Source organism: Anthonomus grandis, chromosome 7 (assembly GCF_022605725.1).
Source record: "Anthonomus grandis grandis chromosome 7, icAntGran1.3, whole genome shotgun sequence".
NCBI lineage: Eukaryota > Metazoa > Arthropoda > Insecta > Coleoptera > Curculionidae > Anthonomus > Anthonomus grandis.
The window spans coordinates 35775137-36351852 of NC_065552.1; the positions used below are offsets into that span (position 1 = coordinate 35775137).

The 576716-nt window shown below is 33.3% G+C and overlaps 12 protein-coding genes, 2 long non-coding RNA genes and 1 other non-coding gene across 25 annotated transcripts; 9 read left to right on the plus strand and 6 right to left on the minus strand.

Moving 5' to 3' along the window:
* Positions 1-2272: 2272 nt before the first annotated feature.
* On the minus strand, positions 2273-68827 carry LOC126738978 (protein kinase shaggy). Of its 7 annotated transcripts, none has more exons than XM_050444494.1 (8): positions 68509-68827; positions 45347-45537; positions 43481-43564; positions 29490-29600; positions 28935-29125; positions 25678-25933; positions 18465-18651; positions 2273-16676 (listed from the first exon to the last, which is right to left on the minus strand). In XM_050444494.1, exons 1-8 carry the CDS (start codon positions 68591-68593, stop codon positions 16498-16500), a joined length of 1284 nt encoding a protein of 427 aa, XP_050300451.1. In that variant the 5' UTR covers positions 68594-68827; the 3' UTR covers positions 2273-16497. The 7 variants fall into 7 exon arrangements, with proteins under 7 accessions (XP_050300451.1, XP_050300453.1, XP_050300447.1 ...); XM_050444496.1 differs by having other exon boundaries at positions 25693-25933; positions 68509-68824; XM_050444490.1 differs by lacking the exon at positions 68509-68827 and adding an exon at positions 60634-61169.
* A 5110-nt stretch (positions 68828-73937) lies between these two features.
* On the plus strand, positions 73938-88188 carry LOC126738350 (serine/threonine/tyrosine-interacting protein-like). The gene is made up of 6 exons (XM_050443630.1): positions 73938-74207; positions 77873-78030; positions 78084-78344; positions 78411-78589; positions 82458-82602; positions 88046-88188. The coding sequence occupies exons 1-6, from the start codon at positions 74172-74174 to the stop codon at positions 88047-88049; spliced, it is 783 nt and encodes a 260-aa protein (XP_050299587.1). The 5' UTR covers positions 73938-74171; the 3' UTR covers positions 88050-88188.
* LOC126738351 (ecdysteroid-regulated 16 kDa protein-like) lies at positions 88014-98085 on the minus strand. Its single transcript, XM_050443631.1, has 4 exons — positions 97857-98085; positions 96274-96387; positions 95891-96066; positions 88014-88479 (listed from the first exon to the last, which is right to left on the minus strand). The coding sequence occupies exons 1-4, from the start codon at positions 97954-97956 to the stop codon at positions 88396-88398; spliced, it is 474 nt and encodes a 157-aa protein (XP_050299588.1). The 5' UTR covers positions 97957-98085; the 3' UTR covers positions 88014-88395.
* Positions 98086-112442: 14357 nt separating this feature from the next.
* Positions 112443-122320, minus strand: LOC126738226 (uncharacterized). Its single transcript, XM_050443454.1, has 2 exons — positions 122022-122320; positions 112443-120847 (listed from the first exon to the last, which is right to left on the minus strand). Exons 1-2 carry the CDS (start codon positions 122318-122320, stop codon positions 119959-119961), a joined length of 1188 nt encoding a protein of 395 aa, XP_050299411.1. The 3' UTR covers positions 112443-119958.
* Positions 122321-123222: 902 nt separating this feature from the next.
* On the minus strand, positions 123223-130304 carry LOC126738227 (post-GPI attachment to proteins factor 2-like). Its single transcript, XM_050443456.1, has 3 exons — positions 129767-130304; positions 124505-124705; positions 123223-123834 (listed from the first exon to the last, which is right to left on the minus strand). Exons 1-3 carry the CDS (start codon positions 130194-130196, stop codon positions 123701-123703), a joined length of 765 nt encoding a protein of 254 aa, XP_050299413.1. The 5' UTR covers positions 130197-130304; the 3' UTR covers positions 123223-123700.
* Positions 130305-134671: 4367 nt separating this feature from the next.
* On the plus strand, positions 134672-139630 carry LOC126738633 (uncharacterized). The gene is made up of 5 exons (XM_050444057.1): positions 134672-135100; positions 135156-135316; positions 135383-135627; positions 139151-139344; positions 139401-139630. The coding sequence occupies exons 1-5, from the start codon at positions 134761-134763 to the stop codon at positions 139490-139492; spliced, it is 1032 nt and encodes a 343-aa protein (XP_050300014.1). The 5' UTR covers positions 134672-134760; the 3' UTR covers positions 139493-139630.
* On the minus strand, positions 139616-141239 carry LOC126738632 (notchless protein homolog 1). Its single transcript, XM_050444056.1, has one exon. It carries the CDS (start codon positions 141082-141084, stop codon positions 139654-139656), a length of 1431 nt encoding a protein of 476 aa, XP_050300013.1. The 5' UTR covers positions 141085-141239; the 3' UTR covers positions 139616-139653.
* Positions 141240-146022: 4783 nt separating this feature from the next.
* On the plus strand, positions 146023-160296 carry LOC126738643 (39S ribosomal protein L28, mitochondrial). Its single transcript, XM_050444066.1, has 6 exons — positions 146023-146189; positions 146404-146579; positions 153333-153591; positions 153669-153815; positions 159908-160089; positions 160150-160296. The coding sequence occupies exons 1-6, from the start codon at positions 146169-146171 to the stop codon at positions 160208-160210; spliced, it is 846 nt and encodes a 281-aa protein (XP_050300023.1). The 5' UTR covers positions 146023-146168; the 3' UTR covers positions 160211-160296.
* LOC126739024 (U4 spliceosomal RNA) lies at positions 156318-156453 on the plus strand. Its single transcript, XR_007661526.1, has one exon. It is a non-coding gene; the product is annotated as a U4 spliceosomal RNA (small nuclear RNA).
* Positions 160297-167475: 7179 nt separating the features above from the next.
* LOC126738109 (odorant receptor 49b-like) lies at positions 167476-169560 on the plus strand. Its single transcript, XM_050443259.1, has 7 exons — positions 167476-167481; positions 167538-167848; positions 168085-168160; positions 168229-168432; positions 168679-168783; positions 169289-169444; positions 169501-169560. Exons 1-7 carry the CDS (start codon positions 167476-167478, stop codon positions 169558-169560), a joined length of 918 nt encoding a protein of 305 aa, XP_050299216.1.
* Positions 169561-179521: 9961 nt separating this feature from the next.
* On the minus strand, positions 179522-443363 carry LOC126738141 (delta-sarcoglycan). Its single transcript, XM_050443317.1, has 6 exons — positions 442916-443363; positions 223863-223915; positions 191885-192098; positions 185740-185929; positions 185494-185686; positions 179522-179961 (listed from the first exon to the last, which is right to left on the minus strand). Exons 1-6 carry the CDS (start codon positions 443087-443089, stop codon positions 179655-179657), a joined length of 1131 nt encoding a protein of 376 aa, XP_050299274.1. The 5' UTR covers positions 443090-443363; the 3' UTR covers positions 179522-179654.
* On the plus strand, positions 244307-247520 carry LOC126738142 (uncharacterized). The gene is made up of 2 exons (XR_007661232.1): positions 244307-244450; positions 247162-247520. It is a non-coding gene; the product is annotated as an uncharacterized LOC126738142 (long non-coding RNA).
* LOC126738143 (uncharacterized) lies at positions 413310-419366 on the plus strand. The gene is made up of 3 exons (XR_007661233.1): positions 413310-413616; positions 413676-413856; positions 416019-419366. It is a non-coding gene; the product is annotated as an uncharacterized LOC126738143 (long non-coding RNA).
* Positions 443364-533158: 89795 nt separating the features above from the next.
* On the plus strand, positions 533159-548850 carry LOC126738805 (proton channel OtopLc-like). 4 transcript variants are annotated; one of them, XM_050444243.1, is made up of 13 exons: positions 533159-533295; positions 533367-533568; positions 537060-537290; positions 537737-537833; positions 541815-542019; positions 542943-543063; positions 543816-544086; positions 544147-544313; positions 544432-544786; positions 545801-546050; positions 548026-548284; positions 548342-548595; positions 548717-548850. In XM_050444243.1, the coding sequence occupies exons 2-13, from the start codon at positions 533401-533403 to the stop codon at positions 548778-548780; spliced, it is 2442 nt and encodes an 813-aa protein (XP_050300200.1). In that variant the 5' UTR covers positions 533159-533295; positions 533367-533400; the 3' UTR covers positions 548781-548850. The 4 variants fall into 4 exon arrangements, with proteins under 4 accessions (XP_050300200.1, XP_050300201.1, XP_050300199.1 ...); XM_050444244.1 differs by having other exon boundaries at positions 533164-533272; XM_050444245.1 differs by having other exon boundaries at positions 533209-533568; positions 544432-544591; positions 544655-544786.
* Positions 548851-556086: 7236 nt separating this feature from the next.
* Positions 556087-573768, plus strand: LOC126738596 (proton channel OtopLc-like). 2 transcript variants are annotated; one of them, XM_050444000.1, is made up of 17 exons: positions 556087-556373; positions 558833-558973; positions 559178-559264; positions 563161-563356; positions 563608-563750; positions 563805-564022; positions 564081-564173; positions 564462-564625; positions 564688-564814; positions 564870-564999; positions 565066-565169; positions 565236-565310; positions 565665-565865; positions 565923-566086; positions 566140-566314; positions 566450-566535; positions 566591-573768. In XM_050444000.1, exons 2-17 carry the CDS (start codon positions 558948-558950, stop codon positions 566591-566593), a joined length of 1992 nt encoding a protein of 663 aa, XP_050299957.1. In that variant the 5' UTR covers positions 556087-556373; positions 558833-558947; the 3' UTR covers positions 566594-573768. The 2 variants fall into 2 exon arrangements, with proteins under 2 accessions (XP_050299957.1, XP_050299956.1); XM_050443999.1 differs by having other exon boundaries at positions 566450-573768.
* Positions 573769-576716: the final 2948 nt, after the last annotated feature.

The window sequence follows — 576716 nt, forward strand, 5'->3', positions numbered from 1 at the left end:
TAAAAGAGGCGTGTGTCAAAGAGTAGTCCATTAAAAAAACAATTAATATTATAATTTGTTCCATAGTAGTATTAGTAGTAGTAAGAATAGGTGGCTAGAGATTAGCAAGTAGGCCTGAAAAGTCCCTTTTCGCCAACCTCAGAATCACCCATCCTTACTCCTCCATTCCCAATAGATGGACTTCAAGGCTTGCAAGTTGTCCCAGTCCAGATCTTTAAGACCTTCTCACGTGGGAGTGTCGTTGCTTCAAAAAATTTTCCTTCACAGGCGACTCCACCTATCGCAAGTTCCAAATATGTGGTGTAAAGTTTCGGACGTTCTCTTATACCAAGAAAATGTAGGTGCCTGTTTAGGCAGTTATGCACAGTTACAATTTCCACCGAGTCTTTGATCTCGTATCGCCTCTTTGTTAGCAGTCGCATTACTTTAAAGCCATCATATTGTGGTATCATCCTTGGCCTCTCTACAGTCGAAAATCTACAAGTTTGGTCAAAATCTCGAACTAATATTACGATTAATGATTAATTATTGAATGAACGCGTCATCAGACCTGATCAACAGTTTCTAAAATTTACATACGAGTCTATATCATCCGTAGTCTTCACCTTTTATTGCGCACGTTTTCTGTCTTTAAGAATATAAATTTTAGAAACTGTTGATCAGGTGTGATGATGCCTTTAGGGGCGAACCACGTGTTACCAATTAATCATTAATCGTAATATAAGTTCGAGTCTTTGACCAAACTTGTAGTTTTGTTTGTAAAACGTAGGTAAGTCTCTTATAGAAAAAATGAACGACTACTTGTACTCTCTACATTCTTTTGCCCTTCTCCAATTTTTCCTTGTTTTACCCAAGTCCAATTATTAAGTTCCTGGGAAATTTGTTTTTTACTCGGGACCTATGTGGGGGCTAATGGAAGCTTGTCTTGCTAGTCCGTTAGCCCGTTCTATGCCCTAGACACCCTGGTGTCCTGGGACTTAGTATCACTTGCTTGTGTGCTGCCAGTCTTTCCGATGCTTTCCGTTTGTTTGCTACTTCAACTATAGCAAACACCTCCGTTTGGAAAACTGTGGTGTGTCCTTAGCTGAAAGGATTCTCTTGTACTCATTTCCATCCTGTACATTCCGGCTCCGGCTGACTTGCGTGGTTTTCACCCATCTGTGTACCAGGTCTGGAAACGTTGACTAGTCTTCCCTTGTCGGAATTTTCACCCGAAAGTCTTTTTTTAACTTTAGTTCGCCACTCGCTATAGTACATCTGGATGTCAGAATTGGTATGTTTTTACATATCCTAAGAGCAATCGTCATATGGCCTTGTCTTAAGTGAACATTTGTTCCCTAACTCAACGGAGAAAAAAAATAAGTGATAAACTGGGAACTAACGTAAAATTTCTGTATAAATTTATTATAATATTATAATATACAGTGCATCCCAAAAGTTATGTCTAAATTCATTTAATATTCAGGGGTGTGTTCGAAAAAAAAACGCTCGGACACGTCGATTTTTATTTCAAGTTGCGCATTTTTGTACGTGAAGTTTGTATATACAGACGCTGCCACTGTGCGTACATTTTTGGATGAAACCTTTCCCAATCAGTGAATAGGAAGGAGAGGACCCATCGAATGGCCTGCTAGGTCGCCTGACCTAACACCAATGGACTTTTTTTTGTAGGGGATACCTCAATTCGAAGGTATTTGTTAATAGGCCAAATAATCTAGACGACTTGAAAGAGAGAATTCGCAGAGTGCGGGCCATAACTCCGGAAATGATTGAAAATGTGCAACGAGACTTTATTGATCGCCTTGGATATTGTCAAGCCGTGAATGGCAACCATTTTGAACATTTAACTTAATTTTTGTTCTTTTTTTATTTGTTACATGAATCGTCTTTTTTTCCATAACTGTTAACTTTAGGTATAAGACATGATGCATGAAACATACGTAGAATTCCACGCGAAATTCAAAAATGAAATAAAAAAAAGGTGCTTTCATTTGAAACAATTAAGTTTTTTTTTCGAACACACCCCTGAATTTTAAATGAATTTAGACATAACTTTTGGGATGCATTGTATATAATATATATTATAATTTTTTTTGTATAAATTTTCGCGTAAACTGAAGAATGAAATGCAGATATCCAATTAAAAGAAATCTCTAAAATAAAACCGCTCACCGCTTTTGTGATATGTTATATTGAATCTTCTAATCTAGAGCATCAGTATGCATTATCATAATCACAAAAGAAGTACTTCCATAACAATAATCCATTTAAATAAATTCCATTACTTTATTCAATTAAAATAATATATACAATAATAATTAATAATAAAAACAAGCTTCGATAAAACAATATACAGGGCCTTTGAAATAATATTTTAGTAATTTATAAACTACTGTCAATAGCCATTATTTAAAAGAGACACTACTATCTACTATACTGAGGAAGAATAAAAATTAAATAATAACAATTAATAAAAATTTCTTTTATAAACCAATAATTTAATTAAACGCACTTTACACAGGTAGTACATTGCTTTTTACAATAGTTTTTGCGTCAAAAAATTATAGTGCACAGAATTACGTTTTGTTATCTAACATAGGACAATTGGAATCGGTCTACCTAAAACCTACAAAATAAAAAATTTCCCTTGATACTCATAAATCTTAAGAGAGTTATATATTTTTGCAAAAGAGAAACGTGTCCCAGTTGCCCTAAAAATTGTGGTGTGCCTGTGTACCAAAAATTAAAAAAACTCTTATTAATTCGTTAAAGAATGCATTGCACTTTCACTATAACAGCTAAATATAAGAGATTTGTCAATCTTTTTTTTTTTTTAATTTAATTATCTAAAGCAAGAAGCCTATAAAAGTCAGGTCATAATATTATAGTACTGAAACCCCTTTAGTCCACGAAATATTACTCTGTAAACTGGACAAACTTGGTTTGGTGTCTTCTTAGTAGTAACAGTATAATAAAGCAGACTTCGGATTGTTATTACAAAAATTATGCCAGAATACTCATTTATAAGCTGCCTCCTTACAGTGGTTATAGATCTTAGTACATTCCAAATTATTCATTTAGAGCCTGAGCTGTTGAACATTCAGCTTATATTTGACTTCAAATAACCGTATAGTAATAAACTAAATATTACATATCTAAGACTCCCAAAATGCTGGTTATTATCATGATCTTTTAATGGAGTAATTTTTCCATAAGTAAAGCATTTTGGCACTGTTGACAGATGTAATCCAACTTTATTCTAAAACGAAATATTTAAATGATACGTAACCGTTTAAAGTTTAGCTGTTACCGACCTACTAACCACTGAATTCACAAAACACATTCGCCTCTTTTGCACCCGCATTGTTTCCCTACGTGTCACACTAGTTACTGCTTAAAATTACTTTGACGCGTCACTTTCATATTAATAATTATAGTGGATAGGCTAACACCATCTAGATATACATTTTCTACCGAGTGAAAGATGTGAATAACACTTAAGGAAAAATATAGTCCTGAGTATCCTTAGTATAAAAAACACCAAACTTACTGCCTATAATTGTGACAATTTTGAAATTTCACTTTCATGTACCAGAAGCGTTATTATAATAACTTTAGTATAAAGCCATACATAACCTAGAAATTTCAACGCTTTTGTAGGCCTATAAATATAGTTGTATATTATTGTCTAAAACCTAAACAGCTGACTGAATCCACAAAAAATGTAATTTGTGCGAAAAAGTTGGTGTTAATCCCTTTAAAATTCATCTGCCTTAGATGTGTTATTTAATTATGTTTTTGCAATAATTAACAAACTAGTCTAATTTATTGTGATTCCCCATATACTTTGTTTTGGAACTTGCAGAAAGACATATGATAATATAAAATAAATTTAATAATTCCCGTTTAAAATACTTTATTAAGACTATACCGAAGTGTTACGCCATTGCCAAGTTAATTTAAACTACTGGTCTTCAAGATTTAGAGGCGACTTTCTTACATTCTGATGATAGTCATTTAAATTTTATCTAATAATTATTATTTTGAAGAAAATTAATTATTTATATTAAAATATGCAGCAAATAAAATATGTCACTTAGAAGGTATCCTAAAAACACCTCTATAAAATTTCACACTCTAAATATGAACACTTGAAAAGTAGTTGCATGCAAAAAAACTTTTTTCATTAAAGCATTTGAAAATGCTAAGTTTGTTGCAAATCTCTGAAATCTTCGATTCTAGTCCCAAAACCCAGTTCTCAAGAAGTACAATATTCCTATTATTTTTTGTGATAAAATTTTTTATTGAGAATAACTGTTGGAATGGGACCCAAGGAACAAAAAAAAAGCCTTCTTCCAAGGAATAGTCCATCTTTTCTCAAAGAGACCGGCTTACATTAAATAGTAATGAAATAAACTGTTAAGACACAGGTCTCAAAATCACTAGGCATCATCAGATCCGCTTGTGTATTCACTAATAAAAAGAACAGAAAAAGAAGCAGAGAACAACACTACATGATACAAGTGTATCATGTAGTGTGACGGAGATTAAAACAGGTTTTATTTACGAGGGTGGTCCCAGAAGTACCCGGCCTGACCCCACTCGCGTCTATAGACTATAATCTACTTTGACTCCCTCGATCCTACAAGGTCAAGTATGTCAAGCGGCAGTAATATTTTGTAGGCTATGTAATTATTATTATTTTTGAGTTGTTTCTTGTATTGTGGCTACTGAATTCTCATAAAATGGAGCATACATGTACGATATGCACGTCAATATTTTCTAATTTAAGAAAGCACTTGAAAAAGTTTCATCCATGTAAGTTGATTTAAGTTTAGTATTAAATATAGGTACTTTTATTGTACAGCTAGGATAGAGTAGGGCAGGTTTGGACGTGGGACACCTCGACATTTCAAATTTTCGTTCTTCTTAGCGATATTTAATATAATATGTAATCTGTATTAAAGTAAACACTGCTGCCAACTACTGCAATACAACTTTTATGTTCTCTAAAAGCAGGCAAAATTGGAATGTACAGATATGAACCCAGTCCATGCCCGAAACTGCTCCAATCTAACCCACATAGTTTTTTTGTCTATTATTCCATTTATACTAGATTTATTTACTTATCGGTATTCCTATTTCAGCTGAATCATTGAATGGAATTGCACCTAACAAAACTTTCAAATGTGTTGCAATGTGTAATAAATGTTTTTTTCTTTTTTATTTGCCTATATGTTTGAAGAAATAGAAAATTTTATTATTGGACATCTCAATAGATACCACTGTCAGCAAGTTTAATCCGCAAGAAATACAGGTCTGTTTAATGTTATGTTGAGCATAAGGGTCATCTGGTATTGGTCTTGGTATTGTAGTTGGGCACTTGTGTGTGTATAATGGTAGAGGTTAGCAGGAATGTGGGTACTTACTAGTACTATAATAATTGTATAAAAACTCAATTTTTCTGTAGGGGTTTTATAGTTTCATGATGCCTAATTTGGTAGGTTCCCAAATTATTCACTTTACTCTTTTATAGTGCTTTAAGTGAAATTAGTCTACAGCTATTTATTACCTCAATGTCTAATCGATCTTCAACTGGTGTTAGAAAGAATAATCAATTTAGTGTATCTTGTGCTTGAGTCTTAATAATCAATGTACAAACTTTCATTTTTTCTGAACTTGTCTATAATTTTGTTTATTTATATTATTTTTTTTGCAGATGAAAAACATAACAATAATATATTGGTTATAAACCAGGCGAGTATTCAACAAAAAAATGAAAATGACGCATTAGTCGAAATCTTAAATAAATCTGCCTACAAGAGAGAAAAACTTTTGTACTCCACAAAAAAAAGCTCCAAGAAAACAAAAAAAAACGTGCTTGCAGCACCCAAAGCTGAGGAAGCTGATATAATAGCTAATCAACTTTTGTTTTCCACACCCAGGTCATAATATAATAATTAATAAATTGTTTATCGTTCAACTGTGTTATTTTTTCTTTTCTAAAATCATAGACCTAAAATATACCTAGATTAAGTTCATATTTTAGAACTTGAGGAGAAAATCAGTATTACACACACTCAGCAAAACAATTATCGAATAGGTAGTTGAGAAAGAGGATCAAATTCAAATGATTGCGGCCTAGGCTTTCGTTATCAATTTTGGACGTCGATGAATGAAATTTGTTGTTATGACTTCGTTTTTACAGTTTAATCACCTTAAAGAAACAGTTAAAGATTTCAGGAAAAAACACGTAATACTATTCTTAACATTAATTGTTTGAGCAGTGTAGGCATTTAAATTTCACAAGTATCTTAATTTGACCTTGTAGGATCAAGGGAGCCAAAGTAGATTATAGTCTATAGACGCGAGTTAGAGATGTCGGTAGTAGTTTGAAAAATATCAGTGTATTAGAAAGTATACAATCTATAAAGCATATGTTTCAAGTTTGAAGACGCCACTTTGTTTAGTATTTGTTTGGCAGCCATCAATAGTGAACGTTTTCAGTTAATTTGTAAAAATTGGTCATCGTTATGTGATACAATACTTTTATTTGAAAGGCCTCAGCCCAACTAATATAAAAGCTGAACTGGATTCTACTCTGGGCGAGTCTGCTCCTTGGTTAACAACAGTAAAATATTGGGTAGCAGAGTTTAGACGAGGCCGCACGAGCTGCCAAGACGAGCATCGCAGTGGTCGACCAAATGAGCTGACGACTCCAGAAATTTTAAAGAAAATTCATAAAGTGGTACTGGATGATCGTCGACTGAGGTGCGCGAGCTAGCGGACATAGTAGGCATTTCAAAAAGTGCGGTACATCGCATATTAACTGAAAATTTTGACATGAGAAAGCTGTGTGCAAGATGGGTGCCGCGTTTGCTCACACTCGAGCAAAAACAGTGTGGTGAAGATGTTTCAGTTGAGTGTTTAGCGAAATTGAATAGCAACAAAACAAAATTTTTGCGTCGTTTCATAACCATGGATGAAACATGGGTCCATGACTTCACACCTGAGACAAAAGAACAATCAAAGCAATGGCCTTAAAAGGGAGCACCGACTTCAAAGAAGGCGAAAACGTTTCATCTGCAGGCAAAGTCATGGCGTTGGTTAGGTCAGGGATCATTTTCATTGACTATCTTGAAAAAGGTAAAACTATCAACGGCGAGTGTTATGCGAACTTATTGCAACGTTTGAGCGAAGAAATCAAGCAAAAACGGCCGCATTTGGTCAAGAAGAAAGTGTTGTTTCATCAAGACAATGCACCAGCTCACAATTCCGTTATTGCAATGGCCAAAATTAACGAATTAAAGTTTGAATTGGTACCTCATGCACCCTATTCGCCAGATTTAGCCCCCTCAGATTATTTTCTGTTTCCAAACTTAAAAAAGTGGCTCAGTGGTCAAAGATTTTCCAACGATTAAGAAGTGATATCTGCATTTAATGGCTATTTGGAGGCGCAAGACAGTTCTTATTATAAAAAGGGTATCGAACTTATAAAACATCGCTGGGAAAAGTGTATAGAGCTGAAAGGAGATTATGTTGAAAAATAAATACATTTTTTTACAAAATTTTCGTACTTCTGGGACCACCCTCGTATATATACTTTACTTTATACTTTACTATATACTTTAATATATAGTAACTAGTCTCCGTCCGCTTTTAATAATTTTAACTTAATTTCTACCCTTGACTTGTATCTTGTAGTGTTCTCTGCTTCTTTTCCCCCTCTAGCTAAATCTTAGACGCATTTTCTAAATTAAACTTCAACAGTTGCTTAAGTTGATACCTTCCAGTGATAATAATGTGACGATTTTTAATTTATTTATTAATTTTTAGTGTGTTAGTTTTAGTGGACAATTTGCTTAACTAATTTTTTTTCTGTATAAATGTAATTCTTTTTATTAAACTCGGTCATATAAATGTATGTCTGAATAAATACAGTTATTACAGTAAAACTCCTCTAATTCGAACTTCTTTATCTCGAAATATTCCCTAATTCGAATATTTTATACTACCAAAAAAGGTATCATCAAGTTTATATGATATTTTATCTCTATAAGTCGAATTTCTCTATCTCGAATTTTTCTATAAGTCGAAATAACGTTTAACGCATTGCCGATGGCTAACTCGAATTTTGCGGGGAAGTACAGACATTTTTCTAGGAAAAAATCTGTTTGTTACATGGATTTGCTATTGCATCATTTTTCTTTTTATTAGTTCAAACGGAAAAAGGCTCTCATCGCGACGTGGCGGTTTTGTGGTTACAGTTTTTTGGTGCGTATGCGAATTAAGACAATTTGTTTTTATTAAAAATAATTATGGCTAAGAGAAAATTAAAGTGCTTACCATTATGTGAGAAATTGAAATTAATTGCTGAAGTGGAAAAAGGTGAAAAGAAAAAGAAGGATATTGCCGAACAGTTTGGGATACCACCCAATACTCTGTCAACGATCCTAAAAAACGAGGATAGACTTTTAGAAAAAAAAGATGATTACGCTTCAAACTGTAAGAGGAGAAGGCTTACACCTTGTGTAAATGAAAATATTGATGAAGCAATGCTTAAGTGGGTTACTATGGCACGAAATAAAAATCTCCCTCTATCTGGAATTCTTATAAGAGAAAAAGCTAAGGAGTTTGCAACTGCTTTAGGGCGGGACGATTTTGCAGCTAGCATAGGATGGTTAGATAAGTTTAAAACTAGGCATAACATCGTTCAAATGTTTTTATGTGGTGAAAGTGTTTCTGCAGATTTGGCGTCTGGTGAAGAATGGCAAAAGAATGTATTGCCCACTCTGATCGGTCAACATTTTTAATGCTGATGAAACATGAGTTTTCTTTAAATGTTTACCCAACAAAACACTAGCATTTAAAGGACAAAACAGCAAGGAACGAATTACAGCTATGGTTGGAAGTAATATGAGTGGGACTGAAAAGCTTAGGTTGCTAATCATTGGTAAGTCAAAGAATCCACGTTGTTTTAAGGGCATTAAATCATTTGTAGTGGACTATGAGTTTAATAAAAAAGCATGGATGACAAGTGAGATTTATGAAAAATGGCTATTAAAGCTTGATAAGAAATTTGCAGCCCAAAGAAGAAAAGTTTTACTATTCGTTGATAATTGTCCTGCACATCCCAAGTCTGTTGAATCTAAGTTAAAAAATATTAAACTTGAATATTTTCCGCCTAACCTTACGTCAATCTTACAACCCATGGATCAAGGAATTATAAAAAATTTGAAGCAACATTATAGGAAGCGGATTGTTATGAAAGTTTTAGCCCATATGGAAGTGGCAACTCCTACAACTGTGACGTTACTTGACGCAATTCAAGATCTTAATAAAACGTGGACTCTGGATGTAAAAGAACAAACCATTGCTAATTGCTTTAGAAAAGCAGGATTTGTTAAAGATAAAGTTCAACAAGATGCTGATAACTGGGACGAGGATGACCTTGTTCCATTATCTGAATTAAAAACCCTGTGGACCTCATACAGAAGGGCTATAAACATGAGTGATGTTTCATTTGAAGACTATGTGACGATTGATGATAATGTACAAACAACAGGTTTTCCAACTGATGAAGAGATCCTAAAAAGCGTAATAGAAAATCTTGTTCCAAATAAAAAAGGTAGGCTAGTCTAGATTATGCCTTTTTAGATTGTAAGAATTGTTTTGTATTGTTTCAGACCCTGAAGATGATGGCCAAAGCGAAGGTGAGACTGTTCCGACACCTACAATTGACGAGACGATTTCTGCTATTGAAAAGATAAGATGTTTTATTTTATCCAGAGAAAATATTCCATATGAAATACACAATTCTTTAAATTTATTAGAAGATTATATAGATAAGGAAAAATGGACCAATTTCTCACAAAAAAAAATAACTGACTTCTTTAAAAAAAAATTATAAACATATTGATATGCATACATATTATGTAACACATACAACATACAAAATTTTAGTTTTATACGAAGAAAATACTTTTTTTGGTACTAATAAACAATAACCCCTTAATTAGGCGTTTTTTTCTGTAAGTCTATTTTTCCATAAGTCGAATTTTTTAGTCTGTCCCTTGAAGATTCGAGTTAGAGAAGTTTCACTGTAATATTACGGAAATCTTTGTTTTATAAAACATATTTTGAAAAAAAAACACTTTTTTCCCATTTTTTATATCGAGTACTTAACTGATTGGCTTCTGAGCCCTCCATATAATCATTCAAATTTATGTCCCATAAGTAACTCGTGTTTTATGTTGAACTAATTGACAGATACCAATGTTTTTTTTGCGTGTGTTAGCAAATGGCATTTGTTGCCCAAAAATTAGTACCTATGTTTTGCAGACCAATTTTTAGCAAGTTTTGCAAATTTATAAAATAACTGTAAAATAATTTAGAGTTTGCATCTTAATAAATAAAAAAGTATCTCAAATTTTTTCTTTAAAATCTTATATTTTATTAATTTCCCAAAACTTACCTAATTTGACTTACTAGGTTTTTGTCTTGTACGTGAGTCTTATCTTAAATTTGATAAATAGTAGTAACCTATTATAACATAAAAACAACAACATAAATGTATTACACTTTGTCAACGATTTGCTCAGTTCTATTAAAGCAAAGCATATAGGGACATTCGCGCAATGCATAAATACATCGAAAATGTACATCTAGTTTCACTGCCGCTTGCAATTTATGAATCATCTACTGTAACTCTATTATTAATATTATTATTATTATTTTATTTTAAAATATACAACGCAATAATACCAGAAATGAAATAAAATGTTTAAAACTTTGTTTAATAAGTTCATAAAACATACAGCTTGATGAAAATCGTTACTTTTCCCTGATGATTTCGAGCGAAACGTGCAAAAGCAATATTTATTGTCAAAAAAAAGATGTATTTGACCTGAAAAAAATGCACGTTTGGCTCGAAAATTCCAGTAATGTCTACATAAATATCGGTATATATACTTTCTGTATTCACTTCTAGAACTTCATAGTTTAAGAGCTGTTAAGGAATCTTTTTCCAGAGAGAATTTGCACTAGATTTAGACCCGCCAAAACACAAAAATATGGACGTTTTCTTGGCTAAATTTAGAGAGAAGCTCATAAATTTACCCCTTAATTCTGGTTTAACAGCTTCCGAACTATTAGGTTATTACTACTTTCTCTAAAAGCCGAAAACAGTATTTTTATCAACATTTGTTGCACGTGATATTTTCATATAAAATTATTTAGATACAAGGTACCCCAACTAAAAGTAATATTTTGGGTGTTAGAATGGGTGAATATTAGTGTAGGTGTTCTTTTTTTTAGGAAATTATTTATAGTATTCCTTGTAATGTAGATTAGTGTAGTGTATGGTTACTACTGCTCCTTTTAGTAACAATGCTGTACCAATGCGCCCTTAAAATTGGATCTATATGGATTATTTTTATTTGTATTTAAAACAAACCCTGTAAGACAATCGCTTCCAATGATAGATATAATTAATGAAATTTTAATATTATGTCTGATAATTTAGCCAAGTAATAAATGTGATATAAAAATGACGTTTTTTGAGGATCACGGGCCATTTGAGAATACCATAGTTTAAATATCGCGTATTAAATTGTCAACTGGTTTTCTGAGCTTACCGACTTGAGTGAAAAATTGGTCAATCATCGTCTGAAGTATATAACCCATATTTTAGCGAGTAAGCGCCTTACGATGTCTTAAGCGTTACGACATAATATTTTTTCGCTCGAATAACGTCATGTCCAACTGCTGTTAGAATCTAAATAGTTGCTACGTTTTCGTGGGTATTAAATTTATTTGAAAACGGAATTAAACCATGAAAACACCCACTTGTCTCAGTTTTCAAAGCATTTTGAGACTAAATCCAACCTCATATCCATAATTTTTTAAGGTCGGATCTAGATCCTAACGAGATCCAAATTAGTTTGCCCCATTCCTATTTTTCTTTATGACTATGACTATTTTTTTAAAATGCATAAACAATTGCAATAAATACTTATAGGAAAATTAGTCATTGATTTTTAAATTGAAATTACACGAGATATATCATTTACCTACTTTCTTTAATTAATTAACTTTCAGTACTACTTTTACTAAAAGAAAAACAAAAATCGGTGTAATTAATAATTATCCCAAATTTCTCATTCTCAAAGCTTCTCAACGTAAATAAACTTTATTTTTTTTAATTTTTAAGGGTTTAGTTGGCTAAATGGTCAAAAAAACAATCCAAGCTTTTCAATTTTTTTTCTTTAATAGCCAACGTTTCAGCCTATATAAGGCCTTTCAGGGCAAACAGAAATATCAAAGCTCTTCGTTTAATGGTGATAAATAGAAAACGAAGAGCTTTGATGTCTAAGTCTTTTAGCAGCGGTATAACTTAAAATGGAAGAATGAACTATTGAGCACTTGATATGCGTTAAGGATGTTGGCACAGGCATAACTTGCAATGTAGCCTTAAAAGGCCTTTCTAATTGTGTTTTGACTAATAAGTGGTAGTAACAAACGTGGCAACACTACTTTACAATTTAGCAATATAGAACTTTGGAAATCAAGGTCGATGACATATCGGGGAATCACCAGTCACTCGACTAATCAACTCGCAATATTTTTGCCTTATTGGGTAGCTCTACGTGAATATAATTTACAAATTGATAACAAATAACCCATTTTTTTAATAGTAATTTATACCTACATTTTAAGTATCTTAATTTTTTTAATGATACTTACCAAAAACACGAATACTTTTGTACACGATGTTCTTGGTAATTTAGAATCTTAAAAGCATTGGAAGTTTCAGAAAAAAATAACTGTCAAAATAATTTAAAAAGAAGCATTCTAATTTAAGATTTATTTAAAGTATTCATTAAATTAAATAGCTTTGAACTGCAGTTTTCAAATATAAATACATCAATTTTCGAAACGCGTAATTCAAACTCCGCTGGTATCCCCTTCGAAGGAAATAACTCGATTTAAAAATTGTGAATCCATGACGAGTTCGCACTGTATTAGTCGACCGCTTCCCACATTTACATAGCACTTTTCACAGTAAACTGTTTTTTAGTAACAGTTTTTTTCAGAACTGAAAAGCAGGGTGAAGCAGCTTCTGAAATAGCAGCCCATGTCTATTTGACGACAATCCACTCTCTAGTGCCTGACTGGGAATTACTTATGTAATGTTAATATAGTCATAAGTAAACAGATGGATTCCAAGCACTTTCGTGTGTAATTTATCATTGTTAGATGATAAGAAGAAACTTGAAAATGGCTTCAGAAGTGTGGTTTCGCGAACTTAAATGGGGCCATACGAGCACCGATGATGGTGAATTTTTCTAATTGAAAATTAAAAATGAAAAGTAAACTATATTTGTGGTTTGTAGGTCTTAGAAATCGATAGCAAAAGCTAAAGAATTCTATGCCAGATTTTACAGAAATAAAAATGTTCATGCAGGCTAAGGCTGGATTGCCAATTTTCGAAAAAGATTTGAGAGAACTGTTATCGAATGATTTGTCAGCTGTTAAATCCTTTATAGCTGAATTGGATTATACTATAAAATTACTAGGCCAAAATCACAAATTTATAATGCTGATGATTCTGCATTGTTTTGAAAGATGCTTTCAGATGGCACCCTGGTGGGTTCCAAAGAAAAAACTGTTTATAGATTTTTTCACTTTTCTTTAAAACTTTTAGGTTATGTCAAAAAATGTTTCAAATAAAAATTGTGTATTTTTTAATTATCCACAACTTTTATATTTAACTTTTTTTGATACAAGTATTTACGCCGTAAAAATCTAGCTCCTGCATTTTTGATCTACAGTAGTGGCCAAAATTAGATAGACAAAGTATTATTTTCATATAATTGTTTAAAGATTTACTCACAGGTCCTCTAGATTTTTAAATTATTGTTATTTGTAAGGCGGTCTATAAAAAGATACCAATAAATTTCAGTTAAATATTTAGCTTGCTATCAGATAATATACAGCTGGTCAAAAGTAGATACGACAAAAACAATTTTGGAATTATTTTTTTGTCTAGATATTTATAAAATAAAATTAGTATAGTATTGCTTCTCTTTAACTCAAGGTGCAACATGCCACGCGGAATTAGATTCTCTCTTGATTTAAGACAACGCATTATTAATGCATATCGCGCGGGTGATCGTCAAATTGATATTGCTCGTAGATTTGATGTTAAAAGAAAAGCTGTTTGGGCAATTATCAAAAGATATGAAAGGACAGGATCATTAGAGCCAAAAAATAAATCTGGTCGACCAAAAAAAAATGGACATTAGGGCTGTACGCAAATTAAAACAAATTAGCCAGAATAACCCTTTCATGACTTCTCGTCAAATTCAGATAGAATTACAGGCTCTAGGGATTTGTAATGTGTCCTCAAGGACTGTAAGACGAAGGTTGGTAGAAGAGAATCTATTTGAACGTAACAAAGCATGAATGGAAACGTGTTTGCTAGATCAACGAATCGAAGTTTAATTTGTCTAATTCCGATGGAATTCAATATGTTAGACGTCCTTCCAAGTACACAAAACACACAGTGAAGCATGGAGGTGGATCAGTGATGGTTTGGGGTTGTTTCTCAGGTTATGGAATGGGCCCGTTACATCGCATAGAGGGCATAATGGACAGGTTTATGTACAGGGATATTCTCAGAGATGTAATGTTGCCCTATGTCGAAGACAATTTACCATTGAGATTCCAATTCCAGCAAGATAATGACCCGAAGCATTCCTCCAAAATTATGAAGCAATTTTTCAAAGAAGAAAAGTACCAGTTTTAAAATGGCCATCCCAGTCACCCGATCTTAATTCCATCGAAAATTTATGGGAAATTGTAGATCGTGATATTAGGGATACAAACTATTCAAATAAAGGTGAATTATTCGAACGGTTGCAACAGAAATGGAAAAATATTGGTTTTAAACTCATAGACAATCTTATTGAATCAATGCCACGTAGATCTCAGGATGTAATAGACAATAAATATTGTAGATGGTTGGTTATTTTTTAAATTTGTCTATCTACTTTTGTCCAGCGTATATTTAGTTATTTCTTATTATTTACCAAATTAGGTGATTGTTTTCCAAAGAATGTTTTATTATTTTTATACATGTTTATGTTGCCCATAATATACTTAAATATCTTTATGATAGAATTTTTATTTCCTTTGATTTTTTTAAAAAACCATTTGTCTATCTACTTTTGGCCATTACTGTAAGTATTTGTTATTCCTATTTCTACCATTTCCCGGTGAGCTAATACACATACACTAGAGAGTGATTCTTAGTGGGAGACCAATTTAACCATAAAGTTTATTTCTAATAATAACTTTGAAATTAAAAAATGTCTTATAGAACACTGCTCTTCGGTAGTCAGATGATTGCACTTGATGAATTATTTATTTAAGTTTATTGCTAAGCAATATTTTTATTGAAGAAAATAAACTCTTAATTGGGGCAGCTTGTTTAAAATAATTATACAGTTTACTGAATATTCCGCGATATTTAAAACAAAGTAAAATTTTAAAAATTCTTTTGGAAAAAATACCATCTCCGGGGTGACTATAAACCATGTTACACTAAACAAACACTTTGGTTCGCCTCTACTACATTTACACAAAAAATAGACATATAAATAAAATCTCGCTTTTATGTTAGAATCGGTTGATTATTAAAAGTATCTTCTATATGAAAAAAAAAATACATTTTACCAGTTTTGCTTCCTTGTTGTATTATAAACTGCATTATGTCGCATATACAACACCTAATATACATACAAATTATTCAATAAAAGACCTAATAGAGAAAAAAATAAGTGAAAATATTTACACAGAAATTTAAATGGGTTTTTCGATAACCAGAAAAGTTGCTTTTAGTATTTTAAAGTTGACTTGTCCGGTTGACCCAACACCACCTACGTTGGTGCCGTGCACTTTACGGTGATGATAGAAAGTATTCAAAGACTCCAATATGTAGTACTGCAGAAATGTTACCGTGTTCAAAAATATGCAAATATGGATTGTGATGCAATTAATTAGACCAAAATTATTCGAGGTGTCAACAACACATGAAAAATTTAGTCCTTTACATGTTCCTACTAATACTACATATTAACATAGTTGTATTCCTAGAATAATTCCCAATATACACCAAACAGCCATTTTTAAGTGAACCGCACTGTCCGCCATCAGTTGCCCGTTAGAGTGTCATCCAATACAATTAAAATTTACTCTCTTAATAAGAGAATACTTCCTCGTACTAACAAAAAGAACTAAAAAAAAAAAAAAAACTCCAGGGGCGCGTCATCATCCGCGTAAACCACCGCTCCCTTCTCCCGCCACACTACTGTCCGGTACACGCACGCAGAAACAAAAAAAAACTAATCTCAGCCCCAGCACCTACTGCGCGGGCCTTCTGCGCACAACACGCCTATCTCTCTAAGCTCGGCTCGGTTCTTTCACGGTCGTATCCTAAGCAACCGCCGACCCTGATGTGTTCGGGATCGGCGTGTTGCTCACGTCGGTCGGGTGATCCGTTGCGCTCCCGCCTCCCGAGGCGTTCTCTTGCCCCGAACTGCCTTCCGCCCCTTGTCCGGATTGCAGGCCCCGGGGTAGCAAAATGCTGTTCAGGGATGGCTGTATGCTTAATTCTGAAAAGAATTTTTGTTATAAAAAAAAAAGTATTAGGCAAACAGTTTCAGATATCTACACAAAACAGAATCTGTTCCTCCACACTGTAGCTTTATCAATTTTGAAATGTGTATATTTCAATCAAAATTAATGAATACAATTAGTATAGTGAGTATAAGGGTGCCTCGCTCCATATAAAATCAATATTTTAAGTACTCTAAAATGAAAAACAAATGCTAAATTACACAGACCTCATTACGTGGCTACAGTTATCAGATACACTACAATAGGTTTGTTCTCATAGCAGTAAAAAACAAGTTTTTTCGACAAATACACATGCGCAATAGAGTAAAATGCGTTTGTACAGGAACTTCTGATCGGTTTCAAATCAAAAGTTTGATGTTCTTACACAAATTTCTGATCGTCATCTGATAGTCAGACTTGTTTTCGGATTTATTTCAAGCAAAGTGTCAGAGAATTCGTGTAGAAGTGTGAGAGAAGCAGGTTTACGAGCCAGAGTGTCAGCTAGAGCTCCACTTCTTACCAGAACATCGGGTAGCAAGATTGCAATTTGCGAGAGAACACGCAAATTGGAATATTCAAGATTGGTCCAATATTTTATTCACGGATGAATCAAGATTTTGTCTATATTCATCAGATGGGCGTGTACCAGTATATAGGCGACGTGGTGAACGGCACGATCAGGTTAATTTTTGTCAAACTGAAAGCTTTGGTGGTGGCTCTATTATGGTTTGGGGAGGAATTTCTTTTGAGGGTCGCACGGAGCTAGTACCAGTGAATGATGGAAGACTAAATCCTGACAGGTACATAACCGATATCCTAGAACCCTATGTAGTGCCCTATATGCCATATATCGGTGATAATTCTGTGCTAATGCGTGATAATGCTCGTCCACACGCTGCTTGAGTTGTTGGGCAATACTTAGAAGAGGTCGAGATATCCACCCTAAATTGGCCTGCACGTAGCCCGGACCTTAATCCGATAGAACATGTTTGGGACCATCTAGGATGGCAAATTCAGCAACATCCAGCACCAATAAGAACACTAGATGATCTTCAAAATGTTCTTTTTGACTTCTGGGCAAACGTGCCGCAAGAATACCTCCAGAACCTATTTAGAAGCCTTCGAAGACGAATGGAAGCTGTAATTAGAGCCAGGGGCGGTAACATACGCTATTAGAACTTCATTGGCTTAAATAAAGTTCATTTTTTTTGTATACAGGTTTTGTAAAATTTTTTTGATTTTTGTATGTTTTGGTAAATCAAAATGTTTGTCCTCTGTAGATTGAACTGATTTAAAATAAATGTTGCAAAAGTCGTATTATTTGGTGATTTAATTATCAATATCAATAAAATTTTAAAAAACAGACAAAAAAATTTAAATATTAAGGAAATAATAAGTGATGCGATAATTTTTGTGGGCTGTGTATTTCAAATAGGTAGAGAATAATAAACTGTAAATTTCTGAGAGTTTTAATAAAATTTTTATTATTTTAATTAATGTTTATTTAAATCAGTGACGAAAAAAATATTTTACATACATTATTGGCGGGTCACCCTGTACCCCTTTTGCATACCTTATAAAGATTACTATCTACCTACTACCTATTTGAAATAGACTATATATTACTCTCTACCTATTTGAAATAGACTATAGATTTAATTTTTAAAACGGTGTATACGGGTGCGAGTAGTTAAGGGTTAGGTTTAGTGCATATCGTCATATACATAATTCTTTTTGTAATACTGGGTTAAGCCCGTTGATAAAACAAATATTTGAAATCTTACCTTGTTCCGTAAAATTAAATAGCGGAGGTAGCTCGTTGCCGTTAGGCAGGCGAGCTCCGGGTTCCCGGAGTTCGTTGAAAAATGCGTGCGCGCAGGCCTGCAGCGGACTGATTCGGGCGGAGGGCGTGTACTCCAGAAGACGGGCCACCAGCTCGATGGCTTCCGGCGGAGTCCTTTGGCGGAACACCTGCAACGAAATAAGCTATTCTAGAATTGGCTATTGGTTATTGAGTACACAAATTTTTGACGTCATCCGTTAGTTTGAATAAATAGTAAATCATTAATGGGTAACTAAAAGTATTTCGGTCATCGTCCACTAACTTTATTTAAAAACTCTTAATCCGACTTGTTTCGGACATATAACATGTCCATCATCAGGGATAACAAATTAAGAGCTTTTGTCAATTCATCTTATAGTTCAAGTGTCTCAGACAAGGTTAAAACGACTAAAAATTAATAAAAATGGCATATTAGGATACATGAAAATGGCACAATTGACTTGGATTTACAAAAACTTTAACTACATAATTAAGACAATAGGCCAATAATAATACAACTATTGTTTTGTAAACAAGAACAGAGAACGGTTCTGTTTGTTCGAAACGTCTCTCTTTTTGCACACAGACATGTTGGATAAATTGTTTTTAAATAGATTTAGTAAAGGAGGACCGAAATACTTTTAGTTACCCATCGATCTATTAACTCCACTGCAAGAATGGACTACTTCTTCAACTGTAAATGATTAAGTTGAAGCATGTACCGATTTTATTTCGAGCAGACGTGTGGCCCTGGGTTCGAGTCCCAGACTTGGCATGGAGGTTTGGGAGTGTCCGTTTAGTTTTAAATATTATAATGTATATCAATCGAAGTGGCTAAATGTGCCCAGCACAGTACTTGAGTTACTATTTTAGTGAAAATCTATTTAGAAAATACTATCTCACATGCTCAATTTTTGAAAAGAAAATAAACTTATTCAAGTATTTAGAAGAAATATGAACTTAAATCTTTAACAATACCTTTCATTATACAAGGTACGGCAGTGGAATGTGACGTTTTTCGCTATACTGTAGTGATTAGACATTTTGTTATAAAAATCTGAAAAATAATAATTATTTAATGCAGTTTTTAATAGTTACAGTTTAGTATTATTTTTGTTCATCAATTCTTTTCTCCTAAGTTATGTTATTCTTTAGCTTAACATAACTGAGGGGCTGGTTTAAATACACTTTAGACTTTAATTACGCCCATACGAAACAATCTGGAGCCTTTGAGTTAAGGTCTCCAGTTCGGGAAATTAATCTCCCAGAAAACTTATTCCGTAAAAACTGCATAACTATTCTAGAGGTATGACTAGTTGTCCCATTCTGTTGAAACCATATTTTGTGATCTTCAACTATCAATCTACGTAATTTGACCGTAACAAATGTAGCAATAATTAATATTGTTGCCTGGCGATAAAGAAAGGAGACTTGCTTTTTGTATCTGGTTATGTAATAACCAGATACAAAAATTATGTAATAAGGTTTACTTGATTTTATTTTTATATTTCAAAGCCATCTTGCCTAAATTTGGTAAAATCATTAATATCGCTATAGGTTTGTTATTTTTAGGTTTAGGCTATTAGTATAAATAAACTTTTTTATTAAGAAAATTCCATTTAACAAAAGTATATTTTTCAAATTTTTTCGAAAACGAGACATTCTATTTTTTCCATTTCAATAAAAAAAAACCGTACTAATTTAGTCGAATTTTTTTTTTCGTCGCTAATTTAACCGACCCTGTATCATATACTCAGCACTATATAATAGTGCCGACTCAAACGGAGGATGTATAGCATACACTCACGAAAATCTAAAAAAATACATGGACCAGATAATATTCTAGTGAAAAAGATCCAAAAAGACACTAGCGGGATCTTAGTTAAACTATTATCTTAGATCTTAGTTATACTATCAACCACTGGGAAAATACTAAAAGACTGTCTGAAGTCCTTGTTTATAATATTGATTAAAAAACTTGGATTTTTATGAAATTCAAACTGAGGTGAACCGATTTTCAATTTCAAAGGGACATAGAAAAATTAAGAGACCAAATTTATACCAAAAAGATGAATGAGGATGAAAATAATTTTTATTTTAAGAGTTTTCGATAATGCAAACTGACGCCACTGATCAGAAAATACATCTTGAGGTATGGGAGACATTTACCAAATGTTGTTAACCCTGGAATGCTACTTGGGGTACATTTGTACCCCATCATTAATCATATCTCAAGTTAAATGGAAGTGGGCGGGGAACGAACGCCGACGTCTTATTAGTTTCAAGACGCGGCAAGTCAGTTCGCGTGCGACAATTGACATTGGCACACGGTTTTTTCTTTTCGAGGTTTATGATATTTGGGGTTAGCGCGTACTCCAGTGTAGCAGTTTAGGTTAAATATACTCTGTGATTATTTCGCTTCTCAGTAGATTTTGGTAATTTTGGTGACAGCGAGCCAGAAGAGGATGAAATACGCGGCAATCAAATCAATCTTAATTCTTTTATTGCACCAGAACAGACTCAGAATACCTTTCCATCTGATACAGATTCGGAAGATGACAATATACAGGCATCATTGGCAGAAATACAGGCGATCAACAGAGATATGGTGGAAATTTTACCAGTGCCTACCAAATTAAGGGGTAAAAATGGGTTTATGTGGTCAGGTAAGAAAGGCGCAATTCATCGTACACCAAAACGAAATCTGGTTTTGCATTTACCTGGAAACAAAAACGAAGCAAAACATATAACATCGGGAACTGAAGTTTGGAATTTATGTTTCACTCAAGAAAATCTCAATAAAATTACCCAATATACTAATAACGAGATCCAAGTTCAACAATTGAAATATTCAAATAAGAACGATGGCCAAGATACTGATGCACCTGTTATTACGCCAGTAGGTAAGAGACCCTCTTGGACTAAGGATACAAACAGCATTGAACTCCAAGCACTTTTCGGGCTATTTTATTATGCCAGTGTTATGAAAATGGCCGGATTGACCAAGTAACTATTTGATAAAGACACAGGTATTCCAATATTCCGTGCTACTATGCTCGAGGCACGTTTCAGGTTTTTGATAAACTGTTTTCGCTTTGATGATAAGCAGTCCAGAGCTGAAAGAAAGGAAACTGATAAGCTTGCAGCTTTTCGAGAGGTATTTGAGAGGTCAATCGTTAAAATGAAAAACATATATACTCCTTCAGAATATATTACAATTGATGAACAATTGGTTGGTTTTAGAGGGCGATGTCCTTTTAAAATGTACATCCCTTCAAAGCCCAATAAATACGGAATCAAAATTCTGTTGTCCTGTGATGCCAAAACAGCTTTTGCACTTGATGCTGAAATTTATATAGGTAAAGGTTCCACACCAACTGATGTTCCTGTAGCTCAGTATTACTGTAATAAGCTAACCAGTTCTGTCCAAGGAACAAATAGGAACTTGACCATGGATAACTGGTTTACTTCTATTGAGACCGCGAAACATCTTTTGGAGAAGAAAATTACCATTGTTGGTACTGTGAGAAGAAATAAAAAAGAAATTCCTGAGTCGTTTTTGGAACTCAAAGAAAAGAATCAAAATTCTGCCATGTTTTGCTACAGTGGACATCTGACACTGTTATCATACTGTCCACCCAAGAGTGCTAAAAAAGCAGTAATTATGCTTTCAACAATGCAAGAAAAAGGTGATGAGCCATTTACGACCAAGTTACCAGAAATAACTCAATTTTATAATTGTACAAAAGGAGGAGTGGATACTTTAGACCAGTTGTGCCACACTTATTCTACTGGTAGAAAAACACGTCGCTGGCCATTATGTCTGTTCTATAATTTGTTGGATATTGTGGGATATAATTCAATAATTCTTTTTCGTGGCTCTGGTGAAGTGAATAAAGAAATTGTAAAGCACAGGAGAGAATACCTCAAGAAGCTTGCCCTTGACCTGGTCAGACCGCACATGATAAGTCGTTTGGAAGGTCCAACTTTGAGGCGCGAACTCCGTGAAACTATATGTAGGGTCCTCAAGATAACCACTTCAGAAGAAGTACCTACTATACAACAACAGTGGGTAGGTGTGTGCTCTATCCCAGAAGAGAGGATCGAAAATCGAGAGTAAGCTGTGCTGTATGCAAAAAGTTCGTGTGTTTGCAACATCAAAAAAAAATATGCTCAGTGTGTGCCGCATGAACATTTTATTATGGATGTGCGTTAAAAGTGTTCTTAGAGACTCGGTTTAAGTTATTATTTTTCTATAAGTGAATAAATTTTTGGTTTTTCTAAAATACGACGTGTTTTATTTGGGGTACGGTTGTACCCTTGTGTAGCAGATGCAGAGTTGGAAATAAGTGTAGCATTCCAGGGTTAATAAAATATTATCTGAATTATTACTAACAAAATATTTTTAAAATCTACGATCCATTAAATTAAATATATTAAATTCAACATGTATTTTAAAAGTTAAGACGTTCATGCCATTCGCAGTTTTTTTTTCTTAAAATGGGTCCAACAATCGTCGTCTTATATATTAGCATGTTTTTAAGAGGAGACTTTGTATACAGAGTTTTCAAGAAATAGTGACAGTACGTATTTATTAAGATAGGCACCTTGTGCAGGATTTTCAATACAAAATACCCAAACAACAGGATGACGTCAATCATTTTTGCCACGCCACAAATTTGTAATATCTTAATATTTATTAAAATGATTTTTAATGACCAGGTGATGAATGATAAAATGTATAATTAGTAAATTCGTTCAAAACCAACAAAAAAGCTGTATGCTCTTCACTTTATCGGCGAGGGCTGTATTATTAGTAGTAGATGAAACGTCTGGGTCTGTCTCTAAACGTGAATGGCAGCAACTCATATTTGTATTTCTTTTGAAACAAACCTGTTTTTATAATATAAAAAAGTTATTGGTAATTAACTGAAAAAATACAAATAATTAGAAAATAAAAAATATTTTACTTGCCCAGGTTTTGCCTTTTGAAGTTTAGAGCTATTTTTCTACTTCAACAAATGAGAAACTGCCAAAAAAAATAATTGATTTGTTTTTATAGTGACGCGATTCTCATGCAAATATACGTTCCTTTAAACATATAAAAATATAAGACACTATCAAAAAAAAAAAATCGACAAGCGCGCACACAATGGTGACTGACTTACTCTTATGCGCTGATGTTCGGTAGAGCATCGCGGCATTGACATTCTTGTCAGCATTAACTGGAACAGACATTTATGACCGTTATGGACACGCAGAACTTTTTTGTTAGCTCTGGATTGTTGATTAATGCGTGAACAAAATGTGTTGTTTTACTTACATACATGACCTAGACTTTACAAGGCATCCCATAAATAATGACAAATAATTTAACAGAGACCTTTTTTAAAAAAAAAAGCTATGTTACATTTTCTTAGTACAAAAGTCAAAGACAACCAAGATACAGGGTGACAAACTAAATATAATGTTTTTTTGAATTTTGACCATAAATTTAGCATCTTAGTATTAATTGTTTTTATGCTATATTTGAAGTTAAGACTCGGAAATTAACATGCAAATATTTAGAAAATTAACAACTAAAGAAAAATTTACTAAAAAACCTAAAAATTATTATACCAATGCATGACTGAGCATGAAAAACAAACTTTCACAACGGTTGCTAATGAAATCGCGAATATTCGTTTTTTTTTAAATATTTTCGGAAGTATTCGGAATTTTTGAAATTTCAAAAGGGCGTTTTAATGAGCACCAAATTGCGCAACTTTGCCTCAATTTAACCGTCCTCGTATCTCTTCTAGTTTACGCGATCCCAACGGTGAGGCTTGAATTTGGGACACCCTGTAAACTATGGGATAGCCATATTTGACATATTAAAGTTTGAGGTTTCTGACACTTTTCCTTACTATTGGCACATAGGTCAAGAAATTAAATTTTTATTGGTACATTGAATTGACAATTTTTTTCTGTCTACAATGATGTGTCACACCATTCGACATATGAAAGTGAGATTAAATGAAGACAAGGAGGTGACTGAGAGAAGTTTAATAAATACAAAACTAAACTTCCCCCTATAAATCTAATCTGTTTAAGTTTTTATTTTTTTAAATTACTAAGTGTGGTTGGTTATGAAATATAAGCCCAGTATATTAGGGACTTTATTATCCAAATTATAAAACTGACGGAAATTTCGCATAGCATACGGCATATTTTTTTTTAACAATTAGTTGACTGAATTTGATTTTTTTTAAACTTGTATTGACTAATAAAATATCTTACATCAAAGATAACCAACCTAAATATACTTTTTGCTTCGCCTTTATACTTTTTGATTTTAATCAAGCTTTACTATAGCGGGACGACTTCACCTTTGCTATAGTTTGTTCTATTAGAATATCGGGCGCCTTAAATATTTACCTTATTTGTGGAAATGCATAACAGTTTATAAAACTCGAAGAATTCGTTAAAAGGTGTTAAAATTGAAGCCCGTGAAGTGAACTGAAGTGAATAAGACATGATAATGAGAATGAGATTTCCCGACATTAGTGATTTCTTTGACCTAAGAACCCCCGGAACCAAAAATCCCAATACAATTCTAGGTAATTTTCCAGAATTCTTGCTAAAAATATTATGTAGGGTAAAGTCGGGTGAGATGGCCAACGGTTAAAATTTGAAGAACGCGCCATGCGATGGCGCTGCCAGCCCTCTTCGCCAATAGTCATTTATGCACAGCACAGCCAGTGTGTATATGTTCACCTCGAGATCGAATTTGACCGCCGTAATAATAAAAACAATATCACGTCCCGGTGAAATTTTATGATATATCTGTGTTACCTTCTACTGTGAATGTATGGGCAAATAATTACTGCCGAATTTAACATATTAGGTGAGTAGAATGTTCATTAATTTTAAATACAAATAAAATTAAAGTAATCTTATAAAAAATCAAAACCAACATAAATATGTATAAAAAAAGCAAAGGTGACAAAAAAAATCATAATGAAATATACAGACAGTTATGAATAAAATAGGACTCAAATGATTGAATTAAAGTTGATTAAGTGTCAATATATGATATGATAAGATAAAAGTGGATAACATGTTTGGCTAAACCTAAATATTATGTGGTTTTGATCTTTTTGAAAAAAAAATGGTTATGATGTTAATGTTGTCACCTGTCCAATCCGTACCTGTTGCCATGGATGAGACTTGATCTGCGGGAACTTGAATTCTGTATAATTTGGATTCATTTCTTTGATCTGGTCTTTGGTGGGGGTGCCCAAAACTTTGATGATTTCGACCAACTGGTCGACTCCGGAATCGCCGGGGAAAATCGGCTGGCCCAAGAGGAGCTCCGCTAAAACGCATCCTGCCGACCACACGTCGATTTTCGTCGTGTAATCTATTGCGCCGAAGATTAGTTCTGGAGCCCTATATCAATCACAGAATTAGATCGAGTCTTATCAATTTAATTCAGTCTATTAAAAAAATGCAACCTACACTATTAAAATTACTGATGCATTTTACTTGACTCCGCTTTACTTCATTTATTCACGTAAAATTTCACAAAAATCAAAAATTAATTGGATCCGAAATAACCTTGGTCTGTTTTTTAATAACAATGGTTATTTGTTGTCATTGGTGTGGATCGGTATTGGCGGCTGGTTTTTTAAGACAGACTTGCTAATGTTTCAATATCTTAAATCTGTCATATATTTTTAGTTTAGTAAATTAAAAATACACAGTCTATATTTAAAAAAAAATGACTTGTAGAGGCTTCATTTAAGGGCTTATAATTCCGTAGGAGGGAGCCGTAGGAGTATTTTATATTGAAATACAAACTTATTATCAGATAGCGATTAATAATTTCTATGATTAATAGATCTATGACTAATAGAACCCATTTCTTTGTTCTCAATATTTCGTCCAATATTTTAGTGACTTCTTCGGGAGAAAATACAAGAGAACGTTATTTATATACACTGGTGGCCAAAAGTAGATTGACAAATTCCATTTTTATGGATATATTTTATCTGAAGCGAAGGAAAAACTGGTTAAGCTTATTAGTGTTCAGGAATGTAAACAACATAGTTTGAAAAAACAAATTCCATAGATTTTTATTGCTTGCACTTTTTCTCAATATTTCTTTTATCAAATTCCAATAATTTTGTTTAACTACTAGGTGGCCAAAATTGGATTGACAAACAACATATTTATTCAGTCTCTGAGTTTTATGCGTTGGTTTCTGTTGATTTGACTTTCCTTACTATTAGTTTTGAAAAATATTCACAATGCCACATGGTATAACTTTATCGATCGATATTAAGATGCGAATTACCGGAAAGGGGTTAAACAGGCGGATATTGCTCGAAAATTTTCTCTTTTGAGGGCAACAGTAAGTCAAATAATAAAAAATTTTAATCTCCGTAAAAGTGTTGTTCCTCTAAAAAAAACTGGCCGACCAAAGAAACCACTAGTCGTGTTGACAAATTAATCTTGAAAAAAGCAAAACTTGACCCATTCGCAACTTCAAAAGAAATCAAGCTGCATTTAGAAGAAGAAGGTGTGGGTTCAGTTAGTTGTCGTACCATTAGAAGGAGACTTCAATATAGTGATTTAAAAACAAGACGCCCTGCAAAGAAACCACTGCTAAGTTTAAAAAACGTATACGGGCGCGATTGAGCTTTGCTCGAGAACATAGTCACTGGACAGTCTCCGAATGGAAAAAGGTTATTTTTAGTGATGAATCAAAGTTCAATTTGATTAATTCGGATGGCTGATGATATGTTAGGCGTCCTGTGAACCAAAGGTATGATCCCAAATATACGGTGTCCACAGTCAAGCATGGAGGTGGTTCCGTGATGGTGTGGGGGTGTTTTTTTACACTTGATAGAAGGCACGATGGATCGTTTCATGTATAAAAACATACTGCAGGATGTTATGGTACCTTACGCTGATGAAGTTATGCCACTCAACCACTACCTTCAACATGATAACGATCCGAAACACGCATTCAAGGTCGTTAAGCAATGGTTGACCCAAGAAAAAATTAATGTTATCAAATGGCCGTCACAGTTACCGCACCTAAATCTGATCGAGAACATTTGGGATTACATTGATCGTCACATCCGATGTAAACATTTCAAAAATAAACAAGAAGAACTTTTTGAAGCTTTGAAGGCATGCTGGATATCCATTGACACGGCCTATATTGACAATTTAATTAGGTCAATGCTTAAAAGGTTGGTGGAAGTGAGAAAAAATAGAGGCTATGCAACGCATTATTGAATAAAACTGAATTGAATAAAATTAAATAAAATATTTTTATTTTAGTAAGCTTTGAATTTGTCAATTTAATTTTGGCCACTTGAACATTGTTTAGTTTTTTATTTTTTTTTTTTTTATAAAATTGGGTATTACGAATAAATAGTTTAAATATAATTAAAAATTACAAATAGGCTCCGTTGTTTTTTAATCAGGTACTGTCCCACCTAATTTATCATTTCCTTAACCGCGATATAAACAAATTTGAAAAATAAGTAGTTGTCAATCTACTTTTGGCCACCAGTGTGTAAAAGAAGAACAAAATTATAAATTTCTTAAATATTGTCTGGATGGCCTGGAAATAGTGTTTTTCTCCCTTAATGTGTCTAGTTATACCCAAAAAACATCATTTTCTTTGCATCCTCTTCTAATTTTTAAACTGAGATAGGGATATATAAATGAGAATTCGACTTTTACATTTATTTTCAATATCATCGTTTCATTTTCTAAATAGAGTCTGGATCTTCTGGAAATAGTGTTATTTTCTTGTACTGTGTCTAACTATACCCTAAAAACATCATTTTATTGCCATCCTCTTGAAATTTTCAGATTGAGATAAAGATATATAAATGAGAATTCGATCTATCCATCTTTTTCTGTATCATCGTTTCATTTTCTAAATAGTGTCTGGATCACTTGGAAATAGTGTTTTTCTCCCTCAATTGTCTAATTCTCTTCTAGTTTTTAAATTAATACAGGAATATATAAATGAGAATTTATAGTTTAAACTATTTGAGTGATTAAATTCAATTTGTCTAACGTACATATCCTCCGTACATACGATAAAATTTAATATAGTTGGATTCAAAAATAATCATATACAGGTTAGTTTTCACAAAAAGCCTAAAAAATGCAGGCGCCTCATAAACGGCCTAATATTATTTATCAAATTGTGAGATGTTATGATTACTGTATTTTTACAATTATTTAGCACATTTTATTTTGCAACTTTAACCCTTGTGGATGTATTGGGTAAAAATATACCATGAGCATTTAAAATAAAAGATATCAAAAAGCAACTATTGAGGTTTCAAATTATGCAAATGTGTACGTAAAAAAAGTATCTAAAGTAGTGCTACTAGTGAACTTTACAAATCGTATTACTCACCTGTAGTATCGACTACAAATATAAGAAACGTTCGGTTCGCCTCGGACCAGATGCTTGGCACTACCAAAATCACAAAGTTTCAGCACGCCAGTTTCCGGATCTAGCAGTAAATTCTGCGGCTTAATGTCTCTATGGCAGATGCCCAAAGAGTGAATGTAGGCTAGAGATCGGAACAGCTGGTACATGTATAACTGGAATTACCAAAATACTGGTGAATAGCGATCAAACTAATCAACTGACCAATTAATTTATTATACGTAGCGTATTTGACTATGAAGCATATGCAACAGTTTATAATTTAAACGTGTTTGACATCATATAATACTTTGATTTTGTATTAGATTTATTTATTTTTCGGATATGAAATTTTATCTGTTAAATTATAATAGATGTACCATTAAGTTATTTATTATTTTTCACAGATAAATATATTTTTTTAATGTAAAATTCAAACAAATTATTATTATAAGCATATTTGTAATATTATAAATGAAAATAAATACTAATAAATATATACTACAAATTGTTTTTTTTAAACTGTTCCTTAGTACGTACCTTAATAAAGCTAATAGGTATAGTTTGTTTAGATTTGCTATAATGTCGCGCCACCTTGTAGACCGTTTCGGGTATATATTCCAAAACTAGGTTCAGGTACACCTCATCCTTCTGCAAAATAGAACGTTTTTATCAGTTAAAACATTCCCATAAAATCATAACAAAAAATATACTATTCAAACTTGGGACAAAGATGGGAGTCTCAAGCCCACTATGAAAATTCAACAAAAACATATATTTAACTTTTAAAGCTATACAATTAGGTTTTCATTTCAATTAATTGGCTGCATTCTAACCTAAATGTTTATTATTTACAGAGTGGCCGTTTAGATGACTCCACAAATTGCTTTCTCAAAAACTGTTAATGTTTTGGTGTATTTATATTGACATTTTAACGTGAAATTCATTGGATTGATTGTAAAAGGGAGGGGAATTAAATTGAAGACAAGCATTCGATTTTTAAATGAAATTATTTCATAGGCAGTACTCGTGATTTGGTATAAATTTTTTAACGTATTCTGAGCTCTCATCCACACACATTACGATCATAAAAACACTATTGGCTTTTGTAGACTGTATATAATACAATGATTTAAATTTCCAAATTGTTAGGGCTAGTAATAGTAATAATGTTGTTATATAGAACACTATCAAAAGAAATAAAAATATACAGATATGCACACATACACACAGGCTTCGTTAGCGCAATACAACGTACCGGATGGAGCCCTCAACTTATTTTTTAACCCATAAAAATAACGATTAAAGCAACTACTATAATATAGATCCAAGTGAGAATAATAACTAACAAGATAAAAAATAAAATACCGCTGTGGTTCCAAGAAAATTAAATATAACATTTATTTAGTAACCTGTATAGGTAACTGTTTAAACAAATGCACAAAAAAATATATAACCGCTGATATGCGAAAAAACAATACAGTAAGATTAAATCTTCAACAAGTTTGAAAGTTTATCTATGAAAGATCAAATTTTAAATCCGCCAATTTAAATTTATTTATTTACGTTACATAAACAGAATCAGCCTAGTACAGATTAAAAATTATAGAAAAATTTTCTATTTTGAAGTACATCAAATTAGTTAATTAAAGCAAAGGATAAGTACCAATAATATTTCTTATAAACTACATACACATTGATACATGAAAAACAACATCAAGCATTAAATATCAAGAACAGAAAAAAAATAGTGAAGAAGTTGTTCATACTTGCAGTGGACAAAATGAAATTCCTGCAGTCTTCCTCCACTTTTATTTATTAAACATTCAGTTTCTTTATTTCAGTTTCTAATTCCCGACATGTTTCGGACACAGTGTTGTCCATCATCAGAGGATAAAACGTTTAAAATTGGTATCAGATATACGCCTCAGAATTGGATTCCATGTCAAAAAACCTTCTATTTACAAAAAAAAACACACAATTCAACAACAATCCAATAGTAATGAATAAAGGGTTTTTTTTTTAAATCGAATCAAACCCTAGGGCGTCTGTAGTATAGCTGATACCAATGATAAACCTTTTATCCCCTGATGATGGATACTACTGTGTCTGAAACATGTCGGGAACTTTAAAAAACTGAATGTTTAATAAATAAGTGGAGGGAGACTACATGATTTTCATTTTACTTTAGAAAAATAAACAATTAGTATTGGGATAGAGCCGGTTTCGTTCATAATTTCTAACGGATGGATATGTATGAGCTGTTGAGGGGGCCGATATTGTTATTTGTATCAATAAACTTCATAGCCCTTATCATTGAAGTATTGTTAACAGAATAGCTATTATAAAATTCTAAATAAAACAGATCCTCCTCTCCTCACTCAAAACTTTACCTGGAACTTTGAGATTTACAGTACCGAGCAACTCTGGAAATATTGATTGACCATTCAATAGTTTGTGAAAAAAGTATATGTATATCGAAAGCAGAGCTCCTTTTTCTCAAAATATATATATGCATATAACATTATATAAATAGGATACAAATGATAATCCACAATTTCTACATTATACTTAAACCAGGGAGCTTCCCAAATGAGAGGCCACGTATACAAAACCGACCAATAATATCTGAGTTCGCAAAGTAGCCACCTCAGCGCTATTGGTCAGAAATGTACCTCACTCTGATTGGCTACTGTTTCACAATCAATAACACTATGAATTACTGTCAGAAGGTCGATCGAGCCAATCAGAGTGAGGTACACTTCTGACCAACAGCGTCGATGTGGCTACTTTCTGAAACTAGCGATCGTTCATTTTTGGGTGAGTAAGCTTATAGCATACAGATCAGTTTCCTTGACTTATTCCGAACCTTGTCGGAATAAATAGTAAACTCTAAATGTCGCGGCATATTCAATAATTATTGATCTCACATGAAAGAGAGAGAGATATTTATTATAGAAGCACTGGTAACTTAGACCTTTTGGCAGAATTGTTAATAGTTATATAAATAAGCAAGTTAATACATCTATAAAATGTCTATGTACAATATAAGAGTATGTGTATGTAAATAGATTGGACAGACAGATAAATAAATACAACAAAACAAATAAATAAATCTAAAATATCTATGTACAATGCTCGTATATATTAATGATCTGAATAATAAACTTTAATTTTTTTTCAAATCTTTGAGTATATTTTTGTCTCTTTTAGAAATGAGATAATTAATTCATTGTATTTAGGGCTAAGTAGGGTTTGGATATTGTTAGTTAAGTTATATTTTATCCTAGAGTCTTTATACTTAATACATTCAATTAGTATATGCTGAACTGACAGAGTTAGATTGCATGTTTCACACATTGGCTGGTTTGTATTACTTACTACTTATTTGGTTGCTGACCTTTTTGTACTAGATATTCGTGGGTGATTTTTGTGTGGCCTATTCTAAGTCTAGTTACTACTCTGTCTTTTCTTGTGAGGATTGATATTTTATTTCTCAAGAAAAATTTGTCTTTGATTCTATATAGTTTATTGTTCTCGTCTATTAAGGGAGAAGTTATTTATATCTTTTGCATAAAAATGTTTATGTATGGGAATTGCATTAAGTTGTTCTTTAGCGAGTAAGTCGGCTTTTTTATTTCCCTTTATTCCAATGTGACTGGGGATCCAGATGAACATGATATTATATTTATGTGACTGTGCGTTTTCTAATTGGTGCTTAATTTCAAGAGCAAGTGGGTGTTTTGGGAGATATGATTCAATACATTGTAATGCACCCATGTAATCAGTGGCTATTAACCAATTTGGGTTTTTTAAAGTAAATAGATGTTCAATTGCTTTATGTATTGCGAATAGTTCTGCTGTAAGAATCTCTGTTGATTTAGTCAGTGAGAAAGTTTCTTCAAAATAAGTATTGTAATAAGATGATCCTACCCTGTTTTTCGTTTTAGACCCATCTGTGTATATAATATGATGATGTTTGAATTTAGTTACATTGTCTAGGAATAGTTGCCTAAATGTAGGGGCTAAAGTATCTTTCTTTGAATGTTTTGCTAGGACCTTTATTACTTTAACTGGTGTTAGTGTCCATGGTGGGTGTGTGTATGTGTTGTAGCTGTATGCTTGTGTTTGTTGAATTTGTAATGTCTGCTGTATTTGTTTCAGTCTAATGTTTTATCTCACATGAGTGCAATAAACAATTACAAATACCAATTGACAAAAAAGACTGTTTATATTGGCTAGAATATTTATATATCCCATGAGCTACCGGATTTAAAAATTCACATCAAAAGCCATGTTTCCATAATTCTATAGGTTATATATAAACAGGGAAAATTATATAGGAAACTATAGAGCGTTTAAGGTCATCTAGAAATGAATAGGTCGATTGTGGACGATTTCAGGCGCACGCCTCACAATCTTATTGAACCTCAGTTGGAACCTAATGTGTTGAATGATTAAAAAATATTGTTCTAGCATGAAGGTTTTTACGAAAATGTAACCCGCACTAAGGATTCAATGGATTTACGTTTAAGATGTCACCGTCAATGACTTTCTTTTTTCATCCAGTAACTTCTGATAATGTTCGGACTTTTGGGCTAAACGTGTATTTCCCGCCTGTTTAAAAGGGGCAATTGTCATTCCACTTCGTAAAGGTGGAGACTTAGATCAACCCTCTAACTTTAGGCCAATATCAATTTTATCTACCCTTTCCAAAGTTGGTTTCCTTCATGCAGAGACACAAAAAGTCAATCAAAAGGACACATGGATTCATTTTTGGGTTCCTGGAGAGTGTTTAATTGTCCCTGAGTAATAGAGAGACGGCGACGATAGTATTCTCCGATCTATCCAAGGCTTTTGATTATGTAGATCGTTGAATATTGCTGAATAAGATTAGAAGGTGTGGTTGCCAGGGAGTGGCTGCAATCTTGTCAGATGTTTGTTGTTTCTGGGTTATCTTCGGAGACATTAATCTTGAAGGTGTGCCACAAGGCCTCGGTATTGGGACCTATTTTATTCTTTTTGTATGTGAAAGACAATTTCTGAGTCTGGTTGTTCAATTCGTGGATTATACGTCTGACGTTCATGGTCTGGACAAGACTCTTGTTTTGGGTTTCAGGTGCAATGTTCATGGTCGTTAATTTCATGACTGTCCTGTCTCTGCATAATAAAGAAAAATGTCAATTTTTATGTCTTGTTATTGACGGAAATCTAAAAGTCGAAGACCATATCTGAGTCTTACGTCCCAACTGTCCTCGGAATGTTTAGCAGTTAAATGTAGGAACTAGGAAGGGTAGCTGCATCCTTTGCATTGATTGAGTCGCATCTCAGATATAAAGTGCCTTTTTGGGGTTTGTGAACAAACGGTCTATGATTCAAAAAAAGTGTGAGATATTTTTGTTCTATTGGTTTAAAGAGTTCCGGCAAACCACTCGTTATTTCGAAGCAAATTTTAACAGTTCACTTACTATTTATATTGGAAGGAGCCACATTCATCCATAAATCTGATAGACCACCATCAAATACCTGGACATGTTACTTGTCAATTCCATGATTTTCCTTTGCCCATATCAACATCATCTCTCACTCGGCTTATATATATATAAGACGCAAAATTTATAATCATCTCTCTCCATCAGAAATTTAGCCCAATGTTTAAGAAACTCTTAGAAAATATAATTTTGCCTAAAGCCTATTATAGCCCTAAGGAGTTTTTTTAATGATTCGTTTCAGTAATAGTTTTATGTTCTCTTGAGTATGTTAACTATGTTATTCTCTTTTTTAATTATTTACCTACCAACAAATATGTGTCTTCTTTTGTATGTGTAGTGTTCATAAAATATCAATACTTAATCGTTACTACTTATACCCAAGATTTGAATCTTTTGTAATAAAGTAAATTACCTATCTATCTATCTATACCTAAATCAAAAAATAACACAAAGTCTCGGTCTCGAAAATTTTATTTTATGAGTCAAAGTGGTGACACGTGTTTCGCTCCTAAGAGCATTAAAAAGGTTAAAACACGACCGATTAGGTCAAATTATACACATACACTGAACGATAACTATAAGTTTAAAAACTGACGCCACAAATATAAGAAAAAAACAACAATATAGAACTCGAATACAAGAAAAATATTAAAAAAATAAAAAGGAACCATCGAGATTTGAACCCACAGCCTCACAGCAAAACTGGTAAGGTTTACCGCGTGGTTATAGCCACACCGTTCCTGCGGTATCTTGACAAGACAGGAGGGGACTATATAATGTTGAACAGATGTTGACTAGAAATTTTGAACTGGGACTCATTTTTAATGATTTGAACATGAACACGTCGTTAACACAAGTCAAAGCTGGGCTCTTCTCCGCTCTTGTAATCTCCAGCTTCTCTAGAAGATCCAGCTTTTTGCCCTTCTGGCAGTCACGAACCACCACCACGTTATTGGGACAGTGTCGGTGTCTTTAAAGTTGTTCTCCAGACTTAGACGTTCTTGGACCCTTGTTCGAATTATCCTCCCAGACTGTCCCACATAAATTGCAAGTAATTGCGTATCCTATACCTGCAATAAGTAGTGAGAGGGACGAATAAATCTTTTCAAAAAATAGTTAAGCAGGTCGTAAGGTCCAGTTGACATGTGGACGGAATACCTTTGCCTGAATTGTGGTTCAAAAAACTCAAAACTTGAGCAAAACCATATCATCATTCAAAAGCAAAAAATTCATAATTGATATGTCAATTTTCATGCAAAACTCAAACGCACTCGGTTTTCTTTAGGAGATAATGAAATCCTACTAACGAGCTATTCAGATTTAAAAGAACTCCAAGGTACAACTTGTGTTAAATAATAGTAGGGCAACTTCTCTCCTTCTTCTTAATCTACATGTCCTTATTTAGATCCTGGGTCTTCTGGACTTTTGTTAAGTAATAAATATCTATGCTATGGCACAATATATATGGCCACAGCATCGATACAGCGCAGTTTTCGTTTTTATACTGTTCACTGTCTTAAATAATAAACCCGTAGCATAGCAGTGGATTAGAGAGTGAAAGAAGAATCACAGAGTAACAATTTGACATATATTTAATGCTTTTACAAATATGACTAATATAACCTCTAATAGTATGTTTTAATCGAATATAAATTAATTTATTTTTGCCTAATAAGATTGTAGATATAATAGTATAGGCTGCAGATATATACAGGGTGTCAATTTGAAAACTTCCCACCCCTATTATCTCGAAACGGGTTAGGTTTTTATAAAATCGCTAGGACACGTCGATTTTATTATCGAGGGGGAACAATTTTTATGCAGAAATCACTTCGCCTCTTTCAACCCCCTACCCCCCAGAACCTCCCTCTCAAAAATCTTAAATGGCAATAGGGGTTGAGTGATACCTCATTTGAAAGAACTTTTTATTCTCTACATTTTGGCGCCTTATTTTTTAAATTTGAGTGCTGCGTTGCCAAGTTAGGGTTATTTAAACATTGTTAAATTACTTATTATTAAACATTATTCCTGTAAGTGTTTTAAATACGTTGAAGCTATGATTTCTATTGGAACGTATTTGACCATAAAGCGAACCGGTGCATTTCTCACTGAAAGTGTTTATCAATCCAACAAATTCTTTTGGTCATGAAAGATAAACATTTAATTTTTTTTCTTTTTTGTTTATTTTCGTTTGCAATGGAATTCGTCTCAATACAGTTCGATGATATGATCCGAAATTTAAAATAGTATTTAGTGAACTTTCCTACCAGTCAATGTCACTAGGTATTTAAATCAGTTAAAATTTATTTCGATAATTTGTGTGTTATTGTTAGTTACTATGGTATACACGCTTAGGCAAAGAATTGAAATGATTTTTATTTATGGCAAGGAAGGAAGATGCGCAAGAAGAACGGCAGAAGTTTTTAATAATAGAAATCCTAATTGTAATGTAAGTCACAGATACATTTTGGACGTAGTAGCTAAATTTAATGAAACGGGTTCAGTTGGAAACAAAAAAAGGGCAAGTCGGCGTGTTTTAAACGAAGATGCTCAAGTAGAGATTTTGGGAACATTCGTTGCAGAACCCACCAATTCTCTCCGTACAGTAGCACGTCTAACTGGAATGTCACATGAAACTGTACGACGAGCATTACAGTTACATAAATATCATCCGTACAAGATGCAAATTTAACAGGAACTTCATGAGGACGATTTTGATAGGAGAATAGAGTTTTGCGAAATTATGTCCAACTTAATAAACACTCGTGCAATTGTGGTAAGCAACATTTGCTTCAGTGATGAATGTACCTTTTTCCTAAACGGCCATGTCAATAGACAGAATTGTCGATACTGGAGTGAGGACAATCCCCACATTTTCAGAGAGGGTGCTACACAGCGGCCACAAAAAATTAATGTTTGGGCCGGTATTCTTGGAAATGCTGTTATAGGACCGTTGTTTATTGAAGAAAACTTAACTGGAGAGCTCTACTTACACCTACTTGAAGATGTAATTGATCCTTTGATAACAACTGAACTGGAAAATCAAGTTGGTAACATTTTGCAAGAAAACGAACTACACTTTCAGCAAGATGGAGCTACGCCGCATTATTTTCGGCCAGTGCGGGAGTGGTTGAATAACAGATTCCCTAACCAATGGATTGGTAGAAGGGGACCGATAGAATGGCCTGCTAGGTCACCAGACTTAACGCCGTTAGATTTTTTTTTATGGGGGCACATAAAATCGGTTGTTTACAAAACTCAGCCTGATGATATCGAAGATTTAAAAAGAAGAATTACAGAGGCAAGTAGGGCTATTCCAGAAGAGGTATTTCAGAATGTTCGGGAAGAATTTGAGAATAGACTTTATTTTTGTTTGGAGAACAATGGAGAACACTTTGAACACCTCTTAAAGTAGATGTGTTAATAAAATAAATTTTTGGCGTGCTTTTGTAAAGACCATAATTGTAACGGCTATGCAAATGTTTAGTAAAAATAATATTAACCTAAATAACATGTTTCAATGCAAATCATAGCTTTAACGTAATTAAAACACTTACAGGAATAATGTTTAATAATAAGTAATTTAACAATGTTTAAATAACCCTAACTTGGCAACGCAGCACTCAAATTTAAAAAATAAGGTGCCAAAATGTAGAGAATAAAAAGTTCTTTCAAATGAGGTATCACTCAACCCCTATTGCCATTTAAGATTTTTGGGAGGGAGGTTCTGGGGGGTAGGGGGTTGAAAGAGGCGAAGTGATTTCTGCATAAAAATTGTTCCCCCTCGATAATAAAATCGACGTGTCCTAGCGATTTTATAAAAACCTAACCCGTTTCGAGATAATAGGGGTGGGAAGTTTTCAAATTGACACCCTGTATATAATCTTCAACTGTAACTTCCCTTATTAACACATACATTAAGATTCAAACGTTTTAAATAAATCAAATTCATATTAGGCAATCTTGTAGAGGTGAAAAATGATTTTGCAATTTGTATAGCGTTTCCAAGACAGCAATATGGAGGAGGCACCTAAAACAGTTTGTGTAATCATATATGACCAGCTTATAATGCTGATTTCATATAACGTGCCACAAATCCGGCTCTAATAATATGACAATGAAAATCTGGGTGTATGTAAAATTATGCCAAGAAAATCAAATAGCAGATGCGTACCTGCTCAGTGACCAATAAAATCCCAATGTTGCAAGGGACCTCTGGTGGCTGAATCAGACATAACATCAAACATAGTAATAAAGAGAACTCAAATTTATAAATGATAAAAAAACGGGGAATTAATTATTACTATTATAATAATGGAATATTTAATCTAGCAATTATTAACATAATAACATAACTTTATGGTCCAATGACCAAAATTTCGTGGCAAACAAATCGATTTAATGGCTTAAAGGCATTGCAAATATGAACCTCTATTATTTTAGGTTGGCTTAAGGTAAATTTATGAAATATATATCGGATGTAACGACATCGGCCAGAGATAGTGCTGCTTCTATATTATAACGATCATTAGTTATAACCAGCCTGGATATTACAACGATACTTTCAATTGAAACACATTGTTGAAAACTTCAAATCGCCATGAAACTTTGAGCAGAGAATAATCTAGTTTCAAAAGCATGGGATCGAATTTCTCAACGCACAATTACCGATTAGTTATTTTGATATAGCGCCTTACAGTTACAACGACCCCTTCATGTCTTTATAAACGATATATACGGTATTTAAAAAATATACAAGAGGCCTATCAAAACATACTTGTTGAATAATTTGTCAGTTTTTGCCTAATTAATAAGCTTTGACGTAAAAAATTAAATTTTTTTCAAATGAGAATGAAAGTCAAATGACACCTAAATAAAAAGTGTTTTTAATTCCTTATATGTTGATGCTTGGTTTTTGGAAATCTCCAGAAAAAAACGACCTAAAATGGAATTTTCAAAAATTTCAGCCTACACATTTAACTTCTAAAGTCTCTGTGTATGCTTCGTGAAAAACTCTTGAATTGATATACCGACAATTGTGACGAATCTAAAAATCGAAAACTATAATCATCGGCAAAACAGACATTAAATAGGAAACTATTTGTTTTTAATATTCGTTAAACACTTTGTACGAGGCAGCTTCAAAGGCTGTACGAGGCAGCAGAATTAATTACTTTACTTGAAGTACAGGGAATCCCATTTTCGTATGTTTTATAGGATTCCTCACTTATGAATAGATAGAGAGGTGTGGTTTTCGCGACACCGTGCTACTTTTTAATGTAGCACGCTGTAACTCTGTTATTGTCAGACATATTAAAAATGTAAAAGCTGATATTTGTAGATTTTTTTCTGGAAAATCCTCAAATTTTGTTGAGGTCGCAGCCGTAAATATATTTCTTTAATTTGTTTCCGCTGGCCGTTTCCGGAAACATGCGACTTGATTGTCACAGTCATTGTTTTGAAAAAAAAACTCAATAGTTCTACTCTTCCTGCAATTGAGTACATCATAACTGACAAATTTAAAAAGTTCAACAATTTCCAGCAAAAGATGAGCCTAAATTATTTGCAAGTCGATTTTCGGATTTCTAGTGAAACGTATTGTTTGTTGGTATTTCAAAGCTTCAACTTTTCTAAAAGAGTGAATTGATTTTCAAAAACTAGCAGCAACGTATAGAGAATTAAAACTAATTTTTGACGTGTTTTTGGATCTTGTCGAAAAGTTCTTTCACACCCTGTAATGCCTTGCAATACGTTTTCGATGGGCCACCTGTATACAGGTTGGCGAATAGAAGACTACACACAGGCATTATAAATGTCAATACCGCTTCTCGCTTTGTCTGATTCGCTATTTTCGGCACGGCACAATCAGCAGATCTCATTTCGCTCTGTGATTGCATACTGCACTGTTGAGTCTTAAAGCGCTATTTTAATTTGTTTAAATATTTATCGTTGTAGTTGTTTATGCTCCTTCCGGAAAAGTTCAATTGATTAAATGGTTTTATGGAGCCGATTCGGCAGTACAATGCAGGGATTTATTTTAAGTAACTTTTGAAAATAGACCGATTTCTTAATTGTGCTAAAAAACTATTTTTAATGTCGTGTCAAAGTTTGAGACATTTTTTTGTCTTCAAGAGTGTAGAAATTGTCACATCAAAGCTCAAGGGCTTTCCACCTATTGAAAGGGTCCAGGAGATAGAACAACGGGAGGAAGTGGTTTGTAGTGCTTTAGTTTTAGATTCAACACAATCGAGCAGAAGTGTTGGAGAGGAACTGGGTATGCAGCATAAAACTGGAACGAGTATTTGGAAAAAAACATGGACACAAATGTTTTAAACATTCCAAAACTCAGAAGGTGTTTCCTGAAGAACAGTGGCGAAGAATGGCATTTTGTGAAACCATAATGGAAAAAGCTCTTCTTTCTTAGAAAATATTTTATTTTCAGATGAGTCCTTTACATGGTAAACATAATCTTTCGATTGTCCGTTACTGGTCTCAGAAAAACGAGCACAGAAGTTTTCAGTTCCGTACTCAGTACCCCCAAAAGTTGAATGTTTGAGCTGTTATTTTGGGCGACTATATTATTGGGCCATTTTTTCATTGACGATACTTTGAACGCCGACAAATACCTCGAGTTGCTACAAAACCAAGTTCTTCCTGCCGTTCAACTCTTCCATGATAGACGTGGGATCAGTTTATTTTCAACAAAATGGCTGTCCTGCGAGCCTTCCGCCTCTGGACTTCGTTGTGCAATTCGAGGCAATGAGGACTGCGTACAGGCTATACGTGCTGGCGAGACCGGTCACGCAAAAATTTGGTCACGGGCCATACAGGAATGTCCTCTCCTTCTGATGGGCATGGCTCCAGTGACTGTGGACTGCGAGGGATTCGTGACGCACATTGCAGGCAGAGAGGAGTGGCAGCATTCCAACAGACCTGCATTGCTAAATAGGGGGACCATCTGGTACACAGATGGCTCCAGAATGAACAACAGAGCTGAATCAAGGCTTTGTGGTGGGATCCCACATACCAGTAGGGCATACTCGCTGGGGGAGCACGCCACTGTTTTCCAGGCCAAAGTATTCGCTGTATTAAAATGCGGACAGAAAATCCTAAGATGCGGACACCGCAATACAGTCGTATCAATATGCTCGGACAGCAGAGCTGCCATTAAGGCTATCACGGCCGCAAAGGTAAGCTCCAAGCTTGTACTAGAGTGCATAAAAGTCCTGAAAAAACTGGTACAGGTTGGCTGCAGGGTCCAACTCGTCTGGATACCTGGCCACGCAGGCCAGGTAATGAGGAAGCGGACTCCAGAAGTCTCCCTTGCCAGACTGGGATCCGCGAATGTGCCGATGGGGCCGGAACCCATAGTTGGTATCGCCAAATGCGTTGCGGTCGCGTCAATGAAGGGTCTGCTGGACAAGTGGACCCACCGAAAATGGACCGAGTCCCCTGGTATGAGACAGGCCAAAGCGCACATCGGTAAGCCCTCTGCTTGTCTCACCAAAAATCTACTACGCTAAAAAAACGCGAAATTCGGCACTTAAGAAGCCATCTCCATACTATCGGTATTGCGGACAACCCGGAATGCGGATGGTGCTGTGAGGAGGATGAAACCGTTGACCATGTAGTCGGGGAGTGCTCAGCACTCACGCACGCCAGGTTCAAATACTTGGGTAACACTTTCAGTGTACCGAGTGACTTTAAGTCCTTCAGACCAGAGAGCCTTATCGGTTTCTCTAAGGCCGTTGGGCTCTGGTAAACCCCGGTGGGGCATGGCGGATCCAGCAGGAGACCTATATGCACAACTGCCTTGGCAGCCCACTGTTTCGACAATTCAATTCATAGCTGTCCTGCTCATAATGCGGTTAGAGTAAAAGAATTTTTAACAAATACTTTTCCTGACTTCCATTATTAGTGGGACCGGCAATATTAAATGGCCTCCAAGATCTCCCGATTTGTCATCAAATGACTTTTATTTGTGGCATTTATCTTAAGGAAACTATTTATAAACATCACAATATTAGGCCAACGAATTTAGAGAAGTTGAGAAACAAATAAAAGAAATTAGTATCTGGTTTGCAACATGAGGCTGTAAGAGTTCTTGTAGGCCTTGGATTTAGGGATCACTGAAGATTGGTGACTCTGGGAATTCATACTGTACCCTCATTGTATATCCTTGAGGACCTTATGTTTGTTAAGAGGCATAGGAGCACTTTGAGACCTAATAGACAGTCATAACACTAGACATAGATGTGCTATTGTTCCAGCCTAAGGAGGTGTCAGACTGGACCAGGGTATTGGACAATTAAATTTGACAAAAAATTGCCATGTAACATAAAAGATCTTTCCATAATTCAATTTAATAGTAAAGTTAAGGAAATTTTAGTGTTAGGCTATTGGCAAGTTTACATCAATAAATGAATTTGAAAATTTTTGAATCTGCCAATTCCATTTTACCTCAAACTCTTCTGGAAGTAAGAAACAGCTTTTACGATAGGCTAACCTTTTGTTTTAAGCTAAAGATGGAGGTCTTTTTGAGCCTTTTATTTAAAGAATTATTTGTTTAAAGTTTATATTTTATTTTACTAAAACAACGCCTTAATTTTTAATATGCAATGCACAGCATAAAATAATTGTTATTACAAATCTATGTGGGTTTTACACATGTAATGCCTGCATTAGAAAAATATTATAATAATACTGCATAATAAATGCAGTGGCGGCGGCGTTGCAACATCTCGCCTCTATATAGGAACTTTATATGTGTAGTGATGCATTCGCCAATCTGTATATAATTAAATATAAATTGTTGTAACGTCAGAATTCAGAAGAATTGATTTTTAAAATAAAAATTGAATAAAACCCTGATGTAGTTTGGTTTATTTATTGCTAGCATTTACTCCTAATGAATTTATTTTATCTCAGAAGTTTAATAAGCCAGATAATTAAATAGGCGTAAAAGTTTTATGCCTAAAAATATATTTTTAGTTTACGATTTAAACCATAAACTTTGAAATAAAATATGGCAAAACTTACCTTATCTCCACTGGAGTAAAAAAAGTATTTAAGTTTAACTATATTACAATGTTCTAATTTCCTCATGATTTGCAGTTCGCGGTTCTGAAAATAAGATAATAAATTAATATTACAGTCGTAGATATTATTTGTCAAAGCATTTATAAATAAAGCCCTAAATTAATAAGTTGTTGGAGGGCTCGGTAAAAACCATTGTTCCCTTTAAATAACCTTAATATGAGACAAGAAATTACTAAATAAAACAGAAAAATGATTAAATTGTTTTATCCAATATGACAAAATCTCGATAATGTGGTTAACAATGACAACCACCCTTTTATTTTATTTTTTGTTAATTTCAACTCATGAACATTTAATAGAGATGAAATGATTCAAGGTCGAAAAAACAAGGAAGAAAAAACGAAATCTCAAGAAACTGAGTAATCATAATTACAGGATAAAGGACAGTTTCCTACTTAATTAGTGTTAATCGCTTAATCATCAGACCTCTTAAAACAAATACCAATTTAACTATACAGACACCACGCTTCACTCCGAGAGTTCGTGTTTTCTTGACCTTTTATCTCATTTTTTCCTAATCAACATTTTGTTTTCCTAAATTAGCGTTTACCGTTTGAAAGCTGCTTTATAAGAAAATAACGGGTTGAATTTAAAGATTTTTACATAACAGCGTATCTCTAGCAACGCATATACCTACATTCATACTCTACATATTACTGCCCTTCCTCTTCATTTTTTGAACGAATCAATTCAAAATATTGAACCTTGAAGTAATGCAATTGATGATGAATGAATGACTATGTTTTAAAGCAACACATGAAAATTTCAAGATGGCCGATGCGCGCCATCTTGGAAAAAAAAATTAAATGGAAAGGGTGGCCTTTTTGACACACCATTTTGAAGCTTCTGACGAGTACTTTGTAACCCAAGAATATAAATTCAATATCCTTTACCTACTACCAAATGGGGATACATTTAATAATTACCTGAATACATTAACATTTAACGTGATATATTGAATAAATACATTGAGTTAAATTGAGAAGATGCTGGAAATGGTTATTTTGAACTTCTTGAAACAAGAACAGTCGGTCCGAAATTTCACACCGAACATTATCAAATACACTAACATGGATATTTCTACAAATATTCGTTATTGTCTGTCGTAAATCCAAATTTGAAGCAGGTTCAGTTTCGTATACCTTTTGCTTTAAATACCCCCATGAAAAAAAGTCTAGAGGTGTCAAATCTGGCGAGCGAGCTGGCCATTCCGCAGGTCCTCGACGACCGAAAAACAATATCCATATCGAATTCACTAGGATTCGTTTCGACAATTTCGGTGATTAGAGGGTGAATAGTATCTTCCGCCATATCCAAATAATACAGTTACCCTGTTAAATTTTGTTCGACGAATAGAGGCCCCACTATATCGTTTCCCAATATCCCTGCTTAAACGTTTATTTTTCTAGATATTGAGTATGAGTTTCTCGGAAGACGTGAGGATTAGTGTCACTCCGATAACGACAATTTTGTCTATGAACATTACCGTTGAGAAAAAATGTACATTCATCACTAAAACAAATATTATGGAGATAGGTAGGATGGTTTCCGTCATAGTTTCGCAGAATTCTGTTCTTCCATCAGGGTCATCTTCAGTTAACTGGTGTACCATTTGGATTTTGTACGAATGATACTTATTCCTTTTCAAAGCATCTTGAAATTTTCATGTGTCATTTTTGCTTTAAAACATAGTATTCATTCATCAATTAAATTACCTCAATTGATCCGTTCAAAAAATAAGGAGGGGAATAAAAAAAGTGAGTTAAGTATGTCAAGGATATGAAAAGACTTCTTGTCCGCACTAACCTTGAATCTTTTATCTTGCAGCACTTTCTTAATGGCGACCAGTTCGTTAGTTTCGCACAGCTTCGCCTGGTAAACGACCCCGAAACTTCCATTGCCAATGACTTTGGTGTCGGTGTAGCTGACCTCCTGAGGCCGATCCGGACCCTGGCCAGGTGTGGCAACCACCGTCGTCACCTTGCTACCGTCCTTACCTAAGTAATAAGAAGTAAAAAATATAAATATCAAAAAACAGTTTTATTAATGTAATCAATCCAGGCTTGGTTAACCTGCGAAAAGTACTTGTCGCTGCAAAATTCATTTTACGTGCCTTCGTAATTTTTTTTAAGAACATTTTATGCCTTGGCATAAATCATTGGCGAGATGTGCAAAGGAATCTAGGAAAACGCTTATACACAAGAGTATAGAGTTCGACTACTAAGCTACTGACCACTAAAACTAGCCAGGAGTTAGAAGATAAGTTATCCAGACATGTATGATTTACCACTGTAACTCCTAGACTCGATTTTCAAAAAAATGAATAAAAATTTTTCTAGTTTACGGATTGCCTTGATTCTTTCAGTAGAAGCTTAAGAACACCCTAAAGAATCTTTTAAAGCAAAAATCAAACGAATCCAAAAACTAGAAGTAAAGTTATAAGATAAGTTATCGAGACATGTATGATTTACCACTGTGTCTCCTAGACTCGATTTTCAAAAAATTGAATAAGATTTTTTCTGGTTTACGGATTGCCTTGATTCTTTCAGTAGAGGCTTAAGAACACTCTAAAGAATCTTTTACAGCAAAAATCAAACGAATCCAAGAACTAGAAGTAAAGTTATAAGATAAGTTATCCAGACATGTATGATTTACCACTGTGTCTCCTAGACTCGATTTTCAAAAAATTGAATAAAAATTTTTGTAGTTTACGGATTGCCTTGATTCTTCCAGTAGAAGCTTAAGAACACTCTAAAGAATCTTTTAAAGCAAAAATCAAACGAATCCAAGAACTAGAAGTAAAGTTATAAGATAAGTTATCCAGACATGTATGATTTACCACTATGACTCCTAGAATCGATTTTCAAAAAATTGAATAAGATTTTTTCTAGTTTATGGATCTCTTTGATTCTTTCAGTAGAGGCTTAAGAACACTCTAAAGAATCTTTTAAAGCAAAAATCAAACGAATCCAAGAACTAGAAGTAAAGTTATAAAATAAGTTATCCAGACATGTATGATTTACCACTGTGTCTCCTAGACTCGATTTTCAAAAAATTGAATAAAATTTTTTCTAGTTTACGGATTTCCTGGATTCTTTCAGTAGAAGCTTAAGAACACTCTAAAGAATCTTTTAAAGCAAAAATCAAACGAATCGAAGAACTAGAAGTAAAGTTATAAAATAAGTTATCCAGACATGTATGATTTACCACTGTGACTCCTAGACTCGATTTTCAAAAAATTGCATAAAAATTTTTCTAATTTACGGATTCCCTTGATTCTTTCAGTAAAAGCTTAAGAACACTCTAAAGAATCTTTTAAAGCAAAAATCAAACGAATCCAAGAACTAGAAGTAAAGTTATAAAATAAGTTATCCAGACATGTATGATTTACCACTGTGTCTCCTAGACTCGATTTTCAAAAAATTGAATAAAAATTTTTCTGGTTTACGGATGGCATTGATTCTTTCAGTAGAGGCTTAAGAACACTCTAAAGAATCTTTTAAAGCAAAAATCAAACGAATCCAAGAACTAGAAGTAAAGCTATGAGATAAGTTATCCAGACATGTATGATTTACCACTGTGTCTCCTAGACTCGATTTTCAAAAAATTGAATAAAAATTTTTCTAGTTTACGGACTCCCTTCATTCTTTCAATAGAAGCTTAAGAACACTCTAAAGAATCTTTTAAAGCAAAAATCAAACGAATCCAAGAACTAGAAGTAAAGCTATGAGATAAGTTATCCAGATATGTATGATTTACCACTGTGTCTCCTAGACTCGATTTTCAAAAAATTGAATAAAAATTTTTCTAGTTTACGGACTCCCTTCATTCTTTCAATAGAAGCTTAAGAACACTCTAAAGAATCTTTTAAAGCAAAAATCAAACGAATCCAAGAACTAAAAGTAAAGTTATAATGTAAGTTATCCAGGCATGTATGATTTACCAGTGCGACTCCTAGACTCGATTTTCAAAAAATTGAATACAAATTTTTATAGTTTACGTATTTCCTGGATTCTTTCAGTAAAAGCTTAAGAACACTCTAAAGAATCTTCTAAAGCAAAAATCAAACGAATCCAAGAGCTAGAAGTAAAGTTATAATGTAAGTTATCCAGACATGTATGATTTACCACTGTGTCTCCTAGACTCGATTTTCAAAAAATTGAATAAAATTTTTTCTAGTTTACGGATTCCCTTCATTCTTTCAATAGAAGCTTAAGAACACTCTAAAGAATCTTTTAAAGCAAAAATCAAACGAATCCAAGAACTAGAAGTAAAGTTATAAGATAAGTTATCCAGACATGTATGATTTACCACTGTGTCTCCTAGACTCGATTTTCAAAAAATTGAATAAAAATTTTTCTAGTTTACGGATTGCCTTGATTCTTTCAGTAGAGGCTTAAGAACACTCTAAAGAATCTTGTAAAGCAAAAATCAAACGAATCCAAGAACTAGAAGTAAAGCTATAATGTAAGTTATCCAGACATGTATGATTTACCACTGTGTCTCCTAGACTCGATTTTCAAAAAATTGAATAACATTTTTTCTAGTTTACGGATTGCCTTGATTCTTTCAGTAGAGGCTTAAGAACACCCTAAAGAATCTTTTAAAGCAAAAATCAAACGAATCCAAGAACTAGAAGTAAAGTTATGAGATAAGTTATCCAGACATGTATGATTAACCACTGTGTCTCTTAGACTCAATTTTCAAAAAATTGAATAAAATTTTTTCTAGTTTACGGATTGCCTTGATTCTTTCAGTAGAGGCTTAAGAACACTCTAAAGAATCTTGTAAAGCAAAAATCAAACGAATCCAAGAACTAGAAGTAAAGCTATGAGATAAGTTATCCAGACATGTATGATTTACCACTGTGTCTCCTAGACTCGATTTTCAAAAAATTGAATAACATTTTTTCTAGTTTATGGATTTCTTTGATTTTTTCAGTAGAGGCTTAAGAACACCCTAAAGAATCTTTTAAAGCAAAAATCAAACGAATCCAAGAACTAGAAGTAAAGTTATGAGATAAGTTATCCAGACATGTATGATTAACCACTGTGTCTCCTAGATTCAATTTTCAAAAAATTGAATAAAAATTTTTCTAGTTTACGGATTGCCTTAATTCTTTCAGTAGAGGCTTAAGAACACCCTAAAGAATCTTTTAAAGCAAAAATCAAACGAATCCAAGAACTAGAAGTAAAGTTATAAGATAAGTTATCCAGACATGTATGATTTACCACTGTGTCTCCTAGACTCGATTTTCAAAAAATTGAATAAATTTTTTTCTAGTTTATGGATTTCCTTGATTCTTTCAGTAGAGGCTTAAGAACACTCTAAAGAATCTTGTAAAGCAAAAATCAAACGAATCCAAGAACTAGAAGTAAAGCTATAATGTAAGTTATCCAGACATGTATGATTTACCACTGTGTCTCCTAGACTCGATTTTCAAAAAATTGAATAACATTTTTTCTAGTTTATGGATTTCTTTGATTTTTTCAGTAGAGGCTTAAGAACACCCTAAAGAATCTTTTAAAGCAAAAATCAAACGAATCCAAGAACTAGAAGTAAAGTTATGAGATAAGTTATCCAGACATGTATGATTAACCACTGTGTCTCCTAGATTCAATTTTCAAAAAATTGAATAAAAATTTTTCTAGTTTACGGATTGCCTTAATTCTTTCAGTAGAGGCTTAAGAACACCCTAAAGAATCTTTTAAAGCAAAAATCAAACGAATCCAAGAACTAGAAGTAAAGTTATAAGATAAGTTATCCAGACATGTATGATTTACCACTGTGTCTCCTAGACTCGATTTTTAAAAAATTGAATAAATTTTTTTCTAGTTTATGGATTTCCTTGATTCCTTCAGTAGAGGCTTAAGAACACTCTAAAGAATCTTTTAAAGCAAAAATCAAATAAATCCAAGAACTAGAAGTAAAGTTATAAGATAAGTTATCCAGACATGTATGATTTACTACTGTGACTCCTAGAGCCGATTTTCAAAAAATGGAATAAAAATTTTTCTAGTTTACAGATTCCCTTGATTCTTTCAGTAGAAGCTTAAGAACACTCTAAAGAATCCTTTAAAGCAAAAATCAAACAAATCCAAGAATTAGAAGTAAAGTTATGAGATAAGTTATCCAGACATGTATGATTTACCACTGTGATTCCTAGACTCGATTTTCAAAAAATTGAATAATAATTTTTTTAGTTTACGGATTGCCTGGAGTCTTTCAGTAGAGGCTCAAGAACACTCTAAAGAAATTTTTAAAGTGAAAATTAATCAAATCTGATCACTAGAAGTGAAGTTTCTATATTTTACTGAAATTTTACCCGAAAAACATCTTTTTATTCCCATCCTTTTCTCATTTTCAGATTAAGATAAAGATATATAAATGAGGATTCAACTTTCCACTTATTTTCTATATCATCGATTCATTTTCTAAATAGTGTTTGGATCTCCTGGATTAAATAGTGTTTTTCCCTCGTAATGTGTCTAATTATATCAATTATATCTGAAAAACATAATTTCATTAGGAACCAACATGTAGCAGCCTTATTGTTTAATTTAGTGCATGTGAGAAATAATTGAACATAATTTTTGGAGAGAGGCCATACCTATATGGAAGGAGATTGGATAATAGCAATAACCATTGAACGTACAAAAAAGTAGATACCAATGGTACACATTGGATAAAAATTAATATTTTCCGCATCACCTTATAATGAAAATATTGAAGGGAAAACAGTCAATTGGCTGCTGATTAGAAGTTGACGGTATTTGAAAATGAATCCCCGATATAAATAAGAACATAGCAGCAATTATTATAAAGCTACCTACATATAAAAATTTGGGGAAAAGGTAAGATAACAGCAATTAGCCAAACATAAAGCATAAAGAAAAAGAAGAACTTTTGAAATTAATTGTGCAAAAGCAGTGCTATTCCTTCGAAATATAATGTTAAACATTTAAACAAGAAATATTTCCTAAATACACTTAATTCATCAAAAGTGTCACTGTTCCATTAAAAAATTTATAATGATTTTTTATAAACGCATACAATCATTATAAATCAGCTATGAGGTTAAACTAACAAATTAACTTACCAAAGCAAATTTTTTTCAGCTTTTTATGAAACCCGGGAAAAACTGTAACTCCGACAAGGCACATTTTGGGCGCCGAAGAACGAAAACAATTCATATTATTAAATTATCTAAATAAAGTAAATAAAACCTCAGATAACGATTGCCCTCATAATATTCACCAGAATTAACATAAAAATCTCCGTATTCGAAAACAACGTGACGTACGTCGCGACGTAGTTTAAAATCAGACCGAGTTTGACAATTAAATCATTAAAGTTTTTATTAAAATGCTATTAAAAACGTATTTTTTTTTGTATCGATTATTATTATTATCCGTTCAAATTAGAGGTCACCACGGTTGACTGTAACGACGGCACTTAATCAAGTAGTACCTAGGGAAACCGAAAGAATCTCATTATGTTTTTAACATTATGGAATATTATATTAATTTGTTAATTTTGGGTAGGTTTCTATAGTTATTTTTATTTTTTCTAGTTTGGAGAACTTCATATGGCTGAAAATTAATTGAAAAAATTACTTTGGTAATTACATCAAATAAGGTAAAGACCCCAGTAGTTGCCAATCGGGAAAAATATAGAAACTTTTCTTAGGTTAGGTGTTGCAATGGCTCCTTTTAGCAGGAATTCTTAGTTTTTTTGTTAAGAGGAGCCATGTGGTATTTTAGTGCTTTTTTCTTATTTTAACTGTTTTTTTTTTGTTGGTTTATGGTTGGGTTGGATCAAGTGCTATTGATGGACATTAATGTAAGTGATAATAATTATTATTATATATTTATATATTATTATTTTAATTTAAGGATAGGGTGGCAATTACTGGAGACAAAAATGTTTTCTTTCCAATAAAAAAATTAAGTTGATGATGGTTTCTTCGAAACGAAACGTCGTATGAAAGATCTCGCAGTATTATTTTTTAGAGCTTTAAAAGTGGCCATGAGAAAGTGTCTTTTGTTTTTCCATATCTCTTTAAATAACGCCAGAAAAAAATATGTATAAACGAAATCGACAAATTTCGGTTTTTCTCGAATATCTCCGGAAATACCCAAAATTTTAAAACTTTCTAAACGGCGTATTGTTAGGCTCTAAAATGCGCAACTTTTCTCTAATTTAATCAACCTCGTATCTGCTATAGCTGCCGAGATCACCATGATAGACATCCTTATCTTGGACACACTGTATATAATCAATATAGATTTTTTTTTTAATCCTAGGAATTCTCACCATGATGTTTTGCTTTCGACTAACTGTAATATAATTTAAAATAGCACCATAAAAATTGCGTAATTTTAAACAAATTATGTTTTTATTTAAATGGGTGGAACAGACCTCTGTAACAAACTCAGTCAACTACTTAATATTCAACGAGTCAGACTGGTTAATAGCACGGCAACATATTTATAATATTGGCTTCGTAATCAGAAGACATTCAGCTGATTGATATGAGAAAGACGCAGTTTATTAATTATATTATTTGATAAGTATTTTTACGTGCCGTTTTTATTAGAAAATACTAAAAAACTTTTGTTAAATTAAATGTTTAAATTGAGACGAGTAAGTGTTATTTTGATTAACGAGAATCGTCACAGTTGCTTGCTTAAGTTGGTTCTCTAATATAACACATTGTGGGGTCTTGTCGACTTTAAGTATCTCCGATTTTGCAATATTTTAAAATTTGAGCATAAAGAGTAGTAGTTTAAAAAGAATAGATTAAGAGAAAAAAATTTACGGATTATTCACATAGGACGCTAAAAAATAATATTAAATTCCTTTAAATTAGGTCAAAAAAAGAGGTCTCTACTCTACTCTATTTGAAGATCAAAACTCGTTGCTATTGATAATTACATTGTCAAACTTTTGACATATGATCTCGCAGTTGCCAAATTGTGTATGTATGTAATAAGAAACAAGCATATCTTATACAGGGTGCGGCATAACTGTCTCCCTATTTTTAACCTTCCCTCGTAATGCTGTGCGGCGTCGCAGAATAGTGGCGCCACTAAGAGCCGTATGGGAAACAGTTTTGTTTAAACATGTTTTAGTCTGAAGCATCATGTGGACCAACGCACAGCGCGCATTCGCCGTGGAAGTGTGGTACCTCCGCGAAAATCGGTCAGTTATTGCTGCGCAACGAGCGTTCCGGATAAGGTTCCAAATTCCGCGAAATGAAGGAGTTCTTGACCGAAAATCAATCGTGTTGTGGGTCAAGAACTTCAGAGAAACTGGATCTGTTATCAAAAAAGGAGGTGGACGGCCACGGACGGCTCGGACACCCGAAAACATCGAGACTGTGAGACGCTCATTTTTACGGTCACCTAGACGTTCTGCACGGAGACACGCAGCTGCCCTTCGTTTATCTAACCGCACTGTGCGAAGAATTCTTCAAAGGGATCTTCGTTTTTATCCAAACAAGATGGTTCTGGCACAGGAATTATCAGAACGTGATTGGAACAATCGACGTGCTGCATGTGAAATTATGCTTCAAAATTTACCTCAGGGCGCAGTTTTTTTTAGTGACGAGGCACATTTTTACTTGTCTGGCTGGGTAAAGAAGCAAAACTTTCGGTATTGGGCCGCTGATAATCCGAGAGAGATACACGAGAAGCCTCTACATAGTGAGAAAGTGACAGTTTGGTGCGCCGTGTCTGAAATGAGGATAATCAGCCCTTACTTCTTTGAAGAAGAAAATCACGCTGTTACTGTCAATTCGGAACGCTATATAGCGATGATTCACAATTTTTTCGCCCTAGCCTTTGCAGGACTCAATGTGCAAGATGCCTGATTTCAGTAAGATGGGGCAACAGCTCACACATCTCGAGCTTCAATGCCAGTATTGAGAGAGAAATGTTCCCCGGACGTTTGCTCTCCCTGAGAGGCGATAATTCTTGGCCTGCACGCTCGCCCGACCTAACGCCCTGCGACTTCTTTCTGTGGGGTTTCCTAAAAGCTGAAGTCTTTAAACATCCTCCAACGACTATTAGATAACTAAAAGATGCAATACGCCTGGAAATTCGCAGAATACCCCAAGAAATGCTTTCAAGAGTTATGCGAAATTTCAGAAGTCGCTTGCACCAGTGCTTCGATAATGGTAGACGGCACTTGCCAGATATTCTCTTGAAAACCACATAGGACAAAAATATTTTAGTTGTACTTTTAAAATAAAAAAATAAAATCTTTGTATTTCAAATAACATTTCTTTTATTAAGCCTTAAAAACAGGGAGACAATTATGCCGTGCCCTGTATAAGAGAAAACATGAAATACATCTAAATCTATCTGCCAAAATGACAGCAGTGTTTTTACACTATAATAAAGTGAATGGGTTTCACTTTTACAAACATTCGTACACAAGCAAAAAGTAGCCTCCATATTTTCTAACATGTTGAGATTCTATTCATATGAAAAAATATATAAAGAGCTCGTAAATGTCGAGCAATTTATCCCAATCCAATCTAACCCAATACAATTCAACCGAGCCCAAAACACTAAAAACATTCATATGGAAGAAATAAAAAAATGCTTTAATCAAAGAACATGTATGGCAACGCTGTCACCTCACGGCGTTATGTCAAACGTCGATAAAAAAGAATAATGAAGGAAGGTGCAATAAGGGAATTTTGTTTGTTGTATGTTAAGTACCATTTATATTAGGTGTCCTAAGTACCAAAGCAATAAATAATACATTATGGGTGTCTTCGGTATGTTTTTTACACGAAAATAAAGGGACTTCATTACAAGAAAAGGTAAAATAAATTTTTTTTAATGTTATATAAATAATTTCGTCTTTTTGGTAATTTTTTAGCCATAATTTCATTTAAATTAAATAATTTTTCCATAACTACAAAATTGATAGTTGCAAAAAAACAAAAATTGGCACAGTTGAAATTTGAACCCAGACCGACCGGCTCATAGTTCACTCTTATTACTATTAAACCATGAAGCGCTTGCGGCGAATGTTCGAAAACCGAGTTTATATCGTACATAGGTACACAGTCATGATTTTTTTTTTGTTTTTATTATTTTATTAAAGAAAATGTTATTCATCCTCCAATTTTTTTTGCTTAAAATAGCCCAAAGAAGATTAGCTTACTATTTCATATTCAAAAATGTTAAAATTCGGAGATACCTAAAGTCGACTAGAACCCACATTGTGTTTTAATATCTCTAGCATTTAATTGAAAAGGTACCTGATTTAACTTTCGTAGGAGACAAGTATTTTTCCAGATGTTCATCTTCCAGATCTTTCGGATTTCGTCGCCTTTCCCTCACCGCCTGTCCGGCCATAAATGATTTTCTTCAAACACTCAAATAAATTTTGTGGTAAGGACACGTTCACTTTGCCCCTCGACCGTTCAAATATAAAAAAGACCTTTTTTGGGTAAAAGATGTATCAGTGACGGCCGTCACTGTAAAACGAACGTCATCATTTAAGTCAAATATAAATGCCAAACATAGAACGATTGCGCAGGTTTAAGGTAAAGTCTATTAACCTTTCGTACAACCCCTCATTTACAGAAAATCAAGGAATGGGCATTTATGTAAGGTCAATGATCGTAGCTTTTTTGAGATTCTGTAATCAGAGAATTTCGCCATTTTGGGAATCTAACAGGGCTCTCATCTTGGCCCACTTTTATTCGTCTTTTAGATTAATATAATTGAATAAATATTGCTTAAAAAGGCTCTGTTCTATACCGAATATCGTCATATTTTTATTCAAATTCAATTAAATATTTGTTACCATTTATATCCGATTTAAATTTCGCGCCAATAATCTGAACTAAACTGTCAACCGACCTCCCAGCAGCGACGCGGCTCCATATATACTCGGCAGGCCACTTTCCGGAAGATTCGCTCCAGAGATGTCGTGCGGTGTGCCCACTTGCATCATTCCGGTATGACGAAGTACAGCTACTATTCATCTATTGAGTCTGTAGCCGGCAAAAGAATGTTAAGAATGCAATAGTTGGGTTTAGCCGAGTTGCCAATTTTAGCTATGTTATGCATACTTTTTACTTTATTCTATTTAAATTTAAAAAGAAGAAAAAAAGGAATGACAACAGTGCATTTTTTTAACGTTTAACAATGAACTTTTACCGAGTATATCGCGGGAGCCGTAACATTCTAAATGGGTTAAACGGAAAAAATTAGTCTCACTGGCGTCCCACTGGGAATTACCCATAAATTATGGTATTTGTATATGCAGGTATTATATTAGTTTAATTATCAATTTATTAGTGTATTATAATAGTTGGATTATTAAGGACAGGGAAATTTAGCACCTATACAGTTATAAAATAATTAATAATTTATAACCTGCACCTACCGTTAATTCTTTTTGTATCCTTTTTATACCTTTCGAATTGTCTTTTTATTATCTACCAATCATATCTTAAAGGGCTAATCTGATAACATTAGGTAAATCAAACATTTTAATCGAATTATTTATGATATACATATATTCATATTGGTGAATGATTTGGGGACAGGGCTATTAATCGCTCTTTTTTTATTAGAACCGCTCATCCTTTTCTGAAAGTGTGCAAGTATCTGTTTAATTTTTCATTTCTTGATAATGTTGTTGATTATAAAAAAATAATGGATTTTATTGGAGAAGATGTCAAAACCGGAGCAAAATTTTAATAAAATATTTGGAATAGCAGAAAACATTAGTTCGAGTGATTGCTACATTGTAGTACATGCCGGAAACGAAAATGGATCTGTTAAGGGTGCATCTCTAATTTTTAAAGCTGCACTATCTACGGGATATTATCACGGGCAAATGAACGAAACAAATTTTACAAAATAAATAGAAGAAAAACTGTTGGCAAATATTCCGGAACAGACTGTTGTTATTATAGACAACGCCCCCTATCACTCTGTTTTAGCAAGTAGTATCCCCAAAATTCCTTGACAAAATGTGTAATAATAAATTGGCTCAAAGAAAACAGAATTAATTTTGACGAATCAAAAAGAAAATTTGAGCTTTAAGATTTATTACGTGCGTATAAGCCTAATACGACCAATAAAAATTATAAAATAGACAACTTAATGAAAGAACATGGACATATTCCACTAAGAAAACCATCTCACATGTGCGAATTAAACCCTATAGAATTAGTGTGGGCCGAAGTAAAGCGATGTTTAAGAAATCATAATACTGATAATTTAACAGCTATACCAAATTATTATATGAGGGTATGGAGTCTGTTAGTTCCAATCTTTGGAAAAATCGGTCAGACATGTTATAGATATAGAGAATAGGTATTGGAAAACTGACCAGATATTGGAGGACATCCCTGAAAAATTATTTATAAAAGAAGCTGATGATGAAAGTGACGAGTTAGACGGTTCGAAAGAAGAAAACATTGATCCTGATTTTGACTAAGAAACAATGACAATTTTTGTGTTTATTGTTTTTTGTTCATCAGTACAAATTTAATTAAGATTACTATAATATGTATAATTGTACATAATATACTATTTATTATGTATAAAGTCTTTTAAGTTAGATTGTAGTCTTTAATTTTACTTTGTTTTGTTTAATTTTTTTATGTTATGATGAAAATAAAAACATTTAAAAAATTTACTTCAAATCGTGTTAAGAAAAAAATTAAATGTGTTAAGAAGATGGGATTTCCAGGGAGTCCATTAATATAGGCTTACAAAATCAATCGCTTTTATTCTTGGTTATAAAAATAAAAAAACTAGATAAGTAGAAAGTAAAATATCTAATATTTTTTAATTGATAGTGTGCGCCACTGAAAATGCCTCGAGACCAAGTTCGAAATGGGTTTTTTACAGTATTTATGGCCTTCTTCCCCCTTTGGTCGCGGTTATAGTTAACGCAGATGAATAGTAGCATTTATAGCGTTGCCAATATTGTTACACTGCCCTCTCCCTAAGCTCATTTGGTTCCGAAATAATTCCAAACATGCTAAACGTGAATATTGGCAACTGGTAAAAATAACAATCAATACTTTTTTCTAGAGAGCAATATTGAGGAGTATACAGCACACCAGAACTTGCTCGCCTGTAGACCTCAAGACCACTTTAAAGACATGTTGCGAATTATCCTACAGTCCAGACTATAGAGTCCGCATGCAAGTTTGGAAATTGCTAGGCTTCTCAGATTCTTTGCACTCCTTTTTTAGACACTCCTGATATGACGCCTCTTTGGTACTATGGTGAAAATAGAGTAACAAATAAAAAAAAAACACATAGGCAATGTACCAAGTTAGATTTACTCGATGATGTTCGATCATTGTCATTACGTCTCGGTTTAATTCATTATTTAATAGTCAAACATTTTTTACTCTTTTTTGGGCTTTGTAGTAAATTTTTCATTTATTTCCAATATTTACCCACAGAATAAATGATGACTAAAAAAAGAGAACGCAATTTTATTAAAAGACTAAACAGAGAATTTCTATTTATTTAAAAAACCCAAAATAGACGCAATAGAATTCGTGCGCTGCCTTCCAGGAACAAATGCAGCAACAGAACGTGCTTTTTCTACTGTCAATAGAACATGGACAACTGAAAAAATGCACTTAAACATTAAAATCTATAATAGGTGTAAAATATAATTTGAGTCGTTCCATGTAAAATATCACGACATTTTAATAAATAATTATAAGAAAATCTCATCCATATTTCACAAAGAGACCGACGTATACAACAGACGAAAAACACAAAGTCACGGTCTTACAATATTTACTTAAAGCTACACGTGTTTCGCTCTACTCAGAGCATCATCAGGCCTAAAACAATAATAATTAGTATTGAAAGAAAAAAAAACAAAAGAGGAGGACATTAAAAAGACTAAAACCTTAAAAAGCCACTAACGTTGGCAAAACAGTAAATAAACATACATTTAAGGTTAGGATGACTATACAGTTATTTAGAACCAAAAAATAAAAAATAATAAAAATTCACCTATTGGGAATCGAACCTGCGACAACAAGCTTACAAGCCAGAGACTATAACCTATGGGCTACCGGAACACTGAGAAGAAGTTCAAAACATTTGTTGTTAAGCCAAGGCATTTTAACACAATATTAAACTTATTTCAGTTGGAAGAGATTATGTAAATATAAAATTGATTAAATAAGATTATTAAAAATAAGGTTGGGTTCAAAATTAAATACGTCGTTAACACAGACAAGAACAGGACTCTTCTTGGCTTTAGTAATTTCCATCCTCTCCAGAGGGTCAAGCTTTTTCCCTTTAGGGCATTCATGAAGTATTTCAGCTCCGACCTCTAGAGAAAAGTGATGTGTGGAAGCTAACAGGTGATTCGCAAACGCTGACTTTGTATCACGGACGTCTGTATTTTTAAATTTCTCAAACAACGCTACATGTTCTTTAACGCGTGTAGAAATTTTTCTTCCAGATTGGCCAATATATACAGCGTCACAATCCCCACATTTCAAAGAGTAAACCCCTGATTTCGAAAAGACATTTGCCTTGTCTATCACGCTCACTAACTGTTTTTTTAAATTATTCGCGGTTTTGATGTTAGGAGTCTTAAAAAATTTAGCTAAATTTAATGAAATTGAGCCGAAAAAGGACAAAGATCTAAAGGACTTTTTGTCGTCTTTCGCATGAAGAAGGTTGTAAGTCAACCTATATTTATTTAAGAACTTAAAGTATAATTTGTTAATTAAGTAAAGTGAGAATCCATTATTAAAAGCAATATGTTTTATAATATTAAGCTCTTTAGCAAACGCTTCCTTTGACAGAGCAATGTTAAAAAGTCTGTAAAAGAAAGAATTGAAGGAGGCAAATTTGTATGGATAGGGAGAAATAGACGCGTATTGAATGACATTATCAGTAGTTGTGGGTTTACGATATATTTCAAATATTAGTTTAATATTGAGTCTTTCTATAAGGAAGTCTAGGAATGGCAGTTTACCATTTTGTTCTTCCTCAATGGTAAAAGAAATCTTTGGTTGCAAAGAATTCACAAAACAAAGAAAATTTGTCAAATCTTCTTTCTGGCCATTCCAGACAATGAAAATATCGTCAATGTACCTCTTATATTCAATGAGAAACTCCCCAAACCTACCCTTAACAATCCTTTCTTCTAGGTTGCTCATAAAAATTTTACTTAACAGTGGGGAAAGGCATGAACCCATAGCCAATCCAGAGACTTGTTTGAAAATTTTATTATTGAATTGAAAGAAATTTTGATTCACAACAAGGCTGTCACAACAAGAGGTTATCAACTATAACTCGACTAAGGGAAGATTTTAATAATAGAGTTCCTACCAGATCTATACATTCTGTAGGGGGAATGCTAGGAAAAAAATTTTTTACATCCAAAGAAATAAGTATAGATCCGTCAGGTATGTAAAGATTTTTCAGACTATTTGACAAATCCACTGAATTTTTAAATTTCTCTAGTATTAATCTCTATTATTATTGATATTATTGGTGATATTATTTTGCAATTTTTTATTATTTTTTATTTTTGGTTCTAAATAACTGTATAGTCATCCTAACCTTAAATGTAGGTTTATTTACTGTTTTGCCAACGTTAGTGGCTTTTTAAGGTTTTAGTCTTTTTAATGTCCTCTTTTTTTCTTTCAATACTAATTATTATTGTTTTAGGCCGGATGATGCTCTGAATAGAGCGAAACACGTGTAGCTTTAAGTAAATGTTGTGAGACCGTGACTTTGTGTTTTTCATTGTTTTTCGTCTCTTTTAATAAATGATCCTAAGAAAAAAACATTTTTACTTATAGGTATGTAATGTTAATGTGGTAAGAAAAGTTTCTTAAATTTGGATAAAATATTAATTTAAAATTATTAAGTTTTTCCCAAAATAATAAAGATTATCCTTAACCATGATTTGAGATTGTTACTGTGATTAAATATGATAAATTAATATAAATAACTACAACGTAAGGCCAAAACTTAGAAACAGCTCAATTAAAAAACACAGACCAAGAAAACATCAGACCAAAAGCTAGAATATACTATACATAATCATAATCTTACTTATTTTCGCATTTCCTCTTCCCAAAGTCCTTGTAAACAGCCTAAAACAACTTAATATCCTTCCATAAAATTTCCCGTGATACTTTTTTTCATGATGAACACATTTCGCATTCCCGAAATCAATTCCTGATGGCTTCAAAGTGGTTCTTTTTAATTTTTCACTCGATAATTCGCACTTTTTAACAGACCCCGGCACGTCGTGCACCGAATGCGAGAGACCGTACTTGAAACTTCGACGTTTCCGCAATTTTGTTCCACTTTTAGGTTGCTCCAGTAACTCTGGATTGTTGGCCACTCGGGCCAAAAACTGTAGATCCGCGCACGTAAAATTTCGACGGTCTTTTAAACGCACGGACATTTTGGTTGCTTAATATTTTCATACTTTTTTTTTTTCATGTGGTTAGCGTAACTCAAAAATATGCTATAGGAAACATTTCTTATTACGCCCACCAAAGGCTGCTTTTTATGCTTACTGGATTACAGAATTAGTATCACCCAGCAGCTTTTATCCAATATTATACGGAATAGGTCACGAAATATATAAGAAAACAAACAAGTTGTGCCCACTTAAACAGGAGAAAAATAACTAATTGTAAGCAAGTAATATGTAGACCCCTGTCAGTCCCTCTCAAATTGGGTGCGGGTGATGAGACTGTCGAGGTCAGTAAACAGAGGTCGCAAAACGTGTTATCGTTAGTCTTTCAATAAATAATAATACCGTGTGTGTGTGTAACTTTTTCAACGAGTTTTAACTAGATTTAGAGTTAAACAATCGTTTAGTTTGTCATCTTTCTCCGCTACATCCTATACAAATACAATGTAGGTATTTAAAAGAAATATAAAACCCAACGTAAATACCCACATTTTTAAACTAAAGGAGATTAAAATAAAACTGGAACATATATAGAGTTTTATTATGATTTTTTTGTAAAAACCAATGTAAAATTTAAATATGACTAATTTATTATGTCTATCCTATTCTTCAAAGTCATAATATTAAAAGTAGTTAGGAAATAAAACCTACACCAATTTTAGTACTCCAAATCTTCTAGCTCGTTAACTACATAATATTTTATTTGCTTAAAATGTTAATTAGAAAATGTACGGCGAAAATAAACATATTTATATACATCAAACAATGGACTATAAGATGAAACCTGTTTGCCATGGGATTTGCTTATTTCGACGCTTTAATTGAATTAATATTTGTTTTTCGCGTATAAAGTGGCCCAAACACATTTGTTGTTTGTTAAAACGTGAGTTTTTCAACAAATAAAATCGTGTGCATCATAAATATACAGTAAAGAAAATTGTGTGCTTTTTAGTTTTTTAGCTCCTTTCCTTTTTGATCTGACATCCCTGAACTGGCAACAAAACCAATAAATAAATTTTATCCCATTTTTTCGGTGATGTAGATATTCTTTTTGTAGTATTATTTATTTATTTCATTAAAAACACCACAGCTTGACAACCAACTACATATTAGAGATAAAATACATAAGCATTTAAGAAGTTCAATTTTTTTTTCTCAAAAAAAAGAAGTACTTTACCATATGCAATTCTAATAGGCCCAGAGCCGGAGCTATGCGGGCCATGCAAACAATATTGGATTCATATATTAAATAGTTATAAGTAAAGAAGAGTATAATAAATTTTAGAGGTTTGTAAGTAACATTTAAGATTGTCAGAGATAAAACAATGTTTATATCCTATCAGAAAAAGTTATTAAAACTGAAGGCTTTGAATAAATTATTATTTAGGACTTAGGTATTGATGGAGCTTTATTATATAACTGCAATCTTGTTGACAGCATACTTTGACCACCAGATATTCTCATCAGCTCAGTTGTGAGCATATTGGATTGTCTTATAGTTTTGTTTCTCTTGAGAGGAAGTTAATGTGATGTTAGTGTGAATATTTGAGTGTCTAGTATACATCAACAAGTTTTAAAAACAAATAATAGGTACATGTCTATGATTTTGTTTGGCTTATATGATTCAGAAGTGGGATGAAACACTTTCTTTTATGGTTCTGTTTTTGTAGAGGTTTTGTATGTCTTAGGTAGCTATTTTAAGTTTCTCTACAAATGATAGTAAGGTATGAGAGATAGTAAGGTAGGTGAATGTATTCATCATTTTACATTGAGATATTTAGCAACTCTGTTCAATACACCCACCGCAGGAGAGGTTTTCTCAGATACATGTTGAATATGATTAACCCAAGTCAACCTCTTATCTATGTATAAGCCAAGATGATTAAATCCAAATGATTAAATCAATTTTCGAACCTCTCCAGGAGGTTCAAAAATTGATTTAATCATGCATTCTTATTCGAAATAAGCCGAAATAACCATATCTCTACATTTTTTTAAATTAAATGTGACTTTATGATAGCATACCAAATCATGTATTAGTGTTAGATCTTCTTTTAAGGCATAATAAACTTAAATATAATTTATTCATGCAGAGAAAATATTAACACATAAACAACTGAAGTAGTTAAATCTTCCTTAAAAACTCGGTTTCATAATTATGTGAACAAAAAGAATTCCATTCATCTATAGTCTATAGCTACATTAAAAAACAAAATTACCATCAAACCTCTCTTTCTATATGGACCCTACATTTAGTTTTTTTTAGCCTAGAGTATAGTTCAGAATTGTGAACTTGGGATTTCGGTTGTTTTTGAAGCATTTAAATCAGACTGTTAAATTTTTATATGGTGTTAACTAAAGTATATAGTTTTTAGTTTTTTTTTAGTTTATCTGTTTTTTCAAAAGTCAAAGTCAAACGTTTATTGGAAAGCAAATTTGCTGTACAATTTACAAAGAATTCCTAAATTTTCAATAAACATATAACAAACAATTACAAAGTGTACTTAGAGGTACCTACAGTAGAAATAAAAGAAAATTAACCTAGACATTCATGCACCCAATTACAAGTCATTAAGGTTCTGCAACATAAGTATAAGATAGGTCAAGGAATTCTGTGAAAGAATAATTAGCAGATCTCAATAAAAATTTTTAATGACAGTATCAAATTCTCGTCTATTCAAGTTGTGAATCCTCAAAGGCAATAAATTATACATGAGCTTTCCATCATGGAAAATAGTATTTCTACTTAAAGTGCTCTGAGACTGAGGTACCTGAAGGTTTTATCTAGATTGAGTTTGGTAATTATGTATATTAGCCTTTTGTTGGTAGTTATTAGAATGACAGTGATGAAATGTTTCAAACAAAATAAGATCATATAGAGTTAGTATTTTGTAGTGTTGAAACAGAGGCTTACAGTGGTCCCTATAGTCTGCACATAATAAGACCCTAACAGCTCTCTACTGCAGAAGAAACAGAGAATGTAACTTGGTAGCAGTACAGTAACCAAAGAACAGGATGAGATTCAAAAAGGGCATGGTATACTTCTTTTGAGATGCCCGGGTTATTAATCTCCATAGCTACTATTCTTATTGCATAAATAGCTGATGATAGACTTTTTAATAGCTTGCTAATGTGAACATCCCTCTTTAAGTTTTGGTCAATTAGTCCCAGGAACTATAACTATACTCACCCACTCTCTGAACCAAACTATTATGAATTTGTAAGGATATTCTAGGAGAGTGTGTTTGGAAAAACCATAAATTTAGTTTTAGAAGTATTTAAAGCTAACCTGTTTTCATCAAACCAGCATTTTATTTTGTGCAAGTCCTCATTAATAATGCTCTACAGAAGAGATAGATCCTGCCCTGGCCAAAATAGACAAGTGTCTTCTGCAAAAAGATAGATCATTAGTATATAGTATAAACAGGAGGGGACCCAATAGAGAACCTTGAGGAACCTCATTCCTAATGATCTTAATTCCAGAGGACACCTCAGTTCGGCAAAGGCCTCTAAGACACACACACTGCTGCCTGTTCTCCAGATATGATGCAAACCAGTTCAGGGCAGCACCCTTGCATCCATATATATTAAGTTTTTCCAAAAGCATTTGATGATTAACACAATCAAATGCTTTGTCAAGGTCACAATACACTGCTACAGTCAATTATTTGTCATTAACACTCTTGTAAACATGCTCAAGTAATTGGTATATGGCATTTTTAATGCTTGTGTTGGCTCTGAATCCAAATTGTGAAGGTGTTATTATTTTATTCCTATCTAAAAATTTAGTAAGGTGAGTCTTGGCCAAGGTCTCCAGTATTTTAGAAAAAAATGATAGTAGGGAAAACTTTCAGAACAAGTGTGTTTCACCACCCTTGTGAATTGGAATTACCTTTGATGATTTTATTTACAATACCTCCAGAAAATGAGTAGTTTATGAGACTGGTCAAAACCTCATTCACCCTAAAATGTATCTGTCCTAGTAATTTTGGTCTAATTTTATCCAAACCAGAAGAAGATTTTTTTAATGTTTTTAATTATTTTAATTACTTCCTCAAGAGCAGTTGGTTTAGAGAAGAAACTATTAAGGGGGCTGTTACTTCCACATAATTTATTTTGTTAATGTTTAGCAGACAGCTGTTTTGTGGTGTGTTCAGCCAAGTTTACATAGAAGTCGTTAAGTTTTTCAGCAATCATTCCAGGATCTGATAATACCATATTATCAGCTACTAACATTTATAGTTGGGAACTTTGCTGTTATGTATACTTTTATAAAAGGTAAAAACATAAAATCTACAGAAACATTTAAATGACAAAGGTTACATGTTTCGCCTGACTAGAGCATCATCAGACCTATAATAATTAAGATGATGGAACCCGAAGAACAGAAAAGTCAACAAAAACTTACCATAACATAGATACACAAAACACCTAACATATAAATAACCAAAGCTTACAATAAAGTGGCACTATCTATGTACAAAGAACTTAACTAAACAATCAAATTGCCTTATACATTTCAAATTCAAATTCAAATAGTTTATTGTCCAACAGGAAAATTCCCAATTATAAGACAATCGAAATAATTAAAATTAAAACAGTACAAGTTATAAGCACCTTAAATAAGTAGTACAAAAAAAATAATATAAGATCCAATATAGAGTGATAACAAAATTTAAAATTTAGAACAATATCATAATTGTAAGAATATAAGACACACTAACCAAGTGATACAATCACAGAAAAATAATCAGGTATCATTCAAATTAAAAGAGGAACACATCCTTTTTTTAAAAACATATTCAGTGCTGCTAAAGATGTCGACATCTATAGCATTCATCTGATTATACCATGCACAAGCACGGCACAGTGGAGCTTTGCTGGACAAATTTGTTAAGTTAAGAGAGGGATAAAATATATGGTGCCTCCTTGTATTGGCAGGAGGAACAAATAGAGGTAGCCTCTCTAAGAGCTCAGAACAATCAATTTTATTATTGCAAAGTTTATATAAAAATATCTGACTAGAGAGAATAGTATTTTGCTTTAGTGACAAATAGTTGAATCTATTCAGCAAGTACTCCTATTTCACACCTCTTACTGGATATACTCCATCCAACTTAACAGAAAGCAACTTTAAGAATCTGCTCTGTACATACTCCAGTCTGTTAACATGAACATCATAGATGGGGAACCACAACATAGAGCCATACAGTAATTTAGACTTTACTAATGAATTGTACAATACAGTCAAGCTGGATATATTCTTAAATTGAGAAGTGGACCTTACTATAAACCCGAGGGATTTTAAGGCTGAATCAGTGACCTGTGCTACATGCTGGTTGAATGTGAGCCTCTTATCTACTTCAATGCCCAAATCCTTCATTGAAGAACAGTCTAGCAACTGAGAACCACTCAATATATATGGGCATAAAATCTCTTCATGAAGAATGGAAATTGTCATTTTTTTACATTTGTCACAGTTTAGGGGTAGTATTTCTTTCACACCATTTAAAGACCCTATTCATGTCCTCTTGCAGCTTCAGGCAGTCCAGCATAGTACGAATGATACGAAACAACTTCAAATCATCAGCGAATAAAAGACAGAAACACTCCATACAATCAACTAAATCATTAATAAATAGATTGAACAGCATTGGGGCGAGGTTACTGCCTTGGGGCGCACAACTTGAAGCCACATAATACTCAGACCAAAAACCATTAAATTCAACATACTGAAGCCTGCCAGTCAGATATGAGATGAAGAACTCCACCAGACAAGGATGAAATCCAGCCGAAGCCAGCTTCTGTGCCAGCAAAGTCTAGTGTACAGCACATCCAACTGGCTTTTCTGATTTATAGCTAGATATGCTGTTTCCAAGAAACAAGCCATATTAGTGACAGTAGTTCTTTTCTGAAAGAAACCATGCTGCTTTTCTGTAATTATGTGCTTAATTTGAGGAGACAATTTATCGTGGACACATATCTCTAAAGCCTTCAAAAAATAAGGGAGAATTGACACCGGTCTGTAGTTCTCTATTCTGCCATGGTGTCGCCACTCTTAAACACTGGACATATTTTAGCCTTTTCCACTCTTCCAGAAATGTATTGGTCTTGAGTGATAAGTTGAAGATTTGTAAGAGTGGTACAGCCAGGGCCATTTCAGAAATTTAACAATCATTTAAGAGTCTACAATTATTAAAGGTTATTAAAAACTAGATGGCCATCAAATTTGAACCTTTCATTAACACAAGACAGATCTGGGCTTTTGAAATTTTAAATTGTCGAAACAGTGGGCTGCCAATGCAGTTGTGGATATAGGTCACCTGATGGACCCGTCATGCCCCACCGGGGGTTACCAGGATGTGGGCTTTACTAATTATTACCATTGTCTCCAGCAAGTCTAGTTTTTTACTTTTATTGCACTGATGCAGTATTTTTATATTTTGACTGTCAGGAAAATTATGTTTGGAGTCGAGGAGGTGATTAGCAAATTCCAATCTGGGGACTGTGATATCAGTATTTTTAAATTTGTTATATTGAGCCTTGTGTTCACTAATCCTAGAAGAAATCTTGTTATGTATAGTTTCATACTAGGATTTTTTAACTTAATTGTATGTTTATGGATATTTCGTATAAGATAAATATTATTATTAAATAGGTATGTTAAATTATTTTATTAATTTATTTCTGAATATGAGAGGGAAAGATTATAATGGTTTAGTTTATCCATAAGTATAGGTAAAGAGAAATACTGTAAATCCTGTGTATTAATAAACATTTTGATTTAGTTTTGCTTAAAAAAAAAATTTATCTGGTAAGTACAATGAAGGTGGCAATTATTGCATTGATTTGGTGAACTTTATGTTTCTTTTGTCTTTTTTTATCAGTAATTTAATTTGTCAAAGCCATGATTCCAAATTCCAATAATATAAAATCAACATAATAGACATATTATGATATTTGGCTGCTTGTGAGTTGAGGAATACTTGATAATATAAAAAGTGATGATACTGAATAGTATTAAAATAAACTAATTTTCTTGACTTGGGAGTGGCCTATTGAACTAGGACACAAAATGATGGATTTTCTTTTACTGAATTGGCAATTAATGGCAATGGTGCCTCTTTATTGTAGATATAGTATGGAAGGATATTATGTTGGAGGAGAGGAACATGTCAAGTCAGCTAGAAAAAAAATTAATGACGAAATGCACTTGAAATAGGCAGGTCAGGTTAATTTTCTTAGATGGGGTAAAATTGTATGACAGGTGCAAAATAAGTTATACAAGTACACTAAGGGAAAGGAGGATTCGGTGACAGTAATTTAATAGAACCGTTTCAGTATTTTTTAAACATTTTTCTACAAAATGTGAAGTCACAACGATGAACGATCGCTTCGAGGAAACAAATGAACTTGATTGAAATTTGACAGGAGCGGCCATGTTGGTGCGCGCAGGCAGGAGAGAAAAAATCGTAAAAATTTCAGTTTTTTTAGGTACTTACTGCTGATTTTCATGCCTCCAAGGGGGGGATTCAATGGCTGCTTGTTGCCCTCAGCAAAGGACGTCGTTCTTGGCCGCCCGCTCATTCTTTTTAACCACAAGTCCCCGAAATCCCATACACCTATCACATTTCCTTTCCTAATAACTTCTTGTTACTTTCAAGCCCTCCCGCACAGTTTATTTAACGCGTACAATTACACTAATTAACGGCGAGCCAAATGCGATTCATTTCACCACTTGAATTTTTGTATTAAAACATTTTCCATTTTTCTTCACTGGGAACGGGCTTCACCTACCCAATAATTTTTTGGATGCTCAGACATTGACCCGATCGGGTGTTTCCGTGTCATATCGTGGCCAATCACGTCGCGTACGTAAAACACGGATCGACCCGATTGTGTTTTGCGACAGTCGATAAATTGCTTGACGTGACGTGAGCGTAGTAGAGCCGCATGCTTTTAGACATTTATGTAGAAATCTGTAAACGTGTAAAAGGACCGAAATATTTCTTTATCCCCATTCAAATACCTTTTTTTAGATGTTAATATTGTGCATATTCTTAAACGAATCTTTCTATTAGAAAATACTACCTAATGAGAGAATACCTACCTAATGTCATAACTAATATTTTGTCATAGAATTAAACATCAGTAGATTTATTACTTATGTAGCTCAGCTCAATTTATAATGACCAATTTACACATATAAATAGAACGAGAATTTATCCATAAATAAAAAATCAATTAAGGCAACATGCAACTGGCGCCATCTATTTGAACATGTAGTAAGGAAAAACAAATTTTGGGAAAATTATTTTTTATGACAGTGAAGTTTGACAAGTAAATACAGGTGTCCTAAGGTAGGGTTCACACGTTGTTATAAAGGATGCGCTTAGATCAAATAAGATATTTGTCTCTATCTCTTACTCTCTGTAGCAAAATTGTAATATTACAATTTGTTTTTGTTTATCCGCTTTAACAACAAATTACATAATATACAGGATAATATGGCATAGCAGGTTTTGATATTTTATATGAGCCGTTCAGCGGAAAAGTGGTCAAACTCCCTTAAAGTAGAAATTTAGAAAATTAATATTTTGCATCTGGATGAATTAAAAAATCACAATAGCATATTCTCTACTTTTTTGTTCATATTTATAATAACCCTGTACTAAAATTTCATATGGTAAACATTTTTACTGATTGCGCCCATTAATTACATTTTTGCCGCCCAATGTCATTCTTCCAGTAAGTTTTTTTCAAAAACATAGCGGAAAAGTGGTATAACTTGGAGAGTTATGTCACTTTTCCTCGTAAAAGTTAACCAAATTTCACGAAACTGATGAACCAAAGAAAAATAATAGCTGTAGTATGTTTACTATGATATCTATTACTGATAAAAGTGTTCAAAAAATATAGAGCTTGAAGAGCAAAACATTACTACTACTTATCTTACATACTAAACCTACAGTAAGGAGAGTAAGAACAAGTTATTAACCCATTTGACCCTGAAACTATATTTTTCCGAATTTGTATATTTTTTTCTTAAAAACGGTCAATAGAAGGTCCCATAAGTCGAGAAAAAATCACGATTTTCTTTTCAATTTCCAGTTTTGGAAAAAACGGCGGTCCTTTTAAAAGGACGGTAGGATAAAGGGCTACTATTAGAAAAATAAGTAAAGACTTAAAAATATGTTTATATATCTTACAAAATGCTTAGCAAAATACTTAAAAAGTAATTTGTATGATAGTCCACAAAACAGTTTTTTGGGTGAAGACCAACTTCACATTTTTGGCACACAAAATTTGCTTTTTTGTGGCACACAGCACATTTCCGCTGACTCTCGTAATATGTAACTAAATGATCTAGTCTATCGTAACGTGAGAATTGGAATGCAGTTTTTGGCAATTTCGAAGGTCCTCTCTTAGTTGTTTTCCTGTACGTTTTGAGCAGCTGTGTCCCTAGGTCCCTTCTAAACTGACGTTGGTCAAGAGTATTATTCCTATGGAGTTGCCACGAGTTTAGTGAGGCCATGTCTACACAGTGGGAAAATAACGGAAAATACCACTTTTTACCTCGTACTGAAACTCTATATTGGCTTATGTTTTGGTCACTACGGTCTACACCTCCCATATGTTCGTTGTATGCCTTGATCAATTGAGGCTGATCTATATAAACATGCTTTTTTTCAGCCTGTGAAAATCGTTTGACCTTATTTACTGGCAAAACTGAACATGCATTGGTGGCTAAAGTAACAACGCTGTTGTCATTCCATTTGCATAATGCGACTTCATTATCGACAACAGCACATTCAAATGTACCTCGTGTCTTTTTCTTCAGAACTGCCGCATTGCTAAATGGAGATTGTGGGATCAGGTTTTTACGTATAGTACCAGTTGCCTCGTTGTTTGATGTTCCTCAATTTTCGCTCCTTTAGAAGTGACAAAGATGTGAAAAAATTGTCAAAAAATATGTGAAAGGGCTGGTAAGGCATTTTCTGTAAAACATCTGCATATTGGAGAACAACTGACGCTCCCAAACCTAGGTGTTTATATTTGTCCGGTGTTTATAATTGTTGTCGACGCACCTTGGTAGGGATCAAAATAAACAATGTATCCAAGGCGTAGGGTACCTACCCAAAATTTATACCCTCACCTTATAGGCTTGCCTCGAATAAATTGCTTACCGCTATGTCTCCCAAATTACGGTATCATGGCCTCATCAAGGCTGTGATTCTTTTCAACTGGGGCATAATCAAAAAATTTTTTATTTAGGCTCTTGAAAAGAGGACGCAGTTTAGAGTACTTGCCTTTTTTATCAAGGGAAGTATTATCACTGCAATGAAGATTACTTATTATGAATTGAAATCTATCTCTGGAAATAGCGGCTAATATAAGTTTATTCTAGGTATCGTTGCAATTTTGCCAATACATATGTCGCCTTGGAACAGTTGTATATCCACTGACAAGTAACACCCCTATGAGGCAGTTTTTTGCTGTGCATAAATATTGGTAAAATTGCCAATTTCTCCTACCAAGTTCTCATCAAAGACAGCTTGAAAATATTTCCAGAGGGACGATTGCTTTGTGCAGTTTGAACTGATTGCCATTGCATAAACGTAGACTCTAAGTCTTTATTGAGAGTAGTCAAACGTCTTTATGTGTTTAGGTTGCAAAAGTGGACAACAGAAAGTGGATCGTCATCACTGTCCCAGTCGTCTTCACCTTCTATGTCAAATTCAATTTTCGCCGGGGCCCTTAGTTGCACTCCGGGTAAATTATTTGGTACTACATCGTCTTCAGCCCCAGAATCTTCATCGGTATCGCAGTTTTCGTTGGCATTTTCGGGTGGAAAAATTGTAATGCTCCAATTCCTCTAAGATTTCTGCCATTGTTAGTGGCTTTTTCCAATACCTGTAAAAAACCACATAGTACTATATAATCCTACCGTCCTTTTAAAAGGACTCGTTTAATTGAACGCTTCTGGATTGATCAAGAAGTGTGAAACATAACCACAAATATATAAAAAGGTTAGTATGTTATGTTATTTGTTAAAAACAATCAAAACAGGAACGAAAAAATAAACGAGTTTTAAAATATCTTACCTTGAGTCACTCATTGCAAAATCACTAGGAACACGGCGTGTTTTATTCGTCACTATCGATCCAAAAATTAACAAAATCCTAACGATCGCGATTGATCTTCTTTAAGATGTTAACTAAATATAATGTGACACTGGCGACATCTTCAAACCGTCAACTGAATCAGAAAAATACAGGTTTCTTTTTGAAATCCTTTTAAAAGGACGGTAGGCGTAAATGGGTTAAATAAATTAATCTTCATCAGAATCGGATAATGGACCACTGTCAACAGCATCTTCTTTTGTCAGTAAGTCCAGGATGAATCAGGGGACTGATGCTGAATCAGGGGAATCCACTGAAGAAGTTCTATCATATCTTTTTTCTTAGCTACAGTAACTGATCTACACACTACGTACCATAACACTAAAAAAACCTGACTAAACAAGAAAAAGCGAGTTTAATAGGACCTGGCGCGACATCGGAACAGCGTGGTGCCTTGACTTATACCACTATTCCTGCGAACGAATCCATTATGTTGAGAGGAATAACGTTAGGAAGCTCTTATCTTAGCTAAGTTAAAATTTGACTTATACCAGTTTTCGACTGAATATATTAGACCAGTAGAAACATAATTAATGGTATAACTCAAAAATTAAAAAATACTGACATATACCACTTTTCCTCTGAGCGGCTCATATAATCATTGCACTTTTAATAAAAATTATGGTGTTATACAGAGTGGTGATTTTAAAAAGAAAAGTTCAAATAAAGCTAAGTCCTAAACTCCTTAACTTTTGAGCTACAGAGTATTAAATTCTTAAGAAACTTTAATAAAAACTTTCTAGATATGTTTATGAGATTTAGCATACACCCTTGGTGTTTCAACACCGCTGCAGTATTTACAATGAAGACTAACCTGTGGCCCGGAGCTGGTTATGGCAGGGAAAACATTGCCAATGAAATCATTTTTACATCTTCTAGGAGTCGAGGTCACCAACAGTGTGTCCTGGCATGACCACGTTGCCGAGGTCGCCAGGACGGCTTCCAAAAAACTCGGAGTGCTTTTGAAAACGAAAAAACTGTATACACCAGAACAGCTGCTGACTCTTTATAAGGCTCAAATACGCCCTTCCCTTAAATATTGCTCGCATATCTGGAGCTCTGCACCCAAGCATAGTTTAAACCTGCTGGATTCTATACAGAAGAGAGCTATTGACAAACCAGAACTGACAAAGAGTCTGGATACTCTGGGGCACAGGAGAAAGGTGGCTGATCTCTGTTTATTCTACCGTTATTATCACGGTAAGTGCTCCTCTGAGCTGGCAGGCCTGATTCCACCCAGGGCTGTTCCGGCAAGACAGACGCGTCTAGCAGTTGCGGCTCATTAACATCGAGTCCACCTGCCTACCCCAAGGACGTCGCTGTATCGGGACTCATTCATCTGGAGAACATCTTCTTTGTGGAACGGACTTCCACCTCACATATTTCCCGACGCATACAACCTACAGCGATTCAAGATAAATGCCCACAAATATCTTCGCGCAAGCACCACTCTAAGAGTGACATAGGACTTTCCTCTTATGCTTGTGTTTACCATAAAAAAAAATAAAAATAAAAAAAATTATTCATTAATATGATTCCTTATTAAATGAAATTTGATTTTCCCGCCTTAATTTGGCCATGACTTTCTACAATTTCGATTGGTCTAGTTAGGCACGTTAAGCTGTCAAGTTAGTTACAATAATTTCCGTTGCCAAACGAGAGGACGTTAGCAGGTCTGTCAGAAGAATTTCTATCAGTTTGTAGGCAACCATCACTTCTATATACTTCTGTGTTTTGTGATACAAAAGTATCGAGTAGATCGTAGTATCGTCCACATCTCTAATATCAGCACGCTTACATACCTAGTACGCATGCGTAAATTTTAGTACCCTATATTCTCTGTTGGATTTTTTTCTAAATGATTTTCCGAGAAAAATGTACATGATTATACGAAAAGAAAATAGAATTCTAAAGGAAAATCTGTTAAGGGTTTCTTCTCAAAAGGTACTCATTACTGCTTTAGTTCCATTCACGCGGAGAAAATGATCGATATGACTTCAGGTCATGTTGCAGAAGAGGTAAGTCTATTTTGTACCCAAAAACTGATAAATTTAGGATAAAAAAAGGATTCTGACGGCCAACAATCTATAGAATTATTATATTAGACCGTTGCCTGTTGTATTTGATTAGTAATGTGGTAATTAACGAGGAAATAAGTTTGGCGCCATATAATTTCTAACCTCCAAAATGTCCTTGTCCTGGTATTTTAGCGCCATCATGGAATGTTCTTTTTGACTGTATTGTTTGATTATCAATTTACCTTTTGTACACAGTTTATAAGTTTATTTATTAAGTTTTTTATAAACAAGTTTGTATGAAACTTGCTTAGTCTAAAATTACTCGAAAAAACTTAATCTTATTTCAGAATCAGTAGTGGTTACTAACAGCAAAATAGTAAAATAAATATTAGAAAAAAAATATAGAAAGATGCATAATACAAACGTAGTTTTAATAGGACCTTCTCTGTTTAAAAATAGGCCCATACTTAATTCATTTATAACATCACAACATCGGGAAATCTCAAAATGCATTAAATCCATAAATGGAACTACACTTGTACCCATTGTTGGCGTTTACATAAATAAGGAGCGCATGGTACATTATCTCATTGATTTCTGTCAATTAAATAATATTAAATTGAATGTTCACCAAGACTGTCAACATCTCAGTCCAATGTAACATTTGGGAATAGTAAACTCTACTGTTGACATACAAGCTAGTAACAATCATGTAAATGTAAAACACATTCAATCTAATGTTTTACCTAGCCAACTAACTCTAATGTTGTTAAATATTTAATGTCTGCGACATAAAACTAGTGAACTTTCACTTTTTTTGTATGACTTAAACTATCCTAGTATTTTATTACTTACTGAGCACTGGCTTAAACCGGGTGAGTTTATTGATCTACCAAATTATGTTATTTTGTCTAGTTTTTGTCAAAGTTTGTCTTCTCATGGTGGATGTATGATATTATTATGTAAAAGCTTTTTAGAACACAACTCTTTTCAACAGGTAGATAAATTTAACCATCTCCTAAAGGAAATGACTTTTGAATTTACTGTAATTTACTCCAAATCCATAAACTTATATGTAATTTGTATTTATAGATCTCCTCTAGGAGACTGCAGCGAATTCTTTTTAAAATTAGAGACACTTTTATTTGAAATTCCATCGGCGGCTTACATAGTTCTTACAGGAGACTTTAATATCAACTTTAATGATAAAAATTCTGTCTTTACTCTGCGCCTCGATCATTTAATGGGGGCATTTCATATACATATGCATGTAAAAGATTCTACTCGTATAACACAGTCAACAAGCTCCACTATTGACTATATTTGTTCTAATTTTCCATATGACTCCGTGGAGTGTACAGTCACAAATTCTGCTTTATCAGACCATGATTTTATACTATGTAAAATAGCAAATATACAAAAGGAATGTAGTGTATCTGCACAGCGATATGGTCGAATTTTTGGTATAAATAATTTTAATAAGTTTTGTCAACTTTCAGTTCTTGAGTCCCGGAATTCTATTTTTGATTTATTTATTTATTTAATATATCAACGGGCTTTGGCCCAATATTACAAAAAAATATAAGAATAATAATTGCATGATTAAACTAACCTAACCTAACATACAATTAAAGCTTAGAATATAAAGATTACCTATAACTTGGAACAATCAGTTCAGAGAAAAAAAAAAAAAAAAAGACAATACTTAATACTTATAGTTAACATGGAGTAAGGACAATTACCATCACAATTCACAACACCTTATAGTTCTAGTTTAAGACAGCATTATCAATTAATAAGATTTAATTTCTTAATGAACCCTGTGCGCCCCTCAAAGCAATCAATTACATCAGAATACTGATTAGCTAGCCTAACAGTCCTTGCCAGAAAAGAATTGTGACCATAATTTGTGCGGTGTGTTTGGCTGTAAAAAGAAGTAACTTGCCTTGTTGACCTAGGTGGAACATAAAGACCTATTTTATTAAGAAGTGCAGGACAAAAGCTTTGAGAGTGAAGGATGTTGTAAAATACTCTCAAATCTTTATGTCTACGACGAGTTTCAAGACTTCTCAAATTCAATGAGGCTTCCATTTGCTGGTAGTCAAACTCATCCTGATAATTTATACTTAGGTACTCCATTTTGCTTAAAGGCAATATATCTTAAGAATTTATGTTGTACACTTTCAATTTTATGAATATGATTATTATAGTATGGAGACCAAACACAGGAACTGAATTCTAGATGAGGACGCACAAGTGCACAATAGAGCAAACAAATAGATGAAATATTATAAAAGTCCCTTGAGCACGTCTTGATAAAGTATTCAAAATTTTCATTAAACTACCCTTAAAAGACCCATATGAATTGCCAAAAACATCTAGCCTTTCCTCCCGATCCAAAAAATCTAGAGATCTCACCAAAAAAGAGTTTTTACCATAATTGGTTCTATGGAACCCAATATGGAATAAATTATTTTGTCTAAGTGTTGTCTGAGGAATAGAAAATTTAACCTGGGAAAGTAAATCCGGACAGGATATAATACCATTCAACAACTTATAGATAAAACAGATGTCAAACATTGTTCTTCTTTTATCCAAAGACAAAACTTTAATATAATTCAATATTTGGGAATAATCATGATTAGCAATAAGATCCAAATTAAACATGTAGTTATAATATCTTAAAAATTTGTTCTGCACACTCTCCAGTAATGACTTATAGACATTATACTGAGGAGTGCAGATAATTGAGCCATACTCAAGCTGTGATCGTACCAATCCCACATATACAGATTTGACAGCCTGCAATGATAACCCCTCACAATTTCTAAGGGTAAAACCCAACATTCTATTAGCTTTTACTACTATTTGGTCTATATGATTGCAGAAGTTTAATGTCGTGTCAAACAGTATTCCTAAATCCTTAGCAACATCCTTTAATTGATGTTTCTGGCCGTTAATTGTGTAAAATGATGGTATCCTACTTTTTTTCCTATGAAATGAAATTTGGAAGCATTTATTAATATTCAAATCTAACAAATTATTTTGGCACCACAGAGAAAGGCCATCAAGATCTTTCTGTAAGAGGCTGATATCAAGTTCATTCATAATAACCAAGAAAAGTTTGAGGTCATCAGCAAACATTAAAAATTCACAATACTCCAAGACATCCCTAAGGTCATTAACAAACAAATTAAATAGCAAAGGAGAGCAGTGTCCGCCTTGTGGCACTCCAGAGCAAACTTCAATCACCCTAGATATAAAATTACCAAGTTTAATCACTTGCTTTCTATCACTAAGAAAGCTAAGCAACCATTTTAGCAATCTATCAGAAAAACCTATATTTCTCAATTTTTCAATTAATAACAAATGATTTAGCTTGTCAAACGCCTTGGAGAAGTCTGTATATACAGCATCAATTTGATACATCCTCTCCAAGGCATCTGACAACTTGTTGTGGTATATGAGTAAATTTGTAAGAGTGGACCGACCACCTCTAAAACCATGCTGTTCCTCAACAATAATTTTTCTACATTACCAATTTAAATGGGCAAACATAAGGCTGTCAAAAACCTTGGGGATGGACGACACTATGGACACACTACGATAATTACTGACTGATTTTTTTTTTGTTTATAAATTATATTATTTAAAATTAATTTTAGGCCACAAATGGTGTGAACAAACTTAATTTATACACACTGTCGTCATGGGACTATTTCTGCAACAATGCCATGCAGGAAATTATTCCTGGGGTATATTTGGGGCCTTATTCTTCCGCACAATTCCACTGCCTAGGTACCCTTCGTGAAAAAGGGATCAGGTATGAAACCCTCATAACTAAAACTATTTTAGTTTTGATTGAGACATTTTTAGATACATTATATGTGTACGTCAGGCAACAGAGGCTCATTTTATTAAACCACAAATTAACGATCCAAATTTTACATATCTTACTTTGGATATTGCAAATCATGAAACTGAAAATATTTTGAGGTTTTTTCCAAAAGTAAATGACTTTATAGACGAAGCATTATCGAAGAATTTTAAGGTGCTTGTACATGGAAACAGTGGAAATTCAAGAAGTGCTTCTTTGGTTTTGGCCTACATCATGGAAAAATTTGGATTAGCTTTAAGGTAAAAAAAATAAATAAAAAGTATGGTGTAAATTATTTTTCAGATCTATAATTTATTATTTTTTAGTGAGGCCTTGTGTTTCGTTAAAACCAAAAGGGCTTCTGTGAATCTAAATGAGGGTTTTAAAGCACAACTTTCAGAATATGAACCTATTTACCGGGCAAGACAAAATCTTACATTTAATGGATCTTCAAGCAACATCCGAACTAGACCTAAGAGGAAGATTGAACAACTTACAGAAACTGGTAAGACTCTTATCTTTATAATGCTCTAATAGACCAGGGTCAATAATTTTTGAAACTAAAAAAAGTTATAGTAGAATGAAACCTATTGGAAGAGAGAGAGAATATGAAAAAAATGAAGAGACAAATAAATTATGCTTTATTCAAGGTCGGGAAGTGGAAGAGAGTGAGTTTTTAAGGGGTGAAAATTGGTTTATCTTGGTTTCCAGCAAAACTACAAGTCCTATCAAAAATATCTACAATTTTTGTATTTACTGTTTTTTTCATATAACCTCATAGTTTATGTAAAAAATTCAAATAAGTAAAGTTTTTTGTTTTTATCTTTTATATTTTTTTTACTAAATTTGTTGAAAATTTATGTTTCTATGTATCAAACACACATGAAAAAGTACCCTAATTTCCAATCGAAAATTCACGTGTCAAAAAATCAACTTTTTAAATTTTTTTATTTAATTCTTTACTTTCTGATAGTGTAAACAAATATACGTTACTGAAGAAAATATTCTCAGAAAATGTAAAACTCGAATCTTGTTTTGTACTTAACCATATGTCTGGAATGGCCACTTGGGATATACAATCTAAAGCTTATCTTTCTGACAGATTTCAGCAGGTACAAATTGGTAATGCTAGGTCACACCTTACTGATAAGGTGTGACCTCTGGGATTCTGCAGGGTGATCATTCTTGTCCTCTGTTGTTGATATTTTGGTTTGCTTTGAAAATAGTAATTTTTTGTTATTTGATTTTGTCGAATTAATCAAATAATAACATTTGAATACTTTTGGCGTGCAGACATAAGAAACTATCCCATTTATGACAGCCAATATTAGATCCCTATGGAACTCCCCAAGTACTTCAGTATATAACAGATTTACACTTTCTAACCTCCACATATTAAAACCTCAACTTTAAATATGATTGAATCAGTAGTATAAGATATGGCAGAACATCTAGATATTTTAGAGATTCTAAAATTACACAATGTCTTACTCTGTCAAAGACTTTCCATATCTGTGTATATTACATCATCTTGTGACTTATTATTAGTAGCTTCATGTAAAAATTGGCAAAACGTTGTTAAGTTAGTAAAAGTTGATCTTTTTGGGAAAAAAAGAAATATCCGCACAAACATAATTCAAATACTTTCGAGGCTGCGCATATGATATTTACAGGTCGATAGTTTTATATTATGTCTTGTCGAGAGCCAGACTTAAAAATAGGTGTAACTTTTGTAGTCTTCCATAGGTAAGGGAAAGTTGATGTTTTTAAGATAATATTAAATAGCGTTTGTAGTGGAAATATTAGGTGGTTACTACAGCCCTCTAGGATATAAGCAGGAACTCCATCTAAACCTATGACTTTATTACCAAAGAATTACAGTAGTGGAAAAAAGTAGAGCAACATTTGAAAATACTCCATTTTTTCAAGCAGTAAATGTAAACCAGAACTACAATTAATTCCAGTAATTTATTATTACAGAAACAATTTAATATTAAGAAAAAAAAACATGTTTCCTTGTCCTTAGTATTTTTGCATTAAAAAATTATTTTTTAGGTGGAAAAAAGTAAAGCAACATTTTTTAATATTCGTTTTTATTTCATTTCTAATAAATAAAAAAAAACATAAGTTAATATTTTGTAAAGTACCCGTTATTCTTAATTACATCTTCACAACGTTTTGGCATAGATCTTATTAGCTTAGAAATAATCCCTGAATCTATATTCACCCATGCTTCCTTCAATGCTTCAAACAATTCTTGCTGATTTTTATAAGATTTTCCTCTGATTTTGGAATCTAAAATGTCCCACAGATTCTCAATTGGATTGAGATCAGGGGATTGTGAAGGCCATTCCATTACATTAATGTTTTCCTTTCTGAACCAAGCTTTTATGAACCGACAATGCTTGGAATTGTTGTCCTGTTGAAATAAATCAAACTCAAACTCAAAAATGCTTTATTGTCAATATAAACATAGAAGTTGTAGACAAAGCCAATAGACTGTACATTAAAGGAATAAAAACAAGAACCTAATTTAAAATAAAATAAAATTATATAAAACTTTGAAAAATACTTAAATGCTAATCATTAAAAAATTCACTTAAACTATAGTACGCTTTACTAGCAAGAAATATTTTCGTCCTTGTACGTAGGCTTTTTTCAGTCTTAAGTTGTCTTATTTCTAGTGGAAGTTTATTAAACAGCTTTCTACCTCCATATATGATAGAGCTATGGACAAGTTCAAAATGAGGAATGGGTAGCGTCAACAAATAATTTTGTCGCGTATTATAGTGGCTTCCTAAGTGGAGTTCCTGTTTATATTTTCTAAAAACTAAGCAAACTGTTTCCAAAATAAAGATACAACACAGGATTAGAATATTATGACTTACAAAAAGCGGGCGACATGAGTCACGAGGCTTGGCCCCACATAGATATCTAATGGCCCTTTTCTGGAGTACAAACACTGAACTAAAAAGTGAATTTGAAGATGAACCCCAAAAGCAAATTCCATATCGAAGGTGTGATGGTGTATGCAGATCTGGCGATGGAGAAATTAAGACTGGTGGCAATAACCCTTAGGGCGTAGCAGCCTGATGAGACTTTTCTATATACATTCACAATATGGTCTTCAAATTTAAGGAACTTGTCTATGAAAAGACCCAAAAACTTACTGAACGGTGGCATGGTGATGGCTTCACTATTTAAACATATATCATTTGTATTACATTTAAAATTAAGGATATTTGTTTTGGAAACATTAAATGTCAAAAAATTTGCATCACACCAGTCTTTTATTTTTAACAAATCTGCACGTATATTGGCCTCCATTTGAGAAACATCAGAGTCGTGCCAGAGGATGGTGATGGTATCGTCGGCAAACAATGTAAATTTGCTAGTTACCTGTAGTTGTGGCAGATCGTTCACATAAATGAGAAAAAGTAAAGGACCAAGTACTGATCCTTGCAGAACACACACACTAAGGTACTTGGAATAACCAAGACATTATTTTTGCCCCTTAGCTTATTTAAAATCTTCCAATACTCTTTTGCTCTGTTGGAGGAATTATTTATCCTCCTTTGAAAGTAGGTCCACTTAGCCATTTTGATTGAGTCTTAAATGTCTTAAAGGCATAGTATCATTAGCATATGGAATCATTTGGCTCTCTAATATGTCCTTATATTGAAACCGGTCCATTATACCTTCTATTTTATACAGGGGGCCCATACCATAGCCCGAAAAGCATCCCCAATCCATTACTGCTCCACCACCATGTTTCACTGTTGGACAGGTATACTTGGGGTTGAGTCTTTCATTGACAGGGCGTCTAACATACAGTTAAATTTGTTTCCTTTCCTATCTTTGTAATTTTATACTATTTTTATTAGCATTGTAGTTTTTTATTGACAATTCCTATACATTGTTATGATGTTGATGGAAATAAATGATTTGATTTGATTCTTTGCCTCATCATCGTACCAATTATGCTATTCACTTGCCTGTTGAAGGAACCTTGAGGCTAGTAAACTCTAATAGAATTGAAGTTTTGGGAATTTCCTTATTACATTTTAAGAGTTATTAAGAATTTGCAGGCTTTGGTTTTTTTTTTTAATAATTTTGCTCCATAATTAGTAATTTGATCATTGTCATTGATAATAATATATCTTGTTTTTTCTTAGTAAATTGTTCTTGTTAGTAAGATTAAGTCTGATAATTATTGTTACTTACTAATTAGGTAGTCTAGCTTTTTTTTCAGGCATATTTATATTTTTTTGTAATGGGGTAGCTCCCTCCTTGTGTATTGATTAAGAAAACAAAATATAATTATTAAAAATATTATTATTTTAAGTATAATTCTCAGCTTTGACCTTTTTTAGTCGAAGGTTATGGAGAATACGAACTCATTCCACCGCCCCCCAGTCCCATACCTTGGGAGGTAGACTCCCCAGATGATGCGAACAGTTTCGGCCCACAGAACGCTACTGATTTTTCGCAACTTTATAAGTTGTGGCTTGCCAAAAGGTAAAAGTTTGTATATTTTTAGATTTTTAAGAAATAACTTTGTTAAATAACGCCAAGCGTATTGTTGCATCTCGATTTTATTCTACGTTATTATTTTATTAGTTAAATCTGTAATAAAATATCAAGCAGTTATGTCATAAAAATATAATGTAGAATCATAATGGTCAAAATAATGCCACTACTCAAATAGAATACTTACTATATTAAGTTTATGGCTGAACAAAATCATATTAATTTTATATTTACTATTTGAGGTCAGTCTAATTGAGTATTGATATACAAGGTGTTTTAAATTCGACATGGAGATATTCGAAAAAATAGAAAATTTTGAAATATCGATTTTAAAATAATTTGCATAATAAATATAACACGTTAGACAGAATTACTAGCAATGCAATACCGTAGTAGCGCGAAAATATTACTTTAGAGTTACATCCGTATTATTTGAAGACATTATCCATTATATTTTACAAAATTAGGCAAAATTTTTGGAAAATATAAAACTAGATTTTACTCCAAATGCTTCAAATAATATAAACTTACAAAAAAAATCTGGAAAATTTAAAAGTTATTGTAAAAATTCAAAAATTAAAAATTGAAAACAAAAGCTCATCCTAAAACATTAAAATTAAAAGAAAAATTTTATGAATTACTTGAAACATGTGGAAAATGACCCTAAAGTCTAGGAATAAAACAAGATTTTATTCCAAATGCCTGGATTAATGTAAGAACGTTCAGAATATCCGGAAAAATTATTTAAAATCCGGTTAAATTTTATTTCAAAAATTCTGACTTTAAAAATATCAAAGAAACCCTTATTTCAAAACAATAAAATTAAATTAACAATTTTTCGAAATAATAATAATTTCCAGAAATATTCGGGGATTATTTTGGCTCCAAATGCATTTATAATAAATATTAATCATATCTTGCTTTTTTTCATTCGTAAAAACCATAATTGCATAAATTATTAGTAAAATCTAACTGTCAGTTTGTACTAGAATACTAACAAAACATATTGTGATATAACAGTTTATATATTGTCTTGTCAGTTTATCACAGCCAACTGTGGCAAATTTACTTTTTTCCAAAAATTCGGATTTTTACAAAAAATAAATATAACTTGTGATAGGGGAGAGTGGGGCATAGCGGAATGATAATTCTTTTTTTTTAGTTGGCGATCTTAATATTTAAAAAGAAGGTGTAAAAATGCTGTCAATCAAAAGTTTAGACTGTTCTTTAAAAAGGACAGTGATACAATATATCTAAGGTGAATGGTTTTTGTAAAAAAAAAAATTAAAAAAAAAAGAGAAAATCACTCCACTTTGCCCCTTCGGTGGGGTAAAGTGGAACACTATACGGGGCAAAGTGAAATGGAACATTTTATCAATAAAAGTCGCATATAAAAGCATTTTTAGGCGTTAAAAAAGTTAACAACATATTTTATTCACAAAAGTCGCATATAAAAGCATTTTTAGAGTGTATATCACAGGCGGTACATTGTTCATGAGCCCATCTTTCGCAGCGACTGCAGGATATCCAGCTTTCTCCAGAACTGGATTTAAGGTATTCACCATCGCAAAAAATACATCTTGTATCATCATCATTTTGAACACCTTGTGCAGAAACGTGTTCTACCCTTTTGCGTTTACTTTGACGATGTTCCGGGTCTTTCTTTTTGCTTTTAAAAACTTTTTTTTTTACAGTAACTAACTTCATGGAAGTTGGACTGTTTTTTTCTAGCAGTTCATGATAATACGGACTTGCGGTTAACACTGCAGTTTTTCCTCTGTTACGTGTTGTTGGTTTCTGTTTAGTAGTCTGCTGCACCTGGGGTACCGGTATAATGTCACGGAGACTGCAAATTTGGTTTTCATTCAAAAGACCTGTCTCCTCTAGAACTTTTGGAGAACAGGAAGGAGAGACATTTGAAGAACAAGAATGAATTGATAACAAAGGGACTGGTTCCACTACTACTTTTGGGAAACATGGGGGCATTTTGCCTACACGCTTGCTGCAAGAAGGAAGAGCTTTTTTATCTTTTTCAGTTATTTTTAACACAAAATCTTTATCGGGAGTTGGTATCGCTACTATTTTCGACGAACATGATGGTATTTCGTCTTAAACATCGTTGCTGCAGGAAGGAATGGCTTTTTTATCACCTTGCTTAGCAGTTCCTTTTAACAATATAAGAGGAATATTATCATCGGATGACGAGTCTTCGTTTTCCGGAGCAGGTCTGTAAAATAACAAATTTATGTTAGGTATAAAATAAACTGTCAAAATTGATACCTACCTATTAGTTGTTTCACTTGCTGCAAAGGCTTCGTCAGGGAAAATATGTGGATTAACAGGCCAAATGCCTGTTTTTGCAAACGCGCTAATGGCATTCTGCGCAGTTGAGGCTCTTAGGAACGCTTTCCCAAACAATTGTTCAACTTGTCGTATTGTTATTGGTCTTCTAGGATGATTTCGTAACCAAAGTTCACATTCCTGCGTGTAAAAGGTGCTGAGAGGAAACATGAACGAAACGTCAAGTGGCTGAAGGCGATGGCTGGTATGTGGAGGTAGGCAAATAATATGAACATGATTTTTTCTAGCTGTTTCAAGTAAAGCAATATTTTTTGTATGGCTTGCGTGACCATCAAGAGTTAGTTGGAGATCAAGATTGGTTGATCAGCAGTTGGTTTGACATGTCGTAAAAAGTCATCGAACCATGTTGGGCAAAATATGCCTGTGTTCATCCATCCTGAAGGATGGCATACAAGTTTTGTATCAGGCAGTGTCACCTCTAACAATTCTAAATTTTCTCTTACTCTTGGAAATATCATTAATGGGGGAATATATCTCCCTGCTGCATTAAAACAAATGACTGACGTAGTTGTCGTCCCCCTTTTTGCTGAACTAAGTGTTCCCACTTGCTTTTTGCCTTTAGACGCAATCACTTTTGACGGTTTGTTTGGAACCGTTGTGATTCCTGTCTCGTCCACATTATTATACATTTTGCTTGGCGAGAATTTGTAGCGATCATATAGTTCAATGAGCAGGCTAAAAAAGGCAGAAACTATATGCCGGTTAAAGGCCATAGCTCTAGCGATTGAGGTTTTTTCGGGAGTTCGCAGAGAAAGCCTTGAGTTCCGCTTTAAAAAGGCTAAAACCCAATCTTTTCCCGCCTTTCCTTTCTCATTATTAAATGGATGGCTTATCCCGTTCCTTACAGCGAACTGATAGGCTAGATGCCTTAAGTCTGATATGCTTAAGCCAAAGTATCTGCTCTCCATGAACAGACAGTGTTCAGCAAGCTGTTGCTCGGACGCGCAGTTTTTTTTAGCTCTTCGAAACAATGGCCACAAACAAGGCACACACTAAGAGCTGCCTGCTCATAGCTCAAACGATTTGCTCGAATTGCTGTAATAGCGTTGACCATATCTTCCTCATCCCAAACATGTTGTGTGGATTTACGGACATTATTCCTAACCATTTTTGTCGGATCTCTAAAAAAAATAGGAATAAAAAATAAACATATGTATTCGAATGAATCTAGTTTAAATATTGTTTTTCTAATGGGGTAAAGTGGAATGCATTCCACTTTGCCCCTTTTGAAATTTTCCACTTTGCCCCATTTGGCATCTTTTTAGTAAATGTTTGTTTTTTTTAACAACTGTGATTCGATCCATCTATATTATTTAGTACACTAGTTATATGTCCTACCTTGAAAATAGCTGCTACAGTTTTTGTTAAAATATTACAATCCAGATTTTAACACAAATTTATCACCTTAAAAATTAAACAAATATCCACCAGTTTCACATAACGTCAAAAATCTAAACAGCACATACGCGCAGTGTTCACCGCTTGACGTACTGAAATGAACCGCTAATTTACCACGTGTTTTGGGCAATGACTTATCAATGCGACGTTGCCATATGTATTATTCCACTTTGCCCCTCATTCCGCTTTGCCCCACTCTTCCCTACATCGTTAAAAAGGTAACTTTGCACAGATTTTAAAAATGTAAATTTATTTTTTAAAATTTCGGATTTTTTCGAATATATTCGGCACCATTCAGAATTTTTTAAACGTCATATCGTTAAGTTCAAAAATTCTCAACTTTGCCACAATTTAACCTATTATAGATTCCGAGATTACCATGTTGAGGGTTGAATTTGAAATACCGTGTATGTGACTAAAATTACCATTTTAGCGCAAAACCAAGCAACATTGTAGCAATGTATTTGTACTCATTTTGGCTTGATTAATTTATAATAGGTTTCACACTCACCACTGTATTTAATGTACAATATGTTTTCTGTATATAAAAATACTGGAATTCCTTAAGTATTTAATTTGTATAAGGTTATTGAGATATTTTGTTGGTTTTTTAATGATGTTAGTATTTTAAAGACAATAATAAATTAAAAACTAACTATTGCATTCTGTTCTGTTAAATATATTTTTTTAAACTAGATGCAACTTGGGTTGTGTAATAAATTATGCATTACATTACGTATTCTTGAAGCTACAGAGAAAAACATTTTATTTTTGATACCTAGATTTTAAAAATATAGTTTGAACAAATTTAGTGAGATTGTGAGAGGAAAATAGGCAAATTTATTACTCAATTTAAATTTACAAGATATTTGATTACATATTTTGTGCAGTCACTTAAATAAATTACCATGTTGAATCTGCCTCGATCCGGAGTATACCTCTCACAACTTTGTTGTTGTTTGTTAGATTATGTAAGATCATTGTTTTATTTTTAAATGTATTTCTTGTATTTGTTTGTTTTATTAGGGTTATTTAGTTTACTTTCATATCACTTCAAAGGTTTTTGTAAATGAAAGAAAAATGTAACAGTATTTCATCACAGTTGGAAATACCTTCATATAAAGAAATAGGTATTTTACTTTAAAGCTAAATAAACCAAGTACAATCAAAATACAAGTAATAATAAACCTGCAAATAATTTATGTAATATTTACATATATTTTTACCAAGTTAATACACAAATGGCCCTAAACTTTTGTTTCAGTTCTTATTTTATTTCTGTTTATACTTTATTGGTATCTTTCTAATTTTTGTCTAACTATAAGCAGTATTTGTACAATTTGATTCTTTTTAATGGAAATCTTGCAAAATTGATCTCCAAACATTCTTTAGTTTATAAGGTAAAAACCGTCAATTTTAATTTTTGTTTGTGAAAACATTCTACTTTTTTTTTAAGGTAACAATTTGTAAATATATAACAATAGTGTGCTTATTAGGCGTTAATAATGTCAATTATAAGAAAAAAGCTGAAGAAATAGCGCCTAGTGAGCATTGACTGCTATTATATCACTTCTATTTTTATATTAAGCCTTTTATACGATCAGTGTAACTGTCAATTGTATAAGGAAATAAAAGAACAGTTTAATTATTAACATCGGGGGTTTTATTTCAGATAATCCTGGCAGAATCCTTTTGACTACACACACAAACAATTATTAATAAACATTTTATTTAATTACAATTTTAAATTGACTTGTTATTTATAAATAGCTACTGTAAAATATCTGAATATATAATTTTGTACATTGAAACAAATTATTATTATTATAATTATAAGCAATATTTTATCATTATAGCGCAACCTAATAAATTGTAGTTTATATACATTTCATCACCATAATCGAAAACGTGAATTAAATAAAAATACTTTATCTTAGATAATTTGACTGAGCCAAAAAGGTTATCGAGATTAAATTAATGGAAATACTGGCTTAAATTGTGTAATTCGCTTCCCTAATAAATTTATTGGAGTTTGGCTGGGATCATTGCGCAGATAATATTTTTGCCTGCGGAGTCCTGTAGTTCCCATTTAATATCAACTGTCATCTGAAATTGAAAAAAAAAACCAGGTTCTATCATCATTTGTCCAACTCAGAATTACTAATAACATCCAATATTTATACCGCTGTAGCCAACAATGGCAGTCAATAACTGAATTAGATTTTTGAGTTTTATACCCTGTCCACTGAGGGGATATACATATTAATGAAACGTTTACCCTCCATAATAATCCGACCACTATTTTCAAAATTCATATATTTACTTCATGCTTATAAACGACAAAAAAGACATGTACATTAGGGTGGGTCGGTTCTCTAGGTTTTTTATGCCTGTAGTAAAAAAATTGGCAAATGGTCCATAATGAATTATTATTTTAGCCCCCCGCCCGATCCCTAAAAAAATAAAATTTTATATTATTAAAGACTGCTGCTTCAAACAACTAAAAATAGCTTCAAACACACTCACAAAAATTTTTATTCAATTTAAACAACGTTAAGTCTCCCCGCCAGGTAAATTTGTACGGAACGGCCCCTCCCTTCAAATATTTCATGATGAGGCTATTACTAAACTCTTTGATATTCCAAAGTGCAAATGTACCGATTTTAACTTGTGTATTTGTGAGAAGTCATACAAAGTTCCAAAAATGGTACAAGCAAGCTTTCCTAAACGACCAGAGAACTACACGATTAATGTCTATAGGGCAAGTAGATGCCAAAACAAGTAAAATTTTGCAGCAAAAACAAAAAAGAAAAAGCAGGGACCTCTCGCGTACAAAACAAAACAAAACATTTCGCGTAATGTATCATAAAAAAAAATTGAACAAGGCAATCTATCAGATATATCAGTGCAAAGCGAACCAGACTGTGATCCAGACTTCGAACCAGAGCCGTCAACTTCTACGGGCATAACCCTCGACTTTCCTGCATTAGCAAAAGCAATAGACCGAGCTGGATTATCAAGTAGAAAAGAAGCAATGATCGCCAATGCAGTTTTGGAAGATGTTGGATTGATATCCAAAACTGATCAATCTTATGTAATAGACAAGTCCAAATTAGATCGACAAAGAAAAAGCAAAAAAATATAATAAAAGATGGTACTAGTCTTCAAGCTCTCTATTTTGCTGGACGCAAAGATAGAACTCTTCACATTAAACAACAGGGTGAATCGTCATCTAGGAAAAATCATTGTCGAAGAACATATTATAGTGTTATTAAAGGAACCAGGTAGTGACTATATAGGACACGCAACACCTGAAAACGGTACTGCAAAGACCATTGCTTCAACGATTCTAAAATATTTTACCGAAAATGAAGTATTAGTTAGCGAGTTAGTTGCGGTTGGCTGCAATGGTACTGTCATTAACACTGGGCCTCACGGTGGTATAATACATTTGTTGGAATTACATCTTAAACGACCTTTGCAATGGCTAATATGTCAACTACTTACATGCGAACAAGTTGCCATTGCGACATTTGGTTCGAAATTTCGACGGAAATACCACAGGACCATTATCATTCTCGGGTTCTATCGGCAAACTTATTGAAACTAAATTCCTGGACAAAATTATCGCACCACTTGATTTTTAGAGATTTTGTTTTAATAAAGATAAAAAAATAAGCAAACTTATAAGCATTGTTAACTATGCATTATTAATTAACAAAAACAATTATATTCTATTTAACAAAAGGAGATTTAAGTAACTAAATTCAATACAAGGAAAAGCATCGATTTTCACTAACTTCAATTTTGATACAAAAATAAAACAATAGACCCATAATGAATTCTTAATAACGTGTATTGCCACCTCTAGCTGCAATGACCGCTTGAAGTCTTCGCAGCATTCCTCGTATGAAAACTTTCCTGCGGATGTATTCTCACTCCTCACGAGCAGCATGTTCCATGATAAAGCATAAACATAGTTTTTGTCCAGTTCTGCTTTTTATACGAGAAAAGATATTATAACTGTTTTAACTGATATTTATTTTTATTTAAATTTTCTTGATAAAATAATTAGTGGTGCGATAATTTTGTCCAGGAGTTTATTACCTGTCGTGTGCTACGAAACAATCAAAGTTAATTTGCCTGAGGTAAATTTAAAAGAATCTAATAAGTAGCGATCAAAAATATTTATACGAGATTTGCACTGCCATATCTACTGGAAACTGTCCATCTAATTTAGCGAATGAATCTCCTGGCAAGTTATCTCACGCAAGATGGCTAACAACAACAAATCGTATCTTGCGGGCTTACATTGCGGTAAGAAATCCCCCGCCTAAATTAAAAGTGTTGACAGAATATATTCTGCGAGTATATGTGAAGATTTGGTTTCGAGTAAGAACTGTACCATTGTGCACATTTGGAGCTCTTCACCTTTGGCAGCTAATTCAATATTCAAGATATTTAAGTGAAGAACTTAAAGCTGTAGTTGATCCTGTAATTCAACGAAATGGCTTTTATGGCCATCCTGAAAATATTATACAACGATGATCTTTGACTCACGTCGTCATTTAAGTGAATTAGGGTACAGAAAAATATTAAGTTGCAGGTCGAATGAGAAAAAAATTCCTGTAAATTTGAATAGCACGATAAGAAAATTTGAAATTACCAAGTTCAATTTTGAAGCGGAATCGTATATTGATTTAATAAATTGGCAAGAGTGCAAAGTAAAAGAGCCACCAATGACGAATCATCTGTCTGATGAAGAAATTGAAGAATTTATTAAAACTAGCAGCTATCCAGAGGGAGATTTATGGAAGTTACCCTGCCATACGCAGGCTGTTAAAAGATGTGTCAAATTAGTGACAGAGGCATCGTCGGCCGTATGTGGGTTTACTAACAGAGATGGTTGGATACGTACAACGGTAGCATCTATAGAAGCCAGATGCCAAAGTTTAATACCAAATCAGACTATGAAGTAGGAAATTAGAAATTGCTTATATGGTTGGGTGAACAGGGATGGAACTCGATGGCAGCCACCTCCCCGTGGTGAGTTCCGGGTTATTTTGTATTTGTATATATACAAAATAGGCGAAGAGCTGCTCGTGGAAAGTGGAAAAATTGAAAAATGCTTGATTTTTTTTAGGTTTAAGAGCTGGCGGGGGCCTAAATATGTCTACAATTTAATAATTTTTTTTTGCGTAATTAGAGGACTATACTGCATTTTTTTATAGCACAGGCAAATTATTTTCTTTTTATATATTTTTTTGTATTTTTGCGCAAACGCTGATGATTTTTTTTTTAATTTGCACGAGATTATTTTACCCAATAGCAAGTTTTTAAACCACAGTTCTGTCAAAATTAAAGAAAAAGTATAAAAACGACCCACCCTAATGTACATAACAATATACACATATACACAATATCAAAAAAATTTAGGAATTAATAGGACATCAATTAAAATTTAATACAATTTAAAATATAATTTATTAGGTCACCGTGTTAAAAAAGCTATAATTTTCCCATATAGTTCACTCAAAGATATACCGTTGATCATCTTTTGACTGCAATCTGTTGAGTCATAAAAAGACCCAAAGTTGTCATATTTGTGGTTAGAGCCGGACTAGAAATTGAATATTTACCTGCATTGCAAAATATTAAGTAGGTAGAATTAATCTAAAAAAATGTAAATAAGTGTACCTATATAGTATATATACCTGAGTTTAGTCCGAATTAAAAGTCGTGAAGTTAGGTCTGTAAGTACCTACTTAGGGTCGAATATAAATAAGAAGAAATTGAGTGTGACAATTTAGATCTAATTAAGTTTGTTTAAAATGGTAAAATAGGTTATTAACAAGTGTTTTGAGTTTATAAGATATCGTTATATTTGGTCTTCTATATTATTTTACTATAAATTTTATTTACTCTTATGTACTTTTATAAATAAATATTATTTAACATACCGTACAATTTGTGTATTTTTTGTACTTATTAACCTGTTCTAATAAAATACTACTTTATTTAATTACTATTTGAGTTTCATTTAGAATTTTTCAAGCCGAGCCTGTTCCCTTTATCGCCTTTTAAAAACGTTGTACCGTGCACAATGGTCAAGTCAACGGTATATCTTTGAATGCACTATACCTTATGCTATACTCTATTTCAAATAGGAAGAGAGTAACAAAATGTAAATATCCGAAAGTTTTGTGGTCATTCATGAACGTAAGTAAACTTAGTACCTAGTTAATGAATAAAACGAAAAAAAAAATGTAGGGTTCGAACGCTAAAAGAAGGGTACAGGCAGATGCGATTTCGAAATGAGCATAATGTCATCATGATATAATGCCAGGCCAAATTTAGTGGACGGAGGCACAGCAATACTAATTAAAAGAAACACAGCACTTAAAGTATTTTAAGCAAAACAAAGAAGGTGTCATTATATGAGCCACTGTCTCAATACTTAACAACAGAAACATTAGACACTTTTTTAGAGAAAACACCTCCACCATTGCAGCGGGCGATTGGAATGCTAGGCACACACTAGAAAGATACCATAAGTGAAAATACCATTCAGGTAGTAGCACCAAAAGACCCAACACACTATCACCATAGACACTCCTGATATTCTAGATATATGTAGCTAAAAAAGTTTGGATATATTGTGATTGAAAATATGAACTCCCTAAGTTCCGCCGATCATAATCACAATAGCTCAAACCTTTATGCAGGACTTAAGGTATCATTAACTGGGAAATGTTTAAGCATACACTTGCAGAAAACTATCCAATCCCAACTCCAAGCTCTATTGAGGAAACAAACAGATTCCTCAATAAAAAAATTAGCAAGTGCAATTAAAGAGGCCTTTGACTTAGCATTCACTAAAAACCCACTACATAGTCTTCCTAATGAGAATTAAATGATTAATAAAAACGAGAAACAGGCTAGACTGCAAAAAGATCTAGAGACAAAAAGGATTGCGAATAATCTCACGAGAAGAATTAAAAACCAAGTGGCAACTTTTTAAAAGAACGTAGCAATGGCGACGAACGACAAAATCGAAATTTTGGAAGGTCTCCAAAATACTGAGAGGGAGAACAAAACCAAAATTCCCGCCCATAGAAAACCAAGACGGTCTTCTGGTATACACGGACTGGGTTAAGGCCGAAAGTTTCAACAGATCATTAAGAAAACAATTGGACCTTAACGATATACCAGATAATCCCGAACTACGTGAAGAAATAGAGCTATCAACATACAAATCGAAAACCTACCACTAAATGCATTGCCAAATTACAAAGCCTAAGGGACCTAATTAAAGACCAAATGAATAGGAAAGCACCAGGACATGATGAAATAATCAACAAAATGCTGAAAACACTACCTGACAATACAATATTGGACATAAAAACCATTTTTAACAAATGCACGAGCCTATGCTATGTTCCAGTAGAATGGAAAAAAGCAATAGTGGTAGTAATACCGACCCAAGTAATAATTTGTAGTCACCTAAGTTGATTACTCTTATTTTCACTAGTTGCAATGTTGTTTTCAGTGCAAAATTTAGTTGGTTTTGCAACGACGTTTATTTTCGACGTAACGCATCGGTGTTTCAACTTTTGTAGAACTCTGCGGTTTTTACAACGTATTTTTTTACTACAGGTGGTAGCAGTAGTAATATACACTTAAAACAACGACGTGCAAACGTGTACGTACAATTTTTCGAATCAAAAACCCAGTAAAAACAACGTTACCTCATCGTTAGCGAATGGGTATTACATTGTCTGATCGTCTGTGTTGAGCATTTTTCGCTCTAGAGGGAGCTTTTGGACACGTAAAGAATTTAGATGATAAAAAGCAAAGTTAGAGAGAATAAGAGGAAGAAAAAGTATTCAATTCAACATACCTAATCTAGATTTTTATTTTTATAATTTAGTTTTGAAATAATTGGGATTTATTATTTGCGTTTTGCTTTTGCTTTAAAAAATGCAGAGATAAAGATTTTAAATATTCTGCAACTTACTACAGACGCAAAAAAAAGTTGCAATCGAGGCAAATATGCCTACAACTAGCTTACCTGAAAGTAATATAAAATGGATAATGTAGAATCGATGGAAGTGGCGGAAGATAGCATTGAAAAGGTTTGTATTTATGTATGTTTCTTATATAACCAATACAAAAATTATTTCTTTTTTTTTAATGAAATCTGCTAGAAATTCAGAGCGCGCGTGTTATTTAGGGCTAAAATAACATCTTTTCACAGTACCTTCGGTTTATAACTTAAGTGCTTGTAAATCCTTTAAAACGGCTATTTTACCAGTATAATTCCCTATATTAAACTACATACAAAACAAATATTAAATTAAAGACTGTTTAAAAGATGGATTAAAAAGGTTTTATTTTTGGGAAAAAAAAAGTTAACGGGTAGTCATTGGGTAACGTTGAGACCACCAGGAAAATCTCTTTCAAATTGGTATGTAAAACGGGGTTGTCTCTACGGTTAAGACAATATAACAGTACAACGTTGCGTTACAATTTTCAACGTTGTTGCGTCAAAAAATTACTAATTTGGGTAAACAAGGTAAAAACATCAAGAAAGCGGACAGCTATAGACCCATTAGTCTGCTGCCATCACTGGGAAAAATCGTTCAAAAGGCGGTATTAAGCAGATTATGGGAGGAGCTAGATGAACTCAAAATAATCCCGGAAGAGCATCAGTGCGGATTTACAAGAGAATTACCAACTGGTGTCTGGTGGATTTATTCAATGCAAAGGGCTCTACAGACCTTCGATAGAGTATGGCATGACGGTTTGATCGATAAGCAGAAATTTGGGATGTCGGCAAGGTTTACCAAATATATTTAAAGTTTCCTAAAAGACTGGCAATTTACTGTTAAAATAAATGGGACTATAACCTCCTATAACAGGATGAGAACAGGGATCCCTCAAAACTTTCCGCTCGCACCGAGTAGACATTATTCCCAAGTCGCGTAAACGACACTTATGTTTTTGCTAGCTGCAATAATTTAGATGAGATATCAGCGTACATACAGAGTCATTTAGACAACATTATGTGGGCAAAAAACTGGAAAATCAAAATAAATAGTAATAAAACAGAAGCTATACTAATAACAAAAAAGCATGAGCGCAACATCCCAAATTTGATAATTTCGGGCACACTTGTCCCTTGGAAGGATAAGGTAAAGTACTTAGGAGTATGCTTTGACAAAAAGAACACCTTCAAAACTTCCAAAAATAAATAAATTCGTGCAACAGAATTATTTATGCGCACTACTCTTTTCTTTGCCGGAGCAGTAAGCTCTCTTTGCATAATAAATTATTAGTCTACAAACAGGTTTTGTGTCCTGCTCGAACATTTTCTGGAATACCACGAAGACGAACATGAAAAAGCTTCAGGTGTTCCAGAATGAGTGTTTAAAGATGTTAACTAATGCACTCTGACTGGAAACTTAAACTTAACTGATCTGTGATGAAGGACTGTTTTGACTATTTATTTACTTACCCTAGGATAACTAGTTAGAACCGGCATATTGGTGAAATATTTATATACGTTTCCACTTTTCACGGGACATTCTATCCCTGACTCGGAACATCCATTGGGGTTTGGCAAATTAAAAGGTACCGGTGCTCCCATAACTACTCCATGAACTACGGCTTTAACTGTATCAGAGTCCTCCTCTGCAAAATAATGTATTTTAGAAGCTTTTTTAAAACACAAGCATTTTTGCATTTTCCACATCTAAATTATAATAATATTTATGGAATATAACTTTATATTTTTTTTCAATGGAATATTGATTCTGGTTGATTTGTAATTTTATTAAAGATTTCGACTTTCATCCATTATTTAACATAAAAATTAATATGAAATGAAATACTACTTACTTGGTGTAAATGAAATAGTCATGGTTGCGTTACTGCCACGCCTTAAAGTACATCTTCTCGCATTTGGTGGACAGTTATTAACTTGGACGTCGGATAGGGTGCCAACGACGGAACCTAAATAATAATATGATTTATTTTATGAACAAAAAACTTAAAGCCCATATACGCCTTTTGAAGGCATGTCCGTACGTAGTTTAAGTTACCCTAGCCAACAGTACTATTTATTTAATAATATTTATGTATTTTGCAACCTAATCTTAGAATATGATACAAATTAGGTTAAATTGTGCATATATGGTATATCTAGAACATGTTTCAAGGATATGCATGAAATATGTCATGTCAATCGTGTCCATATCTAAGGGATATTTATTACATATCCTCAAATATTAAATATATTATTTGTATATTCTATAAACATGCATATTCAGGATATACAGTATACATACTTATAGTATATTCCATGGATTACATAGTGTGTGGCAAATGTATACTTATTTAATATCCATAGAATAAGTATTAAAAATAGACATTTCAAGTATATACCTCCGTATATTATGTTATTACGTTATTTTATTAATGTTTATTTAAATGAGATGACAAAAAATACAATTTTTATCATTAAAAACATAATTTATTATTATTTATACAATACTTGGTTTAATATAGTACTCTGCCTGCACGCCTTTGTCGTACTATTTTCAGTATGTGGCACACATTATTGGAGGGTCACCCTGTACCCCTTTTTCACTTAATAAGATTTTATTACTCTCTACCTATTTGAAATAGACTATAAAAACGAAGATCTAATTTATACAATATTTCGGATTACATCCAATGCTACATTTCTGAAATAATATTGAAATATTATTGAGGGGTAGAAAAACTATATAGATACGTATAGAGGAAAGAGGTGTGCATTTGCTCTTTTTAGAAAAAAAATTACAAAACGTCGTAAAAAGGATGTAGAAATAATAATTTGAACTATTTTACCTATTCACCGAGTTTAAACATGTAACAAAAATTTTGCCTTTTGTTATGATTTTTTGGATAGTTAATCCTCCCATTTTCCTTCCCTAATGAAATATATGTACTCAAATGTCTTTTTCATCTTATCTCATTATTATCTATAGGCCACTATTTAAGTGTATTACATTTTAGATTAATCCTTACAATGATATTCTTTTAATCCCTTTTTAAATGAATATTTCTATTTTGTTGAGAGATTTAATGTTTAATATGGCAAAAAATTATTGTAAACAGAAGTTATCTGGGCGACCATGAGAATTTAACATTTCTTTCTAATAAGGTAAAATTATTTACGTCTTTAATAAAGATTGTGAAAGTATTTTTCATTTATACGAGTCTCTTAATAAGACACTAGACGTAAATTTGTCTTTTTTTCGTTCGTTCACTACAAATTCCTTTCATTTGACTAGCACTTAAAATATTTACAAATAATTTTACAATAATATAGACTCAAGTTGGACAACAGCCTCAAAAGCAATTTCATGCTTAACTATTCTATAAACTTCTATAGTGCTTTATTCCTATACAATTTTAATAAAATAAATGGTACTTACCACAGTCGGACCAAGCAAGAGTAACCGAAATTACAGCTAAGAAAAGTAAGGCGAAAAAAGATACTTGACCGGTCATTTTTAAATTTATGTAATGTAACATTAAATAAAACAGAAACTACACGATAAGTAGCCAACAGCCGAAGTTCGGTGTAGTAATGATAAGGAATTTAAAGCAGCACAATTGAAGTCATTGTTATCAACGGAGACCTAAAAGTTTATCTGCGGTCGTGGTCTCAGTTTGACCACGCTGGGTACGATAACAGTTTGGATTATATTAAGACCTCCAGGACTTTTCTTTATAATAGCCCCAACTATGATCGATTTAGCGTGATATGTTGTGTGCATTTACAATTTTTAAATTTAAAGTCGTAATCGGGTGGGCTCGAACAAACATTGACATTGTAACATGACTTGACAACATTTTTTGCTATCAAAAAACCGTCAAATACATCAGCAATAAAATTGCTATTGCCATTTTTACGATTTTTTGTAAAATAGCTTTTGTTACGAATTTATATACAGGGTGGGCCATTTTAATATTTCCCTAATAGCTCCGAAAGTAAGAGACAGAAAAATGTTAAATACATATTCAGGTTAAAGACATATTGTGACCTTGAGTTCGTTCTTCTAGGTCAATTTAAGGTCAGACTAATTTTTTCAAATGGCAACCTCTATTTTTTGGAGCGGTTTCGAAAAGGGCGGGAAATTTAACCTGTTTAATGAAATTTCAAACTTTGTTCTCGTAACCTTGAGGTCAAATTACAAAAAGGTGTTTGTGTTTTAATTAAACATTTTAAACAGTTATTTATGTAATAATTTACGTAATTTTTTTCTACTACCGAAGAAAACATAAAAAAAATCAAAATTTTTAAATTACTTTATGCACGACTTTACGGTAAAAAAACGTCAAAACAATTGTTGACAAATTATAAATTAAAAGTCAAATAAACGTCAAATTACTTTTTAGGCACTACTGCGTAAAAAGTGCAACTTTACACACCCTGGAAAGTGCGTAAAGTGAGCACTTCACCCACGGTAGAAGAAAAAATCAAGAATATACAAGGTGTTTCTTAATCAATACGCATAAACTTGGTAAATTATTGCTGACGGCAAATAATGACTAATAGTGAAAAAAAAATTTAATAAAATAGTTTTAGTTACGGAGATAAACGACTTATTAATTAAAATTTAAAAAAAAACGTAAATTCTCCAAAATAAATGTTTATTTAACTATTATAGTAACTGTGGAGCAGACTTTCCATATGCATTTTGTCCTTTTTTTCAAATGTTCATCAAAGATGGCGTTGCAAACTATATACACTTTGCTACAGTATTATGCCATAAAAGACGTTCCAAATGCACTTTGTCCCATGCAAATTAAATAATGAAAACACCTTGGACTTTCTATATGGTATATGTCCATTACCAGTAGACAAACTAACAGATGTTTGTCCTTGCACCGTGGACTTATTGCCATTTGTTTGTCGTTACACTTGTTGCGGTTAGAAGTGTTTATTTTGAGTACTTTCAAGTTCTTTGTTTTTTACGGAATAAATTTAAAATAAGGAGATCATACAGGTGATACGGATCGTGGTAGTAGAAAAAGGAAAAAAAATCTTACGTCTAAAGAGCGTAAAAGTAATGTCAGGTAAGTCTTACCTTTCCGGTACGCGACCATTCGTATTTGCCAGCGGATCGTGTTTTCGGGCAAATAGAAAAAGTTACACGATCCTACAGTACAATAAAAACACCTACAAAATATCATGAGATATACTCCAAGACGAGAGACGTTAGACAACTTAGTAAGGACTGGGTTGTTTACGATATAAAAACTGCGTTAACCTCTTTAAAGAAAATTGAAGGTGATTGAAGGAAGGGTGAATTGAAGGAAAATCGGATTATTATTAAGAGATCACAAAACAACAGCAATATTTTGCTTAAGACCTAGTTGTTCTACAGAAATGACGATCCATCCAAGCAATTTCAAACGTTATTAAAACGCGGAAAAAAGCTTTCAACTTTAGAGCTACCTGTTGTAATGCTTCAAAATGATCTTAAAACAAAAAAACTCCAGAACCTCTCAAAACTTTTGGTGGAACTATCAGGGGCAAATTGGATTAATGATCCTGAGTTAACATGGTTGCAACCTATTCTCTCTAATAACCATAAACAAAATGAGAATCAAGTGAACCAAGATGAAACTGAGGGTGATAATGCTAGCGAAGAAGGTGACATGCTATGTGATTGCAATAATGATGACGACGGGGACCTCTATGACATTTAAAAATATTTTGTATATCAAAAATAAAATACTGATCTTATAAACCTACTTACGTTCTTTTCATATCCTTGCTATACTTATTCATGCCGCTTTGTATAGACAAACAAAATGCAATTTGTCCAAGGTTGAGAAACTAAATGCAGTATGTCCTACAGTTTTTCAAAGTTTTTTAGGATATTATCAATACCAGATTGTCTGCATATAAGTACACCATTTGCATAATTCTTGATCTATTTTTCGGGTATATCATATTTTCGATAAATTTCTTGCCAGATACGTAGCAGTTTTTGCCAAAATTACAAAAAATGGACAAAATGCATCTAGAAAGTCTGTTCCTCAACTGTTCGAAGTTATTTCCATGACTTTCAATACATAATTGAGCACGCCTAATCCAAGAGTTGCAGACAGCAGCTAATCCAGGTTGTAGTCGAATTTCCTCGGCGGCAGCAAATATCCGATTTCTTAATTCTTGTTCATTGTCAACTTCGGTTACATACACCAGAGATTTTAGGTGGCCCCAAAAATAAAAGTCAAGCGGATTAAGGTCGGGTGATCGAGGAGGCCATCCAATTGGACCACCTCGGAATGTCGGATGGACCTATCCATCGTTCGGGACACATTCGATCCAAATGTCGTCGCACTGGTCGCGCAAAATGTAGTGGAGCACCATCGTGAAGAAACCAGAAATTCTGACTAATGTGAAGAGGGACTTCTTCAAGGAGTACCGCTAAATTTTGTCGCAAGAATTGTAAATAAAGAGCACCAGTTAGACGATTATCCAAAATGAAAGGGCCAATAAGTATTCCGTTTACTATTTCAGCCCACACATTGAAAATCGTTGTTGAAAGTTTGTTCGCCGAATGGCATGCGGATTTTCAACTGCCCAAAAATGCGTGTTGCGAAAATTGTGAATACTATTGCGTGTGAAAATTGCCTAATCCATAGCTAAAATGTTCCTGGTAAAGTTTGAGTTTAACTGCTGCTGATGTAACAACCACTCGCAAAAGTTTACTCGAGGCGCATGATCCCTTGGAAGTAAAGCTTGTACCCTTTGGACGTTAAATGGATACAGTAATTTATGCCTTAAAATTCGCCAAACTGTGACTGGTGATAATCCAAATTGCGTTACAATTGTTTTAGTGCTTATGTCAGGATGCTCTTCGATGATATCTAAAATCAAATTCTCCAGATTTAAAATGCGCCTAGGTCTAATGGCTCCACCATTTGCCCTGGCCTCGGCCGCAAATTTCCAGTTTCTCTACCCCGCTGAACCACACGCAAAAAAGCTTCACGCGACGGATGATACCTATGAGGAAACCTTTGTGCATAAAGATTAGCTGCAGCCACACTGTTTTGTCTTGATTCCCCGTATGCCAGTAACATGTCTATTAGTTCCTCATTTGAAAAATTATGCGGCATAATTTTAATAAAAAACGAAATACGACCACAACTGTATCAACTGATAGCAAAGTAGGTCCTACTAAACATAATAAACATCATCCGGACTTGTTTACTTCTTAATTTGAAAACAAAATTCCACCTGATAAAGTTATTACATTTTTGTGAAAAAAAAAGAATTATCTCAGAAACTAAAAATATTTTACTTAAATTTTTTTCACTATTAGTCATTATTTATCATTAGCAATAATTTCCCAATGCTTCATGCTTCACGAATTCTATATTGCACGTTGCCTCTCGTCGTAGGTCGTTGTTAAAACACAACATTCTTCAAATAACCCCCTAAATAAAAATCTGGAGAGGTCATATCAGGTGAGTTGGCGGGCCAATGAGCCCGACCTCCTCGTCCAATGCAGCCGGCGTAATTTTCGTGCAAAAATTGTCGAACAGCTATTGCAAAATGTGGCGTTGCACCATCTTGCTGCAGTAACATTCTTCGCCTCGTTTCTAATGTCTCAGCAACTTCAAGTAGCTGAGTTGATCAACATTAACCTCAAAGGACCAATCAAATAACCATTTACAATCCCACACCATACCATAAGGCTCCGACGATGTTGATGATCTACTTCTCTCTACCAGCGAGAATTTTCATTTCTATATATAATAGATATGTAAGCTTCAGTTTATAAAATTTGTAGATTCATAATGTTCTATTAACATAGTCTCTTGTTTTTTTTACCTTGATGGGAAGAAAGGTTGTCTTGATCCTATCTCGAACGAATTAAAGAAACGTTTTGAGAAGAACCGTGAAATTTCGCAGTCAATTAACAAGATACCGATACAATAAAGTTTGATTGAGGTATTTTGAAAACACTTGAAAATTGTGCTACCAATTCCACCTTATGTTGAATCCAATGTTGTAAGAAAAAGAAAGAGGTAAACCTGAAAACAGAGGTTGCAGTATTTAAAAAAAAACCACAAAAATGCCTTTATTTATTGGGATCAGTACACTATTGTTTATACAAGTCACAGAAACAAATAGTAAAGAAAGAGACAGTAAAATACACTTCTTGCAAATAAAATAGTCGTAAAACGTAATGCATATGCCCTAAATACACTATAAAATTAAATATCAACGCAATATAATATAAACGATCACGAAAGTACACAATAAAATAACAAACTAAATTATCACACTCAAATATTAAAGTCATCCTCAAGACAGTCCCGTAGGGAGTAAAATGTTTTGAAAAAAAATCTTTTCATTCATCCACCTTACATTATAGGTAGAGAATTGTAAAATCTAACACAATGATAATCAGTGCCCTTTCTGGTTCACACCAGCCTATGGAAGGTGGGTCTTATGTTCCCACATTGTCTTGTGTAGTGGTCATGGAGGTCAGTATGGTATCCGAAATTGGATAATTTTGATTTTAGATAAATCAGGCATCGGAGGATATAGGAACTGAGAAAAATGAGTACCCTCAAGTTCCTAAAACTTTGGCAACAACAATCGCGATACCTAAGGCTACTTATACGTCTTCCTTGTAGTTTGAAAGTTTTAGTTGCATGGCAGGAATAGGTCCAGTTACGAATGGCATAGTCCTATTAGATGAAAAGTAGCCTTGATAACTGTTTATAGGGACATAAATCTGATTAGACAGATGATTTTGGAACATAAGTCTTTCATGCAAGAATAGGATACAAAAAGACCCCAAAAAATTCGACCTGTGGGTTACATTTTATTGACGGTCCTTCACGTTTGAGGCTAAAATTCATATTTTGAGTCTTGGAAACATTGAAGCTGAGTTTGTCAGCCAAGAATCAGTCTCTAGCACAGTAGCCAAGGGGTTAGTGGAGTCAACGTCTTCAATGCTGAAGCACTCACCATTATGGAACATTCTGAGTTCGGTGAAACAGGTAAGATTGCATCAGAGCAACACTTTGATTATCAAAATGGTAGGATTCCAGCTTTTTGATTAAAATTACATGCGATACACAACCAAACGCTTTTGTGAGATCTTAGAAAGATGCATAAGAATTATGACCAGCCTTGGTGACTTATTGCCAAGCTTGTTGATTTTTTAACAATTTTTCAAAACCATACTGACTTTGTAAGAAAAGGTTATTTTCTTCAAAGAAGTGAGTTATTTGATTTTTTTATTATGGATTCATAATGGGGCAAGGAAATGGGGCAGTAGTTAGATAAATCGCCAACTGCTCCTTTATTTTTAAAGAAAGGCTTCGAAAGTCCTTGGCTTTTTTTAGTGCACTGGGAAAAATGCTTTGAACTATGATAAGTTATCACATGCTTCAGGGCTTTGACAATTTTTGTTAATATATGAAAACAATCTGATGCTGGGAATCTTATGTCAAACCACTTTGAAAGTTGTTCCATGTTAGCAAAAACTGTTCAAATGACTTATTTGGATCGGGTAGTTTAGACATAAAGTGAACAGAAGTGATTGTTTTATAATATGCCACATGGCAATCACACGACGTCTAGACGGTTGGTGAGAATCTTCCGGAACAGTGTTCTGCCGAGTATCTAAGAAGCCGCATCGCCGATAGTTGTCACTTGTCAGTTCAGTGAAGTAAAATTGGAATTATTGGCGCGAGATTTAAATAGTTGTAAATAAATATAGTAAAAATTAATAGAAACAACCTGAACACCAAAGTACCTTGATAAAATGTATAACCTGAAGAATTGAAATTCTTTAAATATTGTAAAGCAAAATATTTAGTTTTGTAATTGATAATTGAGGAGGATGAGTGAAATCCATGTAGCCTTAAGCATAATTCCTTTAGCTCATCATTAAATGACTCCACCGTTTTCTCCCTGTGCTTATACAATCTAGTTTTAATGGAAAAAATTACTCAACAGCATTAGTATAAGTGTGTCCAAAAACTTCTGAACCGACAAAATCGTAATTAACCTCCTCAATATAGTTATAGAAAAGGCGCCCTTCTGAGTAACTGGCCTATAAATGGACCTTTTAGTATTTATAACAACAAGAAAAGTCTTGTCGGTATAAATTGTCTTTAATATGCTTTCCATATGTGTTTTATATCTGAAACATTCAAATAAGTGAACTTTTCTACGTTGTCCCGTGTTACCATATTTAAATATTCTATTACTTAGAATGGAATGCATAAATTAATATTTGCCTTAAGGCTCTTAATACCCATACTATATTTCATTCTAATCGCCTACGCTAACGTAATATTTGCCTTTAGTTTAATCGTGAAAAGCACGATAAAAATAATATTAATTTATTTAATTCGATTAGAGGAATTATGTATTTAACTTAAGAGATTAAAGGAAGCCTTATGTGTGTGACTGGACTTTTCTTTGTTAAAGGCTAATTATCTATGACGCTATTTAGGTCTTACACACTGATAAATGAAGTCGATAAAATTTAACAGAATCAACAATTATTAATTGTTTTAGTTTTGTAGGTTTCAGTTGGATATGGAGTCAACTGTCATTTTTCATAACAATACTTGTCCTTTTGGTACTTATCATAGATTTATTAAAGCATCAATTACAAAAAAAATATTTTGGTTTAAAATGTTTACAGACCTAAACAATTCCAATTCTAAGTTATGCATTTTATCGAGATACTTCGGTGTTCAGGTTCGTTAGATCCAACTAAAACAATTGCAAATAATCAACTAATTTATTTACATACTTCACTACGAACACACAATGACTCACCAGTACTAGAGATCCTATTTATTTTTACTGTATTTATTTACAACTATTTAATTCTCCCGTCAATATTTCCAACTTGACTTCACTGAACTGCCTTTTAAGGATAAGCCAGTCCTTTTTAACGTACCTTAAAATTGTGAAATTGTCACCAATCAAGGAAAGTTTCTGATTGATGAAATAATCAAAGGGACCTCAATCAATGATACTTCCCAAAGTTGTGAAACACACCTTCAAAGAAAAATCTTTGAGGTTCGAGTTGAACATATCAATTTGGAGCATCTTCTATATTAGCCCATAAAGTTAAGTTTTAGGAAAGAAGGAGTTATGCTAGTATATTAGCTAATAGCCATGCATTGTATTGTAATAAAGTGGTTTTTATTGCATTATATCAGCCAGTCAATTGACGTGACTTAAATAATTAGGATGCAATTTTATAAGAGCTCGAACACCAGCGTACTGTCATGGCGGCGGCGTTGCAACATTTTGCCTGTTGGGAATTTTTTTATGTGTGGTGATCCATTCGCCAATCTGTATATTATCCATAATATTAAGATCGTTTGTATATCGTACATTCAATACCAAACAATTATGCAAGTTAAGTAAGAAGCTGCTTCAACATTTTATTAAGTGTTGTTAAAAATAAGGAAACTTTCGAATAAAAAACTACACTGATTATATGGGTTTGTAACTATTAAAATATTTATTTAAATTTTGGTATATAAAGTAAATATGGCATTTTGGAGGCATATTCAGCGTCAAATTTCCTTAACTGACTATATTATATATTAAACATTTATAAACTTAAATACGTCATAACAATAAAATAAGTAAAATTGCATATGTACATTAAGGTTTTTCTTCACGGAGTATGTAGGATTAAAAAAAACGCAATTACAATTAACAGGGTGTTCTATTTAATTTTAAGATAAAAATGTATAAATTCTGGATTTATGGTAAAAATAAACAGTTTGTTGAGTTTTAATTATTTTAAAAGAAGAGTAATAAAAATATTCAACTTTGTAATTAATAATAACTAAAACTGACAACGAATACTTTTTTTTCCATTTCCTGTTGACTATGTGTGTTGATTGTATAAAATGAATTTTGGTCATCAAACATCTGAAGGTAGTAAGCTTCACCGAAATGTATTTTCATTAAATAATTTAAGACGAAATATATAGTATTTTAGTACTGAATTTTCAATATCCATCATATGTACTTTAAATTATATACACTTCTTTCGTTTTAACAATTATATTATATTAAATTATAATAAATGTAACAAGCTCTAAAAAAAAGAAATATGTACAAAATGAGTAATACAAGATGGGACAAAAGCTGCGAAGGGACTTGAAAAATTAATAATTCAATAATATCATTATTCAATAATTGAACCTCAACAAGCATATCGTCGTCATGTCAATTTGTGTAATTCGCCCCCTGAATCGATGATTCTGAGTTAAGGAGAATTCAGAAACCACAACTCGAAGACGTTCTGCTGAGCTGCAAATGTCTTGGGGGGTCTTTACGCAGAATATTAAGAGGAAATTTACATCTGTTTCTTCATCAGCTAATGTAAGAACTAAACAGATTTCCGACAACGACTAACTCATGCAGTTCGGTTGTAAATAATGGCTAAAGAAGATCATTTATTCACTATCTGATCAATCAATCAATGCTTTATTGTCAAGAAATTGTTACAATTTGTAGACAAAGCTGTAAAATAAAAAAGACACAAAAATACAAACAAAACACAATTTAAAAAAAGATAAACAAAACAAAATTAAAAAAAAATAAATAAATAAATAGAATAGAATATAATATCTACAATATAGACAGATTAATACAATTTAAAAATTGTAAGTAGTTAAAAATATTATTATAAAATATACAATTTAATGTATACAATGTCAAAGAAAAAATCATTAAAAAATCTCTCTATGTTAAAAAAAAAATGTAAAAAATGTTTAAAAAAAGTAAAAAATTATAAAAAATCCTAAAATAGCTACACAAAGCAGTATACCTAAACATGTACAGATAGTAAAAATACATAATCAGCTAGTGCGAAATTTTAAATCAATGATTACAAAAAAAAATCGTTAACTGTGTAAAAAGCTCTCTCCAGGAAGAATGTGATGGATTTAATTTCCAATGGCAGATGATTGTGCATTTTTTTTGCATTATATAATATGGAACTTTTAACCAACTCTGAATGTGGGGTAGGCAGGTATAGATCATGTTCCGTGTTTCTAAGTGGATAACTATGGGAAGGCCTATCAGATGCTGAACCGTATTTGCGTATTAGACAAACGGACTCAAATATGAATAAAGATGGAAGAGTTAATATTTGAAATTTTTTGAAGAAATGCTGGCAATAACTTCTGTATTTAAATCTCAGTGTATAACGTAAAGTTCTCTTTTGTAGTCTAAAAAAACGGTCAAATTGAGTTGCACTACATGTACCCCAGGATGGAAGGGCGTATCGAAGGTGCGATTCAAAAAGGGCAAAATAAATTGTTCTAGAAGTACACAGGCTAAGCTCCTTAGAAATTGATCTTAACGCAAAACAGGCGGAATTTTCTTGATAAAGAGTCAATATGTGTGTCCCGATTTAACGAGTTGTCAACAGTTAGCCCTAAAAACTTTACAGAATCAACTTCGTCAATTGTTGCGTTACTAAGTACAAAAGATTGCAAGGTATTTTTATAGGACAACATTTTAGTTCTGGAAATGTTGAGACAAAGGGGATTAGAGTCGCACCATGATTTGATAGTAGTTAAATCACTTGAGACGGTTCTATGAAGTGTAGAAATATCCGGATTACTCCAGGTAAAACTAGTATCATCAGCAAATAGACAGACTTAACTGTTAATATTTAGATTAGCAATGTCATTGATAAAGATAAGAAACAAAATAGGGCCAAGTACGAAACCTTGAGGAACTCCACTTTATATTGGCTTGCAAGAAGACATAGTCGAATCAATTCTCACAGCTGGACTTCTGTTATTGAGATACGACTTAAACCATTCAAAAGGCGCTCCTCTGAACCCGTAATATTGCAACTTTTTTAATAAGATTAACACAATAAAAGGCTTTAGAAAAATCACAGAAATTTGTTGCTGTAGGGTGTTAGTTCTTTAAGCTATAGAGTATACATTATTAAAAAAAGAAAACATAACATCATTTGTGCATTTCTTATTTAAAAATCCAAATTGATGGAAAGTAAGTCTTTTATATTTTAGCAAAAATTATAAAAGTCTTTTTTTAACCAATCTTTCAATAATTTTTGAAAGTGTGGGAAGAAGAGCGATAGGGCGATAGCTGGAAGACTGATCTTTGTCTCCTCCTTTATGTAGTGGAATTATTATCGCCAATTTAAGGCAGTTAGGAAAAACACCTTTTTGAAAAGACTGATTAATTAGAGTAATAAGATGACATAATGTACAAAGTCTTTCCCCATATATTGACCCTCCTCCTACAGGGGAAATGCAAGAACGAAAAAAAAAAGATTTTAATACAACACTTTTGGGGTTTTTCTTTAAATTTTTGAATCCGATGTCAAAATTTTTTTTTCGCTTAAAAACGTCAAATTTTGACAGATGATCAGTTTTTTCTTATGGAACACCCTGTATATGACTTCATAGTTAAAAAGAACCGAATTTTCTGATTTCAAATATATATAATTTAACTATGTTTTACTAAACCGTTTCGGATACATCGGGCTCCAAATTTTAAAAAATAATATATTGAAGATCTTGCTAGGCGCTGCATTGCTATTGTTTGACATTTATTAAAAAACAAATCATTCAAATGACATTGTCATTTCTTGTTTTTTGACCCATAAATGTTAAAAAATGCCGTACAGTGATGAAGAAAAATGTAACATCGTCCGTATATTTTATAAAAATAATAATAACGCAAATGCCGCCAGAGAGGAACATCGTTGAACCTTTCCTTTACGTGCCATTCCGGCAAAACATACGTTTAAAAATATAGAACGAGCATTTTGCGTCAGGAAAAACTCTACGAAGAAAACGTCGGACAGTTCTTGTCGATCCAGAAGAAGAATTACATATTTTGCTATATTTCGAAGGTAGGTAAGTTTTTACTAGTTTTTGAATATATTTAGATCTATGCTATCATATTCGGACCTTTGTCTCCCTCAAATTGCCCATCAAAAATGTTCAATTTCTTTTTAGAAGACCCAAATCATTCCATAGAAGATGCCAGAATTTACTTTGATCGATCGGCCAACAAAATTTATTCAACTTTAAAAAAGTATAAATATTTTGCTTATCGAATATTACCTGTTCAAACTTTAAGTGTAGAGCAAAGAAATAAACGGGTGGAATTTTGTCAAGAGATGCTAGTGCTAAAAGAAGAAGATAATAACTTTTTTAAAAAAATTTGTGGACCGACGAGTGCACCTGTACAACCGCGGGCATTTACAATCGAAAAAATGTTCGCTTTTGGTCAAGAACAAACCCCCGAATAACAAGGGAAATTAAGTTTCAAGGGCGGCAATCTCTACATGTTGTATGGTGTGGAATTTTAAATGACCAGGTCATAGGGCCTATTTTTTATAACGGCAACTTGACGGGAGAGAGATACCTAGAGATAAGCATAATGTGTTACGTGTTTTGAGACTTTTAAATGACAAATATAACCTGTGGATTGGACGAACTGGGCCAATTCGTTGGCCACCAAACAGTCCAGACCTGACATCTCTTGATTCATTTCTGTGGGGTTACCTGCAAAATAAAGTTTACGAATAGAGAACTGAAACTGATGATATCCATCAAAATCATAGACAATTGATAAGGAATACAATACACAAAATGAACAGGATTATATAAACTGTATTGATAATGGCGGTGGTCATATAGAGCAGTTATAATTATAATTACGTCTAAATTAAAGTTTAACATTGTATATTGACCAGGTACATTGTTTTTGTACAGTTTTGCATATATTTATTTTGTTTGTATATTTATTTTTATTTTGTGTGTTTTGTTTTGTTTTTATATGTTTTTTTTAATTAGCTTTGTCTACAAAACTTTGTAATTTTTTGACAATAAAGCATATGATTGATTGATTGATTGATTACGTATTCATGAAAAAAAGCACTGTCTGAAAATTTCTTAAGATGAGATAATAAGCGCATGTTCTTGGCAGATTTACGCAAGCCTTGGGTAGACCAGGGGTTATGTTGCTTCTTTTTGAGAGGTCTCAAAGGAAAGGATTTGTGAGAAAGACTAGATAGCATTTTTACAAATCTAGAGAATTCTGAATCAACGTCGTCAGAGAGAATATTCCAGTCAGTTGATTAACAAAGGTGCCTAAAATGTAAAAAAAAATTATCCGAGAAAATACGGCCTAATTTGCGTGGAACATTTTTACTTTTAGATTTAGTTATAGAAAACTTTGTTAACACTGCTTCATGGTCTGAGAAATCTGAGCTTAAGACAGTACAATCGACGAAATCTGGCTCAAAGGAAGATACGACATAATCTATTGTATTAGAGCTGGTTTTAGTTATTCTGGTAAGTGATTTAATGTGCATGATTAAGCCAAAAGAGTCGAAAATGGACTGGAGAGATTCTTAAACAGCACACACACTGGAAAAATCAATGTTTAGGTCGCCACATAAAATGAGTTTGCTTTTTAACGGCAGAGACTCAATCAAGCTTAGTAATCTTAAATGGAAAAAAAATATTTACGTCAGCATCAGGTGTTCTGTAAATACAAACAAAGTAAAAATCAAAATTATTATTGTAGACAATGGAAAATTCAAATATTTTTTCAGAAACTAAATTATCGAACTTGGTTACCATTGAAAAGTCGTTGCTAGTAGATAATATCACAGTACCTCCATGAGTTAGATTTGTTCTATCAAATCTGGCAACTGTAGTGTAATTATCCACCATCACAGGCTCACCAACATGCAACCAATGTTCATAAATAAGCAAACTGCAGAATATAGGGTAGGTACCAAGAATCCATGGCTGGTTCATCAAAGATTATATTACATCAGCTTAAATGTACAATATGATGCGCAGGTATGTATCAGCAAATTATTGGAGCAAGCGATGTGGTTCCAATAAGATGTGTGGTTATCGCACACACTGCTCCAGTCACTATGCACCTTCTAAGGCAGATCTTTTGGCGAACCTTTAATTTCGAGAAATTCAGGATTTAATAGGCCCTCCCCTAATTATTTCCTTAGGGAAATCTAAAACGAAAGGTGTATGTTAATAAATCCAGAACCCTGCAGCAACTAAAAGGTAATATTCGAGCAGAAGTAAGGTCAGTTATTCTTACTCGGATCATCGAAAATGCTTTTGCAAAAGCTACACTTTGGGAGGGGTCACTTGCGTAATGCAATCTTTCACACTTGAATTGTAAAAAATTCGCGACTTTTGTCCCACCCTATAAAATTTACACGTTGTGATGCTTCAATTACTCTTTTACGTTCATTTTTCATTAATTACAAAATAAAACCATGTATATTAAAACTTACAATCCTCACAAATTTTATATTTTAGAATTTAATCGTAAATAGGCGATTTTCTTGGCAATGACGACTTTAGGACACCCTGTAAGTTATCCAATTCAGTAAGTAAATCTTGTGCTTAATAATATACATTGATTATCATCCTATTAACATTTATATTGATATACTTCTTAATGCCTCAACAAAACAAATATATTTCAACATATCTTTATAAAACAAATTCATTAACCTTAAGCTCTAAACAAAAGACTTATAAAAGTAAATAACCCAGGAAACCACATATACATTTACAATCAATTAAATTTATTTGGTGCACATTATGTATTGTATATAAAAACCACTATTTTTAGTCTCACTTTTCAATTGTAAAATTGTACGATACAAACTTTAATATTTTAAATATTAATTTTTACTATAAAGTAGTATATAGTTCATGCCCACATTTAACTAATAATTCCAATAAATAACTAGGTAACCTAAACGTAGTCAGTCAAAATATAGTGGGATATACTTAAATATTGGTATTGTAGTTTTATATAAAATCGCTACTATAATTCAAAATTTCAAGATAGTTCAAGAGCAGATTTAGCTTTAAAACTTTTGATTACTAATATTAAACCACTAATACGTGGTTTCAGTTTACAAGCGAAACAAACATACTTAGATGATCAGGACAACAATGATTTTAGTAACTTAATAAATAATAACTCTATACAAGACATGAAAAAACTTTTTTGTTGTCAATACGAAATTTTCCTGTTTCACATCCTAACTATTTATCAGAAATAATATTACAAATAGCTCCTCTATTTTATTTTATAACTTTAAGGATTAAAATAAAGAAAAGTGAGTTGGTCGCTTTCGTCGGTTAGATAGTTCCTTCGAAAATTGGGATTAAAAAATTCCAAATTTGTCCAATCCTCGAGTTCCTCTATAAGGTATACAATCCGTTCTCGGGTGTACTGCGTGTACCAAAAAATTAAAAAGACAAATTTATTCAGATTGCCTGGCCGAGTATGCACTTGGTTATTTCGATTTAGGACATACTATATATTTCCTCTTTTCCATTTAAAAGTCGAGCTCAAAAATACGGCCATCTTTGATTCATCGTTTTGTATACAGGGTGGCGCACCAAAAACTACTTTCATTGCTAAATAATAACATACAGAATAGGAAGAAAAATTGTGTATTTCACTTTCTTTCAATGACTAAATAAAAAGAGTGTCCGATAAAAAAAAAATTAAATTACTAATAAAAAGTTCTAATATGTATATGTAATTAAATGTTGAAAATGCCCTCCTCCAACTTCCATACAATAGTAGTACTAAACAATTGGGCTGTATAACATACATTTTAGATTTTAAATGTCCGCACAAAAAAAAGTCAAGTGGTGGCAAATCAGAAGATCTAGCAGGCCATTCAGTCACCTCTCCGTCCAATCTGGTTTCCATGAAAATTTGTATCCAAAAATTGGCTTACAGGACACGCATAATGCGGAGGTGCAGTAGTTTCCAGCAATTCAAGTCAAATTTCCAGGTAAAAAATATGGCCCAATAATGAGGTCGCCGAACATTCCAGCCCATACATTTAATTTTTCGGGATATTGGGTATGTACTTTCTTAAATATTCTAGGGTTGAAATCCGACCAATATCTGCAAATTTGTCTGTTTACAATATCATTAAGGAAAACGGTGCATTTATCAAAAAAACAAAAATTAAAAATAAATTCTGGGTTGCCAATGAGGTCATTATCATCCTCGTTAAATTCCTGTACTAGTTTAATTTTGTAATGATGACACCTATGTTTTTTTTTTAAAATCCTCTGGATACTTCTACATAAAACACCCGATATTTAACTCACTTTCTTTATACTGTGTGAGCGTGCAATCGATTACCATATGACCCAAAACTGCAACTCCTACAGTTTTATTTAGGATGGATTTTAAATGTTGTTCATTGCTAATCCGGTTAAAATTTAAAACTCATTTTTTTCCAAATGCCGGGTGTCCAAGAACTCTACCGACAAACTTGACAGGATGATTCTTCAATAAAAAATAAGAAAAAGAAATATGAATGTATGTCCCAAACGTCTTACTTTCGCATCTACAGTGTGTTAAAAATTGAAAAACAAAGTTTCTAATCGATTGTTGCCGATAAAAAAAACTTTGGGAAATTTAGGGTAATGCAAAATTTTTGAATCTATGTTTCTAATATATTTTTTTATTAACTAGGGAAAAATATCGATTGTTATTGATAGTCGTCATTATTTTCGATTATCGATCGATAGTGGTTGTCGATTTTTGTTTTGCGTCTCTTCCGATGTAAAAAAATGTTCGCCAATGAAATCGCTTATTTTATTGCTCTATAATTAATTCGGTGGGATCAATATGGATCAGATCGTTGGAAAACTTTAAATTATATCTAATAGCAGGTTAATGTCACAATCCGCAACATTTTTTTCCACATTTTTTTACGATATTGTATGAAATTGAAGCTAATGCAATGAGAATGAAATGGAATTGAGGCTTTCGGAAAATTGAAGTCTCAAATTTTTGTTTGAATTCCTTTCGTAACCGCAGATTCTACAGCCACTTATGAATTCGTCACAATACGAATGTTGACTCATCGACTAATTTTTGGTACAGCCAGTAGATTCCGAGAACAGACCCAAATTCGAAACCTTCTAGATGCTTTACACCATGTCCCAAAAAAAGACGTTCAAACGAAAGGAAGAGATAGAGGAAGTCATTTGCAATCAAAACAACCATATATATATTATTATCCGATTGTTAATGTTTTAAAAGTTATTACCGTTTTTGTGTTTAGAAAATGATTCAACGTGTTTTACATACACATTTTTGTGTTCCTGCTACAAAGCACATGTACGACCAAAAATTAGCAACTATCAGAAAAAATTACCTTATTTAAAGCAGATTCTCATACGATCAAAGATTTTATGATAGGAAAAATAAACATGCTTTTTTAAATAAGTCAAAATCATTTTCCTTACATAGGAATGTTTATAAATGTGCATCAGTATTACTTGGAAGACAACATTCCTGGTCAGCCACGGAAAGTATGAAGGCCTATGCATGATAACGATTGAGAAGATTTTGTGGATATTGCAATAGAGAATCCAACAACAAGTGCTCGTCACATATCAAGACGTTAGGTACTTGCCAAATCTACATTCCATCGAATTTTACAAAGGAACCTGTAATGTTCTTATCATGTGCAACGTGTTCAAGCACTTCTTGACACTGAATATGAAAAAAGCATTCAGTTTTGTCGGGAACTGCTGCACAGTCAAGACCCTCCTGTGGAGTAACGAAGGAGAGTAACAGCATTAAAAGAACGGGGCGATTTAATATACACAATATACAATTGGGTTTATGTTATTCATTGAAGGTAAATTAATCGAGCTACCAGGAAGAGTTAGCGGCGAGGATTATTTACATCTCTTGCAACATAATTTGATCGATTTACTTAAAGACGTATCTGTAGCAAGACGATGGAACTTCTTTTTACCCTGCCCAAATCGTAACTAAGAAACATCTCGATACTACTTTTAATAATCGATGGATTAAACCATGCAATGGCCGCCGCGCTCACCTGATCTGAACCCCATAGACTTTTTTCTATATGGATATTTTAAAGTACTTCTTTTCATCAATGAAAGCCAGAGTGAAGAAAAATAGCTTTCCGGCGCATACAAAGTAATGTCGTCCTCCAATGCCGAATGTGTATTTGGGCAGGTAGTTCACATTTTTAACATTTATTGTCATGTTTAGCAGCAGTAAAATATCCTTTTTATGTGATTTAGAAGTAATTGTGGGGTAAGTGATTTTTGTCCAAAAACGATTATCAAAAAATTTTGAGAAATGTTTGTTTCTTACTACTAAAAGAAACAATTACGCATCCAAATCATATTTATGAAAAGGTCCTCTTTAGGGCCACACTAGCACCAAATTAAGATATTCTTACTATAATTCACATTGTACATTTCACAAAAGTTGGTTTTGTGCAAACGGACTGCTTTTAAATAGTGATAAGACACATCGGGTGACATTCTCTAAAAGAGATCTATCGAATGTAAAAAATACATCAGAGGTGAGTTGTTTGGGGGTCGTTTTGGACCCAAAGTTGCAATGGGGAATGCAAACTTATTGATGGTCTTGCGGGGAAACTGAACAGGGAACTCTATTTGTTCAGAAACCTCTGTAATTGTATCTGTGCTGATATATTAAGAACAGCATACTTCATACGCAATTCTTGCCCGAGCCATGCAACAGAGGTAAGCAGGGTTTTTGACTTACAAAGAAAGGCAATAAGAGCGATATCTGGTACAGGGATGACTATGTTAGTTTAGGTCTCTTGACTGTGCCTTGTTTGTATGTGCTGGAGTGTCTGTCTGCTGTATATTAAACAGTGTGAGGGTCAGTTTGAAGCTCACACGGATGTCCATGATTATAACCCTCGTGCAAGGAACAATTTGGTACCTATTGGCGTCTGGGGAGGTGTGAGGATGGTCCAGGGTACTGGGCTATTAAGTTTTTTAATGTATTACCAAATATGAGTAAGGTTTTACCAATTAAAGATTTAAGCAAAAGGTGAAGCATTATCTAATGAATAATTCGTTCTATTCTTTTGCCGAGAATTTTAACATATTGCAAATGCCTTTTTTTTTTGGTGGCCTTTAACCATGCAGCCAGTTTCAATTTCCATTTTAATATCTTTGTTTTTAATCCTTTCCTATTTTAGTATGTCTCTTACGTGAAAAATATTGTTCGGAATTGGTTTAACAAACCCTTGTAAGTAATTTCTTTTTAATTAATATTATTTTATCTTTTTCGACGAATGTAAACTGTATATGGGCTAGCATTAATAAATTTTTGAGTTTTGAAGCGAATTTTATAAAAAACGGTAGTAACTTTGAAACTATCAACAATCGGGCAATAATTTATACAGCTGTTGTGATTGCAATTGACCTTATTTATCGCCTCTTTTAGGATACCCTATATATACTTAACAGATCATCTAGCTGTAAGGCCTGATGATGCTTTATTAGCGAAACATGTAACCTTCGTGACACATAAAAAGATGTTTTGAGACCGAGACTTGGAGTTTTTTTCTCCACCCTATATGTGCAACAATCAGGAAGTAAATATTTAGTAGTTTTGCCTAATATAATTTTTGCTAATAAAATTGAAAACATTAAATCCTGACGAAAATAATACGTATGTATTTTCATGATATAGAAGTAAGGCTGCATTGTTTGCCAAAACCAATGACACATTTAGTGCCCACTTGGTAAGAATGCAGGACAAATTAACTCTAATATATATCCTGCAAAAATATAAAACGTATTAATTTAAAATACACATATTTTAAACATTAACCTGTTGTCTAAAGAGGTGCATAAAATGTTTTTGAACCGATCGAAGTTCTTAAGAGTAATCATCAACGAATGATCAAGATTGAATCATATTTAGATGAACGTAATAATTATTATTAAAATAAAATTCTTAAATATTATATACTATTGGGTAATTATTATGTAAGTGCACTAGTGAAACCATATTTGAACAGTGAAATATGCAAAAGGGTCCAAGTGCCATTTTTCTCAAAATGCGTTTTAATGAAGTTTTGGGGTCTATGCGCCACTAGAAACTTGCACTAAATAATTTATGTTTCTGTGCTGCCATCTTGATGGTATTATTAAGAATCTTTTACAAACAGGCCCAAGTGCCCTTAATATTGCACATCATGCACGTGTTCATTTTAACCTTACAATTGCTTTTTCGTCGCTGCTATTATTTTTTGTGTCTAAAAATGAGTGAGAAATTGCAAATAATAAGTGAAAATATTAAAAGTGCTACTAGCATGGATAACATACCAATAGACATTCAAAGGAAAAAAAGGAGCAAAACCGGTGACGTTCGTAAAGATAGCCAAGTTAAAAGAAACAGTGGCTAACCTTTCAAAAAGAAAGAATCCATCGTTCCAGGGAAGAAGGGCCCTTCTGAGGTATGCCAATTTTCAATATTTTAGCTTATTGTGTCTCATCTTATCTTAATTTCCAGGTATCCTGTAAGTGCAACTTTGCTTGCAAGGCGTTGACAGTCGAGGCAAGAAAGCAAGTTTTTCAAAAGTTCTGGGACCATGGGCAATATGCTGAACATCAGAATTTTTTGATGCATTTAATAGAATGTGATAACATAAAGCGCAGAAGACATGGCACTTATGAGACCCCGGAAGCTAGCAGGAGGCAACGTACCTATAGATATTATTTACTTCTTCCTGGAAACTCTAAGTTGGAGGTTTGTAGAAGGACATTTTGTGATACTTTTTCGATTGAAGTAAAAAGAATGAAACTTATCTGTCAAAAGCTTGCTAAATGCAGTGACATTATATTGCGTGAAAAACGAGGAGGAAAACCTAGCAGAAGAGATTATTCGTGGAAATCAAAAATCATTGAGTTTATATCCTCAATCCCAACACGAGAAAGTCATTATGGAAGAGAGAAAAGTTCCAAAAATTATTTGTCTGAAGATCTTAGCATCCGAAAACTTCATGCAGCTATTCTTTTAAAATATACCGAATATAATACTGCACCACCTGTATCCAGGCAATGGTTTAACAACATTTTCAAACATCAGTTCAATCTTTCCTTTGGCCCTCCAAGGGTCGATACCTGTCCCAAGTGCGACCTATATAAAGTGGATTTGAGAAAAGCTGCCAACCTCGTACAAAAAAAGGACGTGGAATTGAAACAAAAATTATGTCATAAGAAAGCAGAAGCTGCACAAAAAATGACGAGCAATGATTGCAAGATTGCAAAATTGGAAGAGTCTCCTTGCATTTTTACCAATTAGCTTGTGTGAACTTTGGTATACACCATGAAGATAAGGGAACGGGATTCTTTTACCTTTGGGATGAAACTACTGGAAAACGGGGTTGCAACGAAATAGGTTCTTGTATTTTTGACTTTCTGACAAATCAACTAAAGACTTCCAGAAAGTCATTGGTTGTATGGTTTGACAACTGCGGAGGTCAAAATAAAAATCAAGGAATCTTAGGCCGGGGACACACGGTCCGGGTAAACGCCCGTCCGAGTTTTGTCCGGGCTCCGGAAGATCCAGAATTACATTGTGAAAGTTGTGAAGAACACACGGAACCCGGACGGGCGTTCACCCGTCCGACAGGTGGCGGGACATTGTGTCAAATAGGCGGGAACACACGGTCCGGGCGAACCGGCGAACACGTGCAGTCAGTGTATGACCGTCGCGTGTGCGCATCTCAAGTTAGTGGTTTGGTGCTTGGTTGTGATATTCTCATATATTGGAGAGTTGATAATGACGACGGATATAGACGTGGATAAGCTTATATCGCTAGTGCAAGAAAGACCCCAACTTTGGGACAGAACGTTGGAAGAATATAAAGACAGAAATAAGACAAGACAAAATTGGATTGTTGTCTGCTCTACATTACATCCTGATATATGACGATATGACGATACATCCTGATATGACGAGCTCAGTGATATTGAAAAGAAAAACTATTGTAACATTTATTTTATTTACAAATTAAATCTTATTACAATATAGTCAATAGAATACTTCTTCAATACAATACTTCTGAACAATAATTGACTATCAATATGTTAATAGTATTATACAGGGTGTCCCAATATTCCGTGGACATAGAAGTACCACGTATTCCTAATCCCAAAATAAGTCGATTGAACATGATTTACCTCTATGCAAAAGTGCTTCGTTTGTCCGTTAGAAGGCGTCAAAATTTTATTTTTAAAATACATTTTTTAAGATATTTTAAGAACCAGTAGTCCGATTTGAATAAAATTTCGCAGACATATATTTTGTTAGACGTTCTAACATTTGACTTTGACAAAAAACCCGAAAGGGTTCGAGATGGGTGAAAACTACCCCCACCCCTACATAAATTGTATGTAAATATTTAAATATTTTTTAAAATACCTTAAAAAAAATGTGTTTTAAAAAGAAAACTTTCACACCCTCTAACAGACAAATGAAGCACTTTTGCATAGAGGTAAATCATGTTCAATCGACTTATTTTGAGTCTAAAAATAAGTCGAGTGAGAATATTGGGACACCCTGTATATAAAACTACAAACAAACTGTCTCAGACCTATGATGTTTTGCACATGAACCTTTCAAATCCTAGACATTTGCCAGGGCACTGAACCCGCATCACTAAAAAAATAATCTGCCAACACATTTCTAATCTGGTTTGCCTTTTTCCCTCCTACTCTAGTTTGGTTCTGAGTTGGTACAAATTCGATATCCTCGAATCCAACAACTTCCAGTGTGTCCTCATAGTTAAATCCATCTCGCTCCCTAATTACATTGTGAAGCACAACACAAGCTTTCACTATATCAATGCAAAAGTTTGGATTCACATTGAGAGGGCGATGAAAGATTCTAAATTTGTTGCTTAATATACCAAAAGTACATTCAATATATCTTCTTGACCGGCAGATTCTGTAGTTGAAAACCCTTTTTGTAACAGTCAGTTGTTTCCCCCCATATGGCCTTTGTAAATGTACTGAGAGGCCAAATGCCTCATCTCCTATTAGAAAATACGGAATGTCTAGGGTAAGAGTGCCATACAAAGGCCTTGGTGAAGGTAGCACCAACCAATTTTCTTCAATACTTTTCCACAAAGAACTTAGATTAAAGATATTCGGATCAGCTTCACTGCCATAAGAACCAATGTCAACATAAATAAATTTATAATTTGAATCCATTAAAACTAAAGAAAAATAACTTTTATAATTGAAACACACAGATCCACTTAATTCTGGTTTAATAATTCTGATATGTTTTCCGTCTACTGCTCCAATGCAGTGCGGAAAGTTACTTCGCTTTTCGATTCCTTCTGCGACAGCCTCGCATGACTCTGTTGTGAGTTTTGGTAAAAACTCATCGACAAGACTTGTCCATATAGACTGGCAGACTTGCCTAACAAATTTCGCTATTGTAGATTTTCCCAGTCTGTATGAATAGTGTAGGTCAACAAACGTACAACCGGTAGCAAGATACCTGAAAACAAAAGCGGTATCAATAACATGTGAAATGAGAATGTATGTATAAAAACTATGTACATGTTTTTGTTTCAGGTCAATTGATTCTGAAACGATGGAACAATATCCGGGACCAGTGGATGAAATGGAAGAAAAAAGAAAAAGACTCAAAGAAGTCTGGGGCTGCAGCCTGAAAATTAAGAAAATATATTTACCATGAAGCACTGCAATTCCTAGAAAAGGTAAGAGTGCATGCCGAAACTACGTCAAATATCCAAGGGGAAGGTCAACAAGACGACACTGTTGATGAATCTGGGGTCGACTCTCAAAACACTCAACAAACTACAAATACTGTACCTAATACAGTCAACAAACCTTCTAATGTTGTTCCAAAAAAGAAGAAGAAAATGGACGATTTCGAGTTAAGGATGCTGAAGGTGGTGGAAACTTCGCAGCAAGATGGAGATCGACATCTTTCCTTTTTTAAAGGAATAATTCCTTCCATTTCCAAATTTAGCGAGCCACAGATTGTAGAGTTTCAGTTGGGAGTACTGCAATTGGTTCAAAAAATGCAACAAACCACACCACCAACACAGGTACCACATAATATTGTCCATTATCAATAGCCACTTTCGATTCAAGTAGGACAACAACTATTCGATCAACAACAATACATGCCGATGCATCAGCCCAACACAGGTTATGATACTACTAGGTATGCTGCACCTGCACAACAACCATGTAGTTCCACCATGATCCCACAGTACCATCAGCTAACTTCAAGAGTAAGCGAAACTCGTCCCACCTATCTACAACAAGCTGTACAAGAAGCTAGGCCTAGTCCGGCCCAATCAGATGTAACACAGATGGACAATATATCACCTGACGACAGTGACGTCGTATACTCTCCCAGTTCCGATTTGTTTGAATGAAAAACGTTATTGCATATGTACAGCAACTTAAAGTTAGGTGGAGGGTACTCTTACTGTAAAATGTTCTTAAATTAAAGACAAATGTTCATTAAACATAGTTTTAACTTGTAGTTATGGTTATTTTTTATGGAACCTCTATGTAAAATTAATCTTACATGTAAGAATTAGTTTGTGTTAACTAAGAAATTGTCCATTAATAGTTACACCTAAATTAATTATTTAAGTTAACATCTCTTCTAGATAACTTAATTGAACTCTTACCTTAAGGTCACTGCCAGCATTTCTGCTGGTTTAATGCAGGTCCTCATGTTGGTATCCTGTCTACGAAGCTGTGGTGATATCTTGTGGAGCACCTCATCGAAAGTGGAGACAGACATGCGAAAATAGTTGAAGAATTTTTCTTCATCTTCTCTTAATTCTAAAAATAGAGTATTGAAGTGTCCTAGTATGTTTCTCTTCTGCACTACAGGATGTATGCATACACTTCTATTACGTTCCTTTTTACGTCTGTGACGCAGTAAACAAATCACTGCTAATAGTTTACGTTTTTCTTCGTCCATGATTAAGCCGAAACTGACAAGTGGAATAAAATCTCCGGGACGGGAGTTTGCTCAGTGTGTTCTGTTCATCAAAATATCGTCCGTCCGGCCAATCGCCCGTCCGGGCAGTCACCCGGACCGTGTGTCCCCGGCCTTAGCAGTCTATATTACTCTTGTTGCCAAAGGAGTTTTTGATGAAATTCTGCACAAATTCCCACAAACAGGACATAAGTTCCTGTTTTGTGATACGGACTAATCGAAAAAGTGAGAAGAAAGAAGAAACCCGAAGTTCCACGTGATTTAAAATAATTACAAGCGCCAGACAAAACAATCCCTTTACAGTCAAGCACACGGGAAATTTCTTTGCCTGGATGTCAATGGCAAAAGAGACTCTACAAACTGATAATCTTGGAATATCGCAGGTTGTAATGATTAAAATAAATGCAAACCTGTTACAAGAGGGTTCTGTTGAAGTAAAAACTACTCTGATTTAGCACCATACCGCAAAGTGAATATCTTTAAGGCACATACTACCATAGAGTATTTTAAAGACCTAGCTGTAAAATTTTCTGATTCAAATCCTAAAAAAGCATGGCCTGCTGCAAAAATCAAAGAAATTAAGAATATGGTACCTTATCTAAACCCGAAGAACCAACATTGTTGTTTGTTCTTCAGGTTTGAAACGTTGTTTCACAACGTTTTTGTCGCTACTGTAAAATTTGTGAAATGGCACTTGGGTCCTTTTGCATATTTCACTCTTCATTTATAAAAGAGTTATTGATGTAACTGAAACGATCGAGTGCGATGAATGCTCTTAAGTTACAAGTTCGAACCAGCTCCGAGATCTCCTATATACAGTGCAATAAACATACAAATTGTACCTTTTATGTAAAATTGTGAGAATATATAGAGGAAAAAGTAGATTATTTAATATTATATGTATTATCACATTCACATGTATTTGCAAACAACATCCTACATAACCCATTTAGAAATTCTGCAAGCAACAAGAAAATTGGTGTGTGTGGTCATCAAAATCATTATTAACTAAAGAATTATTGTGTTTTGGTCAAATAAATAATACAATTAATTAGTAGAATGGCTTGCAGAATCACAAACATCCCCTGAATTTTATACATGATTTTTATCTTTCTTTAAGTACATTATATATTTTAAGGAACAGAATATTTTCATCAACAATTTGATCCTTGAAAACCAAATAACCTCTTGCGGAGATGGTTCAGGGTAAGTAAGCGTCATATATATTCCACCATACCTTTTAAATGACTAGTTGATGCAAACAAAACTATTCTGTTCCAACACAGCAGATTTTCCAAGTATAAATTCAATGTAGTTAGATTTGAAAAAAATAAATTAAATTACTAGCTAAATAACTAAATATTATCTGTCCGTAACGGCGAAGCCGTGCTTGAAAATGACTAGATCCTTCTGATTAAAGTCCAAGTACGCCGTGAAATGGAAGGCTATGTTTGATAGTACTACCATGTATTCCGAGGCAGCAAAGAGGGAGTACACTAGAAAAGAAGTAACTTTTATGACTATAAGTTAATTTTTATATAAGAAAAGTAGTTAAGTGGGTAATTAAAACAGAAGGTAGATCATTGAATGCTGTGATATAGTTTGAAGGAGGAGTACGGCTTTTCCATGGGTCTATAGAGAAAGGGCCAATTGATATATATTATAATAATGCTAATGATTTTTTTGAGCAAGAAGCATTTCATGAAGAGGCATTCCCGCAGATCTTTTCCTATACAGTGTGTCCAAAAGGTCTGTAAAAATACCTTTTACAGGTAAACGAATTACCTGGTTGAAAAACGCTCTTCTACATTTTGTTTACTTGCTTGCTTTGACTGTCAGTATTCTCTAAATTATTGGCAGAAATAGCATGGAAAGTAATAAGCCTTTCCTAACTGTTACAGGGGTTTTAAAACAGACTGCAATTCGTGAAATTTATCATAATAATAAGTTGTCGTAAAAAAATTAACGTAGAGAGTGAATGCAAGTCAGGTGAACGTTTTTTAAACTGTCGTTGATAATAAAAAGAGTGTGTATTCCTGAGAAAAAGTCAGTTCTAGACTGACCTTCAATATAATATATTTAGAAAATGTGTTTATATCTTAGTACATTGGTTCTTATATTTAAAAAAATATATGTATATAGTAATTGATTGGAAAAACTACTTACCATAAGGTTCACAAAGTGAATTATGTCTAGCAAAAAAGAAAGCTGCCAACAAAATAAAGATGAAATTCGTAAAGAAGCATCTCCTTTTCCATATCATACTGTATTTTTGTGGTCTCTTGTATTTTCTTTGTATAAAATTCATTAAAAACATGTGAGCCACAGATACAAGGATAAATATCACAAATGCTTTTTCATGAACAGCTAAAAAGTAAAACATATATGAATTATCAAGACCTTACTGTGTAAATGAAAATCATTTAAAGTGATTTCACCTTAAGATTAATTAAAAATTCTAATTATATAAAACAAGTGGTAACATAAACATATTTAATAAAATGATTATAGGTCGTAACTTGAATCAAATAGAATACAAGTTTCTTGTTTGGTTATTTAGTAATGTTCCTAACATATGTTAATCTTGTTTCGATATATGCTATTGAAAATGAAGAATAATATGAGTTTCAAAAAAACTATAAATTCTTAATAACATTGGACCATACAACACAGCAACATATCAACAACATTTGCAGGAGTTTGAAGAAAATGACATTTCCTGAACTTTATGATGACAATTTCAACATTAAATTTGATATTTTCATAAATATCACTAAAACTTTTTTAAATTTCACTGAAAGTTTCACATGCTTAAGTGAGAAGTCAGAATGAAAAATTATTTGTATTATATAACATTGGGCTATTCATTCTCCTGATATCAGTAACATTGAGAGTGAAAAAATGCTTCACCAGATGTACCCTGCTATGGTAAAAGGATGTACTCGCAAAATCCAAAACGCTTCAAATTTTTACAAAAGATTTAATATTTATTACTACATTAGAGGTAAGTATCTAATTTTTAATAAACTGTTACTAGTTTTTGAAAAAAAAGTCAATACATTGTTTTACCAAAGTATTTCTAAATTTTGGCAAAATAATGTAATAACCAATACATCTTTTTGCCAAAGTAAAAGAGTTTGATTTCATTCATAAAAACTTACCTATTTGAGCTATAGTATAATACATTATTTGGCGAATCGCTAAATATATATTAATGCTGATTTGGTATATGAAATATAAACATATTAAGAGAAACAAAAATGATAAATGTTGTAAATATTCCTTGAACCCAAAAAAAAATTCTTTTAGTTATATGTATAGGTAAACTTCACTTATTCAAATTCACATTTAATTATATTCCGCAATCCAAAATGTCCGGTGCGTTTGGATTGGTGTTAATATTTAACCAAAAAGCCCGTCGGGATGGTTTTATTTTGGGAACAAGCTGATCAATAATTGCTTTTTTTTTTGTAGGAACTATTCCGCGAGGTTCTTTATAGGTTTCATTTATGTTACCCAAAATCGCACCTTTTTTAAGGATCTTATTTGATTATAAGGTGTATTCTGTGGCATTAAAATCAGTCTTGTAAAAAAATTATTTAGCCCCTCGAATAAATTTAACATCAACTAAATTTTTAAGGTAAGGTTCGTTGCTCTCATCAGTATCACTTTTCTTATTTGTTTTAATTTTTGACTCAAGTTTAAAAAAATCCGAAAGTAAAGACGAAAACAAAATCCAGTTTTTGTTCTGGCCAGAGCAATTATCCAGCCAGAGAATAACATCAGTAGCATCTCTGATACTATCTAAAAATTGAAAAAAAAGGGTGATCCTCTTCAGCCTTTCTTCCTGCTATAGCTTCATGCCATAAAATACAGTGATGTTTTTCTTTTTTTCCCATGGACGCGAAAGTTTCATTAAAAACCACTAACCGCGAAAGAAAGAAGGCTTCTTGTATTTGTGGCATTCTAGGCAGCATAAACACTTTTTGCATGTCTACAGCATACACTTTAGTGTTAACATCAATGTCGGACATGTTACCATCTGCTTGATATACGTCCCTTCACAAAAAAAGAATTTTTCTATATAATTCATAACCCACTGGATTATCTGGATACTTTTAGTTGTAGTTTAAATGCATGACTTTAACTGAGAGATCGGATGGTAAGTAAAGCCTATTGGAGGCATGTTCTCGTTTGTAGTGTGATTATTTTGGATTGTACGATTTAATATGTTCCACGACATTGGTAAGATCTTTTTTATTTTTTGGAGTATGTCGCCCTCTTTGATCCTGTAAAGGTGTAAGTCGTTGATTTCCATGATCATCTTTACAAGATTTAAGAGTATATCTATAATTGAGGTGCTTTTATATCCAAGGGTTTTTAAAAAGAACTGTTGACATACTGGGATATGAACCATGTTATGATCTTGCCCGAATGGTAGTCTATACAATCTAGTAGGTATAGGTTCTTCTGGTACCTGCCACTTTTCGTTTGGCAAGCGTTTCGGTTATTTGTGAATTGACCCACATTTTACGAGATTCTCCATTTAAATTCCAATATTGCTCATGAATGCGTAATTTTTGGTCTAGTTGAAAAGTAGCGTAGCATTTTTTTGCGCAACAATCCTCAATATCTATAAAAGGATGTTTTCGTTTTTGATTTTCTAAGCGTTGATTTAACGTCCGAAAACGCTGTCTCTTTCTGATAGTGGCATGATTTTGATTTTCTTGGTTCAAGTAGTTATTATCTTTCTCCAAGTTATTACCTTCCTCCAAGTTTCCTTCCATTAAATTTCCATCTATATCTATACCTTTTCTCTCTAAGTTAACATCTTCATCCAAGTTCCCACTACCTTCCACCAATATTCCATCTTCCTCCAAGTTTCCCTCTGTCACCAAGTTTCCATAATCTCCCAATAGGTCTCCATCTTTTTCTAAGTTACCATCTTTATCCAAATTTACTTCTTCCTCCAAAATTCCATTATTTCCCACCGAGATTTCATCTCTCTCCAAGTTTTCACCTTCTGCCAGATTTTTATATCCCTCCAAATATTCCACTCCATTAACTTCAAAGTCCTCATCTTCCTCCAAGTCATTGCCACTTTTTAAAAGATTGTCATTTTACGGCCTCAATACTTTTCTTCTAGTGTGTTTCGGTTTTATTTTTTGCGAATATTTTTTTCTTTTTAAATGTGTGTACTTCATAATCACAGTTACTACTGCTACTACTATCATTTTGTCATGAAAAAAATCGGGATCGGCAATATCGTCATCATCATCCTCTGGATCAAACAGCAGGAGTGTTTTTGAACTTTCTCCCATTTGATTTGGTTTCACGTCCTTAAAGAAACATTTTCTGTTTCATTTTACTGTGAAAAAGAGTATTTATTTATAATAGAATAATATAATTATGAAATAAAAGTATATCATTAAAGCTTTACTTTTTCGTCATTACTTATAGCCTTAAGGCTCAAAATAAAATTTAATTTGAAAAAAATGAAAAAATTTACACTTATAACTGCTTAATATTTCTAAAGGAATAAAATTTAAATATTTTAATTTGATATTTTTATAAATAAATATATATTTTTTTAACGTCAGAAAATCATTTTTACTCCTATAATAAAACAAAATACCCAAAAGTATATACTTAGAAAGAAGGTACGACGAAAGGATATAATAAATTTTCTCTCTGAACCCTCTCTCTTATTTATATCTAATAATTGCAAAGTGAATAAACGAAACACTCTAATCCACACCAAAACCTTTAAAAGCTTACATTAAATCCATATAAGTATACGGTCGTGCGTACTACATTACATTATTATTTTTGTAAATACAATTTTTTTTTTTCGAAAACACCCAGCTCTAAAACATCCCAGCTCAGTATAATACATAACCATAAAGTTTTAAACCATAATAAAACTTAAGTTAATTATTTCCCAATATTCTGGAATTAAATAAATATTCCGCATTATTTATATTATGTAACTTACCCCCTGAATACTTCGCACCATTTCAACCAGTCTTTTAGATCTGGATGCCATTATTTCTGCTTAAAAACCCAAATTTATTATATTTTTCAGCACTTAACTACTTTTCGAGACTTAATTCACTACTAACCTGCGGTGAAATAATGTATTCGTAAAATAGGCTTTGTAGCTTTCCCGCATAATAATGACATATCCAATGGCAAAACAGGGTATTGTATAATACATTATTTTACCATGCTTAAAAAATCAAAAAACAACAGTATTCGCCATTACACTATTTTATCAAAGTGAATTGGGCAAAATTTTGTTGATAACATTGTTTTGCCAAAGTTTAACTTAATAAATAGTCATAATAGACTGTTTGGCCACCGTGCTAACTCGAGAATGAAAAATGATACAACAATGGGAGAAAGAGCTACTGATAGGTCTTTTAAAGTAGGATCGGGCTATGTAAATAACTCAAAATCGTAATTTTTGCGAATACATTCTTTTACCATAGCAGGGTACAGATTTCCTTCTTGTTAAGAGACACTTTCAAACATTATTTAGACTTTGAGCTACCTGGCTGCCTCAGAATTAATCTATACATTTACCGGACATCTTATATATTTATAAGATGTCCTTGCTTAAGTTTTCTTTTTTTTTATAGACTGTTGTCTGATACATATATTTGTAATCAAATATTAAAATATTATTTCAGTTTTTAATTTATTTTATAATATATTATTTATGTTGATTTTGTTACATTTTATATTCGTGTTCATTGTGACATGACACAACTGACACATAGCAATGCTGTTTTGAGCAAAAAAAAGAAAAATATTATATAGAGAAAGAAAACCATTATCATCAATGTACAAGGATAAAATGTTAAGTTTTCTTTGTTTATGTTAATTTGTTCTTTATTTAATAAAAATTGAAACAAAATCTGTTGAAAGTGAACTTTTTTCTCACCCTAATTATACAAAAGGATACACCATTTTTTTAAAATAAAAAATATCTACTAAATATAACTAGCAAAGTAATCATATTTATGTATAAATATAGTCATACATTAAATATTACAGTGCATATTTTTTTCTTGATACAGATTAACAGAATCTCTCAGTTGAATGAGAAAAATTATAGTTTTAAATAGCAAGACCTCCCATTGGTTATCATGCTTATGCTTATACTGGTATAGTTCTATCATTTCTGTATTTTGGTTTATATAAACCTTTAAATTAATAACTGTAAAATAATCACACAATATTAAAATGGAGCAATCTGTAATTAAATGGTAATACTACACATTACTTTAAATCATTGCTTTATTTTACTCACATCAATAAAAAGTGCTTATGTTTTTTCAGTGATTATAGTTAAACAACAATTTTAGATGGACAGCAGTATTAATAATTTATCACATATTTAAAAATAAAATAATAAAAACTTACCATAATACCTTGATGAAGTAAAGAAAGACAATGTAATTAAAGATATATTTTCAACAATATTAAGAATAAATGCCATGTACCCCATCCACATATGTTCACTGTGCAACATTTTATGATGGTGATTAAGGTATTCTCTTGCGACTAATATCCGAGGGAACAATTGTAATGTCATGGCAGTTTGCCATATCTCCCTTTGTGGAGAAAAATTACCAATAGCGGCGGATATCGACGGTAAGAAATTAAAAACTTGGCAGTGGGTGTAGGTGGCCTTTTCAAAGTTAAAAATCACAGAATAGATAATGCAAAACAGAAACGCCAGTAAGGGGAAGCACATCACCAAAACAATGACCTTTGTGAATGAAACTCGAACATTCGGCCGGTACTCGTACTCATTATGTATGAGTAGATACTCAGTCTTGCTGAGGGACATTATTCTTCCGGTGCCTTCTATCGAATTCGGGCCCTAGACAGCCTCTTTTGCTATTCTTTTATCAAAACATCTTTTGTGGAAATATCGTGAGGTTAAAAAGTTTAAACGTCAAAATCATATGTCAAAATAAACAAAATGACAAAGAGGTAGGCGTGTCTCCGGCGAAGTTTAATCTACTCTTCTTTTAAGTAGTGTAGGCCCCGTACACAACGAACAAATTGCGCAACGGAACCTGTTGTAGAAACACTTAAGTAGCGTATGCTAATAAATTTGTCTTTTCTTAAGCAGTTGAATCTGTTAGACACGTGAAGCATCATTTCATAGCGATTGTCAAGGATTCATGGGTCTCAGATGAGTTTAAAGGTCCAAAAGTGGGTAGAAAGAACATTTGTTCGGTTTCCACCGCATTTCATAGTCCAGGCACACCTTAAATCATCTAGAAATTTCTCTTTTCTTAAGTGGTTAAACCCACAGATGTAAATAGCTCGTAGGTAAACGTGTTTAGCTTAGAAAATTAGTGTTTTTTTTTAAATAATAAAGAAATTTATATCGTCAGTTGCCGGCAGTATGTAAGGTGAATAGCGCGGTATACAAGATTAGTAGTATGAAGAATTTGGCTTATGAAAATCTAATTGAAAAACTTAAAGAGCTTGCACCTAGTGATTAATTCTTAAAATATCTTGTTCTGCCATGGAACAGCTCCACCAGTATTGAAATAATTACAAAACTTTTTTTACTGCGGTAAGTTCTCTAGTCAGCATTTGCAAGCTCTCCACTATTTATGTTTTTCGCATGGTATAAATGCTTTAAAGTAAAAGGAAAATATGATGTATTTGTAAGTATTATTTTTATATTTACTGTTGTACTTTTAGATGTCGGCATGTTACAACTTTCTCTTTAATTTATCGCATAATTCTCCTTAAAAAACCAAATTAGTCAAGGAAGCAATACACCTCAAACTAGGCCTACAACAATTGCCTATACTACCCGAAACAGATACAGCCAAAGATATGATTTTGGTAAGACACGTTTTCGGAAAATGATATATCCGGTTACTCCTGATAACGAAGAGCTAAATATCGAAAATCGTAAAGTAAAAAATGGGTATCGTTAAAACGTATCACCTTAATTTGAGTAATCATAAAAACGAAAAAAAAATTGAAGATCGCTTGCGAACATATTCGTACGTTTAACAAGGAAGTAGAGGTTTTGGCAAAAAGTTGGACATTAGAATTTATGAAACTATCATCAGATCAACAAATTTATGCTAAAAAAGCCATAAATAATGTTTCATTCGAAGGACGGTTGGGAATATTACATAAAAATTAAGTTGTTATAAATAAACCACCTGTACGTATTTTCTTTGAAACTTTATCCTGCCAATTACTCTCGTCACATTCAAACTCTGCTCCAACATTCTTCTCTCCAAAACCAATACAGGTAACTGATGAAACTATACAACTACAATATATAATTATCATACGTCCGATGTGAGAAATAACCTCCGATCCGAGTGAATTTTGGTCTTTTATTCGAAGCAAACGTAATCAGTCTCAAACCCCCGGCTCAATGAAGCTTTCTAACCAATCATACAATACGCCTGAAAGCATTGTGTTGCTTTTGGAGATTATTTCAGGAGTGTATACACGAACTCACTTCCCGGCGATCATCCTGTCGTCTCTGAACCTCCCTTAACTTGCATAGACGTCCTCGCGCTAACGGCTACCGACATTATAATGGCGAGCAAGTGTCTCGAAAGCAAAATGACCTCTGGTCCAGATCTAATTCCTAGTTTTTTAGCTGAGGACTGCTCTGTTGCACTTACAGACCCTGTGCTCTACATTTTTAATCTGATACTTAACACAGGTATTTTTCCTAATATCTGGAAGCAAGCCAAAGTTTGCCCTATCTTTAAAAAGGGTGATGCTGTAACAATAGAGAATTACCTTTATAAATTAATTTTTCCCAAGGTTAAGTCCATGCTGGCCAACGATCAACATGGCTTTGTTTCTGGCCGCTCATGTACTGCAAACCTAGCATCCTTCTCTCAGTTTGTGTGCGAAGCACTTAATTATAGAGGTCAAATCGATGTTATCTACACAGACTTTCAAAAGGCTTTTGACCAGATTGACCACTTCATTCTATTAAATAAGCTTGAACGCTAGTTCGGATTCTCCGATCGCTTGATAAAGCTCCTTAACTCCTATTTACTTGACTGCTCTCAGTTTGTAGTGGTCGAAGGCTTTAGATCTGCTTGTTTTTCACCCACCTCTGGAGTTTCTCAGGGCTCTAACTTGGGCACCCTTCTCTTTAACGTTTTCGCTAATGACTTGATCTCCACCCTCAACTGCTCTCGGTTAGTATATGCTGATGATCTAAAGCTTTTCCATAGGGTTGCCTCTATAGCAGATTGTGGTCAACTGCAAGAGAACATCAATACTGTACACCATTGGTGCACTTTAAACCGGCTTAACCTTAATGTTTCCAAGTGTAATGTGGCCAGCTACTTTGGAATCAAAAGTCCAGTTGTCTTTAATTACTCAGTTAATGGAGAGTCTCTGGCAAGGTCTACCTTTTTAAAGGATCTTGGAGTCACCTTTGACCAAAAATTTTCTTTTATCCCTCACATCGAAGATACTGTTTCTAGAGCTACTCGCATGCTGGGCTTTATTATTAGAAATTGCAAACTTTTTTCGAACACTGCCACTGCCAAAACTCTCTACTATGCATTTGTTAGATCCAGGCTGGACTACAGCTCCCTCATTTGGTCTCGCATTTACAACCAGCACATTCACCTATTAGAATCAGTCCAACGGCGATTCCTTAAATGTTTGGCATTTAAGGATGATGGAGTCTATCCTCTAAGGGGTTTTGACCATAACCTGCTGCTCTCCAGATATACTGAAGGGTCACTTGCGAAGAGGAGAGAAATGCATTCGGTGAAATTCTTGTTTAATTGACTTAACCATAAAATTGACTGCCCATCCCTTTTGCAAAGAATTTGCTCTCATATACCACGCCCAGGATCTAGACAGTGTCCAGCTTTTAACTTGGATACAGCCAGGTCCAACATTCTGTAGCAGAGTCCTATTCACTTTATGTGTCAAAACTTTAACACTATTGCTGATTCCTGTGACATTCACCATGACAATTTGACACTTATTTTGAGTCACCTGCGTATGGTCGGTGGGGGAGGCTAGGTTATTTAGTTTTTAGTTTGAATACATTTATTTAGTCGTTTTTTTTCTGCTCTTTTGATTTAAATTAATTCTTGATTCTTATCCTAATTTAGTGTTGATTTTTTATTATTTATTTTCTCAAACTCACTACTTTTTTTATTATATAGCAATTCTTTTATAGTTTAGTTGCATGAATCTAATACAGTTCATGCATTTGTACTTGTACATTTATATATTTAATTGATTCTCCTGTAACTGGGTATATGTAACCTGTTGGAAATAAAGCTTATTATTATTATTATTATTATTATACGTAAATATTAATTCTCGACAGGAGAACAACTAAAGGACCCATAATATCAATAAGAATATGGCACTACACTCTTACTATTTTTACTACTCTTACATTTCCCTCTTTATATATTTTTCAAAACCTACTATATTTACAACAAAATAAAAGTAGATATTTTACAAATGGAGACATTTTATAGGCTGAGCACACGTGGCAGTGCAATAGTCTTTGTACCACGGACAGACTGAAAAATGTCAAAATGGGCCAGATTATCTAGCAGTTAAGTGTTACAACAAACTGTGAAGAGACCTCTGACCTAGGTCTAAGTATTCAAAGATTTAAATCCAAATTGTCTTACCTAATAGCTAATAAGTAAAACATATTATAGCGTCGATGAATTCTTGGACGACTCAGTCCTCCATATCTGATTTAAATTAAATACTTATGTGTTGCTATGAATTTTTATCCCGATTTTAACCTATTGTAATATGTTTGCTTTGATGTTTTACATGAATTTATCGCATAATATATTTTATAATCGTAATTTAAGTTTTTAATTAAATATTGTATAGTGTTTATTCATAAAAAAACTCTTTTTTTGGTCTGAAACTAGTTGAACCTTGACGTAGGAAATCATTTTGCATGTATTAACATCAAAGTTGAAAATAAAAATGATTTATTAAAACAATTTTATAGAAAATCAGGTTGTTTTAATTTATGCTGCTGTTGCCGAAAATTTGATACCAACAACCTTATATCGTAAAAACACGTAAATTATAGGTTTTTTTAATATCTCCTAATAACTTTTATTTTTGTTTAAAATATGTCCTTTTTGTATTAAAACACCCTGTATTTAAACTCTGTCTAATATCCATGATTAACATTGATATATCGGTGTCTCAATATAAATGACAAAATATGGAAGTCGGTCGTGTATAAGGGGCCTATAAAATATTAGATTTTATGCTCCTATATGAAAAAGCCTAATCTGTCTAAATTGTCAAAACAATATACAAGTGCTATTCAAAAAATGCTTCTAAAGTAATAATAAACACACAAACATATTATTTATATAAATCAAAATGTAGAAAAAATGACTAAAAAAGCTCTTTTAAAAGAATATGAAAAAAACTTACAGGTTGTAATAAAAAGTGCCAAAGAAAGTGGACTAAAAGATGATCAGATTGAGCAATGCATAAGGCAGTCTTTTAAGCCTTTAAAAAAGACTTCACATGACCAAAAAAACCATAAAATCGTAAAATGTAGTCTTCTATTGTTATTACCCTTAAGTCTATTTATCTACATTTTATTAAACGTTCACACTCCAACCTCCAGCCTAGTCTTAAGAAACGTACAAGGTCTTACTTATCCTGCTCTGAAGATTGTCAGAATCATCTCGGTACCTATTATTAAGTTATTTCCTTCATTTACAAGTAAGTATCTTTACTAAAAACACTTCATATAATTACTATACAATATCAATTGTAGGTTTGTATGATGAGAGTTGCTTAGTTGAAAACCCATATTTTTATTTAACTGATATGGATTGTTGGCCTTGTGAAAATATCCATTCACTCCTAAACTTAACTGGAGTTGATGATGTTAACCCACTAGAGAAATTACGTGAAGGCACACCCTGTATTATTGAGGTAAGACTTATTTTATCTATTAATTTTACATTGTATAGGATGAAGTAAATAGATAGTTATTTTTAGATGAATAAACCTACAGTTTCCCTCAAACACTTTCAAGAACTGTATTGGAATTATTCTAGTGAACTAGATCTTGATGCAAACAGGTTAAAGGTCACTGGTTTAAATTCGGGTACTCTGAAAGCAGTAGCGAATCTGACTGAAGAAAATTTGTCTTCCAATTTCCATATTCATTGGAGAATTAACAAAATGATACCAGCAAGAATAGTGAGAAAATTGTTTCCGAAGCCTCATTTTTTACCAGAGAGGTATGAACTTTAGTAAATAAGAACATATATGTAGCAGTATATATTATATTAAAATAGCTGAGATTTCTTGCTCAAAACAAATTATACTGGCAGAAGACTTAAACATCAACTATACTCCAACCAACTCTGCTGCCACATTGCACTTAAAACACCTTTTTAGTTAATTTAATTTGGCAATAAACTTGTTGACATGAATTACTCAATTTTCGTCTAATACAACAACTATTTATGTTCTAACCTTCCAAATAGTGATATTAAATGTGCCATAGAAAGTGCTGGCTTAAAAAAAAAAAACATGCTTTAGTGTTATTAACAAAGAAAAATTGTTTTAAACAAAGCTACCTTAAATTACTACCACTAAACTTAACCACTACACCCCATATTAGCTCTTTTAAATATTCAGTCAGTCAGAAATAAATCCGATGAACTCTCTTTATTTTTAGCATATGAAGATAACCCTGTCATTGTTGTTTTGACTGAACATTGGCTCAAACAGGGTGAACCTTTTTTCATAGAAAGTTATGCTCTTGCATCCATCTATTCCCGTACTCAGTATAATCATGGTGGAACTTTGATATTGATAGAGTATAAGTTTTTAGAAAGATATAACTTTGTTGATATAACCAAGTTTGAGTATCTCCTGGAAGAAAAAACTTTTGAATTTTGCATTGTTTATTCTAAAGAATTAAATTTGTACATTTTAGGCCTTTACAGGTCACCCTCGAGTAATTTTAGTAGTTTTATTGATAAATTATATAACATTTTAAGCCAAATATCGGTAAATGCATCACTAATATTAACAGGTGACATTAATGTAAATTTTTTAGACTGCAATAACTCTAACAATCATTTGTCGATACATAGAGTGCTGAAATCTTTTAATTTAAGTTTGCATGTTGACCAACCTACTCGCATCACTGCTAATTCAGCATCACTTTTAAATTATGTTTGCTCTACTCTCTGTGAAACGCAGGTTGCATGTAGAATTGTAAATGCCGGGTTGTCTGATCATGAGGCCGTATTATGTTCCTTTCTTCTAAGTGAAAAAAAGTGTACCTCAAGAAAAAGTGCGGAAGGTTGTTCACTAGAAAAAATTTCTGTAAGTTTAAAGAATGTTGTAATTCAATAGACTGGAATGGTATCATACTTAACAACGGTGATCCTTTTGAGAGTTTCCATTCAACTTTAGTGGATGTTTTTGAGGCAACTTTTCCCATGGTGACAATTAGGGAAAAAAGGAGAAGACCCTGGTATAGCAGGGGTCTATTAGTTTCTGGTAAAAATCTTCGGTGTTTGCACTCCATAAGAAAGTTTGCCTTGGACAACTCCAAATTCATATCCTACTTTAATAGATATCGCAAAATTTACCGTGATACAGTGAAATTGGCAAAAAACTTATACTACTCAAGTAAAATAAACCAATCAAGAAATAAGTCTAGAGAGTCTTGGAAAATTGTTAATGACTTACGTGGCGAACATGGGAACCCTTCTGTTTCTAATAGCACGGTGTCGGCCGAAACACTCAATCATTTTTTCCTGGGTGTTGCTTTGGGTCTATCAATATTATTGCCTCAGTCTGTTGGAGATCCGCGCTCATACTTACACAACATTAAGGTGCCTGAAACATTTTTCTTTAGACCAACAGATTCTAGTGAAATAATGGAAGCTCTATCCTCAATGAAAAATAAGAACTCCTCTGGATGGGATGGGCTGTCACTAAAGGTCCTAACAGCGTTACCGCTACCAACCCTTGATTCTTTGGCTGAGGTGTTAAATGTTTCACTTTCAAGTGGGTCCTTTCCACATTTACTGAAGGATGCCTTGATTATACCATTATTTAAGGGTGGAAACTATGATGACCCATCAAATTTCAGACCCATAGTCCTGCTTCCCACGCTTGGCAAGCTTGTAGAAAGATTGGTAAAAACTAGGATGATGGAATTTCTGAAACGGCATAATGTTCTTAACCATCAGCAATTTGGATTCCGGACGAAACTGGGTACATCTGATGCTATTTTCAATTTTTTAGAGAGTCTGTACATGGGGTTGAACGCTGGGGAGAGTGCGGCGGCGGTGTTCTGTGACTTATCTAAGGCGTTTGACTGTGTAAGTCACAGAATACTGCTACAGAAGCTAGAAACCTATGGATTCAGAGGAGTTGCTCTCGACTGGTTTCGTTCTTACCTATCTGGAAGAACACAAAGGGTATTCTTTGACAATGATATGTCATCCCGTCTGAATATGGACGCTGGTGTACCCCAGGGTTCTGTTCTTGGACCAATATTGTTCCTGCTATATGTCAATGATATCTCTCAAATTCCAATTAGGGGCAAATTTACTATCTTTGCGGATGATACAACATTACTTTGGCATGACACTGACACCAAGAGATTAAGGAATATTGTTGATGAAGATTTAATTCTTGTAAAGTCATGGTGTAAATCTAATAGATTAACTTTTAATATTTCTAAAACTAATATTTTAACTTTTAAATGTAACCTTGGAACTGTCACTTTGCAAAATGAAACAATAAGTCCTTCTGAAACATGCAAATTTTTGGGCCTGACGATTGATAAGCAATTAAAATTTGAAAATCATATCTCCTCTTTATTAGGGAAGTTATCATCCAACTGTTATGCTATTAGAGTAATAACACATTCTCTGGGACGTGATGTGGCCAAAATTGCCTACCATGCTCTTATAGAGTCTTATCTGAGATACGGTATTGTGTTTTGGGGTGTGTGCTCTCAGTATTTGTTCAGTTCTCTATTTATTTTGCAAAAAAGAGCCATACGCTATATGTGTTTAGCTCCCTTTCGTAGCCCCTGTAGGCCATTGTTTTTAAAACACTCTGTCCTGACATTGCCATGCCTTTTTATTTTAGAGACTGTTTGTCTTATCCACAAAAAATATCGCCATCAACTTGGCCCCCCCTCCTCGGGTTACAATCTCCGAACAACCTTCTCTTTACCTCTACCTATCCCAAAAAGTGAGCAGATTAAGTCCTCTTTTGTATATGGGGGCAGAAGGCTTTTTAACCACCTACCCCTTTATATAAGGCTAATAAATTGTGAAAAACGTTTTAGGAAAAATATAAAGAAACTCTTGCTTGCTAAAGCATTTTATTCTGTAGACGAGTTTTTAAATACAATCTTTTGACAGTGAAGAATTTTGCGCAGCGTAATGTGAATTCTTACTACCCTTTCTTTGGGTGTGTTCTATATTCTATGTATGTAAGAATTGTTAAAATTTTTATATTTTTGTAAAAGATTATGTTGTCAACTATCTTTAAGATTTTATATAATGCTTTGTTAACAACAGATGATGTTATGTAACAATAAAGCTATTTTTGACTTTGAATTTGACATACACACTTACATTACAAACGATCAAATTTCTTGTAGTTAAAACCAAAAAGTTTCTTTGATTATATATTTATTGGAGCTCTATCTACAATCCCTTATAAGTTTGATATTGGGCCACAAAAAATACACTAATAAACTTGTATATAAAACTTTTATAGAAGTGGCCAAGCAGTAGAAAGATTCCTATTCATTGATGGACCTAAATCAAACACTTACACACTGCCAAATACCGAATGTAGCTATGTGTTCATGATACAGGGTTCTGGAGAGAGAATTATAGCTCTGAAACCATCAAATGAATGTAAGGATAAGTGCAAAACTATCTATGTTGTTATGAAACCTGCAGCCCTCTGTAAGTACATTTTCTAAGTCTATTAAGTAATCAACCTAATCATTTATGTTTTATAGTATTGTTCAATTGGTGGTATTGGAGGCCAGTTAGTCTTCCAGTAAAGAACTCAACAAGTCTTTCTTTTACTTATATGAATTCTTTTTGTTAATTTTCTTAGATTTAGTAAAAGTCTGCCAAAATTTTATATCAATACTTATTAACTTATAACCAACATTTTTAAGGAAATTTTTAAATATACATATTTGTATACATTTAAAAATAAAATAACAGGTTTTAGTACAAACAATTTTTTTATTTTAGCCAATAAACCTAGTTTTGCCAAAGCCTTAACACTTTATCTTTACCTCCTGAGGCCACCTTTAACCCATCAGTACTCCAATCAACTGCAAACACTTCATCTGCATGCCCCGGTAGATCGATTTCCAATTTTTTACTTTTCAAGTCCCACAGTTTTAATGTTGAGTCTGCACTTCCACTGACCATCAGTCTAGAGTCTGCACTGAATGCTATGACGTAGACTGCTTGAACGTGACCCCTTAAAGTTGTAATAAATTTGCCAGTTTTTGCTTCCCAAAGTTTAATTGATTTATCAAAAGATGCCGAAGCAAGTATCCGACCATCTGGAGAGAATTTAACATCATTAACCAGCTGCATATGGCCTGTAAGTCTAGCCAAGGGCTTCCTATCCTTTTCTGGATCCCAAAGAAATAGAGTAAAATCATCTGAGCCTGAAACTAGCCGCTCACCAACTGGTTCAATCACCTCTTTAAACCTCTTGAGTGCAAATTCTTGTGATTTCTTTTTATCTGGTATAAATGTGTCTTTGTGTGAGTCTTTAATGGGGTCAAATGCTCCTATCCTTAAAATATAGTCGGTATTTAGAGCTAATGTGTTTACCCAATGAGCATGTCCCTCGAGAGTCCTACACAATACCCCATCACTAGCCCTCCAAACTTTAATTGTCCTATCTTGAGAGGCTGAATATATTAAGCCTGAGCCTCCCCATTTAACTACAGTAACACTTTTAGTATGTCCTGATATTGTTAAAACAACTGAACACAATATAGAATCCCAGATTTTAATATCCCCATCTTTAGATGAGCTCGCAAAGAGCCTACAGTCTGGATTTTTATGATAGGGTTCCCAACTTAATGATGTTATCCATTGTTTATGCCCTACCATTGTTTTACCTATCTGATTTCCAGTTTTAGGATCCCAAATGATTATTTTACCATCTTTACATGCTGAAGCCAATTTGCTGCTATCTGGGGACCATGTTATGCACAATACCCAATTTTTATGACCATTACAAGTATAATGTGGTGTTTGTGTATTAATGTCCCAAAATCTAACTGTAGTATCTCCAGATCCACTTGCCAAATGTTTGCCATCTGGTGAAAAGCTAACTGATATCACTGCTTCCGCATGTCCTGGCATGGAAGCAGTGCATCTTGTAACTGGACGAACTTTAAACACTGCTTGTTGTTGGTATATAATATCAACAACACCTTCAGTATTTACTCCGCCAATATCTAAAGTTTTTTGCAATGTATTGGTTATTTCATTCTCGCTTATAAAAAATTTGTATGGTACAGGTTCTTCCTGCTGTAAAAGGGCGTTGCATATTAATGTTAATTGTTGGACAGTACAGTTTAACGGCAAGTCCATCATGTCCCCTGCAGTATCTCCAGTTTCCGAGATAAAGCGACACAGGACACGTTTGATATCTTCATTCTCCATTGTGGATAATTGTAGTATTATTTGTTAAATATCTTGTAAATTTAAAGGATGCAATTATGTTTTTAACTTTGAGGCACCAACCAATCTACATAATTCTGTTAAATAAACAAGAGTAAAAACAGTAAGTAATATGGCAAAAATCAAACAAACGGAACGTGTTGTTTTTTGAGGTTAGATAATTTGAAGTCACATGTGACGTAGAGCTATGTGCTTTTAAGGTGCATTCACAATCAATTTGTCGGTAAAGCATATCGATGGCCTAGGTGCAATACCTCATATGTACTATAAACAACATTTGCTGTTATTGTAAAAAAACTTCCTTAAATACTCTGTGACTTTTAAACCTACACCATTTATAAAAGAAATTTACAATCATCTTCTATTGATAAAATGGAAAATCTTTAGCTTTAAATTTTATTTATTTAAATTTTTTGAGTAACATACGTGGTATTGCATTTCTGAGTTTTATTAGTTTTGGTACTTACGAGATAATTTAAATGATAAAATATTGCTGTAATTTTTTTCATACTTACCATTTATTTTATTGTTTATTCAATTTAGTTTACATTAGACAATAAATAATATTAAAGGCAAAATGTTTTATTGCGAAACAAAAACAACAAATTAAATCTTATTCTTGCAAATGAACACAGGTACACTATTGTGAACAAATTATTACAATTAAAACAAATCAAGCCATGGTTTTTAAAACAAACACAAGGAACTAGGTATAATGTAAAATTATGTATTTTGAATGGAAAAAGGAAGATTATTGTAATTGTATTAATATGTTTTTGAAAGTGAAATTAAAATGCCATTGCGAAACAAAAAATAAATGAAACCTTATTAATAATAAATAAAAGTACCTAAAATGTAAATTTTTCACTATTTCTTTTTGGTACTTTCGTGAGGCAAATCTTTGTAAAACGAATGGTAGTCTGAGTTCATAACTTTTGTAATTTCTTAAAGATGTTGGTATTTTTCATACGATATTTTGGGCTTGCATGTATACAGGTCTTTGTACTGAATTACCTTGGGTATATTTTTGCCTTTTCTCAATGGTGCATATCACTGTCAAAGTCAGTTTAGACGTAAATTACACCTGTTGGTGTATATTTTATTGCTCGTATGTCAGCAACTTTTGACCCTACAAGTCTTAAAGACTGATACCACTACACTGCAGGATCACTATAGTCTTTAAAAAAATCATAATGTAGGTACTTAGTGTCAAGAGGAAAAGGTTTTTGACGAGCTTGACGGGTAATAGAAACGTATTCACCTGGCAATATATCACGCTTTTTAAGATGCCGTTCGATTAAACTATGAACGGTGTCGCACTCCATCTGCGTGTGCCCTGAACTAAATATTTCTGCTCAATAGTTATTATGTTGTTACTAACGGAGTATTTGTAGTAAAGCGTCGAAGCAAACATCCTTGGGCATAATTGCACTGCCTGCAGGTCCATTGCCAATACATGGCAGTGACCTTTAGCACCATATTCTTTATCTGCTTGCTTTTCCATTCTTGCTCTGTCTTTATTTGCAATGTGTGTTTCATATTCTTGCTGATTTAGATTGCCGGACTCAAAGCTACAACATACGTCGCATTGATCTTTCCTTGGCTGAAATATTCCAATATTTTTTTGTTCAAGTACCTCATCAAAAACGCAACTGCTAAGAGGTTTTTTTTGCTCTAACCAGGCCTCCAAAAATTTTTTTCTCTCACTTATCTTAGGAACTCTGTTTTCACTCCGCTTTGAAAGAACTTCTTCTCTTGCTTTGACCATTCCATGATTCCCTAATCTACACCATTCTCTTACGTTCCACTCTCCAATACCTAATGTATTTAGGAATTTTTTTTTGCACACGTGGTATTTTTTATTTTTAAATTTAAGAAAATAAAAAATGGTTTGTGACTTCTGCGTTTCTTTATTTTCCGTTTTCCTTCTTTTTGGCTCGGTCTTTTCGATGTTATTAATTATAAATATTTTCTTCTGGTTTCACGATAAGTTTTTCCAGAATTTGTTGAAAATCTGCATTCTCTCATCTTCTGTGATTTTGTCACATTCATAGATTTTACTCTTACCACGTTTTCCGGTACACCTTTTTTTAACCTGTCTTTTATCGCGCATTTTATCATTTTTCCAATTCTTATTTTTCCTTGTAAATCCTAAGTAATTTTTCCCCTTCATGCGTTTGATTTTATTCTTGTTTCGTTTCCACTTATTTCGATCTACATATTTTCTTTTAGACCTCGTCCTTTTCTCATTCTGTTCTTCATGCAAATTATCTTCTATAACTTCTTCCTCAGGAAATTCATCCATATTTTCTTCATCCTCTTCTGCAGTTTCTTCACTTTCAACTTGGAAATTTGGGTCGCGAATTTCTTCTAGTGCTTGAATCTGATCCTCCAACTGGAACTCAACGCTGCCGTTTTTTCTTTCTTTTAAGGCAACTGAGGGTCTGGTAGTTGAGATTGTACATTCTTCGTTAACGGGGATGTCCAAAGTGCATATTTGATTGAAGAACGTGTCGTCGGCCAAACCCTCATTTCCACTAGCTGATGCCACTTCATTATTTTGCCAACAACTGCTAAGCTCAGCCACTATACCGTCATCAGCAACATCATAAATTTCAGAAGCTTGAGGCTCAGCACTCTCTATTAAAATGTTTTCATCAAATAATATAGTATTATCAAGTAAATTCATAAAATTGTCGTCATTTACAAAGCCTTGTCTTACACAGTCTGATGGTGGTTCTACATCTGCAGCTTCTGCCAGCGCCAGCGCAACTAACTTTTTATCCCTGTTCACTCTGCAAAAATAGCTAGCGTTGGTAAACATATTTGGTAGGTACTTGAATATTTATCTCCTTATATCCAAAACAAACTAGGTAAATTTTATAAAGGAGACTCTGATTTATTGCTATCAAATGGGTCGAGAGTATGTCAAAGCGATTAAGTATGGTGTAATCGCCAAACAAAAACTGTTGCAGGTACGATCATTAGTAAATTTCATGAGAATGTGTGCATGGATGACCTGCAACGGTTTTTGTTTGGCATTTACGTCATACTTAACCCATTTGATATACTCTCATCAAAGTGATGCCCTTGATAAAATTTGTTTTAGTCATAAAAACAAAAATAATAATTTAAAATTCATTTTAATAGATATTTTAAGTTTAATTAAGTACTGTTTTTTAACCCATTAATCAAGATGATAAATAATTTTAATTTAATACAAACATATTGGAAATATAATTTAGGAAAGGCTCTATAGAGGTATTAGTGAAAATAGACAATAATAAATAAAATAAAGTAATATTTATGTTAAAAATTCGGTAAAAAGTACTGACTATTTAAAACACATTTTAAAGAGGCTCTAGCCTAAATCTAATATCATACTTAATTGAATTTAGGGACGTGAAAAAATATCAATTGGATAAATGGAGGTAATATTCAATACTAAAAATGTATGGCAACTCAGTGGGCAACTGAACTACTGGTAGGTAACTCAGAACAATGTGACTAAACTTGTTTTGAGAGTTGCAATAACACGTATGTACAATGCAATTTAAACATGACATTTTATTTAAAAAAAAACAGAAAAACGATAATTTACTTATTGATTTTATCTCCAGGTACCTACTAGATATAAATGAACTAAGATTCCACAAAAAAAAATAATAAACTTACTTTGATTTTAGCTTGAAAGACGGCACATAAACTGAACCGGCACTATGTACGAACTCTTATCTAAAAATGTACTTACGAGTTATTGCAAGTGACATTTGCGCGTTTTGGTATTGCCACGCTTCCGGCCCGGGGTTTCTATTGGTTCTGATCCGTTCAAGATCTACCCAATAACGCGGGAGTATTAAAAAAGCGATATGGCGCGAAAACCTCGAAAATTTTTAAAAATTTGTTACTTACGAGGTATTGCACCTAGGCCATCGATATGTATGAAGCTTGTACGGTGAGGATCGGAATCGTATGTCGGCTATTTTCCTTAGCAAAATTGACAATATTAACAGTGTGAAAAACAAAAGTAATTAAGATGTTACAAAACGCGATCTCTTTGAAAGAACCATGGAAAAATGTAAAAAAGCTTAGAGTTTTCTGCATCGGGATTTTTAATATACTCGTAATAAATATAACCTAATTCACTTTCCTAAGAGGTCTCTTAAATGTATGACTTTTATTTGTAGTTCTTCCATTAAGATACCAGTATTTGATTCCTCAATATTCTTAAGTTCTGCAGATATTTATTTGCCTACATAATAGAACTTATCATAGTGCATTTCTGTGTTTGCACTAATATTTTTATGCCAATTGAGATATCTAACCGGACATTATCAACCTGCTGAATTGACTCTTTTGATGAAACTTCAAGTTTTTGCTTTTTTCTGGTTTTTCATTTTGGTTTCTCTTTTCTCTTGACTAACAGTGTAATATTCGGAGAACTTTTATTTAATATATTAATCTTTATCTCTATATTCTTTTTTGTAAAGGGTCTGGTCTGCTAAGTATCTTATCTTCTTAGTATCTGTCCTAGGACACTGGAAGTGGTAGTTCAATAATAATTTAAAATAATTTCCATAATTTACATTTGAAAATGAAAGTATATTATATTGAAAAATTATGGTTTTACGTATGTCATGGCCCTCATGAGGTGACGCTTCAGTCGCTGAGCCAAAATATACAATTAGCGTATATTACAGTTTAAATTTTTCTTATGCCGAGCAAAACTAGAAAACTCCAAAAAAATATTAACTGCAAAAATTAAAATGAAAAATGCTGAGTAATCTATAAATTTAAAGCAACACAATGACAAACTTGACAGTTATGACTGTCGACAATGTCATTATCAGCTGTTATGTCTCATTATCGGTGGCGCCACCTTTTCCACTTTCTAGCCACTGGGTGAACTAACTACTAGAACTGTCAAGTGTCAAAAACGATCTCTATTTTATTTTACTTACTCTATGGTTTTCAGGTTAGAACTGTTAGAAGTATTAAAAGATTTTTTTTGTCCAGTCTTAGGTCTTATTGGAACACTTTGAAAAAATTAAGAATAACATGAGAACATGGCTTCAAAAGTAGTAAAGGTCAGTAAGCATATTTCCATAGCATAAATTTATACTTTATTATGCAGCAAATTTTATCTAAAGAGTTTCTTTACATTACTCAATTTATGATTTTATCAATCTTTTTGTTAAACGTAAATGAACTGAGAGAGCTGCATCAACAAACATGTATTGCAACCCAACTAATCTAAGTGTAATTTAAGTTAAAAATAAAGTTAAGCTCTTTGTTCCCCAGTCAGTAAAAACCTTGGGAGTTTTTCAAAAACCGGGCCTGTTCGACAAAGGAACAGGAGCTTTACTGCCAGAAGCTTATAAAAAATTTTACAAAGAGTGGAGACTTACCGAGCCTTCTGCAGTACATTATATTCCCGAAGATGGAAAATGGAAGCGAGATGAAGTCACAGGAGAGGTGTAAGTGACTCTGTTTTTATCTCTTTAGTAGTTAGTACATGATTTATAAATTAATATTCTTCTGTCTTCTTACCTTACCTGTCATAACTACATTGTATTCGTAATTAGTTACTATATTTATTTATAATATTTTGTTGGGTACTAAATCAAGATTTTGGTAAATACCAATTTATAAAATATTCTCTATAATTAAAAAGTTACTTTACTTAGTTTGAGAAGAATATTTACTTAGTTTAGTAGTAAGTAGATTCCAGACTAAATTTTGATAATGTTGAAAACCTCTAAATATGAACCTATACCTCTTTAGTGGTGATTCAAAACAAACAGGTAAATTCAAGAGTTAAAAATTATGTCCAGTTTAATGATGCCTACTTATAGCGTCATTAATGGAATAATTATAGGTAAAGGGCATATTTAATCAGGAATAACTAACTTCACTGCACTTAACAGCATTTAGTCTCAGTAACTCAGTAATCCTTAATGCTATTTATTTTATAATAAAGCTTTTAACCATTTTTTAAGTCTCATTGTATCACATATGAAGGGCTGAGAAGCCATGGGGTATAAGTGTACTGAAGTCAGTTTTGAGAAAACTCAAATTAAAGTTAAATTGTTATAATCAAATGCAGGCAAAAGTATGGCAATTCAAACCAGTTTTGTTTTAATTTCTAGGGTTTAGACTATCATAATAAAGAAAAATAATATGCTTTTTAGTATTTTTTATATTGATTATTAGGCAATATTTGATAAAATTCATCACTGGTACCCCTTGGCTTCTCATAGAAATTAGGAGTTTAATAAAACATAGGATACAAATAAATTAGAAAAATATATTTTTCCAATGAAAGGTGACTTAACAAAATACTAACAGTTTGTATAAAAATATCATTTAAATACCACTTGCAGAACTATTCTGAGTCAGTGCTATAAACATGGTCTTCATGTTCTGGATCCTCATTTTCATCATCGTCAGGATTGTGATGTCTCTCTTGAACCGCTTCTTGCTGTTTCTGGATGTTCTGTCTTGTGTGCACCAAACAATTTCCCTCATAGTCTAATGATCTATAGAATTGGTGATGTATGGGAGGTACAAATGGTAGGAGGCCAACAAGGTCTTTGTACTTTGATGCTTTTATTTTCTTTTTATTTTGTTTAGGGATAAGAGAAGGCAAGGTTTTTGGAATCCTTCCAACATTTTTTGCAAGCATGTTGTACTCTAAAAATGGCATTTCTTTATTAAATGTACTTTTGTGAAACAAAATGTAAGGACTTTCTTTTCTGAACTGCAGCCACTGCATGTTTCTAATATCCTTAACAGCTTTCACAAAATGTTTGCTTATGGGATCCAATGTAGGGAAGTCTTCATCCAACATTTTCTTCACTAAGAACTTTTTGCTAGTTGTGGCTATAATATCCACCCAGTCATTAGGAACGAAAACACATCTTTTTGTGTTCCTCTTGGTATTTTCCACTTTACCAAAGTCTCGGTCACAATGATTATAAGAATGACCAGTAAGCAAAAATTTTAGGTCGACAATTTCAATCTGCGTTGTGTTTACAACATACAACCAAAATTTTACCGTAAGTTGGCTTTTATTTTGCCCACCACAATTATCACAGACAGCAGTGAGATGAGTGACTGTAGAGGGCAATGATTTGATGTACTGGATTAAACACGATACCATTTCTTCGCATCCTCTTGATCTTGATGCCCCTCATGCCAAAGAAACATAAACGCATCGTCGGTCTCAATATCATGTACATTAAAATTATACGTCCATAATTGCCTTGCATAATACACTTTTGTACATGTTAATACCGGCGTGGGCAACATTTTTTGAAGATCAACGGCGCGTTCACATTCGCTACCCATGGGTTAAAAGTTCACCCGGTTAAATTTTACATGTCACGCCCGCATACATTTCGCCCCGACAATTTCTGTTTCACCTCTATGAATGATATGGTCATGTGCACTGCAATCTTATAATTGTTTGTTTATTTTTTTAAATGTGTGTATATTTTTCTTGTGCAACAGTTGTGTGATTGTCGACTAAAATGAATCCTAATGCTATAAATTTTTTTCAAAACATTAGTCTACAAAGAAAATATATATAAGTATACCTACATTTTTATATTTTATAACATACATACATATTCTATGAGATAACCTTGAGTTATTTATCAAATAATTTTAACACATAAGTATTTATAAGATAAAACTGGCCCTAACATACATGTGGGAATCTTTAATTTTGTACATATTTTTTTTTTATCATACCTTATCTTCTTAATGCAATAAATATCTCTTATATTATTTACAAACGAGACCGCCCAAAGTAACAAATAAAAACAAACGGCAAAGCATTTCTAATAATAATCGTCGCGGCAAGCCGCCAAAGGCAATAACATGGAAATCGAAGCGAAACGGCTTTCTTTGCGGTAGTTCCAGGTATTCGAGTTCGAAGCCGAAATGTTGATGTAAGAACAAAATCGGGGGTTTTTAGTCTCTGTTTAGATTTGAGTAGCGAAAGTTGCGCGGCGGGACGTTAAAAAATATTACGACGATAACGACGAAACGACGTTTATATATTAAAAGTTTTTCCCGAAAAGACGGAAAATCAAGAGACGCTTGATTTATTATCGGGAGTGCTTTTATCTGTCTTGACATCATAATCTAGACGGGGTTTTGGTGTTATGATTTATTTAAGATGTAAGACGAATAAATTTAAGAGGTTACTCAAGACGTGAGTACAGAAGTATTCTTTCTAAGATGTTTATTTAAAATAATCATCCGTTGTTCATGTTGGTTTGGCTGTGTTACCGCTGTGTCGAATCTTTGTTAGACTGTTTGTGCTGCTGTTTGTAAAATCCGTATAACTTTTGACTTTATTATTAAACCTTATTTAATTGATACCAGAAACTTTTATTATCATAACCCTAGACATCGATAAATTCCTACATACATTTGATGAATTTAAATCATTCATAACAATTGGTTCATCATCTAATTCAGAGCTCAAGTCCTCTTCATGTGATTGTTGCCTTGATTGCGGCTGACGTGGTTGAATGGTGCCAAAGACTTCTTCTACCAGATTTTTTGGAAAATACAGGAGAGATTTGTCTAAAAAATATGCAGGATATAAAAAAATATCGAGAGGAAAAGATAAATTAAGTGACTGCTGTTGTAGTTTGGAATTATTTACATACTTCAATTAGGATTAAGTATAATAGTTATAGCTATAAAAAACATAAGAAGGAATAGATTATTAAATAATATAGGTAGGTATTACATGTAGTTTTATATAATTATGTAGTATTGAATATTATGTATTATTGAACCTACCTGAAATTCTGCAAATTAAAACTAATTGACCATCTTCACTTATAATGGGATCCTGATTTTCATCCACGACTAGATTGTGGGTGTGACTTGAAATTACAGACATTATTTTTACTCAAATTAATTTTTTAAAATTTTTCTTTATTTATTTGTATTCATTTTTTTTTCAAAACAATTTTCTGGGGCTATGACATTTCTAAATATTCAAATAAAACCTATATTTACGTCTGCGCGGGCCAGTCGGACAACTTTTAATTATGTAGAAGACCGGGTTAAAAAGTTGCTCTGTCCGCCTTCCTTCGACGAAATTTACCCTCAAATGTGAACGAGTTTAAATATTACCATAAACGCTTTACCCAGTCTGCCGAGTGTGTCCAGAGAACGCCCGACATCCATTGTGAACGCGCCCCAAAACATATAGTAGGTGGACTTTTTAAGCGATTGTTGCAGCTTGTTTAGCTTCCAGATCTCCATTCTCAATAGCTAATTTAAACTTGTCACAATTATTACAAGTGTCAGTAGTGCTCGATGGAAACTAAGATTGAAACATGTATTAAATATATGCCTATAGTAAGATAGAGTAACAGGTTCCTTTCCTTGTTCCGCACAAAAGATTTTATAACAGTCATACAATCTTTTCAGATTTAAGTCAGCATTTAAATATTTTCGGTTTGGAGCTTGCTGTCTGGAATAGTGACTACTATATCTAGGGAACATAGCAATATGTTGTTTGACCAAATCAGTTTTCTCAATGGTAATTTTATTGGTTGGAACCTTTCGCCCTCTACGGTCTCGAGCTGGTATTCCCGTTCCAGATTCTTTCTTTTTAGCAATAATGTTGGTAACACGCGTATTTGACACATCTAATGTTGTTAAATTTCTTGCAGACCCTTAGACCGCCTAATAAATATTGACAAGAATGGGACTTTCCACGTACAGTGTTTTCTTTCTTCCTATGCGGATCTTCTATTATAATCGCAGAGTTCAAAAACGATGATTGCAATTCCTAATTCGCCAGACCCCGGTGGCGCTTTTCTTCGCTCATATTTTCGCAACATTTATAGCGGCATTCATGGTCGTATGCTTGAACTTTTCTTTCATTGTGTACTTTACCTTTACGGTCAGTGTACTTTTTACCTATGTTTCGTAGTCTTGAAGACTTCTGCCTTTTCCATTCCTCAGTCCGTCGTGTTTTTTTCTTACCAGGATGCTTCTGTCGCTTTGTAGGTGGTTCATCTTCTGCTTCAGTTTCTTCCATTTGATCTGAAATTAAATTTTGTATGTCAAAACTAAGCCTAACTTTTAATTATTACTCTAATGTTTGTTATCAATAAAAAGTTGCCTATTAGAGAAAAAGAACGTTATAATGAAATCGGCTGATTAGTAATATTAATAATAATAATTAACTAAGGCCTACTATTACCTTCTTCAGGACAGTTACTTGAACTAGTACTGGAAGAATTATCTGCGTCTGGGTTATAATCAGCGTCATCATCGCTATTATCTGAAAGTAGGACAACTGAATAAAATGGTTACGAGCTTTCAAATAATATTATTAACAACATACATTGAAACCTAACCTTAAAACCTCACCTAAACACACTAAATGACTCAAATTACAATAAATAATAATATTGGATTTGATAAAAAGTAGAACTTACCATTAAAAAGGCTAAAAGAACTATCTTCTGACATTTTTTATCAAGTTTGATAGCCTCAACACGTAAACAATTTAAACACAACAACAATGCGTAAAAGAAAACAACAGCTTTAGTTAACTAAATTATCAGCTATTTTTTAGAAGCCAATGGGTACAAGTGACTCGCGGCACATGTATCCCTTGACTTCTAAACTAAAAAGCACTTTTAAGCAGTAGTTTTTTTTTGCCACTAGATGTTAGCACATGATAGAATTCTGTAGGGAACTGCGTTTCCATCACATGTCTATCTCTGTCCTCGGTTATATCTGTCTCTTTTTATTCAGGTTAATGAATGTGCGAGGTACGCAACCCACCATTATTCGTGTTTGAGAGCTCTCTGGAGCTTGAACTCTTAAAGTAACTTGAGCGTGTGGCAAGAGGCTAAATGTCTAAATTAATGTATTAAGTTGCGAGAAATATAATAAGTTGTTGTGAGTTATGTGTGGTAGTTTCCATTGAACGGATTAATCCCAACATCCAGCGCGTCTTAAACTGGCGATCACATTATTAGATTAGACGTAGTAGGCCGTCCACAAGAACCCAGATGCCTACAATTTTACTTACCTCCCTTGGCCACGAACATTTTAAAGTGTTTAAGAGTAAGTTTCTGCATTTAACTCCATTATGAAAAATATGTGACTTGTACCCCTTGGCTTCTCAGCCCTTCATATTACTTGATTAAAATATACTAACTGGGATAGATAAAAAGAGCCCATATTGGCACCCTTGAATGCAGTATATAATGTAGTAATTTGTAACTGCTACTGCTTTAAACAACTCGGCCCTATTTTACAATTCTTTGGGATCTTTATTTTGAATTTTTTTGTCAATTAAATCTTATAGGTTCTCTATGAGATTAAGGTCAGAACTCTGGCCTCACAGGCTATGTTTATTAGATTAACCAAATATTATTGTCTATTGCATCTAATAAGCTAATATATATTACAGACTTCATAAATGTTTTTTTATTATTGCTCCTTATGAAATAAAGATACTTTCTTTCTATTGTAAAAAGAATTTTAAAATACCAAATGGGAGGATTTATTTATGGGCAATAGTCAACCAGTCTGGATTTTTATTTAATAAATAAGTTCTTTCTCCACTTTTGGTTGGTACTGTATCAGTTATCATTATCATTGTTCTTGACTCCATCATTTTTAAACCATTTGACTGTTAGTTTCAGAGAGATTTTTGACGGAAGGAGGTTAAAAGCTTGTTTGTTGCAAGTACTTATTATGGTGTCCAAGACTATCTAGTTGATAGTTTTAAAAGTTATGCATTACAGTACTATAAAGTCTTACTTTTAAAGAAAAGGCACTTTTAACTAAAAACACAGGTTATAATTTCGATTAGTGAAATATAAAATAAATGTCGGACCGCCAGAACTCGACTGTAACTTGAGTCCTTGCCTCGACCCTTTATTTTGCCAAGTGTGCATTTTTGATCTCCAACGGCTAGTGGAATATTTTACAGTACTAATTTTTAAATTTGTATGTATCTATCTATTTTTTTTTAATTTTGTTTTACTTTTTATTTACAGATTTTATATTTATAAAGCTTTTCTGTGTTTCAATTTATATATTTTGAGTATTTTTTTATTAGTTAGTAGCTTTGCTAACAACAGAATGTTTGAAACAATAAAGTATATATGATCTGATTTGATTCAAAATTAGGATAGTTTTATATTTGTGGTTTTTATATTATATGTTTCTAGGCATCCTGTGCAAAACATCCCCTTACCACTTATTTACCCCAAAGAGCACAACAGGCATATGTGGGGCGGAGAAGGAATAGTGCAAGGTTTCTTTAAAAGGGCCCATAACCGAAGGAGAGTGCCACATTTTTGGACTCCTTTGCTTCAAAGAACTGTCGTTCATTCTGAAGTTTTGGATAAATTTTTTTCAGTAGTTGTCACTGATCGAACCATTCATTTGATTAATTCTAATTATGGATTTGATCACTATCTCTTAAAGGTGAGAGTCTATGATTAATTTATTAAAATTAGGCTCCTAGGCAATTATTATTATTATTAATTATTTAATTGCTTTAGACACCAGCTTGTGATCTCAAATCTCTTCTGCCTCTAGGACTAAAACGGAAAATACTTAAAGAGCTTGAGGCAGGATGTCCGTCATTAAAGGACAAACCTCAAGTTCAGAAAAGGGTTTTGGAGAAATATGGAAAATATTTAGATGCAGTAAGTAATCAATTTTTCTAATAATCTTTTAAAGTAATCAATTAATCTAATAATGAAAATTGGTATTTTTCTAATAATCTTTTATATTATTGACTGCTTTAGTTATAAAATGATCTTACAAAATCATTAGGAGCACAATGTGTAATACAAGTGGTATAATAATAAGTAATATAATAATAGAAGCAACACCACTATACAAAATATAGAATTTGCATATAAAAATCAATTAAATTATAAATTACTTATAAATTCTCGATGTTATGTAGGAAAATAATCGTTTTTTACCTTTTAACCGGTTTCTCATTTCTGATAATATTTGTCCAGGCGGTTGTAAAAGGCACTAAACATAAAAACTTGCTTTACAGAAATTATAATTTGTCTATTCCAGGCAGTTAAGCAGTTTAACCGTCTGAAAAACAAATATCTATTAATTAAGGTAGCTCAGGACAAAAAGAGTTGAACTTTCTGGAAAATAAGTATTACTTTAGTTATTCCAGGAGGTTGAGGACTAAAACAGAAAACAAATTGCTTTGGATTTTGCTTCAACTTCTTTGAAAAAAAAAATAGAATTTTTCTATACCAGGCAACTGAAGGGCAGTTAACCATCTGAGAAAAAAAATCTATTCGGTTTTCTTTCTTGAATCGACTTGTATTCGAGTAGATGCAATTTTATATTGAAAACTGCCCAAAGTAATTTTCTTGTTTATTCTCGACATTTTCTGTTCAGGCGTAAATTCGTCTTATTAACTATTTTTGATTCCAAACATTCGGACGAAAAAACGTGGATCTAGTAAATCACATTTTCCCATCAGATTATTATTTTCCACGCCAGATTTTCTGAAAATCTGGAATATGGAAGTTTTTGCTTCGGAATTGTAAATCTAAATTTAAAGTAGGTTTTAAATCCTCAACTATTGTAATAACATTGGCCAAAGTCACATTTTGTACCGCGCTCATTTTCTGCCATAATCTCTTTGAAAGGTTTTAGGATAGTATACAGGGTGTCATTGAAATGGTGTAAAAAAATTCGGGGGGTGATAGTACTCCTAAAAATTTAAAAAAAAGTTCCTATACCTATAGGGCGGAAAATGCATATTAAGGGAGTTAGGGGCACTGAAAGGGTAAATTTAAAAAACGGTTTTTTGAAATTGTAGGCTTAAAAAACGAGATAAAATTTCGAAAAAAAATCCTCTGCCATAAATTCTGACCCAAAATCAAATGGTGATACTGAAAAATAATTTGGAAAATCGGAAAGGGTAGTTTTTGCAAGGGTAGGGGGTTAATTCGTGAATAACTTTTTTTAGGTTATTTTTTTCGCAACGTGGGTTCATTTTTTAAAAACTACATACTTTTTCCTACAAAAAAGGTACTCTTGTTGCACATCGCCCAGAACGATGGTTTTCGAGAAAATTGAAGGCAAAAAGTTTGCTCTGATGGGTTGCTAACTGGTTAAACAACATAAACCTATGAAAGTTATGGGGTTTCAAAAGTAAACACGTAGTTATTAAATAATTAATTGAAAAAATCACCCCCCGAATTTTTTTACACCATTTCAATGACACCCTGTATACAGTCTCAATAACGTGAACTAATTAGGGATGACTGTGTTCATACTTTCGAATAGTTCATAGTATTGGATAAAGGAAAAACAGAATGCACTTATTTTAATGGAACTTTAAACATGATGTTTTAAGGGAAAATTAAACAAACAGTTAGTAGGTATGAATACTTATGTATATTATGTAAGTGAAATGGTATTAACATAGGTACTTATTTATGCATTCATAGTTAATCTTGGGTTTTAAAGAAAAAGTTATCCAATTTTGTTTGACGAAAACGTTGTTTGTTTAAAAGAATAGTTGCCGATTCACGTAATTTGTGTAAAACCTGAATATCCTCGAAGTTAGCACTGTTCTGTTCTGCCCATTCCAGTTTCCTGTTAAATACACGAACTGCCTCTGCATAAGTGATTTTATCCCTAACCTGAGTAACCCCTAGATTTTCTTCTTCGCTTTCTGAATCATCAAATTCTTCGATATCCGAACGTTTGAATCCTTGCCTTGGATTAATTTCTGCTAACAAATTGAGGTTAGTCTGTACCACGCTATTCAGACCTAACAATTCTTGACGAGGTATTGCGAGGTATATGTTGTGTTCATCATCGTCTTCACTCTGAAATTCCAAAATATTTTTCTCACACACTTCTTGATAATTACTGGTTCCAGTTTATTCGATGCGCGTGACAGGTTCAAAATATCATCCCTAAAGTTGTCTTGTTTGATAATGGAATTTCTATCCTTTGACTTGATAGCTACAATCATTGCTAAAAACATGGATCGATAAAGCAGTTTGGTCAACCTAATAACGTTTTGGTCCATAGGTTGAATTAAAGGTACCACGTTGGGTGGCGTTGAATTAAACCATCATCTGATAAAATTTCTTGTACCGGAGGGTGACTAGGTGCATTATCCAATAGAAGTGCTTTCCCTGGAAGACCTTCTTTGCTTTGCGCAGTGGCATTATCGTAACCAATGAGATTTACCCGAGGTGCGATTATTGCGAGTTAATTAGCTATAGCTATAGCGAGTTAGTTATTAAAAACTATTAAAAAAAACTATGAACCTTGCTTTCTTAGAAACTTTCGCCCTTGAGATTAATTTAAAATTTTAGTTTTGAAAATTATAGGTTTGTTACGTCAGGAACAAAAATTTCATTAAACCATTCCGGCTGTCATCCATGCAGATTGCGAGTTTTTGTAGTGTACAGGAATGTGAAGGTTCTTGAAATTTCGTGGTTTTTTAGCTAGTCCAGTTGCATTTTTACATGCTAAAAACGTTATTCTTTTTTTTCCAGAGACTGTTTTTTTTTCACTGGATATGTATGTTTCTCTAGGTAAATTTAGGTATGATGTAATTAATTTAACTAGATAAAATAGTGGCGGTGAAAGGCTGATAAACTGATAAAGTTTTTTTAATACTTGGGTTGGGTTGGGTTGGGTTGGGTTAAAAAATGTTTTAATTTTTAAAACGCCTTTAACTTTGTTGACCTTTTTTTACTTTTGTTTTTTATGTCACAATTTATTGTTTTATTTATTTTAATTTCTGGATCAAATTATCTTTGTTCTTGTCAGAGTCAACTTTTATCTAAATAATAAAATAAAAATCAGGCATTCGCCTTACCTATTTACTATGAATATAATAAGCATAAAAGTCGAATAATACTAAAAAATCACAAAAAATGTAATAACTCCTAAACTAAAAAAAATCGGATCATATACATGGGGGTGATTCGGATTCCCCTAGGGTTAATCTATCTCTGGGCGCTCGCTTGACACCCTTTTTTGGGACAGCCTGTATAGTATATTTGCATTATGGGCTAATACTAATTAATGAATACTGAATAACCGAAGTAGTCAAACTAATCACTTCATTTTCAGAGAGAGCTATTCGTTACTACAAGAATTACCGTATAGGGAGTACTCGAGTAATGAATAGTTACTTTTTCAATATCTTTTATACGCTGCCCTTTTTCCGAGTCCAATCAATTGCCCTGCATTATTTATTTAAATTTTCAAACATCCTTTTCGTACAAATATTCCACCCTTTTCCTTTTTTCTACTTCTATTATTTTACAAAACACAATTTAACTAACTTAACAACCAAAACGCCTTTTTAAAAAATATTATTTTATTTGAAAATTACATGCTAATTGTCTTAGCGACTTCAATTGACTAACCCGATAATAAACAATGAAACAGTTTTGTTGTAATAAAATGCAGGGTCAGCAGCTAGTGGCTTCCATGGTTGTATAGGGTAGCTCGTCACATAACTCCTGCCTCCTAAAATTCAACTTCATAGGCTAGGGTGGAAGTTGAACATCTCCAACACTGGCAGCTTCTGGATTGGTCGACCTTTTCGAACATCTGGTATACAGGAACTTCTTGTAGCAGAAATAACTAGTTACGATTATTAATAATAAATAAATAAATATCGTCCATAAACTAGGGCTTCCAACTATTGATTGTTGTTCGATTAGGTGAAAGGGCGGATTTTGCAAAATTTGATGTTTTACAGCATGAAGTTCGTTCAATCTGATGTCGTCAAGGTGGATTTTGAAACTTGAAGATTTCTCTTCGAACGTTGGTTCTACGGTTCTTGGAAGTATCATTGATTGGCTGCTTACAATTGGCTTATCGATCAGGAAGTCGCTTGATTGGTAACAATTTCACAATTTTGAGGTACGTTAAAAAGGAAACTGCCTTTTAAACGAATTGACTCAATTTGTTTATTACAGTTGAGTTTAATTACCTCTTGATTAGGAAAAATTCCAATAAACTGATTGGATTCTTCCATGCGCAGAATCTTGGATTTGGTAGCAACTACTTGGACCTTTTTGCAGGTGGAAGTATTTTTATTATCCAAAAGCAGGATCTCACATGGTGCTTCGTCAGTAATATCTTCAAGTGTCATCTTCTGGCATATAATATTGTTGTCTGGTAGCTTTCTTGCAAGGGTCGCTCGTGAAGGAATAGTATGGCTCATTTTTAAGCAAAAATTTATTTCGTGGTACAATCGCATTAAATTGACTCCCATTGGTGCAGAATATAAATGATAATATGTAAAAGTGAAAGGTTGCATAATTGGTATTTTTAGGAAATATGTTATTTTATTATTTACAATATAACATTCTATATCGATAAACTTTTGAATTAAAAATGTGTTTTCTAATGTTACTGCAAAAGGTAACTTTTTATTATTTAATTGTTTTTCGAGTTTAAGGAGTTCATGATATAAATCTTTTGTTTTTATAATACTTGGATGCATCACATTTATTTTTGCAAAACAGATAGAATTTTCAATATCTTGTAAAACAGAATTAATAATGTCCTTCAGATCCTAAAATCAATGAGTAAATATCATTAATTTTATTTTCCAATATTTTTTGATTATTTATAATTTTGCTTATCATAACATTAAATTGATCAATAACATTTAGAGATATTTTATATTGATTATGCAAGTTATTTGTTAATTTCTCTTGGTTTACAAATTGAGAAGCTTCGGCTAGGGTTCTTGGTCGCATACACCGAATATTTGTCCCTAAAGGCTCTTTAAGACCTGATACAAAAGTTTTAAGTGCTAATTCTGAGTACATTGTACGTTTTAAATTTTTAGCAACTGTAATTTCGTGACTATCAATATATAAACAAAGTAAATTCAATAAATTCAGTACTTAATCATAAAACTGATTGGGATTTTCATTTGAATTTTGCCTAAGCATAACAAGGTCGCGATTGAGGCAAGCCTCATCTCTTTGATCAGCAAAATTTCTTTCAAGAGTTAGTTTAAGATCATTCCAAGTACTCACATTTTGAATATTTACCACGATTTTAGCATTTCCAATTAATTTACCTATTAAGCAATTAAGTAAATAAACATTTTCAAATTTATTAGGATCCGTTTGATCATAAAAGTGCTTAATTAAAGTTTCACAGTTTACGAGATATCGGTTAAGATCAAAAGTGGGCATCCTAGTATTTAAATGTAAATTTTCTAAGTTTAAATTATTACCTAATGGTGAGTCAACTGAAGAGATTTTAAGATTATTCAATACAACTCTTAATTCATCAATATTGGACATTGACTTGATGAGCTGTACTTACATAAAGGCGATGGTCATTTCTATAAGGGACAGTCTAATATTCTGCCTCCTTGCGTAATTAGATGATTTGTATCTAATCACCGATGAATCTCCAATAGTGGTCTTCTTGTTTCAGCAATTTTCGATAAATTCACTGCAGATACCTCCACCGAATTTTCATCAAGTTTCGTATAGTCCGATTAATCGTTAAAACGAACGTTCGATACATTAACCGATCTAACTCCGGACTATCCTACCGACTGCGCCATTTAACTAACTTAACAACCAAAACGCCTTTTTAAAAAATATTATTTTATTTGCAAATTAATTAATACAAAATTACATGCTAATTGTCTTAGCGAATTCAATTGACTAACTCGATAATAAACAATGAAACAGTTTTGTTGTAATGAAATGCAGGTCTATACTAATATTAAAATTGTATTTTTAAGTATACTTCAGAAGAAATCGATTGGTACGGGTACTCATATACAGAAGCCTGCAGACGCCTCGAAGAACAAATAGAATCCCAAAAAACCGTAGTGCCATTGAAACATGTGTATAGATCGCAGCTTATTGACAAACTCCGAGCAGCCAATATTGAGGAAGCTATGACGCAATCTTTAAAGTCCAGGTAAGAGTTATTAAGAGTGGCTGGTTTTAATGTGTATTATTTATCTAAAATTTATTTAAGTGGCTTACCTGAAACGTGGCTGCAGAAGATGAACCCATTTGGTAAAAAGAAAACTACTTAGAATCCCAAAGAATATATTTGTAGATTTTCATTTTATAAAAACTATATTATCCTGTTCTAATTAATAAAGTTGTTTATACAGTAGAATTTATTTTGTTATTCGTGTTGCCACATTCTAAATTTTTGAAGCGCTTGAAGTTTAAATAGTGGTCAATGCTCTGTTATTTCCTATAAACAATACAGATTTTTCCAAAATAATGACAAAGGATTGAAGGCGGTGACCTGTTTAGAACTGTTCAACTATTCCCTAAGGAGCGAGCAGATGTGACTGGTAGTACGTTTTTACTGTTCGTTTAGGTGTAAATTGAAACACGCGATACACAAAAATAGTCAACTGGTTTATAACAAATTCATTACACGATAAACACAACTTAAAGCCTTAAGACGACAAGAAACATTTATTTATTTATCCACGGGTCAAGCCTATAAAAAATTTTTCCCAGCCAAAGAAACAATACACTAATATGTGTTGTAAAAAAAAAGAGGAAACAATACCGACGTCGCTTATAACAAAATGTCGCATATAACGACCAAACGCCCGTATCTTGGTCGGATTTCTCTATATAAGTCTGGCTATAGCGTCGTCGGTTATAGTGACGAAGTCGCTTTTAACGACTTCATTTCGCTGAATTTGGATTTTTTAGACCGGTTACTGCCACAACCGACGAGCAACGACTCGCCGCGGTGAAATACAGGAGTTGTTTTCGGGGAATATCCTATTTCTGAACATCTGCATGATCGAAAATAAATATACAAAAAATAAAAAAAAATAAAAATACGAAAAATAAAAAATTCCAAAGTTTGAAGGTCGATATCTCGGCTTCTATGGGAGCTATCGGGAAAATTCCAACGGTTTTGTCTTAATTTCGTCGTTTTAAATCCAACGAGACCATCCGCAAGGTCGTAGCTCTTCTAATAGCTGAGATATGGCATTTTTGATGCCCATTTTTGGCCTCAAAAACGGACGTCGAAAACGACTTTTTCAGGATTTTCAAAGTGCTCTCATTCCCTTAGTTCTGCTCGGATCCTGTTATAACCCGGTGTTTTCGTAATCTAGGTGACCCAAATAAGTCGCTGGTATACTTAGTTTGATTTCGAAAAAAATCAATTTTTGGTGAAAAAATTCGATACGGGGGGGTATACCCGAAAAATGAAAAAACCCAAACTTTGAAGGTCGATATCTCGGCTTCTATGGGAGCTATCGGGAAAATTCAAACGGTTTTGTCTTAGTTTCGTCGTTTTGAATCCAACGAGACCATCCGCAAGGTCGTAGCTCTTCTAATAGCTGAGATATGGCATTTTTGATGCCCATTTTTGGCCTCAAAAACGGACGTCGAAAACGACTTTTTCAGGATTTTCAAAGTGCTCTCATTCCCTTAGTTCTGCTCGGATCCTGTTATAACCCGGTGTTTTCGTAATCTAGGTGACCCAAATAAGTCGCTGGTATACTTAGTTTGATTTCGAAAAAAATCAATTTTTGGTGAAAAAATTCGATACGGGGGGGTATACCCGAAAAATGAAAAATTCCAAAGTTTGAAGGTCGATATCTCGGCTTCTATGGGAGCTATCGGGAAAATTCCAACGGTTTTGTTTTAGTTTCGTCGTTTTGAATCCAACGAGACCATCCGCAAGGTCGTAGCTCTTATAATAGCTGAGATATGGCATTTTTGATGCCCATTTTTGGCCTCAAAAACGGACGTCGAAAACGACTTTTTCAGGATTTTCAAAGTGCTCTCATTCCCTTAGTTCTGCTCGGATCCTGTTATAACCCGGTGTTTTCGTAATCTAGGTGACCCAAATAAGTCGCTGGTATACTTAGTTTGATTTCAAAAAAAATCAATTTTTGGTGAAAAAATTCGATACGGGGGGGTATACCCGAAAAATGAAAAAACCCAAACTTTGAAGGTCGATATCTCGGCTTCTATGGGAGCTATCGGGAAAATTCCAACGGTTTTGTTTTAGTTTCGTCGTTTTGAATCCAACGAGACCATCCGCAAGGTCGTAGCTCTTATAATAGCTGAGATATGGCATTTTTGATGCCCATTTTTGGCCTCAAAAACGGACGTCGAAAACGACTTTTTCAGGATTTTCAAAGTGCTCTCATTCCCTTAGTTCTGCTCGGATCCTGTTATAACCCGGTGTTTTCGTAATCTAGGTGACCCAAATAAGTCGCTGGTATACTTAGTTTGATTTCAAAAAAAAACAATTTTTGGTGAAAAAATTCGATACGGGGGGGTATACCCGAAAAATGAAAAATTCCAAAGTTTGAAGGTCGATATCTCGGCTTCTATGGGAGCTATCGGGAAAATTCCAACGGTTTTGTTTTAGTTTCGTCGTTTTGAATCCAACGAGACCATCCGCAAGGTCGTAGCTCTTCTAATAGCTGAGATATGGCATTTTTGATGCCCATTTTTGGCCTCAAAAACGGACGTCGAAAACGACTTTTTCAGGATTTTCAAAGTGCTCTCATTCCATTAGTTCTGCTCGGATCCTGTTATAACCCGGTGTTTTCGTAATCTAGGTGACCCAAATAAGTCGCTGGTATACTTAGTTTGATTTCGAAAAAAATCAATTTTTGGTGAAAAAAATCGATACGGGGGGGTATACCCGAAAAATGAAAAAACCCAAACTTTGAAGGTCGATATCTCGGCTTCTATGGGAGCTATCGGGAAAATTCAAACGGTTTTGTCTTAGTTTCGTCGTTTTGAATCCAACGAGACCATCCGCAAGGTCGTAGCTCTTCTAATAGCTGAGATATGGCATTTTTGATGCCCATTTTTGGCCTCAAAAACGGACGTCGAAAACGACTTTTTCAGGATTTTCAAAGTGCTCTCATTCCATTAGTTCTGCTCGGATCCTGTTATAACCCGGTGTTTTCGTAATCTAGGTGACCCAAATAAGTCGCTGGTATACTTAGTTTGATTTCGAAAAAAATCAATTTTTGGTGAAAAAATTCGATACGGGGGGGTATACCCGAAAAATGAAAAAACCCAAACTTTGAAGGTCGATATCTCGGCTTCTATGGGAGCTATCGGGAAAATTCAAACGGTTTTGTCTTAGTTTCGTCGTTTTGAATCCAACGAGACCATCCGCAAGGTCGTAGCTCTTCTAATAGCTGAGATATGGCATTTTTGATGCCCATTTTTGGCCTCAAAAACGGACGTCGAAAACGACTTTTTCAGGATTTTCAAAGTGCTCTCATTCCCTTAATTCTGCTCGGATCCTGTTATAACCCGGTGTTTTCGAAATTTAGGTGACCCAAATAAGTCGCTGGTATACTTAGTTTGATTTCGAAAAAAATCAATTTTTGGTGAAAAAATTCGATACGGGGGGGTATACCCGAAAAATGAAAAAACCCAAACTTTGAAGGTCGATATCTCGGCTTCTATGGGAGCTATCGGGAAAATTCAAACGGTTTTGTCTTAGTTTCGTCGTTTTGAATCCAACGAGACCATCCGCAAGGTCGTAGCTCTTCTAATAGCTGAGATATGGCATTTTTGATGCCCATTTTTGGCCTCAAAAACGGACGTCGAAAACGACTTTTTCAGGATTTTCAAAGTGCTCTCATTCCCTTAATTCTGCTCGGATCCTGTTATAACCCGGTGTTTTCGAAATTTAGGTGACCCAAATAAGTCGCTGGTATACTTAGTTTGATTTCGAAAAAAATCAATTTTTGGTGAAAAAATTCGATACGGGGGGGTATACCCGAAAAATGAAAAAACCCAAACTTTGAAGGTCGATATCTCGGCTTCTATGGGAGCTATCGGGAAAATTCCAACGGTTTTGTCTTAGTTTCGTCGTTTTGAATCCAACGAGACCATCCGCAAGGTCGTAGCTCTTCTAATAGCTGAGATATGGCATTTTTGATGCCCATTTTTGGCCTCAAAAACGGACGTCGAAAACGACTTTTTCAGGATTTTCAAAGTGCTCTCATTCCCTTAGTTCTGCTCGGATCCTATTATAACCCGGTGTTTTCGTAATCTAGGTGACCCAAATAAGTCGCTGGTATACTTAGTTTGATTTCGAAAAAAATCAATTTTTGGTGAAAAAATTCGATACGGGGGGGTATACCCGAAAAATGAAAAATTCCAAAGTTTGAAGGTCGATATCTCGGCTTCTATGGGAGCTATCGGGAAAATTCCAACGGTTTTGTCTTAGTTTCGTCGTTTTGAATCCAACGAGACCATCCGCAAGGTCGTAGCTCTTCTAATAGCTGAGATATGGCATTTTTGATGCCCATTTTTGGCCTCAAAAACGGACGTCGAAAACGACTTTTTCAGGATTTTTAAAGTGCTCTCATTCCCTTAATTCTACTCGGATCCTGTTATAACCCGGTGTTTTCGTAATCTAGGTGACCCAAATAAGTCGCTGGTATACTTAGTTTGATTTCGAAAAAAATCAATTTTTGGTGAAAAAATTCGATACGGGGGGGTATACCCGAAAAATGAAAAATTCCAAAGTTTGAAGGTCGATATCTCGGCTTCTATGGGAGCTATCAGGAAAATTCCAACGGTTTTGTTTTAGTTTCGTCGTTTTGAATCCATCGAGACCATCCGCAAGGTCGTAGCTCTTCTAATAGCTGAGATATGGCATTTTTGATGCCCATTTTTGGCCTCAAAAACGGACGTCGAAAACGACTTTTTCAGGATTTTTAAAGTGCTCTCATTCCCTTAATTCTACTCGGATCCTGTTATAACCCGGTGTTTTCGTAATCTAGGTGACCCAAATAAGTCGCTGGTATACTTAGTTTGATTTCGAAAAAAATCAATTTTTGGTGAAAAAATTCGATACGGGGGGGTATACCCGAAAAATGAAAAATTCCAAAGTTTGAAGGTCGATATCTCGGCTTCTATGGGAGCTATCGGGAAAATTCCAACGGTTTTGTCTTAGTTTCGTCGTTTTGAATCCATCGAGACCATCCGCAAGGTCGTAGCTCTTCTAATAGCTGAGATATGGCATTTTTGATGCCCATTTTTGGCCTCAAAAACGGACGTCGAAAACGACTTTTTCAGGATTTTCAAAGTGCTCTCATTCCCTTAATTCTACTCGGATCCTGTTATAACCCGGTGTTTTCGTAATCTAGGTGACCCAAATAAGTCGCTGGTATACTTAGTTTGATTTCGAAAAAAATCAATTTTTGGTGAAAAAATTCGATACGGGGGGGTATACCCGAAAAATGAAAAAACCCAAACTTTGAAGGTCGATATCTCGGCTTCTATGGGAGCTATCAGGAAAATTCCAACGGTTTTGTTTTAGTTTCGTCGTTTTGAATCCAACGAGACCATCCGCAAGGTCGTAGCTCTTCTAATAGCTGAGATATGGCATTTTTGATGCCCATTTTTGGTCTCAAAAACGGACGTCGAAAACGACTTTTTCAGGATTTTCAAAGTGCTCTCATTCCCTTAATTCTACTCGAATCCTGTTATAACCCGGTGTTTTCGAAATCTAGGTGACCCAAATAAGTCGCTGGTATACTTAGTTTGATTTCGAAAAAAATCAATTTTTGGTGAAAAAATTCGATACGGGGGGATATACCCGAAAAATGAAAAATTCCAAAGTTTGAAGGTCGATATCTCGGCTTCTATGGAAGCTATCGGGAAAATTCCAACGGTTTTGTCTTAGTTTCGTCGTTTTGAATCCAACGAGACCATCCGCAAGGTCGTAGCTCTTCTAATAGCTGAGATATGGCATTTTTGATGCCCATTTTTGGCCTCAAAAACGGACGTCGAAAACGACTTTTTCAGGATTTTCAAAGTGCTCTCATTCCCTTAATTCTACTCGGATCCTGTTATAACCCGGTGTTTTCGTAATCTAGGTGACCCAAATAAGTCGCTGGTATACTTAGTTTGATTTCGAAAAAAATCAATTTTTGGTGAAAAAATTCGATACGGGGGGGTATACCCGAAAAATGAAAAATTCGAAAGTTTGAAGGTCGATATCTCGGCTTCTATGGGAGCTATCGGGAAAATTCCAACGGTTTTGTCTTAGTTTTGTCGTTTTGAATCCAACGAGACCATCCGCAAGGTCGTAGCTCTTCTAATAGCTGAGATATGGCATTTTTGATGCCCATTTTTGGCCTCAAAAACGGACGTCGAAAACGACTTTTTCAGGATTTTCAAAGTGCTCTCATTCCCTTAATTCTACTCGGATCCTGTTATAACCCGGTGTTTTCGTAATCTAGGTGACCCAAATAAGTCGCTGGTATACTTAGTTTGATTTCGAAAAAAATCAATTTTTGGTGAAAAAATTCGATACGGGGGGGTATACCCGAAAAATGAAAAATTCCAAAGTTTGAAGGTCGATATCTCGGCTTCTATGGGAGCTATCGAGAAAATTCCAACGGTTTTGTCTTAGTTTCGTCGTTTTGAATCCAACGAGACCATCCGCAAGGTCGTAGCTCTTCTAATAGCTGAGATATGGCATTTTTGATGCCCATTTTTGGCCTCAAAAACGGACGTCGAAAACGACTTTTTCAGGATTTTCAAAGTGCTCTCATTCCCTTAATTCTACTCGGATCCTGTTATAACCCGGTGTTTTCGTAATCTAGGTGACCCAAATAAGACGCTGGTATACTTAGTTTGATTTCGAAAAAAATCAATTTTTGGTGAAAAAATTCGATACGGGGGGGTATACCCGAAAAATGAAAAATTCCAAAGTTTGAAGGTCGATATCTCGGCTTCTATGGGAGCTATCGGGAAAATTCCAACGGTTTTGTCTTAGTTTCGTCGTTTTGAATCCAACGAGACCATCCGCAAGGTCGTAGCTCTTATAATAGCTGAGATATGGCATTTTTGATGCCCATTTTTGGCCTCAAAAACGGACGTCGAAAACGACTTTTTTCGAATTTTCAAAGTGCTCTCATTCATTTAGTTCTGCTCGAATCGACGCTACTCTCTCATTTTGCAATTTTTAGATAGGTAATTTTTGGCATATTAACTTCTTGTGACGAGTTCTACAAGATGTTAAAATAAATTATTTCCTTTTTCCTTGGATCGTATCTAAATCTGGGGGATCTCTAACATATTCCGAAACATCATTTATAATTTAAAAGTAAAATATAGATAGACAATTATGTTCTATAATATGGTATTTAATATGCAATTCAAAATTTAACCCATACATACTGTATGAAGACTGCTAAGCCGAATTAATAAAATTTTAATCATGTTGTAACCATATATAAATACATATTTTATAAACAAGAATTACTTCCAAGTAACCTATTTATTAATTTGAGCAATTTCATTTATTTACCCAGATACAGGCATGAAGGTACACTCTATAACCCTAATACTGTTTTCGTAGTTTTTTAAAATATGTTTTTTTAGGTTTATCCAAAATGCGAACACTTAAAAATATCAATGATCTTTTCATCTTTACTCGGCATCTTTCCTTCAGAGTTTATGTTTGAAGACAACCACACGTTTCAAAAAATTTACATAATTTTCTCTCACTCTATCCTTAGTTACTACATCTTTTTTATAGCGACAGCATATATAAAGTTATATTTGATTGTGAACGAGGATGGATTAAAGCTTGACGCCATATCTGCTAATTTGTGTATAACTTTAATTTATACGATTACAGTCACTAGGCAGTTTATCATGAAGCTGAGCCCTGGATTTAAAGCTATCGTTAGGCAAATAATTGATGGGGAAAAATATATAAGTGATTTTGAAAACGCTGAGGTATGTCTTATTAATATTATTGTTATAACACTATATTCTCGTACGTATTTTTTAAGATGAAGAAAATCTACAAGAAGTGCACAGAAGACACAAAAAATAAAACCAAATATTATCTTTATATTCTTTTTGCCATAACAATGCAGTACATAATTCGTCCAACAATTGTTCCGCCATTATTATATCACAGAGGCAATCAGACTGTTGTTGTTAAGCCACTGCCTTTATCATCGTGGTTTCCTTTTGATGAACAACATTATTATTTAGTACGAAAATCGTTTTCATAATAAAAAAATCATTTTACTTTATCTACATAGTACCCTTTTTTCAGGAGGCTTATATGTGGCATGTCCTAGATAGCTTAGTAGGAGCATCATTTGTAACCTATACTGACATATTTATGTTTAACTTAATTACTTATCCTAGTGGTCAGCTAACAATGCTTCAGCATCTTTTAAGAAATTTTGAAGATTATAAAAAATCTTATAGAGAAACTAGACGCTTAGAGAACGATGATTCGGCAGCCATTATGGCATTTGTGAATTTAATAGATAGACATAAGAGGATTATTCAGTGAGATTTTAATATTTGCCGAATTCTTGTCAAATATATAAATAACTTCTTTTAGATACATGGATAATTATAATAAAACAATGGGCACTTTAATGGTATTTGACTTTTTGCAAAGTTCTCTGCAAATAGCATCTATATTGACTCAGGTCTTAGGGGTAATAATTATTATGATGCTGAAAATAACCCAAAAATTATTTATTGCATTTTTTAGAACGAATTAACCTGGATTTTATTGGTTTTTGTGGGAACTTTCTTTCTTGGAATGATATTGAGGCTAATAATTTATTATTATTATGCTAATGAAGTTATATTTTTGGTGAGTAATGCTATTAATAAATAGCGTATCATTTAGTTCATAGTTAGATTTATTGAACATAAACTACCTTAAATAAATATAAGCTTAAAAATAAGAAAAAGTGTGGCCAATAAAGAACCTAACGAAGCTTGCAAGACCTAAGGTAACAGTAAGATTACCATGGAAGACTACCACATTTTTTATCTATACGTATTGTTTTGTCTATACGTATTCGGGCTTCCCAATATTTCCTAGTCACAAACACTGTTCTTCCTGCTGACAAAAAGAAATAGAATATTAACAAACCTGTAAACTCAAACAACCCCGAATCGACGAAAGTACTTTTAATTTTCAAAAAAAAAGGATAAAACTCACAAAATAAGAATAGCTAAATTATTAATGACTATGTATGAATCATCTGGATAGAAAAAAAAATTTGAAGCACATATAGCACACAGAGATATCGCATTTTTGGAGCCCAAACGAGCATATTTTACGTTATTTGTATGCAATATCTATTTTTTAGAGCCAAGGCTTAGCTTTAGCAGTTTGGGAGAGTACCTGGTATAAACAATGCAGTAAAGTAAAGTTTATGATGTTATTCTTTATAATGCGTGCTCAAAAACCTTTACAATTTCATATTGGATCATTTAGCACTATGTCTTTGGAATCGTTTATTACGGTTAGTTATATTGGAAAAATAATTCTATTGCCTTAAATTATCATACATCATTTTAGATATTGAGAGCTACTTATTCATATATAATGCTTATGTATAGCAGCAATAGTAAGAAATGAATGGAAACTTGAAAACTGGACTGGATCAAGGAAATGTTATGAAGAACGTATTCACAAATGTATTCACTAAAATATAAGCAATTTTTGAAAGTATTGGAATTTTTATTTTCTTGTGTCTTTTATTATCTCTTAAGTTTAGGTTCATATAAACTTAATGTCCAAGAATTCCTTTAATAAGCTAGGTACTTGATTTATTGCAATCCATACATCATCAGAGAAAACACAGCAAAGTGTAGAAATGCTATAAGTCCAGAAGAAAGATTAACTCTGTATATAATTTTTAATACAAGGTAAACTAGTAAGCGGCAACACCATATTACAGCGTTTTTTCGTGTATTAGATGTGAATTAAAACAATCAGAAATAGTCAATTTATTTACACACTTACGCCACTAAACACCATCACTGACAACTACTAGACATATTTATGTATAAATATTTATGTGTGATTTAAATCTCGCGCCAATATTCCGAACTTTACTTAACTGAATTGACTCCAAGCGGCGACGCGGTTCCTTATATACTCGGCTGACCTTCGAGAAATTGTATCATTTCGGAATAACGGACAATCAGGTGGTTTCTCGGTGTAAAAATTGTGGATTTTGGAGTTAGTGGATCGGATTTTTCTTTACATATTGGAAAATATCGAGTATCGAGTTACTATGTGTGAACCAAAAATTGTATATACAGCACCATAATTGTCAGGTAACTGGAAAAACTTACATTGACCAGAACTAACTAGTAATCAATGCACTGCCGCATTGCTTACAACCATTAATTGTTGTTAAAAAAAACGCTGAGTGATAATAAACCAGTATTTATTTAAAAAAAAAAGCAACCGAAACATTTGCAAAGACTTATTTATTAAAAAAACGTAATAAGGCTTTTATATTGTTATCAGTTATTTGACTTTTATACACAGCTAGTATAAATTATATTTCAAGCCTCGTTCTTCAAGATTACACATAACGTAGTACTATGTCTTCTAGCCGGTGACGCCACGAATTCAAAGCCTAAAAGAAAAAAACACAACACTCAGTCCCTCCCCGCGCCGCCCGTCGGCCGATATATGCCAATCGTTGTACCTAAATATTCATAACTGTGTTTCGCTACAAGTGTATTTAGGACAGATAAAGAGTTTATGCGGTGTCGTTTTGTTGTCGTGTTTTATTGAAGTGTAAAAATGGGAAGACTATTAACAGCAAAGCGATCTACAAGTAGATCTAATAATATGCTTAAAAGAATTAAACGATTAGAAACGTTATTAAAATCAAGTCAACCAGTGCATCGTTTTCGTCGTCTCAGTGCCGAACAGTCAGGAATGCAGGCTGATTATTTAGAAGGTCCGTTGTAATTTTATTTCTTATAGGATCCCTCCACTTGGTTTTACAATGGATTAGTTATAAAGGCTATGTAATGATCAAAAATAAGAGGTATTGTTTGTGTTATGAGTTATGAGTCCATTCCGAAGGTGGAACGTAACAGAAATATTATACTCTATTTCAGAAGTGTATAGAGCAATAAACTGGGGAATTCCGTTCTGTTTGGCTACATTTCGTGGTAGTTCATAGGCGCAGGTACTTATAATATTTATGAATTTAATTTTCACGGATTAAATGCCTTTATTTTGAAAGAGATTAAATACTAAATAAATACTTTTAATCCTTTTGTATAGGTACCTATCTTTTAACGCTTTGTAACATGCAAAAATGGGGTCAGGTAATATATACAGACTATAAATACTTTTAAATCATATTTTAAACGTTAGTAGTCACTGCTACGCTGTAGTGTAATCACAATATTATTATCCCAATATTTAAAAAATGGAGGTATTCAGTCCAACAAAAAGATGTACTAAAAATCGCTGAGTGAAAAAGTTATTATTTTAAATGTACATGATTGCATAAAACACGATTACCCTAGTTTTACTGTGCAAGAAATTGTTGAAAAATGTTTTCGAATGAGTGGAATTGGAAAGTCCACCATTTTCAAATTGTTGCGGGAAAGAAAAGTAGCAGGTCAAGTGGAATCTCCCAAGCAAAAGCCAGGACGACCTACAAAAGTCCTTGATGAAAATGCTAAATGTATAATTCGAAGAAAAGTTCACTCTTTTTATTTTAAAAAGGAAATACCCACCCTAGACAAAATTTTAATGGAGCTTGGCCGAGATGACAGTATTCCGTTGATAAGTAGAAAACTTTTATGGAAAACTTTAAAAAATATGGATTTTGCCTGGGAAAAGCATAACCGCAAAGCACTTTTACTGGAGAGCGACGAAATTGTTTGTTGGAGACGACAATACTTGAGAAGTATCAAGCAGTACCGCAGGGAGCAAAAGAAAGTTTTTTATCTTGATGAGACGTGGATTAACGAAGGTTATATAGTCCAAAAAATGTGGCAAGACAAAAATATAACCAGTGCTCGCCAAGCTTTCATAGAAGGCCTGTCTACGGGTATTCAAGTACCTTCGGGAAAAGGAAAAAGACTTATAATCACACATATTGGAAGCGAAGAGGGATTTTTAAAAGAAGGTCTGCTAACCTTTGAGTCGACTCGCACAGGAGATTACCATGAAGACATGAACTCAGACGTTTTCGAGGACTATTTTGGTGAAATGATAACATTTCTTCCGGCTAATTCGGTGGTGGTTATGGATAACGCAAGCTATCATTCACGGCGAATAGAGAAGACGCCAACTTCAAGTTGGAGAAAGCAAGAAATTATCGATTGGCTGACTGCAAAAGGTATAGCGTTTGAAGCAAATTTGATAAAAAAAGAACTGCTGGCAATAGCAAACTTACACAAAACTCGTTTCATGAAATACGCCGTGGAAGATATAGCCGAAAAATATAATATAACTGTACTGCGCTTACCGCCATATCATTGCGAACTAAATCCTATAGAACTGATATGGGCGCAGGTAAAAGGATTTGTAGCAAGACAAAACACGACTTTTAAAATGAAAGATGTTAAGCTACTGTTTGATCAAGCCATTACGGAAGCGACATCAGAGAATTGGCAAAAAGCAGTCCAGCATGTAATTAAGCAAGATGACAAAATGTGGGATCTTGACAACCTCATAGATCAGACAGTCGATCCTTTAATTATAATGTCAAGAGGTGATGACAGTTCGTCAGATGACGAAGAAGACTACAATCTATTATAATTTAAAATTGTTATACACTGTTCAAAAAGTGCCAGATCCAAAAGTGACATTTTCAACTGTTTTACTCTACATATTATGTTCAATAAATTTGTGAAAAAAATATATTATTCCATTTAAACAAAAGTAACTTTCTAAAATAAAATAGCATTTAAGTACATTAATTATAAGGTAAAAAACAAGTCCCAGTTGCACGCCTTTGGCGAACCATTTTCAATGTTTATCAGTGGGTAACAATGGGCAAAACTCATAAATTGACCCAAAACCGGGTGGCACTACCTGCAATCAACGAAAAGAAAGAATTTTACATTGAAACTAATACCCAACTAAGGTAGTGGCATAAAATATTGGTGGATCACCAGGTACCACTTTTGCATACCTAATGAGGTTTTATTGCTCTACACACTTCTGAAATAGAGTATAAAATAAAAATCTTATTTCTCTTCTTTCTTAAATCTTTTAAAGGAAATTTTTTCGTTTGGAGTCCACTTTAAGGTGGGACGTAACGTACAAGAAATCCTTTTGAGATTTATAACATCCATACAATAATGTTATTTTACAATTTTATAGATAAAAACCTAGGCTTATACTTGAGGTAAGACATGGTAAAAATAACCTTGTTTTTTGGCGTTTCTTTTCTATTATATGGTGAATTAAAAAAGCTAAAATATTTAACAAATATCACAAGAAAAAACAAATTCCTAATAGATTCATGGAATTGTTTTTTTTTGCAGATTCAGACCCTGAAGATCTACTTCCATTGGCAACTTTGGCCACAGATGTTTCGCCTCAGAATAATGAAGAGGTTTTACAATGCCTAGGTGATGATCCAAGTAAACCAGTTTCTGATCAATTACAGTTTCATCCAGAGTTAGCATCTAGATGGAATATTTGGTTAGCTCAAGGCATATCACCAGAAATAAAGGGTACCTTAATAGAGAAATACCCATTGCAGGGCAGTTGCAACCTAGAACCACCCAAATTAAATCTAGAAATTAGTTCATCTTTAAGTGAGTCGGCTAAAAAACGAGATAGTCATTTTATAGACACTCAAAAGCTGTTAGGTACAGCCATGGCTCCTTTAGGATTGGTGATTTCCGAACTTTTACATAATAAGGAGGAGGGGGTGGACAGATTAGATATGTTGGACAAGTTATGCGATACTGCCAAAGTATTGGCAGAAATATTCCATTCACAGTCAGTGGCTCGAAAAGCTTTTATTTCCCCTGGGTTGGATAAAAATGTCCAAAAAATCCTGGACTCCAATATAATTGGAACTTACTTATTTGGTGAAAATTTAACACAAAAGATTGATGAAGCGAAGGCAATCCAAAAAGCAAGTCTTGCCCTAAAACCGAGTTTTTCTCAAAAAACTACAAATTACAACTCCAAAAAACAAAATAGTCAAAATAGCAGGAAGTTAAACTGGCGGAGCCCACCTGCACGGTATACAAATTACCAACAGGTGGGCCCCAAACCACAATCTCGAACTCAGCAGCCGAGAGCAGTAAGAAGCATCAGACCATCGACATATCCAAGAAGTCAACACGGCCGATTCCAGCAACAGCAGAGCAGAAGACAGTAATAGAAGGGATTCAGGTAACTACCAAAGCAGGAAGCTTAAAGAACTTTTTTATTAATTGGTGTCACATAACCAATGAACCTTTTGTTTTGTCCTGTATTCAAGGTTACGATATTCCTTTCGCTAGAAAGGTAAACCAACATTCTATTTCAAAAGAACAAAAATGGTCAAAACAAGAGTATCAAGATTTATTAATTGCATTGAATAAATTATTAGATATGAGGGCTATTGAGGCTTGTACCTCTGAGAAAGGCCAATTTATATCATCTTATTTTTTAGTTCCCAAACCGGATGGTACAAAACGGTTTATATTAAACTTAAAACAACTAAATAAATTTATTGATACTGACCATTTTAAAATGGAAGATATACGAACGGTTTCTAAATTATTATCCCAAGGTGATTTTTTAGGGTCTGTTGATCTTCAAGATGCATATTATTTGATACCTATTAGTAATAAGAGTAAAAAATTTTTAAGATTTTAGAGGTACATTATTTCAATTTTGCTGTTTACCATTTGGTTTATGCACTAGTCCTTATGTTTTTACAAAGGTTTTAAAACCGGTGATAAACCAACTAAGAAGTGATGGCTACGTTTCAACAGTATATCTTGATGACATTCTTTGTTTTGGCAATTCATATAAAAACTGTTTAGCTAACATTCAAGCAACAGTATCATTACTTGATAATTTAGGTTTTCTTATAAACTACAAAAAGAGTTCTCTAATTCCTCAAACAACCTGTACTTTTTTGGGATTCATTATAGACTCCGTTAAATTTTCATTAAAATTACCTCCAGAAAAAATTTGTAGATTGTTGACTTTTTTAAAAAAATTCTCAAATAAATTTTCTTGTAGAATTAGAGAATTCGCTTGTTTAGTAGGGCATTTAGTATCAAGTTGTCCTGCCGTAGCTTATGGATGGATTTATAGTAAACGTTTTGAAAGAGAAAAGTTTTTAGCGCTTATTCTTAGTAATGGAAATTATGACCACCAAATGATTCTTTCGCAAGATTTAAAAGAAGACTTTCTTTGGTGGATATCTCATTTGCCACATTCATATAACCCAATCAGGAGATTTCAATTCAAATTGGAGATCTTTTCAGATGCATCTTTATCTGGTTGGGGACTTGCTTGTAATAAGGAAAAAGCAGCGGGGTTTTGGACGAACGAAGAAAGTCAATTTCATATAAATTATTTGGAACTTTTAGCTGCTTTCATTGGGTTAAAATCTTTTGCAAAAAATTTGAGAAACTGTGAAATTCTCCTTAGATTAGATAATACCACCGCAATTTCATACATAAATAGAATGGGGGGTGTTCAATTTCCTCGTTTAAATTCTTTATCAAGGTTAATTTGGCAATGGTGTGAACACCGCAGTATTTGGCTTTATGCATCATATATTCCATCGAAGGAAAATTATATGGCAGATGAACAATCTAGAAATAAAGAAATAAATACAGAATGGGAATTAGCAGATTGGGCTTTCATAAAAATTGTTAAAAAATTTGGTGAACCGCAAATTGACATTTTTGCATCAAGGGTAAACAAAAAATGCAATGTATATATTTCATGGAATAGAGATCCTGATTCATTAACAATAGATGCCTTCACTGTGTCCTGGAGCAAGTTGTTCTTTTATGCCTTTCCACCTTTTTCCTTAGTTCTTAGAGTGTTGAAGAAAATAATATTGGATAAATCAGAAGGCATCTTGGTGGTACCTTTGTGGACTGCGCAACCCTGGTATCCTGTATTTACTTCTTTACTTCTAGAAGACCCCATTATTTTTACACCTGACTTTAGTTTGTTACTTTCTCCTTGTAGGACAATATGCCATCCATTGTCAGCCAAACTTACACTGGTTGCAGGACATGTATCAGGGAAGCTTATTCCTTAAAGAATCTACCAGAGTCATCGTACGATATTTTATTAGCATCTTTATCTAATAACACAATAAAACAATACGATTCAGCGCTTAAACAATGGTGGCAATTTTGCTTCACTAATAAGTTATGTCCTTTTAAATTTACAGTTAATAATTTGTTAAGCTTCCTTAGTTTTAAATATAATGAAGGTGCTTCCTACGGCTCACTAAATACCATGAGAGCGGCAATTTCTTTAATTTCTTTTAACAGTGATACTTGTAAAAACCAGATAGTAACTAGATTTTTTAAGGGAGTTTTTCCAAAGAGACCTCTAAAACCAAAATACCAAAAGACATGGGATGTTTCAATTGTTCTTAACTTTATCAAGACTTATTTTCCACTTAATACGTTAACCTTAAAGAAATTAACTGAAAAATTACTAATTTTATTAGCTCTCATTACAGCACATAGGGCATAAACGTAAGCTATCATAAATATCGACAATATAAAAATTTTTCCATCAAAGATTGAAATAATGATACCTAACATCATTAAAACTTCAGGCCCTGGTAAATTCCAACCACTTCTGGTATTACCGTTTTTTCGGGAAAACCCGGAACTTTGTGTAGCAAGCACCCTCATACATTATTTGGAACGCACAAAAAATTTGCGGGATAGTATAAAAAGGTTATTTATTTCTTTCAAAAAACCACATAAAGCAGTGGTAAGACAAACCATCAGTAGATGGATTAAATATGTTCTTCAGTCAAGTGGAGTAGACACATCACAATATACTGCTCATAGTGTAAGACATGCTGCTACCTCAAAAGCATTTAAGAAAGGCATATCCTTAGATATTATTAGATCCACCGCAGGCTGGACAAAGTCTTCCTCAGTTTTCGCAAAATTTTATAATAAACCTATTACAGGGGGAGAAGAAAATTTTGCTTATTCTGTTTTAAATGAATAAAAGTAAAAATAAGGTACCTAGTTACTTAAGTTAAATAGTAGATATTAAGGTTTGTTCAATTAGTTATTCGGTAGTTGTTCTATGTAATATTACATATTATTTTTATACATACTTGTTTGATTTTTACATTTGCTGATGTTGTTTGTTTATTGATTTATCTGTCTTTACGTAGAAACTTATAATTGAATAAAAATGCATTTTGCTTTAAACATCTACGTTATGTGTAATCTTGAAGAACGAGGCTTGAAATATAATTAAATGATCAAACGAACTTACCTTAAGTGAAGTTCGATCATAATTATATGAAAGCCTCGTTCGAAAGATTACACCCCACCCTTATTTCTTTCGAATTATAAATGATAATATCCCTTACCCAATGGCATTTTTATTAGCTTTAAACGTTATGAATATTTAGGTACAACGATTGGCATATATCGGCCGACTGGCGGCGCGGGGAGGGTCTGAGTGTTGTGTTTTTTTCTTTTAGGCTTTGAATTCGTGGCGTCACCGGCTAGAAGACATAGTACTACGTTATGTGTAATCTTGAAGAACGAAGCTTGAAATATAATTATGATCAAACTTCACTTAAGGTAAGTTCGTTTGATCATTTAATTATATTTAGTATATAGGGTAACGTAGGTATCTAATACTTGATAATAATTACATTAATTATGCACATTTTATTTTACAGGCCTATCTTAATCGCTTACAATAATTTATATAATTTCTCGTGCTAAACTAAGTTTACCGATAAAAAATATATACAGGCATACTTTCTAGAGGCCGAGTCAAAGCTTTTTAGCTTTAGCAGTATTTTAATACAATATTTCTAACAAAATAGCTTATGAGCTCTTTAATAATTTTTCAACATCTTTAAATATCTTAGATACATGCGCATTTGTATTTACAAAAACAACACAAGAATTCATAATCATTTATCTATTAGTACTACGCACTACAACTAATAAACGATAAAAAAATAAACTTTTGATCTTTATATTTTAAAGAAAATCTGTTATATGCGTTATTTGACTGCTCATTAAAAGACTTTGAGTAATTTAATCAATTTTAATTTCCATACAGATGTGAATGTAGACTACCCAGTACGTATTAATTATTTCAAGTAACCTTTGCTCATGTTTGTTCTTTTAAGATAAAAAATTGTTAAGCTCCATCCAAGGCATTCTCATGTTTTTTTTTTTATAAATTTCAGAACTTCATCAGATATATACATTGCGAACTAGCCATTGTTATATACCCAGTGAGCATTTTGGAGTTGAATTTTAGTAACGCTTCCGTTATCGTGTCATTTTCCGGTGTCAAAATACACACAATGTTTCGAAACGTCAACTGACATGTAAATGCTATGTGTCGGAAATGGAGCACCATGACACCAAACATTTGTGAAACAATTCAGGCATAATGTGTGTTAGCTGCGTCATTTTGGTGTCTTTTTAGATACACAATTCCTACACAAATACTAACACAATACCTCTTATATGAATAATAATAATAATCCGGAATTATTTCTTCTCAGATATCACCTCAAAGCTGCCATGACAATAAATAATTAATATTTTCAACTTAGGAAGTCCAAAATTTTATTACGATTGAAATTGTATCCTGCAGGTTTTTATCCCACGATTATTAGCAATGCGCCCTTAAAAAAATCTTTATTAGCTAAAAAAATACTTTTGTTCGTATTATTTAATGTAAATTTTTATTTTTTTATTTTGTAATAAACGTTTTAAAACAAATCTATTTAGAATTGTGTTTCGTAATATTAATGAAAATCATCATTTTAAATAGTAATATTATTAATAGTAATTAATAATATTACTATTAATTTTTAATAGTAATATAGTTAAATAGTACTAAATTACCTATACACCTGGATATAGTCACCTGGACTATAAGAGATTTCTAAAAATTCGTGCATAATTCAAACTTCAAATTAAACGCCATTTAAACAAAGGTTATTTTGGTCAACTGCTTAATTACACAAAGTATTTATGAATATGTCAATAACATTGCATGTTGATGAGTAATATCTGTTGCAGTAAAAAATTACAAAATAAAAATTATTAGTCAATAGTTATACTAATATCGTCATACTAAAATATATCATTGCTAAATTGTATGCAAATTTGATATTTAAATTGTCAGTTTTGAGAAGCGGTCACGTAGGATTTTTTCACATTATAAATGCCTAAATATTAGCAAGCCGCTAAGTTTTTTGAAACCAAACTATCTGTTTTTAATCTGTTAAGAAATAGTTTATGTATCATATATTGGTTCAACTAATGTTATATATACTAATAGGATTTTTTTATTTTATTCAAAGCTGTTACCCTTTAATGTTTGTCCAAATGAACCAGACAAGTAAATTACTAATAATTTTTTTTAATTGCCTTTGTTCTATACATTATTCTAAAAATGTGAAGCACATTAACCAATGCAACGAAATTTTTTTTTACTAAAAAAACATACTGCCTAATATTTACTTAATTATTACATTATCGGCATAGGCCATCGTCACTTTCACTAGCACACACTATATGGGGATCGGCCAGGAACAGTCTGCCACTTTCGCAGGCGCACAGCTGGAAAACGTCAAAATGCCGAGTGCTCGTTGGTCGATCCGTCACTTTTGCGGTGGGAATTTGCGGCACGATAATTGACGAAGCCTGCAACCGAATTGCCCCGACCTCGCTTTGGAAAGTTATGTCGTTTTGGGCAAAAGTGTTGATTGCTCCACCTTTGGATTCGAGCTTCAGCTCTTTTGGTGCTTCAATCTGAAGGCTTCGCGTTGGTGATTCGAGCCTAAATAACAAACAGTGATTAGTATATTCATAAATAGCTAATAAGCTAATTTTTAGAATGATATTTTTGAAAATACTCATATATGCTAAAAGTTGTCTAACCAAAAATATAATTTAGGTACCGTACATAGAACATTGAAAGGCTAGAATTAGCATTGCCATGGAACTATGGGCAGTTTGTTTCCTTGCAACATCTCTGATGCAATGATGCTTATGTAGAAATGGCAAAAAAAACACACTTTATAATATCATAAAAATTTGTCACAGGCATAAAACAATACTATTCCTCTTTAATAAAATTTTAATAATAAATAAAAGCTTTTTTGTCATAAAATATGATAAAATACTCTATAAAGAAGTCAACATTCAAAGTTAAATAAAATATTTAAATAACGTCCCTATAGTAAAGAAAAAGGCAACAACATCGCAACGCCGCTCGGTCGCATTGTTAATTCCATTGACACAGGTAATCTTTACCAGTGACGTCGTCAAAAAATATTTACATGATAAATATTTATTTAAGCAAGGGGAAACATTTTCAGAGTATAATACCATCCCCATCTAACATTCCTTGTTATTGGACAAACCTGCGTTTATAGATTTTAATGAGGTTCGATCAAACGCCCCTTCAATGCCTATAAAGGCTACAAGGACAATTTCTTTTTTATCATTTGCGGCTTCTATTTTTGCTACTAGGTGATGTAAGATCTGGGTAATTGGTAGGCATTTTCTTTTTTATGTAGTGGCTTTTTTTGAAGAGAACTTTCCCTAACATGTCTTTCAATCAGTTTTTTAATTGTTCTAATTACGCTAGATGTGACAGTAACTCGCCTGTATCGGTAATAGGATGTTTGTCCTGTTAGATTATTTGCCCTGCTGCAGAAGAGCTGGGATGATTTTATCTGGTCCTGCTGCTTTGTATGCTTCAAAAGTCTATCGCCCATTCTAGTTATGCATAGTTTCTCATTACTTTTACAACTTCCCAACTTCCCTTCTTGCCCTGGTGTTTTGGTAACTTTCATTTGAATTTTTTTAATAAGGCCGTTATATGCCTGTTTTTTGTTTTGTTTCAAAGGTGGACCATTCTCATCATATGAAGTTAGAATTGCCTCTTGGAGCTAACTAACGGCCAGCTCAATATCAGTATTATTGTTTATTTCGCTCATTGAATGCAGAACTAGTCCAAGTCCAATTTAGCTCAATTTGTGTTTTAAACCCTAAATGACACTATTAAAAACGCTCATAGATAAACAGTTTATAGGGGTTGAAAAGGCTGAATTTGGGTGCAGAACTAGCCTATTTAAGTTTTACGGCTATCCCCTCCATCGACACTTTCCACCTACTATCCTAACTGGAAACCTGTAATTTAATTCAGTGCAGAACAATCCTTCAGCATAGACGTATGTTAACTCGCTGCGTGGAGTGGACATAAGATAGTTCTGCATTTAAACCTTTGGAGTTTATTATTCTAAGTCCAAACATTTATGGACTTAAGTTAGTTCTGATTTATTTTGTATAATTTAAAGAGTGAATTTCTTTTTTTTGAAAAACTTGTACTCCTAAAATGAGTTCTAGAACTGTGAAAATGCTTCAATTATTAAAGGACAAAACGATTAAGGAGACTTTAAACACAGGTTAGTTGATAACATTTTTATTTTTTTTGTACTTTATAGTAAAAATTAATTTATTCTATAGATAAAATCTAAATTGTTGTGGCAGATTCATAGTTTGAAAACTATTATTTGAATATTTCGCCACAGTTGCATATAAAATATAAAAAAAATATTAAATTGTTCTTCATTTCAATAATTTTTTTATTTAATTATATTTTATATAGAACAATAGCAAAATACCCAAATAATAGTTTTAATCTATGTTATTTCAATATAAATTAATTTGGTAAACTTGCAAATTTAGATTTCAAAGATCAATCTAAACCTGCCACAGTCGTGATAGCAAAAAGCGAAAATAACGTGTCTCGGGGGATAGACTTCCAGTCCAGTCAAAAAACCACTAATGGAAAAAACATTATCAAAAAAGGTAAATTATTTTTTGTTCTAAATAAAATTTAATAAAAAAAAATTACAGTTATTGAAGAGGATATCTCTAATACTGACTTAAGTAGTATAGCTCAATTAATGGATAGGAGTGTTACACTACAACCTCCCGCTTTCTTAACTCCTTGGGAAACCTCTATTTATATGTCTGCACCTCAAGCTATTTCAAAACCACAAAATAAAATTCTTGCAGCTATACATTCTACAGTCTGTACTAACCAAGTGCCTTTACAATTAGGAACTGAAGAACAAAATAAGAACAGCGCATTGCCGGACTATTTACCACCTTTAAACGTTTTGTCGTGTGCAAGTACCAGTAGAAATATAGAAAATGATCGAAGTAGAAAAACAACTAAAGATCTGTGCATTTCAACATTAGAAAATGATATGTTTCTTTTTGAATCTGAAGAGGATCCTTTTGCATGCGATGAAGATTCTGATTATGAGCCGACCCAAAAAAAACAAGCAAATAATTTGTTGAGAACGTTGATACTTCGTCGAGCAGTGACGCGAGTTCTGAAAGCCAATTATCTCCTTTAAAGAAAAACACACGTAAACGACAGAGAAATCCAAGTAATTGGAGAAGGAATCAAATTAAAAAGCTACGAAATTTGGGAAAAGAATATACTAGCTGGAAAGGAAAAGTTCAAGCTGGAAGGCAACTTAAACCCGCGTGCATAAATTGTAGACAGAAATGCACTGAAAAAGTGACAGAAGAAGAGAGAAACCAAATTCATACCAACTATTGGAAGCTAGGAGATGTAAATAGGCAACGGGATTATATTTCGAAAAATGTGGAAATGAAAGAGAAGGCTAGAACACGAAAAAGAAAAGAAAACCAGAACGAAATAAGTAGTGTCGAAGAAGATACTACGAAAGAGGAAGAAAAGGAAAATTCTAAAGAAAGAAAAAGATCATATTCCTTTAAATACAGATTTTTGATAAGAGATAATAAGATTAGAGTATGTAAAACCTTTTTTTTAATACGTCATTAGGTATAAGTGCTCAAGTCGTAAAAACAGTATTTCAAAAAATGGGGACTACTGGTATCGCAGAAGTAAAGCTTGTAAAAACTCGAAAATCGATGATGTTATAAAGCAATCAGTAAGAGATCATATTAATTTATTTGAAACTGTACAAAGCCATTACTGTAGAAAAAATACGACTAAACGATTTTTACCAGCAACACTAAACATTTCCAAGATGTATGCCCTTTATCTCGAGTACTGTAATGAAAAACATCTCAAGCCACCAGCGACTGAAAGTATTTACCGATTGATTTTCAATAGTGAATTTAATTTTTCTTTTTTTTATTCCAAAAAAAGATTTGTGTGATCTTTGCAATAAGTATGACCAAAGTACAGTAGAAGAAAGAGATGAAGAGGAATATCAGCTACACATTAGAAACAAAGAGATTGCGAGGCAATTCAAAAACGCGGATAAGGAGAAAGCGAAATTAGACAATAATTTATGTGCAGCTGTTTTTGATCTAGAGCAAATTCTTCCTGTACCAAAATCTAATGTTGAGTTAACTTATTATAAACTCAAACTTTCTACATATAATTTTACGGTTTACAATATGGCTAATGGTGATGGATTTTGATATATGTGGTATGAGTTTATCGGAAAACGGGGATGCTCCGAAATAGGTAGCTGCCTAATGCAATTTATTAGCTTGAACGTACAACAAGGAAAAAAAGAATTTCTTTTATTCTGACAATTGTTCAGGTCAGAATAGAAACAGAGTTCTTTTTTCCATGTATAACTTTTTGGCCCATAAACATGGAATTGTCATCAGACATTCTATTATCATCAGACATACATTTTTAGAAAAATGTCACACAGAGACTGAAGGGGATTCGATGCACAATATAATTGAGAGGGTTTGAAAGTATATTCCTATATTTACCCCTGATCAGTGGTATACCCTAGTCCGGACCGCAAAAAAAAACCAAACCTTACAATGTAATTGAGATGGGCCAAGAAGATTTTTTTGATCTAAAAGCCCTTACCAAAGACACTGTTTTAAATTGGGATAGGAACGAAAACATTGATAAGGTATATTTTCCTAAAATTAAGGTAGTCAAAGCAAATAACAATTTACCAAACACAATTCTTTTTAAATATAATTATAATGAAGAATTTTAACCTAACACAAAAAGGAAGAAAAAAAATTGACATTGACCTTACCAAAGTTCAGTTGCCATGCCATGAAGATTTAATTCTGTTAACAAAAAAGAAATATGATCATCTCCAATTTTTGTGCAAAAAGAAAGTATCATCACTTTTACCATTTTCCAGTATTCGTCAAGAAAAAAAAGACGATGAAGATTCGGGATAAAATCTATAATAAGTGCTTTTTTCCAAAATGTTTTCAAAATGTTTTTTTTTTCAAAATGTAATTAAACAGCCGAATTTTTCTATAAAGTTTAAATAACATGTTTGATTACCTAGTTTGTATTTGTAGAAATATATTTTTTATTTTGTTTATTAAAAAAATCTTTGTTTTTTTATTGGCAAAACATAAGAATTTTATTTACTGTAGGCACTGTTTTTTACTTTTTTTATAATTTTTTTTGTAATCAGAACTAACCTAAGTCACATATTATTTTACTTAACTAAATCTTATAATTACATAGGATATTAGTAGTGAGAAATAAGGATTCTAAGTTATTAGATATATTATAAAACATAGTTTTTTCTTTTAAAATTAACGCGTAGTTAAACAAAAATTAAAAAAATCATCTCCTGTAAAATTACGATTTTGTGACTTAAAATAGTTCTGCATTCAATGAGCGATTTCTCTTTTGACATACTTGCATTTTATTAAGAAGCTTTTCCTGTATTCGTCCCATTTTCAAATAGTACTGACTACGGAACTGAAAAGTTTTGTACACATTTTTCCCAGACCAATATCGAACAACGGAAGGATTGCCTTTCCCATTTAATGAAAAAGAGAGAAAGATTTATATGAAAATAAAACATTTCGAAAAAAAATATTGATTTTCAGTAGCTTTTTCCATCATAGTTTCACAAAATTACATTCTTTGACATTAGTCTTCGGTAAATATCTTCTGAGTCATAGAGTATTTAAAACATTTCTACCTATGTTTTTTCCAAATTCTGGTAACTCTCCAGCATTCTTACTTGATCGTGTTGAATCCACTTCTAAAGCTCCATACATTAATTCACACACTACACATTATTTTACAGGATGCGTAATCTTTAATTCTCCAACCTGTATATTTTTTTGCTACAGCTGTCTAAATAAAAGTATGTAGTATAAGCTCTTCAAGTATTTGTGTTACATGTGTGCTGAGGCAAAAAACACTAGAATGAAATAAGGCTGATCCATTAAAATTTAATTCTTTATATTTATGCAATAGGTTCTTAATTGGAATTTATGCAATTAATTGTAATACATTGAACACAAAATATAACAGTGAACCTACAAGTTAAAAAAAACTGTTAAATACCTCAAATCGTGACCACTTTCTGCACGCACAAGTCTCGTTTGGATACCACCGCTAAATTTTGTGCCTCCCTCCCCTGTGACCCGCAGACTCTCTGCGCCTACTACGACTTCGTTTTTATCGGCTGAGAATAGGGGATACCCTCGGTCATCTAGAATTTGGAAGTGGCCGGACAGGCATTCGAAGTTGTCCAAGCCTGTATTGTTAATAATTTATTACAACATACTTAATCGATGGATCATAACTCACCTAGATGTATCCAACTGCTAGGATGTCCTCGGTTATCTCTAGACCTTAAGGTAATATTTCTACTAGATTCTATGAATAAGGGTTCTCCTGTTCTAGATCTAATTTGACTAGCTATTAAGTTTTCTAGTACATAAGCGTTGCCTTTCAGTCTTAGTCCGCCTTGAACTATTTCTAATTGACCCATTCCGTCCTAAAAAATACTTAAAATATAAAATACTTTATACGAAGTATTAAACGTAGCATACTTGTTGCGGATATAATTTAAATTATATTTAATTACGAAAGCCTTATGCTAAAGCGAAATAATATAATTTTCAGACCGAAATGCAATGCATTCTATAATCCAAGTTATTCTTTTCCCGACTTTTAATTAAAAAATAAATTTCTTTCTTATAACCTAAGCGCAGTTTTTTTTGTAATGTTACCGCCTTTAAAAAAGAAAGAGAAATAATACACACTTTTAGCAACCAACTCTCGGTCCTCCCGCGTTCATACAGTCTCAATTAACGGGGTTTTAATTGCGAATGATTAGAAAAAGTCGCGGATTCTTTTTGAGATTGCTGGGTTTGTGAGGACTATTCTTTATTATTATTTTTTTTTTGAACGGCACCGTCTTTAGATCGTGTCCTCGGGCTATAATTAGCAGACTTTGTCGTTGAGTCGCTTAATGCGGCTGTCTTTGAGACTGACTTGTGAGATATAGATAGTGGTGGCATAGGAACAAAGAAAGGGGATAGGGCGAGTAAATAGAAAATATGAAATATTGAAAATTACACCGGGTCAAGTCATACAATTATAGTCCTATGGTTGAAACTTTTGGTGTCTGACACTCAAATCACAGAAAAATTTTACCGCTAACTTAAACTCTTTATTTTATTCTCGACAGGTGTTTTGCAAAAAGGCTGAAGTTTATGCTAACCAAAAATGGCTAGAGTTACATACAAGCACATACACTTTTTAAAAAAACTCACAAAAAAAGATTTCTAAAAATCCTTCAGTAAAAAAGATTTCGCAGATTTAATTATTGCAACAATCTTGTTTCTTCCTTAGATAAATTCGAGTTACAACTTTCAAAGTCAATAATTTAATTTAATAACAATCGAAATTTAGATGCATACGAAAGTTTAGCAATATTGAAAAATCTATATACTCCTAATGGCTAAAATATTACACTAAACACATTATTGAAACAAACAGAAAGAGCTATAGGTTAGACTCTAGTTTAATGGATGGTGGGAACTGTCAATTATATCAGGTTAGGTTAAGAAAACTGTTAGGCTACGTACTTTCAAAAACATATCCCTCCTAGAATAATTTCTTGTACGGAGGTTACCAGACGTTATATTTTAGTTAATTTTTTAGTCACGGAAGCGATCCTACGTAAAATCTGAAGATGATTTTTAATATCAATAGGTGGCGTATATTGTTTATGATATTGTTTTATAATAATAGGTGCTAGTAGCAGCAGAATTAATAATATTTTTTTCGGCGAACCAGCAAGTTGTAGTATAGTTTAAAGTGTCTATTTTTAAGAAAGTATCGATCGATAATAGCTCTTAATTTTTTTTGATTTTTATAAATTTTGTGATTTCTGTGTACGAACACGTTAATTCAGTGTCATTATTTGTGAATAATTAGTGGTTGGTTTTGAAATTAGTTGTTATTTTGTTTAAAATCTGGCTTGGCAATATTAATAATCTCATTTTAAATATACGTAGCTCTGCTGAAAGATTTCGTATTTGTGCCAAGCATTTTCATCAATGACTAGAAATGATGTAATCAACTTGATTAATAAATTTGAATTTGAAGTAGGGGAGAGTGGAGGAATATCGACTACTTAAGCGCTACTGAGTTTTTTAAATTGAAGTATTTGTACAAATATGTCTAAAATGGTAAAATTGCTTTGTTACTTTATCTAGTAGAAGATTTTTCTATTGCTTTCGCAAATGAACAAATATTTTTTTCTAAGATGGGTTTTTGTAAACATGGAAAAAAATCGGGTAATTTCGACCGATAGGATAATATCAACCACAGTGTAGGGTAAAATCGACCAGGCAGTAATATTTTGGAATTCATTTTATTTTAACATTTAAACATTAATTTATACTGAGCAAAAGTCACAAATATATATACTGAAGCTTTTTCTGCGCTAGTACAGTCAGCATGAGCCCAGGTTGCACAAGAACGGCACCGCCACCAAATCTCATTATTGTATCCAAATTGTTCACAAATAGCGCAGATTTCATCAATTTCTTTGTCCTCTCTAACCGGGGTTTCCACTTTATTTGTAATTTTTCTTGTGACCTTCTTAATTTTGTCATTTCCCTCCTCCTTACCCGTAATTTTTTTTGTGATCTTTAATTTTTCATTTTCCTCCTTTTTTTGTTTTTTTAATGTCTTATTTTTGAGCTCTTCTTTTATGATGTTAATATTTGAGAATGTTGCCTTTTTCGCTGTAAAATTCTTCGTTGAAACACTGGAGGTGGACATAACTCGTGAAAGAAAGTATTTTCCAGTGTTCCTTTATTTTTCATCATCGCTTAGACTGTCTTCCGCAACTTCTTCCAAACTGAATTCAGAATCAGACGAATCCGATGACAATCTAGTATTACGTAAGGTATTCAATCTTCCTGGAACAGATCCACTTAATCCACTTGGAACTGGTTTTGGAGAAGGAGTCTTCTGTCTGAATTCTATGGGTTCTAAAATATTTTCTGATGTATTTTCCTGCAATGGTTAATCTCCTGGAGCCGTTGTACTTGGCGGATCATTATTATCTTCATAGATAGGTACAAAATCTTCCTCACAAAATGCATCACGATTGATGGGAAATATTCCGGTCGTTTTAAATCCGTTTAGAGCCTTCTCTATTGTGGTCACCCTATTGTAAGCATTCCCAAAAAGTTCGGCAATATCAGTGTCTTTTATTTTTTCATAATTTCTACTTTTCATGTACTTATCACATTCTTGGTAGTAAGCAGTTTTCAAGGACTTGAAGAAAGTTACGTCCAGAGGCTGTGTCCTGTGAGACGTGTGGGGTGGAAGCGATAGTAAATGAATGCCAGCATTACGACAAAAAGTGTAGGAAGCTAAAGAAGAATCAGTGGAATGGTTATCCAGTATTAAAAGAATAGGTTGCTCTGGAGTAGCATTAGCGAATTTCGCAAAATGTTGCAACCATTCGGTAAACAACTCTTTGGTAATCCATCCATATTTTGAGCATTTGTATATCGCGCCTGCCGGACCATTTTTTCCAAGCCATCTTTCATTCTCATTCTCTTAAAAATCAACATAGGCGGGATATATTGCCCGGACGCACTAAAACAGCACACAATCGTAGTATTTTGTGACCCCTTTCTCCGCTTGTTATCGCACCGACTTGCTTCTCTCCTTTTCTTCCCAATATGCGACCCGGATTGTGGACATTGGAAATACCAGTTTCGTCAACGTTATAGATGCGATGAACTTCAAAATGGTATTTTTCAAATAGTAACTCTAGATTATTTAAAAAAATATTCATTTCTTCTCTGTTGAATGTGGTAACTCTGCTAAGGCTAGTAACTTCTGGTTTGCGAAAACTAAGCTGCGGATAACGTCGCATAAATGAGTAGATCCAATCCTTGCCGCACATCCCGTTCTCCTTATTAGAAGGATGTTTAATTTTATTTGTCTCTGCATATTTAAAAACCAATGATCTTATGCTTTGAACTGTCAATCCATAAAATAATTTTGACATTTTAATGGACTTTATTGCTCTTTTTATGGAATCCTCCGTCCATGAGGAACGTCCAGTTTTTCGGACGTATGTTCGCGGCTTCTGAAATGAAATGCTGACATGTAGCTACCTAATGCTTGCATTTATTGCGCACTTTATTATATAAAATATAAATATATAATTAGGCCACAAATATTAGGCAGGGTAATATCGACCACTGCAGGGTAATATCGACCTGACATTAATAACCCAACTAAGCAACCAAAACCCAAAACTAATATAATCAAACTACAAAACTTTTGCACCTTTGTTTTTGTTTGGGATGATCCCCATCATAACATAACCTAAAACCTAATCCGCACTGGAATCGAGTCGAATCGTGGATGCTCGGAACGTTCCGCGTATACGTACGTGCAGTAAATTAGTCCCGTGGAGCAACGCAGAATAACGTACACCCGTAGCCCGAAATTCAAGCGAAACTAAGAAAATGAATGAAATACGCAGGCGCGGGATCCTTATGCACGTAGGATTTGCTGCACTTAAACTCTCTATTGCCTCATCAAGAATTGCACAAGATCCAGAGGCGGAAGGCTCAGCAGAGTCTCAAGCGCCTTAGTTGGCGCCGTCCGCATGAAACCCGTTATGCTGAGAAATGCAAGACGTTGGACTCTGTTCAGTTGAGCACGAATTTTCGCTTTCTCCGTATATGGCTACCAAACGATAGCCCCGTATGTGAGAAGAGGTCTCACAATGCGCGAGTAGATCTAGTGGAGGATCTTAGGAGACAGACCCCAGGCATTGCCGAAAGTCCGCCTGCAGGCCCATAGCGCGCAGGTGGCCTTCTTCATTCTGGTGTCTGCATTTTCGTGCCAGGAGAGTTTGGGATCCAACTTAATTCCCAGAAATCGAACTGTCCTGGAGTAATGCAGCTGCATGCCACCTAGAGATATAACAGGGGGCGTGCCAAAGTTACGTCTCCTCTTGAATAATAGGAGCTCTGCTTTTTTGGGGTTAATCCTGAGACCCTTTGAGTGGCACCATATGTCCACCATACGCAGGGCTCTCGTCATAGGGCCCCGCATTGAGATGGCGTCTTTCCCTGGGCATAGGATTACCAGATCATCAGCGTAGGCCTGTGTGTATAGGCCAACATTGTTTAAAAGATTTATCAGGCTGTCGACCACAAGGCACCACAAGGTAGAGGACAATACTCCTCCCTGCGGGCAGCCCCTAGCCGCCAACGTTTCGACAATCTCGTTGTTGAGCTGGGCAGATACATGACGTTTCGAGAGCATGGCCTCTATCCAGCTAACCAAACAGGGTTCTGAGCCGAGTTTAATTATCGAAACTAATAGGGATAATGATCCAATTCCTTATAGTCATTTGCATAGTTTAGATATTTTTGCTCTGTTAGTTATATCTTTGATATATAAGGCCACTTGTAAATAGTTTTAGTTTTACGAAACACGTATAAAGAATAAAATAAATAGTTTTGGTTAATGGTAAAACTGTTTTGTAACTTAATGCAGAAGTCAGCAAAAATGAAGAAAGGATCACAATTTAAAGTCAAAATCTGTACTATTGATGGCAGAAATTACGGATGCAAAATGAAGAATAGAACTAAACGAAGAATAAATGTGTGTCCGGAAACTGTCCGCATGGTATTGAAAAGAAAATCAAGGAAACCCTGCAATAACTCTTCTACAAAAGCAACGAATAATAGAGTTTTGTCAACGTTTTCAAGGAGATAATTTCAACAATACTTTTATATCTGACGAGAGTTGTTTCCAAATTGTGCAAATCTCCAAATTCTTATCAAGAGAAAATATACCCGTTCAAATTTCCTACTAAAATAATGCCTCTCTGTATAGTTCATGGCACTGTTATTAGTGCAGAGTATTGTGATATTTTAAATGGTTTTGTTCTTAAAACAGTCCAGGCTCTATATCTAGAAGGGTGGCGTTTTTAAGCAGGACAATGCGAGATGCCTATACTTGGATGCAAGAACACCAAATGACAACAAGTCCATGACCAGCCGCTTCACCAGATCTTAGTCCCATTGGAAACATATAGAGAGAGATTCATGAAGATTGAAGTGAAACGAGCAGTCCTACAAAAGAAAGAAGGTTTGATTTGTTCGGTTTTACACCATCACAGACCCTAGTGGCCAGTTTCTGGTCTACCTGGACGTTTAGTTAAGTGTTTAGAATAAAATAGAGGTTCTATAACTAAGTAAAATGAATTTGTTGTTATTTTATAACTCAAATAATAAAAATATATACTCCAACATTATAATTGCGCTTTCTTTTTTCGGGATACTTTCTAGACGGACTATAAAAAGCATTATTAAGTGCTAAGTTGCACTTTGAAAAGTAACGGATTTAAAAATTTAGTATACTGCATTTAAATATGCTTGGATTTTAAACTTACCGCGGAAAAATCCATGACTTTTAACACCCACAGAGTTAAAGCTAAATTGACTATGACCATAAATAAAAGCACTAAAATAAGGGCGTAGAGACACTTTTTTCTCCATCCATAAATGCCCACCCTAAAACCTTGATGACCTCTTCCCAAACTGGCAGTTGGGGGATCTTCTGGCTTAGTCCGTATCATGGTATGATCGGATTCATTTTTTTTCATCCTGAAAAAAAATTATAAGATCATTATAAATAATACATTCTAATTACTATTGAATTTTTTTTATTTTACGTAGTTTAAAATTCATATTTAACATTCAATCAAAAGGGATTCTGGGCACCATATGCATTATTAAGAAAACAATAAGTTACCGGTCGTTCAGTCGGACGGCACTTCCATGCAAATTTGACAGGCCCATTGTTCCAAGGACACGATTTATATTTCCCTTTGCCATTTATCAAGACGCCAGCAAAGTTTTACCTACGCCGTTTATATACCGGTATATTGTACAGGATGAGCATGATTTATTGGCCTCCGATCCATTTTCATTGCTGTGTATATGTATAATGGCAGATTCATTTAATGGATTCGGGGATCTACATATTTTTACATATCAAAATTGTATTGCTATCCTAACTTTAAATAAATTTTCTGGTCGATGTGTGCTTGGGATATAATCAACGGAATACAAAACGGTCGTTAAAAGAATTATTTAAAAAAACATCGAATAAAATTGATTTTTTATACTAGAAAATTAAGCACCTTCTATAGATTATCTGTTGTTATGTAGGTATCCCGTTTACACAAACAGTAGTAACTGTTAGTCAATTATGGGTTTCAGTCAAATTCTTTTAAAAATATACTAGAACCGTAATTCGCATCAATATAATGCACTATACAGGGTGTTCATTTGAAAACTTCCCACCACGGATTTATCGGAAACCACTGTTTAAAAAAAACGCCGAAATACTTCAAAATGTATTGTGTTTACTCCCCAACCTGAAAGTTTGGATGAACTTCGTCAACGCATCATCGACAGCTGCCATGATATATGCACAACATGTTTTTAAAAATGTCCGTCAGGAATTTGAACATCGCCTATATCATTGTTTGGCCAAAAACGGGCAACATTTTGAACACTTATTGAAATAAAAACTGATATTTTCATGTTTTTGTTTTCTATCTGAACAAATTAAGATAAACAAAGATTTTTCTAATTTTCTCGAAAACGAATCGACCGATTTAAAAAAATCAAACGTCGAAATAAAAGACGTCGAAAGACCTTTTAAAGAAGCTATTACTCGATACCCCTTGCCATTTAAAATTTTTAAGGGGATGACCCCGGGGGGCAGAGGGTGAAAGGGGGTGAAGTAATTTTAGGTTAGAAAGTTGTCCCCCTTGACAAACCTTTTGACGTATTTCGGCGTTTTTTTTTTTAAACAGTGGTTTTCGATAAATCCGTTGTGGGAAGTTTTCAAATAAACACCCTGTATATCTTATAATAAATATTAATTAATTTTTATATCATAATTCTCAACTGTTGCTTGAAGATTGGCGAAGCGAAAATTCAAATTACAGAACAAAAAGTGTGCCTTGGCTATGAGGTTATCATCTCAAGGCATAACCAAACATGCGAACTAAGAAGGAGTTTTAAGAAGCCTTAAAGACGTTTTAAAGAATGGCATCCCGTCAATCTCCCTGAAAAAGTGTTAAATTGGGACTTTTTTATCCCCATATTAAATAAAGTTCTCGATTTTTCACTTTTTCTATTTTCGTACTATGATTTCGGAAAGAACCTCGCATTTCCCACTAATTTTAAGCGCACGATATAGTAGAGGGAAATTTAAATTTGGCGCCATAATCAAATTTTAAATTACCCGCTATTATGACGTCGCAAACCCATTTCCACTTTCGTTTAGTTACTATTCCTCGAAATTCAGATGGCGACAGTCAATCGACGTTCACTGTTCTATTGGCTCTTACAGGAGTTTCCTATCTAAGTAGTATTAATCTATGATCTGATCTCTCGTGTTGTTGTAATGAGGCCGGGTTAAATTAATCATTTTTATTGAATAATTAAAAGTAGTTATGCACGATGACAGTGTTTTATTTTATAACTACCAACTCGCTCAAGTTATACAGGATGATCTATGGGAAAAGAGGCTTTTCGAGTGGAGACCTAGAACGGACAAGCGCAGTAGAGGAAGATTGCCTACGTGTTGGTCGGATGCTTTATATCATCAGGATTCGCAGCAATTGGATACAAACAGCACTCAATCGATTGGAATGGAAAATGATTAGGGAGGCCCATGTTCAACAGTGGACACTAAGGGCTGAATGATAATGATGATTATATCTCATAATATAACTTAAATAATGAAGCTAAGATTACAAACAGTTTTCAAGCAGATAGTACAATTTTTGCTAATGGTTCGAAGATAAAAATATAAATTAAATAAATATATAAGTAAAAATATACATTTCAACAGCTTAGATATATAAGCATATACAAAAAACTTTCCCGCTTACGTATCATTTTCTAATAATCTGAATCTCTCGTAAATCATTTTCAAATGAAAAAAATAAGTTTTTCGTTAGAAATTTAAATTTACTTAGTAGTGACCTTAAGGTACCTATGACTTTCTCTACATGAATGTTTTAGGTCAATTACTAAAATTTTAGGTCAAGTACTGCTAATATATAAGTTAATTTATTCTCCCATTAAACTGCCAAACTATGGTAATAGGGTAAACAGGCAAGGCAAGTATTAGTTTTTCTTAATTTAGGTACACTCAATTTTTTTGGGTATACAAAAACTCTCTTCAGATCTATCTATCTGGATGTTGTAAGATAGGTAATATGAGTGATAATGTACGCAGTTAAATTTTAAAGGGATATAGTATACTTTTCTTAATCCTGAGCAAATTTGATGGTTTAGGTTTACGTCTAGTTTATCACATGGGCACATGCCCAAGAACTTCACCATACTAGAGCTATTTATTTGATTAAGCTTAGAAACATTTTTGTAGAAATATATTTGGACAGTTTTTCCTTTATTTAGGATGACTTGGTTAGTTGAGCACCAATGCATGAAGCATTGGGGTCTGGTAAGGGGATCTGTTCGTATAATAAGGATCTGTTCGTCATTAGCAGCCACTCCCACTAAAGTATCATCATCAAACTTTATGGTGATACCAAGTAATGCTAAATCAATAATGAATAGGAGGAATAATAATGGTGAAAGTATGGAACCTTGTGGAGCACCTATATTAACATCATAAAGATCAGATTCAATTTCATTTAGGGTTTTCAGTATAAAGAATCAAATTTAGATCTGATGCAGAGTTTGTAACCCGTCGTTAAATTTACTTTATTTTGTGTAACAAATTCTTTTACGATATGTTTGGCGTTGTCCATATTTTTAATTGACATGGACTATTACCTCTGATGATCAAAAATTATTAGTTAATAGTTATTTTTAGTTTAATACATAGATGTTAGATCCTTTTTACAGACTTTCATCTTCATCAAAGATATACTATTGAAATGTTTTTTCAGTTATCTTTTACTAGTTGACTTCATTTCATTAATATTGTAGTGGGTAGCCAGAGGTTGTTATGCACAGGTCTCCTGATGAACCCGTCATGCCCACCGAAAATTACCAGGGGCCAACACCCTTGAAGGACTTAAAGTCGCGGTACACTGTAGCTGTTATCCAGGAAATTGAACCTGGCGCCTGTGAGTGCTAGGCATTTCCCAATAATGTGGTGTGCCAATCCAACCCAACCCAACACCACCGGCATTCTGGGTTGTCCGCAATATCAGTAGCCGAATTTAGCTTTTAATTTTTTTAAGCGCAGTAGATCGGAGAGTCCACTGCTCCAGTAGACTCTTGCAGTTGTTCGCACTTAGTTATATCGATTATGGGTTCAGGCCCTACCAGCTGCTTCGCAGAGCCTAGTCTAGCAAGGAAGTCTGCTTCCTCGTTGCCAACCTGAGTGTCTAGGACCCAGATAAACCGAAGTTTTCAGTTCCTCTAGGACGTTCGTGTACTCCAGAACAAGCTTGGAGCTCACTTTTTCGGCCGTAATACACCAGCCTTGCACTAGCTCTATTGTTCATTCTGGAGCCATCTGTACATGAGATACTCATCTTTTTTGGTGGTTTAGGCCCATTGGAGTATTTTCACTCCTCTCTGCCTGCGATGTAGGTCACAAAACCCGGGTAATCCACAATCTTATTGAATTATCAGTGGATAATTGGGGATTGAAATGAAACGATACGCGGTTCAGATAAGATCATTACAACTACTTTATTTTTTAATACTGACAGTTTATATTACAAGCGGTTAGGCAACACGACATACTGAATACGGCACTTTACTCAAACTACCAGTAGATGGTGTTAATAGGTTTAGATATCTAATATTAACACTCCCACTTATCTAAACGAATTAATCACAACTTAATCTAAGTTCACTGTAAACATCTAACAATCTAAGCCTAATTCTGTCCTAAACCTAGCATGCTTTACAGAACATAATGCTTTTGTTAGGACATCCGCCAGCATTTATCGAGAAATTTAGATAACAAATTCCAAAAAAATACAGCTTCTTTAGAAGCTTCTGTAATAGCCATATACTCGGCTTCAGTACTACTTAATGCCACCGTTTTTTGCTTGTTACACTCCCATGAAATAGCCCCACCAGACAACATAAACACAAACCCTGTATATGACCGCCTATCTATTTCATTACTTGCAAAATCTGCATCAACATATCCCCTTAAGTCATAATTGCTATCTCTTTTATAAGCTAAACAATATCCCTTGGTCCCCTGCAAATACCTAAGTAACCTCTTAGCACACTTCCAATATTGTTCGGTATAGCAATCATTGAACTGACTCAAAAAATTGACAGCAAATGTGATATCTGGTCTTGGTAATACTGAAATATACATAAGACTACCCAAGAGCTGTTGATAAGGCAGTTCCTTTTGACAAACACTAGGATCTGGCTTATCAAAGCAAAGTCCCTTTTCCATGGGCGTATTTACTAGCTTACAATCACCCATATTAAACCTATCTAAAACCTGATTTATATACTGTTCTTGGTCTAATAAGATTTCACTTTTGTCATCATTTATTCTAACCCTCTTGCCTAAACATTGTTTAACCTGGCCTAAATCCTTGATTTTAAATTTTCTAGATAAATGACCCCTGACAAAATCGATTTCATCTTTACAGTTAGAAAATAAAAAAAAATCGTCAACGTATACCGCAATGATTGTAATGACATTACCTATACGTTTTATAAATAAAGATGACTCATTACCACATTTTTTATACTCTAAACCTATAAGTACAAGTTCAACCTCTTTATACCACACACGAGCAGATTGTTTCAAGCCATAAATAGCATGATTTAATTTTAATACACTCTTTTCATTTGTGCTGATTTTACTATCAAAACACTCTGGTATTTCCATGAAAACCTCTTCTTCCAGTTTGCCATTTAAAAAGGCTGTGACAACATCTAAATGGATTATTTCAAACTGAAATTGCACAGACAATGCTAGTAACAACCTTAAAGTTTTACTACTGGGGAGAAGGTTTCATCGAAATCTATACCCTGTTTTTGACTAAATCCCTTGGCAACTAATCTAGCTCTGTAAGTGAAATTATCATTATCATTACTATACTTAGTTTTAAAGACCCACTTACACTTCACTGGTTTATGTCCCTCCGGTATGTCCACAATGTCCCATGCGCAGTTCTCACTAAAGCTGTCCATTTCCCTGGTCATAGCTCGTAACCACTGGCTGCGGTTAGGACTGGAAAGAGCCTCCTGGACCGTCACTGGATCTCCCACTGGAACTGAACCCTCTGGCCTCCCTGTAAAGTAGCTGACAAAGTCATCCCATGTCCTTGCCTTTCTGCGCCTTTCAGATTTCCGAACAGCCTCCTCCGCAGCAGGAACATCCTGATCTGGGGTGTAGCTCGGATCAGTCTCATCACATACCTCGTCCTCAGTCTCCCACTCAGACAGCACAGGTGTTTCAAATGTAGAGCTGGTGTCCTCCTGAATCTGGATACGAGCACCATTCAAATTCTTTTTCATAATATGGACATCTCGGCTTGTACATATTTGCCTTGTAGTAGGGTTATACAACCTATAGCCCTTTGTGGTATCAGAAAATCCCACCAATACTAGCTTCTCTGATTTTCTGTCCCACTTTACCCTCTTTTCTTTAGGAATATGTGTCATGGCTGTACTGCCAAATACTCTGACATGACTTAGGTTGGGTTTCTTTAAATTCTATAAAACATTTCATAAGGCGTTTTAGGTAAGGTACTTACCATAGACCTGTTTCTAAGATAGCAGGCTGAGTTGACAGCCTCTGCCCAAAAATTCTTTTGAAGATCAGCCTCGTAAAGAAGACACCTAGCCTTCTCAACCAATGTCCTGTTTAGTCGCTCGGAGAGCCCATTCTGCTGGGGTGTGTACGGGTTTGTGGTTTGGTGTACTATTCCTTGCCTCTTTAGATACCTCTGTAATTCACCACCAATATTCCATTGTCGGTACGCAACACCTTCACCTTCCGGTCCAGCTGTTTCTCAACTAAACGTTGAAACTCCTTAAACTTCTCGAAGGTTTCATCCTTCGTCTTAAGGAAATACACAAACGACATACGGGTATGATCATCCTGCATGGTTAAGAAATACCTCGAGCCTCCTATAGATGGTGTCTCCATCGGCCCCGCCAAATCACTGTGGATGACATCTAGCGCCCCTGTAGCTCTGGTACCTTTATGGCTAAAAGGTTGTCTGGACTGCTTACCCTCGCAGCACACCACACATTTCTGCCTGTCAATCTCCACCCGACCAGGATAATCAATGTCATCAACTAGACCGTCCTTCATCTTGTTTAAAAAGGTTGATTTTATATGTCCGAGCCTCCTATGCCAAATTTCACCACTGACTTGTCCAGCAAAACCATCTCCTGGACATGTAGTGTCTAGTTTGTAAACCCCATTACTTAAAAATGCTTTAGCCACAAGAACATTCCTACTGTTGAAAATCCTGCAACAGTCGTACCCAAAATCAACATGATTGCCCCTTCCTATTAACTGGCCAACTGAAATTAAGTTGGTTGTTAATTCAGGTACATACTGAACATCTTTTACCTCAATTTCAACAGTATTACTGCACACATTTGTGTAAATATTCATATCACCACAGCTGTGCACCGGCAGCTTCGTACTGTCAGCCACAACAATTTCTTTCAGGAATGGAGCTCTTGTATTCTCAAGCCAATCTTGCCTACACGTAAGGTGTACACTGGCACCTGAATCTAAGTACCATTCCAAGTTGTTATACTGGGCACTCAAAAACACAACATTGAACGCACTTTTAAACTGATTTGGACTGTTCTTGTTCGTTTTTTGAGCAACTTGTGGGCACTTCGACATGTAATGTCCCGCTTTTTTGCACCGGTAACAGATTACTTCACTTAAATCCCGTTTTTTAACAGAATTTGTGCTTTCACAACTTTTCTTGGGTTTATTTTTGTTTTTATTTACATTCCGTTGACGTTTGTGAAACCCAGCGCTAGTAGGTTTAGTAGCCCGGTACTAATAGGTTTAGATATCTAATATTAACAAATCTCAGGTGAAATACAGTCCCTGTCCATCAGAAGGAGAGATTTTTGCATAGCCAGTCTCACTAGACCATAGTTCACCAAGGACATGTAGCCTATGCGCAGTTCTCATTCCCTCAAATTGCACCATCAGGTTCAATGGCGGAAGGCTCAACAGAGTATCTAGCGCTCTAGTGGCGCCGTGCGCGTGGAACTCGTTATGCTGAGACATGCAAGGCGTTGGACTTTATCCAGTGGATCTCGATAGCCGATGAACGATAGCCGAAACGATAAATGTGAGAAGAGGTTTGATAATTGAACTAGTGAAGGATTTGAGCAGACAGACTTCCGGTGTTGCCGAGAGTAGTTCTGCCAGTCCATAGCGTGCAAGCATGGTCTTTTAATTCTGGTATCTGCATAGCCATACCGGCAGAGTTTCGAAACTAATGTGATGCCTAGAAGTCAAACTGTCCTGTAGTATTGCAACTGCACTCCACCCAAAGAGACAGCAGGTGATATGTCAAAGTTATGTCTCGTCGTAAATAGTAGCAGCTCTTCTTTTTTAGGGTTAATCCTGAGATTTCCTGAATGAATATATTTCTCTAGTCGTTTACTAGTATGAATTAATTTCTTCACAAATTATTTGTTATTATTTTAAGAATATGTAAGTAAATTAATTCGACATATTATCATTTTATATAGACTAGAAACATTTACGACAGTGCAGATAGGCCCAAAAATGAAAAAGTCAAAATCAAAAGGACAAAACGAGATTTTCCGTTTTGTTTTGCCGCGTGAACTCGCCGATTCCCACGGGAAATCCCGGTTTCCTCGAGACGTTCAAAGGAGACCTCTCAGATGAAAAATAAATTGCACTTTTTTGTCCGGCTATTCAGAGATAAATACATCTTTAGGGCAGAGCGGCCGCGGCTGTCAGAAACGATACTCCACCGAATACTGTTGAGGAAGAAATGGGATTAACCCGGTCAAAAGTTCCGAGGTGGGACAAAAATATATTTAAAAAAAAAGATAAAAATGATAATAAGTACGCATGTTAGGGTATCAAGTTATTTTAAAGTCGATTTTAGAAGATTTAAGAACTTCTTTGATTGAATATTTCCTAATTTTGAGCGAGATGAAGAGGAAAACCAGGAAATTACCAAAAGCCTTACGACTCTGTGTCCCATTTCTGGTTAATTAAGGCACTGGAGATATATAAAGTCCACCAAACCTTTATGACGTTGTTTGGGACAGTATTATTTTCCCCTAATTTCATAATTAGTTTAAGCGTAGTGGCAACAGCGCTCATCTCTCAATCTATTTATAATTACGCGCTGTAATTTCCCCGCTCCTCGGACAATAAGTCAGTCGTCATCGATTTGGTAACGATTAAGTAACGTCGCGCGGCTGCCGTGTTTTGGCCCTCTGTAATCATGCGGTTTCTCATGTAAATTTTAAGTTTAATAATAGTCCCGATAACTGTGTAAGAAGTGTATATTTGTTTTCTTTATCATTTGTAACTCAAGTATGAATAAATTACGTTCTGAGTTCGAGGAATTCGTAGTTTATCATTTGCCCTGTATCCGAGTATTTTAAGTGGATAAAGCAGCTAAGACGGGTAGTTTTAGCTGGCCCCCACAGAAGTACTTACGCCACCTGATGCTGACCTGTAGAACAGTAATCCAACTCAATATGAAGTCAGTCTCTATAATCATCTCGGAAGTGAAAATCAACTGCGACATATTTCAAGGGAATTCATTCACTCCGCTGTGGTTCTTCTTGGCATTGAACCCACTCTTCAGATATTTAAACAAGACATGAATAGGATGCACGCTAAAAGAAGTCCAAGTGAAGCACATCATATTACACCATCTTTATATGGACGATCTTATAGTTCTACGCATCAACTCAAGCTCTTAGAACAATTCTCCAAAGATATCAGTATAAAATTTGGTCTGAAAAATGTGAAGTAATCAATCTAGAAGAAGCCAAATGCAAAACAGTAGAAGTGTAACTGACATACGGCGGCTTGATAGAGTTTATGCTAGAAGAAGATGCCTACAAGTACCTAGGGTACCACCAGGAGAAGATAATCAATCACACGAGTATTACGGAAAAAATCTTGGAGCAATATCTCTTTTAGAGTGAACAGTATCTACAAGACTGAACTCGATAGTAAACACTCAATGGTAAAACAACACTTTGGCGATATCGGTATTAACATACTTATTCGGAATCATCGCATGGATGTATACGGATCTGCCCATGTGATTGGATAGATGTCATGAGGAAAACAAGGAAAATAGTTTCGTTCTTGCTTGGCCTAAAATTTGAAATAGTCACGTACATTACAATATATCAATTATAAATGTAGTGCTTATTAGGTTTTGCTACAAATTACAATATTCACCTTTTTTTTGCTTCAGTGGGCGTTTCTAATATGAATTATATTCTATTTAATGTACCAATTTTGTCCATTATTGGTAAAAAACTAAACAAATATTCCATTCCCTTTAGTATTTTGTAAGTCATTTAAATATTACCTCAATACATCACGAAATATTATCTTATTTATCAATTCCTGCCGTGTCTGTAAAGAATATGCCAATCATATTTTACGACAGAAAATCCTTACAAAATTGTGCTTAGTTTTCAAAGAATTTATAGTGGAAATTCTTCTAAAGCTCCCAATTATATGTAAAATACTGGGAATGACGGGAGACCTGGATAGGTATGAATATATTTGCGGTAATCGTAATCTAGCCCTTTATGCTTATACTTTAATTTAAAAGTAAGTTTTACGTTACACTAAAAAGAAAACTCATTATAGATATGTGTAACAACAAATAATATTTTTCATATTTTAATAATCCCAAAACTTATTCATAAATAAAGTCTATTTCGTAAGACAACTCCATTTAGATGTGAAAAACGAGTCACGAGCTACCTTAGTTTTAGAATTGCGACCTTCTGTCTGTCCCAACATAGTTTTTGTCTAAAAAATGATATTGTACTAACCCAATCTCTTTCTTAACGAAAAACAAATAAAAACACAAAGTCACGGTCTCACAACATGTAATTGTTTGTGTTGTTTACGTAGTATTTTTATTTTAGGCCTGATGATGCTCTAACTAGAGCGAAACAGGTGTAGCTCATTTAATTACATGTTGTGAGACCGTGACTTTGTGTTTTTATTTGTTTTTTGTTAATTTTGTATGTTGGTCTCTTAGAGAAGAATGGATGAGATTTTTCAATCTCTTTCTGTCAATATGTCCATGAGGTAGATGTTAGATACACCGATATAGAGAAGATCTTTGATACATTAAAATATTGTGCATATGTATGTTTTTAACACAACAAATACTGAACAAGTCAGCCATTTTTTCAACTGCCTTATTCTTTATTATTAGAGTGTGGTAACATTATTTGGTCGTCATATTACAATTTTTAGGTAACTGATGTCATGAAAAGGAGATTAATAAAAGACTTTATTTCAGAAAATTTGATGTATATGCTCAAAAGGGTTATGGCAATGATTACTTTTTAGGAATATTGGTTGTAAGACGATCCCTAACAAATAGAAAGAAAAATATAATGCTAAGTATTCTAACGATACTACAACGCCACGAATACCAGCTGTTCTTTGTCATTCTGGAATGACACAAGTGACACATCGCACGACGTCTCTAAATATGCATGAAAGGTGATTTCCGGAATCATGGTCAGCCGAGTATATAAGGAGACCGCGTCGCCACTGGAAGGCAGATCAGTTCAGACAATTCAGTTCAATTCGAAATATTGTAAATAAATGTTTCTAGTAGTCGTAAGTGATCAACGAACGTTAAAAACACTACTTTAATATTGACTTTCTTTAAAATTCATAAAGTTTTCTTAACAATAAATTAACCCTATAAATAATTCTCTTATTACCTACTTTAAAATAATAAATGTATAAGCTCAACTAATTTGTGAAACTTTACGTGAGCTAATTTATAAGTCTACATACTAGACTGAATCCTTATAAAAATTACGGCGGATTAGACGCTATTAGCAAGAGGGAAGTGAAATATTGCAGAGATATTAACTTTAAGGGCTGTTATCGCTCGGGACCGGTGTTAAGCAAGGAATAGATGTTGAATAGCCACTTATCGGGTCCCAGCATGAGAAAAGTAAGGATTACAGACATTTATAAAGTGTAGGGTAAGAAGCCGATAAAAAGTGTAGTAGAGTAGTAAAATAAAATAAAAATAATTAGTAGAATTTATGATAGATACTTTTTATAATAATTTTTCCATGGTAATTATTGTTATTGCGTTTTTAGATTCCAACATAAGACCAGGTCAACCTACTCTATCGACCTCTAAAATGGAGCAAATGTAACAGCGTTTTCCATTTGATGTACTAGTGTGCACTGATCCCAGTTTTCGTATTCCATTTGTACCTTTCAAGTTCTTACATTCCATTTGAAAACCAGTACATGTAATATTGCAACGAGTGCATGCTTTCACGCACCTTCATTAGGAAATCGTGTCGGTTCAGTGCATTCAAGCAAATATTACCAAATTCAATGATAAACAAGCGACCTTTCCTCTGTATATTGCCAATTTATATACTTATTTAGGTAATTAGTAACCAAATCTTTTGCATTTAAAAAACTTATACAGGTTGGAAAGAGAAAATACTTGTAAATTAATTGTCAAATTTATGGGCTCCCTTTATTCTCCAAAAAATCTAACTGGTCAGGTGTGCATTTCTGCCGAAGTACGTATTCTTGCTTTTTTATGGTAAGAAATAAGATAATCCAGGATAGGTGAACCGTACGCATTTCCTTCGCATTATGTAAAATATTTGGCAATTTAATGCCAATGACGGAGGTTAATTTGTTTTATTTATTTAAAGTTTGCAGAAACAAAGATACCTTCCAAAGTGTTGCTATTATATTTTATATTGCTCAGTCATGTTTATTTTATATAATAAATAGTAAATGGATTTTCTTCTTACCAAGGATCTAAAAATTATTAAAATGCCACTAAGCCTTTCAGTGCCTACCACACACAAAATAAATATATCTGGACTGCCAATTCAATGAAAAGTCGCCATTTTCCGTGATTGTGTGCTTTCGATGTTGGTCACTCTGACAAATTTCAGTTGTACCAATTGTAGGGAAACAAAACAATTAAAGTTTTTGAGAGGTTATGTTTACAAATACAAAATAAAAAGTTACATTTAGTTAAGAATTTAAGATAGTTGCGTTAGATCTGTGATTTTTCTTGTACCTCTTTGAGAATTTCGTTTTTGAGAAACAGTAAAGCAAATATGTTTAAATAGGGATGGTGATACATTATCCACGTATTAAATAAGGAAGAAGCTATATCGCCTGCTGTAGACGATATACCAAAGGGTCGTTTACAAATCGCCAAAAACTAGGCAATCCGCTATACCCACACGTCAAATGTCAGCGTCGTCAACATCATTACCGTCATTTAATATATTTTTGGTTGGCAACACTGAAAATGTTCAGAGTGTCCAACATCAAAAGGACACAACCACTATAAAAATGGGGGCCACCAGGCAGTGGTCATTTTTGGGTATCGTGGCCATATGCATTAGCAGTCCAGGTATATTTATTAAGTTCGTGGTGCCTACTTAAATTGGGTTCAGAAAAGTAAATCCAGTTTTAAAAACCAAAGTCGAGTTGTGTGTTTTAATTGATTGATCTTTTCTAAATCAGGTTTTCGTAAGTCTTCCATATATATCAGAAAACCAGCGAGTAAAATTAAGTCTACTTGTACAAATAGACATGATTTGCCAACAATTACATATCAAGTCATATGTCATTATAAAAGAAGTTTTATTGAAACATCTGAAGAAGTCCATCATTCAAGAGTTTTAAAAATGTCTTTAATTAGTAACTAGCTACAAAATACTATGAAAATGAGGTAGAGGATGCATATCATATTATAGATGGCGCATATTCAATTCGACCATGGTTACTCCATATAAGATTACTCTATATAAGATTACTCCATATAAAGACTATGGATATTTGATTGAACAACAGAAGTTGTATAATTAGAAATTCCCATCAACCCAAAATCCACTCGGCTTTCTCAAAGGAAGGTTTCGTCATATTTTGCAGATTGATATGTACGGTGTAATATGTACTGATATTGCCTCTTGTAGGTCTTGATCAAACATGCAAATCAATTTTTTCAAGTAATTTAGGTGCAAACGACATACGGCTTTTACAGAATTTTATAAAGAGTTAAGAGGTCTCTTTTTTGATGACGTACTGTACTAGGAACTATATTTAGCAAATCACGTACTTAGAAATCTCCATATGTATCTAAAATATTCAGCTAATATATGCTACAAGTTTTAAGAACTTGTGTTCAAACAATTTGAGGTTGTAAATATGAATTCCATAGTATGGGGACCAGATACAAAACCGTACTCAACACAGTAGAAGATTTTTAAGGACTTTATATCCATAAATTCTTGAGTCCTTCTTTTAATAAATCCAAGCATTCGAAGCAACATCATTATCCAAATTAAGCTGGAGGTTATCATGTTGTGCCACACCAAGGTGTCTGATAACTCTCTGACTCTTTCAAGACTGTATTGGTTAATTTCGTAATTGAATTCTATACGAAGTCTAGTCCGGAAAAAGATCATAGTTTTACATTTAGTGGGATTCAGTGACATACCATTTTTCACAACCCCAGTCGAATAGGCTATCTAGATTATAATTGTTAATAGTCTTAGTGTCAAAAGCAGGTAATTGCAGCAAGTAAAATATTCATTAATATAATTAATGAAGATATTGAAAAGAAGTGGTGCAAGGCGTGAACCCTGAGGAACACTAGATGGGACCCAAATTACCATAGACAGAAAACCGCCCATGCGAACAATAAGCATTCTACTGGATAAGTAGCACCTGAACCAACAAAACAAAGTTCCATCAATCCCAAGCAGCTTAAGTGTATGAAGCAAAATGTTGTGATGCTTGACCCTATCAAATGATTGACTTTTATTTTTGAGTATTTTGTCCTTTTAGAAAATTTTTGAATAAAGTCCTGGACCTGTTGACTAAAAATTCGGTATACTTTGTAAATCACAACCCTCAATTTGTTTAGTTTCATATTTTGAACTGTGAACTTCAACTGGCTCATTTTGTCCATCAATGAGAGAGTAAAAATTACATCAGATATACGAGCGGTGGCTAATTGAATGAATTTTAATAGAATTGGGGTTCCTGAATTTGAAATAGCGTAACTTTGACACAAGACGTAACAAATTCATTAAAAGAACTATACTTTTTGAATGAAATACTTTATAGCAAATTATAAAATGTAAACATATACAGTGTGGCCCAAATTGGGTGCACATGTATGGGTATCTTGGAAACTATAAGAGATAGAAAATTGGTTAAATGGGGAAAGTTGTAGGGCATTTAGTTACCAATTAAGTGCCGCTTTCAGAACGATTGTATCTTTTTCCGATTTTGAAATATTTGGAAAAAATCAAAAAGTTGCATTTTTGAAAAAGGGCTGTATTTTTTTTTATTTCAACGTATTTTTAAAATCTGTAAAAACATTATTAGGACAACTTTTTAAGGACAACGCATACCTGAATTCAGTTTTTGTTTTCGACGTTTCGGTTCTGATTTTCCATCCTCAACTTCTTTTCTTTTTTGTCCCTTTAAAATGATGTATAACACTTTATGAAAATATTTTATGTTTACGTCAAAAAATTAAATAGTTTATTTTTCGCTGAGTTGGCCATAGTTTTTATTGGCATTTTGTCCTACACATAATTATTATTAACTTACTAACTTGCTCTTATACTTTTATGTAATTTCTAAATAAAATAAATGACTATTTGTAACAATAATATTAAATGAAACTATTCAAAATGACGGCCATTTTTGTTAAAACATTTTTCACATTTCTTTAAAACACTTCTAGTTACCTTGCACAGGGTGTTTTTATTTATATTATATAAGACAGTCTGAACCCTGTCCTCTAGTTGTTCGAGAGTCGCAGGTGGTTTAAACTCGTAAACTTCATTTGTAACATATCCCCAAAGATAAAAATCCAAGGGTGTAATATCTGGAGACCTAGCTGGCCAATTTATAGCACCGTGGTTCGCGATAAGTTTATTGTTAAATGCTTGCGTTAACAAGTTTTGAACGTCCCGAGTATTATGTGCGGGACACCCGTCTTGTTGAAACTATACTTCACTCCGTATTTGTTCTTCAGGTATTATAGCTTTCACAGGTATTTGTCACGGTGTGGTTTCACAATATCTGCGCTTCCAAAAGATTTAAATATCTTTGACCTGTCAATATTTGGTGATAAATAAAGGTCCCAATAAGGTGATTATCTAATAACAATTATAGCATTTTACTTGAAAATAATTTTGTGGAGTGGGTAATTAACTTACCATACATACCACACCATACATTAAATCCAAATGTTACTTGTAGCTAGGGATGGACAAAAATAACCGGTTTTTGGAATAACCGGTTTTTTCATATCGAATAACCGATTATTAACCGGTTATTCTTGTCCTTAGGTTAAACCTGATAACCGACTAATTAAAGCAATAACCGGAAACCCAAGATTCAAAAAATTTAATTTCAGTTCTCCACTTAATGCTGCAAATGCCATTAGTCAAATTAAATTACAGGTTGACAAAAATATTAAACTACAAGGTGTAAAATCATCAAATGAAAAAAAATTAAAATTTAGGTGCAAAAGAGCAAGGAATAACAATAAAGTATTTGGCAAGTGCATGATGCTGAAATAGTAAGGTTTTCTATGGATGAGGATTATACAAGTGGAGGTTTGCTAACAGAGTTTAAACTATACTTGACTCAGCCATTAATATCAAAAAAAGTGATCCAATCTGCTATTCGATAGAAAACAAAGGAGCGTTTCCTGAAACCAGCAGGATTGCACTGAGATTTCTGACTGTTTTAGGAGCATCAGTCCCATCTGAAAGGGTGGTTTCATTATTAAATAATATTTGCACAGACCGTAGGAGCAGATTGACACCTGAACACTCCAATCAATTAGTATTTTTAGGTTCTCTAGAAGATAGTTATTGGAAAATTTAAGTATAAATAAAATTGATCCCAACTTTTTTAATTTTTTTTTATTGACATCGAGATTCTATGTGAGGTTTTATTTATGTGTTTTATTATGTGCAACCAAATATCAGATTGTTTTGTGCTTACCAATCTCACTACCCTCGAATTTGGTTACATAAATACAAAATTAATGTCCTGGGTGTTGAAATTTAATAGGTTATTACAATAACCGGTTATTTACGTACGGATAACCGTTCAAGGTTTAACCTAAGTCTCAAATTAACCGGTTAACTGATCCGGTTATTTTTTAATAATTGCCCATCCCTACTTGTAGCCTACGTTCAGCCACTTCATGAGGATTTTCAATAGCCCAAAAATGACGATTATGCCTGTTGAATACTCCGCAGCTGCTAAAAAACGTCTCGTCGGTCTAAATAATTTTCCTGCTGAAATTAGGTATTTCTTGACATTGCCTTACAAACCAGTATCCCTTAAACCTTGAACAATAGTAGGCTTTTATGGACTATATATTTTTTAAGGACTCTTCGAATGGTAGTCCTTGGTCTATTCATATCAGTTGCAGCTTTTGGAGGCAATGTATTTGGGTTCGCATTAAAATGGTCTAAAATGTTTTCATCGCGAGCTTCATTGTCCCTTTGATAATTTTCTGGGGTTTCTAAGATTCATGACAAGCATAGCGAATAGTCTTGGACCTGGTAGTTGTCTCTTAGGATACAGTTCCAAATATCTGGCGATTGCAAGATGTGCATTTCTATTACATGTAATATAACATTCCCATACGTCAAATTTTTCTTCACTAGTATATCGCATGGCGATTTTTGGAAATTACAATTTTAGACAAAACTCACTAAAAACAAACGAAAAGAACTAGATACGAAAAAACTATTTAACACTAACAAGAACAAGAAACATGAAATGAACAAAATAAAAAGTTAAATCAAATAAATAATATTTTGCAGAATTGTCAGTAAATGACGCTAAATAATTAAACAATAATAATTGTTTATACGACAAATTGCCGCCGTAGTCATGGCCTCCGCATTCGTGGCCAACTCCGCAAAAAATAAACTATTTAATGTTTTGACGGAAACATAAAATATTTTCATAAAGTGTTATACATCATTTTAAAGGGAAAAAAAAGATCTTTTTAATTTAGTAAAAAAACAAAATGGCCGCCCTAAGAAAAAAAGAAGTTGAGGATGGAATCTCAGAACCGAAACGTCGAAAACAAAAACTGAATTCAGGTATGCGTTGTCCTTAAAAAGTTGTCCTAATAATGTTTTTACAGATTTTAAAAATACGTTGAAATAAAAAAAATACAGTCATTTCAAAAATGCAACTTTTTGATTTTTTCCAAATATTTCAAAATCGGAAAAAGATAAAATCGTTCTGAAAGCGGCACTTAATTGGTAACTAAATGCCCTACAACTTTCCCATTTAACCAATTTTCTATCTCTTATAGTTTTCAAGATACCCATACATGTACACCTAATTTGGGCCATACTGTATACTATACAAACATATAGTTATATAGTAGGTATTTTCCAAAAGCTATAGAATATAAAAACTAAATAATTATAAATCAGATCCAATAGGCTGGCATCAGCGAGCGATACAGGTACAGAGGGTAGTATATAATCCGGCAGAAAATCCTGTAGTCCATATTATCCCTTCCCTTCCAGGCTGTCGTGATCGTAAATTATAGTTCACTCTGGCACGGCGCGGTGTCCCGTCGGTCGGACGATCCGATCCCAGCGGACGAAGTAAATTTAGCACCGTGCCACGCTCGTAACTCAAAGTCCGAAACACTTTCTGCCATTTAAATCCACGGCTGTACAAAGTACTATCAAAAAAAAAAATCATCTTTATAGTGGGTGTACTAAAGAAAAAGGTCTATGCTTAATGGCGAAGGTTTTTTTTGTTAAAATCATTTACAGTTTACTTTGCTTTTATCTATGTAAGGACACTTTTCGAATTATGTTTTTTTTTAAGGAATATACAGGAACAAAAGGCACGAGTAGCACTATGGGCTCAAGTTAGAATTGCATAGGACATTTGAGATGAGAAGTAAGCATGATAGGCCAACAAAAGACAGATTGTGAGATAGCTAATTTTTTATTGAATATCCCAATCAGTTGATTAACATAATCGTCCCAAGTAAGTCCAGAATCAAGGATAACTTCAATAAATTTAACACCTTGGCCACAGGACCAAGTTCTGCCTCTTGGATCTGTTTTAACTAAGTTCATTGGCAGCAAACCAATTAAACATAGACTGAATCTCATTATCTTGGTCGTGTCATCAGCAGAAAGAATGAGCTTGCCTCTGCATTGATAACTTGACAAATATGCTATTAGATTTTTTGAAAGCAGACAAATTGAGTGCCATCCGTGAGGCATGATTTAATGAGAGCTATACTTACAGTTAAGTAATTATAGTGCTCCAGTTTTTTAAGCAAGATGTAGTGTGAGACGCACTCAAAAGCCTTTGTGAGGTCAAAAAAAGATGCAACCCTAATTACAGTCCATTTACAACGAGTCAACAAATGTCTTGATCTTTTATTGAGAAAGCCATTCAAAATAGAAATTTATTTGATCTTTTAAAATGGACTCAAAGATCTTGGAAAAAATGGATAAAAGGGATATTGGACAGTAGTTTGCAACATCATCCGATGAATGCTTGTTCTTGAAAATGGGTTCCACTTTAGCACTTATGAGAGCTGAGGGAAAGACTCCAGCCAAAATGTACTGACTAATAAGCTTCGCAAACGGATAAACAATTAAGTTTTTAGGTGAATTTACAAATTTTTGTGGAGATTAAAATAATTACCAATTTTACTATTCTTAAGATTTAATACTTTATCTCTAACCTTATTGAAAGCGCCTAATTGAGAATGAAAGCAATTCATTGAAGGTAAGTTTGAAATTAGGTAGCTTCCAAAAGAGTTTTCGGCTTCAGGTAAGTCTTTTACTAATTCATCAGCAATCTTAGTAAAAGGCCTATTGGAATTTTTAACATAAGAATCATATGCTCTTTATTTGGAGCTGCAAATATCAGCTCTATAGACCTTTTTATACCTATTGATAAGGTGTCTTGGTACCAAATCAGAATATTGCCTGCTCGTAGCATCCAGAGCATGACGGCTCTCTCTAGATTCTCTCAGTTGTATCACACATCGTTGTACCACTGCATCTTTACGAACTATCTATGGTCACTAACACTTTAGATTTTAGAGGAAAACTGACTTTAATAAAACTTCCTTAAGCCCGGTCCAGATGCTAGGTTTTGTACAATGTATTGCCTGCACAGTTCAACGCGTTGCAGACAAAAAGTTGCGTGTGGATAAGAAAACTGTGCAGTTTTGATAACTGCGCGATAGATATCTGTGGATTGCGCAGGTAAGTTGGTACGTGTGGACAATTGGTTCCGTTTTTTACACATTTATTTATCGATTTATTTACATTTTGTTGATTTAATTGGTGAAAATGGGAAACCTTCGGCATATAAATATTTTCTTAATGTTTTTTTTGCCAGCTTACCTTCAAGTACTCGTTTTTCAGGACTCAGGATGTTTCAGGAATTATTTCACTTAATGATTGTTTGGATATAATTGCTGTGAATTCAAGGTCTTTATAACTTCGACCAGTTGCTAAGAATCTTAACGTTGCTGTGAACCTTTTATGTGGTGGTATTGCACTTCTCATACAAGTGTCTTCTTTTAATATATGCGTTTTTACTAATTCCAATAAATAAATATATGTCCATTCTTAAGTAGTTCCGCCAATCATTAGGTTCATCACGTAATTCACGTAGTAATTTGATATTTGATCTGGGAAAAGTGCCGTCTTTTTAGCAGCCATTTTTGCGACCATTTTGAACGGTGGGTACTTTTAAAATATTCCGTTTTTTTTTAACAATACAAAGTGCAAAAATTGCCCAAAGTAGTATTTCCTTCATGATCGATGCACTGAGCCAAAATAAATACAAAATTGGAACAGTGTGGACGCTCTACTTTTGTATCGTTTTCATTCCGTTTTAAGATCGCACAGAAAAAACGTTGTACAAAACCCTTACGTCTGGGCTTTAGGCAGAAAACACTGAATGCTTTTTGCATTTTTTTACAAGTATTGCACACTCTGCCTTAGAAGACACTTGTTTTCAACGAATATATCGTTTTTACTCTTCAATTCACTGACCAGATCCTTTAAAATCAGGATCGCTTCATTTTGGTCGGCATTATACGAAAATGAGGTTATGTTATGCTCAAGACATAGGGTATGTACCGTTTTCAACTGTCAGTACAGGATTGTACTATGCTGATTTTACTGTAATTTGTCGTTCCGATTTTATACATCGTGCTGTTTTGCTCTAAAAAAAGGGTAGTTTTCAGCATTGTTTTCACAACCAGAACATAACCTATAAAACCTAACCTATAAAACTTTCGAACAAACATATTTCCTGTGAGAAAGTAAAATACACATGTACTTTTGTGCCTTTTACTTTCTGCAGTGCAGTATGTGCACAATTACGAGTTTTCTAAAAAATTTAAAGAGCTAAAGAGCGCAAATTTGTGGTCTTAGGAAAAATTGTGTATACCTACATTACTCATGAAAAAAGTAAATTTCAGACACTCGTGTGAATTTCAAAAACATCACCACTTGAGTGAAAAATATCACTTTCTTCACTAGTAATGTAATATACTATATTATCTTTTGAATTTATACTTAGGTACATGAAATGCATCCTAAATTCCTCTTCGGAATATAGGTTTATCACGTTTTCCAAATAATTTGGAACGCGAATACGGGCCTGTCCTTAAGCCTGTAATTGGGCAATTTAAAAGTCTTCTTGGTCCAGTTCATCTTCCTCATCATCAGTTAATAATAAAACGGAGACGGTGTTTGCCACTATCATGGCTGCTACATTATTGGGGTTCATAGCCACAGCTTTTATTTTGAACAATTTATGTTTTGAACTTGGAAAATAATTCCCACAACGTAAACAAGAAGATTCAAGAAATTAACATCAACAACACTTTTGACAGTTTTGACATTTCCCCACTATTTTACTGTACCTACAGTAGCTTTTATCCCCAGTTAATCCAGTAAAGATTAATGACGTCACTGACGCATTTATGACGTCATTCAGTACTGAATCAGTAAACTGAAACAAATATAGGAACGACGTCCAGTAAATTCAGTACTGACAGTTGATAACGGTACATACCCATATTGTCCTGGTTTCGTTGATTATCTATAATTTTGTGTCTCAGTCACAGTAAAGTAAATATTGTCACTGACGTGAGGAAAAGTGTCAATAAATCAGTGATAGTCGATATTTGAAAACAAGTATGAATTATTCAATTGACGAATAATATGTGTAATAAAAGTTTAGTTAAAAATGTTAACGTGTCTTACTTTGAATGTATGATTGTGGGATTGAGAAAACGAAAAAAAAATTCTTGTATTCGGCTGTACGTCAGATTTGACAGAGCCTTATAACAAATTGTTTGCTGGTAACTGTTGTCTGGTTTTACCTAAACCGATAATTTGGTAATTTTGCAATTACATTTAATAGAATAATTCAAGATTGGCTTATTAACATTTTTTGAAACTTTGCACGAGGGTTTGCTAGATTGGTCTTTTCAAAAAGTTATCTTACATTTTTTCTGTAAAATGTACAGGGAAGCCAATAATTGACCCATGAGAAGCATTTTTATGTAATTTTTTTCATTTTTTGTCGCCTCTCAACTTTGGAATAGACTTCCGGCTAATTGCAAAAGTTTTCCGTTTACTGCATTTAAAAAATATATTCGTAATAAACTGCTTGATTCTAAAAAAAGAACTTAATCTACAATAAAAATTGAAAGACCTAAACCGCTCGATCTTCTATTGCTGTCTACTTATTATTGTTAAATATTAATTAATTTACCTTTCCTGCATATCCAGAACCCTCGCCTGCTTCGCCTTACTTAAATAAACACATCGGAAGAGTCTAGGCATATTTTTATAAATTGACCTTATTTTTTTTGAATTGTTCTGGATATTAAATATATAGATATTAAGATCTAAATAATAGCCGAATTATAGTAATTAAGACTCTTTTACTATACTAAAAAAATAACCAAAATTACAAAAATAAAGAACTGCCTATAACTAAAATTAAAAAAAAAAGTCTACAATTTCTTTAAAAATTTATTGTTTTGTATAATGAAAAAAAAAATGTTTTTTTAAATTAGATACAAAAAAAAATCTTTATAAAAAACGCAAATTAGTACAAAGTACGACCTCCACGCTGGTTTATGACGGCTCGACATCTATTGTTCATAGACAAAATAACGTTGTCGATGTTTTGTTGGGGTAAGTTTGTCCATTCCGCTATCAGTCGCTCCCGGAAACGAAAGGCAGTGTAAATGTCACCCATCTGTGGAGTCATTCTTCGTTGGAGCATATCCCATACATGCACAATTGGATTAAGGTCAGGAGATTGTGCTGGCCATGGCAATACATCAATCCCCTCGTTCTCCAACCAGTCTCTCACTACGCGTGCGACATGTGGACGCGCATTATCATGCATTAGGTGGAAGTTTCGGCCAACAGCGCCAGCAAACGGACGAACAACAGGTTGAAGAACGGTATCGATGTACTGCTGAGCTGTAAGGAAGCGATCTGGAAAAACGAGGTCGGTTCTACCGCCCATCATTATTCCAGCCCATACCATAATTGTACCCCCTCTGTATGTATACATTTCCTGGACATGTCTTAACCGTTCTGCATTTCCAGATTGTCTCCATACCCTCACTCGACGTGAATCTGGATGAAATCCAAATCTGAATTCGTCGGTGAATAAAACTGTAGCCCAATCATGTTCATTAAATAATAATAAATAAAAAGGCCTTTATTTTATACTCGGCGAAGGGCAGCATGCTGTTAACTTAACCGAGTACACATAAATATTACAATAATATTATTACTATCACAAAAACACATAATTATTAAGTAGTTACTAATAGAAAATGTTAAAATATACAGAAGACAAAAAAAAAATAACTATAACTTACAAAGAAAAATACAAATTTTACAGCTTAACGACTACTTGACATCATAATACTATATATATGCATGACCGATTTAACAATACAATACTTATTAAAAAAATTAAATAGAACAATAGAAATAAAATTAAAAAAAAAAACAATCCCAAAAAAAGTTGAAATAAAATCATCCAGTTGACTGTTTAATTCTAAGTTATTACTTTATATTATTGCTATTTTTCTCGATATTTATTGTTGGCTTTCAATCAATATCGTTTTTAGGTTGTTTTTAAAGGATTGGAAAGACTTATCAGTACAGTGACTAATAATATATTTATTTATTAGCTTTGAAGCACAGAAAGAAAATGATCTTTGAAAAATCGCAGTGCTATGTCGGGGGATATCAAAATTTAAAACCGTGCATGTTGTTCGATTATGTCTGGTAGTTCCTGTTTTAAGTTTATTTCGTAAGTAGGAGGGACTATTATTTTTTAAAAGTTTGAATAGGAAACTGCAGTAATGAAGTTTTTCTCTATTTTGCACATTAAGCCACTTCAATTCTTTTAGCTTGCAAGTTACATGATCCCTTCCTCTCAACCCATAAACAAAGCGAATGCAATAGTTCTGTATTTTTTGCAGTTTGTACCTACTAGAAGCATCAAGACATGGTCCATAAACAAAATTAGAGTAATTACAATGTGATAAAATTAGAGCTTCACAAAGCTGCCTTTTTAGTGTAATACTTAATAGATCCTTACTTTTATACAAATTTCTCAGAAACACATATGCTCTTTGAACTACTTTAGATACTTGTGTTTTAAACCTCAAATTTGTATCAAAAGTTACACCTAAGTTTTTGTGTTCTTTTAAATTCAGAATTTTTTCACTATCTATTACAAGATCACAGTTCATACGAGACCATGATGCCAAGGGGCCAATGTAAATTACAGCCGATTTTTTTGGGTTTAATTTTAAACCATTTTTTTTTGAATAATGGTGAATTGTATCTAAGCACTGACCCAATGATTGCATAGATTCATCAACGTTATTCTTAGTTTGATTATCATTCATCATTGTTATCATTTCAGTTTTGATATTCTTGGCACCATTCTAATCTCGCAGCGCGATTGCCTCTGGAAAGAGGTGAACATCTAAGTGGCCTTCGATTATGGAGGTTGGCTTCACGGAGACGATTTCTTATAGTATCATGGCCTACGGTAATATTGTGTGCTCTCTGCAAGTTGATAACCAATTCAGGAGCTGTAATGTTAGGTTGACGTCGTTCCATGATAAAACACAATTTTTTTATTCACTCTGCAAAGCAGTAACTCTGTATCATGAACGAAGTCGAGACTACCGGAACATTTATTGCAATATAATAACCATGGTTTCTTCTGTTTTGTGAAAAAATTCCTAAAATATTTGTTATCAGTGTTAAGATTCTGTTTGTCTCACAGAAATCTACAGGATGAGCCAATCTTCAAATTTGATTTAAATTGATCACCAAAAAATTTTTTTTTTATAATTTTATTATTTTATTAAAATATCCTTAGACTTTTCCGATGTGTGTACTTAAATATGATACTCAACACATGCATGGCTCGATTAATTAAGAAAATCTTTTTTTTTTACTTTTAAGGTTTTTGAAGGGCTATGCCACACAGGTTCTATCTTATGATGAACCTGTGTAAACGGTTCTCTATAATCGTATATTATTATGCTACATTTTGTATATGATTATTTATTTACCTTCATGATGAATAAATTTGTTTTGAATTTGAAATTGAATTTACCATAATAGTATCGATATAAATTTGTAATAATTTATCGACAATTTGCAAAGATTACTTTATAGATTCGAAACTGTCGCAAAGGAATTGAACATGTTGATTTTTGTCCAGAAAACGAAGTCTCCTTCTAATTATATCAAAGGAACTGAGAAGGTGCAAGTTAGCGATATAGAGTAAAAATGTAAAACAGATCATGTCCTTTAAATACCTAAGTAATAGAAACCTGAAAAATTTATGGAGGAATAAATTTATGAGTATCGGAAGCAAGACACGAATATACAAGACATGTTTACGTTACAAAAACACAAGCAAAAACAGCAGCTGACTACTAAGGAACTGCTCAGAGCAACGGAAATGAAAACGCTAAGGCAATTGTGGGAGAAACTCTTAGGGTAAGAGTGAGAAGCAGCGACATCAGATCCCAATATGACATACAAGATGGTCCAGAACAAGAAGAGCATAGAGAGATCATGTCGACAGAATGTCTGACAATGGACTAGCTATAATTGCAAAAGAAGAGAAACTACCAGGAAGACCTCCAAAACGTTGGTACGAATGCTGGATATCGAAGCCACAACTTATGCTGCAACTTTGAAAAAAAGACACTGTCTTAAAATAATAAGATCCTTTGTTCGATGCGCGAAACTGTCCAGGCTTCTTGTTATATCTGGATCTCCGATAAGACGTCTGGCCCTTCTCTGGATGGAATCAAGCAGCTAGTGCAGCTCGAGTATGTTTGGGCACAGAGCTTTATATGTGAGAGCACTACTCAAGAGTTGGACGAATCTGAGTCCTTTAAAGCGCTAAAAGCCATTGCGGCATATTCAGCCTCTTCGTTTTAAAGAGAGCTCCAAAATATATTGCTTCCAACCTCCACACTTCGAATCGAACTAACGAAGACAGCGGCAAAGTAATTGCGCACATTCTACCAATCTAAATTAATTAGAAACCATTTACTTTTTAATTTAAAGCGTAAATGTTGGAGATAATATAGGTAAGAAATCTAGGCATAAATCTATTGTATGAAATATAGATCTGATAGTCTTAAGTAACGCTTAGCTTAAACTTATTGTTTTATTATAATACAAAAAAAACCTAATCTAACCTTTCTTCGCGAAAATGTTTCCCCTAATTCCCGCTCTAGAAGCCGGCATAGGGGATAAAATCATAGGATCGCGCTTCACCGAGTTTACTCGGTCTGAAGAAGGATTAAACCAAAACGTGTCTTTAAATGAGGATCCGGTATTTTGAGTGCCGTCAATATTTGCGCCGTTTGTGAAATATTCATGTCCGTGTCTGTCGAGAAATTCTAGGGATTGGAGCTGTAGGCCCCTCCATCCGGCCCAATTCTCTATTGAGTTCTTTAAACGATTGGGTTTTAAAAGTAGGGATATACAAGTAAGCAAAATCGTGTAGAGCATTAAATAAAAATTAAATATTTTATTTATTTTTTATACGATAAGTTCTCTATAAAGATCTCTAAATAAATAAAAATCTATTAAGAGTTATGAAAAATACATTAACGTTAGGCAGTATTCCGCTGCGGAGCATTTTATTAAGCTCTTATAGAAAGAATAAAAATATATTCAATAAAATTACTTAAGTCTAATGTAAAAACGTATTTTTTATTAGATTGCACTCACGCCTCCTATTTTGTTTGGCGATCAATCACAATTTACGTTTTGTGGTTTGTTATTATTGGATTCCCTTGTCAGCTGTTGAGGCTGGCTTCTATCTTGGTCAGGAACTGTCAAGTGGCTGCTGCTTTTACAGATGGTAACTATTTACAGTTTATTAAGTTTAGAGATCGAACATCCAAAAATGAAATAGGAGGTGTGACTGAAATATACGTGCTTTGCAAAATTTCACGTCAACAATAGTTAGCAGAAATCCGAACATTATAGTATAATGCATTGGAGTGAAAATGTACCGCTCTCTCAACGTGTATTTTTGAACACGATTAATAAAATGATCCATGAAATTGGATGCACAATAATTGGCTCTTATTACTACAGCAAAAAAATACTGTACGAGAAGCTGGCACTTATTAATTTGTTTCATTGATAAATTGTTTATTTACCAAAAACTTTCTCTATGGGCTCATATGCGATGCAATAACACTGTTTGGTTTGTGACGACGCCACACGTCGACTTGCTCATAGTCTATGGCCAGTAATTCCTAAATACTATACTAGAGCATTTGATTTGGTAAATCATTCTATTTTATTAAAAAAAAACTGGATAATTATAGAGTGAGAGGTATTTTGGAATCAGGGGAATAGATGTCGTCATGCCTCAATAATAGAAAACAGATAGTTGTTTTACCAATAGGCGGCCAGGTAAGTCGATTTGGCAGATATTGTTAGAGGGGGGTTCCCCAGAGAAGTGTGTTAAGACTCCTATAGTTTCATGTCTATATAAATACGAAAGTTGTAGGTGTGTTTTCATTGCCTACAACTATTTATTTTTTTTTCATAGAACTTGTAGTTTTGCCGAAAATCGAGATAAACCGAATTTTACCCTTAAAAATGCACCCCCTTTCACTTTCCGACCTCAGATCGTCCGTAAATGATTTTTCCTTGAATTTTTGTTAGAATCTCATCCTTTTCCGATAGGTTTATATCCCAATATTAATTTTTTTGGGTTCAAAAATTATTGATCCTGGTCGGTAAAGTCTGCCATAAAATCAGTCTCGTATCAAACCAAAAATCCCCAACTAAGATTTCGGTTTGTTTTCGAGCGTTTTCTCCATTTCAATATCCTCATATCGTCCATTGTCGGCAACTTTGACATTTCCATTATAGTTTCCATGCTGGCCGTCGAAAAGGGAACGAACGGAACAAGGCGCCGAATCACCTTTGTAAATACCGATTAAATTGCTAAAGTTTATATACAACATTTTAGCTAAATTTAAAATATTATCTCTCTTTTTTATTAAAAAAAAAAAATTATTGACATTCGAATTCATTACTACATCTTACAGGCATTACTATATGATATTAGTAATTATTATACTATGTATGATATAAGTAAACTGGTAATGGCGTAACTCGTCTTATATAAATAATACTTACAGTGTAAACACTACCCACTTCTAATGTCTGCTCGTCGCTTTAATTATATTACAAAAAGTCCTACAAATAATCCCTAACCTGGTAAGTCCTAACCCGATATCCAGACATAATCTAATATTAAGCCGAAGAGGGTTTTCGGAAATACATGCAAGTTTAGATTGGATCAACACGTGGCCCACAGGTAAAATTATAAGAGGATCCCATTCTTCTGTTGTCGTACTAAACAATGCTGCTTGTTTAGGTTAATAAATGCCCCTGGACGTCTCAAACATAAAATGAAATTTCTAGTTGTAAAATGTGAACAAAAATAGGCTACGGGATATGGCTAAGCAAGGTGTTAAAATTACCTAAGCCCGTTATGATCCATATGTTGGCTTCAGATATTGACAATATAATATTTTGATTTAAATTAGCGTAATTGTTTGTATTAGTTTCTATCGCAACACAATCGTATGAATCTGGCTCGGACCGCAGAGCTGTTATTAAGGGTATTACGGTCAAAAAGGTGAGCTCTTCTAAGCTCGTAGTGGAATGTATAAAAGTTCTGGAAGAACTGGAGAAGGCAGGCTGTAAGATTTAGCTTGTATGAGCTTTTACGTGATGCTGTACATGGAGCTTTATTGCCTTAAACAGAGTTAATGACCCAAAGTCACTAAGACTTAGAACTAGTCTAGAATGAGAAACCGGACTTCTCTGCTAGCTTACACGGCCGGTGGGCATATTTATATCTATCACACGCTATTGCAAAGCGAGCGATGCCCGAACGCAGTTCTTATCTATCACATGTTTTGCAAACGTGCCTCTTTAATTAGCACATGCGATCGCCAAAAATGTTGTCTTTCCGATTAAATGCATCAATCGGCGGTCATTAAAAAATATAATATTACGAATGCCTGCAATGTTCTTTCGGAACAACAGAAACACATTATTCATAAAATAGCGACTGGGAACCAACCCCCTTCTAATTTGCTTAAACCCCTTTAACTAAAAAAATATGTAACTGATGTAGAACAGTGTACCTTCACCCATAAAAGAAAGCCGGAATGTCGAGCGCAGTAACGATTTTGTTGGTAATATTGCGCACCCAGGGGAACAATATATTGAAAAAAACTGAGGTCACAGGCGTTTTAGCCGAATGGAAAACATTTGTACACGAATTGGATCTTAACGTTCAACAAAATCTTTTAGATGATCCTGAGAACTTTGTAGGTGGGGTGAAGGCATTCATGAAAATTACAAAAAAAATATGAACAGTTCGTCGTCTCTTCTTAGTAGATTGCAAAAAAATTGAACTGCTGTACTAAATAATTTGAAGGCAGATATCTCGAAAACTGCGACTCTGAGCGACCCGAAAGTAGTATACCTTTTTTACGTAAAAAATATGAAAAAAGTATTATTTTCAATAAAAACTTAAATACAGTTAGGCACAAAAAATTTATGACCTTATGAAAAAGAAAAAGATGTCGCTGACAGCGCCCCCTACATTGTACACTCATATATCAATATCGTAATATTTTTACATCCAGGAGTTTGTGGTTTTTCCATGTACCATTAATTAGCGGACACCCTGTATACTGTTAGATAATAAAGCTCTTATATTTCATAAGAATCTCTCAAATATAAAAACTTAAAAAAGCCTAAAACTCTTTTTCAAATCATTATCAAAGCAAAAGGCTTTATGCTACAGAACAAAAATCATACTTTTTTAAACATCAATTTCTGCATTTCAATTACCGTTGTCATTTTTCGATAATTGCAATCATTTTATGGCATTTTTAACATATAAAGAAAATATCCCTCCTTACTTTGCAAATTCCTAAGATTTGTGTTTGTATGAACCTTTTTACGTATATACAGGATGATTTTTAAGTTGATACTTTTTTTTTAACTGTGTATAGAACTCTTTCAAATAACTTTATTTAAAAAACCGAAAAATAAAAAAATTGCATTTCCAAAATATTATAGAGTCCAATACGGTCCTCTCTAATTTAAATAAGTTGTTCAAAGTTGTCACCATTAACTTCAACACAACGATTTGCTCGACGTAACCACTGTTCCACGCAATAGAGAAATCGGTTTTTGTCTAACTGTTGCCGCAGCCTGCTCAATACGTGCTATTAGTTCTTCTTGTGTGTCGATAGGCATCTTGAAAACTAAACTATTCATATACCCCCACAAAAAAAAAGTCACATGGATTTAGGTCCGGCGACCTTGGTGGACATGCAACTGGTCCATTTCGGCCAATCCACCGATTTGGGTAACTTATATCCAAAAATTCGCTCACTTATCGTCTAAAATGGACAGGTGCTCCATCCTTCAGTGCAGGCAGATTATTTTGCAAAAAGTCCAAATAAACATCGCCCGTCAAACGGTCTGGTAAAATAATTGGTCCAACAAGTATCCCATTCACAATTCCTGCCCACACATTAGCAGAAAAGAGGTGTTGAACATTGGTTCTGCGAATTGCATGGGGATTATCAACAGACCAAACATGCGTATTTCGAGAATTATTAATTCCGGTTCAGGTGAATGTTGCCTCATCCATGGCTAAAATTTTGTTCGAAAAATGATCATTTTCATGTTGTTGTAGGAATAATTCACAAAACTGAACTCTGCGGGGGAAGTCTTCAGGCAGTAGCGCTTGGACACGTTGAACATGAAAGGGATTAAATTGATTCTCGCGCAATGTTGTCCATACTTTTGTTTGACTTAATCCGACCTGCCCTGCGATAACTCGAGTACTTGTTGTTGGATCTTCTTCGATGAGATTTATAATTTGTTCTTCCCTTTGAACATTTTCAGGTCTCGTTCCTCTTCTGCATGCCCTCTACGATGTTTTCGTAAATCGCCAGTATCCCTAGCCCGTTGAATAAGATTTATGAAACTTCTGGGTGTAGGATAATTCCGCAAAGGAAAGCGGTCTGTGTATAATACCAAAGCAGCAGCAGCACTTTGAAGACACTCTCCATAAATAAGCAACATATCTACAAGTTCATTGTTTTCATAACGATGTGCCATTTTTAGGATTTGCAAATTTAAAATTAACAACAATAAACCAAAAGTGTCTAAGACTAACTGATCGCTACAATGCGTGATCGATAATACAAAAATTCGAGCAAAAACTAAACATAAACAGACGATGAAAAACAAACCCATATTCACTTTCTTTATTCTGTATGTCCCTTGTTTTTGAGTGTATTGAAAAAAACGTATATTTTACCGAGTTCTATACACAGTTAAAAAAAAAGTATCAACTTAAAAATCACCCTGTATATATTTTAGGACTAATACTACAACATTTTATTCTATTTAGGTTGAAGTTTACTGAAGTTGACTTACCTAAGTGACTGTTCCGAGTTGTTGTTTGTTATTTGCAAATTGGAGGCGGCTATCTGAAAATAAAAAAAAAATTTTTCACTAAATCTACTATTTTAAGCAGTGCATTATTATTTTCATATACATAATACACACACTCGTAATTTATCTCTTTATTAAATGTTACTCTTTGATAAAATTTCATTTGGCAGACAGTCATGTGCGGGCAAAAATGTTCTTTGCGGCTGCGACCACCCAACTTTTAAGCTTCAAATTGCAAAGTTTATAAAGAGGCAGTTTATTAAAAAGTCCTTAAACTTTAATATGCTTTTGAACTGAACTTTTAAGTAGAAAACATATTTTGTGTAATAATATAAAAATAAAATGTGCACATTTTTAAATAACCTTAATTGATATGAGCGTCTAAGAAGAAGTTTATTTCTTGATTAAATTTACATGCAATTAGGAAATTAACAAGTTGCAGCCCAATGATGTAAATTTTTCTTATTTTACAACTGTTTTTACATGTCATATGTAACTGAGTATCTCTTAGCACATACCTTTTAATGAAGATAATACCATTTATTAAATAAACTGTATGGTCAAAATAGTTTGAAATGAACAAAGACGTAGAATAACAATTAAAAAAAAAACTCAGAGCAGAAATTCCGATTTTTCCTGAATAAAGGCAAATAATTCCCGAGGGATTTTACGATCGGCGTTAAGAGTTTGATACGGACTGGGCCACTTAACCTGGCTGTTTCATTTCCAGTTAGTTGCGGGCTATAAATAAGTTGATTTATTTTGTCACGGCGCTCCTCTTGAGCAAAAATCCGATGTGTACATCGCTCGACCGCTGCTAAAAAAAGACCACTCGTTTTTTGGTTAAAATAATTGGGAAATTAACTCGTTTTAATCAACGTTAAATATGTGCCCTATTAGTCACAATGGCCTACGCGAGTTTTTACTTAGGAAAATTAGTAGAAATATAGATATAAAGGTTCGTGTAACTATCTATACAAGAGTTAAATTTTTAAAATTATAATAATAACATTATAATAAAACAATACAATATTACCATATATGCACCACTGGGAACATTTCAGGATCCACCCATGCCGCGTAGAGATTGGAATTTCTTATCAGCTAACTGGAAACATTTAAAATAGGTCCTCGTTTCATTTTTTTGGAATGATGTTCGTTTCAATACCAATATTCAAGCATTTTGCAGATTTTGGCAGGTATGGTGGCTTATACAAGGTGTCCAAGAATGGATTTCCCTTTTAAAACTTGAACAAGTTGGCAACCGTGTAATATAGCGGAGCCGCGTTAGCGGCGTTCGATAGTGAATCGATGCGGATTATTTAGTCAAAATGGAGCGTTGGTCAGGTGTGCATCGCGCGTTCATTATTGAGGCATACTTCAAGAGTAATGATTCTTACATAATTGCAAGACGAAGATTTTGTGCTCACTTCAATATTAGGCGTGTGGAGGACGCTCCGAGCAAAAATTTGGTGAAATCCTGGGTGCGAAGGTTTAGAGAAACATCGTCAGCTGTAAATGCAAAACCCCGTGGTCATCCAAGGACTGCAACTGCTCAGTTCGTAAAACATCACAAGCTTTGCAAATGCACAAATCATCTCTACACACAATTCTAATGAAAGATTTAAAGTTTCATCCCTACAAAATTCAAATAGTGCAAGAATTAAACCCAAATGACTTTATAAACCGGCGTTCTTTCGCTGAAACCATGATAGACCATTTTTTTGTAAACGATCGAGTTAACAATATCCTGTTCAGTGACGAAGTGCACTTTCACCTTTCAGGCGCAGTCAATAAGCAAAACTGTCGCTATTGGGCACCAGACAATCCAAGGCGAAAACACGAAAAGCCCCTACATAGCCCAAAGGTAACTGTGTGGTGTGCTATGTCGTCCTCGGGAATTATCGGTCCGTATTTTTTTGAAAACGGACGCGGCGCAGCCCTTACTGTTAATAGTGCTCGTTATTGTGCGATGCTTCGGGATTATTTGACACCTCAGCTACAAGATTTTGATGGCTTCAATCAGGATACCTGGTTTCAACAGGACGGGGCTACCACACACACAGCCCGAGCGTCTATGGAAGTCGTTAGAGGATTATTTCCGGAAAAGGTGATTTCCCGTTTTGGAGATCTAAACTGGCCGGCTAGGTCTCCCGACCTCACCCCACTGGACTTTTTTTTGTGGGGATTCCTCAAAAGTAAAGTTTATGTTGATAGACCTGCCACCTTGCAAGAGTTAAAACAAAAAATACGGGAAGAAATTAATGGAATACCACCCGAGATGTGTTTAGCAGTTTTCGACCACATGAAGGCGGCACTACAAGAGTGTTTTGACCGAAATGGAAGGCATCTCGACAATATAATTTTTAAAACATGAAATCCGCATATATTGTGTGTAGTCCTACCTTAATAAAATCTTTTTAAAACTGAAAAAAAAATTTGGTTAGCCTTCAAAAAGGGAAATCCATTCCTGGACACCCTGTATTTTGTTATCATGAAATATATCTCGGCACAACGATAAGAACCAGGCATGAATGAAAGCGACCCAAAACTGGTATTTTTATCAGGGGTATTTATGAGGGGTGAGCCAGGTTCTCGAATGCAAAGGCGGACACTTGTTTTTAGACTGCTGCGGGGTTTAAATGAATAGTTTTTGTGAGAAAGCTTTTGTTATTTTTGTACTAAATTTGTTGTTTTGCTTTTGATACTTAAGATTAAATTCGTGTTTTGTTCTAAATTAGTAGTTTTACTTCAATAAGTTAACATCAGAAGTGGGATAGAAACTCAGTGCCTGTTCATGTAAAAGTGTTATACTGAAACCAAACAATAGCAATAATGCATCGTCATCGGAATATAAGTTATAGGCGGAGGGATCGGTCGGTACCTAGTGCTCGTAGCAGCTCGCGAAGTGGTTTTCGCGATGTGCATGAAAACCAGTGTTGCCAACGTTGTTATAAGACATTCCACCAGAAACTATATTAAATCTCACTAGAAATCCACTAAATGAAAAAATTAAATTCCACTAGAATTCAGCTGAAAAATAATCAAATTGAACTAGAATTCCACTACTATAGATTAAAGAGATATTTACATAGATTAAAGAAAGGTATCATAATCATAACATAAACATAAATATAATATAACACGCGTTGACGTTGACATTAGTAATTGACCTAGGCTGCGTTCATCGGAACAAAGCGATGCAGAAGCAGCGTTAAAGCAGTATTGGCGCTTTCTCAAGTGACAAGACCTAAAATGATATTGCCAACTGATGCGCTTTACTAAAAAATTTGAAAATAACAAAAGTCAAACATTTTGCAAAATATCTTATTTTCACTAAACATTCCGCTAAAAAATTTCATTTCCACTAAAATGTCCATCATGGTGGATTTTGATAACGCCATTCCACTAAACCACTATCAAAACCACTAGATCTAGTGGAAAATCTACTGTGTTGGCAACACTGATGAAAACAAACGACGGCGACATGGGATGATTGACCAAGGCAGGAGTTCCACCCCTCCTTTAGCGATTGCATCTACAAGTTCACAGAGTTCTCAGCTGGAGGGTAGTGAGTCTATTTTATCGTTAAGTCAAGCTTTACTAAATGGTATTGAGGGAATTACAAATAGATCAAATAATTCGGGGGTAGTTACAGTAACATAATAAATGAATTTAACCCTATTAATGACGACATTGTGAAATGGTTAAATGCCGTAGATGAGTATGCGTTTATTAACAACTGGAATGACCGAATTGCTTGCCATCTGGCCCTCAGTAAATTGCGCGGTTCCGCTGAGACTTGGTGTCGCGGTTTGCCAACGCGCATATTTACTTGGACCGAATGGAAAGAATTGTTGAGAGAACAGTTTATATCAAAAAGAAATCCGCATGCAGACATGACTAAAATGTTAAAGTGCGTTCCAAAAGTTAATCAAGGCCGGTACGAATATTGTTTCGAAAAATTGGCTTTAATTAACAAAATGAAGTTATTTATTACTGATGAGGATAAAGTTAATTTGATAATGGGGGGAATTAAAAATCAACAAATTAAATTTTCAGTAGAAACCTCTGAAATAACTAACCCTGCTAAATTAGCGAGATACTTAAAGACCTTTGATGAAAAATCGGATATACCAGAAATAACTAATACGAACACTATTACACCGCGAAATTCAAGTATAAACAATTCAACTAAACAAACTTCGACACAGGATTTATTAACTTGTCATAATTGTAGGCAAAAGGGACACATCAGACGTAACTGTCCAAATAAAGGTCAGTCTAGCAAGGCGTTTGTTGCCTATCACAATTCATTATGACAAACAAACTCAGCAATCAACAAACCCATGCAAAAATATATATCTCGAAAACAAACCTATTAAATGTTTTATTGATTTTGGTAGTGAATGTTCATTAATTAACCAAGCTATCATTTTGTCTTTTAATTTAAATCGAAAATCGCTTCAAACAAATATTTTTATTAAGACCCTTTCAGACACAACTCTAAGCGTTTCTCATTATGTTCACGCCAATCAAGGACGAAATAGATGTGTCTGAGCTACGTCAAAAAGTGCGTAAAAATTATCCTGTATATCAGGCTCGCCAAAAGGAGCAGTTTGATTCGAAGCGGTGTAAACCGAAAATATTTCAGAAAGGAGACTTGGTTTTATTGAAAATCACGTCTCATCAGGCAACGGGCGCCAGTCAAAAGTTGAAGCCAAAATGGAGGGGTCCCTTCAGGGTTTCCAAAGTCTTGGGCTGTGACCGGTATGAAATAAGGGATATACCGGGAATGACTAGATCACGTACTCCGTACCTGAGCGTGGCTGGCATCGACAATATCGAGTAAACAGTAAGGTTACTAAGGTGAGCTTAGGTTAAGTACTGGAACTATGAGTGGATGGCCTGGTCAAATATAACTGATACTGCGTCTGGGTAAACTCATATTTCCAGGTGCTAGATGAGGGATGGCCTGGCCTGGATACTGGAATAGGGTTGTAAGACCTGGTATTATTCCAGATGGTACTGCGTTCCAAGAATCTAGCATGGGCCCATAAGGTTTAAAGCGTTAACAAACTGCAGTTACTATTATTTAAACATTTTTATGTATTATTTTGTTCCCTGATTTTGAATTAAATCCCTGACTTTTACCCCTTTTGTTATTTTCATTTATTTCATATTATACCTTGATTAGATGGAATCTCAACACCGAGCGGAATTGCTGCATCGAAGATATACCTACAAATAAGACATCTCAAACCTTAATTGTCGCCGTTATTTCAAATCTCTTTGATGCATTTATCTCTTTCTAGGGATAAGGAGAAGAGTGTGGACACTCTATTGCCAGGAAGGGCCGAATGTTATCATCGGCACAACGATAAGAATCAGGGATGAATGAACGCGACCCAAAACTGGTATTTTTATCAGGGGTATTTAGGAGGGGTAAGCCAGGTACTCGAATGCAAAGGGAGACACTTGTTTTTAGACTGCTGCGGGGTTTAAATGAATAGTTTTTGTGAGAAAGCTTTTGTTATTTTTGTACTAAATTTGTTGCTTTGCTTTTGATAGTTAAGATTAAATTCGGGTTTTGTTCTAAATTAGTAGTTTTACTTCAATAAGTTAACAATTTCGAACACCTTGAAAAGCTCCTCAGACATCAAACCGTGATTCGATGAAAATTGCACCAAGGCGGTCAACAACAAAAATGCTGCTTATCGCAAGTAGAGCCAAGACCCAAGCCCTGCAAATCAAGTCAACTTAGTTGCCTTGATAGATACATGCAAGCAGACGATCAATACTTGTAAAGAAAAATATGATGACACAGTGGAGAACAAACTTCTCAACTACTAAAATGGATCAAGATGGTTTTGGTCCGTATAAAAGCGGTTGATCGAGGTTTCTGTAGGTCAAAAATTCGATCGTTGACTGGGGAAGATGGTTCCATTGCAGTGACTTGCAGTGATATTCGCTTCAAACTTTACCGTAGACCCACAAGGCAAAACGCCATCGACTTCATCAAGACATGTCTTCTTCGATGCCATGGTTTTCTGTCACAGAGACCTTAAAAAAGTTCTTAAAGGCTTAAACACTAACAAGGCCCTCGGACCTGATAAATGGACCTCGGAATATCGCCAATAAAATTAAAAGAGTGTGCGGTGGACACCACAGTTGTGTAAACTGTTTTCTGTTTTATACAGAAGAGGTCCCTTACTAGAAGATTAGAAATTTGCGCGGTTGCTTTAGACCCGATGTAATGGAGACTTATTAACTCAGGTTTTTAAAGACATAAGTCTACTGGCCAGTGGCCATATATTGGCCTATGTCACGCATATTTGGACCGAACCTATCGAGAAATGTGGTGAATCTCGTGAAACAGTTCTGGATATTTCCTATTACGCATAAAAAATAACTTCTGATTATTAGCGGAAGTGCCAGAGAACACAGGGGATTTTTCCTCGTCTTTAGGGCCTGCAACACCGTCCTTTAATTTTGTTAATGCTGGTACAGCACCTTTATCCTCTTCTGCCTGAGCCAGCGTTAACTCCAGAAAAAGATGTTTAACCTCTCTCGCATACCTTTGTGTACACTTTTACTATTTTGTTTTGCCAACATGCAATTGCGTAGACAGAGATGCTGCAGATTTTAAAGTTAGTAAATTAACCCTAATATTTCTTATTAACTCGTCTTAACTCGCATATGTTGATCTTAGCCTTGACTTTGCACTTTCAGTGAACTTGGTTTCTAAGACAAATTTTATCAGTAACTCTTACTATCATTATCCATGCATCTACTAATTGCTTAGTTAACGTCTCCGTTCCATCCACAGCGGGCAATAAGGATGCTGCCGGTTTAATGTCAAATTTTTTTCCTATGTTTAATTTAGTAACTTCTATATTTGCTGAAATTATCTTACCTAGACCTATTATTCCAATTCTATCCTGTAAAATATTCCTATAAGTTTTTTTCGAAAGCTATTATGTATTCCTTGTCAATAGTACCGGTTTCTACAAAATCCCTACACTTAACTTCAACTGAATCTAATTTTAAAAGTAAGTTCGTAAAATTCAGACAGCTTCGTCGCTCCTTTGGCTCTTTTTAATTTTAGTATATAAGCTCCTAAAAATATCAATTAAGTTATCTACTATGACATTCGAACTCCATGGTTCTTCAATATTATTGCGTGACCCAAAAAGCTAAAATACAGGTCGTGTATCCAACACAGGCATTCGATGGAATCTGGCATGAAGATCTTTTAAACAAACTGTATTCTTATGGTTTGCCATAGCTCTCGTTGCTTGGCTTGAAAGCTTCCTCAAGAACTGATCCTTCCAGGTTGTCGTTGATGGACACACCTCGCAGAGATTTTAAAGTAAAGCTACTGTCCTTCAGGAATGCATCTTGTCCCCTGCCCTCTTTAACAACAGTTAAATATCAGCAACCTTCTAAACACGGCATGGCACCTAATCCAATTTACAGCTTTGCTGATGACAGTATATTGGTGTCTTCATTAATTCTGCTTATCACCTGTAATTCTCGTGACATTATTTTATTGACCGAGCATTGGATGAGAGCAAGTCAGCCTAATTCAATCGTACGGCCTTAAGAAGTATGTTGATGCTCCCACACGTATTACATTCTCTTCGGCTACTATCATAGATTACTTCTGCATTAACGTAAGCGATTAAACATGTCTCTGTCTTATCGTTTGGTATTTCTGATCATGAGGTTGTTCATTGTGGTTTTCTAAATTATGTCGACTTTCTGGTTTCATATTTTACAAACTATAGGAGGATTTACAGAAAAGTAGTGAGGGTTGCTAAAAGAAACTACTATCAAGCTCGGTTGGGTTCCTCAGGTAATAGGCAAAGGCAGAGTTGGTCTATGGTAAATCAGTTTACGCAACCCCATCATACCGCCGCACCAGAATTAGAATTAAATGAGTTAAATGACTATTTTTATGATATGGTTGAAGAGCTGTTGGAGGTTAATTTTGGAAGCAGGGTTCCAGTTATATACTTTCAGCAGGTTTCAGTTCCTAATTCGTTCTTTTCCGGAGAGCATTAAAATGATCAGCATTAAAAACCACAAATCTTCGGGATATGAGTTTTTCTATGAAATTACTTTTGTCTTAGTGTTTTTAGTTCTTTGGCCTGTGCGATGAACTCCTCCTGGCATACTGGCAGATTTCCTGTATGTTTAAAAAGGGCATCGGTTATTCCTCTGCATAACGGCGATTTGCTACTATCGTCCAATCTCGATTCCATCCATACTTTCAAAGGTATTGGAGACACGAATTCGAAGACTAGAATTTTGACTTTTTTGCCTCAGAGTAGGATTTTATCCACTAATAAATTTAGATTCCAAAAAACCAAAGGTACTCACGCTGTTATATTTAGGTTCTTGGTATTAATGCATCTGTGGATGCTGGGATGTCGACGGCTGCAGTGTTCTGTGATCTGTCAAAAGCGTTTGATTATTTGGATCATAAGATACTGTTATCTAAGATATGGGTTTAGGGGTGTTGCTCTGCAGTGGGTCAAGTCTTATCTGATTCATCGCACTCAAAGAGTTACAGTTAGTGGATCTCTGTCTATGTCTAGCCCCTATAAGGGTTGGCAATTGAGGAATTCAATAAAAGTGGTCATTTATCCGGAATTAAATCCTGCCGGTGATGATTAACCTCTAAACGGCCTTCACAGTTCAATAAAGGCCTCTACGAAACAAATAACCCAATTTTGGAAACCTCTCGCTGGTCAGTGATGTTTCAAGACTTAACACACTCCTGAAGGCTACTTTGGCAACTTTTCTCGTCAAAGATTTTATCGAAAAATAATGAGGATCAGATTGTTAATTACTAGGTAGCCCTAGAACAAGTTGAATCCCTGTCGCCACTGTTGACTTGCCACTAAAACTTGCCACCACCAGTTAGGAGCGGAACCGTCAATGTCAAATGTTAAGATGTGACAATTCATGACCGAATTATCAAAATAGTCCAGAACAATTAATTGTGCATTCAAACGTATTTCTAAATAGAAATTTCTCGACAGGCCCATTCGAAATATCAAATATTTTCCCAAATCATCCATTCAAAATTGTACTTCAGCAATACGTGGAATGCGCATATTGTCGTACTATTTGAGTATGCGTTAATATTGCACACCTGCGACACCTGTCCTCTGTGACAATAGAAATTTGGTACTAAGTAAATGTCAAACCAATAAATATCATTCTTTGTCTCTCTCTTTTTCTCTCTGTAGCTTCTACAAGCCCAGATGGTAAACCAAAAATCAATAAGCCAATCATAAAGTCTTAAGGTGCGTATTGACTTGCAACAAAACACTTCAAACAAACTAAACGATCGCACCGCTCGCACTGTAAAAAATTTGTCTGGTGAGTACGTTGCGCCGAACCAAACAGAACGTGCAAAACATTTTCGGAGGTTTGTCGGTAAATGGAATTTACTCAAAGGAAATTTGTTTGTTTGCAGGAATTATGAACGTTATGCGACACTATGACTTTTTAAAAAGTAAATTTATTAAAAAAGTACAACTGACAATGTGACATGTTAATAATATTGTTACTAATCTGATACTAATATCTCACTATAACATTGTACAATAATCTATATGATCTTAAAACTAAGGGTTTATAATATAGAAAAAACATGTTGATGTAGCCAACCACGTTGTGGAGATTTAGCAGTTCTTACGATGACCATTTGATTACTTACGCCCTTGGAAAAGTCTATGGTGAAGAGTCAGCGGTTCTCACTGATATAACCCTATAACAGGCGTTAAGTGGATCCGTTGCCATTTGTTGATTACTAATCGGAACCCAGCGAACAGCGCAAACAGTTTTTGTTGCAGATTGTTGCAGGAGTGCGTGGCGCGTTTGGATTGTTCGTAGTGTTCTGTTGCAAGTCAATACGCACCTTTAAATGTTTTGCTTCCATTGGTTCCTTTCCATCATAAGATCACATGTATGAAGCTTGTATGGTGAAAATCGGAATCGTATATCGGCCATCTTGCTTGGCAAAATTGACAGGGAGCTGACAGACAGTTGTTGACATTGACTGATAGAACATCATTTGTCATTATCATACCATTTGAGTTTGCTTTCATTTTAATTAATGCAAGCGTAGGTAAATTTGCTATTTGTTTTAAGGATGTTATTTTAAATTCATCACTTTTTTTCGATCAAGAAAATCTGATTTTATTTATTACTATTATGTTTTTGTATTGTCAATCTTTAGTGTTTAATTAAATCAAATTCTGTTGATTTCAATGAAGAAGATTCACTTTTCAAGTATTTAATTTTTAACTTGAATATTATAAATACATATTACAAAATGTTTGGCCTCCCATTTTCTATTCAACAATTAAAAATTGATTTAAAATTTTCCTGACAATTTCCTTGATGTAAGAGTATGTATATTTTAAATGGTTTTGAGAAACATAGTAATAAAAGATTTTTTTTAATTTCCTTCAGTTCATATTACTATTTGAAAAACATGGAGAGCAATATGCAATGTAAATTTTATTAAGACTTTGAGCTATAGAATTTCTTTTCATCAGTTCTCTCCACAAATTTTAATAATGCTGATACTGCTGGCTTTACACTACAATACATATTTATTTTGCCTTTTTTTCACATGAATCATTTAGTAAATTGATTTCTAAGGTTTGCACTGCCTATTTTTTTTATTTTATTTCATGCTCGTATCATACCACTTCTTATGTTCACTGAGACGAGACATAGGTATAGAGACTAAGAGACCTGAGCACCCGGAATGGATCAGAATTAATGTTTCTCTTAAAACTTGTGTTCTTTTAGAGTTTTTTTTATTTTATGTAAACATCTGTCCTTGAATTAAGTTTTTATTAATATTATAGTTCCAAGATATGTTGTTAGTACTATGAGACCAACAAATATATACTATGTAAGTGATATATGTTTATACTAAAAAGTTATTTCCATTTTCAAAGAGTTTATTTTGTTTTGTAGATGGATATATTGTTTCTTTAGATAATACCCTGTTATAGAATTTTTAAATAATTTTAAAATCTGTTTAATTTTTCTTTAGGAAACAGATACAAATACATATTAAATAAGGATAATTCATCCTCTATTGAATCTATGTGTTAATAAAATGATGATATTATTAACCTAATGGGAATGCCTTTAGATGTATGATATGAAAATAGCACAAACATTTTGACAACCTTTTCTAATCTGTTTAAAATTAGGATAGATCAGTGCTAAGAAAATACTTTTAAACATTTTCAGATAAATTCTAATTTATATATTGTCTGTTATAATAAATGATTGTATATTATATATATCATTTTAACTAATTTGTTTTTTCAGGTAAATTAAATAATAAATGTATTAAAGAAAAACATTGTTTTATTTCCATTTGTCCAATTGGTGATATGCCGTACACTATTGTTAATTAATTATTGCAGTAAATTAACTCATTTAGATATGTAAAATAAATCTAAAAAGTTTTATTTTTATTCAGATCAATATCTGATGCCAACACCTAATCAAAAAGGCCCTTTTCTCTATGAGTAACCTTTTTTGATTAGGCGTTTGCTTTAAATATTACGATTAAATGATAAGATTGGCAGATTAAATGAAATTTGATTTCCCACCTTAATTTGGCCACGCCCTTCTGCCATTTTGATTGGTCCAATTAGGCACGTCAAACTGTCAAATCAGTTACAACAGTTTCCGTTGCCAAGCGAGAGGACGCTAGCTGATTTGTCAGGAGATTTTCTATCAGTTTGTATGCAACCACCACTTCTCTATATTTTTGTGTTTTGTGCATAAGATATTCGGTATTGGCGATATTTAGGGTTCCTAGTTATTTATTTTTTTAAGGGTCTTCTAAGTGAACTTCCAAGTGCATATCTAATTGACGCTATATGTTTTCCAGTTCTCTGTTCTTTGATAATCAACTTTCTAGATATATATTTTAGCGTTTAATTTATGACCATCAATCATTGTAAACGTTGTGTTAAACTCCCGCCTCATTCTTTATTTTAACCTAAACTCAAGATCAGTCGCATTACTCTATTCGACATTAAAATGTTTTACTTTTAATTTCGAGTGCTAAAACAGTTAAAAACTTTTCACTAAATTTTTGGTATTTATAGCTTTGTTTATGGCCTCGCCAAAATTTTAAAAATAATCGTTATAGCGTGACTGACGTCGCAATCAAAAATTTGTACATCGATATATCTAACTAGAACATTTCAATGATAATAACCTAAAAGCGCCAGCATTGATTTGATGTTTATTTGACTCTTATCCGGTTCATTTAGATCCGCCAAGAAAGTTTTCCTGGTAATCCCGGGAATGGCACTCCTGAGTTACGCGACAGCAGCAGGCAAAGTCGTTGATTCGATTAGAAACAAAAACTACAATGGAAATGGATCTCGCAGTCGGTGCCCGTTTTCTCGGGGCTTGTTTGACCACAAATACTGTTTTAGGTTTCTTGTTCAATTTCTATCTTTAGGCCCTAATTGGATTTTCAAATGTCTTAGTTGATTTTAAGTTAATCCGTTTATCGGGCTTTAAAATCAACAAGAAAAAACTTGATAGCGTTTTAAATATCGGTGTATTTAAGAAAAAAATTGATTTATATCTAGGAAAACCACAAAATTAACATCGAGTAAACCAAGTAATCATACATTTTGTCAAAATTATTAAAAAACATATCTAAACCTAACATTTACATAATTCAAAGTCCAAATACAGCTAAACACATATTTCACAAAATCAAAAATATGACTTCAACATAATTGGCCATCAGTTTAATGGGGGATGATTGGGGTAAATTCGGTCAAAGTTGGAGGTTAAGCAGGGGGGTCAGAATGTTCGTCAGGCCGATGGGAATGCGGCACTGGTGCTAATTAACACGCGCTTGGGGGCTTGCAGACACCGAGAGCCAATTGGGGGGATGATTTTAGAAAACTTTGACTACGTTTAAGGATTGATGTTTCTATTAAAGCTAAAGGGAACATAGTACTTTAATTACTCATCTACTAATTTTTATTATTAAAACAGATTTATGGAAATATTGTTGCTTTTGAATTTTGCTTATAAAGTGTATTTTTGTTGCTCTTAAAAGTTATCATTTTGCGGTTGGATTATGTCATAATAATACACGTATTGATGCTCTGTGTTTCAGAGGCCTGGACCAGGTGAGATCAGTTAGATATACACCAATTTCATAGTTAGCCAAATAACTCATTTTCTCTAAAAAGTAATATAGAGTCTTGTAAAATAAGAGATTTAAGAAGCAATTCCATTGAGATCTAGAGTACTAAATTCAAAATTAAAATAAAAAAAAGTGCTTTCATTTGCAATTTGAATTTCCTTATTATCAACAATTATTATAAATTATATAAAACTGGCAAGGACTTATAATATTCTCCAATACTTCATCATTAGTATTTAAAAAAAATTAATGGTTTTTCAAGTCATCACAGTTAAAGAAAACGTCGTAAACTGCACCGCATTTTTTGTCGTAACCTTTTACCCTATTTCGCAAGCATATTATTGGCAAAAGCCATTAAATCGCAACCAAAAATATAAATCAAAGTTAAAGCGGTGTACATCCGCTCAGGAAATACACACTTTCGAATGCGACAATCCAACAGAAAAGACATCCATCAGAGTGTGACATTTGCCGCGAGTCGCCTCTGACAAATGGTGAAGCCATTGGTAGCAATACCTATAAATAGGAATCGTCATAAGGAAAAAAAACCGGTATATTAATGTTTGTCTGATTGATCCGTGACAGGTATAAAGATCACCAAACGAGTTTTTTTTTAGTTGAATTGTATGATTAATGTTCTTCATAGGGAAACAAAAAACTATTTAAAGGTCAAAGTAATTTTCTTTGTAATCAAGGTCAACATTATTCGGAACTTGTATGTTTACGTCGATATGTTATTCTTTAGCCATTTAAAATCCAAGGAAGATAAAGGCCAGCTCAATCCCTATAAACAAACGGAAAAGAATACGTGAAACGAATTCGAGAATATCGACAGAAAGTTACAATCACAAATCTGCTTGTTTATTTTCAATTATTAATGGCTTGGAAAAATTTTCCGAGTACAAATTTCGTTCCGTTTGATACCTTTGTGTAAAATAATTCTTTTGTTGCCGTTTTTCTCGATATATATTTATGTTTTGTGAGAAAAAATATTTTCTATTATAAGAGCAATATATAATGCACATACCGGTGGTATGTTAGGGTGAGTATATATTACCAATAAAGTATCGGTATAAGGCCGGAAATATACGTACGTACCAGAGAGGTTTAGTTGAACGCGTATTGCCAAACAATATAACGCTTCAGAGACAAACTCAAACATTTAGCTCTGAGTCGTAATATGATTTGGCAACCGTTGCGCGACAATAACATATACGCATCCAACGCTGCGTCAAATGGTCGGAGCTCTGAACGACTTGAATATCGTAAGTTATGCAGGGTGGCCATATGAAAACGAAACAGAGCCTATTTTGGGTCCCTCAGAACATTTGCGAAAAAATCCTCGGACCCGTCAATTTTTGATTCAAGGGGGGAACCATTTTTTTGCTAGTTTCGCCCCCCTGAGGGCAAAGCCATAGCGGGGGTGACAAGGGCCCCCACAATTTTAAATGGAACGGGGGGTCGAGTGATATCTTATTTTGAAGGTATTTTTATGTGGATTATAACCCTAATATTTTAAATCGTTACTATTTGCCTAGTCGATACAGGGGCTAATAGAAGTTACAAAAAAATGTTAAAAAGTATAATTTTAAATAAAGAGCTTAAAGATAAAATCAATCAAGTAAATGTTCAAAATGTTGGCCTTCGACTTCCATAAAAGAATACAGATTTTGTTCAAACCTTTCCCGTACATGTTGCAAAATTTCTGGGGTGATTTGACGACATTCAATAATTATTCTTTGTCGCAAATGGTCTAGCGATGTTGGCTGACTAGCATAAATTTTAGTTTTTAAGTGGCCCCATAAAAAAAATCTAACGGGCTTAAGTCCGGGGAATGAAGCTCCTCTTCTTCCAATCCATTGTCCTGGAAACTAATAGAATTAAGGTTGCTTCTGCGTTTAGTTTATTACGATGTGATTATGAAGCAAAAAATACATTTATACAATATTTTGAACAATGTATGACTGAATATGATTGAATTAGAAGGACCAGGGTCTGCAATAAATCTTGCTAACGCTCAAATAAATCCTACCATGCGGAAAATAAGATATATTTATGACCTGTGGCGGAAAGATAACTACGGTAATAGCGATGAAAGCAATATTGGATCTATACCTAAAGAAAAAGCAAACATTCTATTTAAAAAAAGGTTGCACTCTTCTTATAAAAGAAAATCCCACAATCGTGGTAATTATTATACCCATAATGAGGAGACTATTTTTAAATCGCTCAGATGATGAAATGATATATGTGGATTCAAGTGGATCATGCGATCAAACCAGTACACAATTCATATTTATTTTTCATCATTAGCTTGCATTCTACATACATAAGAAACTGAAGCCAACTTCACAGCATCATTTTTAGCGGCAAAAGAAGCTTTAGAAGAAGGAACTGAAAAAAAAATGTGTACCTTTAGTTATAATGACAAACAATTGCTCGGCCGAAAGAAACGCATTACGTTGTATTTTTCCTAATTCAACACTTTTACTATGTACCTTTCACATTTGTCAAGCAATGTGGCGCTGCTTATGGCAAACAGGAAATAAAGTATCCAAATTTGATAGGCGCGACGTCATGAAAGGATTCAAAGTATATGCAAGCTGAACAGTATTCTGCTCAGTAGCTGAACGAAAAAATCATGTGTAGTGTCGCAGTGACTTCTAATGTTTCATTGCAGTCTTACATGAAAAGGTTATGGCATCGGCGCCAAAAATGGCGTATCGCATTAAGAAAAAATGTATTAACAAGAGGCAATAATACTAATAATTATATGGAAGCATCAATTGTGCATCAAATGTGTAAATTACCACAAATTGTGCTTACTAGAATTTGCAAATACGCGTAGGAGTAATGCCCTTTAGTACTAGTTTAGCTTAGTAGAGTTTTATCAGATATCCGACAATGAATATAAAGTTAAATCTATCCAAAATGACCAGGTTTTTATACAGTCTTAGTAGATATAGCATGCTGCCATTGTCCCGCTGGTAAAAGTGGCAAATACTGTAAGCATCTATGTGTTCTTGAAAAAAAGGTAAACATGATCTTTAAGACGTTCCCCCCATATTACTATGAAAGATAGAATTGAGTTTGCCAAAATCGCTTTGGGCGATGATATACCAGAGCATTTCTATGCAGAACAAGCTATTGAAAAATCTGATAATATGTCTCTTAGTAATGAATATTATCCGCAAGAACCTCAACCCTGCACATCTCGAGGTGAAAGTTTTGTAACCAATGAATATGTTACTGAGCTACGCAGTGAATTTATGCGCATATGCGATATTTTTCAACAAAATTTTTTATCACACAATACCTTGACTTTAGCAAGACTTGTGAAAACACTTAGCAAAACGAAAACTATATCTCAGGTAAAATATTATTCTGGTTATATCTGGTTATATCTGGCTCAGCGAAAAAACCCCGCAAGACTGTAAAAACGCCAATATCATAAACATTTACAAGAATAAAGGCTCCGCGTATGACTGTAACAACTATCGCGGCATTTCATTACTGTCGATAGCGGAAAAGATTCTGTCAAAGATCTTAGCGGATAGACTACAACCAGTAGTGGAAAAACTTATTCCAGAAACCCAGAGCGGCTTTCGGCCAAACAGAGGAACCAACGATCTGATCTTTGTACTTCGTCAACTTCAAGAAAAGACGAGAGAACATCAAATTCAATTACATGTCGCATTCATAGATCTGGCGAAGGCCTTTGATTCGGTTAACAGAAAGGCCCTATGGTGCATTTTTAAAACGTTTCGGAATCCCAAATAAATTCGTCTCAGTGGTCGAAAATTTACATACAAGTAATCAAGCACAAGTGCTAGTAGACGGTGAGCTTTCGGAACCGTTCTCCACTGAGACGGAAGTTAGGCAGGGCTGCGTCCTGGCTCCTATTTTGTTCAATGTTTTCCTTGCGGCGCTATCGATCATTGTTGACAGAAATCTAACTGCTAGAGGGATTGAAATCAGATATAGATATGATGGAGGGCTTTTCAATTTAAAACGTCTTAGAGCTAGAACAAGATTGCGTTTTATCACGGATCTTCAATATGCGGATGACTATGCGCTGATTGCGTACACAGCAGAAACTCTTCAGGAAATTCTTGCTTCTTATGCCTGGGCATACCAAGCCTTAGGTCTAAAACTAAACACGTCAAAAACCAAGCTTCTTATAACTCCTACATCAGATAATCCTCAGCTCATGCAGGTCAATGACGAGACTTTGGAGCAAGTTGAACGTTTAACTACCTAGGTAGCGTATTTAGTACAAAACTAAACATAGACGACGAAATAGCAATCAGAATTAGCTCTGCAACAAAAGCGTATTGGAGTCTTAAGGATCGAGTGTTTTACAATCATAATCTGAGTCTTAAAACGAAAACGGCAGTATATAGAGCAATAATTGTACCAACGCTATTATATGGCTGCGAATCATGGATCCCATACAGACGACATATAAAGGCTTTTGAACAATTTCAGCAACGGCAACTGCGACAAATGATGAGAATCAGATGGTTTCAAAAAGTTTCTAATAATGAGGTTCTGTAAAGATCAAAGTGTATAAATATTGACACTATGGTACGAAGGGCAAGAATGAGATGGCTGGGTCATGTATACAATGGACGAACGGCGCTTACCAAAATCTCTTTTGTATGGAGAACTAACAGAAGGTGCAAGGAGGCCGGGAGGCCAATACAAACGCTTCAAAGATGTCGTCCACGATGATTTAAAGCTATTGGGAATTGAAAACAACTGGGAAGAGATAGTCAACAATCGTGCCCAATGGAGAAGAGCGACGTCCGTTGCTCCTCAACCGACTAAAAGAACTCAAAGACCGGCTCTGCAGGAATTTCCGTGTGATGTTTGGGGCCGGATTTGCAAATCTCGCATAGGATTGTTTAGCCATAGTAAAACTCACCAAAGACTGTAGCTTTATCTTTAGTTTAGATTTATCTTTTATAATGTAATTATTTTTTTTATTTTTTACTCGGTAATCGAGCTCGGCAATATATATATATATTATTTCAGGAATACCTGCACAGGCCTACCGTACAAATAATCAGATACTTCTATGCCCGGCCTTATACAGGTTTTATACAATTCTAAACATGTTTCATGTAGCATGTGATTTACCTAAGTCCAAGCGTTTTGGTGTTATTCTTATTCCAAATTTGAAAATCGAAAAAAGGTCATAAAGAAAAGAAAAAATAAAATAATTTTTAAAACGGTTTATTCTATCGAAAAAAAAAGTTTCGTAAACTTAAAAACAATTTAATTTCAGATAATGTTCGAAATATCCTTTGTTAGTCAACTGACAATAGCCTAATCGATCTACGAATTCCTGCTGTACATTTCGAACCATTTCGGGCGTTACACAATGTAGTTCTTGATGGATGCGTTGTTTTATCATCATCTAGATTAGTCGGTTGGTAGATATCCGCATAAAAAAAGTCTAGTGGTGCTAGATCGGGTGATCTTGGTGGCCACTCAATAAGACCCCTCCTTCTAATCCATCTATTTGGAAAAGTATCGTGCAAATAAGTTCGAATTTGCACAGCAACTTATAAAGCAATTGCACAGCAAACAGTACCATCTTGTTGGAACTAGGTGTTATAGTGTGGTAAATCCGGACATTCTCTCTCGAAAAAAGGATAGTTAGAGCTGGAACAAGTTGCTCTTTTAGAAAACTCTGGGTAGGTATCTCTGACCTGTCAAATTTTCTTCAAAGAAGAAAGGCCGATAATAATGTCACCAATAACGCCAGCCCATACGTTTATTTTAAGATTGAATTATGTATGTCCTTCCCTCATACAGTCTGGATTTACATCAGACCAGTACCGATAGTTCTGGGTATTTACGCCACCATATAAGCAGAAAGTGGCTTGATCGGAAAAAAATATTTTTTTCACTAAATTTCGATTCTCCAAACACATATTTTCTAAAAGCTCACAAAATTCAAGGCACCTTTTAAAGTCTCCTTCGAAGAGTTCTTGATGAACTTGCATCTTATAAGGATAATATTTATTCGTATGTACTCTTTTAAGAACATTTGTTTACCCAATATTCATGTCCTTTGCTACCTGCCTAGATGCTACATGCTGATTAGCTTAAATCCCCAATAAAACTTCTGACGGCTTATTTTCATTAATTTGAGATGACCACATCGAGAAACATCTCTTACATGATCAAATTGACCAAGCTTATGCTCAATCTTACTAACCATTGATTGCGATATTGGCGGACCATTGAGGTATTTTTGATTAAATACGTCACAAACGTCCTGATGCTTTCTGACTTGATTACCGTAGTTAATCATCATTAAGATTTCTATGCGCTGTGTCTCAATAAGCCACATATTAATCTAATTTAGTGTTAAAAAAAAACGAAAATAGACTAAAAAACTAGTGAAGCGTTACCGAAAATACATACAGAATTGTCGAACGATAATAACTATTATAATTATTATCGTTGCCAGTTGAAGCAGACTAGTTTGCAAGATATGAAACATCAGATTAAGCAAAAGGCATACTTCTCATATGTTAGATAACTGGGCATTGGGAACTATGCAAAAATAGATCTAAACATTTCTGAAAAAAAAAATAACTTTACATCTTAATGTACATCTTAAGTTATCAAAATAGAACCTCATAATAAAAGAGCTATAAATAATACTTAAATCGCAAAACCTTCTTCATAGACAGTTATAAAACTAGATAACTTCTACTGTTAATTTCTTTGAATTTAATATATTTTTAATAAACTCATCCAGAGACTCTCAATGCAACTTAAAAAGATTTTTATAAGCTCTGAATAATACAGTAACCTCGAGTCCCTGAAAAAGTTGATATCAAAAGTTGGGGACACGCTGCTGGAACTGAGTTTCGTAATTCTGTTGCCAATAAACTTATTATGAACTTCGGAAAGTCCAAGCGGACATTCAGGACTTTAAAGTTCCTGTAGGTAATATTTTAGGTTCTTAGCTTTTTGCTTTGCTGTTGTCTTGTAACTATTAAAAATTCATTACGTGTAGTTGTCTTTCTTAAAACTTTATAATTTTTGAAAGTTTAAAGAATTTTTTTTAATTTTATTTCGATCAAGTTACGTCGTTGAATTATTTTGCAATTTTTCTTTCTTTTTTAATTTTCGAACAGGTGGTTCTATGTCTACATTGACACATTTATGACAATCATCAATAAATCCCTTAATAACTTCTTAAACAAAAAAAACTTGCAAGTGCAAATATCTCTGAAACTAAAAAAGCTAGAAAACCGCAATTTGGTACAAACGTTATACAGGGAGAGCGAACCACAACCACCATATTTTTGGTTATAGGGTAAGTTATCTCTTGACATCTTAAATTGAAGATCTTTTGGAGTAGTATTCAACTGCACAATAATTTTTCCTAAATTTTATTTTTGTAAGGTTAAACAAAGTTACTCTGTTTTTATAAAGTGTTATTTTATTAAATTAGATGCTCAAAATGTAGTCTATTTTGGTCTAAACAAAAGAATCAGTTTTGAAACTCATTTCTCCCATTTTGAAATACTTTACTCTTGAAATAGATGCACATTCTGTAATATAATCCGTTGTAGAAGATCATCGAGTGAAGCCGGTTGCATGTTAAATACAACAGTTTTTAAGTGACTCCTCCAGGGAAAAAGTCGAGGAGTGTTAAATCTGGTGATCTCGACGGCCATTTCATTGTACCTCTTCTCCATATCCACAGATCTGGAAACGCATCGAATAAAAATTGTCTCACAGGTAGAACATAGTGGGATGGTGCTTCATCTTGTTGAAAATGTAATAAATCTTCGTTTAGGTTCTTACCCCCATGAATATCCAACTGATTTTCTATTTCTTTAACAATTTTAAGTTGACTGGTGGTTTCCAACATTTCCTAGTAAGTGTCATCATTAATAAATAGAGGCCCGACAATAATATTCCTGCTCAGACATTGATTTTTTTCTAAATACTGTTTCCTGAAAACATGGCGCGGATTTTCATCACTCTTGTTAATTGGAAACTCTTTCTTTAACAAAACTAATTGCTCCTTTCTCTCTCTCTCTCTCTCAGTCTCTATGCTAACTCTAAACCATAAGTTTCACCACTCGTACTCGTATACTTTAAACTTACTAAATCGTTTATAATATGAGATTATCCACAGCAAGAGAATGTTATTTTAGAATTTAGATAAGCCTGCGTCCGGATAGATAGGCCCTTCTTGTTATTATATTTCCCGGGTCATATTATTCGGGTCCCAGGATGGTCCTTTCACCGACGACATTAGCGCTAGTATCATCCCAAAAGGGGCTTTCAAAATTTCCTTCTTGCCTCCTGGACTGCAATTACGGCAGGTTTTACCCCGGAGATATGATATGTAGGTGCGCATGAATATTTTCTGTGCATTTACGGTAAATTAGAAACAGATTTGAAGGGAGAACGTATATATGCCGAAATATTATCGTTACTCGTATTATATTAATTTTGTAAAGTAAAGCTTTCGCACTTTTTTTTTTTAATTTTTACTTAGCTTATTGCCTAAAGCTGTATTGGATATCTTAAGTTGGGTATTTGTTGTTGATTGTAAGTAAATTATTTCTATGTTGTGGAAACTTCGCAGATATAACAAATAGCATTTTTATACAGGGTCCTGCAACAGTGCGCCGGTCTTTTATAAAGCCTAAAAAAATAAGGTTAAAAATTTCTAACCTCTTAAAAAAATGTTGGGACCTGATAGCGCATATCTGGAAAATATTTTGAAGTATACAGGGTGCTTCAAAAAAGTAGGGCGATATAAGCAGAATTTTTTTTTAATGGAATGCCATTCTTTTTATTTATTTTTAAGACCACCTTAGGTTACTTAGTATACGCGCTAAATATGGCTACTTTGTCATGCGCAGTTTGACTGCAATAATTTTTTTTATAAAAAAAATCTAAAAATCGTTACATCATTTAATTTCATCTTGATACTAGAAATGTTAATTCAATGTCAATATTGGACTTAATTGGGATTTTAGAAGAATGGAGAATTACTTTGACTTAAATTGTTTCCTTCTGTCATATACAGGGTGTTCGTAGTTAGCAATTATATTTTACGAATTTCAAAGCTCCATTTCTCGCTTTTTTTAAATGGAATACCCTCTATATTTTTATCCATTTAATTAAGATTTAATACATGAACATTTTTTATTATGTAAATATATTAGATGTCTTTAGTCGTTTTTTAAATATTCACGATAATAATTAAACAAGCATATTAAAAATATTTATCATTTTATTATTATTACATTAAGTGTTCAATTTGTACTCCGTTTTATTCCAAACATAAATTAATACGTTCCTGAAACTTTTTTCTACTTCATGTAGCATTTGAGGGGTTACTCGAGCAAACGCATCCCGTATTCTCTGCTCCATATCTACTGCCGTTGTAGGTGGATTTCTACTATAAACAATTTCTTTTACAAAACCCCATAAAAAAATCTAATTTTGTTAGGTCAGGTGATCTGACTGGCCAATTAATAGGTCCATTTTTCTTCAAAGGTTACATTTAAATATTCAGTGACATTTTGAGAAAAATGTGGAGAAGCTCCGTCCTGTTGAAACCACATTGGGTTTCTAGTAATTAATGGAACCTTTGCAAGTAATCTAGGCAGTTAATTTTGTAAAAATTGAAGGTACATTTCTCCATTGAGATGACCATTAAAAAAATAGGAACCGATAATGGTGCTTCCAATAATTCCACCGCACACATTTAATGACCACCTATGGTGGTAGTCGATCTGCCGCATAAAATGGGGGTTTTCGGATGAATAATAATGAAAGTTATGTCTATTTACTGATGCGTTTTTATGAAATGTTGCCTCATCCGTAAATAGGACATTATTTAAAAATGTGTTCTTGTTTTTTTCATGTATTACCTAGGTTCATGCAAAATATAAGGTTTAAGTTATCAATTTCTTAATTAATAATATTTAATTATACTCTAAATTCATTTATGTACAATATATTTCCCAAACTCCTTCCTCCCATTTCCTAACATTGCAGGTTTCGTATAAACTGCCGATAGAAGAAAAAGTCAAGAAAACGCCGAGAAAATTTCATGAGTATTAAAGTTGGTCTGCGAAAAAATATGCAATAAAAATACCTCGAGAGCGATATGAAATTTTGAACATTTGGTATTAGAGGTAGTCGACTGCACAATACGTCCGCCTTCTCCTAGACTGTATGAAAACCTGAAATGAAAAAATTTGAATCTTGGATGATGTCTCAAGACTTGTAAAAATATTTTGTTTTCGTCACGATATATTGCCTTTTACTGGTTTGTATATGGTAATAATACAATATTATTTATTTATAATAGAATTGAAACAATTTAAAATATAATTCGTTTTATATTGTGTATACAGGGTGTTTCCTAACTTCGGTACGAAACTATACAGGGTGAATCGTTAGGTCGTTTAATGAAAAAAAGTTCTCATGAACGTATGTCGGGAGTTGCTTTGTTTCTGAGATACAGGGCGATGAAGGTTCAAAAAAATAACGGTATTTTAAAAATACTATAACTATCCTTAAAGCGATTTGGTTGAAATTTGGTGCAGTAATTTGAAGTTATCAGACGCTTATTTAGCTGTAACTAGATTAAAATTATTAGGTCCAGTGGCGTGTCAGTGTTTTTTAAAAGTTTCAATAATTTTACTTATTAAGTAAATAGATTTCTTACTGGTAAGTTGTGTGTGGTGGGTTTGGGGGTAAGGGTAGTGTTAATAAAAAACGTTTTTTTTTGCAGAGAATAATTGCCTGAGAAAAACATGCTTTTTAAGAAAATTATAGGTAATAAAAAAATCTATAGTTTTTTTTTTCTCACATAACCTTAGGGTTTTCAACTAAAACGTGTAAAAACCTTATTTTATTTCTCGAAAACAAGGCGTATTGCTACGAAATTAGCAGTAGTTATGTCATTTTTTGTCGCAAGTATAATGCAATTATACTTATACTAAATAAGATATACAAATAAAAAAAACTCAAGAATACAAATTTGCTCAAAACTAAACAAGGATTCATAAAATAAAATTTATTTTAGTAAGATGCAGTGGTGTACCCTCTTTTTATTAAATAATATTTACGATAAATCCCTCATTATTTCCTATAATAATCCTATAAAATGGCTTCCAATTTATGAAGATTAACACTGGCACTAATTAATTTTCATTATCTTTTGATCGATCTTTTATCGCTAATGCAATGCCTTATTATACTTTTGTGTAATACTAAAAAAAATCTTATAATACTATAAAGGAAGCTTAGTCATAGGCAATCAGAATTGTTATTATGATTTAGCAGGCATTATAACCTACTACCCATGAAATTGCTTGGACAATGTGACGGTCCGAGTGGTCAATTTTCTCTAAGCAAGACATTATTGTTCCTTTGATCTGCCGGCCAGGGCGCCATTAAGCGCGGCCTTTGTATGTAGAGGCCGATGTCATTTGGGCACCGGAACTAATTACTTGCGGCATAACTATGGTTTATACGATATTTGTTGCTAATTATAACCTGTGTTGATATAATCCATCTACTTCCTCTATAGTAATCTGCTGGCGTTTTGCTTAAGAGCATTCGAAATAACATTTTGCACTCAATGAATAATATTAATTAATTATTGGTTTTTGCAATCTTATCTTAGCAAATAGCATATTTATTCGACAGTTAATTAAGAGGAATTTAGCAGATTCTCGCCCCTCGAAGATATATACAGTAAATTTACATGTTTAAGTTGGCAGCTTTAGAGTGATCCATTACACTACTCCTTTGCGGCGAAAGTGATTTGCCTAATTTCGAAGATCTTGGAGAAATTTATCAGGTGTAATAAAACTAAATATTTAAGGAATTGGCAAGGTTACTTAAAACCTTAAGGATTTTTTAATTAGAAAATATACTTAAGGTAACAACAAACATTACTCACAATTAGTATACTGTTCACCAAAACAAAAGCAAACTTAATTCTCATAAATTCTTAACTAACCAATTAGATAAAACTAGCGATAAGCATCCGACACACGACTTTCATTACAAAGTAATCTAATAAAATATAAGGGTCGATATCCCCCAATTCTTAGGCTTTTCCCTTTCGATTATCGTTCTTTTCTGTAATTTATGCCTTTCGTGCTTCGGCTAAGATAAATACGGGATAACCGCATTCCAATTACTTTTCTTTTTTATATATTATTTTGTTAACTGTATGAGAAAATAAATATTGCCGGTGTAATTGTTTTACGTATCTTTTTCGCATAATTTAACGAAATTGTTTTATGATAAGCAAGGCAGTTATTCCTGGTTTCTTAGTGAGTGACTTATCAAAATGTCCTTCCGATTGTCTTCTTAAAAGTACGCAGACATGCATTTTGTGTATGACTACTGTAACCTCAGTGCTCGTCAAGCAGTTATCGAATATGAACATCGGTTTCCAAATAGGCGCATACATCACAAACAATGTCGGGAATGCGGACTGCGTGAATATTATTTCGATCGGGGAGTGAACTTGCCAGCAGACTTAGGTCAACGAGTATTAGATACTGTTGCAAGAGATGCAACTATCAGTGAATTGATTGACTGTTTGGCGAATTTTAAAACGTGAAGGCTTACATCCGTATCATTATCGTAAGGTACAAGGTTTGCTTGTTTGCTTGAGAGTAGTGGAAAACCACTACTCTCGTCTAATTTATTCTAACTAGATATTAAGACAATCACGTCTAAATTTTTATTTCTGCAGAACATTCCTGTAGACAGATGAAGCGACATTTACAAGGCGTGGTATTGCAAATCTAAAGGTGGGTCCAGACTACTCGTGCTCGTGCTCGTACTCCGGCTTTTACTTGCGACTTGCCTATATGTGGACGTGGCGACAAGTCGGAGTGGGAGCAGCGCAAGCCAGGCAAGTACGTTACTCGTGAGGTTCCGACCGGTGTCGGTACATCAAAGGAAGCTCGCACGGACTTGTAAGTTTATTGGACGGAAATTTTTCGAATTTCGTATACTTGTGACTTGTGTTGTGTTGTTTACGGTCAAACGTATTTTAAACGTTCAATTTTTATCAAAATGGAGTGGACGAACGATCGCGTTATTGATTTAATTAAATTATACGAAAAGCATGTAGTTTTGTGGGACAGTACAAATAAATTTTACAAAATTAATAATAAAAAGAACGATGCTTGGAAAGAAATATCACAAGAATTAAATTTAGATGTACAGGAGATAAAACGCAAAATTACGTCACTACTGGCAACATACAGAAAAGCTAGGCAAAAAGTTGCACAAAATAACAGATCTGGAATGGGCACAGATGAATTATATTCTCCTTGGTTTGCCTTTAAACATTTTCATTTCTTGCACACGAAATATCAACCCAAGGAAACAATAAATACAGAGGTACGTACCTATATTTTTTTATCTAATTATAAGTGCCATTTAAATAAACTGCTCTTCAAAATATTATCCTCATTTAAACACCGATTAAAAAAATTAAAAATCTTTTACGAAAAAATTGTAATTACACTTTAAAAAAATTCTGACAAAATTATTTTTAATTTATTGATAATTATCTTGCCATGGTACTTTTCCTTAATTGACGAAATAATCTGCAAATTCATTTCTTATGCTTTGGGAATTCTGAGAAGATTTACGAGGTATGTTTCTTAAAGCCCGGAATGTAGAGTTCGGCTCTGGTTCATTTCTCCAATTTCCTGGAACAATTTCTCCATTTTGCTCACAGTCAAATGTTAAGGTTGGTGTATATGTATTCCTTGCATTATGTCTTAAATAATTGTGTAAATAAACACAAGCCATAACAATTACTTGAGCTTTTTGGGGCTCCAAAAGTAAGGGTTTCCTAAGAACCCGAAATACTGCTGAGACTATACCAAAAACATTCTCTACTATTCGTCTGGCTCTACTCATCCTGTAATTAAAAACCCTTTTGCTTGATCCCTTTTCTTGCTGTCCTAAGTATGGTTTCATTATATTATTATGCAACGGAAATGCATCATCCGCAACAAAAACATACGGGACCAACATTTCCCTACCAGGAAGTTTTCTACTACTTGGAAGATTTAAAGAGCCATCCTCCAGTTTTTTGTAAAAGGTTGTATTGCGAAAAACACCGCCGTCTGATATTCGACCTTGACAGCCCACGTCAGCGTAGAGAAAACAATAATCGGCATCAACAACAGCAAAAAGAACAATACTAAAAGTTCCTTTGTAATTAAAATAGTCACTGCCTGTATTTACTGGACACTGAAGAACAACGTGTTTGCCATCCATTACCCCCATGCAATGTGGGAAGTTCCATAGTCTTTCATATTGAGCTGCTACTTGAAGCCACTCATTCTCTGTTTGAGACATCTGAAAAAAGAAACATTTATTAATAATATTTAAATATTGTAGATTTTCTTGGACAGATTTTATTAATTTAATAAGTCAATTTTTTAGGAAACTTCAACACAAAACCTAGAAGAGGAAGAAGTAGAAAGTGAAGAAGGACATACACAAGAAGCACCTAATAACAACACTATTGAAGAGACTGTACCACAAGAAAATAGTTTGGCCCAAACTAGGCAAATCACTGAACGCAAAAGAATACGTAGTAATGAAGATTCACGAATAAAAGAATCGTTTGAAATACAGGGTGTCCATTTATAAACTGACACATTTTAACTGCTTATAAGTCGAGAACGAAAAATGACAACAATGTGCGGTTTTCACAAAACTTCATCAATATTTTTAAAGTTTTTTTTGACAGTCTTTTGCCAAGTTTCAAAGTTCACCTGAAATAGGAGGAAAAAAATGATGATTTTCAAAGGCCGATTTCTCAAAAATTTTAAATGTAACACCCTGTACTTTTTAATTTCACATTAAAGCCTGTTAAATCCCCTTTCCGAAAATGTATAAATTGTCTTAAATTCATTATTTTTTTTTATAATTAAGTTTAAACCCTACAAAATTCAAACTTTCGAAAAAATAGAAAATCGCGCCCTTGAAAAAAGATATTTAATGTGCAAAACACTACTAGATCTTTTTAGAAATAAGCCGGATACCAATTTAATAATGTCTGATGAGGCAACATTTCACATCAGTGGTCGAGTAAATAAGCATAACTGCCGAATTTGGGGAAATGAAAATCCTCGAGTGTATAACAAATTTGAAAGAGATTCTCCTAAGCTGAACTTTTGGTGTGCAGTATCGAAATTTAAAATTTATGTGGCATTTTTTTTCAATAAGCAACAGTGAATGTAAACAATTACACCGATATGTTGGAAACATTCTTTTATTCTCAACTTCAGCAGGATAGAATTTTAGACACGGTCTACTTCCAGCAAGACGGTGCACCACCACACTTCTCCAGGGTCGCAAGGGATTCCTTAGATATTACTTTTGGAAACAGATGGATAGGGCGAGCAGGTCCAATCGAGTGGGCACCTTATTCTCCCGATCTAACCATTCCAGATTCTTGTATATGGGGATATGTAAAAGACGTTGCTACAATCCAACCCCAAGAAATTTGGATGAACTGCGCAACAACATAGTAAACGTTTTCAACCAAATTACACAGCGAATGCTACAAAACGCCTTCGGCGACTTATTTCTCCGTCTACATTTGTGTTCCGAGCAAAATGGGGATCATATTCAGCAGCTAATTTATTAGTTATAAATTAAAATAAATTTCTTCAATTGTTTGTTGTTAAAATTGTTGTAATTTAATACATAGAATAAATACTTTTTATAGACATGGCAATAGCGCAAATTATTTAATTATGATCATGCTAAAGCGATACATAGGCAATTACCAGAAAATCTTCATCAATCGACAATCACCGAATATGTATTCTAGGAAAATTTTGAAAAAGGTGTCATTTACTAAAATTAGCTCTGTAAAAAAAAATAATGAATTTAAGACAATTTATACATATTCGGAAAGGGAATTTAATAGGCTTTTATGTGAAATTAAAAAGTACAGGGTGTTACATTTAAAATTTTTGAGAAATCGGCCTTTGAAAATCTTCAATTTTTTCCTCCTATTTCAGGTAAATTTTGAAACTTGGCAACACTGTCAAAAAAAACTTTAAAAATATTGATAAAGTTCTGTGAAAACCGCACATTGTTGTCATTTTTCGTTCTCGACTTATAAGCAGTTAAAATGTGTCAGGTTATAAATGGACACCCTGTATTAAAGAAAATAAACGATAAACAGAGAGATGAGTATGACGCATATGGTGAATTCATCGCTCGTAAGTTAAGATCATTGGATAAACGAACAGCTGTTTACGTCCAGAAAGGTTTTAATGACATCCTGTTTAAGGCAGAGTTAGGGGAATACCCTATGCAAAGACCCAATCTAGGAAATTATAGGGCCCTAACACTACAGGCGTACTGGAGTACGGCTTCCCCTTCAACCACTGAATCAGCTTCTACGGTTCAAAGTCCTTTTCCCTCGCCTCATGCAATAAACACGGAACATCAACCACTATTACAACCGTCACAACTAACACCTACACCTACAACCTCTCAGCCTGAACAAACATTAAACTATTCACGATAACAACTATTCATTAACGCCATGGATTAACACTCTCAACACTAATCAATATTAAAATTTGTGAATTATTATTAATAAAGTTTTGAACGAATTATTGTTTACCTACCTTTATAAAATCTTGAAAAACTTCACATAAAGCACTGCATACCTCTGGCACAATCAGCGAAATTGACTGCTTGGAAAACTTAAACAAAAAGCTTAAGCTAGTGTACGAATCACCCGATGCTAAATATCTTAGTGTTACAGCTAATCGTTCTTTTACAGGAATTGCTTTTCGAAATGTTGTGTTTTTCTTCATAATTTTTGGGCCGATTAAAATTATGATTTCCTCAAAATTAGTAGGCGACATTCTACAGAATGTATGAAAGTGGAGGTTTTCAATATTAAGGTCGCTAAGTAAATTGCTTCCACTGCATTTGCTTCGATTTTTAAATAACGACGTAACCCACCACCGTCTCTTCTTTCTCATTTTTGTTTTTTGTTTATTTAATAAACAATAAATTACACTAAAAGCCGCACTAGCCGCCACAAGCTCGTCGTCGCTCATTGGAACAGCCGGAGTACAAGCAATTTAGCAAATAAATAAGTCTATGTGGACGGTCCAAGTAAATGGTGGCACAAGTAGATCAAGTTCAAAAAGTACAAGTAAAAGCCGGAGTGCGAGCGCGAGCACGAGTAGTCTGGACCCACCTTAAAACAAGTTTTATCATCACACTTTATTATTCATGTTATTAACTCTACTTGATTCACTTATTTATTAAACTCTTTCTTTTGTTGTTCTGCCATCCAGACTTTTATTTCCTAAAAGAACCCAATAATGTCTCTAGCGATAAAGAAAAAGCCTACATTAATTTATGATCTAAAATTGATAGTTCCGAAGCTATAAAACGAAAACTAATTTTTAAAGGTTATCTTCAAAGAGCTCTAGTTCCCCGAAGAAGCATTTCCGGTCCCATTTTCGTAACTCTTCCTTTATTTTGACGTTTTCTATCTACCCTAAAAGTTTGTAACATGATCAACGAAACACCCTGTAGATATGAGCATTCTATTATAAAATGCCAATAGTATTAAATCATAAGAATGAATTAAATTAGTAAATAAAAAAGCCTAAAGCCCCTAAAAAAAAGCCTAATAAAAATTAATTTATAATAAAAAGAAGTGAGACTCTAACGACGTTCAGACATGCCATTAACATGGCATACGTACAAAAGTGCTAAATATCATTACATAAAAATTTTATAATGAAACAACAAAGTCACCGGACACTGGACAGTGGCTCATAAATATGAAATATATTTCGTCGTCGCGATGTGTGTAGTGTCCAGGATTAACTTTAAGCGTGAGCGAAAGAGTACACGAAAGAACAAAGAAAAAGTAAATTTGATAAAGAAAATGTGAGACAAAAGTGAATGCCATGTTTCGGTGAATTACGTTATCGAAATGTCGTCAGAAACTATATTTGGTTTTGGTTATGTTATAAATTATATAAAAAAAATTAAAATGCTAAGATACAACGTCATTTATAAACGACTGTCAGAATTAATCGAACTTATTTTGTTATATTCAATTTTTGCAGTTTTTCACCGGTCTAAGTGAAGTGAGATGTATTTGTGATTTGAGATATCAAAAAATAGCAACTATTTTAAAATGTAAAATGTGCCTACATATTTGGAATATACAGGATGTCTGCAAGCTAGATGCAATCCTTTAAGAGGGTGATAGCTGACTTAATTTCAAACATTTTAAGCTAAATATGTGTAGGTCGAAATTTGTTTACAAATTTTTTATGGCAATTTTTGAATTTTTGTTGAATGAAAGTTTATTTTGTTTTGTCTAATGTGTATTAATAAAAATACGATCAATTCCAAGCTTCTGTGTAAACTAATAGAAAAAATAGAGACATTGAAACGCCCTTTATTTTTAGATATCACTCATGCCGATGCCTGGCCAATTCTCAGAATTATGGCCTCTTTTGTGAGGCAGGTCATGTAAACAAAAATTATTAGACTGAGACCTCTCATAAGCCTACTAAGCATTAGAGCCCCGATTGTGAGGTTATTTTAGGTTTTAATGTTAAATAAAACACAATCTTGTTTAAACTATTTATTGTTCATGTTTAAAATGCAATCCATTATTTCTAATACAGGCACGAGCCCTTTTTGTTACTTCGGTGGTGGTTACTCTTATGGTCATATCTTCTTTCATCCTGTCAAATGCTTCATTTATTTTGCGAATCAACTCTTCTTTTGTTCTTATTTCGGTGGTGTATACAGGCTCCTTTGCCCGGCCCCATTTGAAAAAAATCCAACGGAGTTAGGTCAGGCGATCGAGGAGGCCAAGGAAAGGTTCCGCCTCTACCGATCCAACCGTCCGGAAAACACTCGTCTAAGTAATTCCTGACAGCCAAGGACCAATGCGCTGGACAACCTTCTTGCTGAAAGGTTATTGGTCTTTCTCGTTCCAATAATCCAGCTTCGTTTAGAAGAACGGGGATATCATTTTGTAGAAAATCTAAATAGTTGGCACCATTTAAATTCTCTGGTAGAAAATGTGGCCCAATAAAAGTCCTGCCTATGACTCCGACCTACACATTGACCGAAAATCTGAAATCTGAAATTCTGAAATGATTTTTGTTTTTTCCAGTGCGGATTTGTATCTTTGGCAGCCCATTCGTGGAAGTTGTGAAAGTTCGTAATACCCTCTCTGGAAAAATTGGACTCATCTGTCCACAAGATACTTCTTAAGAATAACGGGTCCACGATGTCCATGTTCAATAAAAAGCGGTAGAACTGAATTCGTGTTGCAGGGTCTTCTTCTTGTAAGCCCTGCACCCCCGTACCATAAAAGGGATACTGTCCATCTTTCTTCATGGTCATCCACACCTTCCATCTAGAGAGGCCAAGGTCTTCAGCTACTTTTCTGACGCTTGCAGTAGGGTCTGCGGTAAAAGCTTCCTGTATTTGCTCTTCAATCTCTACATTAGTATGGCCAGGGTTGACTCCACGTGCCGGATTATTCCCAATGCCAACTTCAGTAAGACGGTGAAAGGTGTTTTGAAACACCCTAAAGTTTGGTAACCTCCGATTTGGATAACGTTCCTGGTACAAGAGTGGTGCTAAAGCTCCATTACCGTTAGCGCGTCCATATGTGAAGACAATGTCAGCGTACTCTTGGTTGGCAAATTCCATTTTACAATACTGGTTAATAAAACGGGCAGAAACTATTTATTTTATTTATTTCTATCATTTAAAAAACAGTGGATGCAGTCAGTACGAAGTTGATAATCTTACAAAATTAGAGGCGAGAGTGAAACTAAACAACAAGAGGCTAAAATCACATGTTTTTATTTATTTAGCGAATACCTAACTTGTAACCCCCACCCCAAAGTACCTACTAGGTACCCCTTACCCTACAGTATCTACTATTAGGTACCTCTGCTTAATTTTGTTTTTATTACTTTTTATTTACCTGAACTGTCCCATAATAGAAAACCAATCTAGTAAGTTTTGTTTACATGACCTGCCGCACAAAAGAGGCCATAATACTGACAATTGGCCAGGCATCGGCACGAGTGATATCTTAAAATAATGAAATGAAATATATCATTATTAAGTAGGTACATCTAATATACATAAAAACAAAACTATACTAAATAAGTAACTTAACTAGGTAACAACAAAAAAAATAAATAAAAATTAATAATAAGCACAATTTCACCCTCTTGAAAGAAAAACAAACAAATAAATGAATTTCCATCAACCACATTAGTTTATTGCCCTAATTCGCCAATTTCCAAATTAATTTATATTATTCATAATTCTTTAGAACAGTTTTAAACCGATCAAGAGATTGTGATTCCTTTATTTCTCGAGGAAGACTATTATATTTTTGAAAACACTTAAAAAACAAAGAATTCATGGTACTTCTAAAATTTGCTATTGGAATAAAAATATCATCACTATTCCTTGTAGGGTAATCATGGACATTATTATTAAAAGTAATGAACTGTTTGAAATAAGGTGGCGCTAAGTTATTTACAATCCTATATATAAAAATCATAGAAAGAAAGCAAAACCTTCTCTCAACAGAAAACCAATTTAGAGTGTTGAGCATAAAGGATATTGGTGTAAGGCGGTGTGCATTTAATATCACCCTCATGCCCCGATTCTAAAGTTTCTGAAGTCTGTTAGTCTGGTTTATATTAAATAAATACTGCACTGAGGCACAAAAGTCAAAATGTGGTTGAATGATAGTATTATAAACCATTAATTTAGATTAACAAGATAGACTTGTTGATATTCTACTAAAAAAAAAAAACATTTTTTTTGCAATTTTCTTTTCAATGTAATCACGATGAGTTTTAAAGTTAAGCAAATTATCAAGTTGCAGACCCAAATATTTCATACATGTTACAAATTCAATTTGTTCATTGTTAATTAATAATTGAGGACTAATATCCACAATTTTCCGATATTTATACTTAGATGATAAAGGGCAGAAGCTAGGCATATTTTTAGAGAGGTTTGAACGACGAAAGCATTTTCATAACAATTATTTAAACACAAAACAAAACATTTTTATTTTAACTCCATATTTATTTTTTACGTTTCAATATCTCTATTTTTTCTAATAAGTTTACACAGAAGCTTGAAATTGATCGTATTTTTATTAATACACATTAGACAAAACAAAATAAACTTTGAAACTCCGATACTAATTGTAACTTGCGCTCTATTATCGTTTAAGTGTGAAATTTTGGTATTTCTTGAGAAAAATGCGAAAATTGCCATAAAAAATTTATAAACAAATTTCGACCTACACATATTTAGCTTAAAATGTTTGAAATTAAGTCAGCTATCACCCCCTTAAAGGATTGCATCTAGCTTCCGGACACAATTAAGAATAATGCAGAAAAACCGAGTATTAAAAGAAAACTTTATTTTGGAATGCATGTTACATATCTTCCATCCAATAAAAAGACCTAAAGTTACCACTTGAAGGAACATGCTAAATTCCAGAACATTTAGTTGCCGAAATTCATCTTTGAAGCCAACCTAACAACCTCATAAGCTGAATCATAAAAACAAGAATATACCCGGTAATATTGCCGAGAAGAAGAAATTTCTTCATATCAAGTATTTGAACCCTATTAATATACAGGGTGATTCATTAATATTGCACGAAAATGATATGCCGGTTGGCATTTCATTTTCGTGCAAGGTCGTGGAGGTATACAACCTCAAAGTCGTGGAGGTATACAACCCTGGCCTGCGCGATCTCCCGATCTAAATCCAATAGACTTTTTCCTCTGGGGCCACCTCAAGCAATTAGTTTATACCACCCCCATCGAAAATGTTGAAGAATTAAGAAATCGTATTATTGCAAATTGCGATATTATTCGAAACACGCCAGGGATCTTTGAACGTGTTCGCCAGTCAATGCGTCGCAGGACAGACGCATGCATTGCAGTTGGAGGAACTCATTTTGAACAACTCTTATAGCGTACGTTTCTTAGTCCATAGCTTTTCATTACCTTCATCAATTTACTAATGTTTATTCTAAGAATTTAATTAATGTACCTAAGTTTAATTAAAACTATTTTTCAACAGGTAGTACAGTTAATGTCATGTCAAAATTCCAAATTACCGTATTTACTATTCTTCACCCTGTAAATCGATAAGTAGGCATTTTATTATGTTTATTCAAGTTTTTTCAAACGTTTGCATTAAACTAATTTTTTTATCGAAAACGGAGGGAGATACGAAAAACACCCAAGAGTTGAAACAATTCCATCTTTAGTTGCGTCATCCAAAAAATGTACAGGAGGTTCAAAAAATCTACTAGGTGCTATTTTTTGTACAAAAAACCTAACCCGCTTACCCCGTGGGCACGTCCCTGGAATAACAAATCAACTGTCATATGTCAAAAAGATACATCATTAAGATATCCAGAAATGGTGTGAATGACATTGCAAACAGCAAAGGCATTTCTTAGATATTAATAAAAAATCGATTTTTTAAGAAAATTTGAACACCCTGTATCTCGGAAACGAAGCACTTTCGGACATATGTTTATAGGAACTTTTCGTCATAATTTAACCCAAAAAAACCGGCATTTCATTTTCGTGCAATATTAATGAATCACCCTGTATATGCATTAGGACTTAAATTCTATTAATATACATACAAAATATTTTTAGTTAGTAATCAAAGATCCAAAAGAAGCTAACCATTCTGCTTTACTTAAAGCCTTGAAATCAGCCAACCTCAAATATTCATTTAAGTTCTTCATATTTCCAGTGTCACCTCTAAGAAGAGATGATTTACACGCTATCAATCTATTTATTTAGCTAGAACTTTTCATTTATATATTGATTACTAAGCAAAAGTATAAATATATTAAGTTATTACTCGAATTAAATCAGCTTTTAAGTTTTTATAGTGTTTTACTTCTGAATAAGTTAACTTGAAAATATATATAAACGGCTGTCAACAATAAATTGACTATCCCATTTATATTAAGAAAATTAAGGCAATTTTCTAGTAAACTGGAAATGATAAAAAAATTTTAAATAATAATACAAATTTGGTACTTTGTACGTGTCTGAATCGTTAAGCATATCTACATACCAAATTTGATTTCCTTTTTTAATAAGCAAAGAAGTGTATTACTTTGGAAGTGTTATTAGTCAGACACATCCCAGTTTCGATAATAAAAAAGACAAGTATCTCAAATTTAACTTTGCCGAATTAATTCAATAAAACTTTCCCTTAGGAGTAGATGAAGTAATTTCGTCATACTTCGAAAATCTTTCTAATACCTATCTTCGCTTTATTTTTCTAGCAATAGGGTTTCACCAATTAGTAATAATGACGACTAAACCTGCTCATTTTGTACTAACAATGCATCAAAACCTTGAGAAGATGCATCTATGGGGTGTTACAGAATAAGGTGCTAATCCCTAAAGGTGTCAATCCTTAGGTGATTTTAAGAAGAAAAGTTTGACTAAAGCTATGTGTTAAACACCTTAACTTTTGAGCTACAGGGTGTTAAAATTTTCAGAAAAAAATTATTTCTTTATCATAGCTTTATTAACTTCCTATATATGTTTATGAAATTTAGCACACACACATCTGACGAAGACGAAGAGAAAATATTATGTGTATACTGCTTTTCCGTTAAATAAAAACTATTTTGATAATCTCCATTCGATTTAGGGCAAATTTGATTTCTTGACTTATTTGAACTTCTTTTCTTAAAATCACTTAGGATTGACACCCTTAAGGATCAGCATCTTATTCTGTAACACCCTATATATAAAGGAAAAAAAATTGTAGGGTTGACCGGATCTTATGCAGGTAAAAAAAGACTAAATTGGGCCACAAGTTGCAAACTAGAGACTTTCTAAAACATTGATCAATTTATATAGACATGGTAGATGTGTTTTAACAAAAAATCCATCCACATTTCGCAAAAATACTAAATATAGTATATAAAAAAATTGTTGGTAGTAGAAATACAAACCAATAGTATCATTTCTTTCTTAATCTAGTATCTGTGCTATAAATTACTGATATAATTTAGCTATTGTCAATTACATGATTCTGGAAAAATATTTCTAAGTTTCTTTCGTATTTTAAGTTAAAATTTTCACAAAATAGTATAAAAAGTGTCTAAGCATAATAAAGATTATCTAGACATTGGCACTAAACAGCAAACCCTACGGTAAAAGTACGACGAGTAGCGCCAGTCTTACGAAGGTGCCTGTGGATATTTAAGTTCTGCAAGTTATAATGTTCCAAAAAGATGTGCCTTGAGATTCCATAGACTTGCATTTCTCCATAAAAAGGAGTCCGGATATAGCGATGTTCTAGGCGTCTGCAGATTCACTCGTTATTCATGAGTCGCATCTGCTTGATGAGTAGGTCTTGCGTGTATACAAATACAAATACAAATCGTTTATTTGTCAAAATAAGAAGAAAAAAATAATACATTTTATGACAAAAAGGACAGTTCATCGATTATAAAAAAACCGCTTCACATGCTCCTTATATTAAGGAAAGCATATGTGAACTATTCTATACATAACAAACAAAACAGCTAAATATTTCTAAATAATTCCATATAAAAAAAATTAGTATTTCAATCATTAGTATTTAGTCTATGAAAGAATTTAAAACGACTACAAAAAAATATAATGTTATGAAAAAAAAAAACAAAAAATTAGCAATTGGGGAGGCAGAAGCGAGGGGCGACAGTAAGGGCAGCCTGTAATTAAGCGAGAAAAAAAAATTTATTATAATATAATATAATATAACGCTGAAGTCAGTATGTTTTATTATTAATGACATGTTTGATTTCCTAAGCTTGAGAACTTTGTTCATAGACTAACTATGAACTGTGTATAGGTGGAACGATATAAGCTAGTCCGGAAGATCATTTAGTGTGATAGTATCGATAAAACATCATCATCTCTGGATCTCTTAGAAAACGTGTGGCTCTCTTCTGGATGAAAGCAAATAGCTAAAAAGTGTGCTTGAGTGCAGAGCTGTATATGTGAAAGCAATACTTAAGATATTAACGAATTTGAGCCTTGTAAAGCGTTAAAAGCTTTTTGTATAAGCTGCGTTAAACCGTCACTAATTCCAAAGTTCTGCTTCTGTTAGAATACGTCAACCAGTTGATATTGTGAAGGTGACTGTCTCCTGAACACATTCTGCACTTGGATGATTTGCTTGCAGATCATCGATTTTATCAGCAAGGTAAGAGCCTTTTTGTAGTGTGTACCGCTTGGTGGCCTCTAGAGCAAGCAGAAACACTTTGTGGATCGTTCGGTTGTTATTTTGAACCACATGATATCGAATCCTGGGGGTTCCAGACCTTTTTCCCACTGGTAAGATATGTCGTTTTTAATAAAAATGACAAGTCCGTACCTAAATCGGGTGTGGAGATCATATTAATGACACAAACATATGAACTTTGGTTGTTTCCGAGTAGTTCACTTTCGTCTCTGAGACTGAGACGACCTGAGCTTAAATGTGAGATCTATTTGTTTGCAGATGTTTATGTTGGTGTTTATTAACAGTGTGTCCAAGATAAGGATATCTATTCTATGTTTCGAGTAGTTCCGGAGATATGCCTAAAAAACCGAAATTTGCCGATTACATTTTAATTTTTTTCTGATGCTATTTAAAGAGATACGGAAAAGCAAAAGAGACTTTCTCATGGCCATCTTCAATGCTCTACTTCATTACTCCAGTATTGTATCAAATTTCCTTGACAATAGATTTGGATGGTATTGAATCGGAACTTAGAGGTCCTGTCAGGTGGTCAGCTCGATTACCTGACTTAACATCGCTTAATTTTTTTCTTGTGACGATATTTAAAGCGATAAGTTTACTTAAGATTTAAGAGTTAAGATTTAAAAAACAAAATTTACGTGCTTGTAGAGCAAATTTCGGAAGAAGCAATAAAAATTGCATGTACTGATAAATATGGATATTTGCCGAGCATTAAATTAAACACATTTACTGGTTTAATTATTATACAATCAACAAAATAAAAAAACACACAAAAGAGATTTTCCTTTTTTTTTACAAAAACGTGAGTCCTAATTACTAGCAAAATTCAAAACCAAAAAACGTGAAGTTATGCTCTTATTTATCAAAAGTCAATTGTCAGTTTTTGGGCTATGCTACATTGGTTGCACGCTGTATATTTAAAGTAAGTACACACTCAACGATTTACTAAAGGTAAGTATATACTAACTTATTCTAACATGTACCACTGGCAAACCAGGATACTTTTTCATGGCCATTTTGTAAGCTCAACAAAACAGCATTGAGAGATTTTCCGTACGACGTTTCGTTTCGGAGGAACCATCATCAAAAATTTTTGTTTTCTGTATTAAATAGCATATTTAATTACGAATCGAACGATATATGACATAATATGATTCTGCAACATTTAAATTTGGAAAAACGGTTTCATTAAGTTCCAAATGTTTTGGTGTAGTAGGTGGTGAAATGATGGCGCTGAGTATGCTGTAGTAGAGTATACAAAACCCGGCTGTAAACATAATTTTTGCAATACCCCCAGAGGAAAAAAATCAAGCGGAGTTATGTCCGGCGAGCGAGGGGGCCACGGAACTGTTTAATGTGTATCTATCTATTTTCCCGAGAATCTGTTGGATGATTACTCCAAGAGTAGGTACAAAGAGTGTACCATCCTGCTGAAACCAACAATTTCTAACGTTAGCAAGCGGTAAGGCCTCCAAGGATTCTTCCAAATCACATTCCAATAAGCCGTAATGTTTCGAGGTAAGGGAATTGTAAAAAAAGAGGCCTCTTAATCGGTTTCAAAAACCCAGCTCACATATTAAAATGAAAGCAATGCTGATGTCTAGCCAATATTGGATATTTTTCGGTTAAAAATTCCAATATTTAACCATACTCTCTCCGACCAGATTATCCTATGTTTCATCTTTCTAATACTTCCTGGTTTACTGTTCAAACAATGGTATTTGTCTTTTAGCGTCACTAGGTCTGAGGTCTTGACAGATTCTGAATTTAAATAGGTAAAGTTGTCAAAATGAAATGGGCAGTAGATTTTGGTAGATATTTCCGAATTTTCAGTTAGAGCTAATACTATATTATTCTCGTAAAATTCTTGCAAAGTTTGTTTCTTGACAGTACTGGTTTCTTGAAAGCACTATACTGCTTAAGATTTGAAAATGTTTGTACTGGTATGTTTCTTTTTTGGATAGTTATTTAAATAAATACGACCAGCTTCAACGGCGTTACTGTAGCATTGGATTTTGTAATAGAAAAAAAACTGTAGCAAGAATACTTAAAAAACAAAGTTTAAAAACAACGATAATATGTCAATAAAATTATTTTGACATTTTCTCACTTTTATTTACTACACCAAAAAAATTTGGAATTTAATAAAAACCCATTTTTTTAGTATTGAAGAATTATATTCTGTCGTATAATATTGTATTGATAACAAAATAAGCTATTCAATCCAGGGTATATTTTTTTTTACAGGCATATAAAGAAAAAAACTGTTGATGGATTTTTCCGAAACGAAACGTCGTAGGGAAAATCTTTCAACGCTAACTTGTCTTTTTAAATATCCCCATAAAAAAAGTCTAGCGGGGTTAAGTCGGGTGATTGGGCTGTCCACCGGACAGAACCTCTATTTCTGATCCAATACCTTCCAAATCTATTGTCAAGGAAATTTGATCGGAATAATGAAGTGGAGCAAATTGATGATAGTAATGAGAAAGTCTCTTTTATTTTCCGTATCTCTTTGAATAACGTTAGAAAAAAATAAAAAGAGAAATCTGCAAATTTCGGTCTTTTAGGCCTATTTCCGGAACAACTCGAAATTTTAAAACTTTCTAAACGACATATTGTTAACCTTGAAAATACTCAACTTTTCTCTAATTTAACTATCTTCGTATCTCTTTTATTTTTATTGATCCCCATGATATATATTTCAACAAGTAAGTATATTCAATTCAAACGTATATTTGAATATACTTTTAATAAGCTTTAATAGATTTTAATTAATAAATAATTTCAAAATTAATACAGAACTGTAAAAACTCAATTTTTTTTCAATTTCATTTAATCATTAAAAAGCAACGAACCGAATAATTATTTTACAAGTATTAAGAGTGCCGCTAGGGATAATATTATTATAATTTTTACACAAAGGTCCCTGATCGATCAACGGTGTTATGCCGCTGCTGTTATAATGAATGACCGATTAAATGATTAGCTTCTCCGGTTTTCTAATGGATGTCGGTCAGGAAAGCAATTATTAACCTTTAAAAGGGGACCACTTCTAAAACGAACATTGTCCTTGTATCAATTAGTTAGGCGTGTTTATTAATTAATGTTTGCGTCTAATACTTGTCGGAAATCTTACAAAAAAATTTTAAATGTAAATATCTTGCCAAAAATTATTAGTAAAACATGATTTAATTTAAATGCTAATATGTTAGATTGTTAAAATAATGGTTCATGCTTTATATTGTGATTAAGGAAAGTAGTGCGATTAATGTAATAGTATATGATCAAGCAACCGCATTCTCGCATGACATGCTTTAAATTTAAGTTTGTATTATGTTACGCGAATATTTTTGACGTTCGCCATAAGTATGAAAAAAAGTGAAAAATGCAATTTTTAAAATTAGAAATGCAAAAAATTAAATTACGTAGACCCTCACAATTATTTTTAACTTTTCTGTTAAGTCTGATGATGCTCTGAAGAGCGAAATACGTGTCACTACTTTACTTATAATTAATTTATAAAATTATGTGTTGTTCTTTTTTAATATGGTTATATTAAAGGTCTCTTTGTAAATATGGACGACTTTTTTCAGTTCATTATCTAAGTTGTGTTGAATAAAATAAAATTCTAGTTTTCCAAAATATATGCCCTAGATTGATATTTAGCTTGAATGGGCGAAGTTTATGAGCTTGCTATATCAAATTCCGAAGGAACTTAGTGCCTTATATTTATTAAAATTTAACTATAAATTAAAGGATTTTTTTAATTAATAAAAATATCACATTCTTTAAGTGTTCTCCATAATCTATTACCATGACTCTTCAGTAAATTGTCACATTAATAGGCTTTGCTGATATTAGGTTTAGCTTCTTCTTTTGTTTGTGCTTGTTGTTATTTAAAGAATTTTAAGTTTACTAATAATTTTTTTTAAATACTGTTTACTGTTCACAACACTGTATTTTTAGGCATAATTATGTTTTCGGCTTAGTATATTAGTTTCTTTTTATTGGAAGATACTTTTGAACATAATTATGATTAAGTAGAATAGCAGGATTCATTACACTTTGTAATAAATTTATCAGGTGTTATTTTTTTATAATGGCGAGATTTATTTTATTAATTATTAACATAAAATAATTCTTATAATTTGCAAAATGGCTTTAAGATATACGGCGCAAAAACTCCTAATGATTAGAAAATATAAAATTGATAATGGCCTTCCATAACAGCGTTGAAAAATGATATTAAAATTACCCTTAATCGAAGGTTGATTGTTTTCAAGACGCTGTTCTTAAAGGCGTTTATTTCATCTCATTGGCCTTTTTTATCAACGGCGATTTTAGTATACACCGCACATTACACTGTATAACATGTATATACTAAATCAAATAAAATGTACTAAATTTAATAATACTAAATACATATAGTACTGTATGAAAATCAGGGCAGTGAAATTAAAAGGTATTAAATCAATTATTATTTAAGCAAATTACATTATAAATTGCCAAGAAAAAACTTAAATCACTTGACAGTAACTAATAAATTAGAGAGCCATTAAATAATATAAATTAACCAATGACTAGTCCCAAAATTTAAATATGAAAAACAAATCAGAAATCTAACATTGCTTACACATTCCTTTGATCTTTTTTGACTTGGTAACCCATTGTACAGATTCAAGGACATCAAAGTCCAATCAATAACATCATGAAGAAACAATAAATTCTGATAAAGTTAAAATTTTTGATAGGAAATGGGAACAGCACCTGAGATATATGGTTCGGGATGGTCTCGGGATGACCCTTAAGACTTAATACCTGGCTTAAGATCTGGTTTAAGACCCTCTATAAAATCTGGTCAAGACCCTAAAATTGACATGTAAAACTTCAAAAATGGCGGCCTTAAAAACCATGAGGAAACGTTTTACAAAGAATAGGAATCAAGCTTACCACAGGATGTTGGAGGGCCTTTTCTAAAGTGTATTAAAGTAATTCTTCACATTACAAGTAGTTATCTTACCACGTTTCTGTGATACATGCCATCCACATCTGAAAAAGTTGATGACACATGCCATTTTAAATTGGTAAAACAACTCTTTGACGTGATTGGATATCCTCTACTATATTTAATTAACACTTCAATAGTCACTGGGAAGGTACCTTATGACCTAAAAACTAGCGTTGTAATTTCAATCCCCAAAGTGAATAAACCAACTGTTCCTTCGGAGGTTAGACCTGTAAATCTTTTACCAACTGTAGATAAAATCTTAGAGACTATAATTTATATTATATTTATAAGTCAGCATTTCTGCGAATCTGCAATCCAGTATGTATGTACAAATTGGAGAGAGAAAATGAACAATGGTGAAATAGTTCTTGGTGTATTCGTAGATCTTAAGCGTGCGTTCGAAACCATTGATCATAGAATTCTTTTAAAGAAAATGAGGCTTTATGGTATTGATGATTATGCTCTAAGTTGGATTGATAATTATCTAAAGGACAGGTTTCAAAGGATAAAAATAGGACATAGGGTATCTCAAAAAAAGGAAAGGGTACTGGGTGTACCCCAAGGAAGTGTTTTGGGGCCCTTATTGTTTATTCTTTATATAAATGACCTGAATAGGATATTAAATAGATGTTTTATACACTTATTTGCAGACGATACCCTCATATCCGTCTCTGGAAAAGATTATTTAGAAATTGTAAATATATTAAATAGTGAGCTTAATGTGTTGTATGATTGGTTATGTAAAAATAGATTAAAACTGAATTCTTTAAAGACTAAATGTATGGTAGTAGGATCAGTAACAAAATGTAAATATTTTTTTGATTTAGGATTGTCTTAGTTCATAAATGGTTCACCTATAGAGTTTGTAACTGAAATTAAATATTTAGGTGTAATCCTTGATCGGCAATTAAATTTTTCAAGTCATGTAAATTATTTATGTAAGAAAATAGGAAAAAAAAGTAGGGTTTTTTAATAGAATATCGTATGTTGTTTCTAAATGGTCAAAAATGTTAATTTACAAAACTATAATTTTACCTCACTTCACGTATTGTAGTTCATTATTGATTTCTTGCAACAAAGAAGAGATACAAAAATTACAAATACAGCAAAATAAAATAATGCGTGTATTATTGAATTGTAGCAAATATGTGCCGACTAAAGACATGTTAAATTCTTTAAATTGGTTAAATGTTGAGCAAAACATAAAAAAGGCAAATCTTTCTATCGTATATAAAATTGAAAATAACTTATTGCCAGGGTATCTCAACGTTTATTTAAAAAGAAGAATACAATTCCATAACTATAATATTAGATCTAAGCAAAACTTTAACATTAGGCAGGTAACGACATCCGCGTTATAGGTAGAAAAGTTTATAAAGAACCGGCTGCTCAATATGCGCACAAACCCATTTTTCAACACAAAATCGATAGAAAATCCGGTGGCAGAGAGAAAAGACGACCGCAATATATTTTCTCTCGCTTCTTATTAAAGAAACCGCAAGAACAAAGCAGCCGCCGTACTTCGTTTCTTTGTACCTGCCGGGGATTTAAAGCCTTTGACGTAGCCTGAAGGCCTACTCAGTGTCGTCTCGTACGGGAAGTGAGTTAATCGTGTTATAAGGCATTTAAAATCTGTTGTGTGTTTTTTTTTACAGTATAATAGTGAAATAGACTATAGTTTTTTTAGTTAGACTATCCGATTTTTATTGTAAAAGGTAAGTAAAATTGGTTTAAATTATTCAATTGTCTAATAATTAAAAAAAATAAATGAAAATTAATTACTGTTAAAAATTATATTATTTAAAATATACTTTCATTTTAAGTAACAAAATAATAGGTATTTAACTTGTAGGTATATATGTACAGCCTAGAGTGTGCATGTGTATATTAATTTTTTTACTTTCTAATTTTTTTTTAGATGTCACCTAAGAAAGTAGGCAAACAGGGACAAATAATTCACAGCCAAGGGAGAGAGATTATTTCAGTTAATTCCAAATTTACTACCTAATTCCGTCCTAGTATTAGACAATGCAGCTTATCACAATGTGCCTGTAGTCAAGAATGTTACATCTGGAAGTAAAAAGCAGGAAATAGTTGACTGGCTCAAGGAACGTAATTTTACATTTGATGCAAAACTCACCAAGACAGAGTTATATGAAATAGTGTCTGAAAATAAAAAAAGTATCCTGTAAAAACCAAGTTGGATGACCTAATGGAAAAGCATGGACATATTGTATTACGCTTGCCTCCATATACCACCCAGAGCTTAATCCGATAGAAAAAATTTGGGCAACTGTTACGAATTGGGTAGCAAACAGAAATTCCACATTTAAATTGGCGGATGTCGAAACTTTGACAAGGCAGAAATTTGCGGAAATTTCGAATGATGAGTGGATAAATATTTGCAACCATATAGACAACATAGAAAAACAATATTTCAAAAGTCATCACCTTTCTGATGAAGCATTGGATTCTTTAAAATTTACAGTAAATACAGGCTCATCTGATGAAGAGATCGAATGGTCTTCATCGGATGAATCTGATTTAGGTTGTAATACACTATCTGATAGTGAATAAAAATATATAATATGTAAAATAATGAAATAAAACTTTAAGCTTATACCAATTTGTTTCTTTACACAAGTCGTTTAAAATACCTAATCCTTAAAAAAAAATGCGAATAAAGAATAATTTTCAGCTTAAACTCTAGTACAAATAAATATTAATAATTTCAACAAGTGTGCCGCCTCCACTGTCTTCAGACCTCGACATAGTCATCTGACCCGATCGATAGAATAACGAGATGCGCGGATTTTGCCGCCTGTTGATGTCACCGGTTCTTTATAAACTTTTCTAACTATACAAAAAACTTTGTTTTACGAGGAACTGTGCATGTTTAATAAGTTGCCTGAGGAGGTAAAGAATGCACCAAGTGTACATATGTTTAATAGGGGACTATTTGTTTATTTACGCAATCAAAATTGATTTTTTGTTTTCTGTTAAGTAGATATAAGTAGCCAAGTGCTAAATAAAAAGATTATTTATTTTATTATTATTATTATTACCCACATCTGAAGAAGTGGATGGTATTTGTTCTTGAGCTGTGCCGTAGAGGTCATGCAGATCTGAAGAAGACACAATATGTCGTCGACAGAAGTATCCTTTAGGTGTAGCCGAAGAAGTGATGATGTAACGCTGAAGAAGTAGTAAGAAGAAGAAGTTATGACTAATTGCCAAAGAAGTAATTATCTAAAGAAGTCATCAGCGTGTCTCATCAATTTCTTCAGATGTGGATGGCGTTCCGTAGCCGAAGAAGTTATGACGCAACGCCGAAGAAGTAATTAGTATAGGGTGTGGTCGGTGAGGGTGCCTGAGGCAACATATCACCTAACTTTTTATGAAAATTTTTTGCGGCCAGTTAATTGCCAAGGTTAAAAAAACCAATTTAGGTCTACCGCGCACCTACCAAAACGTCCGTACCGTTTTAGTATAATATTACAAACATATTTTACCGTCGAGTGCGAGCAAAGCGGTATCGGTAACCGAGACGACGACCTTGCTTAAATGTTAATTACTAATTTACATGTGAATAGTAATACTACTAATAGGCACATACTAATTTATTGATGAATACGTTTAATAAAGCACATTGTTGTAGAAATAAATATATTTTTATTTAACTTAAGTAAAAGAATTTAGATATTTAAAAAATATATTTTTAAGTTATATCTATAATTTTAAATAAAATAATAATAACAACAATTTTATTTAGTTTTATAAAAACCATTTCTTAAAAATTAAAACAAATCACTTTATTTGTTTTACATATTTTTTTCAGTGGACCCGAATCCTTTTTCTCCACGTTTTGTGTCGGACATGTTGTTGTTGTTGTTGACTTCTTGAAGCTCTGGATAGAAGATCCTTTCACATATTATTTGAGCTATCCTGTCGCCAGTTCCAACGTGAAAACCCTCATCCGAGTGATTGAACAGTAGGACCTTAATTTCACCTCGATAGTCCTCATCGATAACGCCAGCTAACAAAAAAAAAAAAAATTCATTATTACAATATAATTTTGTAAAAAAAAAAATAAAACTTACCGCCTACATCAATAAAGTGGTTTACAGCTAAACCAGACCTTGGAGCAATCCTGCTATAGCAGTTTTTCGGTAGCTCAAATTTAAGTCCAGTTGATATTAGAGCTTTTCCTCTAGCTGGTATTATTGTGTCATGATTACTTTTTAAATCACACCTCACGCATATACACCCGAAAAGGGTAGTAGACTGGCTGCTGGATATGATTTAAAAAGTAATCATCAATCTTCGGCGTTGCGTCATAACTTCTTCGGCTACGGAACGCCATCCACATCTGAAGAAATTGATGAGACACGCTGATAACTTCTTTGGCAATTAGTCATAACTTCTTCTTCTTACTACTTCTTCAACGTTACATCATCACTTCTTCGGCTACACCTAAAGGACACTTCTGTCGACGACATATTGTAGAATTTATTAGATTGTATTTATTGTAGAATTATCTTTAATAATCTTATCTAACCTTTTGTTTCTGCTCACGATACGCATATATACCCTTCACTCTAATATTCATAGGCAGGGCTGGCCGAGTGGTTAACGGTCTGATGTTTCGCCAGAAACAGAACTAGGAAGGTTTAGCAATACTACAGGCGACAAACAGACAGACAGGCAATGCTGGATCTATCCAACACGATAAGGCAAAAAATTGCCATTCACCGAAACACGTGTTGGACAGAAAAACTCCGAAAACTTACCCCGAGGGATAATTCCCTGTGGAAGTTTGCAAGAGGAATGCAAAAACAAAATATAAAAGTCCCGACAATTACACATAACGGACGGGATTATATAACAGATTTAGAGAAATCCGAAGTTTTCGCAGACTTTTTGGCGGAAATACATAGTCAGGTACCTGACACCAACAACGGACAAAGGCAAATCAGCAACACGGGCGCCACTTTTAGTGTACAGAAATTTCCAATCCCACCACATATTCTCTAAAACCTAATAACCTCTCCAGGAGAAATACGCAAATACCTTCGCCGGTTACCCAATAACAAAGCACCAGGTCCCGATGGCATTCCGTATCGCCTTCTGAAGTCCCTACCACGAAAACCACTTGTACAACTAATGTATATTATTAATGCAATAATAAGACTGCAACACTTTCCCATTAAGTGGAAAAGGGCTGTAGTTATACTATTTTCCAAACCCGGCAAAAATCCATCTCTGCCTAGCTCCTATCGCCCTATTTCCCTCTTAAACACCATGGGCAAACTGACTGAAAAGATTCTCCTGGACAGAATCAGCACTGTGGTTGAAGCCAGAAAGATACGCCCGAGGGAGCAGTTTGGTTTTAGGCCTCGACATAACACGACTCTGCTTACCACACGCATTGTCCAAGACATTTTTGATGGTTTTAATAAAAAGATGAACACCACTATGTTACTTCTAGATATCGAAAGGGCTTTTGATAAAGTGTGGCACCATGGCCTGATCTTCAAGCTCTTTGCCCTCCTTGATATTCCTTTGCACATTGTATCCCTAATCGCTTCTTATCTCCAAGATCGTACCTTTCAAGTTAAAATAGAAAACAGTCTTTCAACTCCCAAACACCTAAAAGCCGGCGTTCTCCAAGGTACGGTCCTATCCCCTCTTTTATATAATCTGTATACATCTGATATTCCCAAATTTCCAAGCAACAAAATAGCACTCTACGCTGACGATACAGCTATTTATTCCCAGTCCTTCTACGCCCAAGCTACCAAACAAACCCTCTCCTACCATTTATCAACACTTCTTTCCTACTACGCAAAATGGAAATTAACAGTGAATGCAACAAAAACTGAGCTCGTTACATTCACTAGAAAACACACCAACCACCGTATAATAACCCCGCTTGTTATTAAAAACACCCCCATAACCCCTTCCAAAAAGGCAAAGTATCCCCCATGTCTCCTCAGTACTGCAAAGGACTTTTGCAGCACAACAAAAACTTTACCCTTAATCTGTCCTAAATCACCCCTAAGCCCAGAAAATAAATTGCTAATCTATAAACAAGTAATCAGGCCTTGCTTAACGTATGGCGCTCCAGTCTGGAACATTATATCCGATACGCAAAAAAAGCGCCTTCAAATTTTTCAAAATAAAATTTTGAGGGGCGTCTTATCAGCGGACAGATACACGCGGATCCGCGATCTGCATGAGGGTAGTGGTGTGGAATATATCTCTGACTATATCAACGATATATCAGAAAAATTCTTCACCTTCTCCGTGCAGGGGTCGGAAATGACGCAAAATATCACAAACATTAGATTTAATAATCAGGAAATCATAACACATGGGCCAATTTATAAAAGATTACCAATTTATTACCGGGTTCCTTGACCTGGGCAATATTCCTAGATACACTCCTCATGCAATATCCCACTCACAATTCTAAACCCACAGAAACTACATAAACACACAACCATCTAAATAGACCTCACGATATATCGTACCACACTTGCTACTGGCTCTATTGTACTGCTGCATTAGACTACAGTAGAACATCTTACTTTTGAAAGGCTTTGGGCATAACCTTTTTTCCTACGAGGTACCTGATTTTAATTTAAATAAGGTTTTTCGTGCCAGTTTTCCTCAAAAAACATCACGCATTCTGATAACAACCCGCGGCTTACTTGCGTCTCAGTGCTAAGAGCATCGCGCTTACCACCAATGGAAGCTCCCTCATAAATCTTTTTAGATAGGCGGTGGGATACAGTATCGGCACTGGTTGAATGCTACTTTTCTATTGTTAAGGCCATAACAACGGTCCCCCTTCCCAGGGGTTTTTTCTTAATAACACGCCTGCCTGCGTGCAGGATATTTAAGAATTCTGTTCTATTTAAGTAGTAACGAATAAGTAGTATAATTAAGTTCGAAATGTAATTTATAGGAATTAAATAAAATGTTTGGAAAAAAAAATGTCTGATGTTTCACCGAGATCGACTTTAGAGCATGGCTTCAAATCCTACACCTGTCACGTTTTTCCCTTTTTTATATTTTTTGTTGAATTTTTGTGCCGTGTTATTGTTTTTTATTACAAAATATGTGGGTATTCTCATATTTAAATTATATTTGTCAGTACTTAGCAGGTCACCTAGCTATAAGGTAATTTTATCTAATTTTTAATATTTGATTTTTTTTTAGTGTAAGGTTTTATTGTAGTTACGTGTGTTTTTCTGTTTATTGTAGGTCTGATGATGCTTCATTAGCGAAACATGTCACCTGAATAATTAAAAAGACATTTTGAGACTGAAACTTGGAGTTTTCATTTTTTTCTCTAGTTACGTAGGTCTCTTTGAGATAATGGACGAGTTCTTTCAAGACGACATATTGTGTCTTCTTCAGATCTGCATGACCTCTACGGCACAGCTCAAGAACAAATACCATCCACTTCTTCGGATGTGGATGGCATGTGTCATCAACTTCTTCAGATGTGGATGGCATGTATCACAGAAACGTGGTAAGATAACTACTATTACATGGCTAATATTGTCGTGGGGTAACCATGAGGTCAAACCTCAACCTCGAGAAATCGAATTTGTTAAACTGAAGACCATCCAATTTGGAAAGAAAGGCAAAATGCAATTTCTGGGTATCTCTTCGATGGATAATCCCACGCAGGCTCAGTTTTACAAGAATTGACCATACAACTTTGTCTTGCTTAGATTTAAGTTGCAGTGAGTACGACAATCAATCTAAACAGTCTAATCCCAAAAGGCAAAGTATTCAAATTACAGGAAAAACAATGGCAACAACAGCTCGGTATCGAGAATGCCAATACGTAAAAAGTTGATCCTTGAGCATGGCGTACGTCACTAATGACAAAGACACATAGATAGAAAAATCACGTTAGTCAGAAAAAGAGAGAAAAACAACCTGATTCCAGTAAATTGCTTAAAATTCAAAGCGAAGAACAGCTAATGCCATCTAGGAGTTCTTATTTTTTTACAAGGTCATTAACAGACTTTACACTAGATGTCGCGATCAGTACATTTTCATATAATATTAAATAATTACACTATAAAATAAATAAAAAAATATAAAAACACTACAATTTAATCAAATTTGTTGTCATAAAATTATTTAACTGTTATGGTGGGCCAAATAATTTGTATAAATTTTGGAATATGTTTATTTAATATTTCCTGTAATAACAAAAATCGTAATGAAGTTTAGAAATTATTTAAATCCATTTTGAATTAGTATTTTAATATTAAAAATCAAAGGTATTTCACATTAAACATGTAATAAAATACCAAACCGGAATTTAGTTAAATGTCACAATTGCACCTTATTTTAAGTGCTTTTGTCTGCGCGAACCCGGAAAACTCCCCTGCCAGACCAGGGAAAACCCTCGTGAAAAAGCAGAGTCTCGGTTAACTTGGCAAATACAATTCCTTCGTTACGGTAAGCAGCTCACGCCCAATTTGAATACGATTATTTTTTCTGTCTGCCGTAAGCTTATGCTCTTTTCAAAGGTTAGATTGTGCTTTAGTGGTTTCAGTACAGGATAGATAGAAGAATACTGGTCACATCTTAATAATTATTGTTAGGTACATTAAAAACTATTTAATTTCACTTTATAATGTAAAATGCCGATTTAATTAGATTAACGGGAATTAAATATTACTATTTTGGACTATTATCTGAAATAAATCACTCCTTATACAGGATTTTTAAAGTTAAGTCGGCACTATTGCTAACTTGACTAGTTGACAGTTATATTTAGTATATTTAGTAAATTGAAAATAAATATTTCTATTAGTTGTGAGTGTGTAAATAAATCAGTTAATTATGTTTGTAGATTCGGTGTTTTAATTCAATCCTAACGAACGGTAAACATACTACAAAATTATCCGTCAATAATGACATAACGTAAGATATATTTTAAATTCTGATCTGTATAGCTGCACGTGCAAATTAGCATGAAAAGTCAAAATATTAGTTTGGCACCCATTTTTGGAAGTGGATTAATATTATATTGAATTATTGTAAAAATCATTTTTTAAGGAAGAATGCCTAAAACATTGCCTGTCCTAGAACTTCCCCAAATTTTTTCTCGTTAAATAAAATCTACCAACTATTCGCTATTATTATAAATATTTATTAATTCTTTTAGACTACTATAAGTCAATCAATAAGTTCCCACTAACCAAACATTTTTAAACAAAATATTATATTCAAATAGTCTTTTATTATCCTGCAAACAAAACGGACCAAAATAATGCCACCCTAATGTCCTACACAAAATGCTGAGGTTTAAATCGCAGATATCAAGCTGGCGGTTTAGTTCGCCTCATATGAAAGAAGTAGTTAGGGAAAGTAGCCCATAAAGTAAATAAGATGGCTATTTATTTTTCTATATGGAATAGAAATGTTATGTTAACGTAATATGATTATGAATTTATAAAAGTTGTAAAATACAAGAAATAAATAATAAATCTTTACCATTTACCTTACAAACTAGGCAGCCAGTTTCTTTCTACTGTTCTACACATCGCACGAATTATAGGCACATTTGTTTTTTAGCAAGAACTTTTGGATTGACATTCTCATGGAATAAATGGACTGCTTTGGGACTCGGACAGGCTTCAGGAGAGGTTTAAATTATTTAATTTCCTTAACTACTTTACTTCATTACCAATTTATATATGAAGTTCTATAATATTGTGATACTTATGTTTCCTTGTAAAGATTTAGTAACATGGGTTAGGTTTAGTGTATCTTGTATTATAGTTTTACTTCTCTATACAATTCTTTTTGCAATATTGAATTAGGCTTGTTTGATAAATAAATAATGTTTAACAGGAGATTTTCAAGTTCAAAACTTTCTTGCTTCGAGCACACCTTGCTCCGTATCATTGACACATTAAATAACAAAAATGCTTTGTATACGAATAGGGAACTGGATGTATTAAATTTATGTATCCTGTAAGGTGAATAGTCAGGTGCTGGCACGACATCATTTGTTCAGATTAATTACAACGATAATTTCCCGAAAAGCAATTAACTAGGAAAGATTATAACATGACAGTTAAAGTGTCGGTGCGGCGGGCGAGGATCACAAGTTACGCGCGGATTTACACTGGGGAATAGCGGGATTAAAAGATATTACTTGCCTCGTTAAGTTCTCGGCTATATTTAATTAGAAATTAATAAGAGATTTTGTTATTTCTTGGATATTTGCTTTATTAATCTTAATATCATCGTAAGTTTTTGGTTGATTGAATGATTTCTGATTAAGGTTAGGAATTGCCCTATTGGCTTTCCAGTAGATTTATGAAAGTAATATATTTTTTAATTTCCAAGGTTTATTGTCTCCTAATGTATGATTTTCTACAAACTATTTCCATATGATGCATTTCTGGTGAAAAAGATGGTCGCTAATACTTCTAATATGCCATAGATGCCATTTCAAATTTGTTAGAAGCGGTTTTAGGAATAAAAATTAAAATTTTTTTTTGCTTTGAAGTTGATATTTTTACGCTTAGAATAACATGCATACGTATATCTATTTCTACTTTTAATTTTTATTCTAAAATCTAACATCAATAAGTTAAATTAACATTATTTTATTTGTTGATATAAATTTGACAACAGAGAATCAATAAATATGTTTGCAAACAAAACACCCCCCCTTGTCGCTGAACGCATGTTGGACTCAAAGTTGTTGTTTACTATTTCTAGCCTTTCAATGTTCTAAGAAGTTCTCAAAGTTTCTTATGTTGGCGTCATGTTTGATTCATTTGTCGACTTCATATTATACAGGGTGATTCAAAAGTAAGCGGCATCCTTTTAGGGGCGTAATCCTTGTATGAAAATAAGGCAAAAAGTTCATATTAATATGGGTCCGAAATTACTTCCTAAGGGAGCTACGCCCCTTTGAATAGGACCCCTTGAAGACAAATTTTTCTCTATAACTTTAAAACCCTTTAGAATTAAATTTTGAAAATTGGTGTACTGCATAAACATTTTGTTGTGAATAAAATTCTAAATTCAAATTTTTTAAATTTTATTCAGGTGCGTCACATGCGGGGATTGGTAAGGGTAAAAACATCCCTTTTTCTTTTACTCTTTAGATTATTTTGATTTTGTTTGAAAATTATAAAATTTTAGAGTCTTATACGTAAAAAAGGTACTCTTAGTTCATTTCGATAGAGCGTACCATTTACGAGAAAAGCGACTTTGAAAATGTTCTGATTGCGTATGTTTATTGATGAAAATTAATTCGCATTACGATCGACAAAAAAGACACTTTTTACTCACATTTTATTTAACAATTTATAGAAAATGTTCAAAATTATTACCATTCGCGTTACGGCAAGCTCTTAATCTTTTTATTAGATTATGGTGTACACGTGGTAGAATTCTTGGATTGTTTTTAATTGTCTGAAATCCTCCCTCTATTCTTTGCCTGAGAACATCAATATTGGGTATAGGGCGGGAATAAACTGGTTGTTTTAGGTGTCCCCATAAATAAAAATCATGGGGGTTTAGGTCAGGAGACCGTGGTGGTCATGGCACTGGACCCCCACGACCTATCCAGCGGTTTTGATAGGCATTATTTAAATGTTCTCTAGCGAGAATGCTAAAATGTGGGGGAACACCATCGTGCATAAACCACATTTGTGCTCGTAATTGAAGTGGTAGATTTTCTAATATTTGTGGTAATTCATTCTGTAAAAAAATTGCGGCATAAATACAGGTCCTTTTAAATGCCCATCGATTATTCCGGCCCACACATTTAAACTAAACTGCTGCTGATGTGCCTTCTGTACCGTAGCATGGGGATTCTCATTCGTTCATAGGTGGTTGTTGTGGAAATTGAAAATTCCGTTTCTTGTGAAACCGGCTTCGTCAGTAAATAAAATTTTCTTCTCAATATTTTCAAAAGCAACGCGGTTTTCTTCTAGCCAATTACAGAAGTGTATACACGAGGAAGGAAATCTCGCTCTTCCAAAGCCTGAACCCGTTGAATATGATAAGGGTAGAGTAACATATCGTGCAAAATTCTCCATACGGTTGACTGAGAGGACCCTTCTTGATTTGCGATGATGCGAGTGCTCAAAGATGGATCTTCTTCAACGATCTAGCACGCGTTCTTCTAATGCTAGGGTTCTGGCATTTCTTGGTCGCCCAACAACTTCCTGTCTTTCAAATGTTCCTTAAGCAAAATTTAAGTAGATATTATGCGATATTACTCACATTTTTGAATTTACCTGTTTCCCTTAAATTACGATCTACTCTTGCGAAAACCGTACGGTGTGGCACTCGTCGATTAGGAAATGCCTCATGATACAATCGTCTTGCTTCAACACAATTACCAAATGCTCTTCCAAACATAATGTGAATATCAGCTTGTTCTTGACACGTAAAATCCATGTTTGCTTTTTAAACTTAGAAACACAAAGTACCAAACTCAACAAAGGCAATGCCCTTCTTATTAATAATAAATAGTAATTTGTAAAACACTCTATGAAACTAATTTTACTTTGACAAAGTAAATTGCATTTTACAATGACATTTATCAGTCATTTAAATGCCAAAAACCAAAAAACAACCGCCAACTTCGTTTTAAATGCGCATCCAGTAATTTTATTATGTATTAAACATACGCAATCAGAACATTTTCAAAGTCGCTTTTCTCGTAAATGGTACGCTCTATCGAAATGAACTAAGAGTACCTTTTTTACGTATAAGACTCTAAAATTTTATAATTTTCAAACAAAATCACAATAACCTAAAGAGTAAAAGAAAAAGGGATGTTTTTACCCTTACCAATCCCCGCATGTGACGCACCTGAATAAAATTTAAAAAATTTTAATTTAGAATCTTATTCACAACGAAATGTTTATGCAGTACACCAATTTTCAAAATTTAATTCTAAAGGGTTTTAAAGTTATAGAGAAAAAATTGTCTTCAAGGGGTCCTATTCAAAGGGGCGTAGCTCCCTTAGGAAGCAATTTGGGACCCATATTAATATGAACTTTTTGCCTTATTTTCATACAAAGATTACGCCCCTGAAAGGATGCCGCTTACTTTTGAATCACCCTGTTTAATTTACATATATTTATTATATATCAATTTTATTAGATTTTAATTAGAGGCTATGACGTTTACTTCACTTTTTTACCGAAACGAACAATTACTCTTCTGCTACTCATCTAACTAATAAAATATTCCTACACAAATTCTCGCTGAGCCCCATATTTCACATGGAAATAATCTAATATTGCGACAATAAATGGATCTAAACAATGTCACAATGGCTTCAAAATCGGACCTAATTACAGCTTTTGATTGTGTTTTCGTTGTCGTCCTTTATTCGTCGTCTGGACAATGAAAATTTGCCTCAATATTATTATTTGATTTTCTTTTGTTTTATGGGAAAGTTAAAATTCTCTGCTTAATAGAATATTAAATAATATAGTTTAAATATTACATAATATACTTTATTTCATCTTTGGGGAATGTTTTAATAAAAATAAAATGAGGTAATTTTATAAATAGATATAAAACATTCTGAACGTACGCGTCGCTTAGTATTTTACAAAAATGTAAAATTAATAGGAAATGAACCCTTTCAGGCAAATGTGTTCCCGTTGGGTTTTCCATAATATTTTTTATTTATCTAATCCGGTCACTGCGATTCGTATTTCGCTGATTTGAATTTTTTGCATAGAGATCTGTACTCTATACGGTTTTTAAATTTAATACACTCCGATAAGTTGGCTGTTTGATTTGACGATTCGCCTGTTAGTGACAAACCGTTACGCCAGTTGCCCCCTCTAGTAATTATCCCAATCAGCCACCAGTATTTTAATTTAATAATTATACATATTTTATAGTATACCACATTATTTTTATTTAAACTCACATGCTTAAATACATATAAAAATGGAGCTTATTAACTTCCTCCTAAATCTTTTACTTAGTCAAGCGCCCCTTGGTTCTTGTAGGATATCCATTAAGATTTAGTTTATTTGCAATGACTCAATTTTATTAAAATAAAAAAAATCAACAACGAGATAGAAAATGAACTTAATTTTTCATTTGTTTTAAGTGTATTAATTTTTTCGGTTTATTTTCATCTCTAGTCGCTGCCTATAGAAGACAGAGTTTTAATTATATCCTTATATCAAATCATTTTGTTGCACATATTTTGCTCTTTTTTTCAAAAAGTTTATTACACATGCTGTTCTACATGTGAACGACACAAATATTTTACTAAGACATCCGCATATAGATTTACTCTCTAATAATTGCAGTAATGTGTATGATAACATGACTGGTTACTTCCAGGACAATGGGTGGAATGCATAAAAAGTAGTAGATGCTAATGCTTCGCTAAAAAGTATTTACTTTGTAGCATTTGCTTTTACATAAAAGTATCTACTTCGCCTATGAAGTAAATACTACACTGTACGGCCCAACAGAAGTACCCACTACTTAAGAGAAAAGTATCTACTAGTGTCGCAGTAAGCGCGTGTCAAAGTTCTCAAAATTGACAAAACACTTGTCAAAACTCGTTTTTCTATCAGTGGGTCTATTAGTATTAAGTGTGTTCATGTAATTCGGTTCGGATTCAAACTTTTTAAAAGTTCAGTGATTATAATACTGGTTTAACAATGCGTGATTCTTCAGATTCCGATGCAACAAAAGAGCTAGGACAAGATAAAAACGAACAAGTATTATTTGTTACTGTACTTGAAAGTTATCAAATTTTATTTGATAAAAAGATGACATCAAAAATTAAAAACGTAAAAGAAGATGCACTAAAAAAATTAACAACTGGTTTTAATAAAATAATGGGAAAAAACCTAGACACAAAACAAATTTTTAAAAAGTTTAATAACATGAAAACAAAAGTTAAGAAAATAGTTGACCTGAAAAAAACTGGAAATAAAAGAATTGTACTGATGGAATGGCAAAAAAAATTCTACGACTTATGGAATGTAGGAGAAAACCCAGTTCTACACAGAGTACTAGGTGCATGTTAGGCCGGTGTAAGCAATGAGATTGATGTTTCCTTCCAAAACAGTGAAGATGACTTCCTCAGTTCTAAATCTAGCTCCAAACAAGTTAAAGTCATGACACCTAAAGGTTCTAAAGCAGCTGATAAGGAGGAGACACTTATTCAACTACAAAAGACCTGTCTACGAAAACAAATTGAAGCAGCCGAAGCCCAAATTTCTGCTTCTCGAGCTCAACAGTCTTCAGCCGAAGCTCAGAAATAAGCCACGATTGCATTGGTAAATTTTGCGAAAGCTGGTGGGCAGTTGGTTGACCATTTAATTAGGCGGGACATGTTGGATTATTAACAGGAATATAAAATCTACGTATGAACCCATAATTTAAATATAATATGAGGTGTAGTATCCATTTATTTCTTTTATAGTTTGATATTTTGTCACAAACTTAAAATTGAAATAATTAGTTTATTTAGTTGTTACTTTTTTATACTTAGTTTATTATTGAACATTTCATAAGTTACCTGTTTAGTATATAATTATCATAATAATAATAATAACTTAAATTATTAGGTTTGTTAGTTATCATTACGAAATAAAAACTCAGCAACTTCATTTCTGCGCTGTGTACCCTGATTTCGAATTTGTGCTCGATTACCCTCCGGCATTAGTTCATTGAGATGCTGAACTTCCATCTCAATTCGATCAAAATCATGGTATGAATCTTGTAGATATTTAGCTATATTGTGAAGTACAAATGCACTCACAATATGTTCCGGAAAAATTTCAGTTTTTACAGACCAAAGCAGACCAAAGCAGCGCTCTATGACACATCGTTCCTTTGCATGGATTAAATTATAATTTTCTTGCATTGGTGTAGTTGGATTTTTATATGGTGTCAATAACCACGGGGCAACACCATATCCTTCATCACCTAAAAAACTGCTTCGTGCACATTAATATACATAATTCCATGCACTATGAAGTTTCGCCAAATTCGACTATCTTGTACGGAGCCTGGCCAAGATGCATCCACACTTGTAAACATTTCTCGGGCATTACAAGTAGCTTGAACATTTATTGAGCATACCCCTTTTCTGTTCACGTATTCATCACCGTGAATAAATGGTATTGTTATTTTTACATGGGTACAGTCAATAACACCTATAACCCTGGGCATTCGCTCACCACGTGCTCCCTCATTAATAGCAACTCTAAGCAATTCGTTAGTGTTGGGGAACTTTATCCAATTGTTTGTTTTTGAATAAATTGCTTTAGATACCGTGGGTAAGGTTCTGGAAACAGTGCTTTGATTGACGTCTAGATCAACACCAACGCTTTGCTGAAATCCAGGATCTCCTGTAAGAAAAGTTATTTACATTTTTCAAATTATAAAGTTAATTTACTAGAAACACCTAAACTTCTCAAAAATCTTGGAGAAAATAATGTCCAAGTCGCTCTGCATTTTCTCTGTTAAATCTAAAATACCAAAACGTGATTAGATGATTGGGATAGAAAAATCTATTAAATTTATGGTAATTACCTAAATAATTTTCGATATAAATCGTCATTATTGCATTCTCTTCTTTGTTTGTATACTTTTTGACGATGCACCTTCATAAAAACTGCAATTTTTTACTAAAACACTTTGATTGCTGGGGCCGAAGTTTGTCAAACACCAAGTAGTAAATGCTTCATTAGTGTAGTATAAACTTTAGAAAAGTAGTACATACGTGAAGCATTAGCATATGCTACTTTTTATGCATTGCACCCAATGGCTTGGTGTCAAATCTTGACAAGACAATTTTTATGCAATTTCACTAAGAAAATAATACTGCAGATAATAGTTCATTAATAAGAGTTAATAGAAGATCTGTTGTTAAGGAACAAATCTCCAATCTTATCGAATAAAAACAGCTGTAACCCTTCCCGTGTGTCAGATCTTAGAAAACAGGATAACATTAGATAATTAGAAATAAACAATTAATAATAAAGGTTCATCAACCTCAAATCAAATCAATATAATATAACAATACAAAAATTACATTTATTTAAAATAATTACAGGCAATTTATAAGTGTAGTCAGCAAAATGAAAATTGCCTATAAAAGAAACATTAAAATATCAATAGTGTTGACATAAGTATTGCTATTAAAATTTAAAATTACCCACGAAGCTTATTCTACAACTACTAAGAGCATACCACACAAGAACAGTCTGAACACTACACATGTTAAAACTTTTAGAATAGTTGATATTCAGCAGTGCCATTCAAAAATCAAAAAATTCCAGGACTGAATAAAAAAAATATTTTCCAAAAGGATTTTTTCTTTGTTTTTAATTTAAGCTCTTTGTAATACACCTCCATCCCTAGAATAGCTTTTACTTCCTTCAAATTCTTTGTTCTATTGTTCCTGTAAAAAAGAAAACTTTAAGGTTCTGATAATGTTAACACATTCGAAGGACCAGACTCATACTGTAAAGACGCGTATACATTGAACGGGACGCACCACAAATCAATTTTATTGATTGTAAATCTATTTTTATTTAAAAATGTAAACAAGCTTCAGTTTACTTAAGCATTTGAGTAATAGTGTAGGGTACTTCCTGACTATGTTTGACAATGAAGAAATTGCAGCGTTAGTAATCCTGGATCGTGGTTGCATAGTAATTGCACAAAGTTTACTAAAGAAAAACGAAATTGTCGCCGATGGTGGCGTACTCAGTTATATAAAAAACGTTCTGGCTTAGAACTTATGCAGGATGTACAGTTTCAGCTGATAAAAAGGGACAGTATACAAATTTGACACGAATGTCATTAACAGACTTTGAGTCATTGCTGCAAAATATAGAATCACAAATCGCCAAATAAGAAACTAATTTTCAAGAGCCAATAACATGTCAAGATAGGTTAGGTTCATGAGCAATTTTCGAACACAATTTTAAATGTGAAAAAATCGTTAAAAAATAAGGGATGCTAGAATAGAAGACCACATTTTTAATGAGCGGTAATTTTGAAATGGGTTAAGATAAAGTAAATCGTCCTTCCGAATCCAACTAGACCATCCCCGAGGTCGTAGCTCTTATATAACGAGGTCGAAAAATGAATTTTTTCCCAATTTTCAAAGTGCTCTCATTCAGTTAGTTTGGCTGGAATCCCATTATAACCCGGTGTTCTCGTGATGTGGGTGATAAGAGCAAGACGAAAAGGGTCTATAATTTAGATCAAAAGTGTATTTATAGTAAAAATTAAATATGAGAAAATGTGAAAAATTAATAAGACTCCCAAGTAGACAAACTAGCATACATTCTCTACTACCCTCATTTCCCAGAGCTATGGGCGATTCCTTGAAAACATTTTAAATTTTGAGCTGAAAACTTTCGAAAAATTGAAATTTTCAGATAATCCAAAAACAAAATTACTACATAATAAGGCATGAAATTGGCATAAAAATTTCTTATAACATTTTTTTTCTAAGTTCTATAATAACGGCACAAAAAAAATTTCAAAATTATAATTACCCTCGAGAAAAGGCTCTAACTCAAAAAATGGCCCTGTAGCAAATGGGCCGAGAGGAGAAAATGAGTTGAAATTGTAATAAATAAGTTTTTTAAATCAATAAACCAAATTTAAAAAAATCGATATTTTTGTCAAAATTTCCAGGGAAATTCTCTAAACAATGGTTTTAGTTTTTTTTTTGGAAAATCTATGAGGCTGAGAGAAAAATCGTTTTCATAAAAGTTGTTGTGCCTAAGAAGAACTACAATTTTCAAAATATTTTCTAATTTTATCTATGACCATTTTTGAGAAAATTCACGAAACCCGATTTTCATTATTTCCAAATTTTCGCTAGAACTATGAGGAAATTTGACGTTTTTACTATTACATTGGGTGCCTAAAAAAAAATCTGAAATATCTTTTTGTCCTAAATTACATATTTACGGAGTTATAGATTCTTTGGAAACGGCCCAAATTTTTACCTCAAAAATTTCAAAAAATTTAAATTAAAAAAAATCAAAACACAAAATTACCACAAGGTAGAGCATTAAAAAATCCCTATAACACTTCTTTCTAAGTATCATAATAACGGCACAAAAAAAATATGAAAAATATGATTCTTTAAAAATTAGCTCTAACTCAAGAAATTGTTAAGTAGGAAATGCTTTTAGGAGGGAAAATGTGTGAGAATTTTTCAAATTCTGTAAAAAAATCAAATTTGGGTACTTTTTTCCCCCAACTAAAGGCCCCATTGAAATTTAAACCAAAATAAAAGGATGATTTTTTGTTGTATGTCATCCGCGTAATGTGTGCATTACAGGAAATACCTCAGAGAAATTTTTAGAACAAGAGCTTTTGCTCGGAAAATCTTTAACCCAGAAGGACATTTTGTTATCTATCCTCAGAAATTGCCAAAAATAAAAAATGTCTTTAGGCTCAAATGAAGCATTAAAAACAATCAAAAGTCTTAAAAACAAATAACGATACAAACGAAGAATCATATGTCGTTAATCATCTTGTGCTTTTTGCTGATAACACAAAAGCCCTTTCAACAAGAAAAATTAATATCAGGAGTCTTTAATTAGTGAAATGTATTGTATTCTTTAAATGATCAATTTTTGGTGAAAAAATACCCGAAAAATGAAAATTCCCAAATTTTAAAGATCGATATCTCGGCTGCTGTGAGCACTATCGAGAAAATTCCAATGTTTTGCCTTAGTTTCGTCCTTCCAAATCCAACGAGACCATCCTTAAGGTCGTACCTCTCATATTAGCCGAGATATCGCGTTTTTAGAGCCTATTTTAAAGTGCTCTTATTTCACTAATTCTGCTCGAATTTGTTAATCGGTAATCCCTATTTTTAGAATTTCATAAATTTCGGTATATTCTATATAATTCAATTAAGACAAGTAATTTCTCTTTACTCCACATAACAAGAAAATATTATTAATACTTAAAGAAGTTGTAACTGTCAGCGAGCCTTTCTAGTTCCACTCTACAAAACTGTTAATATTAAATAATGTTTTTGATATGTTGACCTGTGACATAGCTAAGGATATAGCATTATAAATAAATAAGTCGTAATTATTAAAGTTAATATTATCTATCTAACGCTAAAGTCGGTAATATTTTGAATGGAATAACGCTTGGTGTGAGGGTGATGTAATTGTGTAACTCATAATACCGATCTGTTAGGATATTAAATAGTGTATTAAATTGAGAAAACAGATATTTTCACACCCCACTGTAGAGTAGATTCAGGGTAGTTCTTAGACCCTAACTCAATAAAGCAATATTGTTAACAATCAATAATTTTTTTTCTTGTTAATAAATAGTTAATATTTCTCTTAATACCGGCAAAAGGCTAAAGCCAAATCATATTTCGTTCCATTATCACAAGGTTTATTATTTCTATTCAAATAAATACTACAATGTAAGTATCCTTATTTATTTTTAAGGTAAAAGAAACACAAAAAGTGCCATCTTCGTATATCATACTTAAAACGTCAGATTTACAAAGAAAAATCACCAACAATAAAACTCTCCGAAAAGCGGTATGAGTATAAAAAATCACAGTAAAACTTTATTAATAAAGGAGATCTCGTTGAGGCTGGCTGTCCAAATTTCGCGGCACAGATCTTGCAGAAGGAAAAGAAGATACGCATAAATTTAAAACGTAAAATATGACGAGTTATTTCGAACAAATCGCCTTATACGTTTCTGCCGTCTATTTGGCGGTTCTAATTTCGCAACCCGCCAAACTTTTTATGTCTGTTATTTTTCATATTTCTTGATGGCTTAGTCATGGATCTAGGGTTTTTAAAAAGATTTTTTACTAATCAGTATAGCAATTATCAAAAATGTTTGTATATGTATAGAATTAGCGAATACATACACAGCGAATATATAGGAAACGATTAAAAAACATTTATATTATACAATGCCTAAGTCATCAGTTTTTTTCACATAATATTCAAAAATTATTTAATCCTATCAATTCCTATAATTATTCAATCCCTAAAATAAGCCTGTAGCAGACCATATTATAGGGTAACAATATACAACCGTACATGTATACCGAATTCCTAAACAACAGGGTTTTATATCAGATAGGTTTATAGCCACGAACGTGGTGCTCCTTAAAGAATTTATTGCAGATTCTTTTGGGGGCTCATGTAGAATTCCGCAAAACGCGGAATATGGTCTGACTACATTTTATACAACGATTATTTTTCAAATAACATAGGTCACTATGCTTTTTACCGCAATGTTTACGTATAACATAACATATCTTGACATAACGTTACTGTTGTTGATCATGTTCATATTTTAAGGCCAAACTGAAAATTCTCTTCTAAGAATTTGTCCTTCTCTTTCTCGTACTATCGTTCTAGGATCGTTCTAGGTCTTCAAATTACAAAATTATGCTATGCCTCGAATCTAAGTATACCATTCTGATATTGACCAGTTCACCTGCATTGGAATATAAATTCTTTAACTGTTTTTTTAAAGATTTTTGTCAACTCCTCAGAGGTGTTCTCATGGTGTGGAGATGAAAAAATCAGATCTTTTATTAATTTATAAGTCAATTGTTTACTGGAACTAAGTAGAATTATGGTCCTTCACTCAGAACTCTGTGGTCGGTTACCTGGATTACTATAAAGTGTTGTTCTATGTAAATTTTCAAATCATCGCCACTTATCGTCGAATTTTAAATAACTTAGTGCGTTTACGGTAGCCTCTTGTATTTATATTAGGCTCAAGTTCAAGTGGTTTTCCAATTTTCCTCGTCGCCACTAAATGTCTTAAGGAGGTTGGTTAAAAAAAATGACCATTTCCTCTACCTAGCACACTATTTAATATCCTAACAGATCTGTATCAAGAGTTCCACAAATATATCTGAAATTCGAATGATACCCTCAAATAAGTAGTTTAATATACTCATTATACATAATGCATTAGAGACGAGGATACAGAAGGTGGTCAGGAGAAGAACTCCCGAGGAAACAGGTTCACTTGCAGTCAAGAATTCACCTTAAAGGTTTATTATTTATGCATTAAAATGTATAATTTGTACAAACATGCCATTCTCATAAATAAAACGTCATTAAATTTATATTGTACTCTATGTATTTCTCACCCGTTTTTGTAACCTCCTTAAAATAAAATTACTCAGAAGAAATTTAATCTCCCTAAGACAAATGCGGCATCGGGAAATTTGTGCGCCGCTATTTACGGAAAATTTAGCCTCGGTAAACATAGCTCTCGAAGTTATTACTTAACGTGCCGCATAAACATAAACTCTCGAATTTCGGTTTATTATATTTTTGATATAATTAATTGTAGACGATGGATGCCTCTCTCGTGGCTCCATATGTATTTCTATGGATTCTTCTTCCTTAAAGCTCCTGTTCACATAATTTTATCACCCATAAATTTCTATGTTACTCTATTAGGATATCAAAGAATTTCTACATTATTTATGGTTGGTGCAAAACTTGATAATCTGAGATGCTCCTCTTTTAGGTCTATATACAAATTTTTAAGGAGCTCATTTTAAACTTTAACTGCATAATTAACTGCATCCCCGGCTATTGATTACGCCGAGAATTTCAAACTAAGTTAATAACCGGAGCTTAGCCAACGTATTAGATCTAAGGTATCTAATGCCAAGGAAGCAATATTCCAGTGTCCCGGAAATACTTGGGATTCAAGCGGCCTGAGCTCGGTAATCCCAAACGGTCAGTGCAACCCTCGTCGTCTTGGAGAAGGACTTGGCTGACACCTTTGCCCTTGAGGATCTATCTTATGATTATTATTTTTAGAGTTTCTTCAACTTATTTATTTAATGTTTCGTCAAATGTGGAGTTAAAATAATTCATTATCCCAAAATTCCAGTGTGAAATCTTTGTAGAGCATTGTACAGTATTGTATAAGCATAGTACAGAGCACTATAAAAATAAGAGATAGTTTAGTGTTTAGACGCTGGTCTTATATGTGTTTCTTTTTAATTTAACATCGCATTATAAGGTCTTATATGAATAAAAGTAATTTAAAGACTATATACTATAGATGATTTGAGTCTATTCTTCAATATGGCATAATAGTATGGGGAAGCAGTTATGAGATTGCATTAAGTATCGTGGAAAAAGCACAGAAATGGTGTATAAATTCAGCATATATAATAGCAAAGTATTTTGATGGTTTTTGCATTTTGGGTGTAATATTTGGCTATGGAATATATGTGTCCCAGTGGGTTTTCTGATAGGGTGATTTATATCCCAATGGTATTTTACAGTATGTCAAGAAAGAAGTTGACTAGGGCAGAGCTTCAAGATCTTGCTGACAATTTAGAAGAGTTATCATCCGGAGAAGAGGTGCAATGAAGCCTCTTCCTCAGAAGAAGACCCATTCCATAATAGTGAAAAGTCCAACGAGTTGTATCAGCCCTCGGATATTTCGGACGAAGATAGTGGAGACATTGAAAGTGATGCAAACGAGAACTTAACCCAACCCAACGACGGCGTTATTTCTGCTGAAAATTCAGATCAAGAGGCTAAAACTCCTGTTACAACTAGTAATATTGGTCATTACCTACAAATAGCTATGTTCCAAGACTTAGCATTCCAAATTAAAGTCAATGTATCATACATCCTTCAATTGCTGCAAATGCCTCCCCGCTGGACATATTCACTAAAATTTGTCCTCGAAGTTTATTTACTTTTATTGCTGAGTCTACAAACCAGCGAATCAAAATTTACAAAAAAAAAATAAAAAAAGCAGGCGACTTTCACTGATACAGGGGAGATTATGATTACTATTGGCTGCACATTAGTTATGTGTTACAATAAGGTGCCAAAACTTCGCCATTACTGGTCATCGCATCCATCTTTGGGAAACAAGGCCATTAAATCGGCCATATCCAAAAACAGGTGTTTGTTTTTACTATTCAAGCTATATTTCAATAATCCAGTCAAGCCAGAAGGGGCCAGTAAGATTTTTTATGTACAAGAGCTTCTATCTTGCTTCAAATATACGTTTCAGAAATATCGATCCGACAGTACAAGTCAAAGTATTGACGAGAGCGTGGTGGGCTTCAAAGGAAGATCTTTACTGAAACAATATATGCCACAAAAACCTGTGAAAAGAGGCATAAAATTATGGTCTAGATGTGATGATTAAACAGGATATACAGGGTGTTTCAAATTGGAGCCACATCATTGGGATTTCGGAAACGGTAAGAGATACAGAGACACCTTTGCCCTTGAGGATCTATCTTATGATTATTATTTTTAGAGTTTCTTCAACTTATTTATTTAATGTTTCGTCAAATGTCGAATTAAAATAATTAATTATCCCAAGATCCCAGCGTAAAATCTTTGTAGAGCATCGAACAGTATTGTAGAAGCATTGTACAGAGCACTGTAAAAATAGTGTAGTTTGTAAACGCGCATGCGTCTATTCTTCTATGTGTTTATTTTTAATTTAATAACGCATTAAATGTATTTTTCCTGAGAAATTCTATAGAGATTCCATCAAAACCAATAGTAACAATAGATGATTAAGAAGAATCTGGAGGAGCGTAGATGGAAAAGAAAGTACTGTCGCACCTTGTTAAATTATACACAAGTATTGCAGACGGTAGCTCAGAATTATTGGAGGCTGGGCGTTCGTAGATAAGGATTCAATTTAAGTCACAGTTGGCAAATTAATAAAATAATAATAAAGAGAACCAAATAGGCGCCACTTAGTTTTACTTGAACTTCTTACCTTATTATTTAAATTTCAGTAAAAATAATTTGGATTATGGTATGGCTAATAGTTCCTGTTTTGTCTTTGAAGTGGACTGTATTTTTTGTAACTTGCTCTTGTTTACGCAAATTAAACCCGGTAGTAAAAATAGTATTTATTAACTACATACAAAATTGGTAATTAGGTTTAGTAACAGCGTAAATTAAAATTAAAAAGAACTCGATTTGTTTGACGCGTACTCGTTTCTTGCGAGTCTTGTTTGTGTCTGTCTGTCTGTCTCTTTTTGACGCGCCGCCAGTGTTGCCAGGTATTACTAACTGTCACGCGCCAGTTTTGACACTAAAATGCGCCACCAAAGCGCCACCTTTTGACAGGACGCAAAAACTATTAAAAAATTAGCGGGAGTTTCAAATATTGGACAAATGTGGATTTCCTTTTATTCACAGTTTCCTATACCGGGTGCTGCATCTAATTACGCTCCATAGGAATTACAATGCAAAAATAAAGAAATAGAAATTCTTGCTTCCCTAATTGTTTTAGCTAAAAAGTCTATAGGACCTTTTTTGTAGCAAATTAATTTTGCTATAAGAAGGAATTTTTATAAAATAAGATATTTGAATCGTGGAGGCAAAATCGTCGAAAATATTCTTTCCCTTTTCCCTTCCCATCACCTGTTTGCTAATTAAGAAACAAACATTACCTTTTTTGAAACTTCAAAAATCTGTCATATTATGTAATAACAACAATATTTATTTGCAATAAACTACTGTACAAAGTTTAAACTAATAATTACACTATTTCATAACTATTTTAAAATAAAGCACTTATTTCCCGTGTACTAGTTCCAGAATAATAAAGTTTTATCATCTCTACTTTTTCCTGTATAGAATAAATCATTTTAGAAATTTGATACTGTAAAGTTTCAAAAAAGGTAATGTTTGTTTCTTAATTAGCAAACAGGTGATGGAAACAGAAAAGGGAAAGAACATTTTCGACAATTTTGCCTCCACGATTCAAATATCTTGTTTTATAAAAATACCTTCTTATAACAAAATTAATTTGCTACAAAAAAGGTCCTATAAACTTTTTAGCTAAAGCAATTAGGGAAGCAGGAATTTCTATTTCTTTATTTTTGCATTGTAATTCCTATGGTGCGTAATGAGATACAGCACCCGGTATAGATATACATATTTATTATTTTATTAAATATAATAGTAATTACCTAATTTTAATTTGTAATTTTTTTGTAATCAGAAACAAATGTGTTTAAATACTCATATACTTTATTTTAAAAAAATATAGGAATAAAATAAATGGGAATTCTACGAAATAACTTTTTTCATAAAAATAATGACAACAAAAATATTACATATTTCTAAATTAAATATTCTAAAATATTTACCAAAAAAAACATCCTATATATAAAGCAAAATCAATTTCAATTCAAAACACAAACCACAAACAATAATGTTGCCGCCATGTCAACATGACAACTGTCACGGTTTGACGGTTGACAAGCAAAGTTGTCATAAGCATCTGTAGTGCTAAAGTCCAGTTTACGCTCACGCTCATGCAAAGGCGAATGGCAGACGATTCCTTTTGGTAGTTGGATTTGTTTATGAAATTAATAGTATTAAGAAGCAACCAAAACCAATGCTTCTTTTGACTAGTTTACAATCAAGGTGCACGATACAAAAGCGCCACTTTAGGCGCCCGGCGCATTTACCAAAATTTTACACGCCATTTGAAATTTAAAAGCGCCACTTTGGCGCAAATGCGCCACACCTGGCAACCCTGCGCGCCGCGATGTCACGGAACATGAAGCAGCACAGCCATGGATACTTGCGCGGTGCGGCGTTGCCGTGTTTAACAGGAAATACTATGTTTCACAGTCTTATTCAGTTTTCAATAGTTTTTGCACAAAGTTGTTATATTTCACTGGCATGAACAGTTCCCAACAACAACCCGTTTTATTCACATAAACCCCTTTTTACACTTTATACAATATTTGTAAAATATAATTAATGATCACTTCTTATAGAATAATAATTTGAAATATTATGTTACACTTTAGATTAGATTATAGCTTATGGGTATTCAATGCTTTGTTTTAGATTGGATTTAAATGAAAATAAACGAATACCACAGGGAAAGTTCATGAACCTCCTTGGAATTTTTATTTACCTTATCAGAGGAGCTAATCGAAGAAGGACAACAGCAAACTTCAGTCAAACTTCGAAGAAACAGTTGTGGAAGGCCATCAAAGAGATAAAAAGTAATGACAAATGTGGGTGATCACCTTCCAATAGAAATATCGAAACGGCGAGGATGTGCTCGTTGCGCTCTTCAGAAAAAAGAACGTAAAACCACTACTATTTGTGCAATGTGCGATGTAGGGTTGTGCAAGTATTGTTTTGCGCTTTATCATTCGTCCTAAAATACTTACCTTTGCGGGTTGTCTTGTTAATGTTGAGATACAAAAATGTGTTTTTTTGGCCCCCAGGGATATTTATAACCCACCTGAAAATCCCGCTGGGATATATTTGTCCCACAATTTTTTGCTCTCCCTGTATATATTTTTTTAATTTTAACTAGTAAATATTAAAACTAGTAAAAATGGTTAGTAAATGACTAACGAAAGCGAAACGGTTAGTAAACGACTAACATATAAGATAAAGAACGGTTAGCAAATGGTTAACAAATGAAATAGTTGACAAAGTATGATTGGTATACGACCATTAACGGACGTTGACGGTTAGAATAATGCCTAACATGTTATTTTCAGAATAATTAAGTTTTGGAGTTCTGAGGCCAGAACAAGAACTCAGGATGGCCGAACGTTAGCAAGAAGAACGCAAAGACGGCCATTCAGCATTTCTACGATACCGCGCCAGAAAGTATAAAAAAAAATGAAAGTTGTTTTTAAAAAGCTGTAATGGGATTTAGTTTAGGCTATCACGTTAAGCGGGCTCATTGTATTATTAAGTTTAATAAATCGGTTTTATTTGAAATATCGTGGTTTTACTATTTTTCCCTTAAATAGTATTCTAACAAAACTAGTAAAAATTTTAAATTTTAAAAACTAAGTAGTGAAAATTTATAACTATTGTTAAATGATCTCTTAAAATACTATAACTCGCAAAAACATCCTTAAAATCATTAAAAATAAAATTGGGTCTCAAAGGGTTAAACCATTGAGACCCTTATCCGTCATAAGCCACCACTGTGTAGATATGGGCAAAATTTTATTTCATATCATTACATTTCCTTACATCCATTTATATCTTTTTTTTGATAAATTTTATCATATTCCTTAATTATTTATATAATGATTTTAAATTTTAAAACGGCTGTATTTAATATCTTTTTAATTACTTTAAGCGATTTTCAAGAAGATTTTAGCTCTTAGTGAAATATTTATGCTGCTTCTAATGTAACGACCATTGCTCAAACTTTTAATGGATTTAGAAAGAAAATAGTCCTTATTTTTATAGTTACATAAAATAAATGTAATGGTAAATAGCCGTTAAGAAAACTGAAAAGTTTATCTAAAGGGTTCAAGTTAATGGCTACTGATGTTGTTTGAAATTTGAAAAACTGGTAAATTATAGGAGTAATTTTAAAATTTTAATTTTAGCAAAAACCTCGTAAAAAATTATCGTAAGGATAGTAACGAGTCTACGCGTGCGAAAATATAAACTACATCAGATTTTAACCAGTAGCTTAAATTAATATTTCAAACATATTTAGGCAAAAGACAATTTAAGCCTGGCAAAAGATAATTTGTAAAGTTTTAATGGATAACGTACAGAGGCAACTAAGAATATTACTAAATACGACTACCAAAACTAGTCGTATTTAGTTAAAACTGTGGCACAAAAAAGTTAAAGTAAACCGACTTACGCAACTAATATTTAGAAGTAAACTTCTTTATTGGAATTATAACCAAAGAAGTTTAAAAAAACCTCAAAACATAAAGTCCAAAAGTCGTTAAAAACTTAAAATAATGCTAAAAATATCGCCGCGTTTTCTTTAAATAATTATTACCCTTAAAAGAACTCCAATCTTAGAACGACCTACATGAAACAAGAAATAAAATTTCAGATTTAATCACTGAACTACTTTCACGAACGCTTTTACTTTGGTCACACCAGAATTATGTTGCCAATTTCTTTTATATTCTTTACCGATAATTACGTGGCAAAGCATAAAATTTTAAATTGTTTTAATTAAGATGTTAATTATGAATATCGTAAGCTTTCGGATTTAATTGTTTGAAAGCTCGCTACCAGCATTAGCTTGCATAAAACCTTATAGTAAATAGTTCTTTATTTTAAGTAATAAATCGATAAAAATTGAATAAAACTGTTTAAATTAATATATATATATATATTTAGAAATTTATGTTTGTGGTTCTTGTTTTGTTTACCAACAATTTCCATAATCAAATATCTAGTAAGTTAAAATGTTAATCATTTTGTTTGTTTGCGCTTCCCTGGCCACATACAGCTATCCGTTATTATCAATGTATATTGTGGGGAAAAATAATTTTGTCAAGTTATTTTTAAAAATATATTTTTGAAAAGGTTAGGGTGTCTTATTTGAATATGCCATTAGATTTTACGCAAAAAGGTTTACGAATATTAGTTTTTACTCTTTTAATATATCTGACAATGACAGAGTTACAGGGGATTGAAAATTATTTTTTTTTCAAAATCACTCTGTAGCACAAAAACTAAGGTAGCTATGGCAAATTTGATTAGTAGATCTGTGATTTCATTAAAAAATTGCACGATATCCCGAGAGCCGCAACTCCCTATCATTTTTCATAACCGAGAAACCCCATAAACATACCTCATATATATAAAATGAAAATAAATATCTTGTACATATATCTCTCTACATTTATTTAAAAAAAACATCACTATATTAACATGTAAGTGAGGGCATTATTTTACATATTTTTTTATTTTTTAATCTTCTTACAACAACATTTCAAGTCTAAATCAAATGTTTAATATCAATTAACATTACAGGTGGTACATTAATTAAAAAAAAAAACGCATCAAATGCATGTGGTCGGTATACAGCTGTCTGAATTTGTTTGCGACAAACATGGCGGATGGGCATTGATAAAGGCCGCTTCTCTCAGGGGCTGTCGTACAACAGTAGGGTAGTGATTCTATGCCGTCCGTCCGCCACTCCGCTCAAGTAAATTTGACGGTATTGTTTCCCATTGCCAAACTCCGAAGTTTCTATGTCGCTTCTGGAATAATTCACAAAATCCAACGAAGAACGAAGAATTTAATTTACGTGTGATTAGAAAGTTCTCGTCAACTGCTGCTAGCCATAAAGTATTGTTAGCGTGAATTTAAACTATTTTTTGTTAAACCATATTATAGAGATATTTAATTAAAAACGATCTATAAAATCACAATTAAGAATAATACAATTTGTTAAGAATTACAGATTTCGAAGTAGTTTTTCTAGCAAAATATTTCTGGAACATTTATAGTAGTTGGAAGTTGACGACAGTTTATTCATGAAAAAAAAAACTGTTTTGCAAATAAATGTTTTAACATTAGCAATAACAGTGATTCTTAAGCAATAAGTGCCTTAGTAGATAAATACAAAACAAAATAAAAACACAGTGTGACTTGACTTAAAAACACACAGATTTTTGAGTGTCAATAAAATTACCACCACTTGGTAAATTGGTCAAACTGCGTCCAAATTAGGAAGTATGAAGGTGTCAATGGGTTTAAGTCCAAAGGATCATGGGCTAATGGGGATAAAGGACGTGAATTTAGAATGCATTTAATCTCTACCAATAACGTTAAAAATTCTTCGAAAGTCATAGAATTTAACCCACCCTGAACTACCCTGATTAAATGAAATTTGGCTCTTTTTACAGCCGCCTCTCATAATCCTCCAAAGTTTGGAGACCTAGGAGGTATAAAATGCCATGTAATACGCTCCTTCGCCAATGCAGTTTGTATGTTATCTGAATTTTTTACTAAGAGCTTGTACAATGACTAAAGCTCCGAGTTAGCACTTACAAAATTCTTTCCATTATCGGAAAATATATGACAAAGTCTACCTCTCCTGCCAATGAAATGTCTTAACGTATTCAAGAATGCTGCCATTGTCAAGTCTGTAACAGCCTCCAAATGACAAGCCTTGATAGCCATGCAAACGAAAATACATAAATAAATTTTTCTTAATTTGCTACCCCTTGTAATGCCTGTCTTTTATAAGGAATGGGCCACCATAATCAATACCAACATTTTCGAAAGGAAAACTTGGTTGGACCCTCTCTGGCGTTAATTCACCCATTAAATAGTCAATACCTTTGAGTTTAACAGGAAAACATGGTATGCATAATTTTTTTACAGCAATTTCTTGCAGACAAGGACCAAAATCTTTCTCGCACTGAAAAAATTAATTGTGGGGTACCACAATGTAATAGTCGTTCGTGTTCATTTTTTTTTATTATTAATTCAGTTAATTTATGATCTTTAGGTAAAACAATTTGATGTTTTTTGTCAAATTCGAGATTTGAATTTTTTAACCGCCCTCCCACTCTTATTATAGAATTACGCACAAATTGATTTAATTTTAAAGGTCTTGAATTATTTTGCACAGGCTTATTTTCTGACAAAAGTTTGTATTCTGTTTCAAAATATTGCATTTGAACAATTATTGTAATCAAAAGTAAAAGAGAATTGTCAAGCTCTTGAGGTTGTAAACCTTTGGAAAAATTTAATTTTACTCCTTTTGTGTCTTCAGACACCTTAACGTTTTCTTTCTTTTGTCTACAAATAAACAACCATTGCATCGATCTTAAAATCCATGCAAAAACATTAATTAATTTACTTAAGTTAAAGAATTTCTGAATGAGTGGTAAAAATTCAAAACATTGGGTAAGTCAAGTCAAGGTGACAGGCAAAGAGATCTATTAAGTTAATTACACGTATTTCGCCCTGTACGGACAACATCAAATCTATGATTTCTGAAAAACTCAAATTATTAAAAATACTACAAAAAAAAAACAAACTATACAGTACATCCGTCAAGTAGCGGATAAATTCAATAAAAATTAAACGGAAAAAATGTTTCTGAAAAAAATGCCCGAACCCGTCGATTTTAATATTTGGTTTAGGGTTTTTATACGTGGAAATTAAATATACTGGCTGACTGAAAAAAGATATGACCTCATCAATATGTTTTTTAAATGGAAATTACCATTTTTTTTTAATGTAGAATCAGAAAGAACGCATTTTTTCACAAAGAATATGGTACAAATAAATTGTGGTTACATCGGCAATTTTGAACATAAAATTATGATAAAATTAAAGAAATACCTAGCTAAATGAAATGTTCGATTTGAGCACCGTTAACAACCTGACTAATTAAAAAATTAATAATTTAAAAATTCTTTTTGAACATTGTCAATGACAACTGGAAAAAATATTTCCAATTTCCTGGCGCATTTCTTCTTTTACATCTTTTAAACTCGCTGGTTTAGTAAAATACACTTTTTTTAAGTATCCCCATAAAAAGAAATCGACAGGAGTTAAATCTGGCGATCTGGGTGACTATTCAATGAACCCTCGTCTACCTATCCAAGGATTTGGAAAAAAATTACCTAAATAATTGCGAAAGTTGAAAGAACTCGTCTATTATCTCAAAGGGACCTACGTAAGTAGAGAAAAAATAAAAACCCCAAGTCTCGGTCTCAAAATATTTTTTATATGTCTCGAGGGTTACATGTTTCACTTAAAAAAAGCGTCATCAGACCTACAATAAACATAAAAATATTACGTAATTATAATAAAACCCTACACTAAAACAAAATTTAAAATTAGTTAAAATGACCTTATAAAATAGTAAAAAGTATAAAATAAACTAGTCGTGAGTGGTATTACGGGTGGTATTATGAGCGGGTTCGGGCATTTTTTTCAGAAACGCTCCATTTTATTTTTATCGAATTTATCCGCTACTTTACGGATGCACTATATATATTATAAATAAATACACATTAAAAAAGGTTAGGTTATAACAATGAGTTGCCACTCACGCTAGTATTTCATAGTATTAGATATTGCATCTTCTGGTTCAAACAAGTCATAACAACACACATTAAACAATATTGGATTGAAGATAAACCAAAAGCCGCAGTAATTTTTTTCTAATTTTAAAGTATAGAATTGATTTATTAGCAAAAAGCATGCGCATTCGCAAATCACACCTCTGTATTAGAACACTCTCACATGATCTCTGAACCTCGGAGAGTCATCCAAAGTAAAACCCAGTACTTTTATATCATCAAAACATAGAATTATTGTGTCGTTCAATATAATCTTGACGAAAGAATCAATATTTTCACCTTCGAACATTGAAAGGCTGGAACAACTTTGTTTGTAGGCAAAAATAAACTCTTCAACGCAAAAAAAAAATCATCAGAGAAGAAAAAAAGTAATTTCAGAGTCATTTCAGTGTTTTTGTGAAATTTTACGATGGTAAAAACTTGTGCGGTTTGTGTGGCACCATGGATGAAAGGCGATTTAGGCCAACCTTATCACACGAGTTATATATTTTATATTGAAAATACACTTTTTAAAAAACTAATTTTATTAAATATGACAACCAAAAAATAACTACGTTCAAGATGAGAATTAATTATGAAGTGTTTTTCTATATCTAATATCGATTAATCGTAAGCTAATTAGTATCACAAAATAATATAAACTATAAGCATAACAATAATATAAAATAAGCACTTTCATCAGAACCTTGAGGTTTATGTCCGGGTTGTACTGGAACTGAGTTACATAACTCACGTAAATACCGATATTGTCATAACATCATATCAAGGAACAACTGTCGTCATAAACGTAGAATAATAAAAACTTAATTAGGAAATCTATAATAAAATATGTAATTTCCATAAAAATGCATTTTATTAGGTAAGTTAAGTACTCTAATGAAGTTACATTAAAAAAAAACGCATAAAGATTTCATAAACGGCAATATTGTTTATAATTTAAAGCTATTTATATTATAATTTAAAATAATAAATATTTATTATGTAAATATTTTTTGACGACGTCACTGGTATAGATTACTTGTGTCGGTAGAATCAACAATGCGTTCGAGCGGCGTTGCAAAGTTGTTGCCTTTTTCTCTAATAAAGGGACGTTGTCTACATTCATTTAACTTCTGTAGGTAACTGTGGTTAACTTCTTGATAGAGTATCTCATTATATTATATTAAAAAAAATGCTACATATTTTGTTAAAGAAGAATAGTATTGTTTTTGTTCCTTTAAAATGTTTATGATATTATAAAGTGTGTTTTTGTCATTTCTACATAAGCACTTGGCTTGATGTTGCATCAAAACAAACTGCCCATGTTCCACGGCAATGCTAATTCTAGCCTTTTAATGTTCTAAGATTTTTACACGAATTTTAATTAGAAAATAGTATCATTTTGGTTTTCTAGGATTAGTGACTCAGCTCTTGTTCTTTTAAGTAGTTCGTAGATCGTAGTTTTAACTCATGCTCTTTTAAGTAGTTCAAGACTAAATTATATGCATTATTCCAATTGTTCTCGACCAAATCATCGTCAGGATCAAAGTAATGAATAGCCTGTTTATCGTAAGCATACTGGTGAATTTCTCATAAATAAAAAATAGTTGGTAAGTCTAAAACTATAACTGAAAACCTCGAAACTATAAGTTTTGAATGAGAAAAGCTGTCATATATGTGTATTCTTTGTGCACAATCCCATAGGTGGGTCCTAAAAAAATAAAACCATATCATGGCTCAACAAGTCACCCTAGAATATTTCTCTCTTAATATACAGGGTGTTCCTTAAAGACGTGCTAATATTTAAGGGGGTGATTCCTGAACCCATTTAAAAAAAGTTGGTTTTTCAACGAGCTGGCTTTTTAGGGAAGTAAAATTGTTTTTATTTTTTTAAGCAAAAACCATGGGTCGGATGAAAAAAAACCAAGAAATTAAATTTGCTAAAAAGTGATTGAGGATTTTAAAAATAATATTTTTATTTAAAAGAAAAAGCAGTGACGTAATATTTTTTCACAAAAAATATTCAATAAAAAACCTGTAGGAACGTCACTGGCAGAGAATATATATTTTTTTGCACATCAATAAAAATGTGTCTTGACGCATAACATACATGTACCAAATTTCATAAAAATGTCTACAATATTGTTTAAGTTATTATTAAAAAACTGATTTTTTTTTAAAACTTTAACACCCTGTATCTCAAAAGTTAAGACGTTTAGAACATATATTTAAAGGAACTTTTTTTCTTCAAACGGGTCCAGAAATCACCCCTTTAAATATTAGCACGTCTTTAAGGAACACTCTGTATATTTCGTTGATGGTGTGAGACTGCTTTGAATAGTTTTAAGTCTGTTCTCTTTTCCTGCTTACTTACTACGTCCAGGAGCCACAAGTGGGAACGTTATCGAAGACTTTCTTATAGTCTATTAAGGCGGTGTGGAGGTTTCGTTTCTTTTTTGAGCTTGTCTTAGTATTAACGAACCGATTGCAAATTATTCTTTACAGCTCTGATACTTTCTGATGCATCCTTGTTCTGCTCTTCAGCTGAACAAATTATTATTTTTGAATATGATTTTTGGTAAATTCTGTTGTTTAAAATTGAGACGGGTCTTCTATTCTATTACTTTTCGGGAGCATAGCTATTAATTCTAAAATAAGGAATAAAGGTGTTCTATCTGGACGTTGCAGGACGGTGCAGGAGGGTGTTCTATCTGGACGGACATTGCAGTAAACTGACGAGCGAGATGGTCACGGAGGACGTCAAATTTTTTATACCAAATATTGTGGATGTTGTCTACTCCTTGCGACTTTCAATTATTTGTGTTCTCGATGGTGTTGATGATTTTCTCTTTTGGAAAGCTATGAAATTTTATTGGGAGTGTTGTAATTTCGCTCTGCTGTATCTTAATCCATCTTGCATTACAGTTATGCTCTTTCGATATAGCCCACATGATTCACCTTAAGCACTTAATGTTATCTCTATCTATCCTATTTAGTATCGGCTTCACTGTATCAATATACTTAGCCACAATTTAACCTTTTTCTAGTTATTTTCATGCAAGTCTTTAGTCTTCTAAATGGTTTTGAATTTTTTAGGAATTCTGTCATTCTTCCCCTTTCTTGCTTCAATTTTGCAATGCTTTTCTCGATTCTTTTCTGGCACACAGGCTTTTACTAATTAACTAACCCTTTTTTCTCGTTCTTATGAATGCACCCGTTATTCATGGCATCAAATAACTGCAGTATATCAGTGTATAAAGCTTTTCTAAAGTATGATGCTTCAATGTGCCAAAGCCCTTCGGAGTTCAAAGAGTGCTGCTGTCGTTATGTTGTCGCGAGTGACGCTGGTGTTACTGTTAGGTACGATCATTTATTCATTGCCAGTAACATCTATATTTCGTTCTTCCATAGAATTCTCTAATGCAGGTGCAATATTTGTTTAAAATTGAATTAAATATTGAATGAAAATTGAATTGTTGAAAAGATAAATCAAACAAACTAAATGAAACAGGATTGTGATCGAAACTAGCGATTAAGTTAATTGTTGGTTTAATTAATTAATGGTTGGCTGTATGTATGTATCTAAAATTATATTTAAATTATCTTACTGATTTGCTGATTTATTAAGGCTACTTGTTTACATTGTTATAAAAATGTAAATACAATTATTATTATTCTCATAGCTTTTTTAATCTTCTGTTATAAGTAAGGTTGGTAAATTAAGTTAATTTAGGGCTCTACTTATATTTAATTATGTAGTTTCAGCTATAAGGTGTAAATTTTAGTATTTCATTACCCTCAATTTTAATTATTTTTTTGTAAGTAATAATATAAGCTTCCTAATATAAGTTATTCCTTAAGTTCATTTATCAAGAAAATACCTAAAAACCAGTTACCAAACCACAAACAAATAATATTATTTACTAAGAGTCACACAGTCTGGCTTTACTTCGTTTAAATTCAAAAGACTTAAAATTAGTTTTCGACAGTATCGTGGCCTAATGAGAATCGTTTCCAGGTTTTTTTTCCTTTTAAATGGAAGGGAGCTTCTTTCGGGTCATTGTTTCAAAGTTAAGCTGAATTTAAATATTTGTCTTTTTCCGCTTTTGCTGAATATTCTATTGATGGCCATTTTTAAATTATTGATGCGTTTGAGTACTACTAAGCTTTTATTTTCTAGAGACTTGTAACATTAACGAGTGAAGAAAAAAAAATCTAATTACGATATATGTAACTATTACTTTTTTTTATTTAATTAAATTAATATAATACAGATACAGATTAAAAAAATTATAATAATTCAAATTAACGAAAAACTCTTACTAGCCTGCAACATTTACATTTAATGTTACGCAACGAAAGTTGCAGCAATTATTCAGCATTTGCCCTACATCGATTATCAATCACATAATTCAGTGATTTTCAGGTTCAATGTAATAATAATATTAACACGTTCACTGCCAATGACTCAACATATGAATCACGGCGATACCCCTCCTATGGCCAGTGGCTGAACTGTTGAGTCATGTGCATGGCTTTAGTATATGAGTTTAGTCACATGGATGAAACTTGTATGGTGAAAATCGGAATCGTATATCGGCCATCTTGCTTGGCAAAATTGACAGGGAGCTGACAGACAGTTGTTGACATTGACTGATAGAACATCATTTGTCATTGTCATACCATTTGAGTTTGTTTTTCATTTTAATATTTTCAATGAATGCCAGCGTGTGTTGAGTTTGCTATTTGTTAAAATTAATTTATTTTAATATGCTATTTGGATGTTATTTTAAATTTATGACTTTTTTTCTAAAAAGTTCTCTTTCAATATTGGGAGTAGTGTTTTAATTAATTTGCGGCAAGCAATTCCAGGTTTCTGGTAAGAAAATCTGATTTTATTTATTACTATTATGTTTTTGTATTGTCATTCTTTAGTCTTTAATAAAATCAAATTCAGTTGATTTCAATGAAGAAGTTTCACTTTTCAAGTATTTAATTTTTAACTTGATTATTATAAATACATATTACAAAATGTCTGGCCTTTCATTTTCTATTCAACAATTAAAAACTGATTGAAATTTTCCTGACCTTGATGTAAGAGTATGTATATTTTAAATGTTTCTGAGAAACAGTAATAAAAGATTTTTTTAATTTCCTTCAGTTCATATTACAAGAAAAACATGGAGAGGGATATGCAATGGAAATATTATTAACACTTTGAGCTATAGAATTTCTTCTGATCAGTTCTCCACAAATTTTAATAATGCTGATACCCCTGGCTTTACACTACAATACATATTTATTTAAACATTTATTTTGTCTTTTTTTTTACATGAATCATTTAGTAAATTGATTTATAAGGTTTGCACTGTCTATTTTTTTATTTTATTTCCTGCTTGTATCATACCACTTCCTGTGTTCACTGAGACAAGACATAGGTATAGCGGCTAAGAGACCTGAGCACCAGGAATTGATCAGAATTAATGTTTTTCTTACAACTTGTTTTTTTAAGAGTTTCTTTTTATTTTATGTAAACATCTATCCTTGAATTAAGTTTTTAGTAATATTATAGTTCCAAGATATGTTGTTAGTATTATAAGAGACCAACAAATATATACTATGTACTCGTAAGTGATATATGTTTATACTAAAAAGTTGTTTTTATTTTCAAAGAGTTTATTTTGTTTTGTCCATGGATATATTGCTTCTTTCGATAATATAGATTATAATTTAAATTATTTTGAAATCTGTTTAATTTTTCTTTAGGAAACAGATACAAGTAAATATTAAATAAGAATAATTCATCCTCTATTGACTCTATGTGTTAATAAAATGAGGATATTATTAACCTATAACCTTATAATGGGAATGCGTTTAGATGTATTATGAGAAAATAGCACAAAAATGTTGACAACCTTTTCTAATCTGTATAAAATTAGGGTAGTTCAGTGCTAACAAAATAATTTTAAACATTTTTAGATAAATTATAATTTATATAATGTCTGTTATAATGAATTATTGAATATTATGTATATCATTTTAAGTAATTTTTTTTTTCCAGGAAAATTAAATACCTAATAAATGTATTAAAGCAAAAAAAAACATTATTTTATTTCCATTTGTCCAATTGGTGATATGTCGTACACTATTGTTAGTACACTTTCGTAGATTATTGCAGTAAATTAACCTATTTAAGATATGTAAATTAAAGCTGAAAAGTTTTATTTTTATTCAGATCAATATCTGATGCTAACACCTAAACAAAAAGGCTCTTTTCTCTATGAGTAACCTTTTTGATTAGGCGTTTGCTTTAGATATTACGATTAAATGATAAGATTGTCAGATTAAATAAAATGTGATTTCCCGCCTTAATTTGGCCACGCTTTTCTACCATTTCGATTGGTCCAATTAGACACGTCAAACTGTCAAGTTAGTTACAACAGTTTCCGCTGCCAAGCGAGAGGCCGCTAGCTGATTTGTCAGAAGAATTTCTTTCAGTTTGTATGCAACCACCACTTCTCTATATATTTGTGTTCTGTGAGTTTAGTATTGTTTCGGCTTCCGCAGGGGATGCGTCTCGTTTCACCGGTCGCAAGTGTACTTATAAACACGTGTTTTTTCGAAATCGGTTTTTGTTGGTGATAAGTAGTTTTCCTGACATGGATGAAGAAAATCCAGGTCCTTCTCGGCCTAAACGGAGGCATACAGATTTCAAAATGATGAGACCCCTGACATTATCTGAACAAGAAGAACTTTTGTATTTATCAGAAAGTGAGGAGGACCCGTTCGTCGACAGTGGCAGTGAATACGAGCCTACTGATCATGAGAGTTCAAGCGACGAAGACGAATTGCCCGATGTTGCCGCTTTAGAGGATGCAAGCCTTACCGACATTGAGAATAATGAGACGATTAGTGTTCAAAACAGTAACAGTGATATTCCGACCTGGACTGATGTGCCTAATCAAAATGACTTTTTATTTTCGGGTGTGCCTGGACTTAGAGTAAATTTAACCTCGGACAACCCCATCGATTTTTTTCAATTGTTTATCACAGACGATTTTCTGGAACATATTGTTACCGAAACTAACAACTATGCCGAACAACTCTTTTTAAGTAAAGAAACAAAAGAGAAATCAAGAATCACTGAATGGAAGCCGTTGACAGTGCCAACACTGATAACTTTTTTGGGTCTGTGGCTTCACATGGGCAATATTCAGCTAAACCGTTTGCAGGACTACTGGAAGACCGATGAATTGTATAATCTGTCTTGTTTCAGAAATAACATGAGTCGAAATCGATATCTAGTCATTCTAAGATGTTTACATTTTTCTAAAAATCCCGAAAGAGGTGACCCAGATTATGGTGACCGTTTGTGCAGGATAAGATGGCTTCAAAATTTCTTCAATGACAGAATTGACAAGATCTATTACCCAAACAAGGAGCTATCACTAGATGAGTCCATGGTGCTATGGAGAGGAAGACTGGTTTTTCGCCAGTATATTAAAAATAAAAAGCACAAGTTTGGGGTGAAACTGTATATTTTGTCAGAACCTGATGGGCTTGTGTTAAAAGCTAGGATATATACTGGAGACGAAAAAGATATGAAGGGAGAATTAGGGCATGCAGCAAACGTTGTTTTAAGTTTGACAAAGAATTATCTTGATAAGGGCCATTCCTTATACATGGATAATTACTATAACTCGATTGCACTATGTAAAGAGCTAATTTTAAAAAAAACCTATGCTACTGGAACCTTAAGGCCGAACAGGAAAGGAAATCCTCCCGAAGTGAGTTCTAAAAAACTTAAAAAAGGTGAATATTACAAAATACTCTAAAGGCATTGCAGTGGGTAAATGGCGTGACAAAAGGGAGGTTTTATTTATATCTACAGAGTTTAGTGGGGAACTGATCAAGCAACCAAATAGACGAAACGAGGAAAAAGAAAAGCCAAATGCTATCATTAATTATAATAAAAACATGTCAGGAATCGACAGGCAAGATCAGATGCTTGCTTATTATGCCAGCGAAAGAAAAACCATCAGATGGTATAAGAAGCTTGCTATTCATCTGATATCAATGATGCTGCTTAATAGTTATCACCTTTATAACAAATATTCTACTCAGCAAAAGTTAAGCTACTATGATTATAGGCATAATATTATAAAGAATTTGTTATCTGAAGCCAAAGAAAAACCACCTGAGCCTCCTTAAGTCAAACAAAACCAGCCTAGTCATTTGCCTGAAAAATGTGAAATGGATAATAAAGGTCGTCAAATGAGAAAGAGATGCAGGGTTTGTTATACACAGAAAATGCGCAAGAACACGCTATTTTTCTGCCCGGTTTGTCCAGATAAGCCAGGTCTTTGCCTCGGAAATTGCTTTCGAATCTACCACGATGAAAAATAGGTCTTTTTTTCATTTGTTCTTTAAAAAATGTTAATTTTGTTATTATTTTTTGTGATTTACTCCTAAGAAAAATTAATTATTTATGTTTTTTTTCGCTACGTTATGTGTTTGCAAAGTTTTAGTGATAAGAATTACACGTGCAATACATAATATAAAATATACCTGTTAAAAGTTCTTTGTTTTTTATTTTAATTCTGACTTTAAAATTTGACTCAAATGTTGAGTCACCGGCATATTCTAGGAGAAATATACCTCAGGGGCCAGTGACTCAGCTATTGAGTCAAAGTAGATTTAGGCCCAAAAAGCAAAAAAAACACAATATTAATCATACAAAGTATTAAAAATCCTATTTTCGAACTACTTTTTGTAAATAGTCCCGACGGCTTCTGAACAAGGGCACAAAATACTTATAGACAGTCAACGTGTTAACAATTTTTAATGGAAAAAATGTAGTTTTGACATACTAATACTGTTTAGTATTCATTATGCGTGACTCTAAAAAGTGCAATCGCGACAATAAAATGTTATGGTTGTTTTTATAACCTTTTTGTAAAAATTGTAAGGAAAAATAATATTTGCACATATAATTGACATAACAGAATTCCTTTCCAATATATTATCTATTTTAATTTATTCATCTAATATACTATAACCGATTAAAACATAAAAATAAGGTGCTTGAACTATTTCTATTGGATTTATTTCCTACCTACTGTTGTACCTGATTTTTTTTATTTTTTTTAATATTTTGTATATGAACTATACTGTAACGATATTTTACACCGCGAAACCAACTATTTCTTCGTCATTCTGGAATCACACAAGTGGCCCACCGCACGACCTATTGGCGAGGTCAGCGAATCTTCCGGAATCATGGTCAGCCGAGTACACAAGGATCCACATCGCCGATAGTTGACAGTTCAGTGAAGTGCATTTAAGAATATTTAATATCTCTAGTAATCATGTTTTCCTATTGAAGTATATAAATAAATTAGTTGACAATTGTCGATTATTTTAATTCACATCTAACGAACGGAAAACAATAATTACTATTCATGTAACTTAATTACATTTACTAACATCTTACACGAGCCACTAGCTCTCATAACGGAGCTTAATCTAGGCTACATATATGCTTGCTATCCGGCACTATAAATAACGGATCAATTATTTACCTAAACGGGCGTCGGGTATCGGTCTCCGGTGAATCATCTGTCATAACGCAGATGCACATTTATGCATGTATATCGAAACTCGATAAAACCGTTTTTGATTTGCAGTTCATTAAAAAAAAAAACTAAACATAGACTGTGTGCTAAATACGGATTTTGAAATGCACAAATCTTTAAAATTTTAACTGAAATATAAAATAACAATTTATTTAAAAATATTTCATATAGATTACTCATATTATAGCATCGCTGTAAGCCTTTAGTGCAAAGTCCATTGTAAATTTAAACCACGAATATCTTACCATTTCCTACGTTCATTATGGATTCGAGTTGTGGCTTAAACTTACTGAAATTCGGAAACAGATAGGTCCAGTTTTAATGAGAATATATATCTAATTTTAAACTTTCTAACATCATAGTGAATGTTAAGCAGCATGCTGTATATTGCAGTTTGCCTTTAAATTACGTACTTGTAGTGACGTTTATTAAAGAATAGAAGGATTGCATACAGACTCGACATATAGTAAGGTGCAGCAAGAATTTGACAGTTAAATGATTGAGGAAGTATGATAAATACAGGGTGAGTTTCGAGGAAGCGTATCGATCGTCTGTGGGCAAAAAGATTTTTAGTTATTCTCAGTTTTAATTACATTAACCAACTTGGATTTTACTTGAAGAGACTTGAATGTTTTAGTTAAATCTAGGTCAATTGCCATTATTTTAGGAAGGGAAAGTAACTCCTCTAAATCCGCCTCATTCTTTTAACGACGCGAATTTCAGAGCCGCAAAAACGGAGCGGCAAAATAAAGATAAGACATCGCTGGCCATACGTATGCAGATTCGGCCTTTTTACTATTGCGGCAAAATTAGAGGGACTTACGGACCCAGGACACTGATTATCATCAAGCCTGGATCAGACCAACCGTGATGGCTCATAAAAGAAATCTTCTCTTTTATTTTGTACTTCCTCTACGGGAAATTGGGTTGATTTAATTCAATTTAGAAAAAATGAGACAAAATACTATATAAGAACTAACATTTATCAAAGTTTAGTTATTAGACCCGTAGTCATATGATTAGAATCTTTGGTTCACTCAAATTAGAAAATAGTTTAACTACTAACCAAAACTACTCTAAAATGTCCTAATATACTAAAAATACTATGTCTTATAGCAAGGATTTAAGTTAAAATTAAATTAAATCTTAATAAATATGTTATAATATATGTTAAAAAGTAGGAGGCCAAAGGATAGATAAGTGAAAATACATTGCAAGTATCAAGGTACAAACATTATGAAAAATATATACTACATAAAATATTTACGATTCTATTGATTTTAGCAGTAGGTATCATTAAGTTTCTTTTAAAGTAGACTGATGACCATTCTTTTAAATTATTAGAGAGATATGGCATTTTTGATGCCCATTTTTGGCCTCAAAAACGGACGTCGAAAACGACTTTTTCAGGATTTTTAAAGTGCTCTCATTCCCTTAGTTCTGCTCGGATCCTGTTATAACCCGGTGTTTTCGTAATCTAGGTGACCCAAATAAGACGCTGGTATACTTAGTTTGATTTCGAAAAAAATCAATTTTTGGTGAAAAAATTCGATACGGGGGGTATACCCGAAAAATGAAAAATTCCAAATTTTGAAGGTCGATATCTCGGCTTCTATGGGAGCTATCAAGAAAATTCCAACGGTTTTGTCTTAGTTTCGTCGTTCTAAATCCAACGAGACCCTCCGCAAGGTCGTAGCTCTTCTAATAGCTGAGATATGGCATTTTTGATGCCCATTTTTGGCCTCAAAAACGGACGTCGAAAACGACTTTTTCACGATTTTCAAAGTGCTCTCATTCCCTTAGTTCTGCTCGGATCCTGTTATAACCCGGTGTTTTCGTAATCTAGGTGACCTAAATAAGACGCTGGTATACTTAGTTTGATTTCGAAAAAAATCAATTTTTCGTGAAAAAATTCGATACGGGGGGGTATACCCGAAAAATGAAAAATTCCAAACTTTGAAGGTCGATATCTCGGCTTTTATGGGAGCTATCGAGAAAATTCCAACGGTTTTGTCTTAGTTTCGTCGTTCTAAATCCAACGAGACCATCCGCAAGGTCGTAGCTCTTCTAATAGCTGAGATATGGCATTTTTGATGCCCATTTTTGGCCTCAAAAACGGACGTCGAAAACGACTTTTTCACGATTTTCAAAGTGCTCTCATTCCCTTAGTTCTGCTCGGATCCTGTTATAACCCGGTGTTTTCGTAATCTAGGTGACCCAAATAAGACGCTGGTATACTTAGTTTGATTTCGAAAAAAATCAATTTTTGGTGAAAAAATTCGATACGGGGGGGTATACCCGAAAAATGAAAAATTCCAAACTTTGAAGGTCGATATCTCGGCTTCTATGGGAGCTATCGAAAAAAATCCAACGGTTTTGTCTTAGTTTCGTCGTTCTAAATCCAACGAGACCATCCGCAAGGTCGTAGCTCTTCTAATAGCTGAGATATGGCATTTTTGATGCCCATTTTTGGCCTCAAAAACGGACGTCGAAAACGACTTTTTCACGATTTTCAAAGTGCTCTCATTCCCTTAGTTCTGCTCGGATCCTGTTATAACCCGGTGTTTTCGTAATCTAGGTGACCTAAATAAGACGCTGGTATACTTAGTTTGATTTCGAAAAAAATCAATTTTTCGTGAAAAAATTCGATACGGGGGGGTATACCCGAAAAATGAAAAATTCCAAACTTTGAAGGTCGATATCTCGGCTTTTATGGGAGCTATCGAAAAAAATCCAACGGTTTTGTCTTAGTTTCGTCGTTCTAAATCCAACGAGACCATCCGCAAGGTCGTAGTTCTTCTAATAGCTGAGATATGGCATTTTTGATGCCCATTTTTGGCCTCAAAAACGGACGTCGAAAACGACTTTTTCACGATTTTCAAAGTGCTCTCATTCCCTTAGTTCTGCTCGGATCCTGTTATAACCCGGTGTTTTCGTAATCTAGGTGACCCAAATAAGACGCTGGTATACTTAGTTTGATTTCGAAAAAAATCAATTTTTGGTGAAAAAATTCGATACGGGGGGGTATACCCGAAAAATGAAAAATTCCAAACTTTGAAGGTCGATATCTCGGCTTCTATGGGAGCTATCGAAAAAAATCCAACGGTTTTGTCTTAGTTTCGTCGTTCTAAATCCAACGAGACCATCCGCAAGGTCGTAGCTCTTCTAATAGCTGAGATATGGCATTTTTGATGCCCATTTTTGGCCTCAAAAACGGACGTCGAAAACGACTTTTTCACGATTTTCAAAGTGCTCTCATTCCCTTAGTTCTGCTCGGATCCTGTTATAACCCGGTGTTTTCGTAATCTAGGTGACCCAAATAAGACGCTGGTATACTTAGTTTGATTTCGAAAAAAATCAATTTTTGGTGAAAAAATTCGATACGGGGGGGTATACCCGAAAAATGAAAAATTCCAAACTTTGAAGGTCGATATCTCGGCTTCTATGGGAGCTATCAAGAAAATTCCAACGGTTTTGTCTTAGTTTCGTCGTTCTAAATCCAACGAGACCCTCCGCAAGGTCGTAGCTCTTCTAATAGCTGAGATATGGCATTTTTGATGCCCATTTTTGGCCTCAAAAACGGACGTCGAAAACGACTTTTTCACGATTTTCAAAGTGCTCTCATTCCCTTAGTTCTGCTCGGATCCTGTTATAACCCGGTGTTTTCGTAATCTAGGTGACCCAAATAAGACGCTGGTATACTTAGTTTGATTTCGAAAAAAATCAATTTTTGGTGAAAAAATTCGATACGGGGGGGTATACCCGAAAAATGAAAAATTCCAAACTTTGAAGGTCGATATCTCGGCTTCTATGGGAGCTATCGAGAAAATTCCAACGGTTTTGTCTCAGCTTCGTCGTTCTAAATCCAACGAGACCATCCGCAAGGTCGTAGCTCTTCTAATAGCTGAGATATGGCATTTTTGATGCCCATTTTTGGCCTCAAAAACGGACGTCGAAAACGACTTTTTCACGATTTTCAAAGTGCTCTCATTCCCTTAGTTCTGCTCGGATCCTGTTATAACCCGGTGTTTTCGTAATCTAGGTGACCCAAATAAGACGCTGGTATACTTAGTTTGATTTCGAAAAAAATCAATTTTTGGTGAAAAAAATTCGATACGGGGGGGTATACCCGAAAAATGAAAAATTCCAAACTTTGAAGGTCGATATCTCGGCTTCTATGGGAGCTATCGAAAAAAATCCAACGGTTTTGTCTTAGTTTCGTCGTTCTAAATCCAACGAGACCATCCGCAAGGTCGTAGCTCTTCTAATAGCTGAGATATGGCATTTTTGATGCCCATTTTTGGCCTCAAAAACGGACGTCGAAAACGACTTTTTCACGATTTTCAAAGTGCTCTCATTCCCTTAGTTCTGCTCGGATCCTGTTATAACCCGGTGTTTTCGTAATCTAGGTGACCTAAATAAGACGCTGGTATACTTAGTTTGATTTCGAAAAAAATCAATTTTTCGTGAAAAAATTCGATACGGGGGGGTATACCCGAAAAATGAAAAATTCCAAACTTTGAAGGTCGATATCTCGGCTTTTGTGGGAGCTATCGAAAAAAAATCCAACGGTTTTGTCTTAGTTTCGTCGTTCTAAATCCAACGAGACCATCCGCAAGGTCGTAGTTCTTCTAATAGCTGAGATATGGCATTTTTGATGCCCATTTTTGGCCTCAAAAACGGACGTCGAAAACGACTTTTTCACGATTTTCAAAGTGCTCTCATTCCCTTAGTTCTGCTCGGATCCTGTTATAACCCGGTGTTTTCGTAATCTAGGTGACCCAAATAAGACGCTGGTATACTTAGTTTGATTTCGAAAAAAATCAATTTTTGGTGAAAAAATTCGATACGGGGGGGTATACCCGAAAAATGAAAAATTCCAAACTTTGAAGGTCGATATCTCGGCTTCTATGGGAGCTATCGAAAAAAATCCAACGGTTTTGTCTTAGTTTCGTCGTTCTAAATCCAACGAGACCATCCGCAAGGTCGTAGCTCTTCTAATAGCTGAGATATGGCATTTTTGATGCCCATTTTTGGCCTCAAAAAACGGACGTCGAAAACGACTTTTTCACGATTTTCAAAGTGCTCTCATTCCCTTAGTTCTGCTCGGATCCTGTTATAACCCGGTGTTTTCGTAATCTAGGTGACCCAAATAAGACGCTGGTATACTTAGTTTGATTTCGAAAAAAAATCAATTTTTGGTGAAAAAATTCGATACGGGGGGGTATACCCGAAAAATGAAAAATTCCAAACTTTGAAGGTCGATATCTCGGCTTCTATGGGAGCTATCAAGAAAATTCCAACGGTTTTGTCTTAGTTTCGTCGTTCTAAATCCAACGAGACCCTCCGCAAGGTCGTAGCTCTTCTAATAGCTGAGATATGGCATTTTTGATGCCCATTTTTGGCCTCAAAAACGGACGTCGAAAACGACTTTTTCACGATTTTCAAAGTGCTCTCATTCCCTTAGTTCTGCTCGGATCCTGTTATAACCCGGTGTTTTCGTAATCTAGGTGACCCAAATAAGACGCTGGTATACTTAGTTTGATTTCGAAAAAAATCAATTTTTGGTGAAAAAATTCGATACGGGGGGGTATACCCGAAAAATGAAAAATTCCAAACTTTGAAGGTCGATATCTCGGCTTCTATGGGAGCTATCGAAAAAAATCCAACGGTTTTGTCTTAGTTTCGTCGTTCTAAATCCAACGAGACCATCCGCAAGGTCGTAGCTCTTCTAATAGCTGAGATATGGCATTTTTGATGCCCATTTTTGGCCTCAAAAACGGACGTCGGAAACGACTTTTTCACGATTTTCAAAGTGCTCTCATTCCCTTAGTTCTGCTCGGATCCTGTTATAACCCGGTGTTTTCGTAATCTAGGTGACCTAAATAAGACGCTGGTATACTTAGTTTGATTTCGAAAAAAATCAATTTTTCGTGAAAAAATTCGATACGGGGGGGGTATACCCGAAAAATGAAAAATTCCAAACTTTGAAGGTCGATATCTCGGCTTTTATGGGAGACTATCGAAAAAAATCCAACGGTTTTGTCTTAGTTTCGTCGTTCTAAATCCAACGAGACCCATCCGCCAAGGTCGTAGTTCTTCTAATAGCTGAGATATTGGCATTTTTGATGCCCATTTTTGGCCTCAAAAACGGACGTCGAAAACGACTTTTTCACGATTTTCAAAGTGCTCTCATTCCCTTAGTTCTGCTCGGATCCTGTTATAACCCGGTGTTTTCGTAATCTAGGTGACCCAAATAAGACGCGCTGGTATACTTAGTTTGATTTCGAAAAAAATCAATTTTTGGTGAAAAAATTCGATACGGGGGGGTATACCCGAAAAATGAAAAATTCCAAACTTTGAAGGTCGATATCTCGGCTTCTATGGGAGCTATCGAAAAAAATCCAACGGTTTTGTCTTAGTTTCGTCGTTCTAAATCCAACGAGACCATCCGCAAGGTCGTAGCTCTTCTAATAGCTGAGATATGGCATTTTTGATGCCCCATTTTTGGCCTCAAAAACGGACGTCGAAAACGACTTTTTCACGATTTTCAAGTGCTCTCATTCCCTTAGTTCTGCTCGGATCCTGTTATAACCCGGTGTTTTCGTAATCTAGGTGACCCAAATAAGACGCTGGTATACTTAGTTTGATTTCGAAAAAAATCAATTTTTGGTGAAAAAATTCGATACGGGGGGGGTATACCCGAAAAATGAAAAATTCCAAACTTTGAAGGTCGATATCTCGGCTTCTATGGGAGCTATCAAGAAAATTCCAACGGTTTTGTCTTAGTTTCGTCGTTCTAAATCCAACGAGACCCTCCGCAAGGTCGTAGCTCTTCTAATAGCTGAGATATGGCATTTTTGATGCCCATTTTTGGCCTCAAAAACGGACGTCGAAACGACTTTTTCACGATTTTCAAAGTGCTCTCATTCCCTTAGTTCTGCTCGGATCCTGTTATAACCCGGTGTTTTCGTAATCTAGGTGACCCAAATAAGACGCTGGTATACATTAGTTTGATTTCGAAAAAAATCAATTTTTGGTGAAAAAATTCGATACGGGGGGGTATACCCGAAAAATGAAAAATTCCAAACTTTGAAGGTCGATATCTCGGCTTCTATGGGAGCTATCGAGAAAATTCCAACGGTTTTGTCTCAGCTTCGTCGTTCTAAATCCAACGAGACCATCCGCAAGGTCGTAAGCTCTTCTAATAGCTGAGATATGGCATTTTTGATGCCCATTTTTGGCCTCAAAAACGGACGTCGAAAACGACTTTTTCACGATTTTCAAAGTGCTCTCATTCCCTTAGTTCTGCTCGGATCCTGTTCATAACCCGGTGTTTTCGTAATCTAGGTGACCCAAATAAGACGCTGGTATACTTAGTTTGATTTCGAAAAAAATCAATTTTTGGTGAAAAAATTCGATACGGGGGGGGTATACCCGAAAAATGAAAAATTCCAAACTTTGAAGGTCGATATCTCGGCTTCTATGGGAGCTATCGAGAAAATTCCAACGGTTTTGTCTCAGCTTCGTCGTTCTAAATCCAACGAGACCATCCGCAAGGTCGTAGCTCTTCTAATAGCTGAGATATGGCATTTTTGATGCCCATTTTTGGCCTCAAAAACGGACGTCGAAAACGACTTTTTCACGATTTTCAAAGTGCTCTCATTCCCTTAGTTCTGCTCGGATCCTGTTATAACCCGGTGTTTTCGTAATCTAGGTGACCCAAATAAGACGCTGGTATACTTAGTTTGATTTCGAAAAAAATCAATTTTTCGTGAAAAAATTCGATACGGGGGGGTATACCCGAAAAATGAAAAATTCCAAACTTTGAAGGTCGATATCTCGGCTTCTAGAATGGGAGCTATCGAGAAAATTCCAACGGTCTTGTCTTAGATTCGTCGTTCTAAATCCAACGAGACCATCCGCAAGGTCGTAGCTCTTCTAATAGCTGAAATATGGCATTTTTGATGCCCATTTTTGGCCTCAAAAACGGACGTCGAAAACGACTTTTTCACGATTTTCAAAGTGCTCTCATTTCCTTACTTCTGCTCGGATCCTGTTATAACCCGGTGTTTTCGTAATCTAGGTGACCCAAATAAGACGCTGGTATACTTAGTTTGATTTCGAAAAAAATCAATTTTTCGTAAAAAAATTCGATACGGGGGGGTATACCCGAAAAATGAAAAATTCCAAACTTTGAAGGTCGATATCTCGGCTTCTATGGAAGGTATCGGGAAAATTCCAACGGTTTTGTCTTAGTTTCGTCGTTCTGAATCCAACGAGACCATTCCGTAGCTCTTCTAATAGCTGAGATATGGCATTTTTTGATGCCCATTTTTGGCCTCAAAAACGGACGTCGAAAACGACTTTTTCACGATTTTCAAAGTGCTCTCATTCCCTTAGTTCTGCTCGGATCCTGTTATAACCCGGTGTTTTCGTAATCTAGGTGACCCAAATAAGACGCTGGTATACTTAGTTTGATTTCGAAAAAAATCAATTTTTCGTGAAAAAATTCGATACGGGGGGGTATACCCGAAAAATGAAAAATTCCAAACTTTGAAGGTCGATATCTCGGCTTCTATGGGAGCTATCGAGAAAATTCCAACGGTTTTGTCTTAGATTCGTCGTCTCTAAATCCAACGAGACCATCCGCAAGGTCGTAGCTCTTCTAATAGCTGAGATATGGCATTTTTGATGCCCATTTTTGGCCTCAAAAAACGGACGTCGAAAACGACTTTTTCACGATTTTCAAAGTGCACTCTCACGAGATGTGTGATCCTGTTATAACCCGGTGTTTTCGTAATCTAGGTGACCCAAATAAGACGCTGGTATACTTAGTTTGATTTCGAAAAAAATCAATTTTTCGTGAAAAAATTCGATACGGGGGGGTATACCCGAAAAATGAAAAATTCCAAACTTTGAAGGTCAATATCTCGGCTTCTATGGGAGCTATCGAGAAAATTCCAACGGTTTTGTCTTAGTTTCGTCGTTCTAAATCCAACGAGACCATCCGCAAGGTCGTAGCTCTTCTAATAGCTGAGATATGGCATTTTTGATGCCCATTTTTGGCCTCAAAAACGGACGTCGAAAACGACTTTTTCACGATTTTCAAAGTGCTCTCATTCCCTTAGTTCTGCTCGGATCCTGTTATAACCCGGTGTTTTCGTAATCTAGGTGACCCAAATAAGATGCTGGTATACTTAGTTTGATTTCGAAAAAAATCAATTTTTCGTGAAAAAATTCGATACGGGGGGGTATACCCGAAAAATGAAAAATTCCAAACTTTGAAGGTCGATATCTCGGCTTCTATGGGAGCTATCGAGAAAATTCCAACGGTTTTGTCTTAGTTTCGTCGTTCTAAATCCAACGAGACCATCCGCAAGGTCGTAGCTCTTCTAATAGCTGAGATATGGCATTTTTGATGCCCATTTTTGGCCTCAAAAACGGACGTCGAAAACGACTTTTTCACGATTTTCAAAGTGCTCTCATTCCCTTAGTTCTGCTCGGATCCTGTTATAACCCGGTGTTTTCGTAATCTAGGTGACCCAAATAAGACGCTGGTATACTTAGTTTGATTTCGAAAAAAATCAATTTTTCGTGAAAAAATTCGATACGGGGGGGTATACCCGAAAAATGAAAAATTCCAAACTTTGAAGGTCGATATCTCGGCTTCTATGGGAGCTATCGAGAAAATTCCAACGGTTTTGTCTTAGTTTCGTCGTTCTAAATCCAACGAGACCATCCGCAAGGTCGTAGCTCTTCTAATAGCTGAGATATGGCATTTTTGATGCCCATTTTTGGCCTCAAAAACGGACGTCGAAAACGACTTTTTCAGGATTTTTAAAGTGCTCTCATTCCCTTAGTTCTGCTCGGATCCTGTTATAACCCGGTGTTTTCGTAATCTAGGTGACCCAAATAAGACGCTGGTATACTTAGTTTGATCTCGAAAAAAATCAATTTTTCGTGAAAAAATTCGATACGGGGGGGGTATACCCGAAAAATGAAAAATTCCAAACTTTGAAGGTCGATATCTCGGCTTCTATGGGAGCTATCGAGAAAATTCCAACGGTTTTGTCTTAGATTCGTCGTTCTAAATCCAACGAGACCATCCGCAAGGTCGTAGCTCTTCTAATAGCTGAGATATGGCATTTTTGATGCCCATTTTTGGCCTCAAAAACGGACGTCGAAAACGACTTTTTCACGATTTTCAAAGTGCTCTCATTCCCTTACTTCTGCTCGGATCCTGTTATAACCCGGTGTTTTCGTAATCTAGGTGACCCAAATAAGACGCTGGTATACTTAGTTTGATTTCGAAAAAAATCAATTTTTCGTGAAAAAATTCGATACGGGGGGGTATACCCGAAAAATGAAAAATTCCAAACTTTGAAGGTCGATATCTCGGCTTCTATGGAAGGTATCGGGAAAATTCCAACGGTTTTGTCTTAGTTTCGTCGTTCTGAATCCAACGAGACCATCCGCAAGGTCGTAGCTCTTCTAATAGCTGAGATATGGCATTTTTGATGCCCATTTTTGGCCTCAAAAACGGACGTCGAAAACGACTTTTTCACGATTTTCAAAGTGCTCTCATTCCCTTAGTTCTGCTCGGATCCTGTTATAACCCGGTGTTTTCGTAATCTAGGTGACCCAAATAAGACGCTGGTATACTTAGTTTGATTTCGAAAAAAATCAATTTTTCGTGAAAAAATTCGATACGGGGGGGTATACCCGAAAAATGAAAAATTCCAAACTTTGAAGGTCGATATCTCGGCTTCTATGGGAGCTATCGAGAAAATTCCAACGGTTTTGTCTTAGATTCGTCGTTCTAAATCCAACGAGACCATCCGCAAGGTCGTAGCTCTTCTAATAGCTGAGATATGGCATTTTTGATGCCCATTTTTGGCCTCAAAAACGGACGTCGAAAACGACTTTTTCACGATTTTCAAAGTGCTCTCATTCCCTTAGTTCTGCTCGGATCCTGTTATAACCCGGTGTTTTCGTAATCTAGGTGACCCAAATAAGACGCTGGTATACTTAGTTTGATTTCGAAAAAAATCAATTTTTCGTGAAAAAATTCGATACGGGGGGGTATACCCGAAAAATGAAAAATTCCAAACTTTGAAGGTCAATATCTCGGCTTCTATGGGAGCTATCGAGAAAATTCCAACGGTTTTGTCTTAGTTTCGTCGTTCTAAATCCAACGAGACCATCCGCAAGGTCGTAGCTCTTCTAATAGCTGAGATATGGCATTTTTGATGCCCATTTTTGGCCTCAAAAACGGACGTCGAAAACGACTTTTTCACGATTTTCAAAGTGCTCTCATTCCCTTAGTTCTGCTCGGATCCTGTTATAACCCGGTGTTTTCGTAATCTAGGTGACCCAAATAAGATGCTGGTATACTTAGTTTGATTTCGAAAAAAATCAATTTTTCGTGAAAAAATTCGATACGGGGGGGTATACCCGAAAAATGAAAAATTCCAAACTTTGAAGGTCGATATCTCGGCTTCTATGGGAGCTATCGAGAAAATTCCAACGGTTTTGTCTTAGTTTCGTCGTTCTAAATCCAACGAGACCATCCGCAAGGTCGTAGCTCTTCTAATAGCTGAGATATGGCATTTTTGATGCCCATTTTTGGCCTCAAAAACGGACGTCGAAAACGACTTTTTCACGATTTTCAAAGTGCTCTCATTCCCTTAGTTCTGCTCGGATCCTGTTATAACCCGGTGTTTTCGTAATCTAGGTGACCCAAATAAGACGCTGGTATACTTAGTTTGATTTCGAAAAAAATCAATTTTTCGTGAAAAAATTCGATACGGGGGGGTATACCCGAAAAATGAAAAATTCCAAACTTTGAAGGTCGATATCTCGGCTTCTATGGGAGCTATCGAGAAAATTCCAACGGTTTTGTCTTAGTTTCGTCGTTCTAAATCCAACGAGACCATCCGCAAGGTCGTAGCTCTTCTAATAGCTGAGATATGGCATTTTTGATGCCCATTTTTGGCCTCAAAAACGGACGTCGAAAACGACTTTTTCAGGATTTTTAAAGTGCTCTCATTCCCTTAGTTCTGCTCGGATCCTGTTATAACCCGGTGTTTTCGTAATCTAGGTGACCCAAATAAGACGCTGGTATACTTAGTTTGATCTCGAAAAAAATCAATTTTTCGTGAAAAAATTCGATACGGGGGGGTATACCCGAAAAATGAAAAATTCCAAACTTTGAAGGTCGATATCTCGGCTTCTATGGGAGCTATCGAGAAAATTCGAACGGTTTTGTCTTAGATTCGTCGTTCTAAATCCAACGAGACCATCCGCAAGGTCGTAGCTCTTCTAATAGCTGAGATATGGCATTTTTGATGCCCATTTTTGGCCTCAAAAACGGACGTCGAAAACGACTTTTTCACGATTTTCAAAGTGCTCTCATTCCCTTAATTCTGCTCGGATCCTGTTATAACCCGGTGTTTTCGTAATCTAGGTGACCCAAATAAGACGCTGGTATACTTAGTTTGATTTCGAAAAAAATCAATTTTTCGTAAAAAAATTCGATACGGGGGGGTATACCCGAAAAATGAAAAATTCCAAACTTTGAAGGTCGATATCTCGGCTTCTATGGAAGGTATCGGGAAAATTCCAACGGTTTTGTCTTAGTTTCGTCGTTCTGAATCCAACGAGACCATCCGCAAGGTCGTAGCTCTTCTAATAGCTGAGATATGGCATTTTTGATGCCCATTTTTGGCCTCAAAAACGGACGTCGAAAACGACTTTTTCACGATTTTCAAAGTGCTCTCATTCCCTTAGTTCTGCTCGGATCCTGTTATAACCCGGTGTTTTCGTAATCTAGGTGACCCAAATAAGACGCTGGTATACTTAGTTTGATTTCGAAAAAAATCAATTTTTCGTGAAAAAATTCGATACGGGGGGGTATACCCGAAAAATGAAAAATTCCAAACTTTGAAGGTCGATATCTCGGCTTCTATGGGAGCTATCGAGAAAATTCCAACGGTTTTGTCTTAGTTTCGTCGTTCTAAATCCAACGAGACCATCCGCAAGGTCGTAGCTCTTCTAATAGCTGAGATATGGCATTTTTGATGCCCATTTTTGGCCTCAAAAACGGACGTCGAAAACGACTTTTTCACGATTTTCAAAGTGCTCTCATTCCCTTAGTTCTGCTCGGATCCTGTTATAACCCGGTGTTTTCGTAATCTAGGTGACCCAAATAAGACGCTGGTATACTTAGTTTGATTTCGAAAAAAATCAATTTTTCGTGAAAAAATTCGATACGGGGGGGTATACCCGAAAAATGAAAAATTCCAAACTTTGAAGGTCGATATCTCGGCTTCTATGGGAGCTATCGAGAAAATTCCAACGGTTTTGTCTTAGTTTCGTCGTTCTAAATCCAACGAGACCATCCGCAAGGTCGTAGCTCTTCTAATAGCTGAGATATGGCATTTTTGATGCCCATTTTTGGCCTCAAAAACGGACGTCGAAAACGACTTTTTCAGGATTTTTAAAGTGCTCTCATTCCCTTAGTTCTGCTCGGATCCTGTTATAACCCGGTGTTTTCGTAATCTAGGTGACCCAAATAAGACGCTGGTATACTTAGTTTGATCTCGAAAAAAATCAATTTTTCGTGAAAAAATTCGATACGGGGGGGTATACCCGAAAAATGAAAAATTCCAAACTTTGAAGGTCGATATCTCGGCTTCTATGGGAGCTATCGAGAAAATTCCAACGGTTTTGTCTTAGATTCGTCGTTCTAAATCCAACGAGACCATCCGCAAGGTCGTAGCTCTTCTAATAGCTGAGATATGGCATTTTTGATGCCCATTTTTGGCCTCAAAAACGGACGTCGAAAACGACTTTTTCACGATTTTCAAAGTGCTCTCATTCCCTTACTTCTGCTCGGATCCTGTTATAACCCGGTGTTTTCGTAATCTAGGTGACCCAAATAAGACGCTGGTATACTTAGTTTGATTTCGAAAAAAATCAATTTTTCGTAAAAAAATTCGATACGGGGGGGTATACCCGAAAAATGAAAAATTCCAAACTTTGAAGGTCGATATCTCGGCTTCTATGGGAGGTATCGGGAAAATTCCAACGGTTTTGTCTTAGTTTCGTCGTTCTGAATCCAACGAGACCATCCGCAAGGTCGTAGCTCTTCTAATAGCTGAGATATGGCATTTTTGATGCCCATTTTTGGCCTCAAAAACGGACGTCGAAAACGACTTTTTCACGATTTTCAAAGTGCTCTCATTCCCTTAGTTCTGCTCGGATCCTGTTATAACCCGGTGTTTTCGTAATCTAGGTGACCCAAATAAGACGCTGGTATACTTAGTTTGATTTCGAAAAAAATCAATTTTTCGTGAAAAAATTCGATACGGGGGGGTATACCCGAAAAATGAAAAATTCCAAACTTTGAAGGTCGATATCTCGGCTTCTATGGGAGGTATCGGGAAAATTCCAACGGTTTTGTCTTAGTTTCGTCGTTCTGAATCCAACGAGACCATCCGCAAGGTCGTAGCTCTTCTAATAGCTGAGATATGGCATTTTTGATGCCCATTTTTGGCCTCAAAAACGGACGTCGAAAACGACTTTTTCACGATTTTCAAAGTGCTCTCATTCCCTTAGTTCTGCTCGGATCCTGTTATAACCCGGTGTTTTCGTAATCTAGGTGACCCAAATAAGACGCTGGTATACTTATTTTGATTTCGAAAAAAATCAATTTTTCGTGAAAAAATTCGATACGGGGGGGTATACCCGAAAAATGAAAAATTCCAAACTTTGAAGGTCGATATCTCGGCTTCTATGGGAGCTATCGAGAAAATTCCAACGGTTTTGTCTTAGTTTTGTCGTTCTAAATCCAACGAGACCATCCGCAAGGTCGTAGCTCTTCTAATAGCTGAGATATGGCACTTTTGATGCCCATTTTTGGCCTCAAAAACGGACGTCGAAAACGACTTTTTCAGGATTTTTAAAGTGCTCTCATTCCCTTAGTTCTGCTCGGATCCTGTTATAACCCGGTGTTTTCGTAATCTAGGTGACCCAAATAAGACGCTGGTATACTTAGTTTGATTTCGAAAAAAATCAATTTTTGGTGAAAAAATTCGATACGGGGGGGTATACCCGAAAAATGAAAAATTCCAAACTTTGAAGGTCGATATCTCGGCTTTTATGGGAGCTATCGAGAAAATTCCAACGGTTTTGTCTTAGTTTCGTCGTTCTAAATCCAACGAGACCATCCGCAAGGTCGTAGCTCTTCTAATAGCTGAGATATGGCATTTTTGATGCCCATTTTTGGCCTCAAAAACGGACGTCGAAAACGACTTTTTCAGGATTTTTAAAGTGCTCTCATTCCCTTAGTTCTGCTCGGATCCTGTTATAACCCGGTGTTTTCGTAATCTAGGTGACCCAAATAAGACGCTGGTATACTTAGTTTGATTTCGAAAAAAATCAATTTTTGGTGAAAAAATTCGATACGGGGGGGTATACCCGAAAAATGAAAAATTCCAAATTTTGAAGGTCGATATCTCGGCTTCTATGGGAGCTATCGAGAAAATTCCAACGGTTTTGTTTTAGTTTCGTCGTTCTAAATCCAACGAGACCATCCGCAAGGTCGTAGCTCTTCTAATAGCTGAGATATGGCATTTTTGATGCCCATTTTTGGCCTCAAAAACGGACGTCGAAAACGACTTTTTCACGATTTTCAAAGTGCTCTCATTCCCTTAGTTCTGCTCGGATCCTGTTATAACCCGGTGTTTTCGTAATCTAGGTGACCCAAATAAGACGCTGGTATACTTAGTTTGATTTCGAAAAAAATCAATTTTTGGTGAAAAAATTCGATACGGGGGGGTATACCCGAAAAATGAAAAATTCCAAACTTTGAAGGTCGATATCTTGGCTTCTATGGGAGCTATCGAGAAAATTCCAACGGTTTTGTCTTAGATTCGTCGTTCTAAATCCAACGAGACCATCCGCAAGGTCGTAGCTCTTCTAATAGCTGAGATATGGCATTTTTGATGCCCATTTTTGGCCTCAAAAACGGACGTCGAAAACGACTTTTTCACGATTTTCAAAGTGCTCTCATTCCCTTAGTTCTGCTCGGATCCTGTTATAATCCGGTGTTTTCGTAATCTAGGTGACCCAAATAAGACGCTGGTATACTTAGTTTGATTTCGAAAAAAATCAATTTTTCGTGAAAAAATTCGATACGGGGGGGTATACCCGAAAAATGAAAAATTCCAAACTTTGAAGGTCGATATCTTGGCTTCTATGGGAGCTATCGAGAAAATTCCAACGGTTTTGTCTTAGATTCGTCGTTCTAAATCCAACGAGACCATCCGCAAGGTCGTAGCTCTTCTAATAGCTGAGATATGGCATTTTTGATGCCCATTTTTGGTCTCAAAAACGGACGTCGAAAACGACTTTTTCAGGATTTTTAAAGTGCTCTCATTCCCTTAGTTCTGCTCGGATCCTGTTATAACCCGGTGTTTTCGTAATCTAGGTGACCCAAATAAGACGCTGGTATACTTAGTTTGATTTCGAAAAAAATCAATTTTTCGTGAAAAAATTCGATACGGGGGGGTATACCCGAAAAGTGAAAAATTCCAAACTTTGAAGGTCGATATCTCGGCTTCTATGGGAGCTATCGAGAAAATTCCAACGGTTTTGTCTTAGATTCGTCGTTCTAAATCCAACGAGACCATCCGCAAGGTCGTAGCTCTTCTAATAGCTGAGATATGGCATTTTTGATGCCCATTTTTGGCCTCAAAACCGGACGTCGAAAACGACTTTTTCACGATTTTCAAAGTGCTCTCATTCCCTTAGTTCTGCTCGGATCCTGTTATAACCCGGTGTTTTCGTAATCTAGGTGACCCAAATAAGATGCTGGTATACTTAGTTTGATTTCGAAAAAAATCAATTTTTCGTGAAAAAATTCGATACGGGGGGGTATACCCGAAAAATGAAAAATTCCAAACTTTGAAGGTCGATATCTCGGCTTCTATGGGAGCTATCGAGAAAATTCCAACGGTTTTGTCTTAGTTTCGTCGTTCTAAATCCAACGAGACCATCCGCAAGGTCGTAGCTCTTCTAATAGCTGAGATATGGCATTTTTGATGCCCATTTTTGGCCTCAAAAACGGACGTCGAAAACGACTTTTTCAGGATTTTTAAAGTGCTCTCATTCCCTTAGTTCTGCTCGGATCCTGTTATAACCCGGTGTTTTCGTAATCTAGGTGACCCAAATAAGACGCTGGTATACTTAGTTTGATTTCGAAAAAAATCAATTTTTGGTGAAAAAATTCGATACGGGGGGGTATACCCGAAAAATGAAAAATTCCAAATTTTGAAGGTCGATATCTCGGCTTCTATGGGAGCTATCGAGAAAATTCCAACGGTTTTGTTTTAGTTTCGTCGTTCTAAATCCAACGAGACCATCCGCAAGGTCGTAGCTCTTCTAATAGCTGAGATATGGCATTTTTGATGCCCATTTTTGGCCTCAAAAACGGACGTCGAAAACGACTTTTTCACGATTTTCAAAGTGCTCTCATTCCCTTAGTTCTGCTCGGATCCTGTTATAACCCGGTGTTTTCGTAATCTAGGTGACCCAAATAAGACGCTGGTATACTTAGTTTGATTTCGAAAAAAATCAATTTTTCGTGAAAAAATTCGATACGGGGGGGTATACCCGAAAAATGAAAAATTCCAAACTTTGAAGGTCGATATCTCGGCTTCTATGGGAGCTATCGAGAAAATTCCAACGGTTTTGTCTTAGTTTCGTCGTTCTAAATCCAACGAGACCATCCGCAAGGTCGTAGCTCTTCTAATAGCTGAGATATGGCATTTTTGATGCCCATTTTTGGCCTCAAAAACGGACGTCGAAAACGACTTTTTCAGGATTTTTAAAGTGCTCTCATTCCCTTAGTTCTGCTCGGATCCTGTTATAACCCGGTGTTTTCGTAATCTAGGTGACCCAAATAAGACGCTGGTATACTTAGTTTGATTTCGAAAAAAATCAATTTTTCGTGAAAAAATTCGATACGGGGGGGTATACCCGAAAAATGAAAAATTCCAAACTTTGAAGGTCGATATCTCGGCTTCTATGGGAGCTATCGAGAAAATTCCAACGGTTTTGTCTTAGTTTCGTCGTTCTAAATTCAACGAGACCATCCGCAAGGTCGTAGCTCTTCTAATAGCTGAGATATGGCATTTTTGATGCCCATTTTTGGCCTCAAAAACGGACGTCGAAAACGACTTTTTCACGATTTTCAAAGTGCTCTCATTCCCTTAGTTTTGCTCGGATCCTGTTATAACCCGGTGTTTTCGTAATCTAGGTGACCTAAATAAGACGCTGGTATACTTAGTTTGATTTCGAAAAAAATCAATTTTTCGTGAAAAAATTCGATACGGGGGGGTATACCCGAAAAATGAAAAATTCCAAACTTTGAAGGTCGATATCTCGGCTTTTATGGGAGCTATCGAGAAAATTCCAACGGTTTTGTCTTAGTTTCGTCGTTCTAAATCCAACGAGACCATCCGCAAGGTCGTAGCTCTTCTAATAGCTGAGATATGGCATTTTTGATGCCCATTTTTGGCCTCAAAAACGGACGTCGAAAACGACTTTTTCAGGATTTTTAAAGTGCTCTCACTCCCTTAGTTCTGCTCGGATCCTGTTATAACCCGGTGTTTTCGTAATCTAGGTGACCCAAATAAGACGCTGGTATACTTAGTTTGATTTCGAAAAAAATCAATTTTTGGTGAAAAAATTCGATACGGGGGGGTATACCCGAAAAATGAAAAATTCCAAATTTTGAAGGTCGATATCTCGGCTTCTATGGGAGCTATCGAGAAAATTCCAACGGTTTTGTTTTAGTTTCGTCGTTCTAAATCCAACGAGACCATCCGCAAGGTCGTAGCTCTTCTAATAGCTGAGATATGGCATTTTTAATGCCCATTTTTGGCCTCAAAAACGGACGTCGAAAACGACTTTTTCACGATTTTCAAAGTGCTCTCATTCCCTTAGTTCTGCTCGGATCCTGTTATAACCCGGTGTTTTCGTAATCTAGGTGACCCAAATAAGACGCTGGTATAGTTAGTTTGATTTCGAAAAAAATCAATTTTTGGTGAAAAAATTCGATACGGGGGGGTATACCCGAAAAATGAAAAATTCCAAATTTTGAAGGTCGATATCTCGGCTTCTATGGGAGCTATCGAGAAAATTCCAACGGTTTTGTCTTAGATTCGTCGTTCTAAATCCAACGAGACCATCCGCAAGGTCGTAGCTCTTCTAATAGCTGAGATATGGCATTTTTGATGCCCATTTTTGGCCTCAAAAACGGACGTCGAAAACGACTTTTTCACGATTTTCAAAGTGCTCTCATTCCCTTAGTTCTGCTCGGATCCTGTTATAATCCGGTGTTTTCGTAATCTAGGTGACCCAAATAAGACGCTGGTATACTTAGTTTGATTTCGAAAAAAATCAATTTTTCGTGAAAAAATTCGATACGGGGGGGTATACCCGAAAAATGAAAAATTCCAAACTTTGAAGGTCGATATCTCGGCTTTTATGGGAGCTATCGAGAAAATTCCAACGGTTTTGTCTTAGTTTCGTCGTTCTAAATCCAACGAGACCATCCGCAAGGTCGTAGCTCTTCTAATAGCTGAGATATGGCATTTTTGATGCCCATTTTTGGCCTCAAAAACGGACGTCGAAAACGACTTTTTCACGATTTTCAAAGTGCTCTCATTCCCTTAGTTCTGCTCGGATCCTGTTATAACCCGGTGTTTTCGTAATCTAGGTGACCCAAATAAGACGCTGGTATAGTTAGTTTGATTTCGAAAAAAATCAATTTTTGGTGAAAAAATTCGATACGGGGGGGTATACCCGAAAAATGAAAAATTCCAAATTTTGAAGGTCGATATCTCGGCTTCTATGGGAGCTATCGAGAAAATTCCAACGGTTTTGTTTTAGTTTCGTCGTTCTAAATCCAACGAGACCATCCGCAAGGTCGTAGCTCTTCTAATAGCTGAGATATGGCATTTTTGATGCCCATTTTTGGCCTCAAAAACGGACGTCGAAAACGACTTTTTCAGGATTTTTAAAGTGCTCTCATTCCCTTAGTTCTGCTCGGATCCTGTTATAATCCGGTGTTTTCGTAATCTAGGTGACCCAAATAAGACGCTGGTATACTTAGTTTGATTTCGAAAAAAATCAATTTTTCGTGAAAAAATTCGATACGGGGGGGTATACCCGAAAAATGAAAAATTCCAAACTTTGAAGGTCGATATCTCGGCTTCTATGGGAGCTATCGAGAAAATTCCAACGGTTTTGTCTTAGATTCGTCGTTCTAAATCCAACGAGACCATCCGCAAGGTCGTAGCTCTTCTAATAGCTGAGATATGGCATTTTTGATGCCCATTTTTGGCCTCAAAAACGGACGTCGAAAACGACTTTTTCACGATTTTCAAAGTGCTCTCATTCCCTTAGTTCTGCTCGGATCCTGTTATAATCCGGTGTTTTCGTAATCTAGGTGACCCAAATAAGACGCTGGTATAGTTAGTTTGATTTCGAAAAAAATCAATTTTTGGTGAAAAAATTCGATACGGGGGGGTATACCCGAAAAATGAAAAATTCCAAATTTTGAAGGTCGATATCTCGGCTTCTATGGGAGCTATCGAGAAAATTCCAACGGTTTTGTTTTAGTTTCGTCGTTCTAAATCCAACGAGACCATCCGCAAGGTCGTAGCTCTTCTAATAGCTGAGATATGGCATTTTTGATGCCCATTTTTGGCCTCAAAAACGGACGTCGAAAACGACTTTTTCACGATTTTCAAAGTGCTCTCATTCCCTTAGTTCTGCTCGGATCCTGTTATAACCCGGTGTTTTCGTAATCTAGGTGACCCAAATAAGACGCTGGTATAGTTAGTTTGATTTCGAAAAAAATCAATTTTTGGTGAAAAAATTCGATACGGGGGGGTATACCCGAAAAATGAAAAATTCCAAATTTTGAAGGTCGATATCTCGGCTTCTATGGGAGCTATCGAGAAAATTCCAACGGTTTTGTTTTAGTTTCGTCGTTCTAAATCCAACGAGACCATCCGCAAGGTCGTAGCTCTTCTAATAGCTGAGATATGGCATTTTTGATGCCCATTTTTGGCCTCAAAAACGGACGTCGAAAACGACTTTTTCAGGATTTTTAAAGTGCTCTCATTCCCTTAGTTCTGCTCGGATCCTGTTATAATCCGGTGTTTTCGTAATCTAGGTGACCCAAATAAGACGCTGGTATACTTAGTTTGATTTCGAAAAAAATCAATTTTTCGTGAAAAAATTCGATACGGGGGGGTATACCCGAAAAATGAAAAATTCCAAACTTTGAAGGTCGATATCTCGGCTTCTATGGGAGCTATCGAGAAAATTCCAACGGTTTTGTCTTAGATTCGTCGTTCTAAATCCAACGAGACCATCCGCAAGGTCGTAGCTCTTCTAATAGCTGAGATATGGCATTTTTGATGCCCATTTTTGGCCTCAAAAACGGACGTCGAAAACGACTTTTTCACGATTTTCAAAGTGCTCTCATTCCCTTAGTTCTGCTCGGATCCTGTTATAACCCGGTGTTTTCGTAATCTAGGTGACCCAAATAAGACGCTGGTATAGTTAGTTTGATTTCGAAAAAAATCAATTTTTGGTGAAAAAATTCGATACGGGGGGGTATACCCGAAAAATGAAAAATTCCAAATTTTGAAGGTCGATATCTCGGCTTCTATGGGAGCTATCGAGAAAATTCCAACGGTTTTGTTTTAGTTTCGTCGTTCTAAATCCAACGAGACCATCCGCAAGGTCGTAGCTCTTCTAATAGCTGAGATATGGCATTTTTGATGCCCATTTTTGGTCTCAAAAACGGACGTCGAAAACGACTTTTTCAGGATTTTTAAAGTGCTCTCATTCCCTTAGTTCTGCTCGGATCCTGTTATAATCCGGTGTTTTCGTAATCTAGGTGACCCAAATAAGACGCTGGTATACTTAGTTTGATTTCGAAAAAAATCAATTTTTCGTGAAAAAATTCGATACGGGGGGGTATACCCGAAAAGTGAAAAATTCCAAACTTTGAAGGTCGATATCTCGGCTTCTATGGGAGCTATCGAGAAAATTCCAACGGTTTTGTCTTAGATTCGTCGTTCTAAATCCAACGAGACCATCCGCAAGGTCGTAGCTCTTCTAATAGCTGAGATATGGCATTTTTGATGCCCATTTTTGGTCTCAAAAACGGACGTCGAAAACGACTTTTTCAGGATTTTTAAAGTGCTCTCATTCCCTTAGTTCTGCTCGGATCCTGTTATAATCCGGTGTTTTCGTAATCTAGGTGACCCAAATAAGACGCTGGTATACTTAGTTTGATTTCGAAAAAAATCAATTTTTCGTGAAAAAATTCGATACGGGGGGGTATACCCGAAAAGTGAAAAATTCCAAACTTTGAAGGTCGATATCTCGGCTTCTATGGGAGCTATCGAGAAAATTCCAACGGTTTTGTCTTAGATTCGTCGTTCTAAATCCAACGAGACCATCCGCAAGGTCGTAGCTCTTCTAATAGCTGAGATATGGCATTTTTGATGCCCATTTTTGGCCTCAAAAACGGACGTCGAAAACGACTTTTTCAGGATTTTTAAAGTGCTCTCATTCCCTTAGTTCTGCTCGGATCCTGTTATAATCCGGTGTTTTCGTAATCTAGGTGACCCAAATAAGACGCTGGTATACTTAGTTTGATTTCGAAAAAAATCAATTTTTCGTGAAAAAATTCGATACGGGGGGGTATACCCGAAAAGTGAAAAATTCCAAACTTTGAAGGTCGATATCTCGGCTTCTATGGGAGCTATCGAGAAAATTCCAACGGTTTTGTCTTAGATTCGTCGTTCTAAATCCAACGAGACCATCCGCAAGGTCGTAGCTCTTCTAATAGCTGAGATATGGCATTTTTGATGCCCATTTTTGGTCTCAAAAACGGACGTCGAAAACGACTTTTTCAGGATTTTTAAAGTGCTCTCATTCCCTTAGTTCTGCTCGGATCCTGTTATAATCCGGTGTTTTCGTAATCTAGGTGACCCAAATAAGACGCTGGTATACTTAGTTTGATTTCGAAAAAAATCAATTTTTCGTGAAAAAATTCGATACGGGGGGGTATACCCGAAAAGTGAAAAATTCCAAACTTTGAAGGTCGATATCTCGGCTTCTATGGGAGCTATCGAGAAAATTCCAACGGTTTTGTCTTAGATTCGTCGTTCTAAATCCAACGAGACCATCCGCAAGGTCGTAGCTCTTCTAATAGCTGAGATATGGCATTTTTGATGCCCATTTTTGGCCTCAAAAACGGACGTCGAAAACGACTTTTTCAGGATTTTTAAAGTGCTCTCATTCCCTTAGTTCTGCTCGGATCCTGTTATAATCCGGTGTTTTCGTAATCTAGGTGACCCAAATAAGACGCTGGTATACTTAGTTTGATTTCGAAAAAAATCAATTTTTCGTGAAAAAATTCGATACGGGGGGGTATACCCGAAAAGTGAAAAATTCCAAACTTTGAAGGTCGATATCTCGGCTTCTATGGGAGCTATCGAGAAAATTCCAACGGTTTTGTCTTAGATTCGTCGTTCTAAATCCAACGAGACCATCCGCAAGGTCGTAGCTCTTCTAATAGCTGAGATATGGCATTTTTGATGCCCATTTTTGGTCTCAAAAACGGACGTCGAAAACGACTTTTTCAGGATTTTTAAAGTGCTCTCATTCCCTTAGTTCTGCTCGGATCCTGTTATAATCCGGTGTTTTCGTAATCTAGGTGACCCAAATAAGACGCTGGTATACTTAGTTTGATTTCGAAAAAAATCAATTTTTGGTGAAAAAATTCGATACGGGGGGGTATACCCGAAAAGTGAAAAATTCCAAACTTTGAAGGTCGATATCTCGGCTTCTATGGGAGCTATCGAGAAAATTCCAACGGTTTTGTCTTAGTTTCGTCATTCTGAATCCAACGAGACCATCCGCAAGGTCGTAGCACTTCTAATAGCTGAGATATGGCATTTTTGATGCCCATTTTTGGCCTCAAAAACGGACGTCGAAAACGACTTTTTCACGATTTTCAAAGTGCTCTCATTCCCTTAGTTCTGCTCGGATCCTGTTATAACCCGGTGTTTTCGTAATCTAGGTGGCCCAAATAAGACGCTGGTATACTTAGTTTGATTTCGAAAAAAATGAATTTTTGGTGAAAAAAATCGATACGGGGGGGTATACCCGAAAAGTGAAAAATTCCAAACTTTGAAGGTCGATATCTCGGCTTCTATGGGAGCTATCGAGAAAATTCCAACGGTTTTGTCTTAGATTCGTCGTTCTAAATCCAACGAGACCATCCGCAAGGTCGTAGCTCTTCTAATAGCTGAGATATGGCATTTTTGATGCCCATTTTTGGTCTCAAAAACGGACGTCGAAAACGACTTTTTCAGGATTTTTAAAGTGCTCTCATTCCCTTAGTTCTGCTCGGATCCTGTTATAATCCGGTGTTTTCGTAATCTAGGTGACCCAAATAAGACGCTGGTATACTTAGTTTGATTTCGAAAAAAATCAATTTTTCGTGAAAAAATTCGATACGGGGGGGTATACCCGAAAAGTGAAAAATTCCAAACTTTGAAGGTCGATATCTCGGCTTCTATGGGAGCTATCGAGAAAATTCCAACGGTTTTGTCTTAGATTCGTCGTTCTAAATCCAACGAGACCATCCGCAAGGTCGTAGCTCTTCTAATAGCTGAGATATGGCATTTTTGATGCCCATTTTTGGCCTCAAAAACGGACGTCGAAAACGACTTTTTCAGGATTTTTAAAGTGCTCTCATTCCCTTAGTTCTGCTCGGATCCTGTTATAACCCGGTGTTTTCGTAATCTAGGTGACCCAAATAAGACGCTGGTATACTTAGTTTGATTTCGAAAAAAATCAATTTTTGGTGAAAAAATTCGATACGGGGGAGTATACCCGAAAAATGAAAAATTCCAAACTTTGAAGGTCGATATCTCGGCTTCTATGGGAGCTATCGAGAAAATTCCAACGGTTTTGTCTTAGCTTCGTCGTTCTAAATCCAACGAGACCATCCGCAAGGTCGTAGCTCTTCTAATAGCTGAGATATGGCATTTTTGATGCCCATTTTTGGCCTCAAAAACGGACGTCGAAAACGACTTTTTCACGATTTTCAAAGTGCTCTCATTCCCTTAGTTCTGCTCGGATCCTGTTATAACCCGGTGTTTTCGTAATCTAGGTGACCTAAATAAGACGCTGGTATACTTAGTTTGATTTCGAAAAAAATCAATTTTTCGTGAAAAAATTCGATACGGGGGGGTATACCCGAAAAATGAAAAATTCCAAACTTTGAAGGTCGATATCTTGGCTTCTATGGGAGCTATCGAGAAAATTCCAACGGTTTTGTCTTAGTTTCGTCGTTCTAAATCCAACGAGACCATCCGCAAGGTCGTAGCTCTTCTAATAGCTGAGATATGGCATTTTTGATGCCCATTTTTGGCCTCAAAAACGGACGTCGAAAACGACTTTTTCACGATTTTCAAAGTGCTCTCATTCCCTTAGTTCTGCTCGGATCCTGTTATAATCCGGTGTTTTCGTAATCTAGGTGACCCAAATAAGACGCTGGTATACTTAGTTTGATTTCGAAAAAAATCAATTTTTCGTGAAAAAATTCGATACGGGGGGGTATACCCGAAAAATGAAAAATTCCAAACTTTGAAGGTCGATATCTCGGCTTCTATGGGGGCTATCGAGAAAATTCCAACGGTTTTGTCTTAGTTTCGTCGTTCTAAATCCAACGAGACCATCCGCAAGGTCGTAGCTCTTCTAATAGCTGAGATATGGCATTTTTGATGCCCATTTTTGGCCTCAAAAACGGACGTCGAAAACGACTTTTTCAGGATTTTTAAAGTGCTCTCATTCCCTTAGTTCTGCTCGGATCCTGTTATAACCCGGTGTTTTCGTAATCTAGGTGACCCAAATAAGACGCTGGTATACTTAGTTTGATTTCGAAAAAAATCAATTTTTGGTGAAAAAATTCGATACGGGGGGGTATACCCGAAAAATGAAAAATTCCAAACTTTGAAGGTCGATATCTCGGCTTCTATGGGAGCTATCGAGAAAATTCCAACGGTTTTGTCTTAGATTCGTCGTTCTAAATCCAACGAGACCATCCGCAAGGTCGTAGCTCTTCTAATAGCTGAGATATGGCATTTTTGATGCCCATTTTTGGCCTCAAAAACGGACGTCGAAAACGACTTTTTCACGATTTTCAAAGTGCTCTCATTCCCTTAGTTCTGCTCGGATCCTGTTATAACCCGGTGTTTTCGTAATCTAGGTGACCCAAATAAGACGCTGGTATAGTTAGTTTGATTTCGAAAAAAATCAATTTTTGGTGAAAAAATTCGATACGGGGGGGTATACCCGAAAAATGAAAAATTCCAAACTTTGAAGGTCGATATCTCGGCTTCTATGGGAGCTATCGAGAAAATTCCAACGGTTTTGTCTTAGATTCGTCGTTCTAAATCCAACGAGACCATCCGCAAGGTCGTAGCTCTTCTAATAGCTGAGATATGGCTTTTTTGATGCCCATTTTTGGCCTCAAAAACGGACGTCGAAAACGACTTTTTCACGATTTTCAAAGTGCTCTCATTCCCTTAGTTCTGCTCGGATCCTGTTATAACCCGGTGTTTTCGTAATCTAGGTGACCTAAATAAGACGCTGGTATACTTAGTTTGATTTCGAAAAAAATCAATTTTTCGTGAAAAAATTCGATACGGGGGGGTATACCCGAAAAATGAAAAATTCCAAACTTTGAAGGTCGATATCTCGGCTTCTATGGGAGCTATAGAGAAAATTCCAACGGTTTTGTCTTAGTTTCGTCGTTCTGAATCCAACGAGACCATCCGCAAGGTCGTAGCTCTTCTAGTAGCTGAGATATGGCATTTTTGATGCCCATTTTTGGCCTCAAAAACGGACGTCGAAAATGACTTTTTCACGATTTTCAAAGTGCTCTCATTCCCTTAGTTCTGCTCGGATCCTGTTATAACCCGGTGTTTTCGTAATCTAGGTGACCTAAATAAGACGCTGGTATACTTAGTTTGATTTCGAAAAAAATCAATTTTTCGTGAAAAAATTCGATACGGGGGGGTATATCCGAAAAATGAAAAATTCCAAACTTTGAAGGTCGATATCTCGGCTTCTATGGGAGCTATCGAGAAAATTCCAACGGTTTTGTCTTAGTTTCGTCATTCTGAATCCAACGAGACCATCCGCAAGGTCGTAGCACTTCTAATAGCTGAGATATGAATAGCTGAAAATGACTTTTTCACGATTTTCAAAGTGCTCTCATTCCCTTAGTTCTGCTCGGATCCTGTTATAACCCGGTGTTTTCGTAATCTAGGTGACCCAAATAAGACGCTGGTATACTTAGTTTGATTTCGAAAAAAATCAATTTTTCGTGAAAAAATTCGATACGGGGGGGTATACCCGAAAAGTGAAAAATTCTTGAAAAAAAAAAAAGTCTCGTATCATCTTTGCAGGAGGAAGTGCTATGTTCTAAGTTACTATTATGATTAATTGTTAACAGAATTAATTTATATTCAGGGCAAGTGATAGATGCATGAGAAAAATAGATCCTCACGTCAGACTATGACGAGGAGCTGTTGGTGAGACTTTAGTTTTTATGAAAGTCTGACCTCACCGTATCATAGATATCGACATTTTTGTTAGTAAATTGATATATAATAAATTGTAAAGGAACAGAGGCTAAAATATACAAGACATACGAAACCTAACCTCACTTTGTTAGGATTTGTATGTGGCGCCATTGCTCGAAAACTGATTTGACGTACGAAATTCTCACATATATTCCGCTCCCACTATTTGAAACTACTATTTGAAAGTCCCGATCAAGATTGAAGCCAGTTTGAACAGCTGTTGGTGAAAGCCAATAATAAAAAACCACAAAAAATAAATTGTCGTGTAATGAAATGGATCGTCAATGATAAAAGGAGGTATGAGTGGAATCGAATAGACATTATTTTGTTCAATGTTCAATCCATTCTGATGTGAGTTTTTTGCTTTTATTTTTCGATGACATAATATCAGATTTTAGACGTAACCAATTACGAGAGCGTATTAGACAATGGAGAATCGGCAACATTTAAAGTGGCATTTCACGTCTGTAGGTGTCGAAACTCGAAATCATCGGAAAGTCAACATCACCTTAACTCTAAACGTGGGTCGCTCCATAGTCCAATAAATTATGAATAAATTTATATAAATTAATACTTATCTTAACTTAATAAGTGCCTTAAAACATTGTTTATTGTATTGTTTGTAAAGTTGCTTTCTAACCGAATTTATTTTTTACTTTAGGGTCCTATAGCAGGATCAAATTTAATCTACCAAGAAGGAACTATTAAGGACTGGCGTGCCCGTCTAGTCGTTTTCCTTATCTATTCCGCAATAGTCACCGAAATACATACGCCATTTTGAGCTCTATGATATAATTTGGGTTGTGATAACTTCGACTACTTAGCAGGCCATTTTAAGGACCTTCTTATCGGAATGCCATCTCTTTTACGATTATGAGAATTTGGGTGAGATTTAGGTTGGGCTGCTTTTTCTAGCTAAGATATTAGACTATAAAATAGAAACAACTCATTTAAAGGTTAAACAATTCGTTATTTGTGAAGTGTTTAAAATATTGAATTGAATTTTTTTTTTATTTTATGGAATATTTATTTAAAAGCTTTACGATAAGTTTTGTATCAATTAGGCATATTTGACTGGAATATATAAAAACGTTTCCGGAATTGCAAATTAAAATAACGTATTTTTTGCTACACAGCGATTTTATTGTGATTTTAGGAATTACATGCCGCTCTATACATATAATATGGATTATTCTTTTATACATTTATATGCTAGGTAAACTAAACACCAAATTATTATTATTCAAATGTAATTTAATCGGTTTTAGACGTTAGTCTGTTTCTTGTCTGTTGTTAATTCAAATTGAATTTTTTCTGTATGCAATCATAAATAAAAGTACTTGAATTTAAAAGTAGATCTAACAGAATCAGAATACAAATTTCCTGTTATTAAGTTGATTTTGTTTTAATGCCATGTTCAAATTTGTTTACTTTATTACTTGTCTTTTAATGTTAATGCTTTAATCACAGTGCTGCCTGAAATGAAGCATAAAATCATTCTTTATCAATTTGAATTATTTTCCACTTTAAAAAAAATAGGAAAAAATAAAGTTTTTTCTTCTTTCGACTTCTAGTAATAAAAATATATCAAGCACCGTATTTTTTAATAAATCAAAAAGTGTAGTAAGTAATTAAAATTGCGCTTTGAAACATAGCAAGTTTTCTATTTTAAATTTCTGACAGAGTTTTAATCACAAAAGGTTTTTTTTCTAAATTACACAAAAGCTTTGTGAGCGCTGAAAATATAGCGATATAGAAAGCGGAGCAGCTGTGGATGTATTTTGTAAGTTTTTAAAATTCGCGTTTGTGTTAAAAGTAATTATTTTAAATATAGATCAATAAGTAATATTGCATACATTTTTTTTAATTAGATTCTTTAAAAGCAAGAAAAATATTAAGATTGTTTATATTCTCCGTTTTAATATTAAAAATGTATGTTACTATATTAATCATTTTTATAAATATTTAAAATCTTTAACAATTTTTAAAAATAAATTTTTTTATGTAAAATAATTTTACTAGATGCTTGTATTTCAATTAAAACTTTACGAAACCAGAAAAGGTAACAAATAATTTCAAACACTTGTTTAACATAATTTTTTTAGGGACTCTATACAACTTTTTTGCAAGTTTATTTATTAAAACTTTTTTTAGGAAAAAAAATTTTGAGTGCAGGTGCAAATTTTACGTGTTAAACAAAAATGGCATAGGAAAACGTGATTGTTTCAGATAAATTCACTTGGCAGTTTTTAGGCAAGAACTTTGCCCTTATTTAAGATTTCGTTCTACTAGACACGTAAATCTATTGATTTTCGACATGGTTAAAGTAAATTCACACAATAAACAACACGGGAGAAGATTCAACCTAAATTAAAATAACTTACAAGTGGCCTTATACAGGGTGTTTCAAAATTAAGTGCAAAGATTTCAAAGCCGTATTTATTAGCCAAAAATAAGAAGTTTTTTTCCATAAAAACGTATGTCCTAACTTGTTTCATTTTCTAGATATAGAGTGTACAAGTTTTTTTAATAAAAAATAATTTTTTTTTGTTATGAAAATTTGCTTTTGTATGTATCTGTTACTTAGGCTAAGTTAAAGTTTGAAAAGAAATTAAATGAATCTCAATAATCGATGCGAATTTATTATTTGTTTTAATAGGGCCAGCACAGATTTTGATTTTTTTTTCTGGGAACAAAGCTAGATACGAGTAAGACTCAAGAGGCAATCAAGTTACATTATTAAGAGTTTAATCTAAAAAAAAATTAAATAATCAAAAAAGCGGTGGCGTACCATAATTTTACCTATAGGGAGGGTTGCCTATATTGGACCTTTGAAGATTTGAGCAAATCGACAACAAGTGGCGTTATCTGTCAATGCCAACTAAAACTACACCTCGAAAATTGTTAGATTTTCAACACGTGTGCGTCTGTAAACAACGGTTGAGGAAATATTAGTGTTTTCGTGATTTTTTAACTTCCGATACAAATATACTAGTACTTACCGTTCAAGTAAGTAATCACAACATTTATAATATCATTATTTCTCAAAATTCATTAAAGAGGCCATCGTTTAGGGGTTATTTTAGTGACCTAACCTCCAAATTGGTAAAATCCGTTGTGGGTAAAATTTGATATTGTTTAGTTTTGAGAACGAGGTTCCTTAATTGGACAGCAATTGACTTGTAAATTGGACCGGTCCAATTTAGGCAACCACTTCCATTTACTTAGTTCTTAATATTTTTTTTCAGAATGTCATCACATGGTAAATACGGCAAGTGGAGCACAGAAGATTTAAGCAGTGCTATTTCCGCTTTTTGTAATGGTTCTTATGGGCTTAATGAATGTGCAAAGTTGTTTAAAGTACCTAAAGCTACACTAAAAAGACATCTAGAAGAAAAAAACAAACGGGCAAATAATTCAATTAAAAAAATGGGCGGGTTTAGTGTATTTAATGAAGAAGTTGAAGCAGAATTGGCTAGGCATATTTTGATTTTCGAAGAGCGAATGTTCGGGATGGGCATACGAGACGTCCGCAAACTGGCATTTGAATTGGCAACAAGAAACAATTTGAAACACAATTTCAACACAGATAAACGTATGGCAGGCAAAAAGTGGTATTATAGTTTCATGTCAAGACATAAAGAAATATCGTTACGGCAGCCGGAGAAAACATCAATGGCGAGGGCTGCAGGATTTAGCAAAGTACGAGTTAATAAATTCTATGAACTTTTAAAAAAAATCTGTGAAGAGGATAAATTGACCGCCACACGCATATTCAACGTCGACGAGACAGGCTGCTCAACCGTACAACGGCAATGTCAGAAAATATTAGCCAAGAAAGGAAAACAACAAATTGGGAGCATTTCTAGTGGAGAGAGGGGGGTAAATACTACTGTGGTTTGTTGTGCAAGTGCAGCAGGGCAGTTTGTACCACCCATGATAATTTTTAAGAAGAAACGTTTTCAAATGGAACTTTCATTAGGTGCTCCGCCTGGCAGCATTGTCACTATTAGCGATACTGGATATATCAGTAGCGATCTTTTTGTGACATGGCTTAAACATTTCATTGAAACAGTTAAGCCAAGCCCTAAGGCCCCTGTTTTGTTATTGTTGGACGGCCACAGCACCCACAGCAAAAACCTAAAAGCTCTACAAATTGCCAGGGATAATGGAATTAGGTTGTTGCAGTTACCAAGTCACACAACGCACAGACTATAACCGTTGGATGTTGGATTCTTCAGAGCCTTTCAAAATGTTTATGGACAATGCATTCAAAAATAGTTGCGAAATAACGTGGGTCGAACTGTGTCAATGTTTCAGGTTTCCGGGATAATTGGAGAGGCTTATGGGCTTGCTGCAACAGTGAGAAATGCACAGAACGCTTTTCGTGCTAGTGGCATTTGGCCTATAGATGAAAATGTTTTTAAAGAATCTGATTTTGCAGCTTCAATGATGTTTGACAGTGCATCAAACTCTAACCATGAATCCCAACAGGAGGCATCCTCTTCTGAAGAAGATAATATTCCATTGACGCAAGTCGTTAGGTCGCAAGGATTACGAACGAAGAGAGCAGCATCAACTTCCCTAAATATTTCAGTCCAGGATATTTCGCCGTTACCTATAAAAAAATCAAAATCATCAAAAGTTTGCCGCACCCAGTGGAATTAATAAATTTATTTTATTTCCACCAAAAAAGGGCCTTTAAGACGTCAAACAAGCCTACCAAATTTTATTTAAATCGGCTGAAAGGATTTTGAATAATTGATTAAAAACCAATTTTATTAAAAAACTTTTACACTCTGTATCTAGAAAACGAAGCAAGTTAGGCCATACGTTTATATGAAAAAAGTTCTTATTTTTGGCTGGTGAATTCGCCCTTGAAATCCCTGCACTCAATTTTGAATCATCCTATACAGGGTGTTTCAGAACTATGGGATCAAACCTCTAGGGGTTGTTCGGTGCAACAGTAGAATCCATTTGAGTATAGAAACCCATATTCGGAAATGTGTCACTACGCCACTACGGCAGATTCAAATACTATAAGTATTTGAATCAGTTTTACGTAACCAATTATGTAAGGCACAACAAGCTTTTACTATTTTGTCAACAGTTGCTAATTTGGAGGCAATTTTTTTCTCAAATACTCGAAATCTGCTAACCAGAATACCAAATGCATTCTCAATGATACGCCTTGCGCGACTCAGGCGATAATTGAAAATTTTTTTATTTTTTTGATAATGCCACAGAATTGAATGGTTTAGTTGAATACGTTTTTAGAGAGAAGGCATCGTCACCAACTAAACAAGTTCCTTCTGGAAGTATGCCTTTTTCTAAAGCTTCGTACATCGAGTAGTTTTGAAAAACCCCTCCATCGGTACAGAACCATTACATCCAACATCGATGTAGGAAAAACAGTAATTGTGGTCTGCAATTGCCATGAGGACAATACTATACTTGAAAAACTCTGTTCTATAGTTTGGAGGAGCTTGAATTAATATGTGCTTAACGTCGATAGCTCCGCAGCACCTGGGAAAATTCCATCTTTCTTGGGAACCCCTCTCTATCTGTTTACAAGCTTCTAAAGTAGAAAGGACCTGAAAATAATAATCATTCTCAATAGACAGAAGAACAATGTTTGATTATAATATTTTAATTTTCCCTTTTTTTTTCTTTTCAAATCTCGCAGCCAATTAGACAAAGTGAAGAAAATACGAAGAACGAACTGGAATCGGAACCTGGTACTTCTAAAGAAACATCAAATGCAACTTCTCAAACTACTACAACATCTGTAGTTTCTAAAGTTCGAAACCTTAAAACAGCTTCTTAGAAAGCAATAGCACACAGTTCCCTAGCGGGATCAAAAAGGTGATACCAGGATTTATCAACCGCAGTTTCAGAGCTTCGTGACATTAATTGTTCCTCACTGCAATCTGGTAATGAAGAAGATTAATTTGAGGCTTTTGGAAGATATATGGCCATCGCTTTAAAGAAGCTTCCGTTACACTTGGCCCTACAATGTCAAAATGAGCTGCAGACTACACTGACCCGATATAGGTGCATGAGTCTTACTCCATCACCCTTTACGTCACAAAATCTACCAAGTCCTACTGGATCTTCGCATTCTTCTGGTCAAACCTATTGGGGTTCAAACTATTCAACCTAACCACCGTTACAGTCGCCGCAACCTCCTGGATACCAACTACCGTCGACGCCGGCACCGTCTTCTGAACAGCGTTCACCTCTGTCATCTCCTGCACATCAACCACCTTTATTATCTCCAACAATTTACGATTTACCACCGGCACCTCTTGACCAACAACAGCAATCATTCTCGGCTCCTGGATACCAACTATTGCAATCAACTTCAGAACAGAATGTATCATTATCGTCTACCACATCAACAAATAATAATTTACAATTTGAAAATGTAACCTTTGAAAATATTAATTATTCCATCTCGAATATTTAAAAAAAAAAGGTCGAAACAAACTTTAAGTTGTACACTTTCGTTTTGTATTCTTGATTTCATTTTACTCACGTAATAATGTGTTCATTAATTTCATATGTTTCTATGTTTAAATATATACATACATTTTAAATATATACTTACCTTTATATACTTATTCAGTGCATCATAAATTGCGTCGCAAACTTCTGGTACAAACTTCGATATTGCCGTCTTTGGAACTCGAAAAAAATGTTGAAGGGTTCTATAGCTATTTCCAGTTGCCAAAAAATTAAGGGTAACTTCTAATTTAACATGTGCTAGTAAAGCATCTCTTAAAAGTGTATCGTTTCTTTAATTTATAGGCAGAACCATATTCAGCAAGTCATTAAATTTACTCGGTGTCAACCTAAGGCATAATCTATATTCTTCAGAATCTTCCATACAAAGTTCTTTTAAAAGAAGAGCGGATGCACCTCTTGTACCTCTTCTATCTATCCACCTTCGAACCCATATCCTTTTCGGACGACTTTCTTCTTCTTCAATCAAACTAACAGTTTCTTCAATTAAAATGCTCGATATTTTCAACATTATTCTTTTAACGCGGTTTTTAATTATTAATTTTGAAATGCCCAAAGCATGACGCCGGCAATCAAAAGGAGTCATCTCATCTACTGCACGTTGGGAACTGGCTAGCGAATAATTACTTGTATGTGTAAACACATACTAGCTTGTCCACTAGCGAATGTGAACTGTCCTGGATATACTTGTATAAATAACTGGTACAACTAACTATACCAATGTAAACTCGGCTTAATACTCGTGCGATTAAGTTAAAAGCGTTTCTGTGATACGTACCTTGAAGAAAACGATTAATTTGGTCTTAAAAGCGTTCATGTGTATAATAAGTCTTATTTGTTATGTACTTATTTCAGGCACTATTGCGGAATAGATAAGGAAAATGACTAAAAATACAAATTCGAAAAAAATAAAAATTTAAGCTTGATAAATTCATTATTACGCTGTTTATTTAAAAATGACTATGGACATATTAGAAATAAAAATAGACATAAGAAAATAAACATAAAATCTATTTTCTCCTCAATTTACCCGCTCGCTAGTAAAATAATTGTCCCCGGGGTTAAAAACAAATATTTACGGACCGATCCCGATTCGATCAAAGCAATTGACAAGCGATTGGGTTACTCGCTCGAAAACAGGGACGACGGGATTTTCTATATTTGCCACGTACGACGACGTCTTTATCGCCTTTCACAATCTGTTAGTTACACATACCTAGTTTGCCAAATTAAAAAGACAATATTATTTTATTTATTAAAAAATAATGCAAAGATTTAAATAAATCTTTGAACAATTTTTCTTTATTTTTTAAATATTATCAAGGCAAAGCAGTAAGTTAATTCCGACCAGATTTTTTACTACTATTGCTTAAGAGGTGCCTCTTTTGGATATGGTCAATGGTCGTGGTTTGTTTCTATTCTAGAGATAATATAAATGTTAAAAGGGAAAATCATTGAACTCTTATATACCGACTAATATAAGTCAAAATCACTTTAGTAATATCAGATTTTCCAACATTTCCAAACAAAATCAATTATTTGATTTTTTGAAGGAAACACGCCTTATCCATTTAAAATCCAAATTTGCCAATATTTTTTTCATATATAAATCTGCCATTTATTAACTTAGTAACTCGAGTTTAATGGATGTTTTCTGAAGGTGTGGTAAATGTCACTCCAGTTAAAATAAAATATAATATAGATTTATCGTGAAACTTGTAAAGAAAAAAGCTATAAAATATTTTTAATAAGTAATTTATTTAGAAAACATATAAGAAAAAAAGTGCATTACGTTAAAAAAAAATACATAAAATCCTTATATAGCACATACAAAAATGGCATCAAAGCTGGTGAACTCGTTTCCGACATTATAAAAGCTCTGTGGCTATTTCTTTGTGGACGCTGCTTTCCTGTAAAATCGCATTTATAAAATCCTTTGCAACCGAGATTAACTTGACCCCCCTATTATCTTGGCTCCGAATCTTTCGAGAAGGTATCCTATTGGGACTTGTTTTGAATAAGCCTTTCTTCTTCGCCTGAGTAAGTTTAATGCTTGTTATTAAATTGATAAAATGGTTTTAATGGGATATGTGATATTGGTTTTAAAGAGTTTTTGCAAGAGTAAAAAATATCTTTAGAAAAACGTGAATTTTTTCATCAGTAAGTAAAGGGTTTTTCATTATTAACGCTCGATGTTTGACAACAGCGCATGACCAATGAAAGAATGATACAGCCGTTAAATTTCGGCAGAATACTCAGTCACTAGTGATATTTTACTATGGAAGGCCTTAAAAGTCGTTAAAACTTATCATCAAAGTCAGTGTCCAATGAGAAGCTTGAAGGCTACTTAATTGCTACAGAGACCCCATACGAAAAATTGATTAGCAGTTTTGTGTATTTGCCGAAATTGACGAGACCCGATATATTATTTTCTTTTAGCTTCCTTTCTACAATATCTATGAAAAAGTTTAATTATACAGCGCTCGCTGCTTCCACTTTGGCCTCACTATACGAGGGTGGTCCCAGAAGTACCAGGACCACCCTCGTATAGTGAGGCCAAAGTGGAAGCAGCGAGCGCTGTATCTTGCAAAAATCGCGAATCAAATACACTATCTATCAAAACTTCATGAACTGGAAAAAAATACAAAATGTGAAACTCAAGAAAGAAAACACGAAATTTTTGGAGAAAAATGTATTTATTTTTGAACATAATCTCCTTTCAGCTCTATACACTTTTCCCAGCGATGTTTTATAAGTTCGATAGCCTTTTTATAATAAGAACTGTCTTGCGCCTCGAAATAGCCATTTACTGCAGACATCACTTCTTCATCGTTGGAAAATCTTTGACCACTGAGCTAGTTTTTTAAGTTTTGAAATAGAAAATGATCTGAGGGGGCTAAATTTGGCGAATAGGGTGCATGAGGTAGCAACTTAAACTGTAATTTGTTAATTTTGGCCATTGCAATAACGGATTTGTGCATTGTCATGATGAAACAACACTTTCTTCTTAACCAAATGCGGCCGTTTTTGCTTGATTTCTTCGCTCAAACGTTGCAATAAGTTCGCATAACACTCGCCGTTGATAGTTTTACCTTTTTCAAGATAGTCAATGAAAATTATCCCTCGCGCATCCCAAACAACCGACGCCATGACCTTGGCTGCAGATGAAACGGTTTTCGCTTTCTTTGGAGCCGGTTCTCCCTTTTGAGTTCATTGTTTTAATTGTTCGTTTGTCTCAGGTATGAAGTGATGGACCCATGTTTCATCCATGGTTATGAAACGATGCGAAAATTTTGCTTTGTTGCTATTAAATTTCGCGTAATTGAAACATCTTCACGACACTGATTTTGCTGGAGTGTGAGCAAACGCGGCACCCATCTTGCACACAGCTTTCTCATGTCAAAATTTTCAGTTAATATGCGATGTACCGCACTTTTTGAAATGCCTACTATGGCCGCCAGCTTGCGAACTTTCAGTCGACGATCATCCAGTACCGCTTTGTGAATTTTCTTTAAAATTTCTGGAGTCGTCAGCTTATTTGGTCGACCACTGCGATGCTCGTCTTGACAGCTCGTACGGCCTCGTTTAAACTCTGCTACCCAATATTTTACTGTTGTTAACGAAGGAGCAGACTCACCCAGAGTAGAATCCAGTTCAGATTTTATATTGGTTGGACTGAGGCTTTTCAAATAAAAGTATTGTATAATACATAACGATGACCAATTTTCTCCATTTTCACAAATTCACTGAAAACGTTCACTATTGATGGCTGCCAAACAAATACTAAACAACGTGACGTATTCAAACTTGAAAGATATGCTTTATAGGTTGTATACTTTCTAATACACTGATATTTTTCAAACTACTACCGACATTTCTAGGTCCGGCCGGGTACTTCTGGGACCACCCTCGTATAGTTCTTTTATTCTTACTTGAAGAAGCCAAATATTAAGCGACTGCAAAAAAATATATTGAACTCTGCCGCCGCGCCGTCAGAGGCGTGCCGTTAAAATAAAGCGGTTGGGTAATATAATAAAAAAGTCTTAATATTTTCAATTCAGCTTTTTTTATAAAAATAGTTTCACTAAAAAAATTAACTCTTCAACTGCTTTGATCTGAATGAATTATTATCATTTCTAAATTTGTTTTTGGTTTTGAACAGATTTAGAATCAATACTACCAAAATGTTTATTATTGTAAAGCTTACATGGGTTATGGTTTTGACGTTATACAATGTTTTAAGTTAGGAGACCAAAAATCAGCTATTTTTAGGATAGAGATTCTTCTCCGGACATAGAGTTTAATTTAATATACAATGTGGTTTAAAAATTCACATAATATACAAGATGTCTCAGAGTTTTGCACTTTTATTTTATTTATAACTTATAAGGCTGTTCATATTAAATTGCCTACTTTTTCGCAATGGGTCAAGCAATCCTTGGAAATTTATTGTCGGAATTGACAGATGCAATAATGATGCACAATAATGTGCGATTTGTGTCCATAGTTCCGGTGTTCCAAGTCTCGGTCTCAAAATATTTTTATGTCTCGAAGGTTACATGTTTCGCCTAAAATAAAGCATCATCAGACCTTATTAACTAGTAGTATCTTTCACGAGATGACCTGCTTTGTACTCAAAGCAAAACTCTCTGAGACACCTTGTATTAATATAAAACACTTACATATATACTTACCAATATTTCATATTCTAAAAGACTCAGAATTCTAAGAAAGACTCATATTCTAAAAGACTCTTTTCAGAAGATTGAGAAATATCTTTAACAGACAAAAGTAACGCAATTCTGTACTGCCAGCATAAAGTATAATGATTCGTTTGTCTTTTGAGCATAGAGTATTCAAAACACAATACGTGGTTTTGTGAATACGTCCCAATATATAATTCATAATACCTAATCATCATAATAATCCAACTCAAGCCAATGGTATTTGATTACGTCATGCCTAAAACCACGTTTCATCTAAATATATTATTATGTCTATTTAATTCAACGTAATCCTAATTAACTAAATCCTACGCCACTGTTTTAAAATAATCTAAATATTAAAATATTAGAGGCAATTTTTTTACGGCGGCATAGGCATTGATCTGCTATTGAGGACCTATGCCGACGCACACCTGCATCGGGCGGTCTCTCTTTGCAAATCCGCCGCGGTATACAGTATACTGCCGGTGTGCGTAACTCGGTTCAAACCAATTTATTTCCAACCTGTGTGAGTCATACCTACTATCCAACCACAAAAAAATTACTAAGTCCAGACAATCAAATTTTGTTTTAAAAGATTCAGAGATTTGGTGGCCGCCAGCTTTTAGACAGTGGAGAAATTTTAGTCTGATGGGTGATAAATTGGGCTGTACGGACCAGGTTGAGCATGTCATAGTCGCTAAGGCCAAACCGATTAAACAGCGTTGGTATCGGGTTTCTCCCATAATGCAACAACACATAGACAGAGAGCTGGACGAGATGCTAAAACTTGGGGTGGTGGAGCCTTCGAAGAGTCCTTGGGCGTCCCCTGTCGTCATGGTCAAGAAAAAGGACGGTTCATTCCGCTTCTGTGTCGATTATCGAAAGGTTAATGTCGTCTGTGAACGAGATAGTTATCCTCTCCCTCAAGTGACTGACACTCTCGATAAGTTAGCCCAGCCTAAATATTTTTCTTCTTTCGACATTAAGTCAGCTTATTGGCAGATCCCTGTAGCCAATACATCTCGACCATACACAGCTTTTACGGTTCCTAACCGCGGACTTTTCCAGTTTAAAAGGCTTCCATTTGGTTTGCATAATGCCCCTGCCACATGGCAAAGACTTATTGATAGTGTCCTTCGCCCTGATCTTGAGCCGTTTGTATATATCTATTTAGACGATATTGCAGTTATAACGCCCGATTTTGATAAACATTTGGAAATTTTGGAGGAGGTGTTCCGTAGATTGCGCGAGGCCAACTTAACTGTGGGTCGAGAAAAGTGTCAGTTTTGTAAACCCAGTCTAAAGTACCTGGGATATGTTGTTGACAGGCAAGGCTTACATGTTGACCCCGATAAGGTAAAGGCCATGTTGGATGTTCCCGTTCCTAAAAGTGTGACAGAAGCCAGGAGGATTGTTGGCACGTTTTCGTGGTATAGGCGTTTTATTAAAGACTTTTCCTCTGTCATAATTCCCATTACAGGCCTGTTGCGTAAGGATCGCAAGTTCGAGTGGACACCAGCATGTGATGCGGCCTTCAGGAAAATCAAAGAATGTCTGATTAGTGCCCCGATCTTAGCTGCGCCCGATTATTCTCCTGATTTTGTAGTCCAGTGTGACAGTTCTGGATACGGTATTGGTGCTGTTTTGGTCCAGCCATATCCTGATGGTACCGAGAGAGTAATTAGTTATATAAGTAGGAGTCTGACTAGGCAGGAGCGAAACTTTTCTACAACTGAGAGGGAGTGTCTCGCAGTTGTGTGGTCTTTACAAAAGTTTCGCCTTTACTTGGATCTTGTCAAGTTCTCGGTCATCATTGATCATTACTCTTTGGTGTGGCTACAAAATATGCAACAACCTACTGGTCGCTTGGCTAGGTGGCAGGTTCAACTTCAGCAATATGACTTCACCTTGATTCACAGAAAAGGCAAGGAATACATCGTCCCAGATATGCTTTCTAGAGCTGTGCCAAAGTTGGATCTCCTCGGGACGGAAACTGTATCTCCGGTGGGTGATAAGGGGCATCTTGGTATGGTCGAAAAGCTTAAATCTCACCCTCTTAAGTTTTCTGGTGGGAGAGAACACGGTGGTCAGTTGTGGAAATATGTCAAAGGTCCATATCCAGAGTTGAACCCAGAGAGCGAGAACTGGAAATTGGTTGTCCCGAAAGGAGAGAGAAGCGGAATTATTGCAAGTGTTCATGAGCCTCCTACCTGTGGTCATATGGGAGTATATAAGACATTTCAGAGAGCCGCTGAGAAATTTTATTGGCCTAAAATGCGTAGTGACATAGCTAAGTTTGTTAGACATTGTAGAGTCTGCCTGCAACATAAATCTGATGTTGGTCTACCAAAGGCAAAAATGGTTAGTCATTCGAAACCTAAGAGACCGTGCAAAGTAGTGTCTACTGATTTAATTGGTCCTTTGCCTAGGTCCAAACATGGGAAAACGTTCCTACTTGTTGTAACGGATTATTTGAGTAAGTTTGTGCTTCTTTACCCGCTTCGTAAGGCTACTTCGGAGGCTGTTGCTCGTTTTATGGAAAATAGTGTATTTTTAGTGTTTGGAGTGCCTTCAGCAATTCTGTGGGACAACGGTCCGCAATATCGTGGTTCTACTTTTATAAAGTTAGCCGACGATTATAAAGTCCAACTGAAGTATGAAGCCAATTACCACCCGCGAGCCAATCCTACGGAGAGAACCAATAGGACTCTTAAGACAATGTTGAGTATGTATATTTCTGACAATCATCGTGAACGGGACGTTAATCTGGCTAAGGTCGGCTGTGCAATCCGCACCTCCACCCATGACACCACCAAACTCAATCAATATTTTGTAAACTTTGGTCGACGTACGGTCCTTCGTGGTGACGATTATAACAAGGATGTTCCTCAGGTTTATTCAGGATGTAGTGTCCAGCGGCGTACGGAGCTTATGGATGCGATCTCAAGATAAATCTGTGAAAAAAAGTAGGTTTAAAACTAGCCCCGGTCTATCGGTCTTTCGTCGGCACGCTTTCATCGTTTTTATTGACATTCAAGTGAGAATAAAAGGTCTATACTTTTTTTTTACTCAGAAACTGAAATCACTTAACTTCTCAACTTATCAAACAACTCATCACAATTATTTTTACAGCCATGGCACATTTTACAATTACTTCTGTTTAATTTTGAGGTAAACTAGTTTTTTTTTTAATTAAATTACAAAATTACCATGAAAACCAAACCTGTGAGTAATGAATCACTACTCACGCGGTAAGTAATAGGTATTATTATCCATTCAAAATGCGTGAATAATAAGCCTATTATTAAACGATCGTAGAAAAAGACACCTAATTTGTCACACATACTTATGTAATGAAATCCTGTTATAATTAACGATTTTTTATCCAAAGGCCCTTAGCCACTTACGTCAGGATGGTTTCCTTTGATTTTATTTGTATTCAGGCCTACAGATGTACAGGGTGATTGATGGTACCTTAGACGTTTACAGAGAACGAAAAATAGCTTTTTTTGAAAATTTGGTATCATGGGTATTAGGTAGTAATCTAACGATTAAAAATATCTTTAGCGATGCAGCGTTGCCTCTTAGACCAAAAAGTAGTAGCAACTTTGTTATTTTAAACGGAATATCCTGTATATTATTTTCTTTTCTGATCCCCTATTGCTTTATGATTGTTTTTGTATAATTTAAGGAAGTATTGTATATTAGTTTTCACTAAAAAAATGTGTTCTACATTATACAGGATTAGTCAAAATTAGTGATTTTACCGCTAAATACAAAAATTGTGAAAAATTCATTTTTTTAAATGGAACACCCTGGATATTATAACATATTCTAAAAGAAAATTGAAATCCCTTTCTAACGAGATATCATGTTTCTAAATCTAAGTAGTTTTCCTAAATCTAAGCAATTTTCTGTAAAAATCGCAATATTTTGATATATTTGCTTTAGGTGGCCATACATTATTAAATAGTTTAATGACTTAATACACTGTTATATTTTTTTTAAATAATGTTTTAAATACACTTCATAAAAATTAATATCAAACGAAGTTGAAGAACAGAAACGAAGTGTTATAACAAAGAAAAAAACTCGCAGAGAGATGTTTTCGATACACTCGGTACGAAATCTTGACGACCACTGAACAGTTTTTATTTATATAATTAAGTGTGTTACGCCACTGTTCTGTTTAATCGTCAACTATCGTAGATAGACATTGACATTTTGTAGCTTACTAAGGCTCGGTACTTGAAGGGAGAAGCGATCGTCGTCACGTCAACCATCTCCACGCGCTCTATGTGCAAGAGTGAAAAAAAAAAATGTTGCGTTGTTCACGCGTTTAGCTTAACGGAGCTGTCGCGATTTGGAGGGGTTTCTACCTTTCGATCTCTCTCTGTTACAGTCCACTATAACATAACCTTAACCATCACATTAAAGTTGTAAAATTGAACTTTTTGTGTTTTTAATCCACCCGCAAGTAGAAAGATCCTGCCAAGCCTATTTGGAACAAAGGGAATTCTGCATTTTCAACCACTGATGATTTTTACTGTATATCTAGGAAACATTCTTTAAATATAAACTTAATATAAAGATATAATTACAGATGCTTACTAAATTTGAGAAGCGTGTTTTTTTTTCAACAAATTTTATACTATATTAAGAATTTTTTTGCAAATAACTAAAAAGTTATTTTCTTTCAGGTAGGTACTGTCACACTTTTATTACCTATTATACCGCAATACATAATTAAAATTGAATTAAAAATATCTGCACCTAGTTATATTTCAGTCATTAACAGTGTCGGTAAACAGTGACTAATAGATAATAAAATTAAAAATATTAATTAGGTTAAGAAAATATTCTTCTAACTGCACTGTAGTAGGTCGATAAAATAATTCTATCCAAGTATTCCCAGGATGCTTGTTCATACGAAATTTATTAAAAATTTTTTAAGAAAAAAAGCAGCACCCTATTTTTATTCCTTCTCTAAAAATTTTAATATTGTTTTGGCTACATAATAGCACCTCCGCCTCGAATTACTTGCTGAAACCGCGCCGCAACTTCTGGAGTTTTTTATTAAACAAGTTTCTTAAATTTTGGGTATTGCCCGGTGCAGCCCTCCTATATGAAACTTAATTTCGTATGCTTTTAAACTCCGCTACAGGCTTTATTACCTTGGCTTGTACAATAAGAACAATTTTGACTGGATGGATGTACGAGGCAATAAATAAAATTGAATTTTATACACAAATATTATAGCGTTTTTCCTGCTCGTTAGGTGTGAATTAAGGCAATCAAATAAGTATGTAAACTATTTATTTACATACTTAACCACAAAAATACAATCCTTCACGACTACTAGAGATATTTATGTTTACAACTATTTAAATTTCGCGCTAATATTCCAAAATTGAAACTGACAACACTGATACTTTCAGCAATGCGGCTCCTTATATACTCGGCAGAACGCTGTTTCGGAAGATTTCCACTAATTTTCGAGACTTCATGCTATGTACCACTTCTGGCATTACGGACTGTCGGAGAATCAGCTGATTTCTCGGTGTTTACAATATCGTTACAATATTACATAATTTAGTTTTTTTTTTAAAATTAATTATTAAACTACAAAATTTAATAAAATAAAAGTAGACTTACGGACACTCTAATATACTCATGTTTACCTAGAAATCATTAGAAATCGAGGTATGAATTTATGAAAAGTTTGGCGCAGCAGCTTTTTCAGGATTATATGGAAACAAGACTAATTAGTTTTTACATTTGAAGGCAAGGGAGTCATAATATAGCTTCTATTTTACCAAAAGACGTGCCTGAACAATGAAATGATGTTTTAGCAAAAAGGGTAAGATTCTCTAAATGTCCAAGATCATTCGATCAAAAAATCAAAATTGTTTGCGGTAGTTACAAAGGACCTATTTGCCATATGTGTCAAATACACATTTATAAGGATTGCTTGTAAGAATGGCTTGCAATTTTTATGATAAATTTAATTTATGTTTATTTTTTGTAAGGTACATTGAAGCTTTTAAGAACAAAAATATTTAATAGTGAAGAAATAGTCCATACTTGCAGTGGAGTCGTAGGTTAAGGTAAAATGAAAATCCTTAACTCTCCCTCCACTTATTTATTAAACATTTAGTTAAAATTCCCTACATGTTTTTGATACAGTAGTGTCCATCATCAGGGGGTATTAAAAGGAAACAGTGCCGAACAAAAGACAAACAGATACAGAAAAAACTTAAATTGTACACCACAACAAAAATTGTACCATTGACCCCACCAGTTATAGTCACCAATTTAAACGTATCAAGAAAAATTTCAAAATCTACATTGCTCACATTAATGTTAGCCTTTACACAATTAAAAATGTGATCTGATATTATAAATTCCGCCACCACTACTTTTTTAGTTGCTTTTATAATGTAATATTGTATGAAAATAGTACTGATCGCGACATCTAGTGTAAAGTCAGTTAATGACCTTGTAAAGAAATAATAAGAGCTAGATGGCGTTAGCTTTTCTTCGTTTTGAATTTTTAAGCAATTCATCAGCATCAGGTTGTTTTTCTCTCTCTATCTCTTTCTGACTAAAGTAATATTTCACGTACGCCATACTCAAGGATCAATTAATTAACCAAACAATTATTGTTTAAGTATTTTGGCATTTTTTAGTTTTAGTGTCATGACGAAGGGGGTGGGTGGATGTACGTGGGTCAGGATATTTTTTATGGGGTGATGGCGGATAATACAGCAATACGAGCGGTTAATCAGCAAGATAATTTGATTAATCAAGATTATAAGAGGGTAGGTATGAATTTTAGTGTTGCGCATTAATATTCGATCGATGAATACCGGATTTGACGAATTTTCAAATTATGTGTCTGATTACAACTTTGACATTTTGGGACTATTAGAAACGTGGTTAACTCCTGAGCATGATAGCAATAGCTTCGAAATTCCTGGATACAAACTTATTAGGAGGGATCGAGTAGAAAGGGGTGGAGGCGTAGAAATATACATTAAAAACAAATATAAAAATGAAAATATATATTTTAATGTAATTTCAGCTGATTTTGGATATGCTAGCATTAAAGTTAATATAAATAAAAGATCAATTCTGTTTACAACTGTATATCATCCGCGTTTATCTAATGCGGATCATTTTATTGATTGGTTAGAGGAAATATGTGGCTTATCCTTTCCATTTTACGATCAGGTTATCTTTGTTGAAAATATTAACATTGACTTTTTAAAACAACATCCACCGAAAAAAAAAAAACTTGAAAGACTTTTAGAAATTTTTAACCTAAAACAGGTTATTACAGAACCTACTCGAATAAATTTTGCTGCAAACAGTTTTAGCCTCATTGATGTTATTATAACAAACCAATTATCAATCATAAAAAAATCAGGTTCAGTAAGTATTTCGCCAGACATTTCAGACCATAATATGGTATATACTGTTTTGGATTTTGCCAAGAGACGTGATACTGTTAAATACATCCAGTATAGAAATTATAATAATATAAATCGCGATCAGTTTAACTTAGACGCAGAACAGCTACCATGGGATAATATATATTTATTTATTTATTTTTATTTTATTTAAAGCAGTACAGCCCAACAATATATCCATTTAATGGGCAATATAAATTACATACCTATATATATGTCATTATAAATGTTCAAAATATAAAGATAAACTAAGTCTAAATAGCTTATAAGTACCTAAAAAATTGTTTTAAGAGAAAAAAAAGAGAAAAAAAAAACAAGAATTTCAGAGAGAGAGGAAAGAAGAAAAAAAAAACAAAAATATCATTTCAACCCGAAATATAAATCAGCTAAGCATACTAAATAGAGTACCATAACAAATGCGATACGTAAACTTTAGAATACCAAGTCATGAATATAAGTTCATTAAGAAGTAGTAAACAACTCTGTAAAAACTTTAATTAAATTATTACGTAAGCAAACAAATAGATCACAGAATGGCGTTATTTTGTTTGAATTGTCTGACATTACCTACGTATAAGGGTGAACTTAACATTACATTTGTCCTGGCCCCTGGGCAATAAAATAAGTTTGTGTTTCTTGAATTGAGACGCGGCACAGAAAAATTAAGATTCTCTAGTAGCTCAGGACAATCAACTTTCCCATGTAATATCTTATGCACCAACAAGACCAACGATCTATTTCTTCTAATTTCAAGAGGTTCCACGGAAAAGGAGGATAAAATCCGTCAGCCTTAAAGGAAAGATACTTTAAAAATTTTCTCTGTATTTTTTCGATAGAATATTTATGAACCTGGTAGTAAGGGTTCCACACTATAGAAGCATATTCCAATTTAGAACGTAAAAGAGCAAAATATAAGTTTTTTAAGGCTTCTATGTTACTGAAACCCCGACAGTTTCGCACAATAAATCCAAAGACTCTACTAGCACTGTTTAATATATTATCTATCTGGTTCACAAAGGTAAGCTTATTATCAAACACCACAAGATATAGATAAAAAGATTGACATATTTAATAGGAATATATTATTTTTAATAAATAAACATGCTCCGCTATTATCCAAAAAGGTAAAAGAAAAACCGTTTACGCCGTGGATTACAAATAATATTAAATTTCTTATGAAAGAAAGAGATAAGGCTCATCGTAGATATTTGAAACAAAAAACTGAAGCACACCTCCAGTACTATAGGCAATTAAGGAATTTCACTAAGCATGCTGTTGCGAGGGAAAAAAATCACCTATTTTAACACAATCTCACAAAAGCATGGAAGAGAATTATGGAATGCTGCAAGAAAATTAAACCTTGGCTGTAAGAGGAATTCTGACTTACCAGACAAGTTTTTAAATGCAACTGCTCTTAGGAACCATTTTTCAGGTTTAAATACTACAGTTGATACAACTTCAAATGAAAGACTTAATTTTTATAAAGCTAATAGATATTATCACACAAGGTCTTGGATGAGCCAACATTAATTAAAATCATTAAAACAATACACTGTAACGCAATAGGTGAAGACTCCATAGGCTTAAAAGATCTAGAAATGTGCCTACCATATCTTACAAAACCATTATTAAATATTTTAAATAGCTGCTTATTACAAAATTTTTATCCTACAATTTGGAAAAAAGCTATTTTGAAACCTCTAGCAAAGGTAGCTGATCCAAAAGGGTTAAAGACCTCAGACCCATTAGTATACTGCCTCTGGTATCCAAAATTTTCGAAAGGTTTGTGCACCAATAAATATGCAGCTTTGTTGATTTTTATAATATCATCCCGGACTGCCAATCGGGTTTTAGAAAGAACTTTAGCACTACCACGAGTCTAGTACACCTTCTTAATAACTGTAGGATAAATGAGGAAAAAAAAGAAATAACATGTCTTGGATTATTGGATTTTACTAGAGTTTTCGATACTTTAAACCACGAAATGTTATTAGCAAAGCTTTATTATTTTGGTTTTTCGAATAACGCGATTGATTTCTTTAAGTCATATCTTAATAATAGAGCGAATTGCGTAGTAATAAACAAGGCTTCTACAACTGAAAAATCAAGTTATCATCCCGTATCTACCGGTGTTCCCCAGGGTTCTATTTTGGGGTCGTTGTTTTTTCATTGTATGTTGCAGATATAAAATCCTGCATAAAGTACTCAATGTTACAACAATATGCGGACGATTCCCAGCTGTATACTTTTCCTACTACCATAATTTGAAATTAAATTCGTCTAAATCATGTGTAATTTTTATGGGTGGTGAAAATAACGCATTTAATGCAACAACAACTTTAAATGCAAAAATTCGTAATGAGCATCTACCAGTAGTACGAGAGGTCAAAAACTTAGGAGTATACATTGATAGCGTTATTTCATTTCAAACACATATAAAGAATAAGCTCAAAATTGCATACATGCGCTTAAGAAAACTTTACGGCTTAAAAAATCATTTACCTCCTAAAACTAAATATTTTTTATGTAACACACTTGTTTTATCCTTATTTGATTATTGTGATGTGGTATATTCGGATTCATTGACTGAAGACTCCGCTTACTATTTTACATATTTTCTTCATGAGCATAACACTAGATTTATAAATTTATGTAGAATACCACAACATAGAACAGCAAATTTTCAAACATCTTTTGAACTGCTTGATTCTCAAAAAAACAATACTATTAATCTACAATAAAAATTAAAAGAGCTGAGTCGCTTGATCTTCTATTGTTGTCTACTTATTATTGTTATAAATATTAATTAATTTACCTTTTCTACATATCCAGAACCCCCGCCTGCTTCGCCTTACTTAATTATGATACTCAACACATGCATGTCTAGATTAATTAAGAAAATCTTTTTCTTACTTTTTACTTTTAAGGTTTTTGAAGGGCTATGCCACACAGGTTCTACCTTATGATGAACCTGTGTAAACGGTTCTCTATAATCGAGGCATGGTTATGGATGCCGCGAGACACGAGATACAAGATGTCTCGTCTCAAAGCCATTTTATCTCGTCTCGAAAGTATTTTGTCTCGAATTTCGAGACGAGACGAGACGAGATAAAAATGTTCGAGACAAGGCGAGACGAGACGAGACGAGACGTCTCGATATATGTAAAATGCTTCCAGCAATAATTGGTAAAATTGTCATTGAAATTACGGAATAGGTTTTGATTATTTTTTTATTTCCCCATTATTATACTAATGGGCTTACGATTTGTGTAACAGGTGGTGTGTAGATTGGAAAAAATATCCTTAGAATTTAGGGATATGTTTATTAAAATCTCTTGGACCAGTCACGTCTGTTTTTATTTTAGCTGCGCATTTTTTTTTCAACTTAACGTTTTTATACAAGGTGTGTCATAAAACGGTGGGCTTTCTTATTTTAAACAATCACCATATATTATTATATTTTTTGAATTTACCAAAAATTTAAGAATATTACCTGCATTCACCGGACGGAACAGTTGCGTCACTGTTACAAAACTCTATCGAAACCCTCCGAAGTCCAGTGCAACGATATATTAGAATGGCCACCCGTCAAAACACCAGCATTCCACCTGCCAAAGTCATCCACTTTCTATTTACATTGTTTGAGAAGTAAAATGCTGGTGTTTTGACGGGTGATCATTCTAATATATTGTTGCACTGGACTTTAACTGCATTCATAACGTGTCGATTTGTCCCTAGAGTTTTGGTTTTGCAACATTTTGCAATTTGCTTTATAATTATTATTTAAAGAGGCTCCTATTTAATAATATATTCACATACATATTATGTTTTTTAATACCTATCTTTCGTCTCGAACAAACAAAATCGAATGATACTTTGTCATCTGTTAAAGAAGTCTATGAAAAATGTCGACGTCTACAGGTAATATGTTCGATACGATTATTGGAATTTTTGTCATAAAATAAGTATTCCTATATAACCTTCTAAGCCATGCTTCAAAGGCTGTGTATACCCTTTATAATAAATTACTTACTTAATTATAGAATAAAGTAAATATAATAAATTATAAATTTTAGAATAAAAAAATATAGAGCCAAACAAATACACAAATTTATGTTTAATATTTTAATAGGTACATTATAGTTATTACATTGCACTCTTTATAAAGAAATATAATAAATTCTGAAACTTAAATATTAAAAATACGAGAACAAATTAAGTTTACGTTAAATAAATATATTTTATAAACAACAACAAATAAATACATTTAAAAAACAGTATAACATGACAAGTAAGATATAAGTATAAACTTAATTAGAATAGACATTTAGTTCAAATTTATCTATGTACGTAAAATGTTTAGATCAAATTGCTAATAAATACCAAAAGGCATAAATAAATACCCAATAAAAAGCTAAGTTTCAGTAGTCAATATTTAGTTTATCTTTTAATCTACAAGTGTACCATGAATTTAAGCACAGCAATGAACGAGCCGATTCTGCGTTGAGTCTATTCCGTTGTTTCGTAACAACCAAGCCAGCTTTTTTCATATGGCGTGTAACATATGGCAATGATAAGAAGAACCTTCTTGGGTAAAATATACTTGATGAGTACTTGAAAATCTAGGGAAAAAAGGGTAATATGTTTATGGCTGCATATAATGACCAAATATTAAATATTGTTACTAATAGTTTTTTTTAATACTTAGGTCTGTGACAACCATAACATAACTTTTTCTTAACGAATAACAAATCAATATTAAATTTATTAAAAATAATATTATTTAATAATTTAATACCTACCTTTCTAATATTTTATTGATATTTTTCTGCTGTTAATAGGTATGTTGACAACTGTAGCTTAAATGCATATAAAATATTATTTTCAATATTCCGCTATTGCCGCTTTTATAAAAACACTATGACTGCTTTATATTATTGCTTACTATAGATTGTTGGAAAATGCGTTTTGCATGACTTTAATAGGGTACTCATATAAATATTTTCTTAAATCTTAAAAAAATCTTTCCCAACATGCCTACCTGCCCAATTAATTTAAAAATCGAATATGATTTTTTTTTAACTTTCATACTTAACTACCTATAATATGTTTATTGTTTATTGAAGTCTATTAAATTTTTAAGTTTTATCCTGAGCTTTTACATAGGTATCAGAACTTTTCGAGACAAAACGAGACGAGACGAGATAAGGTCTTGTCTCGACGAGACAATTCTTAATCTCGTCTCGTCTCGTGGCAACCCTAGGCATGGTCCTATTTATCATGTATTTGGTAGGTTGTACAACATATGTATATTATTATGCTACAATTTTGTATATGATTATTTATTTACCCCCATGATAAGTAAATTTGTTTTGAATTTGAATTTGCATTTTCGATACTAGGCTGTTGTTGCGATTTTTTTTCCTGTAATTTGAATACTTTGCCTTTTGGGATTAGATTGATCATTGTATTAGCTGCAACTTAAATCTAAATGGGGCAACGTTGTATTCTTAATTCTTTTAAAACTGGACATACGTGAAATTATCCATCGAAGAGGTACCCAGAAATCGCGATTTGGTTTTCTTTCCAAATGGTATTGTTTTCAAGTTAGCAAGTTCGATTTATCGAAAAGTTAGGATTCGACCTCATGCTTACTTTATGGTAACATTAGCCATATAATGTGAAAGATTACGTTAATACACTTTATAAACGACCCTCTAACATCTTGAGGTGAGCCTGATTCCTATTCTTTGTAAAACGCATTCTCATGGTTCTCAAGGTTTGCTTCACAGACACCCGCAATATCATACTTAACATTCACAAACTGATTGAAATTCGTAAAATTAGGCAAAAGAGACATCTCCATATTCTGCATACCCATTACTAAGTAATGTTTCCCATTATTTCTTATCGACTAGTTTTCTTGTACATGCCAATATTTCATCTTAATTATTAAGAAAATTTCTTGAACAAAACCAAATAAGTTTAAAATAGATCCCAGCATCACGTTTAAGGTTTAATCGATGTTAATATTAACAGTACTGCGGTAATTATTCGGGTAAAACGGGGGTCCATATTTCTGCGTCATCCGGCGGCCCGTCGAATTTATATTCATGAGACGGAATGACGTTACGTGTACCTGCGTGTTCTGGCGTAAATCATGTTTAAATCTCATTTTATTAATTGATGTCCGGCCCTAAATGCCCGCTACGCGTTGTTGCCGAGCTCGGATCTACCATCAATTTTGATACATTGTATGTATGGACTGTGTTAGTTGCAATGTAAAAGCACTTTAGGATATTGTGATAATACTGTAACCTGGCGATGAATTTGTGGATGCGAAGGTGTGTAGGCTTTAGGACGGGCACTCGTTGTAGGGGATGATACATTTCAAGTAGACTTACAATCGTGAATACGGATGCAGTTTTGTTACCGCAACGCTACATCTCATAAAATATTATCACGGATATACTTGTGTGTATGAAAATCTATAAGGCAATTAATTATATAGTCAAGTAAGTAATTTTTTATCTTTTAATTAAAAAAAGTTATAAAAGTATACACGTATGAGGCACATTTTTAGTGTTAATAACATAATATAGACTCAAATAAAAGTCGATTCTATATTCAAGTCTATTTCGAATATATGATAATATAAAGTTATATTTTCCACCAAACCTTATTTAAGAAATAACGACCTTGGTAATTAAGTTATTTAGGATATTACCGTCTAGCTAATAGAAATTGTTTAGTAAGTCAATCGGACTATCAAATCAAATCAAATGAAATAATGCTTTATTGTTAAAAAATTTTAAAAAATTTGTAGACTAAACTATACATAAAAAGCAAAACACACAAATATAGAAATCAAAATACAAGTACTAAATAAATATATATACAAAACTGGGTACAAAAGATATAAATGTACCTGGTCAAATTTCTTATACTAAATGTAAAAAGTAAGAAAAAATAGGAAAGTAAATAAAAATAGTAACAAGAAAGTAAAATAAAAAAAGTAGCAAAAACAGTCAAAAACATTAATACAATATTTAAAAAGTCATAAAAAAATTTATAAAAATTTAGCAATACAAAATATTGCCATTCTACATCATAAAAAATTTAATAATTAGTCGCTCCACTCCTCGATTTCGCAATGATTTCAAAGCATTGCGCGAAATCGAGGAAAAGATGTCAATGATTTAATTTCCAAAGGCAGATGATTGTGCATTTTTTTAGCTCCGTAAAGAATAGAGCTTTTTATTAATTCTGACCTTGGGATCCTGCTCTGCCTTTCAAAGTGGATAATTGCGAGATAGTTTATTAGGAATTTCTGATATATGCTTGCGAACCAAGCAAATAGATTCAAGAATAAATAAAGATGGAAGAGTTAATATTTTAAACATTTCTTGGCAGTGAGCTCGACTATCAAGTCCTAGTAAATAGCGAACCGCTCTCTTTTGTAGTTTAAAAATGCGCTCAAACTGAGTCGCACAGCATATGCCCCAGAATGGAAGGGCGTAACGAAGATGGGACTCAAAAAGGGCATATTACACTATTCTTGGCATCAATGGCATAATACCCGTGTGGGGTTCGGGTACGGTTGTAAAATAGCCCTAAGGTATTGTCTGTCTGTCGTAAGAAGCGAGTAAAAGACAACCGAGTCTCTGCCGGTATAAGCAGAATACCTTAGGACAATCCACCATCATCGTCCTCAAGGAGAGAGTAGGAAATGACTCTTATCGCGTCCTGATTGGGAAGGAACTATCATCGCAGACCGTCTGTGCCATAGACCACCTTCATGCGATAGCAACTGGGCGGCAGGCGACCCTGATCTGGTTGTTTCCGACAATACCACAGTCGTAGCCTACATTTGAAGATGAATTGTTGAAACAGGACAAAACAATCCGGAAGTAAAATACCCTCCCACTCGGATCTCCGGGGGAGGGTGCCTGATCGAACGAATTATCAGAAAGACTACTACAAACGTAAAACCAAAAAATTATCCTTAGCTACCTGGAACATCCGCACCTTGCACAAGTCGGACACTGCTACTCATGCACAACGAAGAACGGCAGTTATAGCAGATCAACTAAACCGCCTTAATGTGGACATAGCCGCCCTTTCTGAGACCCATCTACTCGGTGAAGGTTCTTTAACCGAACAGAACTATACCTTTTCCTGGAGAGGTTATCCAGAGGATGGTAGAAGGCTGCACGGAGTAGGCTTCGCGACAAAGAACGATACAGTCAAATCACTCCAACAACTACCTTATGGCATGTCCGAAAGACTTATGCTGCTCAAATACCAAGTGGCTAATGGTAATTATGTTACCATCATATCGGCTTATGCACCAACACTGGACGCAGACCTTGAAATAAAGGAAGTATTTTATGAAGAACTTAACAACATCTTAGAAAGAATACCAAGGAAAGAACATGTTATTCTCTTGGGAGATTTCAATGCCAGGGTTGGTAAAGCAGCTGATATATGGCCAAAGGTTGTCGGTGCCCACGGAATCGGAAAAGCAAATTCAAACGAAGAGTTGCTATTGGAACTGTGCACAGAACATGACTTAGCCATAACAAATACCTTCTTTCAAATGGATGATAAAAATAAAGGTACTTGGTGTCACCCTCGATCGGGACACTGGCATATGCTGGACTACATAATAGTACGCCAGAAAAATCTAAACGAAGTGCAAGTTACTAAAGCCGGAGTTGACGTAGAGTGCTGGACGGACCACCGCCTGGTCCTGGCTAACTTAAAAATCAACTTGAAACCAAGGTATAGGCGTGGCAACAGTAAGAAAGTCAACAAAAAGCTTTACGTAGAAAAACTCAAGGATACAGCAGTAGCTTCGCATTTTCGTAGCGAAATTAGGAAAAATCTTCATGCCGATAATTTCCCACAAGATCTAGAAGAACACTGGGCTTTAGTTAAACAAAATCAAATGGACATTAGCAGCTCAATTCTGGGAACCATGTCTCTTAATCATCAGCCAGACTGGTTCAAAGAGAATGAATTCCTGATAAAACCTCTATTGGAACGTGAGTACGTAGCTTAGGAAAACGCACTTAGCAATCCTCAGAACATAGCTGCGCAAACGAAGCTCAGAAAGGAAACGCGAATGCTAAAGAACAACTGGTGGGCAAACAAGATCTTAGACAAAATCTGGCTCAGCGAAAAAACCCCGCAAGACTTTAAAAACGCTAATATCATAAACATTTACAAGAATAAAGGCTTCGCGTATGACTGTAACAACTATCATGGCATTTCATTACTGTCGATAGCGGGAAAGCTTTTATCAAAGATCTTAGCGGATAGACTGCAACCAGTAGTGGAAAAACTTATTCCAGAAACCCAGAGTGGCTTTCGGCCAAACAGAGGAACCAACGATCTGATCTTTGCACTTCGCCAACTTCAAGAAAAGGCGAGGGAACATCAGACTCAATTACATGTCGCATTCATAGATCTGGCGAAGGCCTTTGATTCGGTTAACAGAAAGGTCCTCTGGTGCATTTTAAAACGTTTCGGAATCCCAAATAAATTCGTCTCAGTGGTCGAAAATTTACATACAAGTAATCAAGCACAAGTGCTAGTAGACGGTGAGCTTTCCGAACCGTTCTCCACTGAGACGGGAGTTAGGCAGGGCTGCGTCCTGGCTCCTATTTTGTTCAATGTTTTCCTTGCGGCGCTATCGATCATTGTTGATAGAAATCTCACTGCTAGAGGGATTGGAATCAGATATAGATATGATGGAGGGCTTTTCAATTTAAAACGTCTTAGAGCTAGAACAAGAGTGCGTTTTATCACGGATCTTCAATATGCAGATGACTTTGCGCTGATTGCGTACACAGCACAAACTCTTTAGGAAATTCTTGCTTCTTATGCCTGGGCATACCAAGCCTTAGGTCTAAAACTAAACACGTCAAAAACCAAGCTTCTTAGTACTTCTATAGTACCTTTATAAAATAAGACTTTAGTTTTTGAGATGTTTAGGCAGAGAAGTTTCGAGTTGCATCACGATTTAATGTTGATAAGGTCTTTAGCAATAGTTGCATGATGTGCCGCAACATTTGGATTGCTCCATGTAAAGCTAGTATCATCGGCAAAGAGACAGATTTTGGTGCTAATGTTAAGATGGGCCATATCATTAATAAACAGCAGAAACAGAATTAGGCCTAGAACTGAACCTTGATGTACCCCACATTCATTAGATTCGACCATTAGATGACATGGTCGTATCAACCTTTACAAGCTGACTTCTGTAGCTAAGATAGGACTTAAAGCATTCGAGAGGCGTTCCTCTGAACCCATAGTGCTGTAATTTGTTGATCAAGATAGTATGGTTTACACAATCAAAAGCTTTGAAGAAAATACAGAAAATAGTTGCTGTTGAATGATGATTGTTTATACTGGAGTGAACACTGTTAAAAAGGGAGAACATAGCATCATTAGTGCATTTATTACTCAAGAAGCCAAATTGATGGGGAGTTAGTATTTTATATTTAAACAGGAATGATAATAGCCTTTTTTTAAACCAATCTTTCTATGATCTTCGATAATGTTAGAAGGAGAGCGATTGGACGATAATTTGAAGCTTGCTCTTTATTTTCTTCTTTATGCAAGGGAATAATTATTGCTCTTAAGGAAGTTAGGAAAGACCCCATTTTGAAATGATTTGTTAATTAGGTTTCTCAGATGATTTAAGGTGTTATCAGGCAGATTTGAGAAAATTTTTAGAGTAAGACCATCTGTACCAGATGATAATTTGTTTCTTATTTCATTTATTGTACTTTGAAGCTCTGTTATTAGTACAGGGATAAAAAAGTAACTCTGTTAGTTTTCATTAGAGAGACTAACTACAAAGTCTTTTTTCGTAGATATCGAGAACTTATAACAAAAGATCAGAACCCTTCTGACAAAAACACACAAACATCACCCTCGTTGTGCAGTGAAGTAACAAAAACGCTACCTTGACATCTTGGAGAAAGAAGACTTATGGATATCAGCAGACAGCTGGATGATCAAATATCCATTCTGCAATCATTCTTTGAAAAACAGGCACAAACCTCTTTGTTTCATAGTGCAATGTGCTAGACAGACCACGCAACACCTCTGCGATTGAGTGAGCACGAAGTGGGAATACTGTCAAACGAAGATAACTCATTATAAACATTTTAAATTTTATTTTTTTAATATAAAAATCACTTAAAAATATTCGTTTGGTATACCAGGTCATTTACCCAAAAATTGTGTAAGTAACAATTTCCTGATTGCATGATGAAATAACCAAGTCATTTCCATCGTAAAAAGATTGAAAAGTACTTTGTCGACAAAACGATGGTTTGGAAAAAACCGGAAATTCTGCTGACAAAGAAAATGAACACTAAGGTACGACGAACGAAATTTGGAAGTAGTTACGACCGGGTTTCGGGCAAGAAGATGTAACCGAAAGCAGTGCGGAAAAGCTTTGTGAAATGTTTGCTCCAAGAATAATAATAATGTAAGTACAACATTGTATCATATCAAAGAAGACCACAATCATTGTCACTTTATTAAGTTACGTAACATTATTTTCACTTTAATTATAGAATTTGCTACATATTCTTATGTACTTAAATTATTAATCCTATTATGTCGATCTTAGTTTATCTCTTGTCAAATTAGCTCTTTTATTTGGGTAATTCCACTTAAATCGTTATATTTTGCTGTTAATACAAGGTATTTAGTAAACTATATAATATTTTGTTTCAATGCTAAAGCGTACCTTAAGGTCCCAGTTACATACAATGTATGTAACCGTCACACGGCCTTGTCCTAGACTGGCCCAACCCCCCGGTGTGACAATACCTCATAAGACCAATGAAGAGAAGATGCGGCTTTGGAAAAAAAGCCTTTGCATGGGCGGTATCCCAACGAGGTGAGCCAACTACTGCCTCATGAGTAATAGCTGTCATTACATGCTCATTAAATAATATACTAATATTAACTATAACCATGCTTGCAATAATACTAAAAGCGAGTTTCTAAAATAACATTCTGAGCTGCTCGACTAGACTGTCCGATCAGCGGTAAGTTAAAAAGTTTCGTAATAAAATTACGACTTATCCAGCACAATTTGGCTTAATTGGTGTCGCCTTTCGAGACGGAAAGCCAGAAATTAAAGTTTTAAGTGAAGCTCATCGACTTCGAACCGGTCGCTTAGTTCCGTGCCGAGGCAGTTTCCCGGTTTCCAAGAACATAACACAACTACTCTGGTTAGGCAGTTTTCTTGGATGAAACTTTCTGCCAGGGCACGCAACATTATGATTTGTCACGGGCTACATTTCAATGGGTTATAATGTATTTTAAAGCTTTTTAAAATTATTAGTTATATGATTTAAAAAATTATTTATTATTAGCGACTATTAAAAATATCCTTTATCTCTTAGGGTTATCTGGTGAATTGCATGAATGTTTTGTTTTATTATCTCCTATTTTAATGACTCTTATCTGAGTTACTGCACCTTGACAATACATCTTATTTTAGTTTCATACTTTTAATGTTAAAAGTGTTCGTTATTAAAATTTCATTTCTAGGGATAATTTATTTAATATTTTTTCAGTTTATAAACAATTAGCTAAGTGGCATAAAACATTTTATCTTATTCAATCAAAGTAAAATAAATTAAAAAGATTCAGTATGTCACAGATTCATCTTCGTTTGTTAGGTGTAAATTACAACAATCAAAAATAGTCAACTAATTTATTTACGCACTTCACTACGAAAACACGATCACTAGAGATATTTATTTTTACTGTTTTTATTCATAACTATTTAAGTTTCGAGGCAATATTCCGAACTTAACTTTACTGAATTAACATCTGACAACTATTGGCGATGTGGCTTCTTATAGAGATATTTGAAAAATGTTTAAAGTCTAGAATATTGAATTTCCTGGAAAAGAATAATATCAAAAGCAATATGGTTTTCGAGATAAAAAAAACACGGAGAAAGCCGTATTTGATTTAGTTAATAATATTAACCTTAATCTGCAAAACAGAAAAAAAAGTTTAGCACTTTTTATAGATCTTTCGAAAGCCTTCGATACTGTTTCACATGAAATTCTCTTTAACCGTTTAGAAAAAATTGGTACTCTAAACGGGCCTCTTAACTTATTAAAAATCTATTTATCAGATAGAAAACAATTTGTTAAGATTAATAACACAATTAGCTCTCCTAAATACATTAAAACCGGAGTTCCACAAGGGACAGTGCTGGGACCAGTACTCTCTCTTGTGTATATTAATAGTATAGGAAGCTTATTGGACGACTGCGAAGTTATTTCGTACGCAGATGATACTGCATTATTGTTTTCTGATAATTCTTGGAAGAGAGTCTTTAAAAAAGCCGAAATTGGTCTTAGTAATATGTATGAGTGGCTCAACAATAGTCTTTTAAGTTTAAACTTTAATAAAACTTATTATATGAGTTTTTCCGCAACGTCAGTAGATCAACCACCGCCCACAGAGATTGTTATTCATAATAATGACTGCTTATCGCATAATGATGCATGTAATTGTATCAAAATAAAAAAAGTTGACAAAATCAAATATCTGGGGGTTATACTGAGTCAGTATCTTAAATGGGAGGAACATATTGCATTCGTTAATGAAAAAATTAGGAATATTTTCTATAAATTGTATTAGGTACGTGAAATCCTAAAAGTAAAAATGTTAAAAACTTTATATAACGCACTAATAGAATCCAATTTAAGGTACTGTATTATTATATGGGGTTGCGCGTATAACAATACTATAAAGAAGTTGTTAATCACTCAGAATTCTGCACTAAAAATAATATTTAAAAGACCATATAGATTTTCAACTGGTGAACTATATAATAATCTAAATTTACTAAGTGTCAGAAATATTTATATCCATTCCACTTTAAACTATGTCCATACTACATTATCACCAATTAATAGTGATTTTATCAACTATCTCACAAGAGCAACAAAAGAGATAAATATTTTTATTCCATTTAAACGTACAAATGAAAGAAAAAAAGAAAGAAAGAAAATGTGCTATATTACGTAAGAATAATCTTGTGTACAAGCATCCTACAAGCTAAAAAAACAAAACACAAATACAATTTCAAAAATTGGCAAAACAATGAACAAAATTAAACACAAGAAGACAAAACTTTTTGAACATACTTAAATTAAAGATAACTAAATAAAACAATCAATTACTAAATAAAGGTAAACTTGTTGACAAAACTAGAGAAGAAAAAAGGAAAAAAAGAAAACCTTCCAACATGTCCAAGGTTAAAACCTCTCATTAAAAAAGTCATCCAGGTTATAATATGCCTTAGCCAATAAAAGCGACTTTAATTCTCTTTTAAATTTCTTAACATCCGATACATGTCTAACACACAGAGGAACATGATTGTAAATTTTTTTTACTTATGTAAATTAATGAGTTTTTGGTAAGGGAAGACGTAGGAATAGGTAGGGGAACATCATTTACACGACGAGTCAAATGGCCAGTGTCAGATGTGACCCAAAGATTTGTAACCTACTATGGACCAATTCTTTTTACCACATTGCCTGCTGAATTGAAAAAATATTATAATTATCCAAAAATTTTCCAAGCCAAAACCAAACAATTTTTATTAAAAAATCAAACATTTTTTGAAACGTTGTTCTGAGTATGTGGATATTGGGTTATTTTAGTGCATATTAGTCGTAATTTTTACTACCTTTTTGTTCTCTCGCCCGTTTTCCGCCTGCATAGCGGCCGGCCTGTTGCCGTTCTTAACCTAATAATATCTGTGCCATTTTGGAAGAGGAAATTTGCACACAAGGTACGTCATTAGATGGCCTTAGGCCGATTCCTCTTCTTGGATTTTTACATTAGGTATATAGGTATTTAACGTTATTTTTCTTCTCTCATGAAATAGGGTTGTTATCCATTTTTATTTGTACCTATTTTTCCTATGTAACAATAACACTTTTGTATATATTGAATTTGAATTTGAATTTGAATTTGAATTTGAATTTGAATTTGAATTTGAATTTGAATTTGAATTTGAATTTGAATTTGAATTTGAATTTGAATTTGAATTTGAATTTGAATTTGAATTTGAATTTGAATTTGAATTTGAATTTGAATTTGAATTTCTCGGCAGAACGTTGTTCCGGAAGATTTCCGGTAACTAAAGCTAAATTCAGCAACAAGCGTCAAAAAATTGTTACAAGTAAAGAGATAAAGTTGAATGTAATGCTATCTGCAGAGACATTTTAAGGTGTGTCTGCAAAAAAAGGCATCTTCGCTTCCAGATAAAATTGGTAAAACCACAATATCAATCATTATTAAAGAGAACAAGTTTCATCGATATAAGTCACAATATATCCATACTTGGAGGCTTCGACACAGACAACTACAATTTTGTTTTCTTATCTAAGGAGAGCTTGAAGATTATTCTCTTCTGGCTAGAATTTTATTTTTCTGACGAAGCTACTTTTACATTTAATGAAACTCCAATCATCACTTTACAATTAAAACTCGCGATCAACATTATTTTAAAACTAACGTTTGGCGCGGCATTTACAAGGATGAAATATTTAACTTTTTTTATTAACAATCTATGACTTCTCAGTTTACAAAATCAGTTCATTTATTCAATCAATATACGGGTATAAAACAATAATAAAAACCCCATTTTACAAAAGATTTGGTTACAATATTAAATAAAGTAAAAGATGTATAATTAACATAATAAAAGTACTTTCACGAACATAATTAGACAGTCTTCAAAACATATACACAAGAAATAAAGACAATAAGAAAACAATAAATTAAAATATTTGACCCAGTTGACCAATAAATCCAGAGAAGTTCAGGGTAAGAGTTTAAATAGGCAAGACTACGACAGATTGGAGAATGTAAAGAATAGTTGGCGTGACAGATTGGTAAAGCAAACAGTTCATGTCTCCTTAGGGTGCGTGCAGGGACCTTTAAATTAAAGCTGTTGATGAGAGCAGGGCAATCAATAAGCCCATGAATAACCTTATACCTACATAAAGCTGAGGTCACTTTGAATCCTTCTAGATTCCAACGACTAAAGTCCCAATATTGCCTCCATGTCATGTAGGTTATCCTGCATATTCAACTTGTAGGAACAGTACCGGGTAAACCTCTTTTGGACTCTTTCAAGTTGCATTTTGTGACAATTATAAAAAGGAGACCAAATGATCGAGGCATACTCTAAATTACTTCTAACTAATGAACAATAAAGTATCTTCAAAGTAGAAATAGACATGTCACGACAAGTTCGTAAAACAAAACCTAACATCTGAGAGGCCTTCCCCAAATGTGAGCTGAGTATCAAAGACTACTCCTAAATCCTTTATTGAGTCAACAGAACTAAGTACTATGTCATCAATAGTGTATATATTATTAATTTTATTTTTAAGTCTAGAGAATCCAATTGAGTAGCACTTATTTATATTTAAAGAGAGATCATTCATATTAGCCCACTTTACAAAAGAAGTAAGATTGTGTTGTAAGATATCAGAGTCCCGCTGTGACTTAATAACACGGAAAAGTTTCAAATCATCTGAATATGCTAAGTAATCACAGTCAGTTAAACACGTTACAAGGTCAGTCAGAAATAAATCAAAAAGCAATGGGGAACAGTGTCCCCTTGACGAACTCCAGAAGTCACCAAGATACTTCCAGATTCAGAATCTCCAATCCTAACACGCTGCTCACGACCCAGTTGCATGATTTTCTTCGTGACCTTCCAAGACATGAACGACAACAGGTATGGCACCAACAGGACGGCGCAACATCTCATAGTAAGATGGTAGTAAGGCAGTACCTTGAAAATATCTTTAATAGAAGGTTAATTCATAAATATTCCGATATTTTTTGGTCAGCTAGGTCGCCAGATTTAACCCCACTAGATTTAAAAAACAGGCCAATCAAACGTACAACATTTGAAAACAATTCAGAGTGTAACTCCGAATATAGTCAGAAATGTATTAAAGGAATTTTCTTCTAGAATGGAAACCTGTATTGTAAGAGGAGGCGGATACGTTGAACCAATAGTGAATTGATGATGAACTTATATGCTTGTTAGGTAATTAACTTTATTAGCACTGTATACAATGAAATAAATAATTTTGTTATTTATCAATTATTTTAATGCACCATTAATAGAGGCTAGGAGACGAAAAGGTTATCACATGTTTAACGAATAAAGAGATAACTGATTAAAGTTTTCGATACTGTCAAAAGGTTTATTTTTGAGCAAAATCCATATTTTCTGATATACTTCGTATACGACTGGTAGAAAATAATATCTGATGGTTGCGTTATAGATCTTGGTCTAAGAGGCAGCTTTTTATAAAGAATATTTTTTTAATTATTCATAAAAAAGTTTTCCATATGGTGTGAATTTAAGTGGACACACTGTACATAACTTAAATTGGGGAAAAATAAATTTAAAAAATTTAAAGTATGTCACAAATTTTTCCCCGTTCGTTAGGTGTAAATTATAATGATCGAAAATAATCAACTAATTTATTTATCCACTTCACTAGGAAAACACGATTACTCACGACTACTAAAGATATTTATTTACAACTATTTAAATTTCGCGCCAATATTTCATACTGAATTAACAATTGACAACTATCGGTGATGCGGCTCCTTATACAGGGTGCCTCCGATTAAGTCGGCACTATTGGTATCTTTGTTAATATTTAAGATATAGGGTCGGTTAAATTAGCAAACTAGTAGGATTTTTTCTGTTGATTAAAATGGTGAAAACAGAAAAAAAATTGAACATCGCGTTTTCGAGAAAATGTGAAAAGTGCACTTTTGTTAAACGGAATCCCCCATATATTTTTACATAAATCAAAAGATAATAATTTTCTTAATAAAAAAGTTTATTTACACTAATAGCCTAAAACTAAAAATAACAAAGTTATAGCGATATTAATAATTTTGTCAAATTTAGGCAAGTTGGCTTTGAAATAAATAACATCAAGTAAAACTACTAATTTACAATAATTGAGCAAAATCATCGCCATCTTGTTCAATACATTTCTGAGCACACTTAAGCACACGTCTTGTAGCTTTTAAGATTGATCTATTCAAACATATATTTATTTGTTTTGCTCTCAAAAAGTTCATTTTGCCTAAATTTGACAAAATTACTTATATCGCTATAACTTTGTTATTTTTAGGGTTAGGCTATTAGTGTAAGTAAACTTTTTTATTAAGAAAATTATTATCTTTTGATTTATGTAAAAATATACAGGGGATTCCATTTAACAAAAGTGCACTTTTCACATTTTCTCGAAAAGGCGATGTTCATTTTTTTTCTGTTTTCACCATTTTAATCAACAGAAAAAATCCTACTAGTTTGCTAATTTAACCGACCCTATATCTTAAATATTAACAAAGATACCAATAGTGCCGACTTAATCGGAGGCACCCTGTATACTCGGTAAAACGCTGTTCCGGAAGAATCCCGCTAACCTGTAAGACGTCGTTCGGTGTGCCACTTCTGTCAGCTGGTTTCTCGCTGTTTACAATATCGTTTCAATATCAACTATTTAGATTATATCTTGACGCAATCCCTAATTATGAATGCAATCTCTATACACTTGCTCTCTTTATTGGTGATTATTTTTTGACTTAATTAAGGATTTTGCTCACAGAAATGTTAATCAATCTAAGAAATTAATTCTCAAAGTAATTTTGAGAAAACTTACTTACTTATTTACTTATATTAATGATTCTAAATTTATTTTTTTATTAACTCTAGTTCTAACAAACGAGTTATATGCTTAAGATTACCATGCCCTAGTTATCATTCGAATAACAGTTATATATACATTTTCTGTACGGTCTGGTCTGTTCATTATCGTAAATACCACAACGTTCTTTAGTCCAAACAAATCTGATTTCAATGCTATCGTTTGAAAGAATGGTTAATATATAACAAAAAGCAACGGATTTTTATATATATTTTTCCGACTACTTATTCTTATAAGGGATGATATAGAGTCTGATATGTAACTATTGGAGTTCCAATGTTGTAATATGCAAAGCCAATCAAACGAAAGAAAAACAAACATAATTCTAGTCAATTGGCTATAACAAACTCTTGCTCTTTTATTTAAATTTATGTATATTTAATATAATTAAGTAGAAAAACACACATTTGAAGAGTTTAAAAACTAAATCAATAAATTTCAATATAATTTGTTATTTTATTATAAAACAAAAACGTATTTTAGAAAAAAATCTTCATAAGTAATTAAAAAATGCCTGGTTTTACTTTGTCTTTCTCTATTATATCGACTTAAAAAAAAAAATACAAAAAATATTTATAGCTTGATTCTTTTTTTTAAATATGGTTTATCCCACCTATAGTTCTGCTACACTTTTTTCACCCTAAACAAATGTTGAGTGTGAGATATCTCGCAAAAGAATTTCTTTAAAAAGTTATAAAGACCGAAAGCCGCAGCTTTCACCTTTCGACTTTCGCACGATGATTTACAGCAGCTGAACTTTCGAAATATATCTCACCTTCGGGCTCTAAATTACCAAAAATACCTACAAAACATTTCTTATAACTTTCCCCAAGGACTTACTTTATGCTTCAAATTTCCATTGCCTTTTATACCCGAAATTACGGGTTTTTGTTTTTTATAGAAGACAAGCATATTGAACTTAAGTATTGAAAAAGATAGTGAACATTGATTTTAGATAAATGAAATGTATAAAAAATATCCCGGGTGTTTCACTCTTTTGTAGCAGGACTTTAACAGTATTTAGAAAAATTAATTTTAAGGTAGGTTTCTCATAATAAATACTGATCGTCAAACTTTTTGTTTCTGAGATACAGGTCATCAAAGTTTCCCAAAAAAAAAAAGTTTTTATTTTTTAATATCCGAACTATCAAAGATATTGAAATCAAAATTGGTATACACAATTCTAGGATGAAGGGTCATCATCGTAAATAATGTCATGTTTCTACGATGGCCAGTGGCGGAGATATGACTAATTATTAATGTTAATGTGACTAAAAAAGTAGCACGCCACTGGATTAAGTCAATTAAACGATCATTTCTAAATAGTGCATTTAATTGTAAACAAAAATGCCCTCTTGATATTTTTTCGTATCTGACTCCGTTTTCTCCTCAAATTGGGTTGTAAAAATCACTTAAGATTTGAAGATAAATTTATTTCAGCCGTCTAATAAATCGCAACATAGAACAATACCACAAATACTTATAACTAATTTATAACAAACAACAGATTACAAGAACACAACAAACAATTAACAAATTTAAAGAAAGTGTTCGAAATGTGAACAATTTTCTGCAATACATAATTCACATCGACGAATAACCGAACGTGAAATGTTATTTATATTAATTTATTTTAATAATTTGAATAGTGTGCCATGAAATAAAAACAGTGTCATAAAATGTAAATGTCATATTAGTATTATCGTGTCAAATTGCAATTGCGTTCTCAAAAAGTGTTATTTGTTTATTTCTTCTTATCGTTTTTGTGTCAAAATGCCATTTATGTTTTCAAATCAAGAGTTAGCGGATATCCACTTTATTTATGGGGTTGCAAATGGAAACTCCGCAGAAGCAGCCCGGAAATATATGCGCAGATATCCGATTAGAAGGCATCCACATCCTTCTGTATTTGTAAGAGTCCATCGAAAAATTATTGAGAATGGTTTAGGCAATGTACGAGGAAATGAAAATAATGTAAATTTTCGAATAGAGAGAAATAGGCATGAGTTCAACAAAGATCCTACAACAAGTATTAGAAGAGTTTCCGCTGGTTTAGGAATTTCAGCTTCCCGTGTTTACCGAGTGTTAAGACGGGATCATAGACGTCCTTATCATTTGCAGCCTGTTCAGGGATTACAACCAGGAGATGAAGAACAAAGAACTGCATTTTGTCGTTGGATTCTTAATGCAGCTAATAATACTCCAGGTTTTTTAAATAACGTGTTGTGGAGCGATGAGTCGTGCTTCACTCGGCGTGGAGTCATCAATTTCCATAATCAGACCAAGAAACTTCCAGCATGAATTTAGTGTTAATGTCTGGATTGGTATTTATGACAATCGACTTTTTGGACCATATTTTTTGCCACCAGGGGTAAATGCTGCAGCCCTCTTGGAATTTTTAGAACGAGAGCATGCGAATATGTGGGAAGATATTCCTTTAATTTTAAGGAGACGGAGTTGGTTCCAGCTTAACGGTTGTCCTACACATTATGGGAGAATTGTGCGAAACTGGTCGGATACCCATTATCCAGAAAGGTGGATGGGTCGTGGAGGGCCAGTAGTGTGGCCTCCACGATCCCCAGACTTAAACCCCTTAAACTTTTCAGTATGGGGATTTTTTAAAAGAAAGAGTGTATGCGACACCTGTTCCAACAAGGGATGACCTTATAAATAGAATTAGGATTGCTTGTAATGAAATAGTACCATTTTTAAATAACATTTCACGTTCGGTTATTCGTCGATGTGAATTATGTATTGCAGAAAATGGTTCACATTTCGAACACCTTCTTTAAATTTGTTAATTGTTTGTTGTGTTCTTGTAATCTGTTGTTTGTTATAAATAAGTTATAAGTATTTGTGGTATTGTTCTATGTTGCGATTTATTAGACGGTTGAAATAAATTTATCTTCAAATCTTAAGTGATTTTTACAACCCAATTTGAGGAGAAAACGGAGTCAGATACTAAAAAATATTAAGAGGGCATTTTTGTTTACAATTAAATGCACTATTTAGAAATGATCGTTTAATCGACTTAATCCAGTGGCGTGCTACTTTTTTAGTCACATTAACATTAATAATTAGTCATATCTCCGCCACTGGCCAACGTAGAAACATGACATTATTTACGATTATGACCCTTCATCCTAGAATTGTTTATACCAATTTTGATTTTAATATCTTTGATAGTTCGGATATTAAAAAATAAAAACTTTTTTTTTTGGGAAACTTTGATGCCCTGTATCTCAGAAATAAAAAGTTTGATGATCAATATTTATATGAGAAACCTACCTTAAAATTAATTTTTCTACATACTGTTAAAGTCCTGCTACAAAAAAGTGAAACACCCTGTATGTATATGATTTTAGGCATATAACTGTAAGTAGAAGAGTACCAGAAGGAACAACAGTGATATCTACCGACTTGTGTCTTCGGGGTAGTACAATCAGAAAGAAAAATTCTTTCTAAAAAATCTCTGGTAGTATCAGTTCAGCGCATGCGTCCTAAAAACATCGACAAACCAAAGACTCACAAAAATATAAAATTATCTATATAGTTTACGACAGTTTTTCGTATAGAAAAATATACTTTTCAATCTCCATTTTATTAGCAAAGATTATGTTCATCGATTATATTTTCTTTTATTTCCTAAAAAATTGCGTCAAAATCTACGTGGAAGAATCCTGCAGGCAACTCCAAACTAATTGTTTTTCATGTTGCTTCATTCCTTACTAAAGAAGTATATTATTATAATAACCGTGACTAAAAGTAAACAAAAAACTTGATATTAAAAAAATGCATAATATGTTTATTTTTAAACATCTCAACACTAAAGTAAAATATCCATTATAATTCAAAGTTTTCAAAGGAAAGTTCAGTTTAAGTTTTGGAAGATCCCAGCTGATTCCAGCATGACTTGCTGTCAATGTGAGGAACTTGCTATAAAAATAAAACTCAAAGAATTAAATGACGAGCATAGCAATAGCTGAAAAAAATTTTCATCCCTGTATCCGATATTGAAAGAATATCATTAAGATGATCCCTCTGTAGCTGTCGACTATTAATGCAAAACATATCTGTACCCCAAGTTCCAGTTCAAGAAACTTTTTACCTTCATCTAAAGCCCCGTCCAGACCGAATTTCCAACGCTAGCCAACGGCACATGTGAAGTAGCTTGGGACGCGTTGGTTTTGGTTTGTACGGCGGCGGCCAATCGAAACCAACGCTTCTCAATAGCAAAGTTGGCGTTGGCTTGCGTTCGGTAACATCAAAGAGATGCCTGTTTGTGTCGAATTTGGTGTGGACGGGATTTGGATTATTTTCAAATTTCAGTCGTTCGAAAACATTTGTTCTGTGCGTGGGTATTCTGTGCATATTTTTGATATGGAGTGGACCGAAGATTTGTGTTTAAAATTAATAGAAATTTATAGGGATAACCCTATTTTATGGGACCCTACAAATTTACAAAATACTACGCTAAAAAAATGTTCACTGGAAGAAAAATAAATATTGTACGAAAGTTTGGAAAATCAATTTAATATATATGGTTTGCAGCTATATACAGGGTGTGCCAACAAGGTGTACGGCTAAGATAGCGCTTTAACTATACGAGGTAGAGCAAAAAGTTCTAGAGCAAAGTTGTAGGGTTGACAAAAACCTACGAACTAAAAATATTTTTATGTATACTGGGTGTGTCACAAAAAAGTTACTATAAAATTGGATTTTTTTTTAAATGGTACGCCCTGTATATTATGGTACTAAAATATGAGGAAAAAAGAGTACTTTACTTTGATATAACGTTTTTAAAATTTCTGTGCGGCGTTGCAACGTAATTAATTTTTTTATGTTATTTTTTGCCTTTTAGAGGGTTCGTTTAAAAAATCATAATTAACTTAGAATTTATTCTGTGCCTATGAAACTTGTACCACAGTTAGTCTAGGGTACCTCCTCTAGGCTGACTATGATAATTTGTAATTTTTTATTACAGGATGTTTTTAAAGAATTTTCAAACTTGCTGAAATTAAATACGCAATATCTCAAATTTTTCAAATGGAACACCCTGTATATTTTTATCTTATTAAGTTTGTCTCTCAAATACCTTCATTTTTTATTTAATATGTCCTATAGCTAAACCAAGTACTTTTTGAGATATTTTAACTTTTCTGTAAAATAATATGCATAAAACGGGTATTCTTTAAGTTTTGATCAAGATTGCTTAGAAATATTGGTTTAAACGTCAAATAATAATTGTCAGATTATTAGTTTTATGACAGCAGTAGACAAGATCAATGTTTTTTCTTCAAAACCATTTTAGAAATTATTATCAGTGAGTTAGTTAATCAATTTTTAATTTTTATTGTTCATTTTGTAATCAATTTGAATTTTCCTCGTAAGGAATTTGTTGATATGTTATATGCCTTTAGAGCTGCTAAAAGAAATAGCCTTTTGGCATCTAGAATTTATGCGCAACTTTATCCTGAAAGGAGACATCCCCAAGTACAAGTGTTTCAAAAACTAAAAGAAAGATCAGGAACAGGAAGTGTAATTTATGAAAAACATGAACGGGTGAAGCCAGTTACAAATGAGGAAAACAGGATGACAGTAGCTTTAAGTGTCGTTGAAGATCCTCATGAAAACGTTAGGCAGCTTGCTAAAGAATTACCAGTGCAACATCAATATCTCGCATGCTTCGAAGCGAAAAATTCCATCCTTACCATATTCAATTGTTGCAGGAATTACTTCCGTAGGATTATGAAACAAGAATGGCTTTCTGTCAGTGGGCGCAAAATAAGATTCGTCAGCCTGAATTTTTAAATTTTGTTATTAAATTCCATAATAAGGCAGTGTTAATAAACATAATTTTCATTATTACGACACCAACAATCCATTCTTCACCCGAGAAATTCATCATTAACATAGATGGTCGCTTAATGTTTGGGCAGGAATATTAGGATATTACATTATTGGACCGCACTTTTTTAATGGACATCTTACAGGTCAAATGATAGCCATGCTGTTGACCGGTGGATAGGAAGAGGTAGGCCGGTCCTTTGGCCCGCAAGATCCCCAGATTTGACCAAACTGGATTTTTTCTTGTGGGGATATGTGAAAGAAAAAGAACAACTCTTACCACAAGTGAAAATATAAAAAATAAAATTCGGGAGATTTTTCAAACAGTCACGCCAATTATGTTGGAAAAGGTTAATGACTCATTTTCAAAAAGGGTAAACGTTTGCGTACAAAATTAAGAAGGTCATATTGAACACAATTTATAATAATTCTAATTGATCTTTAAAATTTAAAATTAGTGTAACGATGTACATTTATGCAAAAATACGTAAGTACCTACCTAGTATGTAATTTATTTTGCTGTTTGTTTAAGTGAATAATTGTGTTGATTTATTTTTTAAGTATGTAATAATAATAATAATAATTGTAGGAAAAGTAATAATTCTAATTCTTCAATAATTTTTTCTAAGCAATCTTGATCAAAACTTAAAGAATACCCGTTTTATGCATAGTATTTTACAGAAAAGTTAAAATATCTCAAAAAGTACTTGGTTTAGCTATAGGACGTATTAAATAAAAAATGAAGGTATTTGAGGGACAAACTTAATTAGATAAAAATATATAGGGTGTTCCATTTGAAAAATTTGAGATACGGCGTATTTAATTTCAGCAAGTTTGAAAGTTCTTTAAAAACACCCTGTAATAAAAAATTACAAATTATCATAGTCAGCCTAGAGGAGGTACCCTAGACTAACTGTGGTACAAATTTTATAGGCGCAGAATAAATTTTAAGTTAATTATGATTTTTTAAACGAACCCTCTAAAAGGCAAAAAATAACATAAAAAAATTAATTACGTTGCAACGCCGCACGGAAATTTTAAAAACGTTATACCAAAGTAAAGTACTCTTTTTTCCTCACATTTTAGTACCATAATATACAGGGCGTACCATTTAAAAAAAAATCATATTTTATAGTAACTTTTTTGTGACACACCCGGTATACATAAAAATATTTTTATTTCGTAGGTTTTTGTCAACCCTACAACTTTTCTGTATAACTTTTTGCTCTACCTCATATAGTTAAGGCGCTATCTTAGCCGTACACCTTGTTGGCACACCCTGTATATCAGCCTGTTCTAGGCAATCAATATTCTAAGAGGCATAAGACACCAGTGATGCAATATTTCAACTCGATATCACATCTTTAGGCTTGCTGTTTCAGCTTTGAAGTTACCATTTTCGATCAACAAATTTTTCAGTTTGGTTTTGTTCCACCAAAAACTTAAAAATAGCACTATAATATCGCTCGCATACTCCTGTTGGCTTATACAATCCTCGACACAGCTGCGTTTTCGGTTTGTTTACGTCCGCTGTTAGTCTGACCTCATACACAGATTTCCAAGTCGATTTTTTCATGTGAAACCCGTGCATATCGACGTTTCTACATCGTCCATGATAGTAAAGGTTGCAGACATTACACTGAATAATTGACTTCAACATCTGCGAACCGTAATTTACACTTTAAACAATAATTACTTGGATCCCATCGGAATCGTTACCAACGTCCGCCATTGTCCTATTTATTATGTACCCCATAATACATATTTAAAATCCCCTGGTGCCTCCCTTGTTACACCCAACAAATTTCTTTTATTAGATTTTTGTCAACCTATTTCAAAAATTTTCCTCTCGTAAAACTATTAGCGGCAAAAATAATATTTTTACCTTCTCGAGCAGACGGAAGTCTATTAAAGCCCCTTTAAGTCCGACTTACAAAAGATAAAAGTTGTTTCTTTTATTACCTTCGGTAACAATAGGGCGATCTTAGTGGGTACAAGACGAAGTCAGACGATGATAAAACTTTTCGAAACAAAGCGAAGCAAAAAGTACGAGGATCCGGCTTGAAGTTTGTCGATTTCGGCGGACAGAACAGTATCGAATTATGTCGTTGAAAATAATTCGGGGTAAAGTTAATAAAATATGTTTACTAGTAATGAACAAATAAAGCTTGCAAAGGTCTTTAAGAGGACGTTGTATATCCGAGTCTTTGCAGCGGTCCAGCGTCTTATGCCTGGGCGATTAACGTAATCAAATGTCCTTCAATTTACTCAATCTCAGTGATACCGTTGATGATTTTAGTCGGGTGGACATCACAAACCGTTTTTTCACTAAACTATGCTCAAAAAATTATGCTCGTTGGTGTTTTAGCAAACCACTTATCTCGTTTTTCAAATTTTATCTTACTTCGAACAGTGGTTTTAAGTCAGAATTATACATGACTTGTTCTAGTGTCCTTTAAAGGGTCGGATCTACTGGACCACTGCTGTTCTTACTTTTTATTAGAATTTACTGTTTGCGGACGACTTAAATGTTACTTATCGACTTTAATTATTAAATCTTACTAAATGTATGACTGACTTAGGTGTTACCTTCGACTGTCAACTAAATTTTGTGTCGCATATTCAGTCCATTGTGGTAGTAAAGCCTTGGAGCTACATACATACCAATGTACTATATTATTCATTAATTCGTTCAAGGCTCGAGTATTGTTGCAGAAGTGGAACTTTTCCTTGGCCCTCACGATTGCCTGACTTAACTCTCCTGATTTTTTTCATCTGGGGCCGGGCAAAGGTACTTGTATATAAAACAGAGATGAGAATAAGAGAAGATTTAGTAGGGTATAGTTAGTATGAAAACCTCAGATAAAACTTAAGCATAAATCACAGATAAATCGGTTATAAATTAGATAATTTTAACCTAAATGTAGGTCCGCAATAGCTTCATTTTCCGATTAAGTACGGGTACATTTCTGATACAAACTAATGATTTATTTATCGCTCTAAAACCAGTTGAGATATGCAAATGAAATTTAACGATAAAATTGAAAAATAGTTAAACTGAAATTAAATGGATTAAAATTGTTTAACATTTTTAATCTCTGTTTTTTTTACAGTTTTAATCACCCCGTTGTGTATGTATTTTGTTCGTAGTTAAAGACTATTTTAAAACTTGCATGTAGTTTCAGACTTGTAGAGTTATTTGAAGTCACATTATCTATTCTAGACGTTTAAAGTAATCGTTTGTTCCACGCAGTTAAGTCTATTATTTTTTATAGGCAGTTGAACTTTCAGGCTTTTTAACTTGTCTAGTAAATCCTATTTTTCAGGCAATTTTAGGTAGCTATTAATATATTCCAGGTAGTAAGAGATACTCATCGAAAGATACGTTGACTTACTCAACTGACTGGAATAAAAGCATTCCAACAAGTAGTTAAACTAGTACTAGTGACTTAGTACAAGTAGTTAAAGTCAAACTTATTATTCTAGGCACTTAAAGTCATTTTTATTCCAGGCAGTTAAGTTCAATATTACTTACAGTCAGTTGAAGTGAAGTAAGCATGCAGGCTTTTACAGACCTTCCTATATTACAGGTAGTTTTAAGCACTTATTAATGTATTGGAGTATAATGTATGTATAATGTATAATGTATATGGCATGAGGGACTACTAACCAAGCTCTCCTCAATCGGCATACAAAACTCATTATTGAATTGGATCAAAAGTTTTCTTGAACAACGAACAATCCAAGTAGCCGTCGATGGAGACCTCTCAAGGATGCATTCTATCCCCCACCCTTTTCTTGGTATATATCAACGATTTGCTAGGAACCACTGTCAATCCAATCTACAGCTTTGTGGACGATAGCACACTTATTTCCACATTTAAGTCCGCCAAACCAACTGCCGCAAGTTCTCACAATCTTAGGCAGCAACAAGTAGCTTTAATCAACAACGATATTAGAGCAATCTTGGAGTGGGGCGGTAACAATCTGGTCAATTTTACGCTAAAAAAACGCAGGCTGCAGTATTTACGATGAAGACTAACCTTGGTGGCCTGGAGCTGGTTATGGCAGGGAAAACAGTGCCAATGAAATCATCTTTACATCTTCTAGGAGTCGAAGTCACCAACAGTGTGTCCTGGCATGACCACGTTGCCGAGGTCGCCAGGGCGGCTTCCAAAAAACTCGGAGTGCTTTTCAAAACGAAAAAACTGTATACACCAGAACAGCTGCTGACTCTTTATAAGGCTCAAATACGCCCTTCCCTCGAGTATTGCTTGCATGTCTGGAGCTCTGCACCCAAGCATAGTTTAAACCTGCTGGATTCTATTCTAAACTGACAAACAGTCTGGATAGTCTGGAGCACAGGAGAAAGGTGGCTGATCTCTGTTTAATCTACCGTTATTATCACGGTAAGTGATAATAACGGTAGAATAAACTGATTCTACCCAGGGCTGTTCCGGCAAGAAGCACCTTCCTTCGCGCAAGCACCAGTCCAAGAGTGACATAGGAATTTCCTCTTGTGCTTGTGTTTACCATTAAAAAAAAAAGTATTGTATGTATGTGGAGAATAAAACAAATTGTTTTCGTTGCATGATGGTTGTTCCGTTCATTATTTGCCCACCGTCTTTGTTTTTGAAATAGCTGATTTTTTTTACGAAAATGATAAGCAAAGAGAGCATTTTGAAAATTCGCAAAAAGGCCATTTTGACGATTTTTTGAGGCCAAAATTGGCCTCTGCAAGATATGAGCTAACAACAGGAGCTACAACCTTGCAGGTAGTCTCGTTCGAATCTGTAGGATGAAACTAAGAAAAAACCGCTAGAATTATGGTGGTAAAGCCTAAGGAAGTCGAAAAATCGACTTTTAAAGTTTGAGATATTTTATTTTTTGGATACCTCTGCACATGCATTTATTTTTACCGATTTTTTTCTTCTAATTCGGACTAATTACACTAGCTTCTTGTTCTCGACCCACACATTATGGACACACCCAGTTATAATGGGGTGAGCATATTTAGGGGAATTAAGGTAGCCTGCAAATTTGCATAAAGGCCATTTTTGACGATTTTTGTGATCCCTAAATTGGACTCTAAGCATGCGAGATCTCGGTTTATAAGAACGCTACTGACTAAAGCTGACTTAAGTACATAGAGGGATTTGGGTGTTTATCATGTAAGTGTCTGGAGGATTTTGCAACAACACACCATGTAATCTGATCACATACAACGGGCCCAAGGATTGCTACCTAAAAATTTCCTGCTACTCTTGGGCTTTCGCATGTGCAGGAGAAATTATAATTTTTTTTTCTGTATACTTTTCGTGGACCGATTTAAGTGAAAATTGCATGTGAAATTGCAAATACTCTCATTGTACGAGGGCGGGTCAATAAGTCCGTGACTTTTTGAATTTCCCGCCCTTTAATGGAAATGACAACTCTGCTCCTGTCAACAGAGAACTGTCAGTTGACGCCTGTCAAAATTTGAACAAGCTGCATCATTTAGTTTGTGTTTGACAGCTGTTGATAGCAGACTACCACTCGTTTTGAGAAGAAAATGGAAAAAAGTGAATTTCGTGTGCTCATTAAGCATTATTTTTTACGGAAAAAAAACCATCACTCAAACCAAGGCTAAGCTTGATAAATATTATGGGGACTCTGTACCATCCATTTCCATGGTAAAGAAGTGGTTTACTGAATTTCGACGTGGCCGTACAAACACGAAAGATGCCGAACGTTCTGGACGCCCAGTCGAGGTCTCTACATCCAAAACAATCAAAAAAATTCACGATATGGTTTTAGCCGATCGGAGATTGAAAGTATGAGAGATTGTGGAAGCCCTAGACATCTCACATGGTTCAGTAGTTTCAATTTTGAATGATCATTTGGGTATGAGAAAGCTTTCCGCAAGATGGGTGCCGCGTTTGCTCACAATCGACCACAAACGCAACCGTGTGACAATTTCCCAGGAATGTTTGGCGTTATTCAACCGCAATATGAACGAATTTTTGCATCGTGGATCCACCACAACACGCCGGAGACCAAACAGCAGTCAAAACAGTGGATTTCTCGGGGTGAATCGGCACCCAAAAAGGCAAAGGTGGGTTTGTCAGCCAATAAAGTCATGGCGACCGTTTTTTGGGATGCACGCGGTATAATCCACATTGACTATCTTCAAAAGGGGAGAATATTATACTAACTTATTGGATAGATTCAATGAGAAACTGAAAGAAAAAAGACCACATTTGGCCAAAAAAAAGTTCTTTTCCACTTTTCCACCAGGACAATGCAAGGGTCCACACATGCGCAGTTTCCATGGCAAAAATCCATGAATTAGGTTACGAATTATTCCCTATTCTCCAGATTTAGCCCCCAGTAACTATTTCCTATTCCCAAACTTAAAGAAATGGCTCGGCGGAAAGAGATTTGACTCCAACGACGAAATAATCTCTCAAACAAAAGCCTATTTTGATGACCTCGACAAATCATATTTTTCCGAAGGGATAAAAAAATTGGAGAAACGTTAGACTAAGTGTATAGAACTCAAAGGAGACTATGTTGAAAAATAAAATAACTTTTTATATAAAAACCTGTCTTTTATCCAAAAAGTCACAGACTTATTGACTTTGGGCATTATAAAATTCACACAAAATCAGACAGAGAAGGTTTATAGGAAAATGTGCGTTTAAGTTCGTGAAACCATTTGCACAATTATTTAGACCTTACTCAATCTTCAAGTTTCTCAATCGATGGATCGATGGAGCGGGTCCAATAGATTGGCCTCCACACTCCCCAGATTACAACCCGCTTAATTTTTTTTAGGGCAGCGTGTAAAAGGCCTAATTTATAACGCATAGCTACTGTCTTCAATTGAGGTTCTCTCCATGATTATTTATTAGATTCCAGGTTGTCAGAAACACGAAATGGACACCTGTATCGTAGGAAGGGATGTGGCCATTTCTAGCATTTCCGATATTAAATTAAGATTATTATATTATTTTTTTATTGTTCGCATGAATAATGAATAACAAACGATGTTTTTTTCATGACTAACTACATAAGCCTCCCTTAATCCTCCTCTAAACTTTGGTTTCCATACAAGTAAACGTTGAGAGCACACAAAACAAACAGGATAACATTCGTGGAGATTTGACGCATCAACTGTAGTCACTGTATCAATTAATTGATTTTATTGAAACAATTTTCGCAAGTTGTAGTTCTGAGGGAGTACGTTTTGGCTTTTGAAACATTGCGTATATAATTTCTAACCCTAGAACTACAAGGTGGCGTCGTATAGGACACCTATATTAAATTAGCTATATTTTTAATGTTGTATGTAACATATAAAAATAAAAACATATAGTTATATTGCACATAGATTTATTTATAATAATAAAAAATTATTAAGAGTCAACACAAGTGCTAAGACGATGTTCACCATATATCTCTTATGGCAATGTTCACTTTTGTTTAGAGTTTTCCGTTTTTTTTCAAGGACAGAATGCACATCGGCCTAGAGAGTCAGCGAAAGGTTTTGGTATGGAAAGTTGTGTTTCTTTGCAATTAAAAATCTTGCAAATATTACCCTTCATTTCTCTTGGTAAGCAGCCATTTTCCATAAGCGCTTATTTTTTGAATAAATAACCGGTTTCGTTTGTAAAGTCAGCTTAGGTAAACTTTCGTCTTCACCTGGAATTGCAGCATCAAACTCGTCATTTTCAACAACCATAAAGCCTTCGGTTTCGCTCTCATATACTTCTTCATACAGTATTTTTAACGTTCATAATCTCCCAAAGGGCATTTCCTTTCATACGTGCCAGAATCTATTCCAAGGTTATCTAATTTAGGTTTTTTAGACATTATGTAAGATTAACTAATACTCTATAATAAAAGAAATTCGTTTAATCCTTTAAAACACGCACTAAATCATAATACAGAGACCCAATAACTCAAAATTATCAAAACAAAGCACACTGTCTCATTATGTTATTAAAAGATCACTGCAACGGGAATCGAATGACATCGGTATAGATGTGAATGGAGCATTATGCCGGTTGCCGGCTACGCCACCTTGTGGTTCTACAGCTAATTTTGGTTTTTAAATGTATTTTTCCTGTTTTAATAAGAGTAGTTTAGAATATCAGTTTGTTAATTAATTTTATAATTTTAAATAATTGAAATTAAACTAACAAAAAAAATACAAAAATGTATTTAAAAATAAAGTTAAACAAAAGTTAAGCTCTGTGTTTTATTTTAAGCTATTGATATTGGTCTAATGATCCCACTGGTGGGTTCCTGGCCTCGGTCTCGCAATACGCTGACTCTTTCCTAGATAAGCATAAGACGCGAGGGGACAATAGCGATAAAGATGACGTCATTCCTAACACGACCTTTCCTGACCTAAGAGAACGTCCTCGTTCTTGAAATTGTATGCAGTCAACAGAAGACTGCCCTTGGGATTATTGCTGTCAAAATAAACCAAAATTAAAATCAATGTTATTATTGTATCTTAGTTAAATGCGTCCTCTTAACCCAGATACAAGATTAAATAAATAAAAGAATAAATGAGGAATTAAAAAGTTGCCATAGATCAGCCAAGACACTCACAGGCACAATCTAGAATAAAGACTCAAAACAAATAAACCTTACGGCCACGAAAACAGATCAACTGCCACAGACAAGTCAAGCAAAGCACAGACACAGTCAAGATCAGATACCTAGATTTTAATTAGACTTACCCAACCTTAAAAATGAACAACTTTTCATCAAAAGGATTCGTCGCTAAGTGAATCCAGGCTTTAATGTTCTCAATACCAGCCACTCCAATATAAGATTTATGTGAACGTTTAGATCCTACCACGTCGCTTACTTCATAACGATCGTTTTCTAAAACTTTGGTTACCCGGAATGAACCTCTCCACTTAGGAATAAGTTTTCGACTAGTTCCTGTAGCCGGCAAACTAGTTACTTTTATCACAACAAGATCTCCCAACGAAATGATCTCGGGTTTACATCTTGATTTGTCGAACCGCTCTTTGTCTTGAAGTTGTTGTTTTTGGATTCTCTGAACGACTTCTTGACGTACTTTAGTTATATCGATTAGATCTTGAATAACTGGTTCCCTTTCACCATGCACTGAGACTCGAAACCCCATTAGTACTTCACTCGGTAAGACTTCCAATGTCTTATTGACAGTACCATTAATACCCAACTGTAGTTTAAGAACATTTGCGTCTCACCGTTTGTCATTGTCCTTGCTTAACGCTGCTAAGGATTCCAATATGGTTCGATTGTACCTCTCCACTTGACCATTTCCCCTTGGCAGAGCCACAGCAGTAAGATAGTGAGTCATACCAAACCTTTTTATATAATCTTAAAACTTACGAGAGGTGAAAGCAGTACCTGCATCTGTAATCAAACGGTGTGGGGCGCCAAAAAGTTTTATAAAGTCGTTGAGACTCTTAATGACCAAATCAGTTTTAGTACCTTTGACAGAATATCTTAAAACAAATTTTGTAAAAGCGTCAACGATAACGAGAAGGTATTTATTGTTCATTTTACTTTTGATAAACGGACCTAAGGGATCCAAATCGATCGTGAATTTAAACAATTCTTAATATATTTATTTACAAACGATCTCATTCTAGGAAACCAGTATTTGGAGGAAAGAATCTCATATGTTTTGTCAAATGCAAAGTGTCCCACATCGTCGTGATTCATGCGACAAATCTGAAAGCGAGCAGCTTTTGGAACAACCCAGTGAAGCCCATAGGGCGTATTTCGTTCATGTTCTGGCAATCTTCGCGGCTGGTTATATATGGGTCGATCCGTAGTTAAAGAAATCTTCATACTCGTAATAGATGTTTTCCCTATTTCCGATAGATTGGAGGCAATACAATCTTTAAATTCATTTAATAACGTTATTAAATTAGAAATAGCCTGTTTATTTTTGACACCCACGTTAATTGCTAACGTATCTAAAGCAGATAAAGATGTTCTTGCAGTATTCTGCGGCGATAAAATAATGGATGAAAATGTAAGTAAATTACCTCTTTTAATATACTGACCGTCATCTAATTCAGTAAAATTTTGACCAATCAATACATCAACATCCATAATTTTATCTTTAATTACATAAAGTTCAATATTTTTGACAACGCTATCTATCGAAACACAAGTTTGCGTTATAAACAACGACATGAAAAATATCCCCGGTAAAAATGTATTTAATTTCACATCATGATTTAAAATATCTAATCGCAAGTTTAAATCATCGGCGAGCTGTTTAGTTATCATAGAGCATTCACTTCCTAAATCAAGATAAGCTATGCATTCAGCATTATTGATGTTGATAACTTAAATAAAATTTTTCGTTTGTTTTTGTATCTCCGACATAATTAACATGATACTCAATAGCCCGCTGCTGATTATTCAGTTTAGAAGTTTTATTTTGATTTCGGGGACAAGTACGGTGTAAATGGCCATATTGATTACAAACAAAACAACGGCGCTTTTGATTACCAGTAGAAGCTCCTCGCTGATCGTTATTCTTGAAAGGTGATGAAATATTATGAAATGACGGTGACGAAATATTATAGTTTGGTTGAGAGAGAGAACTTGAAAACATTTTTAAACGGTGAGCTAATAATGCCGGATTTGATACGCCAGCAGTTCCGACCAAAAAACGAATTTGCTTGTCAGTTATCGAACCCATGATTAAATTAATCTTATCCTCGTCTGGCAGCGATAATCCTAAATCGTTTATAAAAGCCAGTTTTTTAAAACAATAATTATACATATCACACTTTACATTGTTGGGTGTGAAATTCAGCATTTTTGTTAATAATAAATGTAAATCACGTTTTGGTGGAAAGACACTTATTAATTGACTTTTCCAATCCAACCAGTATAAATAGGCGATTCGATATTGGTCTAATGATCCCACAGGCAAGTTCCTGGCCTTGGTCTCGCAATACGCTGACTCTTTTCTAGATCAGCATAAGACGCGAAGGGACAACAGCGATAAAGATGACGTCATTGCTAACAAGTTATTTACAATGTATCAGTTTCATTCTCCCTACTTGTCTCATTATATTGTAAATGTAGTACCAATTGACCAAACAAAACAGTAAATACCTAATTTAATTACCGTACTTACTAAAATTTACACTTTGTTTAAAATCAATGCATACAAGTTTTTGCCAAATAGCAAAGCTCACGTATTAAATCCAGAGTAGGTTATCTTCATGATTTACCGCCCGTCATCCGAATATAGTCGTGGCAATTAATTATAACGTCCATATTATCGGGTCTAAGCGATATTTCTAATGATCGGGGAGCAATCCTGCGTCCGCTTATCTCTTGTAAATAATTAGCCGGCCATCGGTCACGGACCACTTGGCAACAATGAGCATCGCGACGTCGCCTCGCGTCGGTCGCGTCGCGCCGCCAGCAAATTGTTAAAATTAATGTTTGAGCAGTTGATTAAATTGCACAAGAGATGGTATTGTGGTACACCGGGTGCATTGCAAGATAAAGGAATATTTATGGCTCAATTTTCAAGCTCTGCCGTTCGATTGCATATACACGTATATGGGAAAGGAAACATATGTATTCCATTGTTATTGTGTTTGCTGCCTTAATTTTCTCCCCTGATTTCGTCACAAATTTATAATTTTATTTTTACGATTTTATATGTTTGTTATTGGTTTTTTTGTCGATGTTGTAATGTATTAACAACACATTCTTGCTATTTAATCGGTAGTTTTATTTTATGGTCTGTTATAGATATATAGTTACATAGACTTGGACTTGCTAGTTTAATGGCTCTGCTACGAGGCAATCTGTCAGCACGATTAGGAGATTCGGAAAAATCGTCGGGTATGTACCCTGTTTCCCGAATTGATAATTTTCACAATTGTTAATACTGAAATGCACGGTGACACGTTCCCCACAATGCATCCGGCATCATCCGGCCTGGCTACCGGCGTGAATAGGTTCAGCTACCAATGGCAAAGGTCAGGAAAGGGTTCCTAAGGATAGGAGAGGAAAGAACAGCCACATGTTGACTGGATGAAGGATGACGCGGAAGTCACATAATTAAATGTGCAACCCCCAAATAACTAATAATAATACATAACCACAAATGACGTAACAAAGTTGCCAAGTCGCTATCTTAAGCTATATACACATAGGATCGACCGTTCGAGCTGTATACATATGGCGTGATAGTGGTATTGCACTGCACTATTGGTGAACAAATCTAATTTTGTAAATGAGAGCTAACGACTTTTAAAAGTGACTTAAGATTTGAAAAACATGTTAAAACTTTAACGGAACTATAGTATCCAGTGATGGCAAAATAGCTGCTTCAGATATTGTTTAGGTATCAGAAAGCACGATCATATCCCATATCATTCCGGCTTACTATCAGTGCTAGTGGTTTCAGTTGGAGGACAGATACCTTGTGCATATGTGTATACTCTAGTTTAATGAACCAAAATTTTTGTTTTTCAAGCTCATAAGAGACTCAGATATCTATAACGAGTAGGTAGGTAGGCAAGTATCCCGACAAACTTAAAAATAGATATTTCTGATAATAAAAGAATATTAGGAATTTCTGGAATTTAGGAAGGGATTGGATATCTTAATCAGTTAGTTGGACAAAAAATGGATTGAACGAATTTGTATCCAGTACTGATGTTTGTATTTCGCTTTTTTATAAAAAATGGCTTTGATTTTCCAGTTTTTTCATCTATTTTTAGGAAATTCATCAGGAAATCTACTTTTTTTTTTGAGATATCGAAATTTTTCTTCAAGTTTGCCGAGTTTTTTTTTCATATTGACTATTTCCAAGTTTTCCTTAACAGTTTCTGCTACTATAGACGCTATTGGTGTTTCAAACGCGTTGTACAGAAACAGCTGATATTTTTGATACAGCTTATTTCAGGCATGACCGATGAAACAGTTCCTTGTACTTTACACACTTTACTAAGTTTTTGCATGCTTTTTTGCAAGATAGATAATTACTTTTCTCATTTGTCTGGTGCTGTTTAGAATTATCGCCACCTTGGATAACAATGTGATAATTTAATAATTTGTGATAAATTGATAATTTAATTATATTTTTTCAGAAAGAGTAATTTAGTATATATTTATTTTTATCAATACTCAACGCTTATGTAATATTAAAAATAATAATAAATGTCCATATAGTTGCATCTAATTACTGGCAATCTCGTGGGGATCTATTCCTGGAAACCGAAGGATTTGTGTGCGCCATCTAAGATCAGGTAATAGCCACTAAAAATTACCTTAAACATATTGTTAGAGATCTTGCGGTAGTAAATCATAGATGTCGCAAATGTCTCCGCTTACCAGCAACAATACCGCACATCACAGCAGGTTGTACATTCATCTCTAGCCACAAATAATATCTTAGTGCTCAGAAGTTTCGGCTCACGCACTCCAACGTTCTTCACTTACTTCACTATCAATATACCTCTGAATCCTGGAAAATGAACACAATCGATTATACGGAGATAGAAGTGTTAAAGATTTTTCCGATAAACATTGCTGCGCCTATTACACACAATCTGCAAGAGACAATTACTAACAAGCTGGCAAAGTATACCAATCCTGTCAATGAGATTCAACAAACAACAATGGAGGCAAGGAAGTGTTGATGTTGTTTCTATCGCTCTTTTATCTATAGTTCTTATTCCTAAATCTCTTTTCCTCGCCACCTTTCGGCTCTTGTTCTTTCACCATATTTAATAAAATTATAAAACTACAGAAATCAACTATATTAAACTCCTATAATATCGTACGAAAATTTCTTAATTTGCAATAGGTAGAGCCATCTTGCTTAGGCGTATGACCCTTAAAACACTGCACCTTATCGTAAATAAGCAAGAATAAATTAAATTTATATTTTCCAAAATTATACAATATAAAAGAATGTGGTTAACCAATATTCAAACAAATTAGATAATAAGGAAAACAAAACAGCATGTCGTTTAAGATATCGCAACTGGGCTAGTACTACAAAATATATCACAAACTAAACCAGAAAAACAACCAATTAATTAATTGAATCCTAAATTTTGTTAAATAAAATACCTAAGATAATTTTATAGTACTGTTCTATGCAAAATGAAAGATATAAAACTGATATTAGGCTAGCGCACAAATTTATAAAGAAAAAAGTGGTGGTAATAAAATATGAAAGCTGGGCTACACCGAAGGCATATTTTGGGCTAAATTGAATCCCAGGTCCAATAAAATCGGTGTTACTGAAGGTATATTGATGGAGAACCAATAGTTTTTTGTGTCTTTATGGAGGAACACCTGGTTGAATGTGATATATCGTATCTATGTGTATGTCATATATGTATTGCTTAAATGAAATTTGGGCGAAAAAAGATAGGCATAAAATAAATATAAGCGACTATATCGTATGTATATGTTTTCCTTAGTACGTATGTAACTATTTCTTCAAAATTATATTTTAACTTATCCTTTCGTAACTCTTAAATTTTTTATGACACCTAAAAGTGTCCTTCGAACAGAAGGCCCCTTTCCGTGTGCTCAGGACCCTTTTTACCTTCTTTAATATTTACCATTTTAATTAAGGTAATTAAATGCTCATTTTCCGGAGGGGGCATTAAAAATGCGTTTTACATAAATATACATAAATTATGTCTTTACTTAAGGGAGACACGGTCGGCAGTTAAATCGGGCTTAGGATTTCGGGACCTAAATGCTCTCATCAGGATTTGTCATGTTGATTCTTATTAAGGTTATGAAAAATGTCAACATTTTAAAAGCTTCTAAAAATGTATGAAAAAAAAAATATTTTTTTTTTACAGTGTGCTTCGTTAAATATTATTTAAGTGTATATCAGTTTTGTATACTCAGCTGTCAAGAAACATTATATATGGGATATCAAAATAAAAAGATTTTTTTTTTGATACTATTTATCTCAGTATTTGCAACGAGGAAGTAATCCGACCCTTTAGTAGTTCTGTTAGCAGAAGAATTAAACCTTTTGCCAAGACGTAATGTATCACATTACAAGTTGTTAAATTGTTGTTATCGCGAAACCTAAATGTGTATTCCCGGGTTCATTAGCTATTTTCTTTAAATAGTGTAGCAAAAAAAAATGAAAACGTTACTGTAAATCTAGCTTTAATATACTGACAATGACGCAATTGTTAAACTAGCTCAACATTTGTTTGTTATTCAAGCGCTATCATAATAAAGCAAAAAAAAATCAATTTACGCTCAACTAACAGTACAAGTAAAATCTCGCATATCATATATAAATTCCCAGAATTTAAGGTGAAATTAAAGTGATAATATAAGACTTAAATAAATTTAATTAAAGTTGAGTGCTATTTGTTTGTAGTAGTTGGCTTTGTTAAAGATTTGGCCATTTTATTATTTTATGCTAGAGTGATTAAAATTAGAACTATTTCGTATTTAACAGGCCTTCAGGCCTCTGGAGTCCATAAGGGAGGACTTTCAAAAAAAATACACAAGTACTAGACCACGGAAACAAATTATTAAACACTTAAGAGATGAAATTCACAATCACCTACTACTATTACTTTCTTAAAGATTTCTCTTACATTACGATATAAATGAAAAAATTATGTCTAATCCGGATACATTACTTATTATGTTATGCAATAAGGGTACAATGTTCCAGGGGAATCATTAAGTTCTTTATGAAGAAAGTTAATTGTTAATAACACGACTACTAGAGATATTTATTTCTACTGTATCTATTTCAATATTACGTCAATATTCTGAACTTTACTTCACTAAACTGACAACTGACCACTATCGGCGATGCGGCTCCGTATATACTCGGCGGCACGCTGTTTCGGAAGATTCCCGCCAACCTTCGGGACGTCGTGCGGTGGTTTCTCTCTTGCAACTGGACTTTTTATAGAAATAACAATCAACATTTTCTTCAGAGTACGACGTTGGGGAGTATAACAGCGCACTAGAAATTGCATCCCTGGAGACCTAAAGAACACTCTGAGTATAAAGACCACTTTTAACTAGCTGCGAATTATCCTCCAGTTTAAGTTATCGAGTCCGCATGCGAGTTTAGAAAGTACCTTTGCCTTATCAACAGCAATTCCTTGACTGGAAACGACGTGACATGGATACTGTATGAAATTTTTTTTGGCCTAGATTTTCGTAGCCTCAGGGACACTTCTTCTAGATTTCTCATGCGGTCTTCAAACGATTTTTCTATCACAATAATACCATCAAGGTAAACTAGGCTAGTATCCACTGTAAAAGCCCGCTTTTCTCGATCTTCAGGGGCCAACTAAACTTGCCAGTATCTACTTTTCAGGTAAGGCTAGCGTGGGAAAGATTTTCGATCCAGTTAGAGTGTATAAAGTAATTAAGTATCATCAATGCGAGGAAGAAGATAGCTGTCCTTTTCAGTCACCTTATTAAGCTGCCGATAATCTCTGCAGAATCTGTTCCAGCCATTTTTCTTCTTTACTAATTCCACCGGTAAAAACCATGGACTATTAGATGATTCCATGACGCCTTCCTTAGCCATACTCTTAATAATCTTATCAGTCTCCTCTCTTTTAGCTTGAGGCAATCTTAATAAAGTTAGCATTTCCTTTATGGATTTTGTGCTGGACTATGTTGGTCCTGCCTTTCATCTCAGTATCAAAAATATCGATGGAACAAATGCCTTAGCTTCCTTCTTTGGTCTAGACCGGTGCTCGACGAGCTTTTCTAATTCTTTCGTTATTGCTTTCCGGTTGATTGACGAAAAACAAAGAAAAACACAAAGTCACGGTCTCACAACATGTAATTAAACGGGCTACACGTGTTTCGCTCTAGTTAGAGCATCATCAGGCCTAAAATAAAAATACTACTTAAACAAAACTAAAAACTTACATAAAACAATAAAAAACCTTTAGAAGCCATACACACACTTTACAGTACATAAATAAACAATAATTTTAAGGTTATAATTGTACAAAGCAAAAAATAAAAAATTGAAAATTGGAACGTAACAACATAGACTCAACGAGAATCGAACCCGGTACAACAAGATTATAAGTATAAGTGTAAAACCTATCGGCTATACGGACCTAATGCTAAAACAACTTAACACGTTAGCTAATGTAAATTGAAGAAAGTGACTACAAGGAAAATGTTAAACGATACTTAGCTAAATTAAATTGTTAAAAATTAAATTAGGATTAAAAGTAAACACGTCATTCACACACACGAGAACAGCACTCTTCCTTTTTCTCCAGAAGGTTAAGCTTCTTACCCTTAAGGCATTCATGAAGCATTTCAGCTCCCACCCCCGGAGAAAAATTATGAGTAGAGGCCAGCAAATGGTTAGCAAACGCTGATTTGGTATCACTGACATTGGTATTTTTAAATTTTTCAAACAGCGCTACGAGTAGAGATTTTTCTTCCAGACTGGCCAATGTATACTGCGTTGCAATCGTCACATTTTAAAGAGTAAACTCCCGATTTAGAAAGGATACCCGCCTTGTCCACTCTACTGACCAATTGGTTCTTTAAATTATTGACTGTCTTAAACGCGATTTTTACATTTGGGGATTTAAACAATCTTACTAAGTTTACGGAGATAGAACCAAGAAAGGTCAAGGATCTAAAGGAACTTATTGAGTCGTTATTATGAACAATATTGTAGGTCAATTTATATTTATTTGTGGACGGCTTCTAAAGGTTTTTTATTGTTTTATGTAAGTTTTTAGTTTTTTTTTTAAGTAGTGTTTTTATTTTAGGCCTAATGATGCTCTAACTAGAGCGAAACACGTGTAGCCCGTTTATTTACATGTTGTGAGACCGTGACTTTGTGTTTTTCTTTGTTTTTCATCAATTTTATATGTTGGTCTCTTAGAGAATAATGGATGAGATTTTTGGATTTTCCGGTTGATGTTTACAGCCACAATTTGTCAAAGAACTCCGTCTCAATTGAACTCCGTACCCTTCTTTAACAACACAGACTAATGGTTGACGTTCGTTAGCCTCACAGGAATACTCCTTTCATCACGTACAAGGATCTTTCCGACTACTATCCTTCGACCAACAGCCTCGTCATGCATTGCAGGCTTGACCTAGTCAGGTCTCCGACTTAGTCATGTCCAAGCCTAGTCGCAGCTTCATTCTGGTATCAAAACTTTCTTCAAAAGTAATCCTTATAAGAATGTCAAACAACCTTCTCATCGATTATTTTCCGGACTTTCTGCTTAAACCTTGGAACTCGAAGTCCTTGGTTTCCATTAAGTCCGTCCCCATGATCAACTCATCCTCAATCTCAGCCACTATAACAGGATGTTCCATCATGGATATATATTTGATCCCCCGTTGCTATTTGTAGACGCCATTTTTATTGCCGAACTTTATAGAAAGATTTTACTATGTTGGGTCTTATAATTGTCGTTATCGTAGCTGTATTCAGCGAAGGGTTTCATCCACACACGCGTCAACGAAAACATCTAAGCGGTATTTACTTTTGCTTATCGCCCCTTCGTGTCGACCTTCTTTAGTTTGTTGGCTTGGCAGGAGTGGAACTAGCACCTTTTAGACAGTATCTTCTTATGTGACCTGCCTTGCCATATATCCATTATTCCAACTTCCAGTCCTGACGTCTACGTCCTACATTAACCTCTCTTATGATCCGCTTAACCAACTCTTTTACCGTATTTATTTAAATTTCGCGCCAATATTCCGAACTTTACTTCACTGAACTGATAACAGACAACTCACTTCCATCGGTGGAACCATAGACATATAAATAAGAACATATAAATATAAATATAACCATATAAAATATAATAATATAATATAAATATAACCATAGACATATAAATACAGTGCGAACGTAAAGGTTGGAATAAATTAATTTAAAATTCAGGGGTATGTTAAAAAAAAAAACGCTCGGACATGTCGATTTTTATTTTTAACTACGGGTTTTCTTACTATAATTTTATGTATACAGGGTGGCCCAAAAATAAGTTACGGTCATCAACGTAATTTTTTTAAATGTAAACACCTATTTTTTATTTTAGATTTAGGTTCTACATCAAATTCTAAGTACATTTCATGTACCATGTCCTATACCTAAACTCGACCGTTGACGATTGAAAACAATAAAAGGCTATTTTTGGAAGAGTTATTTATATCAAGCAAGAATACATAAAAATATTTTAATTAATTTATTAAGTGTTGAAAATGGCTGCCACGAACCTCTTGGCAATATCCCAGTCGATGCTGAAATTCTTGTAAAACGTTATCGATAACAGAAGGTTCTATCAATCTTATTTCTTCCGTTATTCTAATTTTTAAGTCTTCAATGTTGTTTGGCCGATTAACATAAATTTTGGACTTAAGATACCTCCACAAAAAAAAAATCTAAAGGAGTCAGATCCGGCGATCCGGCCGTCCATTCAATTGCACCCCTCCGACCAATCCAACGTCCAGGGAAAACGGTATCCAGGTATCCAGGCTGGAGCTCCATCTTGCTGATACCATAAGGAATTATCTAATATATCCGGGTCTTCTGGATCGGGGTATAAAGTGGCAGGGCATGGAACCAAGTCATTTTCTAAATACTGAAAATACCTCTCACCATTCAAGTATCCTTCAAAGAAAAAGGGCCCTATAACCCTGTTTTCAATCACCCCCGCCCAAACATTTACTTTTTGAGGGACTTGGCTGTGGCACTCCATCATCCAGTGCGGATTTTCAGTAGCCCAATATCACACTACCATGAAGACAAAACGTTGCCTCATCAGAAAATACATTTTTTTTTGAAAATTGTGGATTAGCATGGCACAAGTCCATAAGTCTCTCACAAAATTCTAAACGCCTATCTGGGTCATCTTCATTTAGCTCATGAACCAATTGAACTTTGTAAGGGTGCCATTTATTTATACCTAAATACTTAACAACGGATGTCTGGGATATCTGATTTTCTAACGCAATATTGCGAGTCGTTTTATGGCAATCTTCTTCAACTGCCAGCAAAACATTTAGTTGCTTCTCTTCTGATATACTTGACCGACCTTTCGTATAATTATCCCTGACATGACCCAAATCCCGATATTTCTGTTCTATTTTACTGACAGTACTTTGAGATATACGTGGCCTATCAGGATACTTGGCATGATAAATTTCACAGACTTCCATCTGAGTGCGCATCCTGTTTCCATAACCAATCATCATCAAAATCTCTATTCGCTCTCGCTCACTAAGACGTACCATTTTTTGAAATTTTAATTTTATCTTTTGATAAACTTAACACAAGCAAAACTTTGCTTAGGCATCTAAATCAAACTAAATTCACTCAAAATTATTTGATGTCAACAAATTGTGACAAGTTAACAATCAAAAACACCAACCACAAATGTAAATAACCAAACAATAACTGATAGGTTGCTTGATATAAATAACTCTTCCAAAAATAGCCTTTTATTGTGTTCAATCGTCAACGGTCGAGTTTAGGTATAGGACATGATACATAAAATGTACTTAGAATTTGATGTAGAACCTAAATCTAAAATAAAAAATAGGTGTTTACATTTTAAAAAATTACATTGATGACCGTAACTTATTTTTGGGCCACCCTGTATACATAAAATTATAGTAAGAAAACCCGCAGTTAAAAATAAAAATCGACATGTCCGAGCGTTTTTTTTTTAACATACCCCTGAATTTTAAATTAATTTATTCCAACCTTTACGTTCGCACTGTATAATAACACATATATAATAATACATATAAAGAACCATAGACATATAAATATCATAAGACATATAATAAGACATATAATCCTTATTTATATGTCTATGGGTGGAACGCTGTTCCGAAAGTTCTCGCCCACTTTCGAGACGTCGTGCGGTCTGTAACTTGTGTCATTCCAAAATGATGGAAAATCAGCAGGTATCTCGGTGTTTACAATATGGACCTGTTGACCATATAAGCGTACCTAAATGATTGGGTATTGTACTATTAGCAAGACCTACTTGATATGAATGATAGTACACTATCATAAAATATAGGTAGTGGATACTTATTGTACATATCACAAGAATCCTTGACTCAGTCAATTAGGAAAGAAAATTATAACAAAAATAACGAGGAATCGTTCAAAAATAACTTTTCAAAGTGACTGTAAAGAGGCAGTTAAAATTCAAAATTTGGTTTAATAACGTAGCAACGTTTGATAGAGTAACGTAAAGTTTGATAACGCCATTCGAAAGCTGAGTAAATTTTCATAGAACCAATAATAAATGTGGGAGAAACAAAACAATGTTTTCATATTTAAATCGCTATATCTTGTACACTTAGGTAGATGGAGTTTTATAAACAAGGTCTTATATTCTTCCCTATTAATAAAAATCAAGACATGTTAAGTCCGCACACCCAAAATAAACTTCCTCTTTTACTCTTTTAATCACTTTGCAAAGTTATTTTTGGACGATTTTCCTTTGACATTTTTCTTATAAATTATTTATTTCTAAGCGGATGAGGTCAAGGGTTCTTGAGATATAAATAGTCCAGATCCAAAGACAATGGGAATTAAAATAAGTGCAAACTATTTCAATCCTTATGTGTGTAATAGAAGAAATTACGAGAAATCTGATCGAATACCTAAAGCGATTTAAGTTGAATGAAAACATCTATAAATTAGAGCAAACATCAATTTCGCATAATCACTTCACATATATATATAAGTAAAAAAGCAAAATTAATATTGGGAAAGTAATTAAAATATAATTACATTGTAGAAATATTATATCTGACGGCCGGCTTTGAAAGCCACAGGTTAATTAAGTGAAATCAAACTTCATTCAGGCTATTATTATACCCAAATTAATTTATAAACCCCTATGACCGCATTGACCATTGTCGAATCCTGACTTAATATAATAATATACTGTCAAAAACTAATAATAATGAACTACTGAATATTTATAAATTTTTTAATAAATTAGAGTTATATTTATAATACAAGCAATTATAAAAATTAGATAGCGTAAACAGAGAAGAACTGTTTAAATAATTTTTTTGATGATTGTAGAGCATTTTGAAAATGTATTGTTTCGTTTAACTATAACTCCAGCAAAACCTACGAAAGTAAAATACATTCCTAAGAATTTACTTTTGCCTTTTATAATTTAATTGATACTAAAGAATAAACTCTTCCAGCACTGCTTCAATCAATGGAAAAAGCGAATGGAAAACTATGTGGGAGTATATTAAAGATAAGCATTCACATGTAGAATAATTTTTATAATAAAACCAGTTTTTGTAACCAGCTTCGTTATTTAATAGTCAGACCTCTTATAGTACTCCTGGAAGAATTTACAGTTTCTAAGACATCGCGGACGTTCATATACTCGGCTTATATGGATCTTGCACATGCTATACCATAGTCCGAGTCACCGATTTAAAAGTCAAAAAAGTTAAATTAAAGCCCTCAGCTATTTTAATCGTTTTACAAATTCAAATATATAATAAATATTAATTATTTTGTATGCTAAATTCCAATTTTGTATTTCAATTTAGCACTAATAATTATTTATAATATTTTATTGTTTTTGTATTCGCTCAATCAGATTAATAAAATATTCAAAGGCCACCTGAGTGGTATAACCAGCCATTTTATTAACATTATTTAATTTCATTTGAAATATTTTCATTGTGAGCTCATCCGTAAAGTACTGAAAGGGATTTTAATTTCATAAAAGTAATTGAAATTCTGATAATTTGAATACTTTGAGGTTATAGCGGTTTTTTGCATACGTTTCCAATAAAACGAGTTATATTTAATATTGCGGTATCAAATATGTATATAATAATAAAACTGTGTATGCAGTCTTACAAAAAACTAACCAAAATCGATGAACGCAATGTAAAAATACATACATGTTAAAAAGCTGATTACTTGTTGTGACAGGGGCATTTCGTCTGGATTTCACTGAAGCGAAAAAGTGCATAAAAAACAGAGGCTTCATAATTGCCGACCGGAATCACCGAGTTGCTCTTGAATATTTCATTAAAGGTTAAAAATCCTGGAAGGAAATTCTGGCTGAAGATAAATAGCATAGGACTTCCCCAGCTGCTGCTCTTTTCCAGTTTCGTATAAGAATATTTTATTATAAAATATAAAATTGTATTCAGAATTCATACATTATATAAAAATGTACTTCAAAAATACCCAACGGTTAATATTTTTTGTGAAATAATATTTTTTTTTAATAGAAGGTTGTGGGTTGTATATCCATAGGCCGTTGGTTCAAATCCGGCTCGAAGGACCAAGAAAAGTGATTGTTTAATAATTATTTTGAAACACAAAAAAAAACAGTCCACATTTTCTAATAGTGAGCTAAAATATGTAATAAAAGTAAAATGAACAATTATTTTTTGGTCACTTTGGTTTTGTCTGCTAGAAGAAATTAGAAATGTAAATAGATATACAGGGTGTTTGAAAAATAGACGCAGATATTTCAATGGATGATTCACTCGATTCCTTTGAAATTTTGTAGTATTATTTGTTGTATTAAGAGGCCAATTTAGCGCTTAGGTTATATAATTTTAACCAAAGCGCTAAATTGGCCTCTTAATACAACAGGTCCAGTGGCATCTTTTTTGCCAATAATAATTGCTAACATGTCCCCCGGGACGCTACTGGACCTTATAATTTTAATCTATTTAGGGCTAAATTAGCCTCTTAATACAGCCAATTTCAAAAGAATCGAGTAAATATTTTTTTAATAATAATAAAAAATTAATATTTAAAAAAAAATGTATCACCCTATATCTTGAAAACTGTGCATTTCCGGACCCATATAGCAAAAACGCTGCCATAATTGGAACATTTTGTTCTCAGTATTTTTCAGAATGGCGTACAAGGCGACTGCTGTCGAGTTAGTGTGCATTGCATACGCATTAAAAAAAAGAAGAAAGCCGCGAAGGTACTCGGTTCATCCATTAAATATGATGCGATTAACTTTCTTTAGGGCAATTTCATTGTCTGTGTGGAGAACTGAGGTACTTGAAGTACCCAGAAAAATTTTTCAATTATTATAGAATGTCGATGAAGTCGTTCGATGAATTACATGAATTGCTAAGAGTTAGCCTGCAAAAATCAAAAACAAAGTTCTGTAAACCTATAAGTGTAGAAGAGAGACTCACAATAACTTTACGGTAAGAAACATTTATTTTTTATAATTTCAAAAAAAGGTAATTAAAAAAAGTGCATAAAGGTTGTTATATATCTAGGAGGTCACTATATTGAGATATCTGTGATTCAGTAGGAGATAAATGTGACACGGATGTAGCAGGTGAGGGCTGTGGTGGCTGAATTGGTACTTGATTTGTGTAGCGTGGTAGATTCAACGATTGGGAAACCCAAGAAGCAATTGAAGGATTGGGTGACATTTGGGACTGTTGCAATGGTTGGGAGTAGGAAGGGGGATATGAGTGAATATTTTGGGGTACAGCTAAATTTATTGATTGAATTTTGCAAAAATTGAAAAAGATTTTTGTCAAAATTGAAGGCGTTGTCCGTAGTTACGCTAAAAAAAAATTATGTTCACAGGCTACTTCACGATTTTGGAAGCGTGAAATATTAACACGTTACTCATATGTCACTTTTTTTAACATGTTAAATAAAGTGACATATTATGAACTATGAAATTTTAAATAAAATTTAAAAAAAAAACGTACTTTTTATAACGATCATAGAAAAAATAAATTTTTGCGATTAGTCAAAGTAGAAAAATGTTTTTTAATTTTTTGTGCGAAAACCGTGCATCTAACGGACAAAGTCCAGGAGATCAAAAATGTTGCAAATAAAACGGGGAATTTAAAAATATTTTTTAATATAAGAAATACCAGTGGCGTACCTTTTTCTTTATAAAAGTATTCAGCGGAAAACCCACACACACGCCACTGGAGAACATAAAAATGTTAAAAGTATGTTGGTAAATGGCTCTGGATACACAGAGTCTGCATACCAATCTTTGGACAAATATCTACAGGGGTATTTAAGTTATCGAAAAAAAATAATTTTTTTGTTAAAGCTTTACCACCCTGTAGCTGAAAATCTAAAAGGTTTAGGACCTATGTTTATAGGAACTTTTTTGCGAATTTTTGTCTAAAGAACACGTTCCTGAATTTTGTCGCAATATATAAAAAACATATACCTGTATACTAACAATTTAAATTTTACCGGAAAAAGACACAATTTGCAACTTTTAGAGATATGTTTGATGCGCTAATACATAACAATAATAGTTTGGGCAATATAGAGAAAGTTAATTTTCTTGTAAGTTTTTTGCGTGACCCAGCGTTAATATAAATTAAAAAAATACCCATGACTATAATTAATTATTCAACCGCTTATGAAACACTAGTAAAACGTTACCAAAACACTTGTTTAATTGCAGCTATCGAAAATGCTCCAAGGCTTACCACAGAAAATCTTAGCGATTTAAGGCAGCTTTTGGACACATTTTCGGATAATCTTCCTTCCTTACTTAAACGCATTCGTATTTCTGTGGCTACTAAATTTGAGCTTCAGTACCATCTAAGTTTTACGTCTTCCTTTATTCAGCTCACTACTTAGTTGAATAAGCATTGTTCGGCTCTTGATAATGTTTGTTACACGCAAGGAGAAAAAAATTGCGAAGGGACAGGATAATTTCCAAAAATTTGTGGTAAATTGCCTAAAGGAAACTGGCTTTACTTCCGCAATGCTGTTCTGGCTGATTCTACCTATAACATTCCCGGTCCTATTGATATTCTAATAGGTGCTTCTTTGTTGCCTTATATTTTGGAGAAAGGTCATCTTAATGGTAGATTGAGGCAAGTTTTCTCAACTCGACTAAGACAGTGAGAATTTACGACGATTTTTGTATTTTTTATTTTTTACCAGGACAATCAATACACGTCTCAAAACCATAACAAAAACGTCAGCAAATGACTATAATGACGTTTTTACATGACGTCATAATGACAACAAAAATCACGTGAATAAGTCCCACCAAAATAACGTCAGTTGGGATGACGTAAATGGGACGTCTATTACTGACCATTTAAAGATGTTTTTAACTGACGACATTTTAGTGACGCTTCTACTGACCTATTATTTAAATGTTTAAATGCGTTTCTAAAGAGCCTAAATTTTTTATACAGGGCTCTCAAATTTGGTAAAATAGGTATATCCGCTGGCTAATCATTTAAACTTCACTCGTTTGTACATTTATTATAAAAATGTAATAGTCTTTTTTTCCTGTAAATATAAAACTGTAATCCAAAAACGCAATAAATAAAGCACATCATTACAAAAAATGCAATGTTATTTAACGCGACAGTTTGATTTAACGCACATATTTATATCTATTTTTTTTCCACTCATAGGTGAACATTTTCTACTGGACGACTAGGAGAACTTTGACAAAATTTAATTAAATGTAAAAAATTGTAAAATTAGGTAGTTTTTTTATTTTAAATTGAGGTACTGAAAATCAACACTTTTTTTTTTTTAAGTTTTTTTTTTTAAAGATACATCACCTTCTTCATAATAAAACATTTATTTCAAGCAGTTAATAACTTACACTTTCATCACTAAAGATTTTACTATTAGAGACCAGTGTGGTGACATGTTAAAAGAGTAAGAAATCATTAAAACGTTATTCTATAATAAAATTAAATACAATACTCGTTCCAACCATTATTTATATAAAATATTAAACATATAAACCAACATCAATGTAAGGTGATTACGATTGGGCCCTGCATTATAAAGAAACTAGAAAGACCAAACCGGCGACTATCAACTGCGAAACGGAAATGCTATAAGAGAATGGTGATAATAGATTAAAAACATCACAATTTAGGAAAGTTATCTATTAAAAGATATAGATCAATAGTATTGGATTATTTATACCTACTTATCCGTGGAAGTGTACTGCAAATTGCGTGTAATGGTTATCTAGTATACAATATATGAACCTTGGTTTTTGGTATTTGAGCTTAAAGATGAGGTCTGTTTGTTTGCAGATGTTAATGCACGGCGTTTATGTTTATATAATGCTAGATTATTATAATATGTTTTTACTAAATAATATTCCTCTTAAAATGAAAAAAAATATCTACAACTCATTAGCAATAAGTAATTACGATACAAGGTTAAATAAGTAGTTTTATTATAATACCCTTTTAACCTCGATTTATTTTGTAATCTCGTGAGCCTTCTTATTTAAGCCTTTTAGATATTCGAGGCGGGATTTCCAAGTTAAAATAATAAAAGACAATCGGAATAGAGCCATGTAAAACAGCCGGTGGCAGCCGGAAGCGATTTGGGTTAGGTCAAAGCAAATCGGGCTGCCCTAGGACGAGTGTTGCAGTCATAAAGACATCGTTTTTATTGCCTCCCGTATCTCCGATTTTGGGATTTTAGTTTTCCTGTTGCGTTACTCCCTTTTTCTTATTCGACCTCTTCGACGGTTTTTGTTTACCGAGCAATGCTACTTTGATTATATTGGAGTTGGGAATTGAAGATTAGAAGTTGGAATTAGATGTTACTTTCAATAATTAACTAATGAAAACTTTGGAGATATACTTAGCGTGTAATCGGAGCAATGTGTCCCTGCCTTTATATATCAGCACTTTACTATAAATGCGCATGTAGTTGTTTTTCTAGATTATATCTCTCGGACATTCTGAAATTGCTGTTGACCTTGATTGAAGTAAATGACATGTCATTGTATCCTTGCGATGTTGGTCACTCTGACAAATTTCAGTTGTACCAATTGTAGGGAAACAAAACAATTAAAGTTTTTGAGAGGTTATGTTTATAAAAATACAAAATAGAAAGTTATATTCAGTTAAGAATTTATGATAATTGCGTTAGATCTATGATTTTGTTTGTAATTGATAATCTTAAAAATCTAAACTTAAACTTGAATCTTATAAATCCTAATACCATGAAAATGATGATCTTCATTTAAATTTTTGCTTGTGTTTACTCAACAAATTCACTTAAAAACACTTTTATTTTCTTTCTATTTTTACTATTACAAGTCTTACTTTCCTTCCATTTACAGTGTTTTCGCATTAAAAGGTACAACCATCAATAAAAATCAAAATATAGATTATTTTATGAGGATTTAGTAAAAATAAACAACTCTATATATATATTATTTTATCATAAACGTAGACAGATAATTCACAATAATTCAGTTTTGAGAAACAGTAAACTAAATACCTTTAAATAAAGATGGTGATACAATATTCACGTATTAAATTAGGAGGAAGACACATCGCCTGTTGCAGACGATATACCCAAGCTTGGTTTACAAATCGCCAAAAACTAGGCAATCCGCTATACTCTCACGTCAAACGTCAGCGTCGTCAACTTCATTACCGTTATTTAATTTATTTTTTGTTGGCAACACTAAAAATCTTCAGAGTGACCAACATCAAAAAGACACAACCACTATAAAAATAGCGGCAGTTCGTGCACAAGACCCATTACCTAACTTTATACCTTACTAATGACTGGTTTGTCCCAAGTTCATTATTATCACACTTTCTTTCATCATGAGGTTAAAAAGGAATAGGCTGAGACCAGACTATCACCCTATCTTCTTCCTGTTAGTGTCGGTATGTCTTTTGTTGTTTGATGGCCAACTTTCATTCTTGTTCAAATTCCTAATTAGTTTTATGATTGATTGGGATTTATTTCTTTCTGAATATGTCCAGTATATCGAGCAGATGTACTTTGTCGAACGCTTTTTTTGTCTGGTTCAATATTTTTATATGACTAAAGTTTGAAGAATCTCCCAGTTTACTTACAGTAATTTTTATAAATAAATGTTTATATTTTCGTTATACCTGTATTTCCGAAAGTAAAAACACCTTTGATAATGCAGGAGAAATACCGAGAAAGTCTCTCATAAACGCAATAAAATATGGAATTTAAAAAAGACGCCGTAAGGGTTTTCCACAATAGAAATTGATGGAAAGAATTCGAAGATGATGTGGAAAAGGCAGTTAAGGGTACGTGATCGGCTTCCCCGAATAAGTAGAAAAATCTCGAGGAGATCGCGTAATATCAATCTCTCCTTCAGAATTTTGCTTGATAGGCGGGTAATCATGTCTGGGGATTTATAATTTTGGAAAATTTAAGAGATATGACTCAAATGTTACAGATACTCCTTACATATAGAAGCGATTTATAGGACTAGATATAGCTTAATGTTTTTTCTACTGCAGTAATAAAAGGCGGATTATTAAATAATTTGCACAATGACATATCGACATGACATTGAAAATGTATTTTATTAAGCAAAATGTAAATGTATTATTCGAAGTCCTGTGATTGTGATTGGAAATTCACAGTTTGCATATATGTCTTAGTATAGTTTTGTACCGCGTAACTCGGTTCAAACCAATTTATTTTTAACCCGAGTGAGTCATACCTACTATCCAACCACAAAAAAATTACTCAAAGTCCAGACAAGCAAATTTTGTCTTAAAAGATTCAGAAATTTGGTGGCCGCCAGCTTTTAGACAGTGGAGAAGGTAGTGGGAGAAATTTCAATAAGAGCGCCACTTGATTTAAATATTTTACACCAAACCCTGATATATTATGATGGTAATATAAGCCCCCCTTAATCAAGAAAATGATGACCTATATTTATGCTTGTACCTAGATCCTAAAAGTTGAAAATAATTTGGGAAAAACTCAAATAACAATCCATAGGTCCACCAGATTGATATAATCATCCAAGAATTTACATAGTCACTTCCATTTATATAAAAAAATTAAATTCCACTGAGATATTTAAATTTAGATAATTATTCAAAATGTAATACTGTAGTAATTTTAAATAAATAAAAAAAATTGATAAAAGAATTAAGAGTTACTTGAGGTATGCTTAAGGCGAGGAAAGTCCAAAACGTAATCACGTGTTGTTTACAAGAAGTATATGTTTGGAGCCTAATTCACAATACCTCACTGGCCCTAAAATACCTTTTACAAACTCTAGTCAAGTCACATTAATCTAAATAAAACTTTTAAACAATAAGGTTCGAATTTGAAAGCCTATTAATGGTATGTTGGTGCAATAAAACCTACTAACCAACAACCAACATAATGACTAAATAGGTTATTTGTAGCAAATAGCCGATCCCTTACAAGGTGATCCAGGCTCAATGTCAAAATCAATTATGTCGATGCTCGACTTAAATGAAAACCCTCAGGTTAATGTTAATAGACTTAGCAAGAACCCCTTAACGTTTTTGTTTTACATACAAGAAAATAAACTCATAAAATTCAACCCCCAACCCTAAATCAAACTGTTCAATAAGGGAAAAATAAAATAAAATGTGCAAAAACTTGCGTGTCCTCTAATCTCTTGTGTATTTTGGCTAAGGTAGCTTAACTCGACAGCTCTGGAACTAATCAGCTACAACCAGGGTAACGACCACATGGGCAAGTCGATTTGAGGCAAGTTCCAATCCAAAATCGCAGAGCCATAGTACAATGCTCAGTCCAGGCTGTGTTGAGGCTCACTTCAGCCGGTTGCCAACAGTGTTGGGATGACCAGAAGAAACCAGAGAATAGGAAGAGACTAGAGAATAGAGGAGAGAATGAGAAAAAGGAGAGGCCTCTAAAATAGAGGATAAAAAAAATCAGTAAAATAAACACACAATCAATTCTATGGCAATTATCAACATGTTGCTACATACCTAAGGTGGTGAGCGAGGCCTAGAGTCTCGTTTTGTGGTTAGAAAATTTCAAAATCCCATAAATGCTGTGGAAGCAGCCGACCAAATTCAAAAATATCAGGTGAATTCGAAATCCTCTCGGCTACAACTTCCCACTAGACGTTCATCAAATTAAACCCCAAAACTTGGGAGGAATATTTTTCCATTCAATCGAATTCCCGGCATGAACTTAAATTTTCCATAAAACCACAAAATGTCGACTGTTCTTTCTGATAACGGGATGGCTACCGGCCACGAACTTAAAAATATACCTGGACTGCTAATGCATATGACCACAATACCCAAAAAAGACCACTGCATGGTGGCCGCCATTTTTATAGTGGTTGTGTCCTTTTGATGTTGGTCACTCTGAAAATTTTTAATGTTGCCAACAAAAAATATATTAAATAACGGTAATGAAGTTGACATTTGACGTGTGAGTATAGCGGATTGCCTAGTTTGTGACGATTTGTAAACGACGCTTGGGTATATCGTCTGGAACAGGCGATGTATCGTTCTCCTTATTTAATACGTGAATAATGTATCACCATCTTTATTTAAAGGTATTTGGTTCAGTTTCTCAAAACCGAATTATTGTGAATTGTCCGTCTGTGTTGTTTATAATAGAATAATATATTGAGTTGTTGACAGAATAATATATTTTTTCTATATAAACCCTTTATAATTACAAACTCTCATAAAATCATCTATATTTTGATTCTTATATATGGTTGTACCTATTAATGTGGAAACGCTGTCAAGGAAGGAAAGTAAAACTCGTAATAGTAAAAATAGAAAGAAAATAAGTGTTTTTAACTGAATTTGTTAAGTAAATACAAGCAAAAATTTAAATGAATATCATGATTTTCATGGCATTAGGATTTATAAGATTCAAGATTATCAGAATGATAAAACAAATATTTTAAAGTGCACGCATCTAATCCAAGTTGGTTGAAACTTTGTCTCATTTTAGGTGAGGATTACTTTCTTTCATAAATTTTAACGAAATTCTTCAAGAAGTACCAGAAAAATTACAGATCTAACGCAATGATCTTAAATTCTTACCTTTATGTAACTTTCTATTTTGTATTTTTGTAAACATAACCTCTCAAAAACTTTAATTGTTTTGTTTCCCTACAGTTGGCACAATTAAAATTTGTCAAAGTGACCAACATCGAAAGGACACAATCACGCAAAATGGCGGCCCCCTAGTAGTGGTCATTTACTTTTCATTGAATTGGCATTCCAGGTATATTTTTAAGTTCGTGCTACCGGTTGGACAAGGAACTGACAACCGACCAGACAGTGACAGGTGACACTAGCAGTGAACTTGTCACTCTTTCTCTTCGACACGATCTGACCCTGCCTCTTGGTGCAAACTACGCGGAGCCTCACTCTATCAAAATAGAAATTCCGCAATACCACAGCAAAATGATACTGCTCGGATACTAAAACATGGAAAACTAACAAAATTTTGCCACTGTCAATCGGCTAGTAGGGTTAGAAACCAGATGTCAAGGCACGTTTATTTACTAAAACTTAACTTGAAGAATTGAAGGGAAATATAGCAAGCAAAACTGGGGAGGCCAATTTCAAATCAATTAGGATACCTTGCCCAACATGATTCCGCTATAGAAGAAAGTATTTGTAAGTTTTCCTACACTAACGGATCACCATCTAAAAGGTCTTATTTACTCCACTCATAGCGCAATCTGTGGCACAACAGTACCCTCTAGAAGTCCCTCCATACCCCAGACATATACCGGCCTCATAGAAACTCTTGACAAACAAATCAAAGGTCAGAAAGTTCTCAACACCAGGTACATGAATGAGGGACTAAGGAAACATAATACGACTAACTCCACAGAGGTGTGCTGACAGGATAAGGTAGGTAAATATATTCCTAAAAATAATCAAACCCCAAAAGCCTTAAAAAAAAATAAATTGCATTACTATTAAACCCCAAATTCCATTTATAAAACTGTAAATCACACAACCCTTTCAAGCCGATACCAAAACCCATAAACTTTTGCCCGAATTTATATGAAATCCCATGTTACATGCTTAGGGCAAAATCTGCATGTAACAGTTTCTCTGGAGTAATAAGAGTCGTTTTATTTATTGAATCTGGATGTACTGGATTTAGTATTAGCCAGCAGCCACAAAAGTCCATAAAACATGTATACTTTGCATCTATTATAACTTCAATTAAAGTTACTGTATAACTTTGTTTTTCGGTTACTTTATTTAAGCTTCTATAAGCTACAGCAGAAGGTTCTTGTAATTTGGTTGGGCATTTCTGATAATCTTGACAACAAAGAGATGTCTCATAATTCGAAACCACATTTAAAATTGTTTTATCGCGAGAAATCGGTCTATATGCCGAATAATAATAATAATAATAATAATAAAGGTCTTTTTATTTAGGAAAAAACATACAATAATTACAAGGTTAATAGTTTAAAGGCGAGATTCAGCGCACAAAGATTCAGATATCTAAATTCCTGTTCTTACATCTAACCTAATTATTTATACTATACTAAGTTTCAAAATAGGAATAATATAAATGCTATAAATTATGAAGAGTACATCAACCAGCAAAAAAAGAAAATGTGACAGCATATATGCCTACACAAGGAAAAAGAAACAAATTCAACCCCACAAACAAAACACATCACAAAGCAAAAGATACAGTCTGTTATATGTATGTATATCATAATATATTATAGTCTATTGCATTAATTGTTTTTGTAATCATCATCGGAATAGAGAAAATAAAGTACAAAATAAAAAAAAGAAACGAAACAACCACTAAATTATGCTTTATTGTTCCCGCAGTAATTTCTTAAAAATGTATTTTTTTTAAAAATATAAGCTAAAAATGTTTTCGGTATTAGTTTGGCAGCTATTTATAATTTTTGAAATTTGATAAGAAAATGATCTTTTATAAGTTTCAGTTGAGTAAAGCGGAAGTGTTAGCCTTCTTTTATACCGGGTATTAATATTGTGAACATCTGTGCGAAATTTTATTTTATTATATAAGTAAGGTGGAGATCTTAAATTAATTATTTTAAAAAACATTGAAGATGCGTGAAAAATCCTTCTGTTATGTATAGTCACGCATTTTGGAGTTTCTGAATTCTACTCTCTTCTGCAGTTCTCAAGCATGGACCATACACTGCATCGCAATGATTAAGCTGTGATAGGACCAGCGAATCAAACAGTAGAATCTTTGTTTTTCTATTTAAAACGTAACGATGTGTATAAATATTTTTAAGGTTTAAAAATCCTTTTTGAATACATGAATTTACGTGCTGCGTGAATCGCAAGTCACTATCCAGAATCAAACCCAAGCTCTTGCAGTGCTCGATGTGTTTTATAGGCTCGTTATTGATAAGAATGAGATCCCTATAATACTGTAAAAAACTTTTACGGCTATCCTTGCCCCCAAACAGCATAAAAGCTGATTTCATAGAATTTAATTGTAAGCAATGATTTTTAGAAAACTCGTAAATGCTGGCAAGGTCATAATTAATGGCAGCCACTGCTAGGGAACTTTCACCTGGTTCAAATGAGAGATATATTTGAGTATCATCAGCATAATAGTGCTGCTTAGATGATATGAATATTTTTGCCATGTTTGATACATAGATTGAAAAAAGGATTGGCCCAAGGATGGAGCCCTGAGGCACGCCAGAAGAAATCTCTAAAAAACCAGAATCTACGCCATTATAAGAAACAGCTTGATACCTATCTCTAAGATAATTAGCAATCAACGCGCATGCCCCCTCCCCTAAATCAACAAATGACAAAATATTTATTAAAAGATCATGGTTGAGAGTATCAAAGGCCTTGCTATAGTCAAGCATTACCAGTAATATTAGTTTATTGGAATCAAATGCTGATAAAATATTATCAGTTATAGAAGGCAATGCCGTACAACAGCTGTGGTTTGCTCTAAATCCTGATTGTGTCATTAGTAAAATTGAGTTTTCTTTAACATATTTCTGAAGCTGCATTTCCATTACTTTTTCTAATATTTTTGATAGCGTTGGAAGAATGCTTATTAGCCTCAGATCGCTTAATGTAAGAGGATTTAACGTCTTGGGTAAAGGGCTAACTTTCGCTTTTTTCCACATTGAAGGAAAAACAGAATTTTCGAGACAGAAGTTTATGACATGGACAATATAAGGTAGTAGAAAAGGCAGGCATAGTCGAATGGTAAGTATATTAATTTCATCAATGCCCGTGGCAGTAGATTTAATGTTATTAATAACCTTTACAATATCATACTCCGACACGGCCAAAAACCTAAAACTCGTTTGAAATAAGTAATTTTTAACATTTTTATAATAATTTAGAGTATTTTTATTTAAATTAATTTTTAGAACAGAGTTGATAAAAAACTGATTAATTTTTTCAACATTTTCAAGATTTTTAGGAATTTATTTCTATTTTGTTTATTTTTTAGGTTAAGTAATTTGATTGAAGACCAAACATCTTTTGTAGCAGTTAATTGTAAGTTAAAATATGATTTTTTTTCATTACGTATTGCAAAAGTGGTCATATTTCTTAGGAGTTTATAACTATTCCAGTCATCAATACTTTTATTCTTTTTGTATTTTGCTAGCATTTTATCTCTATCCTGCATCATAGCCCTTACAGCGTCAGTCAACCATGGAGCGTACGGCTTAGTAATGCGAAATTTTATAGGTGGTGCTTGTAAATTAAGCAACGCAACTATGTTGTCGGTTATAAAAAAAAATTTTTGATCAACATCTGTTAAATGATATATATTGTTCCAGGGTATAGACCGATGATCCGAGTCAAACTGTCGCAGATTTATACTTTTGAAACGGCGTGTTGTTTTAAAAATATTCGTATTTTTAGTTGAATAAAACACAGTCCTTATATAAATAAGTTCATGATCACTTCCATCACAGGACGTTGTTCCACTAGCTATCACAGAATCTTTGTTTGTTGTCAAGGCACAGTCAATTAATGTAGCAGAGAAAGATGTTATGCGCGTTGGTCCCTCAATTACCTGAGTCAAACCCAATGCATTAAATAACTCATTAATTTTAATTACATCCGAATTTTCATAGTTAAGTAGATTTATATTAAAATCCCCAACACAATAAATATTTTCAGGTACTGGAATAAGATTTATCAGAGTATTCTCAAAATTATTTAGAAACTCTATGCATGAAAAAGTTGGTGGCCTATACACAACCTCTATAAAATATTTTTTGCTTCAATCGATAGTTTAAACCAAAGCTGATCTATTGCAAGTGGAGAATTAATTAACGAAAACATAAATTTACTTTTTACGTAAGCGCCGACACCTCCGCCCCGACCATCCCTATCACACCTTAAAAGCCTATATCCACGAATTTCAAAAGACTTACTTACAAAAGACTTTTTAAGCCAGGTCTCAGTTAATCCAATAATATCATAATTTGAATCTAAGATTAACTGCCTAAGTTCATTGAAGTGGGCATGCAAAGATCTAATGTTAATATGAGCAATTGTCAGTGGTCTCATAATGCCTTGTGTGCTTCTGGTTGCAAAGCAATAATAATTTAAAAAAAAGCACAGACCAAAATAAAATAGGTAAGAAAAGCTATTTTAGGTCTATATATAGGTCCAAGGAAGGAAGATGTATCCAGAAAACCATTTAATAATTTTAACTCTTTCGGAGTATAAGCAGCTATAATAACTTATATTCAATAAATCTAATAGTTCAGTGTGCAGTATTATAGGAAAATAGGCAAACGATATTAGCAAATGCCTATCAGAAGGTGTTGTCATTATTTTGGTCAATGCGTAATCTTTAATTCTCCAACCTGTATATATTACCTACATAATATAAAAATATGAAAAAACTAGCCTGACCTTTAAACTTTAAGATAACCCTTACGAAGAAATTCAATACATTTTGCCTATATGTGTAATCTTTTAATTTTGCAAACATCAAATTAGTATAGCCGCAAATCAAAACATTGACTTATGCGAAATCCGGACTTGACTCAGATATGCACTTTTTTTCAGTCGTTAAAAAATAACAATAAACTTAAGATTGGTTCGTTGGATGATTTCGATTGTAAATACAAATTTCACCCTTTTTGTACTGCTTAACACTTAACGAAAGCGCAATTGTCAACGATTTTTGTTATCTTTCTGCTTTCGTTAAGTCTTAAGCAGAACTTACATGAGTTTTAGAAAATCGCTAATATTACGCTATTTGGAATTTGCAAATTTCATATGAAAAATTTTGTCGGAACATTAAAATCGCATTGTATAAAAACTTATCATATAAATCCGATACACGCACAGAAGTCGTGGGTTCGAATACTGTAAAAATTTAATTTTCTTCATCAAAATATGCTTTTAATAGTAAATTAGATCGAAATAATAGCCAAACTTTAGGGTTCTAAAGTAAATAAGATCACGTGCGTTCGCCACTTGTCAAATGCCGAGGCCTACAACGTTTCAATGCCGCAGCATGTAAACGAAGTAATCAAGATGTGGGATAAGACCAGCCTGCATTATGCAGGAAAATGGCGAACGTACGTCTTGACTTGCTTATTACGTATCCTCGCAAGGAAAGGAAATTGTTTTCGCTTATGTAGGAGGATATAAACGTAAATTTTTTTCTTCAATATACCCTACCAGTAGAGGTTGACATAAGTGTAAATAGAATTTTAAAACTTTTAAAATAAAAATAAATATTTAAAGCTTTTCTCAATAATTGTATACGTATAATATTCAAAAATAAAACTATTTAATTTTGGATTAATTTCCTTAATATTCCTAGATAACCGCGTTAACATAGATTTTCATGCCAGTCGACGTACAACACACAATACCCAACGGCAACAACTAACTGTCTATTGAATAATCTAGGGGCCTTTGCTGCTCTGGCATCTTGCACGTCACATTGTGTTACCACCCTGATTTAATGCGAAGTTCCGGTTTGTCCGTCTTCCTGCATGTACGAGGACTATGCTTTATTATGCTACATGACTGGCTTAAAAACAAAGCTCTGTCGTTGTTATGAGATATTCTTCCCCTTGTTTCGGACTTGGCCTGGATGCGAGGACAATCAGAAGAGTGCATAATAGATATCTATTTTAATAATAATATTAATTATAATGACATGGTGTATTATAGAGAAGGACGTAAACCTGAAACAAACTCCCAGTCTCAAATAAAATCACTACCAATCTTAAAATTTTAAAATGAGATTAGGGACTTTGATGAATTTTTAAACTATGTATGTTTTTCTAGTTTAAAATGAATGTTGTTTTACCATGCCAAATTTTAATCTCTCCTTTATAAGTGTATATAACAATTTTAACCTTAGATAATAATTAATTGTATTATATGCAATAAAGTTGTTGTATCAGTAGACACTTTTTAATTTTATATTTTTGTATTAGCAAATTTTCCCTAACTGTGATATGTGTAGCATTGATAACACAAATAAAGACTGTTATAAAATCTTCGTCAGATTATACAGTGCTTTCATTTCAAAACGATCCACCCTTAATAACTTTCTTAAAAAAAAAAAAAAAAAAAAAAAAAAAAAACACGTTAAATGATATACAGGGGGACGTTTAATTATGCATTTACTGAAGTTCTGTCAATCACCTCCTCACCTCCAGCTAACCTCACTTTAATATGCCAAATGGGAACCCCCATCGTATGATACATCATAGTAAGGAGCGTAAAATTCTCTATTCAACGGTACCAAAGAAAATGAAATCGGTAAATGTGTAAGTAAATAGTTAGCGAAAATGTCTAGAAATAATGAATATTTTATTTACGCCAAACTTTGGTATGTCAAATGGCTACCCCATGGTGTGATACATTATTTTAAAGGGCATTCATTATGCTATCAATGGTTGTAAAAAATAATAAAATTGATTGACCAAGAAGCAATTAAAGTGTAAATCGGTAGGGTAGAAAAACAAATTTAATTAGTTTAACAAATTTATTTTATTAAATGTTCAAAATGCGCGCCGTTATTAGCAAGACAATAAAAAAGCCTATTTTCAAACTCCTTACGAACATTGGCAAGGGTCTGCCCGCTAATTTCTCTGCATTCTTAAAATATTCTATTTTTTAAATTCTCAATACTCTCAGGTAGGGTTTTATAAACTTTGCTTTTTAAGTAGCCCCAAAGAAAAAAGTCTAGTGGGGTTAGGTCCGGAGACCGCGCAGGCCATTCGATTGCACCACGTCTGCCAATCCACTTTTCTCGTAAATTTTCATCAAGCCACTCTCGAACTACCAAAGTGCACACAATATCACATGCATGATTGCATGACACAAGCAGGTCAGTAACCACTGAAAAATACTTGAAAATGCTACCAGTCTTAGTACTGCCTTACTCTTTTGAAGTTATTAAATCATCTATAAAAGAACTGCGACAGTTAGACATGCAAAACGATTAATCTACACCGTAGCTTGCATTCTCGTTCATCAGTATCCCGTATTTATCTAGCATGTAAACAAGGAGGTCGCGGCCTTTTAGGTCTGGACTATAAGCATGATCGTTCACCAATAGTGTGAATCTACTACTGCAGTTTGTAGGAGGACACAAAATCGCCAGTATTTCTATTTAAGGCAGCCGAGAGGTTTGGTCTCAAATTTGGAATTGACGATCAGTCTCTTATAAGACTAGAGTCAAAATGATAAACATCTGCAGTTAATAGAGCAGATATTCCCGATAATACGTGTTTCCGATAATAAGCCTGAAATCCTTATGCATCTTTTATCAGCCTCTCCAGGGCACGCTGTCAATAATAATTAGTGGACTGGAATTCGAAATGCAGAATAACTCTTAAGTGCTTTGTCTTCAGTAAAAAAAAAATCGAAGACAAAGCACAATTAGGCATTGGGATTTTGCCAACATCACACTTTGCCATAGTTATTGTAATTGCTAATTGCTAAATACAGGTTGGGGAATCGATCATTACACATAGAGAAGTGCTCAGAGGAGAAGTATGGCAACGCGCATGTATAATTTCGTGCGCTCTACTACTCGCCTGCTACGTCGTTGTTTTTCAGTACGACGTTAATAAGCACCTGACTTTGATGGGGTTCTTTAAGAACAAATCTGGAGCCATTTAATATTGTCTTATTAATAAGACGGTTAGGAAAAATATTTGTTACGAATTCTGCTATTATAACTGCACTATGACCAGGGCAGCAGTATTGTCCTATCCCAATTGGTTTTAACCCCAATATGGTTTTAAATAGGTGAACAATTACAAAGTCTCGGTCTCGAAAGCTAGTGTTAACAATCAGTTTTATTATATAGCTGGTTGGTAACAGGTGTCTGTTATTAGTCTTTCGCCGTTCAGGTCTGATGATGCTCAACTCTTTGTGCGAAACATGTAACCATTCTAAAAATTATTTTTTTTATGTCATTTTCTCGCCTATTTAGGAAGAACTTAGTTTTGCAGATATATCTTCAAATCCCCGAGCTGTATAATTCTTAAAAAAAAATATTTCAATAATTTTTCCTTTAAATTATATTAAAGCAATTATTAATTATAAAAACAAAAATGTCTAATGAGGTCGCAATATCTTGCGAATAAGAGCAGATAATCTTAAAGTGTCAAGGCAACTACCCTCTGACAAATTACCTGGCAAAACGTCTTTATTCCTCAAAGATAATCTTTGGTCGGATTTTCGGTAAATAAAATATGATCATATTAAATAGATGACAGAAAACAGATTACATTTAATTTCCGACGGTGACGTCGTCAAATTCGAGGCGTCGCGAGTCGGCGTTCCATCTCTATTTTGAGGTTTCAGGAAATGATTCCGTTTTGTTAGACAATGAAAAATCTTATGTCGGAAATTGCCAGTTTGAATTCTGAAACTTTTTATTCTTATAAGTTTATTATAGTCTTTGTATTTTTATTTAAAGTATATAGCAAGAAATGTATATAGTGTATGGTGCTATAGGCTAGGCAGGATAGACCAAAAAATACTTTGAACTTGGTAACTTTCCATCCAACTGAAGATCCTCCTTTTCTACAAATTTATTTATTGAGTAGTCATTTGAAGGACTCACTTCAATGGGATTGAAAAGTTACTAAGCATGGAATGCTTTCAATAACATCAACAACAGAACAAGCCCCGTAAAAACTACTTCATAAAACTTCATTGGTGCGAAATGCTTGTGGTTGCAGGAAACAAAGAATGAAATGTTTTCTAATCTGCTAGAATTGCAGAGGAGTGTCCTGTACCAACGCACCAGATAAAATTAATGACGAACCAAACTTAAATGATAACGAAATAACCCTATCTGATGATGACGAGGAATTAAAAGAACTTTTGGATGATGAGGACCCTAAATTAGACCAATTGCTTCAGTCAGCCTCTACTTCCAAATGCAGAAAACTCATTGTCGCTTTTATTTTCACCGAATCCACTATGCTATTCGGATGTTTCACACTTTGGGAGTTTCTTGTTATCCTTGAATTGGTTGTCAAAGATGAGCTACTCATCTTGGATTTCGTACGTTATTTATTGCCAGGGTCATATCTTTGTTTGTACTTTCATGAAAATAGAATATTATTTGGAATGTATGGAATTTAGCCGGCATCACTGATCCATTCCTTAATGCAATTGAATTTTTCAAAAATTAATGATATTCTTTTAGCAAACGGTTATTGTTCTCCAATACCTTTTATTTTTTCTCTATTTACTTTATGATCCTTTTTAGTAGTTTAATCTCACGGATGCCCTGCATTCATTTTCTAAGTTAGGCGTTATTTTTTCACTTTAACTTGCACAACTCGAGTTTGTTCACCTTTCCATCACTGTAGTGAAAGAGTTCTTCACAGCCTAAACTTTGGATATTAGTTGTATTTTTTGTTTTACAGTATTTATACCCACGCCTAAATTTATGCTTAATCAAAAGTTGGGCATTTTGATTTACCGATTTATTAAAGTTTTTTTAAAGATTAAAATAATTAATTGGTTATAAAAATATTGGGGAAAGAATCAATTTACTATACCATTTTACAAGATGTAGAAGGAGTGAATAAAATCTATTTTTTTATGTATTTATTATTTTAATAAATATTTCTATTGTGCAATTTCTGAAAAGTTTTACAAGGAAGTAAGAGGAGGAGAGCATAAAAGAAAAAAGAAGCTATAAAATAAAAATCTTATGTAGCTTACCTCTATTATAAGATATTATGTAAAAAACCAAATTTTAAAATTTTATAGTGCACGGGAAGGATGGGAATTATAAATGTACTGTAATTACGAGGGATGTCTTTTAAGTTTTGCATATAGAAACATAGAGGGCGTCACTAATCAAATGTCATTAGTCAAACTTAACCTCAAACTTTACTTTTCTTAAATTCAAAACGTCAGTGCGATACATATAGTTTTACAGCTACAGTAAATTTTTAAAGGTAGCAAATTGCGCATACCATGGAATTAAACAGAGAACATTTTCGGGCCATCATTTTTTACAATTTTCGAAGGCAATTATCTCAACAAGAATGCTGTGCTGAGTTGATTTCTGTTTTCGGTAATGAAGCACCACATCAGTCGACAGTTTCTCGTTGGTATGCAGAATTCAAGCGTGGACGGGTTAGTCTTAGCGACGATCCAAGGTCACGTGCACCAACAACGGCTGTCACCCAAGAAAACATCGATGCTGTGCGTATGCTTATCACGGAAGATCGACATGTGACATATCGTGAGATTGAGGCTTCATTGGCGATTTCAAAGACCTCAATTCAAAAAATTTTGCATGAAGAATTACGGGTAAGAAAATTAGTTTCCCGCTGGATACCGCATCTGTTAACTGAAGAACAGAAAGAAGCTAGTGTGATGTGGTGTCAAACAACTCTAGACCGCTTTGAGGCAGGAAACTCTAAAAATGTGTACAGCATTGTCAGTGGTGATGAATCATGGATTTACTCATATGAACCTGAAAATAAACGTCAGTCGTCTGTATAGGTATTTCAAGATGAAGAAAAGCCAACAAAAGTCATTCGTTCTCGAAGTGTACCCAAAAAGATGGTTGCAACATTTGTCTCAAAAGCAGGTCATGTTGCAACAATTCCTCTGGAGAATCAACGAACTGTTACTGCTGATTGGTACATTACCATTTGTTTGCCGAAAGTCATCGCTGAGCTTCGAATAGCGAACCCACAACGACGAATCATCCTCCACCAAGACAATGCAAGTTCGCACACAGCCCGGAAAACTATTGAATTTTTAACTTATAAAAACGTCGAATTATTGGATCATCCTCCGTACAGTCCCGACCTAAGTCCCAACGATTTCTATACTTTTCCAAAAATCAAGAATGAACTGCGTGGTCAGAGGTTTCAGACGCCAGAGGAAGCAGTTAACGCCTTTAAAAATGCAATTTTGACAGTACCCACAAACGAGTGGAATAACAGCTTTGACAACTGGTTTGAGCGCATGCAAAAGTGCTTTAAATTTCGTGGAGAATACTTTGAAAAACAATAAAGTCGTTAAAAGTTATTTTTTGTTTTATTCCAGCTGCATATGCAAAACTTAAAAGACAACCCTCGTACCTGTGAGCTTGTAATCTTCTAGCGCCGATATTTTTAATAATATTATCACAGAATCTACACTTTGCTGAATATTTCCCATTTTCTTTTATCAAATCAAATTTAAGTTCTTGAAAGTTCTTGTTGCACTTTCTTCCACTCATTTTATGTCACTTAATGAAATAAATCAATTAAAATATAATTTCTCTCATCGATTTACACAGAGGAGACGGGATACAGAACCCCTTACACTTCTGAGAGGACAGGATCTAATAAAAATAAACATTAAACCTAACCTAGATCTCCATTGTCGACATTGTTGACATTGTTGACATTGTTGACATAGTTGACGTGTCGAGGTCGACAATCAAAGTCGACGCGTCGACGCCCATCACTGGTTATCATTTGACAGCGCATCATATAGAAGCAGTAATCAACCAACACATTGTGGTATTAGTCGAAATTAAAAAACTAGATAGTAAAATTCAAAATAATCATTATTCTCAAAAAGACATAGATATATGACCAAAGGAAGAGAAAGTATACTCAAAGTCAAAGTCTCACAAATCAAGCGTCTGTTAAAAGGGTTACGCGTTTCGCCGCATTAGGGCCTCATCAAACCTCATCTAAATACAAAAACTACAGACTAACATAAATAAAAATATGAAATATAATATATTTACAACATCGTGTACCGTTATTGACTAAAATATAATTTTTTGACGACTTTGACTTAGACTGAGTATATTTTCTCTTCCGTTGATTAGATAGTAAAACACTACCATATAAACATATCCCTAAAGATATAATGAAAACTAATTAAAAAGTCCTAAGATTTAAAATATTTGGACTAGAGATAAACTAAATTACAAAAATGTTAAACTTGACGTATAACAGACGGCTAGGCAAACCAGATACCACCAAATGATTGTTTTGTGCAGATAAGTCGAATCCCATCTAAGTGTAAGAATTCATATTCAGAAACATCATTTCTGACTTCCTGGATAGAATGTGTGTGTAATATACGTTCGTGGAATGAATTATGGCGGGGATTTCGTGCGCCTTCGTCTCACGAGATGGTAATTGATTGTAAGTACGTGTGTTAGCGGGTTTGTTGCAGTTTAAATGAACTTTCGCCTAACATTATATGACTTGGGATTTATAGGATAGCGGCGGAAAGCGCCAGGAAATGATATTGCATTTGAATTATTAGTCGTAATGGCTGTGAAGACTTAAAGTTCATTTTATAAAAAACCGTTAACCAATTAACTGTCTAAAGGAAGTTTTTTTCCGTAGAATTTATCGTCATATAAAATGTGTGATTTTTTTTTAGCAGATAAAACAAAAATTAACGTCATTCCTAATAAAAAAAATCATGCTTATAGCATAGTTCTTTTTTAGCTTGGTAGTATTGGAGCGTTTTAAGCCATTCGTTAAGGTGTGAATTAATTCACTTGATGCACAAAAATAATCAAGTGATTTATTACATTATTAAACACGATCTTATATACTCGGCTGACAATGATTCGGGAAGGATCGTTAACTTTCAACGGGTGTCCAGAGATGTCGTGCAATGTGCCCACATGTGTCATTTCGGAATGACGAACAACAGCTGGTATTCTCGGCAATATCGTGAGCATGCTCGCATCCATCGCATAGTCACTTAATCATTTTTCGAGTAAAACCAGAACTTTGCTTGACCCATGAATTTGCCAACAGCAATAAAAATCATGACTTAAAACACATTGAGCTTATTCAGGGACGGCGTGCTCACCCGTGAGCATGGATTACATTAATTCTACCTATACCAAACGACGTTCTGGTCCCAGGATGAGCCAAAAAATATATTGGGTTGGGCAGTTTGGATAGTTTAGGTATTTAGTTTATAAGAGTAGAAAAAAACAACATTTAAGTTAATATACCATGTTATATTACCTTAAAACAGAAAAAATACTCTTAAAACTTAAAAATAAATTGTCATAAAAAAACAGTCGTTTTCTTATGTAACCAAAACTTAAAATACCATAAAAATGACTAATCTAAATATAATAAAACCTACTAAAACGACCTAACGTTTGACGAAATAAACACTGCCACAACTGACACTAAAGTTTTAAGCCAAATGTTTTTGGAAGCAAGTAATACAAAAGGGATTATTACACGGTACACAAATTGTATTGACCTTTTTCGCATTTTTTCGGGCGTACCATTGTAAGCCATTGACATGGTTCTGTAGCATTTAGTGCATCTCTTTCGAGTAACTCGTTTTTGGCCTTCCACTTCCTTCAACGTGCAGCGTTGCGTTCTTGACGTGGAAGGACGAGAAACAGTATTAAGTTTTTCGTCGTTTTCAATGAGACCTGAAACTACCTCTTCTTTGAAAGTGGTGATGCTGATTTTTTTCTTGTTTATTTTATTGTAAAAATGTAACGCGTTTACTATTGTTGTAGCAGTAATGAGATGAAACACTAGGCGTTAATACCATTTTGAAGTTCGCCTTAGAAAAGGCGCGTATGCTGACATTTGATCCGACTAGTCTATAAAGGCCTTGCCCTGATTATAGTCAACAATTACTTTTAGTTTAATAACTTCCTTTCCTTTCTTTGCTAAAGTAACAGTAGAATCATCATGTTTGGTGCTTAGCATGATGACCTCTCTCTTATTTCCTTCCTTTTTCCTTTATTACTTCCTGAGGATTACCTTTGCGGTTTGCTCTAATTGTACCAACTAAATGCGTTTTTCGGTCAATCAATCTTTTGGATAACGATACGCTCGTGTACCAGTTGTCAGTGTAAAGTGTGCCGCCACTGTCCAAAAGACCTTCCATCAATTCCATGACTACCTTCAGAAGCTGCAAATTCACTTGATTTTTCTCTGCCGGTATATACTTTGAAATCCCAGGTGTATCCTCCAGATACACACAACTTGAAAAGCTTTATACCGTAGCGGTGTCGGTTATTGGGTATATATTGTCTGAAATTGAAACGGGACGTTACTTTCGTCGATACAAATATCTTTTTCGGGCATATAGGAGGACTTAAATTTCTTTTGCAGCATGTCAAGAAATTCGGATATTTTGTAAAGTCGGTCATCAGAGAGTCTGTCCTTCTCATTATCACTTACATGGAACATGCCCAAAATATCTTTAAATTTGTTTCTACTCATAATTGTGGGTATGCGATTTTGGTACAACGATTTGGTTGATCAATAATCCCGTAACTGAAACATTGGAAGAAGGCCCATTCATAATATAATGCCAAAAAAATTTTCGCATTGTCACGGGATTGGTATCCACCTATTTCGGCACCTTGGCCTTCCGGTTTGGATCTGCTGTTGCCGCAGCAACTCGCTGTGAAGCAAACCTATTGGTTTCAGTCACAAATAGATTAATCATCTCATCGTCGATAAAATAAGTAAAGAATTCAGTTGGTTCTTTCCCTGCAAAGTCTGCACTAACAGCTGGAATAACACCAACATTCTGAGGGCTTTCACTAAAAGACAGTCGGTCTCCTTGAACGTGATCCCATATTTGCTTAGTAGTTAAAGTCGCTAAAAGTACGTTATCGTCTAGATCTTCGTCTTCGGATAATAATATGGCAGAATTATCTGAACTATTACTTTCAACAAGAATAAAATCTTTATCTACGAGCGAATCATCTGAAAATCCGGTAATTTCGTCTTCTATTATATCTCTTGACTCATCGTCGGACAGATTCTCCAGCTCCTTTGCCAATTCTTAATCCGATAGATATTTCTTAGCTATATTTGCTTAACTCAACTATAACAAAAAACACATTAAAGCTAGTGTCCACGGGTGGGCATTCGGTCCAAAAAATGTAAAATAGCATTCTGGGACCACGTGCCCACCCGTGGGTCACTGCAAAAAAATGTACAAAAACAGCCAAAAGTCGACAGAGTATTGATCCACAAACAACATAAATTGCAAAAAAATATCCAGAATAAAAATTTGGTCCCTGGAAGTAAAATCCAAATGCCCACCGGTGGGCACGCGAGGCTCAACGTGTTACGGACACATCATAAGTGTTCTGGACAAATTTCTGTCTTGGCCAGAACCAGCAAATTCAGGCAACAAATCTCCAAATTCAACATTCGAAAATTGATTATGACAATGGAATACTATTTGCTCTCTGACGTGCTCAGACGATATAATAGCGCAAACAGTAGCCTGAATTATGTTATTTATCGCAAATGCCTACCAATCTCACTAATACCTTGATTGGGTAAATTTTGTGTTATGTAATTTTCAAAATCGTCTTCTATTCTGGGAACGTCTCTTGCGCTGCCTTTATCTATGATACCATCTTTGCTTGACTATTAGATTTTGTCTTATCCCACACCTGCACTTAAAATGGCCTTTACATTCGGTTAAATAAATATATAAATTATTTACTTATAAGTTATAAATTCATAATTTCATATACGTTTCGCCATAATCGAGTCATGTCGTAATAATCTCCACTTGTCAATTCGCATCACTCATGCGAACCTAACAAAACGTAATAACTGTCAACACATAATATGCGGTTATAGCTAAAGGCGGGAAATTCAAAATTTTCCTACTTTAAATTTGTTCTATGGCTATATTTTTCAAGACACTAACTCAGTTTTTGATATTATTTATTAGCCCAGTAAGACGATGTAATAACAAATTTATTACAAACAGAGAAAGCGGCAGAGCGTTCATTAAGTCCGTAATAAATATTAATTCGGTCTATCATAAGAGTTTCCGTTTATCAGCATTTGAATTGTAAATCTGCGGCAAATTTAGACTTAGGTTTGGCTGGTTCTCTGTTTCACTTTACTCTTCAGTGCCGTTTTAGATTTAGTTTCCGAAATCGATAGAAGTGGCTCAAGCAGTAGCGTAGATTCGAAGATCAGGGTTGATAAAAAGGAAAGAAGGATATACGTTTAGGGAGAATTAATTTAAGTTGGGACTACTCTTTACTAAAGTTAGCAAGATAGTTAAATAAGCAAATTGGATGCAGTTTTTACACTGATTAATATTAAGTTCATCCCTGGAAAAAAAATTATTCAGATATGTATTTATAGTTTTTTTAAAGCGGGCTTATTTTCATTAACATGGTATTTGTCTATATTTGTACTATATTTATTATTTAAGGAAAGCAGCCCGAAAAAGAGTAAGAGTAAGTAAATAAAAAAATATATATTTACAATAAAAAATAATATAAGTAGAATAATGCAAGAAGCACAAGATTAATCTATTACAAAACAATTCTTATAAGATCTGATTAACTTTAGTAATTCAACTGTCTGAGATTGTTCACAGTAACAATAGAAGAACATCTTTCCAAGGTAATGGATGAGCATCAAAAGGATTGGGATGTCTACTTGCTAATGTTTTACATACAACTGGATGGTGTTAATCCAGTTTTGTTCGGCAGAGAACTTCGTTTAACATGTGACTTGGTGTTTGGTACCTCAAGCAATGAGGAAGTCACAGTGGAGGTCAAAATGAAACTACACGATGTTCACAAATTCGTCAGAGAACGATTAACGGTTCAAGCATCTGGATGAAGACTCGATACGACCTCAAAAACCCCATATTTCTTAAATAGTTGAAAGAATCATTTAAGATTTGTAGGCAGTCGAATTTTTTTTCTTAATTATTCCCAGTTATTTTTGAACGATTTGAATCTATTTTTGACTACTTTTTATGCAACTGATATTTTTTGACATTTTCATAGAGAAAAATGAAGTCAAAATAAAAAAATACTTTTTTTGCAACTTTTTTAAATCATTAATGGCATTTTTCTAAGTTTCTAGGCAGCTGAAGCATCCTTCTGTTAATTCTAAATCATTTTGTGTATTCAACTGGCTGGAATAAATATATACCTTCTTTCAGGCAGTTGAATTGAAATAACTGCTCAGGATTTCAGCAAAATGACAAAGTATGGCTTTCGAACCTTCAAAGCAAGAAAGGGACATCACCAAAGCTGATGCCATCCTGGGAAGGTTCGTATGCGGTAGTAGAGAATTAATGATGTAGTCTATAGAATCCGGCGTAGCCTTAAGGCAAAGATGAAGGTGGTTTATTTAGATAGACCTTAAGTTATTATGTAGATCAGGCTAATCTGATCGCCCCAGATTTAAGACAGGCGTATTGCTACAAAGTTGCCTTAATACGACCCTGTCTTGGCCGAATTATTCTAATCGATATATAATCATTTATATTTATATTTAAAGAACACTCTGCTAAATTTAAAATTGAAGAATGTTATTGGATATATATAGGGATTCGATTGCTTGATTCGTATTCAGTCTATGTTTATAGTTGTAATTGTAAGTGAACTAGTGAATAAAAATTTAGTTTTTAGTGTTCCAAGTGTGCTTATTTATCGAACCCAAGAGAAATCCGTAACAATATGAAAATTTTAAGCACTAAAGACAACTTTTCAACTTGCCCGTCTTTTTTTAAATTAATTAATTAATTTAAAGAAAAAAACTCAAATAATAAATATTGCCAAATAATTCTGACCCCGCAACCTCCACAAATATATTCAAAGCTCACTTGATAAAAAGCATTGGTGTGCCACAGCGTCGCGAACATTTTAGGCATCAATGGCAGGTTTTTGCATCGATGTGCAGTGTGCGGCGAACTACAAACACGGATTTTCAATTAAAATCTCTATTTCGTATGCACTATCACTTGCCCTCATCGCGTCCTCCCATATACTGGGAAAATCCGCGTTAAGTATCGCTGCTGGCTTTTTGTATTAAACGAATTATATTTCGTATAACGCACGGTTTCAGTTTCTGGAGACTAACGAACGGATCTTGCTTGGTAGAATGTATAGAACCGGATTACAGGATTCGTTTTAATCAAATATGCGTTTTCAAGCAACTAAGACTATGTACTGTACTGGGTTGATTCTTTTTATTAATCTTTGAGCCATGCTCTTTATTTTATTTAAAATAGAAATATACTGGGTACAGGATATAACAAATATAAACATTTTAAAGAAGATGTTAGAACAAATAATTAATAAGAAAATATTTAAAATTTGACAACGTAGCCTAATCATAGAGAAATTTTCAAATATTGTAAACATCGAGAAACCAACCGAGTATATTAGGAACCGCATCGCCGATAATAGTAATTTCTTAGTTCAGAATACTGGCGCGTAATTTAATACAGTAAAAATAAATATATTTAGTAGTCGTGAATGATCGTGTCTTTGTGTGAAGTGTGTAAAGAAGTGTTGTCTGCGAACAATCATCATCATTTTACCCTATATGGGGCATGCTAAGAAATTCATGTTTAAATTATTTGCTGGCATAATTTGGTTACTAGGTATCTAAGCGTGCAATTCCCTGTGTAAAGTGAGTATCTGTGTTCTGCTCGTACATAATATATCCTAAAAAAATTCAAACCAACGTTGCAAGAAGTCCAGCAGACGACTTTGAGGTAGACAGTTATAGGAAAACATATGACTCGCAAGCAAACAGGAGAAGATATATTACACAGTTGTTATGGGAGACTGTAATAAACATGAGAAACTCATTGGAAATTTGAGATTGCGAGTCAAAAATAATAGAGGCGATATGCTAATAATTTTTTAAACCTCGAAGACCTATATTGCCTTAATACCCTTTTATACAAAGCCTCCACATAGAAAATGGACATAACAATGCCAGATAATAAAGTAAAATATGAAATTGACTAAAGGTTCTCAAACTGTAGTAAAATATGTTGAGATGTCACTGTTTTAAGTCAACGTAGCGATCACAGAGCACTGAGAAAAAATTTGATAATTAAACCAACATTGGAGAGAAAGGAAGTATTCAAAAAACCAAGATTTCCAACAAATGAAGAATTAATAAGTAACAGTAATTAATATAAGGAAAAGTATTTATGTATTTGCTGTATCTATCAAATTTTAACCGATTATTATTTGTTGATAACAAGAGTATGTAAAAATGTAAGTTGGTTAATTGTTTCTTATTCTTAGGTAAATTTAATGGATCGAAAACAGTTATTGTTATTGTTGTTTTAGAATATACAATATCAGATAAACCTATCTTATTTTTTTGTCTTAAATTTATCATATATTGAGTTGCACCAAAGCTAAAAATTACGTAACCAAAAAAAATTGTATAAAATGCAACACAGATAAAAATCATATAAAATAATTAAAATAAACATCAGATAAATTCTTCGAAAATGCATTTAGATGAAATGGAAAAACAAATGTATTTACATATTTATACGTTTTATGTTTCTCTACTAAGTGCATTTTATTTAGATATTTTGTTTGCGTAAAAAAAAAGAGAAATTGATATTTAATGCAAATAAATTATTATCGAATGGATTTGATCTAAATAATAAATGGCATTTTATTAATGTTTCGTTAAATAAAACGTATTATAAAATTTATTTAGATGGGATTGGCTTAACCAATGTACTGGGTTTTTGACGTTTTTAGCAAAATAACTTGATTGTATAAGTTTTATTTTTAGTTTATATAGTTATTTTTTATTTAAAAAACCGTTTAATTAGATCTGAAGGGCTTTTTGTTCAATCAATGAAAATAAAAAATGAAGATCACATTACAGCTTTTATAAACAAATTTTCCATTTAAACAAGAAAAAAACAGGTAAAAGCATCATTTAACAACTTTCGTATATAAGATTTTAAAAACATCAACTGAAATACCTATTCAATTTTGATTGAACTTACATTTCGATACTTGAATCTACTACCACCGTTATTAAGTTAAATAAAATGAAATTTAATAAATAAAATCACTTATCTTCTTTGCATTTATTTGATTCTTCGGAAGACATTCAATCAAAGACATTTTTAAATTAATTTTTTTTAATAATATACGTTTTCTATTAATTTCAAATTGCCTTGACAGAGATTTATGGATATTTTGTACCTATAAAAAGAATAATAATTGCATCTGGCAATAAGGATCTTATCTATATGGATGCAAGTCAAATAAATAAATTAAATATGATCCTAAATATTAAATTAAAATACTTTAAAATAAAGACGCGAAACCCAGAAAAATACGTAACTAAATATATATCAAACTTTTTCATCTGCGGTTATAATAAGTTCCTTTGGGTCACCTATAAAGAAGCGCAAGATTTCCATAATTATTATTAAAACATAGTTTTCTATAGCAAACTATTTAAATATTTTTTATTTAAATATACCGGGTGGTGCGTCGCCGAGCGGAACATAGGAAGAATCTCATGTAAATTTTAAGGGGGTCGATTATTGGCTTCCCTGTACATTTTACAGAAAAAATGTAGGATAACTTTTTAAAGAGACCAATCTGGAAAACCCTCGTACAAAGTTTCAAAAAATTTGAATAAGTGAATAATTGCAAAATTAGCAAATTTTCGGTTCAGGTAAAACCAAACGAGCACCAGTAAAAAGAATATTGTCACTGACGTGAGGAAAAGTGTCAATAAATCAGTGACAGTCGAAATTTGAAAACAAGTATGAATTATTTAATCGACGAAAAAATAGCCATAATTAAGTGGCATTATGCGGGAAACAGTTTTAGAGCAGTATCTGAAATGTTTTCAGTTTATTTCCTCACCAAGCTCATTCCGTCCATTTCAACTATGAAACGTATTGTCCATAAGTTCGAGTCCAAAGGTACCGTAATAAATAATTGTAAATGTTCAACTCAGGGCTTTGCTGGCTTATGCATACCCTTTTAAAGAAATTTTCAATTACGTTATTGGATACATGAGAGAAAAAAAAAAGAAAAAGAAAACTCCAAGTATCAGTCTCAAAATGTCGATGTTTTTAATTAATCAGGTGACATGTTTCGCTAATAAAGCATCATCAGACCTTATAGCTAGATGACCTGCTAAGTACTGTAGAGTACTTAGCAGATCATCTAGCAAGACATTTTGAGACTGAGACTTTTCAAGTTCAAGGAGTTTTCAATTTTTTTTTTCTCTAGTTACGTAGGTCTCTTTGAGATAATGGACGAGTTCTTTCAGTATACATGTAGTGTTATAACATTGATAAAGCGTCTAATTTCGGCTTTCAATGTTTCGGTGGTTGCAGGCTTATTCCCATAAACATTCTTCACAGCTCTTCAGAAAATTTCACAGCCAAAAGTCTAAAAACGTTAAATCGCAAGAGTGTGAAGGATTCTGGTCAACAAATCTGGAAATGACAGGAGAAGGAGTAAACCCGTAAATGGCTGTCAAAAGATGGTATAACAGGTGGCACCGTCTTGCTGAAGCCACATATCGTCAAAATCAATAGCTTCCAAATGAGGCACAAGAATTTGTATTATCCTAGTACAATAACGTTCGTCATTCATCGATACTGAATTATCTTCTTTGTTTTTGAAAAAAAGGTTCAATTATTTCTCTAAACCATAACGCACAGCATACAGTGACGCCATAGAGAAATGAATATAGAAAGAGTGTTCGAAAGGTAGCCTAACGTCATCATCAAGTTCTAAAACTTAACCTAAAAATTTAGTTCGGTTAACTTCTAGAGGGTCAACTTCTGTCATAATTGTCATTAGATTATCGATTTTCTTTCGTTCCTTGCCACCAGTCCACCACCCACCTTCGCATCATCGATCGTCGCCATTGCTTATTCCTTTTTATTTTGGCGTTCATTGGGTGTGTCGTTTTATTTTTTTCTCAACAAAAAATAGTTAAAAATGTAGCTTAAAGTGATTAAAGTGTAATTTCATTATATAGAAGCTTTTTTGTTGTTTTATTGTGTGGTTTCAGATCCCTAGGATAGGGTGAGTGCAATTTTTTTTATCAAATAGTTCTCACCATGTTGTAGGTAACCTAAAATCGTTGTTTACCATTTTAAAACTGCCCTAATAATGTCATCACCAGGAACTTGTTCTAATACATAATATTGGCCTATTGAGGATTCATACAAAAATAAAATTTGCTTTAAATTTCCTGAAAGTGACATTATTAGGAGGTCCGAATAGTTTAAAATACTTGGTTTAAGCCCAACCTCAACAAGGTGTTATTTATGTCAAGACCATTTTGATGATATTTCATTTACTAGTACTATACATACTCATTTAAGAAAGTGTGGTCTCCCAATTGCTGGCCCAAGTATTATTCAAAATGCCCCAATACTGGTTGAGGCACAAGTACCTTGGGAAGATACATTGACTTTATTACCTGCTATCATAATCCAGCAATCTCAATATAATGTTCAGAATGAATATAATTATGCTAAACCACTTTTTACTAGGTCTGACGAAAGGTATCATCAATGCTTTGCTGCTAGGAAGTACCAAAAGCATAATAAGTAAAACAACTTCCATTCTACCAGGTCATTACTGAAAAAGGTACCTCACCTTGATAAGATGGGAGTAAAATCCAAGGATTCTCCTTGAATATTTAAGGAAAAGGACCGATGACATCTAGAATTTAGGGTATACTTCAGTGTCAACTAATTTTTAATATCATACTCTCCATAAAGAATATTTTAATTACAGGGTTGGTTTTTATATATTACCACTCCCTTAACATTTTTGTAGTAAACGTAAAATTTTTAGGGCATATTTTTGAGAAATATAGTTCTTATGTCTATAAATAATTAATTTATAAATTTGATAAATTGTAATTTTTGTATCATATCCTCAAAATGTAGAAAAAGCAAAATACATACCATGGACAGTGTTGTGCTAAAGCAGCACAAAAACAAATTGTATCAGGATCCCTTTTAAGACAATAAATTATTAACTTACTTTACAATTGACTTTAATTCTACCCCTACCCTCGTTAATTTGTTGATAACAGTGAAATTAACATTGTTAGTATCAAGCATTTAATTCTCAAAATAGGACTTAATATATTATACATAAATCTCTAAAATATTAACTTACATTAAATCTTTTTTTGATAGCGTATTAGGCTGTAAAATCTCTTTCACATTCTCTAAAAATCAATGAAAAAGTGCTTTATTAACAATTTATTTTTTTGAAGGGCCTTAATGCATTAACTTAACAGCTTAAAAGCAAATTTGATGAATTTAATGTCAAAAAACTAACGAATTCAATTAAAAAATGTAAAAAATAAACTTAAATTACATACATTATCACTCTTAGCCTCTTCAAAAATTAAATTAATACACTTGCACTATTTCATAATTAATAGAGTTTGTGATCGAGATTCACAGCCTTTACGCTGTTAAAAATTGATTTAATGGGTCAATAATTTTAAATTCGCGCCATTCTAAAATTTTGAATAGCACGCCTGTCATTTCTATGACAGATCGGTATTACAGTAGACTATTTTACCGACTGTGACAAATGTCAATTATTTTAGTTCGGTTAGGCCGCATCCGTGGTGCTGCAATCAAGTTTAGGGTAAAGATGGTGCCTACTTGTTACTATGGGATTAAACCCCTCTTATACTTTTAATTACTCTATGAGTGACACGTTGCTGATGTATGCTTTTTTCACCATTCGTGGATTTTTTAAGCCGAAAATGCAATCACTGAGGATGATTTTGTTTGCAAAATTAGCAGGTTACTCAAGGATCCTATTGGTGAATTCTCTTCGCTGTTTATGGTCTGCTGGCACAAATTATTAAGTCAGTTGGATTTTGTAGGCATGCAGCAGTAAGTCTTTAGTGAAAATTCAATAAAGAGTGCCTGTTCCGGATGACGAATTGATGTCTATGGCCTTTGGCGGATGTTTTGTTCTAAACGACCTCTACGAGCTCCTTTTTGTGTTATTCACATCACTAACCAAACCAGTACTTTTGAATTTTTCAATTATTCTTTTCACAATAGATGGACTAGCAACATTATATCGACCAAATATTGGACGCCTTGTACGAATAGTGGCAATGTAACCTTCATCATTTTGATAATAATTTGTGACAATCAGGATGCATTTTTCTGCCTTGTAAAGCTACATAGTTACTCCAACTCCCATCTGTCAGCTTTTGATCTGCCAGGTCATAATTACGTGACATTATGAGTGTCAAACATGGCGCGTAATTCAAATCTTGCGTTCTTATTGAACTACCCTTAAGTTGTGTGGCTCCTTTAATATAAGAACATAACAGAATAATTTTCTAAAATCGCATTTTGGTGAGATAAAAACCTACCTAACTAAAAAAAATAAAGTTTAACCATTTGGATGGTACTAATTTTTTTTTGTTGTTGACTCTTATAATCACTTTTTATAATTTAATTTATACTTAATAAAGTGCGAGCATTATATGAAATATTTGCAGAGCCATCTGGATTTATTAGGGAAGTTTCAAAGGCTAAAATAAACACTCACGTCCCATCTCTGATTACCACAACCGAACGTCTCATTAAAGTCTCTTAGAGTAGATTTACGAGGGGAAACCTACCCCGCACGGTCTTCATAAATCAAACCAGTGTTTCTTATCTTAACAAGTGCACGTAAATAATAAGGCGATTTTTGAAATTTTTCTTTACGCGAACCAGGGAAAAATTTTCCGTACTCTGTTCGTTTACACGCTTTGAAGCCTCGTTTCTTACTAATTTAAACTAATATTAACCTTAGAGAAATTTATGGGATTTTTATAAGAAGTTTGGCTTTAAAAAGGATAATAGTTAGGAAACCAGAAGTATCTCTTAATTATTTACATTTTACATCATGTATTACTTTATATTTAAAAGTCAGTAATTTTATTAGAGTTTTATTTACATACATACCAACAACTTACCTAATTTAAGTACATTTCAATTGAAGTAGTCAATCATGTGAAATTAAAATTAAGGGAAACAGCATTACAAACTCACTTTGCAAACCAGTATTAATTACATAAGATGCGCATGCGTAAGCATGGTGGATGAGGACGTTGATAAAACTGGCTCCAATACACGATGCAAATATTGTCAAGAAGCGGTTACAAATTCCTTTGCAAAGTGCGTCACAAGTGAATGGCAATACCACACCTCATGTGCATTAAATGTGGTGAAGTAATTACTGATCTAAGGGAAAAGGAAGTTTTATTGTATAAGAACATTAAACTCCTGGAAGATAAATGTGAGATAATTAACCAAAATCAAAAAAGTAATTATTTCATGTTGGCAACACTGCAACAAGTTCTGCCCATCTGTTTGGCATTGAAATCGACCTTTGAACCTCTGCTCTAAATTAATGCAAGATCTGTTAATGCAGCAGTTACTAAAGTTTACTTTTATCTATAATAAAATTAAAGAAATTCAGTAGTTGGAGGGTAGGCCGAACGAAAGTTCAGAAAACGGTAATGATAACCAATGGAAGAAAACACAACGACGATCCAGATAATTTATTGAAGATCGCAGTGAAGGAGACTCACAAATGCAAGATATCCCAACGTTTATATTCCTACTTATAACCTAACCAGTTGCAGGAGTTTTTGAAACCCACTTTTTCTCAATGTTAACATTTTCTAAATTATAATCTTTTTGTAATCTGCCTTGCCACGAGCTCTTCGAAAATTTCCGTTATTGCATAAATTTCGGTGAGTGTTTATAAAAACTTGACGATTTGGAACATGTCTTAGGGGAAATCTTCGGCGATATTCACGAACAGCCGCTAAAGAACTGCCATTACACAAACCATAAACAAAATGCATGTCAGCTAACTCTTGATTTGCAAATCTATCCATAATTTTTGAAAAAATGAATCACAAAAAAGAACTAATTTACTTTGCCAAAGCAAATTTAAAAAATGTGAAGTGTCAACAAAACGTTAAACAAAATTTAACAAATAAACTAATTGTCAACAAACACAGCCAACTATTATTTTACAAGATGTTATTTGTAGTTACTTTTTGAAATACCAATTCATGATTTATTAATAATTGATTTTTTCGAAAACGGAAGCTCCTATCGAAATTAGACAAGAGCACCTTTTTTATGTAGAAATGTTTGTTCTTTTCAATTCTAATACCAAAATTAACACGGAGTTGCTAGAAAAAAAGTTTTAACAATTTAAACTTTATCGACCACTTATTTTACACGACCCTGTATACATTTTGGCAAAAATGGTTGCAATATCAGGTTTTAATAAAACCAATAGTAAATGTTGAAAATTTCAAAAGATTACAACTAGGCGTTCCGGATATAACATGATTCATAAAACACCCTGTAACTTAAAAACGATGCACTTTTGAACCATATTGTATATGGACTTTTTGTCTTATTTTTAGACAAAGATGCGGCTGGTAAAATATTGCGATGTAATTTCGGGACACCCTGTATATTAGTGGCATCGTAAGTATGTACGAACTTAAAAAAAATAAAAACCTTTTATTTTAATGACAAACCCCTGACTAGACATAACGATGAATAGTTATCAAAATTAGAATTTAAGTATCTTGGATAAGGAGGATTCAATATAATTTAACAGATTTGAAAGAAATAGTGTCCTAAAGGTAGTGTACTTTTAAATCGAAAAATATCAAGCCCCATTAAAATGTAAGTACGTCTATGAGGTATCTAGGCTAAGCTATCTATGAGCTGGGCAAAATGTGCTTTTTATAGCCATAGAGCCTCTTACCAAAAATGAACCATATCGCTCAACAAACCACCAAGATATTCGCTTGTATCAATTTTAATGTGGGACATCTTTTATAGAAAAACTACCATTTATTTAATTTTTCAAAATACTCATGAACATTGTACGGTTCAATGTTTAGCAGGAGTCTAAATATTTCGTTCTTCAACAATAAATATTACGTTTGGCAATATTTTAATGCTTACTGGTAGACTACTGTAAAATTGGATACAGCTGTAATATGACTCCTTTATATCCATAGTAAGTATGTGTTTGGGATATGTATTGTTTTATGTTCTTGCAGAATATGCATTTTGTGGCTTGCAAGCATTAAAAAAATCTTTGTTTAAAAATACAACAACCATTATTGGATATATATGGCATATATGGTATGTATTTTTATCACAGTCTAACAAAGTTGAAATCTATATACTTTGTTTTTATTCTTTAAATTTTCCCTGACAGGACTCCCTAAAATTAAGCTTTAATATCTTTCCAATTTTTCTTTTTATGATAATAAGTAATCTACCTATGTCCCTACACTGTTCATACATCATAATGCCCTGTCTTATATGTAATTCAAAATTTGCATAATTTAAACTTGCGTGCATAGAAATCGGCCCACTGTAAACTTTTGACTTTAAATATATTTTTTTTTTAAATTATGCATCAGATCAAAAAAAGAAATATGCTGTTTGAAAGATAATTTAATATCCTTTAATGTGAGTAGAAATTTATCAAGAAAGCTTATCATTTATATGCGTAGCATCCGGTAAACAAATGAACTATGTTTATGTGATGATTGTAACGAATATAACCAATTTGTCAAATAATAAAATTATTGCGTTTGCAACTGAAATTTGCATATTATTCGTTTTTTATATCCTCAATAGTGTTCAAGTGTGTTAATTTAATGCACACTACACCCCAAAAAGCCGCCCAAGTTATTGCTTTAATCGAAAATGGACTTAGTCAGCGAGCTGTTGCTAGACAATTGGATACGACTCGCGCAGCGGTTCGAAGAGTGTGCCAACGTTATGAGGAAACTAAATCCTTTCATAGGCGACCTGGAACAGGTAGGAAACGATTTACAACCGCTCGTGATGACCGCTTTATTATGTCAACAATATTAAGAAATCTTCACCTTAATCCCGTTCAAGTGCAACGACAGCTCCGTGAGGTGCGAGGAGTGCCTATTAGTCAGTGGACAGTGAGACGAAGACCGCAGAAAAATAACCTGACCCCTAAAACACCTGCGATTTGTTCAAAACTTACTCCAGTTCATCGGCAAGCACGCCTGCGTTTTGCAAGGGATTATCTGAATTGGACGTTGGAACAATGGGGATCTGTTCTGTTCTCAGATGAGTCCAGAATATGCTTCCATGGTAGCGACCGAAGAAGGAAAGTGTACCGAAGACCAAGAGAGCGATTTGCAGATTGCTGCTTTGAAGAGCGAAGTGCTTATGGAGGTGGTTCCTGCATGATCTGGGGTGCAATTTCTATAGAAGCACGAACCGACCTTCAGTTCATTCGTAGGGGCGACCGTGTTCGCGGAAGAAGAGATTTAACGGCTGCTAGGTATATCGAGGAGATTTTAGCAATTCATGTGGTACCTTACGTCGACTACATTGGAGATGAATTTACCTTTATGCATGACAACACAAGGCCGCACACCGCAAGAATCATGCAAGATTACATTGCAGAAGTCGGTTTTCGGGTTATGGAGTGGCCAGCATTCAGTCCTGACCAAAATCCAATCGAACATTTATGGGATGAGCTAAAACGAAGAATTCGAGCTAGACTTCGTACCCCAAACTCGATCCCAGAGCTTATTGTTGCAGTAAAAGAAGAGTGGCTAAACATCCCACAAGAAACAATAGCAAACTTGATTAGATCTATTCCAAATCGTATGAGAGATGTTATTAGGGCAAGAGGAGGTCATACCCATTATTAAATAATTAAGTGTTAAATTTTAAATTGTCAATAACCCTATTTATGTTAATAATAAAAAAGCATAATTTTCTTAGTTCATTAATTTCACTATGTTAAAGATAGGATGTTCAAATAAGTTTTCATAAATTTATACTCATATTAAAGGATATTAAATTGTCTTTCAAACAGCATATTTCTTTTTTTGATCTGATGTATAATTTTAAAAAAAATATATTTAAAATCAAAAGTTTACAGTGGGCCGATTTCTATGCACGCAAGTGTATAATTTTTGTAGTTTAACTGTTTACATATTTTGAAACAATTTGCACATATAAATAAATGTGTAAAGTCTTCCAGCAATAAAGTTTACATGTTGGTCGCAGATTAAGGTATGATCTAATATAATGCTTGGATTGGATAATTTTGGATATTTATATGTTCTGGTATGTTCAACGTAGATCTTTGAGGTTTAAAAAGTACCTTCTAAGTCTTTCATTTATTTAAAACTTATTAATTTTAACAACCCAATTATTAGATAGTATCATATGTCTTTCGTCTTGAAAAGGAGTACCAAGGGATGTTACAAAAATAGTATCATATGCTAATTTTAACGTTATTTCTTTCATAGAAATTTTTGAGGCCATTTATGGAAATAATAAAAAGTAACGGCCTGATATCGCTGCTCTACCTATTTCTTTTTACCAATTCTGTTATTAACATTGTTATTTAAAAAAAAAATATATATTTTTAAATACTAGTTTATTGTTGCCTACGTTTATTGTAAACTGTGCATTTTTTAATATAAATTTGTAATAAGAAATCTGTCACTTATTAAAAATATATTTTTAAGTGTTTACGAAGTGCTATAAATGTATTACTTTTTAAGTCTATTTAATAAACTATTTTTTCTAAAATACATGGACTTACATTATTTAATGATGAGCTCGCCTGACACCAATTTTTTCTATCTGCGGAGGCCACTGATGGATTAGGAGACGTCGGGTAAAAAAGTACATGTTTCTCACCTGTAGCTTGTTGCTGATAAACACTTTTTTTTGTTGTGCCCGATTTATTAAGATATAGATCTTCGTGTATTGACATTATACCGGGACTTAAAACAAAGTAGACATGTGATAAAAGAACATAATAATATATAAAAGAAAATAATTAAATTATATTTTATGTATGCTTCAAAGATGAAAGTTTCGTTTTTTTTTATAACAAATTTATTGCATTTTTATATTATTGAATTTTTTAATAATTCCTTAAATAATAATTTTTTCACTTGATATTATTAGAATTTGCATTTATTAAATAAAAGAAAACTATTATTTTACATTTGTATAAAACAAAAACATTTTTTCTCTAAAATGCGCGTAAGTCATGAATCGCAGGGCGCCAGGATCACCCCCCTCGAGAATGTCGCGTGCGACTGTTCCAGCACTCACGTGCTCCGCGAATTATTCATTTGTTTTTGTTGACAAGGCGCGTGCGTTCGTCGCGGCCACTCAGGGAACGTTTTGGGGGATTTTTCTCTTTTTTAGTTCGACCTCTGTGAGTTGACGATAAAATTATTTTTGCCGTGAATTATTAAATTAGAGCGGCTCTAAAGATGGTCTAACAGACCTTTTCAAAGCTTAGCAGAATTCGTCCCTATCAATTCAATTAGACGTATCTCAAAATAGTTAGTTCTGAGGAAAGTGAGTTTTAAAAAAATTATGAGTTTTAAAATTGAAGTATTTTTCAGTTTTTTTTTTATACAGAGTGTCCGAAATTCGAGCCTCACCATTGGGATCTTGTAAACTAGAAGAGATACGAGGTCGGTTTAATTGAGGCAAAATTGCGCAATTTGATACTCATTAAAACGCCCTCTTGAAATTTTAAAAATTCCAAATACTTCCAAAGATATTTGGAAAAAACCGAGTATTCGCGATTTTTATTTTTTTACAACTCTATTTGAATAGATATAACAAAATAAATTACTCATTCTCAGTGCTACTTTTTCTATTTTCTAAAATGCTGACGTTAGATTTTTAAACCGACGTTTCGTATTTGAGCTGCCATCATCAAGTTTGTTTTTTTAAATACGGCCCTGGATTTTTTTAATACAGATTTTAAAAGCCCCTTATGTTCCTAAACCAACGATGTATCGGACTTATTCAAAAAATTTATATTAAAGACAAAGGCCAAAAATATATTTTTAATAGGACGACACTATTTTGTAAAATCGAGAATGTAGCAATGAAAATGAGAAATTTATTTTGCTATATCTATTCAAATAGAGTCGTAAAAAAATAAAAATGAAATCGCGAATTGTTGGATATCAATCCAAGATTAATTAATATTGAATATTTTTATTTTTTTTTTATTATTTTTTCTGGATGTTTAAATTGGGAAATCATAAGATGGTTCTTTAATAACTAACTATTTTATTTAAAATACATTTTTCCGCGAAAATACGCAAATTGTTTTGCGGGCTTGTAACCTTACTGACCTTGCGCAATGCAGGCCAAATGCATTGCCAAAAATTGGAAGGAAGTACGCAGTAGTACCTACACACACTTGCAAGTAGGTTTTGTAAAACAGCTAACCGCTAACAGCCTTATACATATTGACCGCTGGTGATTTTCCTGCAGTAATTATTTAACGAATTAGATTAAACTTATAATAAAGACTTAAATTAAACTTTACCTAAAGTGTGAGTGCCTGATAAGGAAGGAACGATGAACTGGTAGCGCTACCAAGCCCGACTTCAACGAAGTAAGGTAAGCCATTATGCATCACTAATGTGCGTTCGAACATTCCTTGAAAAAACGAAGAACCATATTAAATCTCAATCTATCTCAAAAACTTAATACAGTCCACTAAATCAAAAGTCTGACGACAACACGAATATTTGGAATTTTCGAAATCTCAAGAGAGCGGTTTAATGAGCACCAAATTGCTGCGCGACTTTGCCTCAATTGACCCGAGCTCGTATCTTCTTCTTATGTGATCCCAAAAATAAAAGTTAAAAGGGGTTAGGTCTGGTGACCTAAGTGGCCAACGAATCGACCTATATATCGTACTTCATTTATCGTTAAATAGTTCTTTAAGTACCATTCTTACATCATTTAATTGATGATAATTTTGCACCATGTACTCACTAAATCATTGCTATAAATAAGAAACAGACTGGGGCCCAGAACTGAATCCTGAAAAATAAATATTTTTAATATGTGGGCATAACTTAAATGGACACGGTGATGATTTCTATTTTTTTTTAGGATAAATACATTTTTAGTTATTGTCAATTATCTTTCAACTGTCTAAAATAAAAATATGTTGCCTATAGAATGCCAAGCATTTGTTATTTCAAATATTTGGAAAATATAAAAATTACATTTAAAGTATGACTAGATAAGATAATTTCAAGTCCCTAGAAGGGATCTTGGTCTCTACATAATTGCACAGAAAAAACGAAACGCTTCTCTTAAATAAATTTGGAGTCCCTGCAAATAAATATTTAGTTGGTATATGCCAAACAACTGTGTGTTTAAATGAAATATGATAATTATTTCAAAATATTTTTTTTAATTATTTGAAGCAAACAAATATTTTTTTAAGACAAGAAACCCTATTTTTATTTAGACACACTGATTATTCCGGTTAAATAAATTATTTAGTTTTACCAACTATACATTTATTTGGGGGACTGTTCTTATTTATTTAATTTAAAACCCTAGGTTATTTCTCCCAAATAAATATTTTTTTCAAGTAAATAAGTTTTATTTGCCATTATTTGATTAATATTTTACGCAACCAAATATATATTTAACACAAACATTATTATTGTTTGTTTGTCACACATATTTATTTGATATAAATACACTGACTTAAATAAGAAGTGGCGAAGCAAAAATATTCATTAACTTTAAAATTTAAGAAATTGTAAACAAATTGGTTTACAATTTGTTTAAAAGATCCTAAATTTTAAAGCAATGAATACTTTAGCTTCGTCACATTTTTTTGGATTTATATACGTAGTGTATACTTATATAGTTTGCCTTATATCTTTAAAAAACATCATTTTTTTAGGAACGTGAATTTTACGCTCTGATGAAATACAAGTAAAAACAGAAAAAAAACACCTTTTGGGTAGAACACATTTTTATTATTGAACAAAAACAAAAACTCTTACTTATTATATAAGTTTAATTAAGGCTATATAAAAATTAAAAAATTAAGCCACAACAAAAAAAAAACTTAAAACTTCTTTGGAATATATAGAATTAAACAAAGGTCTATCATATACTTATACATAATGGGGCTATAACAAATTCAGCCAAAAATAATAGGTATGTGGACAGAGTCATACCGCCAAATTACTAAGATAAATATACTTAATAAATTATTCAATAGAAAATCCCAAATAAAGTACATATTTTAATGAAAATTGCATCAGCCAATATACCTACATAAGATACATAATATTATATATTATACTCTATTTCAGAAGTGTGTAGAACAATAAAACCTCATTAGGTATGCAAAAGTGGTACCTGGTGATCCACCAATATTTTATGCCACTACCTTAGTTGGGTATTAGTTTCAATGTTAAATTCTTTCTTTTCGTTGATTGCAGGTAGTGCCACCCGGTTTTGGGTCAATTTATGAGTTTTGCCCATTGTTACCCACTGATAAACATTGAAAACGGTTCGCCAAAGGCGTGCAACTGGGACTTGTTTTTTACCTTATAATTAATGTACTTAAATGCTATTTTATTTTAGAAAGTTACTTTTGTTTAAATGGAATAATATATTTTTTTCACAAATTTATTGAACATAATATGTAGAGTAAAACAGTTGAAAATGTCACTTTTGGATCTGGCACTTTTTGAACGGTGTATAACAATTTTAAATTATAATAGATTGTAGTCTTCTTCGTCATCTGACGAACTGTCATCACCTCTTGACATTATAATTAAAGGATCGACTGTCTGATCGATGAGGTTGTCAAGATCCCACATTTTGTCCTCTTGCTTAATTACATGCTAGACTGCTTTTCGGCAATTCTCTGGTGTCGCTTCCGTAATGGCTTGATCAAACAGTAGCTTAACATCTTTCATTTTAAAAGTCGTGTTTTGTCTTGCTACAAATCCTTTTACCTGCGCCCATATCAGTTCTATAGGATTTAGTTCGCAATGATATGGCGGAAAGCGCAGTACAGTTATATTATATTTTTCGGCTATATCTTCCACGGCGTATTTCATGAAACGAGTTTTGTGTAAGTTTGCTATTGCCAGCAGTTCTTTTTTTATCAAATTTGCTTCAAACGCAATACCTTTTGCAGTCAGCCAATCGATAATTTCTTGCTTTCTCCAACTTGAAGTTGGCGTCTTCTCTATTCGCCGTGAATGATAGCTTGCGTTATCCATAACCACCACCGAATTAGCCGGAAGAAATTTTATCATTTCACCAAAATAGTCCTCGAAAACGTCTGAGTTCATGTCTTCATGCTCTCTGTAATCTCCTGTGCGAGTCGACTCAAAGGTTAGCAGACCTTCTTTTAAAAATCCCTCTTCGCTTCCAATATGTGTGATTATAAGTCTTTTTCCTTTTCCCGAAGGTACTTTAATACCCGTAGACAGGCCTTCTATGAAAGCTTGGCGAGCACTGGTTATATTTTTGTCTTGCCACATTTTTTGGACTATATAACCTTCGTTAATCCACGTCTCATCAAGATAAAAAACTTTCTTTTGCTCCCTGCGGTACTGCTTGATACTTCTCAAGTATTGTCGTCTCCAACAAACAATTTCGTCGCTCTCCAGTAAAAGTGCTTTGCGGTTATGCTTTTCCCAGGCAAAATCCATATTTTTTAAAGTTTTCCATAAAAGTTTTCTACTTATCAACGGAATACTGTCATCTCGGCCAAGCTCCATTAAAATTTTGTCTAGGGTGGGTATTTCCTTTTTAAAATAAAAAGAGTGAACTTTTCTTCGAATTATACATTTAGCATTTTCATCAAGGACTTTTGTAGGTCGTCCTGGCTTTTGCTTGGGAGATTCCACTTGACCTGCTACTTTTCTTTCCCGCAACAATTTGAAAATGGTGGACTTTTCAATTCCACTCATTCGAGAACATTTTTCAACAATTTCTTGCACAGTAAAACTAGGGTAATCGTGTTTTATGCAATCATGTACATTTAAAATAATAACTTTTTCACTCAGCGATAGTGGAGAATTTTTAGTACATCTTTTCGTTGGACTGAATACCTCCATTTTTTAAATATTGGGATAATAATATTGTGATTACACTACAGCGTAGCAGTGACTACTAACGTTTAAAATATGATTTAAAAGTATTTATAGTCTGTATATATTACCTGACCCCATTTTTGCATGTTACAAAGCGTTAAAAGATAGGTACCTATACAAAAGGATTAAAAGTATTTATTTAGTATTTAATCTCTTTCAAAATAAAGGCATTTAATCCGTGAAAATTAAATTCATAAATATTATAAGTACCTGCGCCTATGAACTACCACGAAATGTAGCGAAACAGAACGGAATTCCCCAGTTTATTGCTCTATACACTTCTGAAATAGAGTATAGTAATAAATCTACTTACCTCTAAATACAGGCCATAAAGGACTTAATTTCCAATCATTCAAGAGGTCCTCCATCATATATTTATCATCATATATTGTGATTATATTTTATATAATCACAAGTCACTATATATACGACAAAAAGAGTGAAAACACGTTTTATTTTAATGCGGGATCGGGAGTAGCGTCTGCCTGTACCCTGTACTATGCATAGCGCGTTGGCGACTCTACCAATACGACACGACGCGACGTATACGAACAACCTGCTTTGAGTGCTTTGCCAGTTTCACCCCCTTCTTTTTTTAAGAAGTCTGCGACGCAAATAAATAAATATTTGCCACAAAATCAGACGGCTTGCAACAAAAAAATATAAATTTAGATCTATTTTGATTTCAAATATATTTCATATAAATAATTATTTATTTGACATAAAAGAGTTACCGGAAAAATACAGCAAACAAATTTTCCAAAGACATCAAACATTCTTAATTATTCAAATAAAATAAATATTTTTTACCTAAAACATACGCAGTTTAGTTGAAAAAAAAAATGGTTTATTCAAATAAATATTTATTAGGCAAATTTTCTCCGTCTTTTTTCTGTGTGGGTACCTTCAACTGAGGATCGCAACGAACACCTGGATTATAATAAAGTTATTTCCCCTTACAGCAACAGGATCAACACTAGACATGAAATGGAATCTTACTATTATTACATATTGATATTCAACAGTAATAATACACTGAAAAAAAACCGAAAAAATTACCTTAATAAATATTTATTTAAATGTTTTTTATTTCCACTGAATACAATTTGTTTCAATAAACTAATTCTTGCTTGTGTCAAATAAATGTATGTATTTGAATATTTTTAGTCATTTATTTAAATATATTCTTAATGTTTTTATTTATGACAAATAATTATTTATTTAAACTACATTAAAAAATAAGAGGAGTTACTCAGTTCATTTTATCAAATAATCGTTTTTTTAATTTAAATATATTTATTAACACAAACAAATAAGTCTAAATACAAATAACTCAATAGGTACTTTTTCAACACTCAATCATTAGAACTACAACAGGAATCCCCCACCCGAAGCGCAATTGCGGGTGCGGACCGGCCTGGGCAGTTCGTTGTTTGCTTGATACTGGGAAAAAAGTCACCCATAGATTTTTGTCAAATCGCAGTTTTTCACCAAATTCACCATTATTTATTCGCTCTTTACGATTCATTTAATGTTTGTTTGTATATAACGTGTGGATGTGTGCATAACTTGTGGATTGTGAATTTTATATAACATATATAAAGTTTAAAACACAAATCATAGTAAAAAAGGTAAACCAGTACTTATTATTTTATTTCTTTAAGTCTTATGTTTAGAGTCCTGAGGATGACCTCATAGAGGTCCTATCGTCGACAAAATATATGTAAGAATTGTTTAAGTTTGTATTTTATTGACCATAATCCAACAACCAACCACAAAAAAATTAAGATGTGATGAGGTCGCTAAAAACTATTTAATGTTTTTTGTTTTGTTGTATTGTCTGTATTTTTTAAGTTTTTATATACAAACGATGCAGCTAACCGTGTTACCATCGTTGGTACAAAAGTGTATTTATTTTACCTCATAGTGTGGTATTTCGAATCCTAATTTTTTGTTAGATTTGTAACATAGAGTAATTAGTTATAGGAGTTGATAAAAGTGTCGATTCCTTGTTATTATATTTTTCTATATTATAAGGATTAAAAATTGATATGTTTTATTTTCTTATGGTTTTTGAATCTTGCAAATTTAATGTAAGTAGACTATTTTGCAGTTTAAAAATATTTCAGTTTAATAATAAAGAAGTATTATTAACATTATTTATTAGTATTTTTTCTATATAATTACCTTTCCTTATAGTTCAAGGTTTGTAAATTATTATTTTTGGGTACTTTCGTTTAGTATACTATTTATTCTTTTTATAACCCATATTTTATGGTAATTATACATATGTATGTTTTAGCATCAAAATTGTTATCCACACCGGATACCGGATTTAAAAAATATAGGTATGGTAACTTTTAGTAGAACCCTACAGGAATTAAATTTTAGATATGCAACCAAATAACTCATTTACTTATATTAAATAATGAAAATCTGGGTTCAAATAAATTTTAAAAAAAATGTGCACTTAAATGTTTCATCCAAATAACAAAAGTTATTTAAATTAAATCATCCATTACTTATTGCAAATATTTCGTCTCTCAAACTAACTATTTTTAAGGTAATATAAAATACATTATTTTATTGAATCAAATAAATTATACATTTTTAGTAAAAAAAATTAATATTTAAACCGAATATATGTACATTTCACTTAAACAACACCTGTAGTATTTTAAATAAGACATTTGTTCAAATCAAATACATATTTATTTGATACAAACAATTTAAGTAAAAACGATTCAAATACATTTAAAAAAAAATCAAATAAATGTTTGTTTGGCCATTATGGAACAAATATTTCTTTAAAATAACTCCAAATTTTTTTAGACCAAGTAATTTTATTTTTTTTTTCAGTGTAGTAACTAAATTAACTTATATTAAAACCAAATTAAATGCAATCAATAAAAATAATAATTTATATTTCATATAATATAAATAAATTGGTACATCATTTAGTACGCAGTAAGCAATAATAATTAATAACAATTGGTATTGTTAAAAAGCAATCATATGGCCAGTTATTCCGGCAATTACAGGCAGTTTGAATGAATTTTATAATGAGAAATAAAAACCAAATACCAAAATTAAACGCGAAATGAAATTTGGATGATCATTCAGGCGTACTGTATGACTGACCTGACATTAAAATGTAAATAGTGTAAAAAAATGGTTTCTGATTAAAATGAAAGTAAGCGAGGAGTATTAGAGAGTTCACTGTAAAATTAGTAATGTTTTAATTTGGCAAATACCTAGTTTTATTAATGATAATGAATATATTTAAAATTATATTTTATTTATCAAGTAGGCTTCTTTATTATTATTTAAATGAAAAAACAGAAGCGCGCTCCAAAACTGCCTACGTAATGGTTAATAGCATGTTGGGTTATAAACCCTATAATTCTTCATGCATTTATCTAAAAATCAAAAAATTGTCTTCGGATGCTTAAATAATTTATCCAGAGTTTCTAAGACAGCATTTTCCTAACCTTACAGTGTTAGAGGTCTTAGGTAGATTGTTGTCCATGTCCTTTTACGCTCTTGTTGTATATAGATTTTAATTTTGTATAGTTCAACAAGGCTTCTATGCAAGAAAGGCAGCATCACTTCTTTCTTTTCCAAAGAACCAGAGTATTTTTTAGTTCTTAGAGCTGTCAAATTTTGACAGCACTACATTTTTTCTCCTGGTCACCTACATACAAAACCAATTATTTTTTTAGTATTATTTTCTTCTTGCTATTCAGGTACCTATCCGTTTCGAATATTCTTAATTATTATGTAACAGCTCGAAACAGCTCTACTGGCCTTTTTCCAAACCAATTCTTCTCCCCTTTTTTGTATTAAATTTGCAGTAGGGAGTATTCTCTATTCTATAGGGAGTATATTCATTTCTCTTAAAATGTCCTAGTATTCTAGTTTTCCTTTTTTAATGGCTTACGTAAATTCTAGATATTTTTTTATTTTTCTTCGCAATTCTTTGCTTGTATCGTGTATGAGCTGATAATTTCAAAGTTATAAATTCTGTTGAAGATGTAATCTATTTTATCATCATCCAACAGCTTCCGAAATTCAGCCTCTATGTTATCTGATCCCATATCATTATTATCATTCGATTTGGCTAAATTATATCTATAGTCTATACCAAATAAACTTCGGTGCACGTCACGTGTGACCTAAATTAGTTGTCAACCGTATACATTTTTGTCACGGCTAATTGACTATATAAATTTAAATTTCCCGCCCTCGATTCTGTTGGTAACACATGACATTGCTCTGTGTTTGTCAAAATTGATTTGCTTGAGGTGCATTCACACGCAAATGCGTTAGTGAAGTGACTCTTGGACATGCATGCTAGGCCGATTATAGGTTATAGGAGCATTCACAAAAAAATTCAACTTTTGCATATGTGCCGAAGTGACCAAATTGTAAGGTAGCTTATTTGTAAGGTGCAAACTTTTTCGGATCGTGCCGTGCACAATTATTATCTTTTTGTTTTGATTGAATCTTAAGATCTTATATCCTGTTGAATTGTTCCCTGAATAGTAGGTACGATAAACAAACTTTGAAGCTAACAAAATAAATTATGTATAAAGGAGAGAATGCATTATATTTGCTGCATATTAAATGGCACTTTTTTTGTTAGAAAAACGAATCATTTTCATGAATGCAGTTAATATGACAAAGCCATTCAACCGCCAGCGATTTGGGGTTTAGCATATTTTGATGGCTAGAAAGCGGCAAGGATCTACGACAATGTTTAACAAGAAACTTGTGTTGGAAGTATTGGTTAAAATCTGTTTCAACCAAGTGGAGGATCCGTAGGTTGTGACATTTCGTAGTTTTCTTAAATTGGACCCGTATTAGAATTCGACTTTTCCGCGCTTAATTGAATTCAAATTTGGCGCCGGATTTGACCACGCTTTCATTCAAATCTAATTGGTTAAACGGGTTGCCGATAGAGTTATGGCTAACAAATGTCAAAATTAGTTCGAATTATTACCCCTTTTCTAGAGGGCCAAAATTTCTCCCCATTAACAAAGCAATTTAAAATTCTTTATATTGGTGTTATTAGGCCGAATTTACACTTAAAGTTGAAATCGCTCTTGGCCCTAATTGATTATGAATGCACCGTTTATTTAAGTTTTTTCAAATGTTTGAAAAATAGATAAAATGCGACAGCTTTGTATATATTTTTTTGTGATTTATAATTTATTTTGTATACCTGTAAGTATATATTAAATATACTTTTACAATATAATATTTTATACACATATAGTTAATTACTTTAAACCTTACGTTACTTAGCTTATACCTTGATCTAAAAACCAGCCAATCATATAATCCTATATTATGCAAAAACGGTCCCTCTCGGATACCTAAACCGGAACTATGAACGGTCGACTCCTTAAACAGATGACGGCTTTTCCGGCGTCGTCTTTTGTTTTCAGGCAAATCTAGCGTACTATTCCGGATTTCTTGGGAGCTAAATACTCCGTTCCTGCAAGCTGCAGACTAAGGAAGCACAATCCTATCAAAATGGTTTTAATTCAGGCTATTTCTTAAAATTTTAAATCATATATATGAATTTTGGTTTTTCCATTAAAAAAGAATACCTACCTAGTAATAAACTATATAAAAATATGTCCATTTTCAAATATTATTGGTATTTTATAATGGTATACAGGATATCCCGCGAGGTAAGGGATAAAATTTTACTACGCGTTCTTTAGGTTAATTCGACTCGAGTCGATGGATTCGCAAATGTTCCTTACCAACATATAATGTTTTTAAATTTAATAGTTTTATTGTGCCACAAACTACAATGATATAATCACAATTATCTCTAGTATGACTTTCTATAAACATCAACTAAATATCCAGACATGCTGCTAGTATATTGTAAAGAAATGATAGAACAACAGTCGCTAAATACAGCCTCCAGTGTCCAAATCGAAGAATATTGGATAGACGAGTATTTTGGTATAGGTTTTAATCAGCTGAAACCAACCAAAGATCGTTTCCATCAGCAATTGCCCAAGATTGAATACTGGATAATGTTGAATAGTCACCATCAACTAGTGTTCGCAGAACATCACGTCCCACTGGTTTTACTCGAATGAGTGTATGGACAAAAATACTTAACCTTGATTTGTAGTTATTTCATCTAGCAACCAATCCAAGCTATGCAGCTCTGTAGTTGGATCCTTGCACGTCGTAATTTATAATAACAAAATGTCATTAACCAAATTAGGCTAAATTCTCATGAACCGGTGTCAAATTTAAGGAATTCTCATTCTTGGCTCTTGTGTGTTTGACGGTCATTTGACATCTGCAATTTACCTTTAATTCTTACGAGAAAAATTATCTGTGTTGTTAGAGGATGTTCTGATTTAAAAAAAAAAATCAACAAATGTAGTTAGAGTATGATGGTCCTTCGATCCACAGTAGTACAAATAAGACCGAATATTTAAACAAAACTTTTCCTGGAATTTGGATTGGGCGCAAAAGTGCAGTTTCTTGGCCCTCCAGTTTACCGGACTTAAATTCTTTGGACTATTACATATGAAGAGTTTAATATATGTAGGGAAATACCATTTCAAGGCTAAACTGCTTCGTAAAATTAATAATATTTCTAATGGTCTAAGTAGTAACCACCGTGTTATTGGAAAAGCTATTAACCACATCATTAAAAAGCGTAGACTATGCTTACAGTGTGAAGGAGAACACTTAACACTGATCACCGAAAAATTATTGTAGACATTTATTTTCATGACAATAATATCCGTACACATAAACCCAAATTATTACTTATTATACTGGTTAAAATTATAATAAATAATGATTTTTATTGGTTTTCAGTTATCTAATTTAAATGCACTCCAATACAATTTTATTATTTTAATTTAAAAATCTCTAAGAATAAACCATCAGCAAAAAGTGTTCGTAAATACATCCGTTTAGTTTCCTTTTATTAGAACAAAATTGCTACAGCTTTTAAGTGGTTCTTTAAAAGGAGGCTTTACTCATGTAATTGATAACAAATCCCGGTTAAAAGAGGCGAATGATGAAAAATCGGAAACTCGTGACTAAAATATAAGACCACGCATTTTTTAAAGAGCGTTGAACAATAAAAAATAGCAGCATAAATCTTGTCTAAATATTTTGGTTTACTATGTTAATGTTATTGAATAATTTTTGTACACAAATTTATAAATCTTAATTATATTCTATACTTCGAAATGTCCTTAAAGCCAAAAATTGCTTACAAAGACTTACAAATAAGAAAATTTGATACTATTTGTCCATATAAATCATTTATCAATTAGAATATTTCTTTTATACCCGTCCATTCATTACCAAGTGAGTTTTTCGACCTTAGTATGCAAATAATTTTTTTACAATAAAGACAGTTACTTTTTATTAAGTATCCTCTTCTTCTTCTATTTTAGTTATCCAACTTTTTTGTAATAGTTTGTTACAGATCTACTGAACTTTTCCCAAAGTACCCATAATGAGAGAGAGAATGCTCAAAATACCCATAGTATTTTGAGCATTCTCCTGTACAACCACATATCAAATGCTTCCAGATTTTTAATATTAAATCTTGGTGTCCACGAATTAAATCACAAGAATTTTCAATACGCTCTTGAAGTTGTCTCGGAGTATTTACTGCTCCATCATGATACAACAACTCTTTTAAATAGCTACACAGAAGAAAATCACAATGCGTTACTATGGCTCTAGTACTCATTGTTGGATAATTTTTGACCATTTCTAAAATGTCTTCCTCAACGTGTAACATTTGAGGTTGAACAACTCTTCCAGGGAAGCCTTATTGTTGTTCTTTTAAATACTCTGTGTCAGGAAGCCTAATAACTAAATTAACAAACATACTTGGGGTTGGATGATTTCTTAAAGGAAACCTTTTCGTATACAACCTCCATTACAATACAATTGATGGAATCAAAGGTTCGTTCTGAAAACCCTACAATAACACAAATTTTAATAAATGGTAAGAACAGTAAATAAAAAACGGTAAGAATGTACATGACATTCACAGAGAATATACCAAATATTTGCCTTAATAATATTCTTACGCTTTTATTATACAACTCTTAGATCGGTAATTCTTAGTATATTAACTCAATTATATGATTCAACTTTAAAAACTCACTTTATAACTCGGATAAAATTCACATTGATGATTTACAAAATAACTGATGGCTCGCCTAACAATTTCCATACATATAATATATCCCTATACGCTTATTTAATAATATACTAATTTAATATAGTTCTATAGAGATATTTTATGACATTTTACATTCTTGCAAAACAGAAATAATCTCTGAGACGCACTTCTATATCACAAAAATGCTGTGTAAAATGGCCCGTAATAACGTGGAAGAAGTGGAGATAGAAAATATGAAAGTTTTCGCGTGTTGCTAGTAACCAGAGCAGATAACAAGAATTAACAGCAGCCCTTCTATCAAGGACTTAGGAAACTTTTGCCAGTCAAGTTCGAGATTTAACTTTCGTTATTTAGAGGGCTAGTTAGCTACTATCATTATAAAAATAACATAATAAAAACATTAAAATAAATTTATTGATTTTGATTTATGTAGACAATTTTTAGCCTTATTTTTTTTAATATAGGTGAAGGATTTAACTTGGAAACAAAAAAAAGTAGAAAATTGATAATTAATAAAGTAGTTTGTATTTTTTGAAGTAATATACGGTATATTAATAGTCGTATTGGTTCCGGACCTATGCTCCGTTGATTTCAAAGAGATCCTAAAAGACAATCTAGTAAACTCAGAGTTCTTTTTTTATGTACTGGCTATATAGGAGTCAAAAGTTCACATAAGGATCACTATCACTCATGGATTTCTAAAACCCCACTCGGAGTTATTAAAAGCTAAAATCTTGGTAATAATAATGAGTCATTTTGGCTTCACGTCTTCGATTAGATATTAATAACTTAAGGTTTTCTCATCTCTACATCTAAATTGAATGAGGAATTTTCTTACAGACATCCAAACTTCTCGAACGATTCTTTTTCGAACTTCGATCTTTTTTTTTATTTATTTAAATTCTGTTGTTGACAAAGTTCTACTGTTCGGTCCTTGTCAACAACAGAATGTAAATAAGAAAAATTTAAAAAAAGAGGGTTTTTTGACATGGAATCAAACCTTGGGGCGTATATCCAGTACCAATTTTAAACCTTTTATCCCTTGATGATGGACACCAATGTGTCCGAAACATGTAGGGAATTTTAAATAACTAAATGTTTAATAAATAAGTGAAGGGAAACTGCAGGATTTTCCTTCTACCTTAATTAGTATTTGCTTTGCACTTAAAGTCAAGTTTAATTCTATGGTGTTTTGAGCTTAGTTTAGGTATCTATATTACAATAAAAGGCAACCACATCCACCATTAGTTAAATACTAGATTGAGATAACACTGATCAGTGGATTTTTATCAAGAGAAGTGGTACTGTTTTAAGTTCTACACGGTTTCTTCATGTAATACATGTCACTTGCATTTTATAGAGCAATCTAAAAAAAATGTGTATCACAATATCATAGTGAATTGAGAGATTCAATAAAAAATTTAATAGGGTGTTGTATAATAGAAGTTTTAGTAAGCTAGAAAATATATTTTAGTTAATTTCTAAAGAATTGTTAGAATATATGATCCAACTGGGTTTAGAAGATCTACTTTTTCATTCCATATTATTTACATGTTTTTTAACTTCAAACGTTGGAACAATACTAAATAATTCAACAAAACCATCGTATTTTTTTATTAAATAGTTTAAACAAGTAAAAGTTTAAATTAATATTTTATTTTAAACAAATGATATAATTTCAAATAATTTTATACGAAATTATTATTTGGAAAACGTTTTATATAATAATATCAGAATTGACTCAATGTGTAATATAGTTGTAATACGCGAGCAGCAATCTACAAGCGGTTTTTAGCGGTCCAGGCTTAGGAAACTCCACTGCCGGCTGTTGATTAATTAACATTATCCAAATTACTTGGCCGTCGTTATCAACGAATAATTAGGTAACTAACGCCTATCCAGTAGTTAATTAATAACACGCCATGTCCAGGGTGGAATACATGTAAAATATGACCGATATATTCAAATGAGCCGTTACACAATTTGATTTTCGTTTTGGATACTGTATTTAAATATTTGATAATCGAGCCCTTGATGATAAAAGTTAATTTAATGGAAAACTCATTTCTAAACTTTAAATATTAATTACTATTAAATTCTACTATATTAATGTAAAAAGACATAAAATATTTATTAAAAAGACGGAGACGATTGTCACTGAAAAGTAAAAGAAATTTAAGAAATTGAGACCAGCAAACCTTGCGGATGGTCTTCTGGATTCAGGTCAAAACCGTTGGAATATTAGTCGAATTCGATACGGAATCGAAAATCTCAAAGTTTGGAGGTAGATATCTCGGCTTAAGAATTGTCCTTACTAAAAATTAAGGTAGTGTCATCTGCATACAGTACATTATATTTACTTGTTACATTAGTAAGTTCATTGGTGTACATAATGTACAATAGAGGCCCCTGTATTGATCCCCGTGGAACACCTTTCTCTACTTTTATTTTCTGTGATTATATAGTCTTACCTTTACCTTTATATGCGACAACTTGTTCAATGCAATACCCCTTACACCGTGCTCTTGTAGTCTAGTACATAGCGTTTTATGGTTGACACAGTCAAAATCCTTTGACAGATCAATGCACATGGCCATTGTCAACTTTCTATAATTTAGAGAGCTTAATATGTTAGACAGTGCTTGATAAATGACTCTGATCGTAGACTTTGGCAGACATTTTTCCGGTAGTAATAGGAATTAAATACTGCCTTATGAATATTCATAATGTTTGAAGTTTATATTATACTATATTTTTTATAAAGAAAATATTATCAGTAAAAAAACTTTTATATGATAACAAAAATCACATTTAAAAACTATGAGCCTATATCATAAATTCTTCTAAATCTATAAAATATAGTAAGGATTCCATGCAGAGATAACTAAATAACATTTTTATGTACTAATACGCGTTAAAGCAAATCTATCTTGTATGCTTAGATATAATATTTCTACATGAAATAGTAAGCTATAATAGCTACACCGCTTATATATCGTAGCTGGCGTCGCGTAGCTTCGGTAATGGCTGAATTACGTGCCCAAATAGGGAAAATCCGGTTAAAATTCACATCGGCAGAATAACGGACGAAATAATCTGTTGGTAGCATTTGCTGAGCCAGAGTCAGTTCCCACGGGTTAGAGTTAGGATCGGTTGACCGCTGATAAATCAGTTACGTCATTTTTCTAGAAAACTCTTTAATTTATCAATATAGCTATTATAATTATATAGGCCGCTGGATTTATTAAGATCTATGCTAGTAAAAACCATGTCAAATATTTTTGAAGGGTAATTGAAGATATGCTTTATAAGTCAAGATCAAAATCTCTGAAACATTTTACGATAAAAAAATAACTGCAAAATACCTTTTGATATTTTGAATGAATTTTGTGAATATTCAAATTAAAATGCTTGAAAACAACCGGAAAAAAATTATGATAGTAACTAATTTATTTTCCATATGTACTTCTGTAAATTAGTTTCATTAGGAAAGATTTTATCTAATTAAATCATAAAATCTAGGTATTATTGCAATAGTGTAGTGTGCATTTTATTTACCCATTTAATTAGATTTTTAATAAAATAAGCTAAGTGCTCCATTCGTTACTTAAATAAATCACAATATTAATTGTTTTTAATTATCAAGTAAATAAGGCAACAATTTCTCATGATTAATATAACTGAAATACATTTTTATTGCTCATCTTAAAGTGGAACACCTGTTCGATAAACTAGTGGCGCTAGTATCGCTACGCCGCGGATTTCTTGATTTATTGTGTTCTGCTCCCTGCCTTGGTTCTTCATGGGTCTCTCATTCACAGGCAGTCACACTAACGTCTAGGGAGAGTGGGAACTTTGATCCCGAATGTTACCGATCGGCGATAATCCGACAATTCACTCAGGCAAATGGCGCGAAATTCAAAAAACATACTGTCGGTTTAAAATGCTTTTTACTTTACTAAATTGTTGATTCTCAGATGAGGGTAATGTCAATTTTAAACCAATAGGTATTAATTTAATTCTGTAACTATTGGATCACTTATCTCAAGAATAAATTTAGTAAATTAAATAGCTTTGTTTTTCTTTAAAAAAAAAAGATTCGCGTACCCGTTCGTCGGTTAAATTTTCGGCCGAGTTTTTTTTTTAAAGAAAAAAAGGTACCGTACATTTAAAGGTATGGGGTTTAATTTTTGTTTTTTCTTTGTGGGCAAAAATCTCCGCTGTAATATGATTTTTTCATTATGCACAATGTGTTTAGTTGATGAAAAAGCCATGTTGTTGTAGTCTAAAGCTTCTAAGGTGGGCAGGAGAGAATTGAGAACTCTTTCAACAACATCCAACTTTTGGTCAGTATTAGCAAAATTTAAAATATCTTGAAAGTGCATTGCCAGTTTTTGATGCCTTTCGTGCATTAACTTTTGTCGTTTTGGTTTCAAGGACAACTGTTAAAGAATTACATCTGATTCCTCATTTCCTTCAGAGTTGTCAATACATAATTTAGGTGGAGATTCGTGTACATCTAAAACTATACATATTATTTTAGGAAAAATTTCGTCAAAAGTGTCTCAAAAAATTGTAGTGACAGAAGATAACCAAAACCAACCAAGATAAATCAAAGAATTGTCAAAATTGACAGGCACTAAATAATAGTCAAATTTTATCAAAACCCAAAGAACATTAATCCTTTACACCTATAAAACTTACAATATTAATTTTAATTAACAGTAAATATCAGTAGTCTGTATCAAAGTTATCTGATGTACTGAAAGAAAGGCATTATAAAATATTAAAAAAATGTATTAAATATAAATTAAGAGCATTTTAAAAAGAAATACATATTAAAAAAAAAATGCATATACAAACATCGCCGATCGGTAACATTCGGGATCAAGGTTTTTCCTAGACGTTAGTTCTTGTCACTGATATTTCCGCTGACTTTTCTGACGGTTCCCGTGTGTTGGTAGTAGCGCACGTAAAACTTATTACTACTGCGGCTCAACCAAAAAAGTGAGGATGGAAGTTATATAAAATATTCCTTACTTTTTTATTTATTAGCGCCTCTTTTATCTTATCAAGAGGCCTTACGTGTATGCCTAAAGCTAACGGTTTACCGGAGAGGTTTACCTGAACAGGTGACCTGTTCAGGTAAACCGTAGCGTGTATGTCAGCGTTTGCAGGCAAAGGTACACACAGGCGAAGCGACCTGAACAGGCGACCGTAGAAGAATGAAAAATCTATTCTTTCGACCTGTGCAGTTCTGCTTTCCGTGTTTCCGTTTGTGCTTTATATGGATAGAATGTCAGGACGGAAGAATAATGAAGTAATAGAACAGTTTATTGAAATATATAAATCTGAACCCTGTTTATGGCGAGTAAAAAGTAAGGAATATCATGATCGCGACAAGAGAAATGCAGCATACGAAAAATTGGTGACAAAGTTAAAGCAGTTGGAGCCCGATACTACAAGAAACGCGGTAGTAAAAAGATTAACAATTTGAGAAGTAACGTACGTAAAGAGAAGAAGAAACATGATATGTCAAAGAAGTCTGGAGCATCAACAGACGATATTACGATTAAGACGATTTTAGAGGTACGTACGTACCGAAACTGTGGTACAACAACTTATTCGATTTTTTGAGAGATCAAGACATGCCCAGTTCGTCTGTTTCAAATTTGGATAACGACGATGAAAGTGACAAAGTAAGTAATCAATTAAATAAGAATACTGAAATTTATTAAAAAGTTTTCAAATGATACATATTTTTTCACTTCCTATTTTTAAGAATACTACTTTCCTGGCAAGTTTACCTTCATGCATAAAATAGGAACTGAATTTATCTCTTAACTGTTTAGCAGTAGAATTCCAATTTCCCTGGTTTTGACGCTCCAATGCGATCATGTTCGATTCGGAGATATCCAAGCCGGTGCATATAACTTCCCCATCATAATTCTCCTGATATGTATTATTTGGATGTACATAAGTGGTTGGTTGTTGTTGCATTAAGAAATTATGCAAGACACACGTTGCTATCACTACTTTTGATATGGTTTTCGGTTCTAAATTGATTTGTGTATGGAATGTACGAAATCTGGATCCAAGTATTCCAAACGCAATTTCCACAACATGCCTTGCTCTGGAAAGTCGGTAATTAAAAATCTCTTTAGAAGCTGAGTCTAGCTGAGCTTGTCGAAACGGCTTCATAATATTCGTTACTAAGGGAAAGGCGCCGTCGGCCACAAACACATACGGAATTTGTTTGAAATTATCGGAGACATTGCTAGGCTCTGGAATATTGAGGTTATTACTGATCAATTTTTCATGAAATGTAGTATTTGAAAGAACTCCTCCATCTGAAATTCGACCATTAGTTCCAAAATCCACTAAGAGAAACCGATATGTAGCATCCACTATTGCGAGCAGTACGATGCTGTGTCTGCCTTTATAGTTAAAGTAGAACGATCCGGTATTACCTGGGGGAACCATATCTATATTTTTACTATCCATGGCTCCGAGACAGTGTAGAAAATGCAATTTTTCCTGAAAAATTCTTGCAACTCCTTCCCATTTTTCAGCAGAATCAGAAAACTGAAAAAAAAATATTATGAATCTTGTGTTCCCTAAATTTATAATTATAATTTGCTAAATTTATTAACATTGTATGCCTATTTAAGTTGAAGTTAGTAAATTTGTTTGCTATTAGTGCTGTATTGTTATACAAAAAAAATCGGTTGCAGGAGATGATCGAGGAACCAGCCCTTGCATGCAATACCTTGCATGAATGAAGTAACATTAACCACAGAGAAAAACGAGACGCTGTAATGACTCCAACGAACGCGGGTGACTTCCTGTGTCAAAACCTGATCTGTCAAAGAAAAGAAGAAATGAGGAACTGTCGAATGATGTTTTAGTTTTAGTACGTGATCATTTCAAGAAGCCTCGGCTACAGGAAGATCGTTATGACCTTTTCGGTAAAAGCATTGCTATGATAATTAGGGTTTAATGATTGAGAAAATAATTAATGATATATTATTTGACGCGGAAATTGGCATGCTTAATGCGCCATTATACCCATAATATAATAATCCCGAGTATTCGAACCCTACACTGACCAGTCCCATGAGCAACCCCTCTTCATACACCAGCATACCCTATGTCTCGCTATGTCTTCTAATTATGATGAACAAGGTACACAGTCAACAGTGGAAGATTGTACGAGCCAGACAATTTTAGTAGGTACCTATTTCTCGCAGTTTGATGCTAGTATGTAATTTTTTCGTTAGAGGCATTAAATAAAAAACTTAATGGCAAAAAAAATTAATTTAATTTATATTTATTTGTTATTGTACATACCTGAAGATAGTCCTATCGTAGCACTTTATATATAGCTTCACATCTCTCTGGAATTATTTTACCAAGAACTTGGGGCGATATTATAGTAGAATACTTGAGACATTCGTAAGACCGGCCAGTTGCAAGGAATCTTAGGGTAGCTGTCAATCTTTCATGCGCGGAAATTGCAGTTCTCATAACTGTATTGTTCTTTTGTATCAAAGGGGTTACCATTGACAATAATTTTTGGTAGACTTCCTCGCTCATCCGCAAATAATTACGGTAATCCATTGGTTCGGAACTTAATTCTTGTAGTAATTTTGTGTGGGTGTAGTCATTCCTTTTCAAAAACCTTTACACCAGGTTTTGCGTTTTTTTTTTCTTTGTTTTTGAAAACATTTAGTCGCCACTACTAAACCGACTAAAGCGATCGCGTCGTCTTCTTGATTGGTCGCCATCTCAAACTGAACTAAATCCCTCCGCTTTTTACCGTAACGTGTATGTGCTCTTTTACCTGTGCAGGAATACCTGCAGAGTAACCTGCCCAGGCCTACCCTACCGTACAGGTAAACCGTTACGTGTATGGCCGCCCTAAGATTTAATTGGAAAGTTAGCGAGGTGAGTGGTAGATCATTTCTTTGCTTGTACCGGCATTGTGACATTGAGCTTTGTTATTAATTGTTTCAAGGTTTTCTTTTCTTTTCCGTTCTTATCTTCGATTGCTTCTTAACCTTAACACTGCCTTGACGGTATAATGGTTTGGAGTTCTGTGATATACCACCACTGACAACATAACAGTTTGGTTTTTAACTTTAATAAGAGAGTCTACACACGATACATCTAAGTACTATCCAGATACAGTTTACACTGACTATATTTTTTTTAGAAACATAAGGCAGTAACACATAAACAATTTTTGAATAAATGGTTTAGAAATTGACTTAGGATAAAAACGACTTCACAAAATATAGTCGAACTTTTTTATTTAATTACAATTTATTTGAATATGACGATTTTGACAACTAAATATACATTCGATGTGAATACGATTTGAACTTTCCCAAAAATATATGAAACAAACATCAATTTTCTGCTCTGTTTGTAAAGATGGCCCACTTAACCTCTCAATATACATATGATCAGCCGATAAAAAATAAATTGAATCGGGCTGCTCGTTTTTAAGGTATAAGCCTTTCGTTATCTTCCACCCAACACACACACTCCACGAGAAAAGATGCGCCTTGTCTGTCTCTCGGGAAGGATTACTTCACCCAATAAAATTTTTATACCTGATTTTGTTCTTGACTAGGTTTAGAAACATTCGAACTTTTACTGGATGTTTAGATATCGGTTTTTGAGTGTAAAATCAAAACGAGATTAAATCAATTTTATTGAAAATAATCAAACTGAAATATTTTTTGTTTTGCTTTGGTAATTATATTAAAAATGAAAATAATTTGATATTTTACCCCAAGTATCAGCGTTAATGGTCGACTAGTTTTTATTGTTTTAAACATTGTAAATCACTCATTGTGAATAACTAGGAATCGATGGTCGTTAATAATAATTTTCTGTTAAGAATTAAAACACAGTTTCAATGATTATTCCAGTTACTTTTAAGAACTTTTTCTTTCGGTAGATTTCATTCATAACACACTCTGAAGAAAAAGATTTTCTATATTTTCTATTTTCCTTTGGACCAGTGGTATAAACGTCTTCCCTCTTGAAAATAACTTTTAGAGTACTACAAAGAATTTTTCAAATTTCTTCAAAATAATTCTATCATTATTATCTCATAATCTCACAATGTCCGATTCGCTGTTAAAGATGCTGTCCCAAAATACTATTAAAATTTGAAATAGGAATAACACGTTTAAAACCCGATGACACCCTATTATTCCATTTGTATTGTCTAGACCCGCAAACCCCGATAAAATAATATTAAAATTATGTCAGAACATTAATACGGATCGAATTTACGGGATTTTGTTTTAAAATAGGTTTGAAGGATAGGATGATTTTAAGTCGAAGGGGATTAGTATGAAATGGATCTTTGATGCATTATTTATTTAAGCATAGTCGATTCTTATCTAGCCCGAATAATAATGTAATTATAGAAAATGGTCACTTATGTATACATAAATTTTTAATTAAAAAGCTTCTTTTAAAATTCCCATCCTAACTGTAATGTGTGCTACACGGTCAGAGAGAAAGGATAATTGAAACTCGTGTAAAAGAACATACTAAATTAATAGAAAATAACTTAAAGAGGCTTATTACCAGTACTTCATCTCCCTTTGCTAAACACACTAATAAAGTTGGACGTAAGTTTGAACCTGAAGCGAATATTAAGGTCGAAAGCGGTTGGATCTTTTAGAAGTTTTGCAATGTATTAGACAATAAAATCACCAAATTATGATTCTATCAAAGACCAAATTCGAAAGCCACTTGTTTGTCAAATCTTTGAATCCACTAAACTCCCATTCTCATACTTAACCCTTTCTTTACCAGAGCCGTATATATACGACAAGACCTAGGTGGGCTTTTCTTCCCACCGCCGTATATATACGTTCACCGGCCAAATGTTGGGAATTCCCACTGCCTCATATATGCGACACCTAATTAATTTAAGAGTATTTGTAGACCCACCGCCACATTCATACGTCACCCTTGAGGTGCTTCTAAACCCATTTGTCATTGTCGTATTATTTCGTTCAAATACAAGTGGCACTAGAACCAGTGTCGCATATATTCGGCATTAGCAAAAATTAACGAAAATACCCGAAAATGTCCTATCGCATTGTTTGTCATCGTAATTTGATTTTTAGCAGGGACAACCAAAGAGACGTGCAACTAGATAGAAATTTGTATCCTATTGATGTAGCTCTCTTTAATCTGTATATATTCTATTTCGTTGTCTCTCTCTTCCTTTATAAAAGGTGAGCTAAGGTGGCGCCACAATACTAATCTTTCGCAATGCTAAATGTATTTAATTATCAGAACAGTCAAGAGAAAACATTCTTCCATCTCCGTCTAAATGAATGCAAAAATACGGGATAGCTTCTGTCCAATTCTCTAGTATTTCTAAAATTATAATTAAGTACGGCAACAGTGCAATCCTTGCTCAACATGAACACGTGAATTTCAATATGGCTGAATAGTTGTTGTTGCTAATTAATTTTGTTTTGTTTTACATCATTAGTTGAAATTTTGGACGAGTGCTTACATTTTACGTATTTTATTACCTACCGGATTTAGGTGAACTTGGTTACAGTAGTTAGTTGTTGGAGTTTTTTGTAGGATACAGATTTCAGTGTTTTGACTTGTGTTAGAAACAGAAATATGTTCATCAAGGTAATTGTCAAGGCTGTGGTTATAAGGATATATTTTTTGGAATATTATTATAGTACTGTGATAATTAAAAACTTTCTGTATTTTAATTGCACTTGCATGTTACTGTTACCATCTTAAATTATGAAGATAATTAAGAAAATGCATGCACATCTTATTGTTATACCATGTACTGAAAATACAATACAAAACGTTTCAGAATTATATTTAGTTTATTTAGGTCCCCAATTCAAATGTTATTAAATTGCATTTTTTTTAATATATATCATAATATTTGATTATAATATTTGATTCAATTAAAATCAGCCGTTCTATCTCAGAACATAATTATGATGTTCTGACTTCTGAGACATAACGGCTGATTTTAATTAAAATAATTCATTAAATGCTTAATAGCCGAGGTTTGAATCATGGCGGCAAACGCTATCTGCGCCATCTATGTTCACCTTTCACGAAGAGAGACAAAGATAAAAAATAATCGGATATTTTATTAACGTACAGTTGCGCGTCTCTTTGGTTGTCTCTGTTTTTAGTCTGTTCCAGTATTGCTTGTAGTAGGTACGGTAGTCAGTGGATATAAAATGGCGTCGTGTGAGCCGAATACATCTCGAAAAAGAAAACACGTTGAAAAAGACAATAATCGTTTTTGCGGCCTTGCAGAGGATGAAATAAATAATATTCTAGGGTGTCTGGATTCTGTTGAGGATCCGTACGCTGACAGTGGAAGTGAGTATGTACCAACGGATAGTGAGGCAAGTAGTGATGAGGAAATTGACGAATTGATATACCTCGAAAGACTTAGTGAAAGTGACAATGAAATAATTGAGGAACAGGGCAATAATTTACAGGAAAATAGAGAAATGCGAGAGGTAAAGAACGCTTTACATGAAGATTTTTCTATAAAATGGTCTAACCGCAAATTTATTCCTTTAAACCATGACTTTGACACTTAAAATTCTAGCGCTTGTGTGGAAAATATGACAAATACTTTGACAGAATTAGATTATTTTCTTTTATTTTTGAATGATGAAGTGATAGATATGTTAATCACTCAAACAAATAAATATTCCTTAGAACAAAAAGAAATATATAAAAAAATAATTTGGACACCACTTACTAAAGAAGATTTCCTCACTTTTATTGCTGTACTTTTTCTTGCTGCTCGCCATAGAAAAAACAAATTAGTAGAGAATTGGTCCACCGATGAACTACTTTACACGCCGATATTTGGAAACGTGATGTCCAGAAACCGCTTTCAAATAATATTACGCATGATTCATTTTGCAGACAACGGCGAACAAATTAAAGGTGACTCATTCCACAAAGTTCGAGGGATTTTTGACAAAATTAAAACTACGTTTGCCCAGAAATTTCAGAACTTGGTGATTGATGAGAGTTTAATGCTTTTTAAAGGACGTCTGTTATTCAAGCAGTTCATACGAACAAAACGACATCGTTTTGGCATAAAACTGTTCCTCCTGTGTGATTGTGAGACAGGCTACGTCCTAAATTTTATTATATATATAGGCTCAAAAACCGAAATTGAGTTGTATCAAGATCTTAGCATATCAGGGTCGGTTGTAACAACATTAATGGAATCTTATTTGAACAAAGGTCATTCCCTCTATACTGACAATTGGTATACATCACCAGCTCTTTCCACTTATTTATTTAAAAAAAAAACACACATGTGGTACAGTTAGGAGTACCAGAAAGCAAATGCCGGATCTATCAGGAAAATTGGACAACGGTCAAACAAAATCCATGTCTAGTGAAAATATTTTATCTGTCAGATGGAAGGATCGAAGAGACGTTAACATGTTGACGACTTTCCACAGGGATGAAATGACCCAGTTGACTAAAAAAGATAGAAAAACGGGGGAATTTGTAAAAAAACCAGCATGTGTGGTGCAGTACAACCAAAATATGGAAGCAGTTGATAGGACTGATATGATGCAAAGTTCGACAAAATGCGTAAGAAAAACTTTAAAATGGTACAAGAAACTCTTTTTTTACGTTGTGGATCTATGTGTTTCGAACAGCCATGCAATATTTCTAACCCAAAATCCAGGAAAGTTACCACTAGCAGATTATCAATTAAATCTTACTCGGCAATGAATATATGATTCTAGAATAATGATTCTAGAATTTAGCATATTATTTTCAACTATTTTTTTTTCAGATATGTTGCACCAAAAACTATGTCAGTAAGGGCTGCACCAAGTCATCAACGTCTTACGGGGCGTCATTTTCCTACTATCATACCAAACAACAAAGTTCGAAGATGCATTGTTTGTTCACAATCACACATTCCAAAATTTGGGAGAAAAAGAAGCGACGAGATTCTAGATATATATGCAACAAATGCAACGTGGGATTGTGTGTCGCTCCCTGTTTTGGTGAATACCACACAATGAAGGATTTCTAAAAAAAACGATTAAAAAATTTTCTTAATTATTTTTTGTTAATTTTTTGTAAATTATTTGAAATAAAATCCTTCGTAAAACTTTGTTTGTCTCATTTTTAGAGTGTCGTATAAATACGTCAACGGGGCTCAAGGCATTTTCAAAAGTCTGGGAATGAGGCCACTGCAATGACATTTATGACCGGTAAAGAAAGGGTTAAATCTAAAACTTTTCATTTAAAATATAACACTGCTTGATCTGTATTAAGCCTAATTGTTTTTTACGAATCGAATTATTTTAAAATAGAAAGTATATTTTAAATAACCAATCTTTTTTTTTTTAATTAGAGGTAAAAAAAGTTAATAAGGAAAACCAAATAGACCTTCAGAATGAGATCACGGGCAGTCGCGGCACAGGGATTCATAAATCGGGGTAATTTTTTTAATATTTAAAGTTTTAGGGCAGCGCGTGGAAAGTTTAGCGTTTAACAGAGAAGAATCGCTGGCAGAACAATCATCAAATTGTAATCAGGGACGCACTAAATCATTTCGACGCTGAGGCACCAGATGGCCTGTTAGACATTATCTTGTAGCCAGCGGACGGTAGATGGCTCCATATTACGTTAGCTTAGAATTGAATCGCGTCTAATTTATTGCATTCAAATTTATCGGTGTATTCCTTGTTTTAATAATCTGAGGAGAAGCAATTAATTTCTTAGGTTTTTTGATTGAATTTTTTGTTCTGGCATAGAATTTAATAAATCTGGTATATACTGCGATAGTATTTTATCGTACCTGTATACGAACGGAGCTGAACTTCTAATAACGGAAACCAGCAAATTCACAAAACCACACAAGGTGGTGGCTTAGATGTCGGGTCCTGTCGAAAAATCGAAAGTACTCCTATACAGGTTAGATGTAAAAAAATATCAGTACCTGCCTGTGGAAAGTACTCATTATAAGAGAGGACCAGAATGGCCAAGGCTACCTGGCAGTCTTTCTTATAGACAAAAGATCATGGGCCAAAGTAAACGAAGCGAATCAATCGCTATACCTCAACTTTGGTAACATAAAGCTAAGGCTGTTGGGTAAGTTCCAAGGGAAGAAGGACAAAGAAAACTTGATGGAGATGAAAACGTTTGCATGGGAGTAAGGTTATTACAAGTAAACTTACACTACTGTATAACAGCAACTGCGGCCTCGAGTAAGTACATGACAGACGTGATATTAGATAGCTCTAATGCAGGAACCGTATATTTGCAAGAGCCAGATAAGAGGACTAGGAAACCTTAAAGAGGGACTTGTGTCAGATTAAAAAGAGCGACCCAATCCAAGAATATGTACCTTCATAAAAGTAAACCACCTTAGTTGCCATTACAAAAAAGAGGAAACTAGAGCCCATAAGAGATTTTTATCACCATTGGAATTTTTTCCGATAGTACCCATAGAAGCGGAGATATCGGTCTTCAAAGTTTAAGTTTTTTCATTCACGAAAATAGTAAATCAGACAATCAAAATTCGCCGCGTTGCTTAGCAACCAGCGTGGCCAGATTGGGCGATTTATCGCAATTTGGGCTACTTTTTTAGAAATGTTGCGACCATTTTTTGGTTAAAATCGCAAGTCGCAAATTGGGCGATCAGGTAATTACAAAATTTAGATAAGCAATATTTTTTCTAAAAAACGGATCCGTTTGTAGACCGTTTGACAATAATTACTATGAGTTGTTCGTACATCCGCGACTATCTATCGCGAGTGTGGACCCGCTCCTACAACTTTCTGTTGACACTTTCCACTCTTGTCAATACTGTCAATCAATACTTGTCAATATGCGATTTCTTCGATTCTTTATAAAAATAAAATTATTTATATAATGGGGAAATGGGCGAAATATGAAAAAAACACAAACACGCATGGGAACGAGAACCTTTATTTCAAGGTAAGCAGGTAACCAGGTATCTAACTAAAATTTAAAACAAAATAATCCTAAACAAATAAAAATGGTATAAGGGTTCTATCTGGGTTTTCTGTGTTCGGCGGCTTTGTTTGTGCTCTCTTGTGGTGGTAAGGCAAATAGTAACTTTTAATTTTAATAATTATTGCTGGATCGGTGGGTAAATGTTTAGTCAACGGTTTATGGTATATGATTATTTGGGATGCTTTTGATACATAATACCATTGTTTAAATAAAGGTATCAGACAACAATGATACATTAATATATAGTGGTTGGTGTGGTAATGGTAGAAATATTATAGCTTGGCTCACAATTAATCCCAATCCCAACGCAGATGCTTCCAGCTATTGTAAATTGTGCGAAATTGGATTGAGGGCTCACAAATCTGACATCTGACCTGGAAAAACATGCAAATGACGTAATGACAGATGCAGATGACGTAATAAAATTTTGTGAACCGCTTTTGTGAAGTTGAAGAAAACAAATGATTTGAAATAACAGGATGTTTTTTTTTAGCGCGCCCTCTATTGATGAGGTTAAAAATGAAAATGGCGATTTTGAACGATAAATTTCGGTATATCTGGCGACAACGCTTTGAGAAATCTGGCCACACTGTTAACAACCAGAAAGTAAGCGAGAAGCGGTGTTGCCAATTATAATGCCTATGTGTGGTCTTTTATTCGCCAACCTGTATACTAAGTACTCATTTACTTTTGTTTCCTTGTTTTCTTTAATTCTCTTTTATTTTGTTTTTGTATAGAGTTTTTTGATAGAACAAGAAGATCTATTATAGGTGTTTTAATTATAATAAAACTAATTTTATATTACTTTACATACCTTTTATTTGGTTTGAAAAGGAATTTCTGATTTTTATAATTAACTAACCCAGCACACTTGCGGGACTGTCTCACGCACTAGTCCGTATATGTATACAAAAGAGATGATTAAACTCCTAATGAGAACATAAAGCATAGTACATACTTGCTTAATGCTATATATTTATAATAAGGATTAGAGAGATTACTAGAGATCGACTGCGTATAGGTATCTATACAATTATACCTATTTATTAATTGTGCTTTCAATTTGTGGTGGCTGGCTTAAAATATGGAGACAAATTTGTTTATACATTTCATTCATTTATTTTATACTTCTCTTAGGTAAGACCGTATGCTCCTTAAATTAATAAGCATCCTCCTCAAATAAAAAATTGACGTGACCGAAAAAATAAAAATAGGTAATTTATTTATGATTTATGACTCCGTTTTAGTTGCACCATTGTGTAAATAATTTTATATTACAATAAATACAAACTATTACGCAATCTGTATACTGACTTTTAATACACTCACTCTATGTACTTTCTAATTTCGTATAAATAAAGTGTCATAAATCATCAAGTTTAAAACACCAAAAATAATATTAAGGTATAAAATTATATGGAGCATTTCCCATGCGAAATTACCTCATCGGCTAATCGTGTTAGCTTTGCCCGAGTCCGCTATAAAACATGTGTGCATATTGCAATTACGCGAAAATGCGGCTGCAAAGAAATTTCCCTATTCGAACAAAGCGGTCTTTGAATACAATTTCCTCGCATGTAATTTATAAAACTTAACACTTTTTTGGCAATTTTATTAAACAAATATAAAATGTATTTAAATGATTCATTTGTATTATAATACATTTTTTACATAAATGGACGGAGAAAAAATAAATTATAAATTGGTACTACTAAAAGGCAAATACCAACTATTACAACCAACTTTTTGCTCTATTATTACATTTTGCTGAGTGTTTAGGAGGGTGCGCATGTGGTTGATTCAATATACATCGATTTCTCCAAGGCATTCGACAAAAAAAATACCGATTGTTTTAATTGGGCATGTATAGGTCTTTGACTTATTAAATAAATAAATAATAAACTACTGCCTGGAAGAATTCAATAATCAGTTCAAATGCCTAAGAAAAATTGTATTTAATCTGTACAGCCTAGAACAAATTGTATTTTGATACAATAACTCGTTTTTCTTTGCGATAAAATGGACTACATGACTCCATAGTACACTGTTTCTGTTGCATGAATCTTTGCTATTCTTGCTATTTAATTAAATAAGCGATCACCTGATCATTAGTCTTCTAGATCCAAATACTAGCTATACTGGTAGCTAGCTAGGAGTTCTCGACTTACCAGGGCCCTGTTAAAAGCTTAAGTTTAACTGGCGGTATATTGCACAAACATATACAGGGTGTCTCCTTTTTCATAGGGACAGTATTGCTATCTCCTATACTATAAAAGATACGAGGGCGGTTAAATTAGAAAAAAGTTGCGGCATTTTATTCTGATTAAAAAAGTGTATATAGATTAAATTGAATAAAAAAAAATAAAAAAATTAAATTTTAAATACAACGTTGTTAAATACAACGAGTTGTGCAATGGTCCCAGACCAGCCCAGTATCTTAACAAGAAACAATAAACAATCGTCACAACAACACAAGCAAGACAAATAACAATCGGTCATTAAAATATTTCATTAATCACATTTTTAATTAAAAAGGTAAAATATCGGTGTAATCAATAAGATAGAAATAAGCATACTCTGTGATAACACTCACCCTTTCTTGTAGTAAAACACTACACCAAACCAACGCAGCTTATTTCACGTCGCAACACCCTTTATTGTTTTTATTAAATAAGTTCACTCTTTAGTGACCAAAACTCAAATAAATTTTATAAACCAAATATTTATCTCACTCTTTTATCGAAACCCATAAAAATAATCCCCGAGGGGAAACGCTAAGTGTAAACCGTATTTGGTTACTTACGGTACCGCTGAGCTAGCTTTAGTTTTGTAAATATCCTGGACCTCTTTTCGGTCAGACCGATAAATTTCTTCTTAATGACTAAGAAAAAGATTTCAATTCTTTAGAAAATAAACAGGGTCTTACACTTATATCCAACTAAATCTAAAAAACTAAAAACAATTAACTGGGTCACTGAAATTAAAAAAAACAAAGCTTTGTAACATAGTTTTTTGTTGCCTAAATTCGATTAAAATCCATTAAAAATCTAAAAGAGCGGCTGTCGAACAAATGACCCGAATGACCTATTATTCTAATTACTCTTTCAACGCTTATGCAACGTTAAGTTTATAGCTTGGTTAAAAATCCGCTAAAAAAATAAAAAATAAAATCAAAGCATGGCACCTCTCTCTAGCTGCCAAACCCACGTTATACTCAGCTAATTATTTTGCTAACGTAAACCAAAAACTGCGTCACAAAGAGCTTTGCATATTCAACGTGTTTTTGTAAAAAACATGCCCATTACCGCAGCGTTACTGCAGCTTATAAAAGAGGTGCAAGTAAACAAATGGCAAATATCAAGAAAAGTAATAGAATTTGGCCAAATATTTTCTAAAAAATTTTTTTTTTAATTAAAGAAGGAAATTCGTTATCTTCAAGACAAATCTTTTTATATATAATTACACCAATACCGTTTTTTTGTCAAATATATAAAGACTTTAAAGTTTTTTTGGAACACAAAATGAACCAGACAGGATAGGATACAGAGACCTAGAAGCAACATTTTCTTAAATCAAGCATGATCTGTCTTAAAACGAAAAGCAATCTTTCAATCCGAACTTGACGTGCTGAAGAGAGAAACTGCAATGGAACGAAGTACAGCCCAACATGTATAAAAAGAATAAGAAAATACGGTTCCCGAAGACCTGAAGAGCAATGTGCAACAAGCAAGACATATTGATGCCATAGAACAGCTACCAATGCTATCACAGCACAGGAAATAAACGACGTAAAATGGGCAGAAAAATTGAAAAATACGTTTTGCGTAAACTGTTTACACTCGATAACGGTTGGAGATACTTATCAACCGAAACGTCGTGTTACATTAAATAAATAAGACAATGCAAGTCCGACAAGATGTTTTCACCCTTTAGTAAGACAGATAAAAAAAATAGATTCTTTATGCAAAAAAACACTATTGGGCTTCTGTCGCATGGTCTATCATAAGTTAAGAGTTAGTATCATAAGTCGCACTTACATCTTAAGAAACCTTAATAATTTACTACAACATTTTATTTCAATTTAAGAAAGATATGAAAAGTTTAATGATAATATATATAAGTTTGTCGGGATACTCCGTGACTCAGAAAGCAAAAAAAATAAAAGTTTTCATTTAATTTGCCTACTTTTGTTGTTTGCCGATGATCTAAAATTGAGTTGTATAATCAAAACTTCTAATCATTGTGACGAAACGAAATGGATAGTTACAATGATGCAGATAGACCCATCACTAACCGACATAAAAGAAAAGATCTTATTACATCTTGTCGAACTTGCATTGTCTTATTTATTTAATGTAACACGTGCGAAACTCTGCCCACTTTGTAGACCTTCTTGGAGGCATGGAAGTCGAGACCAATGACAGATTGGTGAGTTTTGATGTCGAAAGTCTCTACACCAATGTACCCATAGGAGAGTCTTTTAACATCCTCCGAGACAAACTAAGCAAGGATGCAGCTTTCTCAACTGGGACCACACTGCCTCTGGACGGGGTGATGGAACTTTTGGAGATCTGTCTTCGTAATTCTTACTTTCAGGTCAAGGATATATTCTACGCCCAAGACGAAGGACTTCCGATGGGTTCATCTCTTTCCCCAGTAATAGCAAACATCTTCATGGAATGGTTCGAGAAACATGCAATAGATGCCTCCCATTGCTAACCCAAGCTCTAGCTTCGATATGTGGACGACACCTTCATCATCTGGGACAAAGAGGAAAAAGCACTTCAGGGGTTTCTGCTTCACCTCAACAACTTCAGACCAACAATCAAGTTCACGATGGAGACAGAGAAGCCCTACCTTTCCTAGATGTCCTCGTTAAAAAGGTCGGTGGAAATCTACGAACTTCAGTTTATAGAAAACCAACACACACAGGCCAGTTTCTTCACTATGAGTTCAACCATCCTGCAACCACCAAAGTAGGCATCATAAGATCCCTCTACAATAGAGCTCGAACCATCTGTAGAAGCGACGAGGATCTCAAGACTGAAGTGGATACCATCTACAAAGACCTACAACAGAATGAATATCCAAAGAAGCTAATAAGTAGGACCATCCAAATCAAATCAGAGACGAGGCCACCACTACAACCAGACTTCTACCCATACCTTACATTAGGGGGTACATCGGAACAAATCCGACGCATTGCCAGCAAGTACAATATTAGAACTGCCTTTAGATCTAGCACCACTATCAGAAGCGTGGTATCAAAGACCAAACCAGATGGCATGTTGGATACCAAAAATTGCGTCTACCGGATCCCATGTGAGTGCGGTGACTCATACATAGGTGAAACGAAGCGCCCCCTAGAAGTCAGAGCGAAGGAACATCGCAGCTGGACCCAAAGAGGAGAGGTTTCTAAATCCGGAATAGCAGAGCACGCGTGGCATAATGGACACAATATCCATTGGTCAGAAGCCAAGATTCTGCACAAGGAACAGCACTGGCGGAAGAGGAAGTTCGTAGAGGCAGTTTTCATTTCACAGAATCAGGGGATCTTCAGCCAGCCAAGCGTCGATGTACCCAACATCTGGAAGCCTCTACTCTCAGGACAGTGTAGGATCTAGAGAGAGGCGTGTCTTCCCTCCAACTCTTTTCACGGATGACTTTCCTTTCTACATCGCTGCATCTACACATCTAATATATAAGCCTATAGAACAGTAGTTTGCTGTCAGTTTACACTTGATAACGGTTGGAGATACTTACCAACCGAAATGTCGTGTTACATTAAATAAATAAGACAATGCAAGTTCGACAAGATGTTTTCACTGTACCATTGTCTACCACCTTCAAAAACAGATCTTATCACATTTGACAATATTATGTTACAACTATCTTTTAACAATTTGCTATAACATAGCCTATTTAAAAAATTTTTTACGCTAATAAATCTTTTTTATTCAAAAATTAAACCTCATTTGCCTCTGGGATTTCAACAAAACATTTTAGAAGCTCTTTAGCACGACACAACAAAAACCCATTGGACTGAAACCAAATATAAAAAAACCAAAAAAAAACCTGATTTGGTCCTGAAATTTACGTTCCAAATAAACAAATTAAAAATTCGTTTTAGTTTATAATTAAACTCGTCATTCCCTAAAACCATTACAGTGTATTCTGAGGCAAATTGTTTCAAAACAGGCACCCTAATGCACTTTTCTGGTTATAATTTTTAGCTATGAGCTACCGCTAAGAGACGATCAGCAAGTGTGTTATTCAGATAAATATATTACTCGAAATATATTGTATATTTCGATACTAAGATAACGTAAGGCAATAGCAGTTTTATTTCCTATGTACAGAAAAATATTATTAAAAATAATAATAACTGAATAATTGCGATTGAAAAAACACTAACTTCGTCATTGTAGCGTTTTCTTCATTAGATTTTTCTGAAACTAATTTTTAACGCGTGTACAAGATTAAAACTAACAAAAATCAGTACTGCTATCTATATCAATAATTACCCAAAATTGCATTGTAAACTTTAATGTATTCTAGTTTTTGAAGTAATTTTATTATCCACTAAAATGTTTTAAGTTAATTTATTGTAATCAAAATAAATATCTTACAAAGAAATCCTAATAAAGTAAAGGTCCTCACTAAGCTTAATATTTTTTATATCTTAGATATTTGAAACTACTAAAATTCCCTTGACACAGTTCTACAAGTATACAGTATAATTTTTTTTCTGTAAGTGAAGTGAGTGACTATACAAAGGTGGAAGATTTTCGTCACAAATGAGAATGTCAATCTTATAGTCAAGAGTAATTAATGCATTTCGATTAATTCAGTCATCATCATCAGACTTTTACACTACATAGCTGCAATGTTTACATGAAAAACGTTTTTTTTTTGCAATAATAACGACGTAGAGTCTAGATAAATTGTGTGTGTAAATCTTGAAGAAGGAAGTTTTGGAAACCCAGTTGAAAAAAGGGTGAATGACAGATGAAATTATCTGACCTATGAACAATAGTGAAGGAAATACAAAGCCCTAGGTGATATCAGAATGACGAAAAGCGAAAGAAAAATAAGTTACTGAAAAATGCAGTGAAAAGAAAAAAAAGATCGAGGAATTCACAAACATACAACGTAAGAGGGTTTAAGGTATTTTAAAAGACACTAGCAACAAGATCTTAACAAGCGTTGAGAAAAAGCTTAAAAGATCGACGAAGTATGTTAAGACCCTCTTCAATTTAAGTAAAATTTGTATTGTTGTGACGAATTCATAATGGGTTACTTTTTCATTGGGTATTTCGTCCCTTGTATCAAAAATCTTTTTAGAAATTAGTATCTCTAAAAAAATTAAGAAATTAATTTTTAGTTTTTTGACTGTTTAAAATACTGGTGTCAAAATTTCTCAATAAAGCTACCTAATAAAGATGCTTTAAATGTAAAAGGTAAATATTTTAGTTTCAACCAGTGGCGTAGATCAGGTAGGCCTCAAAAATAAATAACTTTAATAAAAACTAAGGAAAAAAAAAATATTGGATAACGTTAAAAAATACTAAATAATAAATAATAATAATTAATAATTAATTTAAAAGGTGCTCAAAGTGGCCGCCATTTTGTTGGATACAGAGCCTGCAGCGTAATGTTAAATTGTCGTGAATTTTCTGAATAACTTCACCCCTATCTTTAATTTCGGTATTTGGTCTCGCACGAACCCATCGGATTCGCCGAGTGTGCATATCCGCTAACTCAATGCCACGCAAATTGCAAAGAGGGAAATGATAACAAAATAACTTTGATGGTTGCTAGGATATTTTTGACATACGAATCAAAACTTTGTTATAACGTCATTTTCCTGATTAATTTAAATAAGGTAGTTGTTCTGCCGTTGCTTTATTTTGAATGTTATGGAGCGATTTACGTGGAATGAATTGGCAGATATGCATTTAACACTTGGTGAATCCAAAGGAAATGCTGTATTGGCTCGCGCGATTTATGCTGAACGTTTTCCCAATCGAATGGTCCCAGAGAGAAGATTTTTTCTTAAGGTCGACAGGAGTCTACGTGAGAGAGGACAATTACAAGTAAGTACCTTCTTAAAAAAATAAAAACAAAAAATTAACATGCACTTTTTGTTTTAGGTGAACCCAGGCATAAGAGTTCGTGCAAGACCTATTCGTGATAATGTTAAGGAGGAAATACTTCACAATATTAAAGAGGATCCAAATACAAGTACCCGAAAAATTGCTGATTACCTGAGGATAAGCCAAACGTTGGTTTGGAAAGTTTTGCATGATAACCACCTTTATCCATTTAAAAACAAAAGGTTCAGTATCTGTTGCCCCAAGACTATGCTAATAGGTTCGCGTTTGCCACTTGGTATCTTCAACAAGAGGCTGAACACCCAGATATTCGCCAAGCTATTTTGTTTAGTGACGAATCAACGTTTTGCCGAGAGGGACATTTCAACCCAAAAAACAATCATGTCTGGGCTGATGAAAACCCTCATGCTAAATTTATCCGTGGCTACCAACAAAAATTCTCTGTAGGGGAGAACTTGATTGGTCCGTACATTTTACCAAGACGTCTCATTGCAGGGAATTATTTGATTTTTCTTCGAGATGTACTGCCTGAACTTTTAGAAGATGTGCCATTGGATGTTCGGCAAATAATGTGGGTTCAACATGATGGTTGTCCGGCATACTATGGTCGCGTTGTCAGGGAATATTTGAACCAAAGATATCCTAGACGTTGGATTGGGAGGGGAGGCCCAGTGGCTTGGCCAGCGCGCTCCCCCGATTTAAATCCCTGTGATTTTTATTTGTGGGGTCATTTGGACCAACTTATTTATTCTACACCTGTGCCAGATGAACATGATCCTTTGGCTCGCATTGCAGTAGCTGCAGGCGAAACTAAAAACAGGGGTGAAGTTATTCAGAAAATTCACGATAATTTAACATTACGCTGCAGGCTCTGTATCCAACAAAATGACGGCCACTTTGAGCACCTTTTAAATTAATTATTAATTATTATTATTTATTATTTAATATTTTTTAACGTTATCCAATAATTTTTTTTTTTAGTTTTTAATAAGGTTATTTACTTTTAAATTCTGATAAAATGGTGCCTTTTAGGAAAAAGATGCAGGATACCTTTTTTTCTGTTAAATAAACCAAGGATTCTTAAAATTTTTAAATATCAGTGGCGTACTATTTTTTTTTATTAAAAAATTACTCTAATGCCTATCTGATCTACGCCACTGGTTGAAACTAAAACATTTACTTTTACATTTAAAGCATCTTCAGAGAAAATTTGACACCGACATCTTAAACAGTCAAAAAATTAAAAATTAATTTCTTATTTTTTTTTTAAACTTTAATTCCCTGTATTTTGCTTCTGAGGCATTTCCGACCAATAGTGTCTTATATCAAAAGTTATATTTGAACGTCCCCTATCATCGGCCAAAAGCATGACCTTCTTGTAAAAATCACCCTGTATAATGATACCGTTCGATATTCTTAATTTAATTTAAATTCAATACGTATTGCACTAAAAATATAATATAAAATATACTTCAAAAAATTCGAACTCATATTCACAAAAATATAACATAAAAATATATATAATACAGATTCTAACGACTAACAAGAAACAACGACTGTATGGATTTACAAAAAACTTAAATGCCAGTACGATTGTACTTGGGTATTTATTAGAAAAATAATAAAAACATTTGTAAATGCAAAGTATATTACATATTTTTTAAATCATACTTTGACTGCAAAAATTTTTAAAATCACTTACCTTTAAATCAAAAACCCATTTGCAATAAATTAAATATAATATAGTCTAACGCGACATATTCAAATAAATAGCACAAAATAGAGAAAGTTTTTAAAAAGGCCCCTTATCTGGAGGCGTATACATGTTTACTTTTTCTGGGACATAATCTGGCTATAAAACCACTTAAAAAAGTCATCTTTGTCGGTGATCTCTGCCGTTCTATGCCGGCACCGCATTCCCGAAAAGCGCTACAGGCGTTAAAAAAGGATCCAAAACAATCTTTTCAGGCTTGAGTTGCATGCCTTGAAAGCCATCGCAATTTCGTTTAGTACAAGTGTAACTTGATAAAAATATTTTACTATTTACTATTATTTTAAAATAAGAATAGTATCGAGAGCGCAAGCATGTTCCCGGTACGCGTATTTTGTATTTGTGATATAATTGTATAACTCACGATATCGATCTGCCAGGATATTAAATAGTGTGCTAAGCAGAGGAAACCGCCAGGTGAGAGAAAAGCGTGTGACAAGGAAGAATTTGCTTCTATAATCTGAAGCAGGGGAAGTCGTCAATATCAAAATGTTGATACGCTGATTGATAATCTAAAGGACAAATTTATCTATGAATTGAATCCTGGAAACATTTTAGAACGATTGTATGAAGAAAGGAAGCACAAATCCTTGAAAATCTTTTCAGTTTGGCATAGAAATACGAATATGATTTTAACAACATGGCGGACATGAACTTCTTGAGCTATGGTCCTCGTCATTAAGTATTTATTTTCTTTTTTCAAATAATTGAAAAATGATTAAGTCTCCGACAACGAATTTATAATAAATACGACATACATTAACTTTTGTAACTGTTTAATTTTTTAAATTCGTACAAAAAAACGGCGTTCGATAAGATAGTAATTTGTTACCGTAATTTGTATACATTCCAGCCCTGACAAAACTCAACACTATGAATGAAAACTTGGCTCAATCTAAATAAGGCTGTAATATATGATATTCTCTAAGAACCTGTTTCTTTTCCTACTTATAAATATTATTAACTAATAACTCATTGCCCTTTTTTACGACACCAATTCAGAAATAATGTTAGTCACAAATTACTTGATAGCAATAAGTGTGTGTATAAATAAATTAAAAACTCTATAGTCTATTACAGTCCTTTTAGTTATTCAGTATGTTATATTTAAGCTGACACACTATAGTTTATAATCCAAATATACTCGGAGGCTATGACTTCATCAAAATCATCCAGTTTCTCCAGTATATTATCCTAAATTGCACTTTTTCAAGTTTATTAGTCAAAAGTAGTAAATATAAACACTATCACCACACCTATGAAAGTCAAATGGAATTTTGTTTGCCACAATTTTTAATGAAAAACATGCTTCCACAAGATCAAAAACTTGCACTTTCCCAAGTGATGGTAAGTTTTTTTGGCGTCAAATTCCTCTTCACTTCGCAATAAGTATAATGCATGTATTTAATGTTCTAAGAAGAAGAATCACAGGATAGGAGGCCAAGTAGTAAATTACACAAAGTTAGTTACGGTGTTTCTTAATCAGTATCAGGAAGTATCATCCCAGGTCCTTTGTAGTTATATCTTAAAGCTTCAAATATACCGAAGAACTCACAACTACAAATTAATAACTTTGGGCAAACTATCGATAAATATAAACTAATTATTGTAAGCACGACTCGAATGTAAACAAAATAATATACCTATACCTAGCCCTATTTTGTGTTAGATGACAACACTACAGCTATTTCGAATAAAAATTGGCTGACGTGTAAAAGACCCAACCGATCATACTCGAACGTTTAAAATATTTCGCGGGTATTGTGTCGAATGTTCATTATGTGAAATGACGATTGTGTCGAATGCACCCGTCTCCCTCATCGAGCAACTTTAAAATTCGCGCCGAAAACGGACGAATAACAACGATGTCCAGGCGTGACTCTCCAACAGCCAGCAGGGACAGATCAAGATTATGATCGCGCAAACCATGAGGGCTCGGCACCAACAACAATCAGGTTACGTCAAGAATTTTTATAACACAATATGTATACATTGCGGTAAAAAACATAAGGACCTAGATTATTTCAAAAGTAATAGAAATGTTTATGATCTCTATTTTTTGCAAAAGTCACAGGTCCCGGATCTTGTTTTAGAGTTATTTCAGAGGACAATAAAAACAAAATTAACTTTAAAATGTTGATAAAAGATAAAGACCAACAGACTTTTTCAGTGATAGAGGGTCAGCAGTAAATGCCATTAGTCATGATACTTATTTACTTTAAATATTTCTCAAATTTTAGATTGAGAAAAAGTGACACTATTCTGAAGGCGTGTGATGGTTCTATTTTCTCTCTGGAGGGCTTCTTTGCACCCGTAGTCTTATTTAGAGGAGTAAATAAATATTGTAAGTTTCTAAATGGTAGAAAATGGAAACGTAAATATTCTTGGCACAGATTGGCAGAGATTTTCAATCCAGTGGATTGAAAATCTGAAGAAAACCTGTCGAGAAAGCCTGTACTGAGCAATCTCAGTCCAGAAAAAGGGCAAGAACCTTATAATAACTTCACAGAATGAAAAGAGAAACTCGGAACTCATCAAATTAATGTTAATCAAGTCACAGAGTACTAAGAAAAACAAAACAAAATATTACAAAGGGGTGTTATGAAGCTTCAGAGTGGGTCAAACCGTCTACGTTCATTGTTACCAGAGTCCGCATAATTTCAAGTGGGAAAGAAAATAAAATTGTGGGTCATACTGACCAAATTCAAAAATCGGTGAAATTTTAGGGATACCGTTCCATAGGAGCAGAAACTGGTGAAATGTCAGAGAACTTATAGACAAAAAGAATTATTATGGTATTCTAGGGTGAATAATTTTATAAATTGACTAAATTTAACTCATTCTAAAGCCAATGCCAACGGTTTTGTTACCTTCACTATTTTGGTGGGTCTTCAGCTTTCGGCAGTTTCTCGTCAGCCACCAATTGTGGATAGAAAACCGAATTTAAATTTCTGAAAGAGAAGAGAGTCAGAGTGCACTAAAACAGATCAACGAATCAACAAATCGATACAGACTCCCCAGAAAATTACCATCACATCTTTTAGATCCTACACTATTTTAGAGTAACTTCTTTGAGAGTCTGCTTTGTAGCACATCTCTGCTCTATTTCCAGACATCTGACAAAATCGGGTTAGATCGGTAATTTATGTTCTCTCAGAATATATTCGGTGACAGGCCTTGATTGAGGCCCCAATGATTTTTGATAGAAATTAATAATTTGCGTTGCACTGCGACAGTATGACGCACATGAAGCATATAAAGGTAGCTACGAATAGTTTTATGTAGTCTGCTCTTTTTTCGCATTCAACGACGATTAACGATTGAGCTTAAGCATGTTCCCACGTACTTAATATTTATCAGGTAATTGTATAATTCATGATACCGGTCTGCCTGTAAATTAAATAGTGTGCTAAATAGAGAAAACGGTTATTCTATTATTTTGATTTTAAATATTGCTACCTTTATACACCCAATATAAAAGTAAGTTTTACGCTATAAATAATAAAATTGTTTGTATTAATTTTAGCTAATGATATTCAATACTATTATTGAAACTTAATTACTCCTTTGATTTTAATTTTTTTTAATTCTATTTCCCTGATTACAATTTATAAATTTAATTATTTTTTGTAATTGCAGTATTATTTTTTAGTTTATTACTTCTTTACTTTAGTTTCTGATTACCTCTGCTCCCTAACTAAACGTCGACATTTTAGGACCTACACATTTCTGTTGTCTGTCCGCTCAAAATGACTCGCTGCTGCAACATATGTTGTGATTTCCAATCAGGCCATCAGGATGCCTTGAAAGTTCAGCTTCCCTTAGGACACCGTTTCGGGCCGCATTCCTGTTTTATGTCCCGTATGCCATAACGCCTTCTCCATACTGCAAGAAATCGTCCGATCTATAGATCGATGGCTTTACTTTACGACATACCTGGATTTCTTTCATTTTTGGTTTAGAAAATATGTGCTAAATTTTAGTTTGTAATTTTGGAAATAAGTGCTTATATATTTTCAGAAACTTAAATCTAAATAATTATACATAGCTTTTTTCTTACTTCATAATATTTATCAAATAAGAAAAATAAATGCTCATGAAACATAGTATATCAAAAAATATATTAACATTCAGCATGTATAATATAATGTAATACCTACTCATCATTAAATACCCATTCATCATTAAACTATATATTACTTTAAGTTGTTAGAAATATAAAAATCAGTATTAAAAATACTGATTGAAAAATAACATCCCTTAATCTTCTAACTCAGTGAAAGTCAGCTGGTGTGAGATAATCACTCCAGGGCCATTAGATACGTCCAGTAAAAAAATACGATTCTGAGGGATATTAGCGTTAATTTGAAACCTTTGCGAGGTGTATCCATTAGGGACAACCTATATAGACTGATTCGCGAGGAAGCTATGAAGTTAAGGAACGAGAGAATGAGAATATAAAATGCCTATGTCAAAAAATATCCAGAGCTATTGGATGGAATTCACCATGTATCTAGATAGCCTCGATCCAAAAATGGGTGACAGCCCAACAGAACGCCAGTAGACCTATGTTTTCGAAAATTATACTGATGGTCGTTAATGATGTTAGTAGACTTCAGGAATTTCAAAATTTGCTAATATTGCCGGGACTAAAGCAATCGTATGGTAATTGATGGACCGTTTTTTTTTTCATCTTTTGGGTGTCAATTGAATTCGTGCAAGTTTTCAATCTCCAAGGAAGAAACCTCTTCTGTCTGAAAAAGAATATACTTTGTAATTTATTTGTATCAGAATAAATTGGTAATCCTGATAGGACTTTTTTCTTGGATTTTATTGGATAAAATTACAACAATATTTTAAATTCTGAGTAAAATAAATGCATTCTTTAATTGATTTCTAGACAAAAAATAATCTATGTAGAAATTTACCAAAACAATATTTATTTCTAAGTAAAGAATAAAAAGTAGCTTATTTTTAATAGATCATAATATGCTTTTATACTAAATTATACCACTTAGGTGGCGACTGTTCCTAGATCTGAATTAAGGGCCGTGAATAATATGACGCCAAGACAGTGGCGGTTCTCGATTCAAATTGTTACTTAATTTTTTTTTACACGACTAATACACGAAACATATTCTTCATAATTAATTGTTTATATTACATTTTAATATGCTTAACTTAGGGCTATTTTTATATTTAAGGAATCGCTTGTAATATATCGTTAACATTAATGTAGTCTTAAAGCCTTAACTAATACCATTGATGTTCATATTTTTGTTTATCTAGTTTAAGGCCGTTTTGTGTTAGTATTTTTTTTAGAAGACCGTTCATCGATATTTGAACTTAACTAACTTATTATCTATTAACCATGTTTACCTTTAGTTCTTATAATAAAACTTATTTTAATATCTATAAAAATATTTATCGCTAAAATGAAAAAAGTACAAGTAACATATAAAACAAATAATATCGCAAAAATTGTCCTACGTAATTTTTTCGTTTCGTAGATTCTAGTCTAGCAAGAAAGCCCGCTTCCTAATATCTACCATAGTCTGAGCATCCATGGTCAATCTCATCATCACTCAAAGACACAGGCTTCATTTTCTCGAATTGTACCACCAGGTCTCAGAAAAGCTCAACAGAGTTTTTAGTGCTCTGGTAAAAAGAGGCACCTTCTCGGTTCTTGATGTAGCAAGAGACAGAGAAAATGTGTCACGAAGATTGTACTCATATGGAGAATTAAAATCATGCTTCTGTTTTTTTATGAATAATAAAAACTGTTTCCAATATAAATAAGGAGAGGATGGAATGCCTCAGAAAAAGATCCAAACAAAAAGTACTAAATGTATAAAGGAAACAAATCATTGTTGGTCACAACATAATAGATGCCACCACACCATAGCTTGAGAAGAATTAAGTCTCTATCAATATCAATTATTATTCTTTCAAAGTTGGTTATATATATATATATATATTTATATATATATATATATATATATATATATATATATATATATATATATATATATATATTGGTTATATATATATATATATATACACACTATACTATATATATAGTACTATCATCAGCAAAAAGTGTAAACAGGAAGGACAGGAAAATCATCGACGTAAATCAAAAATAACAAGGGCCCAAGGACAGGTTCGTGGGGCACTTCGACGACAATAAGTAGCCCTCTAGACTCAAAATTACTTAAGACCACTCTTTGTGTTCTATCAGAAAAATAAAACCGAAACCATTTCCTAAAATCACTAATCTCGTGTTTCTGTAGAAGAATTCTCTGAGTCACATAATCAAAAGCCTTAGATCAGTCACAGAAATCCTTTACCGCACATTCACCAGAATTTACCTTTAAGTAGTGGCTCTATCTAAAAGGTTAAAAATAGCATAGTACTCTATACTGAATCTCTCCTGAAATATATAGATGTTGAGAAGTCCAAACCTTTCAAGAGAGTCCATCACAGGATTTTTAACCAGTCCCTCAATCAGTGTGCCAAGAGTTGAAAGCCAATTTAATTACCTAAAATTTGATGGATTATTGTGGACAACTCCCTTGTATAATGGCATTACCAGGCTTCTTTAGGAGAGTGAGGGAAAAAGCAAATTAAAAAGAAACATTGATTACTTCAGTGCAAGTATTCCCAACGAAACTCCACCCGACTTGCCAGATTTTTGCGCGCTTTTATGTGACGCACTACATTTTTAATTTCATTTGAATCTGTAGGTTCAAGAAAAAATGTTTTAAGGACCCAAATGCTAGTAAGATCAGATGCTTGGAGCACAAGGCAATACTCTAATAAAAGGTCTTCAGTGTAAAAGTGATTCAGGTGGTGAGGCCTTAGAAATAGAATCAAATCATATCACCACCTCTCAAGTTGTTAACAACTTTTCAAGTCTCCTCAGATTTTTATTCAATTCTTTTTGAGTAATAGAGCTAGAGCACAATAGTATTAGAGCACAGTTAATAAAATTCTGCGATACATTATATTTATTATATTTTATACATTCATTATATTTTATTAACTGTGCTAAAATGTGCATTACTAATTACAAATTTTTTAATGTAATGCAGCGACCTGAGATTTTTACGTTTTTGAGAAGTTCTTTAAATTTAGGAAAGTTTTTTTTTTGTGAAAAACCTTCCCACCATATCTGTACTTATAGAATGTTTGACTGTTCTGCAGAAAGGAGCACATCACGGCATTGTGGCTTGACAGTACAGGATTATCACATTACATATAACCTTGGTGTTACCAAAAGTTAAGTCAACATAGTTTAAAACTGTTTCTTATGGAGCTGTTACACGGGGTGATTGAACAACATGCATAGTAAGATTGGAAGAAGAATGTGCATACACACAGACACATTATGTGCATTGTATGCATATTAGATCATCATCTCATAATAATTGTAAATTAATATATATAGTTGATTGATTGATTAAATAAAAAAAGGCTTTTTACAAATGTAAATATTTTCTATGTAATGCATCTAAATATAAAATATATGACGTGCATATCCTTTTAATATTGCGATATCTTATAATAGTGTAGGGAACCTGTTGTAAATCAATTTTTCAAAAAGTGGAAATTTTACAAAATGTGGGACTTACAATTTTGTTTGATCTAGATCATCTTATGCCTTCAAATAATATATGCATTGTATTAAAAATTAAATCCTCTCAAACAACTTCTTAAATTAGAACAGGCAAAACCAATAAATAAAATAACTAAAAAGCTACAGAAGTAAAACTATACTATATTGTGTTAAAATGATATATGTACATGCAAGTTTTAAAAATAACAACATTCGGCTAAAGAGTGCTAGAAAAAATGTTGTCCTAGGAAATCCTATTGATGCACAAGCACATAATAAATTGTCTACTCAAATAAAATAGTAATAACGACAAACTGCATTTAAATATTTTTTTGAAAATAGCTTAATTAGATCTTTAATGAGTAATTATAACTATATTAAAAAATGGATAACATATTTGAAATTAGTCTAATTTGTACCCTTATGGCCTATTAGTACATTAATCAAAAAGTAACTTTAATTCCAATGCTTATGAAGTATTGTTTAGAAAAATTTTAGAGTATTATTAGAGCATTTTAACATATACACATAAAAACAATTATATACCTACTATATTACTACGACCTAGATGTAAGGATAACTATGATTGTATTTGTAGGAAAAATATAAAAATAGTGGACTGTATCTTTAATTAATTAATGCATAAAAAATTAAGACGACGGCCAAGGCAACCCCAAAATAATTTGTGGCTCACCTTGATGTCGATTCTGTTCAGGACTGCTCCTCCAGGTTCACCTTCAAATATTTGCTGGGTTTGACGGTGTGCCGGCACTTATAATTTTTTGGAATTCACTCGCGTGTATTTATATATGGAGAGCGACTTATTTGGTCAGTAGTTTATATACCAATCTGGTGCTGCCAGTTCCCATCAATAAGGATCGATGCAGTACTGGACTAGAGGTGCGTGCGACTCTTCTCGGTTAAAATTAAGGTTGTCTTACATATGACGCGATAAAAAGCCGCGAATAATGATTAAGCAAAAAAAAACTAATGAAATTGTAGAATACAACTTTAGATATTAACAACGATCAGTACTACGACAAAGCAAAGCTCATGTTAAATATAATTATATGAATACTGACAATAAAAAAAAAGAATAAAAATAAATAAAGAAACGAGTCTTCCGATTTGACGGAACAGTATTGTTGATATTAATTTTTGATTTTTGTAAATCTATTACTTTAATATATGAGGTGTTTGCAAATAATATTCAAAGATTTAAGCCTCCTACCCAAAGACAAGCTATTTTGAGAACAACCAGAGTCATAATGAAACTAGGTTTAGCTCACCAGTGACAATTATTGAAGCGTTGGCCGATATTTCACTTAAAACACATTCCAACCTGTCAATAAATATTTAAATATTGTCAGAAGGAGATCTGTAGAAACTTAGGGTATACCAATTAATTTTCTTGCAATATATACATGGCATGGAAGTTTCTGAATTTTTTATATTTTCATAAACACAAGTAATTTCAAACAGCTTATACGCTACTGCTTAAACAACTTGTTCCTCGCAAAATTTGACTATAAATTACGAGAGAGAGAAAGAGAGAGAGGGCAAACAGAAATAAGCGAGATGAAAAAAGTGGAGCGTGCCGTTTCGCAGCGTAGTTGTGTGACACTTGGAAATATCATTCGAGGAAAATATTTAATTAAGATTGGGCTAATGGCTTGTGAATGGATGTTTTCCAAGTTCCCGAGGCTACCTTCTTAGACGTCTATTAGTTTTCATACGTCAGCGGATGCTCACCTTGGATCAGCGAAATAAATGAATTCTAAAACGTCACGGAAATTTTCGTCTCGGATTCTTTCACGAAGTTTTTAGCGTCTTTTTATCTCTTCGTAATTTCAGATTTTCAAAAAGTAGATTAAGTGTCAGCAAAATTGAGGGGCTGATGGGCTGAGGAGAACCCACATGGAATCTTTGAGGCTTATTTTCAGCTTTAGTTTTCAGTAAATGTATGGCCTGGATTAATTGACGAGCATTTAATTGACCCATATTTCCTTTCACAACGTCTAACAGGAGAATCTCACCTTCATTTCCTACAGGAAGAGTTATCTGTTCTTTTTGAAGAAATTCCACTACAACTGAGGCAACACTTGCATGCATAATGGTGCACAAGCCCATTTTATTATCAATGTACGTACTCACTTAGATACAGTATCCTCAAATGGTTCAATAGGTAGAGGAGAACATTGGCCTGCTCGACCGCCAGATTTAAATCCTCTAGATTTTTGCATTTGAAGTTTTCTTAAGTCATTAAATTATTCCATTCCCGTCGAAAATGTTGATGATCTGAGGAATCGAAATATAACTGGGTGTGAGACAATAAGAAATACATTAAAAATATTTACGCGAATACGAGAATCAACGAGGCGAAGAGTTTCCGTCTGAGGGAAGTCATTTTGAATACTTGTTGTAGCCTTTGCGCCTATTAAAAATGTTAGTATTGTTATTATCTATTGTTGTTCTGGGTTAATGATGTTTTAGATTTTTTTTGCATTAAACGGCACCACATACGAAAAAAAGATAAAAAAGGTTTTTTGTCACAAATTGAACGTAGAATTCAAAAATTATTTTTATATAAAATATCTCAGTGACGTACCATTTTTTTCTTTAAAAAATTGAGATCATTACCTTATGAACGCAAATGGTGAACATAATATTTTAAGTTGAATTTCAAAAAATTCACGATAACTGCCTCTTGAATCTCTCAAATTTTATTTGCATGATTTTTGACTGGTTTCAGAGAAACGAAGAAAAAAGATAAAACGAAGCATTTGCGGTCATACGTTTATATAGCAAACTGTCATTATTTTTCCATGCGGAATCACTCGCTGAAGTTTGTCGCATTTATTTACCCTGTAAAATACCCTTATACTTAATAATAATGTGCATGCGACGAAAAATCGACATACATTTCGCATCTTGGTTAGAGTAATTTCTGACATAATCATCCCCTAATTGGCATCCAAATTGGTAGCACGCTGTGCATCGAGTGAAGGAAATCGTTCATTTTTAAATCGTCCCTGTCGTCTCTAAAGTAAATTCACTCGTAATTTGCAATTTCCTTTCGCAACGCGTAGGGCGTGAGAGGAAATGCTCCTCACAATAACTTATGTGTTGTAAAGCTATGTTTGTAAATTCATCATTTTCCCTATATACCCAGTAGTTATTATCTATAATATAAATACATATTATAAACCTAATTGTAAATATTTAAATAGCTTTTTAGTTGAAATATTATTTGAATTATTAAAGACTTGTTTTTAATTCATTTATAAAAGAGCTTATAGAAATGGTCGCATTTAAAGTTATATGATACAATCAAATATTATTGGGAGTATCGGCTAAATTAAGAGAGTTGAACTGGCTTAGAATGGATGAGAGGCGTATATATCACTCAATAGTTTAAGTTTATAAAATAATAGCAAGAAAATGTCCAGAATATTTATACAAAAAAAATAAGTTTCGCACTGAAATACATAACTTAGATCTTCGCGACAAAGGCTCTATAACCATACCACGTCAGTTTACGTCTATCTTTGGGAGATCTTTTATTTATAATATAGCGAAGCTTTACAACAGGATTCCAAATAATTTAAAATATTTGCCGGAAGTGTCTTTTAAAAGAAAAATTAGGTCTTACATTAAATATTTGATGTAGTATATTATGATGTTTTATAGTGGCTAATCTGATTGCAATAATGTTAAATTAGGGTATAGTACTTATTGCTATGAAATACTAAACTCACGAATTTACATATAATTTGCTTTTTTTTTTATATAAATTATAGTACCTATGTAAATTGTTATGCAGTTAGTTTTAGCTTAAGGTATAGGGTTCAGTAGAGTAGCTATAAGCTAGACTGCGCCGTAATAGACCTTAGCAATAAGTTTATATCTTTGTATTATATGGGAAAATAAAAGTCATTATTATTATTATTTTTATTATTATTATTATTATACAAAGTGTCAATTTTAACATCTTCAAGGCAAATATCTTTAAACCTGAAAAATTTAGAAAAACAAATGGTATACAGGTAGGAGGTTATAGACGCACCTCAACTTCAAAATTTTAAATAGCTTATAAAAGATATCAGTATGCAATTTCTGCACAATATTCTTTTAAATTTTTATTGCACAATTAACTTTTAAATATAGTAATATTCATTTAATATTAGTTTAATAACTTATATAAACCTTTGATATTTATAAATACCGACCGTAATGTAAAGAATGAAAGATCGTAATCCTATATCTTCTCTAGCATGACATTTAACAATAACGCTGCTGGTGAGATTTTGCATGGAGACGAGGTATTAACCAAACGAAGCATAGTTTCAATTACTCGCTGCAACTTAATCAAAAAACATCAAAGCGCCCTTTAGCTATGGCAGTACAGTTCGATCAGGGGACGCAAATAAATTGCGCTTATAAGATATTAGTGTTACCGAGCGTCATAAATTTTGAAGAAAAATTAGTTAAATGTGATTTTTTTTCTTAAAAAATTCAGTGCTTTACTGCAATAATTTTTTTTTATTTAAACTTAAAAAAAAAACACTATAACCTTACATTTAAAATTTGATACAGCCAATAAATTCTGTCTTAGCAGATACAACAAAGTTAGTTAATTTACAACCTCGAATGTATAAAAAAGTGAAATTTCCTGTCAAAAAAAACATAGCATATAATGTATCATACTTATAACGAGAATTCTTAGGTCAAATTAACCAGCAACCTTCTTCAAGATAAATCTCTCCAATTGAAATTTAGTAGGCGTCTTTTGAATAAGGAATTAAGACGACTCGTCGACTGTTTCGATCCTCGACTGTTTATTTCAATTGCTTGTCACCTAAACTCCCTTGTGCGGCCTACAACCTTTTATTCCTAATGTCAACTAGAAGCTCCTAGTATGCCTTCTCCATAAAGGCGTCGTTCAAAGTAAATACTGGTATATTGTCATCATTATAGCCGAGCGAGAGCAAGTCTATTTGTGAAGGTAAAGTTGGAGTCAGTTATTATGTTATTATGTACAGTTTTCCCAGAAGCTTGCTGCTTCATTAATATTATGAAGTTATGAGTAAATATGTATAAAGTTTTAGTGTAGTTCGTAATGTGCCATAAATATGTGTGATATTTATTAATTTGACAAGAAATTAACTTGAAGTAAATAAGTCAGTATCGAAAATAATATCAGTACGCCAAAATTTTAAATTTAAAGCCTGTAGCGAAACAGAGAACAAAAGGAGAATGAATACACACAATCCTTGCAGCGAAATTAGAAACTTGCGGTCGGTATTATTCGACATATCGGACCAGATGTGTCTATTGTATGCTCAAATTAAGTTTGTGTAAATTTAGTGGGTGCGAGTGAATAAACCGGGAGAAACGGGTGCTATTGTAGGAAAAATGCAAAGTTAAGTCAGACTAAATTTTCTCAGTTAACAAAGGTCCTGCAAAACTCAAATTTAAATACCTTCAATTATTATTGCTTTATATAAGTAATATTATAGTAATTTGCCATATTCTGTACTTAATAGGTCAAAGCGAGTTAATTATGTTAAGTTTAATGACAGAACATAAGTATTTTACCTATCCTTTCAATTAGGGCCTATGGATAGATAAACTTTTTTTCAGATCAGTATTATCGAAAAAATATTTTATTTTGATTCTGTTGAACAAAGTAAATAATATATCAAAGATATTTTAAGTAAATCTGTGTGAAATAATAAACTTCAATTTATTATAAACTACTTTATCATTTTAAAAAAAATAAGCTTATTATAACGTACAAGTCTTAACAGCAAGAAAACAATTCTTTGACTAATTCACAGCAAATGTTTTTATGCAAATTGCCCAACATTACATTCGTAGAAATCTGCATAAGAAATATATATTATAAACATTGGTAAATAACTGCATATCAATAATATCCCTTTAGATTCCTCTCTCGAGCGAATAACTGCAATGGGTAGATTTATTCTGGTCAGCTTTATTACGAGCCTCTCACATATGTCAAATTCATTTATTTTATTAAAGTTCTTTATATATTGTAAATAAACGAGTTATCTATTACCAACGTACAGGGTAGGAAGATCGTTCCCTACTAATTTCACATTTTTGTTGTTTAGCAGTGCAAATAATTTATGTTGTTATAAGGTTGTAAGAGTGGTACTAACTGCTCGCTCCTAATGAATGTCATACTTTTTTGAATGGTATTATAATATTTTTCTATTATGTTAAGAAATGTGGTAACATTATCTGGCATTTTCAAGGTATTTTCTAGGTACTTTATAAGGTGACGGAGGTATCGATTTTTAAATCAAAATTTTTAAGGCGTTCTTTCAATCATTAGATATAAAACTGTAAAATATATTTTGACTTTTATATGTCCTTCGTAAAAATCAAAATATAATAAAATGTTTATTTATTTGAGAAAACAGTCGATCAGACTTACAAAGTAATTTAGTAGTATATCGTATACTGTACTTTAAAGTTAAACTTTTACGTAAAAAAAGCGTTTATTTAACTCAAAAACAGTTTTCCAAAGTTAGCCAAGTTGTCAATTTAGTTTATTTATACAACTCGTATGATATGCTAAAAGCTATAATATGCAAATGCAGCGTTTTTCAGGAGGAATGATGGATATTTTAATATGTTTTAGTATCTATAATTATTCTGAATAAAGAGGTTCATATAAACATGTATCCTAATCTCAATGGTTGCTAAGATACAGCTTTTTGAAGTTCGTCTAGTATAGCAGAATGAAATTGATCATACGAGGTTAAGAAAGCGGCGAATGATAAATGTCGTCATGGGTGACAGTTGCATAATGACAGTTAGCATTTACAGTATTGTCATCGTAAATTGTCAAAGTGTTAAGAATGTCGCAAATTTTTATGCACGCAGAATATGGTCAACGATTTTTTGAACAGATGATTACCGAGTCCAAAACTATTTACTTGTGTCACAGATTCACATAACACCTAAGAAGGCCTAAGAAGGCCACCTTCTTAGGTGTTATGTGCACATATTTACAGAATACAGATGCGAAACTGATAGAAAATACGCGTGCGAGCGCCAGACTTCAAACATGTCTCCTGGGTGATGGATTTCCATCACCCGCCTAGTACGGTGGCAAGGGGTTTTATTTACTGCAAGCCTCCGCGCCGCGTGCTTCTAATTTTCTTTGCATAGTACGCGTGTTTATGATAATTAAATAATAATTAAATTGAAATAATATATTTGTATTTTTTTTATATTTTTTTAATATTATTTTTGTTGAAATGGGGGGGTATCTTTATTGTTCCAGCCACAGTGGTGGAGGAACGACGTTATTTAGATTTCCAAAAGATGAGTTAATAAGTTAATATTTCGAGATAATGAAAAGCATTAATTTTACTCACCCATGTGATAACTTTCCTTTCCAGTATTTAATAAAATTATTTATACGACTTAAAATATTTTATACTTTAAAATTCGCCAACAGAGATTTATCATCTGCCAAAAAATCAGATAAAACTTATAGAAAATTAAAAATTTTGTTTCATCTTTAATGTTTTATTAAATAAGATCCTTAAATCTGTTAAATGAAATAAAAATGTACTCAAGAATCCTTACATTCTGTTTTATTTAAGCCTATTTCTATTTTGACATTATAAACGCATCATAATATCCCAGCGAAATTATAGTGCAGAACATCTATCCCTACAAAAAAAAACTTAAAAATGCATTGGTGCGGCCAGTCCAAACCATCCTTTTCAAGAGCATCGAATATCGGGAGCTTATATCCGCGATCTTTCGCATCTGGTATTCTGTAAATATGTACTTGTGTCTTTGCTAAAATGCGTGAGACTGGTAGTGTATCAAGCAGATTTAAATCCGAACGTGCTAATCAATAAAATTTGGATAAATTAGAACAGATCTTTGAATCGGTAGAATGTAGGCCTGGTTCAAGTACACGGAGAATTGCTGTACGCATTGGTGTTTTTCACGTAAAGGTATGGCGGACATTACATGAGCAATTTATTTCATGTAAAACACCTCGAATCCAATGATCTCGTTAATAGATTGGAATTTTGTCCTTGGATAAATGCTCACCGTCAATCAATTTCATCAATACTACTCACTAATGAATCAACCTTAACTCAACACCCATAACTGTCATTAGTAGTCTAATGAAAATCTACAAACCGCTGCTGAATCGAATTTCTAACATCGATGCTCGTAAATTTTAATGTGCGGACTGACAGAACATTGCTTGGACCTGTTGTATTACCATAGCGTCTTACAGGAGCCGGTGGGTATTTAAATTTTCTACAAAACAATATGCCAATAGAGGATATTCTTTTGAATTCAAGAAATAAGATGAATCTCCTGTAAATTACAGCCACCAAATGACAATACTTGAATCAGACTTTCCAGGGACGTTGAATCGGTTACGGTGGTCCGATCAGTTGGCCACCATCGCCTGACCTTACTAAGGCCCTGGATTTTGGATTATGGAAATGGCTGAAAAATGAGGTTTATGGTGAAAAAGTAAATACGCTTTAGTAAAGTTATTCCTTAAGATTATGTATTGTGCTGCCGGCATTAAGTTATTTCTAGAGCTGAGAAATGTATTGAAGGTGGCGGTAAAATTTTCGAACCATTCTGCTGCACTATTAACAGCGAATTTTAATTTATTTGTATTGAAATTTATTAAATAAAAATTATTATGCTCTAATAATAGTTGTATTTCAGAAACTATGGATATTAGGATACGTGTTTGTATGTATTTTTTTATTCAGAATTATAGATACTACAATATACCAAAATATCCACCCCTTCTCCTGAAACACCCTGTATAAGTAGGTTTAGAATAACTCACCAAATATTGTCCTTCATACCAATTTAACCCACTGGATAAGAATCCCCGAAATTTCTCGGCTGCCATCTCAGATAATGTTTATTTAATTTATTGGCGGGTATTTTCTTTAAGTGTCGAGAGCCAAGCCAGGTTACATAAATATTCGGAGACTAGACATTAGCAAACCAAAGGTAATCATAAAGTAGTTTCATAGGTATTTATTTACCGGTGTTTTATTATAGATAGATAATTAGTGTGTATATTTATAATTATATTTAAGTGAAATTCATAAATAAAAGAGAAAATGAAGAAAAATAAACCAATTTTATTTTGAAAGAAAATTCTTTTATAGGACGATTAGAAATTTACTATAGCAGTTTTAAAAATCTACGTATTAAATAATAAACTATCGTTAATAATAAATTGGGCTTAAAAACAAGGAATTTAATATGCGGCACTTCCAAAAGAATTAAAGCGGTTGAAAAGATTTGCATTAATAATAAACTTCCACCTCAGTAACGATATACAATAACCCGAACTGGGTTTAGTAGCTAAAAATGAATTGCGTGATAAAAATATGTTAAGGTGCGCTGAAATATTTATATCATCATATGATATATATAACAAGCCTCGTATTATAAGACCTTAAATGATAATCCTAGACAAAAATCTTCTTTAGTTAAATAAAGTATAGCACATTTTGATAAATATCCAAACGGTGCCTAATAGAAAACAAGGAATATTTAAGGCTCTTCGGTTTCCTTAAGGGTATCATAACAATTAATAAATCTGATAAAGTACATTCCTGACCCCTTGCTGATCTTAAGGTCGAGTTAAATTTCATTCAGATGCCGCGATGGGCGTCGACAAATCATCAGGCAGACCGCTTAGAATGCTATATTACCCACTTTAAAGAGAGCCATTATTTCTCGTTCAGTTCGCTTCAAGGAATTAAAATTTAGTGGAAAATTTTTCCCTAAATTATTTATAGGAATTACAAGTTTATCGGGGAATATCTGAAGATGATTTTAATACGCGTTTGCAGAATAGTTTACCAATACTTTAATATAAAAAAAATTATGGAAAATATGTAATTACATGTTAAAAACAATTTAAAATTTTTTTTTAACGATAGTTATCAAACCCTAAACTAGTTATTATAACCAAATACCAATCTTTTTATATATAAAATTAAACCTAAGGTCCTACTAAGATTTATTTATTTATTTATTTATTTCCAAATTACAATTTAACCTATATTACTTTCCTTAATTCTAAAACGTGTAAAGAAATAAATAATAAGTAAACCCCACTGAAACCAGTGGTTTGTGCGTGGGTTTAGAGTTATAACTTAAATTTACCCAATACCTAATAATAGCATTAATATATACAACAATAAGCAAACTTTATATTAATAATAAATGAGTGCCCCATTATATTAGGGATTATTTTTCCTGTTTTAATCTATCCCATTTAATGAATGTTCATGTTAAGTCTACATGTCAAAATTTTATGGTAGTGTTTTTTCTCCTTCCCCCTTTTCTCCTTTTCTCTTTTCTCTCCTTACCCCAGTAATACAATGAACGAATTTCCACGCATTGATCCCAATATTCACTATTATCCAACTTCAAAATTGTCTTAATTATTTTTGTTAATTAGGTTTAGATTCTATATAGGTTTATATACTTTATGCAAGCTGTTATACCTTGTTCCAGTAACCATTTGTATAGGCCTGTTTTAAAAGATGGAATATATAAAATATTTCGTAAGTTCTGTGGAATGAAGCAGTATACATGTGGTCCCAAGAATTGTAGAGATCTTTGCCCAATTCTTTCATATGTCCTGTCAGTTTTATTTATCTCATTATTTTTATGTCTAGTATTGTGATCGTGTGTAATGTTTTGTAGTTCGGTCCTCTTTTTGTGTTGTCTTGTTAGCATCTTAAAACAAGAGATTTGGTGAATATCTAATAATCGGTTTTCTTTGTACAGTAAATCGCTTGGATATCGCCTTTCCTTGCAAACATTATTTTTAGAAAAAGTTTCTGCATTATCTTCAACTACTTTAGATGTACATCATTGGCCCCACCCAATCCAAAATTCCACACTGAATATGAGAATATACTAAATGAGTAATATATTACCTTTATTTGAAACGTATCTAGTATTTGCTTAATTTGTTTAAATTTAAATATAATTACTCTAAGTTTTTTTATGACATTCTCGATATGTATATTCCATTTTAATAAATTATCAATATACACACCCAGATATTTAATGGATTAAGCTTCCTGAATATTCAGTTGATGTTGATTTATATGTAAGCTTGAAAATCCGGGTCCATTTTTCTTAGAACAACTAAATGCCAGATATTTCGTTTTTTCAAAATTTATAGTTAAATACATTTCATCAAACCAATCCTTAATGTAGAACATATCACGCTCCGCTTTTGCCTTCACATCACCCCAGGAATTCCCTTCATAAAACACGACTGTATCATCCGCAAAGGAAGAGATTTGACCTTCGTAATTACCCTGCAATAGTCCGTTAATATAGATAGAAAATAATATTGGTCCAAGAACTGTGCCCTGGGGTAGACCAAATTCAAGCTTGGTTTCTCTACTTAAGAAATCATCTATTTGCACTTGTTGCCTTCTATTGGACTTAAAAATATGCAGAATTTTACCTCTAAATCCGTTTGCTTCTAATACCTGCAGCATTATTTTGTGGTCTACAGTGTCAAAGGCACGCGCTAGGTCTAAAAATATTCATATTATTTTTTTGTTTTTATCTAAACCTGAATGAATTTTATTAGTAAGATATATGTAATCGCGTCTTCTGTTGATATTTTTTATCTAAATCCATATTGCTTAGGAGATACAACATTAAATTTTTCCAAGAAGGAGGATATTTGTTCTTTCAATAATTTCTCTATAATCTTTGAAATAGTTGAAATTAGAGTAACTGGCCTATAGTTAGATACAATTGTTTTGTCTCATTTTTTGTGCAGTGGCTTAATTATACCCAATTTAAGATCTTGTGGATAATTTCCTGTTAAAATAATTTGGTTAAAAAGGTGATTCGGCGGCTTATTAATATAAGAGCTAACAAGTTTTATGTGGTGTGTTGTTATACCGTCTTTCCCAGGAGCTTTATTAGGCTTAAGCTGCTTTATTACATTTACTACATCCGCATCTTTCGGGGATTTTAGAAATATGTTGTTATTATTAATTTTACACTTTCTGGAAGAATTTAAAGGTTTTTGTATCTTAGATGCCAGATCCTGGTCTAATTTTGAAAAGTAGGTGTTAAATCCATTAGCAATTTCGAGTTTATTTGAAATTATTTTTACTTCGGAACAAATCTGAGTAATTTCTTGTTTCATATTGGGTTTACCTTCATATGAATTAACTACTTTCCATAACTTCTTAGGAACATTATTTGAATCTGTAATTTGAGATTTATAGTACTCTATTTTCGTTTTATAAATAAGTTTTTCCAAATATTTCTTGTATTCTTTATATGTATTGATTTTTTCGATGTCGTTGGGGAATTTTTTAATTTCCTGGTATAATTTTTGCTTTGTATTTACAGACTTTATTAAACCGCTTGTTATCCACGGAGTTCGCTTTTTGTGTTTATTATTAATTTTAATTTTTTGTGTGGCTAAATTTTGGCATTGTTTTATATTATCAAGTAAGTGATTTAGAAGTTCATTTGTGTCATGCTTTTTATAAAAGGAATCCCAGTTTAGTTTGCTAAACAAGTCTATAAATTTAGAGTCGTCTAATTTTTTGTAATAATTCTCACTTTTATCCCTTATCGGTTTTGCCGGTTTTTTGATATCCAAGCAAGATATTATAGGAAAATGGTCTGTTATGTCATTTTTTAAATTAAATGATTTCGGATGTCGTTCTATGTATAAGATACCTCGAGATATTAGTTAGAACAGGCCAAATCATCTAGACAACAGGCCAAATCATCTAGACAAAATATGGGCGTGCGATTTCTTAGTTCTGCTAGGATTCCAAACCACTGGTATAGCTAGTGGGAATTAAAAAAAAAAATTTTTTTTTAAAAATCGATATGGGGGAGTATACCCGAAAAATGAAAAGAACCAAATGTTGAAGGCCAATTCTATGGGCACTATCGGGAAAATTCACATTTTTTCGGTATCCATTTTTGCGTGACAAATATATTCACTATTTATATCATTTACATTATTATACGTTTATATCAAGACTATCCACATACGAATTTCATTATAGATGTGCATATGGATGAATTACTTAATGACCGGGATAATTTTTTTTTGAATTTGAACCTAAATTTACTTTTAAACCATTATTTATCTTTGAGGTGATAAACTACTTGCTTGAATGCACTTATTAACTCACCCTGTACCTTAAACCTAATTCCCTATAATATTATTTAATATCTAATTCAAAGTAACCATTCAATGCAATGAAAGTCGAGTAAAATTAAATAGTAATAGTATAAAACTAGAGCCCATATTTTCAGCATAATACCCTTTGTTTTTGCTAAGCTCCTTATCAAAATGTCGGTTCCTTTCACGGTTTAGTGTAATCATCGGCCGCTGGCAGGGAAGAGAATACGTCAACGACTAAATTATTTCTCTTTTGTCTGATGTAGGTTTTACCTTGCCACGCTGCTGATATTTGCTCGGTTCTGCGCTAAGATTATTTCAAGTCTTTTCTGTTTCAGATATTTATTATTTAATATTACTATTGCTTACTTTTCTTAATATAAAAAAGAACTAAAAAATCATGTAGAATAAACTAAATGAAGAGGAAATTTTACAAGAAGGTTTTGGAAAAAGTTTTCAATCATCCATTGTATATGATTTTCTAGAAATTAATCACGTTGTTATTATATTTGTATCACAAAAAAATTATGCTTGGCCTTGAGTTTCATTTGCTATTAATTATATACAGAGTCTTTCAGCGAAAATGAAAGAAAGGCAAATGTTGGGTAATATTTTTCCAAAGATCTCGAACAGGTCAATTTTGAGGTGATTCTCGATCAGGTATTAACCCTTAATTAGATAAGTCGAAAATTTAACTTTAAAACGAAACTATGAGTCCCGGGGACTCACATTTAAAATTAGCTAAAAAAAATATTATTCTTGATGATATCATAAACTACTATTTTTTTTGTTATAATATAATTATTTTCGTTAAATAAAACGACAATTATATAAAAAAAACTTTATTTTAATAACCGAAATACTGCATTTACTAAAATAGGAACATAAAGTGTATGCTTTCTGGCGTTAACTTTACAGTGTTACTATTTTGCCAAGAGTTTGCAAACGGTAGCTCAGAATTATTGGAGGCTTGGGATTGTTCGAAGGTTCACTTATGACTGGCTATTAAAGAATATAATCTTGATTATAACTATTAAATAAGAGGGCGCCACTTAGTTTTTTTTTAATGAAAGAAAACTAAGAAAAACACTTGGTATATAGGTTTCAATTAACAATTAAATGACCCTGGATAAAGTAGATTTAAAGATGCAAAAAAAAATATCTTAACAATACAACCAAATTATATTTACATCAAAGATAAGTATACACCTCATGTTCTAATCTGTTAAATGTTAATAATTTATTATGAATTAAAATATGAATATTGTTGATGTGATTAAAATAAGTTTGACAAAAGTAACATTTAAATTATGATTTCACTACTAGGTAAATTTCAGCACATGAAAAATAAATTGCAATTATTAAAGTTTTTAGTATATATTTGTATTACGCAGGGGAAAGTTCATGAACCTTTTTACCTAAGGCATATCAGCCTTAACCGAGTTATATATACTTAACCACCAAAAAAGGTACTGAAAAATACTGAACAAAAAATAACTAAAATTATAGATAAGAAATTGACGTATTAAATTATGATATTGATTAAATATTTAGAGCAATAAATTGAAATTAAAGGTATATTAATGAAAATTTAAATATGTGAGACAAATCTATGGTTAATAATATTTAAATAAATGGAATAAACTGGCCTGTATATTCCTCCAAGAAATGAACGGTTAGACTTCAAAATTAAGGCTGTAAATGTGTGCCATTTGTAGCTTAGCTATCCGGACTGGGAACCTCTAATACTAGCTCTAACTCTGGCTCCAGCTCCACCGCTTTCAGCAATTTCCCGGGGAAATCAACAGCCTGTAGCCATCAACAATTGAAGAAGAATAAAGAGGAAAACGGAAAAGTAAAACCCTAAAACAACGGTTGCCATTGTATTCACTGTCGATAAAAATGAATGGCGTTCAAAATGTGACACACTTACCTTGCTAAGTTTAATTATCTATCCATCAAAATCTCGGGTATCCTGCACCAGAATTATGAAATAAACAGTTCCCTAAAGGAACAAGATTAAGGACTATAAATTATAAACCATATTGGCCACTTCCTGCTTCACAAGTTTCGGAAATAAAAAACTGGCCTTTTACGTGCGCTTCTACCTGCGACACGGGAACAAGTCCTCAAAAAATGGATGCAGTACCGACTGAATAAGTTACGACCCCACCTCTCGCCTGAGCTGTCAATGTCAATTCAATCAGAGAAAACATCAATCAAGACCAACCAAAAGAGTGACGGACCGTCAACAGAAAGCATGAATAATAAAACCAGGAGAGTGATGCGTTACAGTAGTAATGTGTCATTGACAGTGTGAATTTAAATAAATATCGATAAAAGAAGTTGACTAAATTATTAATATAATTATTGAAATTAATGAAATATCAATGGAGCGTTAATGAACCTAAGAAATTGAAAAATAAAACGCTACAGCTTATTGTTATATCAAATAAAAAAATGTAAGAAAACAAAAACCTTATAATATTCTATAAAAAACAAACATATAATACACTAAAAAAAATCAAAAAAAATATTAGTTTTGGTAACATATATCACAAGAAAAAACGTGCATATGCTAAACACGTAAAAAAAAATATTCTCCTTGTACGCAATTATTGCAAATTTTTTTTGCGTCTGACAAACAAATGGGTTTAAAACATTTACAGCAAAGGTATGCTGTTTTTGTTCTTTTTTTATAATAACATAAGGTACAATATTGTCTTTGGTCTCTTGGAAGTTTCTAAATTCTTGGGTCAACTTTTTCTGGTACTTCTATGCCTATGATATTTTATATTGAGGTTCGTAGCTGGCGAGGAATCTTTGTGTTGTATAGGCGATTTCTAAGATCATTTTCATTAAGATTAGCAGCCAATGCTTTTAAAAAATTAAGTCTGGATGCCTTATTAGCCCTTTTATGGCTTTGGTGCAGTATATAGGCATTTAGACCAGCCATATCTAAAATTCTAAAAAATATAGCCATGGGCCAACGTGTAGTTCTGCGGCTACAGCTGTAAATCGAACACTTCTGGTCAACAGAATCGACACCTCCTTTTGTATTTTTGTAATCTTCTATAATGATGGGTTTACCAGTATTGGGGCCAATTTCATTACTATGATGCATAGAAGAATAAAGTACCACCGCTTTATTTTTTTTGGGACGTAACTTACTAAGGTACAATGATTTGTAAATCCAAATAATCCAACATCTCTATTTTTATTGGGAAGTAACTCTTTAGGAATTATGGCTTTATTGTTTTTTAGAGTACCAATTGTAGTTAGTTTCCGTTCTCGTAGGGAAGTAAGTAGCTTCATTCAAGAGTACCAATTGTCTGTTGTTACATAGCGATTTGAGTTAAAGATAGGCCTACAAAGCCGCAAAACCGCTTGGGTGAGAATAGACTTTCTTATGTCTTCTGGAAGTGACTTGCTTGCATCAGAATTTTTTGCAGTATACAAATAGGTATTACAAATGTAATGAATCCTAGAATCTGTTAAGCATTGCATTTTGAGGCCATATTTGGCGGGTTTGCTAGGCCTATACATTTTAAATTTGCATCTACCTCTAAATGCAATAAGCATTTCATCATCTGTCGCATTGGCGCCAATACTATAGCACTTTTGAGAATTTTCATTGAATAAATCTAAGACTTCAGAAATAGCGCATCCTGGATCTACAATTTTGCGTGCTTCTTTCTTAAAATCATCAAATCATAATGCGACCAGTGATGCACAGAATCTTTTCATTGACATAGAGGCTCTAAAGATTTCACGCCCAGTTCCATCTGTAGCAAATAGTGAAAGTATACTTTCGCGATTAGACTTGAACACTGCACTATAGAAAAGAAGGGAAAAAAGGGCCTTCAGCTCAATAATATTGCATTCTCTAAAATTTTAATCCCCAACATGTTTTGATCTTATTTTTTCAATTTTTTTGTTAGTCCATTTTAGAACAATATCCATCATACGTAGATCAAAAATGTGTTAAAAGACTCCAATGGGCTAAATGGATTTTCTTGAGCAACGGCTGGTTTATTACAAGGAAGACGAATTATATTATGCGCTAAAGTTCTAATATTTCGTATTGGAGGTTTGGAAGATCACTTGAACATGTTCTTACCATAATAATAAGTATTTGATGGTGTTTCGATGATTGAAGTATCGGGCTCCTCTAATTCTGGATCTGAATCATTGGACATTTCTGATTCTGTTTGATGTTCACTTTCAATATAATCACCATCATCAACATCTAATAGCAGCTCTTCTAGTACATGTTCTTGTGGCTGAGTACGAGCATCATCCTCATTTTCGTACAAAGCTTCCAACTCCCTTAGCCAGGTACTAACAACGGTTTCGCAATTATCATCTAATGGATTCACCCTACTTGGGCCAGGTAAATTTGCCATTTTTTGCCTGAAAACAAAATATTTATGTAAATATAATCGTACCGTAACAATATGGACTCATGGTGTACTCACCTCCGGATGGTACGTACCGTAAATAATTTTTCGAAGGAGCATCCGTCCGGCGGTCGATTCGGGATCTCACTGCAGGAAGGTTCTGTAACGCACGGCGGATTTGGCGCAAAAGAGTGGGGGTCACGAGCGATTAAAATTTCAGTATGAGTCCCCGAGACTCAGGTGTCTAATTAAGGGTTAATCAACATCTGTTAATTAAAATTTTATCCTCTTTCCTGCAATCTTCTATGAGTAGATGATCTATGCCGAATATATTACCGAATCTCCAACTACTAATATCTGATGCCTTAAAAATAATTTTTATATGCAATTAGTTATTCAAGAAATGTAAGACGATTTATAAATTTCGCATTGTCAAGCAAATTTACTTCTATCTAACCAAAGATGATGACTCACCAAAGAAAAGAAGAAAACTTTTATATTGCTAATTTTTTTATTATATGTTTGTATTCGTTTGGCTTTAGAGCCCATTCTTTTGGCCTAAATTTGAAATAATCCGAGGTGAGTTAGGTTATTCCACGAAAAAAACTTATAAAATGAGACTCGTTTTAAACAGAATCAATTTTAGCTACTTAATTACTAGAAAAGGATTAATCTTGTCAATTTGAATCAAAACATTTCGTATAAAAGTGAAATTAAATACTTCAGCACCGTTTTAGATGCCAACTTTCAGTACTGCTTCAATTGAAAAAATGCGGAATAGAGCAATGAGACTGATCTTAAGTTGTAATCGTTATACTCTTATTTTATCCATGCTACGCGTCCTGGGTATAGACATCATATCTAAGCTAACCTAAGGGAAGCTAAAAACATGAAGTATAATATCTATTTATTTATACGTTGAGACATGAAATGCTGCCGAAATACATATTATGTAAAAATGATCCTAGATTAAGATCATCCTAAAAAAGTTGTATTTTGCCAGTGGCTTTTAAAACAGTTCGGCAGGTTTTATGAATTTGATTTTGTGTATAGGAGGCTACATTTACACGAGACGGAATGCAAAATTTCTACAACATCATATTTGATCATCATATTTAAACGAATATATTATGAACATCTAAATAATGACTTTCCGAATAGATGGATTGGGCACAATGGACCCTTTTCTTGGCCTCCTCACTCTCCAGATTTAACGCCTTGTAATTTTTTTGTGGGGCTATTTGAAAGAGTTGGTGTATTATGATGGAGTAGTTAATACTATAGAAGAACTTTAGGAGGGCATTAAAAATTCTTGTTTTCTAAATTTATAAGGAGTGGTGGATTCGCTGACCAAGATTGTGTGTTAAACGAACAAATTTTAATAAAAATTTTATAAAATTTTTGGTGGTGATTTAATAATGGTAATTTCTGGTATAATAATTTATTTTCAGGAGTTCTTCAACGTACTAAAATAAATGACTTAACTGTGAAAGCATCGTGTATATGAATACTAACCTTTTTATTTTACCTAATACCGATATTTTATTAAAATTTAAAATCTTTAATACATAATAAAAAAATGCAAAACTATTTTATTTCGAATGAAAAAACCATTTATGGAGCACGAAGGAATTCAATATTTCTAGAACAAAATCTTCTTTTATCGCTCTGGCTAGAGGTTTATGGTTAAATCTGGACTGTTTAAAAGGTGATAAGTGTAAATATAAGTCACTTTATGGTATACCGGACAGAGCTTTTATTACCCATTTAAGAGACCATATAATATCTTCCGTAAGTGCACTACTAAAAGATATTTGAAAAATTTTTGAACAAGGCTGGTTTGGTTAGAGGCAACAACCCAATGAATAAGCGTTAAAATGCATCCTATTATTACAATCCTATTAAAATTAATAATATCCTAAGTCAAAAGACGTTCACATCATGCCTTATTATTTTAAAAATAATTCATCCCCTAATGGTAACAAATGACTGCTTAAACTTTTTTGCCCAACAGCAGAAGGGTTTAATATTTACTTAGGGAAATCCGCAGGTGTTAGGCGCGCGAGAAAAATTGGAAAACTTTGTTGATTTGAAAAACCTTATACTTTTTTCTTTGATTGCAAATTTCCATGAAAAATTTGTTTTTTAAGTAAAGGTGAAAAATTATCAAGAAAAATTAATTGAAAGTGTTTGCCCTAAAAGTTTTTATTACACAAAATCGCGATGTTATCCTAATTGAAATTCAAAAAAAGTTCGTCAAACAAAAATTTATACAAAATATAACTTAGGTTAGGTTTGTTGTGAGTGGGACAACTTATGTATTCCACTACGACCCTAGGTCTATTATGGTTACTCACTCCGTAGGTCTTTATATTCCCCAATCAAGTCCGCCCTGTTTAAAGCCGCGTATCCACCTGACAAACGGAACGTTTAGAAACATTTGCAATCGTTTACAAACACGATGTTTATCCGGTGGATACGTCGGTGACTCACATCTGCAAACGTTTGTCACTGTTCCGCGAAAAGTCAGTAACTTCAAAGGGTTTGACTTGTTTGTGGATTTCTGTCTGATTTCAGTGGAGACGCGATATTCTACGTTTGTAGATAAATAGATATTTACATAGCTCGCTAATGCTTTCATGATGGCGGCACATACTTCAGGAATTATTCTAGAAATGAGCTGCTTCGAAACTCTGAAGAGGTACATAAAAATGGCATAGGATTCTCCTGTCGCTAGAAAGCGAAGTGTGATAGCCAGTCTAATTTCGGCAGAGACGCACTCTCGATAGTTCGTGTCAATTTTAGATATTTCTGGAGAAATTCTTGAGAGCAGAAAATCAAAATCTCTTGGCGAAACTCGAGTAAAATTTTTGAATAAGCTACTCCTGTCAGTTTTGATATCAGAAACCAGCTGCATAGAAACTTTAGTTTTTAAAAAATGAGACACCCAAAATCTATTTTTCCTTCTTTTTTCTTCTTTTCTTTTTCTATTAGTGCACAAAATACTAATGCAGTACAGGCGGCAAGTTTCTTTCTACTTAACGGAGCCATTTTTACAATTTTTCTGTGCTCTACAGTCTTGTCTTCTTCCGTGCGTAGTCTGCATTCGGTGAATCCAAACCAATGTTATCCATGTGGTAACGCAGTGGCTGGTATATATTCGGCAGACGAATCGGGTAAAGGTTGTATCACACGATTGCTTCAAAACCGCAGTTATTAAAGCTGATTGCGCAAATTATTTGTTTGCTTCTGTTTGTGATGGCTTATGTTTTTTTCTTTACTGTTTCCTTTTGTTCTCTAGTTGCAGTGCCCTGAATAAGCCAAAAGACTGCGTCTTGTCTTACGGAGTATCACGATAAACCTATCCTTTTTCTATTTAACTCTCCGTGCTTCTTTAATTTAGGACGCTATATATAGGAACGCAAAAGACATGGACTGATGTACAGGGTGTCCCAAATTTGAAGGTGACCATTAGAATCTCGAAAACCGTAAGAGTAACAGGGCCGGTTTGATGGAGGCAAAGTTGGAGCAATTTGGAGGTTAATAAAATGACGTTTAAAATGTTTTTAAATTCCGGATACTTCCTGAGTTGTCCGAAAAAAAAATCGAAAATTGTCAAAATCGTTTTTACCTTTTACCGACTTTATTTAAAGAGACATTGGAAAACTAAAAACAGTTTTTCATTACCACTTTTTATGTCCTATAACATGACGAAAAAAAAAAATTAATCCGACGTTTCGCTTTTTTTCGATCATCATCAAATTTATTTTTTCTTATAGGTGCCATATTGGATTTTCTCATTTTTAAAAAGTATTTTTAATTGCCTTTAAAATGAGTATCGATCCTGTCTTTTTTAATAAATCCGGAATTCTAGAAAAATATTCACGATTTTTTGTCCTACAACAAATTATATTAAATGGTCCACCATATACATATATGAATCTTATAGGAATAAATATCTTGAAAGTAACACGTATATGATGTCACCAAAAAATGTTTATGGCCGATGAAAATTTGGGTAAGCCTCGTGTAAATCGCCGGCGCGGCGCCCGTTAAACCGGAAATAAATTCCGTACTAAAAAGGTTCTGAAGCCGTAAATTTGACTTAATGAAAATTCCTCTCCCGCTAACAAATCGTTATAATATGTGCCATAATGTCTTGGGGTGGCAGGCGAACATTACCTACTCTACCAAGACCTTATATTCTCTACCTATATTTTCTCTTAAGTATCGTATGGATACATTTATATTCTAATCCAGGTACATATTATTATTTTATGATTATACGATTATGATCTTAAGAGTTATTTGAAAAAATATATAAAGCCTATATTTATGTTATAATAACTGAAATTTATAACTTATAAGTTCAAATATGTTCAATTTAAAAACAAATACTAGATTTGCAGAACTGGATGACTAGTAAAATTTTAAAACCAATGAAACAGAGAAAAATACATAAAAGTAATGAAGAAAAATACAAAAAGATCCAGACATATATTAATAATGGAGTAGGGCGATAACAATTTGGTCAATTTTAACGCTAAAAAAACGCAGGCTGCAGTATTTTACGATGAAGACTAACCTTGGTGGCCCGGAGCTGGTTATGGCAGGGAAAACATTGCCAATGAAATCATCTTTACATGTTCTAGGAGTCGAGATCACCAACAGTGTGTCCTGGCATGACCACGTTGCCGAGGTCGCCAGGGCGGCTTCCAAAAAACTCGGAGTGCTTTTCAAAATGAAAAAACTGTATACACCAGAACAGCTGCTGACTCTTTATAAGGCTTAGATACGCCCTTCCCTCGAGTATTGCTCGCATGTCTGGACCTCTGCACCCAAACATAGCTTAAACCTGCTGGATTCTATACAGAAGAGAGCCATTCGTCTTATCGATAAGCCAGAACTGACAAAGAGTCTGGATAGTCTGGAGCACAGTAGAAAGGTGGCTGATCTCTGTTTATTCTACCGTTATTATCACGGTAAGTGCTCCTCTGAGCTGGCAGGCCTGATTCCACCCAAGGCTGTCCCGGCAAGAAGGACGCGTCTAGCAGTTGCGGCTCATCAACATCGAGTCCACCTGCCTACCCCAAGGACATCGCTGTATCGGGACTCATACATCTGGAGAACATCCTCTTTGTGGAACGGGCTTCCACCTCACATATTTCCCGACGCCTACAACCTACAGCGATTCAAGATAAATGCCCACAAATATCTTCGCGCAAGCACCACTCCCAGAGTGACATAGGACTTTCCTCTTGTGCTTGTGTTTATCATAAAAAAAAATAAAAAGATTAGAGAAGTCAAAGTAAAGGAAGCAGTAGAGAGATACGCATAAACAGAAATACTGTAAGTGAGACAGGACAACTTTACCATACAACTTTACCTGGAATCTTTACGAAGGGACAGTAATAGACACAAATAGAAAAATTATCGTTGAAATCAAAAAATAGTAGGCCCAGACAACAAAGACTAAATTTCTGAATCTGTTGGATGATGAAGGAATAGCCTGGATTACCGATACCTTCAATAGAATCTATAACTCTGGAACTATCCCTGAAAAATGGCTGCAAATCAGAGTTTATAGCATTATCCAAAAAACCTGAAGCAAAGTGCAAGGAATATCACACCATCAGTTTGATGATATGCTAAATTCGTTTCTTAAAATCATCTACAAAAGAACTGATATCAGAGATCCACTCTTTATAGTTCTAATCCAGAGATGCAGAGACGTCAACCATAATGTATTATAGCATAGTCGATTATGAGAAAGCATTTAATCGGGTTATGGACGATCTTCCTAAGACAGCTTGAACAAGAAGAGTTCTATGTGCAGGCTTATGCAGACAATGGACTGAATATAATTACAAGCAAATTTATGAGGTGCAGAACACATGCGAGATCATCTAAATGTGGTACGTGAAAACGGATCCCTCTTAATCCTGACAGAAAAGAGCTTATAATTTTTGCGAAAACTAGCAAGAGGTCAAGTACACAGGCGTGTATCTGGACGGAAATCTAACGTGGAGTAAGCACGTCACCGAGGCCGTCCACAAGGAAATCGACATTTTATGGCAAATTCAAAGGGTAGTTGGTAGGAAGTGGGACATAAAGCCCAATATTCTACACTAGCTATAAGGTTTGGTGGTCTAGCGGATTGCAACAAACAAGGCCTTAAATTATCAAAAACGAGCTAAATTGAACGGCTAGGAATGAATATCCTCCTGGGTTTATAACCAAACTAAGAGTAAATTCCAATTTTGTTGCCTCTCAATGCAAAGCTAGAGGTCACTGCATGGCTAAATGGTTCCTCTGAGGTCAACATAGAAAGCAGGCAAGAATGCTTTTATACAAATGCTCGATCTCGAAAGGATTTGCAAATATGGTACATAGATTGTTCAAGAATAGCTCTCACAGAGCTGTGAGGAGCCGAAGGGTATTATAGCCACCGATCTACGATAAGCTTTTCTTGCATGGAAGAAATTTGATAGTTTTTTAAGCGGATATGTTCGCCATTATTCTTGGAAACAACCTGGGTGGAAAGAAGGTAACCTGGAAGGAAAACTGAACGCTGGGAACGAAAGGAACGCTGCTTATTAAATAAAAAAAATTACATGAGAGAAAAACCTACTCAGAAAAGATGTCTTAATTTTTTCTTTTACTATCTATTAATACGGACTAATTGACGCATAGAAAATAAAACCCAAACAATATTTAAATTTTTATTTATTGCTAACATCAAACACCTTTTGTTAAATGAAGGAGTGGACTCTTCGTTTCAAATTCGCATTCAATTTCATATACCACAAAACCTTAATATCAAACTGAATATAAACATATACACACTATACTTTATAGTTTTTTATGCAAACGATTAAAATTACAGTAACATAATTTGTTCTGTTTACAGTAATCATAATTGCTTGTTGTAACAATGTTATAAACATTGAGAAACCAGCTTATTTTCAGTTATTCCGGAATGATACAAGTGTCTCGAAGGTTAACGAATCTTCCGGAGTTATGGTCAGCCGAGTATATAAGGAGCCGCATCGCCGATTGTTGTTACTAGTCAGTTCTGTGAAGAAAATTTCGGAATATTGGCGTGAAATTAAAATAGTCATAAAAAATATAATAAAAATTAATATCTCTAGTAGTCCTGAGCGATCGTGTTTTATTAGTAAAATGTGTAAATACATTATGAGTTGACTATTTTAGATTGTTTTAATTCACACCTAACGACTAGCAAATAAAAAAATTATAATTATTGACTAAATTTACAAATTATGTAAAACTAACATTTTAATTTAACCGCCTGCCTCTAGATAAAATAATCAAAACCATATTTTTTCTGAACCGCGTTTTTGATGAAAGACCATTTTTTCCCATAATCAAAGCCCTTTTTAACAATAAAGGCATGACCGTAGGAGGCACCAATGCATTGTTAAGAAGCAATTTGCAGGTTCGAAAAACTCAAAAATCACAATCACGCTTTGTGACAACGGCGAATGTTAATGAAAAGGTTCAGAATTCACACAGCCGCGCTCGACAATGGATGGAGACAATTTTGTGTGTATTTGCGCGTTTGAAATAAGGGACGTTCATAAAATAGACTTGACTTTCACTATCAAGTTTTTTTCTTAATTATAATTATGGATTGAAATTTTGCATGTTAATATATTCCTTTTTCTTACAGGTAGGTAAGTGACAAAATAAGAGGCTTTTTTAAATACGCTTCAAGTAAGAAAAGCATAAAAAGTAATTATGCTTTTCAAAACGGTGTTTCTGCGATTTCGCATTATCCAGCAACACAACTTTAAAACTAGAAAAAAAAGAATATTTAAAGACTGAGAAATAGAAGCAATTTATGTATACCATCTTTAGAGGAAATAATAAATCTAAACTGAAAAAGCACAAGCACCGAAGATTAAGTCCCGAATACTAAATAAAAAGGCTTATTTCCCCGTATTGAATGTGGTATTAGATTTAGTGTAGTTTACTCTTAACTTTCTGAGTCACACGGTCTATTTCGAGCTTACGTAGATTTTCTAATCTGTCCCAGAGATGACAGGTGTGATATTTCTATATGAAGATATCCGTAAAGGCTTTTTATTATTCTGTTTTATTTTACAGTCGATGTCAATATTAACGAAATGACTATATGGCAATATATCTACCTACTATTATTTTAAAATTGATTTCGGGTTTTCGTTGTGTTGTTGGAAAATATGTAAATATATTGTCGTTATTATATAACTATATACCAGGTGTCCCACTACAAAAAGTCGGTGTAGTTTCTGATAAATAACCCTTTTTTATTACCGATTTAAGACATCTCAAAGCAAGTATCATCTAAAAGCGAAGAAACAACTATTGTTATCGACCTAAGTATTTCCATAGTACCTTTTTTTCTAGATGAGCGGTGTGTAAAATAAAATGTAATAAACTTATATAGGACAGAGACCAACTTTTGTAAATAGTTAAAAAATTACAAATAAAAAAACTTTCAGTGAAAAGGAAGAAAAATTGATTGATTGACACTTATTCGTCATTACGGCATTTAAAATCAGTATAGTACTGATTTTAATAGGATAATATTAAAAAACGTGGTTTGTAGGGAACAGAATTAAAAGACAGATCTTTTCCGCGCAGTAGATCAGAAACAACCAACTGAATCAAATTTTGTTTTCATTTCTTCTCTAACATAATTGTCCTATTCAAATCACTTACAGTAATACCAAGTTAACTTAATTTCAGAGATAGATATGAGGAGAATACCCGAAAAATGAAAGATCGTAAATTTTAGAGGTCGATATCTCGGCTTCTATGGGCACTATCAAGAAAATTCCAACGATTTTTTTAAATTTCGTTTTTCTGAATCCAATGAGAGCATCCGTAAAGTCGTAACTATCATATTACGCAAGATCTCCCATTTTTAGGGCTCAAAAACGAGGTCAAAAAATGACTTTTTCCACATTTTCATATAATACTAAACATTTTATTTTTAGGTGCAAGCCTGTAAACCTAATACACCTTTTACTACTTTTACCAAAACCTTCCCAGAAATTTATTTTTACATTTTTATCCCGTCCAGTCCGCTCGAATTTAATACGGAGGTAAATGTCGCATTATTGCGAATTATATCAACATTTTATTTCGAATCTTAAACCTGATATAAGAATTACGCCTTTTAGTTTACGACCCTTAAATTTATAGTATATCATATATACGGGGTGTCCACCAAATGAGTGTTTAAAGTGCTTACTTTACGCACTTCTCAGGGTGTATGTGTGATGTTATAAGAATCTCCTGGTCATGTGATAGACAATAGCCGGGTGTATAAAAAGATTTCTTTCATCTTTGAGTAATTTATACAAAAGTGAAGTTCCATCTCTGATAATTTTTTATCAGATTAACCTACTGAGATACCGGTAAAGGCATTGGAGTTTTGTGCCAAGGTTGTTTACACACTCACAATTGCAACGAAACAGACAGATCAACGCTCCGTATCTTACAAAGCCGAAAAAAAAATGGTCCGTTACAAGCGTACTATTGTCATGTTTTGACAGGGGTCTAAAATAGTCCACGAGCTTAATTAAAGACTGCATATTGCAGTTCGCAAATACATTCACAACTTCTAACAGTGTATAAAGTTTCACTTTTTACGCACTAGTGCCTAAAAAGGTATTTTTACGTACTAGTGTTCGTGTACTAAGGTATCGTGTAAATGGTAACCTTTATGGATTTTTATAATTTTACAACAGTTCATAAAATAAAAGAAAAAACTCTGTTGTCCTCGCCTTTATCTTCGGAAGTATCACCGAAACACATACAAATTGAAATTTCATTCAGACGTTACAAAAACGTTTAACTATAAAAATAAAAGACTGATTGTGATTTAGTAAGGAATTCCAAAAACCATGACTCGACTTTCAAGACTTTTCAGACAAAAATTATGGACGATGAAGCTTAAGGTAATAAATTCAAGTAATCCACAAACGTGTCCAGAAATACAGCAGCTTCCTAAACTTCACATTGAGGATTCTACAAATTTCATATTTTTTTATATAAGATGTTCAACGACTTGAGCAATTTTCGAATGAGTTTCCTCTAATAAAATATTAAGTTTTAAATTTATGAAAAAAGGATCCTGAATAATTAAAGTTAAATGTAAAAATGATCATTATAAATCTTAGAAAAACATTCAATACTCTTAACTAACCCCAACTTTTCATCTGAATATATTCAGAGATATTGTACAGGGTAGCTATTAAGAGTCGTTTAACGCTGATTTAGTGTTAGGTTTTTAGAATCATCACTAAATTGCTTCAAGTAAACTTTTATTCAAGTTCCTAAAAAAGCCATAAGTTTCTTTTTTAAACGTGACAATGTAATTGGGGGACATACAACTAAAATGTTCATGTTTAAATTTTCCAAATAAATCAGCTTTACTTTTATTTTCTACTCGTATGATTAATGTAAATTCATTTCTATTAGGTCAATAGTATTCTTGCATAAAAAAGACTCTTTTTCAATAACTCATTCGATAACAAACATCAAACTGAAAACCATATTTCAACTCTTTTATATATAAGTTCAACTACGTTCATACTTTATTTCATCACAAAAGCTCCATGACGTCACTTGTCAGTTAACTGATACTTTTATACTATTTAATAAAACGGTTACTGAGACTTTATATATTTTTTTTTGGTAAGTTTTGATGTCAACTAATTTCCAGAACAGCTTAATTATGTCAAGATGTCCCATTGCTTTTAAGTCATTATTTTTCGTATACAGGGTGTCCAAGATAAGGATCCTAAGCATGGGGATCTCGGTACCTATTGGAGATACAGCTTCGGTTAAATTAGGAAAAAGTTGTGCATTTTGAAGCGTATTTACATGCCGTTGAGAAACTTCAAAAATTTCCATTGCCTGCTGAAATATTTGGAAAAAACGGAAATTTGCCAATATCGATTTTATTTTTTCCTGTCTTTATTTTAAAAGATATCAAAAAACTATTGACACTTTTGATATAGTACGTGATGGCACTTTTAAATTTTATATCCGACGTTTCGTTTTCGAGAAACCATCATCAACTTTATTTTTTTATATGGCGCGAAAAGAAAGTACACCCTGTATCTGAGTCCATTTTTTATTACAAATTCAATGATGTATCACATGTCACATTTTTTTTGTTAGTTGAAAGAAAAAATGCAAATTTTCTATTTTTTTAGCATATTTTTTAAGTAAGCTTTGGAAACAAATGCTTTGACGTATGTAAATACCTGTTACCGAGTCTATCACATTTTTCTTAATATCTATTTAGAGAGTGATGAAGCTAAATGAAGCATTGATTTGCATTGTACATTGTACTACTTATAAATAAAAAAAATGTAACCAGTAATAGACAAATGTTTTATGATTTTTCTAGCGATATGCAACAAACAATGAATACATTTTAAAAATAACGAAAAAAGCAAATAAATTAACGCATTTTATAAATTTAATTTAAAACAGGTGTTCACACAGGTTTCCGCTATTTTCTAGACATAAGTATGATCTATCACGCAATATCTCTGGCGTAATACTTTGAAAAGAGGCCGTCACACATTCTCGTAACTCCTGCTCAGTTCCAAAAGAATGTTGATAGACTCGGTTTTTAATAAATCCCCAAAGGAAGAAGTCCAAAGGGGTTAAGTCCGGGGATCGCGCTGGCCAAGACACTTCAATGGAGGTTCCAATCCACTTTTCAGAAAAACGCTGCGAAAGGTACTGTCGAACTTGCCCAGAATTCTGTGCAGGAGCCCCGTCTTGTTGAAACCAACAGCTATTGACTTGTGCCAGAGGTAAATCATCTAAGCAGTCTTCTAAATCATTTTGCAATAAATTAAGATATCGTTCTGCTCTTAATGAATAATGGTAAATAAATGGACCTAATATTTTGGTTCCTAAAATTCCACACCACATATTAAACCCAAAACGTTGTTGATGTCTAGATATTTTCTTAACACGCGGATTTTGTTGGACCCAGTAATGGACCATATTATTTTTGATGGAAAATTAAAATCCTCTTCACAGGCACGTGTATACCACTCGCAAAAATGCCGACGTCGTTCGAAATCCCCAGGGTTAAGTCCTTGGCAAATTCTAAATTTGTAGGGGTGATATCTGTTTTTACGTAAAATAAACTGAGCTGTAGATTTGGCCACTCCTACATTTTTTCAATTTGCCTGGTTGATATCTCGGGGTTTTCAATAACTTCTTGTAAAACATTATTTTGAGTTTCTTCAAGAGATTCCTTTTTTCGAGATAAAACAGGCTTTTTAAACGAACCATATTCTTTTAAATTTCGAGCCAACTCTAAGAAAATGGATTTACATGGTTGCTTTCTATCTGAAAATGTATTAAGATACATTGCTGTTGTGTTTACAGTATTTTTGTAGCACAAAATGTAGCACGACAGCATGTCAAACTTCTCTTCATGACTATAATGACCACCAGGCATATTTGAAGATAATAACACAATTTTAGCAATAATAACGACAACAGTAAATAATAATAACAATAATTACTCAACAAACAACACCTGGACAATCACGGTAACAACAACGGCAATTAATATTTAATAAAAAATATGTGACAGGGTGAGAGGTATTTACGTCAAAGTGTCAAAGCATTTGTTTCCAAAGCCTACTTAATAAAATTGTTTAAAAAAAAAGAAAAATTGTATTTTTCCTTTTAACTAACAAAAAAAATGTGACATGTAATACATCGTTGAATTTGTAATAAAAAATGGAATCAGATACAGGGTGTACTTTCTTTTCGCGCCATATAAAAAAATAAAGTTGATGGTGGTTTCTCGAAAATGAAACGTCGGATATAAAATTTAAAAGCGCCATCATGTACTACATCAAAAGTGTCAATGAGAAAGTTTTTTGATATCTTTTAAAATAAAGCCAGGAAAAAATAAAATCGATATTGGTAAATTTCCGTTTTTTCCAAATATCTCAGCAGGTCATGGAAATTTTTGAAGTTTCTCAACGGCATGTAAATACGCTTCAAAGTGCACAACTTTTTCCTAATTTAACCGAAGCTGTATCTCCAACAGGTACCGAGATCCCCATGTTTAGGATTCTTATCTTGGACACTCTTTAAAATTAAATAGCGGTTTTTAAGCCACACTCTATATGCTACCTAACCTGGCCGAGAGCATCTTTTGTAAACTTATATTAACGCTTGTTTCTATAAAAGAACATTATATTTATATTGTTTCAAATAATTTTCTCAAAATATTGTTAGGGAAACAATAAACAATTAACGGAAAGGTAAGCGGCTTTTCGATACCGGTAGTACATCGTATAACTTTTGAACCCTTTAAAAATATCTCAAAAAGTCGGATGAATCGGTAATATAATGCCTCGTTCTTACTACAGCGGAACAATTTAGCTCCCAATTCGATATGCAATTCGTTTCGACTGAAGGAGTTATTCCTTTTCTGGGCAGACCAGTCGATTTAAAGTTATGAGAGGAATATGAATATTTTAGAGTTATACTGCTTCCGCGAAATTGGGTACATTATGTGATGCGGCTGGGATGTTGCTAACATGGACATATTCGATATAAGCTTTCCTATATAATATGCACTTCTCTTATTATAATGTTTCAGTTGTCTAAGTATGTTATATTTAAAATACAAATGTATTGAAAGATTATTTGTTTTATTTTAAACACGAGAATTTCTTTGTATTAAAGTGTCTATCTTATATAATTAATTTTTTAATTATTAAAATTATTAATTTTCATCTATAAATGCTGACAACTCGAGAAAGAAATTTGCTAGAATAATTACCTTATTATAACTTCATATATCAATATAATTATATATGAATATCAGATATCATTATAGACTAGACAAATGCAGAACCCAAACAATGCTTCTGCAAGAGGCTTCCAATGCAGGTGTGGATTTGAACTTGAAATCTTATTTGGTACAATTATTGTTTCATACACATAAATTTACATTAACATTTCCTATTTTTTTCTAGATTTTTTTGTGTGTGATAGTCTATTATTACACTATAAGATATACAGTGTGGGGACTTTAACTGGAATAAATTCAGTTAAAACTAATCAAATTTTATCTCGCAAAATTCCTGAGACCCGTCGATTTTTGTTTATTTTTTTTCACATTTCAAGATAGTTTTTGTATTTTTTCACCTACAGGGGGGTTCAAATTAACCCCAACTTTTTTTTTTCAAATGGAAAGCCACTTTTTTTAAACTCTCATTGAAAAGAGCCCTTTTTCCTGATTAAATTGCACTATTTACTTTTGTGATTATCTAAAGGAGAAATACGAAAAAGAAATAAAAACCATTAAATTATTAAAAGTCTCGAAATATTTTATGTTAGTAAATTTTTGGCGTGTTCCTTTATTTTATTGGTATCGAGACATTTCCTGATATTGTTGTAGTGTCACTGTTAAGGTGAATTTCAACCAGTTGTTAAATAAGTTAACTTATATTGAAAAAATTCCTTATTTATCCGAATCCCACAAGATTGAAATCTTATTGATGATTGGTTATGGGGACAGAAGTCGTACTCAGCTAGAGTTTGTCCACTTATTTAGGCAGAAATATCCAGATTTGGCACCTATTAACCAAGGTACGGTTAGGAAAATCGAAAGCAGATTTCGAGAAGTTGAGCACGTGAGGGATGTTTCAAGACAAAGGTTTTCTAAAATCGATGAAAACACCCAATTAAATGTATTGTTAGCGATGGAAGAAAATCCGGTAACTGCAGCCAGAAGAGTAGCTCGCGAAAACTCTATTCATCATAAATATGTGCTAAAACTTTTAAAAAGTGCAAACAAACGACCCTATAAAATGTAACCCGTTCAAGAGTTATTGGAAGACGATCCAGATCGCAGAGTTCAGTTCTGTGAATTAATGATGAATTGACGAATTGACGAAAATCGCATATCTTCGGAGTGGATCCTTTTTTCTGATGAAGCTACATTCACCCTAAATGGCCATGTTAATAAGCAGAACTATCGCTACTGGTCTGACGAGAACCCACACTGGGTAAGGGAAACTAATACACAATATCCCCAGAAAACTAATGTTTGGGCTGGCAATTGGTAGGCAAGTTATAGGGCCCATATTTTTCAATGATACTTTAACTGGGGAAAGATATCTAGAATTTCTTGAACATAAATTAGTTCCAGTCTTGGATCACGTGCCTTATATCCGAGTCAGTTCGATCCAGATTTGTATGTTAAAAGAATCTGGATGCAATGCATGCATGTAATGTACGCCAGTATTTAGATGACAATTTTCCAAACAGATGGATTGGTAGAAGGGGTGCAATCGAGTGGCCGGCACGTTCTCCCGATCTCACCCCACTTGATTTTTTTCTGTGGGGACATTTGAAAAGTCAAATTTATATGAGCAAACCAGGAAACCTAGACGAACTCAAAGAACGTATTAGGCAAGAAATCAGACAAATATCTCCAGAAGTGTTAGAAAATGTCAGAAACAAATTTTATTATCGTATTGGGCTTTGTCAAGAAGTAAATGGTGCTCATTTTGAGCATCTTATACATTAAACGCAACTTTTAATAATTTAATGGTTTTTATTTTTTTTTTCGTATTTCTCCTTTAGATAATCACAAAAGTAAATAGGGCAATTTAATCAGGAAAAAGGGCTCTTTTCAATGAAAGTTTAAAAAAAGTGGCTTTCCATTTGAACAAAAAAAGTTTGGGTTAATTTGGACCCCCCCTGTAGGTGAAAAAATACAAAAACTATCTTGAAATGTGAAAAAAAAATAAACAAAAATCGACGGATCTCATTAATTTTGCGAGATAAATTTTGATTAGTTTTAACTGAATTTATTCCAGTTAAAGTCCCCATTCTGTATACGTGTATGAAAAGTATATCGTATCCTACACAGTGGCATATATGTCATATCGGGGCTCTTTTATCAAATATTTGAGGTGTAGTGATCGAGTGTAAAGACTTCCTAAATAAATCCATTGTTGTTAACTTTTTTCTTGCTGTAATTTTCTCAATTGTGTAAACAGAATCGTATATGATAAACCTATATTCTTATTTTCACGTTTTACTCAAAAACCTTGTGGTTATATGAGAAGAATATAGATACAAAAATTATTGATTTTTTTATCACCCATTATTTTTTTAAAAAGTATTCTGAGGCAATTATTTGGTGTAAAAAAAAAATATTTTTTTATTAAAGGTACCCTTGCGCCCACCACCCACCCCACACAACTTACCAGTAAGAAATTGTTTTCAAAAATCATTGTTTTCCAAAATAATACGCATGAATAACAGCTACTTTTTTCATTAATATTTAGTCTAATAACACGGTTTATTTATTTAAATTTGATATAATTATATATATGTATATTAGTAAATATTTAATACAAAAACAGTGCTATTAGATTGGATAATATGGACGAACAACAGTGATTTTTCATTTCATAAGACTAGCTGGAAATTTAAAAAAACTAGTAATTCTTTGTCAGAACCGGTAAATTCTTAATAATACTCCTTTGTTTTTCTGCTAAATTTTAATTATGTTGAAATTATAGTTATAATATTATCCTCTTTCACCTTTGGGAGAAAGACAAATGTTTTTTATATATTGATTTTACGTCTAGAAGTTTCCTGGGAAACCTCTTAAGCGCCATCTCCATGCAAATGTTCCTATTACATATTGTATTGATTTTGGAAAATAAACGTTCAATAAATAAAATATTGAAATCGATAAAATAAGGCCTTATAAGTCAAACCAGTGATGGCGCTTATCTATTTTGTAAATTTATGATAAATATATTAAATAGATAATAGTCTTGTGTTTTTAATAAAAGTTCCTCATTACATAAGTACTTTTATATCTGCCTAAATTTTCTATTGATTGAGTTTTAAAAAATCTTTACCAGAGAATCATTTGTACATACTATGTTAAAAAAAGTTTTTAAAAGTTTAACTGGAAAGCGTGCTATTTATTCGGTAAGTAACTTTATTATTTTATATTATAGTAAATTCGAGGGAGAACTGCTGCTTGGCTTCTTCACAAATACAATTGTTTAATTGTGCCACTGGAGAGTATTAGTAGACTGTATTTATTTACTTTTTATCTTTACCGAAGGACCACAGCTTATATGACTCTAAACCAAATAACTTAATAAATAAAACAAATTTGTACAATACAAAATATACTCATTTATAAGATCCAAAGATAGGAAAATGGAACAGTTGTTCAGTAGGGTAGATGTAAACTATTATTGCTGTCTTTAAGTACACTTAATTTAACTTTATTTTTATTCACTTTTGCTTCTTAGCAGGTAACTTCACTCACCCCATATTAACTAGGAATAATGGTACTTATATAGTACTCTAATTACAATGTACACCTATTACATCAACACACATCGAGCAAAATCATAAATAGAGATATTTATAATAATAAAGATAGGTTTAACGGGTTCAGGGTATCACAGTATTTATGGACCTAAACTTAGTCACTAGAGAAATCTTCTTTCTCGATCTTCATTTATTTTATTCGGGTGGTCTCTCATAGTTTTGACCAGTTCTTGATGTTTCTAGTCTCGTTCTTGTTTTCTTCTTTTTTTTTATCTGGTTCTTCTTTTTGTTTAGGGTCTCCTTCCTCATTTTTCCACAATCGATCAATAAGGTTTCGGGTGACTCAGCTTGTATTAGGTACTCATTTTATTTAAATGAATTTTTTAATAATTATTGATTTTTATCTATCGTGATAATATAGCGCTTATTATGGAATTACGGAGCCTTGTTAACTCTATACAATTAAGTCAATGTTATAAATGAAGTTAATATTTCAAAAATTAGCTTTTAATATATTTTACAATAATATTGTTTTCTATAACTATTTTAGTTTTAGTTTTTAATTAATTATTGGAAATTAATTTTAGCTTTTCGATGTAGCTACTATGTCAATAAAGATAATAATGATTATTATTATTTTTAGAACATATTCTGTTAACATTTTATCAAGCTATAAAACTAAACAACATTTAATAAAGTCACTTCTGTTTTATTTAGTCCTAATCTATTTAATACTTAAATAAACATCCCTTGTTCCAGTAATTGAAAGATATCGAACCAACATATATACATAAGTATGAGCACAGTTATGCTAATGGCACCTTCAAAAAGGTATATATACATTTAACCCTACTTTAGTATAAAAAACTATTTAAATATTCTTATCTACTAACGTAAGAGCTAGTTGAATATTAATTAAACATTATTTAACAATTTTCGCTTTAATTGTTATGTTTTCGTTTTATATAATAATTTCGAAAATGAAGTAGTTGTGCATTATAGACATTTAGTATTGTACTCTAACGTTCAAGATAGATTATCTGTATGAATATCCCAAGTGAATTTTGGATCCAGATATAATCCCAGTAATTTGATCTCAAAAGAATTACTAAAGTCTTGATTGTTTTGTGTGTTTGTTATCCTTAGACCTCCGATTGTTTTTCACTCGTCAAGTCACTCGTTCCGCGAAAAGTATATAAAAAATGTACCCGGTAGGAGGAAAATTTATAAAAAAGAGAAAAAGAATAAGTTTAAAAACTCGAAAAATTCATTCATTAACCCAAAGATGCTGGTCATACACTTTTATAAACGGTAAAAAACACGAAATCTACAGCATCACAAATATAGTGGTGTTTCTTTTTCTGAAGTCGAATTAAAATTTCTCAACAACAATTTAAAGTTTAATCTTCCTACTAGAACCGACCGATGTGTTAGGGAAACATTGGCTGTAGAGGCTGAAAATGCTCTACAGTCAACGGATATAAAAAAAAATATATATATTTCTGATGCCGTAGATTTCATATTTTTTACCTTTGATTAAAAAAAATAGGTTTAAATAACCTACAGACGATTAAACCCACTCAACTCTCACTATTTGTGTGCGGTTTTTGAGGTACGATTCCAAAAGTTGTATACTACTATCTGAAAAACTGTAAACCTTAAGTTTTTTTTTTTAAAAGATATCATGCGAAACACAATCAAAAGCCTTAATCAAGTCCTAAAAATATGCCAGAAAATGTTCATGTTTTTTAAAAGAATTCGTTATTTCAGAAAGCAAATTAATGACACCAAGACCTGTGCTCTTCCTCTTTCTAAACTTAAATTGACGATCAGTAAATTGACTGATATACAGGGTGTCCCATTAGTGCGATAACGGAGGATAGCTCCTTATACAGTGATACAAAAAAAAATTTTTATACAAAGTTACTTTACTGTCTAAGGTGCATAATATTTTTGGATGTACAGGGTGATTCATAAATGTGATATGATACACAACTTTTTTAATTTAAATGGAACACCCTATATTTTATTGCATTTTTGGATTGCTTTAAAAATTCTGCATACCTTTTATCAAGCATCGTCTATACCAAAACTTACCCGTTTGTGAGATATTTAATATTTCATCAAAAAATCGACGTTTGCACGTCTCCACAAAAACAAAAATAATTCACTCATTTGGGATCCTACAAGCTAAATCTTTTGTAAGTTGTTAGTGCATACTTATGCTTACTTTATGGTCCTATGAGAATTTGATAATATTTTACAGGGTGTTCGCAATACTCTATCCAAAACCAAAAAATGTAAACAACCTCATCCTATTTTTTTCAAATGGAATGACCCATATTTTTTTTATCTTAAAATGTTCACAGTGTGATAAACGTTCTTTTTTATTAAGCATATCCTATACCTATCTGTAATAGTTATCGAGTTTTTTACACTTTTTCCTAATTTTGCCCTTAAAATCCACAATAGTCGCGTTTTAATTTAAAAGAAGTTTGCTTAGGACATGGAAATAACAATTGCACAAAAATCAAGCAATTACTTTGACAGAAGATTTAGTGTTGTCAGTTTATCACTAAAGCGAAACATTTTTGTATTAAAAATGAATTTTTCGAAAGAGGATATGGTGCAAATGATTTACTGTTTGGTTGCAAGTGAGAAAAATTGTTTACTGGCAAGCAGAGTTTATGCACAGAGATATCCGGATGCGGAACGACATCCAAATCGATTGGCATTTGAAAGACTAAAGGAGAGATTTAAAAGAACTGGAAATTTAAATTATGAAATGTCACAAAGACAAAAAATAGGGGTAAATCCACAAAATGAAATGCTTGTTATGCAAGCCCTAGTAGAAAATCCGCATGTCTCTTGTAGGCAAATTGAAAGGCAGTTGGACATTAAAAAATCCACTGTTAATAGAATCACCCGGAAACATAAATTTCATCCATATCACGTACAGCTTGTACAAGAATTAAGCGATCAAGATTTTGCTAATCGCCGAAACTTTTGCCGCTGGTCTTTGCATCAAATCCAACTGCAACAGGACTTTTTTGACTTTGTGTTGTTCACTGATGAAGCGACAGTCCATAAAAATGAAATTGTAAACCGACACAACTTCCATTATTACAACGATGTAAATCCAAGGCATGTGATACCACTGGATCATCAACATAGATGGTCACTTAATATATGGGCTGGTATAATTGGGACAAAGCTTCTTGGACCATATTTCTTTGATGGGGGCAGTGAACGGTCAGAACTTTCTACATTTTTTTCAAAATTAATTCGAAGAAGATCTGGATGATTTACCGTTACAAACAGTAAGACGAATGCGTCTACAATTAGATGGAGAGCCTCCTCATTTTAGCAGTGTTGTGAGGGCCCATCTAAATGAACATTTTTGAAATAAATGGATTGGCAGGAGAGGACCAGTTGCTTGACCGGCCAGATCTCCTGACCTTACAAAACTCGATTTTTTCTTGTGGGGGTTTGTGAAAAATCGGGTTTATCAGAGGCCTGTTACCACTAAAAACGACATGAAGCAAAGAATTCGAAATGTTTTTTTAAGAAGTAACTAGAGAAATGTTACAGAAAGTAAGCAGTTTTTTTGTTAAACGAATTCGTTTGTGTGATCAACACCAGGGTGGACATGTAGAACATTATTTATAGTTTAATGTACATACCTTTTTGGTTTAGTCATTTGTTGTTTTTATTGTTCACAATTTTAATTTTTTTTATTTAAGAAATTTTGTTGATTTTTCGATTAGTTTTAAAATTTTATTATTTGGTAAATTTTAAACAAAATTTTTCTGTTAACAGTGGATTTTTGAATTATCTAACTGTGCTTGTCAATAAACAGTAAAGTTACCTCAATTGCATCCAAACAGTTGAAACAGTAAATCATTTTCACCATATCCTCTTTCGAAAAATTCATTTTTAATGCAAAAATGTTTCGCTTTAGTGATAAACTGATAACACTAAATCTTCTGTCAAAGTAATTGCTTGACTTTTGTGCAATTGTTATTTCCATGGCCAACTAAGCATACTTCTTTTAAATTAAAAGGCGACTATTATGGATTTTAAGGGCGAAATTAGGAAAAAGTGTAAAAAACTCGATAACTATTACAGATAGGTATAGGATATGCTTAACAAAAAAAAAATTATCACATTGTGAACATTTTAAGATAAAAAAATATGGGTCATTCCATTTGAAAAAAATAAGATATGGTTGTTTACATTTTTTGGTTTTGGATAGAATATTGCGAACACCCTGTAGAATATTATTAAATTCTGATAGGACCATAAAGTAAGTGTAAGTACGCACTAACAACCTACAAAAGATTTGGCTTGTAGAATCCCAAATGAGTGAATTATTTTTGTTTTTCTGGAGACGTGCAAACGTCGATTTTTTGATAAAATATTAAATATCTCACAAACGGGTAAGTTTTAGTATAGATGGTGCTTGATAAAAGGAATGCAGAATTTTTAAAGCAATCCAAAAATGCAATAAAATATAGGGTATTCCATTTAAATTAAAAAAGTTGTGTATCATCACATTTATGAACGACCCTGTATACCCAAAAATATTTTTATGTTATGCACCTTAGATAGTAAAGTAACTTTGTATAAAATTTTTTTTTTTTATCACTGTATAAGGAGCTATCGTCCGTTATCGCACTAATGGGACACCCTGTATATTAACACTTTTGATAGGATAGACAATAATAGACAATAGTAAAATGAAGCGTTTAGCTTAAAGTGTCACTTTTGTCTCCTTTTATTGATAATTCTTTCTATCAAGTTTATTATTGTCACTACATACTCTACCTAGAATTTTTTTTATTTCATTCCACTTCTATTTTCTCCAATGTTAAACATGGGAGTTCCGAAAAATACTTATTTAAATGCTCAAAAGCTAATGATAAAAAATCAAAAAATTCATATCACGCTAATCCATGTCCTAAAATAAAAATTGACAAACACTGACCCCTACTTTAAACCCATAAAATAATTAATAAATCTTTTTAAAGCACTTAGCAAAAATAACAATAACAGTATAAAAAATATAGTACTCGCATAAAATGTTATCAATTTACGGTTTTCTTTATTAATAAATGGGATGGCAATTGTTTGTGTTTGATTAGTAAGAGGAAGTTATAAAACATAAATAATTATTTATTTAATGGCTATAAACTAGCTCGCAAATGACACGCAAGCAAATATTAATGAATTCACCAAAATAATACATTTTTAAAGCCAGAAAAAGAAACCAAAAACAAATTAAATTTTAAAACTAATGGAACAGAGAATAACACATAAAAATAATGCAGAAGAGTACAAAATTACTCTGACACTGATTAAAAATCACATTAGAGAAATCAAAGAAAAAGCAGCAGCAGGGAGATGCGCAGAATTACTACATGACAACTTTGACCCATATTAGCCTTGCGTTACTATAACGGTAACGCTTTTACACTTCCATGTAAAGTGGGCTTTAGTTTGTGATGAGCATTCATAGAACAATATAATAAGGGGAAAGTTGCAGTGAATAGATGGTACCGGCTTTTAATTGTCAGATGTTTCTATATTCAATGCGTATTTCAAATTTGTGATGATTTGAAAAACGGTTGCTAGTGAAGTGCGTAAAAACAATGAACCTAATTTTGTTTAAGTACTAAATTATATACAGTGAGAGCCAAAAGTCCGAAATAAATTCATTTGAAATTCAGGGGTATGTTCAAAAAAAAAAACGCTCGGACACGTCGATTTTTATTTTTAACTGCGGGTTTTCTTACTATAATTTTATGTATACAGGGTGGTCCAAAAATAAGTTACGACCATCAACTTCAATTTTTGAAATGGAAATACCTATTTTTTATTCTGTATTCTTAAAGAACAGAAAATTCAGAATTACCAAATTACCAAATGGTAACGCCATTTTTCTATAATCCTAAAAAACTTCTTCGAAAATGTATAGAAAATATAATATTAGCATAAATCTGAAATCATATATTTAAAAAAAAAATGCTAGACTTACGGAAAAAAATTATTTGGGGTAATATGGGTTAATTAAAAAAAAATAAAAGAAGTACCGTTAAAAAGCGACGTGTCATCAAGATGATAGACACAAATGGAAAAATTGTCATTGACAAACATGATCTGAAAAATAGGTGGAAGTTGTACTTAAAAAAGCTTTTTTTAGAATCAAAGACCGAAGGCCACATACTCATTGTAGTAAGAAGCGTCATGCCCACCCAGACACGCAGTAATAATAAAATAAATGAAAAAAAAATGTATGGGATCAAACAGCATAAAGTCTGAATTTCTGCTGAAAAGTTGTTGGATGATAAAGGAATAGACTAGATTACCAGCGTCTTCAATAGAATCTATGAATTGCTGCAATCAGAACTTATATAGCGTTGCCCAAAAAAATTGTAGCATAGAAGTGCGAAGAATATCGGACCATCAGTCTGATGCTAAAATTATTTTTTTTAATAATTTTTTTAACAAATGCGAAGATCAGTCGGTACCAGAAGCACTCTATGGAGTTCAAGTCCTACTTCAGAGATGCAGAAACATCCACTGTGTTAAATACATATATCTACTCGATTATAAGAAAGCATTTGATTGCATTCAACGTCATAAAATGATCGATGACGATAAAAATATCAGATTAATTTCAAATCTCTACTAGAAGCAAACAGCATGTTTAAAAGTTGATCGAGATCGAACGGAATAAGTTGAAAATACAACTTGGAGTAAGATAGCGATGTGTTCTCTTGTCTTTGATATTTAACTATGTCGATACCATGGCGATAGCAGATATCATGAAAGTACTACAAAGGAGGTTAATAAACAATATCGCGCAGTTCAGTCAATAATATAGTTTTAATATCAACGTAAAGAAAAAACCAAATCATTATCAGCAAAAGAGATATAAATAAATTTTAAAGGAAATCTTGCTGATGAACAAATATCAAAACAATTGCAAGAAATAACAACTGGTCGGCACATAGTCTAACAAAGCCTTAGGACTTGCCTGCATTATGAGTAAAATTTCATAGCGATTGTACCATATTTAATCAACTTTTCAGTACCAATTGGTACATTCCCAAACTTTTTAAAAATAGGAGTTAAAGTTAAGCCTTTTTTTAAGGACGTAATAAAATTAGATGTAAAAAATTATAGCTGAATTTCACAAATATTACCAAATATTTCAAAAAACTTTGAAAAAGTGATTAAGTTTTAAATTGTAAAGTTTCTCGAGAAACACAAAATCTTATCAGTCAATTTGGATTTAAAAAAGGAAAATCAATTGTAAACGCGATTTTATCGTTTACGTCTGATATCAAAAAACAATTCTCTATGAGGGCTTTTCTCGATTTAAAAAAAGCGTTCGATCTAGTGTGTCATCAAAGATGGATTCGAGGTAGTGCACTTAATCCATTAAAGGATTATTTAACCATTATGCAGCAATATATCGTAATAGGGAATGCAAAGAGTAATTTTGGAATCGTGACTTCTAGCGTACGCTATTGAACTCAGACATTATTTAACAATATTCTCAAATAAAGGAGCCAGAGTGCAATTATTAGTTGCCCTAATGATACAGTTGTTTTTAAACCTAACTGGCCGTAAAATAAATTGAAGCTCGACAACAATAAAACCAAATTTGTTGCATTCACATCTTTTATCAAGAATTTATTAAAATTTAACGAACCTAATGTCACATGAGGAAGGACAAAGATATACAATACTTAGTAGGAAAAATAAGATATTTGATTACCAGATTTTATTGGTATTAAATATCTCAAACAAGTATATTTCTTTATTGTCATTTACAAGACACATTTTAGAAATTTGATTTAATTTTATTGTGACATTTTTGCTACTTATCTAATATAGGTTCCTATTAGTAAGTGCTACACCATCATTTTTTTAAAAAATCACTCGTAAATTTAAATTTACTATACAGGGTGTAACATAAGTGATGATTTTAATTTTAAGGGGTGATTCCTTGTCATATTTTAAGTAAAAAAGTTCATATAAACATATGTCCGAAAATGCTTCGTTTTCGAGATACAGGGTGTTAAACTTTTTTTTTAAATCGATTTTTTATTAATATCTCATAAACGCATTTACCGAATTTGTTCAAATCTTTACATTTTCTTAGTCACTTTATAAGGTACCTTTTGGAATTCTCACATCTGGCCTAGAAATGTCAGGGGCGTGCCCACGGGCTAAGTGTGATATTTTTTTAAAAAAAGCATCTAAAAATGAAACTTTTTTCGAATTTTTTTCGTTTAGAAATAAATTTTAAAAACCACATTTTAGCACGTCTCGGGCCTCCATAAAAAAAACCTAAAATGCTTCAAAATTGATTTTATTGGGAATTCTACATATTTATGCAGGTATGTATAAAAATTTCTCTGATAAGAACATTCCTATGTCTTACATTAACATTTACCAGGTACTGGGCACTGTTAGTTGCAAGTGTTTTACTGTGCAGATAATTATATAATAAACACCCTGTATCTCCAAAACGAAGCGTTTCCGGACATATGTTTATATGAACTTTTTTACTTCAAAATTGACAAGGAGTCACCCCTTAAAATTAAAGTCATCACTTATGTTACACCCTGTATATTGTCTTAAGCTGTAAAGTAAGTATTTTACTTTAAGTTATATATTTTGTGTGGTATTAAAAAAAATAGGATTAGAAAAACAAGAAAGACAAATGTCATTAGCTTCACTCTGTAAATTTGCTTGCCAGTTTCCCAATCATAAAAATTCTCAAAATTGGATAATTTTACACTATATTTGCATCAACAAATATTATTATAAAATTTATTATAATAAATAAAAAAATAAAAGTATAATAATAATACAACATTCATCGGTCTTCATAAATATATTTAAGAAACTGGTATGAAACGTATTATGTTAGGTTCCCTGTTTTATCAATTAATTCCGGATAACGCATCGGAATACGTCACATATTTACACGCCGGATAATCCACAAAAAATAACAAAATTGATATAAATTTGTCATTATTGCATTTTTATTACTATATTAAATCAATAAATCAAGCTAAGGAAACGTTTTCTTTTCTTAAAATGACACGAAGATTAAAATCATAAATCTTTTACGTTCGCAGTATACCTAATCGGCAGTTCAATCGATGGTATTGACTAGTGGCTTTCTAAAATGTTAGTAGTGTTTCAGATAATTGGTAATATATTTTATTATTTATTAAAAAACAAGCGTTATTACCACTTTGCTTAAAACAGTGAATTTATTAAGGTGATGGAATAGTAACTAATTTACATAGAAAAAAATGAGGGGTGAAACGACCAGTTTCTTCCAAAGGCTCCCCAGTAGTGAAAGTAGCCCTGATACTAAAAGTGGTAATGATGATAAAGTTAGTTTTGCTATTGGTACGAGGGCAATGCCTGTCTTACCAATTAAAGACAAGTTAAAAGCTGAAGAGTTGGATGTAAACGAGGTAAGAGATTATATAAGTGTATAGTTGCGCTCAGAAAAATCATCTTCTTTTTTAATAATATTTATTTAACGTAGGAGTTACTTATTTTTCAGCTCCGATGAATCTAAAAATCTATAGAATTTTTACCCTATCACATGCCTGTTGAAAATCTCTAAATAATAGGTGGAGGTCCTAATTGAAGTTCTAACTTTGATTAATGCTAAAAGAATTGGTGCGTCGTTGATCCGTTTGCTCTGAAATCGCACTGGTCTCCCAATGTTTTTTGGACGAAGGCATTTAGTCTTAGTTAAAATTACGTACGGTAAAACTTTATAGGCTATACTGATTAGTGTTATCCCTTTGTAGCTTTTACAGACCGTATTATCGTTTTTTTTTTACAATTTCTTGTTTAGAAGGGGTCTTAGTGGGTTGTTTCGTAGCAAGCAAATCCAGTGCTTCCTCCTCTTCACTAGTTACTCCATCAAAGAGTTGACGAAAGTACTTTTTACATGTTTGTAATATTTGTCAGTTATGGGATCGCCATTTTCTTTCTTGAAGTTATTGTCGGTTCTCGGTCTGAATCCTAATTTTGTAAAGCGTAATTTTTCATAGAATATTCTTGTATTCTCTTTTCCCTCTTCTTCTAGTGCAATTAACTGTCTATTTTAACATTCTTCCTTTTTTCTTCTTAACAGTTTCTTTCTTAGGGTTTTTAGTCTCCTTAATCTTTCCCTGTTCTCGTCTATGAACTTTTTAGCATTTTCAGTCTAGTAGTATTTCGCTTCGTCATAGCATCTTCGCAGTCTTCATCATATTAATGGTTTTGTGTTTCCTGCTCTCTCTTAGGGCAGGTTTCTCCCCTATCACCTTTTTAGCTGTCGCTGTTATTGTTCCAGATAAAAGCTTCCAATGGGCATCCATGATAGCATTGAAAGTAGTGTTAGTCATTTCTCTGATAATCGCTCTAGTTCTTCTTGATACTGTGCTCTTATCTCGAATTGATTCGCTTGTTCTTTCCCCCAGATATTCTAACTCTGATTCTGGCTTTGACCAGAAAATTATCCGAATCGTCATCAGCCGATGATCTTTTTGTCTCCTCGTTACAACTTCATTAGGCACCGATGTTATTTTGTGTATATCTTAATATTTAAGCATAAGGGACTTCATTAACATATTATTTGATGCCCCAAGATCTTCTACTCTTGGATCATTGTCTTTGGAAGCATTGTGCAGAGTGTGCATTCTTACATTAAAATCTTCCAGGATGATTATCATATCCTCTTTGGAAGTGTTGGGCTAGTTTCCTTCCTTTTCTTTTTTCTTCCATTGATGCATGTAGCGACAAAAGTGAGTAGTTGTAGAAAATGCCTTTTATCCTAATATAACACATTCTTCCACCAAGTATTCCGAAAGCGTGAGCGTTTTGCTCATTGCCACTATAGAAAAGTACTGAATTCTCAGTCAGTCAGTATGACCCACTGCAGGCTGATACCCATATTCATTCTTTCGATTTCGTTTTTATTGTTGCATCTGGTCGATATAGACTGAGCACGTTCCATGTTTCAATACTCAGGTGTTCTTCTCTTATTTTTTGCGTTATCCATCTTCGTATATCCGTCCTGATCGGAGGCTTCTGTTGCTTCTTCATAAGTAAAACTCTTCCCACGAGGTGGAATGGTTAGTTCCACACTCCACCATTCTTAAACGGGCTTGGGATCGTATACTGTAGAGTTATATCTGCAATCATAGACCATATTTAATTAATAGGCCGCAGTGTCTGCTGCTTTTAAAAGTCTTGATATTCGTATTATTTAGTCCGGACTCTATTAAAGTTGACATTTTCCATCTATAAGAAAGTCAATTATTGAATTCAATCAACTATAATTTTAAATTGTGATGCGATGCGATTATTTTAAAGCAAAATAATCGTAAAAGACTGAAATGCTAAATCTAGAAATTTAGCCTTAGTACATAAACTTATTAGTATAATGAGAAAGCATTTAGTTAAAATTTAAAAAAAAATATGTCTTTTGTTCTCTTCCGATGTTTACAAATTTAAATAATCGGAGTGTCCAGCAGTTTACGTGAGTCAGTCTGGCCGGCAAATTTCGTATCAAAGTATCAAAGAACATAAATACTAGTTTTTTATATACCTCCCTACTGACATAAGTGTTTCCAAATCTGCTTTTGCCAATCACTAATTGGCCGAAAATCATTCATTTCCACCAAAGGGTGGCATAAAATTATGACATGCATATGATAATTTTATGCCAAGCATACCGTATTTTGTGAAGTAAGTAACGGACGCCATCTATATTTTGTTATTTAACATAGCGGTAATGTCCAATCTGAAGTACGCAATTTTTATTTTGTGTCAGTATTTGGCTTATGTATTGTATTTATTCATTCATATATGTCACTAGTTTTAGTTTATTTATATTTTAATAGCAATTTTTTGCTAGCCATTAAATGTTTATAGGAATATGGAACATTCGCACAAAATGTTACACAGAACCGCTGCTGATTTTTATTCTTAGTATGCATGTTTAAGTACTTGGCCACTCAGATAAGCCATTATGATATTAATCAGATATGGTGAGATTTCCTGTCTTTTTAGTTCTTTGATTATCCTATTTCACGGTACTGTATTGAAAGCTTGACGTCCAAAGTGATTAATACTGACCATCTCTCTTTTTCTACTCCATCTCATCCCATTCTTGTGTTACCACCATATTCCAGTACTTTACTGAAGGCATGTATGGTCGAGTACAATCCAACCCAACTTTTTTGAAAACCAAACTTAAAAGAATAGGAAATGGGATATGGTTTCGGTACTAAGATGTGTGGTTTTATCATATTCTTTCTATAATAAATACAATTTCACATTAGTATTAATTCTGGAAAATTCTTTTTCCAATGCTTTACCAACCTTTTGTCAAAATTTTCTTAATATATAATCCAAATGAGCATAGAAATTCAACTATTATCAAAAAGATGCTTTTTTGTATTTTTTCAATCTGTTTTGTTATAATTAATTATGTGTGTAAATTTTATGGTAAAATGTTTTAGATGTTATGTTTATTTGAAATTTAGAGTGAATTTGGATTTTTTTAGTTTTTAGGATGCTTGTATACAAGATTTTGTTGTCTTACGTAATATAGCACATTTTCTTTCCTTTCCTTTCAACTGAGGATCTAATACATTTCCAAGATTGTCCATATGTTGCTTATACTGTAATTTAACGCCATTTATATTAATATTGAAATTTTCTATATTTAGATGTTTTTTGCCATACGCACAGAATTTCAAAATGTCAAAATTAAACCGTTACCAAAATGTTTAACTTAAACTTAATTGAAGAATGAGACTTGATTAATTTTTACCGAATATCTTTGCTGGTTCGAATTGATTTTATAATTTTGTTTAATGATCATCCATATATAATTTATTTCAAAAGCGATAATAATATTGATTTAAACTTATTATTAATAATTATCTTCTACAAATCTTAGGTTAGTAAAAGCAAGCCTACAAACGATACTTCGTCACCTCAACTTAGCAATTATGGCAATGGAGACAACGTTTCGATCACAAATAGTGAAGTTGTTCTTAGAAATCCAGCGGCTGGAAGGCAACTTTACCAAGATAACCATAATAATTTCATAGAATCACCTAGAACAAATAGTTTGAGGCATGCGCATTCCACCTCCGATTTAATAAGGATAAAGCATGGTAAAAATAAGGTATGGATAAAGTAGAAATCTTCAAAGTAGTAAAATTGAAATGGGTGTTACATTTTTATTTAAATTAATGATACATGTAGTAAAACAGACATATTTCTGGAGACTTTCATTTTTTCAGTCATTTATTTCATTAGGCCGAAATTAAACTTAACGTCAATAAAGGACCACTTTGTCGATACGAGAGGCATAAAATTGGTAGCAAAATGTAGTTCCAGTCAATCGAGTTTTTCCATCGTTTCACAATTTTCCGGCCGTCCGCCTTTACGACAACCAAATTTACGGGCTCCTGGTTAAGTTATCTTGACGCCTTCTTGATCTTCCATTATTTACCTCTTTTTTTTTTTAATTAGTGTATAATACGTATCAAATGAGTGTATAATAAATATGTAATATACATGTGTAATAAGTATGTTCTTAATTTAATTAATTTACTTTTTAAATTGTAGGATTCTAGGGAGATGGTACTTCCAGTATGTGCTAACAGGCCAAGGAGTCCATACCATATTAGCCATTCACAGTCGTGTAATGGTCTATGCGTACCAGGTAAAGCTTTATTATTAAAGTATTATAAAGTATACCCCAGATTTAATAAGTATTATTAAATCTGGGGCTTGGTTCTAAAAGGGCCAAAGTCATAAATCGCAATTTTTGATAAATTGACTTTAAAGGTAATGATGTCGCATTAAGTTTGGTTTTTACAACATAGATAGGGTTCTATATTTTTTTAAGCTTGATTTGGGTATAGAGGATATTGGTTTTAAAAAAAAAAATTAAAAATATATAAAATAAATTTATTTGTCAAAAAAAAAATTGACATTGGCCTTTTTTTTTTAAATAATAAATTAAATTAATAACACTTTGGCCCAACTTAAAAAAATCAAAATGAAACTAAAAACACAAGAAAAAACTTCGCAAAAGTCGTTGCACATACATTTTGATAAAAATATAGGCACCTAAAGCGAATCTTCATCATCTTCAATTTCACCAAGATTATCAATTGCAGTCTCAGAAGAAGTTACTCCATTAAGAAACTGGAAAGAGTATGGCTGACTGTTTTTATCAATAAATAGTAATAAGTCCCTCAAATGTCTCATACTTTATTTTTTGGAATGCCTAACGGTTTTTTATTAATAGGGAAAAGTTTCATTGCATTTTCGGAATTACGGGTTGATTTTCTTAATAAATTTAAAGTTTGATATGGCTCGTCTTCAGCAAAAGTGGTTTTGTATTTCAGCAGACCAGGATTTTCGGTAGAATAGTGAATGACTCTTATTTTAGCCCAAACAACAGGGTTTCCCAAAGTATTAACTTTTTTGTGCTGAAACTTTCCCGAAAGGAGTGACTTAGAATTTAAGAATTCTTCCTGAGCCATCTCATGCACAAAATTTGGGGGTTTCCTAGTCACTAAACGAATTAAATTGGCCCAGTCTCTAGGAATTTCTATTTTTACTCTGGTATTTTTTCTAGCCTTTTCAATGGCTGCATGAATTTGGTCGGCTTTCATATGAGTATGTCCCGGAATAAGAAATTTGTGATATATGCTGACATGCCTTCCTTCTCGTTTAAAATATTCTTCAATAATCGTTAGCAGCATAGCAGAAACTAAAATGTATTTGTTTTGTCCAGGACAACAATCACTGTACATAATTATTTATATCGATATTGGCCTTATAAGAAGTTATATAATATTGGATTCCTGGGGCCTATGTTCACATTGGCCCTTTTATTGAAAAAAGAGTATAAAATTGTAATGTTGACATTGGCCTTTAGCGGATTTGTAATTTTTTTCCTGTGAAAGATAGACTTTGGCCCTTATTACACATAATAATCTGGTCTGTGCCGATTTTAAAAATGCACTTAAGCCCAAATCTAAAAAAATGACTTTGGCCCTTTTAGAACCAAGGAACAGAAATATTAGCATAAGTATAACGTAATGAGCTCAATGATAATCAATTTAAATATCTATAGTATTTGTGACGTGTTTTCTTTGAAACTATTAGGACTGTCTTAAATATTAAATGCATATTATATGACCGTCAACAGCCGATTAAAGGAACTTTAAGTCGAACTTTATAAGGAACTTAGGAAAATCGCCAAATTATAAAATGTATATTCGGTATGTATACTATAATTTAAATTCAAAGCAATAAATGATATCATTCTATATTTATTATAATTAATTATATAATAGTCAAAGTCATTTCGAATGATGAGTTACAAATATCTTCTTTTATTTGCTTATAATGATTCACCCTATATACGGATCTAGCCTAAACAGTATATAGCTCCTAAACCCCCAATACCCCTTCTGAAAATTTTAAGTCATTTAAAGGTCTTAATTGTAAGTTCTCGTGAGCGAAAGGAATTTGACCTATTTTTTACGAATTTCTGGCGCTAGCGTTCCGTTCAAGGTAGCCGGAAAATAAAACATTTAGGGATCCGTTATTCTCGATGTATTGAGAGGTTATATGCCTAATTTCATTATTCATACAACCAAAGATATGAATTTTTATTTATATTGCAAGATTTAAAAAAAAAAGGCAAGAAAAGGATTAGTCAGTAGCCCAATTTAAAGTTAAAGTCAAATAAAGATTTATGGTTTGAACACCAATATGTTGTTAACAAAACTGTCACGATAAAAGATAAAACTACCTATTCTTATATAAAATTTACACACTCTAGAGATGAACAAATTGATTTATAGACATAAAAATATTACAAACAAATAAATTAAATTAGTGTAATATCTGGGTCACATTAATTAATCTCTTTTGTTTTAGTATAAGCTTGAAATTTATACTTGAAAATAGTCAGTAGCTTTTCACAAGTAACATACTCGTATTTCTTACCTCTATACTAAATAAGTTATTAAAAACAATCTTATGAAAAGTCCGTGAAAGATGGTTAATTTTTTTTTTACTCTGGTAAAAAATTGGATTTTTTGTTTAAGAAAGATGTTAAGAGATTGGTAAATTTATATTATATGAAGACCGAATGGTATTCACATTTTTCGACTGGATAAGAATATCTTATGCCTTAAGCAAACAGTCTCCAGTATAAATAAAGATGAAAGAGTCAAAGTTTTCTGAATAATAAAGTGAGGTGTGCATATTGTTTGATTGATGCAGTTGACTCATGATACTTAAGAACACATGTCCTAGGGCACATTTTTGCAATAGAAACACGCAATTAAATAAATTTACGGATGCGTACTTCAAGGCATAAGTGAAATTCTACTTATGAAAATAGGCATCTTTAGCCACTTATATAATTGTCCGTGTAGCATAACAGCTAAATGCCAACCTAGAACAGAGCTGCTTATTGTGATTTTCAAACTTTACTTCATTGTCTTATTGGCAATATAACAATGCAATTAAGATATGTGAACCCAAAGAAACCTTAGTAAAAAACAACATGTGCAAATATTGGTTTTTAAAACAGTAAATGATAATAAGTTGCTGTCATACCATCTCTTAATACCAGCCAAATCGTCGGTCGCTATTGTTCTGCGGATAGTTCTATCTCTACTATGCTAAAGAACAGTGGTATCATCAGCAAAGCACGTTACTGTAGATGGTATATCATTTACATAGATTAAAAATAGTAGCTGACTAAGAACAAAGCCTTGCGGTACACCTACTGCGACACTTAACTTATATGATTCAAAACTAGCAAAACGAACGCTTTGAAAGCTGTCAGACGAAAATGACGCTTAACTATTTCGAAATCAAGCCACTGAAGCCAAACATTTTTGCAGCCGTAGTTGCCGAAGGCCTTTGCAAGATCGCAAAACACTTCTGCAGTTGCATTTTCATTATTGAGACTCAGATATAGCTTCTCCGACTATAGAAGAACTATAGACTCCAAGAATACGTTTATCCTATTTGTCAGTAGTTATTCCAGAATTTTATAGAGAGAAGAAAGTAGAGAAATAGGTCAGAATGTAACAGCAGTATCCTCTACTTGTTTGAATGTAGGAATTAGTATATCTTTAGAGAATTTAATAGAGCCGTCACCATTTAAAAAAGAGGGATTAACGGAAGGTTTTTACTTCTCTCAAGGTTTTTATAATTGCTTCAGCTATGATAGAAATAAAGTAAAAAAGACTTGTCGTACACATCACTTATAGATGTTAGCAGAGCTGATAGACAACTGAGTAGTAGGGAAAAAATTTGAAAAATTGTGAATTTATTTTGTGTTTAAAAAAATGCCTTTATTTAAACTCAAGAATTTTTAATAGTACCCTAGGCCTAAATTTATATACATAAATATTCACTTATATATCAATACTAAATAATCAATATGAATACTAATAAAAAAATTAATTTTATTATGTTTCATGAGTATATATATCATGTTATGAACAATTTAGGTGAATTACTTGAATTCTATAGTATGCAATGTGCTTGGTAAGTACAGAAAGGCTGCCAGTAGACAAGAAAATAGCCAATAGTCATTAGGAGATTTTTAACATTTATTCAGGACTATTTCAGTATATTTACGAAAATGTGAATTAATTTACAGGTCACTATGGAAGTATCACCAATCTTAATAGACTCTCAACCCCTCAGGAACATTTTATGCCATATGTACCAGTAGAAAGAGTTGGAAGTGTGACGTTTCAAAATGAGGAATATTATCGAAAGGCTTTAACTTCACAACTTAGCAGCAGTTCTAACCATCACCATAAGCTACCCAGTTTGCCAGAAGCAAAGAAAGAAATGTTTACGTAAGTTATTTTCCTATCAATCTGTACTTTGACAATTAAATATATATGATACACATATATAAAAGTTAGATAAATATATATATTGAGATAATAGAGAGTGATACAGTATAGCAATTTAAAAATTTTAATTGGCATACAATTTCTACGAGTAATTTGATAAAATGTATAAATTTTGATCCATTGTAATTCCTAAATATTTAATACTTTCAGTTTTTTCCAAAGATTGGGTGCATTGACATGGAGGTGAGTTTAACAAACAAGGAAGAGTGTGCATTTTAATTTCATCGGCTTCAAATTGATAATTATTAAAAATACTAAAACACATAAATTTTGTTTTATCCATATTTATTGTTAATTTATTCTCTCCCAACCATTAATGTATTTTTACGAATTGAATTCACGTATAATTTGCTCAACTGTGTCGCTTCATTTATCGTCTTGTACAATAAGAACAGTGGCATTATGAATTGTTTTTATATTTTATCTATGAAGCATTTTTTGAGTTATGACGTTCTTCTATAAATAGAGCGTATATGTACGTATGTACCAAAAATATTGAGGTCAAAAAAATTTCACCTAATAAATTATAAAAAATGCCACAGAGATAGCGTCCTCTATATTTTATATAAAAATTAAGATAAATTTAATTTTTCGTTTTAAAAAAACCCAAATATTTTGTGGTGGAATATTTCAAGGTATCATAAAAAACCGAAAATAAATGTAAAACTTTACTGCCCTGTACCTCAGTTAATATCAACTCTTGGATATAGGAAAGAAAAGGGTTAATCGCAATATTTTTACATAATGTGCAATATATTACAAGTTTTGTATACTGTGATTTTTTATGTATAATTAATTAACAGAACTTCATTCTGTTCTTTAAACATAACAAACAAATATTTTTATTTTTCATTGATTTTTAGTGATATTTTGACGGAAAGTTTAAGTATAATCTACGCCTTATTAATAGTAACCTTGGGAGTATCCTTATATCTAATAGATTATTTGGCACTAAATTCTGAAGGAATTCATCTCTTATCTGAGGTACAATAAGATGTTATACAGGTAGTTCACTGAAAATATCCTGGAAGGCTTAAATGCTAGCTTATGTTTAACGATTTCTTAGATCAATAAAACATAAGAAAAAAAACGTAGGCTACTATATTTTGCAATAACAAACATAAAAACTACTTCTGTACTCTCTTTAATTAAATCTTCTGTTGGTAACATTGCGATACCATTTATTGCATTACTACCAATCTTATCATAAAGGAAATCAATAGAAAAGGTTTTAACTGTTGAACTACAGTTCACTTTTCAAACAAATGCGGTTCAACAGTAATTGTATTTTCGATAAGAAACACCGCGTAAAGGAAACTTTTGAATTTTTTAACTACCTCCTTTGTACCAATATTTTTTCATTTTCATTTTTTAGCTAAAAAATATGGCATAACGTTACACAAAATTAACAATAGACTTAAAGTACAAAAATCTGCTCTTACGACACCATCAATACTCACCATGAAAATTATTGTGAATGGTGCTGACAGATTTATCTCTTATTACCAAAAAACTTTTCTTAAAATCGTTCAATTTTTCATTATCGAGTACGCCTCAGCCTGTTATAGATAGAGTCATTGTATTTATTAAATTATGTCTCTATTCTACCCAAACTACCTTTCAATTTGCTAAAATTAATATATTTGCGCGTACTTCGCTGGTAGTTAGTTATTCCGGTGTATTTTCGATGCACTACCTTATATATTAAATATTTATAATATATGACTATTTTCCAGGGCTTCAGTCTTACCGTTTTAGGCCTAGCATTATCATATTTAATGTTTTTAAACATAGATATAATGATCTATAATTACAAGAAGCGCAAGTTTGAAAAACTAATGGAAACGATTCAGCCTGAGCATATGGAAATTAAGGAAACAGATGAAGGAGTTGTTTACGATCCTATGGTACATAAGGCTCTTACTTTAAGGAAAAAACTTGATCATAGTTACTGTTTTAACAATGATAGACATTCCAGTAACTTTTATTTAAAGATTGGAGCTGCAGGTGGGATAAAAATATAACAGAAGTGCAATATCGTGGTAATAACAATTATGCTGTTTGTAGGTTTTTGTTTGGGACATCTAATTCACAGCTTTTTGATCCTTACCTATCGAGGAGTCGTCTTAAACGAAAACACTGGCGAGTGTTTGAATGTTCTTACCTTCGTTATTGAAATTGCTTATCCTATTTACTCTATTATACTATTGTTTTTTATCTTTAAGTACTCTAATGTAAGTATGTGTAAGATTACCGAAAAATTCTAAAAGGGTCCTAAGCCAGACAGAAGTGAGATATTTATTTACTGCATTAACAAATTCGATTAGTGAACCATATTTATATATTTTTTAGGTTATTATCAATAAAAATCGAGATTTCCATCGTTTTGGTTTCATGCATTGTCTGGCATCTAGCTTATGTTTTTGGCTTTGGACCATATTCAGAGAAACCGCTGAATATATTCAGAACTCCAGATATCCTACAAGTGAGGAAAATAATACTGTTACTCAGGGTATGTTAATACTTTTTATTAGAGAGAGTGTAAAGAAAAATAATTCATTGAACTTTTTTGTAGAATACGTTAAAGTTCGTATGATTACTCCGTTCAGATTTACCGGCATCTGTGAACACGATGAACTGAACGTGATCTATCAAAACTTTTCGCCATATCTCTATCCCTTTAGTGTCGAATATTCGATTTTAGTCGGTAAGTCTTTATTAACTTATATTATAATTAATTAAAAACGGTAAATTTTACAAATGCCTGCATCATATTTTTCATAAGATAAAAACACAAATTAATTACTGTCATACGTTTTTGAATACTATATTTAGGATATCGATAAGAAATGATAAAAGTAAGATGTGTTATAGATAGAATACAACGTTTTCAAAGTTTAGTCGGCACTATTGCTAATTTTATTATTATTGAAGCTACATAGTCGGTTAAATAGACAAACTGGTAGTATTTGTTTCGCTAATTGTGAAAGGAAAATGAAATAAAAATCAAACAACGCATTCGCGAGTAATGTTAAAAAATTCTTTTTTTTTTAAAGAATACCCAGTATGTAAAATTCTCAATCGAAAATAAATTGAATTCTAAGCAAAAGTTATTATATGACCTTTTGCCTGAAATCAGAAATAATTAAGAAATTCTCAATTTTCTAAAAATGCCAACGTGGCTGTGAATTCATATACAGGGTGTTTTACTAAGCGTGGATCTTAGGAATTGTCAATCTGACAGCGTTGGAATTTTTTTTGATATTATTAAAATGGTCGAGCGAAAATGCGGGAAATTATTTTTAATTTCGAAATATGGCCACTAGGGGATGTTACTAAAAGGTCAATAATTCAATTCTAATTTTCTCCGGAAAATGTCAGGTACCTTAGGTACCTTTTTTTTTAACATAATTAGAAAGCTTCGAATATTTCTTGATCAAAGACTCATTGGTGTACCAATCTTCATAAAGTAGGAGAAGGTAGTGAAAGTTTAAATTAAACTAATTGTTTAAATTTCTAAAAACTTTTAAAAGACTTTAGCAGAATTGAAAAGTACATTAAATTTACTAGAATTGTATTATCATAAACAATGTGTTTTGTGATTTTATTCTAGCTATTTAGCTTTATAATTATTTTACGATTACTTAACTTAGTGTAACGGAAAGAAACTATGTACTGGTAGTAGTTGCTGGTTATAAGAAATATGACTTTTTTTCCTTAGTTGGCATAATTTACATTGTATGGATTAACATCGGACTATGTGCTCCAAAAGAAAATGATCATGACGAACATCATCATGGAGAAGATACTAGAGAATGCAAAAATGAGCGGCGAGCTTCTGAACCAGAGAGTAACGTCACAATACATGCAGACTGTCACGCGTCAAATAAAGGATTGTTTGGTGGTTTTATAATATTGGTCTTCTCGTTGCTTAGCGTTATTTTATTTTTTATCACCTACTATAATGATGAGTAAGTATGGTATTTTAAATATTACTTCAGACTTACATATTAATGAAGGGTGTTTCAATAAGAGGGCCAGATTCAGTGGTCAATAAAATATTTTTTCGATCACTGAATCCGGTTTTGTGTAGCAAAGTATTGAAATATTTATTGATCTAGAAAATATACATTTAGTAATTTTATGCGAAATAAAATATCTTGTAAATTTGCTGACATATGCGTACCCTTATGATAATTTTTTTATTATTTAAAAACACCCTTTATTATAACCGAACTCTTTAAACTTAAATACGGTCATACGATTCTGTCTTGCCTCCAATAGCATCATCAGCGACTATTGTATCTGCTATTTTATTAGTTTCTTATAGTAAATAATGTATAGACAGCACTTTCTGAAGCTAAACAAACCTCCATTAGAACATGGTAAACAAGACATAACAGTAGTTATATTTTGTTCAAACTTATCGTTCGAACTTGCTCAATAAACATGACTTCATAAAAGTTTCCTTAATTTCAAAAATATTATTCAAATTGATTTGGATCTTGAGTAAAAATTTTAGAAAATCCCTTTCTGAATCCCTCCTTATTTGAAGGAACTGGTACCAGTAGTTTTCGAGAAGTGGATGCTCACCTTGACGTTCGAACTTGCTTAACGGACATCACCTCATAAAATAGTCCTTAATTCCGAATATTGACTTGGACCTTAAGCAAAAACTTTTTGAATACCATCTTTTTTTTTGAAGCAAATAGTCCCTATAACTTTTGAGATTTTGGAGATATTCCCACCAGCAATGCCATTATTATCTATAACTTCCGAATTTGGCATGAAAACTTCACTTCAATGCGACCTATTATACTTCAAACACCTTTTCTGCTAACATCTTCATGATGAATGAGTCTCCTTTAAGCGACTAAAGCAGAGCCTATTTTACTTGGCTATCAATTTGTAACTAGCTTGATACATTTTCCACAATTAAAAAAGGCATGCAATCCTCCGTTCCAACCACATTTATAACGCAGTTAACTAATATTATCTATAGGAAAAAAGCTGTTAAGACGTTTCTTTATTCTTAGAATATGCTGGAAATCTATCAGAGATACCTTTGTTGTCAGATTTTCCACGAAATTAATTTTTTATAAAACTTTAGAGAAATATTTTAAATATGACAACTTTGACAAGTCTTCTTCATATTTAAATGATTCCCATTCCATACGGGTAACACAGTGAAAGTTATTAGCCATAATATAGATAATCAAAGATAGAAAATTAAGAGATGTAAATATATTAAAGTATAGATTGAATATTTAAGAATATTTGCTCTGTTATATTCTGTGTCAATATCTTATCCCAAAGATTTCAAAGCACCCAAATATTTAATGATATTGTCATATAAATTTCTTAAAAGGGTATGTGGGTTTTTCCTTACAGAAGGATTATGAAAAATGATTATAGCCTCTAAATGATTATAAAATATTAGTTTTTTATTTTTATATTTACCTTTAATAAAATTTGCCAAGCAACTAACTAATATTCTAAAATTACCTTTAAAACCTTATAAACCTGTATTGTTTTTTTTATTTAAGGCGAATTAGATAAATAAACTTTTGCATCGGATCGAATTAGAGGGCAACTTTAATATGGGCATATAGTAGTAGTAGTAGTAAAGGTAGGGGGAGCTAAAGCTTGGCAAGTAGGTTTAAACAGTCCATTTTCGCCAACCCCAGAATCACACGGTCTTTACTGAGTCGGCCTCTTAATAAAAGCTTGCATGCTATCCCAGTCCAGATCTTTAAAATTTTTCCATTAGAGTGTAGTTGCTTCAAACATTTTCCTTCTCAGGCAACTCCACCTATCGTAAATTCCTAATATGTGATAAGAAGTTTCCTCCCCTGTACCAAAATTCGGACAGAGTGGACTATATTACTTAGTATAGTATAATTATACGAAAATATTTTATAAGCTTTTTTATTTTTTATATTTTAGCAAAACTTCAGATCTAGCAAGTACAGGTCTAGCAATCACTCAAGCTACCAGCCTTGTGGTTATTATTTTAATGATAATAGCAGTGACTTTTGCGTACTTTCAAATGGTTAAGCTAGATGTCAACTCCGAAGCTCATAACTCTCTTGATAACTTTTTATGTTTAATGTGTTTACCAGCATTCTTTGTTCAAGGCGCATTTAGTATTATTGCAGGGGCAGTATTCGGTAACGTACTGGCTGTAATAGAAAATGTTTTTGAGGTAAAACCTCTTAATTTACTCTTTATTATTAGGGATTTTATAGTAATCATTTATTAGATTATCCAAGTGGTTATTCAAACACCTTTTATTATGGATGGTATGTCAAGAAGTAGTAACACAAAAGAACTGAGGAAGAAAAAGCCTGGCAGAGAGTTTGTTACTTTTCTAGTAATCTGCAACGTTGCTTGCTGGCTAATGATGACGTTTGAGGTAAAAGCCCATGGCTTGGATCAGTACAGGCAAGATTTTTATGGAAAAGAATTGTGGAGTATTGTAGGGCATATGTGCTTACCACTAATGATGTTTTATAGGTACTTTTTTCCTTTTTACCTTCTAAAGTCATTAATAAATAACAACTAATCTTTTCATTATTCAGATTACAAATAAAAATTTAAAATAGCAATATTAATTTCACGTTAATTTTTATTTCAGATTCCATTCTTCAGTATGTATTGGAGATATTTGGAAGTACGCCTATATGCCGTCTGGACATTGATTTTATTAAATTTTAATTTATAAAATTAAGAGATGTAAATATATTAAAGTATAGATTGATTATTTAAGAATATTTGTTCTGTTATATTCTGTATATATTAAGTCATTCTCTGGTTTTGTTAGACTGGATAATTAATATTGGAGATAACTGAGAAAGACTCATAAAAATTCAAGTCCGCAACAAATATTTGATAGGTTAATTTATATTTGCATTTAGAGCGGTATATGACCAAAAATATATAAGATAAATAAAAAAATTGAGAGATAGGCATGTAATAGGAACTTTAAAATAATATAAAATATTGTTTATTAAATTAATATTAATAAAGAATTTTAATTGATAAAGTTATATGTATATCATGGTAATCGGGTACAATACGTCATGTTATTGTGCATACATAGGGTTGGACTAACCTTGACTAGTTGAGAATTGATTTTTTTCTTGTCTCGTTTTCTCATATTTATTTTACTCCCAATATAGTATATATATTATTGTCAGTTTTTTAACCGTTCGTTAAGTGTGAATTAAAACAGTCAATGCACGAAAACAGTCAACTGATTTATTTACTTACTTACACTATGCGCCCCTTATATACTTTACGCGACGCGACTTCTTATATGAAAATTCGATATGTATACCCGAAAAATGAAAAATCCCAAACTTTGGCAGTCGATACCTCGGCTTCTATAGCCACTATCGAGAAAATTCTAATGGTTTTTTTTTAGTTTCATCCGCGAGGTCGTAGCTCTTATATTAGTTGAGATATCGCATTTTTGGAGCCCATTTTTGGTCTCAAAAACAAGGTCGAAATTGTGGAAAAAAAATTGTGAAAGTGCTCCTATTCCTTTAGTTCTGCACGAATTCCGTTATAACCCGGTGTTGTGCATATATGTATATACGTATTATATGTATAATTGAAGCAGTTTTTAAAAATAAAGATGTCAAGAAAAATAGTAAACAAATATGTAACTAAAAATATGTCTGCATTTTTCGTAACTTTAATTTAAATTGTGATAATTAATCAATTTTACTAAGAATAATTATCAAGCAAGTCGATATTTAAACCATTGGAATTGAATTACGTCTTATTGTGGAATCTAGATTCTTGACAATATGTTTACTTATAATGACACATATACACCTGTAAGCGATTATGCTGATTTCTAGCTAGAGCCTATTTTAGTGTTGTATTTAGCCTTTTTTATTATTTTATACACATCAAAATATTGTACCCCTTCCTTGAGAGATGTAATAGTGAGAAGCTGTTTTAAAATTAAGAGCAAAATAGACAGTGATAAAAATGATCGTAATGGTGAAGGCTTGCTAGTCTGTTGTATATATGGTGGAGCAAATATAAATATTTATAACGACTTTTCGTCCTGTGAGTAAAATAAAAGAAGCTGACTACCCAGATCAAGTAAGTCCAAACTCCTGCACTACCAGGAAAGTTTTCTGTTTTGAAAAAATTATTTTAAATTTCACAATAAAACAATGATTGTATCTTTTCATATCTATCCTTTTCATAATTTGTATTTGTGTAAGATAAATAAATATTTTTTTAGAATTTGTGGGTGAATATTATCTGCTAGACATAATTTGTTTAATCTATAAGCATATTATGATACGAGATCTATAATAACAAAAATTCCTTCAAATACAAAAACATGCTTAAAAAGCCTTATGCTCCACATATGGACTCTATTTGTTAATTATAAACTCGTCTCTATTGGACCAAATCCAAAGTAAAAAAAAAACAATCTATTAGCAATATGGTCCGCAGGAATAAATCACGGACGGCCGTGCATCAGTGCCAAAACACAATTGTAAAGCTATCGTTTAGGAACCTCGGCTTGCTTGACAATAATGACACTCTTTATAGTCAGCTTCCGTTTTGTTATTTAGTTGACCACGCATCATCGGATAGGCTAACTAGTTTAATTTTTTTTTATAGGAATACGATATATTAGAATGGTTTTTTGTTTGTTTCCTGGCTGGTCATAGCTTGATGGGCTTATAGTAGAGATTGAAATTTAGTTACTGAAATAATAATCAAATGACTTTTTGATACAACTATTTTAATAAGTAAAACAGGATTTTGAGATAGAAAATATTGTTTTGAAATGTTTAAATATTAAAATTATATAATAATTATTCACATAAGCAAAATACATGTTACAAACATAAAAATACATAATATGGAATAAAAAGCTACATCAGCTGGTCCCTAGGTATAGCTGCTACACCAAAAGGTAACATGGTTTCTGAAATTTACAAATACTGTTATGGGTTTCTTAAGCCTATCTAAATAAACTACCTTCATCTTTGCCTTAAGGCTACGCTGGATTCTATAGACTCATTATAGACATTATTAATCCTCTACTACCGCATATGAACCTACCCCAGCTTTAAATGCTTTGGTGATTTTTCGTTCTTGTTTTAGGGGTTTCAAAGCTGTTCCATACTTTGTCATATTGCTGAAATCCTGAACAGTTTACTTTAAGGTCCTATCGGGTCTTCATCCGGGTTCTTGCAATCCTTAGTCGTTCTCTGACCAATTGGTCTAGCAACGTAAATTTTAATAATATATACTACTATAACACTTTTTTACTCACGCTTGAGTTGAGGAGTAGGGTGGCGAATGCGTTACGAAAATTGTGATTAGTTGAAAAGGAGATATAAAGAGAGAGAGTTACGGTTAGTATATTATTGTGGAGCAAAAGAGAGCCGTGTGCGTGCATGGTATATATACGTATATATTTCAGTCAGTAGTTCGTTTGCAAGTTTCTTAGCGTTACGCAAACGGTGAATTCTGATTATTTCGTTATTTCATTTCGTTCTTGAACGATTTTATAAATTTATTTAAGTTCATATTTTGTGAATTTTTAGCTGAATAATGAGAAATTGGGACAAGAAGTGATATAAAGTCTTTGAATATAAAAGTGATGCTCCATGACCATCAGGCACAATATATTTTTTTTTCATTTTCTAACTTTTTCATTTCTATATAAAAAAAAGAATGTCAATGACAGTCTCGCTTCAGTAGCACTTTATTAAATCGAAATAACGTCCTATTTTATTTTAGGTGATCCCAAAAATAAATACTGTTGTTACACGACGACGTAAAAAGGCAATTACTAACCTTTGGCACCTGATGCAGTTCGAAAAGTAAATAAAGGTCAAAAAGGCGACGAAACGGTAAAAGGGTCATTGCAACGAGGTGGATAGAGCAAAACGAATTGCAACTTCCGATTTGCAGGAAACGGTGCTCGAGGGCCTGCCTGATCAGAACAATATTATTTTTAAAAGTACCTTTTTTCTCTCAATTTCTACTTTGAAAAAATGATAAATTGCATTCTATTACAAATTATAATTTGTGGAATTTGGAAACAGAATATTGAGTTTTTTTATATAGAGTTTCTCGGGTAAACTTTAAAAAGGTAGACATACTTAACATACCGAAAACTACCGCAATCGAGTAGATTTAATTAAAAATAACTAAACTTATTATTATTAGGACATTTAAAATAGAACCTAATCAAATTCTTTAGAATGCTATTGTCAGAGCGGTAAACTATTTCCACAAATACTTATATGGACAAGGGCTTCTGATTAGAACAGATCATGCAGCCCTAAAATAAAATTTGCTTATCAGACCGTGACATTGTTGTTTGTTTCTTTATATTTTATGTAGTCTCTTGGAAAAAATAGATGAGGATTTTATATCTAAAATAGTTGTTGCGAATAAAACAACTGGAAGGACAAATCGCAAGATGGTTAGAGAAGTTGCAGCTTTCACTGATCCTTGAAATTATTTAAGACAATCCTCATGAATTTCAGTTGTAAACAGTTTTTAAACAACAAGATAGGACACCGCCTCACTTTAACGAAAATGTTAGGAAATATTTGACTAATACTTACCCTAATCGCTGTATTGGTTGTCGAGAGCTTACCGAGTGGCCAGCCAGATCGCCCGATCTTACACCTCTAAATTTTTTTTTATAAGGCACTTAGCCAGTATCTATTTTCGATCTATGTCAAAGAATAATTAATGCATATCGCAATATTGATGTTGCCGCTTTCCAAAATATTTGTGAAGAGTCCTCCAATAGATTATTTGATTGACTTGAAGTTAATGGTACACATTTTCAACATCTTTTGTATTGAAATAGTAACATTTCTTCAGCCGCAGTTAAATGTCAAACAAAAAATCGTTTCGCATTAGTTTAGCCTTAAGAAAGTCATGCCATTTTTCATTTCTAGGTGGCGCAATCAATAGGACTTACGTAGAAATTTTGGCGCCCAACTGTGTTAAATATTTAAAACTTTCTGTAATTATAACAATTTAATTTTCCAAATTGTCAAGATTTTAAATTGTAATTTTTTCTGATCCTAAAAGGGGTGTAGAGACTGCTAACTTTCGGTTCATATAAAAAAACCTAAAAACCTATATTGGAATAAGTTTGCTTCATGTTCGTTTATAAAGTTTATATATATTTTTAATTTTTTTTTTATTTTTAAAAGCTTGCTTCGCCACACCTCGGAAAAGTGCAGAGGATTAAAAACTTATGCCAAGATAAGTATACGTTTGACATACCTTCGATTTTTTTAATATTTAACTGAAAAACATAGCTAGGTGCTAGGCGTTCCTGCCGGCACAAATTATTTGCGATTTGAAGGCATTAAAAATCATAATTTAAAAGCAATGACAGGTTCTTTAATGGCCGATAAAAAAAGAGAGAAGAGTTCCGGATTGAACGATTTGCCTTGAAGCGCTCCTAATGAAATTAAAAAGACCTTTGTCAATAGTCCGAAGCTCTAACCTTCTTATAACCCTTGCCATCAAGGTTTTGTAGTACTGAAATAAATTTAAAACTCACAAAACTTTTTAAAGTACTTCGTGAAATACGGACGAAATCGAGAGCGGTGTTTATACAGAGCTTAAAAAATATAATAAATTAATAATAACTTGATTAATTTTGTGAAATATAAAATAATTTTTGTTATTTCTATAGATATTGAAAGAAAAATTGCTTTCTATAAATCTTTCTAAAATAAACAAAAATCTTACTAAAACTCAAATACCGAGTAGTATTTGATATAGAAGCTCAAACTAAATTATTTGATTCCATTTTTCCAGAAACCTTGCGATACGTTTATTTAAAAAGGCACTTTTAGTAAAATAAATCTAATCGACCGAGATACGTATCGGGTAAGTAACACGGCGAACAAAAAATGAAATATCTACTTTAATATAAAGTGATGCACATATGCCTTGTTTTTTAGAAGACGAAGGGTATATTTAGTTCTTCTGGTATAAAAGTGCCTTATTCCTTTGAGTATATTTCTATTCAAAAGTAGTGAACAAAATCTAATTTGAAAAAAGCTATTGCGACTATATAGGTTAAACGGGATTTATATTGTATTATGCTTCTAAGCTACTAAAAAGTTTAACACGTTGAACAGTTGGAAATACGCTACGTTACTTGATACACATCAAACAAGAAAACTACTGATTTTTACGTTAATTCAACTTAACACTTACATACATATGCACACGCACTATATGCAAAACCTGGAGGTAGCAAATGTAAATGTGGAACTGACTTTTGTCAATAAATTGGCATGAAGTTATCGACATAACGCTAGTAACATGATGAGTTACTTATTATATTGGGTATTACGTCACTTATAGCAAAAATCAATTTAGAAATTTTTATCTTACACGCTCAACAATTGAAAAGAAGAAGAAAATAGACTTATTCACGTATTTAAAAGAAATATGAACTTAAATCTGTAACGATACCGTTCGATATACTTAATTTAATTTAAGTTCAATAAGTTTTAAATGCAATAATTTACTTGAGCTATAATAGATTTTTTATATACCTAGGAGCTGAGGTTCAATCTATTAATCTCTGAGCTCGTTTCTTCTTTTCAATATCCTACCTAACTTTGTTATGAATATTACAATTAAAAAACGATAAAAAAGAACAAGAAGACCTACTTTTTTTAAAAATACCTAATTTGAACCAACGTTTCGGTAGTTATATCTACTACCGTTATCAAGGTTATTAAAGTAAAATTAAATTAAATTAAAAATAAAATATACTTATCTTTCAAATTTTCAGCAATGCAGTCTCATCAAAATTTCTTCCTAATTCGAAAATACTTTATATACTTTTTCATATAAAAAATTTCTTTTAAATACGTGAATAAGTCTATTTTCTTCTTCTTTTCAATTGTTGAGCGTGTGAGATAAAAATTTCTAAATTGATTTTTGCTATAAGTGACGTAATACCCAATATAATAAGTAACTCATTACGAATTCGTCATAACAATACAGATTTTGCTAGTAACATGCACGCATCATTTTGCAGATAGGATTAAAAACTGGAGAGTGAAGAGTATCACAGGACTTAACTATGTTCGACCATAGGATGATCGCTTCGGATAAGAAGAAAGCGCTCCTCAAGAGGAACTTAAGGATCACCGAATAGATTAAATTTGAAAAGGGTCTAGTTAAGTCTATGGATTCTCTAGGTGGAGTTATTTCCTCCAAAAAAAAACTAGATAAAGAGGTCATAAGGCAAATCAACAGTATAATTATCAATTCTTACGAGACTGCATGTTCTCTCTGGAGAGTTAATAGCAAGAGATTGCTCTGGTGGAGTATTAAAAAAGATGTAAGAAGAAGGTGGTACCACCGCGCTTTCTTACGATGAACTTAAGATAATTAGGATGTATACTTGACAGCTAGAAGGATATTCAAAAGTGATGCTTGACACTGTAAAAGATTCTGCTAGCGTAAGTTCTGTGGAGAGAAAAAATTTCTCTGGCCTTGTGAAGCTACTGGGCTCTAACAGGAAAACTGAGATAGGATGCTTGAAAAAAGGCGTCAGAGGTGTCAGAGATTGTAGTATCAAGACGAATCTGAATAATACTTAATAGAATAAGGACGAATTGCGGCAGGTGCTCCGACTCACTTTTCCGGTGGAGAAGTATACCTTCCCCAAAATGTCACTGCAGCATTGATAGACAGTCTTTTAAACACTTGGTAGACGAGTATTCAATTATTTCCTACAGTGGCAATCCCTTTCCTAATTGTGACAAGAGAATCACTATAGCATATTCATAACTTCAGTGTTTGTGAAATTTTGTTATTTTTATAATATACTTATTTGTGATGTAGCCATGCGATAAATAAAAAAATAAATAAACACCAAACTTACTAATCGTATAACATACATCGAAAAATTTTCGCCTCTTTGCTAATTAAAATGATAAAATTAAAAAAAATAGCAGAAATCCAGTCGTAGTTTTAAAGTGGTCTGACATAGCAACCTCGGAAAATTAAAATTTTATCTCTCGCAGTCGAAAAGCTGGGTCTTCGCTTAAAGTTTTCTCGTATTTTGTAGTGGGCTTAATCTTTAGGAAAAATACTTTTATTATCCGGGACATGTTTATACAAATTAGCCGGCGAAGATTGTAGTCGCTCATGAGAATATTTATTTTTATCTTCTTGTTACGGAAACCTGTTTCACTGTGTTCTTACTTTGAATCATCGGAAAAAGTTTTAAAACAGGAAGAAAAGAGGTAGGTGAAATAATATTTGATCATTTATATTAGAATGACTATAATCATTATGCTCCATCATTTGGAGAAAAAATACAAGAGCAAATTTTAAAGATTTGCCATTTTTTGGCATAAGAGGATTCTTAGAGCCAACAATATACAGGATGTCTGTGAAAGATTGAGAAATCTCTACTACAGACCAAAAGATGTGAATTGGCCCAAAGATACCTTAGTCCAGTTTGTGAGATACAGGGTGTCAAAGTTATAAGTTTTTTTTTCCTTATTGCTTGAAAAGAATTTCAGATTTTGGCATAAAACTTGGTATAGGAAGGTTTTCTAGTATGAGAAACAAGTCCCTTATTTTTTAGAGCCAAACATCTAGAAAGCACCACTTACAGCACTATTCTGGTAAATAACTTTTCATAACTTTTTTGTGTATTCAACAACTGACGGAAAAATCATATTTTCTCGTATTTCCACAACAAAAAAGGTCCATTTGTCAGAAGTTTCTGAAGTTAATAGTTTTAGAGATATTTGTTTTTAAAATCTCCAATGCATTATGTGTGCCATGTACATATTGGACAATCCTTAATTCCCCAACCTGTATATTACTGAGATAAAAAAGCTTAATGGTATCTGTTACTAATATGATTTCCAAAATCTGCTATAAATGTACATGCGTTCATTATTCTCATAGTTTTTGTAGTTTAGGTTGGTTAGTTAAGTTTATTTAGGTTTAGTCTGTTTACGTTTAGTTTAATATTTTTATCTATAGGGTCTAGTTTTTAGTACTTCATCTTGTTTTAGGGCCTTATTTAGATTCACATCCAAGTTATTTAGCTTATTTTACTGTAAATACTAGTAGTTTAATTTTTTGAGACTTTGATTCCTTAATTGTATTGATTGTCAATATTTTCTTAAAATTATTAATCTTTAGCCATTTTCGGTATATGTATATATTATGCAGTAAATAAATTTACTCTATTTAATGTTCTATATTATTTCTAAAGCACATTTATTAAATCTGTGAAGTAAATCAGACCTAATTATTTTCAACTGTTTAGTTATTTATGAAGCCTATCTAACAGACTTTGTAATTATGTTGCGTGGTTCGCATGTAATTCTTTTTTTGTATAAAATCCATTACTTTTATAAATGTTAGGCATTTCCTGAATATTTTTGGCTTCAGGATTATCCTCTCTTTCTGATGATATTTCAATCTTACTAACCATTTTCGAATATTTGTTTTTAGTAAATTGCTTCTGCCAATAATATGCTATATGATTATGATGTTCATGTCAACAGTTTAATCAATATTTAACGAATTATCGCTTGAAATTAATTACGTATCAGCTGGGTAATTCAAATTAATTACAAAGTAGATCCTGCAGTCAAGTAAATATCGAGATATATTGATGTGGCATTATTGCAATTACTTCTATAAAGGTCTTATCCGTAAACTCTTGAACAGGGTGAGATTCGTTCTTAAAATCTTAGAAAGGGAGATCGAGTGTTACATCATCTTGAAGCCCTTGAAAAATGCTTTGCAATGATACTAAAAAAAGCCACATTCCAGAAAACTATTCCCTTTTTATCAAGAAAAACAATAAATGAACAAGTTTTTTATTGTTATTTAATTAAATGTTCTTATGTAGTGTCATGAAATACTGTAAAAAATATCCATTGAGTATGACCCCGAGGAAACAAAGCAATTAAATGAAATATTGTCTTACAATAAAATATTTATGAAATAGTAATAAAAAGAAAGATTAGGTATCTTAAACACCCCTTAATTGATACATGATCTAATCAGTTTATTTGTTTTTTTTTCAATACTGTTGTAGCAATAAATATTTATATACATAGTATGGGTGCTAATAATATTAACAATCCAAAGGTTTATATTTATAAGGAAAAATTAGATACTGTAAAAAAATAATTTTAGATCTAGTAATCTATACTAAAATATATTTTTTTCAAAATAAGGGAATTCCATCTAAAATAATTTTATTATAAGAATTTTTTTCTAGTTTTTTAATTCTTAACAAAATTAAAAAAAAAGACTTTTTCCCGAAGCATTAAAACTTTTTTAATATAAGAGATATCTACATCATAATACCTGTATATATTTAGAGACTGTTGTGTAATATGCTCTTGGACTACACCATAACCAGGACAATTTTTAGCCGACATATTAGATGCAGTAAAAATAAATCTTTTTATATTATCTATTCTGTTTATTTGAAAAGATTTATCTAGATGCAATTGTGTTAACGCTATTTATTTACTTGATTTGTTGTAGGTGGTTAAATTAGAAAGGTGGTTCTATTAAAATTATATCTAAACTATTTTAGAATATATTATTTATAAGACTTTTTGCATATATACAAATTACGTATATAGAAGTTTTTAAGAGCTGTTTAAATATTCATTGCACCTTATTTTAAAAGCAAAATGGACTAAAAATTTGTTTTCCATAGGAGACTAATCCAGACGCCGCGTTTTTCACTACTACATCAGCCGACTTTTAAAAAGTTTTAATAAAGAAGCGACAAACTGGCATCTAGGGATCCTGAGAAGCAATCAAGGGCTTTAATGGACACCGTTCACGAAGAAAATAGGTAAAGGGGGCCTGTTATGCTAATTTAAGGGACTTGGGGGATATACGATATGATAGTCTAGTCTCTTAACTAATCGAGAAGAACGTTCGCGATAAGACTAAAGAAAACCGATATAAAATGCAAAAATTAACTGACATAATAAAGTAGAGATTTTTTTTTAAATACCGGCAATGAGCTGTGAGAAAGATAGTGTTTTATTTTTAGGCAAAGAGATCTTAGAAAGGTTGGCTTTAGAAGTAGAGATCTCAGCAATGATATATCTGAAGATGATGAGCTTGAAGACGAGAATCTGTAAGTTAAAATCCATATTATATTAGACTAATTTTAAAATTACAAACAAAAGACTATTATATAAATAAGAATTAGTAAGAATATGTAGATATATTTACTAAACAACATAATAAGGAGCGCTGTCTTCCAGTAAATGAATTTTGCAACATGGTAATTATTTTATAAATTTTGAGCGGCAAATGAATATCCTATGTGCCCATCTTTGGACATCCTGTTTTGCTATATGCCCAACCCACCTCTATTTCAGTTGTACCACAAGCCTTAGTATCCGTCACTTTATTTCTTCTACGAATTTCCTCGTTGCGAACTTTATCCCTTAAAGTCATCCCTCTCCATTGCTTGTTGGGTAGTTTGCAGGCTATTATTAAATACTTTCCTTTTTAAATACAGGATGAGTTTTTTAAAGTGTTATAATGCGATATGTCAAAAACGGCTGCAAATTTTTTTTTGACATTTGGGTGACATTCAAGTATACCGGGGGGCACTTTTTGTGATATTTTTGAGATTTGTCCCTTCACCCCCCTAAGAGAGGGGGAGGGTCACTTCCTTATTTTAAATGGAATGATGTGTTTTTTATTCTTAAATACGAATCTACATAAAATATGAAGTCTGTTTACAAAAAATTTTTAAAATTGCTCTGCTGGTTACGGAATTATGATCAAAAATGTTTTGATTAAATTTAAAAATAATTCGAATATTTTACCATAATAACAGCCGGTTGCCATGGAAATCCTACTGTTTATTTTACTAGTATGGATGGAAATGAAAATCCTAGTAACAGTAGGATTTCCATGGCAACATAACAAGCAGTGTCACATAAAAATTTTGACGTGTTATTAACAAGTAAATTGTGTTTAAAAAGAAAAAAATGGAAGCGAATTTCGGTGAGACTGGAGACCAGAAGTCGTATAACTGGTAGTCTAAAAAGTAAACGACGAAATCGGATTAAAACGCAAACAGATGAAAATAAGGCAGTTGCTGTATTAGGAGCAGTAGCCATTGATCCTCAAATCAGTACCAGGCGCCTTGTTTTAGATGCTGGAATTAGTCAATCATCAATTATAACAATTCTGCACTGGTACAAGTTTTATCCTTACCACATTACACTTCATCAAGAGCTTTACGGACATGATTTTGAGAATCGCATTAATTTTTGCACTTGGATTTCAACAAAAATGCGTGAAAATAACCATTTTTTGAGAAGCGTTTTTTTTTCTGATGAGGCTTCTTTTAATAATTGCGGGCAGGTAAGATTTAACTTATTTAAATTAGAACATATTCAAGTTTTGGTTGTTTGTTTTTCTAAAAGGTAAACAGGCACAACATGCATTACTGGGCAGCAAATAATCCTCACTGGATGAGAACTGTACCAAATCAATTTTTTCCAAGGTCATTTAAATGGACAGGTCTACACAGATTTTTTAAGAAATCAGTTAGCTCGTCTACTAAACCAAAATTTAAATCCTAACGTATGGTTTCAGCAGGACGGAGCTCCACCCCATTATACCATACAGGCCCGTACTTATTTAAATGAGATTTTTGAAAACAGGTGATTGGTCGAGGTGGTCCTGTCAACTGGCCTGCTAGTTCGCCAGATTTGACCCCCCTCGACTTTTTTTTATGGGGATTTATAAAAGACAAAGTAATGGCTAGTGCACCTACAACTCCAGAGGACATGAAGAACAGGATTCGTTTTGCTTGTTCATTAGTGACACCAGCAATGTTACAGCGGGTACGAAATTCATGTCAAGAAAGGATAAGAAAGTGTTTGGAAGTCGAAGGCGGTCACTTCGAACAGCTCCTTAGGCATAATACACGATAGACGATAAATAGTTAAAAAGTAGGAAATAATTTGTTTTTATTGTAGTAGAATATTCGAATTATTTTTAAATTTAATCAAAACATTTTTGATCATAATTCCGTAACCAGCAGAGCACTTTTAAAAATTTTTTGTAAACAGACTTCATATTTTATGTAGATTCGTATTTAAGAATAAAAAACACGTCATTCTGTTTAAAATAAGGAAGTGACCCTCTCCCCCTCTTAGGGGGGTGAAGCGACAAATGTCAAAAATATCACAAAAAGTGCCCCCCGGTATACTTGAAATGTCACCAAAATGTCAAAAAAAAATTTGCAGCCAAAATTTGTTTTTGACATATCGCATTGTAACACTTTAAAAAACTCACCCTGTATATGTATAGGCAATTCACGGGATTTAAGTATAAAATTTAAAAAGCTGCCCAGAAGAGGCCTACTCTTTTTGTTATTTCAGAAGATTAATATTCTTTGCCAAACTGAATTATTCTGTAAATATATTTTGAGACAATTTCTATGGGATGGTCGTTAATAGTTACAGTCCATTTCAAGACAAATTTGTAGCAATGTTCGATGAAGTTGCCGAACCATGATTTTGAGCTCTTCGTCTTTATCGACAATATCGTCGGTGTGTTAAGTATGTTAACATGTTAACTGCCGCGTGACATATCTGTCGTGCCTCAGAGGTAATTGTGTACTATAGCCGTCTGAGCCTTGTTCGGCGCTTCAGTCCTATATAAGTTATATGGAACTGAAAGAGCGCGGCTGTAACTGTCTAACACTAGTGTTGGTTTTTGAATTTGAGAAAAGCCCTGTGGAAATGTAGAGAACCGTGAGCCTTCAAAATCTGAAAATGTCAAGGCACTCAACCCCCGGCAACCAGAAGAAAAGTAAGTCCTGCCACGCGGTTGAAGAAATATAAATGTCAAACACTGTCAAAGGTGCCTGTCATGTCTTACAGAAATGTCAAAATAAAGCCGCATTCACAATGACTCGAGATAAACTGTTGCTAAACCAACGGAAGATAACACTGCGATAAATCACGTAGAATACAAAGTAAATTAAGTAATAGTCAACCAACACCAAAATAATAACTAAAAATAAAAACTAAAAATAAAATAAAAAAACAACACCTAAAAAATTTAAGTCCTCTCCCTGCTTTACTTCTCTTTTGATTGGAATCTTATCTGTTTTTAAATAATCATCTCTTATATGAATAGAAGCGTTATTATAGATATATTTAGTAAGGCGTGAGTGTCTAGAATCAATCCTTGCGTTAGAGACTCCAAAATTGCCAAAGTTTCGATAAAGTCAAAAGTCTTCTGGTAGTCGACAAAGACTAAATGAAGCGCTATATTATACTCTGTGGCTTTTTCAATAAAAGTATTAGTATTTGTAGGTGATCGATAGTGCTAAACCCTTCGATTCGTTGATATAAGTCCATCTTATTCGTCAACCGGTTAGTTATTTTTCTTGTAAGCAATGTATGTAAGTGTGTATAAATTTTGTGCCTATCTCCTTTCTTGTATAACAAGATGACTTCTGCATTTGGCCACTTAGCTTTCTGGAGCCTATACCTCCAAGAAGAAAGAATATTTTTAAAATTGTTAGATATTTCATATTTTCTGGTAGTCATCAACCTAGAAATAGAATATATTCTATATTAAGTTCAAGCTCATTCTACTTTACTAAATATGGTAGCAAATAGTTCTCGCACAGAATATTAAATCACTAAATATTTCATAAATAATAGGCTCCAGTTAAATTAACTACTGTAAACACTCCTAGCCATTTCAGGTTGGCTGTTGAGTGAGATAAGCAATATTTTAAGTTTTAATAAATACCAAAATCTCCTACTATATATACCAAACTGATTTTAAGGAAGATTGAAAAGGTAAGGTATCAGATTCCCGAGCCGCTACAAGACCATCTACGATTTTCTGTTTAAATTGTGACTTAGATTTATTATTGCACATTAATACATTGATTCCTGTACGATTTTATCGGCCCAATAAAAACACGATATGGTATAAAAATATCTATCTTAACTATTAATTTTTGTGTACACCTCGGCTTCTTAGTGCTCCTAAAAAAAGTACAACACTGGACCAGGACTATTGCTATCTACATCCACCACAACTATCAATTACAGAAACAGATGCACAACTGACTACATTACCCTGTGACTGTAACCGTACTACAAATAATGGCGATTCTAGTGCGTTATCGTCTAGAAGACCTAGCGCTATTATAGCGGCGTTAAGGAGACCTTCACAGGTAAGACATAATGTAGTGATTAAAATATTATAGTCTAGGTGTTTAACTAATGCGCTATTCTATAATAATCTAGGTTTTTACTTGTATTATTCACTTTTTATCAATAATAATGTATGAGCAATAATAATTAGGTATACAAATAATGGTAGTATTTGACACTTTTATATACATGATAAAATTATTATTGGTTTCACATAAAATTATTTAATTAACATTGAGAAAATGTATTTCATTGATTAACTTTACTACAGGTGGTAGCGCTTTCTGCAGCTCAAGCGGTAATGAATCAACGGCGCTATCTTTTAACCATGTTTGACAACTCCAATCAAAACTTACGAAAAGAACATAACAAGTTTGAAAATATTAAATGGCGATTTACCAACAGACTAGAGGAGTAAGTCCTATTATAGCTGTAAAATTTTAATTAAACGTTTTTTTTTATTTCTAGGAATGGATTCACTATAATTCTCTCAGCATTATACGCAAAACTATTGGTAGTTTTAGGTATCGCTTTTCCTATTATTGAAGTTATCTCTGATGAAGTACCCTCTTTTTACTATCAAGGTTTTTATTTGTACCTATATATAGGAAGCATTATTTTTATTACTTATGAATATGTGAGTTTTGTCAAAGAGAGGGCAGTTAATGATATTATTAAAACATTTAGTAAGTTATCTATTTAAAAACGTTGTCTGTAAATGTATATAATTTTGTATTTTTTGAGATGATAGTGAAAAAGGAGAATGTTTAACCAATTTTTATCCGACTAGACCAGCAAAGAAGTATGGTAGTTTTTTTTTAAGATTAGGAGCCATCGGTAAGTATGGACATATAACGTCGAACGGTCATACATTTATCTGTATATGGAAATTCAAATTTTATACATATATTATTAAAGTGTGCCCATGAAACAATTAAAGTTAATGTTAAATTTACCAAAAATACTAAAACGTCGCCTTTAATCGAATTGCAAATCACGAATTCAACGGGTTAGTGCTAATTTATCCTGGAATCTAGGTAACAATCTTCAATGTAATTCCTAATATTGGCATTAGTTGAGGCAAAACTGGTATTTACATATTTTATTTCAACAACTTATTTTTAGCTTTTGGTATTGGAAGCATGGTATATTCGGGGTTAGAGTTTGGCAAATATTTTGAGTTTAAACATGTACCAGAATGTAATTATACGAGCTTACAAGCTGTAACGCCTGCTATGAGAATGATCTTGACTTTGTTGCAAGTTCAATTTATTTTCTTAAACCATAAGGTTAGACTTATTATCCTATCGGCCTTATAGCTACATTATATATCTTTCCTTTATGTTTTTAGGATGTAGAACTTAATAGACACAAAATAATCGGGAGATTTGGACTAATGCATATGATAGCCACAAATCTTTGTGAATGGTTACTGGTTTTGGTTGAAGAAACTCAACATGAAATAAATCATTTATCAGGTGAATTTATTATGTACGATATAAAACAAATATCTAAATAATGTTTTACTTACAGAACATAGACATGTTATAAATAATAAAACTAATATATCTGCAGAAACCAATTACTGCCCAGAAGGTAGACTAATGGGTTCACTCGTAACCAATGCTAGCCCATTTTTATTTCCTTGTACTATTGAATATAGGTATATTATAAGTTTTTTAAAATTATATCTTTTTATTAATTTTTTTTGGCTTCATTTTGCTTTTAGTTTAATTTGTGCGGTTATTCTTTTTGAAATGTGGAAGCATATACGCATAAATAGTGAACCTGAAAAAAAAAGGAATGGAAAAGGAGTATGCAAAAACAAAAATGGTAATATTTAAAAAATAATAATTATTTTTCTTAAAAATACATTAACTAATAAAAATGTTTTGTCAGATGATTTTGCATATACGAATTCTGGACATCACTTTACAATTGATTGTTCCAATTCTCATAAGGGTCTATTTGCTGGTAAGTAGATAACAAGTTAGTTTTGAATTTCGGTGATTTTGGAACCAATTTAACAGTTTTACCTAAAATTTATGAAAACGATTATTTACATTACGAAAGCGTTACGGAAAGTGTGATCGGGCGAGGCGAACGGTAGTTGAGAAGGAGAAATGAATTAGTGGAGATAGAAAAAGAGAGAGAGTTACGGTCTGTATAGTACTGTAGAAGCAAGAGAGATCCGTGCGGGCGCACATTTTTCTTTCTATCTTACTCTCATAGCTGGTGTTGAAATAAAGAAGTTTTTCTTCAGTCGTGCTGTCTCAAGCGCACAATTTTTTTTTGATATTCACGACTTTTATATTTTTATAATTTTAGGAATACTGATTATTGTGTTAACAATAATCTCACTCGTAATGTTCTTTGTCATAACTGAAAAAGAAAATGAGTCGGGAACATCAAATAACTACGCCGAGTTTCAAGTAAATGTTGTGGAATTATCTCTTTATATTATAACAACCCTCGCTGTTATCATCGCTATGTTTCAGCTCAGAAATCTAAAATATGCAAGAAAAATTAGTAAGATATTCTTTCACTTTAACAATTCGTCATAATAAAGATATTTATTATTTCCAGGCCATTCAGGCATGGGACTGGATAATATGCTACTTGCCGTTGCACAAACGGGAATGTTTATTTATTCCTTATTTTCTATTATTGGTTGGTATTTTACCATGAAAGACGAAATACCTGTCGGACTTATTGCTGATATATTTTCACTTACCCAAACCTGTTTGCAAGTAAGTAATTAATATTTTTAAATTATTTTTTAGGAATTTGTTTTATTTTTTAGACAATATTTATATTGGATGCTTGGTGGAGAAAGTGTAAAAGTCTTACTCAAGCTAAAACTAAGCCTGGTAGAGAACTAATCATATTTCTAATGATTGCCAACATGGCCATGTGGAGTATTAACACGTTGGAGAAAAACAGAGCTGAGTTTAGACATACGCATTTAAAATTTTATGGTAAGTTTATTCTTATAAAATAAAAGTATTTCTTGAATTTAATTTGAAGCTTTCACAAGGTTTTTTCCTTTGTATATTTTTATATGTCGCACGAATTTATATTAAAAATAATTATTTAAATTCTGATCTTTTTAGGTGACTGGGCTTGGACGATTATTACTCATATATCAATGCCATTGGCTATATTTTATAGATTTCATTCAACCATATGTCTCTTTGAAGTATGGAAGAGCGCCTATAAAATTAAATCAAATTTTAAAAATCCCTTATTTCCAGTAACGCAATACGATCAAAACGTTTAATTTGTAAACAAATGAAATAAAAGTTAGCCGCCGAATATTTTACTAAACATAATATGCGTATTAAAATTAGAACTGTATTCCATAAAAAAGTTTTAATAGTACATCTGACTATATCGAAAGTATTCATGGTCTCAGGTGGCCAGCTTTCTCAGACCTGAAAATGTACGTCTTAACAGCTTTTGAGATTACAAGAGGGATACGAAAATGGAGAAAAATTGCGTTTGTTTTGTTTGGTGTATGAGTTGTGCTTTTGGAAATGTAAAACTTTTCTCTTTTGGATGATATAGTAATGATTTGTGTAAAAGATATATATATCAAGTAAAATTGGGATATATAATATGTACTATTATTAATTATACGTATATTAATAATATGTACTATTAATGTTTTTATTTTCCTAGAAATATATTATAATTTATATATTTAATAACAAGTTCAAAATAAAGAATCTATACAAAACTGCTTTAAGTCATGTTATCTTAAAAAAAAAAACCAATTACGTTAAATTTAATTTATTCTTGGTGTACCGGGTATTTGGTATTTAATGTTGGTATCAGATATAAGAAGAATTCCAAAATTTAAGTAATAAAATAATTTATTGAACTTCTAATGTATCATATACGAACCCATTTATTACAATTACTTAAGACTACTAAAAACATGTTGATTAAAAAGTGTGTGTCAAACATTTTAGTCTTTATATTAACATTTCTGCTTAAAATCGTTCCAGAAATGTTTTCTTCAAAATATAAAATACCATTAAGTATCCTAACAAAAATTATTAAAGGAATTACTGAGCTCTTAAGGAAAGGAAACGAAAAATGTAAATCATAATTTTTGTTTTAGTAACCTAGTCAATTTCCTTGTGAAAATACCATCTCTCCCAACTAAATAAAATAACCGTGAGCCATTAGCCATCAGCAGCGGCAAAAACCAATAAAGGAAATGATAAATGTAATAGAAATCGAATTAAGGGGCGAGTGAACGAGGCGCCACCGTCGGCCCCCCGAGGCCCCTTTTGCTTCATCTAATTTCAAACGCAAATTGTTCATAAACGCAGCTCATATCCGGAAGGGAAGCTTGCCAAAATGGCGAAGCGATGATTTTGGCCCGGCCGTTCGGTCGCTTGGATTTCGCAATTTAAGAATTTTAGGATAGACTTTTAGACAGACAAATTTTACAAAAAGAGACTCTCTTTTGTTTTTTTGTTTATAACCTTTAGTAAGCAGCGTTCTTTTAGAGGTTCTCAATTTTGAGTTGACAATACTGCTTTATTTGACGACGATCCTCCCAGCAATTTTGTACAGTCTTATACCTAGTCTCAAACTGTCCTAGAACGTTTGCTGTTGCCTGGTCTTCTGTAATGATTACGAAGGGTCTATATTTGCCTGTAAATCTGTTTCAGGCCCAAGTTCAGCGCACAGCTAGCACGGCTACTGCTACCCCGATTTTTGATCGTGTGGCCGCAATGTATTATACTGAGTAGCCGCCTAGCAGTTGATAGTCTCAACTAGACTAGTCTCCCTCTGCACTGAAATCATTAATTCCTTAAGGAATTGTGACGGAGACGATTCTGTTAACAAGGGTAGTGTCATCACCAAACAGCCACGGGTCAGATACAAAAAAAGCATATTTAACGATATTAATGCAAATAAAAAACAAGAGAGACTCCAGTTCCGACGCCTGAGGAACTACATGAGGATATCTGATGTTTCGGTGTTGTATAATGTCTACTGTCTACGACTCGTGAGGTAGCTCTGCCTCAGATTCAATTACACATTCATTTACACCAAAGAATCCTAGTTTGTCCACCAGGACATCCACCAAGGCCAGGGTTCTTGATTTTTTGAGTCGGAAGCCATATTGATGAGTGGCGGAGAAACCATTTTCCTCAATGGACTTCTGTAACAGCAGTGCTCGTCAAGCAGTTATTGAATATTATTGACAGTTTCAAAATAAATGGACTACTCGTTACAGGACATTTATAGAAGTACACAGACAATTTCGGGAATATGATCTGCGTGATTATCTTTTCGATTGGGGAGTGAACTCTCCAGCGGACTTGGCAGTAGACAAGTATTCAAGATCCAACTATCAGTGTGCGTCGAATCTGTCTACAGATTGTCTTTTCTACATTTATCTACAGAGACAAGTCGGAGTACCGCGGATGACTGACGAATCTTAAAACGTGAAGGCTTACATGCGTATCATTATCGTAAGATACAGGGTTTGCTTAAAGCAGATCACTATACTTGTCTAGTTTATTCTACCTGGATATTAAGACCGTCTCATCTTAATCTTTATTTCTACAGAACAGTCCTCTAGACAGATGAAGCGACAGATTCAAGATGTGGTATAACAAATTTGAGAAAACTGCATAGGTGAGAACCATACGTCCAAGTAATTTTCAACATGAATTTTCTGTTAACGTTTGAACTACCCTAGTCGATGATTTGTTGATTGGTCCTACAAGTTGAATGTAAACAGTTACCTTCAATTTCTTATGGACAAACTGCAAGGACTTTTGAAGTATGTCCCATTGATAATTCTCCTACATAAGTGATTTTCAAAGGCAAGATTTATTTGAATGTATTCAACAGGCTGCTTAACAAATACAGCAAAATAGGGGCCAAATACGGATAATTACGTCTTCTGTTGGCTTATTTCAAACGCCTTCATTCAACAAGGAATGGACATTTTTAAAATATTATCAATTGTTATTTTTTTAAATAAAATAATTTTTTATTTACTTTACGATTTTTTTAGTATAATTTTGAATAATGATACATGTGCGTATAACTTTAAAATAAATAAAAATGGATATACAAGTTTTGCGTTTTTTAACTTAAAAGAAAGTGTACTTAACGCTTTACAAATTTGAACATAACAATACGGGACACCTTGTATATGAATATCTCAAATATCTTGAAGAAGTGTTCAAACTCCTAGATAAACAAATCTTAAAATCCGATCAGACATATGCAAGTTCCTTCTAAACTGATCATGCAACTCTAAAATGGCATCTTCCTTTCAAAAATCTGAAGGGTCAAGTAGCAAGATGGATAGAGAGGCTTTAATACAGAACACTGACTAGAAGAACAAAAGGAAGATCCCGATATGCAGCCAGTCCTAAACTGGATTAATAAAAGAAAGAAGCCGAATTAAAAAGAAGTTGTCAACTATTCTCCCAATGCCAAGTCCTATTACGCACAATGAGACTCTCGGTGGAAAATAATTGACCACGAAGGAAGAGGGAAGAAAGCAAATTGTTGCGAGTGTCGGATTTCAGAGTTGTTAGAGAAACGTGTCAGGAGAACATCTTGTTGTAACAAAGACCTTGGGAAAAGTGAGGAAAAAATTTGACTGAGTGAATAGCAAGGGACTGGCGGAATATTGGCGCTACTCTTGTAAGGTAAATAAATCTTTCAAGCAGTCTATACGTGTGGTATGAATCTGTTGACTAGTTAGGCGCATCTAGTGTTTCAATTCACATTAAAACATTTCTAAATGTCACCTTTTTACATACCTTAAATTGGAAAATACTAGTTTACAATACATTTTTATAATAATATTTTATTAATATACATTTTAAAATAACTCTGAATGGGAGTAATTTACAGATAAATTACCAAATCCAAAAAGCAAAAATAAAGTCCTAATAGTGGAGGCTGTGCGCGCAATTAGCGGAAATTCATTCGCTGCAAACAATATATTTTTATCGCTTCGTACCGGGAACAAATCGGTGCAAAAATTGCCGGACAATTATCTCTGAATTATTCTCTGAATTAATTGGATTTTACATTTATAGAAAATCATGAACTCATAGCGATTCGTTTTTTGCAAAACGAGCTAAGCGGTTATATATCCTTATTAATTTATTTGATCTATGAATTTTTTGATTAAGGCATCCTCTTAAGCTAAAATAAAATCGATGGTCTCAGTAGTTCAATTACCGACCTGTCATGGGCATGGTCATGTCTGACTTATTTTTTTATAAAAAATTACATATTAGCACATATAATATAAACGATCACAAACAGTCATAAAAGTATTTAGATAGAACAAAACATATAAACAAACTAAATTTTCACACTAAAATATTACAGAAGTCCTCAAGACAGTCATGTCAGTCAGACAGGTAAGATTGAATCAGAGCAACACTTTCATTATTAAAATTGTAGGATCCTAGCAAGACAATATCTATAACCACCGTCATCTATTTGCAAAATCGACCAACTTATGGAAACCAAAAGATTGCAAGAGGAAACAAAGTTGCCTAAAGTTACTATTATTGTTATGAAACTAAACATAATTACCTGTAATGTTATTCAAAATCTTAGCCGAAAGCTGGAAAAAGGCATCAAAATTGCCCAGGAGTGATCTCTTTACAGTAACTTACTGAGTTGACGATTGCATCAGGTAGATACCAGTTATTTCATATGTAATCTCTTCAAAATTCGAAAATTGATTCATGTCGAGGCTTCTTAAAGCACTGCCATTTTTAATGCATACTACCACACCTCCATGGTCATCTGTTTATCAGCAAAAATCAGAACCAGTATTAAAATCATGTATCTGAAAACTAAAAAGTTCAAGCTTGTTCAACCAATGCTTATTCACACAGAAAAAATTATTATCATTCTCCCCAAAGATTATTGAAACTTCAGATATCCTATTACGTATCTTTGTGTATTAATATGCAATACATATATCTTAAAATTAGAAAAAATATGCTTGTTTGTTGTTTATCCTTGGTTACAGAGTCTTATCTAAGGACATTCCCCTGTCTGCGTTTCGGCGTTAAAGGTTCAAAAATGGTTTACTCAACTTACTTTAGAATTACATCCATAATCTTGTCCTTAATTCTATAAGGTGCGCCAAGTTTAAAGAATTTAATTTGCCTTCAAGTTATTCTTCTTGAGAAACTCGAGGATATATTCTGCTTCTATCCCTTTTGAGATCCTTGACATAAAAAAGCAGCCAAGTTTTTTTTTGCAGCCTTTAAGATAACGGCCTTTTTGTTAGGCCCTTGTCGATTAATTGCTCATTATCTCATTTTCCTTGATTTAACCTAGATCTAAGGAAAATCAGTCAAGACATATTGATTCCAACTTGTGGTGTTTTGTCTTGTGATGCGAATATCTGAGTATGATGTGAATATCCTAGTAAGTCTGCCTTTTCCATTACGGTTATTGCATCTTTCAAAGTCAATGGTGGAATTTTTGATCTACAAATAATCTACATGTGCAACTTTCTATGTGCAGCTTTTTCTACCTAGACCAGATTGATCTTCATCCATTTGGATAATGCGACGTTTATTGTTCACTCACTTATTATATTCTTCTTTACAAGTATCGCTCATCTGCAGGCATTTCTCAGGATAATAAAGTTGACACGCTTTGCAGGGCTTGGATGTTGACGCCATTTGCGATAAGCAGCATTTTTGTTGTTGACTGCCTTGGTACAAGTTTTATCGAATCACGATTAACCCTGTGAAAGAATTGCTTCTATTGCAAATGCGCTTTTGTTAGTGGCCACAATTAAAGTATTTTTTTAAATTACTGTAAATTAAAATTTAGTCAAAAATTATTTTTTTGTGCGTGTCAAATTTTTCGCTAAAAACAAAATTTTTTTTAAAGAGAAATCTCGTCAAGGATTTTAAAATTTCGGCAGAAAATCTCTTAAATAGAATAATGAAGACATGTGTAGAATATTCTTCATTGTTTTTGCCGATGGAGACTAATAATTTCAAGAGAATACTGACAGCTTCTTTGCCTGTGTTGCAAATATACAAAAAATTTAAATACAGGGTTTTACAATAATATAACCTAAATAACCTAAATTGGGACCCTTAAACAAGATGATCTACTTAAAAAAAGACCCTATAGGTGAAAATAATAAACTAAATATAGGTAGAGCCCTAAATAAAGCAAACAACATAATTTACATTTACATTTTTATAATAATATCCCAAATAAATAATAAACTGTTGAACTTACAAGAACAAAATATACTGTACTTAGTTTTTAATGTCATTCTTAGAAGGTCTGGTAGAAGAAATCCCAATAATTGCAGGTTTCGTCGACAACGAACCAGTTGTAAAAAACGGTTACGCTAGTCGCGAAACCCGGAACTCATGAGATCCATAGGTAAAATGTCTGAAGAATATAAAGCCTGTAATGTGAAATAAAAACCTTTAAACCAATAGCGCAATGAATAATAGAATAAATATTCTATTAAAAACCTTACCTTTTTTTAATAGCACAGAATTGGGAAATTACTTATCACCGTTCGTCTGAATTATAATTAGTAAAGTAAAGTGGAATATTGCCACTCATATTCGATACTCAACTCTTAAAATTAAGTTCGGAGTATTGGCGCGAGATTTAAATTACACATAAATAGTTGTAAATAATAGCAAAAAATAAACCTTTGTAGTAGTCGTAAATGATCGTCTTTTCGTAGTGTAAGTGGGTAAATAATTAAGTTGACTATTTCTCACTGTTTTAATTCTCACCTAACGAACGGTAACAACGATACAATACTTTTAAAAAAATTAAATTTAGAATATAAGGATAATATTTGCGACTTGCGAGTGTATAGCAAGGTCTGTTAGTCAGTAGCATATTAGACTAGGGTAATAGGTATTATTAGCTAGTATCAATATTCCTTTAGCATAAATAAATATCAATAAAGGACGAACAAGCATCTATAACGTTCATTAAAATTAACATAAACCTTTAAGCAAATTCTCAATGGAAGTAAGTACCACATATTTTCTCCATTTGGTTTTTGTTATTTTATAATTTTATTTTATTCTAATTATAAGATAGAAAATTATGTATATTAACAATTTTATAACTAAAGTGTAGTAAAATTAACGCAACTAAACCTTTATGAGGCAACTAAATTGAAAATCGATAGAGCCTCGCTGGATTTAACTTAGGGTAATAATAATGAAAAAGCGAAAAACAACCGCATAAAGTTGGTTTTATTTGGCGGTTTTTTTAATAAAAATCCATTATATAGGGATAAATATCATTATATAGAGCAATTTATTGTATTATTTTTTTTAAAATGTATCTAAGATATAACTTTATACTGTAAATACTTATATGTAGATTAAAATTTAATAAATAAGAGTTAACAGAGTATAGTTTTATATTTTGCATTGTTGCCAATTGAAAAATTTTGCTAAAAATCTGTCGCGAAATTGGATGAAATTATTTTTTTTCCGTCTTTGTTTGTAGTTTGCATGTATACCTCTGTTATCACTAGCTCGCTATTAGCCTTCTGATTGTTTTTAGAAGAATAGTATAGTATAGAAGCTGACTAGTTGGTTGAACTAGTGTTAAAATAAGAGTTATCATCATACAAAAAAAAACATATGTAATTTTATATATTTTATTTACCTTATTAATGCTAGTAGATTTAACTACCGCAACGTTGGTTGAAATTAAAAAAGTTTTTTTTCTTATTCTTTTCAATTTAAATAAAAAATAAAGTTAGGTAGGATATTGAAAAGAAGAAACGAGCAAGAGATCGATAAATAAAACCTCATCTCCTAGGTACATAAAAAATCTATTATATCTCAAGTAAATTATTTTTAATAAAATATATATTTGATTTGTTTTTAGGTAAAACCAATTTCAATAGCCATGTTTATAAAAATCACCCTACATGTAGCTAACTTGATGTATTTATCATTTAATATAAAATTGTTAAAAATTACAAAAATATTTTAATTGCAAAAGTAGATGCATAATTTATTGTGTTAGTATTTGGGCTTGTTGTGTGCCGTGTGACTTGTTACTATTAGTCGTATAAAAACAATTTAACCTTTTAGATTTTTAATTTGATAACAGCCTTAATATAACCATTTATAATTAGTTTCCCGTTTAATATACTCTAAACTATCCACAGTGAAAACAGCCACTAATAAAATAACTTCAAACTCAATCAAATAGGCCACATATTCCATTATACATACTCATACTGATAACCAAATTACGACATAACTTTGTGTCCCACATTAGCCCTTGTTGTCTCAGTTTAACTGATTCCAATTTAATTATTGGTTGTTTAGAGGACCTGTAATTTTCACTTTGATGTCCTATTACCTAAATATTGTTTATAATTTGTTCGACGCTGGCTTCCTAAATTTAATTGGACATTATATGTTATGCGCCTATAGTTTAGAATTTTTTGTAATAGCGTGCGTGCTAAAGTTTGGACATAGGAAGTGGTTTTAAGGTCTAACATAGAGAAATTTAGGTGCAGCAAATGAAATTGTTGACTTTATTATAAATTAAATTTCCTAATAAAATATTTGGTATTTTTATTTTTAAATAGATATACAGAATGTGAGCTATTTTATTATTTAACATATTAAAGATAATAAAATAATAATTAGAATTAACGCTTATAAAATGAAGATTATTGTATTATAATTTTTAAAATAAATATCTGTTAGAGTACTTGTGGATATTTTAAAATAGATTTAAAACAACCGCTTAAAAAACTGTCAAGAATATACATTTCTTGAAAATCTGCGTAAACGAACGAATTTAATTTTCTGTAAGCAACGACGCTTTTAAATCTAGTTATGAAGCCATCTTAATTAACGGTTTATTATACCTGGCGGGTATAAGGGGAATGTAAAGAAATAGGGCAGTCTAATGGTGTTGCCATATTATTATATTTCGGCGATTTCATGTCATATTTTAATTAGAAGAATATTAGAAATCGTCCACTGATAGCATAATAAAAACCCGATATAATAAATTGACCGTGCGCGACGCGACATACTTCAGTTCAAGAATGCGACTACTAGAGATGTATATTTTTACTATATTTATTTACATCTATTTAAATTACGAACTTTACTTCACTGAACTGACAATTATTGGCGATGCGATTGCTTATATACTCGGCAGAATGCTGTTCCGGAAGATTCTGGCTAGCCTTTGAGACATCGTGCGGTGTCCCACTGTGTCATTCGAACACACGCGGATAATTAGCTGGATTCTCGGTGTTTACAATCTCTTCGTTATCGTATTCTAAATGTGGCGTTACTAGTGCATTATTCAACTTCAATTACATGTAATTTAACCAAGTATTAAATATGCTTTGTTTAAAATTGTCAATCAAAAAAAGTCTCAATCTAAGATCTTTGTACTTGGGTTTCTTCTCACCTATATATAATATTTATAAAATAGTCGAACGTACCACAGAAGTGTGCGGTGATGTAGTAGAGCTAAATATATTCCTGTTCGTAATTCCTTAGAAAGCTTAGAACCACGTTATCCACAACTGAATGATATTTGTTGATCACGTGCTATACAATATACCTTTACACTTTTGCTAGTGAGTGAAACATTTGAGCCACAATCTGCAGTATTCAGCACAGTACAAATTCTTTTAATCTATTGGAAAAGTTGGACTAACTTAAACAAGCAAAATAATGAGTATAACAAAAAGGTCCATGCACACCTCAAGTATATAAGGATGGTTATCTTTGCCTGTAGACTTTGTACGTTTTAATTTGTTGATCCTATTAATGAGATCATTAAACAAAAGTTTCACACACATTTCAGATCCGATGGAAAACTAACTGCACGTGCGTTCATACGATTATAATATATCAAACTGTAATTATTATTCTTTTATGCAGAAGTAACTCTTGAGGTTTAGTACACTTATTTACTAATAACACGTAAATTGTAACACAACTGTATAGTTAGCGATAAAAATTATGAAAGTAGTAATTATGAATTTATAAATTAATACCACTAAAAAAAAACTTTTCTAAAAGAAAAATTTAACTTAAGATTAAAGATGCTTTATATTAATGCCAAGAAATATGATCCGCGACATCTAATATTGGCATAATTCTCTCATTTTTATTCGACAAATCTAATTTTACCTAAACAAAATTTTTCTCGAAATATCTTTACGCCTTAAGTCGAAACTTTTTAATTTGCTTTTTCTAAAACTCTGTTTATATTTTTCTTTGCTCTTTGGTTATTATATAGTCGGTAAACTTAAAGCAACTTTGCAAGAGTAATTAAAAAAATAGATCGTTTTCAAGGAACTTTTAA

Coding starts and splice junctions, on each gene's coding strand:
- LOC126738978 (XM_050444490.1), bottom strand. CDS start 60,991: ATGTCCGTGCGTTTAAAAGACCGTCGAAATTTTACGTGCGCGGATCTA. Junction 29,601..43,480: donor TTTACTCCAGTGGAGATAAG/GTAAGTTTTGCC, acceptor TCTATTTTGCAG/AAGGATGAGGTGTACCTGAA. Junction 18,652..25,677: donor AACAGGTACGGATTGGACAG/GTGACAACATTA, acceptor ATTTCGTTGCAG/GTGTTCCGCCAAAGGACTCC.
- LOC126738350 (XM_050443630.1), top strand. CDS start 74,172: ATGATCGATATGACTTCAGGTCATGTTGCAGAAGAG. Junction 78,031..78,083: donor CTTCGTGAAAAAGGGATCAG/GTATGAAACCCT, acceptor AGACATTTTTAG/ATACATTATATGTGTACGTC. Junction 78,345..78,410: donor AAATTTGGATTAGCTTTAAG/GTAAAAAAAATA, acceptor ATTATTTTTTAG/TGAGGCCTTGTGTTTCGTTA.
- LOC126738351 (XM_050443631.1), bottom strand. CDS start 97,956: ATGTTACATTACATAAATTTAAAAATGACCGGTCAAGTATCTTTTTTC. Junction 96,388..97,856: donor TCTTGCTTGGTCCGACTGTG/GTAAGTACCATT, acceptor ATTATTATTTAG/GTTCCGTCGTTGGCACCCTA. Junction 88,480..95,890: donor TTCTAACTAGTTATCCTAGG/GTAAGTAAATAA, acceptor TTTCAATTTCAG/ATGACAGTTGATATTAAATG.
- LOC126738226 (XM_050443454.1), bottom strand. CDS start 122,320: ATGGACGAAGAAAAACGTAAACTATTAGCAGTGATTTGTTTACTGCGT. Junction 120,848..122,021: donor ATGCTGGCAGTGACCTTAAG/GTAAGAGTTCAA, acceptor TTTTGTTTTCAG/GTATCTTGCTACCGGTTGTA.
- LOC126738227 (XM_050443456.1), bottom strand. CDS start 130,196: ATGTCCCTCAGCAAGACTGAGTATCTACTCATACATAATGAGTACGAG. Junction 124,706..129,766: donor TACTTCATCAAGGTATTATG/GTAAGTTTTTAT, acceptor TTTACTTTTTAG/CTGTTCATGAAAAAGCATTT. Junction 123,835..124,504: donor TTCACTTTGTGAACCTTATG/GTAAGTAGTTTT, acceptor CTTCTTTTCTAG/TGTACTCCCTCTTTGCTGCC.
- LOC126738633 (XM_050444057.1), top strand. CDS start 134,761: ATGACTAAAAAAGCTCTTTTAAAAGAATATGAAAAAAACTTACAGGTT. Junction 135,628..139,150: donor CCTCATTTTTTACCAGAGAG/GTATGAACTTTA, acceptor AAACTTTTATAG/AAGTGGCCAAGCAGTAGAAA. Junction 139,345..139,400: donor TATGAAACCTGCAGCCCTCT/GTAAGTACATTT, acceptor TATGTTTTATAG/TATTGTTCAATTGGTGGTAT.
- LOC126738632 (XM_050444056.1), bottom strand. CDS start 141,084: ATGGAGAATGAAGATATCAAACGTGTCCTGTGTCGCTTTATCTCGGAA.
- LOC126738643 (XM_050444066.1), top strand. CDS start 146,169: ATGGCTTCAAAAGTAGTAAAG. Junction 146,190..146,403: donor TGGCTTCAAAAGTAGTAAAG/GTCAGTAAGCAT, acceptor TTTGTTCCCCAG/TCAGTAAAAACCTTGGGAGT. Junction 153,592..153,668: donor TTGATCACTATCTCTTAAAG/GTGAGAGTCTAT, acceptor TAATTGCTTTAG/ACACCAGCTTGTGATCTCAA.
- LOC126738109 (XM_050443259.1), top strand. Junction 168,433..168,678: donor CGGCAGCCATTATGGCATTT/GTGAATTTAATA, acceptor TGCATTTTTTAG/AACGAATTAACCTGGATTTT. Junction 168,784..169,288: donor CTAATGAAGTTATATTTTTG/GTGAGTAATGCT, acceptor TCTATTTTTTAG/AGCCAAGGCTTAGCTTTAGC.
- LOC126738141 (XM_050443317.1), bottom strand. CDS start 443,089: ATGTCAATACACGAAGATCTATATCTTAATAAATCGGGCACAACAAAA. Junction 192,099..223,862: donor AACTCGGAACAGTCACTTAG/GTAAGTCAACTT, acceptor ATTTTTTTTCAG/GATGAAAAAAAATGAATCCG. Junction 179,962..185,493: donor GAAAGTGGTCACGATTTGAG/GTATTTAACAGT, acceptor TTTGTTATTTAG/GCTCGAATCACCAACGCGAA.
- LOC126738805 (XM_050444243.1), top strand. CDS start 533,401: ATGAGGGGTGAAACGACCAGTTTCTTCCAAAGGCTCCCCAGTAGTGAA. Junction 533,569..537,059: donor AAGAGTTGGATGTAAACGAG/GTAAGAGATTAT, acceptor TACAAATCTTAG/GTTAGTAAAAGCAAGCCTAC. Junction 544,087..544,146: donor TTTAAAGATTGGAGCTGCAG/GTGGGATAAAAA, acceptor TGCTGTTTGTAG/GTTTTTGTTTGGGACATCTA.
- LOC126738596 (XM_050443999.1), top strand. CDS start 558,948: ATGGACACCGTTCACGAAGAAAATAG. Junction 559,265..563,160: donor GAGCTTGAAGACGAGAATCT/GTAAGTTAAAAT, acceptor TCGGCTTCTTAG/TGCTCCTAAAAAAAGTACAA. Junction 566,315..566,449: donor TACGCATTTAAAATTTTATG/GTAAGTTTATTC, acceptor TGATCTTTTTAG/GTGACTGGGCTTGGACGATT.